The sequence below is a fragment of the Urocitellus parryii genome, chromosome 12 (assembly GCF_045843805.1).
Source record: "Urocitellus parryii isolate mUroPar1 chromosome 12, mUroPar1.hap1, whole genome shotgun sequence".
NCBI classification, from domain to species: domain Eukaryota; kingdom Metazoa; phylum Chordata; class Mammalia; order Rodentia; family Sciuridae; genus Urocitellus; species Urocitellus parryii.
The window spans coordinates 4,453,704-5,004,920 of record NC_135542.1 but is presented as its reverse complement, the minus strand read 5'-3'; the positions used below and the strand labels follow the sequence as shown (position 1 = coordinate 5,004,920).

Sequence of the window (551,217 nt, the reverse complement as noted above, 5' to 3'; positions counted from 1 at the left end):
ATTGAAAATACTCCAAAAGGGGAGAAATCAGAACCGTGTCTCCAAAGTATTTCAGCAGAGACCAACTCCATCTGTCTATCTATCTCTCAGTGAGTGTGTGTGCTCTTGTGTGTGTTTGTGTGTCTTTGTTTGTGTTTGTACCATCATAGCTGATACTTCATTGCCCCCACTGGAAAACTGACTCAGATAACGCCATCTGCCAAACTCCTAAAAACCAAAGTTCTTGCTGATAGAATGAAACATTCCTTCCTGTTGGTTTGGATGTGTCCTTTAGGAATCACTGCTACATTTAGTATACTCAAATCATCACAGTAGATCAGGTAACAAAAACATATATATTTTAAAATAATAATATATTAATGGAAACAACAAATACAGGATAGAGTAACAACTGTGTTACTAAACAAGGTCAAGGACAATGGCAAACTATAGATTCAAACTTTGAAGAAAATAGTAATCAATGTAAATATTCCTGGGCTGCCTCAGCCCCGCCCAGGCACACAGCAGCAGAATGGTTTTGCAAGCATCCTCAGGAGGGCAGGAGCCTTCTTTCCAGGACGAGAGGGAGGTTGAGGCTGGATCCACCCATCATTCTTTTGGGAGAGGCTCCTTTTCCTCAGCACAAAGTTGGATTTTTTGTGAGGATTCTTGGCATAAAATACGTTGGCCTCTGCTGGAATCCTCAGCTCTGGGGAGAGAGGGGTGTACAAAAAGAAGGTGGCACTCAGGAGGTGCTCCCTAGGACACGCCAACATCTGAGAGCCTGTGCCAGAAAAGGCCAGAGCCACACACCTGAGAGCTCTCCAATTCAGCACCAATACCAACAAAGACAGCCTCCACAGTCCTCCCTGAGGAAGAACTAGGCAGAGCACTTCAACAGACCTAATGTCTGTTCCTACCAAAGGCTTTGGACTCCAGAATATCTCAGGTCCTCTTGCATCTGCCAAAGCACACCACTAGGGTTTGCATCTGAAATCTCCCACAAAAGGCTCCTGTGCCGAAGATTCAGTCCCCACATGAGCCATCTTCATAGGTGGGTTTGGAGGGAAGCATTGGATGGTGAGTGCTCTGATGTCAACATGAAATTCTCATTCAAGATGAATACACTACTGGGGGGTGGGAGGGACTGGAAGAAAGGTTGAGCATGGTTGGAGGAAGACCTAAACAGGGTTGTGCCCTGGGCAACAGTACCTTGTTCCTGTTGGCTCCACTGAATCCTCATTCTCCAAGTAGAGGTCCTCCCTCTCCATCTTTCTCTCTCTCCCTCTCTGCCAGCCTCGTTCTCTCTCTCCCAGTCTATGCCTTTGTGGCAAGGGCTGAGGAGCTCTCCACTGCCACACACTAGAGCTTTATGGACAGCCTCAGTGCACAACCAAAGAGAAAGCTATGAAACCCGGAGAAAAGGCCTAGGATTCCTCCTCTGAGTTATTTTCCTCAAGTATGGCCACAGTGAGGACAGGCTGACCAGCACGGATACCACGTTAGAGCCATGCTTCTGCGTTGGTGGAGCCCGCCTCCATGTGGACCAGGCTTCTGAGAATGGAGGCCACATTCCAAATACTGCCCTACTGAGAACAATGGTTCCAAAGACCAGCAAAGGGACTGCTTCCCTCCAACATGGTGTATGGCCCAGTGGTGCCATGACCCCGAGTGGGGGAATACAACAGCCGCTTCTCCTTCCTCTGAACATGTGTTTCCTGTCGCCCTCCTCTAACCTAGAGCCTGTTCTCCATCCCTTCTGGGTTGGATGTGGAGATCTCTGCTATGAATTTCTTAGGCTACCAAGGCCCCAGACAGACTTCCTCTTCCATAGACTCTACTAACCTAACAGTAGGTTAAGATAGGAGACAAGTGATCCTAGAACTCATAGGGATGGTGGTCTTCAGGGTACATAGGCTGGGATAATGGCTGCTGTGGTGTTTGGCTCACAAAAACCAACCAACCAACCAACAAAAAAGCGCTGGCATTATTATCAGATGAGCTCTGTGGCTAAGTGCTCAGGAAGCCCTCATCTGACTTTAGTTAGGGATCACAACCTGGCTATTGTGATCACTCCTTGCCTAGTGGACTCAGGTGCGTAAGACCATGGAATTTATGCAAAAACAGATGATTCAGGCTGTCTCCCAGGCTGTGTTTTCTTCCCAATTTCATCCTGTTACTGCTTGCTAGAATCCTGGCAATGCTCTGCCCAGGCAGTGGTTTTCTGGTCACACAGAAGGCTTTCAATAGTACTGCTTCAGTCCACAAAATGCCAGTTCCCTCTTTAGCCCATGCATTCCCATGTTCCTTTGAAACCACTCCTATCCCAGACCATGAAAACATACTGCTCCTGGAGAGAGGCTTTCCTCCTCACTCCTCAAAGATGTCAGCTTTGGATGCCTGTTCATGTCCAGGGGAGGGCACCTGGTGGGGAGCCGCAACATCCACTGGGGTATACTATTGGACCTCAAGACCTTCCACCAGCAGAAGTGCAGTTGGCTTTGTGCACGAACCCAACACACCTGTTGGAGTGTTCTTGGGGGTCAGAGACTACTCTTTGTTGCTAAGAGTTGACCTGAGTCCACATCCTGACCCTTGCTCTCTGCTATCTGATTGTCTCACTTACTCTGACGGCGAGAGATGATTTGGCCCAGCTCATAATCCTCTGGATTCTCCTCAGTAAGGAAGTGTAGGTCGAGGGCGCTGCGGATGACGACAGGAGCCCTATCCTGGCAGGTCACCTGGAGCAGCATGGGAGACAGGCCTTCAGGAAATGGGCCTTGAAGTGACTACTCAAGGACAGTGGGCAGGGGCATTCTGGAGGCACCTCCACTCTAAATACAAGGGCAACATCCATGACCCTACTACCCGAGGCTGACCTCCTGCTCATCGTGTGGGCTCTTCCCACAGGCTACTAGCCCAATCCGTGTACATAGGACTTCCTGGGCCTGCCATTGCTCTTTGTGGAGCTGCACTCCTCTCGGAGTGAAAGGACCCCACTACCTGCATACAGATGCAATCTCATCCCACAAGTTGGGAGGAATGGGACAATAGCCTCCAAGATCCCAGGTCTGCCCGAGGATGCAGGCGGCATTGGGAATGGCCTAGGCACAAAACCTAGAGGCTTTGGTCTGGATTGCCAGGGCCAAAAACAGACCCAGGAACATGACCACACACAGGAGTGCTGAAAGATAGCCACGAGAGCTCCTGGCCTCCAGAGGCTCAGTGCTGGCTGGGATGTAGGAGGGCACCTCATCCGGCAAGGGTGGTCATTGGGTTACCTGGACATTTAGTGTGCTTGCTCCACATCCATATCGACTCTGCAGAGAGACTCTCTCAGCTCCTTGTTCAAGGAACATGCAGAACCTCACACTGCTGTCCTCCTCCATAGACGTCAGCATCCCATACAAGGGAACCTGCAACCTAGTTCCTGTCCTATTCTCATCTGTCACCCATACCTGTCCCTGCCCTTCTGGACTGCATGCTGCCACCTGACACACAGACTCCCTCAGACATGGCAGTGGACAAGCTGCTGCACTCGCTCATCTCAGCTCCAGCCCTTCACACTGACCTCTCCCTTCTTGATTCCCATCTATCCTCCTGATCATCCAGAAGCTCCAAATTCAAGAGGGCATGAGTAGTCCATGGTATTGGACCAGTGTCTGCTCCCCACCCAGGTGTAAGCACCACGGGACACCCCTGCTCCCAGGCTTACCAGAACACTCTTGGCCATCTCTGGACTTTGTGTTTCTAGGTGGACACGAATTAAGCAGGTGTCTCCCACCTGCTTGTGGGAAAGCGGCCTGGAGGACTTGCAGGTTGATTCTGAGAACTGTGGGGGATGGAACATCAGCAAACCCAGAAACAGAAAGCCACCCCAGACTGTCAGTTGGCTCTATGGGCTTCCAGCAAATATGTCCAGGTGCTGAGGCTTCTTATTTCCTCAGGTCGGAGTGGAATGGCAGCACATGCACAGCTTGAATAAGGTAGGTGTTTACCTCCTTTCCCTTGACCTGGGGGCGTTTCCTCACAATGAAATATTGTATTCCCAGATTCATGGACAGACACACGAGTGCGTGGTCAGAGACCTTGATTTCTGCAGAGCGAAGTGGAGAGAATTGTTAGGTGGCACTCAAGGATTATACCACAAAACACCCACAACCCCTGAGAGTCTCCGCCAGGCCCATCACACTTTGGTATTTTGGGGCCAAGGCCCACTTTCTCTTGGCTGTCAGTTATCCTGAGCCCACTGTGGATCATGTCTCCCCACTGTCTGATTGTCCTACTTACTCTCATCCTCAGACATCATATACAGCAGCTCAAAGTTGTCCACATCCTCATGCTGCAACAAATTTTGGTCCAAGGCCCTGCGGATGAGGCTTGTCACCGTCTCCTGAAAGGTCACCTGGATCAGGGTGGGACAAATGTCATCAGAGAATGGCTTTTAGAAGAGCTACCCAGAAGACTGTGGTCAAACATTCAGGAGAAATCTCAGCTACATATACAAGGGCACAATCTTGTTATCCTGCTACCTGAGTGTGTCCTCCGTATACCACCTGGGTTCTTGCAATGTGCTACTAGAACAATCCTGGTACAAATATCTGCCTGTACCTGCCATCTCCCCTCCCCCTGGGGAGCCACATTCCACTCATGTCAAAGGACCAAACTGCCTATGCACAGACACACTCTCATCTCACTGAGATGAGAGCAATGGGCCAGGGATCTGCGCACCAAGTGTGATCTGGGATGCAGGCTGCCTTTGTGGGTGGAAGAGGCAGATGCACTGAAAATTTGGGTCCTGACTGCCAAGACACAAAACAGACTCAGATACAAGAGTGTGCACTTGAGTGCTTCATGATAGCTTTGAGAGGCCCTGGCCTCTGGAAGCTCGGTGCGGGTCTGGTTGTAATGATGTACTTGACTCAGCACTGGCAGTCACTGAACATGTCTCCTCTGCAGCTGGACACCTGCAGCATTAGCGTGTCTACTGCACATCCATAGAAATTCTGCCAAGAACCCCTTTAGCTCCGTATTTACATACATGCAAAGCCTAACATTTCCGAAGCTTTGGCATGACCCCCCCAGGTGATCCCGACCCCAAATTCCTACACCTAGTCATGCTAAGGAGGTTCTCTTCCCTGCCACCAGGAACACATCCCCTCCTACACATGTGACAAGTCACTGCCACCTCCTCTGCTCCAACTTCACTCATTGAGAATACCAAGTTCTAGGCACTGCAGCCTGCACCCTGGACATATCTCTGCCTTCATCTGTCCACAGCACTTCCGTCTGCACTTCTGGCCTGCAAAACCCACAATACACAGGCCCACTCACCACTGAAGCTGGGCATGCTGATGCTCTCCCTCCTCAGGTCAAGCCCTTAAGACGGACCTCTCTCTTCTTTATTTCCCACCATAGCCCTGGGGTTGGCTGTGTCTCCTGCCTTCCACTGTGTGGACACCCAGGAGGCAGCCCTGCTGTCGGGCTTACCGGGATGCGCTTTGTCTCCCTCAGGCTCTGTCCCTCTAGGAGGACGTGAACAACGCGGCTGTCTTCCACCTGCTCGCTCGAGTGAAGCAGTGAGGAGCTGCTACTCACAGCTGCTGGGGTCCTGGATGCCACTGCCACAGAAGGTTCCAAGAACTGTGGGGGATGACAACATCAGCAAAGCCCAGCAACTGCACCCCACCCAGCCTGGCAGTTGGCTCTGTGGGCATTCTACAACATCCATCCAGAACCTGAGGTTCTTGTCCCCTTGGAGGATGTGGAGTGGCACCAGGAGTAAAGACTGAAGAAGGTGGCTGTTTTGGGAACAAGAGATCCAGCACCTGCTGGGTGGGGATGAAATCCCAGGAGATTAACCCCATGTTGCTGCTGAAATGTAGGTTCCTCCCACAAATGACAGGCAGGAGCTCATTCCTAAGCTGGTCCTGCCTGTAAGGTTCAAGGCTCTGAACCCTGAAGGGCTCCTCCGTGTTCTGATCATTTTCACCCTGGGTTGGGACCAAGAATGGTGGGGTCAAAATGGAAATGGTGACAAACAGAAAAATGACTTGTGCCAATACACTAGAGTCAAAGCACAATGGGACAGTTCCCATCAGTACAAACACACACACACACACACACACACACACACACACACACACACACACAGAGTCAGAATAGGAGTCCTGGGCCATTCATCAGGGATCAGACTAGAGGGCCTGCTGGGCTCACCTGCCCTGTGCTACTCACTGTTACTCTTGAGCTCCTCTGCGACAATCGCCAGAGGCTCTGGCGTCTAAGATGAAGCCTCACCCAGTGTATCCACAAAAGGGCTAGTTGGCCCCCCTGAGATTCCTGGGAGCCTGAGGCTCGGCATTGTCTGCAACCACAGGAGAACATCCTTCTCCCTCCAGTGGCTCCAACCAAGTGAGCTCGGATGGCTTGGTCAGTGAAGTGGGTGCCTGGATACCAGGGTTCCATGTTCTGTTTGATCCATTGTCAAGGCAATGATGTCATTTCCTGTGCCCATACCTGAGCCTCTTTTCACATAAGACCACTTTCAACAGCCCTATGGGCTGCCGATTTCTCCTCCATGCCTACCCATCTCAGGTGCGCAGGTGTTCACCAACAACTACCCAAACATCCCCACCAGCATCTGCCCTGCTTGGTGCCACTAGAGTTCCAGCTTGGAGCCTTCAAAAATGCATTCACAACCAGTCCTTCCCTCTCAGCAGCTTTTGGACCCTGGTCCCATCATTGTGCAACTCATGGTGTGCCCAGTCTTTTCTGGAAAGTAGGGTAGCATCTAATCTCTAGGGTTTATTGTGTCTATTGGCCCCTAACACCCTCTATTCTCTCTGAAACCAGAGATGGGACTCACAGGTGGCTAAAGCACAAATGTACAGATGGGACAATCACAAGAAGGGGAGAGACAAAGAATGCACCCTAACTCAATCAGGCCTGTGTCCCACACAGGGACATGGCCAATGTCCGTCCCATCGTGGCTGCAGTTCCCTCTCTACACCATGGCAAGTTGGAGGGGACTGAGATGCAGAGGCTGCTCCCCTCTGCCATACAACTTCCCAAGGCTTCTCCTAAGATTTCAAAAGGGCCAAGTGTGTCTAGTGTTGGGGTCTCACAGAGACTCCGAGGTACCACAGCATCCTGCTGCCCAGAACCGGTTCACCCCTCACCTCAAGGGGGCTCAGCCTCTGGATTCATGGGAATTGAAGTGGGTACAGGTGATGGGATATCACCTCCAAGACTGAGTTATGCCAAGTCCATGACCCCTGTCTGCATCCCTGTCTCCAGTACCACTCCCCCCTCTCTCTTTCCTCCTCAGAGCAAACAAATCCATTTAGCAAGTGTGTCCTGTGATAAAGACATGACGGTCACCCATCCTCTCATTACAAAAACACTGAGGCTCAGCCAACATGGATCCTACCAGGAACACAGGCATAAACTCAGAGTCCGATCCTCCCAGCCGAGCCTCGGTGGAGCCTGGACTCCCAGCCTCCTGAGTCAAGGAAACAGAGGTGCCTAGCCGAGCCACCTTGGATGCAGCCGCACACAAACTGAACTCATCAATGCCCCTTGCTCTCAGTTGTGAGTAAGAGGGGAGGGTGTTTCACAACCCCGGACATCCAGTGCAGTCTCCAGGCTTTGGGGTGTGCCCTGGCCTCTCTCTATCTGCCCAGGCCCTCCAACCCACACTGGCCTCTTACCCAACCTCCTCCTAGGGCCAAACTCAATCCTGCCTCTCAATTTCTGCTGCCTTCCCCAACACACTGCTCCCCAAAATGAGCAGGGCTGGCTCTCTGTTATCATGCTGGTGCCAGCAGCAATGCCACCCCACTGACATAATTCTGAGTCCCAACCTAGGCACTCCAGCTGTCTTTGCCACACCTGGCCTGTTTGGGCTCTGGCTCTTGCTCTTTTCTTTCATGTGCATGTGTTTTGAGGTTTTGAGTTTCTCCCACTGCAGAACTGCAGCTGTGGCAGGGTAGAGCTCATGAGGGTGACACTCTGAGCCACATCCAATCCCATCAGGACTGTTAACTGGGGTGATGCTGGAACACAGTGATGAGTGAACACATGGGAGGTGGTTGGACCCACCTTGCCTCTGAGTGGTTTCCTTTCAGGACAGGAATGTAGGGATGGGAGCCCCTGGCGCGGGATGCTTTGCACAAGGCGTGACCACGGGCTCTTTCCTGGCAAAAATGGCTCCACTCAGCATGGAGAGCACTGTCATTCCTGGTGGCTAACAACAGCCCTGGACCCCAGAAAGGAACCCACACTCAAGATTAACGTCTGAGTGTGCGTGTCCTTGAGGAAATGAGGTCTCCTGATCCCAGGTGCAAAGGGGTAAGTCCTCTAACTCCAGGGGCCATGAAGGGACATCTGAGTTTCCCTCGTCCTTCTTTCCCTCTCTGAACCCAGGGTGTCCTCACACTAACCACAGTTAGGACCCTGGCCTCATTCCCCAGTGAGGATCATTAGGCTCCATAAAGGACAGTCTCTAAGATGCTCAGTGGACCAACACCCTCTGCACAACCCATAACCCTATTCACCCAAGAGGCAAGAGGATTTCTATTCAGGAAAACCAGGAAAGGGAGAGCCTTTCTCAAGGACACAAGGACATTAGTGAGTGAGGGAGTGATTAATGGATGGAGAACTATTTCCAACACCAACTTCCAGGAGCATATATGGCCCTTTGGAGAATTCTGCAGTGTGTTGGTGATTAAGGAGAACGTGTGAATCCAGGGGTCACTAGGTCCTCTCAGCCATAAGGAGGGAAACTGCCATAAAGGAACTAGGACAAGGGTGCGAGGAATGCTCACTGGGGGGAGATCGGAAGGAAGGAAAGTGTACTCATTAGAAAAGTGTCGCCTGAAAATTCTTAAGCCAGCCAAAAGTCGTGCGAACTTGTGTGGGAAAAGAGTCTTTGCACAGTGATGAAGCTAAGAGCTCACATGATGGAACACAGCATCAACTGGGACCAAATCCAATATCTGATATTCTTGTAGGAAGAGGAGAGTCTGGACCCAGATACCAGGGAGACTTGGGGATACCAGCTATGTGAGGCTGGAGCCAGGGCGGGATGCCCATATGGGAACCACAGATCGTGGGCAGCAATAGGAGAGTGGGCAAGGGCTGGGAGAGTTGGGGGGACAGTCCCCTAGGAACCTGTGAGGTGTTTTGGCAGTGAGACCGCCCAACACCTTGTGTGTTGAGCCCCTGGAGCTTGAGGGAAGGCCCTTCCTCTGTTGTTGGCCACCCAGTTGACAGAGTTTGGTTGTAGCAGGCCTAGGACCCAGCCGAAGGTCTGAGCATGTTGGCCATGCAGGGTGGATCTGGACCGCAGACACACTCTGATGACTGTAGGGTTTCAGCCATGCATCAACACAAGCACCAAGTCAGGCCAGGTGGGGAAAGGGCTAGGAACACACTCTGGGGGCTGGTGCCTATATTACTGGGAGCACTTCTGACCCCAATTCCCTGATCTGCTGCCAACACAAGCTACAGAGGAGGGTGGAGGGACACAGAGCATGGATCTTCCCCACTCAGTGGGCCCAGGCATGTACCATGGCCAGCAGCCTCGTGCCTTGCCCGGTGAGTCCTGAAGCGGCCCCCTCTTCCCATCCTGAGAGCTCTTCCCTTCCTCATGTGCTACTACCTTCCCACTGTCTCTGGAAATATCTACTTGCTGTGGTCCTCAGGCAGTTTATGATTTAAGTTAAAAAAAAAAAAAACAGGTCTTGGTGCTCAAAAATATTTGATTTGCCCATCCTCATCCCCCAACCCCAATATTTTCATTATTTCCTCAACATATGAAATTTTACTAGCAAAAAGTTAATTTTGAATTATACAAAGTTGATTCAAATAACATTGGTATACATAACCAATCACTGTACTTTCAATGTTTGTTCTCCTTTCCTGTTAGAAACTGCTCGGAAAAAAGAGAACAGAGGGGGCTGGGGATGTGGCTCAAGTGGTAACGTGTTCGACTGGCATGCGCGAGTCAGTGGGTTCGATCCTCAGCACCATATAAAATAAAATAAAATAAAGATATGTCCACTGAAAACTAAAAAAAAAAAAAAAAAAAAAACAAAGAGAACAGAGGACAGACTCATGGAAGTACTTGAACTGATAAGAAGCTCCCACTCAAGCTCAGCATTCAGTCCTGGACAGGGTAAGACCAGGCCACTTTGACATATGTTCCAAAGAGTCTACCAGACAGAATCCTCTGACTGATCCCTGACTGAGCCATAGGAACTGGCTAGAAAAGCCTTCACATCCTCAATACATTCTTCACGTCAGAATACTTGACAACCATTGATATCCATCTCTCGTTAACTTGCTCCCCAGCCAACCATTCTTCAACAAATTCAAAGGAGTAACTCATGCAAGCACACAGAAAGGGGTGTTCACTACACACATCCATGTGCGAAAAAGACAACTGGTATTTCTTGTTTGGGCTATTTCAAATGAAATCCCTTCTGCATGACCTCCACAAACCAAAGGAAAATATTTGTGAAATTCCCACGTAGAAGACAAGATACACTTGCCAAGGAGGCAGTGGCAAGAATTTTGACACTCCAAATGTAGAGTGTGTGTTTAGGAAGCAGTCACAGTTTCCATGAGAGAGTCCCATGAAATCAATTAGGAAGATCCATGCTCTAGCCCTACCATGCAAGTGATGTGACTTGAAAGAGTCACTTAGTCTTAGTAACCATCATCACTAACAACTAAGTCAATGAATAAAGGTCCTCAGGTGCCAAGCTACAAAATGTGGGATGAGCATGGATGAGGATGGGTGGGAGAAGTCTCCAACTCTAACACAATTAGGGAAGGATGTGCTGACCTCAAGTGGCTGGGGGGCTGGGATCCTGCCACAGAGGGGGATTCCAAACCTCACATCCCCTGACCCAGGCCAGAAGACCAGGTAGAGTCCAAGAATCCTGGGGTGGCCCAATGGCAATAAAGGTCAAAAGGAACTAGGGATCTGCCTGGTCCCTCAATCCCCTACTCCGAGCAGGGCTGCATGACGAGGCCAGAGGCCATCCACAGCAATCTGCCTTTACAGGAAAACAGGGACTGCAGGCTACCTCTGGCTCACTGAATCAGGGTGGTGTTTTCATAAAGCAAGACCACTTCCTCACATTTGACCAGCAGCTCATGTGTTGACAGCACAATGACTGACTTGACTCAGGCCCTGATGAATGAAATAGAAAATTCATAGCAAACCCATCTTTAGCTCTTCCACATCATCAGGGGCTCTGATTCAATTCCGTCCAGAAAGGTGTCTGAAATGATTTCTAAACATGCTGGGGACTCACCTCTGTGTGGAACTTTTCAGGAAAAAGGGGGTCAAATCTCATGAAGCAACTCTTCTCTCTTCTAGCCCATGGGCAATGCAAGGAACCTGCATGATACCAGAGGCTCACTTCTCTCTTCTCATGTCTTCTGGAAAGGATTCGTTAATGCTTCCTGCAAGGTGAAGCAGAAGCCTGCATCCCCAGCTGCACAGAAGTGTTTGAGGGCAGTGTCTTCCTTAAAACCCAAAAATAAAAAAACAGGTCATTCAACAGGCACATGGATTCGAGTACATGTTCAATGATCCCTCCTCCCTGGAGCCTTCCACATGCCCATCTTCCACATTCACAGAGCAATGCTTGGCCATTCTCAAGACCAGGAGACCATGATGCTCATCACCAGGAAGTCAATAAGGAACATGAAGAGAGCAGCATGGATTGCAGAAGGTGGCACATCAAGGATCTTCAGCTCTGCTGCTAGAACACAAGAGCTTAACTTCAGTATTGACTTTTTGCCAACTACCAAGTACGATAGCAGTGTCAAGCCCAATATGCAGATATGCAAGTAGTAGGTGACATCCCGCATCCATTCACAAAAGTGGGCAACATCTGCATCAGAACAAGGAAGTATCTTACCCTTACTCATAAAAATCATCAGAAACAAAATAAAATGGATGCAAGACTTCTCATTTCACTATTAGGTAGCTGTTGGAATTCCCTATTAAATAAGACCTCCTCCAAAATAAAAAGTATCTCAGACATGTGTCAACTATTCAATGGATGACATTTTAAAAACTATGGACTTTACTTAATATTTATGTATGCTATATCCCTGCCTAAGGCTCTATGAGAAAGGAGCACATAGAATTGGATCTTTGAAAATCTCACATTTGCTGATAAATATTACTGCTGATCTCAGGCATGGCGAAGTGAAAAGTGGGACTTTGGATATTCCAAGAATGCTATGTTGTGGGATTGGTGTCCCTGATTCATACATAGCATATGGTTTCTATGAAATCCAGTGAGGGAGCAGGAGTAACGAAGCTGATTGCACAGATGACCTCAGGGAATACTGACAGATAGGCCAAATGAAAAATATGTTCCAGCTAACCATTGGTATTTGGGCTTCTGATCCCAGTCCTGTTTTTAAAAAAGGTGCAGACAGGCAGTGTTCATTAAAAACTGTCTACCATGTAAAAGTGGGTAATTTAAATGGCATCTAGTTACACATCTGATAGAATGGTCTGGCAACATATGAATTTCATTCTAACAACAACAACAACAACAAAACATAGAAAATGAGACATAAAGATAAAACCTTGTCTTCACCAGGATGCCTAAAAATAGGTTTTATTTGGCTCATGCAAATAAATATCTTTCAATAGAATTTCTGATTTCTGAATGAACCCATTCAACTTCATACTGCACAGATCACAAGGTTTTCTTTACAGAATATTCTCTTCTTCTTCTTAAAGCCTCACATAGAAAATGTCTCACAGGACATAGGAGGGGAATGACCCAAAGGATGAGAGAATGGCTGGAACCGTTCTCAAATGTGCCCATGTAGCCTAAAGTTTGAAGGCATCTAATTGTACTCTAAAACAATTATGAACCTATTTGATCCATTATTAATAAATATCACCACTTTACCACTTGAACCAAATCACAGAAAATTGGAAACAGATGATCATTTGCTTTGATACCTTTACTTCTGTTTCATTACTCAGAGTCGATCAACTCTACACTTCAAGTGACACAGATTTATTACAGAATGCCTAAGATCCTAAGGATCTATTTTAGCTCAGCCCATGGTATTGCTTCATTATTTTATCATTTTGTAAGTAATAAAATATAACTTCATGTTGGATGATATATTCAAGCCATGAATATATCATCCAACATTGTTCTTCCCAAAATATTAGCCCAATTTCTGCGCGTGCTCACTTACTGTTCAGGAATTTTACTAATTGTTTGAAGGTTCTAGAGGACCTGTTAGACTCCTAATGGACAAACCATACGACATACTCCAGAGAACGGACGAGTGCCATAAGAAGAAAATAAGGTCAGCCTACAGCAATGGGCAGCTGCCTGCCCTCGGCTGGGAGGAGCCCTGGCCATGGCACCAGGGCTGCTGGGCAGCAGAAGCCTCCACAGCCCTGCAGGGAGCCTGGAGCACAGCTCTGCCTAACCATGCTCAGCCCTGGACAGATGCACATGAGTTCCCATCACAGGCTCGAGTGTGACAGTCCCAGGTGCATGCCTGTCATGCCAGCCACCAGGGAGGCTGAGGCAAGAGGAACGTTTGAGGTCAGCCTTGGCAACTTAGACCCCGAGGCAAAGGGGAAATACTTTTACAGGGGTCTCTGAGGGTGTAGCTCAGGTAGGTCACTTGCCTCACAGGCTCAAGGCCCTGGGTTCAATCCCCAGAACCCACGTACACACAAAAAGTGAACTTGGAATATTGTTTAAAATGATGGATCAGGTACACACAAGGACTTCAATATGACCTCTCAGAGGAGCTCAATTTGAGATCAGACTGAACAAAAGACCACCTGGACCATTGACTCAGTGTCTGAAACCCTCTGTGAGCATGGGAAGCACTGCTGGCAAGACACCAGAGGGCCAAAGCACTTGTGCCCCCTGCAGGGGTGTCTCTTGTCTACCGCCAAAGACTGTTCCCCTCCTGGGGCAGCTGAGAGCAAGCTGGGCCTTGGAGCAAGGACTAGTGCTTTAGATATAGACTATGCAAGCAAGGGGCAATGTCTTTAATAAAACTAAAATTAAAAAGTCACATTGAAAAAATTTTAAAAAGAAGAAAATAAGGTCAAGTAGAGGAAGCCCATTTTCACAGGAAAAAATCCCCCAGTGAAAAGCATCAGAATAGATACCAAGAAAAATACCAACAAAAACAGTGTGCTCCCACTATGTATCTACTCAACATGCAAAAGTTAGAAAGCTAGATAATACAATCCTGGCCACAGGTAGAGCTATGCAGAAGAGCCACCTGGCAGTGCTTAGTCAAAGAAGTAAACATGCACACTTTGACCTAGAAATTCCACCTGTGTGTAAACCAGGCGGTGCTTAAGCAGTTTCACAAGGGGACATGCACAGGGAAATTTATCCTCAGGTTCTTATAGAGTTGTCTGTGCTTACAGGGAGTTGATGGTTGTCAAGATGCCCACAGCTGCGAAAGTCAAAAGCTAAAAAAATAATAGATGCCAACCTGGATATATTAATAATCCCGTATCTATGATCACCTTCATAAGGTAGCTTCCCAACTTCTGTGTGGAAGTGTGTTTCTCCTTGGCCCTTACACTGTTGTGGAGACCACTAGGAGTTCAGCTTTGTGCAGGATCATCTGACCTGGACTTTTTGCAAGACCTGTACAGCCCTCACACATGCTCAGATGCTACAGGACTTTTCAGACCAGTCCAGACAACAGGAGGCATCCATTCATTGTCTGCACTCTACAGATTCCTAGATGCACGACATTCATTACCATCAAATGCAGAATTTTCATCAAAAACTAATATATATATCATTCCAATCTGAATCAAGAAAATCGGAAATATCCCCAAATCCAAAGAGTGGATCCCCATTGTGATGCTACAAGTTGAAAATTCCACAGCTGACCTCATGGGATGGTTCACAGTCAAAAGACAGCTGCATGAAAAATATTACATGACATGACCTTCCTGCTATGTGAAAAGTGGCATGTGAAGTACACATGCATGTCTTCCTCAGACATGGGTTCATTTGCAAGACACCTTGTGCAATTGAAAATACTCCAAAAGGGGAGAAATCAGAACCGTGTCTCCAAAGTATTTCAGCAGAGACCAACTCCATCTGTCTATCTATCTCTCAGTGAGTGTGTGTGCTCTTGTGTGTGTTTGTGTGTCTTTGTTTGTGTTTGTACCATCATAGCTGATACTTCATTGCCCCCACTGGAAAACTGACTCAGATAACGCCATCTGCCAAACTCCTAAAAACCAAAGTTCTTGCTGATAGAATGAAACATTCCTTCCTGTTGGTTTGGATGTGTCCTTTAGGAATCACTGCTACATTTAGTATACTCAAATCATCACAGTAGATCAGGTAACAAAAACATATATATTTTAAAATAATAATATATTAATGGAAACAACAAATACAGGATAGAGTAACAACTGTGTTACTAAACAAGGTCAAGGACAATGGCAAACTATAGATTCAAACTTTGAAGAAAATAGTAATCAATGTAAATATTCCTGGGCTGCCTCAGCCCCGCCCAGGCACACAGCAGCAGAATGGTTTTGCAAGCATCCTCAGGAGGGCAGGAGCCTTCTTTCCAGGACGAGAGGGAGGTTGAGGCTGGATCCACCCATCATTCTTTTGGGAGAGGCTCCTTTTCCTCAGCACAAAGTTGGATTTTTTGTGAGGATTCTTGGCATAAAATACGTTGGCCTCTGCTGGAATCCTCAGCTCTGGGGAGAGAGGGGTGTACAAAAAGAAGGTGGCACTCAGGAGGTGCTCCCTAGGACACGCCAACATCTGAGAGCCTGTGCCAGAAAAGGCCAGAGCCACACACCTGAGAGCTCTCCAATTCAGCACCAATACCAACAAAGACAGCCTCCACAGTCCTCCCTGAGGAAGAACTAGGCAGAGCACTTCAACAGACCTAATGTCTGTTCCTACCAAAGGCTTTGGACTCCAGAATATCTCAGGTCCTCTTGCATCTGCCAAAGCACACCACTAGGGTTTGCATCTGAAATCTCCCACAAAAGGCTCCTGTGCCGAAGATTCAGTCCCCACATGAGCCATCTTCATAGGTGGGTTTGGAGGGAAGCATTGGATGGTGAGTGCTCTGATGTCAACATGAAATTCTCATTCAAGATGAATACACTACTGGGGGGTGGGAGGGACTGGAAGAAAGGTTGAGCATGGTTGGAGGAAGACCTAAACAGGGTTGTGCCCTGGGCAACAGTACCTTGTTCCTGTTGGCTCCACTGAATCCTCATTCTCCAAGTAGAGGTCCTCCCTCTCCATCTTTCTCTCTCTCCCTCTCTGCCAGCCTCGTTCTCTCTCTCCCAGTCTATGCCTTTGTGGCAAGGGCTGAGGAGCTCTCCACTGCCACACACTAGAGCTTTATGGACAGCCTCAGTGCACAACCAAAGAGAAAGCTATGAAACCCGGAGAAAAGGCCTAGGATTCCTCCTCTGAGTTATTTTCCTCAAGTATGGCCACAGTGAGGACAGGCTGACCAGCACGGATACCACGTTAGAGCCATGCTTCTGCGTTGGTGGAGCCCGCCTCCATGTGGACCAGGCTTCTGAGAATGGAGGCCACATTCCAAATACTGCCCTACTGAGAACAATGGTTCCAAAGACCAGCAAAGGGACTGCTTCCCTCCAACATGGTGTATGGCCCAGTGGTGCCATGACCCCGAGTGGGGGAATACAACAGCCGCTTCTCCTTCCTCTGAACATGTGTTTCCTGTCGCCCTCCTCTAACCTAGAGCCTGTTCTCCATCCCTTCTGGGTTGGATGTGGAGATCTCTGCTATGAATTTCTTAGGCTACCAAGGCCCCAGACAGACTTCCTCTTCCATAGACTCTACTAACCTAACAGTAGGTTAAGATAGGAGACAAGTGATCCTAGAACTCATAGGGATGGTGGTCTTCAGGGTACATAGGCTGGGATAATGGCTGCTGTGGTGTTTGGCTCACAAAAACCAACCAACCAACCAACAAAAAAGCGCTGGCATTATTATCAGATGAGCTCTGTGGCTAAGTGCTCAGGAAGCCCTCATCTGACTTTAGTTAGGGATCACAACCTGGCTATTGTGATCACTCCTTGCCTAGTGGACTCAGGTGCGTAAGACCATGGAATTTATGCAAAAACAGATGATTCAGGCTGTCTCCCAGGCTGTGTTTTCTTCCCAATTTCATCCTGTTACTGCTTGCTAGAATCCTGGCAATGCTCTGCCCAGGCAGTGGTTTTCTGGTCACACAGAAGGCTTTCAATAGTACTGCTTCAGTCCACAAAATGCCAGTTCCCTCTTTAGCCCATGCATTCCCATGTTCCTTTGAAACCACTCCTATCCCAGACCATGAAAACATACTGCTCCTGGAGAGAGGCTTTCCTCCTCACTCCTCAAAGATGTCAGCTTTGGATGCCTGTTCATGTCCAGGGGAGGGCACCTGGTGGGGAGCCGCAACATCCACTGGGGTATACTATTGGACCTCAAGACCTTCCACCAGCAGAAGTGCAGTTGGCTTTGTGCACGAACCCAACACACCTGTTGGAGTGTTCTTGGGGGTCAGAGACTACTCTTTGTTGCTAAGAGTTGACCTGAGTCCACATCCTGACCCTTGCTCTCTGCTATCTGATTGTCTCACTTACTCTGACGGCGAGAGATGATTTGGCCCAGCTCATAATCCTCTGGATTCTCCTCAGTAAGGAAGTGTAGGTCGAGGGCGCTGCGGATGACGACAGGAGCCCTATCCTGGCAGGTCACCTGGAGCAGCATGGGAGACAGGCCTTCAGGAAATGGGCCTTGAAGTGACTACTCAAGGACAGTGGGCAGGGGCATTCTGGAGGCACCTCCACTCTAAATACAAGGGCAACATCCATGACCCTACTACCCGAGGCTGACCTCCTGCTCATCGTGTGGGCTCTTCCCACAGGCTACTAGCCCAATCCGTGTACATAGGACTTCCTGGGCCTGCCATTGCTCTTTGTGGAGCTGCACTCCTCTCGGAGTGAAAGGACCCCACTACCTGCATACAGATGCAATCTCATCCCACAAGTTGGGAGGAATGGGACAATAGCCTCCAAGATCCCAGGTCTGCCCGAGGATGCAGGCGGCATTGGGAATGGCCTAGGCACAAAACCTAGAGGCTTTGGTCTGGATTGCCAGGGCCAAAAACAGACCCAGGAACATGACCACACACAGGAGTGCTGAAAGATAGCCACGAGAGCTCCTGGCCTCCAGAGGCTCAGTGCTGGCTGGGATGTAGGAGGGCACCTCATCCGGCAAGGGTGGTCATTGGGTTACCTGGACATTTAGTGTGCTTGCTCCACATCCATATCGACTCTGCAGAGAGACTCTCTCAGCTCCTTGTTCAAGGAACATGCAGAACCTCACACTGCTGTCCTCCTCCATAGACGTCAGCATCCCATACAAGGGAACCTGCAACCTAGTTCCTGTCCTATTCTCATCTGTCACCCATACCTGTCCCTGCCCTTCTGGACTGCATGCTGCCACCTGACACACAGACTCCCTCAGACATGGCAGTGGACAAGCTGCTGCACTCGCTCATCTCAGCTCCAGCCCTTCACACTGACCTCTCCCTTCTTGATTCCCATCTATCCTCCTGATCATCCAGAAGCTCCAAATTCAAGAGGGCATGAGTAGTCCATGGTATTGGACCAGTGTCTGCTCCCCACCCAGGTGTAAGCACCACGGGACACCCCTGCTCCCAGGCTTACCAGAACACTCTTGGCCATCTCTGGACTTTGTGTTTCTAGGTGGACACGAATTAAGCAGGTGTCTCCCACCTGCTTGTGGGAAAGCGGCCTGGAGGACTTGCAGGTTGATTCTGAGAACTGTGGGGGATGGAACATCAGCAAACCCAGAAACAGAAAGCCACCCCAGACTGTCAGTTGGCTCTATGGGCTTCCAGCAAATATGTCCAGGTGCTGAGGCTTCTTATTTCCTCAGGTCGGAGTGGAATGGCAGCACATGCACAGCTTGAATAAGGTAGGTGTTTACCTCCTTTCCCTTGACCTGGGGGCGTTTCCTCACAATGAAATATTGTATTCCCAGATTCATGGACAGACACACGAGTGCGTGGTCAGAGACCTTGATTTCTGCAGAGCGAAGTGGAGAGAATTGTTAGGTGGCACTCAAGGATTATACCACAAAACACCCACAACCCCTGAGAGTCTCCGCCAGGCCCATCACACTTTGGTATTTTGGGGCCAAGGCCCACTTTCTCTTGGCTGTCAGTTATCCTGAGCCCACTGTGGATCATGTCTCCCCACTGTCTGATTGTCCTACTTACTCTCATCCTCAGACATCATATACAGCAGCTCAAAGTTGTCCACATCCTCATGCTGCAACAAATTTTGGTCCAAGGCCCTGCGGATGAGGCTTGTCACCGTCTCCTGAAAGGTCACCTGGATCAGGGTGGGACAAATGTCATCAGAGAATGGCTTTTAGAAGAGCTACCCAGAAGACTGTGGTCAAACATTCAGGAGAAATCTCAGCTACATATACAAGGGCACAATCTTGTTATCCTGCTACCTGAGTGTGTCCTCCGTATACCACCTGGGTTCTTGCAATGTGCTACTAGAACAATCCTGGTACAAATATCTGCCTGTACCTGCCATCTCCCCTCCCCCTGGGGAGCCACATTCCACTCATGTCAAAGGACCAAACTGCCTATGCACAGACACACTCTCATCTCACTGAGATGAGAGCAATGGGCCAGGGATCTGCGCACCAAGTGTGATCTGGGATGCAGGCTGCCTTTGTGGGTGGAAGAGGCAGATGCACTGAAAATTTGGGTCCTGACTGCCACGACACAAAACAGACTCAGATACAAGAGTGTGCACTTGAGTGCTTCATGATAGCTTTGAGAGGCCCTGGCCTCTGGAAGCTCGGTGCGGGTCTGGTTGTAATGATGTACTTGACTCAGCACTGGCAGTCACTGAACATGTCTCCTCTGCAGCTGGACACCTGCAGCATTAGCGTGTCTACTGCACATCCATAGAAATTCTGCCAAGAACCCCTTTAGCTCCGTATTTACATACATGCAAAGCCTAACATTTCCGAAGCTTTGGCATGACCCCCCCAGGTGATCCCGACCCCAAATTCCTACACCTAGTCATGCTAAGGAGGTTCTCTTCCCTGCCACCAGGAACACATCCCCTCCTACACATGTGACAAGTCACTGCCACCTCCTCTGCTCCAACTTCACTCATTGAGAATACCAAGTTCTAGGCACTGCAGCCTGCACCCTGGACATATCTCTGCCTTCATCTGTCCACAGCACTTCCGTCTGCACTTCTGGCCTGCAAAACCCACAATACACAGGCCCACTCACCACTGAAGCTGGGCATGCTGATGCTCTCCCTCCTCAGGTCAAGCCCTTAAGACGGACCTCTCTCTTCTTTATTTCCCACCATAGCCCTGGGGTTGGCTGTGTCTCCTGCCTTCCACTGTGTGGACACCCAGGAGGCAGCCCTGCTGTCGGGCTTACCGGGATGCGCTTTGTCTCCCTCAGGCTCTGTCCCTCTAGGAGGACGTGAACAACGCGGCTGTCTTCCACCTGCTCGCTCGAGTGAAGCAGTGAGGAGCTGCTACTCACAGCTGCTGGGGTCCTGGATGCCACTGCCACAGAAGGTTCCAAGAACTGTGGGGGATGACAACATCAGCAAAGCCCAGCAACTGCACCCCACCCAGCCTGGCAGTTGGCTCTGTGGGCATTCTACAACATCCATCCAGAACCTGAGGTTCTTGTCCCCTTGGAGGATGTGGAGTGGCACCAGGAGTAAAGACTGAAGAAGGTGGCTGTTTTGGGAACAAGAGATCCAGCACCTGCTGGGTGGGGATGAAATCCCAGGAGATTAACCCCATGTTGCTGCTGAAATGTAGGTTCCTCCCACAAATGACAGGCAGGAGCTCATTCCTAAGCTGGTCCTGCCTGTAAGGTTCAAGGCTCTGAACCCTGAAGGGCTCCTCCGTGTTCTGATCATTTTCACCCTGGGTTGGGACCAAGAATGGTGGGGTCAAAATGGAAATGGTGACAAACAGAAAAATGACTTGTGCCAATACACTAGAGTCAAAGCACAATGGGACAGTTCCCATCAGTACAAACACACACACACACACACACACACACACACACACACACACACACACACAGAGTCAGAATAGGAGTCCTGGGCCATTCATCAGGGATCAGACTAGAGGGCCTGCTGGGCTCACCTGCCCTGTGCTACTCACTGTTACTCTTGAGCTCCTCTGCGACAATCGCCAGAGGCTCTGGCGTCTAAGATGAAGCCTCACCCAGTGTATCCACAAAAGGGCTAGTTGGCCCCCCTGAGATTCCTGGGAGCCTGAGGCTCGGCATTGTCTGCAACCACAGGAGAACATCCTTCTCCCTCCAGTGGCTCCAACCAAGTGAGCTCGGATGGCTTGGTCAGTGAAGTGGGTGCCTGGATACCAGGGTTCCATGTTCTGTTTGATCCATTGTCAAGGCAATGATGTCATTTCCTGTGCCCATACCTGAGCCTCTTTTCACATAAGACCACTTTCAACAGCCCTATGGGCTGCCGATTTCTCCTCCATGCCTACCCATCTCAGGTGCGCAGGTGTTCACCAACAACTACCCAAACATCCCCACCAGCATCTGCCCTGCTTGGTGCCACTAGAGTTCCAGCTTGGAGCCTTCAAAAATGCATTCACAACCAGTCCTTCCCTCTCAGCAGCTTTTGGACCCTGGTCCCATCATTGTGCAACTCATGGTGTGCCCAGTCTTTTCTGGAAAGTAGGGTAGCATCTAATCTCTAGGGTTTATTGTGTCTATTGGCCCCTAACACCCTCTATTCTCTCTGAAACCAGAGATGGGACTCACAGGTGGCTAAAGCACAAATGTACAGATGGGACAATCACAAGAAGGGGAGAGACAAAGAATGCACCCTAACTCAATCAGGCCTGTGTCCCACACAGGGACATGGCCAATGTCCGTCCCATCGTGGCTGCAGTTCCCTCTCTACACCATGGCAAGTTGGAGGGGACTGAGATGCAGAGGCTGCTCCCCTCTGCCATACAACTTCCCAAGGCTTCTCCTAAGATTTCAAAAGGGCCAAGTGTGTCTAGTGTTGGGGTCTCACAGAGACTCCGAGGTACCACAGCATCCTGCTGCCCAGAACCGGTTCACCCCTCACCTCAAGGGGGCTCAGCCTCTGGATTCATGGGAATTGAAGTGGGTACAGGTGATGGGATATCACCTCCAAGACTGAGTTATGCCAAGTCCATGACCCCTGTCTGCATCCCTGTCTCCAGCACCACTCCCCCCTCTCTCTTTCCTCCTCAGAGCAAACAAATCCATTTAGCAAGTGTGTCCTGTGATAAAGACATGACGGTCACCCATCCTCTCATTACAAAAACACTGAGGCTCAGCCAACATGGATCCTACCAGGAACACAGGCATAAACTCAGAGTCCGATCCTCCCAGCCGAGCCTCGGTGGAGCCTGGACTCCCAGCCTCCTGAGTCAAGGAAACAGAGGTGCCTAGCCGAGCCACCTTGGATGCAGCCGCACACAAACTGAACTCATCAATGCCCCTTGCTCTCAGTTGTGAGTAAGAGGGGAGGGTGTTTCACAACCCCGGACATCCAGTGCAGTCTCCAGGCTTTGGGGTGTGCCCTGGCCTCTCTCTATCTGCCCAGGCCCTCCAACCCACACTGGCCTCTTACCCAACCTCCTCCTAGGGCCAAACTCAATCCTGCCTCTCAATTTCTGCTGCCTTCCCCAACACACTGCTCCCCAAAATGAGCAGGGCTGGCTCTCTGTTATCATGCTGGTGCCAGCAGCAATGCCACCCCACTGACATAATTCTGAGTCCCAACCTAGGCACTCCAGCTGTCTTTGCCACACCTGGCCTGTTTGGGCTCTGGCTCTTGCTCTTTTCTTTCATGTGCATGTGTTTTGAGGTTTTGAGTTTCTCCCACTGCAGAACTGCAGCTGTGGCAGGGTAGAGCTCATGAGGGTGACACTCTGAGCCACATCCAATCCCATCAGGACTGTTAACTGGGGTGATGCTGGAACACAGTGATGAGTGAACACATGGGAGGTGGTTGGACCCACCTTGCCTCTGAGTGGTTTCCTTTCAGGACAGGAATGTAGGGATGGGAGCCCCTGGCGCGGGATGCTTTGCACAAGGCGTGACCACGGGCTCTTTCCTGGCAAAAATGGCTCCACTCAGCATGGAGAGCACTGTCATTCCTGGTGGCTAACAACAGCCCTGGACCCCAGAAAGGAACCCACACTCAAGATTAACGTCTGAGTGTGCGTGTCCTTGAGGAAATGAGGTCTCCTGATCCCAGGTGCAAAGGGGTAAGTCCTCTAACTCCAGGGGCCATGAAGGGACATCTGAGTTTCCCTCGTCCTTCTTTCCCTCTCTGAACCCAGGGTGTCCTCACACTAACCACAGTTAGGACCCTGGCCTCATTCCCCAGTGAGGATCATTAGGCTCCATAAAGGACAGTCTCTAAGATGCTCAGTGGACCAACACCCTCTGCACAACCCATAACCCTATTCACCCAAGAGGCAAGAGGATTTCTATTCAGGAAAACCAGGAAAGGGAGAGCCTTTCTCAAGGACACAAGGACATTAGTGAGTGAGGGAGTGATTAATGGATGGAGAACTATTTCCAACACCAACTTCCAGGAGCATATATGGCCCTTTGGAGAATTCTGCAGTGTGTTGGTGATTAAGGAGAACGTGTGAATCCAGGGGTCACTAGGTCCTCTCAGCCATAAGGAGGGAAACTGCCATAAAGGAACTAGGACAAGGGTGCGAGGAATGCTCACTGGGGGGAGATCGGAAGGAAGGAAAGTGTACTCATTAGAAAAGTGTCGCCTGAAAATTCTTAAGCCAGCCAAAAGTCGTGCGAACTTGTGTGGGAAAAGAGTCTTTGCACAGTGATGAAGCTAAGAGCTCACATGATGGAACACAGCATCAACTGGGACCAAATCCAATATCTGATATTCTTGTAGGAAGAGGAGAGTCTGGACCCAGATACCAGGGAGACTTGGGGATACCAGCTATGTGAGGCTGGAGCCAGGGCGGGATGCCCATATGGGAACCACAGATCGTGGGCAGCAATAGGAGAGTGGGCAAGGGCTGGGAGAGTTGGGGGGACAGTCCCCTAGGAACCTGTGAGGTGTTTTGGCAGTGAGACCGCCCAACACCTTGTGTGTTGAGCCCCTGGAGCTTGAGGGAAGGCCCTTCCTCTGTTGTTGGCCACCCAGTTGACAGAGTTTGGTTGTAGCAGGCCTAGGACCCAGCCGAAGGTCTGAGCATGTTGGCCATGCAGGGTGGATCTGGACCGCAGACACACTCTGATGACTGTAGGGTTTCAGCCATGCATCAACACAAGCACCAAGTCAGGCCAGGTGGGGAAAGGGCTAGGAACACACTCTGGGGGCTGGTGCCTATATTACTGGGAGCACTTCTGACCCCAATTCCCTGATCTGCTGCCAACACAAGCTACAGAGGAGGGTGGAGGGACACAGAGCATGGATCTTCCCCACTCAGTGGGCCCAGGCATGTACCATGGCCAGCAGCCTCGTGCCTTGCCCGGTGAGTCCTGAAGCGGCCCCCTCTTCCCATCCTGAGAGCTCTTCCCTTCCTCATGTGCTACTACCTTCCCACTGTCTCTGGAAATATCTACTTGCTGTGGTCCTCAGGCAGTTTATGATTTAAGTTAAAAAAAAAAAAACAGGTCTTGGTGCTCAAAAATATTTGATTTGCCCATCCTCATCCCCCAACCCCAATATTTTCATTATTTCCTCAACATATGAAATTTTACTAGCAAAAAGTTAATTTTGAATTATACAAAGTTGATTCAAATAACATTGGTATACATAACCAATCACTGTACTTTCAATGTTTGTTCTCCTTTCCTGTTAGAAACTGCTCGGAAAAAAGAGAACAGAGGGGGCTGGGGATGTGGCTCAAGTGGTAACGTGTTCGACTGGCATGCGCGAGTCAGTGGGTTCGATCCTCAGCACCATATAAAATAAAATAAAATAAAGATATGTCCACTGAAAACTAAAAAAAAAAAAAAAAAAAAACAAAGAGAACAGAGGACAGACTCATGGAAGTACTTGAACTGATAAGAAGCTCCCACTCAAGCTCAGCATTCAGTCCTGGACAGGGTAAGACCAGGCCACTTTGACATATGTTCCAAAGAGTCTACCAGACAGAATCCTCTGACTGATCCCTGACTGAGCCATAGGAACTGGCTAGAAAAGCCTTCACATCCTCAATACATTCTTCACGTCAGAATACTTGACAACCATTGATATCCATCTCTCGTTAACTTGCTCCCCAGCCAACCATTCTTCAACAAATTCAAAGGAGTAACTCATGCAAGCACACAGAAAGGGGTGTTCACTACACACATCCATGTGCGAAAAAGACAACTGGTATTTCTTGTTTGGGCTATTTCAAATGAAATCCCTTCTGCATGACCTCCACAAACCAAAGGAAAATATTTGTGAAATTCCCACGTAGAAGACAAGATACACTTGCCAAGGAGGCAGTGGCAAGAATTTTGACACTCCAAATGTAGAGTGTGTGTTTAGGAAGCAGTCACAGTTTCCATGAGAGAGTCCCATGAAATCAATTAGGAAGATCCATGCTCTAGCCCTACCATGCAAGTGATGTGACTTGAAAGAGTCACTTAGTCTTAGTAACCATCATCACTAACAACTAAGTCAATGAATAAAGGTCCTCAGGTGCCAAGCTACAAAATGTGGGATGAGCATGGATGAGGATGGGTGGGAGAAGTCTCCAACTCTAACACAATTAGGGAAGGATGTGCTGACCTCAAGTGGCTGGGGGGCTGGGATCCTGCCACAGAGGGGGATTCCAAACCTCACATCCCCTGACCCAGGCCAGAAGACCAGGTAGAGTCCAAGAATCCTGGGGTGGCCCAATGGCAATAAAGGTCAAAAGGAACTAGGGATCTGCCTGGTCCCTCAATCCCCTACTCCGAGCAGGGCTGCATGACGAGGCCAGAGGCCATCCACAGCAATCTGCCTTTACAGGAAAACAGGGACTGCAGGCTACCTCTGGCTCACTGAATCAGGGTGGTGTTTTCATAAAGCAAGACCACTTCCTCACATTTGACCAGCAGCTCATGTGTTGACAGCACAATGACTGACTTGACTCAGGCCCTGATGAATGAAATAGAAAATTCATAGCAAACCCATCTTTAGCTCTTCCACATCATCAGGGGCTCTGATTCAATTCCGTCCAGAAAGGTGTCTGAAATGATTTCTAAACATGCTGGGGACTCACCTCTGTGTGGAACTTTTCAGGAAAAAGGGGATCAAATCTCATGAAGCAACTCTTCTCTCTTCTAGCCCATGGGCAATGCAAGGAACCTGCATGATACCAGAGGCTCACTTCTCTCTTCTCATGTCTTCTGGAAAGGATTCGTTAATGCTTCCTGCAAGGTGAAGCAGAAGCCTGCATCCCCAGCTGCACAGAAGTGTTTGAGGGCAGTGTCTTCCTTAAAACCCAAAAATAAAAAAACAGGTCATTCAACAGGCACATGGATTCGAGTACATGTTCAATGATCCCTCCTCCCTGGAGCCTTCCACATGCCCATCTTCCACATTCACAGAGCAATGCTTGGCCATTCTCAAGACCAGGAGACCATGATGCTCATCACCAGGAAGTCAATAAGGAACATGAAGAGAGCAGCATGGATTGCAGAAGGTGGCACATCAAGGATCTTCAGCTCTGCTGCTAGAACACAAGAGCTTAACTTCAGTATTGACTTTTTGCCAACTACCAAGTACGATAGCAGTGTCAAGCCCAATATGCAGATATGCAAGTAGTAGGTGACATCCCGCATCCATTCACAAAAGTGGGCAACATCTGCATCAGAACAAGGAAGTATCTTACCCTTACTCATAAAAATCATCAGAAACAAAATAAAATGGATGCAAGACTTCTCATTTCACTATTAGGTAGCTGTTGGAATTCCCTATTAAATAAGACCTCCTCCAAAATAAAAAGTATCTCAGACATGTGTCAACTATTCAATGGATGACATTTTAAAAACTATGGACTTTACTTAATATTTATGTATGCTATATCCCTGCCTAAGGCTCTATGAGAAAGGAGCACATAGAATTGGATCTTTGAAAATCTCACATTTGCTGATAAATATTACTGCTGATCTCAGGCATGGCGAAGTGAAAAGTGGGACTTTGGATATTCCAAGAATGCTATGTTGTGGGATTGGTGTCCCTGATTCATACATAGCATATGGTTTCTATGAAATCCAGTGAGGGAGCAGGAGTAACGAAGCTGATTGCACAGATGACCTCAGGGAATACTGACAGATAGGCCAAATGAAAAATATGTTCCAGCTAACCATTGGTATTTGGGCTTCTGATCCCAGTCCTGTTTTTAAAAAAGGTGCAGACAGGCAGTGTTCATTAAAAACTGTCTACCATGTAAAAGTGGGTAATTTAAATGGCATCTAGTTACACATCTGATAGAATGGTCTGGCAACATATGAATTTCATTCTAACAACAACAACAACAACAAAACATAGAAAATGAGACATAAAGATAAAACCTTGTCTTCACCAGGATGCCTAAAAATAGGTTTTATTTGGCTCATGCAAATAAATATCTTTCAATAGAATTTCTGATTTCTGAATGAACCCATTCAACTTCATACTGCACAGATCACAAGGTTTTCTTTACAGAATATTCTCTTCTTCTTCTTAAAGCCTCACATAGAAAATGTCTCACAGGACATAGGAGGGGAATGACCCAAAGGATGAGAGAATGGCTGGAACCGTTCTCAAATGTGCCCATGTAGCCTAAAGTTTGAAGGCATCTAATTGTACTCTAAAACAATTATGAACCTATTTGATCCATTATTAATAAATATCACCACTTTACCACTTGAACCAAATCACAGAAAATTGGAAACAGATGATCATTTGCTTTGATACCTTTACTTCTGTTTCATTACTCAGAGTCGATCAACTCTACACTTCAAGTGACACAGATTTATTACAGAATGCCTAAGATCCTAAGGATCTATTTTAGCTCAGCCCATGGTATTGCTTCATTATTTTATCATTTTGTAAGTAATAAAATATAACTTCATGTTGGATGATATATTCAAGCCATGAATATATCATCCAACATTGTTCTTCCCAAAATATTAGCCCAATTTCTGCGCGTGCTCACTTACTGTTCAGGAATTTTACTAATTGTTTGAAGGTTCTAGAGGACCTGTTAGACTCCTAATGGACAAACCATACGACATACTCCAGAGAACGGACGAGTGCCATAAGAAGAAAATAAGGTCAGCCTACAGCAATGGGCAGCTGCCTGCCCTCGGCTGGGAGGAGCCCTGGCCATGGCACCAGGGCTGCTGGGCAGCAGAAGCCTCCACAGCCCTGCAGGGAGCCTGGAGCACAGCTCTGCCTAACCATGCTCAGCCCTGGACAGATGCACATGAGTTCCCATCACAGGCTCGAGTGTGACAGTCCCAGGTGCATGCCTGTCATGCCAGCCACCAGGGAGGCTGAGGCAAGAGGAACGTTTGAGGTCAGCCTTGGCAACTTAGACCCCGAGGCAAAGGGGAAATACTTTTACAGGGGTCTCTGAGGGTGTAGCTCAGGTAGGTCACTTGCCTCACAGGCTCAAGGCCCTGGGTTCAATCCCCAGAACCCACGTACACACAAAAAGTGAACTTGGAATATTGTTTAAAATGATGGATCAGGTACACACAAGGACTTCAATATGACCTCTCAGAGGAGCTCAATTTGAGATCAGACTGAACAAAAGACCACCTGGACCATTGACTCAGTGTCTGAAACCCTCTGTGAGCATGGGAAGCACTGCTGGCAAGACACCAGAGGGCCAAAGCACTTGTGCCCCCTGCAGGGGTGTCTCTTGTCTACCGCCAAAGACTGTTCCCCTCCTGGGGCAGCTGAGAGCAAGCTGGGCCTTGGAGCAAGGACTAGTGCTTTAGATATAGACTATGCAAGCAAGGGGCAATGTCTTTAATAAAACTAAAATTAAAAAGTCACATTGAAAAAATTTTAAAAAGAAGAAAATAAGGTCAAGTAGAGGAAGCCCATTTTCACAGGAAAAAATCCCCCAGTGAAAAGCATCAGAATAGATACCAAGAAAAATACCAACAAAAACAGTGTGCTCCCACTATGTATCTACTCAACATGCAAAAGTTAGAAAGCTAGATAATACAATCCTGGCCACAGGTAGAGCTATGCAGAAGAGCCACCTGGCAGTGCTTAGTCAAAGAAGTAAACATGCACACTTTGACCTAGAAATTCCACCTGTGTGTAAACCAGGCGGTGCTTAAGCAGTTTCACAAGGGGACATGCACAGGGAAATTTATCCTCAGGTTCTTATAGAGTTGTCTGTGCTTACAGGGAGTTGATGGTTGTCAAGATGCCCACAGCTGCGAAAGTCAAAAGCTAAAAAAATAATAGATGCCAACCTGGATATATTAATAATCCCGTATCTATGATCACCTTCATAAGGTAGCTTCCCAACTTCTGTGTGGAAGTGTGTTTCTCCTTGGCCCTTACACTGTTGTGGAGACCACTAGGAGTTCAGCTTTGTGCAGGATCATCTGACCTGGACTTTTTGCAAGACCTGTACAGCCCTCACACATGCTCAGATGCTACAGGACTTTTCAGACCAGTCCAGACAACAGGAGGCATCCATTCATTGTCTGCACTCTACAGATTCCTAGATGCACGACATTCATTACCATCAAATGCAGAATTTTCATCAAAAACTAATATATATATCATTCCAATCTGAATCAAGAAAATCGGAAATATCCCCAAATCCAAAGAGTGGATCCCCATTGTGATGCTACAAGTTGAAAATTCCACAGCTGACCTCATGGGATGGTTCACAGTCAAAAGACAGCTGCATGAAAAATATTACATGACATGACCTTCCTGCTATGTGAAAAGTGGCATGTGAAGTACACATGCATGTCTTCCTCAGACATGGGTTCATTTGCAAGACACCTTGTGCAATTGAAAATACTCCAAAAGGGGAGAAATCAGAACCGTGTCTCCAAAGTATTTCAGCAGAGACCAACTCCATCTGTCTATCTATCTCTCAGTGAGTGTGTGTGCTCTTGTGTGTGTTTGTGTGTCTTTGTTTGTGTTTGTACCATCATAGCTGATACTTCATTGCCCCCACTGGAAAACTGACTCAGATAACGCCATCTGCCAAACTCCTAAAAACCAAAGTTCTTGCTGATAGAATGAAACATTCCTTCCTGTTGGTTTGGATGTGTCCTTTAGGAATCACTGCTACATTTAGTATACTCAAATCATCACAGTAGATCAGGTAACAAAAACATATATATTTTAAAATAATAATATATTAATGGAAACAACAAATACAGGATAGAGTAACAACTGTGTTACTAAACAAGGTCAAGGACAATGGCAAACTATAGATTCAAACTTTGAAGAAAATAGTAATCAATGTAAATATTCCTGGGCTGCCTCAGCCCCGCCCAGGCACACAGCAGCAGAATGGTTTTGCAAGCATCCTCAGGAGGGCAGGAGCCTTCTTTCCAGGACGAGAGGGAGGTTGAGGCTGGATCCACCCATCATTCTTTTGGGAGAGGCTCCTTTTCCTCAGCACAAAGTTGGATTTTTTGTGAGGATTCTTGGCATAAAATACGTTGGCCTCTGCTGGAATCCTCAGCTCTGGGGAGAGAGGGGTGTACAAAAAGAAGGTGGCACTCAGGAGGTGCTCCCTAGGACACGCCAACATCTGAGAGCCTGTGCCAGAAAAGGCCAGAGCCACACACCTGAGAGCTCTCCAATTCAGCACCAATACCAACAAAGACAGCCTCCACAGTCCTCCCTGAGGAAGAACTAGGCAGAGCACTTCAACAGACCTAATGTCTGTTCCTACCGAAGGCTTTGGACTCCAGAATATCTCAGGTCCTCTTGCATCTGCCAAAGCACACCACTAGGGTTTGCATCTGAAATCTCCCACAAAAGGCTCCTGTGCCGAAGATTCAGTCCCCACATGAGCCATCTTCATAGGTGGGTTTGGAGGGAAGCATTGGATGGTGAGTGCTCTGATGTCAACATGAAATTCTCATTCAAGATGAATACACTACTGGGGGGTGGGAGGGACTGGAAGAAAGGTTGAGCATGGTTGGAGGAAGACCTAAACAGGGTTGTGCCCTGGGCAACAGTACCTTGTTCCTGTTGGCTCCACTGAATCCTCATTCTCCAAGTAGAGGTCCTCCCTCTCCATCTTTCTCTCTCTCCCTCTCTGCCAGCCTCGTTCTCTCTCTCCCAGTCTATGCCTTTGTGGCAAGGGCTGAGGAGCTCTCCACTGCCACACACTAGAGCTTTATGGACAGCCTCAGTGCACAACCAAAGAGAAAGCTATGAAACCCGGAGAAAAGGCCTAGGATTCCTCCTCTGAGTTATTTTCCTCAAGTATGGCCACAGTGAGGACAGGCTGACCAGCACGGATACCACGTTAGAGCCATGCTTCTGCGTTGGTGGAGCCCGCCTCCATGTGGACCAGGCTTCTGAGAATGGAGGCCACATTCCAAATACTGCCCTACTGAGAACAATGGTTCCAAAGACCAGCAAAGGGACTGCTTCCCTCCAACATGGTGTATGGCCCAGTGGTGCCATGACCCCGAGTGGGGGAATACAACAGCCGCTTCTCCTTCCTCTGAACATGTGTTTCCTGTCGCCCTCCTCTAACCTAGAGCCTGTTCTCCATCCCTTCTGGGTTGGATGTGGAGATCTCTGCTATGAATTTCTTAGGCTACCAAGGCCCCAGACAGACTTCCTCTTCCATAGACTCTACTAACCTAACAGTAGGTTAAGATAGGAGACAAGTGATCCTAGAACTCATAGGGATGGTGGTCTTCAGGGTACATAGGCTGGGATAATGGCTGCTGTGGTGTTTGGCTCACAAAAACCAACCAACCAACCAACAAAAAAGCGCTGGCATTATTATCAGATGAGCTCTGTGGCTAAGTGCTCAGGAAGCCCTCATCTGACTTTAGTTAGGGATCACAACCTGGCTATTGTGATCACTCCTTGCCTAGTGGACTCGGGTGCGTAAGACCATGGAATTTATGCAAAAACAGATGATTCAGGCTGTCTCCCAGGCTGTGTTTTCTTCCCAATTTCATCCTGTTACTGCTTGCTAGAATCCTGGCAATGCTCTGCCCAGGCAGTGGTTTTCTGGTCACACAGAAGGCTTTCAATAGTACTGCTTCAGTCCACAAAATGCCAGTTCCCTCTTTAGCCCATGCATTCCCATGTTCCTTTGAAACCACTCCTATCCCAGACCATGAAAACATACTGCTCCTGGAGAGAGGCTTTCCTCCTCACTCCTCAAAGATGTCAGCTTTGGATGCCTGTTCATGTCCAGGGGAGGGCACCTGGTGGGGAGCCGCAACATCCACTGGGGTATACTATTGGACCTCAAGACCTTCCACCAGCAGAAGTGCAGTTGGCTTTGTGCACGAACCCAACACACCTGTTGGAGTGTTCTTGGGGGTCAGAGACTACTCTTTGTTGCTAAGAGTTGACCTGAGTCCACATCCTGACCCTTGCTCTCTGCTATCTGATTGTCTCACTTACTCTGACGGCGAGAGATGATTTGGCCCAGCTCATAATCCTCTGGATTCTCCTCAGTAAGGAAGTGTAGGTCGAGGGCGCTGCGGATGACGACAGGAGCCCTATCCTGGCAGGTCACCTGGAGCAGCATGGGAGACAGGCCTTCAGGAAATGGGCCTTGAAGTGACTACTCAAGGACAGTGGGCAGGGGCATTCTGGAGGCACCTCCACTCTAAATACAAGGGCAACATCCATGACCCTACTACCCGAGGCTGACCTCCTGCTCATCGTGTGGGCTCTTCCCACAGGCTACTAGCCCAATCCGTGTACATAGGACTTCCTGGGCCTGCCATTGCTCTTTGTGGAGCTGCACTCCTCTCGGAGTGAAAGGACCCCACTACCTGCATACAGATGCAATCTCATCCCACAAGTTGGGAGGAATGGGACAATAGCCTCCAAGATCCCAGGTCTGCCCGAGGATGCAGGCGGCATTGGGAATGGCCTAGGCACAAAACCTAGAGGCTTTGGTCTGGATTGCCAGGGCCAAAAACAGACCCAGGAACATGACCACACACAGGAGTGCTGAAAGATAGCCACGAGAGCTCCTGGCCTCCAGAGGCTCAGTGCTGGCTGGGATGTAGGAGGGCACCTCATCCGGCAAGGGTGGTCATTGGGTTACCTGGACATTTAGTGTGCTTGCTCCACATCCATATCGACTCTGCAGAGAGACTCTCTCAGCTCCTTGTTCAAGGAACATGCAGAACCTCACACTGCTGTCCTCCTCCATAGACGTCAGCATCCCATACAAGGGAACCTGCAACCTAGTTCCTGTCCTATTCTCATCTGTCACCCATACCTGTCCCTGCCCTTCTGGACTGCATGCTGCCACCTGACACACAGACTCCCTCAGACATGGCAGTGGACAAGCTGCTGCACTCGCTCATCTCAGCTCCAGCCCTTCACACTGACCTCTCCCTTCTTGATTCCCATCTATCCTCCTGATCATCCAGAAGCTCCAAATTCAAGAGGGCATGAGTAGTCCATGGTATTGGACCAGTGTCTGCTCCCCACCCAGGTGTAAGCACCACGGGACACCCCTGCTCCCAGGCTTACCAGAACACTCTTGGCCATCTCTGGACTTTGTGTTTCTAGGTGGACACGAATTAAGCAGGTGTCTCCCACCTGCTTGTGGGAAAGCGGCCTGGAGGACTTGCAGGTTGATTCTGAGAACTGTGGGGGATGGAACATCAGCAAACCCAGAAACAGAAAGCCACCCCAGACTGTCAGTTGGCTCTATGGGCTTCCAGCAAATATGTCCAGGTGCTGAGGCTTCTTATTTCCTCAGGTCGGAGTGGAATGGCAGCACATGCACAGCTTGAATAAGGTAGGTGTTTACCTCCTTTCCCTTGACCTGGGGGCGTTTCCTCACAATGAAATATTGTATTCCCAGATTCATGGACAGACACACGAGTGCGTGGTCAGAGACCTTGATTTCTGCAGAGCGAAGTGGAGAGAATTGTTAGGTGGCACTCAAGGATTATACCACAAAACACCCACAACCCCTGAGAGTCTCCGCCAGGCCCATCACACTTTGGTATTTTGGGGCCAAGGCCCACTTTCTCTTGGCTGTCAGTTATCCTGAGCCCACTGTGGATCATGTCTCCCCACTGTCTGATTGTCCTACTTACTCTCATCCTCAGACATCATATACAGCAGCTCAAAGTTGTCCACATCCTCATGCTGCAACAAATTTTGGTCCAAGGCCCTGCGGATGAGGCTTGTCACCGTCTCCTGAAAGGTCACCTGGATCAGGGTGGGACAAATGTCATCAGAGAATGGCTTTTAGAAGAGCTACCCAGAAGACTGTGGTCAAACATTCAGGAGAAATCTCAGCTACATATACAAGGGCACAATCTTGTTATCCTGCTACCTGAGTGTGTCCTCCGTATACCACCTGGGTTCTTGCAATGTGCTACTAGAACAATCCTGGTACAAATATCTGCCTGTACCTGCCATCTCCCCTCCCCCTGGGGAGCCACATTCCACTCATGTCAAAGGACCAAACTGCCTATGCACAGACACACTCTCATCTCACTGAGATGAGAGCAATGGGCCAGGGATCTGCGCACCAAGTGTGATCTGGGATGCAGGCTGCCTTTGTGGGTGGAAGAGGCAGATGCACTGAAAATTTGGGTCCTGACTGCCACGACACAAAACAGACTCAGATACAAGAGTGTGCACTTGAGTGCTTCATGATAGCTTTGAGAGGCCCTGGCCTCTGGAAGCTCGGTGCGGGTCTGGTTGTAATGATGTACTTGACTCAGCACTGGCAGTCACTGAACATGTCTCCTCTGCAGCTGGACACCTGCAGCATTAGCGTGTCTACTGCACATCCATAGAAATTCTGCCAAGAACCCCTTTAGCTCCGTATTTACATACATGCAAAGCCTAACATTTCCGAAGCTTTGGCATGACCCCCCCAGGTGATCCCGACCCCAAATTCCTACACCTAGTCATGCTAAGGAGGTTCTCTTCCCTGCCACCAGGAACACATCCCCTCCTACACATGTGACAAGTCACTGCCACCTCCTCTGCTCCAACTTCACTCATTGAGAATACCAAGTTCTAGGCACTGCAGCCTGCACCCTGGACATATCTCTGCCTTCATCTGTCCACAGCACTTCCGTCTGCACTTCTGGCCTGCAAAACCCACAATACACAGGCCCACTCACCACTGAAGCTGGGCATGCTGATGCTCTCCCTCCTCAGGTCAAGCCCTTAAGACGGACCTCTCTCTTCTTTATTTCCCACCATAGCCCTGGGGTTGGCTGTGTCTCCTGCCTTCCACTGTGTGGACACCCAGGAGGCAGCCCTGCTGTCGGGCTTACCGGGATGCGCTTTGTCTCCCTCAGGCTCTGTCCCTCTAGGAGGACGTGAACAACGCGGCTGTCTTCCACCTGCTCGCTCGAGTGAAGCAGTGAGGAGCTGCTACTCACAGCTGCTGGGGTCCTGGATGCCACTGCCACAGAAGGTTCCAAGAACTGTGGGGGATGACAACATCAGCAAAGCCCAGCAACTGCACCCCACCCAGCCTGGCAGTTGGCTCTGTGGGCATTCTACAACATCCATCCAGAACCTGAGGTTCTTGTCCCCTTGGAGGATGTGGAGTGGCACCAGGAGTAAAGACTGAAGAAGGTGGCTGTTTTGGGAACAAGAGATCCAGCACCTGCTGGGTGGGGATGAAATCCCAGGAGATTAACCCCATGTTGCTGCTGAAATGTAGGTTCCTCCCACAAATGACAGGCAGGAGCTCATTCCTAAGCTGGTCCTGCCTGTAAGGTTCAAGGCTCTGAACCCTGAAGGGCTCCTCCGTGTTCTGATCATTTTCACCCTGGGTTGGGACCAAGAATGGTGGGGTCAAAATGGAAATGGTGACAAACAGAAAAATGACTTGTGCCAATACACTAGAGTCAAAGCACAATGGGACAGTTCCCATCAGTACAAACACACACACACACACACACACACACACACACACACACACACACACAGAGTCAGAATAGGAGTCCTGGGCCATTCATCAGGGATCAGACTAGAGGGCCTGCTGGGCTCACCTGCCCTGTGCTACTCACTGTTACTCTTGAGCTCCTCTGCGACAATCGCCAGAGGCTCTGGCGTCTAAGATGAAGCCTCACCCAGTGTATCCACAAAAGGGCTAGTTGGCCCCCCTGAGATTCCTGGGAGCCTGAGGCTCGGCATTGTCTGCAACCACAGGAGAACATCCTTCTCCCTCCAGTGGCTCCAACCAAGTGAGCTCGGATGGCTTGGTCAGTGAAGTGGGTGCCTGGATACCAGGGTTCCATGTTCTGTTTGATCCATTGTCAAGGCAATGATGTCATTTCCTGTGCCCATACCTGAGCCTCTTTTCACATAAGACCACTTTCAACAGCCCTATGGGCTGCCGATTTCTCCTCCATGCCTACCCATCTCAGGTGCGCAGGTGTTCACCAACAACTACCCAAACATCCCCACCAGCATCTGCCCTGCTTGGTGCCACTAGAGTTCCAGCTTGGAGCCTTCAAAAATGCATTCACAACCAGTCCTTCCCTCTCAGCAGCTTTTGGACCCTGGTCCCATCATTGTGCAACTCATGGTGTGCCCAGTCTTTTCTGGAAAGTAGGGTAGCATCTAATCTCTAGGGTTTATTGTGTCTATTGGCCCCTAACACCCTCTATTCTCTCTGAAACCAGAGATGGGACTCACAGGTGGCTAAAGCACAAATGTACAGATGGGACAATCACAAGAAGGGGAGAGACAAAGAATGCACCCTAACTCAATCAGGCCTGTGTCCCACACAGGGACATGGCCAATGTCCGTCCCATCGTGGCTGCAGTTCCCTCTCTACACCATGGCAAGTTGGAGGGGACTGAGATGCAGAGGCTGCTCCCCTCTGCCATACAACTTCCCAAGGCTTCTCCTAAGATTTCAAAAGGGCCAAGTGTGTCTAGTGTTGGGGTCTCACAGAGACTCCGAGGTACCACAGCATCCTGCTGCCCAGAACCGGTTCACCCCTCACCTCAAGGGGGCTCAGCCTCTGGATTCATGGGAATTGAAGTGGGTACAGGTGATGGGATATCACCTCCAAGACTGAGTTATGCCAAGTCCATGACCCCTGTCTGCATCCCTGTCTCCAGCACCACTCCCCCCTCTCTCTTTCCTCCTCAGAGCAAACAAATCCATTTAGCAAGTGTGTCCTGTGATAAAGACATGACGGTCACCCATCCTCTCATTACAAAAACACTGAGGCTCAGCCAACATGGATCCTACAGGGAACACAGGCATAAACTCAGAGTCCGATCCTCCCAGCCGAGCCTCGGTGGAGCCTGGACTCCCAGCCTCCTGAGTCAAGGAAACAGAGGTGCCTAGCCGAGCCACCTTGGATGCAGCCGCACACAAACTGAACTCATCAATGCCCCTTGCTCTCAGTTGTGAGTAAGAGGGGAGGGTGTTTCACAACCCCGGACATCCAGTGCAGTCTCCAGGCTTTGGGGTGTGCCCTGGCCTCTCTCTATCTGCCCAGGCCCTCCAACCCACACTGGCCTCTTACCCAACCTCCTCCTAGGGCCAAACTCAATCCTGCCTCTCAATTTCTGCTGCCTTCCCCAACACACTGCTCCCCAAAATGAGCAGGGCTGGCTCTCTGTTATCATGCTGGTGCCAGCAGCAATGCCACCCCACTGACATAATTCTGAGTCCCAACCTAGGCACTCCAGCTGTCTTTGCCACACCTGGCCTGTTTGGGCTCTGGCTCTTGCTCTTTTCTTTCATGTGCATGTGTTTTGAGGTTTTGAGTTTCTCCCACTGCAGAACTGCAGCTGTGGCAGGGTAGAGCTCATGAGGGTGACACTCTGAGCCACATCCAATCCCATCAGGACTGTTAACTGGGGTGATGCTGGAACACAGTGATGAGTGAACACATGGGAGGTGGTTGGACCCACCTTGCCTCTGAGTGGTTTCCTTTCAGGACAGGAATGTAGGGATGGGAGCCCCTGGCGCGGGATGCTTTGCACAAGGCGTGACCACGGGCTCTTTCCTGGCAAAAATGGCTCCACTCAGCATGGAGAGCACTGTCATTCCTGGTGGCTAACAACAGCCCTGGACCCCAGAAAGGAACCCACACTCAAGATTAACGTCTGAGTGTGCGTGTCCTTGAGGAAATGAGGTCTCCTGATCCCAGGTGCAAAGGGGTAAGTCCTCTAACTCCAGGGGCCATGAAGGGACATCTGAGTTTCCCTCGTCCTTCTTTCCCTCTCTGAACCCAGGGTGTCCTCACACTAACCACAGTTAGGACCCTGGCCTCATTCCCCAGTGAGGATCATTAGGCTCCATAAAGGACAGTCTCTAAGATGCTCAGTGGACCAACACCCTCTGCACAACCCATAACCCTATTCACCCAAGAGGCAAGAGGATTTCTATTCAGGAAAACCAGGAAAGGGAGAGCCTTTCTCAAGGACACAAGGACATTAGTGAGTGAGGGAGTGATTAATGGATGGAGAACTATTTCCAACACCAACTTCCAGGAGCATATATGGCCCTTTGGAGAATTCTGCAGTGTGTTGGTGATTAAGGAGAACGTGTGAATCCAGGGGTCACTAGGTCCTCTCAGCCATAAGGAGGGAAACTGCCATAAAGGAACTAGGACAAGGGTGCGAGGAATGCTCACTGGGGGGAGATCGGAAGGAAGGAAAGTGTACTCATTAGAAAAGTGTCGCCTGAAAATTCTTAAGCCAGCCAAAAGTCGTGCGAACTTGTGTGGGAAAAGAGTCTTTGCACAGTGATGAAGCTAAGAGCTCACATGATGGAACACAGCATCAACTGGGACCAAATCCAATATCTGATATTCTTGTAGGAAGAGGAGAGTCTGGACCCAGATACCAGGGAGACTTGGGGATACCAGCTATGTGAGGCTGGAGCCAGGGCGGGATGCCCATATGGGAACCACAGATCGTGGGCAGCAATAGGAGAGTGGGCAAGGGCTGGGAGAGTTGGGGGGACAGTCCCCTAGGAACCTGTGAGGTGTTTTGGCAGTGAGACCGCCCAACACCTTGTGTGTTGAGCCCTTGGAGCTTGAGGGAAGGCCCTTCCTCTGTTGTTGGCCACCCAGTTGACAGAGTTTGGTTGTAGCAGGCCTAGGACCCAGCCGAAGGTCTGAGCATGTTGGCCATGCAGGGTGGATCTGGACCGCAGACACACTCTGATGACTGTAGGGTTTCAGCCATGCATCAACACAAGCACCAAGTCAGGCCAGGTGGGGAAAGGGCTAGGAACACACTCTGGGGGCTGGTGCCTATATTACTGGGAGCACTTCTGACCCCAATTCCCTGATCTGCTGCCAACACAAGCTACAGAGGAGGGTGGAGGGACACAGAGCATGGATCTTCCCCACTCAGTGGGCCCAGGCATGTACCATGGCCAGCAGCCTCGTGCCTTGCCCGGTGAGTCCTGAAGCGGCCCCCTCTTCCCATCCTGAGAGCTCTTCCCTTCCTCATGTGCTACTACCTTCCCACTGTCTCTGGAAATATCTACTTGCTGTGGTCCTCAGGCAGTTTATGATTTAAGTTAAAAAAAAAAAACAGGTCTTGGTGCTCAAAAATATTTGATTTGCCCATCCTCATCCCCCAACCCCAATATTTTCATTATTTCCTCAACATATGAAATTTTACTAGCAAAAAGTTAATTTTGAATTATACAAAGTTGATTCAAATAACATTGGTATACATAATCAATCACTGTACTTTCAATGTTTGTTCTCCTTTCCTGTTAGAAACTGCTCGGAAAAAAGAGAACATAGGGGGCTGGGGATATGGCTCAAGTGGTAACGTGTTCGACTGGCATGCGCGAGTCAGTGGGTTCGATCCTCAGCACCATATAAAATAAAATAAAATAAAGATATGTCCACTGAAAACTGAAAAAAAAAACAAAAAAACAAAGAGAACAGAGGACAGACTCATGGAAGTACTTGAACTGATAAGAAGCTCCCACTCAAGCTCAGCATTCAGTCCTGGACAGGGTAAGACCAGGCCACTTTGACATATGTTCCAAAGAGTCTACCAGACAGAATCCTCTGACTGATCCCTGACTGAGCCATAGGAACTGGCTAGAAAAGCCTTCACATCCTCAATACATTCTTCACTTCAGAATACTGGACAAGCATTGATATCCATCTCTCGTTACCTTGCTCCCCAGCCAACCATTCTGCAACAAATTCAAAGGAGCAACTCATGCAAGCACACAGAAAGGGATGTTCACTACACACATCCATGTGCGAAAAAGACAACTGGTATTTCTTGTTTGGGCTATTTCAAATGAAATCACTTCTGCATGACCTCCACAAACCAAAGGAAAATATTTTTGAAATTCCCACGTAGAAGACAAGATACACTTGCCAAGGAGGCAGTGCCAAGAATTTTGACACTCCAAATGTAGAGTGTGTGTTTAGGAGGCAGTCACAGTTTCCATGAGAGAGTCCCATGAAATCAATTAGGAAGATCCATGCTCTAGCCCTACCATGCAAGTGATGTGACTTGAAAGAGTCACTTAGTCTTAGTAACCATCATCACTAACAACTAAGTCAATGAATAAAGGTCCTCAGGTGTCAAGCTACAAAATGTGGGATGAGCATGGATGAGGATGGGTGGGAGAAGTCTCCAACTCTAACACAATTAGGGAAGGCTGTGCCTGTCCTCAAGTGGCTGGGGGGCTGGGATCCTGCCACAGAGGGGGATTCCAAACCTTACATCCCCTGACCCAGGCCAGAAGACCAGGTAGAGTCCAAGAATCCTGGGGTGGCCCAATGGCAATAAAGGTCAAAAGGAACTAGGGATCTGCCTGGTCCCTCAATTCCAAAGGCTATGGCTGAACCAGGGGAAAGAGGCTCCCCAGCCAGGCTGGGAAAGATGGTCTCAGGTGGGAGAGTCCAGCCTTACAGAGAGGTAAGATTTGGTTGGAAGACAGAAACCCATATCCAGAGGAAAGCAATATACTAACCCACAATTAATCTATTACTAGGAAAGTATGGCTATAGCTTGAGAGTATATGGAAAGAGGGGCTGCTTGGGGCTAAGAAAACACGTGCTGAGATTTGGAAAGGTCTTGACCAAAAGGTCATCAATAAATCAGTGTGTTATAACTTTTTGATGTGCCAGGGAATCCTGGAGACTCTCGGGGCACAGGTGAGTGACAGGTGCCAAGGCTGCTCTGACTATTTATTCAGTGCAAGAACTTCTCTTCATGCTCACTCACCCCTATCTACTCTAGACAACAGAGCCCACCTGTCGCCCCCACTTTTCAGATTTACCATTGCTTCTAGATAACTCACTCCTTCTTTTCATCCTCAAGTGCAATACTGATTTGTTCCTTTATAATTTGCTTTTATTCTTCTGGAAAACCATGATGCTGTTCTGTCTGAGCTCCCACGTCCATCTTTTTGGCTTTCAGATGAAAGATTATCTCATAATCATCTAGGACTTGACCATGGGTCATTAACCCTATACCCCCACAACAGAAGACCCCTGGCCAGCATTATTAATGTCATGGGCATAAGATATGCCACTAGGCTCCCAATCATCATTAGTCCTTTGTGACTTCTAGAATAGGACTTCTCTTTCCCTACCTCTCCTTCACCTCACATTCACTCCATTTCCCAAGCATGCACATTCTTACCCCTCAGATCTTTCACCAACTTTAAATTCTGCAATTGCACTTTCTCCCACATTCTCCTTTAGCCAACACGGTCTTTGAAGGTTATTTCTTCATATAAGTATCCCAGGGCTGGGAATGTACCTCAGGGGTAAAGAATTTGCCTAGGGACTGCAAATTGGTGCAGCCAATTTGGAAAGCAGTATGGAGATTCCTTGGAAAACTGGGAATGGAACCACCATTTGACCCAGCTATTCCTCTTCTTAGACTATACACAAAGGACCTAAAAACAGCATATTACAGGGACACAGCCATATCAATGTTTATAGCAGCACAATTCACAATAACTAAACTGTGGAGCCAACCTAGATGTCCTTCAGTGGATGAATAGATTTTTTAAAAATGTGGCATTTATACACAATGGAATATTACTCAGCAATAAAAAAGAATAAGATCATGGCATTTGCAGGGAAATGGATGGCATTAGAGAAGATTATGCTAAGTGAAGTTAGCCAGTCCCCAAAAAACAAATGCCAAATGTCTTCTCTGATATAAGGGGGGTGACTCAAAATGGGGTAGGGAGGGAGAGCAAGGGAGGAAGATTACCTCTAGATAGGGAATAGGGGTGGGAGGGAAAGGGAGGCAGAAGAAGAATAGCATGGATGGTGAAAGGAGTTCCTCATCACTATACAAAATACATGTATGAAGATGTGAATTCGGTGTCAACATACCTTATATATAATCAAAGATATGATAAGTTATGACATAATGGTGTATTAAGAATTGTAATGCAAACATAAATAAATAAATAAATAAGAACTTGCCTAGCACGTATGAAGTGCTGTGTCTATCCCCATCGCTACAAAAATAAACAAAAATAAAAATTTAAAAATAAGTGTTTTGTCCCAGCAATTTCCATTGTTCTTATCAGAGCATATAACGTAGTCCCACAAATTAAGTTAAGGTCAATCAAGTTGGTTGTAAAATGTCTCAAAAGAGGTACTGGATTTTTCACTTCTCCATTCATTTATTTATTTATTTGCAATGCTGGGGTTCGAATCAAGGGTCTTGTGCATGCTGGAAAGCACACAATCACTGAGCTACACACCCAGCCCTGAGATCTACTTTCAATTGCGATTTTAAACTTCACCTTCATAATTTCTGGTTACGAAAGTGAGTTCATCTAGGTTGCGTATTGCCTCAAGTATATTCCAAGATACTAATGCACCATGTCCTCTCAGAATCCTTCCCAGGTGCAGATACTCTCACCCTCCCATGACAGGTGCAAGGTGGCTCTCCTATCCTCTCTGCAGTGTAGAGGAGCTGCCCCACTACCTTCAGGCCTCCAGGAGAGCAGACAGCAAGCCTGGTTCCAGTCTAAGTCCATTTCCCTTCTTTGGCTCTAATTTTTTTTTTTGGTAAGATTTTCTTTCCTTAGGACTCAGGATTCCCCACATAAATTATTCCTACCCTAGAACTTGATAAGCTCTTTTAATCGGCAGATTCCACTTTTTCTTTTTTCTCCTCTGGAACCTCAAGCTTTTCACATCCGATATTTAGTTGTGTCCTTCAAGAAACTCATTGATTCACGGATGATTCATGTGCCTTCATGTGTTCACTTTATATTTTGATATTTTTTATACTTGACCACTTAGGCAATTCATTTGGTTCTTAAGACGAGTCTTTTTCCCATCATTTCATCAAATAAGAATATTAATTTAAAAAATCAAGTTTGGCACAGTGGTGCCTGCCTGCATTCCCAGTGACTTGGGAGGCTGACACAGGAGGATTGCAAGTCTGAGACCAGCCTCAGCAACTTAGCAAGACCCTGTCTCAAAACAAAAAGGCTGGAAATGTGGCTTAGTAGTAAAGCTCCCCCTCTCAATTCCTGGCCCCCAAAAAGTGCCTTACTTATCTTTAGAAAGCACTATTTAGACCGGACTGTTTATCTTTAGAAAGCACTATTTAGACCGGACTGAATACCCTTCTTATCTTTACTCCCATTGCTTTTGCTTGTTGTCATTATCAATAGCGCAGTTTTCACAAAGCGGTGGCTGACTCCTCTCACTCCCACTCCAACGGTGGCCCCTGTTCTAGGCGATTGCATTGTCTCACCCTCTGGCAGCCCAGTCTGCACGGGTGAGGTTTGCTTTTGTTTTCTTTTGCCTGGTTTTGGCCCAGGAAATGCAGTGTGTGGGAGAGGACTCTTTTCCACTGCTTTCCTACCAGTAGAATGCTCATTTCCCAGCCTGCCTCAGGCAGGAGGGACATAGCTAGGTCAGTGGGACCAAGATCAGCTCTTCCTTCTTCCAGAGACAGACAGGGACTTGATGCTGGAGGCAGAGAAGCATCTTATCCAGGAAGGAACAGGCAGTGCTTTGACCTAAAAGACAGAAAGAACCCACATCTTTGATGGCAGAGACTTGCCAAACTGCCCTTAAAATTCTCTCTCTGAACTTCTCATTATAGGGGGGAAATTTCCTAATTGTTTAAGCCACTCCAGCTCAATTTTCTGTACTTCCGGTTAGCTACATTCCCTAAATAGTCTCCTATGTGACTAACTCTTGGGAAACCAGTCGGTGGTGGGAGGCAAGGCACTTTCTAATTCTCTGAACTTGCAGTAGACAAACCAGACCACAGGCCACCTGTCACCTGGTGTCATAGGCCTGAGCAAGAATATCTAGGTATCTAGTTCTCCTGGGATAGAGGTATATTAGGGTTTAGATTTAGGTATCCCTCATGTGTGAGACAATGCAATAAAGTTTAGAGATAAAATATTTGGATTATGAGAGCCTTAAGCTGATCTGTGCATTAATATCCATCCGAGATTAATTAGATGGTAACTCTAGGCAGATAGGGTGTGGCTGGAGGAGGTAGGTCCACGGAGACAAGCCTTTGGGGTATATGTTTTGCCCTTGTTGAGCAGAACTCTCTCTCTCAGCTTCCTGGAGCTATGTGCTCAGCTGCTTTCCTCTGCCACACCATTCCACCATGATGCTCTGCCTCACTTCAGGCCCTAAGGAATGTGTTCTGCCATCTATGAACTGAGATCTCCTAAACTGTGAGCTCCCCAAAAACACTTTTCTTCCTGTAAAATTGTTCTTGTTCAGGTCTTTTGGTGATCATAACAAAAAACAAAGTACAAGGCTTTACCAGCCCAAGAAACTAACTAGCCTTGCATTAGTCAGCTTGGACCGTGTTATGGTCTGGATGTGAGGTGTCCCCCAAAAGCTCACATGTGAGACAATGCAAGAAAGTTCAGAGAAGAAATGATTGGGTTGTAAGAGCCTTCACCTAATCACTGAATTAATCCCCTAACGGGATTAACTGAGTGGAAACTGGAGGAGGGGCAGCGAGGACATGTCTTTGGGATCTGTATTTGTAGATACAAATACACAGAGAGTGGAGATCTCTCTCTGCTTCCTGACCATCATGGGAGCTGCTTCCCTCTGCCACGCTCGTCTGCCACGATGTTCAATCCCACCTTGAGCCCTGAGGAATGGAGTCTGCTGTCTATGGATTGAGACCTCTGAAATCATGAGCTCCCAAATAAACTTTTCCTCCTCGACAGTTGTTCTGAAACGACTGACTAAAACAGTCTGCTCTAGCAAAATACCACAGACCGGTGACGTCGACAACAACGTGTATTTTATCCCAGATCTGGGGGGCTAGAGGCCAGAAATCAGGATCGCCGTGTGGCCAGGTGCTTTCGGGTGAATCTGACACGTCCTCCCAGGGCCCATAGGTTGAAGACTTGGTCACTGGCACTTGATGCTCTGGGGAGGGGGAGAAGCTTTAAGAGGTGGGCCTCCTGGAAGGAAGTCAGGTCATTGGGGGTGTGCCCTTGAGTGGAGTTATGGGGTCCAACTCCGTGCTCTCTAAGTTTTACTTGCTGGCCTTCAGGGGGTCAGCAGCTTGTTCTGGCACATGCTCCCCTCCATGATGAAGTACCTCGTCACAGACCCAAATGAAACAGGGCCCAGAAACCATTGTCCAAAATCTCTGAAACTGTGGTCAAGAATAGACCCTCCTCCTGATGAGTTAATTCACCGCAGGTGTGCTCCACAGCCACAGAAAGTCGCCTCACACTCCAGAGTCTGCTGAGGACTCTTCCTGGTCTTCAGGAGGCCACCTTCTTGCGGTACCTTCACATGGTGAAGACAGAGCCCTGGTATCTCATCCTCCTTTGAGAAGGGCCCCAATCAGGGTTCCACCTTATCTGTATTTACCCGTAATCACTTCCTTGGAGACCTCATCTCCAATAGAATCACAAGGGGCGTTAGGCTTAAACACATGAATTGGGGGGTAACCAAAGTCTATTCCTATCAGTCAGCACTTTAGCCCTCCAGAGCTGCTCCCTGTAAGTGTTCTGGGGCCAGCAAAACTGGTCAGGCACTGCATGGCCCGTGGAGTGGAGGGCAGTCATCAACGCCAATCTCTCTCATTGCTCCCAACTTCTTCTGAAGAAGCATTCTCCTGCCTGGCGTAGTGGCACGTGTTTGTAATTCCAGGTCCTTGGGAGTCTGAGGCAGGAGGATCACAAGTTAGAAGCCACCTGGGCAACTTAGGGAGTACCTGTCTCAAAAAATAAAAAGGTGGTATGTCTCAGTGGGAAAGTGTCCCAGGATGACCATAGGCAAAAAAAAAAAAAAAAAAAAAAAAAAACAACCCACAAAAAAAAAAAGAAGCATTCTCCTCAGATAAAGTTTTTTCAACTGCCACTTCTGGTGTCTCTGGAACCAGCAGAGAGAGCAAATACCACCTCTGCACTCTTGTCCAGAGGCTCTGGGTAAGATTCTGGCTCTGAAGTCTCCTGCATTGTTAAGCAGAACACCAAGAACACGCTGCCATTCTCAGGGGGTTCTCTGAACATGTCTTCTGCTCATGGCATTTTGATATCGGAGTTGCCAAGGGAAATGCAATGCCGTGAAGCACCTGACGGAGCGCTACTTTATTTATATAGAGAAGAAACAGAGCCACACCATCTTCAGTCGTGAATATCAGTTCCCCATGACTTACAAGGCTCTGCTGGCAGCCCATGCAGAGAGGTGGCTAGGTGCACCTTTCCCAGGCCTCAATAGAAGGACCTTATCCCTTCCTTATGCAGGACAGAGAGAGCAGGGAGGTTGGCCAGGTGCCATGGAATGCACTCACTTCAGCAGAACAAAGGGACATACATTGAGCTTGCAACAGAGGAAGGTCTTCAACACACAAGGCATTCAACCTGGCGTGGGGTGCGGGCTCTTTTTCTCTGAGTGAGCACTTCTCCATGCTCAAAGTCCGTCCTCATACAGCAGGTGGAAGTGGAAAGATCATGCATGAGATTGCCTTTTCTAACCATCCTGCTCTTCAGGGTGTTTGGAAATGGAATGGGCATAGGGATGAATGTTCAGGTTCCATTCGCATCTAGAACAATGCTTCTGATCCAGTGGTCCCCAATTGCTTAGCTATTTTTCTGCTTAGGATAACTCCTCACACAACTGTTAACTCAATCTCATTCTGAAAAATTCTCCGTAGCAAAAAATCCTGAACTTCTTTCGATTCCCCTACCTCACATGAATGGATCAGGTCTATTCTAACTATATTGAGTGTCTTTTTTGGAGAAGGAATGCCAAGGAGCTACCCATGACCCTTTTTGTGTTCTTCCATGCAAGTAACCACTCGACCCATCTCTAACATTTGAGCCAAACATACTCATGGTAAATAAAATAACAACAAGCAAAACCTCAGCTACCAAACCATCCCCTAAATACTTGGAAAATGGAAACAGAAAAAAAAGATTAGTTCATAGGGCTTATGTTTTGAAGAATTCATGCAATTTCCTCCATTTGTCGTCTGTTTTCTAAAGCCTTTTCTTCACTTTCTCGTTCAATAAAGAAAGGCTAAATAACAGCTGTTTCAGCTTGAGCTCTTATAAATTGGAAATGGATTTTTAGTAATGCAGCAGAATTCTGTACCACAAAAATCGATGAACCCGGTGGACTGTGTTATGAGGGATTTGACCTATTTAAGGAAAGCGCTAAAGGATTAATGAAATACAGTGGCAAATCCCAGAATGCTATGTTTCTCTGGTTTTCCTACTGCTTCCTGCCTGGACTCCTGGGGAAGGGGCTCAGACCCAGACCCAGTCAGACCTCTGTCCTCTGGGCTGAGTTGCTTGTGGATGATACTTCTGCAGCCTCCACTCCAACACCACACTGCCCACCCTATTCATCTTCCTGCACTTCCCATATAAGCAGGCTGCTTCCACAGAGCCCTTCCTATCCTTGACAAGTTGCACTCCCAGAATTAATTTCCTACCCTTAGGGCTTTCTGAACACTGGGTATAAAAAAATCTTTCTCACTGAACATGGCTGTGCACATTCCTCTCATGTCTTTTCTCCCCTGCCACTGTGCACTCCTTGAGCGTAAGGACAAGGCCACCAGTCAAGTGACAGGCACCAGGAAGAACTGTGAATCGATTATTTTAATTGATAAACAGGCTGCCCTTTTCCCACCTCCATATTTTGATTTTCTTTTCCTAATCTTCAATGGCTTTCCTTTGTATTCTCTGGTTATTCAAACACTAACTCTCTTAATTAAGAACAACCTTAATTCCCACTCCTTCCATGATGGTGGTTGATTCTTTCCCCCTCCAAAACCTAACAGCATGTTTTCTACTAGCCACAATTTTATTCTCAGTGCAAAATGCTTTGCATTATGCCTACTTGTTTCTCCAACTATATTTGTTCCTCCAACTATATTACAGTAGTCCCCTTTCATCCAGCTTTACTTTCCATGGTTTCAATTACTCACAGTCTGAAAATACTAAGTGGAAAATTCTAGAAACCCATAATCCATAAATTTTAAATTGCATCCTGTTCAGAGTAGCATGATGAAATCTTGTGGTCATCCTGCTTTGGTCCCACTCCAAATATGAATTATCCCTTAGTCCAGTGTATCCAGGGTGTATATGCTACCCAGCTGCTAGTCATTTAATAACTGTCTGAATTATCAAATCAACTGTCACAACATCACAGTGCTTGTGTTCACGTAACCCTTATTTTTCTTAATAATGGCCCTTAAGCACAACAATAGTAGTGATGAAAATTTGGATAAGCCAAAGAGAAGTTGGAAAATACTTCTTTTAAATGACAAGGCTAGAAATTTTAAGAAATTTCAAGAGAGAGAGAGAGAGACAGAGAAACATATTCACATAACTTTTATTAAAGCAGATAGCTATTATTCTAGTTTATTATTAGTTATTGTTAATTTCTTACTGTGTTTAACTTACAAGTTCCATTTACTATCAGTATGTATTTACAGGAAAAGCATTATATATAGTTTAAAACTATCCATGGTTTCAGCTATCCACTGGGTGGTCTTAGAAAATATCTCCCATGGGTAAGAGAGACTACAGTAGAAGATCCCTGAATAGCAATCAATGTTACTGAAGAATCAAATATGCTTTTCAAGGTCAAATGTGCTTTCCTGTCCAAGTGATCACCCTGCATCACTAGGGCTGGCCCATTGCTCACACCCTGGCACCACCAACCCTCCCTGGCCCCCACCACTCAGCTAGTGTACCCTGAGACTTGGCTGTGCTCTCCTCCAGCCTAGCCTGCCTCCTGGCTGATAATGTCCGGTTCCTGTAGCTTATGGGGAGAGCAAGGGTTGGAAGGGAGGAACTAGTCTCAGCATTCCTGGTTCTAAAACAAAGTGCCACGTTCCTCTGGATAAGATGGACAAAGTGAATGACAGTGAGATCAGTAAATCAAGCAGCAGGGAAGAGCATAACCAATCTTTTCACAAACCACCACTGTTCTGTCAGTGAAGGACTTCAGACCCTTTGCAGAGAGTTCAGCTCCATGAAGGGTTCTTAACCTGGGCCCATGAACCCCCAAGGGTGGTGGATAGACCTCAGGATCTATGAACTTGAGCAGTATTTGAGGAATCTATTGCTGTTGTTAGAAATGGCTACAAACTCCATGGCTTTCAACAACCCACATCTGTTCAAGGTGTTGACAGAAATGTGTCCCTTCAAGAGGTCCCACAGGAGAGTCCATTTCTTTGCCTTTTCCATGTGCTGGGGTCTTTTTGCTCTTGGATGCTGCATTCCAATCTCTGCTCCCATCATGGTGTCTTCTTGGAAAACTGACCACCCCAGGTGATTACCTGACAGGCAGACACTGGACCCCTCACACTGTAAAACATCCTGTTTCATGTGTGAACTGCACAGAGGAGGTCATCGCTGCACCTCGGTTTCTATTATTTCTTAATAATTAGCAAAGGTAAATGTCTTTACAGACATCCTGCAGCTATTTAAATTAAACACATTTTCTACGATAGTGTGATTATAAGGTGTCAATATTTTTTTGGAACAAATCCTTACTGTAGTGATTTAACTATAGTCTTTTGAAACGTAGAGCATTTTAACTGAATGAAGGTTACAGATTTTTAAAAATATGCCATCCATGATGACTATTGAAATCAGTTTTACTGTTCATAACTAATATCCAAAAAAAATTCTTACAGTAAGTATTAATTGGCCTGACATGCTGATGAATTGGTCCCACAAGTATAATTACAGGTCAGCATGATCGTACTGTCTATTTTTCCATTTTACAAAATAAATAAATGCAAGTGGTGCAGCCACCCAAGGATCAGGATAGCTCTTCAGTTAGCTGTCACAAGCTCAGGTATAAATCCCCGCTCTGTGAACAAAGTTAGATACAATTTTTCATCAAAAGTTGCTGGTGGAGGTTGTCAGATTCCTGCCTTGCCCTATAGATTCTCAAATCAAGGCCAGCAGTAAGAGAGAAGCAGAGACAGAAGAAAAACCTTCAGAAATTCTGCTGATTAAATGCCCCCTTTCTCCCCGACACTGGTGTTTCTCACGCTGAGAGCTGTGTGCTTCTGGTGTTCAATGGAAGTCCTGGGTGGGGAGGTTTCCTGGTCAACATACCCAATCCCACATTCAACCTGAGTTTTTCTTTAAGATGTTTTCGACTTCTTTCCTTCCTTTAATATGATCTTCCTGGCACTAGCAGCTGCTTTTTTCCTCCAATGCTGTGGTTATGTGCTTGAGAAGCTCTAGTATTTTCTTGTGATGTCTGGGAGCAAGGTGGGCCTTTCCAGTGAGAACTCTTGAACCTGTTCCCTCCAGCAGTGTTTTTTCCAGGTCACCATTATAAATAGAAACTAAGGTTTGCTCCTGTTCCCATTACTGCTAAAGTTGCCATGGTACCCAGGAGCTGTGCAGCCCACCCTCCCCCACCCCGCCTTGACATGCAGGTGCGGGGCTGCACCGTGGGGTAGGGCTGCACAGTAGGGTAGCGCTGCACCATGGGGTAGGGCTGCACCGTGGGGTAGGGCTGCACCGTGGGTAGTGCTGCACCGTGGGGTAGGGCTGCACCATGGGGTAGGGCTGCACCGTGGGTAGCGCTGCACCGTGGGGTAGGGCTGCACCGTGGGGTAGGGCTGCACCGTGGGTAGCGCTGCACCGTGGGTAGCGCTGCACCGTGGGGTAGGGCTGCACCGTGCGGTAGGGCCGCACCGTGGGGTAGGGCCGCACCGTGGGGTAGGGCCGCACCGTGGGTAGGGCCGCACCGTGGGTAGCGCTGCACCGTGGGGTAGGGCCGCACCGTGGGGTAGGGCCGCACCGTGGGGTAGCGCTGCACCGTGGGATAGGGCCGCACCGTGGGATAGGGCCGTACCGTGGGGTAGGGCCGCACCGTGGGGTAGGGCTGCACCGTGGGTTGTGCTGCACCCTGGGATAGGACCGCACCGTGGGGTAGGGCCTCACCGTGGGGTAGGGCTGTACCATAGGGTAGGGCTGCACCTGGGGTAGGGCTGCACCATAGGGTAGGGCTGCACCTGGGGTAGGGCTGCACCGTGGGTAGCGCTGCACCGTGGGTAGCGCTGCACCGTGGGGTAGGGCTGCACCGTGCGGTAGGGCCGCACCGTGGGGTAGGGCCACACCGTGGGTAGGGCCGCACCGTGGGTAGCGCTGCACCGTGGGATAGGGCCGCACCGTGGGGTAGGGCCGCACCGTGGGATAGGGCCGCACCGTGGGGTAGGGCCGCACCGTGGGGTAGGGCTGCACCGTAGGGTAGGGCCGCACCGTGGGGTAGGGCCGCACCGTGGGGTAGGGCTGCAACGTGGGTTGTGCTGCACCCTGGGATAGGGCCGCACCGTGGGGTAGGGCCTCACCGTGGGGTAGGGCTGTACCATAGGGTAGGGCTGCACCTGGGGTAGGGCTGCACCATAGGGTAGGGCTGCACCTGGGGTAGGGCTGCACCGTGGGTAGCGCTGCACCGTGGGGTAGGGCTGCACTGTGGGGTAGGGCTGCACCGTGGGATAGGGCCGCACTGTGGGGTAGGGCCGCACCGTGGGGTAGGGCCGCACTGTGGGGTAGGGCCGCACCGTGGGTAGCGCTACACCGTGGGGAAGGGCTGCACCGTGGGGTAGGGCTGCACTGTGGGTAGCGCTGCACCGTGGGTAGCGCTGCACCGTGGGGTAGGGCCGCACCGTGGGGTAGGGCCGCACCGTGGGTAGCGCTGCACCGTGGGTAGGGCCGCACCGTGGGTAGCACTGCACCGTGGGATAGGGCTGCACCGTGGGGTAGGGCTGCACCGTGGGTAGTGCTGCACCGTGGGTAGCGCTGCACCGTGGGGTAGGGCCGCACCGTGGGGTACGGCCGCACCGTGGGGTAGGGCCGCACCGTGGGTAGTGCTGCACCGTGGGGTAGGGCCGCACCGTGGGGTAGGGCCGCACCGTGGGTAGCGCTGCACCGTGGGGTAGGGCTGCACCGTGGGATAGGGCCGCACCGTGGGGTAGTGCTGCACTGTGGGTAGCGCTGCACCGTGGGTAGCGCTGCACCGTGGGTAGCGCTGCACCGTGGGGTAGGGCTGCACCGTGGGGTAGGGCCGCACCGTGGGTAGCGCTGCACCGTGGGGTAGGGCCGCACCGTGGGGTAGAGCCGCACCGTGGGGTAGCGCTGCAGCCTCTGCTTGAGCCCAGGCAGCAGCACTGCGGAGGACGCCCCCAAGGCGGGCCTCTGGGCATCCTCCTGCGATGAAGGTGAGCAGTAAATCACTGAAGTCCCAGCAACACTGTTGTACCCTTGTTGCGAATCATCTCGCAAATCAGTTACGTTGATCACTGCTTCCAAATTACCTTAGTTATTTAACTTGCCGCCGAGCCTTGGTATTTGTGGTGTCCATAGAGAAGCACGTAGGTCAGGATTTTTAAAAGTTGCTTCCATAAGATCTCCAGTTTCCCTCTGTATCTTAGGTCAGGTTTTCCTTAGACAAAGACCCTGAGGTGAGGATTGATATGCAGCTGATTTGTCAATGAAGAGTTCCCAGGAGAAAGTGACCGCGGGAATGGGGAAGTGGGAGAGGAAAAGAAATGATTCTGCCACCTGTACACTCAGAAAAATGAGAGATTACATCCCATCTGACTCAAATGTATGATATGTCAAGGTCATTGTATTGTCATGTGTAACTAATCAAAACAAATAAAAAAATTTTAAAAAATAAATAAATTTTAAGTAAAAAAAAATAATAAATTTAAAAAATTAAAAAATTTTAAAAAAAGAAGCAGCAGCAGCCCCAGGGAGGACTTCAGGAGAAGTCTGGGGTTAGCCTGATTCCACCAGGAGCTCTGGAATAAACATTAGAACGCAAGGTACGTCCCAACTGAAGCCAAAGGAACTAGGGTTTTACACTCTGAGCACAGTCAGCCATTAGCTAAGGGAGCTCAGAATGCAAACTCCCAGGCACCGCTGGCTTCCAGTCTCTGATGCACAGCACGCAGACTCCCTCTGTCCAAGGACAGTGCTCAGGAGAAACTTTAAGGTTTAGGTCCAGAAGCTGACCAAACAAGATTCCGGGAAATAGACACAGAAATGGTATAAGGACCCCACAGTGCCTGGATGATTTTCATCTTTTGCTTTATACATTTAAAAAATTTTTGAGGAACGGTCTGTCATCCTCACCAGACTGACAAAAAAAAAGTCAATCACAGAAATATGCTGAGATCCCCTGTGTTTGTGTAGCTTAGTAACCAAGTGGCTTCCACAATGACTGGGAGTCTACAGTCCCCAGGGATATATTCAAGCAGGACACATTCCCAAAGATGCCAAAGGAACCTTCCAACCATCAGCATCCCTCTTCACATAACCTGTCATCTGTGTTTAGTCCAAGCACAATCCCAACAGATTTGTATTTGCAACATCGAGTTAAGAATGATACAAGTTCAACTTATGAGTGCTAAAATGCTTCTCACAAAAGAAAAAAATAAGTATCATTGACTATGGATCTCTTTCATTTAAAAACTGCTCTTAAAAGGTAAAATCTCAGAAGTTAATTTAAAATCTATTATGGCACTGAGACTATGATTCAAAAAGTAAAGGCTGCCTGGTTTTTTGTATTAGGTTCGCACAGCTTTTATAGCATGCTCAATCAGAAGGAGATGGGACACTGCAGAAAGACTGCAAGAAAGAAGAGAAACATAAACCAAAGAACTGATGAGAGAAATAACAGCTTCTATTTAAAGATAATCATAGAATTATTTTATCTATGTATATGAACAATTCTCTTAAGACATATTTTATGCTTAAAAGAAATTTAGGGCCGAACACAGTGGTGGACACCTGTAATCCCAGCTGCTCAGGAGGCTAAGGCCAGAGAATTACAAGTTCAAAGCCAGCTTTAGCAATTTAGCAAGGCCCTAAGCAACTTAGCAAGACCCTGTCTCTAAATAAAATATAAAAAGGGGCTGGGGATGTGGCTCAGTGATAAACCACCTCTGGATCCAATCCCTGGTAATCCTCCCCCCAAAAAAATATTTAGGTTAGGTTAACACATACTCAAATTTTCATTCAAATTCCAAATTTAAAGTTAAAAGTTCCAAGCAATAACACAATTGCATATTGCAATCCATTTTTCTGAAAATAATGACATTAGTTCTCAACTCAAATGGAATGATGTTTTATAAGGAGTAAATGAATATGCAGGATCAGGATTTCTATGATATTCTGATTTGGGAGTTTTAGGAGAGGGGAAAAAATATATATAAATATCTCCAGATTTCTTACCAGTCCCATAGAGGACAGAACAAGAAACAACAGCATTGTTCACTTGTATTCAGTTTTATTTCATTTTGTTCATGTTCCAGTCAATGGAGTTTATTTAAGACCCAAGTGTACAGTGTGTAAAAGAAAACCTTCTTCATCACACTCCACACACACACACACACACACACACACACACGAATTTGAGCTACAATTTTTATGAACTATCAATAAATGGTAAAACCTATCCATAACCAAGATCACAAAAAGTATACTACAAATATAAGCACATAATTGTACCATAATATACAAGATTTTCAGCTTTTTTTTTTTTTTTTTTTTTTTTTTTTTGGTCAACGTCACATTAGTTGAGAGCAGGTGAGTGTTCTGTAGATAGGACAGTATGTCACAGAGCTAGAGTGTATTTGACTGACCTGTGAGAAGTCTTCTAGATTTTGGAAGCTGTCTTTGAAAACCTCCACTATATGCAGCACTATACACAGGATCTCATCCTCTGCTGAACTCAGAAAACTTGGTCATTATGTTCCTCTCTCACTTTCCACATAATTTTTACCATCAGTGCTTGCTGTAAAAAAAAAAAAAATCTGAAAACTAGAGATTTGGCCTTGTTTGTAAGCATACAAAAAGCTTGCCACAATTTTATGGATGATGGAGAAATAATACAAGACTCCGGGTCAGAGACAAAGGATTCTATTATTCACAGCACAGGAAGCAGTACAAGCACCAGCTTATGTACATTGGTGTCCTCAGCCCCAATCCCCACCGAGCACGTGAAGAAGGTTATATTAACTTGCACTCAATATGGGGTGCGTGATAGGAACCTCGTGCTTAAACAACCAAAATAATTTATAATGGACACACAGCCTCCTTGTAAAGGTAGTTCTGACCAAAGACTGCCAAGTCTCTCCTCCCAAGATGTGCAGAAATGTGAGAAACTCCTGAAGAACAATCTCCCAGCATTTACTTATTTTCTTGTCACTGAAAAAGAAATCATTCCCTTACCCCTCTTTCCTCTTAGGTCACACTATTACTAGTCTTTCCTGCACAGCTAAATATCCATTTCCATTTTCTATCATTCCGTCTCTTGTAGTTGGATTTTTACTTTCCTTGTCACTTCTTAAGTCCAGGGGACCCTTTGCCATTTTCATTCAACCTGATCTTTCACCAACTTTCCCAGTGATGATCCTTCTTATTGAGTTTCTCTTCCTCTGGCTTTCCTGAAGTCGTGCAGCACATCTGTCCAGGTGACTCTTCTTGTCCCTTCCTGCTCTCTCCGCTGATTCCTCCTCTACTCCATGTTAAACTTGGAATTTCCTCTAATGCTGGGACATCTATTATGTCATAATTTCTGTCCTTGGGGGACTTTATCCATTACCACAATGTCAACATTGTTCAGGTAGTGTTTCTTCCTATCTTTATATATCTATCCTAAGTTTCTTTTGTGAATTGACTATATCCAGGGTGAATTGACTGAATTCAGTGAATTAACTGCCCTTTGGCTTCACCTGAACAACTCTTCTTTCTTTTGCAAACCCACAGCAGTCTTCATCTGTAAGCAGAATCATCCTCTTAGCTATGAAAATTAGGGAAAAGGTGGCCCGTTCCATAAGACACTTCCATTTCCTGTTGCTATGACAAAATGTCTGAGTTTAGCTGGTCCTTAATAAAGAAAATGGGTTTATTTAGTACACAGTTTTAGAGGTTGAAATTCTGTATTTGCAGGCCCCAACTATTTGGCCACTGGTGAGGGACTCATAGCAGATGACAAGATGGTGAGCATGCACATGCAGAAGAGACCACATGGTCAGACCAGAAGCCAGAAAGGTATTTAGGGGCCAGGTTTATTCTTTAATAACAACTCATTCTTGAAAGAAATCTTTCAGTCCAGGAAACCAGCATTAATCCCTTCTAGCACAATACTCCCAATCACCTAACCAGGTCCTATGTCCTCTTAACAGCCCACAGTGGGGACCGAGTCTCCAGCACATGAACAAATACAGACTATAGCACTTGACTTCCATCTATCTATTGGAAAATTTTCATGCTATAGTAAATGTTTTAGGACAAGATACTCTCTCTAGGGGCTAGAAAACTTTTGTTATAAAAATAGAAATCCCTGTTGTCAGTGGTATAAATGGCATCCTGAGAAGCAACACTGTCTTCCACATGCACACCTGGTTCTCCCAACCCACTGAAATACAGAAAGTTTCTTTGTTTAGAAACAATGTGACATTCTATCCAGACCTTTGGTTCTGAATGTTTACTTGACAGAATGAAATCATTAACCCCACTATCAAATACTTTCATGTGATAAGAAAAGAAAAAGGGGCGGGGGAGGGGGAGGTGAGAAAGAGAGAGCATTTTTGAAGGATTCCTTGAAAGGTCCTGGAATTGACAAGGAGCAGCCGTGTGCATTCTTTCCGCCAGGAAATCACAGCTGAGGAAAGTCGAGGTCTCTGCCAAGCAGGTTTTGTTTTCTCTCCTTTCCCTGTCTATCTCCTTAAAAATGGAAGTCTGGATACAGCAAACACAAAGCTGACTCTTAAAAATAAAGCCAAAGAGAGGGGCCTTGTGATTTTCCAGCTTGAAAAAGCAATAAACAAATTTACTGCAATGAGGCAGCTGTACAAACGCTGATTAAAAAGGCAACTTCAGAGAGAAAGGCAATATTCAAGACAATTATTAACACCAGAGGCCTGCAGATCATTTGATAAATCATAGCTCAAACGGAAGTCTTTTTCTGCAGTCTCTGCCTTGAGTACTTGAGTCTTAAGGAATATTAAAATGTAAATCTTTGCAGGCTTTTTCCGGCAACTGCATCTGTGCCTCAAGGAGTGTGGGACTCGTTTTGACTAATATGAAATATATCAATTAAGAGACATCATCTTTGGAAACTTTTATTGGTTCAATTTTGTCATTGCTCCAGAAATTATATTCACATCCCATTCCTTTATAACTTGAATGCATCTTTGATTTCTGTCTATATTAACCTCAGGTATGTAATGTGTTTTCTTAATATGAATGTCTTTTAAACGGTATTGGTGTTTAATATTATGAAATACAACTGTCAAATGAGAAATAGTATATATTGTAGTTCATCTGCAGGAATTTGAATATGCCGAACCACAACATTCAAGCTGACACTTTGCAAAGACAGAAAATTATTTAAGGTAATCCAAAATTATTCATTACACCTATATGCCAACATGTCAATTCCGATAATAGACATGTCCTCCTGCCTAACTCAAAATGAAGGAAATAACTACCCAGGACAAATCAGAGGTCCCCAATTAAAATCTTGACATATATATGCAACAACATTAGGTATGGAGTAAAAGAGAGAACAGAAGCCAAGAAAGGGTTGCAATAGGCATCTTGTGATCAACTCAGATTTTTTTCAAGAATGGAATAAGAACTACAAACTCTCCAAAACTTCTAATGAGGGCTAACTCTACTTGACTTCAAGACTTATTATGAAACTTCAGTAATAAAAAAAAGTGTGGTATAGACAAAAAAGAAATAAATAGATTCCGATGATATGGAACAGAACAAACAGCCCAGAAATCAAGCCACATGAATATGTCAGCTGATCTTCAGAAAATGAACACAGGTAATAAAATGGAGAAAAGATTATCTCCTAACAAATAGTGTACCCCTCACAAAAACTAAATGAATTGCATACCTAAATGTAAAAATTGCAAATTTTTATAACTCTTAGGACATAACATGAAAAAAATCTAAGTAGTCTTGAATTTAGCAATGACTTTTAAAATTACACTACTGAAAGCACAGTACATGAAAGAAAAATTCAAAAACAATAAATGTATTTCATTAAAAGTTTCTGCCCTGCAGAACGTATTAAGAGAATAAAAAGAGAAGACACCGACTGGGATAAAATATTTTCAAAGCGCATATCTGATAAAGAACCTGTATAGAAATATTACTCAGCTTTCAAGAAGAATGAAATTATGACATTTGCTGATAAATGGATGGAGCTGGAGGATACCATGCTAAGAAAAATAAACCAATCCAAAAAAAAAAAAAAAGCTGAATGTTTTCTCTGATATACAGATGCTAATTCACAATGGAGGGGAGACTAGTGAAGAACAGAGTTACTTTAGATTAGGTAGAGGGGAGTAAAGGAATGGGAGGGAGTATGGGGGTAGGAAGGACAGTAGCATGAATCAGACATTATTACCCTAAGTACATATATGACTATATGACTGGTGTGATTCTACATCATGTGCAACCAGAAGAATGAGAAATTATACTCCATTATATATGATGTATCAAAGTGCATTCTACTGTCATGTATAACTAATTAAAACAAATGAAAGAAACTAAATAAAGAAAATATTGAAAGAACACTAAAGTTCACCACTAAAAAAAAAAACACAAACAATTCAATTTTAAAATAGGCAAAGTATGTGAACAGGCAACTTACCAAAGAAGATATAAAGATGGCAAGTAAGTATATGGAACAATGCTCAACATCATTAATAGGACCTTGCAAATTAAAGTAACATTGCTATGTCATCACATACCTATTATAAAAACTAAACTCTGAAATGCTGACAACACTAAATGTTGGTAAGAATGAGAAGGACCTCTTATTCATCTTTGGTGAGAATGCAGAATGGGACAGCTCTTTTGAAACCACCATGACGGCTTTTTTACAAAACTAAACATGCTTGCCATACAAAACACTATTGTCCTCCTTTGTATTTATGACATATGTTCAGACAAAAACTCATGCACAGATGTCTAGGTAATTTTATTCATACTTGCCCAAAGTGAGAAGTAACCAGCATTTGGTACTACCAGTTGGTTAAGTAATGTTTTGATAATAACCAAAACTATGGTCAAAGTCAGTAGAACTACTTTCTTTGTTCTTTAGCATTTCCATAACCTCTTGTTTGGGGGAGGTTTTTATTTATTTATTTAGTTAGTTAGTTAGTTAGTTAGTTGTAGAGGAACACACAATATCTTTATTAATTTTTTTTATGTGGTCTGAGAATCGAACCAGTGCCTTACACATGCTAGGCAAGCACTCTGCCACTGAGCTTGTAGCCCCAGCCCCAGCCCCAACCTTTTGTGTTTTTGAAGGGAAGTACAGTCAGTATTTCTCCTGGTTATTCAAGGGGATATCAACTGCATCTTTTCTTTGAAATGTAGGAACAACTGTTCATTTTGAAGCCTAGCACATATTTGGAAAAACATTTTTACTGCCTTTCTCCCAAAGGAAACAACCTTAAGAAAACACACTTTGCAATAGAAAGGTTTCTAAAAGGAAGCACAGTGGTCTATTTGGAGGTTGTAGTGATTAATTCAATGCAGCCTCATCCTATAGAATACATTTGGTTTTGGTTTCACACACATACATTTTATAATGCAATTCTTACATGAGGCATTTCCTCTTCTTTTTTAGACCCAAATTCTGTTATTGAGGAATCTTGTACATTCACGTTCAAAGATAAATATGTTTTAGTCAATCTTTTCATCCTCCAACCATGCCCTCCCCACCTAAGCTGCCCCAACTATTATATCATACAGCCACTTACTTTATTGATCTAATGACAAAGAATGAATAGAATTCATAAACAAGAAAGTCAGATTCAAGGGGGTAGTTCAAGGGAGTTAAGGACTCAAAGTCAGGTTCATCTCACAATGCAAAGGTAACTCTTCCAAGACCTGAATGTAGCAGGGAATTGCCACATGAAATAACCATTGAAGAGCCCCCTCTTAAAGAAGCAGAGGCCGAGAGCAACATTAATCAGAGCTGTTGGAAGCAGCTCAAAGAAAGGGTTGAACAATTTTCTTGCCTTCTAGAGAATGAATCAGGTTCCCTGAGTAGATTCCTAAGAAGACTTAATCATAGCATTTTAAGTGCACCAACTACTATAATCTAAAAGGATTTTGATAAAAAGTATATGAAGACATATTGACAAGGTAATCATATCTTGGGGGTGGGGGTAAGGAATCTTTGCAGCTGTGTGAGGTGGTGCATACCTCTAATTCCAGTTACCTAGGAGATTGAAGCAGAAGGATCACAAGTTCTGGGCCAGCCTGGGCAACTTGGCAAGACAGTGTCTTAAAATAAAATAAAGGGGGCTAGGTATGTGGCTTAGTGGTAGAGTGCTTGCCTAGCACACATGAGGCCCTGGGTTTGATCTTCAGTACTATGAAAGATAAAACAAAAGCTATCTTGGAATGCACAAATACACTAACTACAACCAAATTATTTATTTTGTCTATGGTGAGAAAGAAGAGTGAAGCTAGGATGATGTAACTTAATAGGCTTTGCCTAAAAAGTACTTAAGGACTTCGTCATGCCTCTATATGAATCTGCTGCTTCCCCAGCAACCTTTCATTGTAACTAGTGGACGGTTTGAGTTGGCATGAACAGGAAGTACATTGGTCTATCATTAATCATTGTACACTCAAGGTAACTTTCATTATAGTATGCTTCACTCCTTCTTGTTGGGTCTTAAATCTTTATAGCCTTTTTAGATAGCCACAGACCTTATAGATAATTCAGAAGCCATTTTATTCCCCTTTCAATGATGCACAATTTTTCCACTTTAATGTGGTTAATCCTAGCTAGCCTAGAACCCTGGATGGGGTTTTACATGTATTAAACACACACATACACACACACACACACACACACACACACACATGCATGTGTATGTTTTGGAAAAATCACAGTTTTATTGTATAAGAATCAGCTACAAGATACATTGAGACTAAAGAAAAAGGCAGAAAAATCCAGGACTTCATAAAGTGCCGTTATTAGGCACCTGTGGATAAAAATGGGTCTTAGGAAGCAGTGAGTCGGGTGGACCCCTGCACCTCAAAGCAGGAGAAAGGGGGTTACATATTAAGCTAGACCATGGGCTGTGGCCCACTAGAATGTGCTTTGCCTTTCTCAAAAACTATTATCATGTCCAGCATCAGTTAAGGCAGTGTGAGCATCCGTGGCTGACACACCGAGTTTAGATAACTACGATCGTGGAGAGGTCGCTCGGAAAACACACCACGTCCCAGTTTGTCCAAACTGAGGAGTCTTTATTTAGCCAGCCAGCCTGTGACTGCTCCCCCCAGGACCCATAACTGTCCCGCAAGGAACAGCCTTGAGCTTCAACATATTAAGATATTTAAAGGTAAAAACCACATCCAAGTTGATGTAGCTGCAAGCAAGCAGGGGCACAGAAGCTGAATCGAGCAGTTAGTGAGACAATGCAATGGGCACGTTGGTACTTCCCACAGGACTTTCCAGGTTGGCATAGCAGTAAGCAAGCAGAAGAGAAGTGGGTCAAAATAATCCTAGCTGAGTACAAGTTAGAGAATGGTTACTAACACAGAGACAATCAATCTCTGACAGGGGACATAGCCCAAGAAAAATGGGAACCCAAGAGGGAACAATTTTACATTGTGCAAGAATGGCCATGTTGTGTTGCCAAGTGTGCTGTGCTAGGTAACTATTAATGGGTACCGAGGTGGGGCTTTCCCACGTAGAAGCATTTCTTACATGATAGGGAGTCTCAGGGTCAAATGGAGTCTGTCTACTCATTGCCCATATGGCCTGGCCCATAACACTATCTTAACAACTCCATTGTCTTATAAGGCCCAAGACACAGGCCAGAGTCACCCGGTGGGCAAAATGAGGGTTACAGCAAGATGGCTAGAGTCCTGACAAGCTAGATCCCTACAAAGCATAACACGTGTGGAATTGCTTTCACAGTGGACGGATTTGAATTTGCTGGAGTCCTTTGGGGGACATTGTTCCTGATTCTGACATTAACATTGATTATCTATTTCAGGTACCTCCATCTTTAACATTTTTTGAGGAAAAGTCAACATGAGTGACATTTAATTAGGATGTTTGTACATTGACATTTAAAATTTTATGTTAGCTAAGGGAAAATGCTATGTGGAAATTAAGCAGTGGAATTTTGTAGAGCAGTGAAGAAGCTTATGTATCAAACCTTGTTACATATGCTCTCATATTTCCCCCTTCAAATCTTAAGGCTACCTGATCTGGCTCCATCAGCAATGTGGAGATGCAATACGTATAGACTATGACCCAATTCAAACAATAATACAAAGCAGCTGGCCAGTGAACTCCACAATGAGTTAGCCTGGAGTTTCATTGTATTGGCTCTCTCCAGTGGGTTTGTTTTATGAGGAACACGTATGTGTTTTTTTTAAGTGAAGTGTAGATGCTGATTACCAATATTTGCCAAACATGAAGATCCCACCTTTCAATGCCAAATACATACCTGATAACACAAAATTTTAGTTCTAGCCAGGTGCAGTGGTGCATGCCTATAATCCCAGTGGCTCTGGAGGCTGAGACAAGAGGAGGCAGGAGGATCACAAATTCAAAGCCAGGCTCAGCAAAAGCAAGGTGCTAAGCAATTCAGTGAGACCCTGTCTCTAAATAAAATACAAAATAAGGCCGGGGATATAGCTCAATGGTCAAGTGCCCCTGAATTCAATCCCTGCCGCAGTCCGGCTGGGCAGAATAACCGGGAGGTGACAAGCAACTTGAAGGTTGAAGCGGGAACTGCTTTATTGCGAGGAAACTCAGTGGGAACTGAGCGGGAACTCAAGGTAGCGGGCACCCAAGGTAGCAGGAGCCGCTTTATTGCGGGACAGCAGAGGTATATATACCTGATGACACACAGCTTGACTCAATTAGCATCATCCAGTTACAGCAGTCAGCCAATAAGGAATCCCTACCATCTTAATGGCTCGGTGGAGTTGCCTCACAAACCACTCCTCCTGGCAAACTGCCAGGCGCCATCTTGACTTGATTTGCGGTCCCCAACAAATCCCTGGTAACAACAACAACAACAAAATTCAGTTCTATCTGGAGGATGAACACAAGCTGTTTTCTGATGTTTCTTTCATCCAGTTTAACACCTGATCATTCTCAGAGGCTTTGATCTCCATGCTGGGAATACCTGGGACTAATGTGATTCACCATGAGGACATCAGTCTATTTTGGCATACGTGATATGCCAAAGGTTTAATATCTGAGATATCAGTATGAGACTTAACTAATGAGAAAAATATGCACCCACCAAGCTACAACTGCGGACCCTGGAAACATGACATCAAAATGGCCAACCATACAGTCTTCATCATGAGAAACAATTTAAGAAATATGCATCACATTTATGGAATTCTACCTCTTGCCTCAATTTATGATATCAAGCTTGTGTGGCTGCTGCTGTTATAGCTCTTAATTGATTTTTAAAAGATTCCTGCAGAGTGAATTTCCCAGAAGAGAGTCTTTTCCCTACCATGAGTAGCTTATAATCTTCATGTCTGGGTTTGTCTTTAAATTGTTACTTTTTAATTTCTGTTTTATGATGATTCTTAGTGATTGCAAAAGGCGGCATCGGTCCTCCCTTGCAGGGATAGAATAAATCAGGAGCGACCCCACTCATGGTGATGGGTACAGGTTGTGGCAGAAGATCTCAAGATCCAAGGGCAACGGAGGGGTGCTCCCTGCTGCAATTGCAGACAGAAAAACGGAAGAAAAATGTTGTTGAGACTCAGGGGCCTAGCTGAGAAGGTGTGCTGGGAAGGGGCTCACGTCATAGGTTCAAGGCAAATCCAAAACGGAGAGATCTGCCCCCAAAAGCCGGAAGGAGAGAGGACAAGAACAGGAGGTTCCTGATGCACAGCCATTGCTGACATTTCTCAGTTTTGTGATGCCTGATGAGGACTGTAGCTTACAAGGCCACATGGGGACAGTAGGGAGTATCTGTCATCCCAACTAGTGGTGATCATGGCTTTGTGCCACAGTTGCCCTTATGAAAGTGTTTCAAACAGCCATTGGTCAGTGTGACTGAAAGGCATGCTGCAAGTGTGGCCCTGTGTCTCGGGCCAGCCAGGGCACTGCAGACTCTCCAATGCCCCTCCTTGACCTGCTCAGGAAAGCTGCCCATTGGACCCATCACTTTGGATCCAGACGGTAAATCTGTGCAGTGTGGTCCTGACAACCAGGAGAATAACTCAGGAATTGCCTGAAATTTTTGGCATGCAAATGGAAGCCAGCAAACCTGAGACAAAGGACGGGAGGTACATGCTGAGTGGAAGTTAGGCTGGCTGTGACCATCAGGCCCTGCCCTCCCTACTCTTAGAGACCTGGATTCAGCGGCACAGGGACAAACATGTCCTGCCACACACACTGTCACTCAAGCACACCTCTGGTGAAGTAGGGGAGTCCTTTTGGGCTGCATGCTAGCCGCTAAAATATGTGCTGATCTCCACAGTGATACTGGCCATGGTCTTTCCTAATCCTGGATCCAGTTGATTCTAAATGCCTATATGACTGTCCAATATAACTTTTGCCATTCCGTGCACTTTCCTCTCTTTGTTTTCACCAATTAAATCTCCAGAAGTGTTTTCTTATTCACATTGGTCATGATAGTGTTCCTCTTCCAGCCCTAGAATACTAAAGTCCAGCATCCCTGGTGGTAAACTGAGCCCTGAAATAGTCATATGTATGATCATCACAAACAGAGGCGATGTCATGGGGGCCAGGGCCAGAAGGAAGCTGCAGGCAGGCAGAGTCAGAGTCAGGTTCCCAGGGCCCAGACATGCTGCCACCAGGGGCAATGAGACTCGAAGCCCGACGCTGCCACTGCAATCTTGGACACTCCGGTGCCCAGTCCTGTGCCTGACTCAAGAAACATGCCCAGCAGATATCAACCAAAGAAAGAAAGGTCTTTTCAGAGTTGTTTAATCTTATTCGTCTCTTAATGCATCATTTTTTCCCCTAAAGTAGAAGGACATCTGCTATGGCTTGAATGTATCTTCCAAAAGTGTATGTGCTGGGAACTTAATCCTCAAATTCAGGTAATTACAGAGCAGTTTGGCCTTCTGGCCTAAACTTGTTTTCCCTACTGATCCTTCAGGTCCTCCCCTTGACCATGACCCCAAATACCCACTTTGAAAAAAAGTTGGACATTTCTAAGCTAAATTCCCCTTTATTGTGAAGATCAAGTGGAATTGTTTTCTTTTCTCTTTCCCAGAAGTAAAAACTTACAAATAAAAAACTGAGCTAAAAGCTTATTGAAAGCAACTGTCAGTGGATTCTGAAGCAACTTGCTGAATTAGGAGATAAACAAATACACTTTGCCATTTTACGGATACCCATTTTCATAAGGAGTATTCTTGGTATCCACTCAACACTGAAGCCTTCTGTATCTCATGGCTATTATTGATCGTATCAGAAAGTAAAGGAAAATCAGAGACGTAACCATTCCATGCAAACTAACTGAGTAGAGAATTCAGCATTAGTTCCCGGGGTGGGAGGGGGAGTTATATGTGTTATACATAAAAGCAAATACAATATTCCTGAGAAAACATATTTATTTCTATTCTTCATGAAAATAGAATTTTGTTGAAGAAACAAGAATGGAGAATGAGCCATCACAGTAAAATATCCTATTCCATCAGAAGGAATTTATGTAAGATTTGAATTAATGTAAATTTAATGTGGGTTACTTTGGAATACTTCATGTCAGAGAATAAAGACCCAGCTGAGGGGCTGGGGTTATGGCTCAGCAGTAGAGACTCGCCTCGCATGCGCAAGGCCCTGGGGTTGATCCTCAGCACCACATAACAAATAAATTTTTAAAAAAGTTATTGTGTATAACGACAAAAAAATAAATATAAAAAAGAGACCCAGCTGAGCTGGATCTAGAAGACCTTGAAGCTCCTCCATCCTTTAGAAAAGAGGATAAAGAAGGTTGATTCACCTGCTATCAGCTTAAGGAGGTTTCTGAAAAGGAAAGAAGAAAGGAGAAAACAAAGCAGATCCCTTTAAGGACTACCTCAAACATTAATTGAGGCAGTTGATACATTCTTTAAAGCCTAAAGGGCCTGAGTCTGTGAAGTGGAATGTTCATTAGTATTTGGAATTTATTCAATGCTCAAATTAACAAATTGATAGATTTATTATGGTAGAATTTTCGAAATCAATATTTCTTGAGAATTTAAACATAGATTATAAATTCGATTGATCATACAACCAAAAACATTGTAAATGATCACAACAAATTAAGCAAGCCATAGTCAATTCAATAGTTCAAAAAGAATATAAATAAAATGATTACAAAATATATGTCTTCACTTATATTCAAGACTATTTCAAACTATGGATTTTGTTTCTTTAACTACCTTTGAACTATGTTTAATTTATTCCTTTTATGAATACATGACAGTAGAATATATTTTAACACATTATGCGAACATGGAGTACAGCTTACTTTAATTAGGATCCCAGTCTTGTGGATGTACAAGATGGTGAGATTCACTGTGGTTTACTCATAGATGAACGTAGGGAAGAGATGTCAGATTCATTCCACTGTCTGTCCTAGTTCTATCCCCCTCCCTTCCCTTCTTTCACTTTTTCCTACTCCACTGAGCTTCTGTTCTTCTCCTACCCCTCCGCTCTTGTGGAAATGTATGTTTTTGATGTTGGTTTTGGTACTGTGGATTTAACCAGAGAAGTGCTCCAGACAGGGCCTTACTAAGTTGCTTAGGGCCTTGCTAAGTTGATGAGGCTGGTCTTGAACCTGAAATCCTGCTGCGTCAGCCTCCGTGTCCTGGGATTACCAATATGCACCATAGCACCCGGCTTGAACTGTTTTTATATGTTCCTAGGATTGTTGATGCTTTCCCAGGGGTTAGAGAGCAATATTTAGATTTCTTCCTGGAAAGGGAATACTCTCAACAGACCCCAGAGAAAGTTCCTTCTCAGGCCAAATGCTGCTTGCGTAACTGAGATACCTGGCTACTAGACATGATTTCTTTTCCCAAGGACACTCAAGCCAGATCTACAAATCATTAACCTGTATTTCCTTTTGATAATTAAATATCAGAAAGGCCAGTTTGTGGTGGTAAGAACATCAGATACACCCTCTTAAAAAATTTCAAGTGAACAATAGACTATTGTCAACTCTAAACACAATTCTGTACAGCAAATCTCTAGGACTTATTTGTCCTACGTAACTGAAACTTTATGCCTGTGGAATAACAGAGCAGGGAAGCTGCTCTTCAGAAAGACGTTTTCATTCTACACCTTCTACTTTAGTTTGGTTTTTATTTGTCTGACCTACTCCCAACTACAGTGGATTGAACAGTGTCTCCTCCTCCCCCAGAATACATCCATGCACTAGCTCCTGGCACCTATGAATATGACCTTATTTGGGGAAAGACCATGAATATGACCTTATTCTGGGAAAGACTATGAATATGACCTTATTTGGGGGAAAGACTGTGATTTTAATTAAACTAAGGATAGTAAATTGAAGAGATTATTCTGAGTTATTTGGCTGGGCCCTAAATGCAGTGACAAGTGTTCTTATAAGAACTCCAAGGGGAAAATTGGCAAGAAAAAATATAAATCAAGAGGAGACAAAGTGACCATAACACAGAGTCAGAGACCAGGGAACACAGCAAGAACCAGTGGCCAAAGGGATTTGGGATTCTTCCTTAGAATCTGCAAAGGAAGGGAAGCCCTAGTAACATCTAAATTCCAAGAATCGTAGAGAAGAAATCTGTGTTGTTCTGTACCATTAAGTTTACGGCAAATAACTACAGCAGCCATGAGAAGATAATATACTCCGAAAAACAGTTTAGAGGTTAGCCAGCCTATGTTACATAGTCCAGTTCTTTGGGATACATTGCTATCTACAGTCACACACATTATTTAAAGCAGATGTGTGTGTGTGTGTGTGTGTGTGTGTGTGTGTGTGATCGATATTAGTACATAGAGTGGTTTTCTTTTCTGTTTAGAAAGAAGTCTACACAATCAGTTCTTCTCCTGAGGACACTTAATTAAGTCATCCTGTTGGAGTGTAGTTGTAGGTGATCACAAGTCAGCTGATCCTTCAACAAGTTAGCCTGTCTGAGGCTACAGTGTCTAATTCTCTTGGATTTGGTGGCCGGGTAGAGTTCTTTATGTTTTTCACCTCTATTGTATGTGAATAAAGCAAACACATGTTCATTCTTTACAAATAGGCAGCATTGATAGAAGAAAACACATATTTGAATATCACCTACTTACTAAAATCTGTAAAATCAATGAAAACCATTTCATCTGTCTTTTTGTGTATCACCTTTAACGACTTTTCTGATATCTACGATGGATCCAGGGCCCTGAAGTCTCACCCTGTTCCTCCTCACCTTAACCGTAATGACATTTGAGGTTCAAGGGACCACACTTGGCCAGTGGGTGACCCTGAAAGTCGTTCCCTTTGACCTTTCAGCACAGCCCTTGCTTTTGATTTTTTTTTCAGACTGTTCTGACATTGTCCTGTTACAGACATGGGATCAGCAACCCTGTCAGGATTCCTGATCCCTTTTGTGAAGAACAATCAAGTCCAGGCAGTGGAGGACTGGGAGGTGGGGTGATATTTAATAAGGACAGAGCTGGGAAACACGTCCTAGTCCCGGTGCACACTGAACTTCCTAGTGTTGTGGACTCTTTGCCATCTGGTGCCTGCTGCATCCCTGCTCTGCCCTCTCTGCTCTGCTCGGTGCCCAGGAGGCTGACCACCCGAGCAGTCACCCTGACCCTGGAACTCGCAGCTCGACTTTACGCATGGGGGAGGTGAAGAGGGAGGTCACGGTGCCCTTCTCTGTTGTCCCCCTTATTCATGCCACCTCGTTTTTACTGCTCCCCTGAGAGAGCCCCTTTCCCATAAACTCACTCAGAGCCCCTCTTCCTCTTGCCCTTCAGGTCCTGGGGTGGAAACCGCTTCCTGTTGGTGAGAGCCTCTCCCCACCCTTTGTGGCCTCCCTTAGCCCTTCCCACCCATTTTTCATTTCATCAAACCTTTCGGGTGGATTTTCTTCCATCAACTGCTAAACGTTAACTCCTGCACTGACAGAAAGTTCACTCCTGCATTGGATCCTTTATATCAAGGTTCATTCTTTGTTCCATGGTGAGGCTTAAAATTTCTTCAGAGAAATGCTCCTTTTAGCATTGAGTGAGCCCCATGCAGACAAAGAGAACAAATGGGGCCAATTAGCGACCAACTAAATCTGCGCCATGGAAACCAATTTCTCTAAGACCAGTTGGACCCAAGGGTCTCTTGCACATCCCGAAAAAAAGCCGTTCTCTCCTGTTTTATTATGTATAATAAAAGGGTTTTATTATATACAATACAAGAAAGGGGGCTTCCTCTCCGTTCCTGTTCTGGCGTCTTTCAAATGATCAAACTGACCAGTGACCCAGATAGCGGCCATATCTAAAAATATGGCAAGAGTGGGAATCGACATTTTCTCTTTGCACTGAAGCCGGGAGCTAGATTTTTTAAAATGAACTTCATTTTTAGAAGTGTTAGATTTATAGAAAAATTGTGAAGATGGTGTGCCCCACGCCCGATTTCCTTATAGTTAACATCGTATGGTAAGAGGGTGCATTTGTTAAAATTAATCAACATGACACATGATTATTAATAAAAGACCATAATTTATTCAGAATTTCTTAGTTTTTTTCCAATATCTTTTCACTGCCCCAGGCCTCCATCCATTATGTCTCCTTAGGCTCCTCCCAGCTGTCAGTTTCTAGAACTTTCCTTGTTCTGATGAACTTGGGAGTTTTGAAGAGCAAGACTTTTAGGATTTGTCTGATGTTTTGTTCCTGATCAGAATGTCAGGGGTTGTAGATTTGGGGACAGTGACCTTTTCGTCCCATTATATCAAGGTTAGGACTGTCAACAGAGCTCACCGCGGCTGGTGTTCACCTTGGTCGTCTGACCGAGGCAGTTTTTCAGAACAAGGTCTCCATGTGCAGCCACACTTAAGGAGTGGGAGTTATGCTCTGGCTCCTTGAGTGCAGAGCATCTACATAAATTGTTGGGATTCTTCTGCATGGGGAATTTGTTTCTTCTCCCCCATTTGTTTATTTATTCAACATTTTATTTATATTAGTCTGAACTCATGGGTACTTATACTTTGGTTATAACCCAGTACTACTTTATTTTGTTGCCCAATTTGTTCCAGCTTTGGCCATCAGAGGTTCTGACAGCTGGCTTCTGAGTCCCTCTGACACACATCCATCTCCCCCTCCCCACCCCTGCCCACGAACACCTTTTTTTGTTGTTTTTAACACTTCCTTCTTTTCTGGCACAACAGAATGCCAACATGCATCAGGCTTGTCTTACATATTTCTTGCTCCAGTGTTAGAATCAATCATCTCTGGATTCAGCCATCTCTCCAAGGCAAAGGATATATTTTATAAAGTAATATTTAACAATGTAAACTTGAGTTTCACAAACTAATTCTCAAACCTTCTGCTGTGGAAGAGAAAGACGGAAGATGCAAGAAGCAGTCCTGTAACAAGAGCTGGAGTTCTTTTTTATTTTTATTTTTCCCAGTTTCAAAAATATCTTTTTCAAAATGTCTCGATTGTTAAATTGGAAGTAATAAAAGTGGAAGCAGTACTAACGAGAAGAAAGATTTTTAAAGGCAAAAACACAGACATTAATAACAGCAGACCCAAGCATGAGAATACGATCTGAAAGAATCTTTTTGGAAAGCATGGCATGTGGGACAGTATTTAAATTTTGGTTCAGTGTCCTGGATTGTCAACATACTGTGTTCTCAATTTTTTTTGCTTTGTTTTTTAAATATCTCATACTGTGCTCTCTAACAATAAAATAATTTTAAAATCAATTTAAATTTGTCATATATTAATAAAATTAAGATTTGATAATTGTTTACCTTAATGGGGCTCAGTGTGCATTAATCCAATGATCAAATCAGGGTGATTAGAAATTCCCTCTGCTTTTCATTTCTTTGTGCTTGAAGCCGTTGAGCTCCTGTCTTCTAGACCTTCATAAAAACGGACAGCTGTATTTGGGTTCCCATTTCCCCCTCCTTCCCTCTCTCCCTTCTTTTCAGCCTCTGGTAATGGCTATTCTACGTTCAGGTGGACTATTTTAGCTTCCGCAGATGAGGGAGAACACGGGGCACCTGTCTCTCTGTGTCTGGTTTATAGCCCTTCACTCCGCGGCCTCCTCTTCCACCCGTTTTGCTACAAATGAGAGGATTTCACTGGAAGCCACTAATTGGAACCCAGGAACTAGAGATTGGCTTTTCTCAAGACACTTGATGTCAAGTCTTTGCTAGTAATTCCAAGTCTGGGTTTCCTCAGTGACGATTTCTGTCAATTCCTTTTTAATTTTTCCTATGCATGTGCTTTATGTCTCATTTCTTCACATGCCTCATCAATGTTTGGTGAAAAACTAGACATTTTGAAGATTATGGTCTCCAAGAATGAATTGTCTCCCCCACCTCCACACACACAAAAATGTTGAACCCTGAACCCGCAAAGTGTCAGTCTTTAGAGATAGGCCATAGAAGGATGGCCTAATTAAGGTAAACTGAGGTCGTAAGTGTTGGGCCTGGATCCAGTAGGATCAGTCCTTTAAGAAAACTTTGGCTATCATCTCCTCCCGGCCCCCTCCCAGTTTTGCCATTTTTTCCTGTGGGTTGTAGTGGTGCACTTGATGCCATTCTAACCTACTTTTGTAAAGACTATGCTCTTTATCATGTATGATCTCTCAGATCTTTGTTCCTCCAGTTTGGTTTTCAGTCAGTGGTTTGACAGAGAATTCCAAAGAAGGTGAAAGAGAAAGAGGTGTGGGAGAAAGGGAGGTAGGGAGGAGGAGTAGAAAAGGAAAGGGAGGCAGGGGAAGGAGGGAGGAGAGAAGGAGAGGATCAGGGAGGGGAAAAGAAGTGTGAGAAATGAAAAGGAGAAAAGAGGAGAGGAGACAGGTTTGGAGGGGGCCGGGAAGAATCTCCCAGTCTGCAGATTGGCTCTGGATTCGGGGCACTCCAGTGTTTACTGCTCTGCCTAAACCCTCCCCTCCTTCCTGTGCTAAGCTTAAACATCAGCAAAAGAAGAAGTCGTAAGCTCCTCTTGGCTCTTTTCTAAGTATGTGTCCTGTCCTGGGCATGAACATAGCCTGAAGATTCCTGGTATACATGGGAGCTTTTCAAAATCTCTATTTGCCTAAGAATCTCACTCACCAACTTTTTCTTCCAGACATTTCTTACTTACCCAAATGTTCATTTTTTTTGCCCCCAGGCAGCTGCAGCTTTTTATTTTGTGTTTCATTGTCCTTGAGGCATGTCTTTCTGAAGCCACTTCTCTGTTCTGAGAGAGCACCAACAGGTGCCACAAAGGCAAGTCCTTGGCCTGCTTCGGTTCCTCAGAACACCCAGACAGGGGCACAAGCAGGGATCGAGGTCCACTCCTCCCTTCCTAGAGTCAGGAACCCACACTGTGCATCTGCCCTGGCATCTCTGACCCACCTCGCTGCCAAGCTGGGGAGAAGGGATGGGACAGTGACAAGGTGAAGTGCCACAAGGCGCTCTCCTTCTCTCACTCCTTCTCCTGAGTGTTTGATTCCTGTTGACCTTTAACTGTTTCTAGAGTGCTGATAAAATTCCTTCTGCAGTTTGCCAGCTTTTTCAGTGTTTCTGAGAAGCCGTGAGCTTCAGAGTCTCCCACCGCCTTCACCAATGCCATTCCTCTTCTCCAGACCAGCAGTTTGCAGGGAAGAATTCAAGGGAGCAAACTTCTTACCATATCTTTGATCCTGACAGCAAGACTGAAGCGACTTTTTGCTAAAATCAAGGTGTGAACATTCTGATAGGAGAACAGGGCCAAATTTAAGGAATTTGCTGAAAAATCTTGAGTATTGCGGGTTTGAGGGGTACTGCTGTTTGACTCCATGAATCCAAGGATAAGTTTGTGCTGGTCATCAAGACGTGAGCACCAGAAAGTTTTTGAATCTTAATGTCCATCAATAATCAGCATTTATTAAGTACTTTGTATGTGCCCAAATCCTCCATAAATATTTTACGCTGTTTATTCCACTTAATCCCTTTGAGATGGGTACTTAATGCTTGACAATGAATAAACTGAGACTTGGCTAGGGTAAATTAACTTACCTAAAGACATACAGTGAGTACATAGTAAAGCCAGGATTTAACTCAGACATGCTGAATCAGTAACTTTCTTAGGAATTAATAAGTCCAGGGGTATCAACACTCTTTTCTCAAGTTAAGAGACTTGATGAAGTACAGCACCTGCCTCTAAGGATTTGGCAGGAGTGTGGGGAAACCTGAGCTGTGATTACAACTCGGCTGGAGGTCTGGTAATCAGCAGCCTCCCTTGTTCTCCTGTTCATGCCTGAGATCCAGCCCACCTCCATGAGCTTTCTCAAAACTGCAGTCCCAGCAGGGACCAAGCAGAGACCAGCCCTTTGAGGTCACTCTCCTCCCCATCTGAATCTCCACCCCAGTGCAGGAAGAAAGGGCAGCACAGAGAAAAAGAAAATGGAGCAGGACACCACCCCCCACAAACACACTCTCAGACAGACACTATTTTTCTAGCCATTCATCACCGAAAGCTTTCAAATGTTCCTTAGTTAAAATATGCAAGAAATTAGCACCTCTATCACTTATGTTTTATATATATATAATTACATTTCTGCAGCCTGTCCTAAGTGACAGGTATAAAGATTTGTGTGTAGGAAATTCATAAAAACAATATTCATAATGGTAAGTAATTACACACAGATTAAATAGCCAACAGTCAGGACATGGTAGAGTGTGTGTGTGTGTGTGTGTGTGTGTGTGTGTGTGTGTGATATGTGTAAGCTCCATGACAGCAAGAACACTTACTCTTTCTCCAGAATCTATCACAGTGCCTGTCACAAAAAAAAAAAAAAAAAAATAGTGCAATACATTGACATCGATAGGCCAGTGAACATAATAGAACACTTTGCAGTCTTTAAACAAATTTAAAAAAATAAGTAGATAATTTTTCGAGATATAATGGTAAGCCCCAAAATATACAGATTTTTCAGTACAATTGCAGTTCCTCTTTTAAAAATAAGTTGGGTAGAAAAGACACCTAGAAGGAAATGAACTAAATATAAACACTGACCATTTCCAAGGGGTAAAATTACATAGGCCTTCTATGTTTTTCTTAAAAAAATTATTTTTTTTAATTTTTAAATTTCCAGATTTTTAGACTGAATGAGTCGGGTGTTGGTAAAATGCACCTGTAATCCCAGCTTCTCAGGAGGCTGAGGCAGGGGGATTGCAAGTTTGAGGCTAACCAGGGCAACTTAGTGAGACCCTGTCTTAAAGTAAAAGAAAATAGGACTGGGAATGTAGGTCAGTGGTGGAGCACTTCCCTAGCATGCACGAGGCCCTGGGTCTAATCCCAGAACTGCAAAAATGAAGATAGATAGATAGATAGATAGATGATAGAATAAATGACTTTTAAAAAGAAAATACCTAAAAACATTGTTTTTTGATGATCTGCCATCAGCTTCTACATTTTATTTCCAGGTGAAGTGGTTATAAAGCACCTAGAAGTAGTCACTTAGCAACATAAGCAGAGCACTTTGTTCAAAAAAATAGATTCTTAATTGTTATTTATTGACTTTTTGCAAACTTACTACCCAAGAATGGTTACTGAAAGCAAATGAAAGAGAAAGTACAAGAAACAGAAACAGACATCAGTGATCAGGGATGCTTTATTAAGAAGCAGAGGGGCACATTTTCAAGAGGAAAATGGCAACTGGTTACAACAGGAGTCTTAGTCTTGTAGGGCTCAGGGAGACGGAATCATAGCAGAATGTGTCAGCTGGGCCGTCGGGAACAGTTGTAGATACGGGAACCGCTGAAAGTCCAGACCACATTGTTTTCCTTCTCTCCCTGTCCTCCTTTCTACCTGGGGGTTGTTTTCCCGTATCTTTCAGTTACCTATAGAAAAAGAGAGAAAGTAAAGCAAAAAGAACAGAAAACAGCTAAATTTCTCTGAGTGTATTTTGTTTGCTTAGATCTGACTTCAGAACTATATAATTATTTTACATTATTAAACAAATTAAATTCATTTTTCAAAAGCCATCCCTAAAAATAAAAGGCAAATAAAAATAACAAATCTGGTCTTGGGCTAGGGCTGGGGCTCAGCGGTAGAATGCTTGCCTAGCATGCGTGAGGCACTGGGTTCCATCCTCAGCACCACATAAAAATAAATAAATAATTAAAGTCATGTCCATCGATGACTAAAAAAGTATTTTAAAAAAATCTGAGGTCTTACTGGGGGAAGATGGCGGCGGGAAGGGAGTGAGCAGCTCCGTGCTCCGCACCGCCACACCCGCAGCGTGTGTTGCCACGTCTTAAAAGAAAAAGTAAAGATCATTCAAGGAGATCTGTCGACAAAGACTAAGCACCGCGTCAAGCAGCGCTGCCTCCCCTCCCCCAGCCCACACCCTCTCCCCGGGTGTCCCGAGGGCCGCAGCTTGGCCGCTGCCGCTTGCTGCGGAGCACGTTAGAGCAGACTCTTCACCCCGAGAGTGAGCCGCCCACCCGCAGAGCAAAATGGAACAGCTGATAAGATGAGTGACAATTTAAAATCTAAGGGATCCAACATGGCGGCGGAAGTGGAGAGATCAAGTCTCTAACCCCTTCAGCTGCGCGGGCATAGGGAGAGGTAAACTGTCAAAATGCTGTTTGCTCAGGACCACTAGGCAATGCTGAGCTGACGTGGATCCCGGGCGAACAGTCTGGGCTTCTCAGAACACACCGAGCCCGGATCGGCTGCATTCTAGCTCCGGTCCGCCTGCTTCTCGTGACTCAGCACTAACGATCCCGCTGAAATAACTAGTCGGCCCACCTGAACTCACAGAGGTAAAAGCCAACCGAGCACCATAGCCAGACCGAGGGAATCAGGAGTGACTGGGGACTAGCGGCGTAGAACTCCCAGCTACCACTCCCACCAGTGCTGACAACAGCTACCAGGGGAGTTGCTACCAGAGGGCAAACAAATTCGCTGGGGGTTCTCAGCCCCAAGCTCTACAAACTCAGGGTCTGAGGGAGGCAAACAGGGAGAGTGTGCCCAGTCGTTCCTGAAAACAGGGCTCCCAGGAGCAGCAGACCTGGCGTGTGGTGTATTGTGGTGAGTGTCACAGGTGAGCGGGGCCTGGCTTGAGGAAACACAAGAGAAGGCCCTAGGCACTCAGGATTGGAGACCCGCACAGTCTGGGAGGAAGAGCTGCTGCACATTGATTGGATCCCACCTATCAAGAAGAGAAGCTTGGCCCAGTGGGCACAGCTCCACCTACTGGAAGAGAAGTTAATCGAGCTCTATGACTGCATTTATTATTTTTTTTATTTTATTTTATTTTCATTTTTGTTGTTGTTGTTGTTGTTCTTTAACTTTTTTTATTAATGTTTTCAATTTTTTAATTCTTTTTATTTTATTATTATTACTATTATTTTTTAAACTTTAATTTCCATTTTTTTATTATCATTATAATATTTTTGTTTTAAATTTTTGTTTTTTCTTTTTTTCTTTCTTTCTTTATTTTCAATTTTTTTCTTTTGCCTTTTCATTTCTTTTCAATTTTCTTATTCCCCCTTCCTTGAATTCTACCTGCCTACACTCATTCTCTTTAGTGACTTCTTCCCTTCCCTTCTAATATCTTTCCTCCCAAGCATCAAATAAATTTATAAGAGTAAACAGTAACTCAGCAGTCAAACAGAACAAGAAGTAACATGTGCAGCATGAAAAAGCAAGGAAGAAAAGGAGTATAAACAATGCAGGACAGCCTAAATATTCAGGAGGACCTAGAGTCATCAGAAAAAATGGCCATATAAAGAACTCAAGGAACACCTTAGACAGATGGAAAGGAACCTTAGAGAGGATAGGAGACAGCAAATCCAAACAGCGAAAGATCACATTGAAAATGAATTACATAAACAGATAAAAGAAGAAGTTAAGCATCTTTATCAGGAGATAGAGATTATAAAAAAATCAATAATTCTAGAAATGAAGGAAACGATAAACCAAATTAAAAACTCAATCGAGAGTATCACTAACAGAGTGGAGCAAGTAGAAGCCAGAACGTCAGATAATGAAGACAAAATATATCATCTTGAAAAGAGTGTAGCCAACTCAGAAAGCCTGGTAAAAAATCACGAGAAAAACATCCAAGAGATTTGGGATAACATAAAAAAACCAAACTTATGAGTCATCGGGATAGAGGAAGGTACAGAGATTCATACCAAGGGAATGAGTAACCTGCTGAATGAAATAATTACAGAAAACTTTCCAGAAATAAAAAAGGAAACAGATATACAAATTGTAGATGCATACAGGACACTGAGCATACAAAATCACAGTAGACCAACGCCAAGACACATTGTTATGAAGATATCCAATATACAGAACAAAGAGAAAATATTAAAAGCTACAAGAGAAGGGAGGCAGATTACATTTGGGGTAAACCGATAAGGTTAACAACAGATTTTTTCATCACAGACGCTGAAAGCGAGAAGATCCTGGAACAACATATTTCAAACACTGAAATGGATGCCAACCAAGAATTCTGTATCCAGCAAAATTAAGCTTCAGGAATGACAATGAAATAAAAATCTTTCATGATAAACAAAAGCTAAAAGAATTTGTAGCCAGAAAACCAGCATTGCAAAGCGTCTTGAGCAAAACACTACATGAGGAAGAAATGGAAAACAATAACCAAAACCATCAGTGGGAAGTGCCTCGGTAAAGACAGAGGACCAGGGGGAAAGCTAATCATGGAGAAACAAACTAAATTAGAAAAAAAAAAAAGATAAATAATCAAACATGGCAGGAAGTACAAACCATATATCAATAGTAACTCTAAATGTTAATGGCTTAAACTCTCCAATAAAGCGACATAGGCTGGTATCATGGATTAAAAAAACAAATCCAACAATATGCTGCCTCCAGGAGACACATCTGACTGGAAAAGACATACACAGGCTGAAGGTGAAAGGTTGGGAAAAAATATACCATGCACATGGTCCTCGTAAGCAAGCAGGGGTGGCCATCCTCATATCAAATAAAATCGACTTCAAGACTAAGTTAATCAAAAGGGATAAGGAAGGACATTATATACTGTTAAAAGGAACCATTCACCAACAAGATATAACAATTATCAATATTTATGCACCAAATAATGGTGCTGCGACGTTCATAAAACAAACTCTCCTCAAGTTCAAGAATCCAATAGAACACAACACAATAATTATGGGTGACTTCAACACACCTCTCTCACCATTGGACAGATCCTCCAAACAAAAATTGAATAAAGAAACTATTGACCTCAATATCACAATCAATAACCTAGACTTAACTGACATATATAGAATATATCAACCATCATCAAGTGGATATACTTTTTTCTCAGCAGCACATGGATCCTTCTCAAAAATAGACCATATATTATGCCATAGGGCAACCCTCAGTAAATATAAAGGGGTGGAGATAATACCATGCATTTTATCTGATCATAATGGAATGAAACTGGAAATCAATGATAAAAGAAGGAAGGGAAAATCCTACATCACATGGAAAATGAACAATATGTTACTGAATGATCAATGGGTTACAGAAGACATAAAGAAGGAAATCAAAAAATTCTTAGAGATAAATGAAAATACAGACACAACATATCGGAATCTATGGGACACAATGAAAGCAGTTTTAAGAGGGAAATTCATCGCCTGGAGATCATTCCTCAAAAAAAGGAAGAACCAACAAATAAATGAGCTCACACTTCAACTCAAAGCCCTAGAAAAGGAAGAGCAAAACAACAGCAAATGTAGCAGAAGGCAATAAATAATTAAAATCAGAGCAGAAATCAACGAAATTGAAACAAAAGAAACTATTGAAAAAAATAACAAAACTAAAAGTTGGTTCTTCAAAAAAATAAGTAAGATTGACAGACCCTTAGCCATGCTAACGAAGAGAAGAAGACAGACAACTCAAATTACTAACATACGGGATGAAAAAGGCAATATCACAACAGATGCTACAGAATACAGAAGACAATTAGAAATTATTTTGAAAACCTATAATCCAATAAAATTGAAGATAGTGAAGACATTGATAAATTTCTTAGGTCTTATGATTTGCCCAGACTGAGTCAGGAGGATACACACAATTTGAACAGACCAATATCAATGGATGAAATAGAAGAAGCAATCAAAAGACTACCAACCAAGAAAAGCCCAGGACCGGATGGGTACACAGCAGAGTTTTACAAAACCTTTAAAAAGAATTAATACCAACACTTTTCAAGTTATTTCAGGAAATAGAAAAAGAGGGAGCTCTGCCAAATTCATTCTATGAGGCCAACATCACCCTGATTCCGAAACCAGACAAAGACACCTCAAAGAAAGAAAACTACAAACCAATATCTCTGATGAACCTAGATGCAAAAATCCTCAATAAAATTCTGGCGAATCGGATACAAAGGCACATCAAAAAAATTGTGCACCATGATCAAGTAGGATTCATCCCTGGGATGCAAGGATGGTTCAATATACGAAAATCAATACATGTTATTCACCACATCAATAGACTTAAAGATAAGAACCATATGATCATCTCGATAGACGCAGAAAAAGCATTCGACAAAGTACAGCATCCCTTTATGTTCAAAACATTAGAAAAACTAGGGATAACAGGAACTTACCTCGACATTGTAAAAGCTATCGATGCTAAGCCTCAGGCTAGCATCATTCTGAATGGAGAAAAACTGAAGGCATTCCCTCTAAAATCTGGAACAAGACAGGGATGCCCTCTATCACCACTTCTATTCAATATAGTTCTCGAAACACTGGCCAGAGCAATTAGACAGACAAAAGAAATTAAAGGCATAAAAATAGGAAAAGAACTTAAATTATCACTATTTGCGGACGACATGATTCTATACCTAGAATAAACAAGGAGGGAAATGAATTACAGTAGATGGGTAGAGAGAGAAGATGGGAGGGGAGGGGAGAGGGGATAGTAGAGGATAGGAAAGGTAGCAGAATACAACAGTCACCAATATGGCAGTATGTAAAAATGTGGATGTGTAACCGATGTGATTCTGCAATCTGTATTTGGGATAAAAATGGGAGTTCATAACCCACTTGATTCTAATGTATGAAATATGATATGTCAAGAGCTTTGTAATGTTTTGAACAAACAATATAAAAAAAAATCTGATACTCTAACTGGCAGTGTAACCATTAAGAAGAATTGTAAATTACTCTGAAGCACAACAACTTGGCTATATATTCACAATAGGATAAACCTGAAAGATAAAAAGAAAAAAATAAAAGAAAAAAACCTGCAAAACTCTAAATGCATTTCCATGATGGTGGTAGTAGAAGTAGCTTGTGTTATGTGTTTGTAGGAGAGTTAAGTCATTATTTAGATTGATGTTGAAAGAGAGTTTTCAGTATGGATGCCAAGATTAATGATGGTAGGTAAAAATCCTGGATCTAGAGTTTGAATTAAGAACATTGTATTAATTCCTGACTTTTCTTTTTTAAAACATTATGCATTAGTTTAGTTTTGTGCTCTGAAAAGGCCCATAAACAAAGACCCACCCAGTAGTGATGACATCTCAGAATAGATATTTCAAATAATATTTCTCTCTATGGAAAGCAGGACCCATTGAGAAATGACTGATTCCCAAGTACAAGGAAAGCCCAACACATCCTAGCAAACCAGAAAGCAAGGGAACTTTCTAAACTATTCGTGTCTTGCCAAAAGGATTCATGAACTGATTTGAAAAGGCTCCCACTGGCCAAGACTGAAACAATTTGAACATCAACAAAGATAATGATTGCAATGGATTGAATCACATTAACTATTTAACCCAGTGTTAATAATGACACTTAAAAAGAAAAAGAAAAAAAAACCTCAACTCATTAACCAACCTTGGATATGTACTGGAGAGCCAACTCATTATCTTATAACTGGTCATTAAAAAGTGGGGAGAGGGAGTGAAGCAATTATCAGAACTTCCTTATAAAATCCACACATCACAGCATTCAAATAGTTGACAAGGAACACATTTCTTTCTTGACTATCCCAGCCTCAAATGAAGGAAATGAGATAGAACATTACATTTTGCAACACTGATGAATTAATGGGTCTAGGCTAAGATTATCAATTATTGATAAATGTCACAGAAGAGAGACAGAGACAGAGAGAGTTAGACATTATGAGCTTCCTAATGGAAAGCGACCACTGTGAAACAGTCCAGTCCAAAAAAAAAAAGAAGGAAAAAAAAACTTGCATCTGCTTAAATTTCTAGATAAAACTTTGAAAAGATAAAATAGCCAATCAGGAAAATTTGAAAACAGGTTGACTAGATGATGATATTGGGGAATTATTGCTAATTTTTTAAGAGACAATGGTCTTACAGGTTTTTTTTAATGGAATACTTTCATGTATATTTTAAAAATCCAAAACAAAAGGTCCAAAACTTGTCACCATTGCCCCCACTGTCTGCTTAAAGTCACACAGATTGTCATTTATGAGGCTCAGATTGAAGCCCTGTGGATTTAAGCACAAATTGGCATGTCACCCCAAAGATAGGAAAATCACCCTTCATCTGCAAACCTGCTTTTCAACGCAGTTTCGTGCCTTCTTCAGCTGTGGAAGCCCATACTTCTCAGTCCCCATCGTCGTCAAAGTGTTCCCTACGTGACCCTGCTTTGCTCTGATATCCGCGATGAAGATTGAAATGCATACCAATGGCAGTCTTATGTTAGCGTGCTTTCATCTCATACATCATACCTGTCAGTTCACTTCCCTGAGCAACCTTGAACGGAGGCGTCTGGCACAAGGACAGGGAATTCACATTTCTTTTCTTGACTTTTCTACTCATCCTGAATTCATCAGAAAGCCCTTTGGGTGTGCTGGGAATCAAAATAATAACACTTTTTAATGGCACTTACAGTACTTGAAATCTAGCAACATGAAGACCCAGTTTGGATCAAGCATGAAGGTCATCCAGTCTTCTGGTAACTGTGACTCGGAACCCACAGAAGATGTGTAACAGTGGTCTACCTTATGCTTTGAATATAGCCCTTGCTGCTCTGCCATTGTGACTTATTTTTAAAAGGACATGTTTCTTTCTCTCCCTCTCTCCCTGCCCCCAATCTCAGGGGAAACAGGATTACCTTTCTTCCCCATCCTAGGCAGAGTTATCTGTCCTTGAGCACCTACCCACCACAGGAACCAAGTAATTCAGACTTGGGGATGGCACCAGGAAATCTCAGAAATGACTCTCTCCCAAATTAAGAAGTGAATTACAACTCCAGACAGAAAACATGTGAACTGTAGTCTTTGATTCACATCTTTAAAAACCCTCTGCTCCCACTAATGGGCAGAATCACAGCCTCTGGGACAGGAGTCCCCTGTATTTCTCCTTTGCTAGCAAAGCAATAAAAATCTGTTTTCCCTTTTCTCAAAACCATGTCCTCGTTATTGGATTGATGCTGGGGACTAGGATGGAGCTTTTGGTAACAGACGAACTGGTACCTAAAATCTGTGAGTTGTCCTGGTACTACACAACTTTTTCCCCATACACATGTGGCTTGACTTATGATGGAGAAGTCTATCAGAATTCGGAAATATCATAAGTTGAAAATGCATCTAACACACCTAAGCTACCAAACCTCACACCTTAGCCTAGCCTCCCTTAAATGTGGTCAGAACTCATGCATTAGTCTGCAGTTGAGCAAAACTGTCTAACACAAAGTCTGTTTTATTAGAACTTGTTGAATATCTTGTGTAATTTGTTTGGTTCCAGGTACTACACATGGATACCAAGATCCACAGATGCTCACATCCTTATATAAAATGCATATAACCTATGAACATCCTCTCTTATACTTTAAATCACTAGATGATTTATCATACCTCATACAATGCAAATGCAATGCAAATAGTCGTTATATTGTATGGTTAGGGAATAATGACCAAAAGGTCTGTACGTGATCAGTACAGAAGGAATTGTATTTATGAATACAATCCATAAGTACAGAACCCACAAGTATGGAGGACTGACTATGTTTAAATTAAAGAATTAAATTGTGTGTGTGTGTGTGTGTGTGCAGACATTAATATGGACACACAAAAGAAGGCAGACTGCACAATGATAAGAGAAATCTGCACCAAAAATAGAAGAAAATAATATTATCTGCTCAAGGTTTCAGTAGATCTTTAGTATAAAAGCCCTAGGAACTGATGTCAGAATCTCACTGCCACTTGTATTTGTTGGGTATATTTACAGTTAGATCATATGGTACACTGTGTGTGATCTCTTTACTATCTCTCATTGGTCTCAGATAATCGTGTTGTTCTCATGAAGTGATTCCATTGGTGTTATAGGTGAATATTTAGAACAAAGCAGATACCCTTAAAGTACCTTACAATCTCTTTAAGGTATGAGGCTCTAGAAAAGGACCCATCTGTGACTTTCTCCCCCCTGGTCCCTTAAGGATCCCCAGTTCTCCCATTTGCCCCTAGAATCTGATTCCCTTCCCACGGAGCCCAGTCATAGGCTGTTCATTTGGAGTTGAGTTTGCCTGTCTGCCAGGTCCCCTGTGGGTTTGGCTCCCACTTTTGCTCTTAGTGATCTCCTCAGACCCCTTGGCTCCAGGTCTGGGAGTTAGAGTGTGGGTTTTTGCCACTACCCTGTCCAGCAAACATAGCAGTCTGCACCCCAGCCAGCTCCTTTGGGGAGCCACACCAACAGCCTGTCTTCAAGAATGCTGTCTCTGCCAAGAAGCTTAAGCCTGATGGGAACGTCTACAGTCCACCCACCCTCATTCCACTCTTATATGCATTTATTAGTTAAAAGCAAATTAGCCCTAGAATATGCAGATGCATTTATTCTCCCTCCTCAGAGCTCAAAAACAGAAGAAACAAAGAACAACAGCAAAACCTTGAAACATATACAATGGTTTTGCTCTTATTAGCGTATTGGGTCTTTCTGGCCTAAGAGTTAATCTTTCCAAAAATCTTCTGTTGTTTAAAATTGGCCAAAGGGGGGGGGAGTCTTCTGATGCTGACTCAAATCATTCATCACTTCCCTTTCAAAATGGGACAATCCCAGATCAAAGAACTGGACAAAGGACTCACAACAATGAAGTAAATACATTTGGAAAATAATCAACAGTTTTTGTAGCAGAAATCATTCAGAGACGGGGAGGAAAATCACATGGAGTCCCATGTCAAACCCCACCAAGAACAGAAACAGCTGGGAAGTTACGGAAAGAGAGGTCTTAAGCAAACTAATACTGAAATCCTTCCCTTGGGCAGGGCTATTAAGTATTTCAGAATTTGTCTCCTTCGAGAATAAGCATCTGACCTCTTTTGTTTGAGTTCTGCAAAATAACCCAACCATGTACTTTAACACAGAAGCCTCAATTCCCTCAAGATTGGGGGGATGAGCTAAAGGTGCAGGGAGTGATTGAAAGAGTCCGAATTTGGAGGGGCCTTCTCTGAAATTAAGAACAACTCCTCATGCAGAGAGTGGAGACTGAAGCTTTACAAACCCTCCAGGGTGTGCAGGAGGCTGAGGGTGGAGACGTCCCCTGCGCAGGCCTGTCTAGCACAGGCTAAGTCTGGAAGCACATGAGCAGAGGCAGGTACCTTTCCTGCCTTTGGTCTCACTTGGCTGCCTCTTTCCCGTCTCTCCTCCTTTAGAACCTTTGCTCACCTCCAGAGATTGCAAAGATGGGAATTTTGAAGCAATAAGTTTCTCCCACCTTCCTTCAAAACTGGATTTGAATAAAACCTATTTTCTGACCAATTTGACTTTGAGTACTTATGGAGCATCCAGAACTCTAGCCCAGGCTCCACTCCCTGGGCCGTACCACCTAGTAACAGTGCATGGAGGAAAAGTCCTGCAGCCCCACAAACAAGGTGACAGAAGTATTGTGCTGATCGCTGAGGGACAGAATAGGAGAAACTGAGTTTGCTTTTTCTTGCATCTTCAGAGAGATCTTTGATTTGTTTAAGGAGTATTTAGTTGGATTTTTTTTTTTTTTTTGCTTCTGTGACCAAAAGACCTGACAAGAACAATTTTAGAGGAGAAAAAGTTTATGTGTAGTTCATGGTTTCAGAGGCCTCAGTCCATAGATCCATAGTCCATAGAGTCCACTGGCTCCATTGCTTTGGGCCTGAGTGAGGCAGAACATCATGGTTGAAGAGGAAAGCAGCTCAGGACACAGCCACCAGGAAGTGAAGTGGGACAGCTTTTCTCCAGTGACAAAATATATACTCCTAAGGCACAGCCCCAGTGACCCACCTCCTCTAGTCAGTTCCTGCCTGTAGTCACCACCCAGTTAATCCCCATCAGGGGATTAATGCACTGATAAGGTGAAGACTCTCATAACCCGATCATTTCACCTCTAAACCTTCTTGCATTGTTTTCCACATGAGCTTTTTGGGGACACCTCATATCTAAACCACAGCAAGAAGCCTTCCACCTGCCTCCTATACAGTGGACTCTCCTGGACATAAATCAGGTTGTTGAATTCTTCCTTGATTATATTTTTGAGGCAAGAATAGAACGTATGGGCATGCTAATATGACAGTACTTGAGTATGATTACATCTCAAATGTCTTCAAAAAGTTTACATTATGATGTGGTTTTAAAACAAAAATATCTGGGGTACATAGGATGGTGTGACAACAGAGCAGCATGTTGTAAATTAATATTAGTGAAGCAAATGTTCACCAGAAGGAAATTTGTACATTTTCAGTTAGTCTCAAAAGCAACATTTAAGTCCTGAGAAAGTACAGTTTCCTCAAGTTAATGATGCTGGGATACATCCTGCTCATGTGACACACAAAACAGAATCGCTGAGCAGACGCTGAGTGCGTTCACTGAGGCAGGAGAAACATCTAACTAGCAAAAAGACTTCAGAGGGATAAGAGGCTGGGTGAAGGTGAATTCATGGACTCTATAGGATTACTTTCATGAATTGTTTCATGATTGGTAGACAGCATTATCTTCTTTCTTCCTATTATGGAGTTTCATAATCAATTTGAAATGTTTCTTTGAAGGGTTTCTCCTTTTCTTCCTAAATTACACAGTAGTTCCCCTTTATCTACAAGAAGATAAGTGCAAAGATCCCCCAAGGGACTCCTAAAATGGTGGATATTAATGAATCAACACATGCTGTGGTTTTTTTTTCCTCTACATATATGCCTATGATAAACTTTCACATTTTCAATTCTTTATAGCTTCTCTTTGATGTATTTGAGTTAATAATATTACTACTCTTGCACTGTAGCGTCATTATTAAGTAAAATAATAGCTACTTTAATTAAAAAAAGTACTCCCATACCATAGCAGGTGATCTGATAACCAAGAAGACTACTAAGTGACTAACACAACATGGATACATTGGACAAAGGGATGATTCATGTCCCAGGTGGGGCAGAACAGAATGGCATAAGGTTTCATCATGCTACTCAGAATGGCATGCAATTTAAAACTTACAAATTGTTTATTTCCAGAATTTTTTATTTAATGTTTTCAGGCCATGGTTGAGTGCAGGCAACTAAAATCCCAGAAAGTGAAACTACAGATAAGGGAGGTAGAGAGAAAGAGAAGAGTCAATGATGACATCAGGGCTTTCAGACAAAGCAAATGAAGTAATAAGTTTTTTTATGCAGACAGGTAAAGAGTTCCAGGAAGAACAGTGTTAGTCAAGCAAAAATGATCAGGACTTTAGTCTTGGTTGTGGCAAGCTTAAATGAATTCCAGTAGAAATGGTGATGAGCACGTTCAGTGGGGAGGTGGGCTGCAGATAGAAATCTGAGGATCTGAGTGTATAGATGACCTCAGATTCCTTAGAAGCAGAGCCCAGAGCTTTGAGGTGGGGATTCTTGTGAAAATCATTTATTTAGGGGGTAATCTCAGACACGATCATAAGCATACAAGAGAAGCCAGAGGACAGAGAAGGAAGCTGGACAGAGATGTGGGTTCCACTGACATCTGGTCTCAAGTTACGGAGAGTCGGCCAGTGGTGCCACCTATTCTCCCTGCCCCACACGGGGCTGTCAGTATGGAAGTGACCTGGGCATGACAGCAAGGTGTTCGAAGCCACAGTTATGGGTGATAATCCCCTAGGGCAGGGCTGTAAACACAAAAGACAAAGACCTAAAGAAAAGCCGATTATTCCTATGATAATAATCCTCCCTTATCTGCCAGGATTCTCACACTGCCCCTTGGAAGAAGCCACATGTGGAACAGTAGCACACATGAAAGATGACTGTGTGTGATGTCACGTCTCTGGACATGGAGAGTTTGATCACTACAGAGGCTCTTGTTAGCCTATCTGATACACACTGAGGGAGACCTTAGGCAAAGTGGGAAGATGTGGGTAAGGCATTTAAAGATGTCTGTTTCCAGAAAGATGGGGTAGGGCTGGGGATACAGCTCCGTGGAAGAGCACTTGCCTAGCGTGTGTGAGGCCCTGGGTTCAATTCCCAATCTACAAAAAATTAATTAATTCCCTTATAAGATGAGGCAGACTCTCATTTTCCTAATTCTTCCTCTAATGACATTATGTATAAGACAGAAATAAAAATATTCTGAAAGATGGAACAGAAAAGTCAAGCCAGCCAGGGACAGTGAGACCCTGGGAAAAACACAGTGGCAAGCGCATTGAGCTTTCTTTCATCATCATTTATTCTGAATTAGACCCTAGAAAAGCCAACAATCCAGAAAATTCAATGAAGACAAACAAAAGTGTCCCAAGACTTCCCTGTCTATCCAAAGGATGTAAAGGGGAAGTTTAGGAAGACTGACAATGTGTAGCCCATAACAGCATGACTCCAGCCAATGTCCCCCAAAACCTCACTGCCCCAGCCCTCAGCAAAGACAAAGTGGAGAACCTAGGTTTCCCAACAACTGCCCACAGGGATGTGCTGCTCACTTCCCAGGACAGTGGCACCAGAAAAGTCTGAGTTATGAGTCAGGACTTTCAGCCCTGCTAGGTAATAGTGGGCTCCCTCTCTCGGTATCAATGGAAATCACACAAGAAAGAGTCCTGAGAACCCCACACTCTGCCATGCGGCTTCAGAGATGGTTAGGTGGCGAGGTAGGACTTTCACCACTGACCAGTGGGAATGAGGCCCCTGCAGCATGTGCTGGCTGAGACCCTACGAGAAACAGTGATGAGTCACCCCAGCCCCAATCAGCCAAGGTGCAATCAGCAAGGCATAGTGGGATTCCTGAAACCCCACCCACCCCACAAGTAATGAGGTGCCCTCCTCATCTGGGGAGTGTCACTGAAGGCCAAGCAGAAACCTGGACTTCCACCCATCTGGCAGTAAAGAATTGGTGCCCCACTTCCCCTATCAGAGCAATGTCTGAGGAAACCTGCTTCAAAGGAAGATGAAAGCTAAATATGGTGGCACACGCCTGTAACCCCAGCCACTCAGGAGGCTGAGATAGGAAGGTTGCTGCTGAGGGCCATTGCCAAGTAGGAATGACGCATCGAAATTTCCTTGCCAGCGTACCCCATGTTAAATGGACTTGCCTTGGAAATCCGCTGTGACCTTGCATGTGTGTTTGAGAAAGGTGACCCTGCTCAATGACCAGGGTGGATGCAGGTTTGAGGAAGTATCTCGCTCCTTGGGTTTAGGGCGTTCCCGGTTTAAGACAAGTTTAAGGCGTTCCTGGTTTAAGACAATGTGGTTTCAGGGAAGTTCCAGGTTTAAGTTTATTGCTGCTGGGAATAGGGCGTTCCTGCTGCCTGAGTTCCCATTGAGTTCTCGTGGAATTGAGAAAGTATTTGGGACGTGAATTGTGCGGGCAGATTTGAGATTTCCCCTGAACGTGTTTGTAGACGGTTGGTGTGAGTTCAGGAATAAAGAATTGCTGTTTGAATCTACAAAGCTGTGAGTGGCTCATGATTCTGTGCCCAGCCAAGACTGCGGCAGGTTGCAAGTTCAAGACCAACCAGTCTCAGCAAATTAGGGAGGCACAAAGCAACTTAGCCAGACGCTGTCTCAAAATTTAAAAAGAGGGGTGGATGTGGCTCAGTGGTTAAGCATCCCTATGTTCAATCCTCGATACCAAATATATACATAAAGCAAAATCTGAAATAACTGAAAGGAGAAGTGGTAAATGAAAGGGTAAAGTTTCTAAGCTGGAAAGCTTGAATGTAAAAGATTAGGTATTATTAAGTTCCTCTGTTACACCCAGATTCCTGAGATAGTTAAGACAACGCCCTACTGGCCGTTTAGCCTAGGGCCCTGTGCAGTTCCTCACAGGGCCCGAACCAATCAGTTTGAATGTGTAACCCGCTTACGAATGACCAATCACCCCCGCCCGGCCGGTTCCCGCCAATGAATGTGCCAATCACGTCTCAGAGTTGTTGTTCAATTTCCCCGCGCCTCATGATGATTTGTTCTGATGTATGCAAAGCCTCCCGCCCTCCCCAAAAATTGTACTTAAGCTCTGTTTGAACCTCTGCTCGGGGCTCTGGGCTGCTCTCCCTTATTGAGTAAGCACGGAGCCCCAGCGCGCTGGAATGGATCCCCAATAAATCCCCTTTTGCCAATTGCATGGAGTAAGTCTCTTGTGTGGTCTCTCCCTCTGACGCTCCGCCGGACCCCCCCTTACAGTAAAAACCAGAATAATACTTAGAGACTTCAATACCTCTCTCTCAACATCAATAGAACAACTATACAGAAAATCAAGAAGATAGAGGATCTCAACAAAACCAGCAAGCAACAGCATATACCCGACATTTACAGAATACAACACCCAACAACAGCGAAATAAGCACGTTTTTCGAATGCTTATTAAATTCATTATAAGAAAGCACACATCCTGGATCATAAAACAAACCTCAACAAATTTAAAATAGTTAAAATCATGATACAATGTTTCTTGACCATGATGAAATCAAATTAAAACTGAATAAAGATTGTAGAAAAAGCTTCAAACATCTAGAAACTAAATAGCAATCTTCTAAATAACTCGAGTCAAAGAGAAAATCTCAAGGGAAATAAAAACTATATTGAGCAAAATAAAAATGGAAAGAAATGTAACAAAATTTGTAGAATGCAGTTAAAGTGGTTTTGAGAGGAAATTACATACCCTAATAATATCCATTAGAAAAAAAAAAAGAAAAATAAAAAAATCAGTAATCTAAGCTCCCATCTTTAAAACCTAGAAAAAGAAAAATTAACACAAAGCAATTATAAGAAAGAAAATAATAAAGAAGAGAGAATTAAACTATATTACCACACAAAAACAGAATGGATGCATACCTATAATCCCAACATCTTGGGAACCTGAGGCAGGAGAATCACAAGTTCAAAGCTGGCCTTGGCAACTTAGATCAGCTCAAAATCAATCAATCAATCAATAAAACTGGGATTGAAGCTCAGGGGTAGAACAACACTGGGTTTAATCCTCAGTACCATAAATACATACATATATACATACCTACATACAATAAAGATGTCAAACAGCTGAACTTAGAAAGGGCTAAAAAGTCATAAAACCTCTAGCAAGATGGACAAAGGGAGAGAAAAAGAGAAGACACAGATTGCCAATATCAGACACTGCAGAGAACAAAAGGATAAGAAGAGGAATAATATGAAAAGTTCTATACATATAAATTCTACAACAGGAACAAATAAACCAATTATTTGAGAACCACAAACTAGCACAATTTCCTCAATACAAAATAATATTGATAGCCTTGTAATGATTAATAAAATTCAATTTGTAACTTAAAACCACTAAGAAAGAAATTCCCAGGCCCATGTGTCTTCATTGAAGAATTCTGCCAAATGTTTAAAGAATTAACACTAATTCTATACTGTCTCCAGAAAAGAGAATAGGAAATAAGACTTTCCAGTTCCTTTTAACTCAGCATTATTTTGATGCAAAAATCAGACAAGTTATGTCTACTCTCACCACTCTTACTCACCATAGTACTGGAAATAAGGCAAGAAAATAAAATGCACACAGATAGGAAAGGAGGAAATAAAACTAGCTCATTACACAGATGACATAATAGTCAATATAGAAAAGACCAATAAATCTGCAAAAGTTGATAGAACTAAAAAATGAGTTCAGCAAGATCTAAGGGTATGAGATTACCATAAAAATCACTTGTATTATATATTAGCAATGAACATGTGGAAACATAAATTTAAAATAAAATACTACTTATTATTTTAAAAATATTTTAACTGCATATCTAACAAACATATATGCATATTGAAACTTATTGGCTAAAAATAGGTGAGACATACCATGTTCATGGATTGGAAAAATTAATGTAGCAGGAATGCCAGAACTTAAAAGGTAGTTCTGTGATTAAAGCACTAATCTAGAGGCCCCAGGTTCAATCCCTAGCAACACACACACACACACACACACACACACACACACACACACAAACACAAACACACACACAAAGGAATAACAGTTCTCTACAAATTAATTTATAGGTTTAGTGCAATTTCTACAGAATCTAAGCAAGATTTTCTATAAATGTAGATAAAATTCTTTTAAAATTTTATATGGAAAGATAAAGAAACTAGAATAGCTAAGTCAATTTAAAAAAAAATAAAGTTGAGAGGAATGATTATCTTCAAGAATTACTGAAAGCAATAATAATCAAGATTTGGTGGTGCTGGATGAGGAAATAGACTTATATATCAATTTCACAGAATCCAGAAATATTCTCATGTAAATATGGAAAACTGATTTTTGACAAATGTATTAATGCAATTCAGTAGAGGGAGGACAGTCATTTCAACAAGTCATGCCAGAGAAATTGCTCACTCACAAAGACCAAAAGGAACCTTAATGTGTATCTTACATCTTACATAAAATTAATTCAAAATGGATCATAGACTTAAATGCAAATTTTCAAATTATAAAACTTATCTAATATCACAAGAGAGAAATCTTAGGGATATAGACCTTGGTAAAGAGTTCTTAGACATGGTACAAAAATCACAATTTTTAAAAAATTGAATTAATTTTCAATAAAATCCCAATCTTTTGCTTTGCAAAAGATCTTGTTAAGAAAATGAAAAGGCAAAAAAAAATAGATGCAAACCACATATCTGAAAAAGAACTTGTACTATAATATATAAAGTCTACACATTAATTTTAAAATTAAATTATAAATGTGCAAAAGACATAAGGAAACATTTCACTAAAATGCAGAAATTAAAAATGATCTCATGAAAAGTAAAAGTTCAACATATAGCCATTAGGGAATTGCAAGTGAAGGCTGTCTTGGTACAGAATGCCACAAACTGTTTAATTTATAAATAATAGAAAATATTTCTTGCAGTTCTAGAGACTTAGAAGTCCAAGATTAAGGCTCCAGCAGATTCAACGTCTGGTGAAGGCTGAGTGTCTGCTTCCAAGTTGGTGCATTATATTTTGAGTCCTTACATAATAGAAGGACAAAATAGGGCTGAGGCCAACCCACCAGCCATTTCATAAGGCACTATAATTCATCAATGAGGACAGATACTTCATGACTTAAGTGCTTGTTCCAAAGACCCCACTTCTTAAGACTACCACCATAGAAATTAATTTTTTAAATATTTACTTTTTATTTTTATATGGTGCTGAGGGTTAAACCCAGTGCCACATGCATGCTAGGCAAGCACTCTACCACTGAGCCACATCTCAGCCCATGAATTTTGACATGAATTCAAGCCATAACAAAAACAGTGCTTAAATATTCTATGCATCTATTAGAACCACTGAAATAAAGAGAGAAAACATCAAATGCTGGCAATGATGTGGAGAAAGTAGATCTACCATACTTCCTCGTAGTAAATGCAAAGTGGTACAACAATCCTGGAAAATAATTTGGTAGCTTCTTACGAAATTAAATATACCCTTAACATATTATCCAATAATCACACACCTTGGCATTTATTCCTAAAAATTGAAAACTTACATTCCCCAAAATCCTCATGAGAAATTTTAGGGCAGATCCAAAATGGCTCTAGTTAGTCTCCCTCACCAAGGCTTCCAGCAGGCTATGTTTTTAGAATGTAGTCAAGGTCAAGGACACCCTGATTCAACATATGTATTCAACATTTGCTTGTGAGCTTGCACCCACTTATGTAATTTGTTAGCAACGTGCCTTCTTTATCTGGCCTGCATATCCCCAAATCCTATCTTAAAAATTACTATTTGGGGGCTGGGGATGTGGCTCAAGTGGTAGCGTGCTCTCCTGGCATGCGCGGGGTGCTGGGTTTGATCCTCAGCACCACATAAAAAAAATAAAATAAAGATGTTGTGTCCACCAAAAACTAAAAAATAAATATTAAAAAATTCTCTCTCTCTTTCTCTCTCTCTCTCTCTCTCTCTCAAAAAAAAAAAAAAGACTATCTAGGGCTGGAATTGTAGCTCAGTGGTAGAGAACTTGCTAGCACACATGAGGCACTGGGTTTGATCCCCAGCACCATAAAAAAAAAAAGTATGTGTTCATCTACAATTAAAAAAAAATTAAAAACTACTATCTATTTTCATGTATTTTATCCTCTAGTATTTTATGTGCATAAACATTTTTGCATTGTTGCAACTACAATGGATTCATAATTTTGATTTCTTTTCCATTTTAAGTGAAAGGAATTTATGGTTTTATAATGATCATTTTAGTGACTGTATAATGTTCCATTCAATCACATTTTAGAGATTTTTATGAAAGGATATGTCTGATTCTATTAAAACTATATAGGAAAATAAACTTTGTAACGTTCTTCTCTACAGCATGATTATTGTAAAGAGTTAAGCAAATACAGGAGATTATATATATATATATATATATATATATATATATATATATATATATATATATATATATCCCCTATGGAAATGGCTCATGGGACTCAATGTGGAACTGAGTTGGGGCTGAAGCTGGAGCTGTGGGCTGTGTAGGGGCTATTGGTGCCTCTGAATAAAGAATGTCTACCATCCCAATCGTGCTTTGCATTTTCTTTCATCTGCTGGAGCCCTGAACCTTGCATTCCAGGCCTGAGCCACAGCAGCTTTATTTGTAAAATCCTAAAATCGTAAACAATTTAAATGTCATAAAAATGAATGAATTGTTAGAAAGACAAAACCTCAACAATAAAAAGAAACAACCTATGGATACATGCAAGAACAAATGGATCTTGGGGACACTGGGTTGAGTGAGAAAAAGCCAACACCAGAAGTTACATGCTCTGATTTTATTTCTGTAATATTCTAAAATAAATGACAAAATTGTAGAGAGCATAAATCAGGAGTTGCCAGGGTAGGGAGGGGGAAGGAGATGGTAGGAGAAGTGATGGGATCATAAGTACACAACACAATAGTCTTGTGATAGAACAGAACTGTATCTCCACTGTGGTAATTACTTGATTCTGTTGTAAAATCACTGCATCTATCCCTATAGGGGAAAACAAAGTGAAACCTAAAAATTCACAGTGGAATTAAGCAGACACTGCACCAAGTTCCTGGTTGGATACTGTACTATCAGATTCAATGTTGTTGCATAAGCTCTCACCTTTGTGGGAATTTGGGTGACGCGTAAGCAAAAGAATATCTCAGGACTACCTCTGAAATTTCCTGTGAATATTATTTAATTATCTAAATGATATATAATATTATTAATTAATATAACTAATATTAATTAATATTAATGTAATTATTTAAGACTAAGAAAAATATTTAAGTAACACACTCAAGTAAATGAGGAAAGCACAAAATATGCATATTAATTACCCTTTGATAAGGGTTAGGGTTGGATCCTGGATATATGTTATCTTCAAAATAGCATAAAATACATGTGTGGAATTGTTGAGTTTATTGTTACACTGTAACTAAGTTTTTCTCTTTTTTATATTTATATATTAATAAGGATAACTGCTGGCAATATAATTAATGAGTTGAATTAATTCACAGTAATGGAATACATTAAAAGACCTGAGTAATTAACACACACACATATAAATACATTTTTTACAGTAACTTTGCTTGCATTGCAAGTCATCACTATTTGAGAAATTACTTCTGCACTTCAACTTTTTAAGAGCATGGCCCTTTAAAAATCTTGTCTACTCATGACAAAGTAGAAAAAAAAAGACACAAAATGTGTCACATGATAGACGTTATGATTTTTAAAGGGGATTTACTGGAATAGAGTTTCTCCTAACCAAGAAAAGCAAAGAGCAGCCGACCTAAATGCAATAAGCCCTTTTCATACAATTTTTCTAATTTCTTTCAACTTAGCTAACATTTGCTGAGAACTACCATTGCACAAGACACTCTCAAAGTTTCCTTCTGCATCAGCTCTCAGAAATTCTCTCTAACTAAGCTCTAAACCAATGATATTTAGCAGAACTTTTTGCAATAATGAAAAATCTTTTATCTGTGCTTTCCACATGTGTCTAATGAACACTTGAAATTTGACTATTATAACAAGACACTGAATTTTTAATTTAGTTTTAATTAATCTGATATAATTTTAAGTTGTATTGCATAATAGCTACCATATTACACAGCACAAAATACTATCAAATAGATTTGGGAACCTTATCTCTTATTTTCAGAATACTTTCCTCAACAAGTACAAAGAAGGAATTCATAGCACCTCAGTGTTTACAAAGCACAAACATGGAGATACTGCGTCAAACACTTCCCTACTGCCTTTCTGTTTGCTTTACTCCTGACCAGCAGAGACAGCCTTCTTTAGTCAGATACACCAAATCCAAACTGTCCCAGCCTGCTTAGCAGTTGGGACAGCTCTGACCAATGACACATAAAAGAGTCTCCCATTTCATCTCAGAGACATATTTTCCTGCCTGATAAAAGTAGAACAATGGGAAAAAGAAGAGCTTTTTTCTTGCTTTGTGCTTGGAACTGCTGCAGCCATCTTGCACCCAGGAGGCAAATAATGAAGAGGAAGAAGCTCCACCCTGACATCATGGAGCCACTGAATCAACTCTGGATTGATCAATATGGACTTACCATTTTGTAAGACAAATTAATCCCTATTGTTTGTCAATGTTTTATGGGTTACTCTTGTCAAACTCCTGATGGTAGGCACAATTGTCTCCTTTCATGACAGTGAGAAAAGTGTAAGAGCAGAGAGGGGCAAGGAATGAAGATGGGAGATGTCTTCAAGAAAGATCATTAGTCTTGCAGCAATTCCAAAGGGAAACTTTAGGATACAAAAAGTATGGGATAACTCTCAGCTGGTGTGGCAGGGGATAATGCTAATGAGAATCTCAAAGTGCAGCTAGGGCAACAGTCGAAGGAGATAGAAAATAACCAAGGACAGATCATGGAAGACCTGGGGTAACATACTGAGGATTTTCGACTGGTACATAAAGACCACAGAAAAACATCGTTAAGTTTTAAACAAAGACACGATCATATTTGGTTTTCCAAAAGCTTATTCTGACTGCAGGTGGAGAATGGTTGGGAATGTGGTAACACTTACCGAAGGCACATCAAAGGAAGAGCAGGACCTTGATATGACTTAGTTCCTCAGTGCTAACTTTTGTTACTCAGTTAACATATCTTGTAAATGATAGATCAGTGGTTTCAAAGTCAATAAAAATTGTATGATGTAGCTAGAAAGCAAAATAGAATAATTAGGTTAAGGATGTCAATGATGTTGAAAAGTATGATGCACACAGTTCATCAAAAGGTTATATATAGTACAGTATGGTTTGGATATGAAGTGTTCCCCAAAAGCTCCTTTGTGAAAGCAGGAGGTGAAGTGATTAGATTATGAGAGCCGTGACCTAATCAGTGGATTGATTTAGTTGATGGATTAATAATCTGGAAAGATCAATGGGTGGTGACTGAAGGCAGCTGGGCATGACTGGAGGCACTCACTCAGGGTGTGCCTTGGGATTAGATCTTGTCTCCTGGCTCTCCCATGGCTCCCTTTAGCTTTCCTCCACCAGGCTCTTCTGCCCTGACGTCTCTCCACTTCACCTCAGGCCCAGAACAATGGAGTCCACCCACCCTAGACTGAACCTCTGAAACCAGGAGCCCTAAATAAACTTGTCCTACTCAAGTTGCTCTTCTCAGGTATTTTGGTCACTGCAATGAAAAGCTCACTAACACACAGTAAAAAATTTTTTAAAAAATTTTTGTAAGTATGCTGTGTGCTCCCTCAGAAGACACTCCTGAGTACGAACAAGGTTTATTAAAGCAATCATTAAAATGGGTGGTTTCAACTTGAGTAGAATGATAGATCCGGGGTACACAAGAGGCTCCAGAAACAAATTCACTCAAGTTGTGGGCTAGAGGGGCCAGTTGGTATAGAGCTGGCCGTGACAGCATCCTGACCACCCAATTTCATCCATCCCCCGGTGATGGACACATGTGTGAGTTCCCCTGAGGACAAACCTTTCATCATGAGAACAGCCACCCACAAAAATGGCTACAAACCCAAGACCTTTCTTATTTGGGTCAGACACACTCTCTAACTCCACATTTATTACAGTTGATGGATTTTCTAAGAAAATGGTGGCTTAGCGGCACAGACGGAGCCGAATTCTTATCCTTTTCGATTTTAGGATGAACTGCAAAGCCTGTGGACACAGGTGTGTGATTTTGAATGTAACATTGTGGCTGCAAAAACTGTTGAGAAGGCAACGTTGGTGGGTGGGAAATGGACAGGAGATGCTGTGCTTTTCCCAGTTGGAAACTGAAAGCAAAGGTAATGCTTGAAAGAAAATCATATTACACATGTAAATAACATTATTCCTTATTACCTGAATTCTGCTTACCCAAATGCTGTTCCTGAAAACTTTGTACCCTTACCTAATTTATTGAAAGAAGATTCACTTTTTATCTTTTTTTTTTTTTTTTTTTTTGGCAGCAGGGTGGATTTGAACACGCAGGGATCAAGCCATACCCCCAGTTCTTTTTTATGTTTTATTTTGAGACAGGGTCTTCCTAAGTTACTCAGGGCCTTGCTAAATTGCTGAGGTTGCCCTTGAATTTGTGATCCTCCTGCCCCGGCCCCCTGAGCTGCTGGGATTACCAGCTGAGCCACCGTGCCCGACTTGAAGCAAATTCACTTTTTGACCAGCACGACCTTTCCCTGTGCCCCAAGCCAGTTCTCTTATAGCTAGCCCTGTAAAAAGCCGTAAGAGAATCCCACAGCTATTTTGATCATTCCCAGTTATTATAATAATTCTGATTTTTCAAGTATTAAAAAATCCAGACTGATTCAATATTAAAGCTTTATCTTGTATCTCATTCAAGGTTTATCTGCTATCCTGGCTGGATCCTGGTTCAGAGAGGGAAGTATGCAATTCACCATTCAGGATTATCATGAAATTGTCACAAAAAATGACAGATGTAAAGGACTTTTAATTCGGTTCCAGTTCAAACCTGATAAATATTCATTGTTGTTGTTGTTGTTGTTGTTACAATCTAGCTACCATAAATGTTACAAGATGATAACAACAAAATTTTTATGATAACTCAGGCCAAGATTTCAGGGCTAAGATCAAAGAATGTCAACTGGTGTGCATTCTAAAGAGGGGCCAGACGATATGTGTATGCTTATCTATCTACACACCTGTGTCGAGATATATGTTTATATGTGCATGTCGGTATATATGCTGATATCCATACATCCATTATGGAGAAATGGTCGCACTGTTGAATCCAAATTTAACCCCACCCCACACCCATGATATTCATTGTGTGACTAGAGTTTTTAATAATAAGTATTTCCAGTTTTTAATAACAATAAGTATTTCCTTGATGCTCAGTGTGGCTATGGTGTGCTTTAGCCAACAAGACAAGACGTCAGGAGAGACAACACAAACAGGGGATTATAAAAGCATTTTCCAGTTTCTACCTGTGCGCTCAGGCTGTTGCCATGAGAAAGACATGCCTTGGCTGACCAGGTGGGGACATGTGTGCAGTGAGCTTTGGCTGTTGGCCACCCCAGTCGAGCCCATGGAGAGCAGGATGCCTGGGAGACTAACGGAGGCACAAACAAGACCATCTGAGATGATTTGAGGTCAGGCAAAATTAGGAAAAAAAAAACTATCTTTTCTAGACTGTGAGCTAGAAAAATAAATGATTTGTGTTTGAGCCAATGAAAATTGGCATAATTATTATTCAGCAATAGCTAATTGGTACAGAAATTGGTAGTAGAGGCAAAGCCCAACCATGGGGGAATGAGTATGAGTGTGTGTGTGTGTGTGTGCGCGCACGCACATGTGTGTGGTAAGGGGGGTGATTTTTGTTGTAGTTGTCAGGCGGAGGCTACAGACGTGCTGAGGAAGCATTTAGTGAAAACATCACCTTAGATAACTCAAAAGACAAGACTTACCTGCTGAACCTTCAAAGGTGGGAAAGGAGACTGCTGGACAAAACATTGAAAGCTTCAGCTGATACTGTACTAGCTGGGTTTGACTCAGGAGTGAAAGCATGGTATGAGTTTTAACAAGAACTGACCTTGTTTGCAGGAATTCAGATGGGTTAGAAAGAACTGGCGATGTGCTGTTTGAAAAATAGTTTCTTACCTCCAATTTCTCCAGCCAAAAAAATATATATTCCCAGCCTAGGTGAAAAGGTCAAATCCAAGAGTAGTGAGAGTAGAACATGGCCTCAGATAAAAACCAAAGCAAGATGTAGACTTAAGCCTGGGGTTTGAGACCTCAGAAAGAATTGAGTCAATGCCTATTAGATCCTCCAAGTGGAATGAAAAGGCTTCTAGAAATCCTAACGGCATTGCCCTGCAGCAGCCCAGCATGCCCAAAGAAGCGGAGATTATGCCTAGAGAGAGAGGCTTCTCAAAAAGAATTGTAGAAGCAGGTTTTGACATATGAGGAAGGAATAATTTCGGATAACATTGCAAATCCACAAAAGTTTTGAGACAGCTATCCAGGTTGAAGCCCAAACTAAAAATGTACAAGGCATGAAAATGTCTGTGGCCACTGATTTCATAGTTAGGTAGCAGAATGACGGAATGGTTCAAAGGGCCCATTTTCCAACTCTCTTTGTATTTGGCTGAGAACTGTGATAGAAAAGGAAGGACAAGGCAGAGCCCACAGTGAACCCCCAGGGAACAATACTGGAGCTTAAAAAAGAAGAACATAAAGAACATACCCCCTTTCCCAAGACAGGGAGACCTGGCCACCCTTTCCAGCCCTATTTTAGGATTTCTTCCATGCTTCTCATTCCTATTCCTAAATGGGTGTTCATTGGAGTTATGCTTCTTCTTCTCACTATATGTTGAGACAAAGCATATAGATATATTTGCTTTTAGCTGATGGGTCTCGCCATCAAGAGAAGGCTATCTGGACCTGGTGTAGACCACACAGTCTCAACTTTTGAGCCTCATGCCTTGATTGGTGAGAACTTTGGGGTGTCAAGGGCAAGGTGAGTATGTTTCACACATAGGAAGGAAGTAGAATATTCCTGTTGGGAGATTAATGATGGCATTGCAAAAACGGCACCAAATGCTCCAGCCCTCTCATCTGTGCCCTTTATCAGACATCTTATGTTTTATCAGGTGGCCTCTGACAAAATAAAAATCATCATGATTTCAGAGAGACCAAAAAATCCCTCGTGAGCCTTGAAACTCCTGACAGGTCCTCTTGGACCAAGAGAAATTTCAGAGGGAGCAGTTTTCAATGAATTTGTAAAATCTGTAACTACCCTGATTCGTGCCTCTTGGTCCATTTTACTGATGTCCACCAAGAATGGGAAGCTGCACGAACTCCCTTCCCTCTTCCTATTATAAAAAGCTCTGATTGCGTCCCCTTGGTGGAGCATGCGGCTGGTTTCTAACTGAACCTGCGTTTCCCAGTTTACAAATCTGTTTTTCACCCAGGTAACTTGCCGTGACTGAGACTTCTGACTTGGCCTGTGCCATTGCTAGGGGACAACGGAGTGCAATGAACAGAACCTGCCGACCCCCAGTCACCCTCGCCGTCTCTGTGAGTGAGCTCTGTTGGCATAAGAAGCTAAGTAGCTGGCCCCCACCGGCCCAGATGTGTAAGAAATAAACGCTTATTATAGTTTGTCACTGGGGCTTTGTGGTTACTTGTTATGGGACATCGTTGCCACAACATGAAGCCAGAGATATTTTATTGCCCCTTTATGGATTAGGAAATGGACATTTTTGAGAGGTGTATAGTAATTACCAGTGAATGTCAGGGCCAGGTTCAGCCCAGGTCCCGTGCTCTTCACACACACAGCCTCCTCAGGACCTGGGCCACGTTCCAATTGTGCTGTCAGCTCTCAGGGTCGAGTGAAGGGTGAAGGTACAGAGAGGTGTCACAAATGGTTTCTGACATTCTGACAGCACATGTCTTTCTCCTACAAAAGACTTACAATCAAGAAAGTTCCACTTTTAAAAAATATATAATGACAAGCTGACTCTAAAATCCACGTGGGAATTCAAGTGACCCAGAATAGCCAGACAATCCTAAGAATGAAGAACAAATTCAAAGGATTTATACTTTCCAACATCAAACCTTACAACAATACTGCAATAATCAAGGTTGAGTAGCCATGGCTTAAGGCACATGTACACATAAGTGCAATGAAATGGTGAGTTCAGAGATAAACCTTCATGTTAACAGCCAGTGGATATTTTTTTTAACAAAGTTGCCAAGAAAATCCAAGGGAGAAATCGTTTTTTCAAATAACGATGCTGGTTCAAGTGGATATCTACATGCAAAAAAAAGAATGAATTTGGACTTCTATGTCATATTTGAAAAATAATTTAAAATGTTTATAGATCTAAATATAACAGATAAAACCATAAAATTCACTGAAGTAAACATAAGAGTCAATCTGCAAGACATGGTTTAGGCAATGGTTTTTAAAACATGACAGCAGAAAAAGAAAAAAAATAGAAATTGCATGCCATTAAAATTAACATTTTTGGCCAAGCTTAGTTGTGCACTCCTGCAATCCCAGCAGCTCCAGAGGCTGAGGCAGGAGGATTGCAAATTCAAAGCCGGCCTCAGCAGCAGCGAGGCACTGAGCAACTCAAGGAGACCCTGTCTCTAAATAAAATACAAAATAGGGCTGGGATGTGTGGTCCAGTGCCCCTGAGTTCAATCCCTGGTAATGAAAAGTAAATAACATTTTTGCTTCAAGAGAGTCTGTCAAGAAAGTGAAAAGAGCTATGTGTGAGACAATGCAAGGAAGTTTGGAGGCCAAATGATTGGGTTATGAGAGTATTAACCTAATCAGTGTGTTAGTCACAGATCGGGATTAACTGAGTGGTGATGTAGGCAGATAGGGTGTGACTGGAGGAGGTGGGTCCCTGGGGTGTGCCTTGGGGGTTTATATTCTGTCCCTGGTGAGAAGAGCTCTCTCTCTGCTGCCTGGTACCATGTCCCGAGCTGTTTCCTCCACCACACTCCTCCACCATCATGTTTGGCCTCACCTACAGCCCAGAGCCATGGAGTTGGCCATCTATGGACTGAGACCCAGGAAGCTGGGAGCCCCAGGTACACTTCTCCTCCCTAGAATTGTTCTGGTCGTGTCTTTCGGTCATAGCAACAAAAAGCAGCTAAAGCAGTCCAGAGCAGGCAAATATAGAGAAATAAAAAGTACATTAATGGTTGCCTAGGACTGAGGGTCTGGGAGAATGGGGAGTGACGGCTAACAGGTCCAGGATTCTTTCAAGGAGTGTGGAAATGTTTTAGATAATGTATGATGAATACACAATTCTTAATACAGTATTTTAAAAACAAGGAATCATGTGTCTTAAATTTAAAAGGAAGCTTATGTCATGTAAATTATCTTACTAAATCCATTTTTAAGTTCTAAACAAAATCTAGTAAAATATGTAATCAAAATCATTTCTAGAAAAATAGCTATTCTTATTTATTTTATTTTATTATAATTTGTTATATATAACAGCAGAATGAAATTCAATTCATATTACACAAATACAGCACAATTTTTCAGACCTCTGGTTGTACACAAAGTAGAGTCAAACCATTCATGCAATCATACACGTACCTAGGGTAATGATGTCCATCTCATTCCACTGTCTTTCCTACCCTTCTCCCCCCACTCCCCTTTGTCCCATCCAAAGTTCTTCCACTTATCCCATGCCCCTCCATATGGATTAGCACACACTTATCAGAGAAAACATTCGGCCCCCGTTTTTTTGAGATTGGCTTATTTCACTTAGCTTGATATTCTCTAACTCCATCCATTTACCTGCAAATGCCATAATTTTACTCTCTTTTAATACTGAGTAATATTACATTGTGCATATATGCCACATTTTCTTTATCCATTCATCTACTGAAGGGCATCTAGGTTGGTTCCGCAGTTTAGCTATTGTGATTTGTACTGCTATAAACATTGATGTGGCTGTGTCCCTGTAGTATGCTGTTTTTAAGTCCTTTGGGTATAAACTGAGGAGTGGGATACCTTGGTCAAATGGTGGTTCCATTCCCAATTTTTCAAGGAATCTCCATACTGCTTTCCAGATTGGTTGCACCAATTTGCAGTCCCACCAGCAATGTATGAGTGTGCCTTTCTCCCCACAGTCTCGCCAACACTTGTTGTCGTCTGTATTTTTAATAGCTGCCATTCTGACTGGAGTAAGATGAAATCTTAGAGTAGTATTGATTTGCATTTCTCTAATTGCTAGAAATATTGAACATTTTTTCATATTTGTTGATTGATTGTATATCATCTTCTTAGAAGCATCTATTCAGTTCCTTGTCCCATTTATTGATTGGATTATTTGGGGGGTTGGTGTTAATATTTAAATGTATGTAGGCACCAAATCTTTTCATTGCCATATTACATCATGACCCGGTAGTTTTACAGGTAATTTTACCAAATGCTAATGGCATATACATTCTCTATTACACAAGTCATTCAATAAATGAGAAAAAGAAAAGCTGTCTACTTCATTTCATGATTCTAATAAAACCTTGATACAAGTTCTGGATACAAAAAGTTAAATTAAAATATTTATTGACAAACATAAGTGCAAAAATACAGAAGTATGAACTATTAATCCTGTTCCAAACATTTCATCATGTAGTGAAACTTTGGCGGGGAGGATTTGACTTTTCCTGTTAAAGCTTTAGACACAAATGCCTTATGACTCACTGACAACGCATTTTGTTGTTGTTATTGCTTCAACAGAATACTCAAAGCTGGGTACTTATAATTAAAAGCAGTTTCCTTAGCGTACAGTTTTGGAGGCTGAGGGTTCACGATCGGGCAGCCTCATCTGTTCAGACTCTAGTGAGGGACCCCTGGCTGTGTCAGGACATGGAGGAAAACAGAATGGGAAACAGCCACATGCTGAAGGGCACAAGCACATGCGGGGAACTCTCTTTACACCAGCATGCTCTCCCACGTGTTAAAACCCACTCTCTCCATTCAGCCAGCATCAATCCCTTTCATGGCTCCCTGTTACCTAACCACCTTCCACAAGCCCCACATCTTAAGGTCCCACCACCTCAACACTGTCACACTGGAGACCAAGGCACCTGCATGTGAAACTGTGAGGGGTACAGTCAACAATATACAAACTGCAGCACCCACCAATTTCACTCCTAGTGACTCAGGACAAATGAGGGTGAGCACCGGAGGAACGCTCAGGTGTATTTAAGTTGCAGCAGTCCAGAGAAGCTAATGCCTAAAAGTCTCTGGACCCCAGGTCTGGAAATTTATTTCTATTTATACCCAGTGGGGGGAGATTTATGTAACACTTGGTGGTTACATGGAGGTAATGTTGTTCCATAGTCTTAGGCTAGACAGAGGGTTTTCATGAGTTTTTATCAAGAAATTTAAAAAAAAAACAGAGATAGTATTTTTGCATAGCTCCAAGCTTGATCGTAGACCTAGCTTTTACAAGAAAGAGAAACCGGCCAGGTTAAGGTAAAAGCCATTTACAATAAAAAGGAAGCTCCAAACCATACTAAGCTCTCTGCAGAAATCCTGCTGACATTCTTTGTAAAAATTTTGTTGATAAGAGGCCTAATTGTGGCAAGAGTTTAGGGGGTTACTCCATTTCTTTTGGGGTTACTTCACTAGGTATATGCCCTAAAGAAATGTGTGCTTGGAGGCAGGTGCAAGAATATTCCCAGCAGTAGGTATCATAACAGCACAAAACTCTAAACACCAATGTTCACCTACAAAAGCATGAACAAGTTGCAGTAAAGTTATACAACAGAACACTACATAGTAATAACATTTAATGGGCCATAGTTACATGTAATACAGGGATAAAACTTGCAAATAAAACATTGACTGAAAGAAACAAAATGGGACTAGGGATGTAGTTAGTGGGCAGAGCACTTGCCTAGGATGGGTGAGGCCCTGGGCTCCATACCTAGCACAGCAATTACAACAAGAAAAGGAACAAGATGGAAAAGATAAATCCTGTTATGAGTCCTTTTATAAAAGTTCCAAGGCAGGCAACATAGCTATTCTGTCTAAAAATTATATGTAGCTGGTAAGTTATAAATAAATGCAAGAAAAAAAATTACCATAAGATTTAAAATAATGGCTACCTCTAGAGCAGTAGATGAGTATATTGAGTAGTAAAAATCACATGGAGCTTGGGGGAGGTAGATGGGCAGGAGGCTAGACATGCTCTCTTTCTTGACCTGGATGTAGGCACTCACCACCCACAACAAAAGCCTATAAACCTCTGGACCTCTAGTTTAGGCAGCAATTTAACAGTTTTATCCCCAAAATGTATTAAGAGTATTTAATGTGTGGCAAAGAAATGTGGTGACCATTTAACAAATTAGAAACAAAATTTTCATTACTAGCACATGTCATTCAAATCTCTCAAGTCAAATAGGTCAATCCTAAGACAAAGACCTCATCATCATCTTGTTCAGGAAGAAATTTCTCCCACTAAAATATTAGCACCATTAGAGACATTTTTTTAAAAAGGAGGGACTGGGATTGTAGTCCAGTGGTCAAGTGCTTGATATACATATCAAGAAGGGAAACCAAACTCAAATAAGTAAATTTCTACATTAACAGAAGGCAGATTTGGTATTTAGAGTCAACTAAGTTATTTTGTTTCAAGTATCCATCTCACAAATAAAATGCCAAAATAATAATATACAGGAAAAGGAATGAAAAAATAGAGAGGGCATTTGATAAATAGAAACCCTTAAGAATAAGATGGAATAAGAAAGATTTTTAGACAACTAAATTTTAATCAACTCCCTATCTACCCAAGAGATTTTTAACAAAAACAAAGCAGAAAAATGATAATAAATAATCAAATTGTCAACTTATCAGAAATATGGAAGGTTTATAATAATAGGTTTGTCAAGCATCAATACAATTTTTATGACAATTCTAGAAAAGTTGAAAGAAAATTTATCTTATAGTCTTCCCCAGATGTCAGATGAAAAATAGAAAAATTAGATTGCTATTTGATTCAATCACTTATTTTCATTTCTATCAGATTCTTTGGCTCTTATGGGTAATTACAAGGCTGTCAGCATTATTGTTTATTTCTCCTTTGGAAAACTGAGATATGAGATGCATAGTCACAGCACTTACTACCTAAACTGATTACCAGAATGGTTCAAGCCACAATCTCTTGTTTGAAATAGGATGAAGACAACATAAATTCAGCATTCCAATCTCATAACAAAGCATTTGCTTTTCCCCCATTTTCTTAATCTATATCCACACAGAAGCACATGTACATATGGCTTTTCTTGGTTATTAAGCCAATATAGTCACCATAAAATGTAGCTAATCATCCAGAAATTAATTCATTTCATTACTTTGCCGGAGGGTCAAAATCAACCATATGTTTGTTCCTATAAGACCAAACATAAAAGAAGTGGAATCCCTGAACACCTTGGTATTTGTAATTATTTGTGTGGGCTCTGGGAAAGAAGCGCCTCAAATACAATTATGGAAGCCTAGAGTTTGGTAAGAGTTTACGCGGAGCATAAAAACTGACAATTACGACTCCCGATAGTCTTAGACTGATTTAATAAGATCTAATGACTCTGGCAGTTGTGCATTCTAAAATAGAAATGGTAATGTGGCTCAGATGTTCTATGAAGTAGGCTAGAAACTAGTCGATGCTGGTTTCTGTGAGTTCCTGCAGCTTTTCTATTGACAATGTGTACTCCCTCATAAATAAATGAATAGCTGCTTCCAGAGCTCCCTTCAATACTTTATATTCCTCTTACTTCCAATTTTAAAACACTCGACTGCTTTTCAACCCCTTTGGTGATTCTTGTCTTGTGAGCCTCACCACAGCTTTATCAACTCCATCATTCTCCTAAACAGAAATCACCAATCATCGGGCCTACAAAGCTACTTCCTTCTCAGCCCATGGAGAGAAGGTCTCGTTAGTTCTTTTCAAGCGAGAAAATCCTCACCAAAAAGGTCAAGCATGAATTTCACCAGGAAGCCAACGAGAAGAGGAAGATGTTTCAGCAGTGACAAATTTCTGGTACTTTCCAGAGCTTAAAGTGGGGTCAAGAAAGGGCAATAAAACTCTGAGGACTCCCGAATCTTACAGTCCAACCTGGTATATGGTTTGAGACTCTTCTCTAGTCCCCAAAACCTAACAACTTCATGGTTTCATTGGTTTTGGGGGGGTTATGTTGGGAATACAATATCCTTTTACAACATTGTCATTACAGAAAAATGCATTCTGATTTTTTTTTAGAAGCCAGTCTCCCTCCCTCCCTTTTTTTTTTTTTTTGTAGTTGTGGATGGACAGCTTGCCTTTATTTTATATGTTTATTTTTATGTGGTGCCAAGGATCAAATCCAGTGCCTCACATATGCTAGGCAAGTGCTCTGCCACTGAGCTACAACTCCAGCCCCTGCATTCTGATTTTTAAACAAGATATGTATAGGCCATATTTGGAATGTACCAGCCCATGGATAAGTTAGGGGTCTCTTGTATGTCATTCTAATTGGAGCTCTAAATTCTTTGTGCACACAGTAAAGATACATTCCTCCTGAATTTTAGGATAGGCCGTCAAGAACATAGACAACATATAAAGGCAAACAGCAAATAAATGGGTTAGCAACAAGCCACACGAGGAGTGGAGGTAAGACACCAGTCCTCATCTGAGTTAGAGAGCAGAGAAGCACATCCCTTTAACAATAAGGGTAAAACTGAAAGGTGAGCCTGCGGGACCGAATGCATGACAGAAAGCAGAGGCCACAGGCCACCTAAGGTCATGGTTCCCCCAAGGCACCAACTCAGCCTCTGAAATAGCTACTCACACATCCCTTTAACCTCCACTTGCAGTGCAATCTCTCTTTCCTTCCAAGTGTGACTTATGTGATCTGGAAATAATTAGGAATCGGGCCTGAGAGGAGCCAACAGGAGCCCCGACTCTTGCTCTTTTCTCCCTGCATTTGCTTTGCAATCGTCTACAATAAGAGTCTGAGAGTTTCACTATTCCATCTTAAAAACTAGGAAGTCATTTTCTGTTTGTTTTTGTGTTCTGGTGAGAGTAGGAAAAAATAAACCTAATGCAAAATGAACATGAAATCCTGAAAGATAATCATCATGTAAATACCAACCAGCGACAAATTAAAGATTTAAAATCTACACAACTAAATATCTCCTTCTAGCATTTACTCATTAGTGTAACAAACATCTCTCAAGCACTTAATGTTTGTCTATAGCAGTTAACCTAAGTCCATAAAAAAGAGAAAATGAAACACACAACTATCTAAAAGAATCAGACACTAACAAATTCAAGACAACAGTTTTTCCTTTTTTCTTTGAAAATAAAAACTACTTTGTTGAGATATAATTCACATATCATTCACCCATTTAAAGTATACAATTTATTGTTTCTTGGTATATTACATTACTGATTTTTAAAACTATGGTAAAATAGTCGGGCGTGGTGGCGCACCCCTGTAATCCCAGCAGCTCAGGAGGCTGAGGCAGGAGAATCATGAGTTCAAAGCCAGACTCAACAACAGCAATGCGCTAAGCAACTCAGTGAAACCCTGCCTCTAAATAAAATACAAATTAGGGCTGGGATGTGGCTCAGTGGTGGAATGTTCCTGAGTTCAATCCCTCATATCAAAAAAAAAAACTACTGTAAAATAAAAATAACATAAAATTTTTCACTTTTAACCATAATTAAGTATAAGATTCAGTGGCACAATGTTGTGCACCTATTATGACCATTTCCAAAACCCTTTTCATGACTTCAAACAAAAGCTTTATAAGCATCAAGCACTACTTAACACTTCATCCTCCCTCCTGAACCCCTGGAAGTTCCTAATCCATTTTTTGTCTTATGAATTTTCCTATTCTAGGTGCATAAGTGGTACCATACAATATTTGTCCTTTTTCAAGTCAGACAATACTAGAGTGTTGGAGGAAAATAAGAGGTACACAGTGCCAATCAAGAAAGAGGCAAGTCTCAGCGAGGTGGAGTGGAAGGAAGGACACAGGGTGAGAGGGACCAGTGATTGGAGGAGCCCTTGTTGGGGATTGTAGACACAAGTGATCACAAAAGGGTCCCCACCTACTACAGTCACGTGTCATACAGACTGGCTTCAAGGAAGACCTGGTCATGGGGTATAATCATCCACCTTCTAGCAGAGAGAAGAAAGCTTTTCTGGACCATCTGCTTAGGTACACACCTTATCCTACTTTATCCCTGCCCTTCTATTTTTTCTAAAAGAGAAACAAACTATATATCCAAATGAGTGCGTGTCTGAAAATAAAGCAACTCAAGGAACACAAAGGAGATTTCTCCATTTTTCAAAAACCACAAAAATGTACCTCTTGGACATTTTATGTGTCACATATTATTTGGGGAGCTGGACATAACAGGCACATTCCAGTCTAGATGACAGATATTAAACAGGAAAAAGAATGAATAAATAGAACATTTTAGACTAGGATAATATGCAGAAAATGAGACATTATGACTCACTGGATAGGAGTGGCAGTTTCCCCTGGATGGTCAGGAAAGATCCTGCTGAAGATATGACACTTGAGGTAAGAGTAGAGATTTAGGGAAGCAGGCTCCCAGGCAGAAGAAGCAGTCCGCACAGCTTCACAGTTATGAGCTCCACCTATCAGATAAACAGAAACAGACAACAGGGCATTGGGTGAGGCCAGAAAGCAACCACAGGGTGGAGGATGTTGTTATCAAATTTCTGGTCAGTAGAATGATTTCACCCAACTTCAAAGGATGACATTTAAATAGGGGAAATTGGTGATATCCATTACATTTTTAAGGATCACTGTCTGGAATTTAAAAGATGGAAATGATGAGCTCAGCAAGAGAAGAAGCAAGACCTGAATCTAATTTAGGTGAATGAACCTAAGAGAGAGGATGATGAAGGCTCAGAGTGGAGTGGTGGTAGTGGATTTGAAGAGTAGAGGAAAACGGGGGGATTTTGAAGCTATGTGGAGGGGAATTGCTAATAGAGTGGATGTAAAGGAGGTGGCAAGAACAAAGAGGATTGATGATGAATCCGAGGTTTCTGATTGTGCATTGAGATGAGGCGCTAGGGTATGAGGATGGAATATACCAGACAGCTGGAATCCTGTAGCCTCCTGTGCGTCTGTATATAGTACACAAAAGGCCTTGTTTTGTAATATTAGATTTGAAATATCAACAAAACATTTGAGAAATAGACAAGGGGGAATGAAAGGAAGGGAGGGGAGATGGGAATAGGAGATAACAGAATGAAGTAGACATGACTTTCCTATGCTCATATATGAATACACGGCCAGTGTCACTCCACATCATGTTCAACCACAAGAATGGGATCAAAATCGTGATAAGTTGCATCCTATGTATGTATGATATGTCAACATACACCTACTGTCATGTATATCTAAAAACGACGAATTTTAAAAAAGAAAGAAATGTCAATGTGCACTTCCTATCTAGGAGGAAATCAAAGGAGTATAGAAGTGTGCCCAAAACCCTAAGATGTGTTAGATTAGTAGTTATAGATTAAGAATACAGGATTTTCTTTAAAAAAAAAATAAATAAAGTACTAACATGAATTTCTAAGAAAATGTGAGAATCCAAAAAGGTAAACTTGGCTCTCAAAGAGCATTTACTAAGCATTCCACCTCCAGCCACCTCCACCTCCACCTAAGAGCGGAGAGATTGGGCAATCATACTTGCCACTTATTGGTGCAAGGGGAACAGAGGTCAAAGTCCAGACTCCCACAAAGAAGAGATTCTAAAGCCAGCCACATGTAAACCAGTGACCACCACAGTTAACTCAAAATACAAAAATAACCCAGGAAATTCTTGAAACCGCAGTTCTTATCACCTGATTCATACAGATAATATCAGAATTTAAGCTTGAATTAAAGTCCTCCCCAAACACAAATACCCAATAGAGAAACGTAAATCCTCTTTGGAAAACCATACCTTCATCTTAAACCTCATATTATTCCTACAAATAATACTTAAAAGACAATGACCAACACACAGTCAAGATAGTCAAGAATACACACACACATACACAAGACATTACAAAGGAGAAAGAACAGGTCAGGGACACAAAATCTAGAAAGACCTGACTGAACTTATTAAATGTAACAACTATAAAACTACTTTTAAAAATCCATGTACATACTCCACAAAACACAAATGACAAAGGGGGCGGGGAATAATGCAACTCACAGTATAGACAAAGAGCTAATATGCCTAATATATAAAGAAATATTAAAATACCAATAATCCAGTAGAAAAATGGGCAAATGATATGAATACAGAGGTCAAAGAAAAGCAAATGGTTCTTCAAAACTATGAAAAGCATATTCCCGGAGATTCCTTAGAAAACTAGGAATGGGACCATCATTTGACCCAACTATCACACTCCTCGATCTATACCCAAAGGGATTAAAATCAGCATACTATAGTAACACAGCCACACCAATAGCAACTCAATTCACAATAGCTAAACTGTGGAAGCAACCTAGAAACCCTTGACAGATGAATGGATAAAGAAACTGTGATATATGTACACAATGGAATATTACTCAGCATTAAAAGAGAAAATTATGACATTTGTAGGTAAATAGGTGGCATTTGAGAATATAATGCTAAGAAAAGTAATCTAATCCCAAAAAACCAAAGGTCAAACATTCTCTCTGATAAGTGGATGTTGATCCATAATAGGGGTGGGCATGGGAAAACTGAAGGAATTTTGATTATGCAGGCGACTGGGGGGGGGACATGAAAGCAGGAAAGATGGTGGAATAAGATGGACATTATTACCCTAGGTACATGTATGACTGCACAGATGGTATGACGCTACATCATGCACAACCAGAGAAATGAAAAGTTGTACTGCAATTGTGTACAATGAATCAAAATGCATTCTGCTGTCATATATACCCAATTGAAATAAATAAATATTTTTTTTTTAAAAAATGGAAGAAAAGCATATTCCTAGTCCTAAAAAGAAAAATTAATAGTATATTGAGAGACCACTTTCTCTTATCTTACTGGCAAAAATCCAGAAGTTTCATAATAGTATTGGTTAAGCTACAGGGCAATAGATCTTCTTAGATATTGCTGAACCAAGGCTAACACATGTAACTTTTGGAGGGGCAATTTGGCAATATCTATAAAAATATATGTGTACCCTATGATCTAGAAATTCCATTTTCAGTAATTTATCTTAGAGTTACATCCCTTACTGGTAAAAGGATATCTAATCAAATCTGTGTGTCTTAGCAGCGCTATTTGTAGTGGCAAAAAATTTGAAAATTACCTAAATCAATAGGGGACAAGTTATGAAGTTGGGTTTATATACACAATGAAATAAAACACACTTATGAAAAATAATAAGGAGGTTCCATGTGTACTCATATTAAGTGAAAAACAAAATTAAACATAATGTATTGCAGTTTTACAAATGGAGTAAAAGCATGTGTGTATAATTCAGTGACTGTGGTGAGCCGTTTCTGTGAACTGTGGTCGCCATTACAAGATGGCGCTGGTTTCCCCTGTAGTCTGGGACAAACAACTCCTTATCAGAATGAGTTGGCACGCTGTGACTTGGCACCCTGTGAGAAAAGTCCACGTGGCAGCTTCGCATTGGGGCTTGAGGTGCTTTATTAAGGCTGGGAGGGGCATCCAGGGGTTAAGAGGAAAAGTATCAGGGACCTGAATAAACGGCTGAAAGAAGATTCCCGAGTTGCGTCTTCCTTGCGGGCAAGGGGTCGCGACAAGTGACTAATGAACACGGTGAAAAGGAGATTTTTTTTCATTATTTACCGTCTAATACTAATTTATTTTGAACAAAGTGAACATATTGCCTATCTAGAAGGAGAGATGGGAAAGGGAAGGAACTGCAAAATTATGCCAGCTACATATGTGAATATACAGAAATTCCACTTTTAAGTATAACCATAACGCATCAATTAAATAATAAATTAATGTAAAAAATCAAGTTTGATGTTACCTGTATGCAACAAGAAACTATTTTTAAATTATAGAAATGGTCTGGGTCTGGGGAATAATCATAACATTTATAAACAAAAAATATAAAAATAAAAAATAAGTTTGTAAAATATAGCTGTGGCAGCAGATTAGACATAGCTGAAGAATAAATTAATGAATTGCAAAATAAGTCTGAAGAAACAAAAATGCAATTCAGAGACAAAAAAATTTTAAAAAAATCAAAAAAGAAGGAGGGGCTGGGATTGTGGCTCAGTGACAGAGCACTTGCCTCGCATATATGAGGCACTGGGTTCGATCCTCAGCACCACATAAAAATAAATAAACAAATAAAGGTATTGTGTCCATCTACAACTAAAAAAGTATTTAACAAAAAAAGAAGGAAAAAACACAAAAAGAAAGGTCTAGCACACTTTTTTATTAGAGCATTATGATTATACATGATATTTGGTTTTATTTTGACAAAATCTTACATGCAAGGAATCTGATTCCCATCCCACACCGTTTTTTCTTCCTCAGTTCCCTCCTCTACCAATCTTCCTTTTGTTCCTTTATTTATTTGTTTTTATTGGTACTTTCTACATATACCTAAAAGGTGAAACCATTGGTATATTTATATATGCAAATAATATGATTTTGCCAAAGTCATTCCATATTTCTTTCCCTATCTGATTGCCTATCACTTCCTTCTTCCTACTCTCTCATTCTACTTCTTCTATGCCACTAATCTTCCCTATATTTTTATGATATCTAATTCTGCTACCACCACCTTCTTACCCTTGTTTTGCACTAGAAAGCATTCAACCATTGATTTTTCTGAGTCTGGCTTACTTCACTTAGCATGATGTCCTCCATTTCCATTCATTTACCAACAAATGCCATAATTTTGTTCTCTTTCATGGCCGAGTAAAAACACCGCTGTTTATATATATCGCATTTTCTTGATCCATTTATCTATTGATGAGCGTCTGGGTTGATTTCACAATCTGGTTATTGTGAATTGCGCTGCCATAGACCCTGAAGTGGCTATATTGCTATAGTATGCTGATTTTAGATCTTTTGGATAAATACCAAAGAGGAGGATAGCTGGGTCATAATGGTGTTTCCATTCCTAGTTTATTGAGGAATCTCCACACTGCTTTCCAGAGTTATTGCACTGATTTTCAGTCCCACCAATAATGTACCAGTGTACCTTTTCCCCCACATCCTCACCAGCATTTTTTATTGTTTGTATTTTTGATCACTGCTATTCTGGCTGAAGTGAGATGAAATTTCAGTGTAGTTTTGATTTGCAAATTCCTGATTTCTAGAGATGTTGAACAGTTTTTCATATATTCATTGGCCACTTGTGTTTCTTCTTTTGAGAAGTTTCTGTTTAGTTCTTTAGCCTGGTTATTGATTGGGTATTGGGCTTTGGGGGGATTTTTTGAGATCTTTATATATTCTGAATATTGATTCCCTGTCAGAAGAGTAGCTGATGAATATTTTTTCCTATTCTGTAGGCCCTTTTTTCACACCCTTGTTTCCTTTGCTGTACAGAAGCTTTTAAATTGCTTGAAACTCTAGCCAGACAAATCAGACAAGAGAAGGAAATTATAGGGCTACAAATATGAAAAGAAGTCAAGCTACCTCTGTTTCTTAATGACATGATCCTATATCCAAAATACCAAAAAAAAAAAAAACCAAATACACCAGAAGACTCCTAGAACTGATAAATGAATTCAGCAAAGTAGCAGCATGAATGATCAACACTCCTAAATCAATAGCTTTCCTATACTCCAACAACAAATCAGCTGAAAAAAAGAAGTCAGAAAAACTGTTCCTTTCATAATGACATCAAAAAAAACCTGGAAATTAATTTAACCAAGTAAGTGAAAGACTCTGCAGTAAAAATTATAGAATATTGAAAAAATAAACTGAAGAAGACCTCAGAAGATGAAAAGACATCCCATGTTCTTGTATAGGCAGAATTAATGTTGTCTAAATGGCCATACTGCCAAAAGCAATATACAGATTCAATGCAATCCCCATCAAAATACCAACGACAATCTTCACAGAACTAGAAAAAAAAAAAACAGCCTTTGAATTTGTTTAGAAGAATAAGAGACCCATAATAGCCAAAGCAATTCTGAGCAAGAAAAGTGAAGCAGGAGGCACCTTAATACCCAATTTCAAATTATGCTACAAAGCTGTAGGGGGGGGAAAAAGCATGGTATTGGCATCAAAGTCTACATGAAGACCATTGAAACAGAATAGAAGACACAGAGACAAACCCACAAACTTGCAGTCATCTGATACTTAACAAAAGTAGCACACTTTTACTTGGCATCAGGAAAAGACAAGAAAAAGTGGGAGAGAGGCAGTGTTTAAAGGGATCATGTATAAATTTTTTTAATGTTTTGATTATATTTTTAATTTGTTCTAATTATACATTAATTAGCAGAATGCATTTTGACACATTGTACACAAATGGAGCACAACTCCTCCTTCCTCTGGCTGAACAGTCACACCAGTAGTGTAATCATACACGTATAAAGAGTACTAATGTCTGTCTCATTCCACCATCCTTCCACACCCCACACCTCCTTCTCTCCCCTCACTCCCCTTTGCACAATCCAAATTTCCCTCATTCTACCGGACACCTTCCCCATTATGGATTAGCATCTGCTTATCAGAGAAAACATTTGGCCTTTGGTTTCTTGGGTTTGGCTTATTTTGCTTAGCATGATATTCTCCAGTTCCTTCCAGTTACTGGCAAGTGCCATAATTTCATTCTTCTTTAAGGCTGAGTAGTATTTGATTGTGTATATGTACCACATTTTCTTTATCCATTCATCTGCTGAAGCACATCTAGGTTGGTTCCATAGTTTAGCTACTGTGAGTTGAGCTGTTGTAAACATTGATGTGGCTGCATCACTGTAGTATGCTGATTTTAAGTCCTTTGGGTATAAACTAAAAAACTGAGATAACTGGGTCAAATGGTGGCTCCATTCCAAGTTTTCTGAGTAATCTCCATACTGCTTTCCATATTGGTAGCACCAATTTGTAGTCCCATCAGCAATGTATGAGTGTACCTTTTCCCCCGCATCCTTGCCAACAATTATTGTTACTTAAATCTGCATATTTGCATGTTTTTGATACTGAGAAAAAAATCCATCAGTTCGCCTTATGGACCTTGACCTTGCTTCTTGAATTGGTTATTTATCTCATTAGTATTCAAAAATCATTTATTTTCTTAACAAATGTATTGAAAGCTCTTCCTCCCAACTCTGTTCTTAGTTACTCTCCTTATATCAAAGAAAACATTTGGCATTTGATTTTTAGGGATTGGCTAGCTTCACTTAGCATAATCTGCTCTAATGCCATCCATTTCCCTGCAAATTCTATGATTTTGTCATTTTTTATTGCAGAGTAATACTCCATTGTGTATATATGCCACATTTTTTTATCCATTCGTCTATTGAAGGGCATCTAGGTTGGTTCCACAGTCTTGCTATTAACATTAAACAGGGACAAGAGGTGGGAGGGAAAAGGAGAGAGAAGGGAAATTGCATGGAAATGGAAGGAGACCCTCAGGGTTATACAAAATTACATACAAGAGGAAGTGAGGGGAAAGGGGGAAAAAAAACAAGGGGGAGAAATGAATGACAGTAGATGGGGTAGAGAGAGAAGATGGGAGGGGAGGGGAGGGGGGATAGTAGAGGATAGGAAAGGCAGCAGAATACAACAGACACTAGTAGGGCAGTATGTAAAAATGTGGATGTGTAACCAATGTGATTCTGCAATCTGTATACGGGGTAAAAATGGGAGTTCATAACCCACTTGAACCAAGTGTGCAATATGATATGTCAAGAACTATGTAATGTTTTGAACAACCAACAATAAAAATTAAAGGGAAAAAAAAAAAAGAGGCTTGTGGGAAGCCGGTGGTGGCAGTTGGGCTCTGAGGGAATTCCTGAAGAGCTGTGTGGTGCGGCATGTGTTCTAAATAAAGTTCGTTTCTGCTTGAAAAAAAAAAAATGTATTGAAAGCCATACGTTTCATTCTGAGAACTGGTTAACTGTAATTCCACATTTTTTAAATATAGTGCTTATAATTCTATTGATTTCTCTAATTACTTCTTTTATAACTCATACATTATTTTTAAAGGTATTTTTTCTTAAACATTTTCAAAAATATTTGAGGATTGAATTTAGATTCTAGTTCTTTACTAACTGTATTGCGTTGTAGCCAGAGAAGATGGTTGCCTGATATCAACTCTGAAAATTGTTGAGACAGACTTTTTTTGAGTATAGGGCATATTTTTATTAAGTACAGCATATTCTTGAATAAAAAATGTGTTCTTTGTCAAGTGCAAAATCTTGTGTAAAATTATTAGATCAAAGTTGTCAACTGCATTTTTTAAAATAAGTTTTTTAGAAGTTTGCAACGTTTTCTGAAATAAATATGTTACATCACCTATCATCGTATGGCATTGTCAATTTCTCCTCTTATTCTCTCAGTTCTTGCTTTAGTAGTTTGGAAATTGTACTTTCTAGGCACACAACCACCATTGATATGACTTCCTGGGGGATCTTTTGTTTCCAATGGAGTGTTTCCTCTTTTTTTTTTCTCCTATTTTTATCCTATATCCTTCTTTGATTGATTTGTATTTCTTCATGACTTTATTTTAGTAGTTACCTGGCATATATTTTATCATCTCTTGTCTTTCAAAACTTTTGAATCCTTTTTTAAATGTTTTTCTTGAAAATACCAAATAGGTAGGTATTAATGAAATCTGTTCATATCCACATTTAATTTCTCTGTCCATTCAAATGGTTTATGATTTTTGTATATTTGAACTTCTTATTGCCATCTTATTGTCTATGCTGCTCATATATACATATTTTATCCGCTTCTTTTCCCTTAAGGATTTTTTAATTGTTGATGAGCCTTTATTTTTATTTATGTATATGTTTATATTGCAGTGCTGAGAATTGAGTCCAGTGCCAGACAAGAAGTCTCAACTGAGCTACAACCCTCACCCCTACCCATGATATTTTTACATACACACTTAAATTTGTACTGCCAAACAAATATAAAATTAATCAGCATCTCCATTTCCTATCCAAATAAGACAAAATTTTGGTAATAAATTCCTCCTAAACTTCTGCCAGTCTTAAACCCAAACTCATATGACTAATATTGTGTCACGCTTATGTGGCCTGTAAGCACTCACACTCACACACACACACACACACACACACACATGCATACACACATTTTTAACTCTCATTCTCATTGCAACGATCTTACTTTACAGTGAATAAGCACTTAACTATACCACCATGTTCTACACTTTTTTTGTTCACTATTACTTCTTGCATCCTGCTTTTCCTTATGAATTCACTGTTATTTCCTAATTACATTGTTTTGTGTATTTCATGTGTCTTGCAATAATTTTAACAGTTAAAAGTATTTGCATGCCTGAAAATGTTATTATTTTGTCTTATTCTTAAATGTTCATTCATCCAGCAAGAATCTTAAATTCACAATATTTTCCCTCAGAACTTTAAAATAGTCTCCATTGTCTTCTTTTGTCTTTTATTTTTTATGAAAACCTTCTGTTTATTAGATCATTGTTTCTTTACCAGTATTACAATTTCTCTCTGGTATGTTTTAGAACTTTCTATTAAGGTTTTGCAGCTTTGTGGCAACATTTCTAAGTGGATTTATAAAATTTACTTATTCATCCCTACTGATGTGAGGGTTTCTTCATTTCTGGAAGGTTCTCAGCATTCTCTGTGTGACTATTAACTCTATCATCCCCTCTGTAATCTCCTGGAACTTCAAGGAAAGGTATTTGGGCCTAATTTTGTGTTCATTAGCTCTTAATTTTTCTTTTCTCCTCTTGACTCTGAACCATTTATTAAAACTCTGTTCCATTTTGCTGATTCTTTCTTAAGTTTTATGTGATTTATTATTTAGCCAATCTCATAACAAGTTCCAATTACTGTTTTAGGTTATTTTTCATGTCTGCTTTTTCTGTCTCACCCTTTCTTATTTTTACATCATTTTGCTATGTTCTCCTTTGTCTCTTCAAGCAGCTTTTAAACACACTTGTTTAAGTTGACGTCATTCATGTTTTTCCATTCCCTCTTCTCTCTGTTAGGCATTCACTACCGTGGGGGTAAGGGAAGCCTGATTTTCATGGAACCAACTGTCTCACTTCCTGTGTCATTCTTTCCTATGACCTTAGTTCACATCAAAGTTGTCCATGAACTTTCCTTCTCTGGGTCACGGGACTTCTCTGCAAAGTGGTTTACGGATTGCCTCCACGCAAACTCTATTGCAGTCCCTGGTCCTCCATCACTGGAGGAACATAAATCTTGAGTCCAGCCACCCAGTGTTCCAAAGGATTGAAGTTCTGATCACAGATGATTCTAATTTCAGCCAGGTTGGGAGTGCTCAGTTTGCTCCTTGCTGTGACTAAGGTTAGCAGACAGATCCCCAGTCTGTATTCATAAACAGGCAGCAATTTTCCAGCCCCTGGTTTCATGGAGAAACTCAATTTGTGTTCAATTTGTCCTCCAAAAGCTTGTTCCCAGTCCCAGACAGGTGTCAGAGGCTCAATATCTGGAGCCACGGCCTGGGGCCAGCTCAGTTCAGCTCTTCTCACTTCTAGAATGTGTCTCCTTGGTCTTTGTACCTTTAAAAAGTATTTTTAAACATTTTAATCAGAATTTCTTGACATTTGGAACAGAAAAAGTGATTTGCTATGTTTAATCTACCAATTTGACTAGAAGTCAAGAACTCTTTAAAAGAAATATTCCATTTTATTTTAAGTCTTGAAACTTCTCTATCCCTCTGTGTCCCAGCTTGACACAGAAACATGTGCGTGGAACTGAGGTCTGGTGTCAGCTCCAGCCCATTCACATGGGAGTCGAGGAGCCTCTGGGAGAGTCCAACTGTCGTTCACTAGTAGCATTCAGAACGTTAAAGAAAAAGCTGAAGCAAACAGCAATAAATACATTAGAAAATAAATTGTGGTGTGGATTTTAGGAACGCAGACTGGATCAGCAACTTTTTTGACAAGCGTAGCGCTGGAAAACAAAATGTTGTCTACATTTAAAGAGATAAAAATCTGTTAGGCCAAGCCACCAAGCAGCAATCCCCTCGAGGACAGTGACTTCAGAGGAGATGCCAGTTCCCTGTAAGCAAAAGCAAGGCAAAGCACAGAGCAGAGGTTTTCCAGTAAGCAGAAAGAAGTGGAGACTGGCAAGACTGGAACAGCTCCTTTCGAAGCGGAAGGTGCACTGACCAGCACCTAGCTTGCATGAGCTCTAGCTAGACAGATGTTGCCTGGCTGTAATGAGACTGAGAGAATTAGGGTGAAAGAGGTACTGGGCATGCAGCTTGTAACAAGGACAGAGGTAAATGGCAAAAATGCCCCATGGGGGTAAAGAGCAGGTGAAGTAGAACCAAGTGACAGTAGAGATGGGCTACAGCCTAGACAGCTCTGGGAGCCCACAGGAGACACTCTGACTGCGTGAAGTCCCAGTTCTGTGTAAATGGGAGCCTTTCCACCAGACAGATTTAATTCTAGATTACAAAACGCCCTGAGATCAAGGAAGGCCTAATAACACTTGGCGGAGAATTTCAGTAAAATGAAAGAAACATTCGCAGATTTTTAGAAGAGGTGACAAACAGAAGCTGAAATAATAACAACAGGGAGGACCCGGAAATTAGACACTTCCACACTACCCTCCCGCACGGTCACAGCCGCTATGCCAGGAAGGTTCGGTGATCTTGTCTTTGTAAACAAGGAATTGAAACTTGAAGTTAATAAATGAAGGTGACCGGTTCAGAGGCATCAGAATCTGAACTCATAACCACCTTATTCCAGAGCCAATGCGCCTTTGACCCTATTTCCTGTGTCATTTCCCCGGGGGAAATATCTATGTTATACCTACGTATACGTTTTCTTGTTTATTGTCATGCCAGTGAGTTAGGAGTGCCGCAGCCCGGCTGCAGCAAAATAACCGGGGGTGGGGGGTGACGAGCAACTTGTGTAGATCGACACAGCAGGAGTGGGAGCCCTTTATTGTAGGACAGGAGGGGTATATATACCTTCCACACAGCTTATCTAATTAGCATAAACTAGATACAGCAGTCAACCAATCAGGAATCTGCACACTTAATGGCTCGCTGGCGTGACTTCTCAAACCACTCCCTCTGGCAAAATGCCAGGCGCCATCCTGACTTGTTGACAGACTCTGAATTTTGCAATCACATCCATCTTATGTTTTTTATACTGTGGATAGAAATATGAAACAAGGCATTTCTTTGGCAGTGAGCTTAGGAAGTACACTTTATGGTAATTTATTTGCCTTTTGTTCCCCATCTTTTCTCTGACATCCACCTCATGTGAGTTCCTTGGGGACAAGTATTTTGACCCCCTACTCTTATGTCTCTAGCACCTTGTAGTCTCCTCTCCCAATGTGAGAATTTGAAAATATTCTATGAATGAATAAATGATCAGGGGAAGTATTTGTGTAACCCAGTAATTACTGAAGGAGGTTATTTGTTAGAATATCTAGTTATCACTTAAATGCTGGGAGTTACTGAATTCCCTTTACTTGGTATATGATTTTTCCAACCCTTTCAGATTTAATGCATTTTGTGCATATACATCTGATAACGAAGGGTTTAACTTTTCTTTCATCCTTGAATGACAGTTCTCAAGTGGAAGAGACTTTCTTTATAAGGTAGTCAAGCTAGGCCTTTTACCATTGATAAAATCTTGATTTAAAAATTCTGGAGAGTTAAATGATCTGCTGAGACTTACAGGGATAGATAAGAAAGGAGTTAGAGCAAGAATTCAGGTCTTGGACTTCCCAGCATGGGGTTCAGTCTATCTCCCAATTACGAATCTCCCAGTATTCTCCATTCCCCACAGAAAACTCGTCTGTCCCTCGGACGGAGTGCAATAAATATTCATTAGATTCAATTTAATGTCCCAGCACACACACAGGAGGAAGACCATGTTCTGCCAGTAGGAATTTAACCTGCAATTGTCAAAATAAGGGCTAGGGTTGTGGCTCAGTGTTAGAGCACTTGCCTAGCATGTGTGAGGCCCTGGGTTGTGGCTCAGTGTTAGAGCACTTGCCTAGCATGTGTGAGGCCCTGGGTTCGATCCTCAGCACCACATAAAAATAAATAAATAAAATATTGTGTCCAACTACAACTAAAAAATAAGTACTTGAAAAAAATTGCCAAAATAATATTAGAATCATTTGCACAAGTGAACACACATAGACACATATACATAGCGAGCCAATATTTCAGTATCCAGCTGCTGACGATTTGTGATCATGGAAATGTTTCATTGTCTGAAGCTTCGCTTTTGAGCAACAAAAAATAAATAAATAGATCTTTTTTCTCTGCACGTTTCCTGAAGTGGAACAGCAGGGATGAGAGGAGGATCGCCAGTCTCTCTAATGATCCCCTGGAGAGGTTTGGTTCTGGCGACAGTGCCCTCCTAATAAAAGCAGCACCCAGACCTGCCCACCACTCGGCACGTGTCACTGGAGTTGGGTAGCCCCACAGGCTCTTTTCCAATCTTGACCTTGCCCTTCTGGCCTGTGGGCTCAGAAGGTGAAGACCAGGGGTTTGGCAAGCAGGATGCTCCAGTCTGCCTCATGCTGTCCGGGAGTGCAGTGTCAGCCCCAGGGAAGACCAAGTCTCTGAGCTAAGTAATGGCCACAGAGAACTTGCCCCTGCAGAATACAGAAATGAGCACCAGTCAGCTCATTCCAGAATGAATACTGGAGAAAGAGCCACAGTCAAACGTTATTGACTAGCTGGTCTACTTCAATCATTCTGCAAACTCTCCCTCTGTACGATTTCATTATAAAGTCTCTTTTCATGCAATATTTTAAACAAAATCTTAACAAGTTTCCATTAAACTTGAATAATAGCATAATATATTTCCATTAACTCTTATTTTATCCATGCTCATAGTTGCAACTCATTTAGTGTGTGCTATAGGGAATATACAACTGATAACATCTGGTTTGCTCTTTGGGGTTAAGAATTCAGAACATTAAAAACAGAGATCATTTTACTCCCCTGGGGTCAAGGTCTAGGCTAAGAATGTTTTCAAGAGTGGAAAGTAAACTAATCAGAAAAATAGGCCAATTTTCCTTCTGCCACCCAAGCATCCCTAAATAGAATGAAGTTTTACTTAAGGGTTTGGTATACGATTTCAGTAGAAATCACTTTGCTTATCCAGCGGGTTCTTTTACTACATGCTCTCTGCACAAAGACTGGTGAAGTGGTGTGGAAGAGACCAGCAGATGGTGGGGAAGTTTCCCTGGTGGGCTCTGTAGGAAAACAACCACCATAGAATGGATTGACACCTTTGTATGTGAATCTAGGTCTCTCCAGCGAGGAGAAAAGAACAAATCTCTACTGATATCAAAAGCAGTGACCAAGGCAAAAAGGTCATAAAGGGGCTTTATATCCCAAATCCAGATCTGGGGCAACTGAAACAGTGAAGCAGATAGTGAGCTACTAATAGCAGGACTGTGTATGGACACCCTTTGATTCACAGGCATTTAGATCAAATTGGCCCGCATGGGGGGAGCATGCGCTGAGAAAAGTCTAGTAAGGATGTCTGCTCATGGAGCATCTACTCCCATCATCTGTCCACCACCAAGCTCCTCCTCATCTCCTTGGCAAGGAACAGGTGAAGAGAAAGGGGAACAGAGAGCTGGGGTGATGCAGATTTGATGCAAACAGAGGGATGTTTATGAAATCCAGCATCCCAACAAGCATGGATATTAAGTTCCATGAGCAAAGCAGACACACATTGCAGCACACTTCAAAAATATATGGGAATGAAAAAGTAAGATGAGGAACAATGTGTGTTCATATGTGTAGTGCATTCATCTGAGATCACATTTTTTATAAAAATAGATGTTAATTTTAAAATTATTTGTATAATAATTTGTATTTGTACAATAATATGTATTGGGGTGCACCTATAGGTGTGTATTGGTAAATGGACAGAAACTCTTAGAGAAAAGAGAGAGGAATGCAAACCAGTCAGCTAACATGGGTTCCCAGAGGATAGCAGAAAGGTGGGGGGGGTGCACACATCTGCACGCACATGCATGCACACATGTCCACATACTCTCAAGTGCACACACATGTGTGCATGTGCATCCACATGCACAGGTCCATGCACACATGTGTATGTGCACACTCACTTCCATTTGTTCATGCATACCTCACTATAAATAAATAGATCGACTGGTATGAATTATAGATGTGCATATATATATCTGCATAAAGCAAAGCATGAAAAAGGTTCATTAAAAATGCCTAGTGGTGACTATCTCAGAGGGTGGATTTGCTTTCTTCCTCATACATTCCCAGCATTGTTTGAATATTTAATAGTGCACAAATGATATATGAATACTCACATACTATTTGCATAATTACAAGAAAAAAGTACTTTCATTGTGAAAAGCCTTGCCCCTGAAATGTCACCGTTTCAAAGCACTAAAGAAGTAGCTGCCAAACGTAATGCAGAGCCATGTGCCTCCGGTGTACCAACTTCCCCCACAGTCAAAATGCAAATCTCTTCTATCTCCCTCCCTCGCTCCCTCCAATCCCAAACACACCTTTTATCAGCCTCAAAGTTTCATCTATAATGTGAAATTCCTTATATGCTGAAGCAAATATCTATACCTGAGTAAATACAGCGGCACACGCTAATGTTTCTCATTCAGAAAAGTGGGATCAGTTCCAGAAGTCCCCTCTCCCCTCCCCTCCCCCCTTCACACTCACCCTTGCCCTTCCCTGCTATAATTCCTTCCTGGCACTGTTAACCCTGGTGGTTCTGTTCTGACCAGTCTTTTTTTTTTTTTTAATTGTAGATGGACACAATGCCTTTATTTATTTATTTATTTATTTATTTATATGTGGTGCTGAGAATCAAACCCAGTGCCTCGCACATACTAGGCAAGTGCTCTACCACTGAGCCACAACCCCAGCCTTCTGACCAGTCTTAAACACCCAGATTTTGTTTTTAATGCAATATTTATCTTGATATCTCTGTGTTTTCAAGAATTTCTTAATCTTCTCATTATTAACTCTTTATCTATGTGTCTCCTCCTTAGGAACCTTAAGGATTGAATTGCGTCTCCTCAAAAGGCTAAGCTGGCTGAAACACTGATTCTCAGGACCTCCAAGTATGACCGTATTTGGAGACAGCACCTTTAAAGAGTTAAAATGAGGTCTCTAGTGTTTCCAAATCCACTCAGACTGGAGTCCTTACAAGAGGAGGAAATCTGGGCACACAGAGACGGCAGGAGGCACACACAGAGGAAAGACTGAGTGCACAGCCAGGAGGCAGTGTGTCCTGCACGTCAAGGAGAGGGGGCCTCCCCAGAAACCCACTCCGCACACACCTTGATCTTGGACTTTCAGCCTCTAGAACCGTGAGAAAACGCATTTCAGTGGGCAAAGCCACACAGGCTGTCGTATTTTCTTAATGGCCACCAGAGCAAACTAATGCAGGTACCCATGTCTCCCAAGCATACCTTTTATCACTTCTCCAGTCACCTTCATCTGAGCCACCAGGCTCCAGCGCCCACCCACAGCAGGGCGTGCCCACCCATCTCCAGGCCACCAGCCCCAACGCCGCGGCTAATCATCAGGCAGAGGTTGCGAACCATAAATCAGGCTTAGCACTCCGCTGGCCTCCAATTTCCCTTAGGATACACTCTGAACTCCTTCACCCGTCCTGGGTTTCTATGTGGTCATTCCTCCATGAACTTGCACCACCACCCCCAGGACTACACTCAGCCATGCCATCTGTTTCCCTGGGCCAAAGCCAGTAAATTGTATTACATCACAGTTTCTCCAGCTTCAGGGCTTTGTCCTGGTTGTCCCCACTGCCCTGAGCCTTCACCCATCCTGTGGATGGCTCCCTTCTCTTCCCTGACCACCCAATGTGAAAGGGCCCCCTGTAACGGATACTCCCAACACTTTCTACGCCATCCATCTCTTCTCTTTTCTTTTCTTTTTCTTGTCTGGAGATTGAACTCAGGGGTCCTTTACCGCTACATCTTCAGCCCTTTTTATTTTTTATTTTGAGACAAGTTCTCGCTAAGTTTCTTAGGGTCTCACTAAGTTGCAGAGGCTGGCCTTGAATTTGCGACCCTCCTGCCTCAGCCTCCCAGGTTGCTGGCATTACAATGCATGCCCCTCCATGACGCTATTTTCTTTAAGTACTGATTTCCATCTGAAAGGTATTATTGATCAGTGTGCCTACTTGCTGTTTGTTTTTTGCCTCCTTCCACTAAAAGGCAGGCTCCTGAGCACTCCTGCACTGTGGACTGCGTGAATGCTGCAGTTCCTGGTAAGTGCTCCACTACCGCATTCATGTTTACGCCAAGCACCAGGAACCTAGTAGGTGCTCAATGATTGTTCACAGAGTAAAACAGATGAATAAAACCATGTGTCAGATATGTGAAAATTACATCTTTAATGGAGATGAATAGGAGCATACTAACTGAATGTTTTCTTAAAGAGATCATTTGTCTTTGAATTCCATTCTTACTTAATCTAAATTCTAAATTACTGATCAGATGCAATCAGTTTGGATCACACTCATGAGCACCATTACAATAAAGGTTTTCTTTTATAAAATCATTGTCGGAAATATTTCCCGGCCTCCTCATTTAGATAGGGACTTTAGGTCTTATCTAAAAAGGTTCTCAAAGATATAAAGCTAGGAATTATATTTACAAAAATGTTAATTACATAACATCCATTATTATTATATAACATCAGTTATTATTAATTTACATTAATTTTTAAAATAGGATATTTATATTAATTTATATTTATTTTTAAAATAGGATACAAAATACAACATGGTCACCACCAAGAAATGCTTACAATATCAGACACCAAGAGAACCCAGATTAAACTGAACCTCATTTCCATCTCCCTTGCTGCCAGGGATGGCACCGTTTGCTCAGTGATGCATTAGTGGAGTTCCTCAAAAAGCTGTAATTTTCCAAATAAAAAGGTACAGATTCGTCCGATTCGCCATGAAGATCCACTGTGTGCTTGGAGATGGTGCAACCATCCTGCGACCCTGAGTTCAAGAGCCACATGCAAAGAAGGACAGGGCCGGGAAGTAGGACTGTTCCCTGCCTGGCCATGGGTACACCTCCTGCTTCCTAGGTCTCTGCCTCTAGACTGATCATGAGGAAAAAGCTTCCTATTTCGTTACGGCTCTGCAATGATGATTCTGTTACACGCAACTGAAAACTATCCTGATATAAAGCAACATCCACAAAAATGAGCAGGTCCATTTCTTTATGTATTCCACTGTTTTTACTCAGTGCTGGTTTTGTGTTGGAAACTGTGCCAGGAGCTAGGTAATCACAGAGGAGAACAAGACATTGCTTCTACCTTTCGGTAGCTCCCCACTAGATTAGGAGAACCAAGCATTTCACCAATGAAAGAAAAAGAGACTCTTGGTCTACTCATTTTTTTTTTTGTACTAGAGATTGAACCCAAAGGTGCTTTACCACTGAGCCACAACTGAGCCACATCCCCAGCCCTTTTTTAATATTAATTTCGAGACAGAACCTTGCTAAATTGCTAAGGCTGGCTTTGAACTTGCAATCCTCCTGCCTCAGCCTCCGGAGCCACTGGGATATCAGGTGTGTGCCACCGCACCTGACTCCACTCATCTGCTGATGTTTCTTTCTTTCCCTTAGTTCCCAGCTATTTGCCGCATCAGCTACAGGCACTCCTTCATACGATGCCTTCTATGATGGAACGCCAAGGCTGAGAAACATCAAGATGCTGCTTCTAAAAAACTTATTCACAGCACATTTATTGAGAATGGCTAAAAACAAAACATGGTAGTAGGTTTGGTGGAAAGGAAGAGGATGAGTTGAAGCATGATTCTTTTTGCCTCCCCAGCAAGATTTAGCAATCAGTTGGAGAAGGTAATGTGCTATACAGTGCACAGTAATAAATATCACGATAAAGGCACAATAAACAGAGCAAAGAAGCAAGAATTCACCCTGCCCAGGAAAACAGGGTAGGTGATAGAAGGAAGGTAGTGGGAGAAATGTGGGCAGATATCAGGAGCTGAATCGAGCAGATCCTGGGGAACAGGTAGAGAGAAGGGAACCAGCCCTGAGGGAAAGCATGGCCTCCACCTTTCAGGGAACCAAAGGAAATCTGCTGACCAGCGTCTGTTCAGGTAAGCTCAACACCCAAAGGCAGACTCGTGCATTCTTCCCATTGCTGCAAAAGGAGGGCTTGCTTTTCACAGCTGTCTGCTTATCCCTGTGGATCATCCAGAAGGTTACTGACTTCCCTAAACACCAAGAGAGTTGCTTTGTGTGGTTGCATGGATTGTGCACTGAACAACTTCAGAGGGATCTTTCACACAGACTACACTGAATAGTAGTAGTGCATTGTGCATGATACCTTCTGCAGTTGTGCAATATGGTACTCCTGATAGTGAGAAAGCCCCTTCTGGATACTTCAGAATACTTACTGCTGTCCTCCAAAAAGGATAGTGTATGGGACCTATATTGCCAGAAAGGTAAAATGGTATAAAAAGAGAAAAAATAACTCTAAATATTGGAACAAAGATGAAGGTAAATGACAACACTTCTGGAGTGATGGGGGTCAACAGTCCACTCCTCCTTTGCATGGACATTGAACTTGTTTCTCCAAACTGCTGGCTTCTCCCAGCCTGCTAAGACTCACTACCCCACAACACACCCCAGCCACCTGCCCTGAACAGAAAAGCTACAGAATCCAACAGAAAGTGGAATCCTGGTAACAATGTGGCCAGATCCAGAAACTGAGCCTGGAGGAACCTCAGGCTGGAATGGTGGTTTGGGAAACTCACATTCCACATGAGACGTTTCCAGGAGATTGTCAGGAGCATCTCGGGGTGCTCTGGCTCCCCCTCCCTAGGGGAAGGCTGTCGGCGGAGGGCCGACTCTGCTTTGTCCATGCAGGCAGTCACAGGAAGGGGGTTCTGCTCCCTTCTGCCTCTGCAGGTCTCTGTGTCACTGGAGGGTGCACGTTAGTGTCCATCTGGGCTGTGCTTGTGATCCCAGCCAGCGACCACTGGCCCTCGCTCAGCCTGCTCCACCGCCGGACACCACCTTTAGAACGCTCACCTTGGTTCTGTGCATCAACCCAGGTCAGGAGCCCGCCTCACACCCCAGTGCATAACAGGCCTCTCCTCCACAGACCCTGTAAGGATGTCATTTACATGATGGAAACAAGGATGACAAGGTTACCTCTCCCACACTGATTTCCACACTGATTTCCACACTGATTCAGGTTACCGTCCTGACACTATTGACCCCTTGAAGGCAGCGGATGTGACTGATCGCTCACCAGCAAGTCTCCAGTGTCTGCTCTGTAGCCCAGATCGTCCTCCACTTATGATGGGGCCATGCCATTCCATAATCAGCTGGAAATATCATAAGTCGGAAACAACAATAATAGCTATTATGTTTCAAGCACTCTGTTTGATTTTTATTTTTAATCCCCACATATTGAGATCCCATAACCATCCCAAAAAAGTCAGGAAGAGTGATTTTTAAAAGCCCCATTTTACAGATAAGGAAGTCAACACCATGACAGATTGGTGGTCCATCTTTGAAGCTGATATGGGCCAGACAGTTAAGCTCCACAGCCCATAGCCCTACCATGGTGTTAAATTGCTGGAGATACTAGCTGAGTGTTTGTCTATCAGTAAGTGAGCATTGTGACGCTAATGACAGAGAAAATAAGACCAGAACCACATTATCCACCTTTTTTCCTGCTCCACTTGCCCACTGTCAATACAACAGAACTTGGAGGAAATCAGTCTCTCCTGTGTTCAGAAAATAACCGAACACAGGAATAGCTTTCCTCCAAACTGATGGTTCTGACACCCAGTCTCTGTGGAAGAGATGAGTCTCCTTCACTGTCATACAGGAGAAAACATTCTCTAAATCCTTGGTCTCATGCCCTTCTCCTTCTTTCAAGCATTCACCTTTATTCTAGAAAGAGATGCCTTGTATGATTTTCCTAGATAGAGGGACATCTTTCTTCCCCAAAAGTACATAATCATAATGACCTAAGGTGATATTGGCTTTTTTGAATGGCCTCTCCCCTCCCCCCAGCCAAAACAGGTATACAGTCATCCCTTTGTATCCATGGAGGGCTGGTTCCAGGACCCCCTCAGATACCAAAAATCTGCAGATACTCATGATGTGGCATTTGCATAGAACCTGTACATATCCTCCAATAAACATTAATCATCTCTAGACTACTTATAATACCTAATACAGTGTAAATGCTGTGTAAATAGTTGTTAAACTGTATTGTTTAAGGAATAATAACAAGAAATAGTCTGTATGTTTTCAATACAAATTCAATTTTTTCTGAGATATTTTCTATCTGCAGTAGTTGTTTTATGCTATATTAAGCATGCTCCTCAGAAAAGAATAAGAAAATTTTTAAAAAAACTTTTTACAATTCCCTAAATATTTTCAGAATAAACTGTTTAAATTCCCTTTAGAAGAGAAATTCAAGTTCTTTTTAAACTATAGGATAGATTTGATTTGTTTTTATTTGATTTTATTTAGATATTGGGATTGCTTTAAAGAACAACAACAAAACCTAATTCCTCTGAACTTAAGAATTAAGGTTTCTTGTCACATTCTCTTTAAACAATGAGCAAATTCTAGGAAATATGATTCAAAAGTGAGCAAAAACTGAAAATGTGATTTTTATTTTTAAGTAGTATCTCACCCATCATTTATCTCTTCTAAAAAGTAAATTGGTTTCAAAAACACAACATCGCCACCTAGTGGCATGCATAGAAGCCAGGAATCATTATTAGGAAGGTGGGAAATTTCTTTAAATCCCATCTTAACAAGGCTGGGTATAATAAATAAATATATATATATACATGCATGAATAAATAGGAGAAATTTTGCCACATAGCCACATCACTATAAGAGATTTATTTAATATGCCAATAAGTTTAAGTCACTCCATAAGTAATACGGAATGTTTGCAAAAGTTTACAAATTTTAAAATGTACTTAATGTGTCCCAGCTGGAATTCTGGCTCATGTTGCCTCCACAAATAGCTCATCCTGCCTCTGACTGCTAAGTAGAATATAAAATCATGACATTTGGGAATTTTAAGAGTCTTTACAGAATATCTCATCCAGGCTATACTTTTTATAGATGAGGCCACTTAGTCCCAGAGAGGTGAAGTAGCAGCCAGACCCATACATTCAGGTAATGGCAGAACTGGGAATGATGCTCATCTCAGCAATGTTCATCTAATGAACTTTCCTTTTTTTTTTTTTTTTTCCTTTTTTTGTGTTGTTTTTTGTTTTGTTTTGTTGCTACTGGGTTACAGGCGTGCACCCCCACGCCAGCTCATCTAGTGAACTTTCCTGGGCATCTGTTTTCACAGTGCCTATTATTACCAGTGCCTATGATTAAGTAGAGTCTGAATTCTCTTTTCTGGCTTCCAATGCCCACATCCTCATTCTTCATATCAGTACTCACAGACTCAAACGGCTACAGGATCCAAACAGGGACAGATGTAACAGAAGCCACAGGGTGGGACGCAGTGGGGGAGGCGTGGACTGTGTGAACTGGTCCTCCTAAACCGTTTGTCACAGTGTTTGTCATTTACTTTTAAACATTTCGGAATAGATAATATGACACTGAATGTATCAGTTCAAGCTGTCATTGCTTGAATTGAAAAAAAAAAATGAAGGTCTGGGGTGGGCTGCTGGCTTCCTGATCAGCAGCCCTCACCCTGAACATAGCTACGGCCAGTGTTCTGGTTATTCAGGGTCACCAACACGGGAGTCTTCTAGTGATCATCCTAACATCAAGAAGAGGTCTCCGTGGAACAAAAGATAGCTCTCCTGTTGTGGCAAGACGGAAATTAGAAATGGGCCACCCTTGGCAAAGGTAAATGTGTTCAGGATATACGGATTGGGCCCTACCGCTCATTGCATCGGTGGAGTATAAGGCTCCAGAGAGGTCGCGACCTTTACCCTTAGGACAATATCCACTTTGCTTCTAAGGAGCCCTTGTTCAGCCATTACTTGCCCCATGCCGACTCTAAGACTGTAGGATTCTGCCCTGCAGTGTCGTCATGTCAACCTTGGATAAACCTTTCAGGGCAGGAGGTGGTCTGAGAGCCAAAAGATGGAGCCCAGAGGCTTCAGGGAGCTCACAAGAGAGATGGTGCCTGCATGTCCAGTGGTCGTTCCAATAATGCAAATGTGTGCCGCGGAACTTTCCTCAGGCTTGCTCTTATTAACACACGGTAGTGTGCAGCAGTAGGAAGGTTTAAGGAGAGCCCCTGAGGCCAAGGAGTATTTATTTTCATATATACTCTCTGAAGACTATGCTGTGGTAGACATCTGGTAAATTATTAGTAAATGATGCCCCAATTGGACAGATAGAAACTGAAAATTCCAGAACTAAAGAGAGGGTTTCAGTTTTTTCTCATTGGAATGATGACATCTGCCTTCTATTTTGCCAGAAGGATTAACTTTATGTCCCTGGGCAATCAGTTAATCTATAATGATGCATATTCACCTAGTATGTGACAGGAATGATCCAGGTATAATACAATGATAAACAAAACAAATAGGTCACTGCCCTCGCAGAGCTTAAGACTTAATCAAACCTTGGCCAATAGACAATTTGAAGGTACGAGCTTTTTCATTAGTTTGAATATCAACACACCTTTTCCTACTTCCAAATCAATTTGATTTAGAACAAATGCTGAAGGAAAGGATGGGTTCATTGTCAGATTTTTGCCTTTACTTCCTCCAATTGCATTCTATAGCTCTTTTATTACTCTTTTTTGGGTTTTACTAACATTTTAGTACCAACATCTCAAGTCATTTCTGGAATAATAAGGGAGGGTAAATGCATATGTACGTAAAGAACACACAAAAATGCACTATATTAGTTTGCTAGGGCTTCTATAACAAAATACCACAAACTGGATGGTTTAAGCAAGAAAAACTTATTCTATCAGTTTTGAAGGCTAGAAATCAAGATCAAGGTGTCCACGGAGCTGGTTATTCTGAGAACTGGCTCCTAGTTCCCGGCAGTTTACCATCGATTTTTGGCATTTACTGGCTTGTATGTTTACCTCCCAGTCTTTGCCTTCATTTACACATGACATTCTCCCTGTGTGTATACCTGTGTTCAAAATTCTCCTTTCTATAAGGACCCTGGCCATTTTGGAGTAGCCCCCTCAGTATGTCTTCATCTTAAACTGATTTTATCTGAAATAACTCTATTTCCAAATAAGGTCAAATTCTGAAGTAGAAGAGATTAGGACTTCCATGTATGCATTTGTGAAGGACACAATCCAACCCATAATAGGTAGTTAGATTAAAATGCTAAAGAGAAAACCCCAAAAAGGGAGAGAGAGACACGATGTTAGGGTAGGACAATTGTTTGCAATTAAGACAATACCCCTGATATAAGAAGTAAGAATAAAAGAATGAAGAAGAGGAAAGAGAATGAAAAAATGGGAAAAAGAAAGGGAAGGGAAGAGAAGAGGAAATGGAAGAAGAATTGGAATTTAGAATTGGAATTTTAATTAGAATTCAAATTGAGCAAGAAAGAAGTATTCCCCTCCAGCAACACAGAAGAGGTTAAAGATGAAAAATGCACTCTAGTAAAGGTCTGGCTAGGTAACAGGTGTGTGAGTATTCCTGCACACAAACAACATATACTTGTGTGAAATGATACATAATTAGCTTCATGGAGCCCCTCAGCAAGTGTGAGGAGACATCTAAGATGGCGAAGCCCACCAAAATACATGGCCAAGACCCAGTCCTGTGGAAGATACCCCAGGGCCTCTCCATGAGGAGTCAGAACCCACAAACCTGCCCTGTTCTGCTGAGTTGCATGTTACACACTTTTTCCTTTTATCACTTTTTAATCTCTCACCCAAAAAATAATATTGTAATTGCAAAAGTTTTACCAAATAATTCATTTATTCAAAAAAAACCCATATATACCTGTCCAGATGTGCTTTACCACATCTTCTGAAATCCAAGGTAAAATGCACCCCAACGTCTCTTCACCTCCATGTCTGGAAGTCTGACCGACCCACTTGGAACACTTAAATTTTTACCTTCAAGCACCAGAGGCAGGCACAGCTTTTCTGTAGCTCATACTGGCTCTTAGCAAATCTTTAGGAGGGCTGCTAGCTCTGGACTAGCTGAGGGTAGTGAAGAGAAGAAAGCCCGTAATTTTTCAAGAAATGTAGTATCATGCTGGGAGGAAGCAGCATTTCATTGCCTATCTACATTATTCTGCATGGGTTGCTCCAAGAGCTCAGTCTTTCAAGTGGAAGTAAATGTTATTTTGTTGAGCTAAAACCATGGTCAAGGCAAGAGTCAAACCAAGCCCAGATCTTACTTCTTTCACTCCTTCTCTATCACCCTCTTTCTCTCCCCACCCTTGACCTTCACAGGACCTCTCCATGTCTGCGTCACCTGGAATTTGCTCACTATCTTGTGTTACTAGGTCTTCACCTAAATAATTTATACCTACAACCAGCCTTTGAGGCCTTGTGAGCAAGGCCCACATCTTCTAAACAACCCCTCACCCACACAATCACCCCGCACTGGCCCACACTGAACTATGTGGGATCGACCTTTCCAAAGAACCAATTCCTTGTACTTCTCTCTTCAGGAATGACCGCCGTTCTGGCAATAAGCAACATCTCCTTGCAGCACTAGTTGTTATGACCGATAATGAAGACATGCTGGTGCTTCCCAGGGCCAGGCCTGGCTCCTCTGGCATTCCATCTCCACAGTAACACCCTGCGGTGGGGATTGCTGCCAACATCCCCTCTATGTGGATCAGAGGAGCAGGAATCAAAAGACGAAATGACTTGCTTAAGGTCACAGAGCTCCTAAGAGTTGGAGACGGGATTCCAACTCTGACAAATTGACCCAAACTTAACAATTTTACAACTTCATAAATGTAATGACCACAATAGATAGATAGAGTGAGTGAGTAGAGGTAAAGATGGAAAGAGAGAGACCTGCAGACAGATACACACATCTGTACCTGAACCTCAAATTGTTTTAACACAATCTATGAACATGCCTTGTAGCAATAAACGGTCCTCCTGATACAATTTTGTGTGAAGTCTTGCCTGACTACAATGTCTCATTCCATTACAGATTCTGGTCTCCCCACCCTTCATGACCAGATTAAGCTCCTCTTCCTAGCGGAGCCTTCCCTTCCACCTCTACTGAGAAATCTTTAACATGCTATGCCTTAGCACTCACCCTGTGAGTCTATTTCTTCCTGAACTGCATTCAATTGGTATGTTTTCTGAAGATACAGAAAATAAAGAGGATGGTGTTGCCCTCAGCAACTTCCATTCTAAATGGGAAGAAAGAGAAATCTAACAAAACTCACCACAGTGCCAGGACAGAGCCAGGCAGAGCTGTGGTAGGTGGAGAACTGCCACTGGGCACCACTGCTCCTCTGTCTAAGCCTTCTCCAATGTGGCTCTGCTGGATCCCCAACTAAAGGGGCACCTTTTGGATCGAGGCTGGCTGGCCCCATAGTTTGCTGTGGCCGAGTGGTGCTGGGACAGTTCCGAGTCCAGCCATGAGGGCCATGTGTGCCTTCACTCAGTCTCTCAGAGCCCTGGCATGGCTGAGGGAACAAGTCCAGACTCATCTCCCGTGGGGATGTGCAGTCCCGACTGAAGCTCTGATAGGAGAGCTCCCAGCGGATTCAGAAGCTGCCACACAGAAGACAGAGGAGAGCAGAAGCAACCAACCAGCTGAGCACAGCGAAGTGTGCAGTCCCAACCAAATCATGAGCTAAATATAAGCCTCTCACTTTAAGCCACTAAGTTTTGTTGTCTAGCAACAATTATTAAGATGATGGAAGCACAGAAGCTTCTAACCCAATACATGTCCACCTAGCGTGACATCATATCTGCTAGATACAGAAAGGAGGAAGATTGATTCAATTGAAGTCAGGACAAACAACTAAACTGACTATTTTGCCCATATTTTTAGATATCCCAATATTGTTTTTCACTTTAAAATAAGAACATTAAGCATAAACAAATCATCTGCCAATGACTTTACACTCTTGCATCTTGCATCATTGTGTCTCACGTTTGCCTATTTGATATCTCCAGAGTGACTGATCATCGTGCATCGCTTAGCGACAAGGATCTGTTCGAAGAACTGCATCATTAGGCAATTTTGTCACTGTACAACGTCATAAGTTGTACTCACACCAACTGCAATGGCTGTGTCACCAGGGCCACCATCTTCCATGTGGTAGTTGATTGACAGATCCTTATGCAAACATCACTTGTTCCTGTACACTAAATGGCCCCAGTTTGCTGTGCTTGGGTTTCAATTAAAATATCTTTTCTTTATAAAATTCCATGCTTTCTTCACTTCCAGTCAATCAACTATCCCTCTTCTGAGTAGGCTCCTCAGTATCCTCTCCTGAGCAGGCTCCAATTCAGGAGCTTCCTTTGCTTTTTGATTTTGATTCTTATGAGGGATTCTTTGTTTTGTTTTTCTGTCTTTGGATTTGTTTCGGGGGAGGGGTTGTTTGGTACCAGGGACTGCACCTAGGGGCATTTAACTCCTGAGCCACATCCCCAGACTTTTGTATTTTTTATTTTGAGACAGGGTCTCACTTAATTGCTTAGGACCTTGCTAAGTTGCTGAGGCTAACCTTGAACTCATGATCTCCTGCCTCAGATTCCCCAGCCACAGGCATGCACCACCATGTCCAACTTTTAGGAGTTTTTTAATTGGCCAGATCAGAACCACTAAGAAACAGTTCTTCCACATAATCCAGCTCAAGCTTAATCCAGGATTTGCCATCAGTATATAAAAAAACAGTAGTTACAAATCAACCGACATCAAAGGGTTCTTCACCATTTCCCTAGAAAGCCACCTCATTAATATTCCACAGCTGAACAGAAGGAAGCTGTGCTTCGCAATCCTGGGTTTGAATCTCACCCACCTCTTTCCTCCCACAGAGATCTGTAGCATGTTACACACCACATCAGACGAGCTTCAATGCAAGGCACATTCAAAAATTCACAAAAGAACTAAATTCTCCTGCAGAAACAATGAAAAAGGAACACTTTCCTTTCTACATGTCAGTTCATAGTAAGTGAACCCAAGATGATAAAAACCAAGAGGCTGTCAAGCCAGCTTAATAATTCATAAAGCTGAAAAAAACACATGTAAATCACTTCAGACCACAGATGGCTCATGAGGGGAGAAAAAACACTCGTCTTCTTCCCCTTTAAAGTGCTCCTAGAAATGCTTTGAGACGTGTTCTGCCCCTGCACAAATTTTGCTTCACACTGGAAAATTCCATAGGTCATTCTGCTCCGAAGTCGTCACTTAGAAGGTTTTACAGTCATGTGCACCTTGAGAACCTGTGAATTTATAAATCTGCCAGAGGCATAATGGCCCCTCCGACTTATCAAGTTAGCTACAGAGTGAAAATTGAAATGGTTGCCCAGAAAAGATCCAACTCTCCCTTCATCCCCACCTCTGTGCCAGGCGCTGCCCCACCTCAGTTCTCTCAGCCCCAGGGTAGAAAACAGGACTTTGGGCTGTCAGAGGGACCTGGGAGAGTCCATGGTGCAAGTTCAGTCAATCACCTCTGTGCCTGTGGATTCCACGCACACACATTCAACCATCCATGGGGCACTTTTTTAAAGTGCATCAGTCCTGAACATGCTCACATTTTTTCTTATTATCTTTCCTAAACAATACTGTATAACAACTTCACATAGCATTTACCTTGTATGAGGTGTTGTGAGTCATCTAGAGATGATTCAAAGCATACAGGAAGAAGTGCATAGATTCTATTCAAATACTTCACTACCTCACACATCAGACACTTGAGTGTCTAATCCCAGGTACCATGGGTTTTGGTATCTTAGAAGTCCTGGAACCAATGCCACCCAGATGACAAGGGACAATGGGATAAACTTTATTTAAAAAGGGGGACGAACAGTGGCTACCATTTCTTCCATTTAGGAGCCAGGCCATCCACATTTGCATACTCCGTCACCAGCCACCTCTCCCAGAACCCGGTTCCCACATGTGGGCTCCCTCTGCAAAGAGAGGGTCTTCTCTCATGGTCACACTGAGTGTGAGCCAGAGGCGATTTGGGCCTGAATTGTGAAGGAATCCAGAAGGTCCGAGAACACAAATGGTAGCAAGAAGCCTTTGTCTCCCTCCTTTCATGTGCGCAAAGGTATTGGAGACATCTTCTTGGCCTGCAGTTTGGAGACTTGAAAAAGAAAGAAAATAGCAGAGGGTATCACAGGAACGCTTCATTTACAGGAACCATACTTTGCTTCTGGATGTTGACAAAATACCCGAGAAATCAGAGAGACTCCAAGGGCAACAGGGAGGAGAGGAGGGGTGAGGGTCCCTGTGCCCTGTGCAAACCAAGCTCTCTCTGTGACCCTGTGTGAAGACTTTGCCATCTGCTGATGACTTAGAGGATAGATGAACATCTTGCTCCCAAATGTCACTTTGGCAGAGATGTGTTCCTTTTAGCTAAGACATTGTCCCCTATTTAAATGCCCATTTCCCTTGTGATGTGATACATCGGGCCTCGGCGGTTATGAGCAACTTATTATCAATTCACGAGGTCCTCGGAGAACCAACCATTAGACGTTGTAATGGACTGGATTGTGGCCACCCAAAACCCGTAGATTGTGAGCAAATTGACCTATGGAATTTCCCAGTGTGCAGCTATGTTTAGAGCAGAATATTCAAAGAGGTGATTAAGACACAGTGAGGTCCTCAGGGTGGACCCTCCTCCTATCTGACTGGTGTCTCTATAAGAAGAAGAAATGAGGACACATGGAGAGACTCCCAGGAGGCACATGCACAGAGAGAGGGCCATGTGAGGGCAGAGTGGGAAGATAATCAGAAGGCAGGCAGGAGAGAGGTCCCAGGGAATCCACACCTGCTGGCACCTTGATCTCGCACATTATCTTCAGAACTTTGAGAAAATAAATGTCGGCTGTTGACGCCATTCAGTCTGTGCCACTTGGTTTGGCAGTCAGAGTGGACCCATACAGACACTATGGGAAAGGACTGAGACAGAAGCTAGAGGTCTCCAGGCTGGATGGGCTTTAAAATCCATCTGACACTGACTTTAGAGGGCACCAACAGCAGAAGGGTTGGGCTCCCATCTCACAGAGGTGGCACAGGGCTGCAGGTATTGAAATCTTCCTTCTCTTGTCCTCGGCCTGCCTGCGTGTCGGAGGCTGGCAGGAAGCACACCTGGGCTCACTGACGGCTCTGCAGAATGGAACTGCCGGAGGCCAGAGCCAAGAAGAACTGAAAGGTTGGCCAAGGATGAATTCTGTGGAGGCCGCTGTGCCTGCCCGGAGCTGGGGGTATGGGAGATGCTTCAGGGTACCCTGAGTAATACTCAGGTAACAGAGATAGCAGAGCACACACTCCGCTAAAAATTAATGAATTAAAAATTTTAAAAGATGAAATCACATAGAGTCTCAGTCCATTTTGAGCTGTATAACAAAATATCACAGACTGAGTAATTTATAACAACAAGTTAATTAGGTCCTCACTAAGTTGCTCAAGCTGGCTTTGAACTTACAATCCTCCTGCCTCAGCCTCCCAAGCTGCTGAGGTTACCCTTCCCCCCTCCCAAAAAAAAAGACCACTCTTGAAATAATTGCATTAATCCACCCATGAGGGCAACATTCTCATGGCCCAATCGCCTCCCATTAAGCGGCACCTTCCCACACCAGTGCATTGTGTATCAAGAGTCCAGCACATAAATTTGAAGGGGGGACAGTGTGTTCGAATCATAGTAACAAAAAACACTTCTGAGGTTGGTCTCCAATAAACCCAAAAAGACTCACCCATCCATCCCCTTGCTGAGATACAATGGAGTCTATCCAAGCCCATACTAAGGCATAGAAATAATGAGATCAGGTTTCTCACTGATAAAGGAAGAAGCTTCAAAGAAGGAAATGTAGAAAACTAAACGGATTCTATGGTGTTGGATTGGAATCTAAATTATCAGTATAAACTTGTGATTTTCATAGAAGGACAGATTGATTGATCGATTGACGATAGATAGGTATGAATATGTGCTCATGCATGGATTACTGTGCACATACACTGCTCCAATTCTGTCTGCTGAGAGGGCTAGAATGAATAATACCCAATAGTGATGAACACCCTTAGCACTCAGATCTTGTTTCCATTTAATCAGTATAGAAGGAAAGAGGGATATTAAAAAATCACCATTAGGTAAACATGACAGTAACAATTGTTGCAGGAGTAATCCACTAATGGATGTTAATATTCATTGGCTAACCAGATGATCTAACTCACTCCTGTAATCCCAGTGGCTTGGGAGGCTGAGACAAGAGGTTGGTGAGTTCAAAGCCCGCCTCAGCAACTTTGCAAGAAACTCAGTGAGATCCTGTCTCTAAATAAAATATAGAAAAGGACTGGGGAAGTGGATCAGTGGTTAAGAGCCTCTGAGTTCAATCCCCAGTACCAAAATAAATAAATAAATAAAATTCAGAGGCAAAAGTTTCAGAAGAAACAGGATTTGTATCATCTTGATATATCTTCTTCAAGATATTTACTGACTTCTAAGGAAATGATAGCAACCTTGCAATGGAGAAACCCCAACAGAAATCACCTTCACCAAGAGATCAAGGTCAACATGACCAGTAATCAGACATGTCGAAACCTACACTTGTGACACGATGCTTTAAGGAGGATACAGTTTCATGGGTATTCTTGACAGAAGTGTAGGCCCATCAGGAGAAAACTTCAAACAACACCAATGGCGTGACATTTAGCAAAATAACTGGAAAAAGCTCCTCAAATGTGTCCTTGCCAAGAAAGACAGGGATGACCGAGGAAATATAACTTGCATGAGGAAATCAAGTGCAATGGGGGTCCTAGGGAGGATTCGGGAACATCAGAGGAAAGCCCAGTGAACTTAAAATAAGCTCTTTACTTTGTTAAGTACTCGTGTTGATTTCCGGATTTTAATCATTATACAGCTATTTAAAACGTTAACATTAGAATGACTTGGATTGCCTATATGATTTAGACTTTTCTGCAAGGACTAAAATTAGTTCAAAGTCAATAGTTCCTTTGAAAGTAAGTCCCAACACTACTGAGTGGAGAGCTGGAATGAATGACTCTGCATTCACACAAGGGTCATTACAGGCTTGTTCATTTGAAAGTCTAAGCTGAAAACTTGTCTTTGAACCATGTCGTCTTAGAGAAAACAAGTTTCCCCTGCACGGTCAGGGACCTGAATTAAGAGCATGCTGAAATGTGTAAGCTCTTGCAATTTCCTCTTCAGCGCACCCGCAGCTGCCACCCACCATTTGCTCAATTTACCATATGTTCTGTTATCTTTTACTTCTGAGAAATGTGTCCTGTGCTCTGTTTTATTAGTCTTCTACTTTTACAATAGGTTAAAGGGCTAAATCCCACTTTATGGCTTGCCTAGCAGGATGGTGATGTTTGCTTTTCTGCTGCCTAATTCCAAACAAATGACCACACAGTAGCAATTTCTCCCCATAAACTAAGGGCCAGTGCAAAGGTAATGCTTTGCCAGACAGTCAGAGAGGGAAGCAGTGAAGGGATACGAGCTGTCATGAATCAGACACTCACTCTACTGGACAGAGAGCATTTCCTATGTGCAGTGTTTACCATAGGGACCTGACTCTAGGTGGAAATAAGTTTGGTTTCACGTTTCTGACGGAACTCCACAATGCACGTGGGAGATGGGGAGAGGCGTGATGAGGAGTCGTAGCATGCGGGAAAGAGGAATAAGTTGTAAGAAAACAGACAACGAGCTTGTGTGTTGCTTTGATTTTACAGAATACTTTTTTGTTTATCATCTCATTTGATATAACAAAACTTAGCACTATATGTCAATGTTCTTATCCCTATTGTACAGGTAAGAAAACAGAGACCTTGAGAAAACAAAGAACATTTCAGATGCCTGCTCTTAATAAAGAGCAGGTTTATATAGAGCCAAGGCCAGCATCTATTTTGATACAGTCTTGAATTTTTACAACACAAACTCTTGTTTTCTTTCCAAAAGAAAAAAAAAAAAGCCATCTCCATCTGTCATATGAGAAGACTGCGGTCCCCAAGAGACAGTTCTTTTGCAGTGTAAGCCACTTTCAACTGCCCTAATCCTCCCCGCATGCTCCATAGCTATAATCTCTCAGAACCAAGGTGAATGGGAGGCCATGTGCCTGTAGATGCTGTGTAGCTCAGAGCAGACCCAAAGGAAACCAACCCAGGACATTGGCAGAGGAGACACCAATGTTCTTTCCATCTGATATTGATCGATGTTGCTCTCACTTATCAAGATGAATTGCCCAACCATGGCATTCTAATCCATTCAATGTATGTGATCCCCCCAAATTAAAAACCCCTACCCACGTCCTCCCTCCATGTACTAGGATTTTTCCATTGAGAGCAAAGGGGGTCCTCTGGATGGAGGCCCCAGCACTCATGAAAGTTAGCAGAACCCTCCAAGTCACATCGGCACACTCAAGCTTTCAGGAGACAGCAGCAGCACCAAGGTGCTGGTTGTGGATCTTATTTGAGAAAGGAAGAACAGATGTCCTGGCCTCCAAAAAGCAAGAGCTCTGGATTTAAAGACCTTAATCTGCAACCAGATATAAGGGGACCATCATGGGCTCACGTCTGTTACCTCCAAGGCACCTCCTTCTCTCAGAGTTGTGACAAGGCTTAAAAGAGATAGTTTACCGACTAAAAGCCTTCTTGAGCTTAAACCATTAGCATGTGCTTATTCTTACTGATTCCCCAGATTCTGTATAGATGTAGCCAGCTCATGATGGTTCAGCTTACAATGGTTTGACTTTACAATGCTGCAACTGTAAAGTGCACTTAGTAGGAATCATACTTAAATTTTGAATTTTGATTTTCTTCTAAGGCGAATGATATGTGGCCCAATACTCTCTTGATCCTGGACAAAAGCAGTGAGTTGCAGCGCCCAATCAGTCCTACTATCAAGCAGAAATAACCAGTGCTCTCCAGTGGGCCACACTGCTAAGATGTACCATCAAGGGTTCAATGGATTTTCAACTTACAGTACTTTCAATTTAGAATGGGTTTATCAAGAAAGAGTCCCATCGATGGCCGAGAGCATCTGTGCCTGGTATGTGTTTGTAGATGACAATGCTAATGCACAGGTGCAGGGGAGGAGCATTGTGATACACAAACACCCAATACTGCTCCTTATTCCTTCCTATTGCATATTATAAAATGGCACTTCTCAACTATGACCCTGAAGGACAAGCCCAAGGTTGAAGAATGATTATATATTGACCTATGGCCCATGCCATTGCCATGATTCACAGTAAATTTGAAACCATAAGTGAAAACAAGCATGCAGGGAGCAGGGATGCATGCTCTCCGTGGACTCTGGAAAGCACTGCACTCTTCATTACTCTGTCAATCATCTCTGTCTCATCTTCTCCTAGAGGTTGGGCAATCTTGATTATTCACAATGAAGACGTGGGTTGTGTCTCTCAGGAATACTAAACATGTCTGATTGAATGTTTGTTTATTCTTGAGATAATCAGCTAATGATTTCGACTTGAAAATGTGTACACAAATAAGTATACAAGACACAGGAAGGGGAATGCAGGATGTGTCTGAAACTTCCTACTTTCATAATTACTAAACAAAGGTAGAATAAGTATTCCTTCCCCCTGGTGTGTTGATGGGCAAGTTCACAATCACTTAGAATTTGGGGAAATTACAATGCTATGGAATTTCAACTTGGAATCAGAAACTATGGGAAAGTTCCCATGAACTTAGAAAATGTTTTTTTAGTTGGCACTCAGTGATGAGGGGTAAAATGAAATAAGCAGGCTCCCACCTCACTAGCAGAACAGTAAAATTGGTACAGCCTTTCAGGAGGACAATCTGACAATATACCTCAGGACCCTTACAACTGCTCGCTCTTGGCAGCCAAGTAACTTCTACCAAGGAAATATTCTAGCACAATAATCCTAAATATGGGAAAAGGCTCCACACATCCTAGAGATCATCATGGTGTTCATTATAATAGTGGAATGTTAGAAATGATTGAGAAATCATAGGGAAATCGATGAATAAATGTTGGCTTCTCAGTGGGATGTTATGCATCCTTTCAAATTGTGTTTGGAAAAAGTTTTGAAGCAACTTTGGAAAACTACTTATGATAAAACAACAACGGAACCAACAAGATTGGTGGTTGCTGCTCTTTATTTTACAGACATGTCAAGTACATAAGAGAGCTGAAAAGCCAAGAGTTCTAATCAATAGTTTAAAAATATTCTCTTCCTATAAGAAAATGATATTGTTGCTACTTAATAGAATTTGTTTAAATTCTAGGAAATCCACAAAAAATATACATAAAAGCATAATTGACATTCTAAGAGAATCATATGAAATGTTCAACTGAAATCAAAGAATAAAGAAAAAGAATATAAGACAAAATAAGGAAACAAAGAACAAGAGCAATGAATAGAAAAGTTACAAATGTAGCAAAGCTAACCTTACAATTTCAATAATTATCTTAAATATGAATGTTCTAAATATATAAATTAAAATTGGATACTATGCTGGTCACAGTGGCACATGCCTGTAATCCCAGCCTCTCAGGAGGCTGAGGCAGGAGGATAGAGAGTTCAAGGCCAGCCTCAGCAAAAGCAAGGCACTTAGCAACTCAGTGAGACCCTATCTCTAAATAAAATACAAAATAGGATTGGAGATGTGGCTTAGTGGGCAAATGCCCCTGAGTTCTATCTGGGTATACACCCACCACTAAAAAAGAAAAATAGAAACATGCCATGATTATAGTAATTAAATACTAATTAAAAGGAAGATAAGTAGATGGTTAGATTTCAGACAAAGCCAGACTTCAGAGAAAGATTATCAGGCAAACTCTCTAACTACTTGTTTTCAATATAGTTCTCAAAACATTAGCCAGAGTGATCAGGCAAGAAAAGGAAATTGAAGGGATACAAATAGGAAAAGAAATCAAACTCTCTCTGTTTGCCAATGACATGATCTTATATCCAGAAGACCAAAAAAAAAAAAAATTACACCAGAAGACTTCCAGAGCTGATAAATGCATTCAGCAAACTATCAGGATACAAGATCGACACTTATAAATTAATAATTTATGATTGAGTCAACAAAGAAATCAAGAAAACCATCCCATTCACAATAACTTCAAAAAAGATAAAATAAAATACTTGGGAATTAATGTAGCCAAGGAGGTAAAAGAGGTCTACAGTGAAAATTACAGAGCACTGAAGAAAAAGTTAAAGAAGATCTTAGAAGATGACAGATCTCCCATGTTCATGTTTAGGCAAAATTAACATTGTCAAAATGGCCATACTACCAAAACAAATATATAGATTCAATGCAATCCTCATCAAAATATCAATGACATTCTTCACAGAATTAGAAAAAAAAGCAATTCTTAAATTCATTTAGAATTTAATGACCCAGAATAGCCAAAGCAATACTAAGCAAGAAAAGGGAAGCAGGAGGCATCATGATACCTGATCTGAAATTATCCTACAGAGCTGTAGTAACAATAACAGCATGGTATTGGCATCAAAATAGACATGAAGACCAATGGAACAGAGTAGAAGACACAGAGATAAATCCACATACTTACAGCCATCTGATACTTGACAAAGATGCCAAAAATATATCTTTGAGAAAAGACAGCCTTTTTAACAAATGGTGCTTGGAAAACTATATAGAGAAAAATGAAACTAGATCCATATCTTTCACCTTGCACAAAACTCAAATCAAAATGGACCAAAGACTTAGGAATCAGACCAGAAAACTTGTAATTGCTAGAATAAAACAGCATCACCACTGCATCATATAGGTGCTGGCACTGACTTTCTTAACAAGATTTAATAGTGCAAGAAATAAAACCAAGAATCAAAACCAAGAATCAATAAGTGGGATGCCATCAAATTAATAATCTTCTGTATAGGAAACAAGACTTAAAGAGATAGACTATAGAATGGGAGAAAATCTTCACCATCTACTCCTCCAAAAATGGAATTAATATCCAGAATATATTTTTTTTAAAACTCAAAAAAAAAAAAAAAACAAATAACCCAATCAATAGGTGGGCAAAAAGTAAACAGAAATTTCTCAAAAGAAGAAATACAAATAGCCAACAAATATATATAAAAAAATGTTCAACATCTCTAACAAAAAAAAAATCAGAGAAATGCAAATCAAAACTACACTGAGTCCATCTCACTTCAGCCAAAATGGCAGTGGTCAAGAGTACAAACAATAATAAATGCTGGCAAGTTTATGGGAAGAAAGGGACATTTATACATTGTTGGTGGGACTGTAGGCTAGTACAACCACACTGGAACATTATGGAGATTCCACAAAAGCTATCCCACTCCTTGGTATTTTCCCAAAATATCTGAAACTGGCATACTATAGTAATACAACTACCTCAAAGATTACAGCAGCACCATTCACAATAGCCAAATTATGGAATCAATCCAGGTGTTCATCAGTAGATGAATGGATTAAGAAAATGTGGCGTTATATGCAACGGAGCCATAATGAAAGATAAAATTATGGCATTTTCCAGGAAATGAATGAAAATGAAGAGTATGGTGCTAAGTGAAATAAGCCCAACACAGAAACTCAAAGGCCAAGTGTTCTCTCTCATTCAGAAGCTAGTGTAAAATAAAGGAAAGGGGGGGGATAGGATACCAAAAAGATCAGCAATGTAGAAGAAGGAGATAGAGAGGAAGAGCGATGGGCAAGGGGAGGCAGCACAAGATGAATTCTTAAAAACTCATGTGCATGTATAAATATGAATCTCACCTTTGTGTGTATGTAAAGAGTCAATCAGATATAAATACACAAATGAAAGGAAGTCTAATAGAGTAGAAAAAGAATGAAAGGAGGGGAAGGAAGATGGGGGAAATGGGGAGTTGTGGACTAAAATCAAACTCCAAGCATATATGAGTTTGTCCGGATGATCCCAACTACTATGTATGACTATAATGCTCTAGTAAAAAAAAATTAAAATTAAAAAATACGATTATCAGGCGAAAGGAGGTACCTCACATAACAATAAAAGGGAATTCTGCAAGAAGACAAACCAATCTTTAATGTTATGTGCCTAACACAGAGCATCAAAATACATACGAAAGCCTAATTAGAATTAATTAATTAATTAATTAATTAATTTAAAAATACATAAGAAAGAACTGTAAGGAAAAATAGATAAATCCACTAGTATAGGTTGGAAACTCCAACAGCAATGGACATATCCAACAGACAAAAAAATCAGTAAAAATATAAACTTCCCAGAACCTTAAGTTAACTGGATCTAATTGACATTTTTTAAATATTTCCTCCAACAACAGTAGAATGCAAATTCTTCTTAAGCTTACATGGAGCATTAACCAAGATAGACCAAGTGTGTTTTGTGGTCCAGAATGTGGTCTATCTTGGTTAATGCTCCAAAATTAAAAAACAGACATTGTGCAAACCACACTCAGAGACCACAGTGGAACTAAGCTGGAAATCAATAACAGAAAGATAGCTGGAAAATTCCAAAATAGTCAGAGATTGAACAACACACTTTTACACAACAGATGGCCAGAGAAATCTCAAGAGAAACTTGAAAACACTTAGAATTAAATGAAAATGAAAATACAACCTATTGGAATTTGTAGGGTACAGTGAAAGTAGTGCTTAGAGGGAAGTTTATAGCCACTTAATGTGTGTATTAGGGAAAAAGATCTGAAATCAATAATCTAAGTTTTTACCTTAGAGAACTACAAAAGTAAGAATAAATTAAATCCACAATAAATGGAAGAAAAGAAGTAATAAAAATCAGAGCAGAAATCAGTGAAACTGAAAACAAGAAAACAATTGAGAAAAGTATTAAAAACAATAACTGGTTCTTTGAAAAGACTAATAAAATTTATAAGCCTCTAGTCAGGCAGGCTAACCAAGAAAAGAGAAAGAAGATAAAATTAGTAGTTCCAAAGATTAAAAGGAGATCATCATATCCCTTGAACATTCAGAGAATAATTTAAAAAGTATTTTGAACACTATGCCCACAATTTTGTTAATTTTCATGAAATGAAGTTATTCCTTAGAATACACAAGATACCAGATTCACACCAAAGAACTAGATCAGCTGAACAGGCCTATCCCTTTAATAATAATTGAATCAATAATTAATAATAGTGGAAAGACAAGTCCTTCATGTTCTCTCCCTTATGTGGATGTTTAAAAAGAGTCATTTGGAACGTGGAATAGTCAATAGAGACTGGGAAGGGTGGCGGAGGAAGTAGAGGGAAGACAGAAATTCTAGTGTTCTACAGAACATTATGGGGACAGGGGTTCCCAGCAACCTAGTAGATCGTTTATGAATAACTAGAAGGGAATAGTGGAAGCTTCCAACACAAGATAATAATGAGATGGAAATGTTAATCACCCTGATTTGATCAGTTCATATTATATTTTTTTTAAATATCACAATGGACTCCATAAATTTGTGCAACTGTGATATGGCAATCAAAAAATTTTGTTAATGTTTAAGGATATATAAATGTTAACTGCCCTGATTTGATTATTACGTGCCCTATACGTGTATTGGATTGTCTTTATATACCATCAACTTGTAAAACTAAAATAATAACTGAATTAGTCAACTTTCTGATACTAAGACACAGTACCTTAGATAACTTAAAAATAAAGAAAAATTTATCTTTGGCTCACAGGTTCAGAGGTTTTCAGGCCATGGTCACTTGACCCTGTTGATATTAGCCTGTGGAGGCACAATACATCATGGCTAGATGTGTGATGCAGGAGGCCTGTTCACCTCATGACAACCAGAAAGCAGAAGAGAGAAAGGAAAAGGGAGTGGTCAGTCTTATACTTCTTTCAAGGGCATGCCTCCAGTAGTCCCACTTCTTCCAACTAAGCCCCACATCTGAAAGGCTCCACCACTTCTGGACAGTGCCAGAGGCTGGTAACCAAGCCTTTGTCACATGGGCCTCTGAGGGACATTTCACATTCACGCTAGAGCAGTAAGCTTCCAAAACAGATATCACTCAGCCCAGGTGAGTTCACTGATGAGTTACTTTAGGCATTTAAGGAAGAAATTATAGTAATTTTATATGGTCTATTCCAGTACATAGCACAGAAAACAGTTCCTAACTAATTCTATGAAGTGAGCTAAAACCAAAATCAGACAAAGACACAAGACACAAAGACATGAAGACACAAGACAAAGACACAAGAAAGAAAAATCACACACCAGTACCTCCCATGAACAGAGATGCAAAATCCCAACAAAATGTTAGCAAATTAAATAAAACAATGTATTTTTTAAAAGTGTATAGCCTGAACATGTGGAATTTATTCCAGGTATGCAAGGCTAATTCAACATTTGAAAATCAGTTAATCTTATACAGCATATCACAAGCAAAAGAAGAAAAGCCATACAACCATATCACTTCTGGAAAAAAAAAATCTAACACTCATTCATGATTAAAAAAAATTCCCAGCAAACTAGGCAAAAGGAGCGATTTTCTTAATTTGTTAAAGGACACCTACCAAAAACTTACAGCAAACATTTCAATTGTGAGGAACTAGATGCTTTCCCTTAAAGGTCAGAAATAAAGCAAGACTTTCCTGTTTCACCACAGCTATTGCACATAATACTGGAAGTCTAAGTCAGTTCAATAAGACAGGAAAACAAAATAAAAGTCATATGGATAATAAGAATAAGAAATAAAATTTTATTTGCAGATGATATAACTTAGTATGATCAGGATGCTGTAACAAAACAGATTACACTATGCAATTTATAAACAATTGAAATTTGTTATTCACAATTCTGAAGCTGCTAAGTACAAAATTAAGGCACCAGCAGATTCAGAATCTAATGAGAGATCACCCTCTGCTTCAAAGATGACAGCTTCTAGGTGCATCCTCACATAGGATAAGAAGAAACAAGTGTCCTCAGGCCTCTTTAATTTTGTGTGTGTGTGTGTGTGTGTGTGTTGCTAAGGATTGAACCTAGACCCTCACGTATACCAGGCAAGCACTGCCACTGAACTACATACCCCAGACCAGGTGTCTTTTTTACAAACACTGATCCTATTCATGAGGACTCCACTCTCATGACCAAAGCAGCTCTCAAAGGCTCTACCACCCAACAACACTGCACTGGGGAATAAGTCTCAACATACAAATTTTGGGAGAACACAAAGATTTAAACATGATTGTCAAAGTGTAAAATTCTCCTAAATCACCAAAAACCTACTGGAACTAACAAATGATTAGAGCAAGAGTGCAGTAGAAGAGGTTAATATACAAAAGTCAATTGCTTTTCTACATACCAGGAATTTGGAATTAGAATTACAATTATATACATCAGTATAAAAATGAAATACTTAGGTATAAAATATATGTTTAAGATTCTGTGAACAATATTTTCTGGGTTTTTTTTGTTTTTTAAATTTATTTTTATTATTGTAACTTTACTTGTTCATACTTATGAAGTAGTGTGTAATAATTTGATACAACTATACAATTGTAATGATCAAATCAGGATATTCAGCCTTTCTAGCTCCTTAAAGTAGCTATGGATAACAGTATGGAGGTTTCTCAAAAAGGAAAACAAACTAAAATTCTGTCTGCCATATGATCTAGCTATCGCACTCCTGGGTACATACCCAAAAGAAATGAAATCTTCATATTAAAGAGATACCTGCGTGGGGAGTTGTGGCTTAGTGGTAGAGCACTTGCCTAGCATGGTGAGAAGCTGGGTTTGATTCTCAGCACCACATATAAATAGATTAATAAAATAAAGATCCATCAACTGTGTGTGTGTTTGTGTGTGTGTGTATATATATATATATATATATATATATATATATGTGTGTGTGTGTGTGTGTGTGTGTGTGTGTGTGTGTAAAGAGATGCCTAGACTTCCATGTTTATTGTGGTAATTTTTACAGTAGTTAAGATGTGCAATCAACCTAGCTGTCCTCAATGAATCAGCTTTCCATTATTTTTAAAAAATACTTGCAATAATCAACTTAAAAGAGGAAAGGTCTATTTTGGCTCAGAGTTTTGTAGGTCCGCAGTCAGTTGGCCTGTTGCCAGTACATCATGGTGGGCAGCACAACAGGGAAGCCCCTCACCTCATGGCGACCACCAAGCAAGAGGGAGAGACGAGAAGAGGCAAGGGTCCAATATCCTCTTCAAGGTCACCCCCGCCCAGTGACCTAACTTCCTCCCCCTGAATGTCACCACCTAAAGGCTCTACCACCTCCCAACAGCACAGCGAGCTGAGGACCCAACCTTCACCACGTGGGACTCTAAAGGACATTCAAGATCCAAACTACAGCAACCAGATGAAGAAAATGTGGCCACTGATGTATGTATATAGGTGACTCTGTAACCAGTGTGATTCTGCAATCTGTACAATTAGAAAAATGAGAAATTATACCCCAATGATACAAATGTATGAATTGCCAAGATCATTGTAATGTCATGTGTAGCTAATAAAAAAAAATTTAAAAAAAGAAAAGAAAATGTGGCATATGTACATAATAGAAAAATATTCAGCCATGAAAAAGGATGGATTCTAATCATTTGTAACAAAATAGATTCAGCTAGAGGACATTATGGTAAATGAGATAAGTCAGACACAAAAGACAACTACTGCAAGTTTTCTCTCATATATGAAAGTTTAAAAGTTGATTTTAATATAGAAAAAATGATGACTAAAGGTTGAAAATGGTAGGGTTGAAAAGAGTGGAGGGAAGTTGGATAATGGAAGCCAAAACACAATTAGTTAGAAGAATGTTCTACTATTCTACAGCACAATGAGGTGACTATAGTTCACAGTAATCTATTCGATACTTTATGAATAACTAGAAAAGAGAAACTCAAAGGCTCCAAAAAATAAACTAATAATACAAAGATTAAAATGTTAATTACTCTTTTTTGATTAGTACACTTCATACACATGCAACAAAATGTCACACTGTACTCCATAAATGTGTATTGATACTTTGTGTTTATTTTCTGTATTCTTGATGCTCTAACATCTAGGACCTCACTGACCAGGGAGAGACTGCCCTTCCTAAGGTCAGCTAATTCCTAGAGATAGCAAACAACTTACCTAGAAGCACAGCTGTCATAAGCAAATTACCAATCCAAAACTGTCCTCTATCTTACCCTCATGGCCAAGGGACCCTTTCATAAACACCCAAAGGCCAGATTCCAGATGAGACCACCTCTATGCCCCAGAGCCTACTGAATTATTCACACTAACCCTAAACTGCTCACCTCTCTCACCCATTGCTCCCCAGAGAAACAAAAAGAAAAGTTCTCATCATATTTTCCTCCCACTCTTTCTGACTCCTGACCAACCAACCATCCCTGGGTGCTTTCCTATATGGCCTCTACCACAACCAAAGTCCAGTGCACCGCCCTCCTGGGAGCCAAACTCTCTCTTCAGTTGCAGCCATCTCAATCTGTTATGCTAACTATTCCTGAGTAGTAGTAAAACCTAAATTTTTAGTTTGTTTTCCCCCAACTTTATTAAGGTATAATTGACTAATCAAGATTACATATATATATTTGTGGTATGATATGATATGTTTTTGTATATGCATACATTGTGAAATGATTTAATCAAGCTAATTAACACATCCCACCATCTCCCATGTATGTGCGTGTGCACACACATGTGGGTAGTGAGAACATTTTGATCTACTTTCTTAGCAATTTTCAAGTATACAATTCATTATTATTAATTATAATCACCATACTATAAATAAGTCTCCAAAACTCATCCGTATTACCTAAATGCAATTGTACCCTTTGAACAATCTCCTGATTTCTGCCCTTACATGCACCACCCCAGCCTCCGGTATCACCATTCTAGTCTTTGCTTCAATAAGGTCACCTTTTCTAGCTCATACATAAGTGAGATCATACAGTATCTGGGGATTATTTCATTTGACATAATGTTCTTTAGGCTCATCCATAGTGTCATAAATGACAGAATTCCTCCTTTCTTAAGCCAAATACTACTATACTTTTTTAAAATCTATGTGTAATTTTTTTATTTAAATGTTCATCTGTTGATGGACACTTCAATTGACTCCGTATCTCGGCTATTGGAATAATGCTGAAATGAACATGGAGTGCAGATATCTCTACTCATTTCCTTTGAATATATGCCCAGAGATGTAACTAGTGGATTAAATGGTACCTCTATTTTTATTTTTGAAGAAACCCCCTACATTTTAAAGCAAAGATCTGCATGAAAAAAATAGATCCCACATTTTTGAGAAATTAATTTTTAAAAAATGTTTGGAGACCTAAAGGTAAAATGCAAAACTATAAAATTTCCAGAAGATAACATAGGAGATAATCTGGTGACTGTTAATGTTAAGATATTAGGTATCTCCCTCAAGCTCATGTGTGAGACAATGCAAGAGAGTTTAGAGATGAGATTAAATGATTGGGTTATAGAAGGTTGAACCTACTCAGTGCGTGAATCCCCTGCTAGGGAATAACTTGGTGGCAACTATAGACAGTAGGGTTTGGCTGGAGGAGGCAGGTCACTGGGGGTCTTTGGTACCTGTTTCATACTTGTTGAGCAGAGCATCTCTCTGTACCTCTGTCTCTCTCTTTCTCTCCTTCCTGGTGCCATGTTCCCATGCCACACTCCCCTGCCAGGATGTTCTTCCTTCCCTCTGGTGCAGAGCGATGGAGTCATCCTTCTGTGGACTGAGACCTCTGAAACTGTGAGCCTCAAACAAACTTCTCCTCCTCTAAAATTGGTCTCATTGGGTCTTTTGGTGGCAAAAGCCATGAAATAGCTGACTGAAACAGTGACCTTGGGTTTGGAGAGGAATTCTCAGAAACAACACCAAAAGCACAATCCGTGACACAAAATATTGATAAGTTAGACTTCATTAAAATTTTAAATTTCTGCTTTGTGAAAGATATTGCCAAGAAAATGAAGAGACGATCCACAGAGTGGGGAGGAAATATTTTCAAAACGCGTATCTGATAATGGACTATCTTTGAAAATATACGAAAACTAAATAATAAGAAAGCAAACAACCCAAGCAAACAAGAGGGGGAAAAAAAATCTAAAAAGACACCTCACCAAAAAAAAGAGATAGAGATGGCAACTGTATGAAAAGATACAGGACATCATGTCATCCAGGAATTGCAAATCAAAACAAGGATGGGACACTGTCACTCACTGATTAGAAGGGCCAAAATCTGAAAAATGCTGCCAAGGACATGGAGCAAGAGGAACTCTCAGCCAAACTAGTAGAGCCACCTGGAAGACAGCCAGCCTGGCAGCTCCTCACCAAGCTCGACACCGTCTTAACCGTAAGATCCAGCAATCACGCTCCTTGTGTGGGCACCCTGGACCTTGCCATTCCTTGTCACTGTGTTCTCCAAAATCACTAATGCAGACTCCCAGCTCAACTACCGTCTTATTACTCCCAGTCTTCTGAGCATGCTCCTTCGACTCCTTCCTACTTACTGAAGGTTTACCCCCTACCAGTCTCAAACACCCAGCTTTCTACTTCCCCTCTGTGTCTTTTCTTCCTTACCTTCCACCTTATCTAGCTTAGATGCCACACCATTATCCCATCTGCATAGTTCCTTATTCTCTTTTGGCCTTCTCCACTGCAAATATCTGTCTGCCTAGGCTAGCCCCTGGGAACCACAGCCCTGCTGTAGAAAGTCTCACCATGGGGAATCACTGGAAACATTATGGATTTTTAAATAATGCCTTCCAAGGGGCCCTCGAGGCTACCTAGTAAACCTACAAGTTCACTCTAATCAGCTGGGCATGTTGGCACAAACCTGGAAACCCCTCAGCTTGAGAGACTGAGGCAGGAAGATTGCAAGTTCAAAGCCAGCCTCAGCAATTAAGCAAGGCCCAAGGCAACTTGGCAAGACCCTATCTCAAAATTTTAAAAGGGGTGGGGGGGGGCGCTAGAGGTGTGGTTCAGTGATTTAAGTACCTCTAGGTTCAATCCCTGGTACCAAAAAAAAAAAAAAAATCCTCTCATCACTCACTCTCCCACCCTTCACTGCTACACTGTTTTCAAAGATGGGGAGCATCTGTCTTCTGCTATCCCAGACCCCTTTCACTCTCAGCCAATGACGTGTCCTCTGCCACCCCCAACCCAGCTGCATTCACATGTCCATCTCCCGTCCCACTGTGAACAGTGGAAATGGCGCCCTTCCTCCTACCTGGGACCAGTAACTCCCCTGGTCATCTGTTCCCCTGCTTCCCAACTCTTCAGCACCCCCACACATGTATAGAATGATTTCATGTGAATCTACAACATGATCTCTTCTCGCACATTCAGTCTCTTCATCTCCATCGCATGCATCCCTCTGGCTTAGAATTAACCAGCTCTTTCTATAGGGTTTTTCCCTTTGCTTTTTAAATAAGTTTCTGCCACTCTTTCTTTATAAAGTGCACTCCACCTTAGCCAGTACTAGATCTCCACCTGGCCTTTTATAAACATCTTTAAGAGCTATTTAAAATGTCCAGGAGTAGTAATAAATTCATATTTTGATCCATCCCCTCGGATAACAGAAATGGTAAATGAAATATAACAAGAGAAAACCAAAATAAAATAACCTGTTTCAAATAACATAAACAAAAGTAACAAATTATTAAAGAAGATATTTGTAAGTCAGAGTAAATTAAAATTAAAAACCCTTGTTCAAAAGAATGACGTCAAAACCAACTGAGGGATAAGAACTGGAAATTAAATTTGTAATGCACATTCTTGACAAAGATGAGGGTCCAGAATACATAATAAATTCCCAAGTCAATAAGGAAAGTAACAAAGGTATACAGAGAACAATGGCAAAAGTATGAAAAAGCAATTCAGAAGAGAAAACCAACCTGGCAGCAAATAGTAGGAAGATGTTCAATCTCATAAGTAATCGGGGGGAAAAAATGAATTAAAATCATGGTGGGATATCATTTTATATCAATCTGAAAGGCAAATTGAGGGATTCTGACAATATCAACTGTTCGTAGAGAGAATGTGAAAGAAACAGTTCGTAAGCTCTTGGTAATACTTTGAGAGTGTTTTAGCTTTCAATTAACTGTGACAATATACCTGACATAATCAACTTATAAGGAAGAAAGCTTTATTTTGGCTCATGGTTCCAGAGGTTTCAGTCCATACTACTTTCAGGTCTGTAGTATAACAGAACATCATGGTAGACAGCATGTGGGAGAGCAAAGTGGCTCACCCCGTGGTAGCCAGAAAGGGTCTGGGGCCCCAATACACTCTTCCAGGGCATATCCCAATGACCTGCTTTCTCCAACGAGGCCTCACTGTCTAAAGTTTTCATCACTTCCCAGGAGCAACTCCAGCCAGGAACCAGGCCTTCAACACGTGAGCCTTTGGAGGACATTACGATCCAAATCATAGCAGAGCCACCAACTGGTCCAACTGCAGGCCTGCAGCCTTCCACTTCAGCATCCCATTTCCAGGGAAACTCTGACATGACTACAAGGGAGCATGTGCAGTGACACTCCATTTGTAACAAAATCCTGAACACAATTCAAACATCCATGGGTGGAAGTTGCTGAATTGGGTATATTTATAATATAAATTCACTTAAGCTATATCTCCAGTGGGTAGACACATAAAGTTCTAAAGCATCGTGCTGAGCCTAGGAAAGCAAGTTGAGAAAGAAATGTAATGTATAAATACCATTTATTTTCAGATTACAGATTTTTTTAAAAAAATATTGTTGTTAGGTATACATACAAATAAATGTCGTAGCCAGGTTAAATATGCACAGAAATGTAAAACACCAAATGAAGGACCATGGCTATCTCTGGAGGGTAGAACGTGGGATTGAGAAGAAATTTAGAGAGACATTCAACTCTCTATTTAGACTTCTAAATTCTAAAACAAATATGAAAAAATATTAAGATTTGATAAAGTAGGTGGCAAGTCCAGATGTGAACATTTCATATTATTTTCTAAACTTTTATAAATTCTATATTAAAAGTTGATATTCCTTCCTCGCCCGGCTCTCATCCTCAGCACAATGCAAATTGGTTTCCCAAACCATTATTCCACCAAACGCACCATGCCAACAACTTCCTCATGAACTTCCAGCGCACTTTTGTCATTTGTACCTGCTCTACCATAAATAGTCTTTTGACTTTGAAGACACATCATTCCACTGCCTCTGCCTCTCTGGACCTTTCTTCTCTCCTTCAATAGCTGCTCAGCCTCTTCTGCTAGAGCATGGCAGGAGGAGGGACTCAGCAGACCCACTGCCCAGCCAAAAAAAAAAAAAATGTAAAAACAGTTTTAAAACAATCTTTTAACATCTCTGGAAATGTTCTCAGAGCATACAACAAATGAAGATAAAAGTGAAGACAATCTACAAAAATCTGATATGAATAATAAGAGTCTGGTATTCGAACAGAGATCCGTTCCCTTCCTCTCTGGTCCAAATCAGTGATGTAGAAATTCTCTGCCAGATTAAAACAGCTGATAAACAGAGCCCCCGTCCTCCCCACAGCTCGTCATCTTGGCCTCTCTTCCCAAGAACTCTCACCCCACCCCAGCTACCTGTTATTGAGGCTGAGTTCCACGTGGGTGGGCCAAGAAGTGAAGAGTCCCTCCTACTGCTTTGCCCCCACTCATATGACAGAGGCTCGCCTTGAGGGTGGCATCACTGCGAATACTGTGGCCTCAAACACAGAACACTATCTTCACAGTATGAAAGGCCAAAAGGAAATACAGTCGTGGCTCAAGTAGAGTGAGTTTTAAAAAGAAAAAGTGGCAGAAACTTACTGTGGCCTTGACTGAGGCCAGCCCTTTGCTGGCTCAGAAGGCACTGGTTCCCTGCCAGGAGGGGTTAGCCAAGGGGACCCGAATCCAACACCCACCACCAACAACAAGCAGGAGAGGTTAGCCAAGGGGACCCGATTCCAACACCCACCACCAACAACAGGCACTCAGATCCTTCAATGGGAAAGTCGCTCACACAGCAGTGTGTCATGTTCCTATCCCAAGCACCACGCAGCCTTGATCAGATGTCCCCCCAACCCTCTGGAAGCAGGTACAAACACATAGCTCCTAAACTCTCCCCCACAAAACTCACTTCATTTAAAAGATAGCATAGAGAAGTTCGACCCCAAATGTACTCTCAAAAGTAGTAAAAATTATGGTGGAAGGCAAACCAACGATTTATTGAAAACGTAGCTAAACTGCCAGTCAGCTAGTTTTTCCCAGAGAAACTAGGGATGAGAGAGCTGGGAAGAGCTGACCTAGGGTCAGAACTAACAGCAAGCACTTACTACAGGCGTTACTTCTTAGGGAGCGTAATACAACAGGTTTAGTCTATGGAGCAATTGATACTTGAGGGTACTGCTAAAAACAAGAGAACCAGCAGCCACAACTAGTGTGGGTGTGGTCACCGAAGGTGACAGACAGCCCTGCCAAAACCAGTGCCTCAGAGAAGAGTGGGACGCTGGTAAGCATGTGAATGTGGGCATCATGAGATGGATGAAGAAAAGGAATATTCAAACAAATCATGACTGAAAACTTCCAAAATCCATTAAAACCTTCTCAGAACTCAGACCCCTACTTTCTTTACAAACCTATATGCAAATATACATACAATGTTTGATATTTTTACATTCTATGATTTATTTTATATACTAGGATCTCTCATATTCATACATTTTATGTAATATTCTATATTCACATAAGTGTATATACATGATATATATATGGATATCCATATGTGGAAAAATGAAACGAGGTCTCTATCATTCACCCTGCACAAAAAGTCTGCTCAAAGTGGATCAAAGACCCTGGAATTAGACCAGAAACTATGCAACTCCTTGAGGAAAACAGAGTCAATACTCCAACACATTGACACAGGCCCCAACTTCCTTAACAAAAACCACTAAAGCTCAAGAAATAAAACCAAGAATTAACAAGTGGGATGGTATCAAATTAGAAAGCTTCTGCAGAGCACAGAAAATATGAAGAGAGCATACAGAATGGGAGAAAATCTTTGTCAGCTACTCCTCTGACAGGTGATTAATATTCAGAATATATAAAGAACTCAAAAAAAAACTCAACACCAAAAAAAAGCCAACAATCGATAAATGGGCAAAAGATCTAAACAGACATTTCTCAAAGGAAGAAATAAAAAATGACCAACAAATATATTTTTAAAATGTTCAGCATCCCTAGCAATTAGGAAAATGCAAATCAAAACTACAATGAGATTTCATCTCACTCCAGTTAGAATGGCAATCATCAAGAATACAAATAATAATAAATGCTGGTGAGAATGTAGGGGGAAATGTACACGCATACATTTTTGGTGGCACTACAAATTAGTAAAACCACTTTAAAAAGCAGTGTGGAGATCCATCAGAAAACTAGGAATGGAATCACCGTATGGCCGACCTGTCCTACTCCTTATTATTTTTCAAAAACCCCTATGTTTTACAGGAACATCAATGTTTATAGCAGTGCAATTCACAACAGCCAAGTTACGGAACCAACCCAGGTGCCTGTCAACAGAAAATGTGGTGTGTATCAATGGAGTTTTACTTAGCCATAAAAAAAGGATAAAATTGTGTTATTTGGAAGAAAATGGATGGAACTTGACAGCACTGTGTTTAAAAAAAAAGCCAAATTCACAAAGTCAGGAGTCATATAATTTCTCTCATATGCATAAACTAAATCAAACTAAGGGGGAAAAGTAGGGTGGGAATCTCATGAAAAAAGAAGAGAGATCAATGGAGCAGAGGAAGGGGATTGAGGGGAGAGGAGGGACAGAAAAGGGAGGATCTGGAGAATAAAACTGACCAAATTATTCCATGTATATATATATGAATATATCACCTTTATGTGAATTCATAAAATTTAAAAGTGAATTCCACCTTTATGTATATTTATAAAGCACCAAATAAATAAATAGAAGGAAGACCAGTTCAGTAGAGTAAGAGGAGGGAAAGAGGAAGTACTAGGGGTCTAGGGGTTTAAATGGAGCAGATTATATTCCCTGCATGTATGATTATGTCAAAATGAAACCCCACCAATGTATATAACTATAATGCACTAATACAAACATTTTTAAAATAATGGCTGAAAACTTCCAAAACTCATTAGAGATTAGCTTTCTCAGAGCTCAGGCCTATGTGCACATATTTTGGGGGCCAGAGGTAATATATTTATACATTAATATGTACATATTTTACACTTATGTATTACATAACATTTTATATTTCGTGTGTGTGTGTGTGTGTGTGAGATATTAGTGACTGGTCTGTTTGTGGCTCAGTTCAAACTTCTGTGGGCACCACACCTCTCTATATCCAACTCTATTTCACATCTGCTGAGTGTCTCAAAGCCAGTCTCTCTGCTCTGTTTCCATAACTGCCTTTGATAGAGTGAGCTTTCACCTGGGTCACTACAACAGCCTGTCTCCTCACTGTGCACCTGCATTGACTTGCTCAACAGTACCCCTGCACCATCCCTGTTCTGATCCCATGTGTTTGCAATCTGCAGCCAGAGTGATGTTTTCTTAATGCAATCTGATTTTATCCACTCCCTCTAACATCAAACTTCTTACCTTGGCACGGAGGGCCTCTATGGACCAGCCTCCTCTCAAGTCTTATCCTGCACCATGTTCACAGACTATGTGAGCCACACTTGCCTCACACCTAAGTATCCAGCATGTTTCCTCCACCACGGGATCTCTGTACACTGGCCTTTCTTCAACCCTCTTTACCTAGTACCACCTCCTTTTCACAGACCAACTCAAACCTCTGCTCTTCAGGGCAGCCTTCCCTGGTCCTCAAAGTAGGTATGCCCCCCTACGATGTGTCCTCAAATCATGTTTCTTCTTTATACTCAACAGGAAATTACAACTTTAATTACATTTGTGTAATTAATGGAGTCACATCTATCTCTAGTAGTATTCTAGATTTTAGTGATGATGAGATTCATGACTATTCTTTAAATATGAGTTTTTTTCCTGCGAAGTGACTACCAGGTGGGTAGTGCACACAGTGTGGATACAAACGGTTGATTCATGTACAGGTAGGACTGAGCAGAATGGCACAAGATTTCATCACATTACTCAAACAGTGCCCAATTTGAAACTTACAATTTATTTTTTTCTGGAATTTTCAACTTAATATTTTCAGACCACAGTTGGCCAAGGATAACTGAATCTTAGGAAAGTGAAACCACAGATACAGGAGACAGCTTTAATAAGTGTGTGATTTAAATTTGTTATTCAGCCTGTTTTCTATTTCAGTTAGATGGGAATTGATAGGTGGGGAGAAAGAAATGAATGTCCCACAGCAGTTCCATTCCTTTAAAATTCTGCTTTCCTGCGGTACATGTAGAAGTTTAAAAGAGTGTGAAATCACGTTTCTCATGGACCGTATTTTCTTAAATTGCCTTCAGGTTTCTCCACCACTTCCCACCTTCGCCAGACTTAATTAAGATTTATATGGGGCCAGGTATGGTGGTGCATGCCTATAATCCCAGCAACTCAGGAAGCTGAGGCAGAAGGATCGTGAGTTCAAGACCAGCCTCAGCAACTTAGTGAGGCCCTAAGCAACTTAATGAGACCCTGTCTCAAAATAAAAAATAAAAAGGGCTGGGGATGTGGCTCAGTAGTAAAGTGCCCTTGGGTTCAGTTCCAGGGGAAAAAAAATGTTATTACCATTTTCAACTAAGATTTATAGCTGAAACAAGCAACCCCAAACTTGTAATGCCTTAAAGTAAAACCACTTTAAAAAGCAGTATGAAGATTCATAAAAAATAACTAGGAATGGAATCACCATATGACCTACCTGTCCTACTCCTACAGGCTGCACATCAGCCACTTGGTGGCTCCTGCTCCCGGTGTCCCCCTATGAAGAGCAGTCCCATCTGGAATGTATCTCAGAGCAAAGAGAAGAGATCAAAGTCAGAAGCCCAACAGCACTTGTAAAGCATCAGTGTGGATGGATGCAGGTGTTATGCCAGATTCATGGGACCCCAGTAGACCTCCAGGAGCCGAATCCGATGCAAGCACGCAAGAGTCTTTATTGCAAGCTCGAGCCTGGACTCACAACCATTCCCGATGCAGAGGTGGTCCCAGGGAGTGAGTCCCAGTCCTTTGTTCAGTGACATTTTATAGGTTTTGGGGGTACTCTATGCATCACAAAATCACACAGCAAATCATTCCATACCACGGGAAAGTCAATCAACAACTCTTAACATTGATTAGCACATTCACTGGTGGGAACAAGTTGGGTAAGGGGTGATTGGTTAGTACAAGAGGGGGGTTCCTTTGAACTGATTGGTTTAAGCCACGAGGGGTGTTCGTGCTGAACTACATGGTTTCCCAACATGTTATCAACCACCATAAACTACTGGGGGGTCACCTGGCATCCCAGGTATTTCCCTGTCTCATGCTGATTGGTGGCTGCTAGGGGGTTGCTATGGGTCCCCACCTAGCCTGACTGAGTCAGGGACACCTGGCGCAGCAGATCTCTCCTGTTATTTGTAGATAAACAACTTAGCAGGGTGGGAATGTGCCTAGGAGTGCTCTGTGGGTTTTTCCAAGGACAAGGGTCACGCCCCCTTCCTTGGACAGGCTTTGCTCTGAGGTAGAGGCTGGTTTCTCAAAAATGGAGTCACATTAGTTTCTCATAGGTCCTCTCTGCTTATCAGACTCACGGCTCAGGTCTCCATGTCAAGGGAAGAGAAGCCAATCCTATGCAGGAGGCGTGGCAGTTCACAGTGAACGGGAAGCATACTCTTTTTATGGGGAAGACTGGAGTCAGTAAACTCCACTGCAAGATAGCCGTCTCCACCCAGGTACAGGTCGTCCCCCACTGAAGATGAATCATTTAATACGGTTGGTTCATGGTGGGATTTTTCCACTGTAAGATGGCATGAAACAACACACATCCGGTAAACGCCACACTTTGAAATTTGAGCTCGGGTCCTGTCCCTGTCTGGAGACATGGAGTCTCCCTCTCACCGACACTGAGCAATGGCACCAGCTGCAGCTCACGGTCAGCTCCCCCACCTCCCTCGTGGGAGGGCACCACTCAGCCAGGACATACAGTGGGTCGGTGTGTTGGATGCACTTCTAACTCGGGCATTTTGGATTAATGATGGATTTGTCAGGAGATAACCTCATCCGGGCTGGAGGAGCGTCCATACTCACTCCTGAGTTCATGGAGGTCAGGCACGTTAAACTCAAACCACAAAATGGTTAGTAACTACTGCTTGTGCACAGAAAATCTGTTATTTGGATTCAACACTCTCCCAGTTATAAGCAATAGCCGGGTTACAAAAGAAGAACCTAAGTAATTTAGGTATGTCAGTGTCATGTGTCATTCTTTTGGATGGATGAACAAATGTGGCCACACAATGGAATATTAGTTGGTCATAAAAAAGGAGTGTGATACCTCAACCTAATGAAAGGTGATCTCAAGAACCCACAGCTCACCCTGAAGTCGATTTCTAATGCGTGGGACTTCCCCTCTGTGGCTGTGAGCATTGCAGGGCTGTGTGCTTCGCCCTTTCAGTAAGCAAAGCAGCAGAAGTGCTGGTGAGCGTGACGAGGCGGAGAGGTGGAAGGAAGAAGTGGGGAAGAAGGGAGAATGAAATGAGGGAGGAAAGGAAAGAAAGGGAAGGAGAAAGCAGCACATAAAAGAAAGGTGAAACGCCTGCAGGTGGCATGATTGCTCATATAGAACACCCTGAAGAATCTACAAAAAAAGCTGGCAAACCTAACAAGGAAGCCTAATAAGCTCTTGGACTACAAGGTCAGTATTTTTTTTATTTTTTGTTGTCAATGGACCTTTATTTTTTATCTATTTATATATAGTGCTGAGAATTGAACCCAGTGCCTCACATATGCTAGGCAAGTACTTTACCTCTGAGCTACAATCCCAGCCCCAACCAAGGTCAGTATATTTTTTAAAAAAAATAATTTTAGGTACTAGCAATAGATTTTGGGGGAAATGAAATTTGAAAGAAAATGCAATATACAACAGCATAAAATATGACAAATTTAGGAATAAATTTAACAAAGTATGAGTAAGATATTTACACAAAAAGGGACAAAACATTATTGAAAGAAACCAAAGAAAACCTAAATAAATGGGGAGAGAAACCTGTTCATGGATCCAGAAATTCAATATTGATGTAAATTTTCTCCAAACTGAGTCAGAAACTTTAATGTAATTCCACTCTATCCCACAAACTACTATGCAGAAATTGAAAATTGCTTATAAAATGTATGTGGAAATGCAAAGGAATGAGAACATCAAAAGATATCTTGAAAAAAGAAAATTAGAGACATCTAATGTTGAAAACTGAGCATGTCAGACCCTGAAGAAGCAGAGCTTCAATGGATACAACATTAGATGCACTTATGTACCTATACACAACACACTAACATGTATACATACGTACATATGTAGATGGCACCCACTTACACCACATACATTACATGCAAGTATTCACCTACATTATATATATATGTCCTTATAACATTTTTTTTAACCTTTCCTTTATTTGTTTATTTGTATGTGGTGCTGGAGATCAAAACCAGTGCCTCACGCATGCTAGGCAAGCACTCTACCACTGAGACACAACCCTGGCCTTTTTATAACATTTATATCACATGTACACACTACCTGCACATTTGTTACATGCATGTATGCAAATGTGCATGGATACACACTACATAAATATGTGCACATTCTTTGTTACATAAATGCATACTTATATTTCACACATAAGTATACATATGCATTTATTCATTGAATCCATGCAAATTTGCGTTAAGTGCATACATACATATACTTACATCACATGTTTATACATTACTTTCAGATACTATGTATATGTGCATAACTTTGACATCATGTACCATATATAAAATATACATGTCATACTCATGTAATGCATATATATGCATACACACATATATGACATACACCATAATCTTACAAGCACATATGCACACACATTTGTATACTTTCTTATAGGTGCACACATTGCATTACATGTATATACACATATGGACATATACACATATACCTACGGTCTGTCCTTTGTCCCATTCCCACAGTGTCCTCCTCTCTGGCTACCAAAAACTGTAAAGGCAGCAGCTCATAAGTTATTATTAACTTATATTCTCCAAGGTATTTACTTTTAACTCAAAAACTAAAAGGTAAATTATAAATATTCCAAAATAGTAAATATGTAAAGGATAAGTGACAAATGCTCTTATTTTATGTTAGAGCATTGTGTCCTTCCTGTCTCACCTTCAGTTTAACCAAATCTACTCCTAAGCCCATCCAAATGCAAAACATCAGGAAATAAAGCTAGAATCCGAAGTGCCTCCAGCCTTTGCAATCAGCAAATGATCAGTTTATTAACTTGGCTCTCATTTTATGTCTTGAAGTTTAATTTACCAGACTTAAAAACCTTTAGTTATAAAAATGAAGAAATTTCACAGGCACCTGCAGCTTTAAAATATGCATGTGATGTGTCTAGGAGGTATCTTTGAAGAGAAAATTAGATTTTAAAATAGAAGCATTTAACCCAATACACCCACAGTTCTGTCTTCAGCTCAAGGCGAGCTATAACTACACAGCCGAAGAGCCAAGGACATGAAAAACCCACTTCACAAGAACTTCATCCATTCTTCCACTGAATTAGTCAAGAGTTGGGGGTTGGTGCCCAGGAAACTGTGGGGTGAGTGAGTTGATGACAGTTACCGCAAACATCTAATCACATACCATCAGGAGTGCTGTTTTCTTAAAGACTCTATAGTTTATGACCATACCTTGTATCTGTCATGGTAGAAGATCCACCTTTACTTCAGGCCATCAACAAATGCAACCATCAGTATTTCCCGGACTTCACAGTAAATATGTCATGGTACTGAATGATATTTTGGGCAGGATCACCTTCATCTTTTCTTTTAATAGCCAGGAGTTTGTGCTTGTTACCAACTACTAAGAATCATTAGATACTAAGATAACACTACTACTGGTGTAATAAATATAGCACTACTAATCCTGGTGTTACAAGCCATTTCTGCTTCCTTATGAGCTAACCAGTACTGTACAGGGGCCTGCCCCAAGCAAGCGTTCAGTCAGTGTTCATTCCCGGTGAGCATGGTGGAAATCACTGGGATGTTCACAGCACTTGGTTCTCTTTGTGGACATATGGGAGGCTTTTCATACTTGCCCCTCTATTCACTTTATCTACGAGTTAAAGCAGACCATGTGGCATTAGAATCATGTGCTATTAATATCCCATATCGGGCTGTTTGATACACAGAAGAAGCAGGATGATTTTTTGCCTTGGATTTTTTCCAATATTACCTCATAAATGCTAAGCTCATTATTAAACATAAAACCAGAAAGGGATAAAAAGAAAAGATTTAGATTTTTACAGATCGAGCATTCCAGATTCAAAAATCTAAAATTCAAATTGTTATAAAATTTGAAAAATTTTGAGTGCAGATATTACATATGGAAAATTCCACCTCTGACCTCAAAGAAAAATATTTTTAAAAAACTGTAGAAGGGAGGGAATGAACCCAAAATATGCACCTAATCAGGTCCCAAACCTGAGGCTGGATGCTGGACATCATATGCCTGGGTGAGACCCCAGTGAGCTGAAAGGAAAAGTCACAAGTGGAAGCTGAAAGGACAGAGTCTAGGCTTTGCTGTCCACCAAGGAGACAGAACAGACATGCCCCAGGGGGCGGAGAGCATCATAAAATGTTGAAAATAATTAATACATGATGAGTTCTGAGGATTGTGCTATCTCTGGTTTTAGCATAATTTGTTTTGATTGTAAAGTTGTCCCTAGGGTTTAGATATGAGTGTCTCTCAAAAGCTCGCGTGTGGAGGCAATGGAGAGTTTTTCAAGATGAAATTATTAGATTGTGAGAAGTACAACCTAATTGGTGAATTAAGTTAATTAATATGGATTAACTGGGCAGTAACTGGATGGGGTGTGGTTGGAAGGGGAGGATCACTGGGAGTGTGACTTTGGGATTTATATTTTGTCCCTGGTTAATAGAGCTAGCTCTCTCTGCTTTCTGACTACTTTCCTGCAGCATGCCCTTCTGCCCCACCTTGACCAAAGGCCATGGAGTTGGGCAACCATGGACCGAACCTACGAAACCATGAGCCACAATAAACTATTTTTCCTCTACGTCTGTTTTTGTGAGGTCCTTGTCACACTGATGAAAAAGCAGACTAAAATAGAATTGGTACTGAGAGAGGAGTTGTGGCTATGATCCCACCATAAAGGGCGCCGGCATTTTCTACTGGTCAACCCATCTTCAAGGTTAGATTCCATGAGAGCCACGCCAGGTCCCATTTGTCCTTAAGGGTTCCAGTTTATCTCCGAGCATTCCCGCCTGCTTTTGTTCTTCCAACTTTGTATCTAGTTTTGATTCCTGGCTTGACAAGGCAGGATAATATCACCACACCACAGAGAGTGAAGATAACTATTACTTCATGGAGCTTTTGCTTTCAACTTTGAGATAATCTCCATTACCCCTGGCTCTGCCCGTTAGCACCACTGATTCCCAGTCTGTACACATGAGCTGTCTGTATGTAGAGCTGTATAGTACGCAGCCTGTTGTGGTGTAAGAACATTGGTCCTGGCATAAGAAGCATGTCTAAGGGAGGGCAGAGGGTTGTGAAAAGCTAGAGGGTGCCTATCACATTCTCCAGTGGTTAGAATTAAAGCCCTTATTTCTTGTTCTACTTGAACATTTGGTCCAGACAATCATCCATTCCCACCCACACGGCTCTGCTTCCTGCTCAGGGAATTCTAGCCCTGGGTCCACATCATGGCTTCACTTGAAACATACTGATTTAGGGTAAGGGGATTCAGGGGCATGAAACCTGGATGCAAAGGTCCTGCTGAACTCAAACTGGATACACCACCACACAATCCAGTTTTTACTTGGATCTAGGTTCTCCGGACCTAAACTCACATTGATGACTGTGTCCGCACACAACTACCCAAACAGGCTTTATGACTAGGAAAACACAAAGAAACACCCTCTTCTCCAAAGGAATGTGGTTCTACAAGCACCAGGGCAAAAGATGCTCCATGAGGGGACAGAGCCCCTGGCAAGTTGCTTTCAGAACAAGTCTTAATGAAGGAGGCATGAGGACACTGGAAAGGCTGGGCATTGTTAGGTTTAATGGCTACTAAATTAATTCCTTCAAGTGTTTTTAACATAAAAATATTTACAATAATGTCAAAATATTCCTTCCCTGTGACAATAAGCCCCAGACTTACCTAGATGCTTAGTAATGTGAAGGATTAGTTAAGACTAAGAAAACAAGAACAAGAAATCAGATTTTCAAATAATATTTGAAATATATTATCCAGCCACAACAGAGGAAGGGCTTATACCAGAGCCAGTGAGTTGATTGGATTACTGCGTGTGTTTATTATTTCTAAGCAAAATAACTTCTCAAAATGGAAGAATGACCAGGCACTCATATACACTAATCATTTAAGCTCAAGTAAAACTCATAAGAGGCAAACCTCCTCCTTATACCTAGTTCTTTGCTTATGAGATTTCAAGATAAAAGCAATGACAGCCTCCACTAGACTAGAAAAGAAGTTGGGCAAAACCATCAGGGAAGAATATAGTTATGTTTCCATCATTGGTGAAAAACGTCTCCCCGTGTGACAAGACATGAGCAACTAATACCATGAATCCATCATGATTAGAAAAACATAAAAACCCTTTATTTCATTTTCAGTATATCATTTAGCACATATTAATAATTCATAAGTAAAAACTCTATATATTGAGAAGTGAACACTCTGAAAACTTTAAATCACTGCTCCATAGCAATATACATTAAACTTTTAGGAATATGAACCCTTTGCAGAATCTGGTGAAAGTTGTGGGTACTCTCCCTAGAAAATTGCATATGACTTTAAGTAAATAGATATTCATGCTAACCATACAAGAGCTTGGTCCATCCATCAAGTCCATTCACATAGCTTGCAAGGGTCCATGTACTCCACGATAAGGATACTTGCTCTTCTTAGAGATGTCAGTTTATCTTCAGTTTAGGTTAAAGTACAGTGAACTCTCTATTCCCTCTTCCTAAAGCGAACTTCTCATGTCCTTGGACAAGAAGCAAGATGTAATGGAAAAGTCGGTGAGTCTCCAAGAGGACTTCACACTCGCTGCACACACCCTGACTGGGCAGCAGAGGGCAGTGGAGCGCTAGAATAGCCCGACCACAGCACCCAAGGGGCAGCTATGCGGGGCTTGCCCACTAAAAAGAGGGCATGGGGGGCTGGTGCTGTGGCTCGGTGGTAGCACTTGCCTGGCATGTGTGAGCCACTGGGTTAGATCCTCAGCACCACATATAAAATAAATAAATAAAATAAACGTTTAAAAATAAAAAAGAAAGAGGGAAAATTTTAAAAGGAGAGGAGGAGGAGGAGAAGGAGGAGGAGGAGGGCATATACACCTTAGAGAGCAGAACAGTTGTTACCAGAAGCTGGGGAGGGAGCAGGGAGGACAGGCAGGGAACTGTTGGCCAACAGGTACAATACTTCAAGTAAATAGGAGACATAACCACTAGTGTGTATTGCACGGCAGGGTGACTAGAGTGAACAATAATGTACTGTAATTCCAAAACAGAAGGAGATTTTGAACGTTCTCACCACAAAGAAATGATAATCCTACAAAGTGATGAATATGCTAATTACCCTGGTTTATTCATTACATTATGTATGCATGTATTGAATATCACATTGTATCCCATAAATATGAGCAGTTAATGTGTACCCCAAAAAAATTAATTTTAAAAAAGAAGAGAGATCCAGTTATCCTCCTGCCAAACTGAGTACCTGAGCTCTGGCTAGATTAGCATGGTCATACGAAAAATGGGACAAAAATACCTAAATTAAGTTACCAAAGGTCATCTGGGGGAAAAAAACAGCACATATTATCTAAATCTAAGCAATTAAAATAAAATTACTTCTGCACTACAACACATTTTGGCCCAAAGCTTTCCTCTGAACAAAACAGAATATCTTTCAAATCACAACCCTGAGCCACACCCTGCTGCACTCAATACCTACCCCATCGGACACCTACTCAATACCCTCCCCTTTTCCTTTCTCACTCTCTCCCTTCTGCTCACCTACACCCCACTATGAACCCACTCACTACCCACACCCTGCACCATCCCACTCGGATTCCAAGCTGCCAGCCCCCTCCACCTTCATATGCCACTCCCTCCTTGCCTCTCACTCCAAATAATACAAATATCAAGAAATCATTAAAAGAATTGACCCCAATGTCATAATCTGCATTTTCCTGCAGAAATATGGATATGGATTTTCCTCCCATTTATTGAAATCTTTCATGAATTTCAGTTCATCTGAGCTTGCTTGCCCCGTCCCCCAGGGCTTCATACACGCCAGGCATGCTCTCTACCACTGAGCTATATCCCCAACCCTCATCAGATCCTTATGGCTCCTATTATTCTTTTATTTTGTATGTGTTGTTGTGAACAAAAGTTTTTGCATTACATATTCAAAATGATCATTTTAAAAAAACCAATTTATATTTATTTTTATATACAAGGCCACTGTCCTAAACTCTTGCTTCTAAGTCTTTGAAGTGATTCTCATGAGCATCTCTTAAAATGTTTTACTAACATCACAGTAAGAGAAGTGGTGTTTGATAGTGTTGAAATGAGTCAGAAGTGAAGTCCCTCCCATGTCCCTACCCCAGCCTGTTTGTCACCCCACCAAGTCCCCCGCTCTCCCTGGGCTGACCTCTTGATTGGACATGTCCAGGGTCGTTTTCTGCCAATCAGGACCTGCTGCCACCACATCCAATGCTCCCTCTCACTTAAAAGGTGTCCTCTGGAGGTTGGGGACTTAGCTCGGTGGCAGAGGGCTTGCCTGGCATGTGCAAGGTCCTGAGTTTGGTCCTTGGCCCTGGGGGGCATGGGGAAGAAGGTACCTCTGGCTGATCTTAAAATAACTCTCTAATGGCTTTGCCAGAACACGTCAGGGGTCATTAAGCTTGCCAACCCCTCGTCTAGCTGGTGTTGCTGTGGGCCACAGGCACCCGGAATGATGTGACCAGGAGAGGCGAGCTGGCTTTCCACAAGCCTCGTGACTCTTAAAAAGCTCTGTTGCCTTTCTTCTCTCTGAGTTGGGTCATGTTTGACGTAAAACCCTTCACAGAGGTCTTGGGATCAGGAAGGAGGGAGCCTGAGGGAAAGCAGACACTGGTGGAAGGCAGAGCTCACAAAACACGTGACAGAGAAGTGGAACCAAAGTCCTAAAGCCTTCCCAGGCTGCCTCACCACTCCACCACTTGTTGAGGAGTTAGTCAAGTGTCTTCCAGTTTAGCAATTGTGTTTGTTGCTCGACACTGAAAGCCTCCTAGTTCATTCTGTGACCCATGATAAATTGAATAGTGCAGAAAAAGAAAAAAAAATGCTTCATTAATTATTTAGATGCCACTCTGTGTACTCCTTTATCTAGACTGACAAGACCATCTAGGCCAAAAGCCACCCAAGAAAAGACTGATGAATATAACCACACACAGGCTGAGCGTCCTTAATCTAAAAATCCAAAATCCAGATTACTCCAATAACTGAAACGTTTTTCAGCACAAACATGATGTCCCCAGGGGCAAATTCACACCATGAAAAGTTTCATGCACAAAATTATTTAAAATACTGTACAAAATTACCTTCTGTCTGTGAAAACAGTGTGAGACATAAATGAATTTCACATTTAGATCCAGTTCCCTTCCCTAAGATATTTCCTTGTGTATTAGCAAATATCCTAATTTTTAAAAAAATTTCAAAATATTAAATACTTCTATTTCTAAGAATTTTGAATAAAGGGACAATCAATGTGTAGTTTCGAAAAGACTTCCAGACAAAAAAATATATATTTTTTTAAAAGAAAAATCTAACATGAAGTGAAAACTGAAGAAATTGTGTTTATAAAGAAACTAATGAAAACCTATTTTTCTTACCTTATTAAAAATCTTAAATCAACTAACATAAAGCAAACAAACTACTAAAAATAAAGGACATGACAGAATATAATCCTAACTAAATAAACAAATGAATAAGTAACTTCAAATAATTCTTCTTAAATCAAAAAGTAATTTCAACCTCACAATTTCAAACTTGGGAACTATTATGAGATCCTTTTTACATATCCTCTCAAAAAAAAAAAAATCAGTTTGATCCTATCCAGCTGTCTGCCGGGTTGAAAGGAAATAGATTCTCTCAGTAAATAAGTGCGATCTCTTTGGAATGTAATTTGCCCAAGCTCATTAGCATTTTAAATGCCCTAACCAACGATCTGGCTCTTATGCATGCTAAGCACACGTTCTACCTCAGCCCATAATAACTGATTTGCTGAGTCTCCTTAAGTCACAGTTTATTTAACATAAGAATATTTATTCTCCACTTGCTTTTAGAGAACGTAGCACAGTGAAGAACATGCATAGGTCAGTCTACAAATACGTGAATAAATAGCATTTGATCCGAGAAGTAAAGACAGAGGTCGTCCCTCCCGAGAATTCCTTCTTCCAGTTATTGCCAAATCGAGTGCAAGATTAGAAAACAAAGAACCAGACAGGCTCAGCTAAGACCTGAAATAGAAAACTCCAATGTGATGCCTGGGGTCTGGGCGTTTTGCCTTCTCTCGCCTCTAGGTGGCAGCATCTCGCCCCTTCCTCGGCCCGGCTTGGCCGTCCCAGGGGGTTCTGTGGCTGCAAGGACCGCGCTTTGCGAGCGCTTTGCGAGCTCGGCGAGCCAGTGGGAGCTTTCCAACCACTCCAAGAAGCTCCCGAGGGCAGCTCTGCGCCTGATCGGGTGCATTTACTCTGTACGCCTAAACGCAGGTCACAGCCTTTCCATATGTGAAGTGGAGGAGGGAGATGTGACCTGTTTATGGAGTCTGCACTGACAAATGGGCCAGAAAAATAACAGCTCTGTACTGAGTGCTACCAATGCTCATCCTCCGCTAGGCAATGCCTGGGCCTATCAGCTTCGGAAACACACGTGAGAAAAACACCAGAGGGTGGGCAGACGGTTGGCTGCTGTGCAGGAAGGAGCATGGCTAGGGCCTGCGGGGGTGGGGAGGAGCACCCTCCAGCCCCTGCCTTCCATCCCCAGCCCCTGCCTTCCATCCCCAGCCCCTGCCTTCCATCCCCAGCCCCTGCCTTCCATCCCCAGCCTGCAGCTCCAAGTGGGGGACCCACCGGCCGGGTGTGCCCAGAGCCTTCTGAACCCCTCAACCCACAGCTTTAGAAATACACACTAAATGGAAATGAAAGCAATGGTCAGAGAAGTAGGATAAAACCCCCAACTCTGGCGATGGAGCTACAAAGAGATAAATGAATCCTTACAGAAGCAATTTAGATAGAAGACTGGGGGCAGGGGGAACACTCATCAGGAAGAAATGAAATTTACTATGAGCATAAAACCTAGGTACCAAAATGAAAATGGTTAGCAAATATTTCTTTGTCCCTCCACCTCTGTTCCTGTCTCTCTCCGCCTCTTTCTCTCTCCCTGTCTATTTCTCTGTGCTTCTCTGTCTCTCTGTTTTTGTCTGTTTCTTTCTGTCATTGTTTCTCTGGGCCTCTCTGTCTCTGCCCCCCCCTTCACCCACCCCCCATATACACACACTCCAAAGTGTGAGAAAAGACTTGTATTAAATTACTGCACAAATGCTGGGGGATATGGCAGATTGACAGACAGGAATGGCTAACAAAGAGACCCTGCCATCCCCTCTTGCCAGTAAATCTGCCACTGTGGTTTCTCATCTCTTTAGGGGCTCAGCAGAACAGAAGGCTGGGTGTTGGTGTGAAGGGCACACGGCTCTCATGGGACTGCCCCAGCGCTGTTCTGCAGAAGGTAATAGAAGACACGTCACCAAGAATCAAGAAACCACACCAGCGAAAGAAGGTGCCAGATGGAAAGGAATGCTTCTGAGCCGACTTTATGGAGGGCTGTGAAAACGCCACATCTACAAAGGAAAAGGACATGTTTAACACGCTCCGGATTCGAGTTTAAGCTGCAATAAAGATGCAAAGCCGACAAGAAATGACCCCAGCAGTTCTTTCTAGGTAAATCAGTGCCCAGATCCGCAGGGTTCCACAGTGACAGCCACTTCAGTGCTCACCATTGAAGTGAGATGAATATCCAAAATGCTTCCTCCCTGGAGAGAAGTTTTGACAGGTTTAGGAAAATAAAAATCTAGCAATGGACTCAGGACGCTGTGGGAAGGCTGAGCCAGAACTCTGGGAGTGGGGGTTCCCTGCTGCCCACTCACTCACTGCAGGTGAGACCTTAGGTCTGGCTCTCAGCAGGACCAGAGTTTTCTCCCTGTTTTCTTCTTCTTTGAGGCTAAGTGATAGCTCAGGAGGGATGAGAATCCCTGAGTGTAACTGGAGGAGAAGAGTGCTGGAGAAGCTGTTGGAATCCAGAGACAGGAGAAAGAGGCAGTAAAAAGACCACAAAAAAACCTCAGGAGAACTAAATTAAAAGGCTTCTAGCAAAATTGCTGTTATTTGGGACAAATTGGTCACTAAGATGGTAAATATGTAGGCTTCAATGCAGCCTATTTAGGAGAGATTGAACTTAATGCAGAAACCCTATTTTCAAAAAAAAAAAAAAAGTAGACATGGGCCAATGAATTTTTTTTTCTGATTTGCAAATTCATGTGTGAAAAATTAAAACAAATCTTACAATGAAGCCATTTGAAGGAAGCCAAGAGAATGTGTGTTCATGAGAGGTTCCTCCTGTGGGCGATGGGGTGAGGTCCAAATGGGGGCTCGGAGACAGCGGGGAAGGAGCCTCAGAGCTGTTGTTCCTGAGGTCCAAGAAACCCAGTGTTTTTCCTCCAACTCTTATTAGCCATTGGCCAATGGCTGCCGCTGGTGGTGTTAACTCCCTGGCACTTCTGGCATGTTCTGAGCAAACAGAAAAAGTCTTTAGTTTGGTGCTCCAAGTACAGTTTTCAGAGGGCTCTGAGAACCCGTAGCCTCCACACACACCTATGGGAGAAAGCAGGCTGCCTACCAGGCCATTATCAAGTGCCCTGATAACACTGGCTTATGAATACACGAGGTGAGCCCACAGATGACCACAGCCACCCTGGGATTACTGGTTCCCCAGGACAAGATCTACTGCTCATCTCTGACTGGCCCTAGGCCCAGGAGAACAGAAATGACAGCGTGGCCTCTGCTCGCTGCTGTGGATAGAGTTATTCTGTTCCTCTAACAACTGGCTGGATTCATTTACGCAATTCGCACTCTGCTCTTTTCTTGACGGATACCTTGACCCCATTTTCAACCCTGAGTCGCCAAGTCCACCAGCCCCTGAGATGAAAGGTGAGAAGTGCTCTCCCAGCAGGCAGCCCTGCGGCTGCCAGCAGAGCCCATCAGCCAAGGGCTTCGACCTGGGGGTTGCCAGCCACAGGGGGCACATTGTTCTCCTGCTTCCTTATTATTTCTGAGGCTGTCTGGGAGCTTCTCAGTTCAAGCTTGAAATCTTATATACATTATGTCTACCTGCTGGCTAAACAAGCGCTATATTGATAACTTCGTTTGTGGTTCACAGATATTTTACATTTCTTATTTAATCTGCATCCAGATCTGCCCATATACTCCTGTCCCTGTCAAACCTAACAATATTTAAGTGCCTACATTTGCCAATAGCCCGTGTAATCAGATGAATTTTTGCCAATGGTCCCGCTGAGTCTGTGTCTTCGTTTGCCTTCTCGGGGTCTGATAATAGATGATCTCTTTTTTTTTTTTAATAGATGATCTCTAAACAGAATTTACAACATAATCAGCTGGAGATTAACAATATCAATCTCATTTTTTTTTTTCGTTTCACAGCAGCTGCTTCTTTATAACCTGATCCACTTTGTTGTATTTATTGTCTTATTAGTCAGAATATTTGCCATAAATTCAGAGCCATTATACCAGTGGCTCATCCATTGCTCATAAAAAAAAAATGCTGTATTACTTCAGCTTCTCAGCTGATAGATACTTTCATAAGAAAACTAGAAAGCTTCCAGCAATGTGTCTGATATATGGCTGCCACCTTGTCCTCACTTCCAAATGATACCAAGGTCTAAGAAAGCAACATGGCTGGATGTGGAATGGATTTTCATGCAAGTGATGTCTTGTAATTTGGGTCTAAAATGTAAGATTCTTGCTTTGAAAGCCGTTACTAACTAATTGGTGAGAAATTATGTCTCAGAGTGCTATTTTATGAATAGTGTTCTTATGTGTTTTCAGAAATATTTAGCAAGTATCAGCCAAGCATCAAGTGCTTCCGGGTCCTGAGCAAAGAGGAAAAGTCAGAATTTTCCACTTGAAAGAGAACAGATGTCCCAGATAAGGCAGGAGACACATGTAAAGACTCATAGGAATAAAATCCATGAACTCAGGATGTTCAAATGCCTCCATTCTTCTGGGGCATGAAGAGAGGAGCAGGAATGGTAGAGATATTCTGGAAGGTGGTCAGGAGTCAGGGAAAAATCAATCTTACGTGCCCTAGAAGGATCCTGGTTGATGTGTTCTCAGTGCTGAGCAACCACAGAGGATGTGCAAGGGTGACTAGCTTTTTATATAAGAAAGATGACCCCACTACAGTGTAGAGAGTGTGACAAGAGGCAAGAAGCTCAGTATGAAGACCATTTCAGTGATCTGGAGGAAAGGTGAAGAGAAGAAAAGAGATGTGGAAACTACACATAATGCAGAACAGATAGGACTGAATGTATTAGTCAATTTTCTGTTACTATAATGAAGTACCTGCAGCTGTTGCTTTATAAAGAAAATATGTTTATTTAGGTCACCGTTTTGGAAGTTCAGGGGCATGATTCTAGCATCAACTTGACTCTTGTGAGGATCTCACGGTGGATGGCATCACAATGGTGGAGTGTAGGAAAGGAAAGATTACATCACAAGACAGGAAGCCAAAGAGAGACTGCGGTCCCCTGGGAACTAAGTGGATTTCCTCCAAGGACAGTGCCTCCCAGGGACCTAAGGGCTTCCCACTAGGCTCCACCTCTTAACCGTCCCACAACCTCTTAGCATTGCTACACCAGACACCAAGCTTCCAACACATGAACCCTTGGGAGACAAACCACATCCAAACCATGGCACTGAAGAAAGAATGAGATTTGTAGTCTTAGAAGGAGTCAAATCCATAACACTCAAGTTTCTAGCTTGGGCAAGAGGTGAATGTTGAAGTGCTTTGTGAAAATGGGGGATAGAGGAGAAGGAGCAAAATCGAGGAGAAGACAAAGTGTTTATCCATGAGCACCTTGAACTTCACATGTCTCAGGGTCTTACAAGTAATTGCCACGCTGAGAATAGGAGCAATATCTCCGTGAAAATTGAATGTTTGGTATTCATGAGCAGAGTAGCTGAATTTGAAGTCGTATGAGTGAATAAAATTGCCCAATTTTGTAGAACGAATAAGGGGAGGGAGAGCTGAAGATTGAGCCCATCATTCACAGATTACACAAAGGAAATTGGGCAAGGTCTATGAGGGAGCCCGGAAGAGGTAATGGCCCAGAAATTTACAAGTCACTCTTACAAAGATGGGGCACCAATGGCCCAGTGCACCAATCACCCATGAACAGACCAGCCTTGTTTCTTTCCTGTCTCAGTCCACCTTCTCCTCCCAGATTCTTTGAAACAAGTCCCAGGCACTGTAGCATGACATCTCTAGGCATGCAAGTGTCCAGCCGTACAAGACAGAACACTTTTTACACATAATCTCATTGTTTGTGTTTTGTGGGCCTCCGTAGGCTTCTGTTGTCTGAAGGAATGTTCTTTTAATCCCATTCTCTGTTTTCTTATGAAACTTAGAATGATCCAACCATGCTCTGTTGCTGTTGTTTTTTGTGATTATGAGTAATATTCTGGCACAAAGAGTTTTCCTGCACTTGTCCCCCGGAGAGAGCTCCAGCATAGCTTTTCTTGTGTCTGTTGTTGTTGCAAAGTGGTCAAAAATGATCCACTGTAGGTACATGTATGATGGCATGAATGGTGTGACTCTACTTCGGGTACAACCAGAGAAGTGAAAAGGTGTGCTCCATTTGTGTAGTATGAATCAAAGTGCATTCTGCTGCTAGAACAAATAAATTTTTAAAAAATGATCAAGTGCTCTCTCCACTTTGCCTTCTCTGCGTTTCCTTTTTTTAATCAACAAAAAATTATTGTTTGTTGGGGCTGGGATTGTGGCTCCATGGTAGAGTGCTCGCCTAGCACGGGCGGGACCCGGGTTCGATTCTCAGCACCACATAAAAATAAAGGCATTGTGTTGTGTCCATCTACAAAAAAGATTTTCTCTCTCTCTCTCTCTCTCTCTCTCTCTCTCTCTCTCTCTCTCTCCCTCTCTCTCTCTTTTAAAAAAATCTTGTTTATGTTTATGGGGTACAATGTGATGGACTGATCTGTGTGTCACAGTAGAGAGATTCAGTCAACCTAATTTACATATCACCAACTGACCAATTTTTTATGGTAAGAACATTAAAAGTCTATTCTTTCAGCAATTCAAAATGCATAATCATTGTTGTCAACTGTGGTCCTCTGCTTTCATCTGGACCTTCTCTTTCCTGGGTTCTTTTTTTTTTTTTTTTTTTTAAGAATAAAATACAATTTATTAAAGGAATATTGTTTACGTAATATGGGACATTATGGGACATCTTAAGTAAATCAGTACTATAGCGATCCTAAATTATTATTAATTTCTACATGTATAAAAGGTTTGATGATAGATGTATGCGTTATCAGTTTTATTGGGTATGGCTATAGGTGACGTCCTTCTGTATAAAGACACTGCACAGCATCACAGGGAGTACACACATATTAAATTCATTCACACAGTCCATTTCTCTTAAACTGCCACTGAAATTTAAATCATTGATCAACTCTAAACATTCTACAAAAACATGAGTTTTTCAGGAAACAAAAATGATTATTGGTTTTTCTAGATCTTTCCACTTGCTAAAGTGTTTTGATATATTTCCCACCCAAATTAAGTCCTTTTAAAAAATAAACTACTAGACTCTAGAGTATTTTTCAAGTGTTTTAAAAGATTTGTCTTATGATAAAAAAATATATATATATAAATAGGAACATCATGTAAGCATAGACAGGCACTGCATCACACATTCCTCTCAGTGGGATAATTATTCTAGAGTGTATCTAATCCTGGCATTAAATGTGTATGAAATAATTTGTCTTTAAATACCTACAGATTTAGAAAGGAAAGACAGAATATGCCAGTTTTCTCTAAGGATGAATTTGTGCAACACTGCTTTCTACTCTGGAACACATGAGCCTGGCCCTAGCTGACTGACGTCATAATAATATTGGATAGCATTTTCAAAAAGGAAGAAAAAAACCTGGCTTGTTCCATTAGATCAAATAACCTGCTGTCACTTAAACATGGTGACATTTCTATAAAAGCTGTACCCCCAAATCCATTTAACATCCTGCTGTTTTTCTTTCATCAAAAAATACTCATCTTGAAAACTGGTGACTGTATAAATGGGCTGCTGCGCTGGACCATGGAACAGTGGTGAGCAGAAATCACAAAGTATTAATTATCCACCTGTTGACAAAAATACTTTGTACACAATGTTTAGAGTTGTCCTCAGGTAAGTTTCTGTTAATTTTTTTGGCCACCAGAATTACTTCCACCTTGATTTCCTATCTCACTTCATAACCGTCTTAGAGGTGTTTTTAATCCAAAGTCTAGCTTTTTTTTTCCCCTCTGAAGATCAGCCTAAGGAGGCCCCCAACTACATGACATGATGTCAAAGGCATTGGGAAGAACCCACCTTCCTCTATCCTCAGGCTTCATCTGTTCTAAAGATTTGTAAAATGTATATCTGCCATAGGTAACATTTCACTGAGAGTATAAACTTCCTTGAAATCCATCCTAAGGAACATGTTTTTCAGAGTAAAAGAAAAATGGGGCATTGGAGATTAAAGAAGACTAGCGCCACAGGAAGCTATTCCTAAAGTGACCCAGTACTATCAGGGCCCAGTGGGCCACATCTCAAAAGCTAAGGGTGAATGCCACCACTCTGAGGCCATCTTTGGGGATACTGACAAAACTGCCTCAGCTGACTACAAATTTCTATTTCTAGGGACAATTTAGTAAATCAGAATTAGATCTGTAAAAGTCTTTAATCACATGAATTTCTCTCTATTGAAATATTTCATGTACTTAAGGATAATCTTTCTATAGTAAATAAAGGTTTGTGATTTGCCAATTAAAAACAAAAGAGGCTGTAAATACTAGAACCTAATAAAAGAATAAATTGTACATGAAACACATTCTTCCCCTAAGTGCTTACATTTGCTACAGATACATCCCATTTATGAGGTAATCAGATTCCTCAGATGTAATGGGACGAGCTTTCTTCAGTTTCTGTTTCACCAGGCGCAGCCGGCAAGCAACCATGAGAAGCAGCAGAGCAGTGATGGCCAAACCCAATGCCAAGGGTAGCACCGCACCTGTTTCTGGGGCTGGGTGTTCTCCTCTGCCTTGTTCACTCTTGGATTCAAAAATATAATTTTCCTCCTTTCTGTTGTTGCTTGAGGAATGTCTACCTGGCATCACAGGAATGATTTGGCTCTCTGGTCCCCAGGAGGTGGAGTGAATTCTCTTCTCTGAGACTGATGAGGTGACCAGCAGGTTGGGGGCAGTGACTTTCTGGAACTTTTCCAACAATGAGTGCTCCCTTGCATGTTCACTCAGGCCTGTTGTGTCTGGCTGGGCAGGACTAGCTGGCGTGTGGCTCACCATCTTGTGGTCAAGGCCCAAGTTTTGACAGAAAGCCTCGTCAGACCCATCAGGACATTGCGGCTTGCCATCACACGCCAGGGAGATATCAATGCAGCAGCCATTGTCACAGAAGAAGTGGTAGCGTGAGCAAACATTCAAGCACCCTCTTGTGGAGTAGGTCCTGGGAAGCACTGTCACGGACCCATTGTCGGAGCTTCTCTGACCAGCGGTGTCAGTCACGGTCAGCTGGAAGGTGTATGTTCCTTCCTGTAGGTGGGTCAGCTTCAGGGTTCCTGGTTGAGGCACCTTCATGTCCACTGATGGGTCACCCTGCAGTAGTGTCCACTCATACTGGATGATGGCGTGGTCATCTGTGCTTTCACGGCCATCCAGAATCACCCCATCTGTGGGCAGATGCAAAATCACATCCTGCCCAGCCTTGCTAAGTGGAGGTTCATCCTTGTCCAGCCGGGGCGAGGACCACGCGGTGGCCAGAGCGGGGTCTCCAGCTTCCAAGTCTCCTAGCCCGGTGTCTGGGGCGCGGCTGAGACTGTAGCTGCTGAAGCCACGGTGCGGCGCGAACTTGCAGACACTGCGGCCGCGCACAGTGCAGTTGAAGAGGTAGCAGCCAAGCGCGACCGCCGGGGACACAGGCAGCCTGGGCAGCTCCACCACCGCCACCGAACAGCGTGGCTCGGAGCAGCAGGCCGCCACACACTGACGCCAGTCCCGCACGGCCGCCGGTGCTCTCAGGAAGCTGGCACCTGCTGCGATGGAGTCCTGGGTTCGGATGATGGCGTCGGGCATGGCGCTGTAGCCGTCGCCGCCGGGGCCTGGACAGCCTTCCCGCGGGCCGATGCCGGCGCGCAGCTCCAGCTCCAGCTCCTCCTGCGGTCGTTCCTGCTGCAGCTGCCGGCGGAACTCCTCCAGCAGCTGCTCCACGCCCGAGAGCTGCGCGTGCAGCTCGGACAGCGGCGCCGCCGGTGGCACGGCCGTACGACCGCTGGGCAGCCACAGGCAGAGCAACAGCAACCCGCGCAGCGCCTGGTGCCGCCGCCGCTGCCGACGCCCCGAGTCCGCGCCCTCCTGGGCGGCGACGGCCACGGCAGCCGGCAGCGGAGGGGAGCGAGCCTAGGTCGGCCAAGTGACTAGCGAGGCGGGGAGGCGAGCCTGGGCCCCTCCTGCGGGGCCGCGGCGGGCACTAGGCCCCGGCCTCAAAGCCCGGTGTTCCCGGGGCCTGGCTGCTCCCCAGGGGTCGCGGGCGCCCGGGCGCCGGCGGGAACCGCTGCAGCAGGAGGCATAGCCGGCGGGGCCTGGCGCGGCTCCTCCTTTCCTGGGTTCTTAATGTCCCTGCCTCACTCACATTGGATTCTACCCCTGTTCTTCCCTCCATGAGAATTTCTGTCTCCTGCTTGGGAAGGGAATTGGGCTTATAGGTCTGGATAATTTATAGGACTGGCTCGTTCAGCACCTTCAGCCCAGCAAATCCCAGTCACTTAGCAGGAATGGGGCAAGGCCTCTCCTGGGTGGCTGCTGGGGGACCAGCTCTCTGGTCTCTGGATGTCAGTGGCCACACAACACCGGTGCCACGTTGGTCCCAGGGCTGTGGGTGGTCCCATACCAAGTTTGTGGGGGGTGGGGGAGTATGGGGCTTGGCTGCCACCTTGTTCTCATCTGTGTGTTATCTGAGTGTCTTTGTTGTGTGTTCCTGAGCACTTGGCTTTGGGAGCAGATCTCAGGAATTTCAAAGTTACAAGGCTGCCTCCACAATCTTTCCAGAATTCTCCCTGTAAGGCAGAGAGCAGAAGAGAGGGTGAGAGACTATAAGAATCAATTAAGACAAGCCTTGTAAAAAAAAAGGCCTTTTCTTGGTAGCTATTATCGTAATTAAACATCTCCTCCCCACCACCAGCCTAGGCACTTTTTGAGGGGAGTGATCATACTTTATTCATACTATATTCCCAGGGAATGTTACAGTACCCATCATGTAGGAAAGACTCAATCAATCCCCGTTGCATTGCATTAACGTAATATTTCTTGCTGGAAACTGTGATTCTACCAATTTTCTTTTTCCTATTAGAGCTAGACAACTGCTGGAAAATAAAAGATCTATGCAGTCCATTTATATTTGCAGTTCCAAACACATTTTCTTTTCTGAAGGTAAAAGAATATAATAGACCAGGAAACCTGAGGTAATTAAATCATTAAAATTTAAAAGACCTTATTTGATCTTCTCTACTGATGGTTGCTTCCTATTTTAGAAAATAAATTAGCATAAAAGTTTTCAAAATTGCATTTGTAAAAATCAGTGCAAAAACCTGTAGCTGTTATTATCACTCCTTCTGTTTAATTGCTTTTTTTGCAGTCCACAAAGTTGCTTTGCATAAATAATCTTAATGGAGCTCACAGCATCCTTTTGAAGTAGGTGATCTAGTAAGATGAGCTACATTAATGCTCAGAGTTAAATAGCTCTCAGGGAACTAAGTCTGGATTTAATCTGTCTCCCAGTCTTCCAGGGATAGTGGATTGTCTCTAAAACTTGCTCACATTGCCCAATTTCCTCCTACTTTACCCAAGTCAAAAATGTTCAGGAGAATTGGAGAGAAAGGTCTAGCAGAGGCCCCAGTTCTGACTAATTTCGGACTCCACGGCTGTTTCCATTAGAGGAAAAGGAGATCCTGACCAAGGATGACAGGAGGAGGAAGTGGCTTGTTTTTTCTTCTTCAAAGCTCTGCAGATATCTGTCTCCACATTAATCATTAATTTTACCTGGAGAAGCTTTTGTTCACAACTGCAATTTCTTGGAGACTTTTCACAATGAAAATAATTTCATTTTTTTCTTCTCAAAACATGCAGGACACCCTATTTACCCTGCCAGTTACAAGTCTTGCCAGTTACAAGTCTGCCAGTTACAATTAGAAGAAAAAAAAAAAAAAAACAGGAATGGTTGTTTTGTAGGCCAAGGAGAGTTTTGCCATTTGTGTCCACTAAGTAAGTGTCTCAAACTTGAAAGAGATGAGGATCCTGTTAAAATATAGACACTAATTCAGGAGCTCCACAGACAGCTCCTCAGACAGCAATTCCCACTACCTCCCAGGTGACGACATCAATCCTGTGGACCGTAGGTGAAGCAGCAAGGCCTCTCAGTGGCTCTCAAACTCAAGCAAAGTCAAAACCACCTGAGGCTTTGTTAATACAGTCGCCACCCTTTATTCAGAGTCTTGCTTTCTACCATTTCAGCTGCCATGGTCAACTGCGGTCAAAAAACATGAAATAAAGCATTCCGGAAAAAAACAACTAGTAAGTTTTAAGTTGTTCACTGTCTGGATTAACATGGTGAAATCTCATACTGTCCTGCTCCGTACTATGCAAAACATGAATCATCCTTTTGCCTGAATATCCACATGGTATATGCTACCTGCTCGTCACTCACTCAGCAGTCATCTCAGTTATCAGACGACGGTGGTGGTATCACAGTGTTTATGTTAATAATAGTCTGTTTATTAGAATATTAATAATTTTCTATTGTATTATTAAATATTGCTGTCAATCTCTTACTCTCCTTAATTTATAAATTAAAACTTTATCATATATATATATATATATATATATATATATATATATATATATATATATAACAGTATATATAGAACTCAGTACTATGTGAGGTTTCAGACATTCCCTAAGGGTCTTGGAACATATCCTCCTTAGATAAGAGGGGTGCTGTACTCAAATTTCTGGATCCCACTCCAAAACAGCTAATTCTGCAGTTCAGGATGTAGCTTGGGCATTTATTTGTAACAAGTTCCCAGGGGATGTTGATTCTGCTGATCTAATGTATTTGTTGATAATGCTTAAGGTAATTTGCATATTTAAGTCCTAAAGATGAAAAAAATCTTAAATATCCTCACTAATCAATCTCAAGTTCAAACACCGTAGAAAATGGAAATATTTGTGTTTATCTTCATACAGAATGATAGTCCTGTCTTGCAGCACTGCATTTGTAGGGCATTATTTATTTTTTTAGAGTTGTCAATTAATAAATACTTATTTTTATCCACTACAGTAGCACACTGCACTTATTAGTCTTTATAGTTATTTCACTGGATTGTAGCAATTTAAGCACGCCAGACAGTCTGTACCAAGGGGCTCAGGTATTAAGAATGTCAATATGTGAGCGCAAATTTCCTACTTGGCAGCAGGGGGCAGCAGTATCACCTGTATTTTATAGCTGTGGGAGAATGGGAAACAAACATTGAGTATCAGCATCCAGCTATTGTTTGAACAACACTGGGTGGCCTTCTTCTGAATATAAGAACTGCAAAGCCTCATGATTCACACGATCACAACAGTTCCTGCCTCAGTTCTGAAAAAGAACAATGATGATAAAAAATATTTTACTGAAGTATAGAATATAATAATATGGAATACAAGCCATCTAGGAATAAATAAGTCCTAAAAGCTTATGTCTTAGAAAACATTTTACTTAAAATAAATATGTCATATGAATCCAATCAAAAATATTTTTAAAACTATGTATTTATTATTTTGTGCAGATCAAAAATATCTGCTGTGAGCAATGCCTCTGGTTTCTTGCCCAAACCCAACCTGACACTCCCCAGAGACACCTCTTCTGCTACCCACTCAAGGAGGGGGGCTGATTTCTCCCACCTGTCTTAGACCTCTGTGCTTCTGACCTTCACCTCCACATCAGTCTACTCCTTCTCTGCCCTCCCCACCTCTCCTTCTACCCTGCCCCAGAGAAAAAGCTGCACAGACCCTGCTTTAGACAGCACTGCTACAGGCGTCCTCCCAGGTCCCCCGCCACATTCCTGACCACTTCAGCTCCCAGCCCTCTGTCGGTTCCCAGCACCACTGCTACAACTTGTAAGGTGTATATTGCCACAGGGGTCCTGTCCTCTTTTCCATTTTGCCATTTGTGTCCACTGCCCACTAGATACTAGCCTCCACTTCTGGGCACAACCAAGACCTCCCTGTGCTCAGAACTTGCTCCTTCACAGTCTCCGCCTCAAGCACCCCCTCTTGGACTCCCCACTTTCTCCAGCTATGCTCTTCCGCACCAACAGCTCTTGGATCCCACTGGTGCCTACAGCTCCCTGATGCTAGATTTACTAATGGACTCCATCTTCTTCCTGTTTTTCCTCCATTTCCTCCAGCGCCATCTTGGACTCCAGCGCCCACCATGGTGATCATTCCCTCCCTGTGCAGTCAGCGCTTTTTCCTGTTCCTTCAGAGCGATGTTCACCTGGCAAAACCACAACTCTGCCAGTGCTTCACCTGTACCTGTGCACCTGAATGTACTCAGAAAACTCCTGCCTGAACCAACTGGTCGCCCTTCAATACATGATCATGAACCTCAACAGTGCCCTTGGAGCTGCCTGGCCACCTCGTGTCCCCAGCTAGTGAGTCTCCCTCTAGTCTGGGAGCCTGTGTCATTCCCTCTCCTCTCTCCTCAGACTCACTTTTAGTTGATGATCTCATTTTCTATTTTACTGAGAAAGTGGATCCAAAGAGGATGTCTCTGTCTACCCACCCACCTGTCTCTTGATTTATACCTCCCTCCTGCTACTGTGGAGGAACAAACTGTTCCTGCTCCTCACAGAGGCGGAATTTCCCCTAAGCCCACTAAGTCCCATCCCTTCCTGCCATCTTGAGGACGAGGCTCCAGCCGATCTGCAACCCTCTCCTGCACCATGCAATTTCCATTCTCCTGGACCACCTCCCCCAGGACTCAAATGAGCAGTTATTTCTCATCCTGGGCAAAAGGAAGATAAGGAGAAAGGAGGAAAGAAAGAGGGAAAGATGGGAAAAGAAAGAGGAAGGAAGGAAGGAAGGAAGGAAGGAAGGAAGGAAGGAAGGAAGGAGGCCGACCAGCCAGCTGGCCAGCCTTTCTGAACTTCACATATCCTTCCGACTTTTCCTCCATTTCTCTGATCCTCTTTGAAGAAAACTTATCAAAGAATTTTCTACACATGTCACTTGGACCACATTACCTCTCATTTTCTCTGGAAGTCACTCCATTTAGGTTTTCACCCCTCGCAGTCCACAAAATTTGCTCTTGTCAAGGCCACCAATAGCCAAATCCCATCCCGATTTTAATTGCCACTTGCAGCAAGAGCATATTTGCTCTACTCCTCATTCTTGACACACTTCAGCTACCTTCTCTTCCCTCATATCCTAGTCTGCTTGGGTGACTATAACTCAATACCATAGGCTGAGCAGCTTAAAAAAACAAGCATGGGCTGGGATTATGGCTCAGTGGCAGAGCGCTTGCCTCACACGTATGAGGCACTGGGTTTGATCCTCAGCACCACAGAAAAATAAATGAATAAAATAAAGGTGTTGTGTGCATCTACAACTGGACACAATATTAAAAATTTTTTAAAACAGTTCTGGAGGCTGGAAGTCCAAAATCAAGGTATCCACACATGCAGTATCTGGTGAGGGCCACTTCCTGGACTGTAGGCATGCCATGGCATCACAGGGCCAAGAGAATGAGCTTCCTACAAGGATATGAATCCCACCATCGGGGTCCTGCTGTTGTGCCCTCATCTCCATCTTACCACCTCCCATTGGGAGTGAGGTTTCCACACATGAACTGAGGGGGGATGCAGATATTCAGTCCACAACACCCCGTAGGCCCCCATGTGAACTCGCTCGCTTTCTTCTGGTCTCCGCTCTTGGCCCTTTACCAAGCTGCCTCCTGTGGCAGCCTCCAAGTTGTGTCATGGACACCTCTCTTCAGGAGGCAACCTAAAGGAGGGCATCAGCTGAAAGGCTGCAGCTAGGGGTGCACCCAACACCCTCCACCAATGACTCAGTACAGCACAGATGCAAGGTCTCACCAACTTTGGCCAGCACCAGCTCCCAGGCCAAGCTCCCTGTTGGGCTGAGGCCTGCTCAGCGTGAGTTGAGATTCTCGGTATGCAGCCCCAACGCCCTTGCTTTCTGCCTCTCGCAGGTGTCACACCTGCATTGTCCACCCCTGCTCCCACTCTCTTCCACAGGTGTTCCCCCAGCACATCTCACTCTCAGATGAATAATCTCCAACTGTAGTAATAATAATAGTGGCAACCATATATATTAGCTAGCGTGATAAATGTTTTACATAAGTTAATCAGTTCTTAGTACTGCAATATGGCAAAACTGTCAAAATTCTGTAAAAATGAAAATCGGGACATTCAACATTACCCTCATTTGCATACTTTAGTAACCAATCCTGGAGATTTACTAGTTCTAATTCGTGACTTAAACAGTGCTTGTTGTATCTCAGAAAGAAAAGAAAATGAAGAATAAGTGTTTGGTAATAAAAATAGAAAGAAGATGATTAAAATAATCTCCCAGGCTGGGGATGTGGCTCAGCGGTAGCGCGCTCGCCTGGCATGCGTGCGGCCCGGGTTCGATCCTCAGCACCACATACCAACAAAGATGTTGTGTCCGCCAAGAACTAAAAAATAAATATTAAAATTCTCTCTCTCTCCCCCTCTCTCTCTCTCTCTCTCTCTCTCTCTCAAAAAAAATAAAATAATCTCCCAAGGGGCCACAGCCAGCAGCGCTTCTGCCTGATGAGTGTCCCTGTCATCCAAGGGACTGACATTTGTGTATCCGTGTTCTCAGCTCCCCCTGTTCTTAGGTCCACGTGGCTCTCCACAGGCCTCCTTTCTTTAACCCTCCACTATAAAAACCACCCACTGTCTGAACAATGGCATCTCCAGCCCCCAGCACTCCTTTTCCCAGCATGTATGTCCCCAAGTCTGAGTGTTATCCTGTCTGAAATAAAAAAGTCCCAAGATGGCCTCTGACAGAGTCTTTCAGAGTAGGCACAGGACACAGGAAATCAGTTCCCCTGAGGCCCTAATGGCACAGGAGTCATAGCTCGATGTCTTTGAGACTTTTTCTTCCAGCTGCCCAGGGGGGTAACTGCTAGTTTCACACACACACAGATACATACACATACACATGCACACACATACACATACACACACATGCATGCATACATGCATACACATACATACAAAAAAAAAAAAAAAAAACAGAATCATGCACACACCCCTTTCCTAACAGCAAGTAACTATTCCCTGGAGTGAGCATGGCCTATCTGCTTCCAGGAGAGAAGCTGTTTCTTTACCACTCTGCACCTTCGGAGTTCACCTTGCTCACAGTGTACTTTGCACCTCACAGTTGCCTTTCCTTTTCCTTGGTGACTTCATATAGGCTGCATTGTGCTATACATAACAAAAGGACTCATCCCTGAACAGAAACTAAAGCGCTGATCCCGCAGCCACACAAAGGCTCAGCAGAAGCTCCCAAGTCCTTTGCTGTGAGGATGCAATTAAATGATTGGAGAAGTTGCCCTCCCCCTTCTCCCCATCTCTGATTGGAATGAGGCCAATGGCTCTGTGATTTCAGTTGAAAATGCATACACCACAGAGAGGCGCGTGTTTGGTCTGTCCTAAGGAGATGCTATCCCTTTCACAAAAGACAAGGCGTCTCCAAAGAGTCCTACTTCAGGAATGGCCAGGGCCAGCACAGAGCAGGAGAATTAAGGTCACACCCAGCACCCTGAGGTGGGTCTACAATTAGGAAAAAATGATGCCAAAGCCGATGTCGACAGAGGTCAACTTAACCCAACATAGTAGATTTCAGGAAATCCAGAAACACGTTAAAGTATAAGTCCATGTCTAGAGGCTCCAAGAGAGAAAATATAGCAAGGGTCATTTAAAAAGTCTACTATGGTCTGAAAGTTTGTCCCACCCAAATTAAGATTGAAACCTAATCCCCAAAGCAGTAGTATTAAGAGGTGAGATGTTTAGCAAGAGATCGGATCAGGAGGGTGGAACCCCCATGAATGGAATCAGTGTCCTCATAGGAGTGGCCCTTGACACCCCCCTTGCTCCTTCTGTCCTGTGAGGATCAATGAAAAGGCACCATCTGTGAGTCAGAAAATGGCCCTGGCCAGATATCGAACCTGCCTGAATCTTGATCTGGGACTTCCCAGCCTCCAGAGGGTGAGAAATAAAATCATGTTGCTTATAAGTCACCCATTTATGGTATTTGGGGCAGGGGTTAGAGCAGTACATCCAGGTGGACTCAAATGGAAAAAAAACAAAACTCTATATCTCTACAAATTAAAATCACCCCAATGTGGAAACAAAGAGTAGAGGTACCCCAAACAATGAAGACCACTGAGAGCTTTACAAACTGAAGTCGCAAAGAAGCACGTGTAACAAATGGGCACAGAGAATTTGTCCAACCACAAGGGCAACGGAGGGGCACTGAGACAAGGAACTCTTCAGGAAAACCCGTGCCTAGAAAGAACTGAAACTAGGTGACAAGACAGTGGGCCATCCAAAGCCCTTGGTGAGGGGTGAGCAAAGGAAAATAGCGAAAAAGAAGAGCCCCCGCGTGGGATTAACAAAAGGAAAAGAGAGTGCCGCTGCTTTTCTGCCTCCGATTTCTCTGTAAATGGTGAAGTAGAACCAGTGCTAAGACGTCCTGGACCATGAAGGCGGGTGAATATCGGAAAGGAGACAACTATTCGTGGTGCTATTAAAAAATCATAATAGCATCCCAATAAGAGGATGGGGTGGTTTTTCTCCACTTCCCATGGGTAGGAGCTCCTCTGGACTGTTATGGTTGAGCACAGCATTGTTAGAGGAAATCTAAAAGCTGTATCCAAGGAGGGACTCACGTCCAGGAAGGGACTGATGTCAAGCACAGGTAAATCCTTCCTAGGTGTTTCCTCCAGCTCACCTTCTGTTGGATCTGAATATGACGGGTCCCCTCTGAAACTCATGTTGGAGTTTGACCCCACTGTGAGGGGTTAGACTAATCTGAGGGTTAAAATTCAATCTGACGATGGCATTAGAGGTGGGTCTTGGGGAGATGATTAAAACTAGATAAGGTCATGAAGGTAGAGCTCCCATGATCAAATCCTGGTGGCTATACAAGAAAAGGGAGAGAGAACAGACAGACACACGGACACATGAGTTTCCTGTCTCTGGCTGTGTGATGCCCTGCACTACCTCAAAACACCCGCTTGTGAGAAGAACACCACAGAGGCAGGCCTTCGACCTTAGACCAGAACCAGGAACCCAAACAAACCCTTTCTTTTATAACTTGCACAACCTGGGCTACTGTGTGGTTCACACAGAAAACAGAGTCATACCTCTTCCTCCTCTGGCCATACCCCGCTTTCTCTTCCTTTCTCCTTGTCTTTTTGCTCCTCTTTTTCCTATATTCACTCCCATCTCAGGAAGGAAGATACTCTATGGAAGAAAATAAGACCACCATCAGCTCAAGACTCATTGCCCTGCTCCCCCACAGAGAGAAATATATATCCAAATAGTACCAAAAAATTTATTTATGATAATGCTAGGGGGCTCTATGTGAGTCCCATTTCTTTCTTTCTTTCTTTTTTTTCTTTTTTTGGATAAATCATGGCTAGGCCATGTGTCTACACTGAGACTAAGAGAGGGAAGTCCCCCCAAACTATATCAAGAGAGCAGGATTGCTATGCTAGTCAGATTTCCATCACTATAGCAAAATACCTGAAATAATCAACTTAAAAAGAGGAAAGGTTTATTCTGGCTCACAGTTTTAGAGTTTTTAGTCCATGGTCAGTTGGCCTAAGCTTTGGGGCTTATTGTGGGCAGCCCATCATGGTGAGAGCATGTGGCAAAGCCATCTGCTCACTTCATGGCTGCTGGAGGAGAAAAAGAGGAAAAGAAAGAGGCTCAGGGTTGGGATTCCACAGCTCCCTTCAAGGGCATGACTCACCAAGACCTGATTTCCTCCCACTAGTTCCCACCTCCTAATAGCATCATGGGTTGGCAACCAAGCCTTTAACACGTGGGTCTTTAGGAATCCAAACCCTAGCAATTGCTAAGAGCCTGAGGAGGGTGAAGTCTCCAAAGGAAAAGATGCTGGAATGAGGAGGAAAAAATGCTCAATATGATTTATTTGAGAAGTTTTCATGCAGAAGACTGATTTGATTTGAAATATTCATTTCTAGGAGGCATTATTCCGTCTATGTTGCAGAGATTTTTATTTAATAGGGGAAACACTAAAAAAAATGGAATATATTTTAAAAGGAAAAAAAAGGAAAGAAATGCTCTGCTTCATAAGATAAAAGAGAGCGTGATCATCCCTCTGTGACACTGTGAAAGAGGGGAGGAGCCAGACGACCTTCAAAGTCAAGGTCTACACTGGCATCAAAATCCAGGGCTCTGGGGCACCACTCACGTAGAAGGGGAAGGCAAAAAGCACATTGTAAACAGAGAGGCCCTCTCCAGCAAGATTTGGCTGTTGTAAATTTTTTTTTCCTGGATGATGTTAAGCCCTCACGGCTGGTAGCTCTCCAAACTCCACGGAGGGTGTGCTACTCTCTGGGCGTCATGCTGCCCCCCAGCTTGCATGCCAGGGCGTTCTGATATGAGAGAGTGGACAGAATACTCCTGTTTAAACACGGAGCCTTTCAACATACGGCTTTAATTTTGCTCCCCTGGAAGCATAGATGCCCCTCACACGTCCCATGATGATTCCACAGCACAGACCCCAACAGCCCCCCCAGGGCACCACAGCACCCTCGGCCTCTGACACCAAGCCAGGCCAATCACAGGTATCTGAAAAGCATTGGCTGGACTCATGCACGAGTAAATTGGTTATTTAAATAAAAAATGAAATCCTACTTAGAATGAAAGTGGAATAAGTTCATGAAATAAACTGTTTCTCAAAGTGACTTGACTGTCAGCCTTTTATTCTTTTATTTTTAATAGCTGAGGTGTTTTTAATTTGTTCATTTGAAATAAAGTACATTATACACCAAATCATTTTAACAAATATTCTAGTTGTCAAGCATGTAAGTAGCTAGTTGGTTAAGATCTGAAGACTGCTAATAAGGTTTTATAGGATTTTAAATTTATTCTGTTATATAATAGTTCAGGATTAAAGTAAACAAAACTCTTGGGCCCCATCTTCTACACACCATAATTCTTTCAACATAATTATAAGATTAATATTAACTTGCTGCTTTCATTTCCAGAAAAAAAATTTTCAGCTACTCCTCAGTGACTAACTTTCACTGAACAAGTTAGTATGAAATTTATTCTCACGTTGGGATTTTACTGCACCCCTGTGTCATATTTGGTAGATGATTTCCCACCTTTTTTGGTATTTCTCACCTCTTGCTAACTGAGTACCGTTATTTTGATTAAATGCTTTTACCCTGGGACATAACTGACCTTTTACAAAGTATTTATTAAACGGAGTAACTCTTTCTTTTTCAAGGATAACAGGAAAGAGCAGAACTTAAGGTTTCATTTACTGAAAGTTTTAAAGATTTCCCTCTCAAAAGCTATTTCAAGCGCACAGGACCTCCAGATGCCCAGGTAGGACACCAGCGTTAGCACCCGCCTAGGACTCCTGGCTGCCCACGGAGGCAGGAGTCCTGGCCACCACATTCACATAGGACACCTGGCCGCAGCCGCACACAGGAGCTCCAGCCGCCACTCCCGTGTGGACCCCATCTCCCATGTGGGGGTCCCCTGTCACCTCCATTTTGGGGCACTGCAACCACTGCCACAGTCCCCTAGACTACACGTGGTCACATGCACCTGGGGACACCTCACTGGGTCCAGAGACAGCCGCCAGCCATGATACTGCATGCCACAGAGCTGCATCTCGGAACACATCACACATCAAACACATCCATCATCCACCACCCAGCCCCACCCAACCCCACACCCCCTGGATGAAAGCAGCCGCCTCCATCTTGGGACACCTTCATTGCCTCTTTAGTTGGAACACCAGCTGGGACTTTAAAGCAATATCAAAGTACCGGAAGTCCCCAACTTCCCTCCCCCCCAGCAGCTGCTAACCCAGCACCTGCTTGCAGCTACATGGCCTTGGGTAGCTCACAAAACAGGGTCCTGAACTGCCCATTATAAAACAGCTCTCCAAGACAGGTGTGCAGCCCCCAGAATGCAGCCCCTAAGACCCCTGGAGAGAACGGTTCCTGACTGGGAATCAGAAAGGGAAGGGGTGAGTGATATAGTTTAGAGACTAAATTGGAGACCAGGAATTGCAAGGTCTACAGGCCATATTAGGAGATAAGACCAGGTGCCCACATCACATGAGGGGGCCCCAAAGGAGATCCTTGGGGAGCAGTCTCCCGTTGGGGACAGGCAAGTGTATACTCCACCTCCAGGAGCTACGCCCCCAAGAACAACCCTCCCACCCTGATAACCCCCACCATCCTGAGGGTGGAGATACCAGCAAACAACAGACAACCCCACCTACGAGATGAGAAGGAAGCTGGAAAGATACTGATCTTCAACAAAAATAATCCTTGTATCTTCCTTCAAGATTTCTCCCCCCCCCCCTCTGCTCCCACCCTCACATCCCCAACATTTGTGAAACCAAGGGCTTTTCATGAATTAGGCTACTGAGGACTAGGATGTCTGAATAGTATATTACAATGATGTTGTATATTCTTTTATCTCCTGTTTTTACATTTTTATTTTTCTTAATATTTATGTTTTCATAGTCTACTGTCTTCCCACTCACCTGTCTCCCCCAAATCACTTTTTTCTCTTGCTGATAACCAACTTCTTTAGATTCCTCTTTCACACTTTCTAAGATCTAATAACTCTCTATCCTCACCTCCTACCCCCTCAGCATCTCATCCTACACCACATCCCCAGTTCTTTGTCCACCATCAGAAACTGGAGACCCTTTTGCAAACCTACTGCTTCTAGTGTAGATAATAATTAAACTTACCATTTCTGTATATTGTGACAAACCTGTAAACATCTGAATAGCAGCTATTTGGTTTAAGGTTCTGTATTGTTTGTATTGGGATCTGTTCACACTGTTCTCCCCAATTAAAGGAGAGGTATTGGAAACCTGCAGAGACACAATAAGCCTATAGAGTAAAAACAGTATCGTCTTGGATCTGCAGTGCTAGATCCAACAGGAAGAAAGTGCCTCAAACAAACCAAGATATTACAGTATTAGAGTCCATGGCCAGCACAACAGAAGAAATGACAGAGAAGGAGTTCAGGATGTGCTTAATTAAAATGTTCTGTGAATTAAAGGGGGATATAAGAGAGCAAATACAGGCAGCAAAAGATCATTTCGATAAAGAGTCACATAAGCAAATACAGGAAGCAAAAGATCACTTCAATAAAGAGATAGAGGTTCTGAAAAAAAAAACAGAAATCCTTGAAATGAAACAAACAATAAACCAAATTAAAAGCTCAATAGAAAGCATCACCAACAGTTTAGATCACTTGGAAGACAGGATCTCAGACAATGAAGACAAACTATATAATCTTGAAAAGAATGTTGACCACACAGTGAAGATGGTAAGAAACCATGAGCAGAACATTCAAGAATCATGGGATAACATAAAAAAGACTAAATTTAAGAATTATTGAGATAGAGGAAGGCATATTTGGTTTAAGGTTGTATATTGTTTGTATTGGGATCAAAATGGAATAGAATTAGAAATCAATGATAAAATAAAAAATAGAAGCTACTCCAACACCTGGAGACTAAATAATATGCTATTGAATGAACAATGGGTTGCAAAAGACAAAAAAACCCCACAAAGTAATAAACAATCTATTCAATGAAATATTATCAGAAAATTTTCCAAACATGAAGAACGAATTGGAAAATCAAATACAAGAGGCTTACAAGACACCAAACATACAAACTCACAACAGATCCACACCATTGCACATTATAATAAAAATGCCTAGCATACAGAATAAGGAGAGAATTTTAAAAGCCAAAAGAGAAAGGAATCAGCTTACATAAAGGGGGAAACCAATTAGGATATCTGCAGATTTTTCAACCAGACCCTCAAAACTAGACAATCCTGGAACAACAAATACCAAGCTCTGAAAGAAAATGGACGCCAAACAAGAATCTTACATCGAGCAAAATTAAGCTTTAGATTTGATGACAAAATAAAAACCTTCTGTGATAAACAAAAGTTAAAAGAATTTACAACTAGAAAGCCTGCACTACAGAATATCCTTGGCAAAATATTCCATGAGGAGGAAATGAAAACAACAATGAAAATCAGCAGAGAGAGGTACTACACTAAAGGGAAAATCTAATCAGAGGAGAAACCAAGACAAGTTAAATACCAAAAATAAACAAAAAAGGCTGGGAATACAAATCATGTCTCAATAATAACCCTGAATGTTAATGGCCTAGACTCACCAATCAAAAGACATAGACTGGTAGACTATATTAAAAAAAAAAAAGACCCAACAATAAGCTGCTTTCAGGAGATTCATCTCATAGGAAAAGACAGCCACAGACAGAAGGTAAAAGTTTGGGGAAAAAACATACCACTTCACATGGATGTGGAAATAAGCAGGGGTTTCCACCTTCATATCAAGTAAAGTAGACTTCAAGCCAAAGTTAATCAGAAGGGATAAAGAAGGACATTTCTTTTTTTTTTTTTTAAGAAGGACATTTCATACTGCTCATAGGAACCATACATCAACAAGACACAACAATTATAAATACATATGCCCCAAACAATGGAGCATCATCAAACTTTTCTCAAGTTCAAGAGTCAAATAGACCACAATACAATAATTCTGCATGACTTTAACACACCTCTTTCACCACTAGATAGATCTTCCAGACAAAAGCTAAATAAAGAAACCATAGAACTCAATAATACAATCAATAAGTTAGACTTAACAGACATATATAGAATATTTCATCCATCAATGAGTGAATACACTTTCTTCTCAGCAGCACATAGATTCTTCTATAAAATAGACTATAGATTATGCCACAAACCAACTCTTAGCAAATACAAAAAAAATAGATACTACCCTGCATTCTATCAGATCAAAATGGAATAGAATTAGAAGTCAAGATAAAATAAAAAATAGAAGCTAATCCTGGAGACTAAATAATATGTTATTTAATGGACAATAGGTTGCAAAAGACCTCAAAGAGGAGGTTAAAAAATTGTTAGAGGTAAATGAGAACATAGACACAACATATAGAAATCTCTGGGAGGCTATAAAGGCAGTACTAAGAGGAAAGTTCATTGCATGGAATTCGCTCCTTAAAAGAAGAAAAAGTCAACAAATAAATGACCTAATATTACATCTCAAACCCCTAGAAAAAGAAGAACAAGTCAATGCCAAAACAGTAAAAGACAGGAAATAATTAAAATCAGAGCTGAAATCAATGAAATTAAAACAAAAGAAACAATTGAAAAAATTGGCAAAACAAAAAGCTGGTTCTTTGAAAAACTAAATAAAATTGACAAACCCTTTACCATGCTAACAAAGAGAAGAAGAGAGAAAACTCAAAATACTAACATCAGTCAGGAAAAAGGAAATATCCTGACAGACACTACAGAAAAACAGAAGATAATTAGAAATTATTTTGAAAATTTGAACTCCAATAAAATGGAAAATATCAAAGGCATCAACAAATTTCTAGAGTAATATGATTTGCCCAAAATGAATCAAGATGATATACCCAAGTTAAACAGATCAATTTCAAGCAATGAAATAGAAGATGCCATCAGAAATCTACCAACCAAGAAAAGCCCAGGATCAGATGGATACAAAACTGAGTTCTACAAGACCTTCAAGGAAGAACTAATACCAATACTGCTCAAGTTATTTCATGAAATAAAAAAGAGAAAACACTTCCAAACTCATTCTATGAGGCATCACCCTGATTCCAAAACCAGACAAAGACATATCAAAAAAAAGAAAACACAGACCAATATCTCTAGTGAATGTAGATGCAAAAATTCTCAATAAAATTCTGGCAAATGAAATACAAAAACGTGTCTGGCAAATTAAATACAAAAAGATATCAAAAAGATAGTGTACCACTCTCAAGTGGGGTTCATCCCAGGGATGCAAGGTGGTTCAACATACAGAAATCAATAAATGCAATTCATCACATCAATAGACTTAAGGATGAGAACCATATGATCATCTCAATAGACACAGAAAAAGCATCCAACAAAATACAGCACCCCTTCATGTTCAAAACACTAAAATAACTAGGAATAACCGGAACATATCTCAACATTGTAAAGGCTATCTATGCTAAGCCCCAGGCCAACATCACTCTAAATGGAGAAAAATTGAAAGGATTCCCTGTAAAAACTGGAACAAGACAAGGATGCTCTCTTTCACCACTGCTATTTAACATAGTTCTCGAAACTCTAGCCACTGCAATTAGACAGATGAAAGAAATTAAAGGGATAAGAATCGGAAAAGAAGAACTCAAATTATCACTATTTGCCAACAATATGATTCTATATGTAGAAGATCCAAAAAATTCCACAGGAAAACTTCTAGAACTAATAAATGAATTCAGCAAAGTAGCAGGATATAAAATTAACACTCATAAATCAAAGGCATTTCTGTACATCAATGACAAATCCTCTAAAAGAGAACTAATAAAACTATCCCATTTACTATAGCTTCAAAAAAATATTTGGAAATCAGTGAAAGAGGTGAAAGAACTCTACAACAAAAACTATAGAACACTACAGAAGTAAATTAAAGAAGACCTTAGAAGATGGAAAGATCTTCCTTGTTCTTGGATAGGCAGAATTAATATTATCAAAATGACCATACTGCCAAAAACACTATACAGATTTAACGCAATTCCAATCAAAATCCCAATGACATTCCTCATAGAAATAGAAAAAGCAGTCATGAAATTCATCTGGAAAAATAAGAGACCCAGAGTAGCTAAAGCAAACCTTAGCAAGAAGAGTGAAGCAGGTGGCATCACTATACCATACCTCAAACTATACTACAGAGCAATAGTAACAAAAACAACATGGTATTGGCACCAAAACAGACTGGTAGACCAATGGTACAGAATAGAGGACACAGAGACAAACTTAAATAATTACAGTTATCTCATATTATACAAAGGCACCAAAAACATACATTGGAGAAAAGATAAACTCTTCAACAAATGTTGCTAGGAAAACTGGAAATCCATATGTAACAAAATGAAATTAAACCCCTATCTGCCACCATGCACAAAGCTCAATTCAAAGTGGATCAAGGACCTAGGAATTAAACCAGAGACTCTGAACCTAACAGAAGAAAAAGTAGGCCTAAATCTTCATCAGGTCAGATTAGTCGCCACTTTCTTAATACTCCTGTAATGCAAGAAATAAAATCAAGAATCAATAAATGGGATGGATTCAAACTAAAATCTTCTTCTCAACAAAAGAAACAATCAATGAGGTGAATAGAGAGAGCCTATAGAATGGGAGCAAATTTTTACCACAGGCACATTAGATAGGGCACTAATCTCTAGGATATCTAAAGAACTCAAAAATCTTAATACCAAAAAACAAATAACCCAATCAATAAATGGCCCAAAAAACTGAACAGATACTTCTCAGAAGATGATATACAATCCATCAACAAATATATGAAAAAATGTTCAACATCTCTAGCAATTAGAGAAACGCAAATCAAAACTAAGATTTCATCTCACTTCAGTCAGAGTGGCAACTATTAAGAATACAAACAACCATAAGTGTTGGTGAGGATGTGGGGGGAAAGCACACTCATAAATTGCTGGTGGGTCTGCAAATTGGTGCAGCCAATATGGAAAGCAGTATGGAGATTTCTTGGAAAACTGGGAATGGACCCACCTTTGACCCAGCTATCCCACTCCTTGGTTTATACCCTGTTAAGGTCTGTAAATAAGTCAAAAATAACACCTGGTATTTTGCCAGAGAAATGTTAGAGTTCGTAAACAAGTCTGGATGGTGCCTGGCAAAATGCCAGAGGGAGTGGTTTGAGAAGTAACAAAAGCGAGCCATTAAGTGTGGAGATTCCTTATTGGTTGATTGATGTATCTAGTTTATGCTAATTAAGATAAGCTGTGCAAAATGTATAAATAGCTCTGTTGCCCTACAATAAACGGCTCCTATTCCTGCTGTATCAATGTACACAAGTTATTCGTCACCCCCCAACTATTTTGCTGCAGCCGGACCCCGGCAATACCCAAAGGATTTAAAAACAGCATACTACAGGGATGCAGCTACATCAATGTTTATAGCAGTACACTTCACAATAGCTAAACTGTGGAACCAACCTGGATGCCCTTCAGTAGATGAATGGATAAAGAAACTGTGAGATATATATAGATGATAGATAGATAGATAGATAGATATAGATATACACATACAGAATGAAATATTACTCAGCATTAAAAGATGATGGTATTTGTAGGTAAACAGATGGAAATGGAGAATATTACGCTAAGTGAACTAAACCGATCCCAAAAAACCAAATGCTGGATGTTTTCTCTGATATGAGAATGCTGATTCATCATGTGGATGGGGGGAACATGGGAGGAATAGAAGAACTTTAGATAGGGCAAAGGGGGGGGAGGGGAAGGGAGGGGCAGGGTGGTAGGAAAGAGAATGGAATGAGATGGATATCGTTACCCTAAGTACATTTATGAAGACACAAATGGCATAATTCTATTTTGTGTACAACTAGAGACATGAAAAATTGTGCTCTATATGTGTACTCTGAATTAAAATGCATTCTGTCATATATAACGAATCATAATAAATAAATTAATTTATATTTTTTAAAAAAGCTATCTCAACATCTTCCTTCCTCTGTTTTTTATAGACCATATTTTAGAGTGAAGTTCAGTAGATAGAAGAGTCAAAGTAAACTCCATATGCTGTTACTTATCTTTTTAAAATTTCATATCAAAAAATGCCTAGACAGTTATTTTTTTAAAAAGAAAAACTCTAGAATATGTCCCAATATTCCAGAATCTCAGTTTGCCATCCATATTTTATTATCACACTTTCCAAATGTGATTTTATTTTATTTTCCTTCGGTTTATGCAACCTCATAAAGAAAAATCCTCTGACATTTACAGAGGGATAGGTATGTTTGCTCAGTGGCAAAGCCTGGGTTCCATCTCACACTCTGAAGGCTTCATAAAAGCATGAAGCAGCCACGTTTGCCTCCTGGGACTTCAGCTGTTTGGATCCCATCTCTCGGGTCACACTGCCTCGCCTCTGGTCCCTGCCTCTCCTTCCTTCCCCTCCTCTTATCAGTGTGAGTCTTTGGGGGATTCACCTATTAAACTACATTGTAGGACAGAAAAGCAATAGCCTCAAGGGTGGATTGAAGGAAATCCTCTAATATTAAGTAGAGTAGATGGTACTAGAGGCAAAAATGGCGCCTTCCAAGAATTCCGCGTGGAGCCAATGAAGTGGCTCCCGAGGGCTGCGCTCCTGATGGGGCAGAGCCTCCCAGGGCTGCTGGGCCTCAGTTCACACTTGAGTCCTTTGTGACTCATCTGACTGTGGAAACTAAACCACCAGCTCCACCTCTGCTACAAGGGAGATTGGGAGGTGTGTGTGTGTGTGTGTGTGTGTGTGTGTGTGTTGTTGTTGTTGTTGTTGTTTTGTTTCTTAAGAAGACAAAATTTACTATATGGGAAGCAGAGACAGTTCTAAAAGGGCAGCCACAAATGAACAATTTTCACTACAGCTGCGAAGACCAGAATGATTCATAAAAAGTTGGATAACTTGCCCAAGGACACACAATCAAAAAGTGAAAATGTGGAGGGCTGGGGATGTGGCTCAAGCGGTAGCGCGCTCACCTGGCATGCGTGCGGCCCAGGTTCCATCCTCAGCACCACATACAAACAAAGATGTTGTGTCCACTGAAAACTGAAAAATAAATATTAATTTTTTTTTTAAAAGTGAAAATATGGAACCCCAAATGGTTCCTGACCAGGGCACTATGCAGCTCCATGGGGTTGTTTGGCTGAAAAAAGAGGGCATGCAAAAACACTTGACTGATTTTTTTTAAAAAAAAAAGCCCATAAACAGTACCATGCCTTCATATCTTTATGTTATCTGAGAGGCATAACAATGCACATCAATGGGGAATGGATGTTCAACACAATAACTAAGGTGGAGACAATTAAGCATTCTTGTTGGGCAATGACCTACTGCAATCAATTCAAGTAACTTTTGGACCAAAATCTAAAAAAAAGAAAAGATTTTAGAAAACAACATAGGAAAGTATTGCAGAAAATAATACCAAAAAAAAAAAAAAGAATTCTTCATGATGTCTTAAAAGACTTATTAAGACCTGGGGGGCACAATGGCACATGCCTATAATCCCAGCTGCCTAGTGGCTCAGAGGCTGAGACAGGAGGAATTCAGGTTCAAGCCAGCCACAGCAATTTAGCCAGGCCCTAAGCAACTTAGTGAGATTCTTCTCAAAATAGAATATAAAAAGGGCTGGGGAGGTGGCTCAGTGGTTAAGTGCCCCTGAGTTCAATCTCCCATGGGCGGGGAGAAGATTTATTAAGCAAGATAGAAGAAGATTAACATAGGGAAAGGCTGGTAAATGGAACTTATCAGAAACTTATTTTCATCAAAATTTACCATAAAGAAACTTTCGTATTTTGTTTTCCAACAAATAAATCCTTTCCATAATATGTAAGTAGTGTATATCAGTTTTTTTAAGGCACAGAATATAGACAAAAATGTACACAAGGCTTGGTGCAGCCCATTAATCATATGAAAAGTCATTCAACCTCATTCCAAGTCAGAAAAGGCAAATTAAATGCTGGGGGAACATCTTTGTACTCCCACTTGGTGAACCAAAAATTAAAAGTCTGGAAAACATTAGAGAAAGGGAAGCTCATGTCCCACTGGCAGGAGTGTGCATTGGTACAACCACTCTGGAAACTGGCTGGCATTAAACAGTAGTGCAAAAGATACACACACCTTATTTCATTCTAGGTATCTCTCTCCTCTATTTATATATATTAGAATATATGTATGTATATAAATATACATACGATCATATATAGGTGTATGATCTATATATGATCAAGCATGCTCATTTCAGCATTCTTCCACAACAACTCAAGGCCAGAAACAACCCAGTAGAAAAATGGGAAGAGAAATAGGTTGATATCCATGCAATTAAGTAGACGAATGAAAATAAATGAACTAAAGCAACACTGAACAGCAAGAATGAGTCTCACAAATGCTGACATAAAGAAGGCATCCAAAAGAGACAGGAAAGTATATACCATTTTATTCCCTTATATAAATCTCAAAACAAGGCAAAGTAAATCATGATGCTTAGGATGCAGCCATAGATGAACACCTATTTTTAAAAAGCAAGGAAATGACTGTCATCAATATCATGGTGTTTGCTATCTCCAGGGAAGTGGGGGAGGGTTTGAGTCACGGACAGGCTGCAGAGACTTCTGGGATACTGGCAATATGCTATTTTGACAAGATAGTGCTCTCTGCATGACTGGTCATTATTATATATACACAACTTTTGTAAATTTCTGCATGATCTTTCACAACAAAATGTACCATGCTGAGGAGAGGGGCTGTGTCCATCAGAAGAGGATGATCCCCCAGAGAAGGAAAACCCATGTTGGAGAGCAAAGTCGTAAGTGAGACATGGAGCCCTACCTGGGTAAGACTCTCTACAAAGAGTTCATCTGATGTGTCTGCACGGTGTTCACAATGCAATTGTCAACACAGAGAGCTCTGGATCCAGCAAGGAAAGCATGTTACATTTCTTCTTTTCCTTTCAGTTATGAGCACATTTGATTTCTTTCACTCCACAAACTCTTTATTGATCTTTATCTCTATGCAAGGTGTGAAAATATTATACAATAAGCAGGATAAATATAGCTATAGTTCTCAAGGAGTGTCATAGTTTGGCAAAAAGACAGATAATTAACTAATTTCAATGTTTGTAAATGATATAACGTATGTACTGTATTTTGGATTGGGAATGTTCCCCAAAAAGTCCACGTAATTAAAAGCTTGATCCTCAGTGTGGAACTATGGGAGTTGGCAAAACCTTTAAGAGGTGGAAGCCAATTGGTGGCCTAGATCAGTGTGGGTGTGACCTAGGCCTTTCTTTTTCTCTCCTTTGCTTCCTAGTGATGAGGTAAGCAGATGTATGATGTGCTGCCTCACCACAGACTGAAAGCAACAGGGCCAAATGATCATGGACAGGAACCTCCAAAACTATGAGCCAAAAGAACCCTTTTCTCTTTATATCAGGTATTTTGTTATAGTGATGGAAAGCTGACTAGCACAACATGTAAAGTGCTTTCTCAGTGACTGGCCCAGAGTGGACGCTCATGGGAGTTCCCATGGTTACTACTATTTTGTAAAGTTGGCATTACAGGCTGATTGCAGTATCACTCAGCAGCCTTCTTATAGGAAGACTTGTGTTTTGGCTTTTGAGAGAATGTACTGTTGAGGCTAATGCATTACTCAGCTCTCCTAGCAGTTGTGATTTTTCATCTGAATTAACAACCAGTATTCCAATGTAAGACCTGCTTCCTGAGGGCTTGGTCACTGTGAGCTAATGCCCACCTAAAACTGATCAGCTCCAAGACTCTAGGGATCAAGTGTCTGAAGCCACAGGACCAAACACCATATAACTTCAATATGGTCTGCCCCTCTGGGCAGAGGCTGACTGCAGGAGGTGGCTGCTTCTTGGGCTGCTTTCAGATTTCTACAGCCCTTCCCTGAAGACCTGGTTCAAAGTTGGCCATCTCCCACTGCCTTCCCCATCCTCCTTCCCAGACAGCTCCACTACCTCTCTCCCCTGCACTACCACACCCTCTTGTGGTCATGAATGGAGCCAGTGAATTGCAAATAATACCTCTTGCTCATACTGGTCTATGGGCTGTTTTTTACTTTGTTTCTCTGGTTATTCTCTAACGTATAGCATTTGGGGATGTTTGTTTGTTTTAATTCACAAGTGAATAAATGGATTCCCTATAATGGTTTGACTTTAAAGGTCTTGCAAACTGGGTCCAGATGTTGCTCCCAGTCATAGCATAATTGAAGCTATCCCCATGAGGATTGTTATGGTTTGGATATAAGGTGTCCCCCTGAAGCTCATATATGAGACAATGCAAGAAGGTTCAGAAAAGAAATGATTGGGTTATGAGAGCCTTAACCCAGTCAGTGAATCAATCACCTGATGGGATTAATTGAGTGGTGACTGAAGGCAGGTGGGGTGTGACTGGAGGAGGTGGGGCATTGAGGGCGTGACTTTGGGGTATATATTTGTGTTTGGTGGGTGGAGTCTCTCTCTGCTTTCTGAACACCATGTGAGCCTCTTCCCTCCACTACCTTCTTCCACCATGATGTTCTGCCTCACCTTGAGCCTCAAGGAATGTATCCTGCTGTCTATGGACTAAGACCTCTGAAACTGTGAGCCCTCAAATAAACTTTTCCTTCTCTACAATTGTGCTTGTCAGGTATTTTAGCCACAGCAGTAAAAAGGCTGACTAAAACGAGGATAGACCCAGTAGTTTTCTGAATTGAGTTTTGTACCCAAGTAGATCCACAGTCTGCTTCCAGTTAATTCCAGGCCTTAAGATTCCTGGAAGCCCAACAGGTAGAGCTGAAGTCTGCATGGCTGATACACAGTCTCACATTCAGAAAACACTCTCAGTGCTGATGAGTCAGAGACTAACAATTTTTAGCTAAGGAACACTGAAGAGCCAACTTCCCAGTTCACCCCAGGGGCTAATGCTCCTGTTGGCCTGTTCCTTCCCTCTAAGCTGGGTCCAGTGCTGAGCTGTGCAAAGCTAGTAAGAGAGAGGTCTTGAGTGACGTTAGTCTCCCTGAGCTAAGGAAGAAGGAACTTGTACACATCCTTTTCCAAATAATCGGTCAAACAGGTCAGAGAGACTAGAAGGTAATTTGGAACAATCTAAAAAGATCTGACAAAAGACTAAGGGCCTGGGCTTAGAGCCACAATGAAAGATTGTCCCTCTGTAGCTGTGTTTTGACCAGCAGAAAGTCATCGAACATTATCTCTTTACCCAAAGATTAACAAAATTTTTCTGTAAAGGTTCAGGCAGCAAACATGTTGCCTATTCCAACTACTCAACGCTGAGAATAGAGCACAAAAGTACTCATACACAATGAGCACATAAAAGCAGTGCATAGAGCAATGAGTGTGACTTTGTTCCAAAAAAAAAATTTTATTTACACAAATAGGTGACAAGCTAGGAGTGGGCCATAGTGTGCCCGTTCCTGCAGTTTATTGAACAGGATACAGTGAGACTTAGGAAGTTATTTTATAGACTCAAAAGAAGTCACAATTTAAAAGCAAAACATACCTGCACCAACAACCAATCAGAAATCAAATGTGGACTTCTCTCTTGCTTTAATGACACGTGCAGGATTCCCTCAGTTTTTCTTGGCAGGATTTCTTGGCCTTTGTTAACATGTGGTGGGGTGTGTGATTGTCACTGAAGGCATGCCTCCCCTGTACCTAGTGATGACAATATGAAAATGTCTACAGACCATGCTAAATATCCCCTGTGGAGCAAATTCACCCCGTGTGGAGATCCACTGATGAAGAAACCTGGATAAGTGCTGCTTAGTTCAAATGGACAAGATGACACACAACTCCGCGCTCATCTATCATATGCTTTTTTGTCAGCAGAAAACTTCATGTCCTCCAAGAACCACTTCAAGTAGTTCCTTTTCCATGATGCTTTCTCCATTCCCCAGAACAAGGACTGCAGGGGGCTGGAATCTCTACAGAGCCTCTCTAAATATGACCTTAGCCCAGCGGGCACCTCTATAATGAGAAAGGGTCCAAAAGGCAGGGCCAGGTCTGTCAACCATGCTTCATGTGAGAAAACTAGGAAAGAAAATAAATGGACACAGATTGCATCAGCATGGGGTACTTAAATGTGCCTTGGGCTGGCGGCCAGTGTGGTGAGGTGGAGGGACCAGCTCACACTGCCCTGATTGCCTAAGCTGCTGGAGTGTGCCTTATGGTTGTTGGCCACAGACAGGGGCAGGCGGCCTGCGCAGAGCTTCCACAAGTCGACCAGCTGCCAGGATACACATCCCCCACACATGTCACACGTTCTGTGCTTATGCATGCATATTGTAACCAGTGAGCACTAGAGGTTGCACACCTGCCACCTCATGACCCCCAACCCCAACCCAGGCTCTGGGATTTGGATGCCGATCCTGCTCATGCCCTCGGTGGGCTGCACGTCCCATGGCTGAGCACTTGCCTTATTTCCGTTCTCTTTGGTAAGTTTGTCCCTATCTAAACTCCAAGCCAAGCTGTCTGTGTTCCTGAGTGACTGGTCTCTGAATTAACCCAAGTCCTTCCCAGTGCAGGTCAGCTCTCTGCTCCCCACATTTAGACTTTCTCCTATTGCCCACCTGCTGCAAATGCCACCAGTCTCCCACAGCTCTGCTCCTTCCTGTTCACCACCTGGACCTCCTCATCTTACCTGCCTGCCCCTGTAGGCCAGGGAGTACCTGGGATCCTTTTTCTGCTGACAACTCTGAGCTTTTTCTAAAATGCCTTAGGGCTATGCTGGCACTGGGGAACACTGCCATCGTTGGGAAAGCTAGTTGGTTTAAGCTAGTTCTGTGCCCAGGATGAGCTAAAATTCATCTGTGGGATGAATGTTCCTGGAGGGGAATCAGGCAGAAGGGTCTGTATTGGGTTTTCCATCAGATTGGGAACACCTGGTCCCAAGCTATAAGGGGAGCCGTGATGCTGGGAGGCTCATGGTGGGACCCTTCTCAGCATCCCTTCTCTGCATCCTCGGTGCCAGAAGTATCAGTGGCAGAGACTCCTAGAAAGACAATGGTACTCTATCCCCCTGGCTCAGCATTTCTTCACAGACCACAAACCACATTCCACATTCATCTCTTATCCCAGGGATCCCCAGTCAGCAACTTCAATATCACCTGGGACCTAGTCAGAAATAAGAATTTTCAGGCCCCGCCCAAGACCTCCTGAATCCTGCCAAGGGTCCCGGTAGCTGCATTCCAACGAGCTCACCAACAGCCGCTGATGCAGACTCAGGTCTGATATGGCCCCAGTGACCTACCTTAGTCATAAAGCTGAAGGAAAAGTCTCTTCTAGGCCAGTGGTTCCCCAGCCTAGGTGCACATTGTGATCACCTAGAATCTAACTAGGAGAGGGGGAGAGAAGAGGGGAAGGACAGAGAAGGGAGGAAGAGGGAGAGAGAGAAAGGGAGGAAATGAAGGAGTTGCACAAGGTGATCTCCATCGTTTGTTTTAATCTTAAAACTGAATGAAAGTAAACTTTCCCAGAAAAAAATTTCTGCCCCAGCTGCAGTAACTCACTAAAGTTTAGTGGCATAAGTCAGCCATTTTATTATGGTGACGCTCTATGGGTCACCAGTGTGGGTGAGACACAGCTCCACAGTGCCTGAGTCTCTGCTAGGGAGACTCAAATGATGGGGGTGGCTGGTAGGTCAAGAGGTGTTGTGGGGACGGAGGGAAGACTGTGGTAAATTGCACCCTCCTAAGATGATGGCATGACCTCTGTCACTCCCTCATCCCACGTGTTCTTCTATCAAGTGAGTTTGCTGCTCTTCAGCAGGATGTGAGATCTGCATACCCTTCTTTGAGGACAGGACACCAGGTGATTTGCACGTAGCCAGTGGGAAGCTGGTGGTTTCTCAGGCCAGGTGTCCCACGGCATTGGGCCTTCAGCCTGTAATCCGAGAAGCTCACCAATGACCCCTGAGCCCCCACCAAGAAGGCTGACCTGGGGAGGGGGACGGCTGTGGTGGAGGCTCCCCACCTGCAGAGACCTCTGTGTAGGTTGTCCACTGACATCCCTCACTGAGGTCCCAGCCGACACCCAGCCTGAACCTGCTGAGAGTGAGTCAGATGGCTCCCTCCTCAAAGTCATGAGCAATAAACCGCCTTAATTTCTGAACCAGGAAATCATGTCGTTTGTCCACCTCCATGAAACTGGCAGACTAGCTACTTTGCTTATAAGTAGGGGGAAAAAATCACTATTTTATTGGCAAAAGACTCTTCACAGTTCTTGACAGGAAGTCTATGAAATTCTCCCTCCACTCTTTGTGTCTCTGTTATAAATCCTACATTTATAGGATTACAGTTTTGATCAGCAAATGTGAAGACCAGAACTCCTATCAAAGCTGAGTCTGCAGGACTTATGACTTCTCTAGAGAACTCTTGGAAATTCGATGAATCGTGGAGGGAAGTTTTGTAGAACCAACACTCTTATTGTAAGTGCTTCTAACTCTGCTCCCTATAGCCAGTAAGAAGAAGGTGACTCTGAACTTGAGTCCATCCCAAAAGCCTGCATCTGAGCATGCAACAGCTAGCCCAGGGGGTGGGGTGGGGGTGGAGACACCAGAAGCATCAATACAAGATGTGTGGGCTTATGTCTGCAACACAGATTCTTGTTTTATGTAAATGACTTTTTCTTCTTACAAGCTGACATAAAGAATAATCCGTGAACCTTTTCTCAATGGTAAATTAACCTTCTCGGAACACCAAGTTTTCATTGACTGCCCCTGGAAAAGGGAGGCTATTAAACTCTCTCTTTACAGGAGTCACTGAGAAGTGAAAAGACTTGAGTCGGTGGTGAGAACCTGAGATTGCAATTGATCCATATAAAATAAACAAACTTGTTTATCTAATTTTAGAGAAAGAGGGTAGATGGTACCATCAAATGTGACGGTTAATTTTAGGTGTCAACTTGGCTGGATTAAGAAATACCTACAGGGGACTGGGGATGTGGCTCAAGCGGTAGCGCGCTCGCCTGGCATGCGTGCGGCCCGGGTTCGATCCTCAGCACCACATACAAACAAAGATGTTGTGTCCGCCGAAAACTAAAAAATAAATAAATAATTTTTTTTTTTTATTTAAAGAAATACCTACTGGACTGGTGAGGAATTGTTTTAGGGTGTGTTCATGAGCACGTTTCCAGAGGAGATTGGCTCGGGGGTTGAAAGACTGAGCGGGAAGGATCCACCCTCCATGTAGGTGGATGCCTCAATCAGATGATCAGGATAGAACAAGAAAAAAATAGAAGAGCCAGGGCAACAACGCCTCCCCCTGTTCTGGAACAGGAACACTTTTCTCCTGCCCTTGAACTTGAGAACTCCAGGCCCTCGGATCTTCCACACTTGGGACTCCAAGACTCACACCAAAGGCCTCCTGGGTCCTCAGGCCTTTGACTTGGGACTCAGCTACACTGAGCCCCTGGCATCTCAGGGTCCCCAGCTAATAGATGGTTTGTCATGGGACTTCTCAGCCTGCATCATCCCATGAGCCCATTTTTCTAATAATTCCCCATCTCTCTATTTCTATCCCCTCCCTTCCCCACTCCCTTCCTTCCTTCTTTCCCTCCAAGTCTTTCTGGAAAACCCTGAAATCCCAGATTTCATCCTCAGTTCACCTCCTCCCCAAATCCATTTCTTTAGATGTCTTTTAAAGGCCTTGGGTTTAACATCAGCTGCTTTCTTCACTGAAAGTTGAAGCTTCTCCACTCCCCGACCCACTTCCCATTTGGAACTTTTCTAGGGCACTTCCTCTTTCTAGAGACTTACCAACTAGTAATCCTCTTTAGCACATGCCTGGAAAGAGCAAGGAGTCTGCAGCCTGCCACAGGGTTCTCCTAGTGGCCCCACGCCTTCCCAAGGATGTGACCTTGGGAGGGCTGCTTAGGTTCTGTGCACATCAGCCATCATCAGCAAAATGTGCGACAGAGTAACATCTATTTCATCGTTATTGCTGAGACTATTGAGTTAAAACACATAAATAAAAAATAATAAAGACATAAATCACCAGGATTGGGCCTGGTCATACTCAGCATTCAATAAATATCACTTTTATAACATCAGAAATTGGTACAAGTTTTCTGGAGAAAATATTCATTTCCTTTGATTCAATAATTCTACTTCCATCAATCAATGCTTAAAAAAACAGAAAGAGATGAGTCTGAGGAAGCACCTTACTGAGTTTTTAATAATATAGAAAAACCTCTAATGCCAGACCCTGCACTAAGTACTTTTCCTACACTATCTTATTTAATCCTCATAAAAATGTGCAGTGGATACAATTAGTCCCATTTTAACGAGAAGAAACTGAGATACAAAGAGTTTAAATATTATGTCTGTGTCTCTCTAACTTTAAGACCATACTTGTAACCTCTAGAATATACCACAACATTTATAAAGTTACTAAATCCTGATACCAAATGCAAAACCTTATGTATATATGTATGTTTGTGTGTGCATGTGTATGTGCACATAGACATAGCAGAGATTGAAGTAGTTGGACAAATACACACACATGGAGAAAAATAAAATGATATATACCAAAATATATACCAAGTGACATATACCAGACATTATTAAATAAGGACGATAAATTTTATACTTTTCAAAATGTTCTTATTATATTTAATTTAATTTAGCAAATACTTACTCAGACTCCACTATGTGAACAGGTATTATTTTTCAAATTAGAGAGAAAAAAGCACTAAAACAAACGTATTCTCTCTCTGATGCAGTTGATAGCATTTGTTTTCAAAGTTCACCTTATTGTATTGCCCATATTATACTGCATAATCAGCTAATTTTAACAACAAATTAAATTTTGCCTCAATGTTGTAATAGCAAAGATGACTTCAAGCCGAGTATCTGTGAAAAAATCTCCCTGTATTTCCAAATTCAATGTTAGGAAATGCATTTAATTCTCAAAGGGCCAAAAGTAACCTGACAAAAATAAAGTCTGATCCTCCCACAACCTGATAAGAAATAGAGGAAGATAGGAGAGCAAGTGGATGTTGATTAATGAATGAAGAACAAAATACTGACTTTTAAATCTGGGCATCACAGAGGCATGAGCTGCAGAGGCCATATCTAAAGTCTCTGTCCCTCTGAGGAACCCATCTTTCAGTTTGTGGTTTTTCTCTAGACAAATTCCTTCAGGCCTCAGGGGAGGAAGTGCCATCTTATCATCAAAATCTCTTTCAATACCCACCATCTGCATCCTATACATATTGCTTCAAGACATTTTTCCTAACCAATGACATGCCTTCTTGATCTATTTTGTAAGTCAGAATTGGAGGGAGTTGAATGGCATGCCAGATAAAGAGTAAGAAAAGAGGGGGAATAATAGAGAAAGGAAAGGGAGCTATAAGGCATCCCAAGAGGAAGTGCTCTGAGCCAGCTGTGGGGAAAATGACCTGCCCGAATCTGAGCATGTCCAGAGGACACCTGCAAAGCCAAAATACCTGTTCAGAGACTTTAGAAGAGCGTTGTCCATCAGATTTGGAAATCCTGCTGTGGCCAGTTATGGTGGGAATCTGCCTGGGTTAAAAGCCAGTTCAGGCCTGTTAAGGTTCCCACCCTGTGTCTTCCTGCAGGCAAAGATACCCCAGAGAGTGCTGGCTAGAAGACCCAGGGCCAACCTAGCTCCACCACCAGGCTCCAAGCCAGGCTCTGGCTCTAGCTGTGGGATGGGGTGCTATAGCTTGAATATAGTTTGTTCCTTCGGAACCTCGTGTTGGATCTGATTGCCACTGAGGCAGTATTGAGAGATGGGTGCTTTAATCTAGGCCATTAAGAAGGAGCAATGCTGTTGTTAAGGGACTAGATTGCTCATGACAAAAACAGATTCTAAAGGAAGGCCTCCCCTCGTGTTTTGTCTCTTCTGCACGCGCTGACTTGCCCTTCCACATTTCCATCACATCATGTAGCAACATGAGGCCCTCACCAGACGCTGTCACCTGATGATGGACTTTCAATCTCCAGAATAAGGACTCTATCTTTCATGAATCACTGCCTCAGCCATTCTGTCAGAGCTACAGAAGGCAAACTAAGACACACAGGGCCTTACTTTCTCCATCCATAAAATGAGGACATCAGACTAAAAAACTGCTTTGCAGATACCTCCCAGCTCCGGAGATCTCTAATTCCACAAGCCCCACAGGACACCTGGGTGCTTTAAAGTCTTTCCCCAAAAATTACTGGAAAGGGCTCTAAGTTTTACCGCAATATTTTCTAGTGATATGACTATGGTATGACTATGGTATGACTATGGCTTAGTGTCTCTGAACCTCACATGCCTCATGTCAATACGTGAACACTAATATCGAGGCTTGTAGAGATTTGTGAGTAGGCTTTAAGTATGTGGCATAACACCTGCTGCAAAACAGGTGCATGCCGCAGTCCGGCTGCAGCAAAATAACCGGGGGGTGACGAATAACTTCTGTAGATTGATGCAGCAGGAATGGGAGCCGTTTATTGTAGGACAACAGAGCTATTTATACATTTTGCACAGCTTATCTTAATTAGCATAAACTAGATACATCAGTCAACCAATAAGGAATCTCCACACTTAATGGCTCACTTTTGTTACTTTTCAAACCACTCCCTCTGACATTTTGCCAGGCACCATCCAGACTTGTTTACGAACTCTAACATTTCTCTGGCAAAATACCAGGTGTTATTTTTGACTTATTTACAGACCTTAACAGGTGCACATGGTCCCCCTTACTATGGCTGGGATGTGATTGAATGTGTTCCCCAGGATTCACGTGCTGAAATTTCAACTCCATCATGAGGTATTAAGATAGTGGAAACTTAATCCAACCATGGTGATTAGGGGTGGGGTCTTAGGGTGGTGATTAGGATTAAATAGGTCATCAGGGTAGAGCCCCTATGATTGAACACTGGTGGCTTTATAAGAGGGAGAGACATATATGTGTGCTCTTTGTCTCTTGCCGTATCACACTGCAATGGTTTTGGATGAATGTTCCCCAAAAGTCCATGTATAAAGACTTGGTCCCGGGGCTGGGGATGTGGCTCAAGTGGTAGCGCGCTTGCCTGACATGCGTGCGGCCCAGGTTCGATCCTCAGCACCACATACAAAGATGTTGTTGTGTCCTCCGAAAACTAAAAAAATAAATAAATATTTAAAATTCTCTCTCTCTCTCTAAAAAAAAAAAAAAAAAAAAAAAAAGACTTGGTCCCCAGGCAGCAGTATTGGGAGGTATTGAAGACCTATAACAGGAGGGACCTAGTAGGAGGTCTTTAGGCCATTGGCTGGGGCGTGCCTTCGAAGGGATTGTAGGACCCCACTAGTCCTTTCCTCTCTCTCTGCTTCCTGGCCCAAGATGTGAGCTTCTCCTGCCATGATATGCTGCCCTCACCACAGGCCCAAAATCATGGGCCCAGCTGATCTTCAAGTTAGAAGTCCAGAACCACGAGCCAAAATAAATCTCTCCTTTCTTCACTAGGAGTCTCAGGTACTTTGTGGTGGCAGTATGCAGTTGACGACACAGATGTCATGCATTGCCTCAGGACTGCCAGTAAGAAACGCGTCACGGGATGCAGCCCTTTAACTCTGGACCAAAACTTTAGGCCAAAATACACCTCTTTTCTTTATAACTTACCCAAACCGTAGTGTTTTTATTTACAACGGAAAACAGACGAAGACACCCCTGTATTTTAATAATGATTATTTAATAATGATAATAAAGTATTTTAATAATGATTATTTACTTCCACAAGAAGGTTCCTTAGCCCTGTGAGCACTTGGGGCTGGACAGTTAGTTCTCTTTGGTAAGGAAGGTGCGGTGCACCTCCCCCAAACAGTTATGACAGCCAAAAATGTCTGTGGACATTCTCCCTGGAAGAAAAAACTGAGCTTCTAGCCACTTTGAGAACCACTGATTTCTACAGATACCACGTTTACACAAGAAGGGAGGGGTACCTTGCTTCACTCCTCCAGTAAAATCTAGTGCAGCCCAGAACCTGTGTCTTCAGAACTCTGGCCCAGATGGAACCTCTACTACAGCATTCTAAGATTTCTAGCTCCCAAAGGGCAAGAAAGCTAGAGAAGGAAGAATGGGATACTCATCTATTTGCTTCTAACTATGTTTCTGTTATGTTCCAGAAACCATTATGAATGTCAGTCAAATAACTGTACCAATCAGTTGGCCACTCGGTTTCCCATCTTAAAAGTATATTGAGGGCTGGGGTGGTGGCTCACTGGTAGAGCACTTGCCTGGCATGCGTGCGGCCTGGGTTCGATCCTCAGCACCACATACAAAGATGTTGTGTCTGCCGAAAACTAAAAAATAAATATTAAAAAAAAATTCTCTCTCTCTCTCTCTCTCTCTCTCTCTTAACAAAAAAGAAGTATATTGAATTGGTTATAAGAAGAGTTATCTTTTAAAACCTAAAGTTTTTTAAAACTTAAGTTTTAAGAAAGAACAAAAAAAATGCATGAGTCTTGCAACATTTCAAATTGACCATACTTAAAAAGATAAAAATAATTTAGTCTTGCACCTAATAAGAACATAGATTTGTTTCTCCTGTCATTATGGTCTGGCCCATTGGCATGATCTCAGATGATTTATGCATCTGCACAGCATGCAAACATTCCCTAGCTTCCCCCAATGTTATTTCTGCATCAGATTAAATTCATTTGATGAGATTGGACTGAAATCCCACTTTTTCATTTGTTTCTCTTCAATGGTACCTTCACAGATAAATGGCTCTCACATTAATCTTCTCTGGGAAAAGTCAAGTGTAAACCAGCCCATACTCTGGACAGTTGGAAAATGGTTAACTCTTTGGAAGAAAATTCTATGTGGCTGATCAATTCATTCTACTCTGGGGTTATGCCTTTGATGTCCTTTTTTATCTAGAGAATTCAAGTTCCCAAGTCCTAAGTGAAAGACATTTCTTTGCTAATTCCTGTTGCTAACAAGGGTCTCCAAATCACAAGAAGCAAGGTGAGGATGAAAGATTAGGAATGGAAGACAGGATAACAGCAGTGAAGATGGCGTGAGACAGGTCCATCCAGAAGGATGGGGTTGGGAGTCAGAAAGGGCCTTTTCAGAAGAAGTTTCTGGGAGAGGAAGGGAAACGAACAATAAAACAAGATTCCACAGAAAAATACAGACCCAGCCATGGATGCATGGGCAAGGGATGAAACCAAGTACATACCTGTAATATTTACTTGACTGAACAGATCATGAAATACCAGAGGCCTAGGGCTGGGCCATCCACTGTGTTAATGAGCTTAATTTATGCATTTGAGTGTAGTTATTAGTAATAACAGAAACAACGTTCACAAGCAATTACAGATACTCCTCAATTTCATCCCCATAAAACCATCATAAATTTAAAATACTATAAGGTAAAAATGCATTTAACACACCTAAACTATCAAACACCCTAAGTTAGCCCTGCCTACCTCCAATGTGCTCAGAACACTTACACTAGCCTACAGTTAGGCAGGGCTGAAGGGAAAGCTAGGAACGAGAGACGGGTGAGAAATGAAAGGCAGAGACCAGGCAGAGATACACACGAGAGTTTATTTGTCAGAGCTGACAAATAAAGGCCATCTCTCTAGCAGAGAGAGGAAAAATGGGCTTGGGTTCAGGGACTTATATGGGGCAGGTCCTAATGGGGGCAGTTAAGGGTGGGGTTGGTATCAGAGAGTGGTGAGCCTTTCTCAGAAATGCCCTGGGGTGCCATCCAGATGCTAGGCAGGGACCTTATAAGGACCACCTCAACACAAAGCCTATTTTATCATAAAGTGTTGAAAGTCTCTTGCAATTTATTGAATTCTGTACTGAGAGCAAAACGTGGATTGTACAGTTAAGGTTAAGAAATCATAATGGTAATTAACGGTAAGGTTGACAAATCATAAATCAAATCATAATGAGTCAGAGACCATCTGTACAGGTAGAAGCGTCGTCCTTTCTGATAATCAAATTTGAATGGTATGGACCTAGAGCTGGAATAAATAACATGGTGCAGTTCAGAGATCACTGGACATCTTTGGGGTATATAATAAAGGGACAGACTCAGAATTGTTTAGCTGTTATAAACCATAGGCCTGTATTCATGCCCTAGGGGACCCTCATAAGATGCCCATCAAAAATAATTTGCGGGGTGATGGTCCATTGGCATCTTGGTGTGGTGGTTTTAACTCCTGGACCCTGGACAAGGCCCATTGAAAGACAATCACCCCCTATCTCTAATGAATTTCACTCCTTTCCTTGGCTGCATTTCCTGGGGCCCTCTTAGTGATGAAATTACCTGCACACACCCACGTTATCACCTCTTGAGGGGTTCTCCCTCTTTTGGCCTTGGATTAATAGAAATCCTTTCTACTGGACAGATCAGAAGATGGGTGAGCCCTCAGGACACTAGACAGAATCCCCAAACTGATGTGGGTGGGGAGGGACATAGTCAAGGTGAGATAACACAAGATCAGTGAGAAATGTAAAGCCAGGGGAGGCTTGTGAGAGAGGCTGCATCTGTGGGAGAATCCAGGACAAAACTGGACCTAAGCAAAGAAATCAAGTAGGAGGGAATGCGTGTTTTTTCTTACCTATGTCAGTTTGAGCCTGTGGGTACACTGAGGTCCTAGGAATATCTTCCCAAGTTTCCAAACTCAAGGATTTTGATACGGCAAGAGAGGTGTTGAAGGCAGTCCCCCATGGATATTCTATGTGTGTGAGCATGGGGGGAATGGGGAGGGGTGTAAATCTCACAGTGTACTCCAAAAACAAAAGTAAAGCCAGTCACCATAGTGGTGACTGGAAAGCCCAGACATGATCTATTGTGCATTTATGATATAACATATTCAATTAAATCCACATAGTTTGAACCCAAATTTATATTTAATCAGAGATATATTTCAGATATATTTCAAAAATTACATTTTTGGTCAGAGCTCAGAGTTAGGATAGACATTCTGGAAAATATATTTCTTTGCCTTTAAAAGTTTTATTTTGATATAATTCATGGGCAATAAATTGCACATAAAATACACAATTTGGTAAGTTCCAACATATATATGTAGTCCCATGTAAAGATTGCCACTGTGATAGGCTAAATAATGGCCCCCAATGAAGACCACATCCTCATCCCCAGATCCTGCAGCTATGTTACCTCCCCTGGTAAGGGGACTCTGGAGATGTAATTTAAGGATCTTAAGATGGGAAATTATCATGAATTATCTGGGCAGACCCAATGTAACCACAAGTGTTCTTATAAGAAAGAGAAGGGAATATGTCAACACAGCGGAGATTGGTGTGAGGCAGCCACACACTGAGGAAGGCTGGCAGCTTACATAAGCTGGAAGAGGCAAGAAACAGATTCTTCCATGGATCCTCCATGATGTTCTGCCTCACTTGAAATTATCGTGGCCAAGCGACCAAGGACTGAAACCAATTGTGAACCAAAATAAACCTTGCCTTCTTTTAAGTTGATTGTCTCAGGTATTTCATCACAGTAACAGAAAACTGACTCTCTCTCATTCTCTAAGTCCCTGTCCCTTTTCTTCCTCCCTCTCCACCTCCCTCTCTCTCTCTCTCTCTCTCTCTCTCTCTCTCTCTCTCTCTCTCTCTCTCTCTCTCTCTCTCCCTCTCCCTCTCTCTCTTCCCTTTCTTTCCCTATCTCTCATTCTCATCCTTCCCTGTCCTCTTCTTCCACCCCTTCCCCAAGTGGTGAGAGCCTCAGGCCACATGAAGAGGCCAGGGATTCCAGCCAGCAGCCCAGGAAAAAGTCTCAGCAGTCAGCTGCTAATGATCACTAGGTGAGTGAGTGGCCCTCCCATGGCACCAACCTATACTTCAAACTCCCTCAGGAACTGGATGGAGCCAAGACAAGCCTTCCCTGGTTAGCCTCCTCAAATTGAAGATTCTTGGGTAAAATATGTGCTGCTGTTGTTTGAAGCCACCAAGTCCTAGGGAGGTTTGTTATGTAACTACAGATGACCAAAACATCAGCCCTAACAAAGAATAGCACTATATTTAATAAAAATAAATGTTTGATGTCCCAAATAGCTTTTTCCTACAACAGATGGGCATATATATATATTAAATTTTAAAATATAGACATTACAATGAAAAGTGTGCTTTTCTAAATTTACAGGCATTTGCCTTAGACACTTAAGATATTTACTGTGCAGCTTATAGTCAAAAAAATCACAGAATCTCAGAATTGAAAATTATATTAAGGTTTATGGGAGGCAGTCCTTATTGCACAATGTAGAACTGAAAGTCAGCACTCTGTTTATCTTGCATAATCTTAAATATATATATATATATATATATATATATATATATATATATATATATATATATATTCCTGTTCTGCCACCCTCTAAATAACTTCTCCATTGAGGATGAATTATACTAAATTTGGTAAGAAAATATCATTTCCTTCCTTATATAAGAAAGCACTTCTGCTTAGGAAGCTAACTATGTCTCCAAAGAGATTAAAATTCCAACTTGCTTGGTGCCTGCTAGGATCCTAAGTGCCTCCCAGAACCGAGGAAGGTTGGTAAAGGCTACAGGCTCTGGGCAGTCACTGGGTCTGGGCTCCAAACCCAGCTCTGCCACCTACAGTCTGTGTGACTTGGATTGCATAGAATTAACTTGATCCTTTCTCAACTTCCTCATCTGTAAAATGAAGACAGTAACGTAGTATGAGGAAGGCCTCATAAGATAATTATAAGAAATAAGTGAAATACCATACATAAAAACATTTGGAACATAGGTGATATTAAAAAAAGAAAGAAAGAAAGAAAGAAAGAAAGCTGGCAGCAAATTTTCCAACTCTGCCTTCCACTCCAACAGATGCCCTGAGAATGCCATTCATGAGTCTTGCTTACTGTGAAGACACAGTCAACCACCTTTTTCAACTCCCTTAGGAAGCTTTTCAAAAAGTCTGGTAACGCTCTTCATGAGTCATCAAAAAGGGCTTTATCCTCATGAAGATTAGAAAGCACTGCAGTGGTTTAAGCAGATAAGTGACATACTCAGAAGTTGCCTGAGATGGTGATGACTTTGAATACAGAGTGAGACAGAGACCCGGCCAGTTGACTGGAAGAGAAGTCTGTGGGAAGATTGCCCATATTTGTGGCAAAGAACGTCAGTGGCCCCAACTACAGTAATGAGAGTGGAATAGGAATAGTAATAATAATAAAGCTAGCATTTGTTGGCAATCTACACGTAAAGAATGATTGCAGGAAGAGGACTTCGTTAAGCAGACAAGAGTAGCAAAAGAAAATGGTATTGTCACAGGAGTAAAGAAGAAAGTACTTAAGGGAAATATGAACAATATAGAATTCTTTGGGATCAATAAAGAGAGGCCTGAAATAGTTACTACTTACACTGATGACCACTGAAAAGCCATTCACCATATATAGATGTAGATATATAGATATGTAGATATAGGTATAGATATAGATATTTATACCTATCTGATATTTATACCTGTCTGATATTTAGTGTGCGTTTTAACTCACAGAATCTTAGTTTCATGTTGTAAAAGACCTGACTCGAGCCAGACTAGCAGGGCACAGCCCCACTCAGCTTCCACTGGAGAATGGACTCAGCCCTGCAAGGCTGTCTTCTCACGATGCTGAGTCTAGTCCAATCCATTCCCTTACCTGTGATCCCAAGCAAGCCACTCTAGCTTTTCTGTTTCCACAACCTCGTCCACAAAATGAAGGATTGATTGGACAATCTTCATCCAAATCTCAGATTGTGGATCCTAAATTGAAAAGCACAGGAAAGTTAGGGAGTCTGAAGTAAACTGGGAAAAATGTCGTGGATGGGAATGGAGCATTTCTCAGGCTCTCTGAGGGTCAATAAGAACCAGGATGGAGAGCTGCAGGAGTTGCTTCACCTCCTGGGAGATTTTCTGAATGTTGACTATATTGGAGGCAGCTTGAGAGTGGACCTCACTAGTTCTAGACCCTGGGAAGCTGGTCCCTCCATGAACATTAAGTACTTGTACATGTTAGTACTAAACCATAGCCTCCCACATTCAAAGGAGGAGAATACCAGAGTGTCTGCACATGAGATGGTAAAGACTTCCATACACCTGCTGACATCTTTGCTCTACATGACTAGAAAGCCATACCATTTGGGGACACTTTGCTGTGGCATCCTGTACATGTAATAACCACTTCTGCATGTAGCTACTAAATACCAGCCGGAGGCTGACAATCACTAGGGGCTATTAAAGAAATGTTTGATCTAGATTCCAAATCTGCTGCTATCTCCCATTTCTCTATATCAACACAGCCATGCCCGGTGAGTGAAGTACACACTAGAGATCTTGAATGGACCACCGAAATCATTAAACATCACCTTTTAAATAAGAATGGCAATGAGTCCTACTTCTGTGGGTTATTCACACTCCGCACACTCTTGACCTCCCTGTTCAGTGTGCAAGTCTCCCTGAGTTGAAAGGCTGTCCCCTAATGGGGAAGCACTCTAACCACCCATTAGTAGTGGTCAGAGCTATAGCTATAGTCAGCACAACTGTGCTGAAAATAGCAAGGTTCATTGAATCAATACGACATTTATTTCTGCATCTCCTATCCACATTCCAAATCCATTAAAAATAATTTAAACGTATTGGAAGTTTTGTTACAGCTCCTATGTGGTTTGGGGATGGCAACCGGAAACATATTTAGTTGAACTGAGCCCCTGTTCAAGGGTTCTCTGCCAAATCCTGGAAACAAATCAGTAAGGCAGCAAGAGTAAACCACAAAGTCATCACAGCTGATTAGGCAGGAGGAGCTACCAGCCAGGCACTCACTAGAAAATCTGGAAATGCTTCCCAGGAACTTGGGCTTAAAGGAAAATAGGCTGTTGATGGGTGGAGAAAGAACATTCTACAGTAGTCAGATTGAAGAGATGGGCAAGCAATGTGCATCTCAACACTTCCAGTGTGCAAGTACCAGTCTGCAGAAGTTCATCCAAATTCAGGGACAGTGAAACTGAAAGACAAGCCTGAAGTATGGACAGTCCAACCAACACAGACCTTGCTCCACTTCATAGGAGTAATTCCACTAGATTCTCCATCTTCCAGGCCAACTGGAATCCAGAATACAGACGAAACAGTGATTGATAGGCTTCAGACATTTTTTTTTTTTTTCAAATACAAAAGCTATGCTGGGTGTGGTGGCACATTCCTGTAATCCCAGTGGTTCTGGAGGCTGAGGCAGGAGAATTGCAAGTTCAAAGCCAGCCTCAGGGGCTGGGGATGTGGCTCAAGCAGTAGCGCGCTCGCCTGGCATGAGTGTGGCCTGGGTTCAATCCTCAGCACCGCATACAAATAAAGATGTCGTGTCCGCCGAAAACTAAAAAATAAATATTAAAATTCTCTCTCTCTCTCTCTCTCTCTCTCTCTCTTTAAAAAAACAAAACAAAACAAAGCCAGCCTCAGCATCTAAGTGAAGCCCTAAGCAACTTAAAGAAATCCTGTCTCAAAATAAAAAACAATTTTTAAAAAGGCGCTGGGAGACCAAAGGCCAAATGTTCTCCACTGATAAGTGGATGCTGATCCATAATGGGGAGGGAGGGGGCATGGAGAAAATGGAGGAACTTTGATTGAGCAAAGGGGAGGGAGGTGGAGAGGGTACATGGGGGCAGGAAAGATGGTGGAATGAGATGGACATCACTATCCTATGTACGTGTGAGACTGTACATAGGGTGTGATGCTATATCTTGTACAACCAGAGAAATGAAAAGTTGTGCAACAATTGTGTACAATGAATCATAATGTATTCTGCTGTCATATATATCGAATTGAAATAAATAAATTTTTAAAGGAGTGGAGGCTGGAAGTGTGGTTCAGTGGCTAAGCACCCCTGGGTTCAATCTCTAGTATCAAAAATAAAAAAAGGATAGATAGAAAGAAAGAAAGAAAGAAAGGCTATGTTCCAGAAGAGAAGTCGGCATATAAAGAGAAACACAAAAATTGCTCTTCCTGGTTCTAAGAGGGATCTTTAATTTTATTCATTCATTCATTCATTCATTCATTCATTCAACACTAGGGATGGAACCCAGGGCCCATGCATCTGCTAGACGAGAACTCTACCACTGAGCTACATCCCCAGCCAAAGGAATCTTTGATTCTTGCCCCACTGAAGCTATGATTTACCCACTGAAGCTCTTCTTAAGAGAGAACTTTCATTCCTTCACAACGTTAACCGTCTACAAAGCTGGTAGCAGTCATCATCTGACACAGCTGACAACGGGGCTAGGCGTGTGGCTCAGGGGTAGAGGGCTTGCCTAGCATAGGAAGCCCTGGGCTCCACGGCAGCACACCAAAACAAACAAAAATGACAATAATGCAGACCTCTAGCACCTGCCAGGCTTCACCAAGCAATGCTGACTCTCTATAGTTCTGCTGTGGAAACATGGGAGCAGCAGAGTCTAACCTACCCTGAGCCAGGGTGTCTCATCACAGCAGGAATTTAAGGCATGCTGGTAAGCTGGGAAAGTAAATAGGGTGAGGCAAAACTCTCCCAATGTTGAACACAGAAGAAGATGCAAGTGATGAGCTCAGAAGCAACCACAATGACATTGCCCTGCACACTGAGCTACAGAGAAAGATAATGAATGAATGGATGATAGGGAGGTAGACAGACAAACATATAGAAATAATGCATGTACTTAAATATTTGCATATACTTTTATATATAATGCATAGACCTACATATTTAATTTTGCAATCTATTTTATATATTCCAAATATATATTATTTAGAGTGGAAGGCTTTTTTGTTGTGTTTTGTTTTGTAGCAGGGATTTAATCTAGGGGTGTTTAACTACTAAAGCACATCCCCTGCCTTTTTTTTAATTTTTATTTTGAGACAGGGTAGGTCCTCTGTGAGTTGCTGAGGCTGACTTTGAACTTGCAATCCTCCTGCCTCAGCTTCCTGAGCTGCTCAGATTATAGGCTTGAGCCATGGCGCATGGTCTGAAGTGGAGGGCTTCTTTACATCTTTATATTCTATCCAAAATTGTCTTCAGTGGGCATGTATTTGTTAAATAGAAAAAAATAATAGAGTCAACAGACTTAAAAACCAGAGAAGTTCCATACTATATGGAAATCCAGTATATATAATATAGAAATCCAGTATATATGGGGAGAAAGGTTATTTTTCTCTCACATAAAAAGATATTTCCTTGTACAAAATAATGAGCATAAAAGTATCAACCTCTGTTCATGGATTCATTGGACAGATATCTTTGAGAACCTGGTAAGTGGACAGCCATTCTTACAGGTCTGAAGACAGCCAGAGGAGTCAGACGCAGTTATCTGTCGGCCCCAGTGAGCTGGGAGTTCTGAGATGCTAGCTGGAGTCAGAATGAAGGGCAGCCGTGGGCAGGACTGTCAGAACAGATAAGGAGTAGCCTTGAACGCAGACTTGGACTCCTCCTCCTTCTCTCCACCCACAGACCATGGAGATGCTTCCTCAGTAAAGAGGTCACCCCTGTTCCCCCAACTTCACAGAGCTCCCCTGACAGACTCTCAGGACACCTACTGGTTGTCACTTTGAAAACTTATTATAAAAGGCAGTGATAGGAGCTTTGCTGTATGCTTGATTTGTTTGTTTGTTGTTTTTCTTCATCTCTCAAGATTGCGAGCTGCATGAGAATGGAGGTTTGCCTTTTTTGCTCACCCACTATCACCCTGCAACCAGGAAAGAGCTGTTAAATGATAAGAGTAGGTACTGCCAGTTAACTTCAATATGGCTCCCATCTTTATCAGTTTAGAGACTGACAGTAATGAGCTGGTCTCCTAGGACTAATTTTCATTTCTCTTAGGGAAGAAATGTTAAAAAGCTTTTCGAATAAAATACTGAAAATATGAATTTCTCACAAAGGCCGTTTCTAATAAAAGGATTATTTCAACACTTAACTTGAGATTGCACAATTAAGAAACAGTAGTACTTGAGCTTTTTTTTTAATTTGAGAAGTCTACTCAGACCCTTCTTTCTGTGCACAGTGTTTTTCTTTGATAATTAAAGCTGTCATTTTTCTTTTCATCATTAGGAGAGCATTCCGGGTAGCAAATTAAATTTCCTTTGAAGCATAAAATTATTAATATAGTCTCTTCGGTTTATAACATCAAGTATATAATATTCACCCCAAATTAATTCTCAAAATAAACAAATAAAACAATAAACCAAATTCACTTACATTCACCAAGAAATAGACTTTAAAAAATCAGGAAGCCCTGAGACAAAAAGGAGATTTAGAGGCTGGATGGTAATTGAGTGCACCAGGATGTTCAGCAGTATGAGGATATACTCTTTATTTATTTTCTTCTGTGTGGCTGAGCTGAAGAGATATATCAAGTGTCCGAGCCTATTCTTATTTTGTCAAATGAGTCCTGGTTCCCAAGCCTGGCATCTACTGAGAAATTAGAATTCAAGTCAACACATATTTTCAAGCATGATGCATTGAGCTAAGCACTAGATATACAATAATAAATAAGATATGGTTCATCTTTAAAGTATTTTTCAAGTTTTTTGGAAATATCCTGCAGATTGACCTAAGACAATAAGAAGCAACTGATAACTGACACCTAAAAGCCAAGGACCATGCGGTTCTCCCAACTACACAATAATTCTCCCCCACCGCCCCCCCCTTTTTTTTTTTTGGTCTCCAAAATAAAAGATGAGAGAGCGGTAAGAGCTGTGTGCATGCATGAGATGGCCACGGATGCCGAAGTATCACATTGTACCTGACACAGAAACGGTCCATCTTTCAATCCCATAAAGTAGGTTGTTCAAATTTTAGTAATGTTTGCCTTTGAGACCAATATATACTTTTCCCTCGAACTTATTTCTCTATCCATCTATTTAACAAAATTTTATACTGAAACTGCCCTGAGCTGGATGCTGTGATGTGCAGGAGGACCCAGCACACGAGGGAGTCCCAGGTAGCTGCAGAGGCACCAGACACTCTTCTAAGCTTAACAAGGCTCTCTGGTCTCATGATCACAGCTCCTCTGGGGCTTGAACTAGGGAAGCCACACTATGGAATCAGAAGCAAACATGAGCTCTTGTATGCAGTGATAATGCAGAGCCTGAAGCTGCGTTTGCATCAAGCTCTGGGGAACCCAGGTCTGAATTCTTCACGCTCCACCAGGTCATGCATGTGCAGGCACAAACTGGGAGGGTACCACCGACTGGTGTCAGGTCAGTTCAGAAAGCAGAGATCCCAATCTGATAGCAGAGAGAACAGACAGGGCCCCTGGGGCTGCTCGGGAAAGTTGGGGATGGAATAGAGATGGAACTTCCCGGTTTACACAGAAAGCTGGCATTTTGAAAATATGTGATTGAGACCAGGAAAAACTGGATAGAAGTCAGTCATGTCCAGAGAGATAATATGCAAGTGAAATTGGGGGGTCGGAGTAGGAATGTTATTTATATACAAGAATTCCTACCAGCTACCTAGCTGAGCTCTGGAAAGTGAAATTTGCTCATGTAAAAGCACTTGATGAATTATCTAGCACCACTCTGATTCACACATCACTGTTATTAGTTCATGCATAAATTTTAATCCCCACAGCAGGTAGATGCTCAAGTCCTAAGAACCTGTGAAACCAGTCTAGAAAGCTACTTCTGACCAATGTCCAGGAAAAAGAAAAGAGAAGGGAAAAGCAGAACATTTGCACACCTTTTAAAGCAAAAAGCAACAGCACGAATGTTTCCTCTGTGCTTTAGGGAGACTGAAAGCTTCATCTCAAATTTCACTTTGCTGCTCAAACTTACCCCAGTCTCTGAGCCCCCTGGGCTGACCCTGTCTATACCATGTTTTCCTGATTTATAAATCACTCTAGCAATGGTTTTTAGAAACTGGATTATGCTGTTAGTTAGGAGCCACGATGAGGAAGCTGGAAGTCCCAGTGGTGATTTATACCTTGCTGGATCCAGAAGTGCTCTTTGGATCACTCACTCATGTCACAAATGCTTTGAGACCTGAGAGGTCTGCAGACCTCTGCAATCACTGAAGATTAGGGACTCCTCTGAGACCGTGAATCCATCAGCCCTTGGTGCAGATCGGAAAAAGGAGATTTCTCGTCTATTTTACATTCATTTACCCTGTTAATTTCCAACTGTGGTGCCTGAAGCTAACTTAGCAACCAGGCGAGCATGACAGCTGTCCCAGGCTGACTCTGCTTTGTCACTGCTTGTTTCTCCTCCCCACTTGCTTTATCTTCAGAAGCTGCTAAATTTAATCCCAGCAGTGCTAATTAGAGGTGGCAGCAACAGAAATCCTCTGCAGGGCCTTCTAGAAATCCACCAGCACTTCAGCAAGGACAGCCACGCTCTTATTACTTCTTGTCATTTCCCCCCGGCCTTCTGTAAAAAGCTAAAATCTGGTATTTTGAGAGCTGAAAGGCACTTCAAGAACGACGTGCTAAAATGTAAAAAAGAAATTTCAAGCATATATGAATTCCAATGAGAAATCTGTGCCAATGTGCCAGGCACATCTTTTTCTCGTCCTCATTTGGGGATTTCTGTGCATACTTAAAAATAAAATTAAGTGAGATAAGCTGTTTTTAAAATGCTATGTCTTCCTGGCACTGAATAGTTATTTTCTGCCTCTCTGTTGAAGTTCCAGCTTGCAGCCATACAAGGAAATATAAACCCTGCCATGTCTGATCTCTACTAGGAAAATTAGGGAAGTGAAAGTTATTTCCAAAGTATGGCGTTGTCTGATGTCTCTGTGCTGAGCACATGGTTATTAGATGTGTTGGAGGAACAATGGGCGAGAGATGGGCTAGGCTAACTAGCAGGACAGTGTGCAGGCTGAGGACCCGAGACCTTGAGGATTGTGCAATGTTCATGTGGCCCATCCCTCCCTGTCCTGCATCCCCACTGATGCTGTCTGAGCAGGGGTCCCACAGATGGAAAGTACCTGGAGTCAATAGCACATACTTGTCCTACTGGAGAACAGCAGCCACTTGCTCTTTTGAGAGAGACACTAGCCTGGCTGGAGCTACAGCTCACCAGTAAGCCTGCTGGACACCCACATTTTTGGCATATTCTGGATCCATAAAGGGTGACAGAGCTGTCAGCCTAGAAGAGGGGTGACCATTGCCTGTGCCTCTCCGTCCCTTTTCATCTGTGGCTTGTTTGTGCCATCATATATTTTATTTAAGCTGCCTTTACTGCATCTTGCCAATCACTGATTCACCATCTACATCTCATGCATTATGAATTCTGATTATGATTCACAAGCCAGTTGCTCATCCATTTCTAAACCTAATGTGCCCTTTGAGATTCACCTCCATCTCATGAACTACTACTAGCTCACTCACTCACTGACTGTTCCCAATATTTCTTATGTATTTCACCTTTTCCTCTTGTTGTCTTGTTCTCTAAAACAACATTGAATATGTTCTATTGAGCAAGGTCACATCACAGTAAGACTCTAAATCCATTTGTAGAAAGGTTTGGGAGCTCTTGCATTTGAACTCTGCCTAAACCATTACCTGAAATCTAATGCACTAATCTCTTCTAAGCCATAGAAAGTTAGATCATGATGGCAATCAGATAATAACAGGAAAAAGGCCCATCTCCCCTGCTGCGTGGAGAAAAGCAGACTAGCTTTAAGTGTAAGGGTCCGGCGAAACATCAGAGGAAGAGACCACCAAGAGACTGCCTCATGCAACAGCAAAAGGGTTTATTTGGGGACCAGCATGCTGGGGCTCAGAGCTCACTAGAGCAAAGAGAGATAGAGCCCTGAGAACAGCTTAAGCAGAGCTTATATGCTTTCCTTGGAGAGGGCAGGGAGAGAAGTTACATTTTGTAGTTTGGCAGTTGGGGACAGCTCATTCTGGGAACAAGATTAACAAACAGTTCACAGTTGGGGACAGCACATTCTGGGAACAAGATTAGCAAACAGTTCTTAAGATTTCAACAGTGTTTTGTTCAGCATATAGAGAAACGGAGTGACAAGTACCTATTTTATTAACCTTTCATAAGCAACTAGGTTAAAAAGTATATTTACGTATGGAAACAAAGGAACATAAGAATTCTTTAAACTGGGTAATAGTCATGAAAGGATGGGTGATGTTCCCTCTATTTTATAAACTTGTCTTAATGTTCTAATTTTTTAAAGTAAACATAAGTAGGAACTCATTCATCACCTAGTTAAGCACTTTCAATTTTCCACACAAAGACTTTCTTTGAAAGAGAATCTTTGTGTTTAGGCTCAACTCTGTATTTTCAATATCAGTCTTTCCTCTGGGGGGGATGACATCACTGGCCTTTGGCAGGGGAAAAAAAAAATGAGTATGTGACCCCGGTCTGAGTCAAATCTGTGTCAGTGGCCTGAAAAATCTAAATTTTAAATATAGGTGTGCTATGATGTCTGACATGTCCCCTAGGTGACCGTTCTAGAGAAACACCAGTGCCCTGTGAGGAAGCAGTACAGATGGAAGGAGGAGAGAAGGAAGGAATGTATTTTTCTGGAAGGTACTATTAGGACACTATACCACAGATAAGCTTCTGGACTTTGAAAATGCATATTCTCATCAAGTGCTCCCGTATCCTCTGGGTGTCTTTAAATAGTGAACCCCCAGCCCCTGGTGCCAGCAGCCCTAGAGGTCAGCAGTGCCTCCGGGTGGCCGTCCCCCTGCTGTTTGCTAAATGAGTTATCCAACCTGCTAGTTCTGGGCCCTGGAAGCCTGGAGTTCCCCCACTGTGGGCTACAATGGGGCCTTTTCCCTTCTGCTGTCAAACTCACCAATCAGCAGTCAGATTAAGTCCCTCTCCTGTAGTTGTGAACAGTGGACAACAACCTAACATGCTTTCCCTCATTTGTGGTTGTTGTTGTTGTTTGTTTGCTTGTTTGTTTGTTACAATGAACAGAATTCTATTAAGCAGCCTTCAGCCAGAGGCAATTTATCCTCAAAACTGATCATTTTTCTGTTTTTTTAATTTGTTTTAATTAGTTACACATGACAGTACAATGACCTTGACATATCATACATTTGAATCAGATGGGATATAATATCTCATTTTTCTGAGTGTACAGGTTGCAGAATCACATTGGTCAGGCATTCACATATATCCATATAGTAATAATAATGTCTGTTTCATTCTACTCTCCTTCCTATCTCCCCCACCCCTCCCCTCAAAATACATGAATGGAGATGTGAGGGAAAAAAAAAAAAAAGGAATAGCGTTACCCTAGATTAGGTAGAGAGAAGTGATGGGCTGATCATATTTCTGATGAGCAAAGAGAAAATTTGATGTATCCTTTTCAGCTTTTCATGATTTTAGCATGCCACTTGTTCATCCTGCCACCTCTTCCTTTGCTGGGCTGACCTGAACTCAGGTCCCTGTTCTTGGGTATGCAATAACGAAACAGACCTGGTTTTCAGATGCCAGGAAACCTCACTCCTCAGGCAGGAGACCCATGAAGGAGGCGTTTACAAGAGTTGGGAATTCACAATTCCACTCTTTCCTAAAGTAATGCTAACTTTGATACAAGGACTGGATACAGCTGTGAACTCTCCTGGTCTTAAAGTTCAGAGTCATTCTCTGTGCTAGTTTTTAGTCTTAGCTCTCTAAGTACAGATAGTAAGAAATCCTTCCGACATGGTTACGGGGCTCTGAGTTTCATCCACTTCTTTGAAAAACATTTGCAATTTGAATCTCTTCATGATGCTGTATCAAGGGCTGCTCAGGTGACCCCAGCCCTGTTCAGTGGAACTAGAATCACAGGCTCCACAGAGTTTTACCTCCTGTGGGCTCCACAGGAGACCACAGCTGAGTGCCTAATTGGCTGTGTTGACACCACACCCCACGTGGGCTGGCTCTACAACTTGGAGAACAATTGAGAGTAACAAGGTTCTAATTCCAATTGAGCCCAATAATGGGTTCCAAGTAACCATTGTTTTTCTAAGTCTATGATTGGTAGTTTATTCTGGCATCAAGTTGCGCATTCATTAGGATTCTAGTTCTCTTCCATCGAAAAGAATGTGTAAGGAAGATCCTTGCAGTTTACAGGATTGAACTACTGGCTTCAGAAAAATCAGAAACCAGAGTTTGAAAGCCATTCAAGGTCATGGCCCCAGATTCTTCAGTCCTAGCTGTTAGCACAAAAGGACCAGACTGGATGCAAACTTTATGGGTCAGTTCAGCACAGCTTTTACTGGGAACGGAGCAACACCTTTGATGTTCCCATTAGCCACTTTTCTCAGAGGAAAATGAGCCACTGGCCAAAGTGGGAAGGTTAGGCTTACATAGTTTACACTGAGGGGTGACTCAATTAATGAGCATGTCAATTTGGGCTGTCTTTATTCTGCCAGATAGAGGGTGTGGGGTCAATTTAGGGTGGAATCAATGATTTGGTCTCTTCCTAGAAACTGTCATTTCAGACTTGAAGGATCTCTCCTCCCTGAGGACTGTCTTGTCACTAGGAAGGACAGTGACTCCCTCATTCCTTTTCCTGGGGCCACATTATTTTGAGGTTTGTCATTTTCCATATCCAACACTAGCAACCTGTCCTTCCAAGCGTCTTTTGAAGTCTCAGATTCCAGGGACAGAAGGTCTAAAAGGAGATGCAGAAATGTGCTTTTAGACTCTGGAGAATGTTTGTGGAAGTGGATTTTGAGAGTACTCAACCAAATAAGATAAAACATGATTTTAGATTCCACCCAATGAATGTTATGGCTGCCTGCACTGAACAGGGTGTTTCTTCTAGAGTACACTTCGCCAGCTGCAGATCTAAGAGGTGCTGAAGGCCAACACAGACCTGGCCTAAAAGCTGGCCCCCGGGGCAAATGGCATCGAAAGTTCTTGCATTCCTTGCTAAAATGGAAAAAGGGAAATCAAAGACCTGGGGGGGCAGGAATGCTGGGCTGGACTTGACTGGTTTGTTCTACCCACACACCCACACTCTGGCTCCCTAGGGCAGTGCTCTCTGCTAGTCTGTAAGGAAGAGAGGGGTGAGGGACGTGCCAGATCTGTGCAGGCTGTTCTCAGGGAACTGGAATGTTTGGAGGAGGGTCAGCAATTGAATGGGCTTTAGAATCCTGTTGAAGAGAAGAGGAGGAAGCAGGGTGGTAGCAGTCACCACCAGGGCAAGTAGGTGGGGCTGTCTAGCAGTGAATTGTGTCTCCCATCCCCCAGCCCCAACCCTAACTTGACCTCAGAGGCCTGCACTGCCCTTGGGCCAGCCTGCAGGACACCGCACAGCACCTGCAGGACCTGGTTGTGAGGACCCTGAGAGCAGGAAGTGGCAGGTTCTGACTGGACCTTGGATACTGTGCACTAGAGGAGTGATACAGATATGACAAAGGAGAGGTGCCTGCCGGTCAGTGTCTGATGCTCCAGAGTTTGGGAGTCGACTCGATTTTTTCCTCCAAAGGAAGAGCAAGTGACTGTACCTTGTTCTCTTCCAATCATTAAGAAGACCCCAAAACTTACGAGCATCTCTTCGGGTTTTGAAGGCAATGTTACTATATTTGAATATATATCATGAACTAAATCACTTTTGGGGTATCTCCCCAAAATCCCCCTGGTTTGAGCAATAGTATAAATTCTGTTGTTCAACCCTTTTGTACAAGGCAGAATTTTCCAGTTCCTCAAATTTAAGTGAAAATAGCTCATTTCAGGGGCTGGGGGTTGTGGCTTCGTGGTAGAGCACTTGCCCAGCATGTGTGAGGCACTGTGTTTAATTCTCAGCACCATGTAAAAATAAATAAATTAAATAAAGGTATGTGTCCATCTACAACCAAAATAAAATTTTTTAAAAAAATAGCTCATTTCAAAGCCTGTGAAATTTCAAAGCCCTCCCCGAGATTTCTATGACTATTCAAGGCTGTGCCTTCCAAGGTCTCCTCTGATTCTGGAATCTTCCATCAGAGTGGTGTCATTGAGTTGCAATACCAAAATGCACACGTAATACAATAAGGAGGGACTGAACTTCTGGTAACTGCTACAGGCCTCAACATCAGCAAGACCATGGTCATATTCATGACCTTCCTCCCCCACCACCCATTCCAGTTGTATTTGCTGTCCCAGCTGGTGAAACTTGTCCATCTCTGGGGTGCTCTGACCCTTCATTCCCTAAAAGTAGGCAAACTTAGTGGTTCCACTTAAATGGCCTTGCTATAGTTCCTTGTTCACTTTGAGGGCTAAAATTAAAAGGCACAGTGAGAATCCTTGAGTTCCAGAAACACTCACCCATGCCTGCACTGGGTCATGGCAGAGACGGCTCTGCCTTGGTAATGGTGATCAACCACCCTGGCCAGCATGGAAACGCTCTTTTAGAATTATTCACCCAGTGACACGTAGAGCCAGGTGGCAATCTTGACTTCCTTCCAATAGCACCATTGCCATGTCCTTATAGTAAATATTTTTCCATTGAAAATAACAACCTACCATTGGAGACCAAAATTATGAACATAGGAAGCAAAAAATATGCAAGCATATTGTTAGGTAGAGCGGAGAGAGGCTCTACTTCCGTGGCTACCATTGGTTCCTGGATGCTTGGACTTGGGCTCTGGAGAAACAACACTGTCTATGGATCACTGACTAAGAGTACATAGTACATCCCGGGGGACTGTGTCCAGTAGCCATCACTCCAAACTCTCAAGATGTTGGCTCCCAACTGGTGCCATAACTGAGTCTTCAGTAGTTTATTTTGCCATTTTAAAAGGTCAATATGATATGAATGATGAATTTTCCTTTTGAATATCAGTGAATCCTCTGAGCCTTGCAAGAAAGAGAGTATGAATTAATTGACCAATTAATTAATTAATTGGTCAGAATTAATGCTTGGTGGCATAGCACTACCATGAATAAGGCATTCAGTGAGTCGCCTCTTGGCATAACAGAAGCACCGTATCCAGCATTCAAAGTCTGTTGCAGTGAGCATGAATCACTCCATCATGGAAACGTGAAAACCTACGCTCATTACCTCTCAGGGCTTACAGTTTCACCCCAGGGTACAGCACTGTATCAAGGGTCACGAGTGCTGCACATTGGCCAGTAGCCTCTTGTGGTAGATGTCAGCCTCACTGGAGGGTGGCTCATGCTGTTGTAACCAGCAATTTAAAATGGACACATTTTAGTCTTTGGTTTACTTTGTCCTCCATTGCTCAGTGGAAAACCATGAGGGTGGGCTGAAGAAAGAAACCAATTGATATCAACAGGGCACATCATTTGTCTACTTGATTATAAGGAACCTCCTGAAAAGTGGGAACTCTCTTGTGAAGAATTACAAGGACCACAAATACTCTCACATTCCAGGCTCATGACAGACCTACCCACACATTCTCCACCCCAGATCTTTTCCGCCCTTGTTCTCTGGTTTTGTTCTTTTCAGATCTTTGTCTGTCTCGTCAAAGAACAACTCATGATCCATGGATGAGTGTGAATTTCTCCTCAGGCCATATTTCCTTCTGGGAAAGGAGACACTTTTACCACTTGAAACTCAGCTTAGTGAGAGAGATCATCTCTGCTCTCCTCTGATGCTGCACCTGAAGTAAAGATATAACTGCATGGTAGACTAGTTCTCACTGGAGCAAACTGTCTACAGCCCCATTTGTAAACCATGTTCAAAGTTTTATTCCTTGACCAGACTAATCACAGAGAAATCCCCATTGAGACTGAGTTGGGATTAGGAATGAGATGGTACATGGGGGTGAGTCTACTGGGAGTGTGAGCCACATGTTCAGCTTATTTATCCCTATGGACACTTGCAACAATCCCATATCCATACCACCTCCAAATGATGCTGCATACAGTTGTATTCCCAACTTGATGGCTTTATGGTTCCGATATTGAGGCAGGAGGTAGGCAGATAGAAACAGGAACCTTGGAGAATGGGATCTCCCACTCCAGATGAAAGCCCTAGACTAAAACTTGTGGTTAGGTTTGGTCTTCCTCACTGGAAGGCCCCCTGGTGCTTGGATGCCCGTACATTCTGTTGTTGCCCCAGCTTCCTTGACTACCCCGACATTAGTCAAACCCAGAGCGTTGTTTAGAAATAATGGAATAGTCTAATGTGTTAACAAGTCAGGTTAACACATTAGACCATTCCATTATAGGAATAAGAAATTTAAGATGTACACTTTCAATTGAGTCAGAAAAAGGAAACAATCAAGAGAGACCTTCCAATGTAAAGTTCGTTCCCCATCATAACACTATAAAAATCCCTAGAAAAAAGCCACCAATGACACCCTCTTTGGGATTCCCCCCTGTGTTAGGAGAGCTTTCCTTGCTAGCTTCTAATAAATCCTGAATTCCCACCCCCTGTCATCTGCATGACTTCATTCTTCAGGGGGGTGAGACAAGGACACTCCAGAGCTCACACAGCCCTGTGTCACAATAATATCCAATCCACGGTAGGAGGTTTAGGGTAAACAGTCAAATGGTGCCCCAAAGTCACTCTTGGTCAGCAAAGAGGAGATACTGTCAAAAGAAATTCATTACATTTCAAAGGAAGGTGTGACTTTCTTCAAAATCCCGTCACTACCATCACATAACCTCATGCAGCACCATCATGAGGCCATCAGCGTGGTGGACCAGCATGGTCTTCTGCAGGGTAGTGAGAGAACCAAGTCACCGCACCTCCAGATTAAAGCTGTTAGTGTTCCCCAGCTGTTGGAATGCAAGAGTCAGAAGGAAGTGAGAGAAGGAAGAGGAGCCAAGAAGACAGGAAGGAAGGAAGAGGAGGAAGAGACAGTTTCCAGTTAATAACTGCACACCATTCCAGAAGCCAGGCTGATTTTTTTTTTCAGATAAAATAAGCCCATTGGCTCAGAGGCTCCTGAAGTAGGATTAGGCTTCTGATAATTCACTATCATTTTCCAAGATCCACATATCCTCTGCCCTGACAAAACTGCCATGGTCAATGCGCTTGTAAGAGAAATCACTGCCCCTGAACCTCCCAAGACATCAAATCTTCTTTGATGTTGTTAGGGTCCAGCGGAGCATCGGAGAAAGAGACCACACAAGAGACTGGCTCCATGCAATTGGCAAAAGGGGATTTATTGGGGATCCATTCCAGCGCGCTGGGGCCCCGTGCTCACTCAAGAAGGGAGAGCAGCCCGGAGCCCCAAGCAGAGGTCAAGCCGAGCTTAAGTACACTTTCTGGAGAGGGCAGTGGGCTTTGCATACATCAGAACAAATCATCATGAGGTGCGGGAAAATTGAACAACAACTCTGAGACGGGATTGGCACATTCATTGGTGGGAACAGGTCGGGCGGGGGTGATTGGTCATTCATAAGCGGGTTACACATTCAAACTGATTGGTTCAGGCCCTGTGACAAACTGCACAGGGCCCTAGGCTAAATGGCCAGTAGGGCGTTGTTTTAACTATCTCAGGAATTCCAGGTTCTGGGTGTAACAGAGGAACTTAATACCTAATCTTTTACATTCAAACTTTCCAGCTTAGAAACTTTACCCTTTCATTGTATGTGCCAGAATTTTTTTGGGGTCTACAGTTTGGGTGGGGATGGGGCATGTCAGGGACTTGTCCTAGACCCTTACCACTATGCTAGCCCCCACTGTCTCGGGCAGTATGCTAATGTGGGGATTCTACTCCCAGCTGGGTTGCCTATTCCATCTCTATACTCAGGAAATCAAGGAGGGGTGAAAGGCACATTGGAAATTCTCTTTACTGCATGACCCTCCTAAGAAACCTTGTTCTGACCAGTGGGCCTCAATCCTACTTCAGAGGAAGCCACTGAGTCATGTGACTAATTTACATGTGTAAATCAGCATGGCCACTAGTGTGGTATGCAATAATTAATCCAGAAATTGTCTGCTACTCCCTTGAACCTCAATATGCAGAGAACACTAAAGCTGTCTTCTTCAATGTAGAGGTATGGTGACTTGGTTCTCACTATCCCACAGAATATCACGTGGTTACCTCCACACTGATAACATGATGATGGTGCTGTATGAGGTCACATGGTGGTAGTGACAGGGTTTTGAACAAAGCCATACATACCTTCCTTTGGAGTGTAATCGTTGTCTTTTGAGAATATCACTTGTTTTGCTGATGAAGCCAGATTTAAAATTAGGTAGTCAGTGTAGTTAGGTAAATCAGGTATAATATGGAGTGAAATCTAAAATGGAGGCCATGCTGAGAATGAACTCCAGAAACGCAGGACAACTCATGGAATGTTAATGAAGTCCCAAGAAAAGCTCTAGGCCCAAAGTCCATCCCAAAGAAATGTTAATAAAGTCCTTCCAGCCCAGACTACTTCTTTGGCCCACCTGTGTCCCACCCCTGGGGCCTTCCCACCTACATTCCATCACTGAAAGAACTATAAAAAGGGGAAACAGCCCCACTTCCACGATTCCACCTCTTGGGTCCCCTTCTTCCTCCGGGAGAAGTCTTTTCTGCTGTCCTTTAATAAACTTCTAATTTCCACTCTGACCTTGCCTTGGCGTGCTTCTCTGATGTTATTCTTCAACATTGGGGAAGCAAGGACTCGTCCCAGTCAACAGCAGTAACACTGATAGAGGCTAACCACTGGGCAATCCGTCAGCCATGTAACCTGAACTTCCCATAATGGATAGTATATTATCTTAACTATAAAGCCATCAAGTTGGGTGTACAATGAGTATCCACTATCATTTGGAGGGTATGGGTATGGCACTGGCCCAAGTTGTAGGAATAAATAAGTTGAAGATATGGTATTCTGATTCTGTTGACACCACTCCAGCATTCAGCTCTTCCAGAAATTTCTGCTTATTTCTCTTCCATGTGGAAAATGACTAAAGATTTCTTTTTGAAAATATAGAGGAAAGATCTACAATTTGGACTTGTCTTATTACCAGGGGACCTTCTTCAAAGGTACTTGGATTTGCTTCATTCACTCAAGGAACTGAGGTCTGTGAACTGTGAACAATTCAGGCCTGTCCTTATTAGCAATACAAGTCAGATTTTGGAAAAACTCTGAGTGTGCATTTTTAAGGCCTAAGACTCAAGATTTTAGATCTGGCACTTGAGCTTAGCATGCAGAGGGATTGTCTGTAATAAGTCTGTCATAACTAAGTGTGTTTGCAGTGCTTAGAGTTAACTTAGAATTGTTTGCTTTTAATTGATTTTGTTTATTGAAGTGCTCAGCATTAAGAGTTGTAATTTCCTTGATCAAAAACCTATACAGTGAGATTGTATTGAGTGATTTGAGTAAATAAAACATTGAAAAGGGCAGAAGCGCATAGACATTCTTTATTTCTCCCCCTTGACTGGGAATTTGCACTTTTGCCCATCGCAACACCAACCTGATAAATTCCCTTTTTATCATTATACTTCCTGTTGATTTCTGTTCCTCTAGAGAACCCTGACTACTACACCTTCACAGCTCTTCCTCTCCTAGATTCTTCCTAAGAGCACACAAGCACAGTATTCTTACACATTTACAACTTTATTTCTATTAACCTTAAAGATTTCAGAAATTTTGAATGTTTTGCATAGACAGCCTTGAAAAATGAAATGGACAGAAACCATCACCTAGAACAATATAAAAGGAAGCTCTAAAATAAATAGCCTCAAAATGCTGTACCCCAGGATGCTATCAACCAGAATCAGACCAACCTCCATTCTGAATGCCAACCTGCATTTGAATCATCCCAGGAACCTCCAGCCTTGGACTTGGTTTAAGGTGGACTGCCGCAGTCTGGCTGGGCACAAAATCACGAGCCACTCACAGCCTTGTAGATTCAAACAGCAATTCTTTATTCCCGAACTCACACCGGCATTCTACAAGCACATTCTGGGCAAAATCCACATTTCCACTGGGCTCTGCATCCCAACATACTCTCTGAATCCCACGAGAACTCAACGGGAACTCAAGGAGTGGGCTCGCCTGAGGCAGCAGGATACGCCCTATTCCCAGCAGGGTCCACCTTAAACCTGGAACCGCCCTAAACCCAAGGAGCGGGATACTCCCTAATCCCAGCAGGATACACCCTAAACCTGGATCCGCCCTGGTCCTTGAGCAAGGTCACCTTTCGTGCAATGTCACTGCAAATGACCTGGGTCATGCCATGCGTCATTCTTACTTGGCAATGGCTCTCAGCAGTGGACAAGTAATGCTCTCAGAGTCTGCTGGAAAGAGATGTAAATTCCCCATAAAGAATGGTTTCTTGAAGACATGAATTGATGTGAACATATTTTATATACAGAGATATGAAAAATTGTTCTGTATGTGTAATAAGAATTGTGATGCATTCTGTTGTCGTGTATTTAAAAAAATAAAACCAATAAATGTCGCGACCCCTCGCCGGCAAGGGAAACACGACACAGGATTCTTCTTTCAGCAGTTTACTCAGGACCTTTGAATCATGATGAGAAAACAGGAACAAGAGAAGAAAGCACTCTCGCGAGCGGTCGGTCTGCCCTAGCTTAAGTACCCAGCCTCGCCAATGACCCAGCACTACGTGGAGGAGTCTAATAGGTGCAGCCGCGGAAGCAGGCCAGAGCCCAGCCCACAGCCCAACAAGGAGTTGTTTACTTCTAACTCCAACCGCTAAGTCAGAAGCAGGAAGCCAGCGCCATTTTCAGGGTGCGGTCGCCAGCTCCCAACAAATAAAAAAAGAAGAATGACTCCCAATAGGGAAAAAAAAAGAATGGTTTCTTTATCCTGAGTCTCAAATTATTTCTAAAAATAGGTTTGAAAATTCAATTAATAATATACAAATGTAAGACACAAAGACACAGAAACCATGAGTAAGAACCAGAAAAGGAGGTGAGTATGGTGGTATAAGCCTGTAACCCAGCAACAGAGGAGGCTGAGGCAGGAGGATTGCAAGTTCAAGTCCAGCCTCAGTACTTAGTAAGACCATGTCTCAAATAATGAAAAATAAAAAGGATTAGCTTTTTATTAAATCAAAGGGATGTAGCTCAATGGTAGAGTGTCCCTAGGTTCAATTCCCAGTACTGGAAGAAGAAGGAGAAGGAGGAGAAGAAAGGAAAGGAGAAAGAGAAGCAAAACAGAGAAAGAGAGGAGGGGGAGACAGAGGAGTGAAGGAAAGAGATCAGAAGGAAGTAAGGGAGAGAGGAAGGAAGTGCTACTTAGAATGCAGACAGGGTCACTTCTAAGGAGAGAGCCTCGGTTTGGAGGACGCTGGGGAAATTTTGAGCTGAATTAGGAAAAGGTTGTACACAAAGAAGATGGGGCTAAATAGACAATCTTTCCAGTTTGGAGTTAGGCCAGTCACATTCACACAGGGCGACAGAAATGACCACAATTATGGCAAGAAGAGTGAAAAACAGAAGGATGAAATTCAACTGAAATATGTTCCCTCAGATTTTCTCCATTTGGAAGGGAATGGCATGTTGGAAAGCAAATAGGTTTTACCAGAACAGGAAAAAGAAAAAAAAAGAATCATGAAATCAAAAAGCCTTATCAGTTATACCTAATAATATTATTAATGTGTGTGTGGGGAGGAAGGCTGCTTAACACTGCAAATTCTACAAGACTAATCTTAGCTGGTGTGATAAGTAATGTACCCAAGGGTTGGGGTTTTTTGTTTGTTTGTTTGTTTTGGGGGGTGGGGGAGGTTGTTTGTTTTTGCAGGAAGTTGTTTGTCTTTCTGTCCAGTCCTAGTCTCTTCTCTGCACTCCAGTGTAGCAAAGGACAATTTATCAACCACTCTGCATTCTCATCACCAAACTGTGCTGCAGGCAATACAACAAGTTTTCCTTTGATGATAAAGCATGAATGACAGAAACTTCCTTGTCCCTGTCCTCTCCCATCTGTATCTGACATCAGCTGCATAAGAGACTTCTTCCCACTTAGGGTCCTGACACTGATGCCTCCTGCCCCCTGTTGAGCCCACAAAGCAAAGGAAAGGAGAAGACATCTCCTGCCCTGCATCCTCAGGTCCTGTCCAGCTCCTGAGAGGATCTGAAAGTGTGGTGTCACTTTCTCAAACTCTTTCCCACTCCCTCCCCAGCTTCATCAGATCTAGTCCACTGAAGTCTTTAAAAAATCTGTACAAATATGGTTTTTTGCTTGGCAGTCAGGAGTGCCCCTCATTTTTTCTCCCTTTACTCACTCCTACATGTTCTTTAACGCCAAAGCAATTATCACAGATAATTATTACAGACTCTGATAGTTTTTTAAAAAATATTTGTTTCTCTTTCTGAGCTCCCCAGGGTACCAACTAACAACCAGACCCTTTTAATCTTTGTAAACAAAATTTATGTGGGTTAAGCCTAAAGCTAGTATCTATGGGCATATACCTCTTCCTAAGGCAGCTGAGTGGTATAGTGCCTGCCTTGCACGTGTGAGGCACTGGGTTTGATCCTCAGCACCACATGAAAATAAATAACTGCGAGGGGAAAAGTGAACACTGCTCATCAGCCCATCAAGAAGCAGAAACAAACAAGCAAGTGTTGGGAGTCAGCTTCATGAAGATGGGGGACAGGCTGAGGAGCTACCCATGGTGTCCCTGAATGTGGCTGGTGGAATTAACGTGTTTCTTTCAATATGTGGGAGCACCAATAATAAGAGTGTGCTCCAGGCCTGCAGCTGCCGTGTCTCCTCTGGTGTGTGCCCACCCTCAGGTCTTCACAACAGACACGGGTGCCTCCTGCCCTGCAGGCACTATACCACTCAGCTACAGGGGGCCTGATGCACCACTGTTAGAGAATTCGGATATAAAGGAAGTTGGGGCAGGGACGTCCCCTCCCCATTTCTGAAGTTTCCCATCGTGTGGAGGGGACTCCACTACCAGGTGGCCAACTTGTCCCCACCTGCCTCAGACAGTGCCATGGTAGAGCTGAATGTTCTGTAGCCTGAGAACTTTCTCTCTAGTGGTTGGAAAATAGTTTGTGCCCCCAAAATCGTGCTGGAGCTTAGTCCCCAAAGACTTGCTAATGTTATTAAGAGGGTACAGAGTTAATCCCACAATGGTGTCTAGAGGTGGGGTCTTTGGAAAGTGATGAGTTTAGTTAAGGCCGTCAGAGTGGAGACCCCACGACTGGCTCTTGTGGTCTTAGGAGGAGAGGGACAGAGACCAGACACACAGGCATAGACACATGCCCTCCCCGTCTTGCCTTGTGATGCCATGTGCCATGGCAGGATGCCACCAGCTGCAAAGCCATCACCAGAACTGGCCTGGTGCCAACATCATGCCTTCAGACCTTCAAAATGGTGTACTAAATAAACATTTTTTCTTTCTAGTCACCTAACTCAAGTATTTTGTTATAGTAATAAAAAGCTGACTAATATATACTCTATTTCCTGGGCAAGCCAGGAGACTGTTCACCCAATCTACATGGGCAAAACTCCAATCCCACCTCCAGGTTCTCTTTCATTTCTTTCCTGAGATTTATCCATTTAGGGATTGGAAAAATACATCATGTGCAGTTATATGACAATTGGCAGATATATGAGGAGCGCTCATAAACAAATTTTAAAAATGGATCCAAATATCTTTGATTCAAATGGTTCAATTTAAATTGGGTAAACAGATAAAAGTAAAGATGTCTTTAAAATTAAGCTTATAAGTTTTTTCTAGGTGTTGCAAAAAAAAAACCTAATAAAATGTTGATGTCTGTGAAATAATCTGCTTAAATTAAAAAAATTTACAAGTATTATTTCAAAAGGTGAACAGAAGGAGGTTAACAGATGAAAAAGAAAAACTAGAAGGTTCTAGGTATGGATTTAATAGAGGGAAATGTGTTTCTAGATAAGAGAGTCTATGTGATTAAGTAATTGAGAGGGTTTAAGTAAGTGATAAAGAAGGTCTGCGTAAGTTGGTTATATGTGTAAGTTTTTGAGCAAGTAATCTTAGAAAAATTAAACAGCTGGTTAAACAAGTGCTGTTTTTAGAGAATTGTGCTATGTTATTTCTTTAAAAGCTAAACTTGGTTAATATAAAAACATCAATGTAATTATGGTGCTATTAATGTATTCATATCTTCCAGGTATACAAGTCTGTAAGGTAGAAGCTTCAAAAGAGCATTATATCAAGCTGGTGTTTTAAAGTTGTATGGTAATTTTAGGCTTAAAAGAAAAACATGTTGGAAATTTATTTATATTATTTGTGTTCTACAACTGGACTTGTTATCAATAAGATATGTAAAGTTCTATGTTACTTTCTACACTGAGACCCAATTTAAATGTATTTTTAAGTTAATGAGAGCCTAATCTGTGTGAAGGTTTTATTGTAAAACACAAAAATACTTTGCTACTTGTCTACAAAAGGTTAAAAAGCTTTCAGCCTTCCTTTAATTCATGTTTTAGATGTGATATTATGTTGTGTTAGCTAATGTTCATGTGAACTTGAGCAACAATTTATGTAGGCTTTGTAAAATGATGTATAAAAAGCAAAGATCAGTTTCAGAACTACAGTACTTAAGATTTATGAAGAGCCCTGCCTTACCTGAGATAAGGCTCTATGTCCTATCTCACTACATGTGAGAATGACTACAAAAGAAGTAGGCCAGATTTCAGTTCATTTAAAGTTGTGTCCAAAAGTCGGTTTGTGTCACGATTGCCAGGATCTCAAACAGGGGATATACTCCACCAAAATTCAAGATAGCTATTATATGAACTAAATGTTTTTACTCTAGATAATTTTATTTTGTAGTTTTCTTATAAATGGTTTAAGGATTGCCTGTTAATGTTTTGCAGAGGTACTGATTTAAGAACTCACAACCTGGGTTAATTTAAGGTAAGGAGAGATAGACATTAAAGCCCAGTACTCTTAATATAAGGCTGTTAAAACTTATTTGCTGGATGTTTAAGATTAAGTTTTAAAATTAGTTAAATTAAAAGGGCCAAGAAAACCAATATTTGGCTCTTGCCCTCTGAGTCAGTCTGAGTCAGGGGATAGGGGACTTCTCCAAAGGGCTCTGCAACTCTGGGCCACATAACTTCCCCATCAGGGAGACATCCTGATGAGACCAGTGGAGGACAGAAAGCCAATCAGTGCATTTGCTGTGAAGAGGAGGGTCATCAGAAAAGGGAGACATCCCTGATGCTTCCGAGGGAAGCCACATGGTCAAGCAAGGCCTGGACCCATCCTAGCGCAAATGGCACTAGCAGCGCAAATGGCACTAGCAGAACCGAGAAGCTGCTGTAAGTTCCCCGAGGACTCCCAGGGAAACTCAGCTGACTGTTAACAATAGATAGAAACAAAAGTCAGTTTGACTTGCTTCATCTTAAACACTTAGCAAAGACAGTCAAAGCCAAAACACAGCTATTCCTGGACATTTTAAATGATAATAATAGTTAAATGTAACTTCCAACAATAAGTAAACTGGAGGCTGCAAAAGAGATTCTCAGACAGGAATGCCTGATAACTGTCAAAAGGAACTGCCAGAGTAGTTTTTAGTTTAAGGCCTTTATTCCTAACCTACACAGGTAGGCTTAATGTTTGCTAGTATGATTATCCAGCCCTAAGTAACAGGATTAAAGATTTCTCTATTAGACACAGAGGTTATACTAGTAAAAGGATTTTGCAAGATTAGATGACATTAAATTATCAGACTATATCTTAAGGGAAAGGACATCTGTAAACCTAAATGTTAATTGTTGTGTTTACATCCCTGACATTTCTAGCAATGTGACGAATATCTTTAAAGATTTACATGCTCAGATAGAAGCCATGTACTCAGCAACTTTGTCATGGAAACAACATCTTAGCTCCTGGTTCTTGGTACTTCCTGGTGAAAAACATTGTTAGTTTGTTAGTCTCTGTCTTTGTCATCATACTCATTGGCATATTCCTGTGCTATGGGATTTATTGCTGCATCAATCTGGTTCCAGAACTAATGAATTCTTGTTTCTTTTATAGACCACCCATCACTCAAATGGCCCTCTAGCCTATTACTTCTCAATTGGACTTTTGACATGGACCACTCGATAGACCCGATTTTTTTAAAGGGGGGACTCCAAACTGCTTGCCCCACACCGTCCCTTTTCAGCCTGAAGAAGCCAGAAAGATCCTCTTCACTCCCCTTCCTTAAAGCAGTAAGTAATTCCCAAATTAGAGGGGGGAATGAAGCCAGATTTAAAGTTAGGTAGTCAGCGTAGTTAGGTAAATCGGGGTCTAATACCGAGTGAAATCTAAAATGGAGGCCATGCTGAAAATGATTCCAGGAAATGCAGGACAACTCATAGTAATCAGACAGCAATATGCTCCACTGACAGAGATAAAAAAATTGAGACTCCCCAATAATTATGATTCATTACTTTTAAGATTAAAAGTAGTCAGAAAAATGAGTGGGGAATGAAAGGATAAAAGAAACTGAAGTTAAAATGTAAAGGACTAGGCGTTGTAAAGTTTCTGAACTGCACACAGAACCTGAAATTCCTGAGGCAGTTAAGACAATGCCCAGTACTGCCCACTTAGCTGTTTAACAACCTGGACCCAGTGCAGCTCAGCACGTAGGCACCTCAGGGCCCAAACCAATCAGTTTGAATGTACCCCCCTCCTTAGGACTGACCTATCACCCCCGCCCAACCTGTTCCCGCCAATGAATGGACTAATCATGTTTGAGAGTTATTGTTCAATTTTCCCGTGCCTCATGATGATTTGCTCTGATGTATGCAGAGCCCCCGCCCTCCCCAAAAAGTGTACTTAAGCACTGCTCAACCCTTGCTCAGGGCTCTAGGCCGCTCTCCCTTCTTGAGTGAGCCTGGAGCCCCAGCGCGCTGGATCCTCAATAAACCCCTTTTGCTGTTGCATGAGTTGGTCTCTTGGTGGTCTCTTCCTCCGACGTTTGCCAGACCCTTACATTCTCCCTGTGGAAACACACAAACAGAACCCCGACTCCAGACAATCACTGGGTCAGAACCTCTCCATTGTCCTGTTAGAATATCTTTCCAAAGTACTTTAGGTTTATGTACATTTTTTGGATACATATGTCTTTCCACAGCACTAAGCCCTCCAAGTTTCAGGCGTTCCCCGTCCGGACCACCAATTGCTGCAGTCTGGCTGGGCATAAAATCACGAGCCACTCACACCTTGTAGATTCAAACAGCAACTCTTTATTCTCGAACTCACACCGGCACTCTACAAGCACATTCTGGGGAAAATCCACACCTCCACTGGGCTCTGCATCCCAAATGCCCTCTGAATCCCGCAAGAATTCAACGGGGAACTCAAGGAGCCAGCAGGCGCCTGAGGCAGCAGGATACGCCCTATTCCCAGCAGGGTCCACCTTAAACCTGGAACCGCTCTAAACCCAAGGAGAGGGATACTCCCTATTCCCAGCAGGATACACCCTAATCCAGCAGGATCCTCCCTAAACCCGGATCCACCCTGGTCCTTGAGCAGGGTCACCTTTCTCAAACATTAAATGACCTGGGTCCAAGGCAAGCCCATTTCCACAGTGGAGAGTCCTTCCTCTAAGCAACATGGGGTAGGCTGACAAGGAAATTGCCATGCATCATTCCTACTTAGCTATGGCTCTCAGCATGGGTTGGTTAATTAAAGAAAGAGAACTCTCCTCCCATGTTCCAAACCTACTACTCTTTCATCCAATGAGAACTTGGACTCCTAAATGGTATTATTGTTGTAGTTCTTGCTCCTACAATTAGATCTTCTCATCTTATGCCCTATCTACCATGCAATTCACTGACAGAATGCTTTATAATTCCTAAATAAAGTCCTGTCAAAGTTGCCATAATTAATCTTCATTTATTTTCTCTGACCGGGATATATATATACATATAAATATGAATATATATATATATAAAATTTTCACCTCCTAAAGAAACCCAAGTCAAGGAAACCCTGTAGCTCAAATGTTTACTATGTACCTACTACCCATAAGACACTGCTCCAGGATGGGTGTGAAACAGGATGAAGAGAATCTCATTCATACAGCCCAGAGATTTGAGAAACTCAGGGTATGATAAAATGTTACAACCTCCTTAAAAGAGGTGAAAACAAAACAGACTGTTATTAAAAAAAAAATAGTCACAGGCATTCTGAATGCCTAGTTAGGTATAAGCCTTGCCTGTAAATCCCCTGAGGACTTGAGAAGGAGCAGGTACAAGGAGGGGGTCTTTGGGGTGGGGGACACTCAGCCCAGTGAGACTGAAATTTGGTTTTTAATGTTCGTGTTCATCCACTTTCCATTGCTGTGATAAAATGCCTGAAGTAAACAACTTAAGAGGAAGAAAGATTTATTTTAGCTCACAGATTCCGGGGTCCGTGGCTGCCTGGCCCTGTTGTCTTTGGGTCTGGGGGGGGTCAGAAGATCATGGTACAGAGTGCAGGGAAAAGGAGGCCCATTCACCTCATGGCAGCCAGGAAGCAAAGAGACAAAGTCAGGGGCCAGGGTCCCCAAGTCCCCCTTGAGAACATGCCAGTGATGCCCCACCTTCCTCCCACGAGGCCCCAGCTCCCAGAAGTTCCACCTCTCCCCAGTGGCACCCCAGGCTGGGGCCAATCCTGAAACCCCTGGGCCTTGGGGGACAACTGATGTCCCCACCTAACAATATTCAGATGATCTTCCCATCCAGACCCCAAGCAGGGGAAGCCTTGGACAGGACACACAACAGGCAGCTGAGTCGACACGGACTTTTCCCACGGAGACACCCAGGCCATCAGAGACTGAGAAGCATCTAAGGGCTTTAGCAGATTGCAATGGGGTCTGCAGGCAGAGAGGGCATCAAGGCTCCTGGACTTGTAGCATCAGCATGTGGCGAACTAGGGGAGGGGAGAGCACGAGGTGAGCTAAAGACCAAGAGGGCAGAAACCAGGAGACGGAACACTCGGAACAAAGAGCTTTGAAAAGACCCGGCAGAGAAGGACCATTCAGAATGGGCATTTTAAGGTTCTGGTGAGCCATTTCTTAAATTTTTATGTTATTGTAAATATATACACATATTATACGTTGAGGTTCCCAGCTCTAGCATACAAATACTAAAAAAAAAAAAAAAAATACCCACAACAAAAACAGTGCCCAAATCCCCCCCAAAAACAAAGGCTTATGGAAGAACTTTCATTAAGAAGTACCGGTAGGCAGGATAATAATAGTGTCAGAGAAGTTTCCAGGCACAGTGGCACACGCCTGTAATTCCAGCAGCTTGGGAGACTCAGGCAGGAGGATCACAGGTTCAAATCCAGCCTGAGCAACTTAGCAAGACTATAAGCAACCTAGTGAGACCCTGTTTCAAAATAAAAAATAAATAAAGAGGGCTAGAGATGTGGCTCAATGGTTAAGGGCCCTTGGGTTCAATTCCTGGTACCAAAAAGAAAGAAAGAAAGCATTGCCATTCACAGGCATCCATATAGCAGTATTTACATTTACCTTCCCATTAATGTATTCGACAGCATCACTCCCAATAAGCCATGAGGTATAAACACATTAAGAACCCCCACCATGACACAAGCTATAAATCTACAAGTGCTTCTATCAAATTGGGGCTTAGTATTTCCAGAAATGATAGGCACATCAGGAGAGAAGGTATCATATCGACTTAGGCAGGGTATGGCATGACCTCTGAGAGGCAGAGGACACGTGGCCCTTCATATGCACCCTCCAGAGTGACACCTTTTTCTTTGCCTTGGGACTTGTAGCCACTTTGCTTGGTGAAATCAGTGAAATGATTGGTGATGCCCAGTGGCTGCTACAGTCAATGAGATACACAGGCAGACACGAGCATGCTGTGAGAACAGGTGGGGCTCGGGCTCCTGTCACTCACACAGTCAGACCTCCAAAAGAGCAAGAGCAAGTGCGTGATGCTCTCGAAGCTTCCAGGAAAACATGTGCTCAGCCCTTGTCAACCTCCCCTCTAGACTTGAGGGTGGAGGGAGATTCCCAACATCTGCCTGGGCTACTGTAACAGAAGTCCCACAGACTGAGCAGCTTAAATGACATTTATTCTCACAGTTCTGGAGGCTGAATGTCCAAGAGGGAGGTGCCAGCAGACCCTGTGTCTGATGAGGGCCACTTCCTGATTCACAGCAAGCATCTTCTCACTGTGTCCTCCAGGAGGTGAGAACAGAGAGAGCTCTGGTCTCCTCCTGTTCTGGTACAGGCACAATCCCATCATTAGGACTCTAATTCTTATGACCTCATATAAACCTAACTCCCTACTACGGGCTGGACCTCTAAACACCATCACATTGGGGGTTAAGGGCTCGACATATGCATGTATACCATCTTGGGTTGGATGGGTAGAACAGAGGTGCCCAGAAAAAGGATGATATTTGGGCTCACACTTTCCAACATCATAGGAGAACATAATAGCAAGTTTGCATTTTCCCCAAATTAAGCTTTCAATCAGTAAATGGCTTTTCAGAGCCATGAACATGAAACTGGGAATCAACAAAGTAGTACTTAATGAGCACTGGCTTCTTGAATAATTTATCAAATGAATAATAATGCCGTTTCCCTACTCTGCATGTGCTGAAGCAGCACCTTTCAAGTTAATCAAAGCTTTTTGTGGGTATTCAGACTCGCAGAGTAAATTATCACTCATGTTTTGCTGTAATTGTTGCTAATGAGGAAAGTTAGGGCTTGCATTTATGTTATGTAATGGGTCGAACACCTTTCACACATACGTGCTATTGTAATCTGGATTCTTTAGAAAGATCTCAAGGGTCTTGTTAACCCTAGGAGTCCTTGACAAGTAATTACTCAGAGGATTAATTAGGAATGGCTGACAGAGGCACAGTGCGTTCACCTCTCTCTGCTGTAAGAGAACAATACCAGACCCTGGTGCCCTATCGTCTTCACAGCCTGCCACTTACCCTTTTGGTGACATCAGCCTTACTCTGCCCCTGACTCAGAGGAAACAAAGGACCTGTTTGTAGATTAGTAATGTGGGGTTCTCATGGCTTCCCCAGCCTGAGGGATCAAACCAAGTTATTCAGATTGTGTCACCACCAAGTTCCAGATCCCTGCTGCCTCCGCATTGTACGAGATCCCAGGAGTGTCTCTCCCCATCTCCCTCTGCCTAAGGATGAAACTCATCTTCTCCCCCATCAGGTGGCAGCAGAGTGACTCCTGGCACACTTTCCCCTCCCGTGGATGGAAGTGAGGTCCCTAACCCTGGAGGGCCCGCACTGGAGGCTGGGGAGACTCCACGCCATTCCACCAAGGGGGAGGTAGGAGCATCCCCTCCCCAGCCTCACTCTGCTTCCTCCAGCTCCAGCAAGAGTCTCTGCTATGAGCGCTTTCCTTCCTAATCTTCTCTCTTCTCCATTCCTATCTCACAGATCCCCAAGGGCCCTGAAACTCTGGTTTGAGAAACAAGAACACTGACGGAGCCTTTCCCTGGTTCCTTAGTCAGGATCCCTGGGTCGAGGGTATTTCTCCCGACCCAGCCTCACCTCCTCGCTCTCCATGACCAGCCTGTGTTCAAGGGCAGCCACAGTGGATGACAACAGTGGTGACAGCCGGCCCTGTGTATAAGTGTTTGTCTTAGTCCAGGCTGTAGTAACAGAATACCATAGACTAGGTGGCTTTCCTAATCACAGGTCTCAAAAGTGGAAGTCCAGGGTCAGGCACAGTGGTGCACACATGCAATCCCAGCAGCTTGGGAGACTGAGACAAGAGAATCACAAGTTCAAAGCCAGCCTCAGCAACAGTGAGGCGCTAAGCAACTCAGTGAGATCCTGTCTCTAAATAAAATATAAAATAAGGCTGGGTACTCGAGTACCCCTGAGTTCAATCCCTGGTACAAAAAAAAAAAAAAATGTAAATGGAAGTCCAGGATCAAGAGCCCAGTGTGGATCTGGCATCTGGGGAGGGTCTACTTCCTGATTTATAGATTTGCAGATTTGCAGTTGACCTTCCTCAGTTATAGTCTCACTTGTCAGAAAGAGAGTGACAGGAAGCTTTTCAGTCTCTTCTGGTAAAGACTCTAATCCCAGTCAGGAGGGCTCCACCCTCGTAAGCTACTAATCACCTACCAAAGGCCTCCCTCCCTCATACCATCACCTTGGGCTTTAGAACTTTGTGAGAACACATTCATCCATGTGCCCACATATACCAACTTCTTTGATCCTCACAACTCCTAAGAATCTCCACTTTGCAAATAAGGAGAAGTGAACTTTGCCTAAGTTACAAACCTGGAAGGGGTGCATAGGGATCAGTACAGAGGGAGTCCACCTGCTGGACCATGTGCTCAACTCTACAGAATACAGCACTGAGTGCCGGGGGGACCCCAGGCATCCTGTTCCCACAGGCTCACAGAACTCATGCAAATTGAAGTTTATGGGGTCCAAACCCTATGGTAAGGGAGTACTTAGGTCCTCTCTGTGTGTTCCTGTCTGCAGGAGATAGTAAAGCGAATTCTGCAGCCTGCAATGTATGTCCACACCCACGGCAAAGCTGCCTCGCTCTGCTTGGAGTAGGAATCCAGGTGGTGATCCATGGCTGCTGCGGCCCTGTTTTCCTCCCTCCTTTCTTCTCTCAGAAATGTGGCTACACCATTCATGTTCTCAAACAGCAGCTCCTCTAGCCTTTGCTGGTTCCCACCAAGGACTGTTCTGCTCACTAAGAACAACAGAGGTGGGACTTCAGGCAGACGTGCTCTCTGTTCTCTGTCTGCCCAAGTGTCACTTGGCCTCTGCTCAGTGTCAGGCCCCCCGAGTGAAGACTCCACCAGGGACAACACAGCCATTTCCTGCCTCTGTTCCTATTCCCGGGCTGGCACCCATGGAGGATGGAGGACCCCCAGGATGGAGGAGGGTGCCTCTGTTTTATATCCTCTCCCAGGTGGACTCCAGAGTCCTGCCCTTGCCCAAGACCCCAGTGAAGGTACCTCTTAGTTTTGTCCTGGGCCCACCTCTCTTTCTTTCTCTTCCACTTCTTAGGAGGAAGGACCTGGGAGAGTTGCTGGGGCTGATGGGACAGGTCAGGCTGTGCTCAGGCAGCAACAGCTCTCTGCACACAAACCAGCAACAGCTGAGCCCCTGGGACCAGCAGGCCCTCTCCACTCCTCCTTTTCTATCCCACTTTTCAGTCAGCTGAATTATTTTCCAGGAAACGTCTGGCCCTCCGTGCAGGCAGGTTTCCGGTGATTCTCTCCTAGTAGAACAAGGAGATGAACCCCTTTTGTTTGAAGGTAAGGACACCCCTAGCCTCAACCCCATGCTTACAGTATTCATAAGTGAGATAAGTAACAGAATCTAAGCAAAACAATTGGGAGTGTTTGAAAATCACACCGTGGTAATGAATGCCCAGCACTGAATACACTGGGATTCACTGAATTGTACACTTTCAAGTGGTTCAGATGGTGAATTTTATGATATGTAAATTTTACCTCATTTTTAAAAAGCCAATTAAAAAGGGCATTATTTGACCTGAAGTCACCGCCATACATGCACAATGAGACAAGCCATGTTCAAAAGGAAACCACCTATCTCCTCTGAGAGGGCCCCTCCAATTCTTGTGGAAAGTAATACATAGAAACAGACACTCTGAACTTGACAGAGTCAAGGTTGACTCCTGCAGTGATGCTGGCCACATGCTGTTTGTATTGAGAGAGGCAGCTGATTTGCATGGAGTGGAGGGGCTTGGGGAAGTGCTAAGCCCTCTATGCACACGATACACCCACAGAGGGGCCATCTGCTGGTGGTGTGTAAACCAGACTCGAAATAGAAATGCCAGCCTCAGAGAAAAGTAAAACTCTAATTTCTTGGGTGGAAACGAGGACAGCAGATGAGCTCACTGCTTCCAGGGGAGAACTAAGAATGAAGGGGAAGCCCTGCAGGTCTGGCAAAGGAAAAGTGCCTCCTGGATAAAAATGGTTACTTTTTCTGGACCCAAAACTTTACACCAACTAATAAACAAATCGCCCATGTTAGATGAGCTCATCTATCCTCAGATCAACTCACATGAGCATCTAGAAGTTCAGAAAGCAGTGCATTTTTTTTTATGTGCAAAAAGTCCTGAGATGCAAACTTTCCCAAAAAGCCTTGGTAATTTGGGTGACAGCCATTCACACTTATTAGAGCTCAGCCCTAGGAAAACACCCCGAGGGAGAGCTGGTGCTGTTCCACCTGCGAGCTATGATTTTATTGCTACATGGAGGGAGGAAGCAGACCGCTGGTGCCTCATCCTAGTTAAACCAGAACAAGCTGCTGGAAATAGCTGGCCAGGCTTGGAGCAGGTAAAAGACTTGCCTTTCTTTGGCCTCGTTTTCCAAATACTGAGCTTTGGTTTTTCACTCCCCACTTCTTAAAAATTTCTCACTAATTTTCCCATTACTTAAATGTCTGTGTAAGTAATAAGTAAGGTGTGGGTTGACTGAAACGTGATGAAACATAACCCCTTAGCATGAGTGAGCTCCAGAGAATCCCCCAAAGATTTAGAACCCAGGACAGTTAAGCTTTAGGGACCTGAGGTCTGAAAAGTGTTCCTGTCACACTTGAGTGAATCTCCAAGGCACCTAGGATCCTAAGCCCTAAGAACTACATGACCTAAATTTGTGTTCCAGTTTAATTTTTTACACCATGTCAATGTGCTAAAATGTTTATTTATAATTTCCATTCGTATAAAAATTGAATACCTGAATTTTTGCCTTTATAATTTATTCAATCAATAAATAGCTATAAAGCTTACTTTCTTCTTTTCAGAGCATTAGTTTCTGAGATATATATGTATATATATTAGAACATATATATTAGAATCTGTATATATATTAGAACATATATATATACACAGATTATTATATATACAAAATATATATTATATTTCATACATATGAATATATGCACATATATATGTATATCAGGGAGCCTGTTAAAAATGCAGATTCCTGGGCTGGTCCCAAGCTTTACATTTTTGATGCGTGGGAACTGACATCTACACTTTTCAAGAAGAGCACTGCGGAGAAGCACTGTGCTATGAAATGACCCGATCAACAGAGGTTTGTCTTCTATTGAGGGAAAGATTTGTGACAGCTTACAAAGACAAGAGTGAGGCACTTTTGATCCCCTGTATTCATTTTAAGGGGCAATTATGCTGCTTTGCATTGAGTCAGTCCTCAGAGAACAACAGCTCTTTCAGCAAAACTAATGAATCATTTCTATCACTGTAGTTTGGATGTGGTTTGTCCCCCAAGGGGCCATATGTTTCAGGCTGGATCCTCAGCATTGTGATGTGGGAGCTGATGGAACTTTTGAGTGGTGGGGCCTAGTGGAAATTCCATAGATGGTTGAGGGTGCTACTGCCCTTGGAGAAGATTAAGGTAGCTCTCAGGAAAGTGAATTGAGCAAGACCAATCCATGAATTTCTCTCTTGATTTTTGTCTAATAATATAATTATTTACTCTTACCCAAACTCCTGCCATCTGCCATCTGCCATGGTGATAAGGATCCTCACCAAAACTGAGCCAATACAGATGGCATGCCCTTGAACTCTTGAACCTCCAGAACAATAAGCTAAATAACTTCTTTTCTTCATAAGTATCCTACCTTGAACTCTTGAACCTCCAGAACAATAAGCTAAATAACTTCTTTCCTTCATAAGTATCCTACCTCAGGCATTTTGTTATAGTAACAAAATCTGACTAATACATATTAAGCAAGATCTCAGAGGTTGTGAAGGTCACACAGGATTATTTATATTATAAAAACTATTAAGCCCATATCCAGAGGATTTTTTTCACCCACATTTTTTATAAGTGCATTATAGTTGCACATAATAATGATTTTTTTTACATATTCATACATTCACACTGGAGTTTTTTAATGTTTATATTTTATATTTTATGTATTATCAATTAACAAATACTATTAATCTGAAGGCTGTATATTTTTAACTCAATTCAAACTGTTTTTGTCTGACTGTGAAGTGGAATCTTTGCTTAATTTTTAAATAATATCAGCTTGAAAAAGTTAGATGTACCATCTGCTATTACAGATATGGTTGTTAAAATTCAGTTTTCCATGACAGCTCCTTAGAGAAATGGCCAAATGCAAGGTTAAAACATAGGAAATGCAAGATGATCCTAGAACACCTTGTTCCAGAAAGTAAGACAGTGTTCGAAATAGAAGGGGGTATGGTACAAGACACAAGGCCAGCCGAAAAAGAGTTTCACTGGCCAGAGTAGGAAAAAAGTAGAACAGCAGAATGAATAGTGAGACAAATTATAATCTACTGAGAAATACAAGAATCAATGAGTGCAAATTGAGATAAACAGAAGGAAAAGTTTATCCTCGCAACAGAAAGCCAGCTAAAAAGCATAGAAGGAATAATATAGTTAGAAGATCATCAATGAATGCTAAAAGCAGTAGATGAAAGTTTAATGAGGAAACATATTGGCACAGTCTCAAAGTATCTTCCCAGAGATTTATTGCAAATTCCAAAGTTGAAAAAATAGGAACTTTATGGTGGAAAAAAAAAAAAAAAACATGTTCATCAAGGGATCAGATAGAATGTCACCAGTCCTAGGACAAACTGGTGCTTCCTAATAAGATACTCTGAGAGTGATAAAGGAAATGTGGTGGATATACACAATGAAGTTTTCTTCATCCATCGAGAAGAATGAAATTATGGCATTTGCAAGAAAAGGGATAGAACTAGAGACCATCACGTTAAGTGAAATAAGTCAAACTCAGAAGGTGATAGTCCTGTGTTTTCTCTCATACACAGAAGCTAGAGAGGAAAAAGAAAAACAAAGGTGGGGGTGGATCTGCTAAAAATCAAAGGGAGGTCAGTAGAGAAACCAAGGGGTGGGGGAGGAGAGTACTGGGAGTGATACTGGCCAAATTATGTTGTATATTGTGAGCCTGTGCAAATATGTCACAACAAATCCCCTCAATATGTATCAATAAAAAATGTGGGGGGAAAAGTAACATGCTGAAATAAAAAATAAATTTACAAAAAGATAATTTGAGAAGGTCACAGCATTCCTGCCCAAAACACACAACATGAATCAAATTATGTGAATATGTCAAACAAGCTCAAATTATGGAATGTTTTACCAAATAACTACTCTGTATTCTAAAACAACGTCACAGTCAAGAGAAACAGAAATGAAGACTCTTCCAGATAAAAGAAAATTTAAAAGAGACATAATAACATAATGCAAAGCATAATTCTGAATTAGGATTTGGACTGACAAAAATAATACCTGTAAAGGACATTATTGGTACATGTGATAGAATTTGAATATGTGCTATGAATTAAATTGTGGTATTGTACGGTGTTAAATTTGTAATGTTGGGGCTGGGGCTGGGGCTGGGGCTCAGCGGTAGTGCACTTGCCTGGCATGTGTGAGGCACTGGGTTCAATTCTCAGCACCGCATATAAATAAATAAAATTTAAAAGTCTATCAACAACTGAAAAATATATTCTTAAATGTGTTAAAAATTTTTGTAATGTTGATAGCTAGACTATGATTTGTTATCCATTCTTTAGAAACATACCAAAATATTCAGAGGTAAAGGGACAAATTATCCTCGAATGGTTCATAAAATAGCAAAAACATAAGAAATAATAAAGCAAATGCAGCAAAATGTTCAGCAATTTATGAATGAAGGTGGGAAAGGAATACAAAAAGTTCTTAGCATTATTCCTGTAGTGTTTCTGCAAGTGAATTTATCTCAAAAGTGAATGTTTTTAAAACAAACTTTAAAAAAAATACCTACCAAATAGCCAACTCTAAACAGATATTTTTGAGACAATTAGGAAAGATTCAAAATGGACCATGTGTTCCGAGATATCAAGGAAATGTTGTCAATTGTGTTGGGTGTGACCAATGTGATTATATTTAGAAAATAGTTCATATTTATTCACAATATTTTCCAAAGTATTTACGGGGAAAATGATACAACACTGGGGCTTGCTTTAAAATAGTTCAGCAAACAAACCAACAAAAAAATCCATGAAGATAAATGGATTAAAGTCAGCGAACCGCAGGTCATTTTTGAAGCAAGATGGTTAGTACACAAGGGTTCATTACACTCTTTTCTTTTGTGCATGTTTGCCCACTTCCATAACAATGATTTTCAACTTGAATAAGAAGGAAATATCTTTCCATGAATTATTATTTTTTTTGTTGAATGAAAAATAATCAGAAACCAGTTCCTGTCACCTTCTCTCTAACTTTGTTTTGCCATTGGAGACAATTGAAGAGACTCATCTTAAAGAAAGTGTTTCTCTGTTTTTTTTTTTTTTTAATATGCATGTATTCATGTACTGTCATATTCCTAGAGACGTTTAACGATAGGAGACAAGTATTCAAATCACTTGTGTCTGCATTACCCGTTCCTTGGTGATACATCTCTGGATCACTTCACTCATCTCTCACGTGAAGGTGCATCATAGTCCCCAGAGAGGCAAGGAGAAGACGTGATCCTGCTGTAAGGAGAGACGGCCTGTCTGTCAGTGCAGGGGAGACGGCACAGAGAGGGATGGGCATGGAGGAGCTACAGGCTTCAGCTAGCAGGGATGAAGGGAGAGGCCTGCAGACACAGAGCCAAACAGAAGAGTCCTCAGTTCTACCATTTGGAGTGCTATGAGGCAGGACTAGCCGTCTAGGAAACACAAAGCTTGGGATGAATCTTACAGATCGGTTGGCTGGGGTTATGTAGCTCAATGGTAGAGTGAGGCTTAGCATGCACAAGGTCCTGGGTTCCATCCCTGGCACCTCCACCCCCGAATATCAACTGACACCTTCTTGCCAGGCCCTAAGAAACAACCCAGTAACCATAAAAAAGTGAGGGAGATAGAGAAGGGCTTAGGCTTCCAGGGCAAGATGGCAAATGAGGAGGTGGGGGGCAGAGCCAGAGCCAAGGAGCATGGAGAGGGTCCTCGGATGAGGTCAACTCCCCGTTTGATGAAAAGCCCAAACTCCCCCCACTGAATTCCCCGCTCTGAGGCCCCTTCTCTTTAGAGAAGTCTCTCTGTGTTGCTTTTGCAATAAGCCCGTCGCTTGCTTGCTATCTCTGTGTCTTGTTCTTTGATTCTTTGCTGAATGGAGACAATGAACCCAGCACCCCTAGACAGGAACACAAGTCTTCAAAGCTAGAAAGCAGGACGGGAGAGAAGCAGAAGAAAAGCAAGGCTAGACAGAAAGTTCCAAATTATAGTTGGGCCTGCACAGCAGAGCTGAAGGCTCTGCACAGGCTGTAAAAAACGGCCCCATGGAGAAGGGCCCGGAGTGGGCAGAGCTGGTGGCAGATGTGCATGGGCACAGAGAAGAAGGGAGAAGGGGACCAGGATGCTCCCAGTCTGACTTGAATGACTGCCTGGGAAGTCCCTCCGGGAGCAGGGGAGTACAAGAAAGGGGAAGATTTGATGGAAACTGGAACCCAGTGAGTTCTGGATGAGCTAAACTCGTCCCAGAGGCAAGCCGAGATTTCCTGTGATATCAGGAAAGGACTGACCATGGAACAGAGATCGCCTGAGCAGAATGTGAAGAGTAAGGAAAGAAGAAGAGAGGCAGAGAAGGAAGACCAGAGGCAGAAAGGAAAACGAGGGATGGAGGGAGAGAACCGGGAAGCAGGAAAGCTGCCCTGGGCTTCCGTTGTTACCCCAGTCTCCAGTGCTCAGTAGGCTCTCAGACTTGGGGACCTCGTCTGTTTCCTACAAATGTCCAGTGCTATCACAGAAATCGAGCTGGACCATGTTCCATTATTGCAGCATTCTAAGTGATGAAGTTTAAAAATGCTGCCTGGGTGGGAGAGCCCCTGATTCTGTCATTTGAGTTCTGCTTAATGATGCCTGCAATGCAATGGGTTCTGGCAACCTGGAATGGGCCACTTCTTCAGACATGTTCCCCCATGGAGCCATCATGTCTGAGCTCAGTCATGAGTGAGGGAATCACTCAATATTAAGTCATTGCAACACTGTTTCAAAACTCACCCTCCTCCTACCCACTAAGGGAATGACAGCTTTCCTAAGCCTCTTATTACAAACACACTTTCATCAGAAGGCTGAGGCAGGAGGATCATAAGTCCAAAGCCATCTTATCAACTTAGCGAGGCCCTAAGCTACTTAGCGAGACCCTGTCTCATGATAACAAATTTTTAAAAAAGGTCTGAGTATATGGCTTAGTGGTTATGTGCCTCTTGGTTCAATCCCCAGTACCAAAATAATAATAACAACAACAACAATAACAACAATGATTATAATAAAACACTTTCAACGGAGGTATAGTCTTAAACATCAAAAGATTATTACTGATCTGATAATTGATTGCTTTCACTCTCAGGGAGCTGTGCAGCAAGGGGGATGACTGTGATCTTAGCTTACTGAGGTCCCTCAGCATGCTCTCTGTCACTCCTTCCCATGGGGTACATATTTCTACACTTGGAATTAGGAGCTCTAAGTGTGAACCTCAAGGACACTCCTTTCACACTTGAAATTTGGCCAAGTTTCTTAACTTTGCAGAGTCTCGGTGCCCTTCTCTGTTTATCTTAGTTTCCTATGGCTGCTATCACAACGTTTTACAAAACTTGTGGCTTAAAACAGTACAAATGTATTATCTGATATTTCTGGATGTCAGTAGTCAAGGTGGGTCTCAGTCAAGGTGTCAGCCAGACTGCATTCTTTCTGCATGAGAGAAGATTCTGCTTAGTAGTATTTTATTTTTAAATAAAAATAAAGTAGGGAGATTTAATTTTTTAAAAAATATTTTAGTTGTCAATGTACCTTTATTTTATTTATTTATATGTGGTGCTGAGAATTGAACCCAGTGTCTCACACTTGCTTAGGCAAGTGCTCTACCACTGAGCCACAACCCCAGCCCGAGAGATTTAATTTCACATTCTGAAATGCTCTCTAATTTTTAAGCCTCTGAAGAAGCACTCTGTATAGAAATACATTTGTGCCTCAGTGTCCACAGGGAATTAGTTCAGGACCCCACTCCCCAAGGATACCAAAATCTATGGACGCTCAAGTACCTTGCACAAAATGATGTAGAATTTGCACATGACTTATTCACATCCTCCTATGTGCTTTGAATCATCTCTAGAGTACTTATAATACTTCATGCAATGTAAGAGCTCTGCAAATTGTATTATGCCGCACTGTTTAGGGAATAATAACAAGAAAATGAGTTGTACATGTTCAGTACATGCCGCAGTCTGGCTGGGCACAAAATAACCAAGCCGCCATGAGGCACTTGGAGGTTCAAACAGGAACTCCTTTATTGCCCGAACTCCACCCCGGCACTCCCCGGGAACTCTCCCAGCTCCCAACCGGGCTCTGCAAGAACTCCAAGGGGAACTCCACAAGAACTCAAAAGTAGAGGGCGCCTGAGGCAGCAGGAGCCGCCCTATTGCTGGACAGCAAGGGTCTATATACAACTGAATACACAGCCTGTTTTAATCCAGCATCATCCAGTCACAGCAATTATACACAGCTTAACTTAATTATCATCATCTTAATGGCTCACTGGCGTCACCTCTCAACCACTCCTTCTGGCAAATGCCAGGCGCCATCCCGACTCCACTGTGGCTCTCAACAAGTACACATGCAACTTTATTTCTGAATATTTTCTATTCATAGTTGGTGTAATCCACAATGTGGAGTGCTGATTTTATAACGTAAGCTAATTTATATTTGCTGAGTATAGCTCAGGAATAGAGTGGGTGGTTATCATGCATGAAGCCCTAGGTTCAAGCCACAGCACTGGCCAAAAAAAAAAAAAAAATTTCTAGTAGCCAATTTAAAAACTAAAAAGAAAAAGGTCATATTAATTTTAATATTTTGTATATAATGTGTGTCCAATATAGCTTCAGCATTTTATTCATAATAAAAATATGTACTTGAGATGCTTTAAATTATTTTTATTCATCCAATTTAAACCCATTGTGCATTTTATAGGTAGAAACCATCTCGATGCAGACCAGCCACACGACAAACGCTCAGTAGTCACTTCCATGTGACAATTGGCTACTGTATCGGCACAGTTCTTAAGACTACTTCTCTTTTTTTAATATTTATTTATTTTTTAGCTGTAGTTGCACATAATACCTTTATTTACATCTGGTGCTGAGGATCGAGCCCAAGGCCTCGCACATGCCAGGCTAGCGCTCTACCCCTGAGCCACAACCCAGCCCAAGACTACTTGTCTTTTATTAAACACTTATCTACATAATTCAGAAAGTCTTAAAATTTAAAAATCATTAAGAATTTTTATATTTAATATACATTTGGAACCACTGCTGATCATTACCTTGTTTATAGTAGTTAAAGAAAAAAACACATATAGCATGATTTGTCTCCCTTTAAACTAGTGTTGGGGGGATGCCACTTGAAGATTAGAGTGTTTCATTCACCAGGGTATAAATTAAGCTTATTGACTCCCCTTCATTCTGTTAAGAAAACATTAAGTGCTCCCAAAGCTATTCAGGCTCCTAAGCCTTGAGTTAAGTGGCTTAACAACAGTTTAAACAATTTGAAATTGATCTTCACATCATCCATCATAAACAATTGATCTTTAACATTTCAATTCTTGCTAGTGATGGGAAAGCATTTGGTTTTCTATGAGCTGAGCCTGTTAGCTCAGTGGAAAAAAGGTTTTGTCTGGCAACATATGATGCTGGTTTAGGCCACAGAATCAGTGTATAACACAAGGGCCTGTGTCATAAGTGCAAGATTTTGGCCATCCTCTTTCAGACAAGAAAGGAGAGGACAAATGGGTAAAGGTAGACCTATAATACTACTAAAAATGATCAAAGGTTCATACTTTAAAGTTGTTATCTGGTAACATTATACTGAAAAAAAAAGCACATCATTATTTAGAAAATAGAGCTGCGATCCATGTCATCAGGTTCCTGTCCACAAAAACATAGCAACCAGCTGGTGTATGATTCATTTTTCACATGAGTATTTTTAGATACATTTTGACTTGTGTTCCAACTGTTCCAGAGCACATTATGAGAAATAAAAGTAGGTCCATTGAAGTAAATAAGGAGTAGAGTGCTTCGATGGACTTGCTATCCCATTTAATAGTTCAGCCATTACTACCTATCATGCTAGAGAGCAATGAGTAGTCTCCATTCCTTGACAAACATATTTTACTAATAAGTGATATTTTTATTGTTTAGAATACATATTAAGATGAGAATTAAAGTTATCATACTTGGATCTATTTCCCAGAAACTGTTGATCTTGCACTAATAAGTAACAAGAGTACCAGCTTATCTCCAACTTTGGTTTGACTTACAATTTTTCAACTTTATGATGTTGTAGAAGAGATACACGTTAAAGAATGGCATAAGGAATAAAATCAGAAAGAAAATACAGGAAGTGAAAAATCACTTCAACAAAGAGAGATTCTAAAAAAAAAACAAACAGAAATCCTCAAAATAAAAGAATCGATAAAACAAATTAAAAATGCAACTGAAACCATCACCAACAGACTAGATCACTTGGAAGACAGTTTCAGGCAATGAAGACAAAATATATAACATTGAAAACAAAATTGACGATAGAGAAAAGATGTGAAGAAACCTTGAACAGAGCTTCCAAGAAATAAGAGATAACCTGAAAAGACCAAATTTAAGATTTATTGGGATAGATGAAGTCTTGGACATACAAATGAAAGAAATGCACAATCTTTTCAATGAAATAATATCAGAAAAATTTTCTAACCTAAAAAATGAAATAGGCTGGGGTTGTAACTCAGTGGTAGAGTGCTTACAGTGCATGCATGAGGCATTGGGTTTGATCCTCAGCATCGCATAAAAATAAATAAATAAAATAAAGATATTGTGTCCATCTACAACTAAAACACAATTTTTTAAAGAATTTTTTTAAAAAATAATGAAATGGAAAATCAAATACAGGAGGCTTACAGGACCTCAAATATTCAAAATTACAACAGACCCATACCAAGGCATATTATTATGAAAATATCTAACATACAGAATAAGGATAGAATTTTAAAGGCTGTCAGAAAAAAAACCAACAGGTAACATTTTTAGGGAAACGAATACAGATCTCAGCTGATCTCTCTGCCCAGATCCTCAACGCCATGAGGTCTTAGAATAAGATATCAAGCTCTGAAAGAAAATGGATGCAAGCCAAGAATCTATACCCAGCAAAATTAAGCTTCAGAACTGATGATGAAATAAAAACCTTTCTTGATAAACAAAAGTTAAAAAAAATTCATAAGTAGAAAGCCTGTACTACAAAACATACTCAATAAGGTATTTCATGAAGAAATGAAAAACAAAAGTGAAAACCAGCAAAGGGCAGAAGCACACTAAAAGAACAGTGAATCGATGGAGAAACTAATTCATATTAAAAACCAGAAATAAATCAAAATGACAGGGAATAGAAATCATCTCTCAATAATAACATCGAATGTAAATGACCTAAATTCATCAATCAAAAGACATAGATTGCCAGATTAGATTTTTTAAAAAGGCCTAATAATATGCTATCACCAAGAGACTGATCTCATAGGCAAAGACATCCACAGACTGAAGGTAAAAGGATGGGAAAAAAACATATCATTCACATAAATCTCGTAAACAAGCAGGAGTTTCTTTTCTCATATCATAAAAAGTGGACTTCAAGCCTAAATTAATCAGAAGAGACAAAGAGGGACATTTCATACTGCTTAAGGGAATTATACATCAACAAGACATAGCAATCACAAATATTTATGTCCCAAACAATGAAGCATCTATGTACATCAAATGAATGCTTCTCAATTTCAAGAACACAACACAATAATATTGGGTGACTTTAACACAGCTCTCTCACCACTGGATAGCTCCTCCAGACAAAAACTAAATAAAGAAGCTATAGAGATAAAAAAAAAACAATTAATATTTTAGACTTAACAGACATGTATAGACTATTTCATCCATCAATGACCGAATACACTTTCTTCTCAGAAGCACATGGATCCTTCTTTAAAATAGACCACATCTTAGGCCACAAAGCAATCCTTAGAAAATACAAAAAAATGAAGATAATACCTTGCATCCTATCAGATCATAATGGAATGAAATTAGAAATCAATGATAAAATAAAATAGAAGCTACTGTAATACCTGGAGACTAAATAATATGCTATTGAATGATGAATCGATAGCAGAAGAACTCAGGGATGAAATAAAAAAAATACTTAAATGAGAATAGCAATACAACATATCAAAAGCTTGGGGACACATGAAGACAGTGATACAACAGTTCATTGCATTGAGTTCATTCATTAAGAGAATATAAAATCAACAAACAAGTGACCTAACATTACATCTCAAAGCCCTAGAAAAAGAAAAAGAAATCAACACCAAAAGCAGTAGAAGACAGAAAATCATTAAAATCAGAGCTGAAATCAATGATATTGAAACAAAAGAAAAAAATCCAAGAACTCAACAAAACAAAAAGTTGGTTCTTTGAAAAACATCAATAAAATTGATAAACCCTTAGCCAAGCTAACAAAGAGGGAGGAAAACTCAAATCACGGAGACTCTGCACCTGCTGGAAAAAAAGTAGGCCCCAAGTCTCCATCATGTCGACTTATGAGCTGACTTCCTCAGCAAGACTCCTAGAGTTCAAGAAGTAAAAGCAAGAATCGATAAATGGGATGGTATCAAACTAAAGACCTTCTTCACAGCAAGGAGACAATCAAAAACATGAACAATAGCATCATTGGTCTACCTTCTCATTGGACAAATGAAGGATCTGGGCTCTGGGGAGGTGCACACCCCACATTTCTAGAGAGGAATGAAGAAAACTTCTTCCTTTAAGAAGAAGGAGTGAAATTTTACTCAAAAGCCCTGTCCTTTTGATTCTAGTCTTCAAAGAATTGTAGAATTCTTCCTCCTAACACCATGATACTTGACCACGAGTGTGCGCTGATGGAGGACCCGTTTCCATTCACTGCAGAAATACCTAGGGGAGGCGCTCAGGATAAGTGAAGGGGGCAGAACACATGTTCTGGCTCTTTGGGCCAAAACCTGAAATCAATGCCTAGGACTCCGTTTAATGTCATAATTCTCTACCACCTTGTTACTATGAAACCCCAGACGGGCATTCCCCCATCTGTGTGCATCTGCAATAGGACAACTGGGTTATCTCCACAGGGAAAAGTTAAGAAAAATAAATATTTTTACTTTATGCCATTAAATCCTCAGAAGAGCTCCAAAAATCCAATTTTATAGATGAAGAAACAGACTCTCTCCAGCTCTGTAGGGTGACCACTCTGTAAGTTCACACACTCACTGCTGTACTTCTTTCTAATTTTGGACCAGTTGCCAACATTTTATTCTTTTTGCTTTTAATGTCATGAGATATCTCTGAGAGTTTCATTGCTGTGATGTTTTTAGCTGGAATCTCCTTCAGAACTTATCATTCTTTTCATCATGAAGACCCATGTGTGCCCCAAAGTTGCCAGCTAAGTTTCTTTGGTGTCATCTTTGGAGTTCCTTGAATGATGGTGGTGTCAACATTTTCATGGTAAGCTACTTCTTCTATAACTCTATATGTCTGACTTATATTCACTTCCAATTTTTATTGTTATTTCACTTTGTGCTTCTTTGTTAATTCCTCTTTTAATCATTAATTTCTTCTATAAAGGTCATATGGGTTGATCACTGGGAGATGAAGAAGAAGTACAACTACTTGCTTTGCTGTCTGTGTGTGAACAGTGCAGTGACCAATCTGACATATTTTGAAAGAAGTGATATAATTGGTCACTGACCATGATGCATGTTATGTAGTGATCTGTGGACTGAAGAGTAGCAGTTATATTTGTACTTTAGGCTATTACTCCCAGGCAACATTTAAAAATAACTTAAGTGTAGTTTAAAATTCTTTCCTGATCTTTCTGGCCAATCTTTCATTCCTGTTTTGCAGAATTAATCACCATTCTGACTTTTATCACCATAATTTAGTTTTGTCTCTTCCTTAAATGAATATAAATAGAATCATAATAAAATTTGTGCTCTTTTATGTCTGACTCCTTTCATTTAATACATTGTCCTGGTGATTCATTCATGACTTTTTTGGGTTGGAAATCATTTTTTATTGTCAAGTAGCATTGGAATTTAATTTCAAAAATTAAATATGCCTATAGTAAAACATTTAAGAGGTACAATAGTAAAAAAGAAAATTTTGTGAACTCTTCTTTCTTTTTTTTTCCACAAGAAACCTTTATTAAATACTTGTTTATCTGATAAAGACATTTTTTCTATATAGAGTATTTCCAATCTTATAGTCCTGTATATATAGCTAATGCTTATTTTCCTTATTCTCTTCAGGCAATAGAACAAACTCTTGATTAATTTGCAGAGCAATCAAAAAAGAATTCACCAATATTTCTTAACACCACATTTGACTTTCAATTTTTTGCCACTTTAGTTATTGGCAACCAATCCTTCCAGTTGGTTAGGCCAGACATCTCGTGATCCTCTTGGATTGCTTCTTTTTTTTTTTTTTTTTTTATTGGTCGTTCATAACATTACATAGTTCTTAATACATCATATTACACGGTTTGATTCAAGTGGATTATGAACTCCCGCTTTTACCCCGTATACAGATTGCTGTATCACATCAGTTTCCCTTCCATTGATTGACATATTGCCTTTCTAGATTCTGATGTATTCTGCTGTCTGTCCTATTCTCTACTATCCCCCCTCCCCTCCCCTCCCCTCCCCTTTTCTCTCTCTACCCCTTCTACTGTAAATCATTTCTTCCATTTGTATTAACTTGTCTTACCCCTCCTTTCCTCTTATATGACATTTTGTATAACCCTGAGGATCGCCTTCCATTTCCATGCAATTTCCCTTCTTACTCCCTTTCCCTCCCACCTCTCATCCCTGTTTAATGTAAATCTTCTTCTCAAGCTCTTCGTCCCTACCCTGTCCTTGTTTACTCCCCTTATATCAAAGGAGTCATTTGGTATTTGTTTTTTAAATATTGACTAGCTTCACTTAGCATAATCTGCTCTAATGCCATCCATTTCCCTCCAAATTCTATGATTTTGTCATTTTTTAATGCAGAATAATACTCCATAGTATATAAATGCCACATTTTTTTTATCCATTCATCTATTGAAGGGCATCTAGGCTGGTTCCACAGTCTTGCTATCGTGAATTGAGCTGCTATGAACATCGATGTAGCAGTGTCCCTGTAGCATGCTCTTGTTAGGGCTTTAGGTAATAGACTTGGATTGCTTCTTTTAGAAACTCCAGTATCACACCAGGACGACTCTTTCTTCAAAGGGTATCCAGAACTTGATGACTTTTCACTCTTCCAATTCTACTCTCAAGAACAAGCCAACATTATTTCTCAACTGGATCATGGCAATCTCTTCCAAATCATTCCTCCTCCCTTTTAAAAAGAATATGTGGTGGTTAATTTTCCAGACAGCAGCCAGATGATCATGTTGATATCTAAACTGGATCATGTAGGGAAGTAGATGTAGCTCATTAGTAGAGCACTTGTTTAGCATCTGCAAGGCCCTGAGTTCGATGTCCAACGCAGCACAAACAAATGAACAACCAAATAAATATATTGGGTACATCACATCTGGGCCCAAAACACTCCAAGGGCTTCTTCCCAGAGTAAAGCTAAAGTTCTCCCATAATGCCCTACAAGACCCTACCTGATCTGTCTACTCCTTTAACTCTGATTTTATCATCTATGATTATTTTCCTCACATAATCATCTTCAGCCACCTTGGTCTCTTTGTTATCCTCAAAGACACCAGACATCTCACAGTGTGGTGGTACACACACCTGTAATCCCAGCAACTCTGGGGGCTGAGGCAGGAGGATCAGAAGCTCAAGGCCAGCCTCAGCAATTTAGAACCATCTCAAAATAAATGATAAAAAGGGCTGGTCATGTGGCTCAGTGGTAAAAGTGCCCCTGGGTTCAATCTAGTACCTAAGTAAATAAATATAAATAAACACTCCAGACATGCTCCTGCCCAATGCATTCCCCCAGATACCAAAAGCTCACTTCCTGAGCTCCTTTAGATTGTCACTTTTTAACATGAGTTGTTCTTGACCTCTTCACTGAAAACTGAAACCCCTTCCCCAGAGAATCCCCTCCTCTTTCCTTACTTTGTTTTTCTCCACAGCAAACCATACATTGTTGTCTAATATACGATTTAATTCACTTATTTGTTTATAGTATCCCATCTGCTAAAATGTAACTTCTGTGATTAGGGTACTTTTTCTGACTCATTCTTTGCTGTAGTCCCAGTGTCTGGAATTATTAAACATGGTAGAGGTTTAATAAATATTTTTAAAAGAATATGTGGTGGTTAATAAATTGTGAAACCCGTAGGAACCTGATGTGCAATCACACTTGGAGTTTAGAAATTTGTGTCTTTATAAGCTGGCCTAACTTCCTGCCAAAGAATATCTTGTCCATGTCATTCCCTAGTGCCAGGGTTTGCATCATTACACACTGCTCAATTTCTTTCAGTTCATTGGCCTAAGTAAGGACAGAAATGAGATCAAGGGTCAACAAAATGTTCACATAAGGGCAATATCTCCCTATTTCACTTATTTGAACTCTCATTTGTGTACTTTATTTTGTTGAAATAGATTGGATTTGCAAATTATGTCCCCAGGATTTGATACTTTTTGTGTTTCTATCTGCGATTTTGGCCATCACAGGGGACAAGGGAATTGCTTGGGGGCAGTGGTTCTCCAGTTGGAACGCATACCAGAACCAGTTGTGTCATCTTCTAGACTAGTTGACTCTGAATTTCTCAAGGTAGAACTTATGAATCTCCATGTTTGATAAACTCCCTAAATAAATTCATAAGCAGCCAACCTGGCACCTAGTCATGGCCTGGCTTTGGGAGACACCAGGCTGTGGTAGCAATTCACACTGTTAGAATTGCTGTAGGAGGAGAAAATAGTGAGTTAGGGCTGGGCTGTGGCTCAGTGGTAGAGCACTCATCTAGCATGCACAAGGCCCTGGGTTCGATCCTCAGCATCACATAAAAATAAATAAATAAAATAAAGGTATCGTGTCCAACTACAACTAAAAAAAAATATTAAAAGGAAAAAAGTGATGAGTTGGTCTCAAGATGCACTCATATTTCATTTTCTAGGTAAATCTAGTGATTTTTAGGAAATCAGAATCTATTTTTGGGACACGGAGTCCATATTTTGTAAAGAATCCTTCTTGGAGGAACCTTTGGTGAAATAGAATGCAGAATTACTGAGAGAATACTACAGGAGCCACAGTCCTAGTGACTTACCTATGTTGTCTCTGTAATCTGAATTTCTGGGGTTTCCTGTGTTGGCAGAATAAGCATGAAGTGTGGGTACCAAGAATATTGTCTTGCTGCCTCCACTTTAGGCTTCATTTACTGGTCACACAAGCCCAGAAAACTGGTTGTCCAGTCTCACACAGATGTGTGAGAGTTCCTCCATTCCCCTTTTCTCATTGCCCTTCAGATCAGCAGGGCAAAAGACAACATCTCACACCCCCCCACCCAGGCCAAACTCCATGCTGTCTTCCTCCCCTAGAGATCTCTGCACAAAAAAAATTTTCTTTCCTTCTTTTTTCTTCCCTCCCTTCCTCCCTCCTTTTCTTCCTTCCTTCCTTCCTTCCTTCCTTCCTTCCTTCCTTCCTTCCTTCCTTCCTTCCTTCCTTCCTCCTACTTTCATACACCAAGTGCAGATGCCTTTCTTCTGCAAATAGATTCTATAGTAGGGTTCAGAGCTGGAATATCACCGTCAATCTAAGGGTATGGGGGTGTCACCTCTGCCCAGCAAAAACATTCCATTTCATCCAACCCAATCCTATGAAGGAGGTCTAATTATGTTCATTTATAGAGAAGGAAACTGAAGGTCAGGGAAGTTGGGAAACTTGATCAAGTTCCTCAACAGAGCAGGATTCTGAGGAAGAGCAAATTCTGAAGTCCAGTATTTCACTGTATTACTTTCCTCCTCTAGAAGGAGACACAAACTTTGAAGTTAGAAGTGATAATTGGGACTTTTCTTTCAACTTTTGCAGTACTTGGTCACCACATCTGATGATGATGATGATGATGATGATGATGATGATGATGAGTCATTGATCATGAGGATGCCAACTTCAGCATTCCTGCTTTGGTCTGAGAAAGCTGAAGTCTCTGGTTGATCAGCTCCTGCTTTTTGGAAGAACCTGAGGTTTTGTAACCTTTTTTCCTAAATGGAATCTCCTTACAGCCTTTCCCAGTGTTGGATAAGCTGTTTCACTTCACCTGTTTCCACCTGGAATGTCTCATTCACTCATCTTGGTTTTTTTAAACTGACTTGGATTCAATCTTCACACTAATTCAAAAGGAAGGAAAAGAAGAGAGAAGACTTCTGTCTGCTGGACTTCTGACACATCTTCCACTTCCCCTTTAGGCCTTGCTGTTGGGACCATGACTATTTTAGGGCCACCAGCTCTGCTCTGACTCCTAAGCCCCTCTATCTGCTTGCTTTCCTTTCTTATTCTCACACAATTAATCATGAATTGGTCCTTGATGACTTGGACCTCATGGTGTTTCTGTTTTGCAGTCTGCTCTAGTCCAGGCCAAGTTTTCCTTGGCCTTTTCCACACCACAGGCCAGAACATCACCAAAATTATCCTAACCTTTAGATTCTCCATTGCTATAAAGTAGAAAGCAAAAACACCATCCCACCAGGGAGAAAGTTTGTGGGTTTGCACCGTCTGTGTACTTCTATGATAAAGCTATGAATAATCTGTCTTAAAAGGACTTCATTTTCTTTCAAGCCAAGATTTAAAAGTTATGCAGCAATAATAAAACCAGCAAAGGCTTAAGTAGTTCCCCATAATAAGGATCCTTTTTGGGGATCAGGCACAGGTCCATGACAGTTGACTGGAGACTCTGCACTAAGTCTCCTTATCCAGGACTGGCTGATATAGTATCCACCATCTTAAAAGTTGCTGGTAGTCACAGAGGAAAAGAGAGGTCTGGTAGACATGCCCTGGTTCTTAAAGGTCCCTCCAAAATTATTACGTGTCACATGGACCCACATTATGTTACCCAAAGGAAGTCACACGGCCACAACTAACTTCAAAGGGTCAGGAAAGTGCAATTCTATCAGTTCAATCTGAAAGTAGAGAGCGCCAGAAATATTTGGTGAGAAGCACCAGCAATTATTACTTTGGGCTTGGGTAAGAACTAAAACCACAAATAGTGCAAGAATTCTTATACTAGTTTAAAAGTAAAAGTGAAGATTTATAGTGCAAGAATTCTTATACTAGTTTAAAAGTAAAAGCGAAGATTTTTTTCAAGTTAGAAATAAGCAGTAAACCCTTAGTCATTAAGATCTATTGTTCTCCTGTTCCTCTTAACTTGAGAGTAGGGATTTTACCTCAATCATTCCATCCATGTGGCATAGCCTAGTGGTTTTGAAATCAGACTCCATTCTATAATATACTTGTTGTGAGAATCCATTGCTTTCTCTGGGGGAAAAAATAGATCATACCAGCCCCTTGCATCCCTCAAATAATCAACAGTTGTACCTAGAGAATTAAAACTACTTTTTACTGAGTCCCCTTGGAGTCTTAAGACTGGAATTCATATGTTTGGGGCAGAGGTTAGCTAGTTGTCTCTCAACATAATTGATTTTTCTTTTTTTCCTGAGCATGGATAGACTCTACACTGTTGAAAATGACCATGTGATTAAGGTCTAGAATTGGAATAAGAGTGGAATTTATGTGTACCATATCCAGGCTGTACTATTTTAGTATTATTCCTACTAAGTCAATGCTGGAAAGCCTAGTGACCTCTGAAGCCATGTGTTAGGGACTGCAGAGCCACAAAATAGAAGGAGACAAGATCCCTAAATTGTTGCTTGTAAGAAGGACACTTGCCAATCAGGAATGGCCATTTGGATTTTAGTTGAATCCAAGAAAGAAATTTCTCATGTTTGATCCATTCTTTTTTTTTTTAATTTGATTGTTCTTCATTTCCTTAATACAGATGTTTCTGACAAAGTCTTTTTGAATTGGGAAGGGGGCCCTGTGAGGAGATAGTTTGCCTAACATTGTTAACAGAAGATTTTTCCAAGTAAAGTATGGTAGGAAAAGAGGGCTAGAGGATGAGCAGAAGGTCTCTTTTGAAGGTGGATCCTCAGCCCCCAGCCAACTGCATGCCTTTGGAGAGAGGTGATGCTATGGGTGAGGAGTGGTATTCTCATCTTGGTGTGAACAAAAGTTCTCTGGAGAACTTTGGACCTTAGTGGTGGTGAATTAATGGCCATGTTCAGGTAAAAAATGGTCAGATCCAATTTGTAGAATTTGTGCTTTTAAGTTTTTTTCCTGCCACAAGCTGGAAATACCCACTATGAAAGCAGATTCTCAGAGTTTTGGCATTGATCCTGGAAGATTCTGTTAAATGGTATGGAAATTATCAAGCAGCATTAAGTAATAAACCCAAAAGTATGGTTCAACTGATGGGCAATGTTTGCAATACGAAAATTCTAGAAGGCGGGAACCAGGAAGAGGCTGGGCACAGCCAGCACCTCTGGAAACTTCACTTTCAACATCAGCCTGACCAACTTGTTGCCTTCCTTTAAGTAAACCCCTGGAGCTCAGTTTCCAACTTCTTCTTTCACTTCCCTCTTTCCTTCTAGATTCAACGCAGAGGTCACCCCCTCCTGGAAGTCTCCCTGACCCCACTTGGGTTAAAGGCCTTGGTAAAGCAAGCCCATCTTTTATGCTCCTATAGGAGATCATCACACTTTGGCACCACAGTTGTGTCTTTTGACCTGGAGTGGATTTCTTGAGAGCGGGAACCAGATCTTCTACATTGTTGAATCTCCAACAATTGGCCCAGGGTCTGGCATGCCCAAGGTGTGTTGGATACTTTAGGGGCTTATTTTGCTAGGAGGTTTGTGTCCCACGTAAAGAAAATGTATCAGGGTAACCTATCCCAAAAGACAGGAATTGAACAGAAACCTAAGGGAAGTGTTTTAGTCAGTTTTTTGTTGTTGTTGTTGCTGTGGCCATAAGATTTCATGAGAACAACTAGAGGAGGAAAATTTTATTGGGGGGCTTACGGTTTCAGACATTTTAGTTCATAGACAGCTGACTCCATTGTTTTGGACCTGAGGTGAGGCGGAATATTATGGCTTAAACTTGTGGTAGAGGCAGATACCTCAGAACATGACCACAAGGAAGAGGAGAGATTCCACTCAACAAGGACAAAATATATACCCCAAAGGCATGCCCTCAAGGACCCACCCCCTCCATCCACACCCTACCTATGGTCACCACCCAATTAAACCCTATCAGGGGATTAATGCACTGATTAGGTCAAGGCTCTCATCATCCAATCATTTCACCTCTAAAATTTCTTTCATTGTCTCACACAAGAGCTTTTGGGGGACCCATTATAAACCATAATAGGGAAGGAGGAGAAAAGGGAAGAGGAATTCCAAGGAGAAGGTACAACATAAGCAGAGCCCTGTACTGGTGCCAGGATGTCCTTCACAAGATGGTAGCGTGGGATAAGCATCCTCTGAATCATGGGTGGCATAAGCCAGAGGCCTCTCTACACACAGAGGAGAGGCTGATGGGAGTGGGATCCTGTACTGTTGGCCCCTGGAAAGCCCTGTCATGTCTCTGGAACTGCCTGGCTGCTGTCCATACCCATGGGTTGTCATCACTATGGCTGATGTCCAGGGTGTGAAAAAAATAAATAAAGCTCTATTAATTTCAGCTCCATTAGAAACACAGGAAATAAATTAATGTTTGCCAAATGGGAAAAGAAAAAAATCAATAGGGAAAGAAATATTATTTTTAATCTTCTGAGAAGGTTTTTTATAAACAACAGAAAGGGGGAAAAAATAAAAATCATGAAAAAGGTTCTGCCATCTTCCTTTTAACCCTTATTTATTATCACTCATTCTACATCATCCAGAACTGCAAGATAATTTAAAATTCCATTTTAATTTCCATGTACCATATAATTCAACCTAGCCTTTTACAGTGTATTTTTTTTTTAACTGAAAACTTTTAAAATGTCTCAAAAGGAAATACAACCACGGGGAGGGAGGGAGGGGAAGAAGTTCTGTAAAAGGACTAGAGTAGTCATTTAATTTCAGAGATTAAAAGGTCTGTGCAAAAATATGATAACACTACCAGCAACAAACACAAACAATGCAACAGTCCTTTAATGGCATGGCGGATGGTGTGGGTGGCTGCGACAGGCCGGCTTTCTCCTCTGTCCTTCCGTACTTGCATTTGAATTCAAGTTATTTTAGCCATCTTGGTTGTTTTAGGAGAATATTCTTTCATTCATTCCTACAGTGTTGACACGTTCCAAGATAGTGGCTTCTACTTTCTGTCTGTCTGTCCTTCCTCCATTCTGGTCTCACTGTCCTGGCCTTCGCCCTGATCTTACTATACCTTGGTTGTGGGTGAACCTGAGCTGGCCTGTGGTGGTTGATGGCGGAGAGTCATGCTGCCCGCTGAGCAGGCCACCTGAAGATTTACTGTGTTCAGGTTTTTCATTCAGATATTATGTTAGTCAGGATAGGTTAAATTATGCTGATCTAACAAATTGCCCCTCCTAAAGCTCAAGCATCTAAAACAACAAAAATCATGTTTTTTCTGTAATATTTGTCCAATGCAAGCTGTCAGAGGACCTTTGCTTAGGTTTCACCTTGACCTGTGCTTCTCTGACCTTCACAGAAGGGATTGGAACATAATGACCCTTGTACTATCTCTGAAAGGTATCTTGTCATTGCTACTTATATCTCATTGGCTAACACAAATCACCTGACCAAATGTGTCTATGAATAGACTGGATAATGTTCGTGACACTATTCCAGGCACTGTGGATACTGTAGAAAGTCTTTATGTAAGTGGGGTAGCAGAAAGTCTTTATGTTAGTGGGGTAGGCAGTTAATGAACTCCTGGGAAAAAAACCCCACAATTTTAAGCAAGATTAAGTGCTATGAAAAATTAAAGCTAAGAAGCACAGAGAATGACAGTGGCAACAGGTAGAAAAAACTTTTTTAGACACGGTGGTCAGGAGAAATGTCTCTTGAGAACATTGCACATGAGCTAATAATTGAAGAAATGAGCCATGGGAAGAACTAGGGAAAGAAGATCTTAGGAAGAAAGAACTGCAAGTGCAAAGGTCCTGAGGTAAGAATGGGCTTCACATTTAAAAAAGCAGCCAGGAAGAACAGGGGACTGGAGTATAGCGAAGGAGCCAAGTAACTGGTGAAAAGGTGAGGAGGAGCCAGATCCCAAGAACCTTGTAGGTCATGTTAAGGATTCTGGGTGTGATGGAAAGACATTAGGGTCTTTTTAAACAAAAGACTGGTGCAGTTTGATTGACATTTTCAAAAAAGATCTTTCACCTGTTTTGAGAAGAAACTGTGAAGGGAAGAGTGTTAATGGGACAACCCCCTCAGGCAGTTACTGGTAGCCTTGTACCCTCTTCTTTTCCCTGGAAATCAGAGATGAATGCCAGTGGTTGGGACCTTCCTGTCTCTGGGAGGTGCTGACCTCCAACCTTACTTTGGCCCATGCACACCGGGTGAGTCCTTGCTCAGGGGATTCTTCCTGTGAGATGTACATCTTACTTTATAGCACAACCATGAATTTGCAGAGGAAGAATGCTCTTCAGACTCCAGATCTCTTCCCCTAACCCAAGAACATAGAAGATGGCTACAGGAATGAATGGTGCCCTGTGAAGTCGGTTTATGGTGGCTGAGAGCCATGTCCACACTTGATTGCCACAATTTTTCTCTATAATCATGACTGAAAAATAAATTCCTGGCTTTGGGAAAAAAAAAACCCTTATTATTTAAAAATGTCCTGAACATTAATTTGCTTAATGCTGCCTGTCATCGATGATGTGTTTCTCCTGATGCATTGGCACAAGAGATGGCAGAAGGCACCTCGTATGTTTGTGTCAGGTCTCATCGGCAGCAGCGTTTGTCAGGGGTTGCTTAAGCAACAGCCACAAAACACCTGATTGTGTACCTAGAACTGCCTATTATAGCAGAGCCGCTCTCGCCTCTATCTGCCATCAGTGATTTGTATGTTTCAAATGAAATGAGCAGGAAACAAATCTGGAAGGAAGAAGATATCCAAATTAGTTCTCTGGCCGACCTTTCACAATGAGAGCAGGTATCTGCTCTGAAAGTTTTTGTGTGGCAAGTTTTTTGGGGGGGCATTTGTTTGCTGTCTTGATTCCTTTCTCTGCCCAAGCGTAAGTATGCAGGTCCAGGTGAGCCCAGGGGAGAGGGCCTAATTTAGGCCTGGCAAATGACTTTCAGGTAGAATACATTTCTGTTATTTCTGAATCTAGTTCAAATTGCAGTTCAGTCCTCAAGACCAAAAAAAAAAAAAAAAGAAATAGGTAAACTTCTGTAACATCTGTCCAAAACTCAATCAGATATTTTCTTGGGTGACCTCTGAATTATTACAGAATAATGCAAAAATAATGCGTTAAAAATGGAGACTAAGAAAGCCCATTTACAACACTTTCAGAAACATGTTATAATGAATGCAGTGACTATTGGAATTTTGGAATAGACAATATTTTCATATATTTATGTGTCTGAGGGGATAAGAGTTTCCTGTACTTTTTTTTTCTTTTTCTTTTAGAAGAATTTGAGATTGATAGAAGAGTTACATTGACAGTACAAAGTTCTTAATATGTCACTCACCCTGCTCCCTGTAATACCTACATCTTACAGAATTACAGTGAATTTGTCAAAATTAAGTAATTAACATGGGTACAATACTATTGACTGAAGTCTTTATTCAGATGTCACAAGTTTTCCACGCATGTCCTTTTGTCTGCTTGAAGATCCAACCCGGGATATTACATGCATTTATTTATTCAACATTTTGTTTATAGCCATAGGGATTTGTGGATATTCATTTTATTTGCAACTTATATTTGTATGTATATTGTTTTTGGAGTGTAATCTAATACTATGGTAATAAATTTTGTTACTCAGATTACTCCAGCTTTAGCCCCTGGAACACCTTTCAGTTGGCTCCCTGGTCCTATTGACATGACCCATTCTCTGTTCCCCCTCCCTACTTTTGATTGCTTTTATGGTTTCTGAATCTTTCCCACCCATTCTGTAGTTTCCCTTCCTAATTGTAAGATCATCCAGTTCTCCCAGGGGTCCTAGTTCCCTTTCTCTGTGAATGGTATTTAGAAGTAAAAATCTGGGTGTGGGTGGGCTTATTGTTCCTGGGGGTGTCACTGCTTCTGGGCCTGCTTGGTGAATAGCGCTAGGAAATACACATATGCTTACTGACCCAACTGTACATGTAAATCAATATCTCTCTCTCTCTCTCTCTCTCTCTCTCTCTCTCTCTCTCTCCCTCCCTCCCTCCCTCCCTCCCTCCCTCCCTCAAAACAACTAGGAGTTTGCTTTTGTGTGTTTGACTCTAATCCACCACCACAGGATTCACAGAAACACAAATGCCAACCCAAATTGTTTTGAGAGAGAGAGAGAGAGAGAGAGAGAGAGAGAGAGAGAGAGATATTTGCACATTCCTTCTTATTAATTTACAATTTCAAAAAAACTAGCTCCTATTACTTACATTTTATTTACTTTGGTCAATGCTTGCATACATGTTGTTTCAGGATTGCTAGCCAATACTTCTTTGAGAACTATGTTTATGAACCAGAGTACCATCTTTTTGTACAATTCTTTTTGTTTCCAGTTTTAGTATCCAGCCCACATACCACTACCCAAAAACTTGGGTTAGTTTCTATATATTTCACTCCATTCAGTCAAGCTAGACCATGTATTGATAATGCAGTTAGATTAATTTGTCCTTCTGTGTTCAATCCTTGGAACTTTCAACCCTTTGGTTTAACGTTTTTAAAATTAACACACAGCCAAGTTCATGCCTTTTGTTGTACAGTTCTATAAGTTTTAACAAATACATCCACCATCCCAGAGCCATACAGAGCTGTCTTGGCCTGTGTGTCCCTTTGTACTCAGCCTTTCCCACCTCCAAACAATCACTGATTTGCTTTCCATCCTGTAGTTTTATAGACAAGTTAAAATTTTTCCCACATTATTTTGTTTATTTATTTAATTTTTATTTATTCTGTTTAGCTCCACATTATTTTAAAATTCAGATGGCTTCATGTTATGTGGACTTAGATATATCAGTCCACGTCCTCTCGTTCTCTTGGATATGTTAGGAGACACCCGCTGCAGTGGGTAAGCAGCTCAGCGTGGGCTGTGTAGTTAGAACACTTGGGAGCACAACAGTTCCAATACTTACTAACCATAGGATTTTGGTCAAGTTACATAACATTTCAATGCATCAATTTCCTTTTTTCCTAAAATGGGGAGAATAATAAGACCTGTTATCTAAGATTGTTATGAGAAAAAAATGAACAGATATATGTGCAGTTCTTAGAATGAGCATAGAATATAGTAAACAATCCAAAATTATTAGTGGCTATCATTATTTCTACTATTATTATTGTTACTTATCTATAATGTCCTCATTTAAAATGAACAAAATTCCCCTTCATTAAATCATTCATCTGCCCCATTACAAGTAGAGAATCTGGTTGTTGGAGAATGGAAACCTCATTTTCCTCCTTGCTGATGGCTACTTCTTCTCTTTAGAGTTTAACTCAATTGAGTTTAACAAAACACACATTCTTTCATTCACTTTACAGGAATTTACTCATGACTTAGTTCTGTAATGTGAGCCAGGCCTCTATTCATGACTTAGGGCTGTAACGGGACCATGCCTTTCTTCACTTACTACTCTCAGCACATGGTCGGTACTTAACACTTAATTGCCGGATGCATGAGTAAGACATTCTTGGGGACTACTGGTGGCCCTTGGGAACACAGACGTCAATGGATTTGGTTCTTCAGTTAAGTGAGGGAGAGAGTTTCTCTGACCAATACCTTTCAGAGGCAGGTCTGGTGAGCTATTCCTGGGGGAATGTGAAGTTGGCACTTGGAGACAGATTTCAAGGGAGAATTAGAAAGCCACTGTGTGGACAAGATGGGAAAAGCCTTCTGGGAGAGGACCTGACCCAGGCAAACAATTCAAGACTCATTCTGGGAATGGTGCTTTGTGTAAGGTGCAGAGTGGAAGGCCTGATAACACAAGGCCAGAGCTAAGGCCAGCGTGGAAGTCCCAGATAGATCTTAACGGTTTTTATTTTCCATGATGAGGACCTAGACTCCTGAGAGCAGCAGAAGCCATGGGAGGCTTATAAAGGAATCTAAGGATCATATTTGTTCAGCACATCTAGGAGGCCACAGTAGTGAGAGTGGACGACGGATAGGGAACACTTCAGAAGCAGTGAGACCAATGGAAAGCTGTGGGAGACAGCTGGGAGACAGATGGCTGTGGTCAGAACTGGAGCTGACCTTTGGATGGTAGATTTGACAGGACTTTTAGATCAACTGCATATGGAAGACTGAGGATGGAAAAGAGTAAAGTGACAAGCAATGGGTTTACCTGGGTAAACTCCTGGATGGTGGAATCACTCCTGGACTAAGTTTAGACCTGGATGACCCCCAGTTCTGCAGTGGAGGTAGGAGTGAAGGGGCCAGTTCAGGTGTACACACTGCATATACCTGTGCACACCTGAATAGACACCAACACTACCAGCCACTACTGATATTCAAACAGGAAACAGAATCAGAAGTGACAAAGGGTGTTGTATAGGTGCTTGAAATGTACATAAAGGGAGGATGCATCTTCCCAAGAAGGTTCTTATTGAGTTTGGAGCCAGGAAAGTGATTACATGCATAGTCCCTGGATTGGAGAGTGACCCAGCTTGCTTTGTCTTCAGTCACTTCTGATTGGCATGGATGCTTGCCCCCTAGGGGTGACCTTCAATAGATAAAGTCATATCTTTTGTCTATGGATATGATGCTACTTCCCACTATCCACAAGAGAGGCCCTCGGAGTCTCTTTCATCCCTTAGATGGTGACATTTTCACAGTGGTAGCTGTTCTAGACTACAGGCACAAGCAGGATGGACTACAAGAACCAAAGGAAACTGTCCTTGTGAGAATGGGGGCCTGTGACCTTCCTTTGTTAAGGGTCCTCCAATCAATGGAGCAAACCAGCCACAGCAGATGGAGGATACGTTATATGCAAGTCGCTGCCCGTTTTCCTGAAAGCAAGAGCCTGTGATGTAGTGTTGAAATGGGTGCTCAATTCAGAGAGGAAAGGCCACGAGGTCATGGAAAGGCAATTCAGAGCACAGAGGCTAAGAGAATGTGACCTTCATCCCGACGCCTTAACAGGGATGGGAGCCTTGGCCTTCAGCCTGGCCAGGCCCCCCCTCCTGCTTGTCACGCACACGTGCATCACAGGGCAGGTGGAAGCCCATCTGCACTCGGCTTTATGTCAAGCAAGGAGGCACGTTTATTACAGAGAGTCTCTTGCTCCAAGCTGCAGATGAGAGAAATCCTCTAATCTCATTCAGTTTTAATCCTGGATTAAGACAGCTCTGTTAATAAAACACTAGTAAAATCAAGAATAGTTTGCAATTATCTTCAACTTCTATTACTGACATTAAATGGTTTTAAAATATACACACAGGCCAAGTGAAGTGTGTTTTAAATTCCCTGCACCCTTCAAGAAAGAGTTCAGGAAAATGAGGTCTTTCAACAACAAAGAAACTGCTAGAAAACTCAAGGCAGAGGAGGAAAAGAAACAGGAGGGAATGGCTCCGTTGGGATAGTATTTTCAGTTTTTATGCAAACAAATTCATTCAGATTAGACAGATGACCCCAAACTGTGTTGGCATGGCAGGTGAGGCTGAGCTTGTGGAGATGGATGTCGTGGGTGAGTGAGCCCCGGCACAGGCATGTCAACCCAGAGCTCCATCCCATCTACAGGGAGCTGCCTTATCTGTGCCAGCAAGTGTCTCCCGGGCAAGGCAGGGAGAATTAGCCATCATCATCCAGGGGCTCTGCACACAGGACTCAACCACAAAGAGTATCACACACCTGGTGGATCTGAAAACCAGAAGGGGCCAGTGATAGTCAGACCACTGGGCCTTGTGCTTTAAGTATTCTGCAGCTACTGGAAATGCTTCAGATGGTTTTCTCTTCTTTCATTTCTGGAAGCTTGGCTGCCATTGGTGCCCATACAGTTTCACTTGGGAGGTGAGGCAGACCTACTCCTCTGGCCTCCTGGGAGAGCATGTGGATAGCGCCCTTCTACAGACACTCACCACTTTCTGAATATGCTTTCTGGGTAAACTTGCCCATAGGTCTTTCCACCTTGCTTTAGATCAAGTTATGACAAGCTCTTCCCACCAGGAAGCCTGGAGATCCTTCACCAGGGATGGAGGGAGGAGGTGGGGAAGATGCAGTGAAACAGCCACCCACGGCTGACAACAGGCAGGACCTGGCTTACACACATGTCGTTTGTTATCAAAGAGTTAACACATGAGACACTGGGTGGGAGGGGGAAGAGTCCAGGTCACATACGAACTTGATCGTTGGCACCTGGAAAATTTGATGGCTGTTGTAACATGTGCAGGTGTTCCCAACAGGTGACAATCCACATTATGGCTTAGTAGCCCTTCATTCATGTTATCTGTGTAGTTTGGGGGATCAATTCTGTGCTACAGAATTATTTACAAGGTGGAGGGATTCATGAGGGACTTAGAATTTACTCCTCTCTTAAATGATAAGGGATGAATTTGTGTCAAATTTTTCATTAATTCAGACTAATTAACTTGACATAATGAGCTTCCACGGAATTTCTCATTCTGTATCTCTATTTTCATGCCTTGGTTTTCCATTCACTGTTTGGTTTAAACTTTCTCATTATTTCAACATTCCTAAGGAATCTGAGCTCTTCCAACATAAGCCCTGTCTGTTTTTCTCACTTTGGTGGCAAAGACTTTTCATATGTGCCAAGGAAATATGCATGTTTAAAATAACAGAATTTATTAGAACAGTTTGAATTTGGGTGGAAGGATTTGTAAAAAAAAAAATTCCTTGTTTGTAAGAAACTAATTGAGAACTGGGATGTCCATTAGTTAACACTAACATGAAAAGATAAAATTTGCAAATAACAATAACATTTGCAAGTTTCAATAACATTTGTAGGTTTTCAGAACATTTTTGAATTTCTGTTTATCAAATAATTTATTTTTAAAGACCCATAGTTTCTTCATGCTAAAAAAAAATCCCAGGAACTCCATAATAAACACTTTAAAAAGTTCCTGAAGAAATTCTGAATTCCAGTGTCTCCCCTCTCCAGGTACCCTGAAGGGAAGAGGGTTCCTCTGAGTTCCACGACTTCCATCCAAAGACCTGTGTCCCTTTTCAAATGTGTGCATGTGCTGAACACACTCACCACTTCAACAGTTTACTAGTAGGGAAGACTCTCGTGTCTTTTTTTTTTTTTTTAATAAGGCAAGTAAGGAAAAAAAAAACCTCTAAATTATATAGAGTTCTGAAACTTATTTTTTAAATTAAAAATTTTAAGCTGAGGGTTGGCAAATCGGCTATTAACTGTTAAGAGTTTCATTATAGTTTTAAAAAATCATAATTACTTGAGGTAGGGGAGAGGGAGTGTCTACTTTATTCCTAATGGAAACTATACATATAGATGAAGTGTCTATATAAAAAAATGGGAGTCATGATTATACTAATACTGTCTAACTGATATTCAATAACTCACCCTTCTATTTCCCATTGTCCATATTTAAATACTTCAAAAAGAATTCTAATCAAGTGGAAATTAATAGGGAGGAAAGACTGGGGCTGGCAGGAGAAGGTTCTAATCCCACTATCTCTTAATATTTCAAAGTCTCTTTTATTTTCTTAATAAAAGGGCAAGAGAAAGAGAGGGAGAGAGAGAAAAGGGAATTAATCCAGTGCTCTGCACTGTCCTCTCATCTTAATGCTTTAAATAAATTCTAAAAGAATATCACACATGAGAAGGCTATTTATGACCAATGGCCTCGCTTCACTTCCGCTTCTCAACTTTTTTCCTATCTTTCCTTCTCCCTTCTCTTTATTCTACCTGTCTTTTTCCCCCTGTTTCTCCATTCCCCAGATCTTTAAAATCCAAATTCTCCCTGACATAATCTGGCCACTCTCTTCCCTTCCCCATTTTCTCTCCCACCCAGTCTCCTGGGACACACTCCCCTAGGATACAGGACCCCATGTGCATCCCTGTCTCTGTGTTTCCAGACTCATTTCTCCCTTATTTCCTCTACTTCTAGTTTATCCTCTAGTTTCAAATCCATTTACACTTCAAGTCCCACCTTCTGAAAAGTATCTTTGTGTAGCTGCTTAGAAATTGCAATAATAAAATATTATAATCATAAATATTAATCAAGCAATTTCAGGATGTGAGGCAATGTGCTTGCATTGTATTATTTAATCCTTTTAGTAATCCCTAAGAGATTATACCAACTTTGTAGGTGAGAACTGGGACGAGAAAAAGGTTAAGCCAGTTGTCAAAGGTCAGCTGAGTGGGAGAGAGAGCAGGAGCTAGGTATCTGACATCTGTTTCCTCTTGTCCCTGAACTGCGGGTTTAGTTCAAGTCTCATTCCACAGGCCTGAGCACTTCAAAAATTCTCTAATTATTTCATATACCAACAACAACCTGGAAGAGAACTACCATATTTTATATTTGCTCCCATGCCTGTGCCATGGCTTTATATTAAAGTCTACAAGTGACATGAGGAAACAGAGAGCAGACAGGCAACTGATTAGCCTGGCTGTATAGTTACCTCCAGGAGAGAGGACCAGCCATTCACAGGCAAGCAACCACTGAGCCCCAGGCAGTGGGAACTAGGGAGTCTGAGAGGGGTTGTGGAGAGCAGCAGTAACTGGGGCAGGGCAGATGGCCGAGGGTCCAGAGGCACAGAAGATGAGCCCAGTGAAATCAGTTCAATAACAACATCTAACAAGAGAAAATGTTTACACAAACCTAAAACCAAATGACACAGACACTTCATTTCCCCTAAGTTTGGGATAAATTGTAGGATATGAGGTATTGTATATGTATTGTGCCAAGAGGGGAACAGAAAGATGGATTGGGAAAAGAACAACCTAAGTTATAAATAGAAGCATCATGTAATACAGAAAGATGTGGGTTTGGGACGCTTTAGGAAATACCAACCAGCTTCATTAAGTGACCCTGACCATGTCAGTTCCAGTACAACAGTGTCTCACAACAAGTCAAAGTGATTGGGAAAGCATAGAAACCAAGGTTAGGAAATAAAATAAAAATTGAACCGATTTAATATGGCTGAATCTTCTACTTTTTAAAATGGGCAAATGAGGGAATTTGATGGATTTAATCATAACTGAAAATTCACTGTGAATGTTATAGGTATCTAAAATACTAATAGACTATTCTGCAATATACTTTTTTTCCCCAATTTTCAAATCATTTAGTTATTGGAGAGACATAGTCATAGAAGAAACTCCAAAAATTTAATTTAGCAAAATGTAATACTATTTATAAAGTGAAACAAGTCTAAAAGGAGTAGAAACATAAATATATAACCAAATATATCAGTAAGGCATAACTGTATGCAAAACACTTCTGGTGGATGTCACAAGGAACTTCTTTATAAAAATTGAATTTGGAATTATTGAATCCCCTTCCCCATTCTCTCCGGTTCCTTTTAGCCAATGCTTCCTGACTCCAGATCTAATGCTCTCTGGCCATATTTCTTGGCCTTGCTTTAGTTTTATAAAAACTCAATCCATGAGATGGGACAGTTGAAGTTTAATCTGGAAGCATAGTAAAATAATATGTGTTTTGTGAGCCAATTATCTCACTCAAGAGGTTGCTCAACAGAGCTGGTACTTAAACAGGGTCTTGAGAGTATCAGGGCAGCCCTTCATTTTACACCTTGGTGAGACAAAGTCTAAGGAGCTAAAGAGACTCACTTGATACTGATATAGGACAGATGAGGCCAGACACCTAAGGAATTCATAGGAATCAGGTTTACTTTAGCTGTAATGGTCCAGAGGGGCTAATGCCTTAAAATCTCTGGACCTCAAGTCTGGAAATTTTTTGAACTTTATACACAGTGGGAGAGGGATTGGAGGTTTACATTGAAGAAGTATTTTTTGTTCCATTTCCTTAGACTAGACAGAGAGGTTTTCACAAGTGTTTACCACAGAAAGCAGAAGCAATAATTTCTGTACAGCATCAGGTTGTAGGAAAACCTAGCTTTTACAAGAAAGATCAACCAAACCCTTACAGGAAATAGGAAGCTGTAAACCATATTGAGCTCTACGTAGAACTTTTTGCTGATATCCTGTTGGTGAGAACAATTATGGTGAGGGACTTTGGAGAAGCTTAAATATGACTCTTCTGTGGAAGCAGGGGCACTACAATACCTCACGGCAGAAAGAAATGCCTCCCAACAATCATAACTTCAAGTGGTCAGGAATTCAGGAGCAGCTTAAGTGGATGACCAGGACCTCCTATCTTACGGTCAAGGTATTGGCTGGAGCTGCAGTCATCTGCAAACTTAATTGGATTAGAAGATTTGCCTCCAACATGGTTCAAGAAACCTCAGTTCCTTGTACGTCCAGAGAACTGCCTGAGTGTTCATAGACCATGACAACTGTCCCCCTACTAGAGTAAGGAATCTGAGAACAGGGAGGAAGCCACAGTGCTTTTTATGACCTAGACTTGGAAGTCACATGCCATAGTTTCTAGTTGTTAAACAAGACAGCCCTATTAAATGCATGTCCCTCACAAGGGCATGAACACAGAGGGAGGATCATTTGGGGGCCGAGGGCAGCTGGCTACCCCAACTCTTTTGAATCACAAACAGAAATTCCTTAAATTTGGTTGTAGACATATCCAGTGGTTATAACTACCATTATCAAGATATCTTCTCTCTAATAGATTTTGCTGCCATTTTTTAACTGCTTTTCCATTGGCTACTATACTTTTTTTTATTCGTTCTTTTTAGACATAAATTTGCCTCTATATTTGATTGCCACACAACCTTTGAATGTTAAAGTTGGACTGGAATTCCTTCTTGAGAAACAAACAAACAAACAAAAAAGCACAAGCACACAGAAAATCAGTGACTTATGCAAGGTCACCCACCCAATGGCAGAGCCAAGAGTTAGAATACTGTCCATTGAGGTTCTTGCCACTTGACTGTATTACCCTTTCTAGGTCATCTTTGTTTTTCCTGGTCACTACCCATCATTCAGTAAAAACTTTAGCTCATGGCTCACATTCTTCCTCTAGAGCTCTTCTGACAGCATCCTAGATGGCTTCACTGTGGGAATGAACAAGTGTAGTCGTTACGCAGGACTCCTGGTTCCTTGACCTTCACATCTCCAATGACCTCTTGGTTGCCCTAGTTATCTAGGTCCAAGATGGTTCCATAACACCAAGATGGTGTCATTCTACTCTGCCTCCAAATTCACCAAGTTAAGCATTGCCTTTCTGATCACAGTTTCCTCTCCTTCCATTGCTATTTGTGATGATTAACTACGTGTCTCATCTTGGCTAGGTAATGGTGCCCAGTAACTAGGTCAAACACCAGTCTAGATATTGCTGTGAAAGTACTTTTCAGATGTGATTAAAATTTAGATCAGTAGACTTCAAGTAAAGAAGATTACCTTCCACAATGTAGTTGGGCCACATCCAATCAGTTGAAGGCATTAAGAGCAGAGACTTTGCACCTGCTGGGGAAGTCACTTAAGAGAACAGCCTGGCACCACTCTACCGCAATGACCTCCACCTGCAGGCACTTATATGATAGTGGTATGACGTGCTACTCTGTCAAGCTCTTTAATGACTATGTTAAAACATTATCACTCCCCTTAAGCATCCAATCCACTTTCACCCTCATTCTCAGAAGGTGATCTGGTCTTTTTCTACAGAGGATAAAAAGCAATTGTCAGTACTCCTTTATTTTTTGCCTTCCAAACTCACAGCTTTATTTGCATTCATGTTCCCTCCCTGACAAAGAAACAGAAAAGTTGCTCCTGTTGCTCAAAATTTCTCCCACTTAAAATGATATGTAAATTTCACTTATATTTTTTCTACATGCTACTCATTTGTCTCACTTTCATATATTTATATGATGTGGGGTAAGAATTGTCAATGGGTGGACAGCAGAGGCTTAGCTAAGGAATTGTGAGGCCAGGTTGTTGGGCAGGGCATGAAGAAGCCCAATACCGGGACCTCCCAGATATCAGCTAGAGTGACAGCGAGGAGGGCCATCAAGAGCCTGGGGCTGATCTTGAAGGAGTGAAGGAAGTGACTAAATGGTTAATAACACATGGTCGGTGAGAAAGCAGAGGTTAACCAAGCTGAATGGGGCCAAAGCCTCAATGGAAGAACGTTCTTGGTCAGGGAATGAGAGGAAAGGTTTAGAGACAGTACTGCAGATTGAGCTGAATGTGGACACTTCTCTTCTGGCAGCAGGAGTTGGTCAATTGCCTTTTGAACCCAAGGTGGGAAAGAGGAGAAAGGGAGAATTTAGTGAAAGGAACATAGTGGAAAAGTCTAGGACAGTCAAGAAAGAGAAGTGAAGAATTATGGTACAGGGAATGAGGCTGGAAAATGGACTGACTTCCTCCCCGTCTTCTGTGCCAGTTTGAATATCCTGAATATCCTGACAGGAGTACCGGTGGCTGACATCAGATTTGGCTAATAACCCCAGATGCCCAACCCAGCTCCAAGAGGCAGCGAGAACTCTCAAGTTTGGGGAGTTACAGAGGATCTGCTTAAGGCAAGTTCTATGGGACTTGCTTGCTTGGAAAGTGCTTGTTCTCATTCATTTCAGGGTCAAGGCTAACTTGGCATGATATTTTCCAACGGTTAATTCTATCTTCAGTAGCCATATAAGGTGATTTTCCTTTATATTGCAAATTTGCCTCTGAAAAAGGGGGACTTAACTGTGTTCAAATAAAGTCACTATATACGACAGAATCATCAGGTTCCAGGGTTGACTTCCCTGGAACAGCTATAACGAAAATACCATAGACTGGGGTGATTTAAACAACCATTTATTTCTTATAATTCTGGAAATGAGAGTCCAAGAAGATCAAGGCACCCTCATATGACAGCCCATTTCCTTTACACTCTTTCCCCAATTTGTTTTCTTATAAAGAGCCTCATTTGAGGGTCTACTCTGATGACCTCATCTAAACCTAATTCTCTCCCAAAGGTACCACCTTCTAATAACATGCCACTGAGGGTCAGGGTTCAACATATGAACTCAGGGTGGCACACACACACACATGCAGTCCATAACACACCTGTTTTCAGAGCAATGGCTATCATCAAAACTAGTCTGTAGAGAAACATGTGCATACAGCTCTCCTGCTTCTTGCTTCATCTGGAAGAATCAACAATGATTGGTGGAACTGTCTTTTCACTTACCTTCCAGCTTCAGGGCTTAAAAAATGCTCTGTATTCTAGAAACCCCTGCTGTAGCATGGGAGTTTAAATGTTTGAATAAAAATGGTTATGCCTTTGCAGATTCAGTAGGAAACTAAAAGTAACTGATATTCCCCTGTGTGCTGAAAGCAAACCAAAGAGCAAGTTCATGCAGAAGGCACCTGACCTCCCTGCTGAGCCAGAGCCATGGCTAGCAGCCTGGGATTGGGGGATTCTGGAAGGGAAACTGGCCTTCCACTCCTTGGCTCACATTCAGAGATACATATCAGCGTCTGGGGAGTTTCTTCCAAAATGTATAGGTCCAGAATCCACCCACAAATCTGGTGAATAAGTATCTCAGAAGAATGAGATGTTTTTGTATGTGAGTCTGACATGTGGATATTTTCATAATTTTCTAGGAGATTCTAATGTGTAGTCCTGGTTAAGAACTGCTGTTTCCATCTAATACACAATACCTTTCTTGGCACATACCTTTTTTGAGGTATGTGCCAAGATATATATATTGACACGTAATAATCATATATATATTTATGGAGGCATGGTGTGATATTTCAAAACAATCAGATAATTATTGTATCTATCATTTCAAATGTTTGTTATTTCTTCATACTGAGAACATTTGAAATGTCTTCCTTTATTTTGAAGCATACAATAAGTTAGCATTAGCTGTAGTCACCCCACCGTGAAGTAGGACACTAGAACATTTCTGCTGAGTGGTCCTGTAGCCTCTGCTGGAAACTGCATGGGCCCTTCATAGTAGGTTGTATTTTATCTAAATATTTTCTGCCCCTTCTTATGGAATTACTTCTTTTTTTTTTTCCTTCCCTGGCCCACCCAGTGCATTTCTGATGTCTGGTATATTAGTTTCCTGGTTTTGCCATAATTAAGAACCACAAACTAGATAACTTGATACAACCAAAATTCATCCATCACATTACTGGATGCTAAAAGTCTGAAATCAGGATGTTGGCAGGGCCATGCTGCCTCCAGACCCTCTGGGGAAGATCCTTCCTTATTTCTTCTAACTCCTGGGAGCCTGAGATGTTCCTTGGCTGGTGGCAACTTAACTGCAGTCTCTGCCTTGACTTTATATGGTATCTTTTTCCTGTAAGTTTCTTGTCTTTGTGTCTCTTCTTCTTAAAAGGATGCAGTCATCTTGGGTTAAGGACCCACCCTAGTCCAGCATGATCACATCCAGACTGATTGTATCTGCCATGGCCCTGTATCCATGTAAGGTCACATCCTGAGATACTGGGTGTGGGAGATGTACAAGTTAACCCATCGCACCTAGTTAGTCATACGGTCCTTGCACCTAGTGTATTCATACGGTCCTTCATTGGCCAATGATACGTAAGGAGACATGGGCCTCTTCAAAGATCATGCTGTGAGGTCACACTCCCATTTTCAGTCCCACTGTTAGGCGGGCATGTGCACCTAGGGGCTTTAGTCTGCTCCTGGAATGAAGACATTATGGCTGACTCCTTCAGGGCCAGTAATTGACACCGGAGGAAGTCTATTGTTGTAAGTCCAATGTGATTTTAGGGAACTTGTTACCACAGCACAAGCTAGTACAGCCCGATGAACACAATCTCCTCTGTTTGATGCCTCCAAAAGTCAAACAATTCCTTCTAAAAAGAGGCTGAAGCAAACCCAATTCATTTCCACTAGGGAAATCTCCTTTCCTATATTGTGGTTTTTTGTTTCCAGGGAGAAGACCCTGGGTTTGGAGTTGAAAAGGTCAACATTATACATACTATTTCAGCTGGACAGTATTAGTACCTGTGGATTTGTTCTGTAGTAGAAACCAGTGTCAGAGCCAAGGGGAAGAAAGGAAGGAAAGATGGACAATGGCTTCTGTCTTTAAAGAACGTCCAGAGTAGGCTGGGGCGCAGCTCTGTGGTAGAGCTCTGTGGTAGAGCGCTTGCCTGGCATGCTGAAGACCCTGGGTTCGATTCCCAGCACTGAAAAACAGACAAACAAAAAACCTTCCAGACTAAGAGACAACTGGCCTGTGAGAGAGGACCTTTGTGTGTATAGGGAAGAACAGATCACCCAGGAGATGACCTCCATGGTTAGGGAGGTGGAGGAAATGTCAAGAAAACCTTTATAAACAAGCTGGCCTCTTGCAAGTGGAGGCCTATTTTAGAGTGAGTTTTGTCTCACTCTCGAGTAGAAAAACACTAGGTGGAGAGTCAGGGGGATTTAAGTCTCCACGCTATCACCGAGAAGCTTTGCAATCTCAATCTACTCTTTTAACTACCTGGAGATTTAGTTGTCTTAACTAGAAAAACAAGTACACTGGACTCGCTGATCTCTGACATTTCTGTTTCAGGATTTAAGACTCACATTTAAAATCTTCTCTGCTGCTATTTACTTTAATAGGCCTCCCTAGTGATCTTAAGCAGCTTACAATCATGGCTTTGGAGGGGAAAACCACATTTATTCAAGCTACTTTGGTTTGTGGCGTTGTGAGCTGTGTGCCCATTCTAATCAACATTTTCATGGTTATGCTTTTGCATTTGAATCGTGCTACTGACACATAAAATAAGTCAAGTAGGTATTCTTCTCTGCACCACGTTATTATCAGCAGCACTCCCATTTTATAGATGAAAACACTAAGAGTCAGAAAGAATGAAATACTTGCATAATGTAGCTTGATAAGTGAAATGGGATTGAGAGCCAGGGTTCCGACTGGGGATGCAGGTCTTTATCACCTCTAGGACAGAATGCGGGAATTTTCCTTTCTGGAGAATTTCTTTGAAAATCATCTCAATACAACAATTCTTACAGAATGTAAGAATACAACTTCTTTGACACAATCTCTGGGGGAACCGATCACGTTCTTTTCTCTGATGGCACTGGTCTTATTGGAAGAGCAGAGTCTGAAATCAGTTATTTCATTCCAAAACAAGATAGTAACTAGTTTAAACCTTTTTCAAATTTACTTGAAAGGGAACAAAACACTCTGTCTTTTGATTTTTTTCTCCGTCTTCTGAATGGCATTTTATCAAAAACTGAAGAAGGACATTGACGATTCTTGCTGTTTCAAATATTTCCTAAGTCGTTGCCTCAGAATTAGGACTCTCATATGGTTTGATGTTTTGTTTTGTTTTCCTGTTGAAGACAGAGGAAAATAAGCAATGATAAAACCTAATTTGGGGCTTAGCGGATCATTTCAGTGCACACAGCTTTTACATTGATCCTGATCCCAAGATCAATGGCTATTGTCCACTGAATGAAAAAAAATACATATTTTTCACTGATCCGATCTGTTTCTGAGTATATTGTTTAGGTTCAAGAACTGTATCAGCTCTTCTACCCTCTACTCTCACTCTCTTCTCTGTTCAGCAACCTCAAGTCTCTACCTTCTTATTGGAGTTTAGATTTTTGAATAAATTCAATTTTCTAAATACATTTGGTTCTAATTTCCCTCAGTGAAATTTTTAAAATATATTTTTAAATAACCACAATTTTTTTTGCATGCATACATAACCATACTTAGACACATAAACATATTAGCTTTACTTTGGTCACCTTTAAATGGAATCCTTGTGAGCGTCTTGTTTTTCTGCATTTTCTTATTCATTTACCTATAAATATGGTTTATATTTATTAAAACATGGGTAAATATTTCAATGCACTCACAACACATCAATATTGTTTTTGCCAGCTATTGTAGTTTGGATCTGGAATGTCGGCCAAAGGCTCATGTGTTGAAGGTTAGGTGGTGGCAATGTTGGGAGGTGGTGGACTTTAGGAGGTGGGGCCTAGTTGGAGAAGCAGGTCACTAGAAGCACGTCCTGAAAAGGTATATTTTGTCCCTGGCTCCTCTTTACATGCTCTGTGCCCTCTGGTTGCCAGGAGATGAGCGGCCTCGCTCTACCACATGCTTCCCACCATGATATTCTGCTTCACTATTAACCTAGAAACAATGGGGCCAACCAACAACAGACTGCAACCTCTGAAACGCTGAGAAAAATAAGCTTCTCCTGCTTTAAGTGATTTGTTTTCTCATGTAGTTTGTCATAGCAATGGAAAGCTGGCTAACATGCCAGTATTTTGATTCAATTCTTTATGTGGTTACATATGTTTCTCTATTATGTTATAATTTCTTAGTTGATTTTCTTTCTTGATTAAAATTGTATCCTCAACCATAAGATTACACATGTAATCTGCTGGACTTTCTAAGATTAAAAAAAAATTTACATTTGTCTTTTATTTATCTGAAATTTGTATGTGGTGAAATTTTATTATTTTCCCAAATAGAGTACCATCACTATTCCTTACTTTTAAAGTTTTTTATTGAGAAATAATATTCGCACATCTTTATGGATACATTTTGATAACTCAACACATGTATACAACAACATGTATTCTTTGGTTAATAACCAAATCAGGATAATGAGCATTTCTATCTACTCAAATATTAATCATTTTTATGTGCTGGGAATTTCATACTCTTCTACTCATTTTGTTTTAAGCAATAGCAAATGCTTCTGTGCTATAGAAAAAAACAGAACAAATTATTCCTCTGTATCTGTGTTTCGATGTCCCCTATTAAACTTCTTTGCCTCCCCACCACTGTTCTTCTCAGTCTCTAGTGACCACTATTCCAACTTATTCTTATATGAGACTAACTTTTTAGTTTCACAATGGGAACATGTGATATTTGTCTTTTTGTATCTGGCTTATGTTGTTGAACATAATGACCTCTGGTTCTATCCATGTTGCTGCAAATGATAGGACTTCATTTTTATGGCAGAATAATATTTCCTTGTGTTTTTATGTCACATTTTCTTTTCCCATCATCCATAGATGGGCAGCTAGGTTGTCTTCATATTGTAGTTATTGTAAATAGTGCTGCAATAAGAATGGGAGAACAGCATCATTTCTTTAAAAAAAAATCATTATTTTCCCACCAGATTGGAATGCCACTATTTTCATGTATTTAATTCCTTCATACACCAAGATCTATTTCTAAGTTTTTAATTATCTTTCAATGATTTGTTTTATTTATTTTATTTTACCAATGTAGGACAACTTCCTGAATTTTATCAAATTTCATAATAATCTTAGCCTTTCTCAGATATTTATTCTTCTTTACAAATGTTAAGATGATTCCTCCATTCCATCTCCTCAAAACAAAAAATAAGTAGTTAAATTGATATTCTGGAGTAATATCAAGCCATCTCACTCAAGAACATGGTACAGCTTTCAGTTTGACCAGATTTCTGTCTTTCATCTGATACTTCTCTGGATATATATACAGAACCTTTTATGTCAAATTTATTTTTAAGAACTATAATTTTTATCATCTGTAGATGAAATAGTTTCTCATTTCTTCTAGTTGGTTATAGCTAGCATATAGAAATTCTATTACTTTTTATATTTATTTTGTATTAAGCTACCCTATTAATCACTTTTTATACTATTAGTTTTATTAAACTTCTTTGTTATATATGTATGTTATGGTTCAGATGTAAGGTGTTAAGTGTGAGATAATGCAGGAAGGTTTAGAGGTGAAATGATCAGGTTACGAGAGCATTAACCCATCAGTGAATTAATCCCCTGATAGGAATTAACTGAGTGGTAACTGAAGGTACATAGGGTGTGGCTGCAGGAGGTGTGTCATTGGGGGCATGCCATAGGGGTATATGTTTTGTATGTGCGAGTCTCTCTCCTCTTCATGGTGTGATGTTTTGAGCTACTTCCCTCCACTACACTCTGTTGCCATGATGTTCAGCTCACCTTGAGCCCCAAGGAATGAAGCCCATGTCCATGGACTGAGACCTCTAGAACTGTGAGCCCCCAAATAATCTTTGCCTCCTCTAAAATTGTCCTTGTCAGGTCTTTTAGTCACAGCAATGAAATAGCTGACTAGAACACACACACACACACACACATAATTGGTATAATCAATAAAAGTAAATTTTATTTTTTGTAATATTTGTTTCATTTTCTTTCATCCTTGAAAATAAATGCTGAGTTTCATGGGAGAGTGAAGGTGGTGTTAGTTTTTGGTAACTGTATTATATTAAAGGAGTTCCCTTATGTGGGTTATACTTTTTAATTAAGATAGGCACCAAGATTTATCTGTTAAGTTTTGAAATGTACTGAAATTATTGTATGATTCTTGTCCTTTAGCTAACATTCATAAATATTAGACAAGGCGCACCCTTCACATCCCTGGACTTAAGCCCCATGTGGACATAAAATATAGTTCCTTTGCTATATATCCAGATTCAAATAGATAGTATTAGAATAATAATATTTTCATATTTGTCTTGAGATAAAGATTGGTCTTTGGTATGTTTACTTTTCCCCTTTATTATTTTATAAAATTTTTGTTCTGAGGTTATAGTCATCTCAAAAAAGCAAATTGGTAAGAACGTTCCTCTTCTAAATGATCTCGAATAGTCTTAATAATGTTGGAATTATCTGATTACTAAAATTCATTGGACAACACGGGTTTGAAACTATGTGGCATATCTCTTATCAACTTTATAAGCTCACCTTTTATAATTGGTTTAGCTTTCCTGCTGCTTCTTGGGTCAGAGTTGGTACTTTATATTTTGCTATTTAAGCAATCATTTTAAACCAAATGGAAATAAAATTATAGTTTATCAAAGTTTGTGGAATGCATCTTAAGTATTTCTTAGAGGAAACTTTATACCATTAAACTTTTTTTTAGAAGGTAAAGTCAGGGGCAGGCTTCTGCAATCTGGTGCAGTCTTTGTCTCTGGATTCCTCTATTCTTTGTATCCATATCTGGGCTTTTTCTCTTATGCTTAGGAGCCCTAGGTTTCCATGCTACACGGGGAGAGCATTGGTCACCCTGAAATCCAGGAAATGAGTTAAGATTACTAAGAAGAGGGAGCAAGATGGCAGATTAGAGGCAAGAGGCAACATTTCTCCTAGCTTGGCTGCTCAGAACTCAAGTTCTAGCCCTGAGTTTATCAATCATCCATGGTGGATGATTGTGGGACAGCTGCATGGTGGAGCCAACAGTAACTGGAAACAGAAATCTGTGAGTTTGCAGCTAGGTCTGTGTGGGTCTGTCTGAGCCTAGCAAACCCATGAAAAATCAGGCACTGGGAGCATTTCGACCAGGTGAACACAGGTTAGAGAGGCTGAAGAGAGCCCAGCCCTCCCCAACCCTGTGAGTCCTCTGGCGAGCGGGTTGACAAGTTGGAAGGGTGGGTGTGAGGGCCCCCACTGGGTTCCCAGAGGGTCCACCTGGGCCTGCACTTTCTGGGTCATGGCACCAGACGGTTGCCCACACTCTCTCCAATCTGGCATCCACCTGTTGTGGGGTCTCCAGGACCCGCCAGGTCTAGTAGTAGTCCAGCACCCACAAGGGCCCTCTGGCCCCCAGTATCCAGTCTCCTAACCCCTTGGTCCCGTATCCAGCCTATTGCTCCATCTACTAGGCCTGTAGCTTAGTGGTGGTGCAGAGTCCTGCATGCCAGGGTCCTGCTTCCCTGTGAAATTTGGCCAGAAAAGCACACACTTTTGCCACCAGCTGCGGGACCCAGCATGGGGGCCCTGAGCCACCTGACCCTCTAGATGTGGCCAACCAGGCCCATAGATGTGGCCATCAGTGTCACCACCCACTTGCGTTGCAGCTTCTCCAGCATGCCACTGGCCTCCAGGTCCACAGCCCTCCTGCCCAAGCCGATCTCCCAAGAAGGGAAATATAAAGTCTTCCTCTCCAACCTTCAACAAAGAAAACAACACAATAAAAAGGAAAGACTTGACAATCCATGGCCCACACTTGGTTCAAATATCAAGAAGAAACAAGAAAATCAGGTGGGCACAGCGAACACATATTCTCACTGACAATTTTATCTGACATAGAGGAACCAACTCCTTAATTTCTTACATTTCACCAAGATTTTTGTTGTGGTGGTGGTTGTAGTTCTGGTTTTGATTTTGGAGATATATATATATATATATATATATATATATATATATATTTATATTTAGTGTGTACTGGCTGATTCAAGGACTCCTACATGTATTCATATTTGTTTCTCTCCTCATTTCTAGTTTTCTTTTTTCCTTCTTTTAAGGGTATAATTTTCCCATGCTCTGAATTTTGAGGGTTAGGGTTTTTGATTAGCATATTTTGATTTTGATTTGTATTGTCTTTGCTATTACTCTATCTCCCTTGTTTCTCTCTCTCTCTCTTTTTTTTCTATTTCTGACCCTCAAATTCCACTTTATATCTCCTCCTTTATATTCATCTATTTTTCTTCCTCTTTCACATTAACAACAGTCCTAAATTACCACTGCATCTGCCCTACTCACCTTTTCAAATTGCAAACACTTTTCTAACCCCCTATCTCTTCTTATTTCCTCTTACTCAACTCTATCCTTAACACTTCTTAATACTAATTGAGGTATATAACCTCCATCCCTACCACCAGTGTTACAGCAGTAGTTAATATAGCAGAAGTCATGGACAACACCTATTATTTGATTTTAAGCTAGACATAATACATGTTGATTTACTGTTTTTACTCATGGAAATTGCTGATCCTACAATCTTTATATATTGTACCAATTAACACTAGATATCAAAATAGGAACTAAGGACTTAGTCTACTGTTATATATTGTTTGCATAGATTGTTGCTATCATTGCCCCCCACCATCTGTGAGGTACTAGTAATATAGAAGGACACTATGAACTTTAAAGGTAGAAATGCTAGAGCATCAGATCCATCCAAATAGATGGGTAGACACACAAACAATATGAAACAGCAAGGGAAAAAAACCATCCCAAACATCACAGACTACCTCAACAATAGAGTCCATTGACACACAGTGGAGGAAATGTCAGAGATGGGATTAGAAAGTTCATGGTTAAACTGATTTATAAGGTAAAAGATAAAATAAGAACTGAAATTAGAGAGAAAATACAAGAAGTGAAAGATCATTTTAATAAGACGATAGAAATCCTGAGGAAGAATCAGTTGGAAATACTCAAAAAGAGGGAATCAATAAACCAAGTTAAAAATTTAATGGAAAGCATCACCAACAGACTAGACCACAGAAGACAGAGTTGGAAGACAGAGTTTCAGGTGATGAAGACAAAACATGTAATCTTGAAAATAAAGTTGACCATGGAGAAAAGACGTTAAGAGATCATGAACAGAACTTCCAAGAAATATGGGGTAACATGAAAATACCAAACTAAAGATTTATCAGGATAGATGAAGGCTCAGAGATACAAACCAACGAAATGAACAATCTTTTCAATGAAATAATATAAGAAAATTTCCCAACCTTAAAATGAAATGGAATATCAAACACAGGAGGTATACAGGACCCCAAATATACAAAATTACAACAGACCTACACCAAGGCACATTATTATGACAATGCCTAACACAGAGAATAAGGATAGAATTTTAAAGGCCCCTATAAAAAAGTGACAGGTAACATTTAGAGGGAAAACTAAAAAACATTTAGAGGGAAACTAATCTGGATCTCAGCTGATTTCTCAACTCAGAACCTCAAAGCTAAGAAGTCTTGGAATAATATATAGCAAGCTCTGAAAGAAAAATGATGCCAGTCAAGAATACTACTAGCACCAGCAAAATTAAGCTTCAGATTTAAAAATGAAATAAAAATTTTCCATGATAAACAAAAGTTAAAAGAATTCACAACTATAAAGCTTCCTCTATAAAACATACTTAATAAAATATTTCATGAAGAAGAAATGAAAAATAAAACTGAAAACCAGTAAAGAGAGAAAATACACTAGAAGAATAGTCAACCAAAGGAGAAACTAATTCAAATAAAAACCAAAAATAAATCAAAATGGCAGGAAATAAAAATCATTTACCCATAACATTGAATGTAAATGGCCTAAACTCATCAATATAAAGACAGACTGGCAGACTGGATTAAAACACAAGACCCAACAATATGTTGTTTCCATGAGATTTACTTCATAGGCAAAGACATCACTAGACTATAGGTAAAAGGATAAGTAAAAAATAAAAAACAAAAATAAAAATAAATCATTCATATGGATATTATAAACAAGTAGGTTATTTTAGCCAGCTTTTTTGCCACTGTGACCAAAAGACCTGACCAGCACAACTGTAGAGGAGGAAAAGTTTATTTGGGTTCTCACAGTTTCAGAGGTCTCAGTCCATAGACAACAGGCTCCATTCTTCAGGGCTCAAGGTGAAGCAGGACATCATGGTGGATGAGTGTGGCAGAGGAAAGAAGCTCACCTGATGATCAGGAAGCAGAGAGACTCCATTTACCAGCTTATATTTATATTTCCATCCCATAGGCACAACCCCAATGACCCACCTCAGCCACACCCTATCTGCCTTCAGTTTCCACTCAGTTCATCCCATCACAGGATTAATTCACTGATTATATTAAAGCTCTCATAACCCAATGATTTCTCTTCTAAACCTTCTTGCATTGTCCCACACGTAAGCTTTTGGGGTACACCTCACATCAAAACTGTAACATTATGCCCCTGGCCTATAAAAGCTCATGACCATCTCATAATGCAAAATACATTTAGTCCATTTCAAAGAGTCTCCATAGTCTCAATAGTTCAAGGATTGCCCTAAAGTTCAAGTCCAAAATCTCCTCTGAGACTCAGGACAAGTTTGCATCATGAGCGTCTATAAAAATCAAAAGCTATTTACAAGTATCTAATATATAAAGGTGTGGTGAGCCGTTTCTGTGAACTGTGGCCGCCATTACAAGATGGCGCTGGTTTCCGCTGTAGTCTGTGACAAACAACTCCTTATCAGAATGAGTTGGCACGCTGTGACTTGGCACTCTATGAGAAAAGTCCACATGGCAGTTGTGCATTGGGGCTTTATCTGCTTTATTAAGGCTGGGGCACACAGGAGTAGGGAGAGAAACAAGCTAAAAGACATGTCAAAACAAAGGCCTGAATAAACTGCTGAAGGAAGAATCCTGTGTCGTGTTTCCTTTGCTGGCGAGGGGTCGCGGCATAAAGGTTCATAGTAAACATTTCCATTCACAAAATTAGCAGCATAGAAAGAGAGAATAGGACCAAAGCAAGATTGAAATCCAGCTGGGCCAATAAGTCCTGTAGCTCCACTTCTAGCATCTGGGGCACATGGCATGGTGTTATTCTGTTCAACAGGTTCGGGTAGCTCCACATCTCTGTCCTTGTTGGTTGCAGTCCAAGTGGCCTTTCTGTTGGCTTCTCTATGCTCAATTCCTGAAGCTTTCCTTGGATGATGTCCCATATTACTGGCATTTCTTAATGTTGGGGATCTCCACTGCAGCTTTAGCTTTCTCCTCACAGGGGTTGCCCATCGGCACTCTGACCCTGCTTCACTTTGACCACCCAGAACTTTCTTTGAAATCTTAGTGGAAGCCTCCATGATCTCCTAACTCTAGCATCCTACATTCCAGCAGAACTAGTACCATGTGGTTGACACCAAGATCTGCCACCATATCCAGCAGTAGCCAAGCCTCCAGGGACCCTGGCCACAGCAGTCTTAGAATGCCTGAGTAGCTGAATATGAGGAGAAAATTTCCCAGGCCTCCTTGTGCAAGAAGAATGCCTCACTGATCTCTTTCAAGAGAACTTTTACTGTATTTCCTTGAGCCTGAGATAGATCTGATATTGCTAGCTCCTGAGATAATAACCTCAAACCATCCTTCTTATTGTCTCTGGGAAAGACTTTAGCATTTCTTTAGTGGCATTAATATCTTTAACAACTGCAACTTCTTTAGTCCCAATTTTACTCCTACCCTTCAAGTCCAAATTGTTCAGATCCTCCTCCTCTGCTTTATGCTCCTGATTATCACAATAAATTTGGCTAAAAGCTGCCAGCAATATCCATGCCACTGCCTGAAAGCTATGCTACCTAGAAAATTTTTCTGCCAGATTAAAACATCCATCATTTTGAAAATCAGTTTCACAGAAAACCTCAGGACATAGGCAAAATGCAGACCACTTCTCATCTGGAACATAAGATGGCCTATAATGCATATTCCAATAGAGTGTTCCTTATTTGAACACTCTTGAATCTTGTCTTCACTGTCCACAGACACACTGACATTCAGGAACTCTGACCTCTCACAAACCAGCCATTAAGCACTGCTTATGAAAACCCAAAGCATTTCCAGTTTGCAATTCTATACATCTCAAAATTCCTCAGATTTATTTTAAAAACTTCAACAGCTTCTGAACTACATGGTCAGTTTAATCACAGCAACGGCCCCACTCCTGGTACCAATTTCTATTTTAGTCAGCTTTTTCACTACTGTGACCAAAATACCTGACCAGCACAACTGTAGAGGAGGAAAAGTTTATTTGGGGGCTCAAATTTCAGAGGTCTCAGTCCATAGACAACAGGCTCCATTCCCCAGGGCTCAAAGTGAAGCAGGACATCGTGGTAGAATAATGTGGCAGAGAAACCATCTCATGTCATGATCGGGAAGCAGAGAGAGGGATTCCATTTGCCAGATTTTATTTATATATATATCCCATAGGCACAACCCCAATGACCCACCTCAGCCACACCCTATCTGCCTTCAGTTTCCACTCAGTTCATCCCATCACAGGATTAATTAATTGATTTGATTAGGGCTCTCATAACCAAATCATTTCTCCTCTAAAACTTCTTGCATTGTCTCAAATCTGAGCTTTTGGGTTATGCCTCACATCCACACCATATCATAGGGTTTCTATCCTCATATCAAATATAGTGGACTTCAAGCCAAAGTGAATCAGAAGGGGCCAAGAAGTTTATTTAATACTGCTTAAGGGAATTATATATCAATAAGACATAACAATCATAAATATTTATGCCCCAAACAGTGCAGCAACTACTTACATCAAACAAAGAATTCTCAACTTCAAGAATCAAATAGACCACAACACAATAATACTGGATGACTTTAGCACACTTCTCTCATCACTAGATAGATCCTCCAAACAAAAAATAAATAAAGAAGCTATAGATCTGAAAAATACAATTAATAATTTAGACTTAACAGATATATTTAGAATATTTTATCAATCAATGACTAAATATACTTTCTTATAGGCAGCATATGGATCCTTCTCCAAAATAAACCATATCTTAGGCCACAAAGCATCTTTTAGCAAATCCAAACAATAGAGTTAATACCTTGTATTCTATCATATCACAATGGAATGAAATTAGAAACCAATGATAAAATAAACGAATAAAAGCTCTCTAACACCTGGAGATGAAATAATATGTTATTGATGAAAATGTCTAGTAGAAGAAATCATGGATGAAATAAAAAATACTGAGAGGTAAATGAGAATAGTGACACAACTTATCAAATTCTCTGGGATACTAAAGGCCCAGAAAAAGAAGAAAAAAAACAATAGCAAAGGGAGTAGAAGACAGGAAGTAGTTAAAATCAGAGCCAAAAATCAAAAAAAATTGAAACAAACAAAAAACAACAAAAAAGTAAATCAACAAAACAGAAAATGGGTTCTTTGAAAAAATAATTAAAATTAATAAACTCCTAACCAAGCTAATGATGAAAAAGAGAAAACTCAAATCACTGAAATTCATGATGAAAAAGAAAATATCACCACAGACACTATTGAAATATAGACAATAATCAGAAACTACCTTGAAAATTTATACTCCAATAAAATAGAAAATTATGAAGACATTGACAAATTTCTAGAGACATATCACCTACCCAAATTGAAACAGAAGGATATAGAAAATTTAAACAGATCAATTTCACGCAATGAAATTGAAGATGCCATCAAAAGCCTACCAACAAAGAAAAGCCATTTGCTGGTAAATGGATGGAACTGGAAAATATCATTCCAAGTGAAATAAGAAGTCCAAAAAAACCAATGTTTCTGAATGTTCTCTCTGATATGTGGATGATAACCCATGCCAAAGAGGGTAGGGAAGAGAAGAATAGAAGTAGAATTTCACTCGATTACACAGAGGGGAATGAAGGGAAGGGAGGGGATATGGGACTAGGGAACACAGTAGAATGAATTGATACAACTTTTCTTTCCTCATATATGAACACATGACCAAAATCATCAACAAGTCAAATACTGCAGTACATAAAAAGGTTAACGGCACAACCAAATGGTATTTATCTTTGGAATGAAGACTGATTTACCATTTAATGGATGAATGGGAGAAAAAGTGATCTGATTACTTCAATAGATACAGAAAAAGCAATGACCAAAATTAAATATCTATTCAGGAAAAACATAATTTAACTTGGATATGGAGAAAACTTACAGAACCTGATAAAAAGCACTTATTTAACCCTCACACAAGTATCAAATTTAATAGTAAAACTAAATGTTTCCCTCTAGCAACATCAGCATCAATCTCAGGAATGAGGCAAAGATGTCCTCTCTCACACTTTTATTCAGCACTGTTCTGGAAGTCCTGGATGGTGAGATAGGAATGGAAAAATGAAAGCAAAGTGACTGGAAAGAATAAAAACAAAACTGTAATCACAGACACCAAGATTTTTCATGTAGAAAATACCAAAGATTTAAAAAGAAAGAAACCCCTTTCAAAACTGAAATAAACTTTTCAAGATACAGGTAAATTGCCAAAAATTAAATTGTATTCCTGTATACTAAAAGAGATTAATAGGAATTTTAAATAAAAATTGTTGATTAAAAGAACACACACACACACACACACACACACACACACACACTCAGTTATGGGCTTAAAATGCAACACAGTGGTGAAGCTCTTTCCAAGCAGGCACAAGCTGTGGGTTGAGTCCCCAGAACTGCAAAACATAAAAAGTAAAATAAAAATAAAAAAACCAAACAAAAACCAGCCAGATAGATAGATAGATAGATAGATATAGTATGCATGTAACAAATTACATTCAGGAACTCTGAAAAATCAGAAAATACTGATGAAAAATTAAAAACCCAAATAAATGGAGAGATATATCATGTTCATGGATTGAAAAGATTTAATTCTGTTAAAATGTCAATATTTTTCCCACAATTTGAATTATAGTTTCAATGCAATCTCCATCAAAACCCCAGCATGCTTTCATGTTTAAAGCCCAAAAGTGATTCTAAAATATAAATATAAATACATAAATACACACACACACACACAATAGAATTGAAGTGCCAAATTAATTTTGAAAAAGACAAGTTAAAAAAATTATGCTATCTAACTTCAAGATTTACTGTGGAACTAGAGTAAACCTGTGTGGTACTTGTGAAGGGACATGCCTAAATCACTGGAACTGAAGAGAGTATTTCCCCCCAATACACATATACAGATTTAATCAACTATTTTTTTTACAATGGTAGAAAGGAAATTTAATGGAGAACAAATAATATTTTAAACAGAGAGTTGCAAACAATTGGATATTCATGTGAAAATCAATGAACCTTGACCTAACTCTTACAAACCTTCTATGCAAATGAACTCAAAGTGGATTTAGACCTAAATGCAACACCATAAAACTTTATAACTTCTATGAGATATCATAAGCTAAAAATCTGCAACATCTTGGTTTGGCAAAGGTTTTTCATTTATTTTTATTTTTGGTTTCATTTTTATTTTTATAGTGCTGGGGCCCTAACTCAGGACTTTACACATACTAGGTAACTACTATACCACTGAACTATACCCAGACCCCAAAAACCTGAAAACAACCCAGTGCCTTTCCACAGATGAAAGGAGAAAAAAATTATGGCATATTCATACAATATAGTACTCTTCAGCAGTAAAAAAGGAATTAAGTACTGATTTATCTAACTGCATGGATGAACCTTAAATGCATTTTAAGTGAAAGATGAGACACAAAAGAGTACATGTTGAATTATTCCATTTTTATGATATTCTTGGAAAGGCAAAATTACAGAAACAAATAAAAGATTGGAAGTGGTGAGAGCAGTTGATTACAGGGGGAGTGCACAAGGGAGTTTTGGGATCAATGGAATTCTTTTGTATGGCACTGTGGTTATGGATATGTTGCTGTATGCTTCTTCAAAACCCATAGAACTGTAGGACACAAAGAATTAATTTTAAATTTTAAAGAACCAAGATCTCAGGGAAACCCAAGGTCAAATACAAATTATGACAAATTAATCTAACTATATTATAAATAAATGACTTGGCCACACTGAATGGAATGAGACAGAATGAAAATAGCCTATGTAACTTTAACAAAAGATGTTTTCATAGGATACTGTTTAGCCTAAAGACAAAAAGAACCATATGTCCATATTACACTCTAGTTGGTCAATTTGTCTTTCATGGTAGTACAGTTTAGCAATTCTGAAACTATTTTACATATGTAAAATATGTAAATATATTGTAGGTTATGTTGGAGAAAGAAGTCATGAGCAAATTGGCAAGGCTAGAATGAACCCTGTCATGTTGAATTGAAGTTGAAGGTCTTTGTATGAAATCTTGTGTTGTTAAAAAATGCATTTATGTATAAATATTTATGTATATATAACAAAATGAAAAGTTACATTTTCACAAAATTCTATATGTAAATATTTATAACAGTTTTATTCATAATCACCAAAACCTGGAAATAATTAAATAATACAGGATTCTCCAAAAGTGAATATCTATCTACCTACCTACCTATTGATAGATGGCAGGGAGGGAGGTTAATATATACAAAAACAAGCAACACCATCAGTGCCCAGCTCTTGGATTTTAAATACCATTCTTTAATAAACGGAATCAGGACTCCTTTAAGAAGTGGTTGAGTCCAGGGCTGGGACAGAGAAAATATAAGATGAGCATCTTATCGGGACATAAATTCAGTAAATGCTGAAATATTTTTTAAAAAATTAAAAAGTGGAGTCACATCAAGAGCCAACTGAAAGAACTCCCAATTGAGAAGTATAGTTTTGGATTATAACCTAGCAAATAAAATAAATATCTATGAATCCATTCTGATACAAATGTATGATTGAGTAAATAAATAATTCAGGAGAAAATACAAATATTCTTTATAGAGGAATTCCAATTAATAATGTAAAAGAAATGAGCAAAATAGAAAATCACCAGTAGAACACTAGCAGTAATTGATGCAGGTAAGATCCTCCAATGAATGTTAAAATTAGTGGGTGAAAGTTTAAGGAAGAGACAGGACATTTGCATGCCCTCAAACTTACCTCCCCTCCCAAATATTTATTAATTTTAAATGGAAAAAAATAGTAACTTTATATTAGAGAAGCCTGTCAGACACCACTTTAACCAAGTGATCAAGGTAAGCATCACCAGCAACAAGACATATCAAGGTTACACACTCACTGTCATAATCCAGTGAGGAGGACACCTTGCCTCAATTCTTATCCCAGAACTGTAACTTCAGTTGAAATGTGAGAAAACATCAAACTCAGTTTGGGAGAAACTCCTCAAAAGAATCAAGGTTATGAAAGACAAGAAATGCTGAGATCTATAGTGCATGCCCCAAATCCCATCAACTCCGGGGGCTGAGATAGGAGGATCACAAGTTCTAGGCCAACTTCAGCAGCTTAGGAGGTAACTTAGGAGATCCTGTCTCCAAAAAAAAAATTGTTTGTGTGTAGCTTAGTGGTAGAACATCCTGTGTAGAACTCAGTACCAGCAAAAAAAGATGAATGGAGATTGTCCCAGACTGGAGAGATTAGAGACTAAGGAAATTCAATGACTCAATACAATGTTGTATCTTGGACTAGATGCTGGAACACACACATGGTCACACATATGCACAGCACATGAGTGGGAAAACTGTGAAATCTAAATAGTCTATAGTTCAGTTGTGATAATGTCAGCTTCTTATTGTTGGTACTTGTGCCATAATCATGTAGGGAAAGTTGGATGAAGGGCACAAAGTAACTCTGTACCATTTTGTAGCTCCTCTATAAGTCTTATTAAACTAAAATACAAAAAAAATATAAATAAAAGATTCTATGTTTACTCTACTTAATGTATTGTTTAGTATATATGGCTTTATGAATCCTTATGGATTTCAGAATCTCCACATTTATCATCAATATTCTTTTTTTTTTTTAAAGAGAGAGTGAGAGAGGAGAGAGAGAGAGAGAGAGAGAATTTTTTTTAATATTTATTTTTTAGTTCTCGGCGGACACAACATCTTTGTTGGTATGTGGTGCTGAGGATCGAACCCGGGCTGCACGCATGCCAGGCGAGCGCGCTACCGCTTGAGCCACATCCCCAGCCCCTAATATTCTTCTTTAATACTGTTTAATGTAATTTTTCTTATATTCAGTCTTACCTGTTATTGATATCTGTTTTCATTTGCCTTGAATAGCTTTCACATCCCCTTTCCCCAAGTGTTACTTATGACAATGTCATAATGTAATAATATAAAATAAATTATTTTAAAAATTAGAAAACAATACAAAACAAAAGCACACAGAACTTTGTTTTGGAAACCCAGTATGGTAGCATCTATCTCCTAATAAGAAAATTTAACTCATTCACATTTGGTGTAGAAACTGATGTACTTAATTGTTGCTTTCTTTTTCTTTTTTTCATTATTAATTCTCATTTGATTAAATTACCATTTATTCTTTTTCTGACACATATCAAAAGCACATTTCTGTATAATGTCATTAGATATCAACTTTTCCTACCACCAATGTGCTCATTTCCATCACTGTTATTCACCCCAATATGATGAGATACTTAGAATAAGTTTAACTTCTCTACTTTCTTCTAGTAGCTGGGGTCACATTAGAGTGTTTCTACTTCCATACTTCAATTTGAAGATTTTGTTGAGACTTAATTAGTTCTATATTTTGATGTTATTTTCTTTTAAAGTATGTCTCCTTATTTTGAAAACCTTTACTTGGCAGTTATGTTACCAAAATTACCAGGGTCACTATTTTACCCATTTAAATTATGCTATATATAGGACTCTTGCCCCACTTTTCATCTTCCCTTTCTGTAGACTTCTGCTCTGCTCATTTGGCTGCAATTCTTCCTTGAACGTTTTCTTCAGTTAGATAGGCAAGTGATGCATATTTTTCACCCTGATACGTAAAGGTCAGGCAGGGATGAAATCTCTAGTTTGCAGTCATTTTCTCTCATGACCAACAGATTTATATAACTGTCTCTGTCTTCCAGCGTGATCTGCTCTGCTTCTCTTTCCGTTGTAAGGAATTTGCTCTGTTTGGAAGTCCGTAAGATTTTCTCATTATCCTTAAAGTTCAGGGCTTTTCCTAGAATGTGTCTGAGTGTATCCTTTTTTATGAATTCTAGTTGAAGCTTGTATTTAGGGACTCAGGCCATGTCTTATGGTCTGTCTTCAGTTCATAATATTTAACCATAATGTTTAACTACTGCTTCTCCACATGCTCTTGTTTCTCCTTCTAGAACTCTTATTCTTTCTAGAGATTTTGGTTCTCTATTCCAATTAATTTATTAATTTTAAATGGAAAAAAAATAGAAACTTTATATTAGAGAAGCCTGTCAGACACCACTTTAACCAAGTGATCAAAGTGAACAGCACCAGCAGCAAGACATGTCAATGTCACACACCCACTGACATAATCCAGTGAGGAGGACACCTTGCCTCAATTCTTCTCCCAGAATTGTAACTTCAATTTAAATCTTTCCTTTTCCTTCTTTGCACTGTTGCTCTGTGTGAAATATTCTTTCTACTTGATCTTCTAGACTACTGATGTTGGTCTCAAATGAGCTTCTCACTTGGGTCATCTTACTGGTTTTAATTCACATTGTATCTCTAGAATTTCATTCCAAAGCTGTAATTAAAGCTTTCAAATTGTTGTGTGTTTTTATGAAAGTGTTACCTGTCTCATGCAGAAGTTTTATTTCAATACCGGATTTCCTGAACCTTGTTCACATCCACTAATCTCCATCCATCTGCTAGCCCTCATAATTTGATGTTCAGAGGAAAAAACTGGGAGACAAAAATTGCAGTTAAGAAGAAAGGCCAGCTGAAACTATCCACAGACGCCACCTCCAAGAATCACTTTTCAATTCCATAAACTAAAATCCACAAACCCAAGAGGCCATTTCTTCATGCCCAGCTTGTTCCAATGAAATAACATATTCTCAGACAAAGATTTATTTCTTAACTCCTAGTGCTCACCTATTCTGGGGAGATGGATTGGACAAAAAAACTCTTTCTCTCTCTCTCTAGTTATTATTTTTGTTATTATTAGTCATTGGCCTGATTGTGGCAAATAGGATCAATTTTGTCAACTCCAATTCATTCATCTATGGACAAGTGTTTACTGAGCATAAGTTTTCAGGAGCTGTCCTAGGTACTAGAGATACATTGGTGAACTGGAATCCACTAGTAACTCTTGTCAGGAGCACTGTATCAAAAAGTTTTTGAGAACAGGTCCAAGCTAAGAAATAGTGTTGTTGTTAATTGGTGGTGTCTGCTTTGCATGGAGAATTTTATCATGACAAAAGACGTGTCAAGAATCTTCCTTTTGCCTCTGGGTTGGATAAAATACACCTTTCCATATGACTTTGAGCTTTTCTTTTTATGACTTGTTGAAATTTTTCTGACTCTGAGGCACCCAACAAACTATCAGTCAAGTTTGATTCTATAAACCTTGGATGCTTCCTTCATAGACATGTAGCAAACCTTGGTTGCTACATGTCTTATCCCAGTCCCACCAAGACACCAGCACTTCACTGAAGGATTTTAGCATGTTTTACTTAAAGACAACTTGATGTAGGCTAAAGGGACAATTTTTTTCTACCTCTTTTGCAATATCAGTGTCACTCTTAAATTAAGAAGAATAATTCCCAGTTCTGAAAGGAGAAAGCCACTCCTCTCCTGCCAGTGTTTTGGGTGTTTATTGCTGTGACTGGACAGTGAGCATCGCCTTAGATTTTATATTCCATGTCTCACTCCAGTCAAGCCTTAATTGTCTTCCATTATTTTTCTTCCCAGTTGCACTAAAGATTCTCTCTTTGTATATATTCTGTAGTCACACTGGGATGTATACAGATTAATTTTTAGTTATTCTGATTATCATAATTCCTGTTTCTTATCAAAGCAGGAAAATTCTCTTCTACCATTTTTAAGTATCATTTCCTCCCTGTTAACTCTTTTCTTCCCTCTGGGACTCGGATTTGGTGTTTGTTATTACAGCTCTTTATCTCTCTGAACTGCATTCTAGATAATTTTTCGTATTTGTCTTCCAACACATCAATTCTTTAGTCAACTCTAATGGGCTTTTAACCCATTATTTTTCTAATCTTCATTATTATATTTGGGGGGAGTTCTCTTTCTTTCTTTTTAAAATGTGACTTCTGCTTCTTGATCTTTTGATAGTCCTAGGTCAAAGATAGACTAAACCGACTCTCTAATTTACTTAAATAATTTTTCATGTTTATATCATACTTTTTGCCAGTCATTGGAATATCTGAAGTTTTGTAGACTTGTTTTGTTGCTTGTGTATTAAGAAAATTCACTCGTGGTGTCTTGTTTTCTTATTATTATTTTCTTAATTGTGAATTTGCATTCACTTCATTTTATATGTGGGGATTATTTGAAGCTTGGGTTTAAGGTGTGTTCTTCCATGTAGTGCCTCAGAGCATTAGCATCCAGAGAGCATTTTAAAAGGGTTAGTTTGAGCTTTTTGGTTCACTTGTGTAATGTAAAGTTTGTCTCCAGATGCACGAGAGGGTCAATTTATGTTGTAAATTCTCAAGGAAGAACCACCTTTCTCTGCATGTAGCCCCTAAGGAAAGTTTTCCCTCACAGGGAAAATTCCTCTTCTCCCCTCCCTGGTAGTCTTTTTTCTTGAGTCTGTTTTTCAGGACACATGCATCAGGAATCTATGCTCTGACTTTCATGGAACTCAAGTTTCATCTCTGTTCCTGAGATCAGTCCTGGAAAATTGAAGCTCTAATTTGGAATAGATGAATACCCCAGGTCCACTGGATCACTGCTCACTTATCTTTCTGGAATATTGCTTTATTATTATTTTGGGCCTTTAGTCTTTTTCTTTGATTTTTTTTCCCAATTTCCTTTGGATTACACTTACATCTATTTAAATATTCTATCCAGCATTTTCAGATATTAGGAATATTTTAGTTTATAATGAGAAACAGATGTCTCCAACATATCCATATCTGTCTTTGGTTATTCATATTTTATATCCACGTGCAGCTAATCCATTTATTTTTATGGGTAGCCAGGTCTCTAAAGCAGATTATAGCCCTTTAAGGATTCAAGTTCCTTTCTGCCCTTGCCCATACCACCTTTCTTGTCATTGTCACCACTGAAATCCAGTAATTAGAACAAATATAGACAGCACATAGCAATGTTTTTCCTTAGGGATACAAGTGCTTAGAAAACACTGTACTATGGGTGAAAAGGTGGACGCATCTTCATATTTAAACTCTTTCCTCTTCCCCAGCTGCTTCTAAACTAATATCGGTGAAGTTACCGTGCATTGCAATAGCCCAAGATGGAACCTGAATGTCTAAGAACTAATCATATCAGTTTAGCACACCGTGTAAATCTATTCAGTAAATAGATGCTGAGCATCTACCAGGTGTTTCAGGTGCTGCTATGCTGAGTACCAGGGCTGCTGTAGCAAATGAGGCAGACCCAACCCCTGAGAGGATACTGAACACACTGCAGGGCCAACTACTAGCACATAAGAGCAAAATCAGTCCATTCTTGGCCCCTTTTCTGCTGTGCATCCACTAGGCTTACCTAGGTCCGTAGTCCGTCCTTCCTTCCTTCCTTCCTTCCTTCCTTCCTTCCTTCCTTCCTTCCTTTCATCTTTCTTATTCCTCTCCCTTTCCTGATATTAAACCTGGATACTGAAAAATCTAAGAGGAACCCTAACTCTCCCCATCACTGAGAGAGTAAATGAAGTACACAATAGCCAACAAAACTCAGCAGATCTTTCCATTTCGTCCTACTGAGAAAAACTACCATCTTCCTACAGGAAGAGAAATTTTAGGTTATATTCATTTTTTACACATTTTTGTACTTTGGAGAAAATATGTCTAATATAATGCACTATCCAATTTAAAAGAAGTGGCCCCCTTATTAGAGATATGATTTATTCTTAGATAAATCTCTGATTTGTTGCTCAATGGGGTATATTTAATACTGGCAAAATATGAAAGGACACCCCAAACTATCTGCAGGGCCACAGCCACTCATTCTGAAAAGGATCTGAGGCGGCAGAGACCCCTGGGTGTTAAATGTAATCTTTGCCTGGGATGAAAGCACAGAGAACTGCTGATCTTTATAAAAAGATCTATCTCTACCCACCGCCTTCCTCCTCTCTCTTCTACCACAGTGCAGTTCATTGTCAGAAAGCTCAGAATTGAAAATTAAGTGTGTGTGTGTGGGGGGAATGGGCTGTGTTTGTGTCATTTAGAAAAAAATCTTCAGCCAGACAACTCTTTTTTAATGCTTGCAGGAGGAAAGTTCATCACTAAAACAAATATAGCCTCTGGATGGTAATGGATAAATTTGACTAGAGAAATAATGGAAAACCTATAGATAAACAGGAAATATGTCTCCCCAATCTTACTGTTATCATCAATTGAATGAAATGTAGGACTGGCTGCCGAAAATAACTACATAAAAAACTCATGTAGCACTAATTCCCAATTCTTAGAGTCAGAACTTATGTCTCTATTTTCACTCTGAGATATCTTGCACTTTTATCTAAATAGATCTGATGTTGATGACTTTCCGAACTGTAACTTCTACCCTGACCCCTCACCTTCACAGAACATCCCCATTTTAAGGCCTTTTAGTACTTTCCACTTGGACCCTCATTAGTCTCACCAGATTCAATGGAACCAAAACACAGCCTCATTCCTTTTCTTCATTTTCTTTCAAACTGAAACACTTCCAACTTCACCATCCACTCAAAGGTACCAGGACCCTGCTGGCCTCCCAGTGAGAAAATTTGAAGATCATCTCTCATTTCAGTCTTTCCATTCAGCCCTTACAACCAATTTGCCATGAAATTGCATCATTCCTTTACTGAAATGCCCTTCACATGTGCCCCATACTTTGAATTCCCACTGCCAGCTTCCTAGCCTGGGCACTATCCACCTTGAACCTCACTCTGACTCCTCTTTGGAGTTCCCTAGTTTCAACCTTTTCCATATCTCTGCCTCTCTCAGTTTGTCCTTCTGGGCTTAACTCCAAGAACCACACAGAAGAGCTTCTGCCCTCTTGCTCTGACATAAATCCCACTCTTTCCACAGATAGCTTCATGCAAGTCCTTATGCCCATTATACCCATTCCAATCCCTGGCTTTTTGTACATTTTGCTTTCCTTGCTGGGAATATCAGTACCCACCCCCCCCACACACACACTTCCCAAATACTGCTTACCCAAATCCAGCTCATCTTTAAAATTCACATAGGTAAATTTAGTTAAAAATTAATTTCACTCATGATGTCATTCAAAATGCATCAACTAATTAATTGACAGGATAACCAAACCCAATTACTCCTCTCTCCCATCTTACATCAATCCCAAACCAGTATACTAAAATACTGTAAAAGCTTTATTCCTTCATCTAGAAGGAATATATAGGCAGAAGTATATATTTGAGCAGTTATATGTTAAAAGAACTCTTGTTTTCCTCACCATAGGACCCAATCATGTCTCCTTACAAACCTTTTTGTTGGCCTACTGATGCACATGTATATATAATTTTTTTTAAATTTTTTATATATCCTACCATACAAAAGTGAGGCAAATGCTGGCTTCCACCTTCTAGACTCTGGAAGAGCATCACAACAACTCTCATTTGCAGAGTAACAGGCCCCACCTGTTTAACTTTCCCTTGATCTTCCCACATTCTCCCTCCCCATGGATTTGGGTTACCATTTTTTGGTTTCATAGGACCCAGTCACTGTACTTGCTTTATGTAACACTGGAAAATGCATTCCGAGTCACTTTATAATAACTCCTTTTCCCAAATGATGTCTCCTGAATTCTTTTCCAGTCTCTGTGATGGACAACTGACATAGATATCCCTTATTACTGGGTCAGGAGGCAAACTCTGCTTTGGAGAAGCCCCGTAGGTTCCTGAACCTGTGGCAAGAATCTCTAGTGTATAGTCCTATAATTTCAAGAGAATGCTCTCAAGATCTGCTGAAAGCTGCTTAAAAAGCCCAAACTTGAAAGAGGTTAATTTTTTATCTGACCTGCTGGAAAACATGGAGGATACAGTCTTGAAAACTAGTAGCTTCCCCAACTTGCTGTAGTGTTTTATACAACCTGGAAAAAAAAAAAAAACAGATGCTATATCTATTTGAATTTGTATTTTTATTTCAAGCAAAAAAAAACCTTGTACCACCAGGCGTGGTACAATGGCTTGGGAAGCTAGGCAGGAGAAGTGCGAGTTCAAAGCCAGCCTCAGCCAAAGCAAGGTGCTAAGCAACTCAGTGAGACTTTGTCTCTAAATAAGATACAAAATAAGGCTGGGGATGTGGTTCAGTGGCCAAATGCCCCTGAGTTCAATCCCTAGTATATATATTAAAAACAAAACAAAACAAAAACTTGTACTAACTCTAATAAATACACTTAGAATAACTGGCTGAATGAACTGGATGAATTTAAGATTATAAGAATGATAATTTAATGAGAATTTCAAATTTTATACATATAATGCTTATATTCCATTCATCAATTTAGCAATGTGATGTTAGTGCTATAAATATAGTATGATAATAGTTGTTAATTTTCCTATGTGTTTTCAATTGAAACAAATAATCTTCAATCTTTTGGCTATTGGCTTCAGTTGTGGACAATGTTTCCTTCCAAAGGAGAGATATCTTGGGTTGGAGATGTTAGCTCTTTAACATGAAGGTCAGATCATGGCTGGCAGATGCAGATTAGTGGTTGGAGTGAAAGTCATGCATTGTTAGCATTACTAGTCAAAGCCAAGGCCTAGGTTTGAGAAGGCTGATTTTATTCTGCCCCAACACTCCCCACTTGACACAGACCTATAAATTTCTCACAAGAAAGGTAGCTCTATAAGCAAATTGTGCTTTCAATAATTTTGATCAAGATTCCCAGGACACGTGCAGCATCAACAAAGGATCTCAAGTAGGGGTGGTGGGAGATGGAGAAAAACACAGAGACAAAGAAGACAGAGACTTTCTTTAAGCAAAGCTGGGGCCACGTGGGACACTGACCTCTGATGGAGGAACAGTGACTCAGAACTAGCTCCACAAGTTTATTATGTAGGTTCTCATAATCAGGAAGTTAATCTGTGGGGCATTGTAAATTGTCCAAGCCTTGTGAGTTATCAAGAGGCTTCTTTGTGCACTAAAAGTTCAGAGCTAGAATCAGTTTTGCAGCTATCCTATTGTTACAGTGCTAGGAACATCCTAGTATTATCCTGCTGCACCCAGGAAGCCCATCTACTGGACTGTCTGATAACTTTAGCATCAGAGATGAGTGTCAAGGTTGTTATTTTCTTGCGTTTTTGGCAAGGAATATTTCTAATGCTTGGCTTTTGCCAACACCACAGGATCAGCGGATGACTGGGGGCTCATTTGCTCTCCACAGACATGGTTCCACAATATAGGACATTTCCCTAAAAAGTCCACATTGCATATTTCTCTGCTGGGAGAATGTTGGAGAAAGGATCCTATCCTCTCTTCTTTTCTCAACAAATCTCACTGTTTGATCTTAGTTCTCGTGGATTTCTCTCTTCCCATCTCATTTGCCCCAGCTGCAAAGAGCAGATTCTGCCTCTGAATTCACATCCTCTACTGTTGAGGGCATTAGAGTTACAAAGGGCCCCGTGAGGCATGGGGATTAGAAATTATTTGAAACAGTGTTTTGAAACCTTAGAAGCCTTTCTTTATCCTGTCTATCTTATACTGCAAATGGACAAGGGGTCAGTGGAGGTTGTTTTAGCTTCCCAACCGGTGACCACACCTGGGCATGTGGCATCCTGATTACCTTTTCTGGCTGGATCACCTGCTAGGAAGGAAACTGCAAGGAAACTTTCACATAAAGCCTATGTGAAGCATGGAAGCTTCTGAGAAGAGGGAAGACTAAGAGACGGCATGCAATCTTTCACTTTAAAGTGATATAAAAAGAAAAGGCACTGCTCCTTCCCTCGGTGATTCTGATGAGAAACCTAGAGAAGTCATTACATTAGAGATGAGAAACAAGGTGATGTGAGTTGGAGAACACAGGTTGTTCCACACTGGGGACCAGCAGGAGCCACACACGGGCACTGGAGGTAATCCTGCAGCCTCACCCCCTGCACCAGTGTGAGCTCTGGCATGGAGGGCTGTGGACCTGTGACCTTTCCTAGGTCATTTTTAACCATAGCTTTCTCACATTTGGTTTCCAGAGCAGATTCTACAGGAGAGGTCAAAAGCGGGGGAAATGCAAGCAACTGAAACAGGTGGGGATTTCATGACATCTGTCTGTCTGTGCTGGTGAGTGGTGGCTCTTAGTTGGCTTTTGGTGATGAGCAGCTGAGTTGAACTTGTATTAATTAATGTTCAACTAGTGTAAGATTCTATGTGGCTGCTGCACTGGAGGCAAAAAAAAATTGCTTTCAGGAATTACTTAACAATAGGTACTATTATTTCCATATGATTTCTGAATTCCTTTTTTTCCTGGATTATTCTTTAATAACTTTTTCTAGTGGTCATTGGAAACAGTTCCTGGAGTACATGGAAGACTGCTATTTTTCTTTATTTTTTAAAGTTATATATAATATTAGGATTCATTTTGACATAATTATGAAAGCATAGAATATAATTTGCTCTAATTCAGTCCCCAGTATTTACCCTTTCCCTTCCTTCAACCCTCTGTTCTCTTCCCTCTATTCTACTGATCTTTCTGCTATTTACTTACAGGTTTTTTAAAAAAATTATAGTCTTATGGATATAGAAACTGGTGGGATTCACTGTGGTATATTCCTATATGTACATAGGAAAGTTAGGTCAGAGTCATTCCACTGTTTTTCCCTTATCCTGTCCCTCCACCAGCCTCCTCAATCCCCTTCATCTACTCCACTGCCTTTTCTTCTATTTTGATGGAATTTCCCCTTCCCTCTCTTTCTCTCCCCCTCCCCCCTTATTTTGGACCCACTTCCACATGTCAGACATATCAGAGAAAACATTTGACCTTTGGTGTTTGGGAATTGGCTTATTTCACTTAGCATGATAATCTCCAGTTCCATCCATTTACCGGCAAATGCCATAATTTCAATCTTCTTTATGAATGAGTAATATTCCATAATATATAAACATATATATGATATATATATTATATATAGTAATATATATTATATTTTCTTTATCCATTCATCTTTTGAAGGGAACATAGTTTGGTTGTATATTTTGGATATGGTGAATTGTACTTCAATAAACACTGATGAGGCTGTGTATGAATTTCTTTTGTACTTTTTGCCTGACTCTCTTTATACTATTCCTGAGCATAGAAAAAAAAAAGGGTGTTTCAAATTTCCAAATTTATTTTATGAAGCTATCATAACACTAATGTCAAAACCAACAAAAACAGACCCAAAATATCTCCCTAGACCCACTTTACATTTGAATAGTGATGCTAAAATCCTACTATGGATTCCTCCTTTGGGGTTATATTAGAATTTTAATATTAGGGTATTAGAAAATTCAAATTCACTATAATAACCACTCAAATGAGAAAAGTAGCCACCAGAAATAAATTTTTTAAACTAACTTTAAAACTTAAAACCTAACTTTTAGTATTCCTTTCAGAATATCCCCTAATTTTATAAAAAGAATTGCAAAGTTTTTAAATCAATCACATTTTGAGGGGTACTGTTGGTAATGTTACCCTCAGGGGTGTGTTTAATGTGATATAACAAAAGTAAATAATTATATTGCTGTTTTAAAGAACTGAGACTTTGATGTAGAATAAAGGAGGTGCCGATGACAGATCTATGAATGAATTCATGATGTCTTTTACCTTTTTAAAAAAAAATTTCTATCTCCATTCACTGAAAAGACCTATAAATGATGATAAAGCCAGAAGCAATAAATACTGTGGTAGCATCAAGATCATGGTCTCTGAGTACTTCAGGACTCCTTGGAGAAATGGCAGATTCAAATCTAGGGCAGAATGTGTAGGAGATGAGTCTAAAACAACTTGTCATGCCAGAAAATAAGTAAGTTATCAAATACTATTAAAATTGTATCTAAAGGACTCAAGAGCCTCTGTGTAAGATCTCACAAGCTCAATATAGGAAGATGTAACTACAAGGACAGTTACTGCAATGGATTTGGAATGTGTCACATAAGTGTTCATGATGATGATAAATTCATAATGGTACCTTAAAAGCATTGATCATTGCTGGGATGATACTAGGGAATAACTTTATGTTTTGAAAATTGATCATTAAGAGGGAAGAATTGAGCAACTCTCCTGTCTTTCCTTCATGAACTGCACCTCTGAGAATCCTTGCAATTAATGAAGAGAAGCTTTTCTCTAGCTGGAGTGTTCCAGCTCATAGAGAAGTAAAAATGGAATATCACCCATTGGAATGCCTTATGAATTCATAAATCTAGAAAAACAATCATCAGTGCTTGCTGGAAATCCCTCAAACAGAGAAAAACTCTTGTTTTCTCCTGCTGGAGTATTCAGTACAACCTGTGAAAGAATCTGGACAAAATAAAGTAAATCTGATCAGCCACTAAATGTTACTAGTAATTTATTGGGAGGAAAAAAATGGAGGTTCAAAGGGAAATATTTATTAACACCATGGAGATGTGATCAACAGAATACAAAGTGTAAAGTTCTGTGGGCATGATTATGTCAATAAAAATGTGCAAGAGGAAAAAAGGAGGTGAAAGGAAAACCACAGATAAAAAACATTCAAGAAATGCAATCACAGCTATTAAATTTTATTTGTATCTTAATTCCAATAAACTGTCAGATATGATCAATCAAGAAAATGTATGAACACTGGACATTTAATGGTATTGAACACTATTATTAATTTTGTTGCTTAGTCATTGTTAGTACTCTTAATATTTAGGTATGATAATAGAGTTGTGGTTATGTTAATAAAAAGTCTATAATATGTAGCTCTTTATAGATGAAATGATACTGGGATTTGTTTCTAAACAGGGAGGGGAAAGGAATACTGTAAGATCTACAAGAAGTAACATTGCCTGTGAGTTGATGTCCATGGGAAGCTAGGTGATGGGTATTATGGGATGCATTAACTTTTCTGATTTTGTTTGTATTTGAGTTAGTGAAAAATAATAATGTTAGTCATACACTATAATAAAAGAGAAAAATCAACATGGTTACTCCATGTTTGTATAAATATGTCAAAAATCACATATAACTAAAAAGAACATAAAAATTCAAAAAAGAGAAAAATTATATATGAATATTGCTAACTGCTGGGAAAGCAGGTGATGAAATTCATGACTATTCTTGGTTTAAAAAACATTTGGTAAAATCCAGGTAAATAATCCTTCCTTACCAAAATTACAATAATGCATTTATTTACAAATATGTTTTCATCCTGAAAATAAGCCTTATTCTGAATGAAGAACTTGAACAAATTTTATTAAACAAACAAACAAACATGACAAAGATATCCTTTATCACCACTATTGTTTTAAAGTTGTTCTGGCAGTATAATTAACATCAGTATAATTAGGCAAAGGAAAAAATTAAAATATAAAAATTGGAAAGGAGGAATAATATAACCACTTTCAGATAACATCTTTTACCTAAAACAAAGAAATCAAAAGAATCTATAGTAAAACTATTACAAAAATTAGATGATTGAGTGAAGAAACTAGGAAGATAATCCATGTAGAGAAATAAAAATCATGACATATACAAATCACAACCACCTTAAAAATCCATGAGGTAAAAGGATTTTTATTGTATCATAGCATTAAGAGAAAACACCTAGGAATGAAAGATGAAAATGTGCACAATCAAAGCAAAGAAAAATGGTAGAAACTGTTCGTTGAAAAGGAGATACAAACAGCTCTTAAGTATGTGAAAAAATTCTTTTTAAATTTTTTTCTTATTTAATTGGTTGAGATTTAAAGTCTAACAGGTCCTCTAGAACCTTCAAATAATTAGTAAAATTCCTAAAGAGTAAGTGAGCATGCACAGAAACTGAGCTAATGGAAGAATGATGTTGGATGATATTTTCATGGCTTGAATATATTATCCAACATGAAGTTACATTTTATTACTTACAAAATAATAAAATAATGAAGGAATACCATGGGCTGAGCCAAAATATATCCTCAGGATCTTAGGCATTCTGTAATAAATGTGCATCATTTGAAGGATAGAGTTGATCATCTCTGGGTAATGAAATGGAAGTAAAGGTATCAAAGCCAATGATCATCTGTTTCCAATTTTCTGTGATTTGGTTCAAGTGATAAAGTGGTGATATTTATTAATAATGGATCAAATAGGTTCATAATTGTTTTAAGAACCATATTCAACTATAATCCCAGCAGCTTGGGAGGTGAGGCAGGAGGACGGCAAGTTTAAGCCAGCCTCAGCAACTTAGTGAGCCTCTAAGCAACTTAGCAAGACTCTGTCTCAAAAAATAAAAAGGGCTGGGGATATGGTCCAGTGGTTGAGCACCTGAGTTAAATCCCTGGTTTAAAATAAATAAATAAATAGAACATTGAAGTTGTTTATCATCCAGAGGACAATGGACAAGGTACTGAAACAGACTAAATACACGGCCTGTGCAGGACTCCTGTGTAGCTCTTTTAAAATCAGGCTTGTTTTGGCCAGGTGTGGTGGCACATGCCTGTAATCTCAGGTTTAGGAGGCTGAGGCAGAAGGATCTATAGAGTTCAAAGCCAGCCTCAGCAAAAGTGAGGTGCTAAGCAACTCAGTGAGAACCTGTCTCTAAACAAAAAATAGGGCTGGGGACATGGCTCAGTGGTTGAGTGCCCCTGATTTCAGTCCCTGGAACCCCAAAAAAAAAAAAACTAATTTCAATGAGAAAAGCAGAAACCAGCTAGTTACTAACTCACGATAAATGATAAACATTTTTCTTATAGAAATTTCCTACTTTTTTTTTTTTTTTGGTACTGGGGATTGAACCCAAGGCCTCTTAACCACAGAGCCACATCCCAGCCCTTTTTTATTTTTTTTGAGATAGGTCTCACTAAATTGCTAAGGCTGGCTTTCAACTTGCAATCCCCCTGCCTCAGCCTCCCAACCCTCTGGGATTACACCACATCAATCTTAACATTTTTTCAATACCACTAAATATTTTATATTTTGTTAACAGGCTAATAAATACCTCAAAGTGAGTGAGGGGCTTCCAGGTTCACACTTTTATTTAACTTTTTGGAAAAAATTCAAACTTAAAACTATAAAAACGAAAGCAGGACAGAGAACACTCGTATACCTTTTACCAACATTCAAATCCAGCCATTGTTAAGTGTACCCCTTTTGCTATATTTCCCTTTCACATACATGCAATCTTTCTGCAGAGAAGAAAGCTATTCCTACAAGCAGGAATATTCTTACACAATAGCAGCAGTGATCAACCACAGTGAACTTAGTACAATTGATACTTTATCTGCCATTCACATGCCAATGTTGCCAATAGGCCAGGGATGTCCTTTCTAGCATGTCCCTTCCAGTACAGTATCCCTGTTAGGGTTGAGGACTACCTGCAGTCACCAGGCCTCTAATCTCCTTTAACAGGAACAGTCCCCACAGCCTTTGTCCTTTAAGATCTTGATGTCTTTGAAGACTGACATCCCCATTCCTTCCCTTTTGACAGTTTTGATCAACCAAATTCTGATTTTAGTTTGTAAATTTTTTAAGCTTTATATTCAAATTGACTTTTCTACAAATTTATAATAAGATGCCTTGTACTTAAAGTGTACTTTTCAGGGCTGGGGTTTAGCTCAGTAGTGTTTGCCTGGCATGCACCAGGCCTTGGGTTCAACCACCACCACCACCACCACCACCACACACACACACACACACAAAAGCCCTCTCTGACGTTGTAAGTAATGGGAAAACTAATTTACACAATTTTATCAATGTCACATAGAGTATTTCAGATTGTGTATTGTCACACACCTTGGGGATTATTGTCTTTTTTGAGTCCATCAGCCACTCAAGTCTCAGATTTATTCTTTCAAACACAATCTGTACAGAGTTCTCTGGTATAATTAGATTCTCACCCATAGGGAGTCTAGTACTGAGCCTTAGTAAGATTTCAGGTATCAACGCAATCAGATCTTTGGCTTTGCCTGTAGTTAGAGTTTCAACAAATTTTAATTCAAAGTAAATAAGATTACTATTACATGATTTGTTTAAAAAAAATTCCTCAGACCATTAAATTTAGTAGAGTTGGGGCTGGTGGATGGGGGATGGCTCAGTGGTAGAATGCTTGCCTAGACCCTGGATTCAGTCCCTAGTACCACAAAATAAGTAAATTTAACACAGTTGGCATGAGTAAAGCAAGACAAAACATAATTCGCCAGACAGCTTCCAGAACCACAGCAGGTTCCGAGAATTCCAATTAATAACATGATCTGACGGCATTTACAGGAAAACAGAGGTGAGGCACGAAACCCATCTGATTGGCTACAGCGGTCAGTTGACGACAGCTTAGTTAACTGGCTACAGGACCTCTGCAACCAGAGCTCAACTGCTTCATTAAACTCCATATTGGTTTTGTCCACTGGGGCCCAATGCATGTGCCCAGTCTAAATCCACCATCTCACACAAGTTTTATTTAACAAAATATCATCGGCACCCATCTCAGTCACTCTCATCCTAGGTTTCCAGTCTCAGTGCAAGATCTGTAGGTTACAGTATCCTTGTGATCATGCATTTGAGTTCTTTTTCCAGTCAGAGACCATTTAACATTCAGCTGATGGCATTACAGAGACACAGAAGAGAAGATTACCAGAGAGACCACTATGGCTTTGGGAATAATACCAGGAGTTTGCAGAATGCTCCTTAGACAAGGTCTCCATGAATCAAACCAGCCAAAATAGATCAAAGAACTACCCAGATGAAGCATCTATCCACTTTAACCAAAAAGCCCATTCGTTTTCTCATAACCGAGTTGCTACAATACTATTTTATCCATATGCAACAAAAAGTATTAGCAACTACAGACTCTGCCCTGTTCTGCCAAAATACCAAGATGTACCCTTCACAGAATCGGCTCATGGTCAAACATCTGAGACCAGGACTGTGTCTGCAAATAGGTGGCAATAAAAATGACTGACAAGGAGTTTGATTCTACTATTCTTCTATTTGCAGGGAGTGGACACTCTTAAAAGTCCTTAGTTACTAATCTTCTGTATTTTCTTACTTATATTATATACATGTATCTGTTTCTTCTTAGAGAGACCTAGACCTATTTGTAGCCATGCCCTTCCAACATAATGTTCTGCTGCACCTTGGGCCAGATCAAGCCAATGTTATGGTTTGGATGTATACAGGTATCCCCAAAAAGCTCCTGTGTTAATGCAGGAACATTCAGAGGTGAAATGACTGAGAGCTGAACCCTAATCAGGTGAGGCATGGCTGGAGGAGGCGGGCCAAAGGCGGGCATGCCCTGGAAGGGTGCACCATCCCCAGTGCCCCTTCCCGCCTTTCTCTCTGCATTCTGTCTGCAAGGTAACTAACTACCTTTCCTCTGTGTGCCCTTCCAACATCATGTTCTGCTGCACCTTGGGCCCAGATCCAGAGAGTCAAGTCATCTTTGGACTGAGACCTCTGAAACTGAGCCCCTAATAAACATTTCCTCCCCTAATTAGTTCTTGTCAGGTATATTGGTCACAGCAATAGAAAAGTTACCTAAAACAGCTGATAAGTAGTCTAGCATCCAGTAACTGGATTAAAGAAGGGAAAACAAGTGTCTAGGTTTCTCATAGAAGAAATATACAGACGCATGTATATAATGTAAATAAGAAAATACAGAAGAATTACGTACTTTTAAGAGTGTCCACTCCCTGCAAATAGATGAATGTTAGAATCAAACTCCTTGTTGGCCATTTTTATTGCCACCTAGTAGTAAGACACAGTGCTGCTCTCAGATTAATGTTTGACCATGAGCAGATTCTGCGAAGGGTACATATTGTTTTGTTTTGTTTTGTTTTTGCAGCTTAGAAAAACAAGGTATATTGGGCTGGGGATGTGGCTCAAGTGGTAGCGCGCTCGCCTGGCATGCGTGCGGCCCGGGTTCGATCCTCAGCACCACATACAGACAAAGATGCTGTGTCCGCCAAATACTGAAAAAAATAAATATTAAAAAAAAAAAAAGAAAAACAAGGTATATTGAAAAGAGTTGCTTTATGAGCAAGCCTGTTCCTAAAGGTTGTGAGATCGTGCCATCGCTATTCATCTGCACTGATACTGGAGTGGGCAAGATGGCAGATATTATGGGAAGATACTGGTACGGTGACAGATCTAAAATTGCTAAAATGATTTATGGCTGTTGGTTGGTTTCCCAGTCCTGGGAAGACCAACTTCCAATGCTACAATTCTGCTACCTGAAAGACCACTTAAATATTTACAGAGGAATTTCACTCAATCGCTACCTTTGTTGGGACATGAATGTGTTCTTGAAATCCTCTGTGTTCTCCAGTGATATAGAAGCTTTCCAAGTAGGAAGGCTGATAACAGTAGACAAAAGGTTATTCACAACTGTCTATATATGATGCATTTTGGAGAGAACTCCAGGTACAGAGAAACCCATTTTCCTGGGTAAACTATGACAGAACTAACCCAGGTGTTTCTCACCACCAGAAATGCAGTGAGGTTTCAGGGTCTCAAACCTTGGGTACCCATTTTACCACTTCTAGGAGCTCCCTGGAGTCCTGGAACTGTGCATCTCTTGGAGACTTTCAGAGAAAGCTTCCTCAGAAGTGGGCAACAGCTAGACATGAAGAACTCTCCCCAAGATGGCAGAGCAAGGTTCCCATCATAATGAAGCTCTTCTGTGCCTCCTTCCTACTTCTTGTACTTGACAGGATGATGCTATAATATTAAAACTCTGAGACCCACACAGAGTGGCAATAAAAACGGCTGACGAGGAGTCCAGCTCCACCATCCATCCATTTGCAGGGAGTAGACAGCCTTTTTTTTCACAGCACTTAACACAATTACCAATCTTCTGTGTTTTCTTGTACTATACACATGCATCTGCTTCCCCTACGACTCCCAGGAGGGACAGGATTACATCTGCCTTGTAACTCTTTCCCTTGCGCCTTAGTAGATGGTGGTACACAGAGATGGTCAAACATCTGGTAAATGCCACACAGTATCAGCTTCCAACATATCATGGCACCACTCCATGTTTTCCAGTTAGTCAGAACACATTCCGCACTTTCCCACTGAAAGCAGTGAACAGCTGTTCTCTCTTTAGAACAACCTCCAGTAGCCTACCCCAGTCATTAAAGATAATTAGGAAATCTCCCAATAGTCAGTCACATTGATTCTGTAATAAGTTTTGATATTTTAGCTTAAAAATGACTCGGACATGTCACATCTCTCAATTCAACATAAATAACTCATAGACCTCAAAAAATTCCTGAAAACATGACAGGTTTATCTGTCAACTTTCATCCACTTACATTCACCTAACATGTTTGTTCTTATGTTTGTAAATATGCTCGAGTTACTCATTTTAAAAAGTTAGCATTTGGGTGGCAAGGGGGGTAGTACTGGGTATTAAACCTCTACCACTGAGCTATGTCCCTAAACATTGTTGTTTTGAGACAGGGTCTTGCTACATTGCATAGGCTGGCTTTGAACTTGCAATCCTTCTGTCTCAGCCTCCCGAGTACCTGAGATTACAGGTGTGCACCACCACTCCTGGCTACAAAGATAGCTGTTGAGCATTCAGAAAATACCACTCCAAATGCAAGGCTTCAGTATAGTCATACCGACTAAAGCCCAAGGCACTTGGAGAAAAAAGTCTGCAGAATACCTGGGTGAGTACCCATCCATTTATAGAGAATCAGAGCTTCCAAAGGACTCTGTTGTCGCCAGTCCTCTGAAGATTAACTCATCACAGGAGATTCCACCATGCCCAGACAGACCTTGTTACAAAACATCCTCCAATTTCCTTCTCAAATACCATTCTGAGGATATTTTCGACCCTTGACCATTTCACTCACTTTGGCAATAGGGATGAATCAAGGAATGTGTGCTCCTTCCTCGGCTGACTTGCCTCATTGCTTCTTACAGTCAGATCTCAGGTTGAACACAACCAAGGCCAAGAGCAGAGACAAAAATGGCCGGAGGTGACAGTTGTACAGATACCTGTCCTTGCCTTCATTACAAAAGCTTCCAGTGATTTAATCTTCCCTCCTCAAGGTGCACAAATGCAGATCTCCTCTAGGTATACAAATTTTCTTAAGATTGGTCTCTAACACAAACAGGAAGCTTCCCAGATCAGCTGGTTCTTTCAGCGAAATTAATAAGTCCAGGGTGAGGTCCATTAGCAAATTGGGACAGAAGCAGCACTTTCCATGCTAGACCAGGGCACCTAGACCTTTCCTTACTGGAGGGGGAAGCAGACCCCACTGATCTATGGGCTTAGCTTCTACAAACAGCTCTTTCCCCCACTCCTGTAGTTGTTTTTAAAGCGTCTGTGGGCTAATTAAGAAACACCTCACCAGAAACAATGGTGCATGCCTGTAATCCCAGCAGCTAGGGAGGCTGAGGCAGGAGGATTTCGAGTTCAAAGCCAGCCTTAGCAACTTAGCAAGGCCCTCAGGAACTCAGCAGGACCATTTCTACATAAAATTAAAAAAAAGGGCTGGGGACGTGGCTCAGTGGTTAAGTGCCCCTGGGTTCAAGCCCTGGTACCAAAAATAAAATTCAGTTGGGGTTTTTAATCTTCCTCTTCTAATGTATCTAATAAATAAATGATTTTATCCAAGCTAAAACTATCATTGTGGTCACTGTAATTTGCAGTTATTTCTGGTAAGGATCACCCATTTGACTTAAAAAAAAAAAAAAAATTCCCAGGTTCTGGGAATTCATATACATAAAGTTGGCTGGGGCTCCAAATGGAGATGTTCGAAACCTTGGAGATGTTCGAAACCACAAACCCCAAAAAGGTCATATGCCCTCTCATAGCACAAACTGATCCTTGGTACCACCCCAAGGTTATGGGCCCTCTTGTAGCATAAACTAACCCTGATGGACTTCCAAAAGGAATGATACTAAACTCCAGGATAGCTGAACCACAATTCCCTATCTTCCAGTAGGTTTATCTGCCTATGAACCCAGATCAGGAATCTAGGGGGAGGAAGGGCCAGTGGGGTATGGCGCGTCTAACCAATCAGACCCTGAGACCTCTGCACAGGACCCAGTCCTGTTCCTATAGATCAGTTTGTCTGACCTACTCAGACACCCAAGACTTCCTTACAGGACCCAGTGCTGATTGTCACAACTTCCAAATCCAGTTCGTACCAAAAAACATGCTCAAACTCCATTCAAAACACAAATCTGTGGAGCAAGAACCTGGCCAGGATCTTACCCAGCATCCCCAGGTGCAGCAAGCAGACCCCAAACACAGCATGCTCTGTGGGCAACTACGGCTAGTTCCCCGAGAGAAAGGAGGGGGTCGCTGGCTCTCTGCTTCATGGCCTACCAACTGCTCCAAAACCATTAAAAGGAAAATTCCTAGACCAACTAATCTGCATCAAAACTGTTAAAATTCCTAGAAGAATTTAATTTGCTAGAGTTTACTTGACTAAACACAAAACAAAAAGCAAACCAGGCAGCGCCTGCAGCCAGAGCGAGTTCTGAGAAGACCGACCAACGACCTGATCTGACGCATTTATGGAAAACAGCCATGACTGGCTTCCACCCAGTCCACCACCCAGTCACCTGGTTACAACATGCTTAACAGGCTCCTGGTCTCCTGCAACCACCCAAACCTCCCTTACTGCCACTAAGCTCTTCATTTGGCTGGGTCTATGAGGCCAGGGTAGGTGCCAGTCCAAATCCACTGACGCCTACAAATTTTAACAGATTCTAACTTAACTCTTGCTTTTTTAATATAGAATGTTCCAGTCTGGCCTTTCAGGTGGCAGAGAAAGTAAAAAGCAAACAAGAAAAGCAGCTTGTACCATAAGACGCACATTCTCGCAGAGAGAACCTTCCAGTGTGGCACAGGGCTCTGCAAGGGTGCTTCTCCTAAAATCTGTTTTCTTTGGATAAATGGAAGACCAGCAAAAGCCTGAAAGGCAAACAGCATCTCTTAGACCTTTTGCCTGCAGGCCATCTGAGCAGAGATCAATACCATGGCTCTAGTAGAAACACCACCATCAACTTCACCTGATAGCAATTCCCCCAATCAATACACCAAAGTGTAGGTGTGATCGTGACGGATGGCCCCTTGTTGAGGAGCTGCCTCGGGCACTTACTTCAACTAGTCATTGGTAGCAGAGTGGCCGTGGGCAGCCCACATTTGAATTATCAAATTCAACATTACGCACCGGACAACACACCAAGAGGAAGACCATTAGCACGGACAGTCCATTAGTCATCATGGGGGATGTGGGGCAGGGCAGACCCTCCTTGTTCCATAGGGACCCTCACCTCTCAGGGACTCCTTAAAACATGAGCAAATTACCAAGACAGGTGCCTGCTGATTTTAAGAGTTGTTTTTACCTTAAATAGTTTTTGCCTTTTATGTTGATTTTGGAATTTAATCCTCACATTAACAGGCAGCTCCATTACTGTGGGATTAAACGGGGCCCACTCTGATACAGAGATCTAGCCTGACCCTTCTCTCCAGCCAAATCCTTGCTGTTACAATCCTTAAGAGATGGGTGGTGACAGCTATATATTCTGAGAGCAATCTTAATGCTTTTGAGTCTCCATTTATTTTTAATAGCATCAAGCCAGCAATGTAACAGGAACCCCAAACCCACCTTAGCTTTCTGTACTCTCAAGGCAGCGGAAAAAACTAAATCTCTCTGTGGTTGAGCTAAGGCTGTTTATGCCTTTTTAAAACATTTCTACTATGCAAATACCCTAGAGGACAAAGTCCAGAAGATCCTTCCAAACTGTTTCTCGCCAGGCAAATCCCATCTTAAGAATGCACAGCCTTTTGTTGTTTTCTTTTGTAAGAGATTGAACCCAGGGGTCCTTCACCACTGAACCACATCACCAGCCCTTTTGATTTTTTAATTTTGAGACAGGGTCCAGCTAAGTTGCTTAGGGCCTTGCTAAAATTGCAGAGGCTGGCTTTGAACTTGCAATCCTTCTGCCTCAGCCTCCAGAGCTGCTGGGATTGTAGGCGTGTGCCACCACACCGGGCTTGTCCTTCATTATAACTTCCCTGTGGCCCAACCAATGGGCTGCAGACTTCATTAGAGCCACATTAGGGGTGGGGGCAGAGTTCAGTGGTAGGGCACATGCCAAGCATGCAAGAGGCCCGGGGTTCAAGTCCCAGCGCCCTATAATAAAAAGTGAAAACCTTGGTAAATGGATTTGATGTTCAGACCCACACCTCCTGGCCAACCTACGTAATCCACAGAAATGATATTTAACCTATGTTTTCCTTCTAGAAGTAAATTATATTTTTTGAATCTTGATTATTATTCATAACACAAAACTATGTATGCGTATGAAACAAAGTCCAAGCAAAACACTCCGTGAAGATTCCTACTAGCATCTACCCAAACGCTACCAGACAAGGGGCCTGCTCACACAGGTGACAGGTGACACTAAATGCCAGCCAAGTAAAATAATCCAGATTTTCATTTTTTTTCCTTTTATGGTGCTGACATTGAACCCAGAGCCGCACATAATCTCTCACTGAGCTTTACACTCCCAGCTGACCTTACTCAATCTTTAAAGTGCCATTTTCTTCTCAAAAAATCACTGGGCAGTTCTAAGCCGACATCCTTGAGCTCCACTAAATTAAAGTTTTGATGATGAGAAAACAGTTTTGCTCTGCGACTCACCACATTTCTAACACCCAATGTGTGTTGCTTCCTCCCACACCAAATGATTCTCCAAAGCTGCACATGCATACTGGGTGTCCTAAAAGTCAATCAGAACACTGGCTACCTGGAAATGGTGCGGACCCTGGGGGAAAGGGCACAGGCCCACAAGACTGCTCCACTACAATCACAAGACCCAGGTTGCCACCTGTACTTCTAACCAACTATCTGTAAGTTAGGGATTCCCATGACACCCTCCTCATGTCCAATAGTTATAGAAATAATTCAACAGAACTCAGGCAGACACTTATGTTTACCAGTTAGTTTTGCTTTTATCTATATGTGGGTTTTTTTGTTATTATGTTTGTTTGAGGCGCTGGGGATTGAACCCAGGAGTCCTCTACCACTGGACTATATCCCCAGCCCTTTTTATTTTGTATCTTGAGACAGGATCTTGCTAAGTTTCTGAGGCCAGCCTCACACTTATGATCCTCCTGCCTCAGCCTCCCAAGTAGCTGATATTACAGGGGTGCACTACTGCTCACCAGTTCATTATAAAGAACATAGGTGAAGAATCAAATAAAGCACATAGGGCAGGGACTAGAAAGGTCCTGAGCTCACAAGCTTCTGTCCCTGTGCAGCTGGACAACACCACCCTCCTGGCAATGTTCACCAACCTGGAAGTTTCTAGAATCCATAGTTTAGGGATTACTATGGGGGCTTCATCATGTAGGCATGATCATTTATTCTCAATTTAAGGCCCCTTTCTCCTCCTCAGAGGATGGGGGTGGGGCAGAAAGCTCCAGGCTTCCAACTGTGGCTCATCTTTCGGGTGCTGGCCACCACCCAGGAGCCCATGGAGCGTCGCCTCATTGCAAGAAAAGACACTTCTATCACCAGGAAATTCTAAGGGTGCTCTGTGTCAGGACTGGATTCAAAGGCCAAATATCAGAACAAAAGATGTTCCTAACACCCCTATCACTCCGGAAATCATAAATTCTAGAGTGCCAGGAACTAGGGGCAGAAACCAAATATGTATTTCTTATCATGTCATCGGAAGTCACTGACAGATTCCTTGGGGCAAGTCTTTCTTTTCAGTTCAGACTACTTTACCTCTTTCTAAAACAACATTCCTTGGGAAATGACTCCCAGAGTCCCCTCACCTGGACCCCTTAACACCCCCTTGACTCTCCAGTCCCAGCCCTGGCCGGTCTCAAGGCCCAGCAGCTCTCCACCAAGTCCAGCACATGTCCCAAGGGCCATCCTCACGTGCCATCCTTACCTCCTCCCCACCCACTGGTCTTCAGTCTGTTCCTACATGACATCTCCCTGCACCCCAACTGCTTTCACTGAGGCCCCCAGGGTCTGACCAGCCTTTTCCATATAGTAATGCACAGTGGACCCCTCCCTCCTTCCTTCTTGGCTTCAAGGAAAATATGTTCTACTGTTTACTTTTGTCCACTGGCCCCTCCTTGGTCCCCACTGCAGTTTCCTCTGCTACAGGGCTGACTAGACAACTCCCAGGCATCTCAAAATCAACCTGTCCAAAACAGACTCTCAGTGGCCTCAGGGCCTTTGCACAGGTCATTTCCTCTACTCAAAGGTTCTTTCCTCAACTTTCACCCAGCTAACATCATTCTACAAGCTTCAGCAGAGCTCACAGGTCCTCAGAGGCACACTTCCTGGTGCTCAGTCTAAATTAGTTACTGTTATTCTCTTGTGTCCCCTGCACTCACTATGTAGCTGGACAGCACTACCCTCCTGGCAATGTTCACCAACTTGGTAGTTTCTAAGAATCAATAGACTCAGTATTCATAATTTAATATCACCACTGGTGCCATTGTACCATCTCTCTCTCTCCAGAGCATGAGTGTGGTCAGAGTACAGGCCTTAGCACTGTGAAATAAAATGCTCTTTGGGAATTTTTCTTAATTATAAATAATTAAATCAATTTCCCTGACATCGCCGGAAAATAAAACAGTTTGAAGCATGAAATCTTCCACAAAACCAAAACAGTCTGGGTTCTTTTTATAGGATTTGTTGCTGTTGTTTTATAGGTTAAGAAACTTAGATCTGGGGAGGAGTGGGTTACAGTGACACAATCACATCTGAGTTGGGATGAGACAAAGATCATGAACTTATCATTCAAACCAATTTCCTCTTAAGAGAGAAAAAAAATCCAAGATACCGTTGAATTTCAAATAAAAGCACCTGAGTAGTTCAGATGAACTTCTGATAGTTGTAAGTCTGTGTGAAAGGACACACCCCACACATGCTAGACATTCCCAAGGCTAAATATAGCTCACGGAGAGGACAAAGCTGACACACAGCTATCCAGGGGACTCACAGTCCACGGGGTAATGACACGACATTGCTCAATGCCTTCCTGGTACCCACTGCCCATGAGGAGCTGTTAGCTAGCCAAAAATAATGCCAAGCTCCCCCATATGTTAGATCTGTCCATAGTTCATCAAAGCCATAGCTGCATATAAGCAGCATAGAATCATATGAGGCTTCTCATGAGAACCACAGCAGCACTCTCCCCTCTCACGCCCCTCTCCCCCAGCCCCCAAGGGACAACGTCTTCCAGTTGTTTATTTGGTTGCTTTTGGTATCAGGGATTGAACCCAAGGGCATTTAACCACTGAGCCCCATCCCCAGCCCTTTTTTTATACTTTATGTAGAGACAGGGTCTCACTGAGTTGCTTAGTGCCTTGCCATTTCTGAGGCTGGCTTTGAACTTGCAATCCTCCTGCCTCAGCCTCCCAAGCAGCTGATGACAGGCGTGTGCCACCGTGCCAGGCACTCTTCCAGTTCTTTTTATTCTTTTTAAATTTTTTTTTTAGTTGTAATAGACCAATACCTTCATTTTATTTCTTTATTTTTATGTGGTGCTGAGGATGGAGCTCAGTGCCTCATGCATGCTAGGCAAGCGCTCTGCCCCAGAGCTACAGCCCCAGCCTTGCTTTAATTTTTCATGTAGGCCTTAACAGTCAGCTTTCAGAAGTGGAGGTGGCTCCCTTTGGTTGACCACCACTGCCACCCTCCCCTCATGCCCCAATGGTGCAGTAAGTTTTTGCTACATTGCCTGTCAATCCTTACATCATTACAACCACATGAACATTAGAGAGCTCAGGCTGGGATGCAGCCCAATGGCAAAGCATTTGCCTCGAATTTATTAAAGCCCTAGGTTCAATCCCCAGGTCCAAAAACAAAGGACAAAAAAAAAAAAAAATAAGATTAAAAAAAAATTTAGCAAGCTGAGGTTTCTAGCAAAACTGCAAAAGTTTTTCTGTCCTGTGTGACTTTTCGTTTTCCTGGAGTTCATAACTCCACAGGCTCTCTGGCTATTGAGCCTTCTGCATAGCGTGGTCTCCCCAGGTGCAGATCTTCTTTTGATGCGTGCAAAAATACTGCATGGCTGTATACCTTGTCTTCCTGCCGTCATTTGCCCTCCTCCAATCTGGACTTAGAGGAAGGACCAGAGTGGGACTTCCACTGTCATCTCAGGATCTCCCTGCACCATGGAGGGGCTCAGAGCACAATGCCCCCAAATAGGACACTTTGGCATGCTGAGCACTTTGAAATCGAGAAGACCAGAGAGAACTCAGCAAACAAGGTCTTCCTGACCTTCTCCCATTCTCCTGTCTCCTGCCCGTTTTTTCCTCCAAAGAGAGTCATGCAAGCCAGGACTCCTCTTCCCAAGGCAAATCACAGACATTAGCCCCTCTCCCTCAAAGCAAGCTATGAACTTTCAAAAGATCACTCTCTCCCTTCCCCCTTAGGAATTCATTCCAGAGGAGCTCTGCCCCATAACCCAGAAAGAACACTGTGCAGAGAGGCTGGGGGCATCCCCACATGCATCTCCACACACCTCTCCACGTTTCATGGAACCTACGCACAAAATATCTTTCCTTAGGTCTTTGGGGTTTCATTTCTGAAGGCTCCTACATCATGTAAAACTCTGATTAAATAAACTTACTATTTTTTTTCTCTTAGCCACCCATCTTTTGCTATAGGATTGTCGGCTCTGATCACACACCATCACCCTGGAAAGCACCTTCTCAAACAAATAACAAAAACCACAAATTCCTAAGGAAAACAATTGATATGCCAGACTGCATGGAAATCAAAAGTTAAAAGTGTTGGTTCTTCCAAAGACCCATGACAAAATACATTTAATTGAAGAATTCAGAACGAACACACACACACACACACTCACACACACACACACACACACCCCTCCTTAAAATAAAATTAGAGCTAACTCAATAGGAAACACAAGCAAAAGACAGATACTTCTCAGAAGGAAAAACATATTTACTACACACACACACACACACACACACACACATTTTTACATTTCTATTAAAAGAGAAATATTATTCCAGGGGTTCTGAGATACTATTCTAATATTGTATATTGTCATTAACAAAAAGCATCTCTGGCAGTAATATCGGGCAAGGATCTACACTGTGGGCAGTTTTGATGCCCTGCTTCCAGAAATGTAAATTTACACAAGCACTTGGGAAAACCATTTTGAATTATCTTGAAAGGTCTGAAAATTCAGAACCCTCCCGCCCAGTCTTGGGACTGCTGGCCAATGCTCCAGTTCTCCCTCCCTCCAGGCATATGGCAGAATGGTGTGTCCTCAGGTCTCTGAGGTTACAGGTGGCCCTGTGACCTGCTGTGGCCAGCGGAACTTTTGTTAAGCAGAAGGGGTGTGTTGCTTCAGGGGGAAGTGTAACAGCCAGATTCACCAAGTTGCCTTTCCCTGGAAGCTCTGGAAGTGAAGCCTTTACTGGCCCATCTTTGAGAGCCGAACATACGAGGAGACTCGTGCTGACCTTACGGGATGCACAGCAAGAAGGAAGTCCCTGTGTTGGGGTGTTTCCGGCCCTTCTTGACTGACACACCCCCAGTGAGGTCACCCATGGACGTATTCTCTAGAGAAACCTTTACAAGTCTGAATACTACCTGGATGTTCACAGCACCATCATGTGTAAGAGCAAAGCCAATAACAACTAGAACCCAAACACCCCAACAGAAGGATGAATGATTACATCACAGAATATTCAGTCAGTGGACTGCACAGTGATGGAAATGAGTGAACCACAGCTTCATGTGTCGCCATGGTGCCACGTCAGAGGGGGGAGGCTCACCAAGCTACCGGAAAGTACAGGAAGTATGAAGTATGAGCCCCCTTATATAAAGTTACAAGATCACACAAAACTAACCCATGTAACAAGTCGGGATACCTACAAGTGTGTTAAAACATGAAGAAAAGCAAGGTGGCCACACTGGAATCCCAGCAGCTCAGGAGGCTGAGACAGGAGGATGGTGAGTTCAAAGTCAGCCTCAGCAAACCGAGGCGGTAAGCAACTCAGTGAGACCCTGTCTCTAATAACATACAAAATAGGGCTGGGGATGGCCAAGGGCCCCTGAGTTCAATCCCCCATTTCAAAAAAAAAAAAAAAAAAAAAAAAAAAAAAAAAAAGCAAGGCAGTATAATTCAGGAGCATGGTTCCCACAAGGCAGGGATGGGAAACATGATCAGAGAAACAGAAGGGGTCTCTCAGGCATGGAGAATTCTGTTTGGTTTTGTGTTTTTGGTAACAGGTGGCGGGCATATCGTGTTCATTCTGTTATTTACGCTTTACATTCATAGCACATACTCTTATGCACATGGGAGATTTCATATTAGAAAACAGCCACAAAATGCCATACCTGTCATAAGGAAATCTTATTGGGGGACTGTGTATTCTTTTGTTGACTCCCCCCACACACACCATTTTTTTTTTTTTAAGTAGAGAGAAGGAGGCAGGAAAAAAATAATAATAAAATCCAGCAGAACAAATGACCCACCAAATGCTCAGGGATACAAATGACTCAAATTGGCAAAGCTGTTAATTGGCTGCTGATGTACAGGGGGGATGATTCTGGCTCTGATGGAATCGTTGACAGGAAGGGTACCGACGACGAGTATTTCTAACAGCTGGGCTGGATCAGCCAAGAAGCTACCGCTGGTCCTTATAGCGCTGGCCTGAGAAAGTGAAGAACAGCCTGTGTTACTTCTTCCTGTGTTCTGCATGATTCCATTTCTAGGCTGGGGTCCAACATCTCGACTGCACAGGCTCCCGTCTCTCCATTCCACTTAGATACCTGTGTGTTCAACAAATATTTATCAAGAACCATTATTCTGGTGCTAGAGGCAGGGCAGAAAGGACAAAGACCTGGGACCTCTCTCCTAGAGCTCCTGCTCTGGTTCTCTCTAATCAGATAAAGCTACCAAAAGCTGCCACCAGACAAAGAGTGGCAGGTGCTATAAAACAAAGGGGAGGGGAGGGGAGGGGAGGGGGGATAGTAGAGAGTGGGACAGACAGCAGAATACATCAGACACTAGAAAGGCAATATGTCAATCAATGGAAGGGTAACTGATGTGATACAGCAATCTGTATACGGGGTAAAAGTGGGAGTTCATAACCTACTTGAATCAAACCGTGTAATATGATGCATTAAGAACTATGTAATGTTTTGAACGACCAATAATAAAAAAAAAAAAAGTGGAAGGCAGAACAAGAGGATCAGGTGACCAGGCTTCAGAGCAAGGGAAGGGGCAGGTTTCCAGGAAGTGGAGCTCAGGCTGAGATCCAAGGGTAACGAGAAGTTGCTGGGCAGCCAGGGAGACAAGGACATCGACGCAGAGGGGACAGCTGGTGAAAGTCCCAGCAGAGAAAACTGCCTGCCTCTGGAGGGTCCATACCTAAGAGCAGAAGGTGGAGGAGAAGCAGCCTGAGACCCAGGCAGGGTGAGCTCCTGCAACTCCAGGAGCATGACAATATGTTCATGGCTGCTTTTTATTACAACCGAGAAGAGTTTTCAAAACTAGGGAAAATGTGCTGGAATACTGTCAGGTTTATTACAATCATTTTCAACGAATTCCTCCTTCACCCAATGCCACCAGAATGTGGAGTCACAATCATAACACCCTTGCTCCTTTGCTGTTAGGAAATAAATTCTTTAAAAGATACCTCAGAGGATTAACCCAGGGTTTCCACTCTTCTCAAGGAGTCCCAATCAGACTGAAAGAACTAGCCTTGCTACCCACATAAGAGGTACACAATCTGTACCGCTTATGATGTCCTGGAGTGACACAGTGTATGCCTCCTTTGATTATCTAATTACAAATACGGGGCCTCTATTATGCTCTCATTAACTACAATTCTTGGAAACCTCAAAGTGTTTATTAAAGGTTTATCAGTCCTTAAAGATGTATCACTTATTTTGCCCATTGCATTCTTCAGTTTTGTGCATCTAAATTCAAACTACTTCCTTTATTTGTGATTTCTTCCTTATGGTGCTTTGGGGAAACAAGACCAAAGCATGGAAGACTTTAGAGCCAACACCTGGGACTCCTGCACAAGGCCCCCAGCTGTGGTGCTGAGCCAAAGACTGGTTGAAATAAAAGGCACCAACAAATTCAGCTACCTGAGCAGGATTCCAGTCCTGCTAGAGGTTGGAACCCCTGTTAGTTTTGTTAGCTGCACGCTGGGCTCCACCAGTTTCCAGCATTCTGACAGAGTCATCCTGAGCAGGCTTGGGAGCTCACAGGAAGCCCCTATTTTGGGGGACCTGACTCCAAAGGCAGCAGATAATTCACATTAGGCACAGCATGATAATTCACATTAGGCTATATAATCAATGCATGAACAAATGCCAGGTGAAGTTCTCTATTTATACGGTCAAAGAAGCCCAGTACCCAAATCTTGCAAAACGCCCATTAGTTAGTCATTGGGCAATACTTAACCCAATGTGCTTTTAAATATTTTTTTTTTTAAAGAGAGAGTGAGAGAGGGAGAGAGAGAGAGAGAATTTCAATATTTATTTTTTAGTTCTCGGCGGACACAACATCTTTGTTTGTATGTGGTGCTGAGGATGGAACCCGGGCCGCACGCATGCCAGGCGAGCCTGATACCGCTTGAGCCACATCCCCAGCCCTTAATCTTTTAATTATACTTAAGAAATACAGCACTTTCTATTAGATAAATGATTATTTCTTGTGTCCCTCACTACAACAAACTTCTTTACATCTTTATTCCCAAAAGCCCTCATGTCATTCACTTTTGTTAAATATTACTTCGTTTTTCTTTTTTCAAACCAACCAGATGTCAAGCACAAGTTATGCTCTCAATGTTTATTGTTTAATTCTAACCTTTACTTTAATTGGAAGCTTCATGCACTCCTAGTGGAAAGAAAAAAAATGGCAAAGCCTAATGGGGAACAGTTTCTAACCCTCCAGAGCAACTGTCAGCATCGCCCCATCTTAAGGCCGAGTCATTAACTAAGGCGCCAAGAACTGAGTAAACGAGCCCCGGGCCTCTCAATCCAGATTTGAAACCAACAGACTCACCTTGACTCAAAGCCAGCATTACCCACAATTTTCCACTACACCATCTTCCTCCCTTGACCCTAATTGTTCAGGGAATCGTTTAGCCCATCACTGGTTCAAATGCAATGATGAGAACAGGGGTTGAAGGTACGCTTTCTGCAAACATCAATAGTTGATTCATGTTATAACTTCACAATAGCCATTCTCTTAGGGCAAAGAGTTGCAAGATTATACAGGCATCAGGCATACATGTAATCGGACACTGAAAAATAAAATCCTTCAGAAGGGCACATCTGAGCAATGATATTTGGTCTTTAGAGTTACACTTATCCCATCTTGAAGGGCTTCAGAGAGCTGTGGGGGAGGGACGGCTGTGGCCTGGGTGTTCTTTCTGTCCACTGCCTCCCACACACTAACTTCTCCCTCTCTTTGCTCTCTCCGAGAAGACAGAACATTTATAAGAAATATTCCCATGGGCTGGAGACTGTGAACACTGGGTAACTGTACTTCCTTCTCAGTGGGGCAAAATTGCTTCTGTCTGCAGAACTTTGGAAACACCTCATAATACTGAACACACCACACTCCAACCTGAGGGCGAGGTGGCAGCCTCAGTACTGCCCAGAGCCCCAGATTGCATTTTCTAGTCAGGTCTTCCTCCTGCCCTCCCCAACACCCCCACCCCCAAAATAAGGAATTAAAAAGGGGATCTCCCAAGAATACAAGGAAGAGCCGTAAAGCAGAAGCAGAGGACCAAGCATGAGGAGGTGGGGAGGAAAAGGGGGAAGAACTGGGAAATAACATGGACCAAATTATACTATGTGCATGTGTGAATATATCACAAGGCATTCCAGTTTTATATATGACTATAATGGACCAATTAAGAATAAATTTATTATAGCTCAGTTAGTAAAGTTCTCATCTCACGTGCACAAGTCCCTGAGTTCAATCCCCAGCACCACAAATAAATAAATAAATAAATAAATAAATAAATAAATATAAAAAATTGAAAGACCAATAGTATGGAGGAAGGGTAGGGAAGAGGACTGTACTGGGGATTGAAATGCAGAAAACTATGTTCTATGCATCTATGAATATGTCAAAATGAACCCCACTGTTGGCTATAACTACAATGTACCAAAAATTAAAATTTTAAAAATTAAAGAAAAAGAAAGAAGTTCCAAGAGACGGCAAGGTTAGCCTGTCTGTGCCTGGCCACCTGAGAAGTCAGTGCCATAGTGCCCACAATACTCCCCCCCCCCTCAAAAGCAGGAGCTACAAGGGAAAAAGAGAGAGAGAGAGAGAGAGAGAGAGAGAGATATGGAGGATGAGAAGGACTCTGTTTCCCACCCCCACCCCTCCTGCTTCCCACAGTGGCCAGACTGCCAGGTAAACAGGAAGCAGAGAGGAGACAGGGGATATTCCTGTTCCATTCCATCAGCTCAGCCTCAGTTGGAAAAGCTGGGCCTCTGCACCCATCCAACTTTAAGAAAAAAGTGGGATCTATCATTTATATGTGCATTCATCCATCTCTTCATCCTACAAGTGTTTACTGAAAAGGTTTACTGGGGAACAATATGGACCACCTTATATTGGTACACTGTGCGCATATAGTAATATGTAACAACAAATTCCACTAGTATATATAATTATAATGCACCTATAAAAATGTGCTGGCACATGCCTGTAATCCCAGCAATTTAAGAGGTTGAGACAGTAAGATCATAAGTTCAAAGCCAGCTTCACCAACTTTAGCAATGCTCTAAGCAACTTAACAAAACCCTATCTAAAATTTTAAAAAGTGGGGGGAGGGGTTGAAATTGGGTTCAACCTAGAAGCAAACACACACACACACACGAAGAAAAAAAAAGCCCTGAAAAATGTTGACTCAGTATATGTTATATGCTAGGCATCATCATAGATAAAATACCTGCCCTCAGAAATAGGTAATTAAGTTTGGAAAAACTATGGAGAAAATATGTAAGTATATTACATGTTAGAAAGTAAAAAAGTTATGGAGAAAAATAAAACTGGGAGGTGTATAGTGTGTGTGTGTGTGTGTGTGTGTGTGTGTGTGTAAGTAGATTGGCAAGTGATAATCCTCAATGAAACACAAACTTATATTTCTGAAGTTGGGTAATTCATATCACAGTAGACTCCAGACCTTACGTTTAAAATTCTACCTGATAGCAAATTTAGCACTTCAATAAAAATATACTTTTTGATTACTGCACCCTCACATTTTATTTCCAACCCTTCTTTGCTCCCTCCATTTGCTTGCCTCCAAAGAACAGTAACCCAGCATGGAGGCACACGCTTACAATCCTAACTACTCAGGAGCATGAGGCAGGAGGATCACAACTTCAAAGAACCCAGACAATTTAGGGAGACTTTACAGCAAAAAAATAAAAAAGGACTGGGAATGTAGTTCAATGGTGGAGTGCTTGCCTTGCTTGCTGGAGACGCTACGTTCAATCCCCAGCAATGAAAAAAATAAAACAAAAACAAAAACTAATCAGTCACAATGTTTTCTACTTCAGTTCCCACTATTTTCATAAACTAAATCCAAGTTTTAAACTCTTAAGTTGCCAAAAGTCTGTCACATTGGATTTCCACATTTTCCTAAAACCACCAACATGAAGCTGCCCTGTGGCCAATCAGTCTTGACTTTACAGCATCCATAAGTGGCCCCAGGAAGACTAGCACAATGGTGATACTGTAGGTCTGGGTGGCTCACCTGGCACAGCCATGCCACTTGCCTCAGGGCTAAATGCTCAAAGGTCAATATCAGGCTACATAGGAAATGTCATCCTTGCACAATCAACAGGAGGTGGTTCTGGGTCTCTAAGAAATAAAGTGAATTGTCTTCTTTCTCCTTCTCCTTCTCCTTCTCCTTCTCCTTCTCCTTCTCCTTCTCCTTCTCCTTCTCCTTCTCCTTCTTCCTTCTTTCTTCTTCTTCTTCCTTCTTTCTTCTTCTTCTTCCTTCTTTCTTCTTCTTCTTCTTCCTTCTTCCTTCTTTCTTCTTCCTTCTTTCTTCTTCCTTCTTTCTTCTTCCTCTTCTTCTTCTTCTTCTTCCTTTTCTTCCTTTTCTTCTTCTTCCTTTTCTTCCTTTTCTTCTTCTTCTTCTTCTTCTTCTTCTTCTTCCTTTTCTTCTTCTTCTTCTTCCTTTTCTTCTTCTTCTTCTTCTTCTTCTTCTTCTTCTTCTTCTTCTTCTTTCTTCTTCTTCTTTCTTCTTCTTCTTCTTCTTCTTCTTCTTCTTCTTCTTCTTCTTCTTCTTCCTTCTTTCTTCTTCTTCTTCTTCCTTCTTCCTTCTTTCTTCTTCCTTCTTTCTTCTTCCTTCTTTCTTCTTCCTCTTCTTCTTCTTCTTCTTCCTTTTCTTCCTTTTCTTCTTCTTCCTTTTCTTCCTTTTCTTCTTCTTCTTCTTCTTCTTCTTCTTCCTTTTCTTCTTCTTCTTCCTTTTCTTCTTCTTCTTCTTCCTTTTCTTCTTCTTCTTCTTCCTTTTCTTCTTCTTCTTCTTCCTTTTCTTCTTCTTCTTCTTCTTCTTCTTCCTTTTCTTCTTCTTCTTCCTTTTCTTCCTTTTCTTCTTCCTTTTCTTCTTCCTTTTCTTCATTTTCTTCTTCCTTTTCTTCTTCCTTTTCTTCCTTTTCTTCTTCCTTTTCTTCTTCTTCTTCTTCTTCTTCTTCTTCCTTTTCTTCTTCTTCTTCCTTTTCTTCTTCTTCTTCTTCTTCCTTTTCTTCTTCTTCCTTTTCTTCTTCTTCTTCTTCCTTTTCTTCTTCTTCTTCTTCCTTTTCTTCTTCTTCTTCTTCTTCTTCTTCTTCTTCTTCTTCTTCTTCTTCTCTTCTTCTTCTTCTTCTTCTCTTCTTCTTCTTCTTCTTCTTCTTCTCCTTCTCTCTCTCTCTCTCTCTCTCTCTCTCTCTCTCTCTCTCTCTCGTTGTTGTTACTTTTGCCTTTAAGAATGTTCTGTATATTCACAGCAAGTTCAAACCAAGAAAGACCAAAGCCTGACTATTACAACATGAGACCTGCCTGGTTAGACAATGCAAGGGCAAGGGGTCCATATCAGACAGAATTCATTACAGGTAGACCCTGGACACCAGACTCAGAAACAAGAGGGCCTGAAGCAAAGCACAACCAGGTACTGTATGAGCAGCCTCCACATCTAGAGCCTGCCTGATATGGATAACCTGGAGGCGACAGGCCTTCATTCATCTGCCCTCATAGATCTTTCTTAAAGCAGCACACAGAATGTGTAGGACAATCGTCCTGTGCTTCCTACTTTGAAAATCTCCAAGCCCTATACTCACCCTTGACTACTGTAAACCAGATACCCTACTTAAGGCACCATAAGTTAAGATACACTACCATCAGTGAACAGGGCACAAACCCCTCTCCAGCCTCTTCGCCTCTGCTGGGCCCTGCAAAGCTCCACCAAGCTCCATTTCCCAAGGGCCAGGGTACTAGGCACCACTGTGCAGCTCAGAGGCCCTCCCAGGCCCCTATGGCTTCCTGCCTCCTGCTGCATCTGCTACCCACCAGGACCACTGATCCCCCACTGCCTTACCCCACTTCCATCCAGAACCCTCCACTGCCCCTTCCACCTAGAATCCTGCCAACTCCTACCCACTCCTGGGGTCTCTGTCAAGTCTCCCTCCTCTAACAAAACAAGCTGCCAGCTTTCTCTGAGCTTAAATTACCAGAGGTAACTCCCCTTGAACTTTTGGTTTTACCATGTTGGTCCATTTCCCCTACTTTACAAGACCTGGATAAAGCCTTCCCCAGACTGGCACAAGAGTCATGAACAGTTAACCTGGGGACCCAATCCTGGTCCTTTGACTTTTCCAACCTTGCTTTTCTCTGTAGGAAGGCTGTGACAAAAGGTCACTATTATTCAGATTTTGCAACTGAAAAATTTCAGCTAGGTCCCCTAAGTACAACCGAATTTTCCTTCATTGATCGGTTTAAACAGGCATTCTAGCGAATGCAAGCTGGCCTCAATTTCCAAAAGCTTTGGATCACAACTTTTAGGAAAAAAAAAAAAGCCTTGTTTTTCATCAACTTCACAAGCCTGAGGTTTCTTTGTCTGGTTTTGGTTTTTGTTGTTTTGTTTTGTTTTTCCTATCATTCCTCAGAAGATACTGAAGGGGTGTGGAACCTATGCTTATTTTTGCTAAGATCATAAGCTTGGGAATCACACTGCCTCAGTGTCCCCTAGGCAAGAAGAGACAGTCCCAGGCCCACACACCAGACCTCCCAAGCTGCGCCTCACCGTGGGCTGGCCGCGAGTCCCTGGCCGCAACACCACCTGGAGCCTCAGCCAAGTCCAGATGGCCAAGTCCAGGCCTGCCCTGGGGCCCCGCTGTCACCTGGCACCCAGCACCGAGGTCCACTCTCCTCTCAGGGGACATCCCCCCACCGTCCCCACTCCCGCGCGCCTTGTGGCCAAGCTCCAGTCGGCGTTTCTTCTCCAATTCCTGGAACCTAGTCTGACCTCCAGGTGCTCACCCGGCCAGGTGGCAAAGACACCTGCCTCACCCGGGAAAAATGCACCAGCCCGCGAGTCCCTCTGGCTCAACCTCCTCGGGAGCTTGCACGAGAAATGCAGAAGAAAGGAAAACAAACCCGAGGCAGGGCCGTCCTGGCCCGGTGTCTCCCGTGAAATCGCCACCTGCGACTCAGCCCCGAGCTGGGAGCTGCGGGCCCGGCAGGGAGCGAGGCCCGGGGCCCGGCCCACCCCAGCGAGCCCCTTACCGGTGAGACGACCGCCCCCCTCGCCGTGCCCGCGGCGCCGCTGAAGGATGAAGTAGCAGCTGCTCCTCTGGGTCACCCAGAGCTTCAGGGCGTTCTTCAGCAGCACCTCCTCGGGCTTGAGCCACATCGCGGCGATCCGGCCGCGCTCGAGGGCCCCGGTTCACATCGCCGCGGCCACCGGCCGCACCGGGCCCAGCGCTCGGGAGGAGGCTGCGGCGGCGGCTGCGCGCGGGGAACCGCAGACCGGCCGGTGCCCAGCGCTCGCAGTCCCGGGAGCGCAGCGGGAGCAGCTCGCCCCGCGCACCCGGCGCAGCTCGCCCCGCGCACCCGGCGCAGCTCGCCCCGCGCACCCGGCGCAGCTCGCCCCGCGCACCCGGCGCAGCTCGCCCCGCGCACCCGGCCCCGCCCCGCCGGCTCCCGCGGCGCCGCCCGGGTTTCCGCGTCCCGGCCGCTCGGGCTCACAGTTCCGGAGTGGAGGGAGGAAGTCCGATCCCGCTGCCAGGTCCCCTCCCTCCAGGCCCCACCGAGATCGCTGGGAGAGCCTGGGCAGCGCCGCGCTCCGGCCCTGGGCCGCGGCTCCTGGGAAAGAGCTCGGGTGGCGGAGCGGCCCCCCCACGCATCTCGTTCGAAGTGGTGTGAAGGACCTAGGGGACACGACGTCCTGCTGCCCAACTCTGAGCCGTTTGTCCTGGGAGGGACGGAATGCAGGAGTGCAGGCCAGTACACCCAAGTGCGTTGGGTTTCAAATAACATTGTTTAATTCACCCTCAAAATAGCATGAAAATTAAAAACAATTTGTTCGAATTTTTTAACACGACACACTTTTAAACAATTTTTTAATTGACACGTCATACTCGTTCATATTTATGAGGCACTGAATGATATTTCAGTACTGTAGAGCGTGCAATGATCCTATCAGGATGACTGGCATATCCATCACTCAGATATCATTACTTTTAAGACATGTGTGTGAGGCTCTCACAAGGGAACCACTGGAGCTGCAGAAAAGGCAGAGATGTTGGGGAACCTGAGGCAAGTGTCAGACCACTGCAACTGCTAGAAGAAACCCTAGAGTGAGGACATATTGGCTCAGGCACTGACTTCCTTAATAAGACTCTTAAAACTCAAGAAATAAAACCAAGAATCAATAAGTAGAATAACTTCAGATTAAAAAGCTTCTGCACAGCAAAGGAATCAAAAGCAGGAAGAAATAGCCTATAGAATGAAAGAAAATTTTGCCATCTACTCTTCTGACAAGGGATTAATGTGCAAAAATATATATAGAACTAAACACACACACACACACACACACACACACACACACACACACCAAAAAACAAATAACCCAATCAGTAAATGGGCAAAAGATCTAAACAGACATTTCTCAAAAGAAGAAATATAAAGGGCCAACAAATGTATGAAAAAATGTTCAAGGTCCCTAGCAATCAGGGAAATGCAAATCAAAATTTCACTGAAATTTCATCTCACTCCAGTCAGAATAGCAATCGTCAACAATACAAATAATAATAAATGCTAGCAAGGAGGTGGATGGGAAATGTACATTGTTGGTGGGATTGCAAATTAGTGCAACCCCTTTAGAAAACACTGTGGAGAATCTTCAAAAGATTAGGAATGGAACCACCATATGACCCAGCTATCTTACTCCTTGTATTTATCCAAAAGAACTAAAATTAGCCATTCTGTAGTGATAGGTCAATATTTACAGAGCATGCACAAAAGTCAAATTGTGGAACAGCCAAGGTGCCCATCAACAAATGAATGAATAATGAAAATATGGTATATGTACACAATATGTACTCAGCCATGAAGAAGAATGAAATTATGTCATTTGCTGGTAAATGGATGAAACTGGAGAATTTTTTAAGTGAAATGAACAAAATTCAGAAAGTCAAGGATAGAATGTTTTTTCTCATAGGCAGAAGCCAGAGAGGAATGAGGAAATTTAAGAAGGGGGGAATCCCATGAAAACAGAAGGGAGAATAGTGGGTAGAGGAGAGGGATCAAGGGGAATGGAGGAGGGATTAGAGGGTGGAACTGTGGAACAAAATGGACCAAACTATGCTGTATGCATGCCTGACTATATCACAGCAAATTTCACTTTTATATATAACTATAATGCAGCAATTAAAAAACAATAAATAAATGGAAGGAAAATCAGTAGCATAGAGGAAGGGGATAGGGAGGGAAAGGGCCAGTACTGGAGATTGAAATAGAGCAAAATTATGTCATATGCATCTATGAATATGTCACAACCCCACTATTATGATTAAGTATAATGTACTAATAAAACATTTAAAATGAGTATTTTCTCAAGGCTATTTTAGAAAAAGACACATAACAGCTGTCCTTGAACATGGAGGGTGGGTTGCGCTCAGAGCAATCTCCACAGCAAAGCAGTTAAATCCAACATCCTAGCCAAAGAGGCAAAGAAAAAGTCTATCAGAATATCCCTGCACCTCAGTTTTAACAAAGGTATCCCTTACAGTGTGACTGTTAACTAGGACAGAACTTAAAAGTGTTAGTTAAATCCTTACAGGACACCTAAGACCAAATGGAACCGGGCTGGGGATATAGCTCAGGTGGTAGGCAGAGTGCCTGCCTTGCATGCACAAGGCCCTGGGTTCAATCCCCAGCACCACAAAAAAAAAAAAAAAAAAAAAAAAAAAAAAGCCTAGGAACCTGTTTGCAGAGGACCAAAAGGATCATCTCAGAAACCCTGAGTAGTCCCAGTGGGGTGTCCATGACTGTAATCCCAATAGTGTGAGAGGCTGACACAGCAGGATCACAAGTTCAAACACAGCCTTAGCAACTTAACTAGACCCTGTCTCAAAATTTAAAAAAATAAAATGGGCTGGGGATGTGGCTCAGTGGTTGAATGCCCCTGGTTAAATCCCTGATACCAAAAGGAAAAATAAAAAGAAACAGAAACCCTGATCAGATTTGATAGAGAGCCCTGTGGGAAACGGACAGTCGAGACCACTCACCTGGACAGCAGGGAAGCCAGTGGTCAAGGACTGACCAGCCACAGACAAATTTCCTCTGGGGGGAAAACAATTAAGGGAGTCAGATATAATCAGGGGCCTAGGGTACACAAGGGTGTACACAGCAGTCAGGGATGACAAGAAAATATTCCTTCCAGAAATATTCTCTGGCACCTGCCACTCTCTAATATCCTTCTCTGCCCTGAAGTTGCAGAAATAAATGGGAGATGGGCCTGCCCTAAGGAACACACAGGTAGGGAAACAGATGCAGAAAGGTGTAGTGGAAATCAAAAGCCACGTGTTCAGGGAGGAGTGAGAACACAGTGTGAATGGCGAGCTCCTGGGGAAGAGGACAGAGAAAGCTCCAAAGAACCACCATTGCTAGATGGGAACTTGAAAAATGAATACGGACTTGCCATGCAGGCCTGTAGGGGAGGGCATATCTGGAAAACAGATCAACAAATATGGCATTGTGGTTTTGGGCAGCCTGTGCAGGCTGGCAGCCCTACATCAAATCCCAAACTTGCTGCTAGTTAGCTGTGTGACCTTGACCTTGGGCAAGATAGAAATCTCAAGTGAATCTCAGTTTATGCAGTCACAGAATTGGAATACTTACAGTACCTCCCTTGTATAACTATGCAGAGTAGTATACACTTAAGCACTTGGAATATATAGTGCTATGGTTTGACTATATCTCCAAAGGTCATGGGTTAGGAACTTAGTCCCCAATGGAATAGTGTTGAGAGGTGGTACTTTTAAGAGGTTATTAGGTTACCTCTTCTTAGGAATGCATTGAATTAATGGATGAATGGATTAATGTCATTATCTCAGGAGTGTGTTAGTTATCACAAGAGAAGCTTTATTATAAAAGCAAATTTGTCCCTGTCTCCTGCTCTCCCTCTCTTGCCCTTCTGCCCTGCACCAGGGATGACACAGCATGAAGACCCTCACCAGATGCTGGTGCCATGCTCTTGGATGTCTCAGCCTCCAATACCAAATAAATTTATGTTCTTTGTAAATCCCCCAGTCTGTGGTTTTCTGTTATAACAACACAGACAAGACACACTGTAAGCTCTCATGAGCATCAGCTAATACTACTGAATGTGCTCCTGACACAATCCACACACATTCACCCATGTTTTAAACATTATTAAGCTTTTACCTGCCCAATATTAAGTAGGAAAGAATCATGGAGACACAGGAATATAAAAAGTGTTGGGAGGGGATGGGGTATTACAGCCTGACTTCTCCCTTCCCACCCCCAAAGCTCCTACCTATGTCTCCCATTACCCAAATCAGACTTGTGGGAGGTCAGGGTGCTTGGGAATGTAGGTTTCAGAGGTCAGCCTCCCAGCACAGAGCAAGGTGGAAAAAGTCGGAGAGGGTAGCTGGAGGAGATGATGGAGAACATCCGGCATGGGTGCCAACAACTTCCTATTGTCAGTTATTTCTGCATGCTCATCACCCCTTGATGGTGTAATGAATTGTATTTTGTCCCCCCAAATCCATATGTGGAAGTCCTAACCCCCAGTAACTCAGAATGTGACATAATTGGAAATACAGTCACTGCAGATGTAATTAGTTTAAAATGAGATTATTAGGGTGGATTTTAATTCAATAAGATTGGTATCCTTGCAAAAAGAGAAAATTTGAACAGCCAGACTCACAGGGAGAATACCACCAGAAGACTGGAGTTATGCCAAAAAAGTGCCAGAAGCTAAGGAACCAGCATGGATCTCAGCCCCTTCCAACACTCTTTCTGTGTTTAAACCGCCTAGTTTGTGGAACTTTGATATGGCCATCCCAGCAAATGAATACAGATACTTCCCAAATCCTGCCCACAGCACATCTGTTCCAACATTCAGAGGCAGATTCTGTTTGTTGCCCACCCTGGCTGATACCAAGAGTGACCACAGTTCCTCACTGTGGAATTCTGGCTGGGTAATGCACAAATCTGTGCATGTGTAGGGAACAGAAGGAAGTCTAGGAACCCGTGCCACTCAGCAGCAGCAGGAGGACTCGAATTAGTACTGATGGTAGTAGAGGAGAGGAAGGAGGACAAGGATTTGGGGCTCTTTCTGGTGTTAAACATGATTTCTGTGGCAACAGAAATCATCACAAAAGGTTGTAGAATTAGATAGCTGTTCCTGTGTGCCCTGGGAGAATTACAAAAAACCAAATAAGCATGAACAATTAAATTCTCATTTCAAGGTCTCCATATGGCGAAATTCAAAGAATCCCTTGTCTATATAACCACAGGACAGACAAGGTCTTCTTCAGATCCTAAATATAATTGTGCAGGTGACAGAACTGTTGCAGAGGTGACCTGCTCAGCCTTAGCAAGCTCCTTGGCTAAGATGGGGACCCTGATTGGGAAGGAGTAGGACACTAGGCTTGTGAAGAGACTGTTTGGTCAGATCCAAATCCCAAGCTTCCCTTGCCTACAAAGTAGCCTTTCCTCACCGCAGGAGGAAATTTGCCTTCACTTACATGAAAACCTCAGGCGACTTCACCAGGGCCTTCACATGAATGCCTGTTCTCCAGACCTTCCCCCGTGTACCTCACCAACCCCAGGACCACCATGAGAGGAAACTCCCAGCAGAGCCCAGCAGCAGGACTGAAGGACAGCCAGGGGATGGGGAAGTAGAAACAGATCATATCCTGAGCCAGATGGAAAATGTTGTCCACGTGTGTTGGGAGGCAGCTGAGGATTGAGTAGGGGATTAAATTCTAGAGTGTTCTATCAAGAAGGATGAAATGTAAGGTTGGATTCAGTGATATTTACAAATATGCATATAATCATCCATGATTTATTGTATTACATATTGGGGGTGATGAAAATATTTTGGAAAATGTGGTGGTGCTTATGAATATACTGTGAACATGTTGAAAACTACTGAACACATTAGAAGGTAACTTGTTAAAAACAGATGGGAATGGAAATGATTCTTGTCTAAAGCAATGCCAGTAAACTTTGGTCCATATTGACACCCCTGATATGATTAGAATATTAATATTCTTAAATTACTATAATTATAGATATAAAATTTATGTACAATATAAAACAATATTACATAAATGAAATGATTATTATAAAAATGTATTATAATATCCACATTTATGCCTATATATCTGTTCTTTATACTCTCCTTTGAATTCATCTTAACACATTACTGATTTCCTTATCAACGAAGGAGTTGAAAAGAATCTCTGGCCCATCTTCTTTTTATATTTACAATGACAGCCACATTTTCAACTCTTTGAAAATCATACCAAAGCCGTACAAAAGCAGAGAGAAGTTGAAAAAGTAAAGGACCTTCAAAGATACTTTCCCCCTCCTACCCTGGACAAAAATGCTCCACTGAATTTATACCCTGAGGCAAGAAAAGATGCTAGTCCTTAGCCTGAAGCCATTGGTGAGGCACATCTGGAGAAGCAGGCATGTTTAGGACACATCTGTCCCTGTGGCAATCTGAGAACCATCACAGGGGCAAGGGACACAGCACACTGAATGTAAGGCCACGAACAGTCAAAGATAGCACACCACCATTCAAAATTCACAACCGCGGCACATGCTTGCAATAACAGCTATTCAGGAGGCTGAAGCAGGAGGATTGTAAGTTCAAGGCCAGCCTCAGCAATTTAGTGAGGCCCTACCTCAAAATAAAAAAATAAAAAGGGCCTGAAATCCCAGTGGCTCAGGAGGCTAAGGCAGGAGGATCGTGAGTTCAAAGCCAGCCTCAGCAAAAGCAAGGCGTTTAGCAACTCAGTGAGACCCCATCTGTAAATAAAATGCAAAGTAGGGCTGGGGATGTGGCTCAGTGGTTGAATGCCCCCGAGTTCAATCCCTGGTACCAAAAAAATAAAAATAAAAAGGGCTAAGGATGTAGCTCGGTGATAAAATACTTGTCTAACATGTGTAAGGCCCTGGTTTCAATCCTCAACATCACAAAACAAAACAAAAACTTCATAACCACCACAGGTTTGTGGTACCATGAACGGAGCTAGTGGGGACTGGCTGAAATGCCCATGGGTTTGGTGAGAAACCTCAAAAATCTCTTTTCAGAGGAGCTCAAAGGCTCCAAACACAAAGTAATGATAAAGGGATGGAAAAGCACTAGGAAGGGTGGCTCATGCCTGTATTCCCAGTGAGAAACCTCAAAAATCTCTTTTCAGAGGAGCTCAAAGGCTCCAAACACAAAGTAATGATAAAGGGATGGAAAAGCACTAGGAAGGGTGGCTCATGCCTGTATTCCCAGTGAGAAACCTCAAAAATCTCTTTTCAGAGGAGCTCAAAGGCTCCAAACACAAAGTAATGATAAAGGGATGGAAAAGCACTAGGAAGGGTGGCTCATGCCTGTATTCCCAGTGACTCAGCAAGCTGAGGCTGAAGGATGACAAGTTCACAGCTGCCTTCAGCAACTTAGGGAGTCCCTGTCTCAAAGTAAAGAATAAAAAGGGCTGGGGATATGGCTCAGTGGTTAAGTGTCCCTGGGTTCAATCCCTGTACCAAAAAAATAAAAATGGATGCATTAATTACCTCAATTTGATCTATACCTACTATATACATGTATTAAAATATCACACCCCATAAATATGTACAATTATTATTTGTTGATTACAATTGGCTTAAAATGGCCTGGAGTTGTGACTCAGCAGTAGAGCGCTTGCCTTGTATGCGTGAGGCCCTGCGTTCGATCCTTAGCACCACATAAAAATAAAATAAATAAATATAAATAAAGATATTATGTACATCAACAACTAAGAAATGTTTTAAAAGAAATTGACTTAAAATGTTTAAGATTTGGGGCTGGGGATGTGGCTCAAGCGGTAACGCGCTCGCCTGGCATGCGTGTGGCCCGGGTTCGATCCTCCAGCACCACATACCAACAAAGATGTTGTGTCCGCCAATAACAAATAAATAAATAAATATTTAAAAAAAAAATGTTTAAGATTTGATCATTACATACTGTATACATGTATCAAATTATAACTTATAGATTTGCATAATTAAAATAAGTTTTAAAATAAATAAGAAAAAAATACTAATTACCACAATGAAAAAACCCTCTTCTCACAGAAAGGAGGAACCGTGCCATACGATGCTATCTGTGTGACTCTGGCTTGTACTCAGGGGTGGCACTGGGCTGGGATCCCTCCCCTAGACCCACAGCCCTGGCTCAGGTCCCCGCCACAGGGCCCAACCTGCCCCTTGCCCTTCCCTTCACACCTATAAAGCAGGAAAAATGAAAAGGAGCTAGAAATGGGCAAGAAAACCTGAGTATTCTAAGAATAGTAGGCCCAAAGCAAGAAGGAAATTGTAAGACATTCCTGTTTTCCGTTCCTAAGTAACACTGATCAGTTCTTACCAAAACTGTCACTTGTGTTATCTGCAGACTTTCATTCATTTCGAATTAGTTACTAAATGAAGTTGTTTACAGTTTTACATTAATTTAACTTTTTTTTTTTTTTTGAGACAAGGTCTCACTAAGTTGCTCAGGGCCTCTCAAGTTGCTGAGGCTGGCTTTGAACTTGGGATCCTCCTGCCTCAGCTTCCCAAATTGCTGGGATTATCGGTATGCACCACCACGCCTGGCTTTAACTTTATATATATATATGATATAGGTGGACACAATGTCCTTAATTTGCTTTATGTGGTGCTGAGGATCGAACTCAGTGCCCCATGCATGCTAGGCACACACTCTACCTCTGAGCTACAACCCCAGCCCCCAACTTTTTTTTTAACTTTACAATAATATATGCTTTTGAAAAGACTGTTTTCCTTTACAAAACAGCTTTCAAGTTCTCCTTCTTGGCTTGACTTTTGCTCACATTTCCAGCTTTATTACTTCTCCAAATCCTCACTTTGTGTTTCCTCTTATGACGTAGGTGCTATGAAGGGAAGCCCAGAGATCCAGGATATGGGTTCTATTCCTGTCCCTGTCTCTACAGTCCTGTGCCCCAGTGAAGGCACTTACCGTGAAGGCACCCAGTCTAGTCACACATTCTGCCACAGTGCCTCCCATCCTGAGGGCACAAAATCAGTCACAAGCAGCCCAGGAATAGGCTGACAAGTTTTTCAGGATTAGTTAAGCCAAGAAACATTCTCTGAGTGTGTTCAACAGGCTGGCAGTGGGAGAAGTTTCTAGGATTGAAAAAAGAATCAATCCTGGTTCCTGGTGTCCCATCTTGCTAGGGGAATATTCCCCAAAGGGAGCAGAGCTATGCACCAAGCACAGCTGTATTTTCAAAAGACATGTCATTTGTTTTTCATGATAAACTTAGAAGGAAAGCAAAACTGGTCCCACTTTATAGGTGAGAAAACTCAGGGACCTTAGAAAAGTTTAATTAACTTGCCAATAACCCACATCATGCTTGCTCCTGAGCTTTCCTGAGTCCCAAAGCAAAGTGTTTTCCGTGGACACATGCCTTAAGTTGATTTCAGTCTATTCATGGAAGCAGAGTGGCGTCACACTTGCTTCACTTAGCATTACTTCCAATAAAGATGAGAACTTTATTCCAATAAAGATAAGAACTGTCCCTATCGCTGCTGCCACCGCCACCATCATCATCATCTAGAGCCAAACAGCATGGACTTCACAGAAGGCACTTCTGAATTCAAAATTCCGCTTTCCCTAGTTCCCAGCACACACAAATCTCTTAGCCGCTTACTGTTTCACTTTCCTCACTGATATGTGTCTCAAGGAGACATACAAGGCTTTAAGAGGTAACCTAGGCCACACGCCTGCTACAGGCTTGTCCTAGGTACGTATACTAAACAGTAGTTGTTACACTCTCCTCTGGTTTTTTCAGTCCTAACCCTGGGCATGCCTGTGACATGTCTCACCCCTTCCCGTAATTCTGAAATAGTTTTGGGATCACGAGAACTGAAGGACTTGCCCTGGCATCCTCCCTAGTACAGGAAGAGGCAAGCACCTAGGAAAGGAGGATGGTGAGTCATAGATGATGGCCTATTGTGGTTTGGAGATGAGGTGTCCATCAAAGGTCCTGTGTTATTACAGGAGGCAACAGGATTAGATTATGGGAGCTGTCACTGGATTGGTCCATCCTAGTTTGAATGGACTGACTGGATGATAGCTGAGGGCAGGTAGGGCATGGCTGGATGGTGCGGGTCACTGGGGGAGTACTCTGAAAGGTTTCATATTTCCTGCAGGCCCCTCCCCACTTGTCTGTCTGTCTGTCTGTCTGTCTCTCTCTCTCTCTCTCCCCCTCTCTCTGCTTCCTAGCCACCATGAACAGAGCAGGACTCCTCCATCATCTTTCACCATGATTTTCTACTTCATCTTAGGCCCAGAGCAATGGAGTTAGACCACCATGGACTGAACCTCTGAAACCATGAGCCAAAATAATCTTTTCCTCCTAAAAGTTGTTCTTGCCAGATATTTTGGTCACAGCAATGCAGAACTGACTATCACACCTATCCACATTCAATCACTCTTGCAAATAGACCTTAGCTCATTTGGCCACCACTGATTTGAGATAGATGAAGACCCTAGGTCTCCCCTCCCCATATTCCATAAAGAGAGGTCATTTGTTTAAATGGAAGCATCACAGACCAGGTTTTGCTACACATTTATTAAACATTTATTAAGAAGAAATCCCAGGTGTGGTCCTTCATTGAACTTCTGAGAGCTCAGGTCTCAGACCATACCTTGCATTAAATGTTATCACAAAAGAAAAATGTAATTGCATCCTAAAAGTAAACTGATCAGGCCATCAGAATCCTGAGCAGGAAACTGGACATACCACCATTGAAGTCAGGCCTTAGATACCATCCAGATGGTGAGAGCTGAAAGCTTTTATCAATGTTAGCTCACTTTCTTGAAAATAATGAATTTCACCCATAGAATCGCTCTTCTAGGGCTTGGGTAGTGGCTCCATAGTAGAGTACTTGCCTAGAATGCACAAGGCCCTGGGTTTGATCTCCAGCATCTCTCTCTCTCTCTCTCTCTCACACACACACACACACACACACACACACACACACACACACACTTTGCTCTTCAATTTTATTGTTGGCTGGAAAAAAAGGCAGCTGGGTTGTAGGTGATTTGATGTGCCTAGCTAGCCCTGGAATGTGTACTCATGATTAGGCTTACAGTATCTGGCACTCTCTCTATGCTTAAAATCAACCGTCAGATGCATATATCACCTATATCCTGCATTAAAGAATTTTAAGGCAAATTATAGCCAACACAACAACCACTCTCTTCCTTATATAAATCACTGGGGCTCTCTGTGTCTGTGGCTTAGTTAATTCAGCCATTGAAAGCACCCACCAGGGGTGGATATAGTAGAAAGGTCCCCTGGCATCCATTTTTATAGGGACAGTGTTCTGATCCCTTTATGATCTAGGGCAATTTATCTGACCTTTGTTTGTATTTCCTTATCTCTGGATTTATATAAAAATGCTAATGACTTACAAGCATCTAACAAAAGCACAGCTGGTATCCAACTCCTCAGAAATCCCTCTCCCAAGCACACACCTATAGTTCTAGTGATTCAGGAGGCTGAACCAGGAGGATCACAAGTTCCAGGCCAGCCTTGGCACTTAGCAAGACTGCCTCAAAACAAAACCAAACAAAAGGTTGGGAGGTTGGGAATGTAGTTCAGTGGTGGAACACCCTTTGGTTCAATTCCAAGTTACAAAAAGAAAAAAAAATAATAACAGGAAGAAAGAAATTCCCTTCCCAGAGCCCGCACAGTTCCACATGGACCAGGCTCTTCTCCCTGAAGAAATGAGCCCTGGGAGAAGGGAGGGGAAAGCAAATCTTGTGTTTTCTTGTTAGTTCCTATTGCATCTAAAAAAAAAAAAAAAAAAGAATCTGAGAAATTACATACAATGATTGTGAGTTTGTTACATGTGCCAGGGAGAATTAGTTAGGAAATATACTAATGAGCCATGTCCGATTCCAGAGGCTTCCCCTGCATTATAACCAGTTTGTTTGATTTCTTTACAAGACAGAGAATCTGTACTAATAACCCCTACAAAACAAGGGACCCAGGGCTGGGGCTGGGGCCCAGTGGTAGAGCACTTGCCTAGCATGGGTGAGGCCCTGGGTTCAGCCTTAGCACCGATAATAAATAAATAATAAATAAAATAAAGGTTAAAAACCAAACAAACAGGTGACTCGCTCATTTACACCACAGGGGTACTGAGCCAAAGGACAAAAGATTGAAATGTTCTCGCATTAACTCTGAAAGGTGACTGATCGACAGCTGGTACAAAAATCTGCATTCCATTTTGTTTGATTTCCATTTTTTGCAGTGCTGGGGACAGAACTCAGAGCCTCATGCATCCCAGGCAATCGTTCTACCACAGAGCTTCACACCCAACCTAGCATTTTATGTAAAAAAAAAGAAAGAGAAGAATTCTGATCAATTAGAAGCACCTTCATAAACTGGACTCTTGCTAAGGTACAAGCTGCAGTATTCTTTCAGAATTTGACTTAGAAATATTTTCTTTGAGTATTCAGCCAGCACTGGGTCAATAAGAATGGGACTTCCTCTTGTCCTGTGTGACAGCTGATCTCATTCAACAACATACATTGTGTTCCTCCTTCTTACACTTCTTCACAGCTATTGGACTTAATATACGTTTTCCTTCCAAATTTTATTTCAAGTATGTGTTATCTTATAGTTAATCTACCCTCTAATGTCACCCATCTGTGCAAAACACTCATGTCCCAATTATATTGTTACATATGTGGTTTATGCATGTAGTACATTGCTTCATTGGAAACAAGCTGAAATGTTTAATTCTCTTCATGTCAGAGGAAATACTATAAAATGAAGACAGAGAAAATGTCTGTGAGCCTCTAGAGCTCTATTGTTCAATATGTTAGTCACTATGTGTGGTCATTCAGAATTCAGTTTAAATGATAACATAACATTTATTCCTAACAACATTTAGGTCAACAACACCACAGATATAATGGTGGTTCCATAAGATTTTAATACAGCTGAAAATTCCTATGACCTGGTAACATCACAACCATTGTAAAGCAGTAACAACATATAACCCACATGTTTATGGGGACTCTGGTATGAACACACCCACTGAGCTGCAGTTGTACAAAAGTACAGCACATACAATAATGTACAGGACAGAATGCTTGATAATGCTAAGAAACAACTATGTTACTGGTCTATGTATTTTTATTGTTATTTTAGATAATTTATTATTATAACATACCTACTTATTTTAAAAAGTGCCTTGATCAATTAAAAGGTTTACCATGTTCTTCCCACAGCAATTTCATGCATCTTGTACTTACTCTGCCTTTGGATTTCATCACTGACTGTATCAAGAGATCTTGGTGACTGATTGACCCATCCCAACTAGATTTGGGGAAATACAAACTACAATATTCATTCAACAATAAAATTGCTGAGTGACGCATTTCTCAGAACACATCCCTCTCATGAATGGATGCGTGGCTATAACTGAAATGTTAACTCAGTTTTGCCTCCATATTAGCCACACTTCAGTTACTTCATAGCCACAGGGGGCTAGTCACAATCCTCGACTCTCCCAGTTGGAGCTCACATAACTAATAGCTCTGTGATACTGATCAGCATGTCTTTTAAATTTGATAAACACCAGCATTGAGCTGGATTGGTCACCTTAGTGTAGACTCTGAAGAAGATACACGTTAGAATTTGGTTAAACTAACTTTTTGCATTGTGACAGAGTCCTAAACCCTGATGGGACATCTGAAAAGATGGAGCAGCCAGCAAGGAAGACCCAGAAACTCTCTGAATTATAATTGTTGTTTTTAGAATAGGAGGGGGCAGTGTGTACTAGAGTAGAAGGTGGTGAATATGGAGAAAAGAGAATCTTAATCCTCCTAGAATTTATGAGTAAGAACATTTGAGGCTGAATTTAACTCAGTAATTTAAAAATTGAGAAGACTTTAGGTTAAATAAGTTTATAGAACTCAGGCATTTATTCTCTCTCCCCAAACTTGATGAAAATGAAAGCAGATGGTATTAAATGACTATAAATTTGCAAAAAGAAAGGGAACAAGAGGGTGGAAAACAGCAAGCTAGATAGCAATAACATTTTAGAACTGGAATGGGATAGAAATAGTCTAGAGGGTGAACAAATCACAGGTCTAAAGAGACTTGGGAGGTCTGTCATCGCACAAAACTGAGGAGGAAAGTCGTGGCAAGCAGCTCTGACCATCCCCTGTTTCCTCTAAAGGCACAGGTGAGACATGAGTGAAAATAAGAAGTGTTGGCTGGATGTTTAAGAGACACCTTAGGGTCCTTTCCTCACATGCATCATCAAGAAAGTAAAGAAAGTGCCTACTTCAAGTACAAAGGCCTGTGCCGCTAACATTTAGGCTTACCTCTGTGAAAAAGCCAGCTCTCTGCCTTGTCCCCACAGTGAGGGGACAAGGTCAAAAACCATCCAGCATGAACCCAGGACCTGAAACTACTTTGTAGCGATTTTTTCAGAAATATGAATGGGCCACAGAGTATCTCAGATTCTTGGAAAATGACTTTTTATGAAAGACAGACAACAAAAGAAAGAAACAAGCAAACAAGCAGAAGACAATGGAAAAATAAAAAGAGGCAATGCAAGAAGCAGATGGGAGCTTTTTAAGAATCTATAATGAGAGTTCTCAGAGAAGGATGAGCAAAATAATGCATTTTACACAACAACCGGAGAGTGTTTTTAAAAAAGTGGAACAGAAACAAGGAAATTAAAGAAATAATAATTGCAAAAATGAATAGAAGTAGAAGGGCTGGAGCCTGAGGTTGCCGATGATTTCCCAGGAGGTAGGACGTGAACAAGCCAAGATAAGAAAAAAATAAAGAGACAGAAAGGAGGAGGGAGAAGACAAGGAGTTGGTCTAAATGACTGTACATCTGACAAATAGTTTGTAAAGAAAGAACAGACAAAGGAGAAGGGAGAAAAGTACAATAATGTCAAACAAATAAAAAGCACATGATTTCCAAGAACTAGAGAATTTGAGTCTCCACATTACAAGGGCTCACTTTCAATGAAAAATGAACTTTGAGGTCTCAATTTGAAGAGGATGAACAAAAAGAGGCCCATGCTGAGGCGGATGCTCATGCTATTTTAGAGCACCCAGAAAGCAGATCCTAAGCCCTTCCTATGAGAAGAAGGGAAACATCACAAACAAAAGATTAGAAACCAGATCAACGTTCAACTTGTCAAGAAAACACTGAAGCTAGAAGGCAGTGGAACGAAACCTTCAAAAGCATGAGGGAGAATATTTTAAACAATTTTAGACCCAAACTTTGAATCAAGAATGAGAGTAGCATGAAGACATTTTCTGATGTTTCAAAAACTTTCCAAATATACTTTCTCAGAAAATACTAAAAAACGTGACTCAAAGGGAACTCCCCCAGCAAGGATCCAGGCCATGCAAAGGGTCCAGAAAGCTCCAGATCTAGTGTGAGGCAGGAAGTCTGAGGCACCAGGGGAACCAGCAGCTTGAGACTTTATCTGATTGAGAGAAATAGCCTTGAGAGGAACTTGACAGCTCTGACAAAGTTAGAGAAAGAACTAGGGCCGAATGGTGAGATAATTAAACAAAACTTTAAATGAGGAATGCTCAACACCAAGGAGAACTAAGCTTTACAAGGAGAGAAATATGCCGTCCTATATACAGATCCAGCCTATCTGTGAACAGTATTAATTTAAGCAAAATAACCAAATCACTGAATGTTGGTTTTAACTAAATGTTCTTATATTGGTACAGCGGAAGAATGGGGGGGGGGGTTATCCTATGGTTTGAGGGAAGGATAAGAGTTGGAAAACTAAACCAAATTCTCTGGCTGGGGGCATAGCTCCGAGTTAAGAGTTTGTGCTTAGGAAGAGGGAAGTCCTAGGTTTAGTCTCCAATACAGTTAAAATTTTTAAGATAAATAAATAAATCCTCACACTTTATAATGAAAAGTTAATCTTATATTGGATCACTGAAAATTAAGCATCAGTAACAGAAGCATATTGTTTAAAAACAGGAAGATACATAGCACAAGAAAGTGCAAAAAGAATTAGAGATTGTAGGACAGGCATGAGGTTGGGGGACAGGATGGATCAGGGGTTGTTTTTCATTTTAAGTTTGAAGAACAACATATATTATAAAATTATGTGCTACTTTGTTACATTTAAATTGTTTGAAAGAATTTTACAGAGTAGGTGTAAATGAGATGGCACTCCAGATTGGAATGTCATTTTAAATTAGAAAAAAATGGTGGAAAAGTCGTCCTCCCTAAGGAGAGGCCAACTGGAGTTGGAGCCTCAGAGATGGAACAAGAAAAGAGGATGCAGAGAATGAGCATAGAGGCCTGGCTGCAGGAGACCTGTGAGGAAGGAGCACTTGAGAGCAGGAATAAAAAGACTCTCTCCCAGCTGGGCACGGTGGGCACGTCCGGGAGCCCAGGTACTTGGGAAGCTGAGACAGGAGGATGGCAAATTCAAGGCCAACCTGAGAAACTTAGCAACTAAGACCCAGTCTCTAAATTAAAAAAAAAAAAAAAATATATATATATATATATATATATATATATATATATATATAGAGAGAGAGAGAGAGAGAGAGAGAGAGAGAGAGATAAAATAGCAGAACACTCCTATCACAAAAGAGAAAAAAAAATCCTTCATCTTCTTCATCCCATGACTCTGAAAATTTTCACTATATTACCCCAGTTCCCCAACAAAAAGAAAAAGGAACCCTCTTCATCCCATGAATTTGAAAATTGACAGAATGTTACCTCATTTCTTCCCTGCATTATTTTTGTGTGTGTTTTGTTTTGTTTTGCAGTGCCGAGTTTCCAACCTTTATACAAGCTGAACAAGCAGTCTACCTACCACTGAGCTACATCCGCAGCCCTTGTTAAATTCTATTTTGAGATGGGTCTCACTAAGCTTATCATGCTGGCCTTGAACTTGCCATCCTTTCTGCTGCAGCCTCCTGAGTAGCTGGGATTACAGGTGTGCACTACCACAACTGTCTACCATAATTATTCTTACAGGAGGTAAATAAAAAAACCCAAACCCCCAAATCACATTCCAACGGTGTGTTAGTCTGCTTGGGTCCTATAATAAATCATCAGAGACTAAGTAGCTTAAACAGCAGCCATGCATTTCCTCACAGTGCCGGAGGATGGACGTGCAAGATCAAGGTGCTGACAGGTTGGTTTCCGTGAGGCCCTGCCCTCTCCTTAGCTTCTGCCTTCTCACTGTCCTCCCACATTTCCTCTGTGCTCTCCTTCCTGGCAACTCTCTCAGCCTCTCCCCTTGCAAGGACACCAGTCCTCTTGGATTAAGGTCCACCCATAAGGACCCCATTCAACCATCATTACCTGTTTGAAGGCCCATCTCCCAAGACAGTCACATTCCAAGGTGTGCTGAGGATTGGGACTTGTATATATGAATTTTAATGTGACACAGTTCTGTCCATAAAGTGTGGTAAAAATTCAAAACATGGCCAATGGCATATTGGAAAATGCTTCCCCTAGTCTTCCCCCTTCAAATGCATATAATCATGCACATCTTACACGACTCTGAATGGGAGTTCTTTGGAGGTTGAGATCACAGGGTACAATCTTTACAGAAAGGAGTGTCGGCCTCACTCAGGCCTGCGGTGGAAATCGAGCAGCAGAACTCACAGGCCAACACTCCTGTGACCCGGTCCTCCTCAGGGCAGGAGAGGGGTGAAGGGAGGGCTGCTGTTTGCTGACAGCTATCTTCTGGCTGCTGCTCCAGGCAGGTGGGTGACTAGAAGGAACATCATCATACAGAACCCACCCTACAGGGAAGGGGGAAAACCAGGGAAGAAAATCCATACAGTAAGTGGCCTGGTGATTTCCCAAAGTACTTTAACCTAAGGGACAAAACAATATCTGGCTACTGTGTTTAATTTTAAAGATAATCTTAACTTGTATGTCTGTATTAGCTTCCTTTTTCTTTAGAAGTAATGACAGTTTTACTAATACATCTTCAAATTCACCCTTCTAAACTATATAATCCAATGGATTTTTAGTCTGTACACGCAGTTGTACAGTCAACACCATTGATAATTCCCAAACATTTTCATGGAATATTTTAAGAGAAATTCTGTACCCTTAACAGTTACTCACATTTTCCATCCCACCCCCAGACTCTGGAGACCACCTTTTAGCTTTCTATAGATTTTCCTACTCTGGATGTTTCCTATAAGTGGAGTCATAGAATAAGTTACCTTTTGTATTTGGCTTTTAGTTAGCACAATATTTTCAAGGTGCTTCTGTGTTGTAGCATGTAGTATTCTGTTCCTTTTTATGGCCAAATAACATTCCATAATATGGAGATAACATTTTTTTTGTCTTTGCATCAGTTCAAAGGCTTTTGGATTTTGTTTCTGTTTTTGCTGTAATGCATAATGCTGCTATCAACATTCATACACTAGATTTTGCACGGACAACTGTTTTCATTTCTCTTGACTATACATACATAGGAAAGGAATTGTTGGAGCAAACAAAAAAAATCTATGTTTAACTTTATGAGGAACTGTCATACTGTTTTCCACAGTGGCTGAATTATTTACATCTCCACCAGCAGTGTGTGAGGGTTCAATTTCTCCACAATCTTACTAGCACTTGTTTTTATCTTCTTGAATACAGCTATCAGCGTTGATATGAAGTGGCATGTCATTATGATTTTGATTTACATCTTCCTAATAGCCAATGATGTTGAGCGTGATTCAAGTGTTTTTATTAGCCATTCATATATCTTTGAAACACTATTCATACCATTTTTCATTTTTTAAATTGGGTTGTCTTTTTATTGCTGTGTTTTAATAGATACAAGTATGAATTAGTCTACTCAGGCTTCCATAACAAAATAACACACTGTGGGTAGCTGAAATAACTGAATTTTGTTTTCTCACAGTTCTGGAGGCAGGAAGTACAAGGTCAAGGTACTGGCAGGTTAGTGTCTGGTGAGGGCTTTCTCCTTGGCTTGCAGATGGTACCTTCTTGCTCTCTCCTTACTTGACCTTTCCTTCACGCTGGGTGACTCTTCCTCTTATAAGGACACCAGTCCTATTGGATTAGGGCGCCTCCTTTATGACTCCATTTAATCTTAGTTATCTTTTTAAAAACCTCATCTCCAATTATTGTTCCATCGAGGGTTAAGGTTTTGACTTATGAATTTGAGGGGAGCACAATTCTGTCTGAATGGGGTGTTTTCTGTATATATCCAATTACCCCAGATCCAGTTGTTGAGAAGACTATCATTTTCCCAGTTAAATTGTGTTGGCCTGCTTGTTAAAATCAATTGAGCATAAGAGCTTGCTTCTGGGCTCTAATTCTGTTCTGTTGGTCTATGTGTCTACTCTGTGCCAGTATAGCACAAACGTGGTCGTTTGGATCTGAATTGCCTCCCAAAGCTCACATGTCAACGGCTTGGTCCCCAATGCAGCATGTTCAGAGGTGGGCCTTAGGGAAGTGATTGGATCCTGAGGTTCTAACTTAATCAGTGGATTAACCCATTGATGGAGCCACAATTTAGTGGACTATTGGGAGGTAGGGGAAATTTAGGAGGTGTGGCCTGGTTGGAGGGAGTGGTCCCTGGCAGCATGCCTTTAGGACCTATATGTTGTATGGACACCTTCCTTTCTCTCTTGCTTTTTCTGCTTCCCAGCCACCATGAGGAGAGAAGCTTTGCTCCACCACATGTTCCACTCCAGAAGATTCTGACTCACCAAGGCCCAGAAACAATGGAGTCAAATAACCAGGGACTGAAACCTATGAAACAGGGAGTCAAAATAAACCTTCCTGCCTCTAAAATTGTTCATCTCATGTATTTTGTCATAGTAATGGAAAGCTGAGCACCGCTGTAGCTCTTTGAAGTAAGATTTGAAATCAGGATATGAGTCCTCCAATTTTGTTCCTTCAAATTATTATTATTATTTTTTGCTACCTATGAGTTTCTTGCATTTCCATAGGAATCCAAGATTGTCTTACCAATTTTTGTTAAAAATAAAATAAAAGTAAAAAAGCAGCTGGTATTTTTTTCAGAAATTACACTGAAGTTGTAGATCACTTTGGATAGTATTGCAGTCTTCATGGCATTGTCTTCTAATCCATAAAACATGGGATGTCTTTCACTGATGGAACTTCTTTCCGCCATGTTTTGTGGTTTTTAACTTAAAAGTCTTACATTTCTTTTGTTGAACTTATCTCTAAATATTTTATTGATTTGGATGCTACCCAAAATGGAATGACATAAGCAGTTTTAAATGGAGTGATACTGCTAGGCATACATGGGAAAAAGAATTAAAGTTTTAAAAGAAAACAAATAATTCCCTTAGGGTGGCAATCATTAAATCTTCCTCACAAACTTTTCCTGTGGGCTTTCCATCGCTTTGTCCTCCTTTCCCTTTCCTTTCTGTGCACAGCTTTTCCTGGACAGACTTACTTAAGACGTGTAGGAACAAGCTCTATCAGCCTCTCCGAGGGGAAAAAAAGAAAAGGGAAGCTGAGTCAAGAAGCAAGGAGACCAACTGTTCTGTTTGTTGAAGGCTGGCTGGAGAGGCCTTTTCCCCTGGAGTTCGTGTATTTGAACCACCTAATATGTCATAACCCAAGCGTCTTCCTTGAAAAAGGGGGAAAAAATGCTTAAATAGAAAAACCAACCTACAGAAAGGGTGTCCTGGGATTTGCCTTCATGCTAGATTATCCTGGTGCTTATTATGTCCAAGACTGACCTCAGGCATTAGCAGAAAAGGCTGCCAGCTATGCAGCCTGCTTTCATGGATTTATGGGAACCTCCCAGCTCAGTAATTACCTGAGAGAACTTGCTAACTACAGACCCCGACTTCTGGACTTAAAGGTTGATTCCTTTAGCTTGAGGAATAGCACTAAGAAGCACTTGCCTCTGGGATGGTTTGTGCAGGACGGCTTGGAAGTCCTTTGTACCTGAGTGTATTTTCATCTCTGATCAGGTCTCTAGAGCATTATTTCACGGAGAAAAGGGCAGGAGGGTATCCGGCCAGGTGAGGGCACAAAGTGAGCCAGATAGAGCAAACTCCCCCATTGCACCCGAAGGCCCTGCTCATCAGATTGTAACTCCTGTGTCAGGAACAGGCTTGGGGAACAGAGCACAGGTATTAGACCCAACTTCCTCCTCCTCATATTCTCCTATGGATAAGTCACACTTCTAGCCTGAACTGACTTTCCACAATCCTGCCCTTCCTGGCCTCTGCATATGTTACATACAAAGAAACTACACACCAAACAAGAGAAAGAAGGGAAAAAAAGTTAGGAAAAAACTGTAACCTGGGCAACCTGTCTCCTGGTACATGAAGTCTAGCTGCTTGAAGAGTCAGGACTGTGTTCTATTGGAGTTTTCTCTTGGAATCCAAGTGTGTGGTGTTATCAACAGAGCCACTTCTTAATCATATGTTAAACTATTCAGGATCACAAGCCCCTAACTAATGTGCAATTTGGCATTAGTATCTAGACTTAACCCAGGCTGTCCCAAAGTGTCCTTCTTCTATTACCAAAATTCCAATACCCCAAATCGATCTCCAACCTGTAATAGAATTTTGGGGAAAGACCAAACACTTGTAAGTAAGGAAAATGCAAAAACTCCCTTAAAAATTACTGTAGGCTTGAATATTCAAGACCTCTTCTAGCATTGCACAGATGAGCTGTACATGAGGCTAAGATGGCTGAGGCTGAATGCGATCTAGAATATTCCTGACACTCTCTTGGGATAAGCATATTTGAAGTTTTCATTATCACCAGGTTGGGCTACGTCTTCTTTGACAGACACATAAATAACATTTCTGTATGGCTGGTGGGAAAGCTATTTCTGGTGTGCACTTTCTTTAAATGGACTATCCCAGTTGATCCTGATGCCATCAAAGAAGAACTTGGCTTTAAAATTAGATGCACAGAGGCTCATACTTGATCCAAGGAAATAACCTCTCATATGCCTCACAGCTTGTGATTCACAGCTCCAGACTCCCTCAATGGGCCCTGGGGGTGGAGCAGACCCCAGAGTGAAAGGCTGCCCTCTAAGGGATTGGGGAATTCCAAACAGCTCTGGACATGTGGGGACTGAGATGAACTATGAGGTCTAGTTTTCCTCTTCAGATGTCCCCATTTTGACTGAAGCCATTAGGACAGACTGCTGGCTGTCTATCAGGGGCTGGGCCTTCTCCCTCTCTGCACTCAAGGTTAAAGCACATTTCCCAGCCTCCCTTGGAGCCTGGAGTGGCCATAAGATCAAATGCTCAGTGGAAGGAAGAAATCATGATTGTGCCCTTAGCAGTCCTGGGCTGTGAAGCCTCCTGGGAGCTCTTTTCTATGTCCTTGAGCTCCTTCCTGACACCTAGGGTGGCCCCAAGTAGAGACTTTTGGGATGCCAGAGATGGGACACGGCAGACTGCCATGAGACTGGACCCCTGAGTGGGTGTGTGGAGCAGAGAGCTGCTGACCTGGAACCCCCACATGGGACTGTTACACATAGGTGTCTGTCCAGAGCTGTCACTTGTTAAGGTCTCCTTGTTACAGTGTTTGACTTGAGCACCTGTCCCTGTGTTTTTGTCCCATTAACTTTTTTATCCTCCTTGGTATTTCTTAACCTGCTCCCCTCTAACCCTCCATTGCCCCTGTTATTCAAGCCATTCACCATCTCAACAGCCCCCTAACTGGATGGCAGAGCCTGACCCCCTGGCATGGTGAGTAGGGCCACCCCCAGTACACCCTGCCCACCCCTACAGCCTCAGCTCCCCATGCTCCCCCATCCTGGCTTCGTGTCACACTGAGAGACAGAGACCCACAGGCAATTCCCAGGCCCTCTCCGACTTTGTCACCTTCACAGAGCGATTCCTCTCTCCCCAACCCTTTTCCTTCTCTACACCTGCTAAACTCCTACTCAGCTTCACGGGAAGATGCACCTGATATCCTCAACTGGACCATGTGGCTGTCTCTGTCCTGGGAGCCCTGCCCCTTCTGGTTTCCTCTCCAATGAAACAAGTTTCTTCTGTCAGCTTAAGTGCACAAACATGCAAGGGACAAAATGATAGATACACATTAGGAGCTTCAAATGCAGAGTTACGAAGCCACTCAAGTTCCCCTAGTCAGAGTGACCTTTACTTCCCCCCTCTAGTCTCAGTTCCTGTGGCCAGGCCAAAAGGTCAGTGGGTCCTCACAGAAGGTCTAAAACCCTGTCTCTGGCAGAGGTGGTGCCTCCCACACTGAGCAGCATCAACCCTCAGGCGCAGCTCCCCACGGCAGGCCTGTGCTGAGTAGCTAGGTTGTGTGGCATAGGGACTCTGTCAGCTAAGGGACTTGCCAAGGTGACCCACAGGCTTGGGGTGAACAGAGAGTGAAACTGAGGCCTGACCTCCAGCTGTCCTCATCCCCACACATGAGGCCCTTTCATGCCACAAAAGGGAAGAGGCCATGCTGCCACGTGACGTGGGGATTGGGATAGAACAGCCTCATTCTGTCTTATTGAATGGGGACATTCCTGGCCACTGGAGCTCTTCCAGCATGGGTTCATCTGGGAGAGGAGCTGTACGCAGTCCAAGCTGCCCAAAGACAGAACTGAAGAGAAACAAGGAAACAGACGTGTCCTATGGCAATGACCTACACCTTGCAGCACCCCCTTCCCATGAGGAGGGTTTGTGTCTGAGTTCACACACCCTTTTTCCTGTTTAACCATAACAAGATATTTTTCTGATTTTTGCCTCAGGTTCAGTGATTATATGGATGGAGAGTGGGTCATGACAAATAACCAGAAAGAAGTTCAACAAGCAAAACTCACTGAGCATAAACCCTACCTTTATAGAAATACAGCAAAATTTAAGCACTATGTTTTAAAACTATTAGTGTTAACAAATAATTTAGAAATATTATCCACAACTTCAAGTCCTCATGTTCTATAGCACAGTAGGGTGACTGTAGTTTACAACTATTTATTACATGTTTTAAAAAGAGACATCCCAAACAAAGGAAGGATAAATGTTTAAGGAGATGAAAAGGATAATTATTCTGATTTAATCGATACATATTATATACATGTATCAAATTATCACACTGTACCCGAGAAGTATGTACGTTTATTAGGTGCTGATTAAAATTTATAAAAATAAAATTCAAAAAAATTTTTAAAGAAATATTATTCAGAATTTTAAAATGACTTCTAGTTTTCCCCAATGAGTCAACTTCCATCTATGCAGTGGGTGGCCAGGGCAATGCTTACCCTTGGACTGGAGATCAGGAAACAGGGGCTCCAGCTCAGCCCTATTGCTAATTTGGACTCGAAGGAGTTCACCACCTCACTCAGGTTATTTATGTGTATCTGGGGCCTTTTGCAATTCTGTAGCTTGTATTTCTCCCCCAAGGGAGGCTGGGGGCCTTCTCGTAGAAGATGCTGGACACTAGCCCAGTCCAGGCTGAATACACATAAGAGGATGCCTGACCCACAGTGATGTCGTCCAATGTCATAAAACATCAAAGACCAAAGAGGGAGATCAGTTAAATTCTTTGGGGGAAAAATAATGCTAGATCCAAGTCTTCTGTACACTTTCTGATTTATTCTGAATGTAATCCTTGGCCTCTTTTCCCCACCTCCTGACCTTGAAATATTTCCATGGTTACTGGAGCTCTCCCTTCTTCCAGAATGTCTCTTGAAATTCTTAAAAGTTGAATTTCATGGTCAGTCTAAGGTTAAGTGTGGGATTATCTTACTGCCCTTCTTTCCCTACCTCCTCATTCCATTTCAGAGGAAAACTACACTTCCCTGCTTCCCCCACCATCCACAGCCCAGAGGACAAAAAGATACTTGCAGAATCATCAACATTTAATGATTCTGCTGAAATTGGCCTCCTTGGAGGTCACTAATGGAGAATGTGTGTCTGCTTTGAGATTCATGGCCTGTCCCCAAGGCGGCTCAGGTTCTCACCTGGCCCCTTTATCAGATCTGGTCATCAGATCCATCATTGGATTGATTTCAACTGGGGCTCTTTGGCAGAGGAAACAATCAGAACCGGTTAGCTGAGGTTTCAGGGTGCTGAGCTCTGGAATCCGGGAGAGAGGCTGGTTTCAAAATTGATAGCAACACTGGATGTTACAAGCAAAAGAAATGTCATTGGCTCCAAAATAAAGAAGAGAAAAAAAATGGCAAAAAGCAAAACAAGCTAATATTTATTTCTAATGCCAAATTATAAATTTATTATTATTATTAGTGGTACCAGAGATTGAACCCAGTGCTCAACCACTGAGCCACATCCCCAGCCCCTTTTATTTTTTATTTTGAGACAGGGTCTCACTAAGTTGCTTAGGGCCTCATTAAGTTGCTGAGGCTGGCCTTGAACTCGTGATTCTCCTGCCTCAGCCTCAGCCTCCTGAACAGCTAGGATTATAGGCATACACCACTGTGCCCAGCAAAATCTTTTTAACTTTTTTAAAAAAATGTGAAAAGTGTTTTGTGAGGACCATCAGCTACTTGAGTGTGCCCCATGTGCTCTGGTAGAGAGGGCTCTGGACCAGGAAGAGGGGAGAACTCCAGATCCTACAGAGGTGCCCAGGCTACATTCAGCCTCTCGTGGAGGCCTCAGCAGGCTGGATTAAGGTGTGGCCGGTGATACCCAGAACAGGTGTGGCCCTTCCCTTGCTCAAATATGTAGTGCCTTTTGCCAGGGTGCACCCCGGGCATACCCATCTCCAATCTGGGTCCAGCTTTGAGCTCTATGACATACCCATGGGACCCCTTAATTCTCTCACTTTGATTAATCCAGATTGAATTCGTTTTGTTACTTGTAAATAAAACTCTTAGGAAAGAATCCAGCCTTCGTTATCACCCCCCTTCCTGTTTCTATAACTGGTCAATCAGTTAGTTGGCTGAAATAAGAAGTAAAATATTGAAAGCATTCAAATCAACCTCCATAGTTGTAGATTGGTTTGGGGTATCTGGATAGGTACTTCTTTTGGAATTATCCAAATAAATAATTTGTTGCTTATTATATGTTTGCTTTTATTATGTTTATCATCTAGGGTTTTCCTCTTTCTGCTAGGTATGAGTTCTAGGCAAAGTGGGGATCTTTACTTTTTCACTGCTTTATAAGGTAGGTGCTTTATATATGTGACTTAGAAGAATGATAAGCAGTCTTGCCAGAAACACTCAAGCCTAATATTATTAATCTTATTACAGCAGTGATCCATTAACTATAGTTTCACTTTCCATAGTTTTAGTTACCCAAGGTCCAAAAATATTCAATGGAAAACTCCAGAAGTAAATAACTTATTATTATTATTATTATTATTATTATTATTATTATTATTATGCTGGGGATTGAACCCAGGGCCTTATGCATGCAAGGCAAGCACTCTACCAATGGAGCTATATCCCCAGCCCAACAACTCATAAATTTTTAAAAAATATATTTTGTAGTTGTTGATAGACTGTTATTTTATTCATTTATTTATATGCAGTGCTGAGAATCGAACCTAGTGCCTCACACAAGCTAGGCAAGTGCTCTACCACTGAGCCACAACTCCAGCCCAACAACTCATAAATTTAAAGTAAATTTATTATAGTATGTTGTTATAATGATTTCATTTTCTTACTAATAATGGTAGTTAGTCTCTTTACTGTGGCTAATTCACAAACTTTATCATAGGTATGAATACAAATTAAACTTTATCATAGGTATGAATACATGTATACAAACTGATAGTATGTATAGAACAGGTTGTTCTACCTGTAGTTTCAAGCATCATGGGGGTGTGTGGATTGTAATGTGTCCCCCAAGATAAGGGGGGGACTACTGTATTAGAAATAACCCTGTTAGGTTATTATCAAACTTTTTGTATCACTTTCAAAGAAATTGAGGAACAAAAGATTTTAAAAGGGGTAAATTTGATCTGTTCCCTTTATTTATATATTTGATACTGTGGATTGAAGTCAGAGCCTTTACCACTGAATTACATCCCCAGTCCTTTTTATTTTTTATTTTGAGACAGGTTTTTGCTAAGTTGCTGAGGCTGACTTTGAACGTGTGATCCTCTTGCCTCAGCCTCCCCATTGCTGACATTACAAGTATGTATCACCACACCTGGTTGGTCCCTTTATTTTATAGATGAAGAAAAACAGTCTCAAAGAAGGGAAATGACTTGTCCAGCATCTCCCAGCCCTGAAGTGACAGTTGAGGACTATAGCTTACCCCTCCCACTCAGATATCTTCCTGTAATACCACACAATCTCTTATTCCTATTACTTATAGGAGAGTCATTGGGCAGGTTTTTTTTTTTTTTCCTTCTGCTACAAGGTGACAATACACACCAGGACAAGCTTGTAATTACTAGATGGTAGAGGATTTGGCTTTCCTGTCACCAAAGCACCAACAAAGCAGGAACATCCACCTGCAGGCTGTGGCAATAATATACTTTCTACTCTGGCCAATAGACGGGTGTTATTTCACTGGCCTGAAATTGTTCTGTACCTACGAACAGCAGGGATCCCAGGCAATGCCCAAAATGATCACACCTTTTTCTTAGCCCTGACTTTCCAGATTCTTCCATGAAGCAACCCATCTCTCAATCACTTTGTCCCAGGCCAGGACCAATCTGGATCCCCTGCAGACAGGTAATAGAAGAAATTCCCATATATGGGCAATATTGTCCACTTTTGTATTCCTGAAAACCCCATGGTTCAGGATGGGGGATATAAGATGATTCTAGCAAATCCTGATAGTTGAGCCCCTGAGCTTCCCCTAGATTACTAAGGTATCCAGGAATTGATGGAAATATCCAAATGATTGAATGATGTACTCCATTAGCAAGTAAGAGTGCATCTATTCAAAATGTCCCTGCTGAGAAAGTTCAATGTGCTGTTAAATTGTGATCATTGTAGAGTATTTTCATTTTATTTGCCATCTACAATTTGTTAGATCAAAGAATAGTAATGTGTATATAATGATCATGTCATAAAATGAAGTTAGGAATAAGATGTAGCAATAATGTGACAAATCTGATAATGTGGCATGAAACTAGTTCTATACATAAATTTCCCCCTCTTAATACATTTAGAAAAGAAACTAGACAAAGCTAGATACTCGACATGTGGAGACCTCTGGGAATGGAAACCTGATCCTAGGCATTGGAATATGAACTATAACTCTAGAAATTAATTTATTCTTCATTTGGAGAGGTTTTGCCTGAAAAAAAAATCCTGATTTGTCACCATAAGAGAGTAAATTTTCCAAGGCCAGGGTTGTGGCTCAGTGGCAGAGAGCTTGCCTCACACATGTGAGGCACTGGGTTCCATCCTCCGTACCACATAAAAATAAATAAACAAAATAAAGATATTATATTCATATATGACTAAAAAATAATTTTAAAAAGAGGGTGATTTTTCCTTCAAAGGAGTCAGTTCCAGCTGGATGTGGTAGTGCACTCCTGTAATCCAGCAGTTTGGGAGGCCGAGGCAGGTGGATCATGAGTTCAGAGCCAGCCTCAGCAATTTAGTGGGACTCTGAGCAACAAAGAGAGACCCTGTCTCTAAATAAAATATAAAAAAGGGCTGGGGATGTGGCACAGTGGTTAAGCACCCCTAGGTTCAACCCCTGGTACCAAAAAACCAAAAAAACAACAACAAAAAACAGCTCCACAGTCCTTGTCTGAGACAGCTGGTCAAGACAGCTCTAACTGTGGGCCCTGGTGGCTGGTGAATTATTTGGCACCCCTTCAAACTGACATTCTTTAAATATTTTTTCAGCATTTTCTTAGTTGGGGTAGAAAGAACAGATTGTCTGCTAATAAAAACTGTATACCTCTTTCTGTACATTAAAAATAAAGGAGTTATTATATGCCTCTGAAATAAAAATTCACTGGAAATTAAGGAGCTGATTATTCAAAATGTTGCAAGAGAAAAAACATTCGTGGATGAGGAACTCCTCAAGGTAAAGGAAGAGGACCATTGTTTATTGAAGCAGGTAGACCAAGAGCCAACCATAAGGCCCACAGCACTGGGAGAAAATTGGGCAATAAGTCTCATCTAAGTCACTCAGGAAGGGGGGATATAATCAGTTAGCCTTTTTTCCAGGACACAAAAGTTGGGGGGATTTCAGAAGACAGCAGGATGGTGAACTTCTTCATTATTGCCCTTTTCCATGAGCATGTGGCTCCATTAGATATTGTCAGGACCTATTTGACAACATTCACAATTTTTTCAAAAAAAATTTTTTTTTGTGTGTGTGTGTGTGTGTTTTATCAGAGATTGAACCCAGAGGGGCTCTACACTGAACTTCATCTCCAGTCTTTTTTTCTTTTTTGTAACAGGGTTTTGCTAAGCTGTCAAGACTGACCTTGAACTTGCTATCCTCTTGCCTCAGTCTCCCAAGTAGCTGGGATTAGAGGAGTGTGCCATCATGACTGGCCATTTGAATGTTTTAAGGGAGGTTTTGAGTGTGTGTTTGTGTGTGTGTGTATGTGTGTGTGTATACACATGAACCAGGTCCTTGTGAATGCTAAGCATGTGCTCTACCACTAAGCTACATCCCCCCAGACATTTAAATTTTTCTTTCATGTCACCATTTTTCTGCCATTTGTTGCTGGACAGCGTACATGGCATACACTTCCAAGGATATGCTCAAAACATATCTACATGTTCTTTCTTCTGGTTTGCATATGACAAATACCTCCCTATTTTTCTGAAGTTCTCGTTTTTCAGTTTTCTTCTGTTAGTTTCTGAATTTGGCAATTTCCTGTCAAAAATACTCAAGAGTTTACAGTTTACATAATAAAATAAATCACTCATCTCTATTATTAGCGCTAACCCAGGCAATTCTTTGTCTGACATTATCTTTGGGGGACTGTCAGCTGGTTGGTCTCAGACTCAGGGGTGTGTCCGAGGTTGCTCAGAACACTTGCTTGAATGCATAGAGGAAGACTGTTCAGTGGTAACACTAGTATTGTTGAGGAATGGTACATTTGTTGATTTTTTTCCCTTTGAGGACATTTTGCCAGTTGTTTGAAGATTCTTGTGTGGATGCTGGTGTTAGGACAACCTACTTCCCATATATTCTAATGATTTTTTTAAAAATTAGCATCATCAAGACATAATTCTTATATCGTAGAAATCACCCTTTTAAAAATGTACAAGTCAATGTTTTTGGTACATTCATAAAGTTGTCAAATCACCATTTCCTTCTAATTCTGGAATCTGTGATGGTGGGGGAGGTGGTGCTGGGGATTGAACCCAGAAGTTCTCTAAAACCGAGGTATACTTCTATCCCTTTTTATTTTTTGAAACAGGCTTCCCCTAAGTTGCCCAGGCTGACCTTGAACTTGTGATCCTTCTGAATCCTGCAGCTTCCTGAGTTGCTGGGATCTTAAGCATGAGCCAGCACACTTGGCTCTATTTCCAGAACACTTTGATCTTCCCACCAAAGAAGCCCTGAACCCATTAGCAGCCACTCCCCACTCACCCCTCCCTCAGCCTCTGGCAACCGTTAATTTATTTCTGTTTCTATAGATTTGCTGATCCTGAAAATTTCATATAAATGGAAACATAACCAATGTGGCTTCCTTTCATTTGTATCTGGTTTCTTTCACTTGGCATGTTTCTAAGATTTATCCATGTTGCAGCACAATCAACACTTCATTCCTTTTTATTGCCAAGTAATGTTTCATTGTTTTGCTTTTTTCACATTTTATTCCCTCATCAGTTGATGGACATTTGGGCTGTTTCCACTTTTTAGTTATTCTGAATAATTATGTTGGGAATGTTTCTATACAAGTTTTTGTGTAGACATGCTTTCATTTCTCTTGGTACCTAGGAGTAGAATTGCTGAGTCTTAAGGTAATTCTATGTTTTGCTTTTTGAAAAACTGATAACTCTTTCCAAAGGAGCTACCTCAATTTGCATTTTACATAGTGATGTATGAGAGTTCCAATTTCTTCATATCTTGTTCACTTTGCTACTGTCCATCTTTTTTAATATAGAAATCCTCGTGGGTACAAAGTGTATCTCATAGTAGGTTTGATTTGCATTTTCCTAGTGACTAATGCCTTGAGAATATTTTCCTGTTCTTATTGTCACATGTATATCTTTGGAGGATGAAGATTTGGGGTCATATTTCTGAGTTGTAAAAGTACTCTTTATATTCTGGATACTAGTCCCTTATTAGCAAATATTTCCTCCCATGCCTGGTTTGTCTTTTCACTTTTTTGACAGTGTCCTTTGAATCATAAACATTTCAAATGCTGACAAAGTCCAGTTTTTCTATTTCATTCTATGACTGCTTGTGCTTCCAATGTTTTAGGGCCACATAGAGCTTATGGCCCAGTTAGCCAGTGGCCTGACCCTTTCCTTGGTCTGGTCCATGTGAGGCCCTTGAAAGCTTTGAAAATACTATTACACATGTGTTAAAAGAACAACTTTAGACAAAGTAAATTTATCAGAATTTATTTGAGCCAAGAATGATTCGTGAGCCAGGAAGCACTCAGAACAAGAGAGGCTAGAATGCTCTGCCTGGCAGTGTGAGCAGTGAGCTTCCATAGGCTGAGTGCAGAGCAGACTGAGTAGGACATCACCTGATTGGCTAATGCCTGGGCATTTGCCACTTGAGGGGAATAATGTGATCAGTTAGCTGCCTCCATTGGCTGAATCTTGGGTGTTTGTGATTGGCTAAAATCGTTATTTGTTGCAAAAAAAAAAAGAAGAAAGAAAGAAACAAGTAAGGGGGGCTGGGGATGTGGCTCCGGTGGTGGCGCGCTCGCCTGGCATGTGTGCGGCTCAGGTTCGATCCTCAGCACCACATACCAACAAAGATGTTGTGGCCACCAAAAACTAGAAAATAAATATTAAAATTCTCTCTCTCTCTCTCTCTCTCTCTCTCTCTCTCTCTCTCTCTCCTATCTATCTCTCATTAAAAAAAAAAAAGAAAAGAAACAAGTAAGGTATCCAGGTCAAGTTAGGTTGGGGTCCATTAAGTAGGAACTCAAGTATGGACACAATCTCAGGCTAATGGCTTCCTACTTATTGCATTCAAGAACAGTTTATTGCTGTAACTACACTTTTTCTCCTTCAAGACAGCAATAATGGCAATGTCTCTGAGCATTGTCTCAGAAATACCAATGATATACTATGGAGCAAAGTGCTGACACCTTTTCCTATTTGAACTTTCAGAAGAGTTTGAGCATTCTTCAAGCCTTTGATAAAGCATTTCCTTCTCCTGCATTCCTTGGAATTTTCTTTCCATGAAAGAACAAAGGCCTTAGGTCAAATTTGAGTCTTCCACATTGCTCTAGAAGATTCACAAATAGATATTATAATAAGTTCTCTGAAAAGTTCTGTAATAAATAAACATGTTTAAACTAAAGCTGCACAAAATATTTCACCTTGAAACTATTCCAATAAGGACTTGATAGTTTTTCAACTAGTTCTTGCTTGATTGACGAGAAAGGATGGATGTCTTAGGAAAATCTCAACCACCTGACACAATCACAATTTATTTGATATTCTCATCAGAGTCTGTGAGAGATGAATGGGCCTCCCCTCTCTTATAACCACTCCCTCTGGGATATGTGGATTCTGAATTATTGGGGAAAGGAGAGAAAAAATGGGTGGTCTCAGATGGAGAACTTAAGGACTAGACCTAGACATCACTCTCCGTTACCCTCTGCTCATCCCATGCTCCTTTGGCCTGGACAGATGGTCCCCAGTTTTTGATGATCTAACTTGTGAAATTTTTACTGCCTCCAGTAAAAACCATAGTTAATTTTTGGATTTGGGTCTTTTCCTGGACTGGTGATGTGTGGTATGATCCTCTCTTGTTTTGCTGGGCAGCAGCAGCAGCAAGCCACAGCTTACAGTCAGCCCCTTAGTCATGAGGTGAAGCAACTAACACTCTACAGTGTGCTGCGTTGCTAAGCTAGGAAGCTCAGTAGGCCAGTGGACTGAATGTATTTTGGACTTAGGATATTTCATACTTAGCCATGGAGGTACATGGATATAACTCCATCATAAGTTGAGGAGGAACAATTGTTATCTCTCTAGATGTAATGTGGTCTACCTGTGTGACTGGGGGAAAAGGGTTTTGACACCTAGTGTTGTATGGGCCACATACTTTTGGAAGCACTACTCGATTGGCTTATGTGCTTACAGAGTAAGTGCATGTACTGACTGATGTTATGGGAAGAAGCTTGGTGTCTTATGTGGCCTCCACTCCTGGATGCCTCCTGATGGTGATGCTCCCTCTGAAACCAGAGAAAACATTGCTTATTCTGACCTTGCACATATCTGTCAATAATGTATATTCCTACAATCAACAGAGAAACATTTGGGAAATTATATGTCAAACACTTTCACTTTTATATTTCATCAGAGGCAAAATTGGAAAGAACAATTGAGTGCAGTACTTTAATTACACCACCAAAAACCAGGTGGGTGTGATTGCTAATGTAAGGATATGTCTCTGTGGACATGAAGACCAGACAGAATTCTGAAAAATGGAAATAGTTGATGCGTTTACATGGCCAGCCTTTATCTATTATTATTTAGTGTCTGGAGATGCAGTAAAAAAAGAAAACAAATGACTAGTGCTAGTGGTAAATACTTGACATTTTCCCAGAAAGAAAAATAGATCTTTCTGTGGTTGGTACATCGGTAGATACCATATGCTGTGTTCTAGACATCCATAAATAGCCCTGAAAGACACGTTAATATTTTACACAAGAAAATCAATAACCCCCTACTGTATGCATATGATTGCTATTATGCCTCATTAAAGTGTATTTAAAGCCTTTTCCATATCAAGTGGGATTGGAAAAGTAATGAGAGTCCCTGAGCATGTGGTGTTGAAAAGGAAGAAGTGACACAAAGGCTTAGAAAAGGTCCTCTGAGTAGAAGTTGAGGGGCTTTGGAGTGTCCCCAGATGGGGCACAGGCCAGGAGCAGCTGGTCCCCACTGGCCAGCCTACCTGACACTCTCAAGGCTCTCCAGCATTCCTCTGCCTTCCAGTCTGGGCTACTGCTGAGACCAGCCTGTGCCCTTTCCTGCTGAAGGTGGCTGCCAAAGAGGACGCCCCAAGGTGATCTGTGCTCCAAGGTGCTCCAGGGACCAGTTCTCAGCATCTAGACAGAGGCAAATCTTGTTTTGGGTGAAGCCTAGAACAAAGGCAGAGTGCTCAAGTCCCTGACCCTCCCAGCCAGGCCTGCTTCCTCCACTGTTCCCAGGGGCTACCACTATGCCCCTCCCTCTTGGGACTACAGAGAGGCCTCCAAATACCAGTGAGCCCTGATGCTCCCGTAGTTTTCAGGATAGTAGCCATCCCTCTTGCTGTTTGCTGGTATTTCGTTTTCCGTTTTAGCACCCCCACCCGCTTTCTGTACCCCAGAGCTACACCCTAGCCTGCCTCACTGTGATTGCTCCCTTTTACATGTGCTCCCACCACTGTGTTGTTGTCCACCACAAGGACTTAACTACAGTCTAGCTCTTAAGTGTCCCCAAAAGTCATGTGTTAAGGGTTTGTTCCATGTCCTATGGTGCTACTGGGAGGTAGCACCAGACCAAACCAAACCAAACCAATATGAATTCACTCATGTTAAATGCCACATTATACATCTGGAAAAAGATCTCAAACAGACCAGATTTTCAAAAAAAAAAAAAAAACTTAAAGGAAAAATATCTCAAACAGACTAGATTAAAAAAAAAAACAAAAAACAGGAAATTCCAGTTTACCCAAGTCAATCTAACAAGAAAGACTCTATGCTTTAACCATTAGCAACAACAAAGGTAACCTGAAATAATCTGACACTAACTGATCACCTTTTTTTCCCTCTACTATTTGGTTTTGAAAACCCACAGTTTATAAAACCTACTGTTCTACCATTGCCTGGTAGGAGTGCTTATTCTATCCTATAAAATGAAGCCTGCCCAATTCATGAATTGCAAATAACAGCTTCATTATTAGTCTATTTCTCATTGCCATAACAAAATAAATATCTGAGGCTGGATACATTATAAGAAAAACAGGTTTATTTGGTTCACATTGCTGGAGGGTCAAATTCATGGCTGCTGGCATTGGTTTGGCTCTGGTGAAGGCTTATACAGTCAGCTTATGTTAGTCATATAACAAATACCTGAAATAGTCAACTTGTAAGGAGACAAGCTTTATTTTGGTTCATTTAGAAGATTCAGTCCAAGATCAGAAAGTGCTCTCCTCACAGTCAGGAAGCCAAAAAGAGAGGCTGAGGAAGAGACTTGGGTCCCACAATCCACTCTGAGGGCACATGCCCAGTGACGTGAAGGTCAAGCACTAGTCCCTACTTCTTAAAGGTTCTACCACCTCCTAGTAATACCATGGGACATGGAACAAACCATTAACACATGACCTTTGGGGACACTTAAGAGCTAGACAGTAGTTAAGTCCTTGTGGTGGACAGCAACACAGTGGTGGGTGCACTGTAAAAGGGAGCAATCACAGTGAGGAAGGCTGGGGTGTAGCTCTGGGGCACAGCACCTGCCTAATGCAGGCAAGGCCCTGGGTTCCATCCCCAGTCCCTCAAAACAAACCAACCCCACACACTGAGGCGTTGAGGCAGAGGAAGCAGGCGGTACTGGGCACAGGAAATGACATCATTGCCTTGACAATGGATCAAACAGAACATGGAACCCTGGTATCCAGGCACCCACTTCACTGACCAAGCCATCCGAGCTCACTTGGTTGGAGCCACTGGAGGGAGAAGGATGTTCTCCTGTGGTTGCAGACAATGCCGAGCCTCAGGCTCCCAGGAATCTCAGGGGGGCCAACTAGCCCTTTTGTGGATACACTGGGTGAGGCTTCATCTTAGACGCCAGAGGCTCTGGCGATTGTCGCAGAGGAGCTCAAGAGTAACAGTGAGTAGCACAGGGCAGGTGAGCCCAGCAGGCCCTCTAGTCTGATCCCTGATGAATGGCCCAGGACTCCTATTCTGACTCTGTGTGTGTGTGTGTGTGTGTGTGTGTGTGTGTGTGTGTGTGTGTTTGTACTGATGGGAACTGTCCCATTGTGCTTTGACTCTAGTGTATTGGCACAAGTCATTTTTCTGTTTGTCACCATTTCCATTTTGAACCCACCATTCTTGGTCCCAACCCAGGATGAAAATGATCAGAACACGGAGGAGCCCATCAGGGTACAGAGCCTTGAACCTTCCAGGCAGGACCAGCTTAGGAATGAGCTCCTGCCTGTCATTTGTGGGAGGAACCTACAGTTCAGCAGCAACATGGGGTTAATCTCCTGGGATTCCATCCCCACCCAGCAGGTGCTGGATCTCTTGTTCCCAAGGTAAGCACCAGACCACCTAGCCCAAGTGTGTAGCCCCCTCATGCCTGGGTCTTGGGGCTGCCATGTACCCCTCAGGGACCCAAAGGCTTGTGATACCTAATGAGATAGAGGACCACACTCATAGTGGAATGTCAGCCCCGAATGGTACGAGTCCTGGAGGTGCCTGCCACAGCCTTGCAAGGGGAGTGAACTTCCCCTCTCAGGCAGAGAAACCATCCTGACTCCAGCTGATCCACAGAGGTCCGTGGAGCAGTCCCCACACACTGGGCACCACAGCTCAATGGTGTGCACTGAGCTCATTCCCAGGTGGACTCTGAGGCCAGGTGGTCTTTCTGGTGTGATGTTGGCTTTGTGAAGAACGTAGATCTGTGCCAGAGGCGTCTCAAGACTCAGGCCTTGGGAAAAGCACTTTTGGGTTAATAAAGACATGTTAGACGAGATCGGGCGCATTCAGGGTGGTATAGCAGCACAATTCACAATAGCTAGACTCTGGAATCAACCTAGATGCCTTTCAATAGATGAATGGATTAAAAACATGTGGCATTTATACACAATGGAGTGTTATGCAGCGCTAAAAAATGACAAAATCATGGAATTTGCAGGGAAATGGATGGCATTAGAGCAGATTATGCTAAGTGAAGCTAGCCAATCCTTAAAAAACAAATGCCAAATGTCTTCTTTGATATAAGGAGAGCAACTAAGAACAGAGCAGGGAGGAAGAGCATGAGGAAAAGATTAACATTAAACAGAGAAGAGTGGTGGGAGGGAAAGGGAGAGAGAAGGGAAACTGTATGGAAATGGAAGGAGACCCTCATTGTTACACATAATTACATGTAAGATATGGTGAGGGCAAAGAGGAAAAAAAAACAAGGGAGATAATTGAACAACAGCTGATGGGGTAGAGAGGGAAGATGGGAGGGAAGGGGAGGGGGGATATTAGGGGATCGGAAAGGTAGCAGAATACAACAGTCACTAATATGGCATTATGGAAAAATGTGGATGTGTAACCAATGTGATTCTGCAACTTGTATTTGGGGTAAAAATGGGAGTTCGTAACCCACTTGAATCAAATGTATGAAAGATGATATGTCATGAGTTATGTAATGTTTTGAAAAACCAATAAAAAAATGGAGTTCTGCAGAGATGACAGAGTTTGCCCAGGGTTACCCAACTATGAAGTGGCGGATCCCACACTGGAACATTCAAGTTTCCTTTAGCCCATATGGTGATATGAAGTGTACTACAAAAACACCTTTCATTTCATTCATTTAATAATCACTGAGGTACAACAGAACATGTTTTCTAATCACTAACACTTCAAGAATATTAGTAATAAGACAAATTACAAATTAATATAAATCTTTTAAAAAAACAATAAAATATGTTCAACATTATTGGAACTAAAAAAAAAATAATAAAGACATGTTAGTATACATAGTGGGACAGAGCGTCCTAGCTGGGACATGGCTGGACAGGGGCTTTGGACATGGCAGCTCCCACACCCAGAGATATGTGGGAATCAGAAGTTTGGGCTCATTCACTGATGAACATGGAGAAAGCACCCACTGTGTGAAGACACGTTTCCAGTCACGTTTCATAATTCAGTGAAAAATGGGGTGCAAATGACTGCCATTGTGTCCCTTTTCATGGGGTCAGCCTAAAACCGCAGGTGCCATGAGTACATATCCTCCATGGGACTGCATCCCTGACTCCATGAGGCATTACTGCACGTTGTCCTCTTCAGTGACTATGGTGGACCCTTGGACCAACTTCAACATGGAATGGGCTTGGGGTCAAGAGGGTGGGCTCCTGTTTCCAGAATAGGGACCTGCAAGGTGATTTGACTTGGGAAGGCTGAGGAAAGACTGCTCTGCCCAATTCAGTTTTCTGCCTGCAGTGTAAGGTGTGGGGCTTCAACAGTAGGAGGGGTAAGGCGGGGAGTTGTAGGTGGAGTCAGGGTCCTCTGGGGAAGGCCCTGGGATAATGGATCCCCCCACACCACACCTCCCTGTCCTCCCCCAGGGCCACAGAGATGTGGTCTGCACTCATGGGAGAAGAGAGGTCCACCGCTACTCAGGGGGACTCAGTGAGCTCACAGAGAATGAGGTAGCATTGCAGCCCACGCCAGGGGCAGAGGTGTCTCTTGAGCCCCGAGAAGAGTGGGCAGGAGGACAGACACTCCCAGAAGGTGCATTCCAGGTTGGAGAGCATGTAGCCAAGAGGAAGAAGAGTGTCAGGCCTGCCCAGAGGAGGGGAGAGCTGGTCAAACCATGGATCTAGCGCTCCTTCGTTGAAGGTTCTTTGCCTGTAGCGACCTGTCCTGACCCTGCCTGTACAGCCACTGTGTCTTGCCTGAGGTGGACTGGTGTGTTCAGAACCAGGGACGGTTCAGGAGGGTAGGGTCAGAGGTTTGCTCTGGAGGCCGTGGCGAAGGCAAGGCCAGGGTTTTGCTGACTCCACACCTGCCTCCCCACAGTGCCTCATCTTCCTTCCTGGGGACCTGGGTGAACTTCTACTCCGAGGCTTCCCATCAGCCTCCAGGCTCTCTGAGTCTGCAGCAGCTGCTGCCGTACATGTGGCTCCTCCTGAGTGGCTTTAACCTGGAGCACCAAGCACACCACCTGCTGGCCCAGGTTGAAGATGGCAGATCAAGCCAGGCAGAGCCTGAGAGCCAGGCGGACCGGGGTGAGTACCTAAGTACCTCAACACACCTCCAAACCATACCCCTCCAATTAGTGTAGCCCTGTATGAGTAGATGAGTCCACTGTCAAGGTGGAGGCACCCACCATCAAGTGCTTTTCCCCAAACCCACCTGTGATCATTGCTGCAGTGGGGAGAAAACCTTCAACACATGAGTCTTTGGGAACCAATCCAGATACAAAGTCTAGCTGTTTCTCTTTGATGGGTCCAACGTGAACTAAGAGGTACTGGGGTACAAGGGGCTATTTCCTTGAAAGGTGTTCCTGTAGTGGACCTCCTGTGCATAGAGGGTCCTCAGGGATTAATCAGTGGGGAGTCTTTGGTGGAACAGAAGCTGGATTCGGGGGCTCTCAGGTCTGTGTGTGAGACCTGAGCTGGCAGAGGCTCTCAGTTGTGGGGGATGTTGGGTAGTGTATTCCTTGAGTGTCACCTACCACGCCTCTGCCCCTGCCTTTCCAGAGCTGAGGGTCCCTGCTGATGCGAAAGTATATCACGGCCTGATTGGAGGAGTGCATTATGACTTTCTTCTTCGAGAAACAGATGCCAGCAAGTCGTTGAAGGTCAAACCAAAGGAGGTAAACAGCCACCTTCTTCACTCTTTACTCCTGGTGCCACTCCACATCCTCCAAGGGGACAAGAACCTCAGGTTCTGGATGGATGTTGTAGAATGCCCACAGAGCCAACTGCCAGGCTGGGTGGGGTGCAGTTGCTGGGCTTTGCTGATGTTGTCATCCCCCACAGTTCTTGGAACCTTCTGTGGCAGTGGCATCCAGGACCCCAGCAGCTGTGAGCAGCAGCTCTGCAGTGGCTGCAGGATCATTGCCCCAGGCCACCCAAAGCAATGAGTGCTGCATGAGAAAAGTCACCAGTAGCAGCTCCTCACTGCTTCACTCCAGCGAGCAGGTGGAAGACAGCCACGTTGTTCACGTCCTCCTAGAGGGACAGAGCCTGAGGGAGACAAAGCGCATCCCGGTAAGCCCGACAGCAGGGCTGCCTCCTGGGTGTCCACACAGTGGAAGGCAGGAGACACAGCCAACCCCAGGGCTATGGTGGGAAATAAAGAAGAGAGAGGTCCGTCTTAAGGGCTTGACCTGAGGAGGGAGAGCATCAGCATGCCCAGCTTCAGTGGTGAGTGGGCCTGTGTATTGTGGGTTTTGCAGGCCAGAAGTGCAGACGGAAGTGCTGTGGACAGATGAAGGCAGAGATATGTCCAGGGTGCAGGCTGCAGTGCCTAGAACTTGGTATTCTCAATGAGTGAAGTTGGAGCAGAGGAGGTGGCAGTGACTTGTCACATGTGTAGGAGGGGATGTGTTCCTGGTGGCAGGGAAGAGAACCTCCTTAGCATGACTAGGTGTAGGAATTTGGGGTCGGGATCACCTGGGCGGTCATGCCAAAGCTTCGGAAATGTTAGGCTTTGCATGTATGTAAATACGGAGCTAAAGGGGTTCTTGGCAGAATTTCTATGGATGTGCAGTAGACACGCTAATGCTGCAGGTGTCCAGCTGCAGAGGAGACATGTTCAGTGACTGCCAGTGCTGAGTCAAGTACATCATTACAACCAGACCCGCACCGAGCTTCCAGAGGCCAGGGCCTCTCAAAGCTATCATGAAGCACTCAAGTGCACACTCTTGTATCTGAGTCTGTTTTGTGTCGTGGCAGTCAGGACCCAAATTTTCAGTGCATCTGCCTCTTCCACCCACAAAGGCAGCCTGCATCCCAGATCACACTTGGTGCGCAGATCCCTGGCCCATTGCTCTCATCTCAGTGAGATGAGAGTGTGTCTGTGCATAGGCAGTTTGGTCCTTTGACATGAATGGAATGTGGCTCCCCAGGGGGAGGGGAGATGGCAGGTACAGGCAGATATTTGTACCAGGATTGTTCTAGTAGCACATTGCAAGAACCCAGGTGGTATATGGAGGACACACTCAGGTAGCAGGATAACAAGATTGTGCCCTTGTATATGTAGCTGAGATTTCTCCTGAATGTTTGACCACAGTCTTCTGGGTAGCTCTTCTAAAAGCCATTCTCTGATGACATTTGTCCCACCCTGATCCAGGTGACCTTTCAGGAGACGGTGACAAGCCTCATCCGCAGGGCCTTGGACCAAAATTTGTTGCAGCATGAGGATGTGGACAACTTTGAGCTGCTGTATATGATGTCTGAGGATGAGAGTAAGTAGGACAATCAGACAGTGGGGAGACATGATCCACAGTGGGCTCAGGATAACTGACAGCCAAGAGAAAGTGGGCCTTGGCCCCAAAATACCAAAGTGTGATGGGCCTGGCGGAGACTCTCAGGGGTTGTGGGTGTTTTGTGGTATAATCCTTGAGTGCCACCTAACAATTCTCTCCACTTCGCTCTGCAGAAATCAAGGTCTCTGACCACGCACTCGTGTGTCTGTCCATGAATCTGGGAATACAATATTTCATCGTGAGGAAACGCCCCCAGGTCAAGGGAAAGGAGGTAAACACCTACCTTATTCAAGCTGTGCATGTGCTGCCATTCCACTCCGACCTGAGGAAATAAGAAGCCTCAGCACCTGGACATATTTGCTGGAAGCCCATAGAGCCAACTGACAGTCTGGGGTGGCTTTCTGTTTCTGGGTTTGCTGATGTTCCATCCCCCACAGTTCTCAGAATCAACCTGCAAGTCCTCCAGGCCGCTTTCCCACAAGCAGGTGGGAGACACCTGCTTAATTCGTGTCCACCTAGAAACACAAAGTCCAGAGATGGCCAAGAGTGTTCTGGTAAGCCTGGGAGCAGGGGTGTCCCGTGGTGCTTACACCTGGGTGGGGAGCAGACACTGGTCCAATACCATGGACTACTCATGCCCTCTTGAATTTGGAGCTTCTGGATGATCAGGAGGATAGATGGGAATCAAGAAGGGAGAGGTCAGTGTGAAGGGCTGGAGCTGAGATGAGCGAGTGCAGCAGCTTGTCCACTGCCATGTCTGAGGGAGTCTGTGTGTCAGGTGGCAGCATGCAGTCCAGAAGGGCAGGGACAGGTATGGGTGACAGATGAGAATAGGACAGGAACTAGGTTGCAGGTTCCCTTGTATGGGATGCTGACGTCTATGGAGGAGGACAGCAGTGTGAGGTTCTGCATGTTCCTTGAACAAGGAGCTGAGAGAGTCTCTCTGCAGAGTCGATATGGATGTGGAGCAAGCACACTAAATGTCCAGGTAACCCAATGACCACCCTTGCCGGATGAGGTGCCCTCCTACATCCCAGCCAGCACTGAGCCTCTGGAGGCCAGGAGCTCTCGTGGCTATCTTTCAGCACTCCTGTGTGTGGTCATGTTCCTGGGTCTGTTTTTGGCCCTGGCAATCCAGACCAAAGCCTCTAGGTTTTGTGCCTAGGCCATTCCCAATGCCGCCTGCATCCTCGGGCAGACCTGGGATCTTGGAGGCTATTGTCCCATTCCTCCCAACTTGTGGGATGAGATTGCATCTGTATGCAGGTAGTGGGGTCCTTTCACTCCGAGAGGAGTGCAGCTCCACAAAGAGCAATGGCAGGCCCAGGAAGTCCTATGTACAAGGATTGGGCTAGTAGCCTGTGGGAAGAGCCCACACGATGAGCAGGAGGTCAGCCTCAGGTAGTAGGGTCATGGGTGTTGCACTTGTATTTAGAGTGGAGGTGCCTCCAGAATGCCCCTGCCCACTGTCCTTGAGTAGTCACTTCAAGGCCCATTTCCTGAAGGCCTGTCTCCCATGCTGCTCCAGGTGACCTGCCAGGATAGGGCTCCTGTCGTCATCCGCAGCGCCCTCGACCTACACTTCCTTACTGAGGAGAATCCAGAGGATTACGAGCTGGGCCAAATCATCTCTCGCCGTCAGAGTAAGTGAGAAAATCAGATGGCAGAGAGCAAGGGTCAGGATGTGGACTCAGGTCAACTCTTAGCAACAAAGAGTAGTCTCTGACCCCCAAGAACACTCCAACAGGTGTGTTGGGTTCGTGCACAAAGCCAACTGCGCTTCTGCTGGTGGAAGGTCTTGAGGTCCAATAGTATACCCCAGTGGATATTGCGGCTCCCCACCAGGTGCCCTCCCCTGGACATGAACAGGCATCCAAAGCTGACATCTTTGAGGAGTGAGGAGGAAAGCCTCTCTCCAGGAGCAGTATGTTTTCATGGTCTGGGATAGGAGTGGTTTCAAAGGAACATGGGAATGCATGGGCTAAAGAGGGAACTGGCATTTTGTGGACTGAAGCAGTACTATTGAAAGCCTTCTGTGTGACCAAAAAACCACTGCCTGGGCAGAGCATTGCCAGGATTCTAGCAAGCAGTAACAGGATGAAATTGGGAAGAAAACACAGCCTGGGAGACAGCCTGAATCATCTGTTTTTGCATAAATTCCATGGTCTTACGCACCTGAGTCCACTAGGCAAGGAGTGATCACAATAGCCAGGTTGTGATCCCTAACTAAAGTCAGATGAGGGCTTCCTGAGCACTTAGCCACAGAGCTCATCTGATAATCATGCCAGCGCCTTTTTGTTGGTTGGTTGGTTGGTTTTTGTGAGCCAAACACCACAGCAGCCATTATCCCAGCCTATGTACCCTGAAGACCACCATCCCTATGAGTTCTAGGATCACTTGTCTCCTATCTTAACCTACTGTTAGGTTAGTAGAGTCTATGGAAGAGGAAGTCTGTCTGGGGCCTTGGTAGCCTAAGAAATTCATAGCAGAGATCTCCACATCCAACCCAGAAGGGATGGAGAACAGGCTCTAGGTTAGAGGAGGGTGACAGGAAACACATGTTCAGAGGAAGGAGAAGCGGCTGTTGTATTCCCCCACTCGGGGTCATGGCACCACTGGGCCATACACCATGTTGGAGGGAAGCAGTCCCTTTGCTGGTCTTTGGAACCATTGTTCTCAGTAGGGCAGTATTTGGAATGTGGCCTCCATTCTCAGAAGCCTGGTCCACATGGAGGCGGGCTCCACCAACGCAGAAGCATGGCTCTAACGTGGTATCCGTGCTGGTCAGCCTGTCCTCACTGTGGCCATACTTGAGGAAAATAACTCAGAGGAGGAATCCTAGGCCTTTTCTCTGGGTTTCATAGCTTTCTCTTTGGTTGTGCACTGAGGCTGTCCATAAAGCTCTAGTGTGTGGCAGTGGAGAGCTCCTCAGCCCTTGCCACAAAGGCATAGACTGGGAGAGAGAGAACGAGGCTGGCAGAGAGGGAGAGAGAGAAAGATGGAGAGGGAGGACCTCTACTTGGAGAATGAGGATTCAGTGGAGCCAACAGGAACAAGGTACTGTTGCCCAGGGCACAACCCTGTTTAGGTCTTCCTCCAACCATGCTCAACCTTTCTTCCAGTCCCTCCCACCCCCCAGTAGTGTATTCATCTTGAATGAGAATTTCATGTTGACATCAGAGCACTCACCATCCAATGCTTCCCTCCAAACCCACCTATGAAGATGGCTCATGTGGGGACTGAATCTTCGGCACAGGAGCCTTTTGTGGGAGATTTCAGATGCAAACCCTAGTGGTGTGCTTTGGCAGATGCAAGAGGACCTGAGTTATTCTGGAGTCCAAAGCCTTTGGTAGGAACAGACATTAGGTCTGTTGAAGTGCTCTGCCTAGTTCTTCCTCAGGGAGGACTGTGGAGGCTGTCTTTGTTGGTATTGGTGCTGAATTGGAGAGCTCTCAGGTGTGTGGCTCTGGCCTTTTCTGGCACAGGCTCTCAGATGTTGGCGTGTCCTAGGGAGCACCTCCTGAGTGCCACCTTCTTTTTGTACACCCCTCTCTCCCCAGAGCTGAGGATTCCAGCAGAGGCCAACGTATTTTATGCCAAGAATCCTCACAAAAAATCCAACTTTGTGCTGAGGAAAAGGAGCCTCTCCCAAAAGAATGATGGGTGGATCGAGCCTCAACCTCCCTCTCGTCCTGCAAAGAAGGCTCCTGCCCTCCTGAGGATGCTTGCAAAACCATTCTGCTGCTGTGTGCCTGGGCGGGGCTGAGGCAGCCCAGGAATATTTACATTGATTACTATTTTCTTCAAAGTTTGAATCTATAGTTTGCCATTGTCCTTGACCTTGTTTAGTAACACAGTTGTTACTCTATCCTGTATTTGTTGTTTCCATTAATATATTATTATTTTAAAATATATATGTTTTTGTTACCTGATCTACTGTGATGATTTGAGTATACTAAATGTAGCAGTGATTCCTAAAGGACACATCCAAACCAACAGGAAGGAATGTTTCATTCTATCAGCAAGAACTTTGGTTTTTAGGAGTTTGGCAGATGGCGTTATCTGAGTCAGTTTTCCAATGGGGGCAATGAAGTATCAGCTATGATGGTACAAACACAAACAAAGACACACAAACACACACAAGAGCACACACACTCACTGAGAGATAGATAGACAGATGGAGTTGGTCTCTGCTGAAATACTTTGGAGACATGGTTCTGATTTCTCCCCTTTTGGAGTATTTTCAATTGCACAAGGTGTCTTGCAAATGAACCCATGTCTGAGGAAGACATGCATGTGTACTTCACATGCCACTTTTCACATAGCAGGAAGGTCATGTCATGTAATATTTTTCATGCAGCTGTCTTTTGACTGTGAACCATCCCATGAGGTCAGCTGTGGAATTTTCAACTTGTAGCATCACAATGGGGATCCACTCTTTGGATTTGGGGATATTTCCGATTTTCTTGATTCAGATTGGAATGATATATATATATATTAGTTTTTGATGAAAATTCTGCATTTGATGGTAATGAATGTCGTGCATCTAGGAATCTGTAGAGTGCAGACAATGAATGGATGCCTACTGTTGTCTGGACTGGTCTGAAAAGTCCTGTAGCATCTGAGCATGTGTGAGGGCTGTACAGGTCTTGCAAAAAGTCCAGGTCAGATGATCCTGCACAAAGCTGAACTCCTAGTGGTCTCCACAACAGTGTAAGGGCCAAGGAGAAACACACTTCCACACAGAAGTTGGGAAGCTACCTTATGAAGGTGATCATAGATACGGGATCCTCTTGGTAGGACCCATTTTCTATTGGGCCAGAACTGTGCTCTGAATGTGGTTGCTAGAAGAACTTGGAATTTTCTAACTGAAGCAGTTCGTGCAAGCTACTTCCACTTGCAGGAACAAAGTGTGTTCTCATTGAGCACTTTAGGCTGTCCCTGGTTGAACTAGAGTGTCAGAAGCACTTGTAATGATTGGCATTCACGGTTTCACATTGAAGCCTCTGTGCCATCTGTCAACCAGTGATGGCTGCAAGTGGGGAATGGAAGCCATTTGCTGCAAGCAGTTTCAACTTGCAGGACTAACTTTGTTGTAAGTGGGCACATGGTGTTTTTCCTGTGTGAGCTAGAAGAAAGCAAAACTGCTTCTTACAGGTGACAGGCATGCTTTCACATTGAAGCTTTTGTGCCGTTGATCCAAAACAGTTCACTCATGTGGGCACCTGCACTTCAACTGTATGTTGTAAACAAGTGTGACAAATGGATGTCAGTGAGACTCTGGAGAACGGACCTTCTCAGCTGGTCCTCTTTCCTCCTGCAAGTTGGTGATCTCTTTCTGTCACACTTTGTGTTTCATGCCTGAACTGTGCTCTGAATGTGCTTGATGAGAACAGTTTAGAAGTGCAGAAGTGAAGCTGTTTGCAGAAGCAGCTTCAAGTAGCACAAGCTAACTTGTTCTCAGTGAGCACATGGAGATTTTTCCTTAGGTGAAGCAGTGTGAATGAGAATGGCTTCTCAGAGCTGGTAGGCATGTTTGCATTTGGCAAACATTGCCATCTATCACCCAGAGTTCCTTGCATGCAGAAACCTTCTTTTTAAGTGTTCTCAGAAAGGTCTGATGAGTGGATTTCCATGGAATTTCGTGGAATTGATCTTTTCAGCAGTCCTCATTGGCTTCTCAAAATTGGTGATCCTGGGCACAAGGACTCTCTTGCCAGCCAACATTGTATTTTGGGCCTCACCTTGGCTCTGAATGTGCTTGCTGAGAGTAGTTTGGGAGTACAAAAGTAAAGCAGTCTCTCAGCAGCTTCAACATTCAGGAGCTCATTTTGTTCCCAGTGAGCACATTGGGGTTTGTCACTACTTAAACTAGCATGAAGAACCACCGCTTCTCAGAGGTGGCAGTTTCCCTCTGAAGCATCTGTACAATTGGTCAATGCGAGTTCAATGCAGGCAGGCACTTGGATTTCAAGTGAATTCTGTGACAAACAATTGAGCAATGGATTTCAATCCACCTTGGGGAACTGCTCTTCCCAGTGGGCCCACAGTTCTCCTCCAGTTGCTGAACCTAAGTCCAAGGGCTCTCTTGCTAGCACTCTTTGCATATGGGCTGAAACTGTGCTCTGAGTGTGCTTCCTGAGAATATTTTGGAAGTGCAGCACAGAAGAATTTTGGCAAGCAGCTTCCATATTAGGAAATGACTTTTTTCTCATCGTGCCCATTGAGCTTTGTACCTGGCTGAAGTAGCCTTAAATCCAATGGCTTCTGAGAGCTGGCAGGCCCAGTTTCCATTGGAAGCAACTGTGCTCTTGGTTAATGGCAAGTTGGTTACTGTCAGGTACCTGCAGTTTCAATGAGTTTTTAGAAGAAGGAGACCAAGGGGATAAGATGAAATTTGTGCAATTCATTTCCTAATCAATGTTGGAGATGCTAGGCCAGAGTGGACTTTTTTTTTTTTTAATATGTCATTTATTTTTTTTTATTATTTTTTTTATTGGTTGTTCACAACATTACAAAGCTCTTGACATATCATGTTCCATACATTAGATTGAAGTGGGTTATGAACTCCCAATTTTACCCCAAATGCAGATTGCAGAATCACGTCGGTTACACATCCACAATTTTACATAATGCCCAATTAGTAATTGTTGTATTCTGCTACTTTTCCTATCCCCTACTATCCCCCCTCCCCTCCCCTCCCATCTTCTCTCTCTACCCCATCTATTGTAATTCATTTCTCTCCTTGTTAATTTTCCCATTCCCCTCACAACCTCTTATATGTAATATTGTATAGCAATGAGGGTCTCCCTTCATTTCCATGCAATTTCCCTTTTCTCTCCCTTTCCCTCCCATCTCATGTCTCTGTTTAATGTTAATCTTTTCTTCCTGCTCTTCCTCCCTGCTCTGTTCATAGTTGCTCTCATTATATCAAAGAAGACATTTGGTATTTGTTTTTCAGGGATTGACTAGCTTCACTAAGCATAATCTGCTCTAGTGCCATCCATTTCCCTGCAAATTCTATGATTTTGTGATTTTTTATTGCTGCATAGTACTCCATTGTGTATAGATGCCACATTTTTTTATCCACTCATCTATTGAAGGGCATCTGGGTTGGTTCCACAGTCTAGCTATTGTGAATTGTGCTGCTATGAACATCGATGTGGCAGCATCCCTGTAGCATGCTCTTTTAAGGTCTTCAGGGAATAGTCCGAGAAGGGCAATAGCAGGGTCAAATGGTGGTTCCATTCCCAGCTTTCCCAGGAATCTCCAAACTGCTTTCCAAATTGGCTGCACCAATTTGCAGTCCCACCAGCAATGTACAATAGTACCCTTTTCTCCACATCCTCGCCAGCACTTGTTGTTGTTTGACTTCATAGTGGCTCCCAATCTTACTGGAGTGAGATGGTATCTTAGGGTGGTTTTGATTTGCATTTCTCTGACTGCTAGAGATGGTGAGCATTTTTTCATGTACTTGTTGATTGATTGTATATCCTCCTCTGAGAAGTGTCTGTTCAGGTCCTTGGCCCATTTGTTGATTGGGTTATTTGCTATCTTATTGTCTAATTTTTTGAGTTCTTTGTATACTCTGGATATTAGGGCTCTGTCTGAAGTGTGAGGAGTAAAAATTTGTTCCCAGGATGTAGGCTCCCTATTTACCTCTCTTATTGTTTCTCTTGCTGAGAAAAAACTTTTTAGTTTAAGTAAGTCCCATTTGTTGATTCTTGTTATTAACTCTTGTGCTATGGGTGTCCTATTAAGGAATTTGGAGCCCGACCCCACAATATGTAAATCATAGCCAACTTTTTCTTCTATCAGGCAAAGAGTCTCTGATTTGATATCAAGCTCCTTGATCCATTTTGAGTTAACTTTTGTGCATGGCGAGAGAAAGGGATTCAGTTTCATTTTGTTGCATATGGATTTCCAGTTTTCCCAACACCATTTATTGAAGATGCTATCCTTCCTCCATTGCATGCTTTTAGCCCCTTTATCAAATATAAGATAGTTGTAACTATGTGGATTAGTCTCTGTGTCCTCTATTCTATACCATTGGTCCACCTGCCTGTTTTGGTACCAGTACCATGCTGTTTTGGTCACTATTGCTCTGAAATATAGTTTGAAATCTGGTATCACTATACCGCCTGATTCACACTTCCTGCTTAGAATTGCTTTTGCTATTCTGGGTCTTTTATTTTTCCATATGAATTTCATGATTGCTTTATCTATTTCTTCAAGAAATGCCTTTGGGATTTTGATTGGCATTGCATTAAACCTATAGAGAACTTTTGGTAATATCGCCATTTTGATAATGTTAGTTCGGCCTATCCATGAACAGGGTATATTTTTCCATCTTCTAAGGTCTTCTTCTACTTCTCTCTTTAGGGTTCTGTAGTTTTCATTGTATGAATCTTTCACCTCTTTTGTTAGGTTGATTCCCAAGTATTTTATTTTTTTTGAGGATATTGTGAATGGAGTGTTTTTCCTCATTTCCGTTTCAGAAGTTTTGTCGCTGATATACAGAAATGCCTTTGATTTGTGCGTGTTGATTTTATATCCTGCCACTCAGAGTGGACTTTTGCAATGATACTTTCTCATGTTTTTTTCAGGAAATGTGTTCTGAATGTGCATCCTGAGATGCATTTGTAGGGGGCAAACAGAAAAAGTTTGTGCACAAAGTAGATTTGTTCTCAGTGAACACGTGGCGGGTTTTCCTTGGTTGAACATGCAGGAAGCAGAACCTCTTATCAGAGCTGATGGCACCATTTCACTTGGAACCATCTATGCACTCAATAAAGCAGAGGTCATTGGAAACAGGGTCATGCAACTTCAAGATAGTTTTCAGAATCCGTTTGAGGAATGGATTCCAAAGAATCTTTGAGGTATTGACCCACCCATCAGGCCTATCACTTCCAATCTGAGCAAGTGCTCCGAGGTACAAGGGCTCTCCTGCTAGCACACTTTGGATATTGAGCCTGAACTGTTCTCTGAATGTGCTCAATGAGAAGAGTGTGAAGTGCAGAAGAGAAGCAGGGTGTACAAACAGCTTCAATTGCAGGATGTAAAAGTGTTTCTAGAGAGCATATTGGGATTTGGGCTTGGTTGAACTAGTAGGAATTGGAATCCTTCTTAGAGCCAGCAGTTACGGGCTTTACTTAGAAGTTTCTGTGTCTTGTGTAAAGCAGAGTTTGTTGCTCATGGGTACCTTCGTTTCCAGTGAGTTTTCAAAAAATTTGAGAAAAATATTTCAATGAAACTCTGGGCCATTAATCTTGTCAACCATCCAATGTTCCACGTGAATATTGGTGGTGTCCCAAGGGATCTCTGGGTAGCACAATTTGCACTTTGGGTGTAAATGTCGTCTGAACGTGCTGGCTGAGAAAGCTTGGAAGTGCAGAACAGAAGCATTTTGTGCAGGCAGCTTCCAATTGAAGGAACGGTCTTGTTCCCTGTAAGCACATTGAGGTTTGTTTCTGGTTGAAGCTGCATGAAGTGGAACCGCTTCTCAGAGCCGGCACTCTCAGTTTCTCTCTGAAGCAACTGTTCCATTGGAAATGTAGATTCCCTTCAATAGGGCCTCATCTAGGGAGCCTGCCCATGTGCCTCCCACTTGATTCAAACTTCTCCAGTGCACTTGTTGTCAAAGCAGGGACTCCGAGGAGAGAGGGGCTCTCCATTCTCCACACTGACATCTCTCAGCAGGGAGGACCCCTCCATGCTTGGATGGCAGGGCTGTGATCACCTGGGAAGGTGGAAATAGGAGGCTGATGGTGTTCCTAGCCAGGATGCTGGTGACTGCAGTGCATTTAATCTATGGATCTCAAGGAGCCTTATGCTGCAGATTTGTGTACTTCTGCATCTGTATGCACACAGTTCTTCATGTGGGGAAAAAGCAGTGTTCTCAAAGTTTGCTTTATATTATACTCAACTGGTAATTTACAAACCCCAGTGTCCCATCTTAGCCCAGAGCCATTCCATCAGCCCAGGGCCAGTAGGTGGTCCAGCGGTCAGTACTATGCACAGCTCCCAGGTGGCTCCAGTGTGCAGCTGAACTTGACAGCCAGTGTACTGTAGGATTTGCCCTTGAGGTTAGAATTCATTGACTTCCTCTTATGTCATTTGACTAGTCAGGATGTCTCATTAACTATCTGTGAAATCTTCAAGTTAGCAATCTCTGGTCATTTCTACCCTCTGAGGCACCTGGTTCAGCGGTTGGTCATGGTCATGGGTAGTCCTGGGTCACAATGAGGGAGAAGAAGACAATAATGTGGAATGGTGGTGTAGAGAGTAAGGGTGGGGCCAGAGCCCACACTGTGGTTAGGGTAGGGAAGGGATCTGAAGAGACTACCTTGAAAGCGAGCTCTGGCTGCATTAACCAGGAATCAGGGCCTGGAATTGGAAGCCATGACAGGGCTTCTGACTAGAAAGGACACATCCTTCTGGGCTGAGTTGGAGGTCCATCCAGGCAGAGGCAAACAGAGAGGATGCAGGAGAGGGGGATGGTCTAGATCACAGAGCAGCTCCGTCATCATATCTTAGAGAATGGATTTTTTTCTTCCAGTTGTTGGTAAATGCTAATTCATTTACATGTTACATTCACATCCACCTCGTCCATTGGAAAGGCCACTCAACCACCATAGGCAGTGATATCTTGGTGGATGTGTGCATTCTAAAAGGAGGTGAGGTTGGCGCCAATAGAGTGTGTGGGCACTCAGGCATTGGCAAGCTTGCTTTGGAGAGTGAATCCTCTAAATGTTATTGGAATGGCTTTTGAGAGCTCCTGTGGTTTGGCTAGACGTAGAATTCTTCCACACAATTTAGCATGGTGTATATTTTAGAGAGCATGATCACTGAGGGGCAGCTTGCCGGTTTGAAGCTGTGAGCATTAACATCTTTCAAGTTTCTCACCTGGAGTTGGCTACCTACCACTGGTGACAGTGTTTTGCTACTGCTGAGCAATACTGAACAAGTTTCTGGGCCAATAATCCATTGCTGAACTACATCACCAACAAAAAGACACTGAGTGAAGGTGAGGACCAGAAGAGCCAGGGAACCACCTGACAGCAGCCCTGAAGTCCTGAGCTCTGGCACATCGTATGCCAACTCAACTGGGTATCAACCTTGTCTTCCTGGGCTCATTAGAACTGTGTGCTTCAACTTTCAGAAGCAAATGCAGAATGACAGAATCTTCTCTGAGGACACTTTTCTAAGTCTTATTTGCAGCACGTCTTCACTGGAATGAGTAGTCATTTGGCATTCTGTTGTACTTAAAATTTCATGAGATTCTACCCCTACTTGGTAGGTTGTGTGAAAGTGACTAGGCCTGAATGCATTTTACATCCCAAAATATGGCTTGTCTTTCCTCCTAAACCTATCAGGGCAGTCAGAGCAGCCAAGGAGTACTATAAATTTAGGCATAAAATGGCCAGATAGACTGGGATCACTGTACATCTTTCTAGAACCTTCTTTCATGCTCTGGCTTCCCTGAGGTAAAGTGTGGGGACTCTGGGATCCAGATTTGTTAGAAAGTAGTTTTCTTGGAAGGCGATGCTAGAAAACTCCAGGTGGGAACAGGAAGTGATTAGGAACTGGAAGACAGGGTGTACCAGCCAGTTGTTGTCATTGAGTGACTAAACACAGTTCTGATAAGGAGTGCTGGGGGTCCATGTAGATCATGCTACTAATAGAAGCCTTCCTACAGGGTGAGAGAGCTGGGGGTTCTCCACCCACTCCTGCCAGCCATGGCAGGATTCTGCTGCTGGCCTTCGCTGTAGGGAAATGGGCCATGGTGCTGGGGGCTGGAGGTCAGCTGGGGTGTGAAGAAATGGCATAGTGCTGGACAATGTCATCCAGCTTTGAATCCCCAGACTGGGATCTTTAGCAGGGCAAGGTTAGAGACTGTACTCAATGCAGCGTCTACTTCTCAGCATAGTGCCAGGCACACAGCAGAACTTCATCAATGCCCGTGGAATGTGCTGGCTCACCCCAGCCCTGCTCCAGGCCTCTCTCAGCTGGGCTCTCTCTGCTGGTCCTGTCTGTTCTAGTATATTCAGCTCTTGCTTCTTTGTATTTCGCTTTCCTGAATTATGTCCTCTTTCTCCACACTCCTGTGGTCACTCTTTCTCCACACTCCTGTGGTCCCAAATGGCTGTCTGGTGGGACTGTGGCAGAGAGATCTCATTACTACCAGAGATGGAGTTTTTAAACCAAATAAGACACGTGCTCTGCTGCTTAGGATTGTCTTCAGCATAACGTGAGGTAGAAGGTTTGAAATTAGGATTGTCCTCCCAATCTTAAGGCATGTCATCTCTGTGTGCAGACCAGGAAGTGCCCTGGGAAGAAAGGCAGGTGTGGGTTTGGAATCAGAGACCAGCATGAGAAACACTTTCACTGCTTACTAGACAATGAGCTTGGGCATGTTCTGTAACCTCTTGGGACCTCAGTGTTTGCAAATCTGAAATGGGGATAGTTGTATGACTGACTTCAGAAGGTGGGTAGACAGAATCCTAGAACTAGAGGAAGAAAACGACTGGCATCTGTGAAGCACCCCGTCCCCATCTTTAGTCTTTCCATGATTTTCTAAGCATGTGTTGATTGACTGTTGGTTAGAGCATGCCTGCAGATCTACCTGATGTCCCGTCTAATCCACATGGATGGAGAAGCTCACTTTTGCCCAGTTGCCACATTTGCAAAGACACCTTCTAATAGAATCGGATCTAGGAAGCTGGGGTCCCTTTGCAGAACATACAGGATCCACAGAAAAGTTCAAGCCCCTGAGACACAGGGCTTCTGCTGGTGTCCTCATGTCCTCATGGGCACTGCAATGCCTTTCTCCACTGATGTTCATTGAGAGCCTGGTCCAGGCCAGGTCAGGGCTCCCTGCTGAGGATGTGGCAGAGAATGAAGCACATGCCTGGCTGGCTTGTAGGGGACTCAACAATCAGGGGCAAGACAGGCCAGTGATGGTGAAGACAAGACCAGTTTGTTGACTTGTCCGAAGGTCTTGGAGCCAAGCACTCTTCTAAGCACCTTATCATAAAAGCTTCCTCATCCCTCAATAGTTGCAGGAGGAACAGTGCTTTGGTTGTCCCCATTTTCCATAGGTGACAACTGAGGCACTGCAAGATCAGGTCACTTAGCCAAGGTCATGGAGATAGCACAGGGGGAAGTGTTGGCTGCAAACCCTCCCAGGGGGCAACAGCTTTGGGCTCTTTATCACCCAAGGCCTGCAACCTCTTGGTCATGCTGTGGCCCCTGTGACTTGTCTGTCACCAAATAGTGATTCACTGCAGGGCCTTTCCCGAGTCCTCTTCCACCTCAGAGTGCCTGTGTCTCACAGAGAGTTAACCAGTTTCCTGGGCCCCACTGGAGTTCCTGGTTTTGCCAATCTGGGGTGGGATCTGAGAATGTGTGTTTGTAACAAGGTCTCAAGTGGCCCTGAAGGTGATGGGTCTCAACACAGGTGACTTTCCCCCTCCCCTTGGGTCATTTGACAGTGCCTGGAGACCTTTTGTGATATCATAAACCAGGGGTGCTGGTGCACAGCTCAGGTAGAGGCCGTGGGTGCTGCTGAAAGTCTACACTGCTCAGGGAAGACCTCTACAGACTAAGAAGGATATGGCCTGATGGGCCAAGGGTGCCAAGGTGAGGAACCCAGTGTGGAGTACAAGCACATGAACTTGGGTGTGTGAAGGTATGGCCTCAGGGCTTGTTTCAAACTTGGCTTCTGTCAGTGCAAAATTCCAGCACCTCTGAGTGGCAGCGTATCTGACAAGCTCTGAGCAGGGATGCTGGTGCTGCTGACCAAGCGACCCCACTTTGAGTAGTCAAAGTAAAGTGGAGTTCTTAGGACACCATGAACTTCTCAGAAATGCAAAGTGGTTCAGAAGGAAAGAAACTCTGAGTTGGAATAATCCTCTTTGGACTCACCTAGTTACAAGTTTGCCCTTAAAGCAGCGCTGAGACAGCGGGGCCAGGTGGGGGACAGAGCTCCACTCCTCTCCTAGCCACAGGCAGAGGCCTGCTGGAAATGAGGAGGGTGCAGAGGTGGGTGAGAACTGCCTTGCTTCAGTCCCAAGCATCCAGTCAAGTCTATTGTCACCTGGAGTGGTGGCTTCTTTTCCAGGGTCCACGCTAGCATTGGGGTTTGCATCTGCCTGACTTTCAGTTCTGTGAATGGAAGGTGGGAACTGGCTGCGTGAGACATGGTTGCTCTCTTGGGAGAGGGTGTGGGAGAAATTACAGGACTCCAAGCCCTCCAGAGCCCGCACCCCTGCCCCTGTGATAAATGGCAGCATTAACAAGGTTTGGTTGAGAGGGTCCCCCAGATTTGTGACTTCCTATGTCCGCCAGGAGATGTCACTATGGCTGGCAGAACAGAAGGCCTTTAAAGAGTGAGCTGGGGGGAGCAGAGAGGGGAAAATATCATCAAATAGAAGGCAGAAGCCAAAAGTACCCTTGGCCAGCGGGATATGGTCCATACTATCATTTTAGGAATGGGGGACATTCTCCAATAAACCCACTATCAGATCGTGTCACTGAGGTCCAGCTTCTGAGAGTTAGGCAGAAACTCTCCAATGAAACACAAAGTTCCTGGCTTCTCTCAACTGAGAAAGTCTCCAGGTTTTGACTCCTGGCCTATATGTATCAGGAAACATTTTCTTGAAGGAAACAAACACCTTGCACTGAATAAACATATATTTGTTGTAGCTTACCCTGAGACATCATATTGACGGGTTTTAAAAATTGATTCATTTTACAAATTCAGCAGCTTATTCTGAAGTTCCATTGCCCTCAAAATCCCTTATGATTGGCACATTAGCCAACAAGCAGAATTCTCTGAAGCCCCAGCAAGAAAAAAAGAAAGTCAAATTCCTATTTGTTGACATTTGAGGAAAACAAGGGAGAAGCAAGGGGCCCCACTCATTGGTGACAAGGTCTGTTTGAACATCTTTTATCTAATGCTTACCAAGAACGGTAGCAGAAACAGCACTGGTTCCTCAAACAGGGCAAGAGAGAGGTCGACACAGATGAAGAAGTATGTGGCCATCCGCATGGCCCAGTGATTATAAAAATAGTAAAGTCTGGAGAGGAAAAACAGTAAAGGTGGTTATAACCACTGAGCAGGAGTTCTATAACACTCAACTTCTGTGCTAAGACGAACAGGGGCCGGGGCTGGGGCGGCAGCTCAGTGGTAGAGCAGTACCCAGCACGCACCAGGTCCTGGGTTCCATCCCCAGCACTGCCAAATAAACGGGTAAATAAACAAATAAATAAATAAGACTCGTGATGGGTCACATGCCCTTTAGGTTCTCAGGAGCAGGGGTGATATTACTTGAGCTCAAACTATAAAACACTAACAGAAAACATCAAGACGATGATCATATCTCAAAGCACACTTGGTGGACAGTCTCGAGCCAGCTTTAGCACCTTCTTCACGGGGTTGTTGTGACAGTAATAAGAGAACACTCTGAACCAGAGACTGACAAGGTGAACCCTCAGTTAAAGTGACCTAATGCCATGTGGGCGGGCGTAGCTGAGTCCAATGTGAAAATGTGCACAGCCCGTCTCAACGCGGTATACTCAGGACAGATGTGGCTGCCACACGCCAGATCCCTGCAGGGTGGGACAGTTCCCCACTCCTGCTTGCAGTCTGGGCATATGAGGTGTTTGTTGCTTTTGGAGACACTGACACCGAGCGCTGATGTAAGAGTGGGTTTTTCCTTACTCTAGCCAAGGGCTTGGTCTTAGTTGAAACTTTAGGGGGAGATAGAAAAGGCTGGATTCCCAGGAAAGCAGTGAATGTGTGGGTAGCATTAGGAGGTGACAGAAGGGAAAAGAGAAGCCCTCTTTTGCACTCCAGGTAACGCTGGCTAGAAAGAAAGGTGGCCATGTGCGTCCAGCTTGGGCACTCCATCTCCTGGCCTTGGTGGTGTCCATTACCCCCGATCTGCTCTTAACTGACCGGATGCTCCCTGCACGTGGGACACTGTGCTCTTAGAACTTAACCCAAACCACCAGGCTCTGGGGCTGGGCTGCAGCTCCGTGGTGGAGCGCTTGCCTAGCACAGCCCCGTCTCTGGGTCGGCTCCCAGCACCGCAGAACACAACACTCTTGGGTTTTACCTAAATAATGTGCAGTACCTAGACCCCTCTGAAAAGTTTCTGTAGAAAGAATGCCTCCAGGTTTGTCTCAACCTCTAGAACTTAAGGTGGACAAGTGAGACAGCTAGATGATTAAATTACCTGATAGCCTGAGGGGAAGTTTGGAATGGAACGTTCCTGTTGTACTGGGCATCAGAAACATAGGCAGCTCCAAGAGAAGGTTCTGGAAGGGAGAAAACGTCAGCACAGGAACTAAACTGCTTTTTCCTTGTGGGAATGCATCAGGCACAGAGGGGAGCCCTGCCCCTCCACCTCCAGCCTGGCTCCCTAGAGGTTGCCACCATCAGCAGAGCCATAGGTGCCTTTCCTGGTGGGTCCTCTGGGACCAAGGATCCTGCAGCAGAGCTGGCCACGTGCACACTGCATTTTCTAGAACTCAAATACAGGTTCTCATTTGAGGAAGGAAAATAAGAAAGCACTGAACAGAATATGTACATGGCTTATGTGGCATATTTACACATAAATAAAGGTTCCATCTGTCCAAAAATACATATGAGTATATGCACACAAACCCAAGTATAGAAACCCAAAATTATATTTAAGCCACTTGGTGGGTGATTGAAGGGATTTTTGAGGTGAAATCTGACAAGTGAATTATCCATGTCTTCCAAATCTACTTAAGGTAGATCTCTATACATACATGGAACTGAAAACCAGTCACAAGGCTTTCATGTAACTCATGGTGGACACTTTTCAGCCAATATATTCTGGACTTTATCCCCCTGTCAGGACACAGAGTTGTATTCTTCTTAACAAGCAACTTATCATTCTGATAGTACTCATTTTTTTTTCTATTCAAACATAGTTGCATTACATATTCTTATGGGGGTGGGTACGACGGAACTCAGGGAGCTTAACCACTCAGCAACATCCCCAGTCCCCCTCCCCTCCCCCAGCCTTGAGACAGGGGCTTGCTAAGTTGCTGAGGCTGGCTTTGAACTTGCAATCCTCCTACCCCAGCCTCCAAGTGCTGGGATTACAGGTGTGTGCCAATGTGCTCAGCTCAACGTTCTTTTGTATATTATACACACACACACACACACACACACACACACACACACACAAGAATATCACACGTGCACACATAAATATCTTGGGGCCCTATGAGAGGTGGACAGATTGAGATGTACTTTGTGGATTGACACACACACTTGGCTATGAGTTGGTGGTGGGATGGGTAAGATGTCTCAGGAATGACTCCCAGTTTTCTGGCTTTTAGCTACTAGATGTTGGTGGGGTTCTATGAGTTGTTTATATGGTGTATTAGTTTTCTAGAGATGCAGTGAAAAAGTAGGTGGCTTATACAACATGTTATCTTTTCTCATAGTTCTGTACACCAGAAGTTGAAGATCAATGTGTTGGAATGGGTGTATTCCCCATGAAGGATATAATGGAAGAATGTGTTCCTTGTCTCTCTCTCCTTGCCTTGCCGATGAGCAGCTTCTCCCTGGGTCTTCTCATTGTCTTTCTTCTGTATATGTCAGTGTCCAATTTTTTCTTCTTGTAAGACACTAGTCTTAACAGATTAGGGTCTACTGAAAGGGTCTTACTTAAGTTTGTCTTTAAAGATTCTATCTCCAAATAAGGTCACATTTTGAGGTTTCGAGGGTTAGGAATTCAGCATGTGAGTTTTTGGAGGAGCACAGATCAACTTAGAACAATGGAGATGACCAAGAGGGGGAATAGTTTTGTGAAGAAACTGAGTTGTGTAGTATTTAACATATCAATTTCGAAATAACTTTCAGATATATAAGGACAATGTCAGGCTAGCAGTTGTGGATACAGAGTCTGGAGCTCTGAGGTGAAGTCTGGATTGGAGAAACAAACTTAGGAATGTTGGTGGACTTAAATTTTATGTAAAGCCATGGAAGTTGCCCCCATGTGTATATGTGGGGGGAAGGGCACTTGTACACCAGGAAGGGGATTCAAGTTTTTTTGCAACAAAAGTCCACAGATGGTTCTTCTACCTACAAAGGACCCCTAATTTCCAGCATGCCACACAGTTGGTCCTGCAACTGTGACAGTAAGGTCAGTTACTAGTAGACATTGGCTTGGCAAGAATTGTGGAGTTTTTGGCAAAGGAATCTTTTATTGCAAATAGGTGTTTATTTAAAATGAAGGTTATATAGTATCTTTATAAATGTGACACATGCTGATTACAAAACATTCCAGCAAATTAAAGAGTATGATAAAAGTGAAAATTACTCCATACTGGACACTTTATATTCTGTTGGAGCCTTATCCCAGCCTCAGCTATGGCAAATGACTTTTACAGGATTTGACCTTCTTAGGTTAATAGCACATTGACTTAAGTTACTTGACCTAGGCCTTCTGTGACACCATGACATGGGATGCCAGTGGAAGCCTGCTTGGCACTCACACAGCCCAACACTGACAACTCAATCAGTGGGGATGGAAGCCCTCAGATACATAAAACTCCATGGTAATCATTGGGAGAGGGGAATAATTCTGAGAAAACTTCTGTTCATTTCCTCAGGAGAAACTGGCTCGACGGACCACCATTTGCTCACGGTGATGCTCAACTTGATAGCGTCCTCCTATTGACTTTTTCTCCTTTCCTGTTCCATTCTTCTTGGTTTCTAGAAATAACTTCTTGAATTAATTATCTGTTTATCATCTTTGTCCCAAGATGCGTTTCAATCACTCAACCCAGAAATAACCTTCTTCAATATGAAAACCCTTCCAGAATCTATGTTCATACACAGAACTGTAGAGAGTTGAAATAAGTTTATAGATATTTTATATATCCCTGAATAGTATTTTTTTTTAGAATATCAAAAGGCAATCCTTAAGAAAAGCCAGGTCTGGGACTAGGATGAGGTAACAGGACTTGGAGGGTGCAAAAATTAAGGTGCCACTCATTCCTGGTGTCATATAGGTAGGTGCAGGGTCAGCCTCTTGTCTCACCTAGTCACAGCCCTAAGAGATTCAGTGGGTCTTTTGATGACTATCATTTCAAAAGCTTGTTCAAGAACAGGGCACAATGTTTGCCAGGTAGAGGAGAGCTTTGGGGACAGGATGTTCTCTTCCTTGTGCCATTTATGTGGGTAGGTAAAGACAGCACAGTCGATGAGTCTCAAAGAGCACAGGTTTTAGGGCCAGAGTGGCTGAGCTCAAATCCTGGCTCTATCACTCACAAGACCTCAGGCATCTACGTGAGAATTTATCTGTTCACAGTGGGCAAAACCTGCCACCCTGTATTGTTGGGAGCTGGGTCTGCTTTACTGAAGGTCTGATTATGGCCCTCTCTCATGAGGTGAATATTCTGGGAATCCCAGGATGGTAAGAATTCCTCTGTCCTGGAGAACTGGATAAAAATACTGTATGTTAAAGGAGAGTACTTCTAAGTGCATTTTAATTCAATAAATGATCATTAAGGAACACAGTGTAGGATGCATTGAGCTGTAGAGGACGTAAGGACAGAGGTGTAGTTAAGGCAATGGACATCCTTACGATCTCTTGTAGGGCTGTGCCTGCTCTTGCTGCTGTGGTGTCCTATGGGGGGTGGTGGGCCAGAACCTCCTATCCCTCTACTGTAAAGGAGGCCAATACTGGATCCAGGGAGAAGGTTATTAGTGGAGGTGAGGAGGGGATAGGGGGAGAGAGAATAAATGTGAAGAGGGTCATGGCTGAATACTTTGGAGAGGAGCTGCTCCCCAGGCCCTGCTTCTACCTTCATGGCATGCCTATGGTGAAGTAATGAGGCAGATGCCCATCACCTAATATAGCAATCATCTTCCTTCTTCCTTCTCTAGGCTTAAGTATTCTTGAGGAGGCATGAGGACATTTCTTGGGGGCACAGCGGGCCTGAGTTTGGAAGTAGCCTTAAAATGACTACTCTTCATTTTACTAAAATATCAGCATAGTTTGGGAATCAAGCCAAATTTCTACCCTCCACTGCTCCAGATCAACTCTTTATTATTCTTGACTTTGCTGTGACTGACATCAAGTATTCAGCCGTGACCCTCTTTACATTCACATCTGTCAGTCACAGAATTTCACCCATAAACACATAGGTGATTCATGTAAGAAGTGTTGGCCATGACTACTTGTTGCCACCCACAGTAAGGCATACACCATTTTTCTCTGATATTAACAAAATATACTTCCCTGACCTCATCCCATTTACCTTTCTTTTTATTCCTTCCAAGTTCTTTGGAGAGAGTGTAATTTTATCATTTCCACTTTATTTCTTTCTACCTGTTTTTTACAAGGGTGCAATCACCTGGTCTTCTCCACAATCACCCCACAGACCCTTTTCTACCAAGATCCTCACTGCATCACTATATCCAGTGAGCATCTTTCTGGAAGTGCTCATTTGGTGGTATTGGATACTGTCAGCCATGAATCTCTTCTTGGTTTTCTTCTTTGCTTTCTTTACTACGGCTGTGTCCCTTCTATCTCTGACTGTCCTTGGTGGGTTCCTTTAATTTCGTTTGTCCCTCAGATGTTGTTGTTCCTTAAACGTTTGTCCTGACCTCTTCTTTCCTCCTTTACCCTGAGTGTTTTTGATCATTCCTATAATTTTGACTGAAATCTATCAGCCATTGACACTCACATCTAAGTCTGCATCCATCTCACTTCTGAGAATTCATGCCCATGTATCACATTACCTACAGAGTACCAGAAGTGCTTGAAACTCAAGGTGCCCAAACTGGACCCTTTTTCCCTAGGAAGCCTGGTCTGCATCAAGTACTACCTTTCTCAGTAAATGTTAATCCCGTGTATTCAGTTGCCAAGGCCCTGGACATCATCCAAGACCCCTTGCTTTCCTATTTTTCACACACAGCTGATGACCACATTCTATTCTTTCTGACTGCTTGATATCTCTCCTGTTTGTTTCCTCTTCTCTATAATCTTTTCATTGGTCTCTTTGGAGTGAGTCTCACCACAGTCCATGTATTCTTCATTTTTTTTCCCCCTTGGTACCAGGAATTGAACCCAGGGGCGTTTTACCATCGAACCCTTCCCCAGTCCCTTTTAATATTTTATTTAGAGACAGGGTCTCACTGAGTTGCCTAGTTCCTTGCTAATTTACTGAGGCTGGCTTTGAGCTTGCTATCTTCCTGTCTCAGCCTCCCGAGCTGCTGGGGTTACAGGTGTGTGCCACCACACCTATCATCCATGTACTCGTCAAACTCTTATCAATGTGATCTTTATACACATTTGATCATTGCTTATACAAATCTGACCATTCACTCTGTGTTTTAAAACTAGTGAGTCTTCTCACCACCTAGAGGAAAACCGAGGCTTCTTAGACTGACCCACCTGAGCTGCTGTAATCCAGCGTCTGTTCGTCTTTCCAGCCTCATCTTTAGGAGAGTTCTAGGAACATACTATGCTCAGTGACAGAATGAATAAGTGAAAGAACCCGTCATTAAAGTCACTAATAAACACAACAAGTGTACCAAGCAGGTCAAGATCTGCCCCTGTAGAAGCCCACTCATCAGGTTGATAGGTCTATAGGATATTCTGAATCAAAAAAAAATTGAAACCAGAGAAAATCTTATTCTTTGTGACTCTGGAGGGCAGGAACAAGGAATTTCAGGGATATAGGATGCAACTCAGCACAACTTTCTAGCAAGAAGAACTTACCACACAGGGATGGATTTCCCTACAGTAGAAAGCTCACTTTTGGAGGTGACTAAACAGGTAGGTGCCTAACGACCATGGCAGGCAGGATGGAAGAGGAACTCCTGCACTTTGTGAGGTGTGGGACTTTATTACCTCATCTCCTTTCCGTGAGAAGGGGAAATAATATTTATTTATTTAGCAGTACTGGGGGTTGAACCGAGAGCCTTGTGTGTGCTGGATAAGTGCTCTACCACTGAGCTACGTCCCCAGCCCTTTTTATTTTTTATTTTGAGACAGGGTCTTGCTAAGTTGCCAGGTTGGCCTCCAACTTGCTATCTTCCTGCCTCAGACTCCTGAGTGGCTGGGATGTCAGGTGTGCACCACTACACCTGTCTAGGAGCTAATATTTCTTGAATATCTATTACATGCCTAGAATTGTGCCACACACACACACAAACACACACACGCACACACACATACATATATTCATTTTACCTTACAATTAACCTACAGGAAGGTGCTATTAGGATCTCCATTTGATTGAGGAATCTAAAACTCAGAAAGGTAAAATAACTTTCCCAGCACCACACAGAAGATAAGTGGCAGAGCTTGGCTTAGACTCCCACCCTGGCGTGTGTTTTTTTCCTGAGTGTCACCATCACTATCACCTGGGATCTTGTTAGATGCAGATTCTCAGACCTCATTATAGATCTACTGAATTAGAAGGTCTGGGATGTGGGACCAGAAATCTGTGTGTGTGTGTTTTTTTTTCCCTTCAAATTTTTAGAGAAATTAGAAAAAAAGATGTGCTCTCACTTGTGTGGAATCAGCATTTTGGTCTGATGCCTTCTAGTGTGGGGCAGCCTGGGGGGTTCATGGCAGGTCTAAGCATCCTGCAGCCCTTCAGCTGGCTGCAATTCTGCAGATTCCAGTTGGTAATTCGGAACCAAATTTTCTCTGAGAATATTTCCTTGTAGTTTCACATATTGTTCTACAAAAGGAACAATATGAATCTGAGTAAAAGAAAAACAAAACATTAAAAACAGAGAATGGTCTCCAAGTTAAAATACAAAGAAGATGCCACAAATCTTCTCATAATCTCCTTTTTATAGAATGAGTTCAATAAAAGCAAGTGAAAAATTTGTGTTTTGAGAAAAAACCAGATAGAATTGCCGGTGGTAGGCTATCATTTATTTTGTTAATTCAGCAACATTTCGAGTGAGACCCAGACACTATAGCATTTAAAAATAATGCAACCTTGCTCCCAATGCAAGTGGCAAGAGTGAGAGGTCTCCATGGAGCTTTGCTAAAGGGAGGGGGGAGAAATTAAAAACCGTCCACTAATGTGCCGGCTAGTAATGAAATAAGAATCTGACACTTGGTGCATTGAAATGCAAACAAGATGTCCCTGTGTTACCCTGCCAATTCATCATAAAGGCCAGAGCATTGCTGCTTATTATACATGAGGTGCAGTGAATTATTACCAGGCTGGTTCTTCTAACAAACTTTTCAAACTACGTATACTATAGGGTCAAAAAAAGTTTTATATATGTGTTTGCATATGTGTGTGTGCTCATGCTAGGAAATACACATTGAAGTGTATCTCTGCCTGTGAGTACATGGAGCCGAATATATCTGGATTACAAATGAGAAATTCAGGTAATGACCTAGGTATTTGGAGGCATTTGCTGTCTCTCTCTCTCTCTCTCTCTCTCTCTCTCTCTCTCTCTCTCTCTCTCTCGTTGTCACTGTATATGCATGTAAGTATGCATATATGTGTATGCATGCATAAATTTTAGATGTATACCCACTGTGCAGATGTATCCCTAGATAAAATGCAATCTAGTGTCAAGGAACACTAATCCAAGCAGGTTCTGGAAAATGTATTGCAAGTGGAGTTTTGGTGGGTTAAGATGGTCTCAGAAAACTATTGCTCGAGGTACTGCATCATCATACCAAAAGGAAGAGTTAGAAAATAAATTTGTGAAATTATGAGAGTTAAAAACAGAAATAAGACCAAAACCTGGGAAGTGACTGTCTGGGTGGTTGTGCTTGGGACACATGGATATCTACATGAACATGTGTCTGTCCATTCCCATCCCCCCTCAGTGGAAAGAGAGCTTTGTGTTGGGAGGAGGCTTTCAGTTATCCTACTTTTTAGTGCAAAAACCCCTGAAACTTTATAGTCTATTTGTGGTGTGTGTGTGTGTGTGTGTGTGTGTGTGTGTGTGTATGCGTGCGTGCATGTGCATAGAAGGTTAGAACTGGGTTTTGCGCTTGAGTCTGGCAAAAACACAGAGAAGCAAAAACATATTAATGAGAAGATTCTGGACCAGAATTTAAACTTCAAAGATGTTACTTATCGCTGCATCTTGAAGAGTTGGCTCTATTGTTAGTATCCTGACGCTCAGGGAGATTGAGTGAAATCCCCAACTACAAAATGGTGAATCTGGGATTTGGACTCTGTCTGGCTGTTCTCAAAGCCTTCAGAGTTCCTGAAGAGGGGAGAATCAGAAGAGAAATTGCCCTGTGGGCCGTAATGGCTCTCAGGCAGTTGGATTGGGAGTTCAGCCGCCAGCTTCTGTTTTTGGTTGGAGTGAAACAGTAGTTGTGGGTGTGAAGGAAACAGAAAGAAGGTGGGTAGGGGGTTTACAGTGATTTCCCCAGGAAAAATTTCTAGTCACATTTTCTAAACCAATTTCATTACAGGATCTGTCATGAGGTTGGCACCTATGTGGAATAAATAAATGGAGATTTAAATGGAATATACTGAAAAATATCTGGAAGGTAATATAACCAACTCCCAATAACAGTTATTACTGGGGAACAAGAGTGTGGGAAGGGAGAAACAGGAGGCTTTAGTTATTATTTACATGCCTCAGTTTTATTTTTTAAAAACTTCTAATCATATACCAAAGTAGGATAAAATAATAGAAACAAAATAGAACCCATTCTTAGTCCCAGGTTCAACAATGATCAATTCATGGATAAACTTGTTTCATTTGAACAGAACATCCCTCCTCCCAGTCCGCCCTCAACCTTCCAGTTTATTTTAAAGAAGCTCTCCAACACTATGGCCCTTTACCACTAATGTATCAAATTAGAAAAGAAAAATAATGTTCTAATATGAAAAGGAGAGAGAAACTAATTTGGCATCCATGATAATTCCAATAGGGTCGGAGTTTCCATGGTTTATTTAATTTTGTTTTCTAATGCATTGATTCTCATACCTGGCTAATCACTGGAATTTCCCAGGAAGGTATTTAAACATGTAGACTCCAGAGCCAACCAGGACCCAGGGAATCAGAAATCTCCATGGTGAGTCCAGGTATCTCTGATTATAAAGTTCTCCATATGTTTCTGATGATGAGCCACGTTTGAGAATACTTGGTCTACTTAAGATAAACTGTTTCAAGAACCTTCCAGCACTTTAGAAAGACTTGATTCCATATAAGCAGTTGATACACTAATTACAAATTTGCCTTATCTAGTCATTAAATTAGGTTCCCTAAGGACTACTCTGAGTCTTTTGGATTAAAGGAGTAGTTGAATGTAGTTAACCTAGTTCTGATTAGTGTATAGCTATAACATAAAAAAAACCCTTCATTTTTAAAAAATAGTCTACAGTTCATACATATTACCAATGTAATACTAGTCTTTGCTATAATTAGTGCAAAAAATATGCCTTATGTTTATCAGTAGATTCCCTTATTTTAACATGAGAAAATGGAATCTCAAGGCAATTAAAAAAAATTTGCCTAAGGCTGTGCAGCTGGTTAATGACTGATTCAGGACACCTTGCAAAACCCACACTGTGGTAGGCACTTATTGACCTGTGGCAAATAATATAGGGTTCCAATATTCCAGGGACTTAGGGCACAGTGAAAAAGCCAGACAGATGGTGTGGCCGTAACTCTCAGTCAACAGAGTTGAGAGATCTGTACCCTAGGCGAATGACAACAGAAATTGCACAAATTCAGGTGCCCAGAAGTGAAACCAATTTCTTGTCTCTAGAATGGAAATCAATTTCTATTTTGAGCTCTTATTCTTATGGGAAGTGAATGTTTTCAAACAATATAGATGGTCAGTTCAGATTTCCTGTCCCCTCCCCTTCCATGGGGATGCAATTGAGTTCTGGGGGTGGGGTGGGTATCCAAATGCCAAGGCGTCAGGGAATGGAGAGATTGTCTTCCATCTGGCCTCCACTGAGCACTTCATGTCCCTCTGGTCCCTAAGGGCTGATCCATGTAGAATGCAGCTGTGTCTGTCCTAACCACAAGGCTTGTCCCAGACAGTTGGCTGTTCTGTGCACTGTGCTCAGAAGCTTGAGAACTCTGGGAGGAAGCTTTGGGCCTTCCTCTGGGAACTCCTGGTGGCTGTTTTCGACTTTGCTTTTTTTTTTTTTTTAAAGAGAGAGAGAGAGAGAGAGAGAGAGAGAGAGAGAGAATTTTTTAATATTTATTTTTTAGTTTTCGGTGGACACAACATCTTTGTTTGTATGTGGTGCTGAGGATCGAACCCAGGCCGCACGCATGCCAGGTGAGCGCGCTACCACTTCAGCCACATCCCCAGCCCTTCGACTTTGCTTTTTAAAAAACTTTTTTTCTTTGAATATTTTTAAAGTTGTCAATGGACCTTTTTTATTTCTTTATATGCGGTGCTGAGAACCAAACCCAGGGCCTCACACATGCTAGGAAAGTGCTCTACCACTGAGCCACAACCCCAGCCCTCGACTTTGCTTCCTTACACATTACTGGGCTTAGGGAGATTCCATGGTTTGGCCCAGTGCTGAGCACCACCTAGGAGTTGATTACAGATGCTCTTTACCTCTCAGCCTCACACCTGTACGGGAATTCTCTTACATATCCTACTTCCAAAAGACTCTGAATGCATGAGGGTGGGTGGAGGTAGATGGGGTAGATGGGAATGTAAATGGCAGGGCTACTCTTTCAGGGAACCATCAGGGTTCAAATTTCTTCCTTCATACTTACTGCAATACTGTCTTATATCAACCTGTCAACCCAATATTCTTGTAGGGTGTACTTATTTTTCAGTAGCATAATGCCAGTGTATTTTTCTTTTATCTCCTATTCCCTTTGTCTCAATTTCCTGAACTGTAGAATATTCAAAATATTATATGATCTACTGTGTTTGGGAATTGGAATAAAATTAACTTTGCATGACCACATGAATTCTTTAATTTTTTTTTTTGTTGTTGTTGTTGTTCTGGGGTTTGAACCCAGGGGTAGTTTACTACTGAACCACATCCTCAGTTCTCTTTCAAAAAAATATTTTGAGACAGGGTCTTGTTAAGTTGCTGAGGGCCTCACTACATCTTTGAGGCTGGCCTTGAATTTATGATTCTCCTGCCTCATGTTCCCAAGCCTACCTGAGATTACAGGTGTGCACCACTGACCCCTCCTTTACATCCTTTTATTTTTAGCATAAACTGTGCCTTGACATCTTCACGGTTCAGAATGTCAATCCACCCCATCCCCCACAGATAAGACCAAGGGGAATGCATTTGTAGTTGAACTAATTGGGTTTGTAACTCATTGCAGTGAGTAGGAGCATATACCACAGGGAATTGGGATATTGTTAGTAAGAGTTAGAAAGAACCCACAGGATTTGGGCTTGTGTTAAGAGGTTTTGGAAAGGGTTTAAGGAAATGGGGTATTGCTCTAGATTGTTACTGTCAGGAAGTAGGGTAATTCTGTGATTATCTTGCATCTTTGATCTAGAAGGAGGAATGAGTAGGTAGAGGCTAAAGCAATAGCTGGCAAAGAAGCAGCAGTTACTGGTATTACCTTGGAGAGGGAGATGTTGGGTATTTTTGTGGTTTTGGCAACAATCATGTTCTTTGTTCAGACGTGCCTATGAAGTGATCTCGTGTTTGTCTGATCATCATGATCCATCACAGATCATCTACTGTTGATGTTCTGTGAAATTAGTTACGTTTAACAGGCTGCCTTCTTATAAGTGCCAGGCCACATCCTCCAAAACCAGGGCCAGGCTGGTAGCATTCATTTCCAAACATCAGGGGCAGTTTTTCTTTCTCCATACATATAAGCAAACTCTGAAATCTAGGTTTGTCTTCCCCAAATGGATTTTAGAAATACAAGAGCCAAGAATAAGGCACTTATGATTTCCCATGTTCTCAAAGTATAGCTTCTCAAAATGGGGGGAGCTTTGAGGTATTGGGAAATCCTGCAGAAATTGCATCAATTAAAATACTGAAACATTGCCCCATCTGCACATTGATGACACCAGATGGTTGGTGCTTCGACAGAGGAAGCACTGTGAAGAGGGAATGTAACATTCTCTTCCTGGAAGAGATGACTTTTGAGGTGGCCCTTTTCAGCAGAGAAAGGGAGAGGAAAGAAAAGGATCTCTAGGCAGAAAGAAAAACATGCTTTTTTTTTTTTTTTTTTTTTTTTGTACTGGGAGAAACAAGCCAGATGTAGAGTTTTTTTTTTTTTTTTTTTTTTTTTCTCACAGCCCCTTCTTGGAAAAAAAAAAATCAAGAACTCTCCTTGTAGTTCACTCAATAGAAAGTGCTTACTAATCTCAGGGCAGCCAAGTGGTGGGTCCTCAGCAACCTGGGAGGTTGCCCTGCCCACAAAGAGGAGCTGGGCCAATCAGAGTCTCTCTCAGGACCTTGGACTAGGAAATACCAAGACAAAGAGGCTGTGAGGAGCCAGGATGGGAGCTGAACAACTGTGTAAAGAAGAACCCTGAGGAAGAGTGGGAGCCAAGAGGGGCCCTGGGTTGGTGAAGTTCTGAGGAGGCAGGGACCAGAGGCAGAGAGATGGCATGGGGTTGCTGTGACAGACAGAAGCTACCTGACTGGAGCCGAGTGCTGTGATTGTGGAGTGGCAGAGTAGAAATCACTTTCTCCGGTGGTCCCCCCTTAATGCCGTTGGGACCTGACTTGAATGTTATTAGATATGGAAAATGACACCCCCCCCCAAAAAAATGTGAGGCCTGGGAAAAGGGGAGTGAGAAAGAAAGCCACACCTTGGTGGCACTGATCCTTTCCCAATAAATTCTTTTCTGGGGATAAGACAAACCCAGGGGAGGAGGTTTCCATCAAATCTAGAAAGGCAGTCTCTGAGAAGAGGCCAAAGCATTGATCCTTCCCTAAATAAATCCTTTCCAGATACCAACCACTGACCCCAGGCCCTCCATCTGGTCCAGTGAGATAAATCCCAGATATTGACCAGTGACCCCAGACCCCCTCCCATTTTGCCCAGTAAAGCAGACCCCAAATTCCTGAGTGTGCAAGCTGACACGCTCATTAGTTAAGTCACCTCTCGGTATATAAGCCCAGTCCCCTCTATTGTTCAGTGGCTTATTTTGCAACAGGAGAGTGGGTCCATTCCCATGAGTGCAATCCCATTCCTAAATAAAAGGCCCAGATGATCCATGAAGTTTGCATTTGGCCTGGTCTTTTGTGCTAACAACCAGACTCTCTGGTCCTGGGCTCCTGGTCCTTTCCTCTTCCTCACCACTCCACATACATCCTTTCAACCCCCAGCCCCCTAACTTATTTGAATTCTTTGAAAGAAACTAATTAAAGCAAGAACAGGGGGAATCAGGACCAGACCAGTGAGTGCTGTCTGCTAAGACCTGGGGTTTATAAATGTTCCCAAAGAGCTCATTCAGTTTTAAGGGACAGAAAACCCAACTCAACTTGACTCAGGACCAAACATCCATGTATGATCTCACAGAACTGATAGGCCTGGGGGTAGTTAGCTTCAGGTATGCTGGATTCAGGGGCTCAGAGATGTCAGTGAACTCAGTCTCTCTCTATTTCTGCACATTTTTTTCTCTGCGTTGTCTTCCTTTGGACAGACTGTCCTCTAGATTTTCATTCTATGGCTACACACGAAAACAGCTGGCTGGAAGTCCCTGCAAGGGAGCCTAACTGTTCAGCTGGGGTCTGCCCTACAGTCATTTATTGATTCATTGCACTCTGTCTTCTTCTTGGAAATGGACGCTTCTTTGAGTAAGAGTAGAAACCACCGAGGGATTGGAATATAGATGTATCCCCAAAACTCAGCTGACATTCAGTATAATTGGTTATAGAGTTCTAAGATGGAAAACACGTTGTTTCTGATGAAGGGAAGCATATTAGCACATTGGGAGACAGATACTATCTTGTGATAATTTCTATAAGTAATTGCTAAACGAATGTGTTAAGTTCCTCTAGTTCAGTGGTTTTTTAAGTTTGGTGCCTGGACCAGCAATATCAGCAGCATCCAGGAGCTTGTTGGAAATGCAGACTCTTAGCCCCTCCCCAAACCTATGAATCTGATACTCTGAGCAGGGGGCCCAGACATCTCGGCTTCCTCAGGCCAACAGGTGCCTGATGGATGCTCACGTGTGAGCGTCTCTGCTCTGCAGGTTGTGCCCAAGTTCTTATTATTGCACTGAAGCCCACCTGCCTTCTTCAGCAACCTGTGAATGCATGTGACCCATTTCTTGGTTTTTCCTAGGCCTCTGGTCCTTGTATTACACTGCAATAGGGATGCCAGAATTGTCTTCCACCAGTTAAATTCAAGTCCCATTTGTTTTTAGGAAGTTGATGGTTGTTTTTGGAGGGTAAATTCTACCAGAGGTCTTTTCACCTTCAGACTTGTAGTAATTAAAGATGAATGCTCTTCTGTTTTTTAAAATATTTTTTTTAAATTTTTATTGATTGATTGATTAGATACCAGGGATTGAACTCAGGGACACTCAACCACTGAGCCACATCCCCAGCCCTATTTTGTATTTTATTTAGAGACAGGGTCTCACTCAGTTGCTTAGTGCCTTGTCATTGCTGAGGCTGGATTTGAACTCATGATCCTCTTGTCTCAGCTTTCCGAGCTGCTGGGATTACAGCTTCTGCCATCGCGCCTGGCTTCTTCTGCATTTTTTTAAAAACTGTAAATCTTTGCCAGTGTTGTCAGGGAAAAACATATAAAATACGACTAGTACAATTTATTCTCAGTTTCCTGCTTACTATGTAGTTTACCATCTTATTAGGAGTAGAAATTTCAGTTCTATCTAGTAAATCTAATCAAAATTTCTAATTCTAATTGTTTTTGTCTTCTCTCTTAAAATCAGCACATTAATTCATTTGGATATTTTCAGAACATCTAGCTTTTCCATTTCTATGGCATTTTATGCGTTCTATTTTTTTCCCCTAAAACCAAACACAGTGAATCATTTTATTAAGAGAAAATGCAAAACCAGACAGTTGACTTCAGATTAAAAGACAACTTCAGATTCAAAACATTGAGAGACTCAGTGTTTTGACTTTTATTTAGGTTTATCATATTACATAGACTTACCTAAAGCTTATTACAATGTTGAAACACCTTTGGGGATTCTATACTTACAGTATTTAAAAATGTTGGCCAATTCCAAGTAGAATATCATGTGTGTGATCTTTCTTCTTTAATTCACCATACCAAGAACAATGCCATTTATGTTCTCTCTGGGTACAGTCTTGATTAGTGCAGTTATGTAATAAATTTTGAACTTAGACCAGTTCCTCTCACTTTTTTTTCTTACAAATATTTTTAGTTATTTTAATTTATTTGTGTTCTATATAAATTTTAGCATAAATTCTTATTGGAACTTTGGTAGGAATTGCATTAAAGTATAGGTAAATTTAGAGAGAATTGACATATTTACTACACTGAGTTTCTCAATCCTTAAACATGGTATGTTTCCCCATCTATTTAGATCTTCGTTGATGTCATTTGTCTGCCTGGTGGAGTTTTCAGTATATAAATCCTATTCATATTTCTTTAGATTTATACCTATTTAATTTACTTGAGAGATTAGAAATGGTATTATATATATATATATATATATATATATATATATATATATATATATTTCATAATGCCTTTATTCAATTTATTTATTTTTATGTGGTGCTGAGGATCAAACCTAGAAAAATGGTGTTGTATTTTTTAATTTGAGTTCCAAACATTCATTGGTGGAATATAGAATGTACAATTAAAATTTTCTATGTTTATCGTATCGTGTAATCTTGTGGAACTCATTTATTAGTTCTTAAAATTTTTTTTTGAGATTCCTTGGGATTTTCTATGCAGATCATCATATCATCTGAAAACAGGAAGAGATTTATTTCTTCTTTTCTAATTATTTGTATTTTACTCCATTTTCTTGCTTTATAGGTCTGGATAGAACTTTTATCATTCTGTTTACTAAGAGTGGCAAGAACAGAAATCAGTGCCCTGTTACTCCTTTTATGGGGAAAGCGTTTGTATCTTACCATTAACTATGCTGTGAGCTGGAGGTTTTCGGGTGTGTATGTTCTTTATGAAGTTTAGAAAGTTCTCCTGTATTACTATTTTTTTTAGTGTATCTTGTTTCCTTTTTTAATTTGTTGTTTTTAGACATACATGACAGGAGTTATTTTGACATATAATACATGGAGTACAACCCATTCCAATTAGGATCCCATTCTTGTGGTTGTACATAATGTGGAGTTACACTGGTTATGTATTCATTTATGAGCAAAGAAAAGTTATGTCTGATGCATTTTACTGTCTTTTCTATTCCTATCCTCCCTTCATTCCCCCTTTGTTTAATCCAATAAACTTCTATAATTCTCCTCCTTATCCCCCTTGTTGTGGGTTAGCATTCATGTAGCAGAGAGAACATTCTGTCTTTGGTTTTTTGGGACTGGCTTATTTCACTTAGTATGATAGTCTCCAGTTCCATCCATTTACAGGCAAATGCCATAATTTAATTCTTTATGGCTGAGTAATATTCCACTGTGTATGCTTTAGTCAGATTTTTCTCTGCTCTTGCTAAAGGATCCAACAAGAACAACTGTAAAGGAGGAAAGGTTTATTTAGGGGCTCAAGGTTTCAGAGGTCTTAGTCCATAGAAGGCCAGCTCCATTCTTTGGGGCTTATGGTGAGGCAGAACACCATGGTAGAAGAGTGTGGCAGGGGGAAGCAGCTCATGTGATGATCAGGAAGGTGGGAGAGAGAGACAGACAGACTCCCCTGTCCAGATACAAAATATATACCCCATAGCCCTGCCATCAATGAACAACTTCCTCCAGCCAAACCCCACCTGCCTCCAGTTACCTCTCAGTTAATCTCCTCAGGGATCAATTCACTGATTAGGTTAATGCTATAACCCAATGATTTCTCCTCCAATCCTTCTTGCAGTGTATCACACTTGAGTTTTTGGGGAGCACCTCACATCCAAACCATAATGTGTGTATGTACCACATTTTATTTATCCATTCATCTGTTGAAGGGCATCTAGGTTGGTTCCATAGCTTGGTTATTATGAATTGAGCTGCTATAAACATTGATGTGGCTGCATCACTGTAATATGCTGATTTTCAGTCCTTTGGGTACAAACCGAGGAGAGGGATAATTGGGTCAAATGGTGGTTCCATTCCAAGTTTTCTAAGGAATCTCCATATGGCTTTCCATAGTGGTTGAGCCAGTTTGCATTCCCACCAGCAGTCCTTTTTCCCCACATCCTCGCCAACATTTATTGCTGCTTGCATTCCTTTTTCCCCCTATATATTTAATATTCTGTGTACAGTCTAAATTAGAACTCATTTAAAGAACTTCATAGAATCATTTATGGGGTCACCAAAACTTTTTTTTTAAAGAGAGAGAGAGAGAGAGAGAGAGAGAGAATTTTAATATTTATTTTTTAGTTTTCGGCAGACACAACATCTTTGTATGTGGTGCTGAGGATCAAACCCGGGCCGAACGCACGCCAGGCGAGCGCACTACCACTTGAGCCACATCCCCAGCCCGAAACTTTTTTACTTAACTTCAAATGAGTGAGTCAAGCATATAACTTAGCAGCTTTTTACTTAGAATGAACTCCTGAGGTTGTCAGATTGAACATATAAATAAGAATAGTTACTATTCTGACTTACTGACTATAGCTGAAGTATAAGGCACTTTCAAGAAGAATAGATTATTTTCATTTTAATTATATAAGACAAAAATTTGCAAGTGAGATATAGTCATTCAGGTCCCTCTGCAAATATTTTATATCTAACATAAAATTTAGATGGAACACTGATCTTGGGTTATATTTATTTTTACACAAATATTTTGAACTCAAGAGTTTGCAGAATGAGTATTTCTTTACATTTAACAAATAACTAAAACTGAACAGCAAATAGTTTATTGGTAAGTACATGGTTTCAATTGCAGGAATAAATTCACTTGAACAGGAAACAATAATCAAGTTAAAAGTAATAATGCTTGCTAATCATCAGAAAATCTGTGGCCATTTGGGCTGTCACATAGAAATCCAAAATCACTTAGAGGCCAGCTCTTAAAGAAGATTCATCCTCTTATTAGTCCATATGGAATCGGTCCATAATACCTGGAATCTGTAGAATTCTGTAAATTGTCACCTTCTAACCAAACATGACCTGTAGGCACATAAATATGGCTTTTAAAGAAATCTGATGGACTAGTGGTGAGGATTTTGTCTCCTTCTAAACCAATTACTTTTTTACAAATATTTGATTTTGGATCACTTGGGCTTTTTGCAATCACAATGTCACCTTTTTGGATACCAAAAAATGTTGGCTAAGCTTTTCTGCAAAGAAAATATCTGAATTTTGAATTGTTGGCTCCATTGATGGTCCAGAATACATAGGTCTGTTCTGCAATCCATTCAATTTTAGGGTAGTTGCAGGGCTTCCAGGAAGAAATCTAGAAAATGTCTCAAAGCTTATGTGGGTGATTCATGGTTTCAGGATTCCTCTGGCCCCAAAGAACCCCGGGAGACCCTCACCCAAGACTCAGATAGGCCTTTCTCACCAGGGTTCGGCAGAAGTCCTCCCGTTACTTGTATTCTTGATAATTGCCATTCTGACTATAGTGTGATAAAATCTCAGTATAGTTTTAATTTGCATTTATCTAATTGCTAGAGATTTGAACATTTTTTCATATATTTATTGACCATTCATATTTCTTCTTCTGTAAAGTTCCAGTTCAGTGCCTTTGCCCATTTATTGATTGGGTTATTTAATTTTTTGGTGTTAAGTATTTTGAGTTTTTTGTATATCCTGGAGATTAATGCTCTACCTGAGATGCAGGTGGAAAAGGTTTTCTCCCATTCTGTAGGTTCTCTCTTCACAGTCTTGATTATTTCCTTTGCTGTGAAGAAGCTTTGATACCATCTCATTTATCAGTTCTTGATTTTACTTATTGCACACTCCTATATACTAATGACGAATTAGCCAAAAGAGAAATCAGGAAAACTATACAATTTAAAATGCTTGTTAATTCTTTATAGTTGAGTAATATTCCACTGTTTATGCTTTAGTCAGACAAACAAAAAACTTGAGAATCAATTTAACAAAAGCAGTGAAAGACCTCTACATTTGTAAACTATAGAACACTAAAAAAAAAAAAAAAGAAAAAAGAAAGAAATCGAAGACCTTAGAAAATGGAAATATCTCCCATTCTGGGATAGGCAGAATTAATATTATCAAAATAGCCATACTGTCAAAAGTGCTATACAGATTTAATGCAATTCCTACTAAAATCCCAATTATGTTCTTCATAAAAATAGAAAATGCAGTCATGAAATTCATTTGGAAAAATAAGAGGCCCAGAATAGCCAAAATAATCCTTAGTGAGAAAAGACTGATGTAGGTAGCATCACAATATCAGATCTAAACTCCTAGTACAGAGTTATAGTAACAAAACTGCTTGGTATTGGCAGCAAAACAGACATGAAGATGAATGGAATAGAAGACACAGAGACACACTCACATAAATACAGTTATCTCATACAAGTGTATGTTTAATACACGGGAGGAAAAGACAGTCTCTTCAACAAATGGTGCTGGTAAAACTGGAAATTCATATGTAGTGGAAATTGAAATTGAACCCTAGATTGAAATTGAACCCTATTTCTCACCTTGCACAAAACTTAACTCAAAGTGGATCAAGGACCCAGGTGTTAGACCAGAGACTCTGCACCTACTAGAAGAAAAAGTAGGCCCAACTTTCCATTATACTGGCTCAGAAACTCACTTCCTCAGTAAGACTCCTAAAGCATAAGAAGTGAAACTGAGTGTTTTTCTTTTAATTCATGAGTGGGTATTGGATTTGCACTGATTAATATGATCATGTGATTTTTCTTCTTTAACTTGATACTGTAGTGGATTACACTGATTGACTTTGAATATTGAAATAGCCTTGTATCCCTCATTTGGTCATGGTATATAATTCCTTTTATATACTACTTAATTTTATTTGCCAATATTATGTTAAGAATTTTTGCATCTATTCTAATGAGGGATATGCTTAGATGTATCCTACAGTTTGATATGTTGTACTTTAATTTTCAATCAATTCAATTGTCTTTTGATTTCCCTAAATACTTCATCTTTGATTCATGCATTATTTGGAAGTGTTTCTTTGAAGACTTTTCTGTTATCTGTTATTAAATTTTAGTTGATTACATTGTGGTTGTAGACACACTCTCTGATTTATTTTATGTTTGATGAAATCCCATCTCAAAATAAAAAGGGATGGGGATATACTTCAGTGGTAAGAACAAAGTCTAATTTTGTAAATACTCCACAAACACTTGAAAGACATGTATTCTATTTTTGGGTGGAGTGTTATATAGATATTGATTAGATTCTGTTAATGGGATGTGTTGTTGAGTTATTTTACATCTTATTTTTTATTTAGTTTTTCCATTAATTGGTGAGAGAGGGTTATTTAGTCTATACTATTGTAGATTTGTCTATTCCTCCTTTATTTTGCATCTCTGTTGTTTGGTACATATACACTTAGGATTGCTATATCTTCTTGGTCAACTGACTCTTTTGTCATGTAATGGCATTTTCTATTTTTGGTAATTTTCTTCATCCTGAAGCCTACTTTATATGATCTTAATATAATCACTTCTTCTTCCTTTGATTAATGTTTGTAATATATATAGATAACATATCCTTTAAAAACCTGCATTAAATCTTTGTATTTGAAGTGAACTTCTTGTAGATAGCATATTGTTGAGTGAGGTTTCTAGATACACTCTGCCAATCTCTCTTCTGATTAGTATATTTAAACAATTTACATTTAATTATTTATTGTTAAGAGCCACAGCCAGTCAGGATGGCGCCTAGCATTTTGCCAGAAGGAGTGGTTGAGAGGTGACACCAGCAAGCCATTAAGATGATGATAATTAAGTTAAGCTATGCATAATTGCTGTGACTGGATGATGCTGGATTGAAACAGGCTGTGTATTCAGTTGTATATAGACCCCTGCAATAGTGCGGCTCCTGCTGCCTCAGGTGCCCACTACTTTTGAATTCCCTTGGAGCCCGGTTGAGGGCGGGAGAGTTCTCCTGGAGCACGCATGGAGTGCCGGTGAGAGTTCAGGCAATAAAGTAGTTCCTGTCTGAACCTACAAGTGCCTTGTGGCGGCTTGGTTATTTGTGCCCAGCCAGACTGTGGCAATTTATATGCAGTTGGTTAAGTGTTTTATTTATTTATTTTTGTTTTCTATTATGTTTTTCCATTTCTCTGTTTTCTTTGTCCTGCCTACCTGTGGGTTTCTTGAACACTCTTTTAAAATGGAATTTCTTAGAGCATTTTCAGTTCACAGAAGCATTGATTGGAAAGTACAGAGAATTCCAAGACATCTCCAGCACATACATATGCGTAGATTCACACATTATCAACATCTCCCAGCAAAATGGTACATTTGTTACAAATGATGAAATGACATTGACATATCATTATCATGTAGCATTCATAGTTTACAATAGGGGCTTCAACAGCAGAAAAATTCCATTTTAATTATTCTATAGTGCTTTTAGGTATAAAGTTTTATATAACTTTTCTATTAGTTTCTTTAGGAATTAATTTCATATATAAGTGTGTATATATATGTATGTGTGTATCTCTCTATGTATTATCCATCTATCTGTCTATCTATCTATCTCCATAGTCTTTTGCTCTTGTCATTTGACTAGTTTGAGTGGAAAATAGAAACATTGTTTCTCTCTCTTTTTAATATATATATTTAGATGTAGGTGAACATAATACCTTTATTTTATTTTTATGTGGGGCTGAGGATCGAACCCAGTGCCTCACACGTGCCTGCCAAGCAAGTGTTCTATCAACCCCATGCCTCCTTAGGTATTTTTATAATGTTAGCTTGGCTGATGGCAAATTCTCTAAGTTCTGCATACTCTGAGAATGTCTTGATTTCCCATTAATTTCTGAAGGATATTTATGCCAAGTATAGATTTCTAAGTAGTCATTTCTTTCCTTTGAGCACTTGAAAAATATTGTGTCATTTTCTTCTGACTTTCATAGTGTTTGATGAGAAATCTGCTGTCATTAGAATTTTTTGTTTTTTAAACATATAGATAAGGTCATTTTTGTCTGATTGCTTTCAAGACTTTTAAAAAATGTTTTCTATAGTTTTTAGAATTTTAACTATGGTACAAGTTGGTATAAACTTATTTCCTTTTTCCTTCATTTGCAGTACTAGAGATTGAACCCAGAGGTGCCTTACCACTGAACTACAACCCATCACTTTTTATTTTTTATTTTGAGATGAGGCCTCATTAAGTTACCCAAGCAAGCCTTGAACTTGCAATCTTCCTGCCTTACCCTCCCTAGTAGTTGGGATTATGGGTGTGCACCACTGCACCTATTTCTTTGGGTTTGTGTTCTTTAATATTTGGTCATTTTCTTAAATTCGTAGTTTTATGCCTTTTGCCAAATATAAAAGGTTTTCAGCCATAATTTCTTTTCCAAAAATATCTTACCTTTTTCTCCTCTCCTTTTGTGACTCTGACAATATAGATATTTTAGTCTCATGGGTTCCTGAGGCTCATTTTCCCCCCTAGTCTTTATTTTTTTGGTGTTATTTAGATTGGGGAATTTCTATTGTCCTCTCTTCCAGTTCATTGCTGCTTTCCTATATTCTTTCTGTTCTCTATTGAGCCTATCTATTGAGTTTTTAATTTTGGTTATTGTAACTTATAAAATATCCATTTGATTTTGCTTTATATCCTTTACTTATTTTCAAAGAATTTCTATTTATTTGCTACGGATTTCTATTTTTTCGTTTGTTTCACATGTTTTTGTAATTGGTCTTTGAAGTATTTTTGTTATGGTGGTTTTAAAATTGTTAGATAATTCCAACATCTTGATTACCTTGTTTTTTTTTTTTAATCTTTGCTTGTGTTTTTAAATTTAGTTTGAGAGTATAGCTTTTTCATTATTTTTATCAGATTTTTTTCTTGAGTGTTTTATTATTTAAAATTAGCTTGGGTGCCACATTCTGGGACCTGAGTCAGGATGGGATTGATGAAGGGTCATTCACCACTGCATAAATGACTTATCCTGAATACCCCTCTTTTTAGTTTCTGGTTTACACTCACCTGGCCTTGTGTCTCCAAGTTGGGACTTTTTAAAATTTATCTCCCTTCCCAGAGAATAGTACTTCACTTTTCTCCTGGGGTTCAGGAAGCGTTGTCTCTGCTTGGGGGAAGGGAGAGGGATCTTTGGAGGCCATTTGCTTCTTAGACTTTCAACTAGCCATATTATTTTCAGCATCAGCAAGCATCTCTTTCATTGTTCAGAGCTACCTAAATTCTAATTTCAGAAACTTTTAAGGGTTTGTGGCATAAATTTCTTTGAAAATTTGCTTGTTTTTAGCCATATTCCCAACACCCCAAATCATGGTTTATCAGTTAGGTTTCTTCAGAGAAACAGAAATCTTTAGAGTGGATTTATTAGATTGGCTCACATGATCACAGAGGCTGAAAAGTTCCACAATAGCCATTTGCCGAAGAGCCAGAGAGCTGATAGATGCTGTTTTGTGTGCTTTTTTGCTACTGTGACCAAAAGACCTGAAAATAACACTTTTAGAGGAGGAAAAGTTTAATTGGGGTTTACGGTTTCAGTCCACAAACAACTGGCTCCATTGCTCTGGGCCTATGGTGAGGCAGTGGAAGGGCCCAGTGGAGGGCAGCTCAGGAATAAGACAGAGGGAGAAGGAGAGGGAGAGGGAGAGACATTGGGACTCTGTTCTCCAAGGACAAAATATATACCCCAAACACATGCCCCCAGAGACCCATCTCCTCTAGCCACACCTTACCCTCCTACTCTTACCACCCAGTCAATACATTCAAGTGGATAATGCACTGATTAGTTTAAGGCTGTCATAACCCAATCATTTAACCTTCTAACTTTAATATCTAAACCATAACAGATGCTCAGTCCAGGAAGCTGGAAGTCTCAGAACCAGAGAGAGGCCAACGATGTCATCTCAGTCTGAGGCTGAAGGTCCAACCCTCCTTTGGAGGGCTGCTGGAATTCCATGTTTAAAGGTTAAGAACTTGGAGTCTAATATTAAAGTGCAACAGCAGAGAAAAATGGAGAGAGAGAGAGAGAGAGAGAGAGAGAGAGAGAGAGCGAGCACATGCAAACGCACTTGTCCAAGTTTCTCCCTTGTTCTGCTTTTTTGGCCCATCTGGATCCTCAGCCTATTGGATGGTGCTTCCCACATCCAGAGTGGGTCTTCCCTGCTCAATTTGCTGACCAATATGTCAGCAGTCTTCTCTGGAAAACCCTCAGACATACTCATAAATGTGCTTTACTGATTTTCTAGGCATCCTTCAATCTGGCCAAGTTAACACCCAAAACAAGCTGGGAACAGTGGCACATACCTGTAACCCCAGTAGCTTGGGAGGCTAAGGCAGGAGGATTGCAAGTTCAAAGCCAGCCTCAGCAACTTAGCAAGGCCCTCAGCAACTTAGAGAGAACCTGTCACTAGATATGTTCAACCCATCATTCTAAATAGAAGAAGTCTTTCCTATGTGTTAATTTCACTATCTTCATTTTTTTCCACCTACCAATTTCATAACCACTCTCTTGCAAACATCTTCAACACCCTTGTCCTTCTCTTTTCCCCATGACTGTCACAAGCCTGGCTGAACTCAATTGCCTTTCTTCTTCATACTTATATAAGATCAGAATATGCTAGAAAAAAACACATTCAGGCTGACTAGTTACACTTAAAAATTGTCATACCTGATTTTAAATAGGCACAGGACGTTGTCTGAAATCTTGCCCTTCTCTCTACTGGGCTTCCTTTTTACTAAGATGATTTCTATTTTTTTCAAACTTCCTATAATGTCCCCCTTCCTCTTCTGTTGATTAGTGTGACCTCATTGCCTCTTTCAGGAACATTCTTGTTTCTAGAGCTCAAAACTTCAGTCCTCTCCATTCTCACATTCACATTCTTTGTCTTCTGCTATAGTGAAAGACACATCCTTAACGTGAATTAGAATACCCCTCTCACTTTTCAATAACTTTGTTCATGCAGCCATCTTTTTTATATTTAAACTATTTTTATACCTTTATTTTATTTATTTTATGTGGTTTTTAGGATCGAATCCAGCGCCTCCCACATGCTAGGCGAGTGCTCTACCGCTGAGCCAAAACCCCAGCCCCTCACGCAGCCATCTTTATTCTTGCTCCATCTTGGATTTCTCCCTTACTATTGGATCCTTCTGTAATCATGCTGACACATTTCCCATCTCAAAAATTTAACAAAGCAAAACAAGAACCCACCTTCCTTGATATGATTTCTCTCTTCTGTCACTCCATCTGCACTCCTTGCCTGAGCAAAACTTCTTGTTTACTCTTGCCGTCTTTGTTCTCTTATCTGCCTTCTAAGAGCTAATATCAAATTAAAATTAAATTATGTCACGGAACATTTCATATAAATTGACAAGCTCATTCACTTTTCCATCTGTTGGTTTTTGCCTGTGTGCTCTGCTACGGATGCAGCTCTTGTCTTAGTCACTAATGATGTTGTCAGATCTAATTTAATTTCCTTTTACTTGTTTCACTGTTGGTTTTGGTGACAATCTGGTCTTGCTTCTATCTACCCTGCTTTTCTACTGGGACTCCCTCAGGTCTGCTAGGCGAGTGTAGGAGTCCCCTGGGCTCAGTCCTGCCTTCTTTCCTTTACCTACTTCCTCTCCTCATGATCTTACCCAGTCTTGGCCTCGTTGCCTCCATATCTGATCATTTCCTACTATAGCTGTCCAGTGCTGGCCTCTTCCCTGAGCTCAGGTATTCAGTTACCTTCTTGACCTCTCTGCTTAGACATTTAGGTGACTCTTAGACTTAAGCACAGTAAGCACAATTTAGTTGAACTCTGGATTTTTGACATCCTTCCTCACCAGGCTTCCCTCTATAACCTTTCCTATTCAGTCTTCTGAATCTCTGTAAATTTTGTCCTCTCAGCTGCTTGATTTCCAGACTGAGGCATTACCTTGATTCTTGTCTTTCCTTCACTGCCATCCACAACATTAGTGCATCCTCGGAAATACATATGGAGTACGTTGGCTTCTCCCTGATTTCAATGCTACCACCTGGTTCAAGGTACCCTTGATTACCCTCTGTGGGACCCCATGGTCCACAGCCTTCTCTGCTTCTACCTTTGCCCCTCCATGAAACCAGAATCTTTGCTTTAATATGGAAAAAGAATGAAACCACAGAAAAGTATAGTAACAACAACCCGATACCCATCTCCACGAATGCACAAGTGTTGACATGCGGTCAGGTATGGTGGCTGAAGTAGGATCTCTTCCAGATCAGCCTCCGCCACTTAGTGAGTCCCTATCTCAAGGTAAAAAATAAAAATGGCTGGGGGAGTGGCTTGGTGGTACAGTACCCCTGGGTTCAATTCCTAGTGTAGCAAAAATAAACAAAAACAAAAACAAAACAGAACAAATGTTAACATGCAGCCGTATTTTTTTTACTTCAGATTTTATTTTTCTCAAGTCAAAATAATATTGAGTTGGATTCCTCATTGTACCCTTGTGCCACTCCCCCTTTCCCTTCCTTCCTGATGTAACCACTTTTTACTTGGTCTTTATTCACCGAGAAGGTCACCATGGAATGTGAGGAGAGTTGGCTGGGGATTTGGAGCATGGGAGAGAAACGGTGCTAGGTTGCCTGTTATAATAAACAAGTCACTGGACCCAGGCAGGTTGTGGTGTAAAAGGATAGGGTCTTATAGGAAGCAAATGAAGATAGTTAGAGGACGGTCTAAGAAGTCCTCTCTGAGGAAGGAGCGTGTGACCCTCATCCTGATGACTCAAGGCTGAACTGAGAACTGGAAGCATCAAAGCTTCAAGGCAAGTCAGAGCCTGGCTCCGTGTTCTCGGGTTTATAGAGCCTAAGGAGGGGTCCACATTTATGCTTCTATTTTCTATCCTTGTATCAAATGTTTAGCATTGTTATTTCTAGTATGGGTCTGCATTTTTTTTTTTTTTTGACAGTGCTGAGAATTGAACCCAGAGGCTTGCTAGGCAAGGGCTCTGTCAACTGAGCTACACCCCCAGCCCATGGTTTTGTTCTGCCTTAAATAATTTATATGTTGAAGAGATCAAGCTTATTTATCTTAAGAACCAAAGAAAATTATGTTAATTTCACCAGCAAGGGTGTTCTTGTTTCTCTATATCCTCCAACACTTGATATTGCCTGACTTAAAAAATCATTGGCAAGATGTTAAACAAGTATTCTCTAAAATTAAAAATCATCGAAATGTTTGCTACATCCTATATCACAGGGAGTAACATACCAGCAATATCATTGGCATATAAAGTCAAGCCTATCCATCTTCTAAATCTTTTCATTTCAATTATATAATTATAAAATTATCAGATAGTTTAATTCCTATTTATATCATTTTGACAGACTTCGTCTTTAAAAAAGTGAAGGTATCAGTGACCATTAGCTTATTTTAAGATGTAGATTTATTTATTTTTATTTTTTATTTTTGGTAGTAGTGATTGAACCCAGGGGTGCTTAACTACTGAGCCACAGCCCTCACCCTTTTTATTTTATATTTTGAGACAGGGTCTCATTAAGTTGTTTAGAGTCTCACTAAGTTGCGGAGGCTGGCTTTGAACTTTCAATCCTCCTGCCTTAGCTTCCTGACTGCTGAGATTACAGGTATGGGCCACCACACCCAGCTAGATCTATTTTGAACTGATAAGTAAAAACATAAAATTATACACATGGGGTACCATGTGATGTTTAGATACATGTATACATATACATAATGTTAAAATCACTTTGAACATGTCTGTCTCCTCAAACATTTATTATTTATTTATGGTAAAATATTCAAAATCTTTTCTTTCAGGCTTTTAAAATATATAGTACCAAGCTGGTCATGGTACACACCTGTAATCCCAGTGACTTGGGAGGCTGAGGCAGGAGTATTACAAGTTCAAGGCCAGCCTCCGCAACTTAGTGAGACCCTCTCTCAAAATAAATAAATAAATAAATAAGAAGAAGAAAAGACTGAGGATGTAGCTCAGTGCTTAAGCACTGCTGGGCTCAAATCTCAGCACCCTTGCAATAATAATATTACATTATCATTATCTATAGCCACTGTAGTGTGCAGTAGGACTTCAGAACTTACTGTTTCTAACTACAATTTAACCATTATTCTTTTATCTATCAACCTATTCAGGAGGTAGATAACTGATCATCTGGGACAAAGCATCTCAGCTACTCATGCACATCAGAATGGGCAGCTGTCATGGTATTTCTCAAGCTTGGTTGGTACCACCTGGGGTGTTGGTCAGAAGCACACATTTCCAAGTCACTCTCGCTCCAGGAAATTTGATGCATCAGGTTTACCCAGGTGTTGGAAAATTATTTTAAAACAAATGATCCAAGCAACTTTTATTTTTAAAGCAAATTTGGGAAACATTACCTTATAAGAACTTTTGATGGAGAGGCAGCTAGTGTGAACTTGGAAAAGAAGGTCCCTGGAGTTTTAGGGAGAATGACAGGGTTACAAGGAATTCCTTGCAGATGCAAGCAGCTTTTGTGACCAAATGTTATTTATACGACTGAATAGAAGCAGAAATGTGAGTACTCCACTAACCAGGTGAGAAATGGAAAAAGAAAATCACCGTAGGTAATTTAAGAGAGGAATTAGTAATAAGGGGTAATAGAAGGCCTGGGTAAAACAGGAAGGTGAGGTTCACCAGAGTCATAACTGCAGGAATCCACTAGCAGCCAGGCTGGAGGAGCAGAAGTAGAAACAAGGTAATCAGAACGGGGAGGCCTCTGAGGTTCCTGCTTGGAGCAGATCCCATGCTTAGATACCCCCAGGCTTGGTCATTGACAGGAGCAGTGCTAACACTGCAGGAGGGAGGCAGGGAGGGAGTGAGGGAGAGAGAGAGAAGGAGAGAGAACAAACATTGGTGTCTGCTCCCCCCTTTCTTTAGTCTCCTTTACTGGCTCTCATTGGCTGAACCTAACTGGAATTCAGCTGGGAAGGCAGTGCAGGAATTGCACTATGTTAAATAGATTTTGAAAAAAAGTCTTGAGGCTATTGGTTGTGTCCTGCAGGCCAAGTTTTAATCCTTCTGTAACTCCCATATGGGTTGACTCCCACCTTCCATTTTCCCTACCTCTCTGGGACAGAGGAGTTGGCTGGAGTGTTCCCACAGGGTGCCTCTTGGTCTTTTACATTTGAAATAAGCCTTCCTGGTGCCCAGTCATATTTCTATTCGTTGGCCTCCTGGTGTGGTCTCTACCTTTGAACAAGACCTCAATTGGGGCCCAGCACTTCTGATTGTTGACCATTGACTATTCTCGTTCAATCTGATATCGTTTATGATTTAACAAATGGAAAGAGGCCATCTGTGATCCTAAGTCAGAACTAGCAGCCCTTGAAATGAGTCGGGATGCCAGCCTTATTTTGCAAAGCTTACACCTTTTTAAAACAAGTTTGAATTGGTTGTCAAATGTAAATATTCTGACATTTTCACACAAAAATGAAGCTTCTCTTGAAAGGTCAGGATATTTGGTAACACTGGAGTCTCCTGCCAAGCAAGAGAGTGGTAGCCATATTACACAGGGCATTTGATCTTCCCAGTGTGTGCCTGGCCTGTTTACATTTGTGTTTTCTGCTAGTAGTCTTAACAGACTGTTTTATTTTAATACACAACTTTATTGAGTTTTAGTTTATAAAATGCAAAAAGAGAGCCATCTGTGTCTGAGACAATTTACTACTGTTCGTGGGTCATATTGAGAGAGAATGATATGATTACAAGGACAGGATTTGGATGAGGATGATGAAGGACATACCAGTCACCAGGGGATAGTATCTTGGTGAATACCGATCCTCTGGGCAGATATTAAATTCTTCTCTAGCTCTGTCAACTTGGTTTTTTAATGTGACCAAAACGTCACATAGTGGACTTACATAGTGTTTGCTTTTAAAAAATTTGGGTTTAGTGTCAAATTTCCCCTAATATCAAACGTAATGCTCAAGTTCCTGAATCATACCCTCACAGGAGGACCATAGGGCTGTGTGATCCTTTATCAGATTTCCTCAGTCAGAAAATAAGTATAGAATCACTTAGAAAATATCTTGGTCACCCTGAACACTAAGAAATTTCAAGAATCAACGTGTAGCTACATAGACAGGAGCTTTGATGAGGAACTCTTTGAAGATGCTTTTCCTTTACCACAGCATAAAGTTATTACTTGGTTTAGCTAGTAAAGTTTTAAGAACGGTTTGAGCATAGTTGACTAGAGGAATGAATGGTTTACTGGCATTCTGTGGAAACAGATTAAAGTGAATTTGTTCTTGGCTTTTCAGTCTTAGTACTGCTAACTTCTTTACTGGGGATTTAGTCTCCACTGCAGTGTGGTGGCCTGATGAGGTTATTAGGATGGAGTGACCACGAGAGGGCGCCAAAGACAAAAGTATGTTGCTGTTGCTGACCTGAAGAGTCTCTGAAAACAGAACATAAAAGGGAAGGAGCCAGAGATCTGAAGGAAAAAGAGGAAGGGATGAACTCACCGACAGAGAGTGGCAAATTCCTTTATAGTTTTGTTGGCAAAGAATTAAAATTACAGAACAAAACAAGATCTACCCACTATGTAACTAGAGTCTGCTTTAAAAGATTTTAGAGGACTTACACAAATGTATTCTGAAGTAGAGTTTGTGATTTGCTCCAGACCCTGAAAGCATTTGTGGGTGAACATTTGTGTCTTCTCTTTGAAGACAATGTCTTTGTCCAGTTCTAAGTGAAGATAATCCTGAGTTTTTACTCTTCAGAGTGCATGCCAGGAAGGTCTCAGGAAGTTTCCTTCTATTTTCCTTAGTCTCGTCCTGGGATAATTCCAGGGGAAAGATGAAACTCCATTTCAATGTACCTAAAATGTCCAAGAGTCACCTAAATGTCAATACTTGTTTTTTTTTTTTTTCCCTCTCCCAAATGAAGGGGATTAGTTTGCAGTGACTCTGCTTTTCTTTCTGCAAAGTTAACAGTACCACAATGTGAAAGAGCTTTTATAGAGTCTCATGATTTTAAGACTTTAAAAATTGTTTCAAAATACGTGTTTGGATGCTGGAAAATTAAATCTTTTTTGTCTGTACCTTCCCAATAATTTATGTTTATAAACAGCTAAAATGCTAACTTTCCTTAAAATAACTGAATTGCAAGAAGTCTTATGGTTCATGATGGACTATTTGAACTTTTGATTAAACAACATATAGGATTTATCTTGAATTTTTTTAAAACCCAGGAGCATAAAGTAGGAATTACTTCTTTAAGGAAATGGAGGTTTTTCTAGGTGGTACAAAAATCTCCCACTGAAAGCAGAGGAATTCAGCCTATAAATAACCATCCATAAGCAAGTCCAAAAGGGCTCCAAAACCTAAGGTTGGCCAGTCTTCTTGACACCCAGAAAACTCAAAATAGATTCACCAGTGAGGATGAAATAACCTGTGGATAGGGAAACTGAGTCTAGACTATGAGCTCCTGCTTAATTAATCATATATATGTTTGTATATATATACATGTATATGTACTATATATATTACATACATGTGTATATTACAAAAGATATTTTTTTTCTTTTTCTTTTCTTTTCCCATTTTTTTTTTTTGTGTGTGTGTGAGAGCATTTTAAAAAAGTTGTGTGGTGTGATACAGGTAATTGCCTAAACTTAAAAAGCAACAGTTCCACTGAACAAGGAATCTCAGGTAGTATTAACACAGGAACCCGTTTCCATGGAACTAAGGAAACCGTTTTCATCTTAGGAAAGGGCAGGACACTGACCATGAGCAAGGTGAAGGATAAATGGATCTCTCATGGTCAGAGGAATGGGGTCCTCTGACCATCAGTGTTTTGATGCATGGGTAATAAATGACTAGCACGAGACAAGAACAATGAACTCTGCAGATTTGTAGAAGATGCCAACTGCACAGAATCCTAGCTGGGCTGAAAGTCCGAGGCACTCAAAAGAAGGGGCTGAACCAAGTATCCGGTGTGTTTGTTTGTGTGTGTGTGTGTGTGTGTGTGTGTGTGTGTGTGTGTGCATGTGTCAGGGAAGGGGTGGGAGGTGGGCGTGGCGGGGAGGCCGGAGTAGGACAGCCAAGTTCAAAGTTGCCAAGAGGCTGCGCAGTGCGGAGGGCTGGTAGAGCAGCTTGCTGCCTGCACCAGGAACGTGGCTCATTAGCTGTCCTGACTGCCAATAGGGGACTGCTTGGCCTGGCTTCCAGAGGACAGATGGCCAGCTCCCCTGCGTGCTCCAAGTTCCGTATACACGGTTGAAAACAGATTCTTTTAGATAAAACAGAATGTTCTTCGGCTTTGATAGAATGTTTGAAAACAAAGAGAATATTTCCTCTTTCACTAGGATCGTGGGGAGGAGCGCTCCTCATCTGCCAGAGCCCCGCAGCGTTTGCATATGGAAAGGGCGTAGCAGATACCCATGTCACCAGTGGATGCCACTTGTGTCCCCTGGAAACCAGGATTCAGCTCGGAGTTGTTCAAACTACTTCACCTCACTCTCTCTCTCTCTTCCCCCTACCCTAATGTGTCTTGTGTCTTTCCTCCCCTTTCTCTTTCATTTAAAATACAGAAAAGCACTGAGAATAATGTATCCATTGTTTCTGTATCAATATTAGCATAACGTCTTTTGTAACATTAGCATTTTTGTTGTGTTTTCCTGTCAGGCTATTTTTAAAATGCATATGACATTAGATATTCCCTTGAGGACTGGTGGATTCCTCAAAATCCTTCTCTCTCCCTCCTTCCTTCCTTCCTTTCTCCTTCCCCAGAACTAACCACATTCTAAAGTTTGTTTATGTTTCTTTTGTCTGATATATTTTTACCACATTAGGGATGCTTGTTTCAAAAAGTAACCAATGGCTTTTTGTGGGGATTATTTACAAAACTTCACCTAAATGTGTGTATATTTCTGCAGATTGCTTTTGTCACTCAGCATTATGATTTTGAGTGGTATTGCTGTGATATAGTTAGGTGCAATTTACTCATTTTAATTTACTATTTTGCAATTAATTTTTAATAGAATACAATTAATCTCTTCACCTTTTGATGGGCATTATATTGTTTACAGTTTTGCACTATTTACCAGCAATGCTGGAATGAAAGTCCTTTGTGGTTCCCTGGAGTATGTCCAATACAGTAGCCACCAGATACATTATTTGAAGTGTGGCTGGTCCAAATTGTACTATGCTTTAAATGAAAAATATATGTTGGAATTTGAAGACTTAGTGTAAAAAAGAATATAAAACCACAATAATTTTAATATTTCAATTGCATATTGAAATGATGATATGGCTATATTAAATAAAATATATCATTAAAATTAATGTTAGCTGTTCTTTTTATTTTTAGTGTGGCTATTAGAAATCTTAAAATTATATATGTGACTTGAATTTGTGGCTCACATACTGAATACTACTGCTATTAGCATGTTTCTCTGGGACTTGGGTTTTATGTATTCTCATTTTCTGTCCCATTCTTTCTTTTTACTCCTAATGGCAATTGATTTCTAGAGCCATTGCCTACCTATGAAGAGATTCCTTTCATTGCAAACCCACCAATCATGTCACTCCTTCTATAAGCTTCCTTTCTGGGCTCTACCTGTCTTTTTAATTTCTGCAGGAGCAGGGTGACTGCTAGGGATACTTGTGTGTTTTCTGATGCTCTGGATAGCTGAGGGTGTTTGATGTTTGACTAGCGGATAAGAGAGGTGCAACTCCATTATTTATGGAGTTTTGGGGTTATCACAGCACTCTGTTATGCCTTCTCAAAACTGTTGGTTTGAGATTCTGCTTAAGGACACAGATTTAGCTCTAAGCTATCACACCCAAACTTACAGTATCTGTGAGTCAGCGTCTCTACCCAAGAAACTGAATAAATCTCTGAAATGCTAATCCATCTCTATGGAGCCCAATAGTGAAGGTTTCAAGAGAGAGAGGTTCCCCTCCCCTTCTCCCCCACGAACTCTTGCCATTATTCTCTAAGAAGGCAGGGATTTGAGACACTCTCAATCCTGCTTGAGACAGGGATTGGGTATGCACTATTCTCCCTGCGATCACAGCCATCTAAAAGATAGCAGCTAAGCCAAGCTGGAAGGAGCCTCTGTTCCCTATAGTGGTGGCTTCCCCATGTGTGATGTGGCTCTGCTCTCTAGGCATCACCATTTCCAATGAGAAAATAAATTGCCTCTGTGCAGTTGCATGCAAAGCAGAGAGCCCTTTTAGCTGGCTGGAGCCAGGAGGTTGATAGAGAGCTGGAGTTCTGCTCACCGATTGTTGGTGGGTAGAGCTAGGGATGTTTTTTCATTGTCTGCTGAACTCCAAGCACACCCTCTTGGAGTGGTGGATCTCAAATTTGAAAACAAATCTTCACAGTGGCTTTTCCAACCTGCTTGGTTTTAGAAAGATGGAGCCGTTGCTCAAATTTTTCAAAAGCCCAGAAAGTTGAGTGACACTTTTTGTATCTTAGCAGAAATACTTCTACTTGACACGTAACAAACACTCCTATCTTCAACCAAAGCTTTGTTTACAGAAAGGGAGGGACTGTCAGGGGTGGGGGGACCTTTATCCTTAGGGCTAGATTTGAATGGCAATGCCACCACTTTTATTAGCCCTGGGGATTTGGACAGGGGATGACTTGCATCTCTAAAATGGGAACAACAGCATTACATACTTTATAGATTGCTGGAATGATGCAAATATTATTACAACTGCTATTAAGATATAAACCAACTTGAACAGATTCAGTTGGATCAAGCTACTGGTAGCTTTGGAGCCAAATGTCAGGTTCGTTTATTTAAATCAGTTGTTTTCAGGCTAACTCTGAGATGTTTGCCACAAGAACTTGTTGGCTCAGTCTTTCTGGACGAGATTCCTTTCACCTGTATCCCTGCAGTTCTCTTATGGGCCACTAGATGTACGTGAGTGCTATTAAGGACAGAACTCAGATCAGGATAATAATACATCTGTTCCTGGCTAGTTTGTTCTGCTTACCTATAAAAATAAAATTTAATTTTACCTGTTGATTGTAGTTAGAAGAAAAATGCCATCTGAAGCAAGATAAAGGAGGAGACATTGTGTGGGGGGCTGGGCCACCTGTTCTCACAAAGCGGGTGAACATAGATTCTTGGGAGGCAAAGTCTCACTCTTTTTTTTTTTAAATATATTTTTAGCTGACAATGGATTTTTTACATTTTTAATTTATATGTGGTGCTGAGGATCTAACCCAGGGCCTCACACATGCCAGGCAAGTGCTGTACCACTGAGCCACCACCCCAGTCCTAAAGTCTCAGAGAGCACAAGACCTAAATGGATATGCAGCACATGTGTGGTTTAAAAAAATCTAACTGGGTGCAATTAGGGGATGGTAAATGGAAAAAGCTGAGAAATCCTTTCAAGGTTCATGGGGTGGTTCCTCTAGTTTTTGAGGAAGGCATGGAGCCCTTTAGACCCAGATGGTCACCCAGCTCTCTTGAGGGCTTAGAGCTTCCAGAGGCTCAAGCCCACACCTGGCCTCGGCTTCTCAGGGTTTGGTGTGAGAATCATCAGCAGCTTTTATGTTCCTACACACAGAACGTTACCTTAATGAGCTTGCTTACAATAGATGCCTTACCTATTTTCTTTCTGCTTTTTAACTTGGCCTTCAAAACTTATCCCTTTTGTATTTTTTTTCCCTTGCCGTGGATGTTTACTTCTAAAACAAGAAGGAAGGGAGGGAGAGAGGGGGAGAGAGAGAGAGAGAGAAAGAGAAATCCATTGATTGGGGAATCTCAGTTTGACCCTGATCCCATGACCCTTAACTTTCCAACGAGATATAATTGGTTGGGTGAGTGAGTGACTGTATTAATCCACTCTGTCTGTTCTTTCCAGTTGTACAACTGACTCCATGCAGGACTGGGCTGCACAGGGAAAGGAGCATCTGCAGCCTCTGGGGTGGTGGCAGATGCACCTTCCTTCCACCACAGAGTCTTATTTAGGCTCCTAATGTTTTTGTTCTGATCTCACCATCTGTAAATGATGTTAAAACTGGCACGTGGCCCCAGATCTCCATTTCTTGGAGAAAGCATCTCCATTTCTAGGATGATTTACACTTCTTTTTAAAGACTAGTAAAAAAATTTAAGCATATTGTCTCTAAATACCAATGAAGTGGAGAAAACCTTCAATTATTAAATAAATCCAGACATTTCTATAAAGATGAAAAACTGAAAGAGTTGTTTTATGTTACCTTAGAGCTTTCCCCCTTGATGCTTTCTCCTTTCGGTACAAGTTATTTTTGTCTGTGCTTTGGATTTCTGGGGAGTGCAGCCTCAGCTACAACGTGCCTGGGATGGTCAGTAGCAGAACATGGCACAAGGGTCCTCCTGGAGTCGGATGCCCTGGAAGTAGGCCAGGAAGGGAGGGAGGAAATAGTCCCATCTGCTATTTTTTTTTGTTTTGTCTGGTTCAGGTATGACCAAAGGAGTCATTAAATCCCACAAGATAAATGGATGAATGGCGTGAAACTCATTTATTAATGTAGGAAGAGGTAACCACGCCCCCTGTGAAAGGCAGTTCCCTGGAGTCCCAGGAGTGCCTGGAGCTGGGGAGTCTCTATTTGCTGAACCACTGGACTTCCATATGTATTTGTGCTGAGAATGCAGAGGAAAACTTTTTTGAGGGAGTGGGGTGGGGTAAGGTAGGTCCAAATTTGATATTTACTTATGTCAGAAGAAAAAGTTATATCTTTCCTCATCCACTGCAAACTTCAAGGATGACTCCCCTAAAACAAATGACAAGTTAACAAAGAAAAACATAGCAAATTTATTTAATGTAAGTTTTGTGTGACATAGGAGATATAAAGTGAAGTGAAGACAGAGAAATGGGAAAAAATATGTTGCTGTTTTCATTTAGATAATTATCTTCTCAAAGGATCTGCCTCAAAATGCAATCATATTAGGGTCAGAGATTCAATATATGCATTTTGGGGGTCACAGTTCAGTCCCCAAAATGCACCACTTACTGTCATCATTAGGCTCTCTGCTCCTTGGAGTCGGGCACTTTATTGTTCATCTTTATATCTCCAGGGCTCGGCACAATCCTCAATGCATGGTAGGAGCATTGAGGATTGAGGAACTTAAACAATGAGAATCATCAGCACTGAGGAGCTTAAACAATGTCTTCTGTTTGCTGAGACACCTTGTTTTGCTCTGTTTCTGACTCTCCCCTCCTTATGTCCTTGGCTCATATGAATCTTGTCATGGACAAATATCTATACCCAGTGTAGAGCCTTTACTGCTGTTTGCCAAATATCCCTGACTCTCCACATTCTGTAAACTTGTTAGGGCTGTGTTGCTTGGGCCCTCTGTGACTGTATGGGGCTTTGGAGTGGCATTGGACAGCGAGTTGTGAGTGGGGGTGGTAGGAGTCCCTCCACATATTTCATTGATGAGTGTGAGACCTCCAGAGATTTCGCCCTCTGTTGTGGGGGCCAGCAATGTTCCTGATGGAAGCTTCCTCATCAGCCTGCACCCACAGTGAGAGAGACAGAGTCGCCAGCTGATGTGGTGAACACGGAGTTGATCAAGACCCGTGTTACTGTTGTAAGTTACAGGGATTTGGGGGTTGTTTTTTTGTATAGCATAAATTAGTTCGTTCTAGTGAGTACATTGTCTTCTCCCCTTTATTTCCTTGTACCACTCTAATGGTGTGAACCTTAACCATCTTCATATCTCACCCTCTTGGCCTACTGAAATCCTTCGTACTCTTAAAGCTCAGGTTATTCACTCCTTCATAAAGCATTCCTATGCCTTACCCAGTTGGAATCTGTCTTTCTCTCCTATGGGTTCCCCATGAATTTCCACCGTAACCTCATTCATTCTGGAAGTCCAATAGTTTGTGTAAAGTCTGTTTCCTCCACAGTACTGCCAGCTCCATGTGGATAATAATCCCGATGCATGTATCTTTCCTCACACCAACCTGGACAAATGATGGTTGAACTGAATTGAAATTTTACCTCCACACCCATCACTGTGCTTTCGGGGTCCTCCTAAGAAATGGTGGTGATGATGCAGATTTCACCTTCCAGAACCAAAAAACGCTGTGGAATTTATACTTACAGCGATGCAGGTGCTAATTTTTGGATTTGCCATGTGCTAGCTGTGTCGCCTTGGGCAAGGTCACGTATCCTGTATGAGTCTTGCTTGCCTCATTTGTAAAATGGAGATTATTCTCTTATAGGGTTGTCAGGAAAAATTAGGTGACGTTTGCCAAATGTCATCCCAGAGGTGTCTGGCATGGCCGCCAGTGAGTGCTAGCACTTTTTTCTTTCAACAGTCCATTTGGGAAAGCAGGATTGGATGCTCAGTGCAGAGGAGACATTCTGGAACACCCTTCAGAAGAACACTTGGGGATCCTGTAGAATTCTTTCTCATTTTTTTTCTCTAATTTTAGGCAGTCTTAAATCTCACCCTTGAACCGAGGAGTGACGAATAATGGATGATTGTAAGATATTTAGGTGAGTTGTATTGGACGTCTGTAAAATGTGGTTTATTGCTATTTCAATAGGATGCTTCATCCAGAAAATTCTTGGATGTGGGACCCTTCTTATCCTGATAAGTTCATCTTTGCACTTATAGCAGAAAGGCTCTTTGTATTAATCAGAAGTCTTTCAGTTATGGGGGGAGGGCAGGCAAAATAAGATTGGCTTAAATAAACAGGGGAATTTATTGGTCCATTTAATTGAGACGTCCATGGGTATCTGAAACTGGGCTCACTTGGATGCTGGTGACCAATGGCTGTCAATCTTCTTTGATGCATTTTCTTAGCTTTTTTTCTCTTGATCTCATTCTTTTCTTTATTATAATAGACAACTTTCCCTTCTTAACCCAGGAAGATGGGTCCTGGACTTTTCCAGCCTTACTTCTCTTAGCACTAACACCCCCTCCCCCCTACCCAGCTCCAAGATAAGGTAAGAGACATTCATTTTTACTGTTTTACCAAAAAAAGTTCTGGTGAAGAATCTGATTGGTCACATGATCTGTTATGGTGTAGATATAGGGCATTCCCAAAGCTCATGTATTAGATGATGCAAGAACGTTTGGAGGATAAATGATTGGGTTATGAAAGCCTAACCTAATCAGTGCGTTGATCTAGTTGAATGGATTAACTGGGTGGTAACCATAAGCAGGTAGGGTGTGGCTGGAGGAGGGAAGGCCATGAGGGCATATATATTTTGTCTCTGGTAAGTGGAGCAGACTCTCTGCTTCCTGGTGGCCATGTCCTGAGCAGCTTTCCTCAACCACATCCTTCTGCCATGATGTTTTGCCTTATCTTGGACCCAAAGCAATGGAGTCAGCCATCTATGGACTGAGACTTGAAATGATGAGCCCCCAAAACAACTTTCCTCCTCCGTGTTGTTCTTGTTGGGCTTTTTGGTCACAGCAGAGAAAAACCAACTAAAACATGATCATCCCTGAACAAATCTCTGCTGTGGGTTGGAGGATGGGTGGAAATTCTGATTGATCAGCCTGGGTTTCCAGCCCCGGGGTTGGAGAGGACGGCAGAGGGCGTGCCCATGATTTACAGCACCGCAGGTCCACATCCACTAAGAAGAGGGTATCTCTAGTGGAAGAGATTGGCCTGGCAAATAAAATAGGGTGCTTTGTTGTAGAGGATTTTTCAGTTGCCTCGGTCCATGCCCTCTTTTATTATTATTTTCCTCTAGAGGACTCCTTTCATTAAGTGTCTTCCTTCCACAGACTGCACTTTCTTCCACTGTTGTTTTCTACTTGGAGTTGGCTGACTATTTAATTAGAATTAAAGAGCCTCTTAACCTTTCCCCATATGTAAGTTCGAATGTGAACACCCAGTGGATTCCTGGGGAATGTCTCTGGAAGGATAGAATGAAGACGATAACATCATTTGAACTATGAGGAAGACGAATTGCTCCTTTTTAAAAATGTTTTCTCCAGGGTTGAAAAAGCATCTTGGGTAAAGTTCAGCCTTCACACAGGTAGTGAGGGAGACAAATGGTGAGGCTTCTGCAAGTTGTGGCAGAGCCTATGACTTTAAAAATATGATCTTGTGCTTGGTAACCTAGCAGAAGGACACACACACACACACACACACACACACACACACACACACACATATATATATATATATATCACTCTGTAATGTAAACCTGGGGAGACTTGTGCCTTATGTTGGTTGCCATGATCAAATGTTGGTGCTATGACCAGAAACCCAAGCTTGCCCATATTCTGCCCTGCCAATCAACCCTTGTTCCCCAGGACAACACAAATGGTAGACCTACCCATGTAGGGTTCTCTGGAAAAAGTTGGAATGAAATATGTTGTATGGGCCTGAGACCTAAGTAGGTTCTCCCTTCTCTTTCAAAACTTTGGAATTTTTACTACCTTTTGGTTGACCACATGGAAGAGTAGAACTAAAGAGATGCTGAGGGACTGCTGATGTGGACAGATCCACTGGTTGGGACTTCACTTCCTCCCTTGGCTGCATGTGGGAGGAAGGAAGAGACAAGAGAAGCTATCAGGTTTCCTCCTGACACTGACAAGATGTCTGATTCTTCTGCATCAAGTGGAGGAAAGACTGTTAAGTGAGTGAAGCTCTTCAAAACTCAGTGCCTCCATCCTTCCATTCAGTGAATGTTCTGGAACCTATGCTAATCAGATGCCTTCCTCTGAAGGGTATGGGTGGTGAGACCCCACAAAGGCAGAATTAGACCTGGTATAGGAGAAGGATATGAAATCATCCCAGAATTTTATTTTGTTCCATTTTCTGACCTGATTAAAAAGTCTGAAAACATTGGCCCATTGGCCATTTGAGTCCGGTAAAAACTTAACCTCCACCCCTCAAATCTGCCCAGGGTTCTTGTTGATTAAATGACATATATTTACAAGATAACCACAAGTCAATTCAGACACTTTGTCAGCTTTTTCGATACTGCAACTAAAGGATTTGACCAGAACAATTATAGGAGGAAAGGTTTATTTGAGGGCTCACAGTTTCAGAGGTCTTAGTCCATAGAAGGCTGGCTCCATTCCCCAGGGCTCCAGGTGAGACAGGAACAACATGGTGGAAGAGTGTGGCAGAGGGAAGCAACTCATATGGTAATCAGGAAGCAGAGTCTTTACTTGTCAGTTACAAATATATACCCCAAATCCACACCCCAATTCCCACCTCCTTCAGCCACACCTGACCACTTTACCGCTCAGTTAATCACCTGGGAAGTAATTCACATATTGAGTTAAGACTCTTATAACCCAATTCTTTCTCCTTTGAACCTTCTTGCATTGTCTCACATGTGAACTTTTGGGGGATACCGCATTTAAACCACAACACTTATGCATGCCATTCTGCCATGATGTGATATAAAATTCTTGAAAAGCCCTGCATTCTACAAAACCACACACTGGAAATAACAGTGTGGGAGATTGTGGGAAAATAGGGTGAGAGAAAGATCACCCCAAACTTAGGCAGCTTTGTCATTTTAGAACATGGAAAACCAGTTGCAGTCCTGATAAAAATATTAGCAGAGCAAAAAAGATGTTAATTCTCTAACAGGTGAAAAAAATACTGCGGTAATTAATTCTAATTAAGTAATTAATCTAAAAAATGGTTATTGGAAGTGTGAGTTAGAAAGTATTTAGCTGTTGAGTTACAGAGACAGCAGTAAAATAAAGATGATAAACACATTGGAGACTGGTATGGTTTGGATGTGAGGTGTCCCCCAAAAGTGTGAGAAAATGCAAGAAGATTCAGGGAAGAAATGATTGGGTTATGAGGACCTTAACCCAATCAGTGAAATAATCACCTGATGGGATTAATTGAGTGGTGAGGGAAGGTAAGTAGGGTGTGGTTGGAGGAGGTGGGGCATTGGGGGCGTGGCTTTGGGGTATATATTTGAATCTGGTGCGTGGAGTCTCTCTCTCCCTCTCCCTCTCTCTCTCCTCCCCTCCCCTCCCCTCCCCTCCCCTCCCCTCCCTCTCCCCCTCCCCCCTCCTCCCTTCCTTATCATCCTGTTAGCTGCTTCCCTCTGCCACACTCTTTTGCCATAATGTTCAGCCTCAGCTTGAGCCCTGAGGAATGGAGTCTGCTATCTGTGGATTGAGATCTCTGAAACTGTGAGCCCCTAAATAAACTTTTCCTTCCCTAAAATTGTTCTGGTCAGATCTTTTAGTCCTAGCAGTGAAAAATCTAACTAAAACAGAGACAGAGCATGTGGTCTCACCAAATGGGGAGGACAAGGTGTGTAAGAGACAGGCATCATGTGCAGCACCTGATTCTTTCCCAGCTTGCTGCATTTGGCACAAAACATTAAAATGTCAGCAAAAGTTGTACCTGAACAAAAAACATTGACTTCTGTGTTAAATTAACATTGTTTCTTTATTTTCCAGTCTTATATGAACCAATTTGCATTACAAATCAGCGGGTTGTGGGAACACTGTACATTTCTGAGATGTGTGCTACCAACTATTTTATAGTTCTGTTTGAGTTTCACTTATAAAATTTACCTCAGGTCTGTTAAGTGAAAAGATAAGCATTTGAATGCTTGCATAACTGATAAATGGTCAGGTAGGCATTTGGTAATGAGATCTTATAATTGCATATGACTATACTTTTTCCACTTACTTGCTTACCAACATTAGGAAAGTTACTTAATTATTTTGTATCTGGTTTCCTCATCTGTGAAATGGAAAAAATATAAATATCCTCAGAGCTGTAATGAGGAGCAAATGAGATGACACGTAAGTCATTTAGAATTACTCTAATACACAGGAATGTTTCTTCCTATTCCAGGTATTTTCATGTCATTACTGGAAAAAAGAACATTTTAGAGGTAGGATTAAGTGTCTTTTACCACTTCAAATCCAAAAAAAAATCCCATAAAACCATCAACACATTCCCTTCCAGATTTTCAAATTCTATAAGTAGCATCTTTTTTTTTTTTTTTTTTTTTTGGAGGGAGTGTTGAGGATAATTTCCAGTATCTTCATCCTCCATCCATCCTGTCATCTGCAGCTCTTGGTCACTCTTTTCCTTGCTCAAAATTACTGTCTTTTTTGTTGCATATGGATTTCTAGTTTTCCCAGCACCATGTGTTCAAGGGGTTATCTTTTCTCTGATGCATCTTCTTTGCACCTTTGTCTAATATAAGATAATTGTAGTTTTGTAAGTTAGTCTCTGGGTCTGTTTTGGTGTCAATACCATGCTGTTTTTGTTACTATTGCTCTGTAGTATAGTTTAAGGTCTGGTATAGTGATGCCACCTGCTTACTCTTCCTGCTAAGGATTGCTTTAGCTATTCTGGGTCTCAATTTCATAATTGTTTTTTCTATTTCTATGAGAAATGTCATTGGAATTTTGATTGGAATTGCATTAAATCTGTATAGTGCTTTTAATAATATTAATTCTGCCTATCTAAGAGCAAGGTAGATCTTCCCATCTTCTAAGGTCTTCTTTGATTTTTTCTTTAGGGTTCTGTAATTTCATTATATAGATCTTTCACCTCTTTGGTTAAGTTGATTCCCAAGAATGTTTTTTTTTTTGAGGCTGTTGAAAATGGGGTAGTTTTCCTCATTTCCCTTTCTGAGGATTTGCCACTAATATACAGAAATGCCTTTGATTTATGGGTGTTGATTTTATATCCTGCTACTTTGCTGAATTCATTTACTAGTTCTAGAAGTTTTCTGGTGGAAGTTTTAGGGTCTTCCAGGTATAGAATTATATCATCAGCAAATAGTGTCAATAAACCCCTATCTCTCACCATGCACAAAACTCAACTCAAAATGGATCAAGGACTTAGGAATAAAACCAAAGTCTCAATTAAGACTTTAATTTAGATTTAATAAGAGTTATTATATGTTAATAAAAGATCAATTAGCAGTTAAACAGCCATTGATCCAGGTACAATAAGTATGTCACAAAGACATCAAGTTGTCATTGAAAAACTGGAGATTACACAAGCAACATGTGAGCAATTAGATTCTCAATATATCCAGGCTATAATGAATGTCAATGCATTTAATTGCTATTTAACAAGGAAGCCTAATGTAAAGTCTCATGCCTATTAACTCACATATCTGTTCACAGTCTTTCAATAGGTTCATTTATTCATTGATTCACTCAACAAATATTTAACTAAGCACATGCCAGCTTTAGTGAGAGAAATGCAAGTATTAGGTATAATTGCTACCTTCAAAGGACTTAAAATCTAGTCATGAAATAAGACTTGCTTCCATGGGAAAACAAAGTGACAAGGTAGTTAGTAGGACATTTTCCACATATTTTCTGGTTAATTTCCAAATATCACTACCATCAGAAGAAATTTCTCACATGTTGAAAGATACCTTTGCTTTTGGGAACCAATGAGTTTGGTGCCTACTTGTTATTGCCTCTTGATGCAGCAAACCTGACTAATACAGTGTTTCAAAGGGGAATTAACAGAGTCAGGTCAGAGAGGTGTGTTCTGGTGTGATGTTGTCACTGAGAAGCTAAAGTTTTCTCATCCTGGATGTTGAAGGGGTGGCTGAGAAATATACTAGCTCTCAGGAGGACAACTGGGCAACCAGATGTAAAAGTTGCTCTCAGTGTTTCCAAGAATCTCAATTTCTCTAAGACCATAGAAGAACTTGGAAGGGAGGCAGACAGACATCAAAGGCTGATAAAAAATGGTTAAAATGGTAAATTTTATGTTATATGAAATTTATCTCAATAAAAAGGGACAGATATATATTTGTGTAATGGTAGCAGGCATATTTTGAGCTGTAGAGCCTTCTTTCCACTGAGAATTGTGTTCCTTCCTCAAAGGGAGACCCCTGAGGACATGTTTGTTAGGGTCTGTAAACAAGTCAAGATGGCGCCTGGCATTTTACCAGAGGGAGTGGTTTGTGAAGTAACGCCAGCGAGCCATTAAGTGTGGAGATTCCTTATTGGTTGACTGCTGTATCTAGTTTCTGTTAATTAAGATAAGCTGTGTGGAATGTATATATACCCCTCCTGTCCTACAATAAGCGGCTCCCACTCCTGCTGTATCAACGTACACAAGTTCCTCGTCACCCCGCCCTCCCCCTCGTTAGTTTGCTGCAGCTGGACTGTGGCACATGTTCCCACCTGCTACCTGACTCTCCTGTTCGTGCTCAGGCCTTTGGGGTGCAAGGCTCTCCTGGAGGCTGGCACTCTCTCCGCAAGCCCTCTTCTGCAAAATGAATTACGGGTCCAATTTTCTTTTTGGGCTCCCTTTTTCTTCAGCCTCTGTTTACCAGGACCAGAAAGGTTTTATTTTTATTTATTTTTATTTTTATTTTTTGAGAGAGAGAGAGAGAGAGAGAGAGAGAGAGAGAGAGAATTTTTTAATATTTATTTTTAGTTTTTGGCGGACACAACATCTTTATTTTATTTTTATGTGGTGCTGAGGATCGAACCCAGCACCCCGCGCATGCCAGGCGAGCGCGCTGCCACGTGAGCCACATCCCCAACCCTTTATTTTTATTTTTAAAACATCTCCTTGTCAGGCAGGACCATGGCTTTTATGTCATTACTGCATTCTATCCCACTTTCAAATTCATTTCACAAATAGTGCTCAAGAGCTCTAGGCTGTGGACCTTGGAAATCACAATCCCTTTTCTCTTCCAGAAAGCTGATCTCTTTCTAGGAATTTCAGAATCATATTGTTCAAAAGACAAGCTGTGTCTTTCTTCAGTCCTTCCCTGTGTGAGTCTGAGGGTTGGAGCTGCTTAGGGTTCAGTGGTGGGACAGGTATCAAGTCTTGTTTTACATGCTGTGACATAACAGACCCCAGACCCAGCCTAGTAAATCTCCTGCGTACGTCAGTCTTGGTTAGTGTTCAACTCAGGGAATTTACAAGACCTGTGTTTCACCCTTGAATCAATCAAGAGCTTAGATAAGAGGCAACTACCAAAGATGTATGTATGAGATTGACAGGGGGAAGAACCTGGAGCCAGTGGTGACCATGAGAGCCTAAGTCCTTTAGGTATTAGCACAAATCTAGAACATTCTGCTGACTTCTGATGTGGGAATGGAAGCTTCAGAAGGCTGAAAATCTGAGACCACTTAAGGAGATGACCTCTGAACTGCAATTATAAAATAAAAACACCTAACCAGAGGAAAAATCTGCTTAAAAAGTAAAAAAAAAAAAAAAAAAGTAGTTAAATAGAATATTTCAAAGATGGGCTAAAATGGTTTCCTATTCAGTACCCTTAATGTCCGTTAGTCAGGATTGTGTCCATGGAGTCAAATTTTAGCTTTGAACACTACCTTCAAAGTGCACACATCGTGGCTTCAAAAGGGGCTTTCTAGGGTCTGGCTTCACTTCTGCAGAAGGAGGAGCTCTATGAGGAGCAAGCATATGGGAGGGGTGTGGTGACCATGAGGAGGCTAAGCTAGGAAGGACCGATGTGGACCTCAAGGGTGGCACACAGAGGTGGCATGTGCGGGGAGGGTGCACGGATACGGGAACCAAGGGTTCTGTTGCTAGGACCCACAGTGCAAAGGGGGGGGGCGATGTTGCGAGTGGGTCTTGTTTCCATCCCCATCTTATTTTATCACATGCACAGATAGATGTAGGGACTGCACCGAATAATTATTTTGCAGTTAAGCTGCCTCCCCGCTTCCAGTAAGGGGAAGAAAGAGAAAATAAAGGAACCGGGGTGAAGGGAACTCTGTGTGCTTCTTGTCCTCAGACCTTCCCTTCCCTTCCCCTGGAGGAGTCTGGGCTGGAGCAAGCCTGACATCACTGAGTAAATTAATCCTGACCATAGGAGGCGAGGGAAGCTTCCATCAGAACTGCACCACACAGAAATGATGGACTTAAAGGGGATAAAAAAAGGCGATTTGAATAGCAAGCACTTAAAAAGGCTCCTTGCTCTCCACCTCCAGGTCTAATAGCCCTCCCCAGACAGACCCAGAGTGTTCTAAGAGAAATGAAAATATCCCTCCCAAACACACGAAAGCACATAACAAAAGCCAAGTTAAGAAGGTTAGCGACTTAGTTGTCTCAGCAACATGTCACCAAGTTGAGATGAGCAGGAAGCACAGATAACACGAGGAAGAAGGAAAACATCATAAGCCACAAAGAGGGAAAAGCCGGGGTGCTGAGAAAAGTAAAAGCAAAGCCCTTTCTCTTGCTGTTTCATTAAGGGGAACTTAACTTTTAAACAGCCTCTCAAAAAAAGCTACAATAGAATTTGCTTTGGTGTAACCTGTGTGTACTTGGCGTGTGTCAAGAAACTGCTTTATCAGCATTTCCTGAGTGGCACCACGTTGGAAAGCAAAATCGTTAGGGATGTCCCTATAATTCCACAGAGAAACAAAATGATGTCACGTAATAACAGGATTTGATTTTTTTTAAAAAAAAATACTTTAGAGGAAATTAGCAGCTTGGGATAAACGTTCAGAAATGACCAAATGTAGATTACTTTGCTTACCTGAGCCAGAACTCATCATAATAGTAGAGCACAAAATGAGACACGTGGACATTTTAGAGACCGATTTTTTTCTTGCTGTTCTCATAAGGTTGTATTCAGAAAATTGCTGACATTCGGTTTCTGGGAGGAAGAAGTTTCTGATGGTGGAAATAGGAGGTCTACACTTGCAGCCAGAGTTGTAAACTTGTTATTGGAACAGGAGAGTGAGGATAGGAGAGAAATGAAAGGAAGGTGGGAAAAGAGGCAGAGGAGGGTGGAGAATTTCAGCCTATTCCATTGTTACACGCCACTGGTTATTAGAAAATGTGTTTTTATGTGGAGTCAAAAGAGAACAAATGTAGAACAAATCAGCTTTGTCTGGACCACAGCAGTTCTTCAGATACTGATGTGATAGCATGTCTTCCATCGACCGTCTCCCTTCTGGAATAGGGATTCTTAAATTGTGATTTCCAATGGTAACATCAACATCACCTGGGAAGGTTTTAGAAATGCAACTTCTCTATGGCCATCCCACCCTGAATATGCCCTGTCTTGTCTGATCTCCGAAGTTAAGCAGGGTTGGGCCTGGCTGGTACTTGGATGAGTGAAATGCAACTTCTTAATCTTTCTCCACCTAGGGGTGAAGCTCAGCAATCTGTGGTTCAACAAGTCTTCCAAGTAATTCTGATGAATGCTCCAATTTGAGAACTACTGCTTAGGCCAAGAATCCTTTGTTCATTCAACTCTCCTACCTTCCATTCACTCAAACTCATTCATTCATTCATTCATTCATTCATTCAAACATCAAATATTTGTAGGCCTATCACATTGCAGACTGTCTTTGGGAGTAGGGATTAACGCACAAAGGCACAGTTTGTGCACTCAGACAAGAGATGGCTTTGAGATACCCTCTTTTCCTCCCCTGACTGTTCTCTGGTTGCCTGCTTGGTTATAATTCTCAGGTGTGATCTATCAGTAGCTCTGTCAGTAGAATGCAGCCAATAAGACTGCTTCCTCCCTTAGAGGTAACTTTTATTCCACATTTTAACCATGAGATGAGCATGAAAGAAATTGTTTAAGCCTCATTCAGTACCTCATTGAATCCCAGTGATCATTGATTTGGAATAATGGAGCAGGTGTTTGGGGACGATTATCTAGGAATGGTGCTTAAGATTGAGTTGGGAGGTGTGGTAGATGACTTCTCCTAATTTGCCCCAGTGAGTCCCCCTCCTCTTATAGAGAATGACTGATTGGTATCGGAGTACAAAAGTCCATTTCTGTTGCTTATAGATGGGGGAACCATCATGTGAAATTTTACTGCAGGATCAGGCTGAAGCTGGGATTCACTTGAGTTTTCTCTCTAACTTGGATTCTTCCTTTTTCACATCACCTTTACATTTTAGTAGATCCTTAGAAAATTTCTTGCACTGAATCCTTGCTCGGGGTCTGCATGAAGAACCTGATTGCAGATAAGCTTATCTGTCTGTAGCTACACCCTAATAGAGATGGCTTCTTTGATTTTATTTCCTCTTCTGATCTGCTTAGCAAGGCAGCTCTTTCCACCTTTCCCATTGGGCAGATCAAGCTAGGTCTGATTTCTCTCTTTTCCCAGAAGGTGTATCTCTGTAGGATCATAAGTTAACAAGAAGAAGGCCTCAAGGAAGATTCTCTCCCTGGATTAATTTTGGATTCTGTCTCTTCCTGTCTCTGTCTTTCTCTCTCCAGGCCCAAACATTGATCCAGAAGAAAAGTATTTGTTATACCTGCAATTGCCTCTTCGATGCTCTGTAATGCTGTTAATGTTGTTTGGTTACACCTTGAGTACGTTTCCCAGGGTCTCTTGCAGTTAGGTGGGACCTCTGATGCATGGCAGAATTGACAGATGCCTCATCCAAACCTGGCCCCTAAAAAACTTCTTTGTGATCCTTTGTGCATTTTATTTCCTGTTGTCAACAGCTGGATATGGATGACTCTGAGGCTCTAGGAGTGACAGGCACAATAGACAAAAGAAACTTTTCTAAATTACTATGTGGAACCAAATTACCTCCACAGTCCTCATTATCAGATGATTATTATGATGATGATTCTAGTTGTTAATGGACATTTATTTTATTTATTTTTATGTTATGCTGAGAATCAAATCCAGTGCCTCACACATGCTAGGCAAACGCTCTACAACTGAGCCACAATTCCCAGCCCCATCATCATCGTCAGATTATTATGGGAATAATAAATAAATATTCATTGCTGAAACCACTAGAAATTTAGGATATTTATTACAGCAATTAGAAAATCCTGAATGATACACCTGAATATTTTTTGTCACTGGTGATTTTCCTTGTGTCACCTTGCATCTATTTCTTAACTCTAACCTTCTGATTTATGAAACAATTTATTCATTCAACACATTTATTTATGTCAGCCACTATCATAGGCACTGGTGATACAGTAGTGAATGAAAAGTAGTTCCTTTTCTCATAGGACTTACAGTTTACATATTTATTTATTTTTTGTCAGGGCAGAACCTTTCTTTCTTACTATCCCATGAACATTGAACGGATTTATCAACCAATGAAATATCAACTTCCTTTTTCCTTTCTAACAGGTACTTTCTTCAATCTAGTACCATTTTCTCTTTTATTTTTAGCTATTTTAATTCTAATTTAACTTTAGCTTCATTTTTAAATTTTAGCTACTTTCAAAATTAGGCAGGAAGGAGAATTTCAGAAGAATGAAACTATTTCCTGTTTTACTTCACTGAGGGTGCGTCTGCTTCCAATGTACCTCGTTTGCCTCTTTGTGATTCCTTTAGTTATGTGATGTCCTAATTTATTATTTTTCTTCTTCTTTTTTTATCTTGACACAATTCCATAGGTTTTGATGTTAGAAGGTATCACTGCTTTGGATAATTATTTTATTTCCTTTAAATAGATTACTTCTAAAAGAGCAGTTTTAGGTTCACAGCAAAATGAGCTGGAATCACAGAGACATACACCCTCTGTCCCCACGTGTACACAGCCTCACCACGATTAGCATCCTGAATGGGTGTTATAATCAATAAACCTACATTTATCCATCATTATCTCCCAAAGTACTTGGTTTACATTCAGGTTCATTCTCAGTGTTGTACCTTTGGTCATTATAAAATGACATGTATCTGCCTTTATTGTAGGGTCATGAAGAATAATCTCACTGCCCTACAATAATTTTACAAACCCTCTGTGCTCTGCCTAATCATCTCTTCCTGCTCCTTAATCCTTGGTAACCATAATCTTTTTTTATGTGTCCATTGTTTTATCATTTCCAGACTGTCACATAGAGTCATACATGATGGGGCTTTTTCAGATTGGCTTTTTTGCATTTAAGATTCCTCCGTGTTTTCCCATGTCTCGACCGCTCATTTCATTTTTTGCATTGAATAATAGTCTGTTGTCAGGATATTCAGCAGTTTGTCCATTCATCTGCCAAAAGACATCTTGGTTGTATTCAAGTTTTGGCAACTATGAGTAAAGCAGCTATAAACATCCACATGCAGGATTTTGTGTGGACACAAGTTTTTAACTCATTTGGGTAAATACCAAAGAGCACTGTAGCTGGATCACATGGGTGGAGTGTGCTTAGCTTTGTAAGAAACTGCTTATCTGTCTTCCAGTGTGGCTGTACCGTTTTGTATTCTCAACAGCAATGAATTGGAGTCCCTATTATTCCACACCCTCACCAGTGATTGGTGATGTCAATGTTTTGGACTTTGGCCATTGTAATGTAGTAGTGTCTACATTCTAACGTAGTGGTGTAGTAGTATCTCATAATTGCCTCCATTTGCCTTTCTCTCGTACTGCGTAATATGGGGCATTTTTTTCAAATGCTTATTTGCTTGCTGTATATCTTTTTCAGTGAAGTGTCTGTTCAAGAATTTGGCCTATTTATCTTAAGGATAAAGATAGCATGAAAGTAATAATGAAGAATTGTTCAGAGAGGCAAATATGAGTGATCAGCCTAGTGATTTTTCTTTTTTTGATTTTAGTTGGACACAATACCTTTATTTTGCTTATTTATTTTTTAGCGTGGTGCTGAGGATCCAACCCAGGGCCTCACCCTTGCTAGGCGAGAGCACTCTAACGCTGAGTCACAACCCAACCCCCAGTGATTTTTTTTCTTTAAACAACACCAAACACCTTTCTTTCTCCTTGCGCAATGGGGGATACCGAATCCTGATGACATCCGTGAGCCCTGAATCAAGCTAAACTGAGGACTTTTCAGTAAAGTGGTTTCATGAAGTCCTCATGTAAAACCAGCTTGGAAAGGTATGAGAGCACCTATCCCTTTCTAACTAGATTCTACTGTGTTACCTCTTGCTTAGGAGAACATGGAAAATGTGCAGGAGAAATAACCTGTGGGGGAAATTGCATGGTTGCAAGCCTTCCCTCGGCCTCCCAGATGCATTATCTATGTCACATCAGGCAGTTACAGGCTTGGAAATTTATGAACCAGTGGCCAAATGCAGCCAGGTCCTGGTTCTATTGCTCACTTACTGTGCAACTGGGGCCAGTTGCTTTCCCTCAAAGACCTCAGTCTCTTCACCTGCAAAATGGAGATTCTTAACACTATAGAGCCAAGATCCTCACTCAGATTTGGGATTTGTGACCTCAGACTTAAACTCCAGTAGCCAGACTTCATGCTTTATCTCTAAGGTGCCTACTAGCTTTCAATATAATCAACAAATGTTTTGGCAATTTTTAGACAACATCAGAGTCCCACCCCCTACAACTTCCCTCCTCACCCCCATATAATATTGAATATATTCTTTAAATAAAACTTCTTCAATTATTTTCTTTTAAGGTTTTATTAGTTTTTTTTTTTTTCCTGGTAAATTTTCTGTGGGGGAATTGAGTCCTAGGAAAAACCAGAGTGCTTGGGCAGAGTGACAGAGGAAGTGACACCGGCTTGATGTCCACATAGCACACATGCACACAAATGGGGAATTGAAATCACAGTGCCCAAATGCCCAGAATGTTTGGAAAAATGTTGGCTTTCTTCAAAGTCCAAAATCTTGGCAAGAGCTCTGATGGCCGCTGTGTCCCTCTTCACCCTTCTTGTGATGGGCGGCCCAGGGTGTCATCTCCCATGAGAATAAAATCCGGGTTTTAGGAGAACATTCTTAGTCTAGTACAAATGCAGCTCTAACCACTGCTGTGTCTGCCAAGGAGGCAGGTGCATCACCTAACCTGGGCTGGGGTTTTGCTGCTCAGTTCTTTACCTAGCTGTGGGCAGTCCAGTCAACTCTAGGAATGTGGACATCTTATTGGGAGTTCTACAACCTTCCAAAACAGGGTGATCTTGGAGGAATCACTGTAATTCAGATTTTCCTCTTTTTCCTGAAGATCCTCCTTATTAGTGATTATAAGATCTGGGGAGGGGGGAGGAGAAGAGGAAGGAGAGAGAGAGAGAGAGAGAGAGAGAGAGAGACAACGAACAAGAATGAATGGGTACACTCACTTAAGAAGAGGCTTGGACCATGGCTGATTTGAAATATTACTAACCTTGCATTTTCAAATTTGATGCACAACAACCAAGATGCTAATACTTTCCTTAGTTTAGAAAAAAAAAAAATCCTTTCACCCATCTCTTCTAGCCGAAGATTAGGAGAGAGGCTTTAAGAAGATTAAAAAAAAAAAAAAAAAAACTCCTGAGCAGCGGAAAAAATGGTTTGTGATTCAGGGGCTTCGGCAATTCATCATGGAAACTGGGTTTCTTAGCAGACATCGTGTGAATCCTTTCGTCCCTGTCAACTTTTTCATACATTACATTGAGAATGTAAATCGTGTTGGTGAGGGGGAGCGAAGGAAAAAAGGGAGCGAGAGAAAAGAGAAAGCTTCCTCATTTTGGATTTAGAAGGGAGGAAGCATGAGGCTTGTGATTCATATTAACTAAATAATAAAAAAATCTGTATAATTATATGATATGCAGGTATATTCTGGGGAGGAAGTAGGAGAAGTGAGTGAGACAGTAAAATTGAAATCGTTTTATCCTTTTGAAGGGTCTTTAATGGGTGCTTCTTATAATTTATTTTTATTTTTATTTTTTCTTCCTTTAGGTTTTTTTCTTTTTTTTCGTTTGCTATAGAAATCAAATTATCCCTCTGTAACATCCCCTCCCCTTCCTAAAAAAAAAGCAGAGGACAAAGGCTTGGGGCTAGGAATTCCACGATTAGGGAACAGAGAGGGAAGGCAATTAAATCCTTCATTAACAGGGAATATTGGTGACCCAGCTGAGTTTCTGCTTCACCTCTGTCAGGAGCAGGTGGAGCAATTGACTGGCTTCCTCACTATACAAGTTTTGCCCAGATTTATTCATTGCCTGTATTAAAGGTGTTCCATGCCCTCTAATTCAGTGGTTCACAACACTCAGGGTTTTGAAGGATAAGATTAGTTGGTGCCATGAGCAAATCTCTTAGTCATTTTGGCCCCCATATGGGTTGACCTCACCAAAGTTCACTGCAGAATTTCTTTTCTATTCTCCTTTCTAGTTTTTCTGGGTGTCTGGTCCTCTGGAGGAAATTTCAATCTCAATTATTCCTTAATGCAAGGGTTCAGCTGCACTGGGCCCCACCAGAGCCAGAACTGGGTGGTTCTGTGTCTCACTTGACTCCTGAATTCAGGCAATGCCTGTTCTCTAGTGGTTTCCTAAGACTGAGTGTATGGGTGAGAAAAAAATTGAGCTTGGTGTCTGATGTCTTTATTTTTCCCTTTTAATTTATTGGGGGGTTTAGTTATTTATAGAACTACAGGTTGCAAATCTTTGCTCCTTAGATTATTAACAACATTGCTTTACTGTTCTCTAGCCTTCAGTTTTGTTCTTGGAGAATAGGTTGTTTTTTGGATTTTTATTCCTTTGACTACGATATGTTTTTTTTCCTCCTTTTCTCTCTCTTTGGGATATTTTAGGATGTCCTATTTTACCAATACCCTAAAATATTATGATAAAGTATTCCTTCATTGTGCTGGATGCTCAGTGAATCTTTTAAATCTGGAAACTTAAGTTTTTTACTTGCATATTTTCTCTGAGAATATATTCTATTTTTATTCCGTTGCATCTGAATATCCTGACTTAATTCTCTAATTTCCTCATTATTTCTCTCTTATTTTGAGTTCCTTATCTTTTGCTCTACTTTTCTTTATTACAGATCTGGCAGTCTGGGCTCATTTTCTCCTAGATCATACAGCTTGTTCCTGAGTTGCTGGTGGGTGAGGATGCTTGGGATTGGAGTCAAGGTGGGTCTCCGTTTCAGGGACTCTGCTGATGCTCTGAACACTGAGAGAGAATCCAGGAGGGACTTCTTGGAGCAACTAGGTGCCCCTAGTGATCTGGTCTCTTCTGGGTCTCTTCTGCTGCTTAGGAAGAATTGGTGTGAAGGCTCAAGATCACCTGGCAGAATACATAGGGGTATGCTGAACAATTCTGCAGAGATGATCTATTTCAGGGTTCATCTTCCCTTTCCTTGGTGAAATTTCTGCACACCCCAACCTGGCCCAGAATGCAGTTGTAATTAACAACAAATAAATGCTAACACTGGAGATCTTTGTATTCTCTACAAATTGTTAAAAGTTTCACGTGAAAAACTTAAAAATGATCACAGGAAGTTTTTGGGCAAAGAACATTCTAAACTCTCCCCTTCCCTGACACCTTAACTGGGAAAGTGAATCGGGTAGGGAAGGAGTCCACGTAGGTGACAAAGAAGGGAAGAAGGGATTGTGGCAGCTCCCGGCAACAGCCAGAGTAGCATCTTGATTTCATAAGCCCCATTTCAGCATAAATTATCTCATTTTAGCTTGTCAATTTGGATAATCTTGGCCCTGGAATGGATTCAGGGGGTCTTAAATGATCTGGTTCGGCTCTTCACAGAGTCTGAATTTGCAGATAATTGCACGAGCTCTTTTGGCTGTGTAAACTTGTTATCAATTGCCTTTTTAAAAGTCAGCACTAAAATAATCATTCCCATGAGCAAAACCCATTACAAACCTTAAATTCAGGAGCATAAACACATTTCAGTGCTGGGGAACAAATGTGAGAGATTTCATCATTGCTCCATCTGCGAGAGCTTAAGAGGAGCAAGTGAGGCATTAAGAGGGTCCCTGCGTAGCAGCGCCTCAGGCCTGAGCTGGGAGTTGACAGGCTCAGCTGGGAATCAGACACCTTCAGGAGGCCTTGGACTGGGGGCTCTGGGCATCTCTCACATGCCCCATCCCGTGCAGGCTAGTGGGCAGAGATGCAGTGGCCTCATGTGTCACCATGAGTCTGAGACCAACCCTGTCCCATCTTCTGCCTCAGCATTTCCCCAGGTCAAGTCCCCTGATGTGTGCCTTTCCCTCATCCTCTCTGACAAGGACCTCCCCATTGAAAAGTAGAACCTTAAGATCAGACGGAGGAAGCAATCGATGGGGTCCTGGAACATGGTGGCCAAACAGGCTGGAGCCTGGGTTCCTGCCACTTGGATAGCTCCACTGTTCTGGGACCCAGTTTCCCCATCCTTACTCCAAAAGAGGGTATCAATACCAATTCTGTGAGCTTTCAGAATAAAAGCCATAAAAATTAAACTTGAAAATTAAAATTATTTTATAAATAGAAAAATATGCACAATATTTATAATATTAATGTCAATGTAAGTCATCATCTCAAGGTAGGAAGGGGCCCCGTCTCGGAGTAAAATTTGGTTTGTTGAGTCTTCAGGCTGCCCAGAAGATGTGTATCACAAACCCTTGAAATCCCACCTGGTCTCATGCTAAAGTCTTGTTCATTCTTGTTTTTTTTTTTTTTTTTTTTTTGGCTTTAATCTTGTTGCTTATGGGCAATGGTAATTTATGATACCCATTTAGGATAATATAATTTATAGAATTTAAAGACAGGCCATGTCCCTTGTCTTCATAATTTTTTTTCCTGTGAGGGGACAAGGTACCACTTTGTTCTCCATGTTTCCCCTTGAGCTGGAGCTCAGGTAGACCACCCCAGCCCCCTCTTCTGTTCTCAGCAATGGCTCTTCAGACAACTACCTTCACAGTTCTTGGTGTTCATTTATTTTCCATTTTCCAAAATGCTCTCAGAATATGAGCTATTTCCCCAGGGGGCAATTCCCTCAACTCCCCCTGCGTGTCTGCCAAGGCCATGGGGTAGAACAGTAAAGAGGCCAGAGTGGTTGGAATGGAGAAGAAAAGGGGAGGACAGAGAAGTCAGGGCTTGATCAGAACACGTCTGAGGACTGTGAGGACTGTGGCCACAACTTACTGTGATGGGATCCCTTGCAAGGTTTTGAGCATGGAAAAGCAAAATTTTGCTTTAAATTTCAGCAGCTTACACAGCTCACCTTGGCTGTTGTACTGAGAATGGAGGTAGAGTAACAGATCAGAAGAAGAGGCAGATCTGCTAGGAGTCTGGTGTAACAATGTAAGTGAGCAATGGTGGTGGACCTCTCTCGTCCAACTGCTTGCTGTACATATTCCCTTGAGTATCCCACAGTTATTGAAACATCATCATATCTCCAATGGACTTTCCCTGGAACCACCTGTTTTGTTTTAGGAGAAACATTGTCCTCTGAGTTTCCTTAAGCCTGAGACCTGAACACATCCTTGATTCCTCCCTCTCCCTGAACTCCTACAAGTAATTGCTCCTAATGCCAGTAAGAAGATCCTACTGGTACTTCCTGGTCTTCATTCAGCTCCACTACTTCTCTCTATTCTGGCTATTGCTGTGAGTATACTCAAGGACCATTGCAGGAGTCTCCATTCTCATTTTATAACTTCTATTCTCTGCCCCCTCCTACTCCATTCCCTTCTCCAGGACCTCTCCTGAGTTAACTTAACCTAGCCCTAAGCGTAACCTAACCCTAACCCTAGCCCTAACCCTGAACCTAATGCTTGCCCTAGCCCTAACACTAGCTCAAACTCTAACACTTACCCTAAACATAACCCTAGCCCTAACCCTAACCCTAGCCTAATCCTAACTGTAACCATAGCCCAAATCCTAGCTCTAACTCTATCCATTACCCTAACCATAACCCTAAACCTAATGCTAACCCTAGCCCTAACCCTAACCCTAACCCTAACCATAGCCCTAACTCTGACCTTAACCCTTGCCCTAGCTCTAACACTTACCCTAAACCTAACCCTAACACTAACCCTAGGCCTAATCCTCAATCCTAGCCCTAATTCTAACCTTAATACTAGCCTTAACACTAGCACTGACCCTATCCATTACCCTGAACATAAGCCTAACCCAAATGCTAACCCTAGGCCTAATCCTAACCCTATCACTAACACTAATCATATACATTACTCTAAACCTAACCTGAACCCTAGACATAACCCTATCCATTACTCTAACCCTAACCCTAATGCTGATTCGAGCCCTAACCCTAAACCTTAATCTAAATCAAACCTTAACCCAGACTCTGACCCTAATAATACACCTAGCACTCAACCTGACCCTTACCCTAAACCTAACCCTTAAACTAGACCTAGCCATAAACTAACCCTGTACATATTCCCTTGAGTATCCCACAGTAATAATAATAAAAATTAATAATAATGAAAAACAATAGTAAAAAATAATAACAAAACCTGAACTTCTTTGGCTCACTCTGTCAAGTCCCACCTATGCCAAGGGACCCATCTTTGTACAGTCACATATTCTCCCAACACAACCCTACTCTGAGAACCCCAGTGAAGAACACAGCATTTACGAAAGGTTTCCCGGAACAGGGGGAGAAGGGGGAACCCCACCCACCTGAGCAAATCTTCCTAAAGATCCCTATGAGCACTTTCCCGTCCCCACATCAGCAGTGGGCTTAGGTCTTCTTTAACTTCTTTTTGCAAACAAAACCTAATGACAAAAGCCAGACCTCAACAGTTGCTCGTCTCCCACCTCCTGAGTCCCCATCCCCATTTGCAGAGGGGCCATGTTTCTGGATAGCGTGGATATCATGAATCTTATCAGGATACTTCTCTGATTAAAGAAAAAACACCACAAATTAAAAAACCCATTAAAAGCCTTTTAATGGTTTCCTTCTGCTTCTGGGGATAAGGACCCATCTTAGCCTCAGATCCTACTTGGCCTGGTCTGCCCTTTCTTCCTTCTTCCCACACACCAGAAGTACTGAAGTCCCCATGAACAAGTCCATTTCTCTGAGTCTATACTTTACATGCTGCTGATTTCCCCTCCCCCTTTGCTTGTTCTTCAGAACTTTACCTCAGGGGTTCCCCGAAGTCTCCTATCTGCTGACTGGGTTAGGGCCTTGTAAGGTCGCCCTGAACCCGTGTGCTTGTGGATTGTCTTTGCTACTTCATGGACTGTGGGAGAAGAGAAGCAGCATCACCCTGATTGTTGGATCCTCTGTGCCTGGCACAGGATGGGCCATGGATGAGTGAAAGAACCATTGAATGAATAAAGTCAGACCACAGATAGGTCACCTTCTAGACCTTCGAACGAAACCCCTGTTCTAAAAGCGTTTAAATGGTCTTGTGTTTTAAAAAGCCATCTATGTCACTATGAAAAGTGAAGCACAGTGTGTTCCAGGGACACCTTGTAAACTAGCTTGAAGCTGGAAGTGACTGATTTGTTGCTAATATTGACCACAAGAATGGAGCAGGGGGCTATGGCTGCTGGTCTCAGCTATGCCAAAGAACTTGGTTGGCGTGGTAATGGGTGAACCAGGAAGGTTTGGAGTCCTCTATTTTGATAGAAAGAAATAGTTCTAAAACACTGGCTTGTGATGGTGAGAAAGTTATGTGTTATGCTTTCCATGTCTTAGTCCACATAACAGAGAGCAAAACAAAGGGTCAGCCTCTAGCAATTGTGGAAACTGTTTTGGCTTTTCTTCCCTATTATTTTGATCTCTCAGAATGCAGAAACATGTAAACTCTGGAAATATTATTGATCAAGAACAGATCAGGTCCCAGACATTTTTGGGTAAATGATCTTCATGTCCTTCCTATATACTGTCAAACATGTGGACTATTGAAAACTTAGGATGTGAATAATTGTGGGTCTCCCAAAGACCTCTCTATTCCAGAGAGGAAATTCTCGGCCTATTGTAATTCTTAATAATAGCCTCTCTGCAGATTTCTCTTCCCCTCCAAATTATTCATGCTTTCGTTTCCTCCTTACATCTTTATTCTAGCCTTATCCTCACTCAGGTCCAGTTCATCATTTGTGGGGTCCTGTGCAAAAATTATTAAGACATCAAGAGTGCCCATAACAGAGCATTAAACCAAGGGTAGGGCCCTTCTGAGTGCAGGGCACTGCACGCCTCCGCAGGTTGCATGCCCATGAAGCTGGCTCTGCTGTCAATCATTTCACACATTTACTGAAAGAATTCTACAGGCCAGACTCTGTACTCAACACCAGGGATCAAATAAGAATGAGACAGGGTTATAGTCTCCAATAATAGTAATAACAATAAATACAGTGATGATAATGGTGATGAAGACAAAAACCAGCAAGTAAGACTGAGCACTTATGTGCCGGGTCCTATTCTAAGTGCTTTGTATGAATCACATTCATGCTTCTTTGCACTGTTTTAAGATGTGGGATCTGGCTCAGGGAGGCCATCTGATGTTTACCTCTTCTTGGCATGGAATTGGTTCCTAAACCCAGGCTGGTCTCTCTTTTGAACTCTTGGACATTGGTAAGACCATATAATCTCTTGCCCACTCTCAGACTATTCCTCATCTCTGGTTGTCTGAGGTTCTCTAGAAAGTTCTGGATATTTTCCTTTAAGGCGTCTCATTTGTATAGCCCACAAATACCCCTTTCTAACATTCTCTGTGGACCCACCTCTATTAGTCTACCCCTGATATTGTGGCTTCCTTTGGCCCCCTCTGGATGGTGAACCCAACTGCAAGAAACATCTAGCTTGGTTGGCATTCATGTGATGCCTCTGCTACTACCCAGTATTCTATTATTTGCCCTTTTGTGGTTCTGGATAAAGTGGTGGCTTTATTGAGGTGAGTTCCAGTAGAATGTCTACTGCCTTGCTCATGTCATTTGGGCCATCTCAAGCCATGAGCATGCTTTTTAAAAACTTCTGTTCACCTTCAGGGATGGGTAGATCCCAGCTGATGTATGCCTCCAGATTTCTGCCTTATGCTTTCCCTGGAACACCCTCCCACTCTCTTTCTTGAACACTTGCATACTTGAAGGATACATCCCTGTGAGATCACTTTTTTACATTTATACTGCAAAAATCCCTGTTCAAATATTGGGATAAAATATTCCATGACAAGAGAGATACAGAGGCTTTATAAAAGACTTTCTGGAAGAGTTGATGTTAGAAACAGCTTAAAAATATGCAGGTTGCTTGGGTAGCAAAGAATGTAAATTTCAAATAATACCTAGCCAGCAGCTACTGCTGGAAACACCTAGCTGGGGGCAAGATGTCTCTAGGAGTAGAGAAGAAAGCTACTTTCATTGAAGAATAGGGTGATGAGGTCATGGAATTTTCACACTTTAGTGGCATGATGATTTTCCTTCTTTCTCTGCTTCTGCCAAATGAAAGAAAGGGAAGGAGAGTGGGGAGGGGGAAGTGGAGAGGAGGTACTTTTTCATTCTTCTGATGGTTCTTTCTCATAGCTAAGGGAGAAGATTGGGATGCAGAGAAGTCCCCAGCAATTGTAGAACCTGGTTCAGTGGGGATTTTGACGTATACTCTTCTGAATCCTCTGAGATTTTTTTTGAGGCTTTGATGGAACTTGAGTCCATGAGAAAATATAAGGTGAATTAAAAGGGGGCTGTGACAATAGAGTCCCATGCGGTATAACAATGTATTGACTCACAGTGGACTACATATATGACAGGGGTCCAATAGACTCTGATGGAGCTGAGATATTCCTGTCACTTAGCGGTATCACAGCCCTGAGACAGTCCTTCCAGAGCTATTCCAGAAGACGGCAATATCCTCATAGAGATGACAACTGCACGTGTTATTGCCCCTGAAGACCTTCTACTGGGACAGATGTGCAGGTGGAAGACAGTGATATTGGTGATCTTGACCCTGTGTGAGCAAATCTGTTAATGTGTGTTTGTGTCTTAGATTTTAAGAAGTAAGTTTAAGGAGTAATAAAATTTTTAAATAGGCTGTACTGTATAGCTTAGGTATGTAGTATGTTCTAAATCTAGATTTGTGTTAGTTCATTCAGAGACGTTTTCACAATGATGGAATTGCCTAATGATGCATTTCTCACAATACATTCCCATTGTTAAGTGATGCAAGATTATATGTTCTCTGAAGACAGTGCCTTACTATTCCTTCCTTAGCTGGTTTCACCTGATGGCCCTGTGCTGCTCATACCCGGTTGGTCAACCCCCAGGAAGGATATAAGAACCATCAGGCTAGGAAAGGAATTCTCTTCATGATCTTGTTGGCCTGTGCTATTTATGAATTTTATCTGACTACCTGAGGTTCTGACTTGCTCCTTGTTCTGGTCTCTGGGAACTATTTGCCCTTCAGTGTGTGTTGGGCATCTCTGGATCTTTGATTCAAAAGGACCTTTGGTCCTTTTACCAATTCTTTCCACCAAAGTGCCCAGGGCCAGGCTCTGCTGTAGTCAGTAGCAAAGGTGACCCAGAAATGCACTGGGAGACATTGGAATTGATTTTTAAAACATCTTCATCAATGATTATCTAAGTCATCACTGTGCTATATTTAGTTGTTTAACTTAATATAGGTTGAATATACCAAATCTGAAATCTCCAAAATCCAAAACTTTTTGGGTGCTGACATGATACCACACATGGAAAATTCCATACCACGAAACTTTGTTTCAAACACAAAATTATTAAAAATGCTGCAAACAATTAGCTTCAGGCTATGTGTATATGTTGAACATGAAAAATAAATGAATTTCTGTAAATAAAAAAAATACATGAATTTCATGTCTAGACTTGGGTCTCATTACTAATTATGTCAGTATGCATATGCAAATATTCCAAAATTCAAAAAAATTATGAAACCAGAAATGCTTCTGGTTGCAAGCATTTTGGACAAAAGATACTCGACAGGTATGTGTAATTACATCAAAGGGAAGAATGGAAAAATGGTTGTTGAGTTCTTATCTCCATAAGCTTTATGACAAAGGCACCCTTCAGAGCCCAAATCCAGGCTTTTGAGTAATTTCTTACATGACCAACTTTGGAGATATCAATGACCCTAATCCCACTTTCTGCACAAGCTACTTGCTGCACACATGCCTAAACTATTGCTTTCCTCTCTTCTTGCCCTAATTTCAGTCTTTCCTATCCTGTTTACTCACAGTTCAGACTTCCTGAAATGCCATTTTTACCCCTTATGCTGCCATTTTGGTCTATGAGGTCAAGATGAGCTGTCCAGGCTGTGGTCAGATCTTGTGCTATGTGTCCAAACCAGTTATGTCTATTTCCTATATAGAAACACAGCCTTCAAGAGCTTCAGGAAACCTCATGAGATCACCAGGCCCTGCTGGTTGTCCTTAGGCATCTATGGGCCCCAAATCATTTTACAAAGAGTTGAGCAATGACCAGGGGTTGAGTGACTTGTTTGATGGGGCACAGTGTGGGAGGATTGGAGGTTCTCTAAGAAGGGGTCTCCATGCTCACACATGGACAGGGCTCACACATGCACATGGCTCCTCAGGTGGCTGCAATTTCCTGCAAACATTTTTCCTAAGTCAGTGCCTCTGGCGCAGGCTCTCAGCTGATGACAGGGGTCCTGCTCATCCTCACTTCACCTCAAAGAGTTAGGTACCCTGAATTTGCCAGCTTTCTTCATCCGGTCTAATGAATCCCTTTGAGCGCCAGCTGTCATCTGGCCAGTTGTCTTTACATGCCATAACCTATAATCCCAGTGCTGTTGCCTTCTTGCCTGGAGTATGACACGTACTTTGCAGTGTCAATCTTCTTTTTCCAAGTGTCCTTAGCTTTGGAATTCAGATCTGATAGTCCTGGTTCAGGATCTCTCCTATGGTGTCTCCCTGACCAGATATAGGCCACACTGCTTTTCCTATCTCCAAACCCTCTAGCAAATCAGTCTTTCTCATAAGATCAATGTTCTGTATGTAGAGGGTTGGTGGGCAAAGGAAAGGGTCTGGGTTGGAGTTTGAATGACCCGGATTCAGATTCTGTCCCTAACATTTACTGTGTGGCCACAGATGTGTGGCTTCACTGTGACTGGTACATAATTATGGCACTGCTAACAAAAATCTAATTACTGTAAGGATCAAATGAAATAACCTATGTGAAGCAATCAGCAAGTGAATGGGCTCAGTAGCTATTTGAAAAAACAAAACAGCCTGTGTCACAAATTACACTGTGCTGATCTCCACTTGCTTTGTATGTCCAAAGCTTGTCCCCTCTCTAACTGGGAGTGCAAAGAAAATGTTATTCAATAGAATCCAGCCAAATGCTTCCCTCACTGTCGCCTTCCCTGTCTTGCCACATTAACAAACTTAATAAATTAACACACACTTAACAAAACACAAAGGTTAACACTCATCTACCAGCGAAAAAAAATGATTCCTTAATTACACACAAATGATTCTTCCTGCAAGGCACTGAGGGAGATGGGAAAAAGAGGGTATGATTCTCATCTTTCTAATGAAGAAACTGAGGCATCAATTAAGACTATGCTCTTTAAATTATCACATAAAAGTGTGGCAAACTGTTGGAGGATCACAGATCTTCTGGGGTCTGGGCCATGTCTGATCTTTTTAGTTTTGCTGCTGCGCTAGTTAACTTCTCTGTCTGCCTGTCAGCTCTGCTTTCCATAATTCTCCCCTGAGAAGTTATCAGACTCTCTGAGTCGGGAGCCTGCCATCTTGGTGTCTAGCTCTCTGACACTGACTCAGTGGTGACTATATCCTTGGGCAGATTGCAGGGAGCTGAGTGGAAGGAGAAATGGAGGAGCTACAGTCCTACGTGTTAACCACGCCCTGATGAAGATGCTCAAGACACAGTCCCTTTTCTTGGTGGGTCTCCATTCCCTAATGCCACAGATCCATCCTTCTTCCTGTCTCCTATTCTTTGCCCTTCTGTCCCCATTTAGGGAGACATTTAATTATTTCTCAGCCCCCCTTTTTTTTTCTTGGCAATTACAAACAACATTGGGATTATTTTCCTTATAATTAGATGTTGTGTATATTTTAAATGATTTCCCTGGGAAAAATTTCCCCATTTCGTGTTCCCTTCTCATTTGGAATAGGGCACGAGTCTGGGATAGGCTGGTTCAGCACATGGGGTCCTGTGGATGAAAGTGTGTTGGGGACAAAATGTGAGTAGAACAGAACTGAGATCCATACCCAAGTGTGGCAAAATGATCTGCATTCTCCCTAAGGGACAGTGAGGACCAGGAGCCACACGCAGGGAAAATACCACTTCTGCTCTCCGTATTTCCACACCAGGGCACCATGAAAGAAGGAAAGAAAAAGGGGAAGGAGAGCTTATTAGTCTTCTATTGTTGCTTTAACAAATTTTGCCTCAATATTGTGACTTCAGGCTACAACTTTGTGGCTTGTTCTCTTACAGTTCTGGAAGGCTAGAAGTCTAAGAGCAAGTATTGGCCTTCAGGACAGAAGGCATTTCCTTGCCTTCTTCTGGGTGCATGCATTCCTGGCTCACAGTGCTTCTCTCCAACTTCTGGTTCTATTCTTAGATCCTCTCTAACCTTGATCTTCTTGCCTTCCTTTAATAAGGACTTATGTGATTACACTTGTCCTACCCATACAGTGCAGAATAATCTCCCCATCAAAAGATTCTGATATGGGGCTGGTGTTGTGGCTCAGTGGTAGAGTGCTTGCTTCGAACTCGTGAGACACTGGGTTCAATCCTCAGCACCACATAAAAATAAATGAAGATATTGAGCCCATCTACATCTAAAAATATTTTTTAAAAATATTCTGATTTAATCATATCTTCAAAACCCCTTTTATTATATAAAGTAACATATTCATAGGTTCTGGGTATTAGGGCATCTGGGAGGCCATTATTCAGTCTACCACAGCACTTTCTCTGGTCATTCTAAACGTTATGGCCATTCCACACTCAAAAATATGCATCCCATTCCAAACCCTACCCCAAAGTTCCAACCCGTTGCAGCATCAACTTGAAGTTTAACATCTCATCTAAACATTATCAGCTCAGAGACCCCAAATCTTATTATCTAAACCATCTGTTATGGTTTGGATATGAGGTGTCCCCCAAAAGCTCACGTGAGACGGTGCGAGAAAGTTTAGAGGTGAGATGATTGGGTTATGGGAGTTTTAATCTAATCAGTGTGTTAATCCCCTGTCAGAGATCAACTGGGTGGGAACGTAGGCAGGTAGAGTGTGGCTGGGGGAAGTGGGTCCCTTTGGGGTTTATACTTTGTCCTTGTTGAGTGGAGCTTTCTCTCTTCTTCTTTCTCTCTTTCTCTCGTCATGTCCAGAACTGCTTTCCTTCACCACCTGCTGCCATAATGTTCTGCCTTTCCTCGAACCCCATAGAATGGAGTCAGCCTTCTATGGGCTGGGCCCCCTGAGACTGTGAGCCCCCAAATAAACTTTTCCTCCTTAAAATTGTTCTTGTCAGGTTCTTTGGTCACAGAAGTGAAAACGTTGACCAGAACACCATCTAAATCAGGTATGGGACAGATATTGAATATGAGCCATCCTGAGTCAAAATTCTTCTCCATGTGGGTTTTTTTTTTTTGAGAGAGAGAGAGAGAGAATTTTTTAATATTTATTTTTTAGTTTTTTGTGGACACAACATCTTTGTTTGTATTTGGTGCTGAGGATCGAACCCGGGCCGCATGCATGCCAGACGAGTGCGCTACCTCTTGAGCCACAACCCCAGCCCTCCATGTAGGTTTATGAAGTGAAAAAAAAAACAAGATATTTGCACTAAACAGGGAGAAAATGGAACGATTAAAGGAGTCACCAGTTCCAAAGAATTTTGTAATATAGCCTAAGAAAACTCCAATATGTTTTAAAATTCTGCAATAATTCTCTGTGATTTTATGCTCTGCCCCTGGGTTCCCTCCTCTACCCATTTAGCTCCACTCTCTGGGCCTAGAGTGCTGTCCTCTGAGTTATCCCAGATTTTCCTTGAAAGATTTTCCTTGTTTTTGAATAGTTTAGTTGGTTTGCTTCTTAAATAAGGATATTGGCATTTGAAAGCCTTCTTTAATTTCATCTTCTCTCTATTCCTTTCTGTTTAAGCTGGAAGTGTTTTTGCTGATATAACATCCTCGAAACCTTGTGGGTCTCTTATGTACATTGTAGCATTTCACTCCAGTCTCTATTCCTGGCTTCTGCTGAGATGGCTAAAGGGATCCATGATTCACATACCTAATCCCTTCAAAAAGTCCTCTGTGTAATTGAAAGCTGTTTTCTTTTATCCTTTCTGGGGCCTGAGAAAAGGTTGTTGAGCCACAATCTTAACTTTCCCTTCTCAGTATACTCCTGACAGTGAATATCCTAATTGTCTTTTGCAATCTGGATAGGCTGAAAACTTTCCCAATAATAAAGTCCTAGTTCCTTTTTAATATCTATATTTATTACTTACAAGTTCTTCTTCCACCTAACCATTAAGACACGATTCTGCTAAGCTTTGTGTCACTGTATGATGAGAATCCACTTTCCTCCCTTTTCCAATATGACTTCATTTCTTTCCAATATTCTTCATTTCTTTCTAAGCTCTAACCAGCAGCACCTTTAGCATTAATATTCCTACCCACATTCTGTTTATGATTTGGTATTCTTTAAGAGGATGGTAGTCCCTACTACACCCCTCTCTTCCTTTTGAACCTCTGCTGGCAGAGTCCTTAGTATCCATGTTTCTACCAACGATTTCCTCAAGGGAGTCTCTGCTGTTTCCGTCACACTCCTCAAAATTCTTCCACCAATTCCAAAGCTATCTCCACATTTTACATGTATTTGTTACAGCAGCACTGCACTCCCAGTTACCACAATATGCATTAGTTTCCGATGGCTGCTGTAACAAATTACCATAAGCTCAGTGGCTTAACGCAGCACAAATTTATTCTTTTAAGAGTTCTGAAGGTCAAAGTCTAAAATCAAGTTATTGATAGGGCTGTGCTCCTTATGGAAGCTTCAGGGAAGAATTCATTTCTAGTTTATGGAGCCCACCTGCAGAGGGGAAGCCTGAATTGGATGAATTTTTCCTTCAAATAGTTGAGTTGTAATCAGAACTTACCGGTACTTGAATTGACAGGTATAATTTTCCTCTATTGAAGAAGAAGTGGAGGCTCAGAAGCTAGGTTAAAATATAGATAGATGAAAGCTCTACTGTTATATAACTGATTTTCTTGTTGTGACTTAAAAAAATCTGCTACATGCATACTGCCAAATTATCCTTTGGAAAGATTGTACTAATTGGTGTTTTCTGAAGTTGCTGAATGCCCCTTTCCTCTGGATCCTTGCCAACAATAAGCACAAATGTTATCTTCTTTTTGGCAATTTGAAAATAGTACCTCATTGTAGCCATAATTGACATTTATTTAATTATAAGTGAAGTTAAAAATTTATTTAATAGGTACTTGAAGTGTTTTTATGTATTTTCCCATTATTTTCTTGTTTTTATAAAACTTTGCACGTGTCTTTGTTGTTTTCAGAAATTGTACCCCATTTGAATCAAATGTATAATATGTCAAGATCATTGTAATGTTTTGAGCAACTAATAAAAAAATTTAAAAAAAGAAAAAAAAAAGAAATTGCCAGTTTTCCTCTGAATTCTGTTCTCTTCCTCATTCTTGGCAGTATGACTAAGCTAGAGCATGTAGGTGCCCAGGTATACCACATTGTCAACATTCCTTGAGGGATGGTATGGCCACATGGTCAACTTCTCTCCATTGGATGCACATGGGAGCAATGTGTGCCACTTCCAGGCCTGGGCCACGAAACCTCCTTTGGAAGAGCAACCACGGCTACTTGGCAGCCATTTGTTGACAATTATTGCATGAGCAAGATTTAAGCTCCTGTTTTGTTTGAGCCAATTGAAGTTTACTTTACCATTACACACTGTTATAACACATGTGCAGGTTTATTTATTCTTAATCGAATTCTTGTCCCTCACTGAACTATGAGCAGAGCCCTTGCTTTAGTTGTCTCTTTAGCCTTATGGCCCAAGGTAAGTTTTCAATAAACACAAATTGAAATGAATGAATGAACTGCATAGTTATTTGAAAAGATTCTTGCTGATTCTCAGAGATATTGTTTATGCTCAGTACCAGGGAAAACAATGAAATCCTACAGGTAAATTTCATGGTGACACCCAAACCAATTCCAAGGCATGTTTCCACTTATGAAATGCAATCCATTGTCTCACCTGATAAGTCAGAGACCAGAAGGTGCTGATTTTATAGCCTCCTGACCTCTCAGGTGATGAGGGAGAAAATGGCTCTGGACGATTGTTTATCGTGGTGTGACCATTACCACTTAAAACTGAGTTCTTGTGAAACTTCAGGCCTCCTGCCTGGAGAAGAGTAATTTTTTTTTTATCCCACACTAGAAGTTAAATGGGCCCAGTCAGATCCAAAGAACTTAACAAATTCTCTGCTTTGTCACAGTGAAGACCTTTGCCTAATGCAAGGTCTTATCCTGCAGATTGCTTGGGGCCAAAAGATAGCCTGGTTAATCTAAGCTGCTCCCACTTCCCTACCGTGTTCACTGAACCAGGCTTTTTGTCTGTGAATAAAACGGTCCAGATCTGGGTTGGTTGCCATGGTAACTGTATCAGGAGCCCCTGGGCTCTCTATCTTCCTCTGCTGACAGCTCGTGTGCAATGAACACCCTGTGGGGCGTGGGTCCCCTCAGTCCACAACCTCATGGAATCACCTTCCTGAGAAGGTACAGTTCATTATGAAAAGGTAAGTTTGTATGGGGAAGGGGTTCTTGGCTACCCCTTCTGGTACATGGTTCTCTGGTCCCATGTGGTTTGCCAAGATAATGATTTTAGGAACTTTCATTAATTAACTCTCCAACAAAGATCCTTCTGGACCAGGGGACAGTGGCTTTTTTTGACATCCTCATTTCCTTCAACCAGTGGCAGTCAAGGCTTTCTGAGTCTGGGACTTACTATTATTTCTTCACCCAATTCATTGGAATTCTAAGTCCAGCCATATGGAGACTAAGTCCTGCCTCTTGGACCCAAGAATAGCATCTCTGTAGCTGACCCTAGGTGAGAAATTTGACTTGGTTCCTTGACTCTTTCCAGGGTTCAACCTACTGCTTACCAAGGTCACTCTGGAGGGCCCTCTGGGCCTTGGATGAAGCCTTATTTTTCTGATGGATGACCTGATCACAATGGGGTCTCAGGACAAGGCTGCAATATGTCATGGTTGTTTACAGAGACCTGTTCCCTCGCTCAAACTCTGGGCTGTATGCAAAGGATAGCAAGTTAGCAATTTTTCTGCTTTCTACTGTCAAATGTAGTAACAGGAACATTTCCTCCTGATTCTGCATGCTATCTGGAGGCCCAAATCAATGAAATTTTCTTGGGTTTTGCAGATGGTACATTGATTTTTATTCACTTATTAATTCATTCACTCCTTCAATAGCTACTGATTGATTATGGGTATGGCACAATGCCAGTTCTGGGGCACATGAAGGAAATGTTATACAGACAACCTCAAGAGCTTAAAAAAAATCTAGCTGAGTAGATAGTTATATGCACATTAGACACTTGTGGCTATACGTTTTGCTATTAAGAAGGGAAGCATTTGAGCCAGACAAGTTGATTGCCTTGCTCATTATTTATTAGTTGTGGACCCTGGGAGCGTTTCTTTACCTCGAGAAGCCTCAGTTTCCTCATATGAGCATTTCTCTTCTGTGAATGATAATAAAAACTATGTCATAGAGTTGCGGGGAGGATTAAATGAGGTCATTCCTGTAAAGCATTTAGTATCGTGCCTGGCACATAGTAAAAATTCAAGTGTTAGCTGTTCTTATAGAAAAGATAGCCATGAGGGTTAGCAAGGGAGTAGAATGAAGAGCAAAGAATATAGCGGAATTCAGAGAGGGTTGAGATTGATGTGGTTACAGGAAATTGGGGAAGAAAGCTTCTGGAAGGTAGAAGTTGAGTTGCTTCTTGGAATGGGCATAAGGTTGAGAAGTAAGAAGGTATGTGGAGAGGGGTTGAGGGTGGGAGCTCTGGGTAGGGGCCAGTGTACTTGCTATTTGAAATGTGGCAAAGCTGCTCATGATTGGCCCCCCACCCTCACCCCTGCTCCCCAGGCCAATAGGGAGGCTGATACTTTAATTGGTTATGTCCGAGAGTCCCCCTCTAACCCTGTATTCAGCAAGTGTGGTGATTTATCGTTACGGACCAAATGTTCTAAAATGCCAGCTGCAGCCCTGGGAAGTCTAAATTTAGTATACGAGTCCTGGGTATTTGGAACTTCAAGTGAAAATTCTAGATTCTGAGATCAGGTGAAGACCATTTTGGCCCTTTAACTGCAGTTAACATTTTCCTTGAAAAATTCCAACCTTTAAAAAGCCTCTATTTGACAACTTGCTTGCCAATATTTATGTTCCACTCCACTAGCATCGCAAGGGCTGACTCTCCACTTTAAAAGATATGCATTTAGCTGCAAGAAATCATTGCTGTTTGCACATTTCACATGGTCACACACACACTCACACTCACACACACAGACAGATACAGGACATGCCCCCGGAGGACTGTGCACATGCACTTTGTCCTCTGGGAAAGGTGACCTGAGTGACATCTTCTCCATGTGTGACTTCATCTAATTTTATTTTCTTCAAGACTTTGTCTTTTTTTCAGCTATAAGCCTTATGTAGAGTAAAATGGCAATATATTATGTCTCTCTAATTGTTATTTTTGGGCTAATTGTTTAAATGTATTTTGTTATAAGATACCCTGTAAGCATGCCACAGATTTTAGAGTTACGACTGATGGTATTGCCTTATACCTCAGAGATTTAGACATGGACTTTGAGAGTCACAAGAGAAAAAGAAAAGAATAAAAACTTTGTTTTAAATCTAGGTCCATGGGTTGTTGATGGAAAAAATCCACTTTGTTATGATAAACCCCCAAATATGAATTTGAGCTCTTGTTTTTCACTAGTTCAGAGCCTACCAGAAAACACACATTTAACTAGGTCAGTGATTCTTAATCCTTTGTAGAGGTATGTGTGAGTGGGTGGGGGAGACTGTAAGAATCTGATAAAAGCTATAGATGCCTTCTCCAGAAATTGGCATACAAACACTCTATGCATTTATTCTGTTGCGTTGACACATATCTTTCACATAACCAGAATGTTAGAACAATACTTAAAAGACTCATGATCCTCTTAATGTCACTTTCTGAATACAAAAATTAAGTCACTTCTCCTAAAGTCACCATGTGCAAGTAAAAGCAAAACATAATTTAGTTACTTTACTTCCATAAGAAGATTGCTGTCGTTTGGGTAGAACAAGAGTGTTTAGAGAGTGTTTATTTGACATGGCAGAGTAAACAAACATTTTCACATCAGATCAGTTTAGACGTTCCATTTTGGTGGTAACAAGGAGAGCAAGTTCTAATTTTCAATAGTACTTGGTAACAAAAGAGTTTTTACTCTTGACAGGTTTTAAGGGTTAGCTTATGTGAAGGAACATGGAAATTCTCTAAAGCACTTTGAGTTGAATTCCTATAATGCTATTTTCTTTGTTTTCAATTTAGTAATGTCAACAGTGCCAATATTTGAACCTTAAGTGTGGTCCTTGTCATGAGGGGAAGAATCAGACATTTCAATGTTAAGCTCCTTAGACAGCAGGAACCTGTGAAGCAAAGTCTTTTTGTTCTTGGCTCTGGCTTCCAGGTGCCCTTCCTACCCCCCCTCCCCATCCCCCCCGCCCCCGCCGCCCCAACCCCAGTGGACCTGGTTAGAAGACATTAAAACTTTCCATCAGTTTCAAAAATGGGATCTGCTGGATCTTGAGACAAAAACCTGGCTCATTCAGATGGCCCAAAATATCAACCAAGTCAGCCAAGTCAGGAATGCTCTTGTTTTTGTCAAATTAGTCTGGGAATAAGCTTGGCTAGTTACTTAAGGGATGTAAAGCTTTCGGCTTGAAGATACACAATTGCTTCAGAATTTGGACTTTAAAGCCAGTAAACTTCAGCTTTTATTTTTTGACAAATCCTGGTAAAGCCTCATTCAAGGTCCTGACCTTGTTAAGTTGAAGTGAACCTATTGGAGAGTTGTTGTCTGTCTCATTCTTTAACAAAATAGTAAAGCAGGGGGCTTTGTGGAATAGCGATGTGCTCTATCTGTATCATGACACCAATATTTTTCTTTCAAGGTTTTTCTTGGCCAAGACATTTTCATTATTTCTAAGGTATCTATCTGAGACTTCCAAAGGAGGCTCACAGAAGGGGCATGAGCACAGCAAAACTAGGCACTGGCTACTCTGAGAACTGTCAACACATTTATTCTGTTGCAAACTGAGAGGAACTAATCAGGCACAAATACCCCAAGACCTTCCTTCAGCAGGAGAAAAGCAAGTGACTCTGGATGGATGACACTTCTTGAGGGAGACACTGAGGTATCCTTTTTTTCTCTTCTCAGATGACACATACACTTGGCTGCTTTAGGGCAAATGGCTCCAAGTATGCCCAGTCCCAAGGCCGTAACTTGACTGTGACATAAGCATTGTTGTAGGATGCTCTAAATCCAGGCTGCTTAATTGGTATAAATTTTTCTTAGTTTTGATAAAATCCTAACTTTTTCAAATTGAGCTATCTTCTCATGACAATGACCCATTTTGAGCCAGCATTCCACAATGGTCAGATGCCAGCTACTCCTTTGATCTTAATTCTTTATCTATATTATTTTATTTTTTATTTATGCTTCTGCGGGGTAAGACATTTGCACAAGAGGGACCATATTTTTGGTGTCCATCACAATTGGGACAGTACCAAAGGAAACATGCTGTCTTCTACTTTGTTTTCTTTGATGTTTTCCAGTGTAAGGTGGCCCACACACTATAAATGGGTGTCCATATTCAAAATGGTACTTATGCGTAAAAAAAACAAGCCACAGGAAAGCGCTTTGATGATGATAATTTTTGCTATCTGACAACGTATAGCAAATATCCTGTACTACTTGTACAGTATGAATTCTTTTAGGACAAAATTTGACAGAGCCAAATTTTTCAGAGTCAATTTTCAAACTATATGACAACTTCCTTCCTTAGGACACTGGCTCCTGAAATCAAAGACCTATGGACTCTTTTATTTTTTTAAATTAATTTTTTATTTATATATGACAATGGAATGCATTACAATTCTTATTGCATATATAGAGCACAATTTTTCATGTCTCTGGTTGTATACAAAGTATATTCACACCAATTCATGTCTTCATACATGTACTTTGGATAATGATGTCCATCACTTTCCACCATCATTTCTAACCTCATGCCCCCTTCCTTCCCCTCCCACCCCTCTGCCCTGTCTAGAGTTCATCTATTCCTCCCATGCTCCCCCTCCCTACCCCACTATGAATCAGCCTCCTTATATCAGAGAAAACACTCAACATTTTGTTTTTTGGGGATTGGCTAACTTCACTTAGCATTATTTTCTCTAACTCCATCCATTCACCTGCAAATGCCATGATCTTATTCTCTCTTATTGCTGAATAATAATCCATTGTGTATATATGCCATATTTTTTATCCATTAGAAAGAGTTGTTGAGAAAATTCTGAGACATCTGAAAGTAAAACATGCAGGAAATATATATTACATCTAGTATTGTTTGTTGATAAAATTCAGGAACTCCCAAAGTCAGTTGATTGGCCTGTTTTTATTCATGTTGCTCCTAAAAATGCTCCCATGAAAATATGAGCATGTTCTAGGTTCTGCTGAATTTTTATCTGACTACTCTATCAGACTGGGAGCTTCTGGAGGGCAGGGACAATATTTTTTTCATACTATTGTGATTAATAGTTTGCATGGTACCTGCACATTAGTGAACTCATATGATTTCTTGAGAGGTGAGTAGCCATAAAACACTCTCAAATTAATTATTTGTTAATAATAAGCTTTTATTATGAAATAATTTATTATTTCATAATAATAACAATAATTAATTATTATTAGTTTAGACTCTTCTAGGGATAGATCCTCTCTAGTACTCGATACATCTGCTAGTTATAAATGCTGCTTGCCTTTGGCCTTTCATCTTGGGTTCATCAGTCTTGCCACTTCTGATATACCAGGGTTTTCTAATAAGGGCCCTGATTCCTTAGAAAAGGAGTGACATGTGATTTCTCCCAAGAAGGTAGTTGTTAAATATGTAGGCATTTCTGCAAAATTTCCAGAGTTCATAGGGGGTGGGGCTTGCCCAATTCAGAATATAAGAGGTGGAGCTTTGATCATCAGTGTCCTTGCTACCGAGATGCTCATGGCCCAAGCCCGCATGGTTCTAGAAGGCGGTATCTCAGTTGCTCCTATGCCCCACTTAGTTGACAATATGCTGCAGAGAAACATCTCCATCCTATGCAACCTATTCAGCTCTGTCAACTCCAAAACTTGACATAGGTGACAGGCACCTGGCTGAGGCTCTGAGCATTACTCCAGCACCCTGTGGAGGCCTCTGTCCTCAAGGCCTTCAGAACAGAGAGCCATCAGACAAACCAAAGTCTTCTCAGAGTCTGCTCCCTCCCTGGGTCTGACCAGTGGGCCTATAAGGTTGTGATAGCATATTTCACATGCATATTACAGTTTATTTTCACCATTCAATCAACAACTGTGGTGCTAAATCCTCCTAAACAACCCTACAATTTAAAAAGTTGTGACTTTTATTTCTGAATTATCAATTCAAATAATTTGGTATGTTTAATATAGATTTAAAGAAATGGAAGTCTAAAAGATGACCTAGATAATCAGGTAGAATTTTTAAAATTGAAAAGTCTAATACATGAAAATAATTCAATCATTTGATTAAAAAACAAGTAGATATTTTGGAAGTTAGAAGTAGTGGACTGGGCTGGGCATGGTGGTGTGATCACCTGTGATTCCAGTGACTCAGGAGGCTGAGGCAGGAGGATCATGAGTTGGAGCCCAGCCTCAGCAAATTAATGAGAAGGATGTGAGTTTCGGAGGCTGTGCTTAGGGGAGCTCCCCGTCCCTGACCCCACTTCTAACAGGGGATCTGTTCCCTCTTGCCACCCTAGGGGCAGCAGTTTCTTTTCCCTCATCCCCTGGGGGAAACTCACAACGTGTTCTGGTTTTCAGAACAAAAGCTACGAGGGTCTTCTCAGTCGATTGCCACTTTCTGTCATGCAACACAACACCTCTGAGAGAAGAGAATCCCAAAACTTGACATTTTGGGTGGCAGGGGGATGAGGAAAGATACAATGAGAACAAGCCACAGATTAATCAAGCAATAATTTTCCTGCCATACTCTTGCTGAATCTCCTTAATTGGGTATCAGCTAATCCTGCAGGTCCTGGATCTCACAAATCACCCAGTGTTGGGCACGGTCGGTGCATCCTCAGGGTTGGGACCCTTAGCAAGTGTCTTCCTTCTCCTACAAAGGAAACGTGCTTGCATTAAACAATGGTAGGAAGTGTTTCCCTTCTATTTGAAATATTGCTAAGGAAAATATAAAGCATCAACGAGAAGGCATTGGTTAACTTCTCCCAAATGTAGCTCCAGAGTCCCACTTGATTTATTCTAATTTTAGTCATTAAGCAATTGACAGTATTCTGGTTAATAATCCTAAACCTCCATTCAAAATATATTTAACTGTTATTGCTTTTTTTCTTCTTTTTTTGGTACCAGGGATTGAACTCAGGTGCGCTTAATCACTGAGCCACATTCCCAGTCCTTTTTAAATTTTTTAAATTTTGAGACAGAATCTCATTATGTTGCTTGGGGGCTTGCTAATTGCTGAGGCTGGCCTTGAACTTGTGATCCTCCTGCCTCAACCTCCCTAGCTTCTGGGATTATAGATATGTTCCACCTTGCCCAAGGACTATTCCATTCTTTATAAAAGCAAGTCAGAAGGACTAATTGTTCAACTGGAAGAAGGGTAACTACTTTAAATACTTTTATTACAGTTCTTTTAAGTATTTGAAAGAAAACACATTGCTCTCTGATTTCTGTCAATTCCTGTGGGTTGGCCTGTGTCAACCATTAGAAACCGGGTGTTGCTAAGAAAAAGGACCACAGCCCATGGGGGGAAAAATGTATTTCCTGGGATTACTGCTCCTTTGAGGGGTGGGGCAGGAGGGGTGCTCGCCTTAAGAAAACTAAGAGAGAGCACAGGAGAGCTCACCGAGAGGGAAAAGAGCAGCTGGCTGCAGGAATGTCCATCACACCAGGGTCAGCCTCTCAACTCAGCCCTCTGGGCATTTCCCACCACCCCATCAGACCATTGTGATTTCAGGGGAAACATTTTATGGAAATTGGAGTGACAGGTTTTAAACAATGCAAGTAAAACACTGATTTTCCCTTCAAGCATGAAATGTAAAGTAAAACAACTCCCAGCTGCCCCTGTCCCATCCCCAAGAAGCAGCAGCAACATTCAAAACCAAAATTCCCAGGCGGTACTAGGGGACCCAGTGCTTTGCGAAATGTGTTTTTGCTGCTGCCACATGGCGGCGCCACTTTAGCTGTCAAACTGGATCTCTGTAGGTCTCAGCATGTTTTGGTGATCCCTCTGTTTATAGGCACCTGAACTTCTTCGAGTGATTTTTGGTGGCTGTTGTCCTATTAATTCAACATTCAGTTGTTATAATTTAACAAAGCCATCCAAGCATTCATTAGGCGATGATGTTTGTACAAGTGATGAAAAACATACCAGAAAAATCAATGACTTTGGAGTGGAAGTTAGAGGTGATAAAATACACCAAGGAAGCCCCAGCCACTGCCATGACACACTATTAATATAAGACAAGCCCTCGGCAAAATATTAGAGCTAATGCTAAGAAAATAAAAAGCAGCATTAGAGCACATTATTCTACAATGCTTGTGGATTTATGTGCCCCTAGAATGCATCCTCCATTTTACAGTTATTTCTAGGAGGAATTAGTCTTGAATTATAAGAGGGCTTCAAGAAGTCATTCTCTGGCATAAGCCTGACAAGTCATTTTTATTTAAACTGTCCCTCCCTTTTCCTGTTGGAGGACTTCCTCAGGGAAGGGGCTAAGGCATCTTCATTTCTTATTCCACTCTCCAGAAGGGCCTGAAATACTGCAGGGGCTTGGTCAAGGTTTGTGGAACAAATAGTAAATAACTTAAATTTATGGAGCATTTTATGCATAATCTTCATTTGTACTCATACGGTCCTAAGGAGAAAGCATTATTATCTATAGTGTAACATGTGGGAAAGTTGGGCTCTGAGAGTTTCCCTACTACAGCCCAAGAGTATTCACCTAGTAATTGGTGGACACTAATCTCTTAAATTGACTTTCATGCTAATGGAGGGGGGAAAATGGTTGAAAGTGAAAACCATAGTTCACTTTGACAGCAGAAGTGATCTTTGGGTGATGTCAATCATCTTTTGAATAACTAAATAGGTATAGATGCTCTTTTCTGATCAGCTGATAAACCAAAAGTAGACCAGGGGAGAAGTCTACACAATGATTCTCAAAGCGTGGTCCCCAACTAGCAGCATGAGCAGAATTCAGTGGCTATTTAGCAAATGTTAGCATAATCTGAGGAAACAGTAGGTCTAGATAGTTCAGGATAAATTCCCATAGAGGCCCAAATCTCCTAGATTTTACCCAGGAGCATCTTAGAAATACCACTTCTCAAGCCCCTTCCAAAACTGCTAAGCCAGTCATTTTTGGGTGGGGCCAGCAGTTTTAAAGCTCTCCAACTATTTCTGACACTTTGGTGGGTTTGAGATCCACTTGACCTAACACAACAGAAGGGGAAGAGCCATGTTTTGGCATGGAATTCTTGGAGGCAATCGGAAAAGGGGGACCAAGAAGGATAAAATGTTGAAGAGGGAGATAGATATCCTGGAAACTCAGGTCTCTGTATGAGAATCTGTCTTACAATATCTAGACCTACTGTTTCCTCAGAGTAAGCTAACATTTGCTGAATATCCATTGCCTTCTGCATACTGTATGAGGTCTTTTATGTTATTTATTTCATTTGTTATTAATTAAAAGCCATGTGAGGAAGTATTCTCTCTCTCTCTCTCTCTCTCTCTCTCTCTCTCTCTCTCTCTCTCTTTCTTTTTTAAAGAGAGGAAATAGATGGGAGATTTAAGTGAACTCACTTGAAGTTGAACTGTTGAGAGTGGTGGATTCAGAGTGGGGAATTCAGACCCTAGGCTGAGGTAATTTCTTATAAATGGCTCTTTAGCTGTCATATAGGTATTGGAGGGAGGGAGGGTAGGTGAATGCCAAGTGATAAAAATGAACTCGAATTTAAAACACTTGGAAAAGGATACGTGTGCCTAGAAATGGTGAGGAGGAAAGTTAGAGGTTTAAAGGCAAGGTGCAAAAAAGAAGCAGAGAAATAGTTTTGGGTATGTACTCTGCCATCTTGTTTTCCCTTTATGGTGCAATAGTGTATCTCATGGGCAGCCTCCTCCAATGTTGGGGATATGGCCAATAGATTTCATGTGTTTCCCTAGACAGTTGTGTTGAGAAGGATTCTGAGGCTCAATTCTGGCTTATTGCTGAAGAGTGCTGTGATCAGTCCAATCCAGGCGTGGGAGGCAGAGTAGGGATATAGTGTGCTTATGTGTCACTCTTGAATAGGAGTCTCTTGCTTTGTAGGTCTTCTTTGTCCAAACAAAATTAGTTCTATATCTTTTAACCTTTCACTTGGAAATCTTTGTAGCCTTTTGGGGTCATGGTTTTTTTAAATTTTTTCCCCTTCATACATTGTCTATTGACATCAAGACAGACAAAAATGAGATTCATATGTTTCTTGAGGGGAAGGGTCACTTATTGTGAAGAAAAAAGAACCGCCCTCGTCTCCATGCTCCTTCAAGTGGCCTCTCACGATTGCTGAGCTTCACAAAACAGCCCTCTCCCTGATGCTGAGGTCTGGCGCAGAGACTCTTTATTTCTTAAAGTACATGGACACTAATTTGTTTTTTGAGAATGTTTAAGAATCTTTCAAAATCCCTTACAGTAAACTGGAAATATCCTGGGGTGTTGCAAATTCAGAGTTGGGGATTATTGTGGAGAAGCTAAAGCTGTAACTGTGTCCATAACAACCAGTGGAGAGTGCTGTCTTGGTTGTTTTGTCTGCCGACTAGCTGCTGGTGGTTATTTTTGCATCAGATAGAGAGAGTGGATCAACAGATAGCACATCCACAGACAGATGGTGCTTGTGTTTACATGACACCAAAATATTTGTCTTAAAGACAACATTTGGAACAGCAAAATTGAGCCCGACTGTTTTTATTTCCCTGATTTAACTGGTTAGCTCAGCCCCAGGCAGGCGGCCCGGAGTAGTAGGGAGAGCCTGGGCTTCAGATGCAGAGCTGGATTAGACTCGGTTTTGTTCCTTGTGAGCTCTGGGGCTTGGTGTTCTGATTTGGAAGATGGAATCAATGAGGTGTAATGATACCAATTTTCACTGTAAATACAAAAACCCATGTATGAGGGCTAAGGAGACAAATGTCTGTGAAGCCCCATCCTGCGTCCTAATAAGTGCTAGTTAGTTCTCTTCTCTTCCTGCCTCCTCCTTCAGCAGAAGATGGGAAGTGTAATGGGAACAGTGGCCACAGGAAGCGCCTTGGAGGAGGGGGTCATCCCTAGATGGCCTCAGCAAGTTAATCTGAGTCTCTGTCCCCTAAATAGAGAGCCTGGAAATCTGGTCCTGAGGGGAAAAAATAAATAGGCCAAGGTTTTAAGTCTACTCATCCAAGAAGGAAGACTGCCTTTCTTCTCGTAGCCAAGAAGGGACAGAAAAGAAGGAGAATCAGATCGGGTGAATCAAGATGAAGACAGAAAGCATGGCAGATGTGACTTAGGGGAGGAAGAAAATATATCAGCCTCCATGACTCCATCTGCTGTGCCGAGAGAAAAACAGCGCACTTTGGGTCCAGAACGTCCAGAAAGAATGGGTATCTTTCTACAGGCTGAAGGGAAAGCACAAACTGCAGAATTCAGAAAAAAGGGAAATGATTGGGAGAGAAGCCATTTTTATGGTTCAAGACAGGGAGGATTTCAAGTGGAAGGCATAGCACTTGCTATTGGTCGGTGAGGAATGCAGCCTCAGTCTCAAACTCATCAATGGCTTCTTGTGCACTTATGATAGTTCTTAAGTGTGTGTGTCTGTGTGTGCAAATGGTGTGTGTGTGTGTGTGTGTGTGTGTGTGTGTGTGTGTGTATTAACCCTGCTTTAGTTTCTCAGGGCTGTCCCAAAGTACCTCAAACTGGATGGCTTAAAAACAACAAGAATTACTATCTCACTTTCTGAAGGCTGGAGGTCTGATATTAAGGTGTTGGCAGAACCTACTCCCTCTGACACTTTGAGGTGGAATTCTTGCTTCTTTCTAGCTTCTGATGATTTGCCAGCAGTCTCCAGAAGCCTTTTGTGGACTCTCTCAGGGATTTGAGAGTCTCCAAGGGAGAGTCAGCAACATTAGCATACCTGTTTGTTTTTTTTTCTCAGAAATGCAAAATCTGAGGTCCTAACCTAGACCTGCTCCATCAGAATCTTCATTTTGGAGAGATGCCTCACGAGCACATTGAAGTTTGATAAACCCTGTTCTAGGGGCCTGTTGCCCCCAGGTAAAAAGCACTCCTCTCTCTCTCTCTCTTTCTCTAGTTTCTAGCTGACCTCATCTGTCCAATTCTTGTTTTCCACAGTTCAATGAAACTGTCTCCACCATAGTTAGGTCAGTGGTCTCTTTGTTCCATAAAGAGATCATACCCATCTTCCCCCAGAAAACAGACTGGAAGAGTTTCCATGCAGATGTTGTGAGGAACTTTCAGAATTGAAGAAAGTCAATGGTTTAAAGTAATGTTACCTTCCAGAGGCAAAGGACAGTCATGGAGACAGATCTAGGGAAAATGTGAGCTCTCCTTCAGGAGCTCTGAAAATACTTGGGGCTTAGGGTAGCCTAGAATTTGTGGATGGGTACTCTAGAATTTGTGGGAAGGTACCCCAGAATTTATGGATAGGCATTCAGAATCAATGTTAGATGAAGATAACAAGATCTTACTTTTGTGTCACAAGCTGCTTGATCAGTGATCCCTACATCTTTCCTAAGCTTCCAGCATTACCCTGAGTTCCCAGGGCCTATGTGGCTGCCCAGAGCAATGCATGACTTTCTTTTTCTTTTGCAGGATTTGCCTTTTTTCCATCCTGTCAGCAGCTAGGACAATTTCTGGAAAAGAATGGAGACTTAGCCTTGATTTTCCTTCCAGACTTCCTCCTGGTTTTCTGTAGGAGAATGTGTGAGAGCCCAATGAATACCAGGCCACCGCAGGTTGGCTGCCCAGAGGTTTTAGCCTGCCACATGTCAGCCCAGCAGGGAGGGGGCTGCAGGAGCAGCTGGACCAGGCTGGTCAGGGAGCTCCTGGGAGAGTGAAAACTTCTATTTCTCAGGCTGGTCCTGTTTCCTCTCAAGGAATTCAGTGTGGGAATGTGCTGGCTCTTTTTCCTCTGGGTGAATAGCTGAAGGGTTGGGCACCCCTAAAGTGGTGTGTGACATTGGGCTAATTTAGAGAAGCTGTGCTGAAACTGGGTAAGACCTCTGAGTAGATAGGACCTCTCCTTCAGTGAGTGGCTGCTGAGTCATGGCAAAGTGGGTGGCCAGATGGCAAGGACAAAGACAGAGGATTATATATTCTCATGGACTTGAAATGAAATCTTCCAGGTGCATTTCATGTTAAAGAGGTGTGGAGTCAATTGAGGGACTTAACTGAAACAACTCCATTATATTTTCTTGAGATGTAACAGAGTATGAAATGATCACATGGATCGTCTCTTCTTTTTGAAGCATACTTTATATAAGAATCTCAATGCTGAGAGGTTTCATTATGACAAATAATGGGGAAGTTCTTTAATGTCAGGATGAGGAATTCCTTGATTACAACTGTTTAATTTTTCTTTTTCATAAGTAGGTCACAAAAAGCATTCATGTGGGATGTTATAACACCATTTTAAGGATGAAAAATATTGAAGATATCTGAGGTTAACTAACTTCACTCATGAATGAGACCAGCTAACAAATAGGTAACAGAATCTTAAACTGCTCGTTAGGCATGTGGTTGGCTCTGGGAATATACATTTCCAGCATTTTAAAGTATATAATCTAGGATAATTTACCGTCAGGTAGGCATGAATCAAGGGTGCCTATCAGAATTCCCTGGGAGTCTTTATAAAGAGGCAGTGTTCTGGGTTATCATCAAGACCTGAATTAGAGTCTCTAGGGGTCAGTTTGTGAAGGCATATATTTAAGGAAATTGCCTCACTGATGTGGAGGTTCCCTGATTAGTATTATAGCCCAGGGCTGTGCCTAGGAGGTCAGTGGCCTTCCGTTCACACGCCTAGCACAAGGGGCGTGGCCTGCCATTCAGATGCCCTGTATGCAGTACTCCATGCACTTATCCCCATAGGTTAGGAGATCAGGCCAATCTGAAGATCAGGGAAGCTGCAACTGGTTCAAGAAGCTTGGATTTCATGACTTGCAATGGCAATGGTGGCAGCTGTAGAGGCAACTTATCTCATGGCCCAGTGTGCGCTCAAAGCCCAGTCAGTGATGTGACCAGGAGGAGCACCCAGGATTGACTTCAAACCTCACTTTATATTTCATCTATGTGCCCTACCTCTTCATTGGAGTAACATTCTCCCTAAAGAAAATAAATAGTCAGAGATGATGCTATATGAGTAAGGTGAGATGTGGGATGACATAATTGTACTGGGTTGTATTATTCCAAGAGATGATGTGTGTTTGGGAGCTCTGGACCCCTGGATTCAAACCCCAACTCACTGGGAGGCTTCACTGCCCATCTGTGCTCATCCTGGTGGTGGTGGGAGGATTAAATGGAGCAGGACAGATGAAGCTCCCTGGAGCAGTGCCTGGTACCTGGAAAACCTTGATGCACGGTAATTGCATTGCTATTACTACTTATTCTAGATTTTCCTTGTGGCTAAAAGTTGGAGTTTTGGAAGCAAGATACTTCAATAGTACATATTCTCATTAACTCCTCATGGAAACCTATGGAACAGGAGGAAAGAAAAAAGATAATCTTAATTGCATTTCACTCTGGGGAGCCTTCTGCCGCCCTCCCCCTCCCTGGACCCATGAGGAACCTGTGAATACTGGGTCCTACTTAGGAGCATCTTTCTTGCCATCATTTGCTTTTCTTCCAGGCTAGGGCTCTCTGAGGACTTTTAGAGGCACTGGACTGGGTCTTATTAATTTTATATTGTTCTTAGCATCTACCCAAGTTTTACCACACTTTTTTTTAGTGACTACATGAATAATTAGACTTTGAAACAATTTTTCCCCAATTAAGATATTGTAGAAAAGAGAAGAGAAAATTAACCCAGCATTTTCAATCTCATCCAATGCCTCATCTGTTTCTGAATAGGCAACTCAATTTGCTTACAAACTATTGTACCATTCCTTCGGTTTTAAGGAAGTGCTCTCTCGGAGGCTGACTTGGAAGGCCTGGGCTGATTCCCCAACCTGTAATAAAGTGTATGTATAAAGATAGCAGTGTTGTTATACAAGTTAATTAGTACATCACTCAGACATTTGGACCAATGCCTGGCTCTTTTTTTTTTTTTGCATGTTCATTTAGCTTTTAGTCTAACTCCCATGTGAAATAAACAAAAAGGCTAATTGCTTTTGGATTTTAGCACTGGGTGAAATACCTGGATTCATTATGTGAATCATATTTTATAGGTAGATTAAAGGTTCTATTGGTAAATGAAAAATTCCAAGATGACAGCTGTAATGCTTAAAGCAAGGCAATTGAAAGGTTTGGGCTCCCAAAGGCAGCATATGAATCCATCTGACATGTTCCTAGTTTTCATAGCAGCATAATATGTTTGCATACTGATGAGAACATTGTCTCAGGATGTTCAAGAGTTTATCTCTCATCACTCTAAAACAGGGATGTGCTGGTAAATGTTGAAGAACCAGTTCTCTAGGAAGAAAGAAAAAAAACCCTGAATTGTAGTGTACACCAATTTCCATGGTGTAAAGATTCCCACTGGCTAATTTCAAGGACTTGGGAACAGGGGCACATAGTAGACCATCACCAACTCATTTGAGCTGGTTCTAATGCACTATTGCTTGCTTGCTTCAAGTACAAGGTGAGGTTGGACCCAGGCCCAGAAAGTAGAGTGGTTTTTAGTAATTTCATCAGATGTTAGACGTGGGTGTAGGGTTTGTAGTGGCTCTCTTTTCAGAATACTTGGGGGACCAGAAAAATGGAACATCCCCTTCCAACTTCCTTGAGGACACAGCAGGCAGGTGAGAGAGATTTGCATCCATCTTGCATCTTCGAGTGTGCTGGAGGTAGTGTGGTGTGGGATTTATTTGTGACCTCCACTCTCAGACAGATTTTGTTTATTGCTGCCTGCAATCCTCTATATTGGAGGATTGTCTGGGGAAATTGAGGGTTTAACTGTTTTTAAAAATTTCTATAGCTGGTTCTGGAAGCATTTGTGACAGTGCATATTACTCTTTAAGTGACCCATCTTATTATCTGTAAGAAGTGCCTAAAGTATCAGAGAAAATGGAACTTACTTACCCTGGTCCAGTTCTCACTGTACTTCTGTATGCTAAGTGTTCCGTTGGTGTGGATGATGGGGGAAACTCAGGCCTAGGCCCTGCGTTTGGGGACTGGAAACCTACAGAAGGTCTCTTTGGAGCTTGGTTTGGATTAATGACAACATCTGCCTTTTGCTTTCATTTCCTGTGCTAATCACTGTGGGATCATTATAGTCTGATCTGAATTTTGGTTCTAGTTGTCTGGCAGCAGATGTGCAGACAACCTGGGGCAAACAAGAATTTTTCTGGTGATCCTCCAGGCATGGCAGGTCCTAGAAAGTTCAAGTCCTTCAGCCATAGAACCAGCACCAACATCTGGTAGCTCTCCTAACTAATGATAGTGACATATTAACAAGGTATGAAACTAGGGCCCCACCCAAAGTCTAAGAGGGAATAACAATAACACATATGAGTTTGTCCTGTATCCTGTGCAAAGCTTGGTGCTGGGCAAGGGTCCAGTCCTGTACATGGGCCAATAAACATGTGTAAACCAATTAAAAAGTTAGTTTTTAACTAAATACTTGGAGAGCTAGTAATAGATAGGGGAATGTTAGGATATTTGCTTGATAAGACTGGAACTTATTCCTCTGGTCAGGGCTTGGTGAGCATCTCCAAATTAAGACAGGGAGAATGGGGAGAAGAGGGGTGGAGGTGGGGGGTGGGGAGAGAAACAGAGAGAAAGAGGAAAATTTCCTTGCACAGGATATTAAATCCTAAAAATTATCATTTTTATTCTTTTTGGTCTCTGCTTAGCAGTTACAGCAAGATAGTTCCAACTGATTAAGAAAAATTAAATAAAATAACAAAGCTGTAGCTCTGTAACAAGGCCAAGAAAAAAACAAAGACCTGAGATCTCCTCCTGGAATAATTCCTTCTCTTTGTTCTTCACTAAGCCTCTCTCTTCCCTTCCTTATCCTCTCCTCCACTCTAGTTTTTTTGCTGTGGCCATTTACCATGTGAGCTGCATTTTCAACCTTTATCACCAATCAAAGCCATTGGGAGTTTAGGAGGTATTCCTATCAACAGAGAGCCCCTGGCCAAGTTTTTTGTTTGAACCTCTCAGGATCTACATTTTATAGCTATTGACTGAGCCGTCCATGCAATACAACAGCACAATCATTTCCTAGTCTATTGAAAGAGAACTTGACACATTACCTGGATCATTTCGCATGTCTTACCTTGGGGACATTAGCACACTAGAGGACCCAGCGTTGATTGCAGCAGACGTGTGAACACATGTGCAGTTGGGCATGCCTGTATCATGTGGGCACACATGGACCTATGCTTGTAGGATCACTTTTCTCTCAGTGTAACCAGAAGTGAACTATTACAGCCACAAGATGTGTCTCAATCAGAGCCTGGCAAGACCTTTCACAATACTTTTAAAACAGGTTGTTCCATAATCCTTTTTAGGTGATTGTAATGCAACTGACTGTATTCTTAAATGAATATTCTAAAATCTAGGGTTTCTCAGCTCAGATTTCTGCTTAGTCCACCAGGCTCTCTGGGGCTGGGTGGAGGAGGTGCTGGTGGCTGGGCTGTCTCCAGGGTGCCTTCCTGGCTTTGACAGCGTGTGGAAACCCATGGCCTTTGGGGTCTGGCAGCCTGGACTAGAATTATGGACTAGAATTTTCCATAATTTAACATTGAAGCCCAAGATGTTGGTCTTTCTTCCACCCGAGCCTCCGTATTGAGCCCTCTCTCCATCTCTCTCAAGCCCTTCTTGCCCCCACCTCAGGTGTATAGGCTAACCCCCTTCTCTGTGTGAGCCGATTTCCACAGCAACTATGACTACTTAGCTTAATTAATTAACTAATTAAAATATAGGCATCTCTTTCTTTGAACTGTCAGCTCCCGTTGAGGGCTATGTCTTATTTACCTCACTATCTCCAAATACCTAGCACAGTAACAGAACCAGAGAGGAGCTCTGAAAATATGTGTTGGATAAATGAATGGCACAGAGAAATAGCACGACTGATAGTTCATGTTAGAAAGAAATTACTGTGATACTGTTCAATATCTTGACGGGATTTTCCTCTTACTGGCATGTGCCTTTGTTAAAAATCATGGTACAGTACACTTAAAATTCATGCAATCCGCTTTATGTAAATTTGACTCAGAAAAAAAGTTCTATAAATAAACCTTGAACTCTAGTTAATGATAAGCATGGATAAAGTGTTTAGGAGTAAAGGATACTGATGGCTGAGACTTACCATGAAATGCCCCCAAAAATAAGACAAATTGGTGAATGGATAGTGGGGCAGATAAATGTAGAGCAAACGATTAATTGTAGAATCTGGATGGTAGATTAGGTAAGCGTAGGCTACACAATTTTTTCAACATTTCTATATGTTCACAAATGTTCATAATAAAATGTTGGCAATAAGAAAAAAAACCACCAAAGGATGGACTTGTTGATTATAGGTAGGTAGTAAAACCCAGGGTTCAGTTCTGGAGCAACATTGCATGTAAAGATAAAAAAATTCAACTCTTTACAGTCCTAAAAAATTCTAACAATCTACATGAATAATATCTTCAAGTCATAGTCTGAATTTACTTTCATTCACCCTCACTTTATGAAATGCAAAATAAGCACTCACCATGCAGAACCGGATTCTGTCATGGGCTTTGGGACCCTGTTCTAGGAGATCTAGGTCTGGCTCCAATGAAAGATTTTTTATTAAAGGTGATTTATGTAACCTTTGTGTCCCAATTTATACCAAGGAAAGATCATACCAAATCTCATAATATTGTCATGAAGCACAGTGCTCAATACCTATATGTTGAATGAAGACAGAGATTCCATGGCTTGGAGCCAAGCTCAGGCTCTTTATTGAATTCCTCAGCTCTTCTATAAAAGCCTCAAACTAAGAGACGGGAAAATGCTCGGAACAGCAGCTCACATAAACAGATTATTGCAATGCAGCATCGACGTAAGTACATCACAGAGATTGAGTATGGGCTCAGAGCTTGGATGGCCTGAGTTCAAATTCCAGCACAGCCATTTACTAGCGAAGTGTCCTTGGGAAGGTGACTTCACCTCCAACCCTCAGTGTCGCTCTCTGAGGAATGGAAAAATAGTGGCAGCTATGATACGAGAAATGAGTTAATACGTACCATTTGAATGTCACTGAGAAAATGTCCCTGGCTCCTTCAGCAGAGTGAACTTCTCTCTCCCTTGAACTTAGAGAACATTCTGTGCACAGAACCAGTATGGTGGGTTCCACTGTAGAATAGTAATAAAACAAAAAATTTCTAGTTAAATTTGAATTACAGATAAACTAAGAATAATTATTTTCAATTACAAGTAGGCCACATATGTTGCATAGCATATATTTAAACAGATGTTCCTTGATTTATGATGGAATTATATCCTGATAAACCCGTGATTGAGTTAAAAATACTTTAAGTCAGAAATACATTGAATGCATCCAAACTACAGCACACTATAGCTTCATCTAACCTATCAAAAAGTGCTCAGAACAGATTATGGAATCAGCCTCGGTGTCCATCAATGGATGAATGGAAATTGTGAAACTGTGGTATATCTACACAATGGGATTTATGCAGCCATAGAGAACTAAATTGTGTCATTTGCAGGAAAATGTATGGAGCTTGAGAGCATTATGTTAAGAAAAATAAGCCATATTTAGAAAATGAAGGGTCATATGTTTTTCTCTCTTATGTGGAAGCTAGAGATAAAAATGAGGGGAAAGTGGAGTGAGGGAGAGCTTATCAAAATACAAAGGAGACGAGTAAAATACATAAAGGGGACCAAGGGGAGGGAGGGAGGAGAAGAGGGAAAACATAGGTACTGGAGAATTAAACCGACCAAATTATATTTATTGTATGCATGTGAAAATATGAAACAACAAATCTCACTATTATATATAAATGAAATATACCAGTAAAAAGCAGTCATAATAGTCTACCTACTGTATGTTTTCCTAGAACCCAAAACTATAATGATAAGTAAACATATATCTGGGATGCAAAGAAAGGATTAACTGTAAATACACATGGTGAACTTTTATGGGTGGTGGAAATATATAAACAGGATTCCCAGTTAAATTTGAATTACAGATAAACTAAGTATCATCTTGAACACAATGCTACAACTTTGTCAAAACTCATTGAACCATGTACTTAAAATGGGTAAATTTTAGGTTTTGTGATTGTGGCTTAGTGGTAGAGCACTCACCTAGCATGTATGAGGCACGGGGTTCGATCCTCAGCACCCCATAAGAATAAATAAAATAAAGGCAATGTGTCTATCTACAACTAAAAAAAATTCTTTTAAATGGGTAAATTTTAGTGTATGTATACCTCAATAAAGAATGTCTTCAAAAATAAAATAAACATGTTCAGAACATTTATATTAGTCTACAGTTGGGCAAAATCATCTAACAAACCCATTTTGTGATTAAAGTGTTGTATTTGTCATGCAATTCATTAGTACAGTGCTGTACTAAAAAAACAGAGCAGGTACAAGCCAAAAGCTTGAACTATTGAAGTATTGAACTAAAACTAATTGCTGGATGAGGATGCTATGTGACAGGGTCATCAATCTCTCAGTGGGAGCTGGGGCTCTTTGTCACTGCCCAGAATTTTAAGAAAGTATTGTACAGCAAATGATCAACTCAGGAAAAGATCAAAATTCAAAGTATGGTTTTCTTTTGAATATGTATTAATTTCACACCATCATAAAGTCATCAAATAATTACAAATTGGGGAACATCTGTACTATAAAGATAATGAAAACGTATTCTTAGTTTATCTAAAATACAAATCTCGTGGGGAATTCATTCATTCATTTCTTCCTTCCTTTCTTCCTTTCTTTTAAATCACGCCACCCTAGCTCATCATCCACACTTTGTGGGAAAAGGACCGTGCCTTCATTCAGTTGCATATCCCCAGAACCTAGAAAGGTTCCCGGGGAGGGAGGGACACACCATCACAGGTCATTAAGAAATCTTTGACTAATGGGGAAATATTTCCATAAAAGACAGTTTCTCTATTATCAGGAAGCTCCAGAGCTTGAGGACTCGCTTTTCAAGCCAGCTCAATTCTTCTCTCATAGTTTAGTGATGTGTAGCTTTTGCTCTTTCGTTCATGCCTGAAAATTACCAGGAGGAGTAGAAATATGTCTAAATCCCACTCTTAAAAAGACCAGCATTTCTTTGAGGCATGACAAGGGCCACCATATTAGAAGTCAGAGCCAGGCATTCATTCAAAGGGTTTTCTGAGCTTTCTCAGTACTGCAGGCTGTCCTGTGAAGAGGGAACACAAAGACAGATAAGAGACTGTCCATATCCTTCACTAGAAATCTGAAATTGAGAGTTAGGAAAGACAGTGAACACAGGGGAAAAAATGTTGGCATTGAAGTGAGGAAACTGGGGCCTCCAGAGTATCACACTTTAGTTCAGAAAACATTTTTCTCTTTCAAAGCCGAGAAAATTTCCCTTGACATCTGTTGGCCTCTGGGTCTGTCTCTTTCTTTCAAAGCACTGAGTGATGCACTTCAGGTCTATAGTGTTCTCTTCCCTCCCGAGACCTTGAGTTGATCCCTGGGAAACAACTTTCCTTGGATGAAACACTTCTTTTTCTTTTAAAGATGGTGCTGAGCCTATCTTTTGAAACTGAATTCTTTCTTGGGACGTATCAAATCAGAAGCCCTTTGCTGTCTGATGCTACTTCCTGTATCCATACGCTATTTCAAAAAGAGTTGACCTTGGATTTTATCACTAGGCTAAGAAGGGCAGAACTTGTTCCTAGAAGGGTAGAACATCAAAGAGGAAAGGGGAGAGAAGAACCCTAAAGAACACAGATAACTTTCCTTGCTTCTCCATCAGAAATAATGAGCAGCCCAGTCCACAGCATCATGGTTGCTCACAGAACAGCAGCACCTTGTAAAAACTAATAATTGAATTTATGACATTAATAACTTTTAGCAGTCACGTCATGGTGTGGAGGGACTCGGGCATGAAAAATTAATCAGTACTCCAATGAAGCCATATGTTAAAATACATGTGAGTTACTGAGATTAGCAGAGAGGATTTGATGTGTCCTATTCAGAGGAGACTTAATGCTAAGAGAAAGAGTCATGCATAGACATAGATGTTCAAATTTCCCAGGGTATTTTCTCTTCTCCCCTTTATCAGTGAAGTATCTCATTCTTAATCTTTGGAGGAAGTGTAAATTTTTGCAGGGCTTGAATCCGGTTAAATCTCAAAGAATCTTTAAATTCAATGACCTAAAATTTTAATAGATACATAAAGGAGAAGCAAGGAGCTATTTCTTTAGCTAATTAAAATTACAGATCATTCAAGCTTGAAAAGATCTTAAAGAACATATTTCCTAACTTAATCATTTTAAAAACAAAGAAACTGGACCCCCAGAAAAGGCAGAGAACGGTGTAGTCTGACATCCCATGACCACTGCAGACCCCACACCAATCCTGGCACGTGGACAAGTGAAAATTTGTGGGATGAATATATAAATCTTGTTGGTTGAAGTTGAAGTTAGATGTATTTTAAGAGTTTCTCTGTCCCTCTATGTATCATGCTTTGCTTCTTCACAAATATAATTTATTGCTTAGAGAATGCAGGCCACAGTGAAGGGTGTTTTAGTTTCATCCTGACTCAACTTGGAAATAAAAGCCCTTACCAGGGCAAATGCATGACTCTTGTGCTTTAGCATTTCAGATAAGCAAGAGGACAGAATATTTGTCCGTCTGACTGTTCTGTATCCAAAGAACATTTGTTCATCTAATTGTCTGTACCTAGTGCAAAGGGGAAGCTCTCACGGTCCTGAAAGCACGCAGCCGGTCACAGGGAGAGCCTGGAGCAGACGCCCAGTCTTCTAACTCCAAGACCAGGGCTTGGTCATCAGTTCTCAGCTGTTTCTTGGCTGGTGGAATACTAAAATGCCCAAAGCAGCTGGCCCCAAGACGAAGGAACCAGCGAAAACAGAAGGAGTTGAGTAACCCACTGAGAATTTCCATCTTCATCATAAGTGGCATTACGTATCTTTATTTATTTATTTATTTATTTATTTATTCAACAGACACACCCTGATGGTCCACTGAGGGCCAGAATGGGTGCTGGGAGTGACTGTGCCTGGATCTGGTCAAGCAGGCTTGGTGTCTATCAGGCAGAAGCTGACATTCAAAGGGGGAGAGAAAACAAAACAAAAAAAAAGGCACCAGAAAACCCTACAATCATCCAACAAGTGTGTCATAGACTGTTCTCTGTTGCTATAACAAATTACCAGAGACCGTGTAATTTATGAAGAATAGAGGTGGACTGGGTTTGTGGCTCAGTGCTAGAGCATTTGCCTAGCATATGTGAGGCACTGGGTTTGATTCTCAGCACCACATATAAATAAATGAATAGAAATGAAGGTTTATCAACAACTAAATATATATATATAAATTTTAAAAAAAGAATAGAGGATTATGTAGCTTATGGAGCCAGCATTTGCTGACCTTCTGGTAAAGTCCTCTTGGTGTTTCAATTCATGGCAGAAAGTGAAAGGGGAAGTGTATGTGTATGTGCAAAAGAGAAAAAAAAAAAAGGGACCAAACTCTCATAATAGCTATTCCTTCAAGAAAGAGATTAGTTCCTTCATAAAGACTTCACACCCAGGACCCACACGCCTCTCACTAAGCTCCCAACACTCTGCAGGGAGGAGTTTAACTTCCATCATGCGAGCTTTGGGGGTGGAGGGGCGGGAGACTGAGAGACTTGGAGTAAGATAGACTGCATGGGAAGCACAAAACAGCAAGGGCATTCAATAATCAGGGGAGGCAGCAGAGAAGCGCGTGGAAAACCAGGTGGAACTGTCTCTCCGTCCTCCAGAGAGACACCCGTGAAGGCGCATTTCAACTGTGTTGGTGACTGAAAGCACATGAGAGAAGAGGAGGGCTCTCAACCCATTTCCACTCATGACTTCAAGACTTTCCTGGACCAATTAAAACACGTACAACTCTCCAAGGTAAATTTGTTCCTGTCCATGATGACTGTCACTGAATTGGCATGTCTCCTCGAAATCACCCCCCCCCCCAAGAGAGGGGACACAGACACTGCCTGTTCCCACCATCACTGCGTCCACGACAGCAGTTCTCAAAAGTCTTCATCTTAGAAACCCTTTCCACTCTTAAAATTATTGAGGTCTCCAGCCGGGAATAGTGGCACATGCCCGCAGTACCAGACTTGGGAGGCTGAGGCAGGAGGATCATGAATTCAAAGCCAGCTTCAGCAAAAGTGAGGCACTAAGCAGCCCAGTGAGACTCTGTCTCTAAATAAAAAATACAAAAGAGGGCTGGGGATGTGGCTTGGTGGTCGAGTGCTCCTGAGTTCAATCCCCAGTACTCCCTGCTCCAGAAAAAAATATGGAGGCCTCCAAGGAGATTTTATGTGGAATATATCTTTCAAAATCTTACCCTATTGGGAAATCAAAACTGAGATATCTTTCAAGCAGGTATTACCAATTTTAAAAATAATAAGCCCATCACATGTTAATATAAATGGTACAGATCTTATGAACATAACTACATTTTTTAAATTTAAATAGGTAGCGAGAAGAATAACGTTGTTTTATTTGTTGTAAATCTCTTTAATGGCCAAGCTGTCATATCTGCTGCTGCAGTCAATCTGTTGCAATATATTACTTGATTGGTATTGATGAATTCAACGCAGGATGACAAAATATGTTGTTAGAAAATGCAGGATCACTTTATGCCCTAGGAAAGGATTGTGGGTATTCTCTTTGATAGTACATCAAAACTCAGCAAGTAATTTTTCAAATGTGCATTGCAGTGAGGAATCCGAACCTGTATCAATGGACTTTTTGTATTCTGTGACATCAGAATCTATGTACTGTCATGTATTTTGAACACATCTTTCACCCATGAATGATTTTGTAGCATCAGGCATTGGTCATTTGGAAAATGTTGGTTCACTGAGTTATGCAAATATTCCAAACGTTGATTCATTTCATTTTACAATATCAAAAAAAAATTCCCATTCGCTAATATCACCACTGATCTCATCAGAAAACCGTGTGAGAACTGGAGAGCTCTTCAAGTTTTCCAAACTTCCAATTTTCACTGAAGACTTTGGATATTATTATTGGCAGCAAATACTGCCACTTGTTTTTCTTGAAATGACAGGCCTAACTTTATTTTTGAGAAAATGTCTTTCTGATACTCTATTTTGAATAACCATCGTTGGTCAGTTCTTTCAAGTAAAAATGATGTCCTATGAAGAGAATCAGCTTGTAAGTCAATCTTGCAAAGGCTCTTCCCACGGACTTGCAGCACAGTAGACTGCCAATACGCTAACAAGTCCTAATGCATCAGCAGTTTTACCTACAGCTATGCTTCCCACCAACACTTACGTGGGGGCTTCGTCTCCGATGTAAGGATGTGGAAAAGTGGTGGGATCTTTAAGAAGTATTGGGCCAGGGTTCCACCCTCACTAAGGGTGTGATGTGGCTCCCTCAAGAGTCAGTTCATGGCCACAAGTGTGGGTCGTTGTAAAGCAGGTTGGGTTTCCTCAACTGTCTCTTTTTCCCTTAGAATGTGACCTCTTCTGCAAACACCTGTTGGCACTTCTGTCTTTTCCACCCTGGCTGGAGCAGCAGGTAGTCCTCACCAGAAGCTGGCACCATGCTCTTGGACTTCCAGAACCATGAACTAAAATGAAACTTTTCTTCTTTATAAATTATCCCATCTTAGGTATTTTTTATAGCAACAGAACACAGACTGAAATACCTATCATTGTTTTTGCAAAAAGGCAAATAATTGCTTAGCATTATTGTGAAAATGCTTTTCATTTCCTAGTCTATTGAAGGGGGTTCAGATACCCCTTTTAAAAATGACTAACCCATCATGACCAGAAGGGAGCCGGAGCCCAGCATACTGCAGTTCGTCTTCACAGCGCTCTTCACTTCTTCTCTTGGGAGAGCCCTCTCACACAGTGGATGTCACAAGAATAATATTCCACTTATCAATCAGAGGTAGATTTGTGTTCCTTTAGACCTAAACTTGGCTTCTATTGAATAAAACTGCCTTTAAAAATACTTACATCATCGGGGCTGGGGATGTGGCTCAAGTGGTAGCGCGCTCGCCTGGCATGCGTGCGGCCCGGGTTCGATCCTCAGCACCGCATACCAACAAAGATGTTGTGTCCGCCAACTAAAAAAATAAATAAATAAATAAATAAATATTAAAAATTCTCTCTCTCTCTCTCTCTCTCTCTCTCTCTCCTCTCTCACTCTCTCTTTAAAAAAAAAAAATACTTACATCGGAAGGAAAGCTTAAATCACAACCACATAAATATATCCACGTTTAATGCTTCCTATTACAGTACATTGTTCCAGGGAAGAGCATGAAGAGATTAGTCCCTGTCTTGTGCTGTCTTTGAGTGGACAGAATTAAATAGAGATAAAAGTGTAGAAAATAATTCAATGCATGTATATTTTAAAAATGCAGCAGCTCTCTAGGGAAAGGAGAGATCACTAATGTCTGAAACCTTTACACATTCACTTCATAAATATCCCGAGGATCTGCTAAGCACCAGACTCTGTTCTGGGTGCAAGGAGTCAGAGATGAACAAGATAAGATCCTTGACTTACCAAATGTGCTTTCTGTGGCAGCACATAGGCATATCATATAATAACAGGTTTAGATGCAGCAGAGAAAACAAGCATGAGAGGAAAGAACTGTCTTCCAAGGGGTGGAGGGGCGTGGAATTTTAGTATGGGTAGCTAGGAAGCTCCTTAAACAGGTAATGCAGGAGATAATAAGCTAATACAGTGAGGGAGTGCATACCTATGAAGAAAATGTAAATATCTTGAGACCTGATAAAGTCTGGTTTGTTGGAGAAACTTAAAAAAAAAAAAAAAAAAAAAAAGCTTGTGCGGCTAGAGCAGAGAGTGGGAGGGCAAGAGTTTATTTGACTCTGGATATACCGTGAAGCTATTGCAGGTGCGAATGACTTCATCACATAATCTAACTGTGGAAAACCTAAATACAGATGCTTTAAAAAAAATGCAAGTTGCAGGGCTGGGATTGTGGCTCAGTGGCAGAGTACTTGCCTAGCATGTGTGGAGGCAGTGGGTTCGATTCTCAGCACCGCATATCAATAAATAAAATATAGATCCACTGACAACTAAAAAATATTTTTTTAAAAAAATGCAAGTTGCAAACATTATAAGTAGAAAATGCACTGTACCCACCTCACTACTGCCCAGCATTGCCAGAGAGGAGTGTAGATTGCTAGTGGAGGCAAAGATCTAAACTCAAAGTTAGTTTGGTTTCTATTAAATATGTACCATTTTCCCATGATAAAGTTGAAAAATCATAAATAAACTTAGGGTCTATCTGTATGTGAATCTGGACCTGGGCAGTGGAGGTGAGGCAGAGGGACAGAGTCAGGGCCGGAGATACACACGGGAGCCTCATCAGAATTTACATGTTGTTCTGTGTGTCCACAGGACAGCATAAGGTCCGAAAAGCCCGGGACACTACACTATAGAGAAGTCATGGATAAGAGGAGGAATCAGCCAAGGCCCTTAGAAAAGAAAAGAAGAGGGAAAATCAAGAAAGCATGGTGTCCACGATGCCCAGGGAAAAGAATGACAAGTAGGAAGCCCCCGAGTTACAGGGTCCAACACCACTGGAGTGAGGTAGGAGATGGCCTGAGAGCTCAGCAGAGACTTGGGAAGAGGGTAGGCTGAAGGGTCACAGCCTGACTGTCGTGTGCTAGCAGAGAACCAGAGGGAAAACGGGAGGCCAGGGGCAGAGACTGCTACTGCTATGTGGTGTTGCCCTAAAAGTAAGCAGAGAAATGGGACCAGAGTTTAAGGGGGTTGTGGGTCCAGAGAGGTTTGCTTTCACTTTGTTTTTTGTTTGTTTGTTTTGTTTTGTTTTTCACTATAAGTTATTACAGTACATTTGACTATTTGGATGATAAATTAGCAGAAATTTAAATGGCATTTTTCACAAAAGGAAAGGGGTCATTACCAAGGTAGACACCAGAGGCAGGTGTCTACTGGCAGCGTTCCTCCAAATGCAGGAATTTTAGCAGACTTGAGATGGAAAGAACAAGTCGCCTCTCCTTGTTTCTGTTTTCTCCATGATGAGACAGATGAGATTATTGGCTGAAAAACAGAAGTCCGAGGAAGGAGAATGTGTGGGTGTGAATTATCAGAGAAATGCAGGCTTGAGGTGGAGAGTTGATAGAAATTTGTACTCATGCCTTTAAAGTGAAATGGGCCAGGGATACCTCACAAACAGTGAATTTTGAGTTGAACTTAGAAGAAAGAATAACACCCAAGTTGAGAGACTTGAGACAGTAAGTGAGAAGAGAGAAAGAGAGAGATGTAAGTCCATTAAATCTGGTACTACATGCTATTCAGAAAACAGTCTCTGGAGGACATTAGAGGTACAAGTTGAAAAACAGACAGGGACTGAATCAAGTTTGTCCTCAAACCTACAGTCCAATAGAAAGGTATTGTCAATAACCGGCACCAATAACTCAAAGAAAGTACAAACTTGAGTATAGTGGCTTATTGTTTTACTTAGCTTTTTCACTGCTGGGACCAAAAGACCTGACAAGAACAATTTTAGAGGAGGAAAAGTTTCTTTGGGGGATCACAGAAGTCTTGGTCCTCAAATGGCCAACTCCATTGTCTGTGCCTGTGATGGGGTAGAGCATCACGGCAGAAGGGCGTGGTAGAAGAAAGCAACTCAGGACATGGCCACCAGGAAGCAGACAGAGCTCTGCTCACCAAGGACAAAATATATACCCCAAAAGCACACCCTCAATGACCTACCTCCTCCAGGCACACCCTACCTGCCGTGGCCACCACCCAGCTAACCCGTTCAAGTAGATTAACACATTGATTAGGTAAAGGCTCTCACAACTCAATCATTTCACCTCTAAACCTTCTTGCATTGTCTCACACTTGAGCTTTTGGGGGAACTCCTTATATCTAAATCACAACACCTGTATTCCATAGAATCAGGACTGACACCAGTTCCAGATCACTCAGTTCCATATTCCACGCATGATACTCAATTATAAGCATTTCTTTCTCTGACTTGTAAAAATCTTTTATTTTTCGCATTTTTTTCTTTATACAAATGTTTTAATGTAATCACATTTTTAACATTTACTTTTTATGATGTCTTGGTTTCATAAGGAGCTTCCACCTCTTAATGTTCTCTTCATATTCTTATTTTTAAAAGTGTTCTCCTGTGCTGACAGTCATTTTTTTTACATTTAAAGTTCTAAGTCATTCGGAATGGGTTGTCAAAAGAGTTATATATTATTTTCATTTGTCTCAACTATTTATTAAACAAAGTCCTCTATTGCTGCTCTGAAACTCTCATATATTAAATTTCCTTAAGTATTTGTGGCTACTTCAGGATTTTCTGTACTATTCCAGTAATGTAGCTATTGTTTTTGCCAGTCTGACCTGTTATAATTATTGTGGTTTTGTGACATAGTATCAAGATGTAGATACTGAAAACGGTAGCTCTGATCCTTAATCTGTATTATATAGAGATAGATAGATCCTACTTTTCTCCTTCTGCGTCTCCTTCTCCTTCTTTATTTTTGCACTGCAGGGGATGGAGAGCAGGGCCTTACATACGCTAGGCAAGCTCTCTACTACTGAGATACATCCCCAGCCCTCATCAATATTAATTGAACAAATGTTGTCTTGATTTGAAGCAAGACACAAAGTTTAGACCCCCTTCCCTGGCTAGCTGAAGACAAGAAAAAGGCTGCTATCCTGGTAAATGCTGTGAGTTTCCTCTACCCTAGAGCTCTACCCATGTTTCTTGCTGTTGATCCCTGGCACTCGGTGAACACTGCTGAAGGAGGTGGAGGGTCTGTTGGGACTAGAGAGTGAGACATGGTATGTGGCCCTGGGGAACCTCAGGTCCCAGATCCTTTTCTCTCCAGTATGGAGATTGCTAGCATGTTTATTAGTCTACTCTAGGCAAAATTTTTTGTAAAGTTTCTGAAATAAAGGTCACTATTTGACATTTCTTGTTTTGGGTCTGGCAGCAGTAATAGCCTAACCTGCACATTTAATCTCCAGATCTTGTGCCCCAGATATATGCAGCCTGTGCAAATATTCTATCTAAGCAGCCCAGTCACCAAATTACCCTGCTCATATTGTTTGTTTGAATATAGGGGAAAATTAAACATTTGGGGGCTGGGGTTGTAGCTCAGTGGTAGAGTGCTTGCCTCCCATGCATGAGGCACTGAATTCAATCCTCAGCACCACATATAAATAAATAAATAAATAAATAAATAAATAAATAAATAAATAAATAAATAAGTTGTGTCTATCTACAACTAAAAAAAAATAATTTTTAATTAAACATTTTGTTCACTCTTTAAAATAGGAGTGTTAATTCACTCCCCCTAGATAATTGCCTTTAATAAGCCTTAAAGAGATAGCAAGATTAAGCTGGGCACAGTGGCACACACCTGTGATCCCAGTGATTTGGGAGGCTGAGGCAGGACTGTTGCAAGTTCAAAGCCAGCCTCAGCAACTTAGCGAGGCCCTAAGCAAGTTAGCAAGACCTCATCTCAAAATAAAATGTGAAAAGGGCTGGGGATGTGGCTCAGTGGTCAAGCGCCCTGGGTTCAATCCCTGGTACATACATAAATACATAAATAAACAAACAGCGAGATGAAAACATGTAGCTGGGAAATGGGGTGCTGCACATTGTGTAGTATTAATTTTTCTCCAATTTCCCCCATATCTGTCTTCTATCTCACTCTGAACATAAGGTGAGAGATGTAAGAGAAAGAAAGAGCTACTCTGCAGTCAGAGGGCGGAAGGTGGATTGAAGCCTGAAAGGAAAACACTGCGGTCAAGCTCTTTGAGGAAACACCAATCAGCAACAAATAGCAGCACAGGCAAAGTCAGTCCGTGACTCACCTTCAGCAACAGAAAAGGGATCACTCACGGACCTCTGGCAGCTTCTCCTGCTTGGAACAGATCTCAAAGGCCACGCAGATCTGAGGCACTACAAGTAACCAGAGATGATGCGCTCTGAAAGTCCCCAGGGAATTATGCTTCCCCCTCCTCTCCTTTTTGGGAGAGCTTTTCCCAGGAAAGCATTTTAGGATTAGTTCTAACAGAAAGAGGGGTTGAATTCAAACCTCCAGTTAGTAGAAAAATTCAGTGTTTCTCCTTATACAGACACAGGGAGGTGATAGATTGTTGGGTGGATAGATGACAGAGAGAAAAGAGGATAAATAGATTAGCTAAAGAGATAGGAAGATGGATGAGCTGAGAAGTGCATAGAGAGTAGATAATGCATATAATTTTTCAGATGCATCATGAGCTATAGGCAAGGATGAAAGGTTGTGAAAGAAATCAGAACAGTAGGAAGGAGGCAAGAAAATAGCTAAGGGTGGGAGGCTCTTCGTGCAGGTGAGCTGCTATGTGTTTTAGTAACAAATAATGAGGTAGACTTTAATCATTGGAGATCAAGTTTGACTCTATGACATAGCATTCTTTGATACTCCTAAATATTGCAATCCTACTAGATGTACAAAACAATTCAGATACAGTAGAAATTCCTCATTCTGCGTCTATCCAAATGTATTCCTCTCCCACCCAGTCCCTCCTCCAGGGTCCCAGTGCCAGGGTTTGGAAATTGCTATCAATCATTGCTTGTCTTTACCCCCAAGTGCATTTCTATGTATCAATATACAATTTGTAGTATTCCTTTGCCACGTTCTCTTTTTAATTCAACATATAATAGAAATGTATTTATATTTTATATATCTAGCTCGAGTTTATTATTTTCATTGAATTGCAGTGTTACATTAGATGATCGTACCACAATTTATTACCTCTTCTTCCACTGAGACATTAGGTTGTTTCCACATTTTAGGCAATTTTAAACAAGGTTGAAATAAATATTCCTGGATATATGTGAACATTTCTGTAGGGTACATATGCAGGATTAGAATGTGAACAACAAATAGCTTAATCTTTTAATCTTCCCCTTACCATAGTTCTCCTTATTTGTTTAGAGTCATAAAGCCCACTGTTCATCTACCATTGTCCAGTTGTGTCTATAAGACAGTTCAACAATTTCTTCAACAACAACAAAAGACAAGGAAGAAATAAGAAGAATATTATTAACCAACTGTAGGGTGTGGATTTTCCTTGGGTCTTGATTCAAAAAGTCTAAATGACATTTGTGAGACAATTGGGGGAAATTTGGGCTTTGGACAGCAGAGAGGAATTGTTTTTAGGCATGATCATAGCATTAGGGGTTACAGGTTTTTTTGTGTGTCATTTTAATGAATCCTCCTGTTGGACATTCTGAAGTGTTTGTGCATGAACTGATAAGATACATGGAATTTGCATGAAAATAGTCCAGCATGGAGAAGGAGAAAGGAAGAACAGAGATAAGCTTGGCATATGTTGAGAATTATGGAATATGGTGAAGTGCACATGGGTAGGGGGAACCCTCATACGTCTCTATTTTGTGTACATTTGGGAAAAAGGGAGCAAGTTTCTGCCCTCCTTAGAGGGGTGGTAGATTCTAGGAAAGGCAAACTTTTGTACCTTGTTTTCTTCCTCTTTAAGATGAGGGCTCATATCACAGTTCTGTGGTAACAATCTGGGGATTTAGGATAAAGACAGAGAGAGGGAGACATGCTGAGTCTCAAAGGAGTCGTCTGTGAACCACTGAGGTGCCTCAAGCACTCAGGAACAATTTTGACTCTTGAGTGACATGCCCTTGCCATCCCACCCCCTGCCCTGCTTGTAAAACGAAGGAACCACACAGTTGCAGGGAAAACAGGACAACTGAGCAGCTCCATCCTGGCTCCACCTCCAGTCTGGCCCCTAACTATTGCCCCTCTATAAATATTGGACCCCTAGCCCAAGGTGACTTCTCACTCTCAAAATAGCCCTCATTCTCCCCTGAATGTGGATCTGCTTCCTAAATAAATCTCTGTCTGGGCCTTTGTCTGCAGTGTGCTGAAGTTCTTTCTCATCACATATGCCAAGACGCCACTGGTCTTGAGTTTCTCCTCCTCCCTGGGAACTCCTCAGACCCTTCTCCAGAGATATCTCTTTTCCCTTGATAGTAATGAAAGAGAATATCTTTACTAGGAAATATACACTGAAGTAAAAAAGAATACAGGGCCTTGTGTGTGTCATCCACTCTCAAAATGGAAAGAAAAAAAATAAATGTGATTATCTATACATGGAGAAAGAATCATAAGGCAAATGTGATGAAATGTTAACCTTCTCATTTCTCTCTATATTATATTTGTGGCTCTTCTATGAATAGGAAATTATTTTGAAATCACAATTTTTTAAAAAACTGGTGAACATATAGAAACACAAGATAGAATTTTTATATCAAAATTAGTGCAGCCAGGTACAGAGGCACATGCCTATAATCCTAGTGTCTCTGGAGGCTGAGGCAGGAGGATCAAGAGTTCAAAGCCAGTCTCAGCAACTTAATGAGGCTCCAAACAATTTTGTGAGACCCTGTCTCAAAATACAAAGGGTTGGGGATACAGCTCCATCATTAAGCCCCCCTGAATTCAATCCCTGGTTAAAAAAATACAGTGCAAACCTACTTCTTTGAAGATACAAAAAATAAAAATATAAAATTATGCTCACTCATGAATGCATATCTTAGCTAGAGAATGCTTAAATACTTGAGCACCAAACAGTGCTAGCTGCTTCCTCTCAATCAACAACTTTAGAGATTATTATGATTAAGGGTTGTTTGCTTTTTTAAAAACTTGTTCTGAGATGGGAATTATGTTGAATGAGCATTCATTCTGTACCAAACAGGATCTAATATTAAATATTCCTTCAATCTAATGAAACGTCATTTCTCATTTTAGAGATGGGGATTCTGAGACGCAAAGGCTGAACTGATGACTCCCGGAGTCATGCAATCAGTGTGATGGTCAATGTTTCATCTTGGCTAGGCTACAGTGACCTGTTGTTGGTCAAGCACTAGTCTAGACTTTGCTGGGAATGGTATTTATAACCTGACCTCAGTTCCCAGCCTGTTGGCCTGCCTTGTGGATTTAGACTCCAGACCACAAGATTAACTCTTACCTGAATTTCAAGGCACTGGCCTGCTTTATATTGCTATTCCCCACAATTGCATGAGCCAATTCTTTCAAATCTCTTGATAGATGATAAGTAGGTAGGTAGGTGGGCAGGTAGTTACATGAGAGAATGAGAATGAGACAGAGATCCTCTTAGTTCTGTGTCTATTAAAAATGCTGCTTAATACAGTAAGCATCACAAATATAAATGAAACCCAGATGTCTCTGCTTCAAAGTCGTCTACATCCAACTTTACTCATTCATTTGACCAAGCACCTCCAGCTCCATCACATCCTCACTGTTAACTTGGGGGAAAAGACTGTCCCTCTTCAGGCCTGCCTTGTCTGTAAGCAGGAACAAAAATAAATATTCCGTGGGGTTTTGTAAAGATTAATCCAAAGTAATAGGTCACTCTGGGCCTTATATCTATTCCTACCATTTAATTGTGCTGGCTTCAGAAATAAATTAGACAGTGAAGGGGTGGGGGTGGGGGGTTGGGAATAGGAAAGACAGTAGAATTAATGAGACATTACTTTCCTATGATCATATATGAATACCTGAGCAGTGTGACTCCACATCATGCAAAACCACAAGAATGGGAAGTAATACTCCCATGTATGTGTAATATGTCAAAACACAGTCTACTGTCATGTATAACTAAAAAGAACAAATAAAAAAAGTTAGGTAAATAAATTGAGATACTGTAAAAAAAAAAAAGAAAGAAATTAGACATACTAACAGATGTTCACAGAAGCATTATTCATACTAATGAAAATTTAAGGAATCTAAATATGAGGAAATTGATTAAACCAAAATATATCCACAACATGCAAACATTACATCATTTTAGGAACAATAATAATATATATGGTATTTTTAAGAACAGCAAATTTTCCTGTTTGACCCCAATATTTAAAGGTATGTGTAAAGAGGAGGTTCTGGTTCTGGTAAAAGTAGAGGGATTATGCTTTACTGAGTATAATGATCACAACCTTACTTGCATGTAAGACATAAAGCAACTCTCAGAGGTTTCTGAAAACTACAGACAAATGAACAGGGTTAAGAATCAAACATCAAGGAATAGTCATCCCACCATGGGGTCTCTGTGTAATTGTTTTGGTTTAGTTTGATTTTTCTCAATTCCTGTATTTTCCTAAAAGCAAAAGTAAGATCAGTTAAATTTAATGACCTTTACTTGAGCAAGAAAAATGTTCTGCTTCAATGAACCAGGATAAGGTTTTCCTGATCTTCCTTTTGCCCATCCTATAAATATAGAAGCATGTTGAGATGTTGCTTCTGTTTGCCTAAGTCCCTGAGTGAAAATGATGAACAAGGCCTCTTTGCCAACCCATGGTAGACACGCAGCAAGCAAGAAATATAATGTCAAAATTTAAAGCCAAAAAATAGAAAGAAAGAAAATGTATGTTCTAGGATTAAGAACCACAGACCAAAGACAGTTCAGAACACCCTCATCCCACCATAGGTGCAGGACATATTCACAGCCAGAGAAAAGAAGCAACCTGATTGGCTGCTGTTGACATTTGCCTAATATGGGCGTGGCCTAATCTGTTGGCATCCTGTGATTGGCTGAAGCCCTACAGATGTGATCTACCAAGACTCAGTCTCTTGGTTACAAGGTTATAGTTTTAGGTTACAATTTGTTTACACATCAAGCTAGAATACAGTTCAGTGTTTATGAGGCCATTTGGGGCTAAACTTTATCACCTAAGCAGAAAGACAGGTTTAGGACAAACTTTATCCAGTTTAACAATATCCTACCTGAAACTGCTATATATTAGTAAACATAAGTTCAAGTACCCACAGGAAAATCTACTCTCTAGAAGGAAGACTGGAAAGGGGAACTTATGCAGGACAGAGTCCTTCTCATATTCAGGTCTCCCCTTTGTGAGCCTCAGTGGGGATGTTACAGGGCCACAGTGGTGGTGGCTCCTCCAGGCTCCTCTGTCTCCCTGCTTTGTCCTGTAGCTGCACCACAGCACAGAGGGGTTTAAAAGCATCAGACTTAGACCCAGAGTTGGAGGAGAGGGCCCCCTGGGAGTCAGAAAACCTGGAGAGGAAGAAACTGGTGAACCAAACCCTTGAGGTCTACGTAAGTGACTCTGGACATGACTGACAGCACAGGTTTTGACAGCTGGACTGCGGCCCAGACCGCTGTTAACAATAAACATACTGGACTGCAGTTAAAGCAGTAAAAGGGGATTTTTTTTTTTCAGGAAGGAATGATAGTAGAAGAGAGCAGAGTGCTGGTCAATCTGTGTAGAGCAGTCCGAGTGTTTTAAAGGAAGACTAAAGGAGAGGAAAGCAGGTGAGTGCAGCCTCAGTAGACTCAGGGAAGTGGAAAATCGCAAAGGGCGGTCAGCATAGGTGCAGCGAGGCCTCTGTGTCTGTTTGCTGGCAATTATCAGTTAGTGTTCTGTCCTCCCACAAGAGAGTGGGAGATGGAGAGCTTGGCCTTCTCTGATGGTTACATTTCCACGGGATGGCTTTCAGGTTCTTGAGGAAAATATTTGAGTTGTAGGAGGTATTATTCACAGTTGTAAGCCCTTTCTGGTAAATGCTTTCAGAAAGAGAGGACAGGAAGCTCTATAGTCAAGTGTCAGCTAGAACAAACAGCAGAACTTTCTAAGCGGTCATCATAGGGACACAGTCTTATGCTGCCAGAAGCTACGCTAAAGTTTGATTGTCTCCATGTGCAGGTTGGGATGGAGTCTTTATGTGCTATGAGTTCTGCAGTTCTCACCACCTTCCGAGACCCACGCAGACAGGGAAGATACTACTGCAAGGGTTTGTAATTCTAAATCAACATTAGGGCCACACCTCCCAGAGAGGGGTCAGGACAATGCAGGGAGTGGGGTAGTCATGATGACTAGCTGCCTACCAGAAAAAAAGTTAACATTCTTTAAAAGATTCTAGTAGGACCTGAAGTTTCATCTTATAATATTCAAAATATCCAGAATGCAATAAAAAAAATCACTTAACAAACTGCTGTTTCAAGCAACATGGATAAATTGCACAGAAGTTATGCTGATCAAAAAAAAGCCACACACACACACACACACACACACACACAAAAGTGAGCACTATATGTTTCATTTAAATAAAGTTCAAAGTCAGGCAAAATGAATTCAGAGTGCTGAAAGCAGAATAATGGTTAACTTGGGGAAGGTGCTAATGACTAGGATATATAATAAGATGTTAGGAACCATGTTATTATTCTACATCTTGGTCTGGATATGCTACACAGGCATACTCATTTTGAAAAAAAAAAATTCAAAGGATGCTTAAGATTCATAATCTTTGCTTTTTATCATACTTTAAGAAAAGGTTTTATCCCAAAATGGTGCTTTTGTGGGCTACACTCCTAGAATTATTTTACTTCTACCTAATCCTTGTACACATGAACAATAGTTTCCTTTGTATAATATTCTTGGGTCATAATTTATTTTCCTCAGAATTTGTGGACTTTGTTACATTGTCTTTTGGTTACATTGTCTCTGTATACATCTGAGACTCTCCTGGGATTTCTTTGCTCTTGAAGGGCCTTGATTTTTCTGCTTAGGTGCCTGAAATAATCTTTCTTCATACTAGAAGTTAAATAAGTATACCTTTATATTCATGGTTCTGCATTAATTTTTTCATGACATATAATGTATATTTCTTTAACTGCAGAATCTGTTTTATTATTTCAGAGAAACTTTCCCTTATAAAGCTCTGGTAATTTTTTTTCTCTCTCTCTCTTTCTCTCTCATCCTTATCTTAGTTTGTCTTCTACTGCTGTCATGTTTTCACTAATTACTTTGAGTTTTCTAATAATTTCAACTTATTTATATTTGTAATGATGTTATCCTGGCTTTCTTGGCTCTGCAATTATCTTCCTTTCTTATTCTCTGGTTAGATTTCATTTTTTTACTTTTTATTTCATTGAATTTATTATTAGATTCTTCAATAACTTAAAGCATTTTTGGATAACCCGCCTTGGGTTACTGAATTATATTTTCTCCTAGACCAGCCTTCTAATCCATCCTTTCTTATGCTGTTTTCCTACCTTCCTTTCTATTGTTCGTGTATCTAAACTACTTATTTCCATCATTTTTATTCTTAATTCAGATTGGTTCAGTCCTGACCTTCCATTTGCTTCTACTACAGGGAAGCAATTTCTCTTTGACCTCTATCTCAAGCTCTAGAAAGTCTGTTTTCTGTTCTCTGCTGCATTCAGTTTGAGTGGATGCTGGGAATCGTTTTAAAATTGCTCTTCAAGATTCAGACGTAGAGGAAATCAAGAGAACTTTTCTGGGCTAAGTGCCATCTTTATTGAACCTTAGAGACTTATAGGATTGACCACATGGAAGTCATAGCTATATAGTTCCAGGCTGTAAATTAAGGAAAAGCCTAGGGAGATGATTTAATATCAATTCTCCTGGGTAGGAAAACAGTCCGATGGTATGAGACACTTTTCTGGTAGTAACAAAGCTCTTTATCTGCCTAAATTATTAATGATGAGGAAGTACTTACCCATAGGGACTGCTCTTACCCCTACCCCACTCTGCATCCTAGAAGGTGCACCGTAATGTTCCTTTGACAGTTCCTGCCTCTATAAGGTCTGATGGTGATGTCTGATTCAACTGAACATCCTGACAGGAAGTGAGATCATAAATACCAAGTGCTTTAGGGAGAATTAGGCCTGTGCTCTTGAATCTTCCTTTTGCACATCAAATGAATTTGAGAGTCTGGTGGGTTTGATCTGCAACATTAATGGCATTTATAATGCTAACTGTGTTTGTTTAAAACCCTGGTGTTCCCTTGGCTACCTAGTCTAAATAAGCATGTGGACTCAATTCAGCCAACACTGAAGTGCCTGTGAGCATGGTGGTGAACTTTCTTAAAACCATTCTGTGGGTTGGGGTTGTGGCTCAGCAGCAGAGCACTTGCCTAGCACACATAAGGCCTATCCTTATATGTTTCATCCCTAACACCAAAAAGAAAGAAAACAAAAAGTTTCTGTGACTCATATACTTCCTAAATTCTTTTCCCGGAGCTAAGTCATTCTTGGAGTCCTGGGTGGGTTTAGATACTTTAAAGGTGTTTAATACTGTCAAGCTGATAGATGATCAATATGTTCAAATTAATAAGAGCTAACATCTTCTAACTTTCTAAGCCCTTACATATTCCAGGTTCCCTGTTAATCATACTAAAAACCATATTCACTAATCCTGACAATAATATTATAAGGAAATTGAGAAAAACTAGTAAAACTTGGGAACGTTCGTTTAATTTGCTTAAGGACACACAACTATCAAATGGCAAATTCAAAATCCACAAGAAGACCTTCCTGCACTGGAAGCCTGTGCTTTGACCCTCCAGCTCACTGTTGAGTAAAACTTGGATTCATTTTCTATATGTGTGAATAAAAAAATGTTTGATTCAGTGCCAGAAGGCCAGAGACCTGACATGTAGTTCCTAGATAGAAAAAAAGGGAAGAATTATATCAAATGATGATATATATCTTCAATATCTAATCTAAGTCCCAAAGGAAATTTCACCCTGATCTTGGCTAGGATCACAGTCATCAGGGTGCACTGACAAAGTTTCCCATGTCAATTCTGCAAACCAGGAGATGAATATCATGTTTCCTGAAGAAGGCAGTGCTCTCCTCTGACTTTGTTCTTGGCCCTGGGCCCTTAAATGCCTTCCCCAAACCACTTCCATGACCCTGACCCCCAACACGGACCATGGCAGAACATCCCTTGCTTTGTCCTCATTCACCTGCTAGGTTCTCCATAGGATACCCACCTGCTAGAGACCATAGGTTTTAACTTTGCTACCGTCATTATTTTTGTTACCAGAGTCCCCATAGTCTTTGGACATGATCTGTGCAGTTTCTTTTCTCTTTTTATTCAAAAGAGAATCCTAGCAATGCCATGACTATATTCTTACACATGCATCACCAGCTATAAAAATCTCCTATATACATTTTTATTTATTTTGTCTTATCTCTTATCAATAGGTACTTTTCCCATCTTTGGGAATCTTTGTTGAATTTAACCTGTGTTTCAACCTAAAAATCTGTTTTGATCACTTTCATATATAAGAAGGTATTTAAAAAATAATAACTAATATGTTAAGAGCTAACTAATATGAAATGTTGAACAATTTCAGTGGCAAATTCTTTTTTTTTTCTTAGCGAGAGAAAGAGAGAATTTTTCAATATTTATTTTTTAGTTCTCAGCCGACACAACATCTTTATTTTTTTATTTTTATGTGGTGCTGAGGATCGAACCCAGCGCCCCACGCATGCCAGGTGACCGAGCTACTGCTTGAGCCACATCCCCAGCCCTCAGTGGCAAATTCTATTCCAAGTTTATATCTGTTTTTGTGCTCTCATCTTGACATGTCGATGACATCTGTGTTGATATTACTAATGAGACAAATCTTAAAAATCAGATGAAATATGTCGTATTGAAAACTTGCTTTCATTGAGGACTTGTTGAAAAAAATTTAAAAATGCATCTGCCTGTCTTTTCTCTTCAAGGTTTAAAAAGAAGGACCCAGACAAAGCCATCAGGCTGGTAACATGAGCTATGTGACAAGCCCTCCATAAGGAGCTATATTAGCTACTAATAGCTATCAGCTTGGGAAAGATGAAGTCATCACACAGCACTCTGTTTAGCGTGTTCCTGTTTTATGAGTACATTAAGTCGAATGTGGATAATGATACAGCTTCCTTCTCCAAACCCTTCCTCCAATGAGCCCAAAGTGCCTTGGAATGTTTTCTTGTTGATTGCCATCTCTCTCTGATGGGGCGTTTAGAAGGCACCAGAGGGGATTAAGGCAATTGAGGCAATTCACAGTGAATGGAAACATCTAGTCACCTCTCTCCTTGCTTAACTCAAGATTGGCTTCATCTTGGGCATGACAGGGTCCTTCTTCACTTCTTCCTCCTAAATAAAAAGAAGCTTAGCCAATTAGAAACTGTAGTTCATTACACAGTGCACCGTTTTACATGCCTTCACTTTGTTCACTTCCAGAAAACACATGTAAGCATTACTTCCTTGGGAAGCCCAATGTGGTTAAGCATTTCTCCATTTGGAAACAATTCTACCAACATTCAGCCTGCTTTCTTTTTTTGTATCTGTATATAATGGACAATGACAAACATTGAAACTTGATGAGAATTTTTTTTTTTAAAGGAGGGAAGGAAATTTTCTGGAAATCCCAAAGGAAGTACTTCCTCTTGGCTTTAGAAACACACACACACACACACACACATACACACACCACAAATACGTCAATATGTACATATTTTGATCTTTTAGAACAAGTTAAAAGGGGCAGGGGCACCCCTAACAATTGAGTTTTACTGAAACTGTTTTACAGATCTTTGAATATAGTTTGCCTTGAAGAACCGGAGAGGCCAGTGGAATGGACAGTTCCACATATCAGTGGCTGCACATTTATGCTCTGGTTTCTGTGTCAGAGTTTGTCCAAGAAGTCACTGCAGTCATCAAGAACAGCACAGAGCCTGCAGCCACTTTCAGTATTTCTTAGTGGCAGCACTATTGACATGCTGGACCAGCTCATTCTTTGTCTTGTGCATTATAGAGCACGGAGCAGCATTCCCGGTGTCCACCCACTGGACACCAGCAGCATCCACCCCTGAGTCATGGTGATCAAAAATATTTCTAGACATTGCCAAATGTCCCCTGAGGAGCAAAGCTGTCCCTAGTTGAGAACCACTGTCCTACAGCTTTCACTCTGAAGGGTTTTTAAATCTAAATATCTTCCCAAAATTGGCTATTGTTAAATATTTCCAAGAATACCGTTGTTACATGTGGAATGAACCAGAATATAAAAAAATCAAGAGATCCCCCCCAAAACACACCCATCAAACACTCATACATCCAGTAGCAGAAACTGCAAACCCATTCAAAAACAGGGTACCTTACTTGAATGCCTTTTTCCAGGGGAAACTAAAGAAGGCCTTCCAAGCCAAAACTCTTCTTTCGCTACTTAAGGCTTTAGGGATTAAGAATGTTATCCCTTGCCTAATTATATGTGTCATTAAGAATTCAATGGAGGGCTGGGGATGTGGCTCAAGCGGTAGCGCGCTCGCCTGGCATGCGTGCGATCCGGGTTCGATCCTCAGCACCACATACCAACAAAGATGTTGTGTCCGCCGAGAACTAAAAAAATAAATAAATAAATTTCTCTCTCTCTCTCTCTCTCTCTCTCTCTCTCCTCTCTCACTCTCTCCTTAAAAAAAAAAAAAAAAAAAAAAAAAAAAAAAAAAAAAAATTCAATGGAATGTTATACTAGTGATCAATTTTAAGATGAATTGTTTTGCCCTTAAAAATGCATGTAGATTACAGGATGGCTTAGTGATTAACCAAACAAATTAACACACATTATAATCATGTCACCACTACTAACAATTACCTGTTGATGACTAAATTATAGGCTTCCAGATAAAAAGTAAACTCCATGCATGTTAATGTTTTTGATTGTTGGAAGTTATTTTTAAAAATAATCCATCCATCATTAAGAGCTCTTTTCAAGTGATTTGATTTATTTGGTTAGCAAGCAGTGCTGGTATCATTAATTCAACTGCTATAAGCATTCATTTTTTGTCATTTCCTCTTTTTTTATTTTTTTAACTTTTATTGATTTCATTTTTTTAAATACACGACAGTACTGGAATGCATTACAATTCTTATTACACATATAGAGCACAATTTTTCATAAAGTATGTTCATACTAATTCATGCCTTTATATATGTACTTTTTTTGTTTTTATATTACAATGCTTAATACACATATATACCACAATTTTTCATATCTCTGTTTGTATATAAAGTATGTTGACACCCAATTCAAGTCTTCATGCATGTACTTTGTATAATAGTGTCCATCACATTCCACCATCCTTGCTAATCCTCCTCCCAATTCCTTTCCCTCCCACTCCTCTGCCCTATCTAGAATTCATCTAATCCTCCCATGCTCTCCCTCCCTACCCCACTATGAGTTAGACTCCTTATATCAGAGAAAACATTCGGTATTTGTGTTTTGGGGATTGGCTAACTTCACTTAGCATTATCTTCTCCAACACCATCCATTTACCTGCAAATGCCATGATTTTGTTCTTTTTTAATGCCGAGTAAAATTCCATTGTGTATATATGCCACATTTTTTAATCCATTCACCCACTGAAGGGCATCTAGGTTGGCTCCACAGTTTAGCTATTGTGAATTGTGCTGCTATAAACATTGATGTGGCTGTGTCCCTGTAGTATTCTATTTTTAAGTCCTTTGGGTATAGACCGAAGAGTGGGATAGCTGGGTCAGATGGTGGTTCCATTCCCAGATTTCCAAGGAATCTCCATACAGCTTTCCTTATTGGCTATACCAATTTTCAGTTCCACCAGCAATATATGAGTGTTCCTTTTTCCACACATCCTCGCCAACATTTATTGTTGTTTGTCTTTATAATTGCTGCCATTCTGACTGGAGTGAGATGGTATATCTTAGAGTAGTTTTGATTTGCACTTCTCTAATTGCTAGAGATGATGAACATTTTTTCATATATTGTTGATTGATTGTATATCATCTTCTGAGAAGTGTCTGTTCAGGTCCTTGGCCCATTTGTTGATTGGGTTATTTGTTTTTTCAGTGTTTAGTTTTTTGAGTTCTTTATATACCCTAGAGATTAGTGCTCTATCTGATGTGTGAGGGGTAAAGATTTGCTCCCAGGATGTAGCTCTCTGATCACCTCACAGATTGTTTCTTTTGCTGAGAAGAAACTTTTTAGTTTGAATCCAACCTATTTATTGATTCTTGGTTTTAATTCTTGCACTATAGGAGTCTTATTAAGGAAGTTGGGGCCTAATCCCACATGATGAAGATTAGGGTCTACTTTTTCTTCTATTAGATGCAGAATCTCTGGTTTAATTCCTAGGTCCTTGATCCATTTTGAGTTAAAGCTTTGTGCATGGTGAGAGATAGGGGTTTAATTTCATTTTGTTGCATATGGATTTCCAGTTTTCCCAGCACCATTTGTTGAAGTTTTTCTCCAATGCATGTTTTTGGCACCATTGTCTAATATAAGATAATTGTAATATTGTGGGTTTATCTCTGTGTTCTCTAGTCTGTACCATTGATCTACCAGCCTATTTTGGTGCCAATACCATACTGTTGCTATTGCTCAGTAGTATAGTTTAAGGTCTGGTACAGCGATACCACCTGCTTCACTCTTCCTGCTAAGGATTGCTTAGCTATTCTGGGTCTCTTATTTTTCCAGATGAATTTTACGATTGCTTTTTCTATTTCTATGAGGGATGCCATTGGGATTTTGATTGGAATTGCATTAAATCTGTATAGTACTTTTGGTAGTATGGTCATTTTGATAATATTTATTCTGCCTATGCAAGAGCAACATAGATCTTTCCATCCTCTAAGGTCTTCTTTGATTTCTCTCTTTAGGGTTCTGTAGTTCTCATTGTATAGATCTTTCACCTCTTTCATTAAGTTGATTCCCAATTATCTTTTTTTGTTGTTGTTGTTGAGGATATTGTGAATGGGGTAGTTTTCCTCATTTCCTTCTCAGAGAATTTGTCACTGATATACAGAAATGCCTTTAATTTATAGGTGTTGATTTTATATCCTGCTACTTTGCTGAATTCATTTACTAGTTCTAGAAGTTTTCTGGTAGAGTTTTTTGGGTCTTCTAGGTATAGAATCATATCTTCAGCAATTCTAATTAAAGTTCTTCTTTTCCTATATATATCCCTTTGATTTCTTTCATCTAATTGCTCTGGCCAGTGTTTCAAGAACTATGTTGAATAGAAGTGGTGAAAGAGGGTTTCCCTGTCTTGTTCCAGATTTTAGAGGGAATGCCTTCAATATTGGCCATTTAGAATGATGTTGGCCTCAGGTTTAGCATAGATAACATTTACAATGTTGAGATATGTTCCTGTTATCCCTAATTTTTCTAGTGTTTTGAACATAAAGGGGTGCTGTATTTTGTCAAATGCTTTTTCTGCATCTATTGAGATGATCATATGATTCTTATCTTTAAGTCTATTGATGTGATTGATGAATTACATTTATTGATTTCCATATGTTGAACCAACCTTGCATCCCTAGGATGAATCACACTTGATCATGGTGCACAATCTTTTTTGATCTTTCACTGCCTGTATTTGTTATCTTATGTCTTCTTTGAGATCATAGAACATTTTAATCACATATATCCTGAAACCTTTCTCTGTAATTTTTCTGCTGTAGCTGTCAATTCTTCTAATGATGTGTTGTCTTGATTTGTTCCTTCCCTTGTCTTTTCATGTTGCTCGAGTTTCTTTCTTTCCAGCTCTGTGGGACTGGTGTGTTACTGTTTTTAACCCTATAGATTTGTGGTGCTCTTGTATGGTTCCAAGGTCTCTCCTTTGTGGGGAAGGACAATGTTAACAGATCCCAATATCAACAATACCTCACCTATGTACAAATTATTGTTATTAAGACATTTATAGTTTAGTCTCAATGTCCAGAAATGTTGGGTTCAATTGTTATTTAAAATATAATCAGTAGTTTCATAAATGGTTTACAGTTTATGGCAGCAGACAGTGAACTGGGGGTCGGGCATAGGACGATATGCTAAAGGAGAAAGATGTGAGGGTATGGGGTTAATATAACTTAGGAAATTTGAAGGAGAACTCTAATGAAGAGGGTTAGTAGCAGGAGTTTACACAGGAAATAATTTAGGGTAGACATGTATGTGGGAGGACAGTAGAGTACACAAAAACAAACACACACATGTAATTAGAAAATTACAGGATGTAAAAAGAGTAAAATTTGGAGGGTGAAAGAAGAAGAAAGAGAAGAAGAAAAAAGAGAGAGAAATAAATAGAAAAACGAGAGAAGAAAATGGAAAAAAAAAAGGGGGGTGGCTTATGCAGTTCCTACATATTATATTATTCAGGTGACTGAGTTCTCAAAGTTCTATTTCATGCAGAGTTCTTGGTTTTATATATGTCAGGGTTGTGAGGGCCAGGGGATCGAAGGGTAGAGGAGAAAGAAGAAGAAGAAAAAAAGACTTTTAGAATTCTGTTTCCTTCCTGTTCTCTTCTCTTCTCTTCCAGTAGTTGGAGTTACCTATTTTAAGCTTGAGTCTCTGCCCTCCGGGTGGTGCAGGTAACCAGGGTGAGAAGACTTGAGCCCCGCCCACTGCCTCCCTCTGCAGCCTGGAGCTACCCCATCCTGGTCTCTCTGTTTTGCTCCAGGCTTTAGACAGCTCCCCTCTCTTGCCCTCAGGATCGCACCAGGTTGGTGGTGCCCTGGTCCCACTGCGCTCCTGTTCAACTGAGAGCTGTTTTTGTGTTGGGTAGTCACTGTACCGGGTTTTTGCAGCTGGGAAGGGGGGGAGGAGGGGAAGTTGGAAACCAGGTACCTGTTCAGACAGAGATCCGTGCTGATAGCCACCAAAAAAATGGTGGGAAAGGTTTTCCCAGATGGAACCGGTCTGCTTCCAGGGCCAGGGTGTCTGGTGAGGTGGGGGGAGCTGGGATGGCCTTGTGCTGTGGCTATACAGCAGGCGAGGGACCTGCATGGGAGTGGAGCGCAGTCTGGAGTTCTGCAGAGGTGCTGATTAGGTGATTCTGCTCCGATACCTGAGAGCCGCGTGTGCACTAGAACTGCGGGCTTTGGGTCTGGAGTCTGGAGTCTTATGGAAAGCAGAGGCATGATTTCTGCATGGATGGCCGCAGCGCTGGTGGTTTCTGGGAAAACCCGCTGCACAGGGATTCTCTCATACACCCTGAGATGTTGTATTCCGCCTAGGCGAGACCTTGTGGAGAAGCTGCCTGACTGCTTTCTTGTTTTCGTGCCACAGAGCAGCTAGAAAGAGTACCTCCTCCATTCCACCATCTTGGATCTGTCATGAGGTATGGCCTCATGACAGATATTGATTGACTTTAGGAACAGAAACTAGACCCCAGGACCACCTTGCAGGTGGTATGTTCTCAGTGAGAAGCATTCTCACAGAGATGCCACAACGCAACTTTAGAATTCTGCAAATCTAAAAATCAAAATCATCTGTATGTATTGGGAGAGAGAGTTTGTGGATCTGTTCTATAATAAGACACATACTTAGAGGGACGGTTGGTTAGCAGATAACCCTAAATTACCACAACCTTTCAGTTATCTTCATCTTAAACCAAGAGAGAAGGTTGCAATGTTCAATGTGTTAAAAATCTCAAACTACCAGGATAGACTTGAAGACCAGATTAATATGTTTTTAAGCCTACAAGATAATCTTTGATCACCTTTTTTTCTGAGACTTGCTGGCATAATAGCATAAACAGGGTAGTGAGGTTAAAAAGGAGAGGGCTATAACCCTTATCTGACTTTTAAGTAACAGACAACTACAGAGGCTACTAGTACTTTCCAAAAGAGATATATTATTCACAGATTGGAAGATTCCATATTAGTTTTTTTGTGATTAAAAATAAGGCACTACATATTTGTCCTATTAATCACCTTAAGAGATGTATGTGTAAAGCCAAATGGAAAACACTGTATTAGTAAAATCATAATATTTGTATATGAGCACAGAAACATTAAAGAGGAGGGATTAAAGTGTACTGTATCAGAGTTCTTGTAATTTGCCCCAAATAATTACTGTGGCCTGAATGTTTGTGTCCCCCTTAGAATTCACATGCTGAAATTTTAATGCCCACACTAATGGTACTAGGAAGTAGTGCCTCAGCCTTTGGTCATGGTGATGAAGCTCTCCTAAATGGGATTAAGACATCAGTTAGAGTAATTGACACAAATAGAAAAACAAAAAGCAGTAAAGGTAGAGAAAATCTGAATAGCACTATCAACCACTTTAAGATTCCATATTATTAAAAAGTCACTTCTTCCTCAATTGGTTTACAGGTTCCACACCAACCCAATCAGTCTCCCAGAAGGCTATTTTATAGATACTGATAAGAGGATTCTAAAATTTACAAAGAAAAGCAGAGGAATCAAGATAGCCAAAACAATTTTTGTGGAACAAAAAGGAAATTCAGAGGACTCACATGATTTCAAGATTTACTCCAAAGTGTAAGTAATCAGGACACTGTGGCATGGTTGAAAGGATAGGAAGACAAACCAATGGTTTCATTTTTGCATATGGTCATCCAATTGTTCCAATATGATTTCTCCTTAGAATCGCCCTTTTTATCTTTGTCACAAGCCATTTGACTACTTTGATTTATTTGCCATTGATTGAATGCTCTAGAAAAGACAACCAGGCCAAGTCAGTTGAGTGTGGGTTAGGTCATCATTATCCCTACCCCACTTTCTGCCTGCTTGTTCTCCCTGTTACTGAGAAAGGAGTCTTGACGTCCCTATTCACGTTATGCATTTGCCTGTTTTCCTTTCAGTTCTACCAGTTTTTGTTTCATGTATTTTGTAGCTCTATTGTTCAGTATATATGCCTTAGTATTACCAAGTATTCTTGAGAAATTCCAAAGTCTATTTTGTCTGATAATTAGTATAGCTGCCCCAGCATTCTATGGACTATTTACACCATGTATATTTTCAACCTTTTATTTTTAACCCCACTTACCTTTATATTTGAGTGAATCTCTTGTAAGCAGTATAAAACTTCAGACTTGATTTTCCAACCAACTTTGTTAAGGTCTGTAAACAAGTCAGGATGGCACCTGGCATTTTGCCAGAGAAATGTTAGAGTTCGTAAACAAGTCTGGATGGTGCCTGGCAAAATGCCAGAGGGAGTGGTTTGTGAAGTAACAAAAGAGAGCCATTAAGTGTGGAGATTCCTTATTGGTTGACTGATGTATCTAGTTTATGCTAATTAAGATAAGCTGTGTGGAATGTATAAATACCTCTGTTGTCCTACAATAAACGGCTTCCATTCCTACTGTATCAATCTATGTAAGTTGGTCGTCACACACACACACACACACACACACACACCCGGTTATTTTGCTGCAGCCGGACTGCGGCAGATGGTGGCCCGTACGGGGAGCCCCGAGACACTTGGGGGTAAGTGACGAAAAAAAGCTGCCCGTCCATAGATAGGACAGGAGCAAATCTGCCCGTACCTAGATAGGGCGAGAGGAAAAATGGCCATTTGGAGAAAATGGAGAAGATTGATACAGTATGTTTGTGTCTTGTTTTGTCTTGAAATATTGTATTGTCTTTGTGATGAAAATATAGAAGGTGTGAGAAGTAAATTGATAAGGGAAGGAGGCACCCCAGTGGAACTAAGAATAATTAGGGCATGTGTTGATAAAAGCCCAGGAACTCTAGTCAGAAAGAAAAAGAAAGTTCAGAAGAAAAAGGATTATCAGGAAAAAAGTTGCAGCAAAAGGCTATTACTAAATACTTTTCGATACCGGAGGGTGTGTGAATTGGAATGGGGCGGCGGTGCGTGAGCTGGTCATGGTGCAGCAAGGACTTTCCAAGAGGCGGCAGAGGGCTCTTCCCCGCCCCCTGCCCAGGGAGCAGGGAGCGGGACGCCACTTTGAGAGCCCAAATCCAAACCTGACCTGGAGGCACAGTCTCGCATGCTCTTGCTCCCTGTGCCCAGTAGCAGTTTGAGTCTGGGACACTCCCTGGACTCTCCCCAGGGCCATCTGGGGCTGCCCAGGATGCTACAGCCAGCAGAAGACACTACCAGCGTCCCTGATGTTTGGTCATTTCCAATGCCAATAACTAAGCTACAATGGTTCTCCCACACCTGAAGGCTGATGAGTAATGAGCGCCATTAAGGCCTATTTCAAATGTAAAAAACCTTGAGATAATGTACTAAATTGTTCAGAAGGTTGTTTTCTTAGAGAAATACTACAGGATTTTCTTTAGCCATCCAGAGTTCCTGCCTTCATCACAGTGCCAGTGAAGATGAAAGTGGAAGAATTTCCAGTGTTGCTGAGAACCGGACGAGACTTTGGATCAAGCTAGCTGCCTGCAGAACTTACCTGGACTGTGATTTAAGCTAGCTGCCTGCAGAATTTATCTGGACTGTGAACTTATCTGGACTGTGATTTAAGCTAGCTGCCTGCAGAACTTACCTGGACTGTGAGTTAATCTATTGAGACACTGCTTTACCTGGACTGAAACAACAAACTGTAATCTACAACAAATTGTAACTCAGTATCTTTGCAAACGATGTCATTGCTAGTATAATTTTTCCAAGGGCTTCTTGCATGGAGCCATCAATTGGCTTGGTATTGTGGCATTTTGTATCCTCCTTTTCTGTTTGTAGCAGGTTATTTATGGTGTTTCTGTAAAAACCACTATGGTCCTTATTTAAATTAAACAAAAGGGGGAAATGTTAGAGTTCGTAAACAAGTCTGGATGGTGCCTGGCAAAATGCCAGAGGGAGTGGTTTGTGAAGTAACAAAAGCGAGCCATTAAGTGTGGAGATTCCTTATTGGTTGACTGATGTATCTAGTTTATGCTAATTAAGATAAGCTGTGTAAAATGTATAAATACCTCTGTTGTCCTACAATAAACGGCTTCCATTCCTGCTGTATCAATCTATGTAAGTTGGTCGTCATCCCCCGGTTATTTTGCTGCAGCCGGACTACGGCACAACTTGATTCTCACTGCCTTTTAATTGATATGTTTAAAGCATTCACATTTATTGTGAGTATTGATATGCTTGGATTAAAATTTGTTGTTTCTGGTTGCAAATTGAGCATCTTATTAGTCATTTACTGTTACTATTGTCTTATTATTCATACCTGTTTTTTTTCTTTGAAAATCATTTGTTAGCATTTAATGAACCTTCTTACATGTGGCTTCACATCGCCAAATACAGGCCCACAACATATACCTTAATCTCTCTTCAGCTCCTGGGCTGAAGAATCGGACCTTCATAATGAGTCTATCTGGGGATTTTTCCTCTCCCCAGGACTTTCTAGTCGTCTGATTGCACTCCATCAATGGTACAAGCAGCTCCCAGTCTCGCTTTTGGCAGTATTTACTAAGGTCTGCTCCCTGACCAAAGCCCACAATTTATCAAAGTTTACTGTAGGCAGAGGCTGTGGCTCCTCTTGAAGTGGTAAGGCCTTACACCAACTTTCCCAAAGGAACTGGGTGCTATTTGCTGAAGTCGGTCCTGTGGTGAGGCTCCAGCTCTGCCCTGGTCTCCCAGTGATTCTGGAGCTTGTCCATGCAGCTAAGGTTCATGTGGCCCCACAGGTTTCAAGCCTTCCTTGGTCTGGACAGCATGTTTGTAGCCAAGATGAAAAAGCATAACTATTTTTATTTAAACATTAGCGATTGCCCTAGGCCTATAATATACATCTTTAATTAATCAGTCTACCCTCAATCATAGTCCCTGTCTTTGCATGTAATGTGAAGACCTTAACACAATACTTCCCAACTCTTTTGTGCTATTGTTGTCCTATATTTTGCTTCTGTTTTACTCTACACAGCTGATTTTCTTTTAGAGAAAGTAAAAGTGAGAAAAAATATTTTACCTTTATTTATTCCATTTCCTATATCCTTTATCTTATTGTGTGGATCCAAGTTTCTGTCTGGTATCCCATTTCTTCTTGCTTTAATATTCTTACGGTGTAAATCTGCTGACAATGTGTTCTCAATTTTTGCCTGATCGTCTTCATTCTCCTTGATTTCAAAAGATATTTTCTTTTTATGCACTAATCTGGGTTGATACTTGGTTTTTTTTTCCTTTAAGCATGTTAAGATGTCTTCTGGCTCCCATAATGTCTAACAAGGAGTTTACTATAATTCTGACATCAGTTTGCTATGTCTTTTTTTCTCTGCTTCTCTTCAGAACCTTTTCTTTGTCTTGTCAGAAATTTAAATATGATGAACCTAGATATATAGGTTTCTTTTATGGATTAATTGTGGGTTTTATTGTTGTTTTGGTTGGTTGGTTCCTGTTTTATTTAGTTTTCTGTTCTATTTATCTTGCTTAGTGTTCTGTTTTTGACAATGTGATTCTTTATCAATCATTAATTTTGAAAAATCTCTGTAATTGCTTTTTTAAATATTTCTTTGCCCCTTTCTTCCATTTCTCCTCCTGGGATTCCAATAAATACACATGAGACCAGATATTGTCCCACAGATCTTAGATTCTCTGTCCTGTTCTTTTACTCTATTTTCGGCTTGCACTCCAATCTATGCAGTTTCTATTTATCTTCAAGTCCTCTGATTCTTTCTTTGGTTGTGTTGAATCTGATGATAATTTTGTGAAAGGTGCTCATCTAAGCAGGTCAAGTCTAAGCATGACTAACAGTCACAACACGACTCTGTCAGCACCTATGGTAGTGGAAGTAGTGGAATAGTCACAACATGACTATTCTGTCACTGCCACTCCCTCCCAGGAGGGAGACTAAGTGGTTTGATCCCCACTACCCAAGGTGTGACCCCCTGCATGTGTATCATCCTCTTATGCCCATGACCTCACCCCATAGGGCTTGCAGGAAGGAGAATTAGTAAACTATGTTTATGTTCCTGCTGTGAGCTGGGCTATGAATGATGAACTGCCTCAATCTAACTCAAAAAGCCTGTTGTCTACTTCCAGCACCCATGGAGTGGTGGAAGCTCTTCCTAACAAGGAGAGATGTATACTTTTCTATCATCTGTCTTCTACCAGAACATAAGCTGGAAAAGGGCTTTTATAAAAGTTATGTTTGTGACTTACTCTGTGTAAAGCATCCTACTAAACAACACCAAAGAAGTGACAGATTGAATGTCTGCCTCAAAGTGTTGTGATTCTGTGGGGAAAAAAAGGAAGAACTCAAATCTCAAACCACAGAGACCCAAGGAATCACTCACTCATTATTGTGAATTCCTTAAATGTAATATTATATTTATGTCATCCTCAATATTATCTTTGAATCCAACATAGTTCCTTGTGCATAATGGATACATAATAGTTCCATCAACAAATGTTTGTTAAATTGATGTATACAGTGTTCCCTGTACTTTGACCTTAGGATGAACCATATAAAATTGTACATATTGGGCCATCTTTAATTCTCAAAAACTAATTTTATGTCGCTCAACCTAATAGAAGCCCCTAATAATTATTTATATATTCCTTCTGGAAAGAATTTCAGGCAGAGAGTTACAAATGCTGAATTAAAAGGATAAATGTGAGTACTCAAGACTGGAAACTGATTTTCTTTTTCAATTTACTCCTCAGGAACTTTTTTGGTCAAAATATCTTTGACTCTTAGATTTCACGTGTGTTCTGAAAGTTGTAGGGGAAAAAGTGACATAAAATACAAACTAGAAAAGTGTATAGAGTCATAAGAAGCCATAAAATGATCCTTTATCTTGACTTCTGACACAGCCAATGGGGAATTAGTCATCATGATCTGACGGCGATGAGATAAAACTCGCCAGAGCCTCTGGAAGGTAGTCTGCAGTATGTATCAAAATATCAAGCATGCATACAACTGCAGGGTGTATCCTATGAAAGATTTGCCACCAACCTCACAAAGATGTTCACTGAGTGTGACAAATAGAAATCCCAGTGATATTATATACAACCGGAGATATGAAAAATTGTGCTCTGTATGTGTAATAAGAATTGTAATGCATTGCGCTGTCATATATAAATAAAAAGAAAAAAGAAATTCCAGTGATACATTTTTAAAATACAATATTTAGTCTTAAATGTAAACTTACTTGGGATATAAGAAAAGCAGCTGGAGAGGCCAGCACAGTGGAAAGTCACAAGCAGTTAACAGCAGAGTGTGAAAAGGCATAAGCCCTTGACAAACAGGACATGAAAGGGAAGGAGTCGGCCTGGTGCCCTCACCCCAGGAAGGCTTTCCCACCACAAGAGAACCAAAGGAGGTGGGGACAACTACAGGTAAACTTCTTTAAATAACCCAGGAAGAGACTCTGAAACCTAGGTGACATTCAGGAACACCCCATACACCCCACAGTACTCAGCCCATGAGAAACGGGGGAGGGACCTTGCACAGGAATAAAATGCTGATCGAAACCACTGTGGGTGTGCCTGCTCCCCCAGATACCTGATCTGGCAAGACCATCAGTAAAAAGTCTCACTTTTGCTGCACCTCGTGTCTCTTAGTCCATTCTTTGGGTGTAGACAGGTGAGCATGTTTCTCACACTCAAAATACAGAGACAGACTACATGCTTTTCCATGTGGCAACAGATTGTATTACAACCACATAACAGAACACTATGGGAAACTAAAAATAGTGAAGGCAATACCTGTAATCATGAAAGTAGACCCAAGATACACACTGAATGATCTAATTCAGATGATTTCTTTTTTTACAGAAAAAAATATTTTTAATTTGCTCTAATCAGTTATACATGACAGCAGAATGCTCTCTGACTCATTGTACACAAATGGAGCACAATTTTTCACTTCTCTGGTTGTACACAAAGTAGGATCACACCTGATTTCTTTAATATTTTATAAGTGAGATATCTGTGTGTTTGTAAATGGAATAATACCCATCGAACTGCTAATAGTGGTTAACTCTGAGGAAGGAAGTTAACAGAACGCAAGTGTGTGTGTGTGTGTGTGTGTGTGTGTGAGTGTTAAGTGTGTTTGGGTATAGAAGCAAAAGGATCTGACTCACCCAGGTTCAATGAGGAGAATAGTAGCCACCCTAGGCATCCAGGGTCTAAAGCATTTAAAACAGAAGCAGGAGCTTCATGACTTTTGTAAGAGCTGGGGGAGTGGACACCAGGAGAGCCAAATGTCAAGTCCACAGCAGCGGGTGCTGGAGTTCCCCCACATCCACAGAACAGCTGCAAACTGCTGCCTCCATGCAGCTGGAACTTGTAGGAAAATCTTCACCTGCCTCCTCTGACCCCAACACTTCCCCAAAGCGACACCCTCTGGTAGGCTTTGCCTTCCACATCTGTAAGCTTTTCTCTTTGACTAACTCTCACCTACGTGGGGAAAGTGTCCCCAATACAGGGAGTGTGAGAGTGAGTGCCAACCCGACCACAAGCAATCTGGGACTGGACCTGTGCATTTTCACCATATAGATATTGACATGGTGGAGGGAGGGAGCATCTTATCCAGAGTTCATACCATCCCCCATGTTGAAAGCCCACCTGAGAGAAAATGCTTCTAACACAACTACTGAAATCGTGGCCACTGTTCCTGTTAATTAACACCTTTTAAGATTTTTGTTTCGTTAGAACAGAAATGTATTCCAGCAAGTTGGTGGCATCTATTGAAATGAATCACCGAAAGGCCGCTGGCCTTGTAAATGGCAATGTAAATGCCTACCGGAGTGATCTCTGAAGCAAGGGGAGGCAGCATACTTCACCATTTTTATTCAAAGTAAGAAACGCACCAGAGGCTTACCCTCAGGATCATTTACCATATGTCGTTTTGCAACACACCTCTTTGGGCAACCTAGATTTCATGACCGTGATGTGAATGCATTTATTGCCTACCATGGCCACTTTATCCTTTCTTCATATATATGTTAGTTGTAGACAGACACTATACCCTTATTTCATTTATTTACTTTTATATGGTGCTGAGGATAGAACCCGGTACCTCACACTTGCTAGGTGAGCACTCTACCACTGAGCCACAACCCCAGCCCACTTCTCCCTTTCTTTGTAGCAAAACCCCAGGTTTGCTCGGACACTCATTAAATGATGTTTACCCAAGCCAAAGCTGGGAACCCTATATCAGGTATTGGTTTAGGGGTGACCAAATAAGCCTGGAGGGGAAGTGGCTAGGGAGCCTCCTGGAAGAGTTTCCTCATTCAAGTTCATAAAAAGGGTACCCCTCATCCCAGCCAGACCTTGTCATACCTGCATAGGATGCTGCCTGTTGCCAGCTGCTGTCATCTTGAAGCCACGCTGGAAAGCAACCCGAGGACAGAGGTCAGTCTCAGCAGAGCACAGAGAAAGGACATAGACGCCTGGTACCTAATAACACCAGGGACTCACTGCTATGCTCCACCCTTTCTCTGGACTTCCAGGGATTTGGACACTCAGGGTTCCTTGCTTTAAGTCACTGATTTAACCATCTTACCTGATAACAGCTGCTTTTAATACAATTCCTTAATTATGGCCCCAGGTGACCTTTGTAATAAAATGTCCTGGTGGAGGGGGTATTGTGCTGCATTAAACCCAGGATCAGCCATTATTCCAGCCCTTCACTTCCCTATTCCAATATCTGTTCCTTTAGGAAATAAGGGTGCTAGCCAATATTTCCATTCTGTTATGATGTTCCTGATTTGAATCCTCCATGAAATTAAATGAAAGCTAGTAATAAAATTAGGTTCAGAAGGAGATAGGAGAGGAGAATCAACGAGGTCTGTAAGAAACTGCATAATCACAGTGCACACGTTTATGCTGCAATACGGTGTCTAGGCTCTGACTGTATCAAACTGAAAAGGATACTACTGTTTGAAAAGTTGAACATATTTTACTGGGAAAACACTAAATTTTCCCCTTGTTTTTGTGCTTTCACACTAATAGGCTGGTTTACTAGTTAATATGTGAGAATGTTTTTCATTAAAGAAAAAGACTAAAAAGATGTCTTAAGGTAAAACCTTTTGGCCACAATGCTGTCCATGATAATTTGCATATCGTAGGTGCTTAATAAATGCATGAATAAATTGATGAAACCACCAGCTGTCTGATACAGAGCTTTGACAGCGACAAGACAAGACTATCACTTCTCAAGCACCATCACCCATTATTTGGAGATCCAGTTCAAGGCTGGTGACTCCCCTTTGACACTTGGTAACTGCATCGTCTTGGGGACTGAACATTTTCAACAAGCTCCCGTTTCCTGATCTGTACACTGAAGTTAACAGCAAATGCTCTTGCAGAGGGTTGTTACGATGATTAAATAAGCTAATGTCTGCTCCCAGCCCCCAATACACACACACACACACACACACACACACACACACACACACACACTGGAAATAACCAGGGCTCTATCCCCAGAGAGCAGGTTCCTTATAGACTGCAGGAATGTGGAATGTGGCCCTGTCCTCTCCTGGTTCTTGTTTCCTCTCTGTTCCCCATGTGCCTCTACCCCTGACAGGAGGAGCTGTCAGTGGTAACCAAGCCAGAGCCCTGCTCCCTAGGGGTACCCACACCTATGCCAAGAGGACGCCCCCTTGGTTTTGCTGGCCCAGCCAGGAGGAGCAACATGACAGGGAGTAACCTGAGCACTCCCAAGGCAGCATCTGTCTAATGTGACACTAAGGAATTTCCACCTGAGAAGTCAACTTGAATAATTTAAAGGTATTTAGAGAGTTACAAGTTAATAACCTACAAATTATTAACCCGATCCTTCAGTCATCTGGAGATCAAAGAGCATTATTTTCAGCTGATCTTTCCTCTCACTGAAATTTTGAAACCTGTTTTCCAGGGCTCCCAGCCCCAAAAGACTACAGATGAAGCCCTAGAGCTGGGGAACATACAGCGGTTCTCAGCGACACCAGGACACCTGTTAGAAATGCAGGTTCTCAAGGGCTACCGATGAGATACTCTAGGGGCTGGGACAGCCGTCTGTGCTTTCAGAAGCCCTCCAGGGGATCCAATGTGCATCCCTGCTTAACAACCTCTGTGACAGTAGATGGGCTCTGACTCAAAGAATTAGCTTTTTCTAATATCAAAAAAGACTGAAAAAACAAAACCAGGCATATGTCTGCTGAAATCAATCTGTAAACACCCAAACTCTCTTACAAGGTAACAGGAATAAAACCTTCCTTCTATTCAAATTCCCCTGGGTACAAGTACTTGGGGACTTAGTTTGACAGTGAACCCTCTGCAGTGACACCCTAAGCATTTAGGTTAATTGATAATAAGAACTCACATGGATCCTTGTTTATGTCTTAGACTGTATACTTACACCTTCTATTATCTCATTGAATCCCCACAACAACCTAGAATATTAGTACTATTATTATTATCATTTCATAGTTGTATAAGCTTAAAATTACACACTGGCTACATAATAAGCTATTATCTTAGTTCTTTTTTGTGGTTGTTATTGTCATGACAAAATACTTGAGGATGGGTACTTTAAAAAGTAAACAGGTTTTTTTTAACTCACAATCTGGGAGGCCAAAAACCCAACATCAGGTGTCCCATCTGTTCAGCCTCTGGTTAAGGCCACCATGGCTACATCACAACCTGGTTTAGAAGCAGAAAGGAAAATGGTCAAGTGCATAAGGAACCAAATGTAGGGCCTGGTCTCACTTTAAAACAACTCCCTCTTGTAAGAACTGCATGGGGTTCCTTGAAAACTGCACCAATCCCTTCCAAAGACATTCATCCAGGGCCCTAACCGCCTTCCACTAGGTCCCACCTCTAAAAGGTTCCATTATCTTCCTTGAGTTCCATAGGAAACAGTTTGGAATCCTCTTGGTAGGCCACAGTGGGTCTCTTAAAAATCTTAAGCCTGAAAGCACCATAATTGGGAGAAGAAAGCAATGCTGAAGAAAATCTACATTTAAGGGTTCAGCAAAGGAAAAGCCATCAATATTTATATAGATATAAAAAAGACTCTTTGTCCTTCCAAATGGGTGTAGTCCTCATGAATGAAAGAATGAATGCAAACACTAGTGTCAAGAGTTACAGAAAGGTCAAGAAACGTGAAAACTAAAAGCAGATTTTAGATTTAGAGGTGGAAAAAACAGAGTGTGACTTGTCCCAGTTCCCACCCATTTCTTGGAACAGGCTTGCATTGCTGTGTTTTATAAGCACTAATGACTAGTGCTTATAAAATGCCCAAGTATGATTTGAAAAGCGGAGTACACTCCCTGGACACTTCAGACTCAGGGAAGAAACTCTGCGGAACACATAGTGTGACAATCCTTTTATCCCTTTAGGTGCCTTTGTAATAAAAAGACATTGGTCTCATAAAATAGTCTCAAGCTACTCTTCTAAAATTTGTTGTTCAAGTTCGGAATATCTGGCTTGATCAGAAAATAGAGAGAGGACAGATGAACCAAACATCATGACTTCCTGGATGCTCTTTTGGTTGAGAAAATATGTGACTGTGGCAAGACATGGTAACAGAAGAAAAACGTCTGCTGGAATCTGGCAGCAGGATGAACACCTGGGCCTCCAGAAGGATTGGAGCCAGGGACAGAAACAGGGTTGAGGAGTTACCTCCATCTCTGGGGGGCTGGTAGGTCAATCCTGGCTACTCATCCAAGTCCACTGCATTCTTACCCTCTTAAAACTGACAGCCCTATTTTGGTACTGAATCTCCCAAAGATGGCTCAGAGATCACATCTATTTCCACTTTGAGTGCCTAATAGAGAAGATTTAAGAGAATGACTGCTATAACAGAGCATTGTATACAGAGTGTCTCAGAAAAACAAAAACAGCCGGGCACGGTGGTGCACACCTGCAAACACGATGGCTCTGGAGGCTGATGCCGGAGGATTGTGTGTTCAAAGCCAGCCTCAACAAATTATCAAGGCCCTAAGCAACTTCGTTAGACCCTGTCTTTAATAAAACATAAAAAAAAGAAAAAGGGCTGGGGGTTGCTCAGTGGTCAAGCAACCTGGGTTCAATTTCTCCCCCTCCCCCTCAAAAAACCCCGTAAATTCATTTCTCACAGTTTTAGAGCCTGCAAGTTCCTGATCAAGGTGCCAGCAGATTAGATATCTTCTGAGGTCCACAGGTGGCCATTTCCTGATTCATAGTTGTCATCTTCTTGCTAGGTCCCTATGGTAGAAGGAACAGGGAAGGAATATTCTGGGATCTCTTTTATAAGAAGAGAATCATATTCATGAGGGTTCATGCTCATGACTTAATAATCTCCAAAGGCCTCATCTAATAACATCACAATGGGGATTAGGTTTCACCATATGTATTTCGGGAGACATAAACGTTTATTCTACAGTAGAGGAAAACCTAGTATTTCTGTAGTGCAGTCACAAATTTAAGAGAGAAAAATCTGGATAGCCCAGCTTGTGTCAGAAGATCAAGTAAGTACACCCTAAAAGCGCTGGCTCAAGAGTTAATCCTGCAAATCCAGTGGCCATAGGTGGGCCCTGCTCAAGGCCCAGGTTAGGCCGATTGCCCCATAATTGTCCCCAACAGGTATGTTCCTGACAAGCTGTATGCATACCACATCTTACTACAATGAGTCTATTCAAAATGCATTTAAGTAACTAACACTTATATAGCAATGCTGAGGTTAAAGATCTATTTCCACATGTTATTCAAGTTCATGCCTACAACAATCCCCATGAGGCACATGGTATAATCTCTGTTGTGAAGATGAGAAAACCAAAGCTCTCAGAGGATGGATGGATGAATGACAGATGGTGACAAAAGTAATCCTCCTCAGTAGGAGCAAGCATCACAGGAGCACTAAGTACCAGTTGTTCAAAGAAGGACACAGGCTTTGATGTCAGTGGCTATCTCCATACACATGAAAAGAGGAGTAGCAAAACCAGATCCAACATGATGGAACTAAAACAACCAGACAGGAAGTCAGGGCTGCAGGAGATCAAGGAAGGAGAAACTAGGGGCTAAGGCAGGCCATCCCAAGAAGACGGGGCTCCAGTAGCCTTTAAACGATATGTGAGACATAGATCAACTGCAAGACTCAAGAGAATGTGGAATAAGAAGTTTCACGGAGTCTTAACACAAAAGCAGAACTACCTTCAGATGAAATCTTGAGCCACATCTCTTGATCTGGCCCAGCATGTGAATCGTCTCTTTATCCAGCGTTTACATGGTGTATACACTACCAACCTGTTAGTTGCTTAGTAACCATCTTGTTTATCAGATCAGCTGTTACTGTATTGCAGTGCTTGTATTCAAATAACCCTTAGATAGCAACCTAATGCTGTGTCACAACGCCTGTCACCTCACTTCATCTCACCATGTAGGCATTGAATCATCTCCCATCATTACAAGAAGAGGAAGGCTGAGTATAGGACAATGAGATATTTTGAGGGAGACTACCCTCATACAACTTTTATGACAGTATATTGTTGTATTTTATTACTCATTGTTATTAATCTCTGCCTAATATATATATATACTGAACTTTATCAGCAGCATGCACGTATAAGAAAAAACACATTATATATAAGGGTTTAGGACTCTGTGTAATTTTAGGCACCCCCTGGGGGGGTCTTAGAATGTATTCTCCATGAATGAGGGTGACTAAAGTTTATAATACACACATATACGTTTAACATAGCTATCGTGAACATATACGTGTAAGACTTTCTATGTTTATATATTCATACACATACACAAATTTTGGAGAGGACAGAGAGAACATAGAAGTCATCATTTAGTCAAAGAGTCCTTAGTGAATGTGTTTTTCCATATAAGTGAATTTTTTAGCCAACTGCAACTTCAGTACCAAAATATTTTTAGTTAAAGCCATTTTGCATGGAAATATTTCTAAAATGAGATAATCCCTGTGAAGCACGTAGCACAGACCCTGGCACATAGCATTCAATAAATGTTAATGAAATGTATTATGTAAGTCCCTGCATTAGGAATCAGAGGAAATAGAGTATAATTTAACTTCTCTTGATGGCCCAAGGTCATCATAAACATTAATTATTTAATGGAGCTGTAAGCACAGGAACATCTTGGGAATGACTAGGGATTGTGGGGCTGCTTGTCCCTGCATAAAACAGCCCCAAATGTGAGGCATGGCTAATGCTGGGATGGCAGTCAGCTCAGCTCCTCCCTCCCTGGCTGTCAGTGTGCCTGCCTGGCCATCCCAACTTCACCCCCAGCTTCCTACCACTAATTGTCTATGAGCTGAGACTCTGCACCCTGTGGATCTTAGAACTATATTCTCACAAATGCATTCAATTTCTCTAAGCCTTAGTCTCCTATTTGTCCAGAAAATCTTGAAGCTTCCAATTTTAAAATCAATAAGTCTATTAAAGAGTTCAGTAACATTCAAAGTGAAAGCAGGGGTCTCCAGTGATTTGGGGCTTGGGGTTCCATTTGGCGTATTTCTGGTAGTATTCTAAGGAACTGAACATTGATCAACTCCCTGGTAATTAAAAACTTAAAATATTATTAGATTTTCAAAGCAAAGAAAATAGCAGCAAAAATCAGAGCTCTATTAGAGTCATGCTATAGTGATGGTGTTGCTTTATAATAGATCCAGGACTGTTTGCAATCAAATAAGACTTGGGTACATTCTTCTTCTATCAATGGGCCTGGGCCTTCCCCATGAGAAGATAAACTCATGGGAAAATAGGAGGAGCTCAGATGCAGAGGATTTGGAGCAAAAGGGTCCAAGTTCTGATTAACTATATGATTACATAACCTCTCTGTATTTCAGTTTCTCTATTTGTACATCTGGGACCACAATACTTGCCTCACAGGATTGTTGTAAGGATTAAATACAAGAATATCTATATTAGTTTTCTGCGTCTGCCATAACAAAGCACCACATACTGTGTTGCTTCAATATGACATTTATTTTCTCACAGTTCTGGAGGCTGGAAGTCCAAGGTCAACGTATCAGTAGGTTTGGTTTCTCCTGTGGCCTGTCAGCATGCAGAAGGCCATCTTTCTGCTACAATGTGCTTGCACTATCTTTTCTCTGCATGAGCGAATATCTCCTGGTGTGTCCAAATTCCCCGTTTATTAAAAAAAGACATCAGTCTGGTGGAATCAATTCCTGCCCATAATGGACTAATTTTAATTTAATTATCTCTTTATAGGACCTATCTCCTAATATAGTTACTTTCTGAGGGATTGGAGATTACAGCTTCAACATATGAATTTGGGGGAAATACCATTTGGCCCTCAACACTACCCATGAAAATACTTTGAACATGCCTTATACGTGGGAGATATGGCTGCTGTATACCTGGGGCACAGAGAGACCTTGACAAATGTGACAATAATGGATGTGCAGTGGCTCACAGAGAACAAGCCAGGGTGATTTTCCCACCCAAACTGGAAGCACTGAGATGGTCATTTTACACTGGACAGCTGGCCATCCAGCTGTGTCCTTTTAGCAGTAATTTCTTGTGTATTTGCCGTGTGCCAGGCACTGAACAAGGCACTCTGACTCAGTTATGGCTTCTCCAGAACTGAGTCAGGATGTGGAGCAAAGTCCTCCTGTGGCTCATCCTCATCCTAAGCACATGCTACACACCGTGCATGGGGTGCTGGGTGCCTTCATAGACATATGCCTCTTAGGGGCACAATATACCACTTAGGGGTGCTCAGGAATAGAAAGAACTAAAGTTACAGAATGAAGGATCAGGTACACACATATCAATGGGAGAGGCTTCTCTTAGAAACTGCTCAAGGTTTCAGGGATGTTGTGGTTTGGATACTTGGCGTTTCTCAAAAGCTCATTCATGATACAATGAAAGAATGTTGAGAGGTGAAATGATTGTGTTATAACCTAATCAGTGGACTTAAATGGATTAACTAGCAACTGTAGGCAGGTAGGGTGTAGTTAGAAGAAGCAGGTCTCTAGAGGTGTGATTTGGTGTTTATCTTTGGTCCCTGGTGAGTGGAGCTCTCTTTGCTCCCTGCCTTCCACCCTGATGTTCTGCCTTACCTTGAGCCCAGAGCTGTGGAGTTGATCTAACACAGACTTAACCTCTGAAACCATGAACCAAAATAAACTTTTCCTCCTCTAAGTTGTTCTCATGTTTTGGTTACAGCAATGAAAACTAACACACAGAGATAATTTGAGGTTTTGTTACATAGATTGTCACAGTTCAATCAATAAGGCCAGCATAAGAGCAATCACAAAGGTTGGAAAGATACAATAAACAAATAAAAATACTTAGAAACTAGAATGGATCACAGAATAGCTATATTGTGTCTTATTCTGTGAGTCCAAGGGATTCGGAATAAAATATTCACAATGAAGAGTATAGGTCTATCTCTAAGGAAGACATAGCCATGTTTTTCTCTGTAAAGGGTAACCCTCTTGCCTCAGACCTAACCCTCGCCTCAGACTGAAATTGCCTTTGTGATTTTTCTATGCAACAGGAAGATAAGATTAGCCCAAATTTCAACTACTGTTAGGAATACTAAACTCATTGTATCATCTCATACTTAGAACTATATCTTTGGTTTCAAGAAATGTTCACAGCATTAGGTAAAATTGAAGTGTTTATTAACTTCTTGCCGGTTTGGTTTATGAATGTGGTCCTTAGACCACCAGAAAAGCATTTCTGCAGTTTCTATGCTCTCATGAAATATGCTTAAGACAGGGTTGTCTACACATCTAACTAGAAGTTTATGTGCTTATTGGTGGAATTTTTTCACAACAATGCCCACATACCTTAGAGCCTGTGGTGTTTATGTGAGTATGTGGGAGATGCTGATATTCCATCAAGACATAATGTGGTTGTGTCTGCTGCAGGAACCAGCCACAAAGTGGAAGAAACAGAAACTTTCATAAGAGCTTTTAACACTGAATTCTGATTCATTGATAAAACATGGGAAGACAAGCTAGGTGTGGTGGCACATGCCTATAATCCCAGCAACTCAGGAGGCTAAGACAGGAGGATCACAAGTTTTAGGCCATCCTGGGCAACTTAGAGAGAAACTTTCTCAAAATAAAATTTTAAAAGGATTGGATCTGTAGCTTAGTGGTAAAGTGCCACTGGGTTTAATCCTCAGTATACCCCCCATACACACACACACACACACACACACACACACACACAGTTCACTAATGAAAGTGCTGGACCTTAGAAAAATCTTAGTAAGTAATAAGAGTCTGATCAATATCTACGGAACTGAACCAAGATGTAACTATATTTTTAACTGGCTAAATTATCTTATGACAACTGGAATATAATATATATATGTAAAGTGTATATATATATTTTTTTTTTAATTCAAAATCACATACTTCAATACTCCTCTCTAAACATCCTGATAGATTTATTATTTATTTGGAAGAGTTAGTCTGATAAAATTCCTTATACAAAAATGGATTAAGTTGAAATACATGTTTCAACTTAATTTCTTAAGAGGGTTACAGTTTACAGAGAAGAACATGGCTATGTCTTCATTTGAGATAGACCTACACTCTTCTTTGTGAATATTTTATTCCAAATCCCTTGGACTCACAGAATAAGACACAATATAGCACATAAACTTAATTTAAAATAATCCTGTGTTTTTTTTTTCACTCTTTATAGATAGGTAGATAGTTTGGTTGGTTGGTTGGTTGGTTGGTTGGTTGGTTGGTTATTTGGTTAACTCTAAGTAAATCTTCAGAAGTGAACCCAACACTCCCCACTAGGACCCACCTCCCAACACTTCTGCTTTGGGGACAACCTTCAATGTGCATTTTATTGGAGACAAACATTCAAACCATAGCATTCACATAAAAACGTAGCTATTAAATATCAAAACAAAAATCTCATAGAAGACATTTACATTAAATCTAGGGTCAAGCACCCCTCTGAGCCTCAAAATACAAATGAATAGGGACATAGTATCATCCAGAGCCACAAGACACACTCAGGATTGTCGGTGGCCATGTAGGGGAAAACAGACGGAGGCCAAGTGAACTCCTCCAGGGTATTCAGGGACTTCCCCGGTGACTTCCAGACTAGAAGTGTTTTTTGAGTAAACAGTTTTTGATTAAAATGTCTGGAATTATTTGCTTTTGTCCTGGCCCTTTAGAATGCAGGGCTGCTGTTGTTGTTATCTTATAGGAATCCTAGGAAATTAAAGCACCTTCTTTCCTTATGCTTACAGCCAGATGGTGCCCTACAATTTTTTAAACTCAAAACTCACCTCCCAAGGAAAGCTTTTTATATTTGATCCTTCACATTAGTCACTTCCCCAGGATGGCTCAGGGTGACCTGCCTCCAGTTCTCATATGCCTCATTCCCACTGAATTAATCTCTTCTTGCCAAGATTTTGTGCTTTTCCCAGTTGAGCCTGCTCAATAGGCTGAGACATTCCCAAAGAGAAGGTTTTTCCCCCCTCCAGGGTCACCCGCTGTGTCTGTGACACCTGAATCCAGGTGATGTGTGACACAGCTGAAAGACAATGCAGATGCCATCTCTGTGTGATTTCTGACTGCCCGTCAAAGTGCCACATCGTGATTTAAAACGAGGAGACCATCACTAAAGAAAACCAAAGTCTGGCTAATTAATCCTGAGGAGAGTATTGCACTGTGCACAGTAAATTTTCCAACAGCTTTTCTTTTTTGAAATAGAGCTTTCAGCGCTTTTTAATCTCAAAAACAAAATTATTTCTAGGTGAGCCAGCATTCTGAGCACATTTTCAGTAGCCCATTCTGAATGTAATTGGTACCTTGGCTAAAGGAGAGAGGGGAGCAGGATATTATGCAAACCTGCTTGACCAAGCACATTTTACAAGGCTGTCCTCCCACGTGAAGGGAAATATATAATACTGATTTGCAATTTAGGTACTAATTAAAGCGCCTAGCTAATGAGCCATATTTTCCAAACGGCTACAAAGCCTTCTTTCTATCTCAGATAGGTTTCACCTCCCTTCCCAGAAAAGGAAGAGGAGAGTACCAAAGATGTGCCATTAATACTTTTTTGCAAGTCTTTTGAGTATTCACTCCTAAAATTGTCTGGTGTCACTATGTAGCCATGTAATTAGAGTGCTTAAAAATTAATTGGACGTCTAATAATGAGCAGATTGATAGTAGATCAAGGTGACTATTTAAAAGAAAAGGAGTCTGCCTCTCAACTTGGTGATAACAATGATCTTCAGAGGCAGACTGTGCACGGCGCTGCTGCACATCTGACGGCTGCTTTTGTCTTCACTGATGGGAAGTTAATTACTCAACACACCCCAGAGAAATCAGGGTCTTTAATGGCTAATGCAAGCTTCACAAAAATAACAAATTGAAATGGCGATCTGCCTGTATAATGCACTTCCCTGGAGTCAGATGGTCAATAAGTATTTATTGAGCAGCCGCCACTATAATTGGGGTGCACATTAAAAACCAGAATTTATTACCCACTCATCAGAAATCTCACTTTACTGGGGAGGCAGTTAGATAGACAAATCATAGTTCATGCTTCCCGTGACGAAAAAGAACACTTTCAGGAAAAACCGCAGGACATTACTATTTGTTTTGTGCTCTTCACTAACAAATAGTCGCTCAGCACACGGGTCTTTCTTTGTATGTTCCTCTTGCAGTTCTGAAGAAGCTCAGAATCTAACCCTTCAAAAATTACAAGTCACGCCACAGTGATCTCCTTCTGAACTTGGTTTTGATCTTTTGCCAGTGAAACCCTCTGTTCTGATGCTATGGTGAAGCCCAGCGAGCTGGGCTGGGGAGGTGTTGATGAGAAAAGCTGCTCTGACGTCTGCTGTCACTCTCCAGGTCCCTGAGTCCACCCCTTCCAGTCCCTTTGGCTTATCCATGAAGACAAACACCACCAGGAAATGGAGGCAAGACCCCAGCACGCTCTCTCATACCACCCAGTGTCATTCACGGAATTGGCCTTCTCTGGCCCAGGATCACAGGCTCTGTCACCAGTATCTCCTTTATTCCTGTGATAGAAACCACCCCCTGGAGTTCGTGTCGGGCTTGTGTGGGTCTCAGCTACACCACAGGCTCTGGGCTCCAGGCAGTCCTCTGGACATTTGCTCCCTCTCCACTGTTGCTTTCACCATCAACGCCCAGCCCCAGCCCCACCTCCCCACAACAATGGATTCATGAGCAGTAGGGGGGGGAGAGGTCAGGGGTTGCACCCCTGAATATACTCCTCAACACAGTCACCTCTTCAACAGTTTTCCAAAGATAATATAGTGGTCTGTATCCCCAGGCTCTGCATCCATGGATTCAACAAACCACAGGTAAAAGATATTCAGGGGAAAAATTTTATTGGTACTGAACGTACACAGACAATATTTTGTCACAATTTCCTAAATAATAGAGTAGAGCAGCTATTTGCATATATTTACATTATATTAGATATTGTAAGTAATCTAGAATTCATTTACTATTCATTTACTATATACAGATACTGTATATGGGAGGATGTAGATTCTATGAAAATACCACACCTTTTGTTTTTTTAACTGGGAATTGAATCTAAGGACACATTACCACTGAACTACATCCCCAGCTCTTTTTTTTTTTTTTTTTTGAGACAGAGTCTCGCAAAGTTGCTGAATTGGCCTCAAACTTACTCAAACTTACAATCTTCCTGCCCTCATCTCTTGAGTCACAGGGATTACAGGTATGCACAACTGTGCCCAGCCTACACTAGTTTTTATAAGGAACGTCCTTGAATTCGGGTAACTACAGAGGTCCTGGAACTCATTCCCCAAGGATACCAAAGGTAGACCATATGCTGGTTGTTAATTCATCCCCATACCAGCTGTCAAGGCCACAATGAGAAGATGCTAGAGGAAGATGCATAACCCATTAATCTGGTTCATGTGTGGTCAGACCGGAAGGAGCACAGAGAGGCAATTAGTGATCCCCAATCCTCCTCCCATGTCAGTCCCTGATCTTAGATCCAAGACAGGCTTCTCTGCTTTCTGTTTTTTCCTCCAATTCTTCCTGCAGACATCTGCAGGGGTGCCATATGGCAGAGTTAGGTCACACAGACATCTAACGTATATGTTTATCTTGTAAACCTGATCATCTCCCTCTGCTTCTATGAGCAATAACTGACCATTACTCCCAGGTATGAGAATACTGCTCAAAGGGCAGCCACAGGCAGGAAGCAAGTGTCCAATTCTCTCTTTTCAAAGGCCAGGGTATATGTGGTCTGATGAATCAAGATTTCTTCTCCAAGCAAAAAACATTTATTGCCACCTGCGAGGAATCAGATCCTTAAGCTCCGTGCTTTCGATATCTGCTCAGTGCTATGGTTGGAATGTGTCCCTCCAAATTCACATGCTGGAGACTTATCCCCAAATCCGTATTTTAATGGCATTTGGAGGTGTGGACTTGGGGAGATAATTAGTATGAGACAAGGTCATGAGCATGGAAGCTGAAATTATGGTATTAGTGATTTTATAAGGAGAAAAACACCTGTACTAGCATTTCTGCTATTTCACCATGTGCTGCCCTCTGCCATGTTATGACGCAGCAAGAAGGCCCTCACAAGATGCTTTTGCCATGCTCTTGGACTTCCTAGTGTCTAGAGCCATAAGACAAATAAACCTCTTTTATTTAGAAATCAGCCAGTCTAAGGTATTTTGTTATAGCAACAGAAAATATTCTAAGATATTTGGAATCTTTTGTTTGTTTTGTAGACAGTTGGGTATAGAAACTCTCAGGGATGTAAATGTAGATTTGATCAAATGTCCACTTGTAATATTCAATTTATTGATTTAGCTACAATATGACTTCTAAAACATATGCACCAATATATGTAGAAATCTTAATTTTTACATTCTTTTGTTTCCTTAGTTTTATATTAACTCTTCATGTGAACATTTGACATAAGTATCTTTATTATTCCTCGACCCAAATATGAGCCTCTAACACATTTTTCTAGAGCACATCATTTTCAATTCTGTACTAATGTGAGATTATAGCTAATTTTGAATTACTATATTATACTTCCAATGGAAAGATGAGGCCAAATCTAAAGTATTCATTCCCATAATTAACTGGGATGTTGAGTTTTTCATTCAACTTACATATGATCTTCATAATTTGAATAATTACTCCTTTCTAAATTGATCTTTTAAAAGTTCCCATAAAATGGTTTTCAATATTTACAACTTGAGGACACAATGTCATATTAATTATTAAAATTTGCCAAATGTCTCTCCTCCTTTTTTTTTCTTTTTAATGAGTGACTTCTTAGGTAACCTCTACAAGCAACCAAAGCTGACTTTCTTGAGGTTCTTTCAGATTAAATTGTTGTTCAAAATAATGTAATTATGATAACATTCCATAGTATGAATTTTGTAATGACTTAATCATAAGGTGGCTCTTTTTAAAAAGTACACTTCAGGGAAGAAAATCACTTCCCTTCAATTAAGAGAAATATGGCATAGTATCTTGTTTGATCATTGCAATAGCAATCAAACTACATTATAGAAGTTAAATTTTATAACTTAATAGAATAAATCCTAGTGATTGCTAGGCACTTAAGAGCTATTTTTGGTCCAAAGAACTAGCATAATATCTAATATTATTGCGCATTTATAATGGACCCAGAACTTTTCTAAGTATTTTACATGCATTAACTCATTTAATCCATAAACTATGATTCAGATAGAGGAAGCTGAGGAACTAGGTAATTTGTTCTGATCTGAAGCCAAATAGACATCAGACTCCATATTTCTTATTCATAAAGGCTAGACAACTCGTGAGAAGATAAATTTGTTTTTTTCTAATAATGTCTAAAATTTCAATGGTTCTTAGCCCTGATTGCACATTATAATCATCAAGTGAACTCTGGGCTCTAACCAAGACCAACTCAATCAGATCTCTAGAGTGTAGTTTTTTTGTTGCTGTTGTTTTATTTTTTAATGCCTGCCCCATGGGATTTTGATGGGCTGCCAATCTGAAAATCCTCCCTCTAGAATGATAATTCTCAAGTTAATGCACAAAGGAGTTACTCAGCAGGTTGCACACCCAAATCAAGTAAGTTCCCCTTAATGGACAATTTGAAGGATTTAAGTTATTCTGCCAATATAAAATTTGTCCTAAATCTCTGGCTTTAGAACCCAGTCATGGTATTTGGAAGAGGTTAAGAGCCAATGGCTTTGAAATTGGATGTGCTGGATTGTAGCATTGCTTTTTATCAGCTGCCTGACTTTCACAAAAGTGAAAGAATTCACCTCACCCTGCTTATCTGCAAAACTTGGATATTTTCATTATTCTGGCATAATTGAAGGAAGGATTAAATAAAGTCATGTGTAGATCACAGCATAGCTCCAAAATTGAGCATCTACAATAAATAATTCTAAATAAAATCTTTATAAACCATGATCACCATCATCATTATCAACAACACCATCATCAGTTCCTTTAACTGAAGCAAGTGGAAAAGGCCAGATCAAGGAATAGGGTAACCATCCGAATGGAAGAGACACCAGGAGGCAATCCCAGGGAGCTGGAGCCATTGGCTATAGGAACAAAATAGGTCACAGCTTCTCTCATGAAATAACCAGGGGGTCTCCATGGTTAAGTTTTCTCTATTACACAAATTGGCTCTTTTGATTTGTGGAGTCATTTTAACCATACCAATAACTGTTTCTTTCTGCTTATTTATTTATTAGTTCTAATCAGTTATACATGACAGTAGAAAGCTCTTTGATTCATTGTACACAAATGGAGCAAAATTTTTCACTTCTCTGGTTGTGCATGAAGTAGAGTCACATCATTTGTGCAATCATACATATACCTAGAATAATGATGTTCTCATTCCACCATCTTTCCTACCTCTTTGCCCCCTCCTCCACTCCCCTTTGTCCCATCCAAAGTTCTTCCACTTATCCCATGCCCCTCCATATGGATTAGCATCCACTTATCAGAGAAAACATTCAGCCCCTGTTTTGGTTTTTTTTTTTTTTTTGACATTGGCTTATTTCACTTAGCATGATATTCTCCAACTCCATCCATTTACCTGCACATGCTTTTAATGCTGAGTAATATTCCATTGAGTATATATACCACAGTTTCTTTATCCATTCATCTATTGAAGGATATCTATGTTGCTTCACAGTTTAGCAATTGTGAATTATGCTGCTACAAACATTGAAATGGCTGCACTACTATAGTATGCTGTTTTTAAGTCTTTAGGGTATAGAATAAGGAGTGGGATAGCTGGGTCAAATGGTGGTTCCATTAAGAGTTTGCTAAGGAATCTCCTACTGTTTTCCAGATTGGTTGCACCAATTTGCAGTCCCACCAGCAATATATTAGTGTGCCTTTTCCCCCACGTCCTGGCCAACACTTATTGTTGCTTGTATTCTTGACAATTGACCTTCTGATTGGAGTAAAATGAAATCTTAGTTTTGATTTGCATTTCTCTAATTACTAGAGATGTTGAGCATTTTTTCATATATTTGTTGATCAATTGTATTTCTTCTTCTGAGAAGTGTCTGTTCAGCTCCTTAGCCCATTTATTGATTGGGTTGTTTGGGGTTTTGGGTGTTAAGTTTTTTGAGCTTTTTATATACCCTGGAAAAGAGTCCTCTTTCAGATGTGCATGTGGCAAAAATTTGCTCCCAAAATGTAGGCTCTCTCTTCACCTCATTGATTGTTTCTTTTGCTGAGAAGAAGCTTTTTAGTTTGAATCCATCCCATTTATTGATTCTTGATTTTATTTCTTGCACTTTAGGAGTCTTGTTAAGGAAATGGGGGCCTAATCCAACATGATGAAGATTTGGACCTACTTTTTTCCTCTATTAGGCACAGGGTCTCTGGTCTAATTCCTAGGTCCTTGTTCCACTTTGAATTGAGTTTTGTGCATGGTGAGAGATAGGGGTTTAGTTTCATTTTGCTGCAGGTGGATTTCCAGTTTTCCCAGCATTTTTTTGGGAAAGCATTTGTTGAAGAGGCTATCTTTTCTCCAATGTGTGTTTTTGGTGCCTTTGTCTAGTATGAGATAACTGTATTTATGTGGTTTGTCTCTGTGTTTTCTATTTTGTACCATTGGATCAAGGACTGCTTCTTACTTGCATTATTTACCACCCAAAAAATTTTTCACTGAATACCTACAATGATCAAGGCAGCATGAGAAATCAGAAAAAAGGAAGATGGCATCCTGCACACCAATACTGTCTACTAGGAGAGATAACATATGGATGTAATAATGACAATCAAGCTTCTCTGTGTATGCAACTGGAAGAGCTAGAAATAAAACACTGAGAGAATTCAAAGGATTGGGTCTTGAAGAAAACCACATTTGCCTTGTTTTTAAGTGACTTACTGTTGTTCCAAACATCCCATCTGTGTAGGGAAGCCAATTCTCACCAAAAGACTAAAAATTTTCCGTAAGTTTATCATCTCTGGACATGTCTTTGGATATTGTAATAAGATATGATTTTATTAATTACTGTGGATAAATAACTTAAAAATAAGCCATTTGGAAACTTACTTTGCTGTCTCATTTTCATTTTTGTGAAGAACTTCTGCTTGACATCTTGTTTTAAATGATTTTTCTAATTTTTTTTCACCTTCCTGGTGAACCGGGAATATTGCTGATTGCTTAATCTAATAATGTCAACCTATGTCGTATTCATTTAGCACAGCTACAGTGTCATTGAATAATGAACAATAATGGTTTGCTCTCTAATCCAATAAAATAATACAAATTTCTTCTATTTCTCAAAAGTGTGACATCCAAAGTCCACTGATCTTTTTACTGTGATATAAAGAATATGCACTAGTAATAGAAAGTAAAATGTCATGGCATTGTGATCTCTGTGGCAACTGAAATACTGTTGAGTTACAATGGTGTCACTGGTATTTGAGTGTGTATGGCAACAAGGCAAAATGACCAGAGTGTTACATATAGTCTGTCACAACTACTCATCTCTACCTTTGTAGTACGAAAGCAACCAAATACACAAATGTGGCTATGTTCTCATAAGACAGATGGGCACAGAAGTGTGAAATCTCTCTATATATAATTTTCATGTCAAAAATATTATTCTCCTTATGATTTTTTAATCACTTAAAATGCAAAACTATTCTTGGATTGTAGGACATACAAGAATAGGAGTCCCACAAACTAGTTTGTTGACTCCTGAATGGTAGTCATGGGATTCCCTGAGACATGTTTCCCTCCTTTGAGGGATAAATACCTCTCTATTATGCCAATGCCCAAAGAGAAGCAAAGATGTGTATCTGAGAGAGGGAGCAGGGATGGGGAGCAGAAGAGGGAGGGAGTGTGGAGGTGGGGAGAGTTATTGTGCTCCCAGTCTAGGTCTGAGTCCTGACTACCCAGTTTCTATTGTTCTTCCTTGATTTTATTAATTATTCTGGCACCCTTCTTTCTCAGTGGCAAATCAGGTTGATTATGTCATTTGCAACTGTAAATTTCCTAAAAAAACAACTGAATTTATCAACTGCCAGTTTCCTGAGACCATGTTTCTCATATGCTAAGAGGCACTTAGCAGCATCACACCCGAGGGTTCCATTATGGAATCGGATGAAAAACTGATTAAAGGCTGAGGAGAGTCTGTGACATTTCTCTTAGTGATGACATCCTTCTTGCACCTACTACTAAATCACAGCCGGTATTTTTGCAGTATCTGCTGTTTGTGACAGTCCTTATCAAGTGATGTGACACATTTTAAAACAGGTATTTCCTTCTTCACCAGCCACGGCAGTTGTCAGCATGCCTTAACATTGCGTTTACTATATGATGTTTTTGCTTCTGAAAACAGGAAAAAAAAAAAACAAGGAGAAAATTTTTAGGAAAGTTCAGAGTTAACTGAACTACCTGTGAAGGAGGTTACTGAAATCAACCAATCCCACTAATTGTTAGAGTTGTCATGGCTCTCAATCCAACATTAATCTCACAGGTTTGAAAAGACACACTTTGCCACTATGTATTTATTAAGAGTAGGTTATTCTGAATTAAAACCCCAATAAAGCCAACACAAATGACTGTAATAATGGTTAATGTTTATTGAGTGTCCATTAGGCGACAGGGCCTGCACCACTTTACATAAAATATCCCTAGCTCTCTGAAAGTCATGTGTTGTTCAACACATCTTGCAGATAGATGTAGGCTCTGGGAGGCTAAGTAACTTGTCCAGAGCCATATCAGTTGCAAGCTCAGAGATGGAATCTGCAGTCATCTGACCTCAAGTATTAAACATTGTTCCATTTTCTCCTTGTCTTGCAGTGTGGCTGCTAGCCACCCTTGGTAGGGGAATGCATAGGTCTTTGTTACATGAACATTAGTCTGAATTAGTAAAGAAGTCTAAAATGTTTTCTCATGCCAAAGTGACTATAAACATCCTTTTTCATGGCAACAGAAGACACAAAATATGGTGATTTAAAAAATACTTGAATGTGGCAGGCTATCCCCAGTGCAGTTAGGTTTCTCAGCTGTGGCATTAGATGCATTCACATTGTTGTGCACATCACCATCAGAATTTTTTCATCATTCCAAATTGAAATTATGTATTCATGAAACACTAATTCTCCATGCACCTTCCCCCAGCTCCCTACAACCACTATTCTACTTTCTGTTGCTATGAACTTGATGTCTGCTTATTGCTCATACATGTAGAATCATACAGTATTTGTCCTTTGGTAACAGGCTTTATTTCACTTCTATATAATGTTTTTAAGGTATCCATGCTGTAGCATGGGCCAAAATTTTTAGGCTGGTTAATATTCATTGTATGTTTATACCACATTTTCTTTACCCATTCAACAGTTGATGGACACTTGGGTAATATCACTTTATTTATGTTTATAAATTCACTTAGGAATAGCTCTTCTGAAGTTCTTCTTTTCCATTGTACGTTTCCCCCCAAGCAAGCTCAGCATTCAGGAATAGCTGCTTTTCACATGGGAAGGAAGAAGGCCCTGAATTTTCCTGACCTGCTATCTCATTGATGCATCTTGCTTCCCCTTAAAGCTGTGTATTAAACCAAGCTCATGGGTCTTTACGATGAACCAAACAATAACCATTTTCAGTGAACGTTCTGCCCTGTCTCCTTCCCTACTCTGTTTTATGTCCATAGATTGCTTTGTCCCATCTCCCATTTATGATGGAGATTCCCGACCATCATGGAATCCTGGCTTTGGTTTTTATTTTTAATTTAAAACTAATGGTCACGTTGCATATGAAGTAGGCCAATCAAGGAACTGACTTCTGCACATATGTCCAAATGAACGTTGTCCTTTAAAATTATCACCTTCTCAAAATGCCTGTGGATTTGTCTTTCCAGGTATTTTATGTGTTTTGGTAGTTTTGTGGTGATTACCTCTGTCCCTTTTTGACTCAATTCAGTCACATCCTACCTTCTGCTGACTGTCCTTGACTGTTTTTTTGTGTGTGTGTGTTTTTGACAGTGAAGTGGAAGTAGAGGACAAGAGAAAGGACTCTACTTTGTGTAGGTTTTTGCATGCATCATTGCCTGTCAGAAAGTGCCTAAGTCCGTCAGGATGTGTAGGGAAACCCCAATCAGAATAAGTCTAACTGTTACAGTTTCATAGTTCCCAATGCATACAGAGAAGTCATTTTCTTTCTATCTTCTCTTTTATCTTCTCACTCCACACCATTCCCACTTCTGGCTGTATATACATACAGCGGTACAGGTTGTGCATTGACCAAAGGCACAATATCATAGAAACATATATAGATATTTACTATGACAATTTCCTGCAGATGGAAGTAGAGTGTATTGAACAGAAGAGCCACTTTTTCTTTCCTATCAAAATGTCATATAAAGCCTTTCAAAAACCCTGCTTCTAAAGATCCTGTGTGTGTATTGCACTTGCTCCCATACCTTAAGACATCATAAGATCTGAGAAGTATGACTTGGTAGTGGCTGATACCTAATCCACAATTAATTAATTAATACACTACTATCTATCACATAGTGCTCTGAGCAAAGCTCAGACGGGTTTTGTTATTGTTGTTGTTTTGTTTTGTTTTTGCTTTTTGTTGTTATTATGTGTGTGTTGTACTGGGGTTAAGCCCAGGGTGCTTTATCAATAAACTACTTCCTCAACTCTTTTTAACTTTGAATCGGGTTCTTGCTAAGCTGCTGAGAGGCTCACCAAATTGCTAAGTCTAGCCTTGAGCTTGTGATCTTCCTGCCTTTGCCTCCTGAGTCATTAACATTATAGGTATGTGCCACCATGGCTATCCCAAGTTGGTTTGGGGGACTCATGTTAACGGGTTCTAACCCTCCTTTGACTATTTTAGTCCATAATACAAGACTGGCCTTAGATTAGCTATGGCCAAAATTTGCCTCCAAAATCCGATGTGAAGACTTTTGATTAAAATTATTTCTTCCATTGGTAGTTGTCAGTACTTAAAATTCAATGTCATGGTTTGGATATGAGGTGTCCCCTAAGCTCTACAGGAATGTTCAGAGGTAGAGGGATTGGATTGTGAGAGCTGTCACCTAATCAGTCCATCCTAGTTCTTGAATGGACTGACTGGTAACTGTAGATGGAGGCGGTGTGTCACTGGGGACATGACCTGGAGAGGTTGTTCTTCCTGTGGCCCCATGCCCCCCACTTCTTGCTCTTTGTTTTCTGACCCCACCGTGAGTTGAGTACCGTTCCTCCACTGGGTCCTTTTTCCATGATGTGCTGCCTCATCTTGGGACTAGAGCAATGGAGTTGACTATCTGTGGCCTGAGACTCTAAAACCATGAGCCTCCAATAAAGTTTCCTCATCTAAGTTGTTCTTGTTGGGTATTTTTGTCACGGTGAAGCAAAAGCTTACTCAAACATTCATCATAAAATTTCTGAATTAGACAGACCTTTAGATGAAATCAGAAATACCAAAAACAGTCATAGTCCTCCAGTCCTGACCCTCCTTGCCTCAACCATGCAGGCATTACCAAATCACTACACTTTCCCACCATCTATATGATGGAGATTTTCCTACCTCTGAGCTTCAGGTAGCCTCTATGTTTCTACAGAAAATGGCGTGCATTTGAAATTTATTTGTCTACTTTGGATTCTAGTCCAGGAGTCTCATTAAAATGCAAACACTAGAAAGGAAAAGTACCTTTATTCTTCGTTGAATAATACCTCCAACCGTCACCCCAGCATGAAATATGAGAATCCTATTTGATTAATCTTTGCCCTTTTGATCTCTACAATCAACCAGAACTTCTAGTGTTCTGCTTCTGAAATAACTCTCCAATTTATTTCCATGCCCTTTCCACCATGGCTAGGCGCTTATTCCTGCTCCTGTCCACCTGCCCTGTTGGACCAGCCTTCTATGCCAGGGTCCTGTCCTATCCTGCCTTGCCCTGTCCAACAACTTGCCTGCACAGTGGGAGTTTGGGACCTGTGATTGATACTCATACCCCACTATCTTAGAAGACCAGACTCTGATCCTGATAAATCTTATGACCCTATTTTAAGGTTGACAAGCAAGGACTTTTTTAGGGAGGAAGCTAGATATGCTTAGAAAGATGCTTTAGTTGGAAAGATAGGTGAGAACAATAAGTTATTTGGGAATGGACTAAACAAGGAGAGACAAACTGACCCACAGAAATAAACAGGAATTCCAGGATTGGGATGGGATGGGAGGTCGGGGGAGGAGCAGAGAAGAAAGAAGAGGAAAGGTCTGTGTGTGTATGTAGGAAGAGGGATGGAAACCTGCACAGATGCCATTCCAAGTGGTGATGTAGCCAAACAGGTGACACTGGTATGCATGTGTACTAGAACTGGACAATTTGGTGAATGGATGGCAGATGGTAGGAGCCAGGTTTCTCACCACTGAAATGAGAAGTTGTGGGTATGCAAGGAGAAGGCCAGGATGGCGCCTGTGGCGACAGAACTGTATTAGAAACAGCAGCAAGAACTCCTGTGTGTGGAGACAAATGGTTACCTATAGAAATATCTCTCGAGACGTGTATCAATGCATGTTGGTACACACATAGATATTACTCTGCTCCATTAGCCAACAAGGCCAAGAAGCAATGACACCCCGTAGTGCCAGCACACCTCACTTCACATCATGGTTGCTAATAGCACTTTCCAGAAAAATGGAACCAGGGATTCTTAGAGAAATGGCTGGTTCTAGGACTGGGGCAGAAAATATATAAGATAAGCTGGGAGTATTTTATAGTACTAAAAAATAAAAGAATACCTAAAAACAAAGAAAAGGAAAAAAGAAAAAAAAATCCCACAATGATTAGCAGTTTTTCAAAGAGAAAAGGAGCCAACTGAAAAAACTCCCAATAAGAAAAGCTGAAACAATCTGAACAGAAAAATAAATATATTACTATATTTTAACTTGAAAGTATAAAATAAATATTCATGAGTTCATATTGACACAAATGACTAATTAATAAAGGGAGAGAAGAACTAAACCCCTGGGCGATAGAATTCCAAGTAATTTATGTACATTTCTCCCCCATGAGAAGAGCATCCCTCCCTACCCTACAGACATGGGGGCTGCAGAGTGAGTGTCCTTCCAAAGACTACAGCATGGAAGAAGGGAGAGTGACTGCAGTGGAGAAACCTAAACTGGGTCAAGGTCACTTCAAGGGCAACATCAAAATCACAGATCCTGTTGATAATGTGAACCCTGGATAGGAAGTGATGAAAATCCCATAAATGCAAGATGTTGATAATAGGGGAAAGAGAGAGCGGGGTATGTGGCAACTCTCTGTACCATCTTTTCAATTTTTATGTAAATATAAAATTGTTCTTAAAAATCAATTTTAATGACAGCAACTCGGGAGAAGCCCTGGCCCAAGCCTTCTTTATCAAATTTCCTAGAGAAAGATATATTAGGTCTAGTCAGGAAAATTATTCTAAGTACTTCACATAGAAAAATTAATATAAGGATTTGGTTGCAAAGATGTTCACAGGGTCAACAAAACCAAAAGAAAGAGGAGGTATTAGGGGGAGCAAAACAGAAAGAAGCAATCTCCAGAAACCTAAAGCTGCAAAGGTTTGTGAGCTGGCAGCTCTAATCAAACCAGAAAAGAGGCCTTGATTATGGGGAGTGGACCTCTGAGAGGAAGCTGCCTCCCATGGGGCTGCTGGAGTCCAGAATCACCCCACCCTTTCTGCAAATGCCAGCAAAGGCCTGCAGCCACTAGCATCAGGCAGAAGCATCTCTCTTCTACCCACTGATCTTCCACCAAAGCATCCTGTTGGCAGAACCTAACAGGAAGCCAGAAGACACAGTGTGCACCTCCTGAGCCTCAGCAGAGCTCAGAACATGGTACAGAAGAGCAGGTGGATGCCAAGAGATACTGGTGAATAGTTAGCAAACAAAGTAACCCTTGACAGGGCATGAATGACTCCTAGTTGGTAATTAACACACAAGGTCTTTCAGGATCTTACCTTTTTAACTTTTTTTTTAATACCTTTTCTTCTTGTTCTCTGTTCCTCTACCCAAAGGTGCCCATCATTCCTTATGGAGCCTTTCCTTCCCAGGCTATTTC

General features: G+C 41.8%; 5 protein-coding genes and 1 pseudogene across 5 annotated transcripts; 1 reads left to right on the top strand and 5 right to left on the bottom strand.

The window, feature by feature from the left end:
- Positions 1-475: 475 nt before the first annotated feature.
- On the bottom strand, positions 476-3,801 carry LOC144249596 (ral guanine nucleotide dissociation stimulator-like). The gene is made up of 3 exons (XM_077791714.1): positions 3,695-3,801; positions 2,606-2,720; positions 476-688 (listed from the first exon to the last, which is right to left on the bottom strand). Exons 1-3 carry the CDS (start codon positions 3,710-3,712, stop codon positions 483-485), a joined length of 339 nt encoding a protein of 112 aa, XP_077647840.1. The 5' UTR covers positions 3,713-3,801; the 3' UTR covers positions 476-482.
- Positions 3,802-15,529: 11,728 nt separating this feature from the next.
- On the bottom strand, positions 15,530-18,855 carry LOC144249597 (ral guanine nucleotide dissociation stimulator-like). Its single transcript, XM_077791715.1, has 3 exons — positions 18,749-18,855; positions 17,660-17,774; positions 15,530-15,742 (listed from the first exon to the last, which is right to left on the bottom strand). The coding sequence occupies exons 1-3, from the start codon at positions 18,764-18,766 to the stop codon at positions 15,537-15,539; spliced, it is 339 nt and encodes a 112-aa protein (XP_077647841.1). The 5' UTR covers positions 18,767-18,855; the 3' UTR covers positions 15,530-15,536.
- Positions 18,856-30,583: 11,728 nt separating this feature from the next.
- Positions 30,584-33,909, bottom strand: LOC144249598 (ral guanine nucleotide dissociation stimulator-like). The gene is made up of 3 exons (XM_077791716.1): positions 33,803-33,909; positions 32,714-32,828; positions 30,584-30,796 (listed from the first exon to the last, which is right to left on the bottom strand). Exons 1-3 carry the CDS (start codon positions 33,818-33,820, stop codon positions 30,591-30,593), a joined length of 339 nt encoding a protein of 112 aa, XP_077647842.1. The 5' UTR covers positions 33,821-33,909; the 3' UTR covers positions 30,584-30,590.
- A 41,628-nt stretch (positions 33,910-75,537) lies between these two features.
- LOC144249836 (uncharacterized) lies at positions 75,538-353,528 on the bottom strand. The gene is made up of 8 exons (XM_077792034.1): positions 353,481-353,528; positions 347,506-347,560; positions 344,501-344,957; positions 314,611-314,683; positions 192,653-192,752; positions 110,810-110,951; positions 82,647-82,768; positions 75,538-75,784 (listed from the first exon to the last, which is right to left on the bottom strand). The coding sequence occupies exons 1-8, from the start codon at positions 353,526-353,528 to the stop codon at positions 75,777-75,779; spliced, it is 1,005 nt and encodes a 334-aa protein (XP_077648160.1). The 3' UTR covers positions 75,538-75,776.
- Positions 181,997-192,280, bottom strand: LOC144249701 (low-density lipoprotein receptor-related protein 11 pseudogene; annotated as a pseudogene).
- A 27,238-nt stretch (positions 353,529-380,766) lies between the features above and the next one.
- LOC144249835 (uncharacterized) lies at positions 380,767-387,371 on the top strand. The gene is made up of 8 exons (XM_077792033.1): positions 380,767-380,828; positions 383,305-383,513; positions 383,988-384,103; positions 384,270-384,500; positions 385,585-385,699; positions 385,894-385,991; positions 386,158-386,274; positions 387,249-387,371. Exons 1-8 carry the CDS (start codon positions 380,767-380,769, stop codon positions 387,369-387,371), a joined length of 1,071 nt encoding a protein of 356 aa, XP_077648159.1.
- Positions 387,372-551,217: the final 163,846 nt, after the last annotated feature.

What these genes read in the sequence shown, in the direction of transcription:
- LOC144249596 (XM_077791714.1), bottom strand. An exon ending in AATCATCTCTCGCCGTCAGA is followed by an intron (nt 689 to 2,605) that starts GTAAGTGAGACA and finishes CTCTCTCCCCAG; the next exon opens with AGCTGAGGATTCCAGCAGAG.
- LOC144249836 (XM_077792034.1), bottom strand. Translation starts at nt 353,528, where the DNA reads ATGGGAGGCACTGTGGCAGAATGTGTGACTAGACTGGGTGCCTTCACG. An exon ending in TATGGCCAGAGGAGGAAGAG is followed by an intron (nt 110,952 to 192,652) that starts GTATGACTCTGT and finishes TTTATCTGATAG; the next exon opens with GTGGAGCTCATAACTGTGAA. An exon ending in GAAACTGCCACTCCTATCCA is followed by an intron (nt 82,769 to 110,809) that starts GTGAGTCATAAT and finishes TTTGATTCCCAG; the next exon opens with CACACCCAAAGGGCTTTCTG.
- LOC144249835 (XM_077792033.1), top strand. Translation starts at nt 380,767, where the DNA reads ATGGGGTTAATCTCCTGGGATTCCATCCCCACCCAGCAGGTGCTGGAT. An exon ending in GGGAGACAAAGCGCATCCCG is followed by an intron (nt 384,501 to 385,584) that starts GTAAGCCCGACA and finishes ACCCTGATCCAG; the next exon opens with GTGACCTTTCAGGAGACGGT. An exon ending in TATGATGTCTGAGGATGAGA is followed by an intron (nt 385,700 to 385,893) that starts GTAAGTAGGACA and finishes TTCGCTCTGCAG; the next exon opens with AAATCAAGGTCTCTGACCAC.
- LOC144249597 (XM_077791715.1), bottom strand. An exon ending in AATCATCTCTCGCCGTCAGA is followed by an intron (nt 15,743 to 17,659) that starts GTAAGTGAGACA and finishes CTCTCTCCCCAG; the next exon opens with AGCTGAGGATTCCAGCAGAG.
- LOC144249598 (XM_077791716.1), bottom strand. An exon ending in AATCATCTCTCGCCGTCAGA is followed by an intron (nt 30,797 to 32,713) that starts GTAAGTGAGACA and finishes CTCTCTCCCCAG; the next exon opens with AGCTGAGGATTCCAGCAGAG.